A 576,716-nucleotide genomic window follows, 5' to 3' on the forward strand; every position below is an offset into this window, starting at 1 on the left:
CGCTCACCTCCCTCTTTAACAGGTCCCTGGCGGAAGGCAGTGTCCCCTCCTGTCTTAAGAGGTCCACAATCATACCGGTCCCAAAAAAGCCAGGCAACACAGAATACAACAACTTCAGACCTGTGGCCCTCACCCCCATAGTCACTAAGATCCTTGAACGTCTGGTTCTTGCCCACCTGAAACGCCTGGCCAGCCCCTTCCTTGATCCACATCAGTTTGCATACAGGGCCAATAGGTCCGTGGATGACGCCATCAACATCAGCCTGGCGTACATCACGGAACACCTCGAAAGACCAAACTCCTACGTCAGGATCCTGTTTTTGGACTTCAGCTCTGCATTCAATACAATCTGCCCAAACATACTGATCGACAACCTGGCACATCTTGGAGCTGACCCCACACTCTGCGCGTGGGTAAAAGACTTCCTCTCTAATAGGACGCAACAGGTGAAGCTTGGTAACTTCTTCTCCAGTGTGAGCACTACCAACACAGGGGCTCCACAGGGGTGTGTTCTGTCCCCTCTCCTGTTCTCATTGTACACCAACAACTGTACCTCCTCTGCCGACTCCGTAAAGGTCATTAAATTTGCGGACGATACCACCATCATTGGGCTCATCGGAGAGGCAGGTGAACATGAGTATCGCAGCGAGATAGAGAGAATCTGCACATGGTGTGAGGTCAACAAGCTCGTCCTTAATGCAGCCAAAACAGTGGAATTGATCTTGGACTTTAGGAGACACTCACCCACACAACAACCAATCTCTATCAACGAGATTGAAGTGCCCAGGGTTTCCAGCGTTAGGTTCCTGGGAACTACCCTAACGAGTGACCTAAGGTGGGCACAGAATACTACCAAAATCCAGAAGAAGGCTCAGCAGAGACTATTCTTCCTGCGCCAATTGAAAAAATTTGGTATGCCTCAGGAGCTGCTGTCCAGCTTCTACACTGCCACTATTGAAGCTACCCTCTGCTCCGCCATTATCGTGTGGTACGCAAGAGCAACCGCCAGTGATAAGTACAAGCTCCAAAGAGTTATCAGCTCAGCGGAAAGGACCATTGGCTCTCCTCTGCCACCTCTGGACCTCCTCTACACCACCAGAATGAAAACAAGGGCCAACAGGATCTCCCAGGACCCGTCCCACCCGGGCTGCCGCTTCTTTAAGCTCCTTCCATCGGGCCGACGCTACAGGACCATCCGCCCGAGGACTAACAGGCGTAGAGACACCTTTTTTCCCCAGGCAGCCCTCCTACTGAATTCCGGCCTCTCGTCGGTACGCTAGCTGCTTTCTCAGACCCTACTAGCCGGCTAGAACTCTACCTGGGCGGCACAATATCCAACCTGGAGGGTCCCGTAAAAGAGCAAAACACATATTGTACTGCATCGACCGACTAAAACTGGGTGTTACTGCAGGTCTTGCTTATCTTGCTTGTATTATATGCAATTTGTTTTTTTGTCTATGCCTGTCTTGCTTGTACTATGGCTATTGTCTTATGCCAATCTCTGTCCTTGCTATAGTTGCCTACTGCCATGTGATCCACAACCAATTCCGGGTACGACCTCGGTCGCACTTGGCGAAATAAAGATTCTGATTCTGGGGTTCTGATTCTGAATTCATTTTTCTGGATGTGGATTATTGAGTTCTTCCCACGTTGTAAACCGGGAAATCCACATCCGGCCAATCACTGTTCGGGAAACAGAGGCGTGCTGCAGAAATCTGCAACATGCCATCCATAATTTTTCTGCATCGCATCGGAAAATCCCATTTAGTGGAAACAGGCCCATTGGATGCGGAAATTCGCGTGTAGTGGTAACTTAAAGCACAGTTACCACCTATTGTACTAACAATCCATAAATAAAAATTGATTTATAGAACTGCACTATTATAACAAGACTACCTACTCTTTGAGTCTGACACTACTCCTGGGGTGTTACTTCTAGGGTTGCTCATTCGGATTTCGCGGAATTGAGATTTCCGCAATTCCGATCGGAAATTGCAATTCTGTACCGTTACCGCTATACATTGGAAAATGTATAGCGGTAATCGGTAATAGCGGAACTTCCATGCAAAATTTCTTGTTCGAATTTTTTGACCAATCAGAAGGATCGGAAGGGATAGACAAACACGCTGATTTCTGCATTAAAATCGGAATTTCAGCACCAATTAGAGTCTTTACAAATTCCAACCAATCCTACGTTAGCATCCAGCTCCTAGCTACTTATCAGCTATCCCACCCACTTTGTATATAAGAGAGGTGTGACAGTCACGAAACTTGTGGGTTTCAGTCTGGTGTTTTGGAGAGAGGAGAGACAGACCCATATTAGTTGTTTCTTCATAAAACAATAGTCTTTTTAAAGACTGTGAGGCCTGGTGCACACCAAAAACCGCAAGCAGATCCGCAAAATGCTAGCAGATTTTGAAACACTTTTTCTTCTTTTTCTGTAGCGTTTCAGCTAGCATTTTGCGGTTTTGGGAAGCGTTTTTGGTGTAGTAGATTTCATGTATTGTTACAGTAAAGCTGTTACTGAACAGCTACTGTAACAAAAAACGCCTGGCAAACCGCTCTGAAGTGCCGTTTTTCAGAGCGGTTTGCGTTTTTTCCTATACTTAACATTGAGGCAGAAACGTATCCGCAATCCAAAATCTGCAGCAGCCCAGGAGTATGCGTTTCTGCAAAACGCCTCCCGCTCTGGTGTGCACCAGCCCATTGAAATACATTACCCTAGCGGATCCGCACCCGCAAGCGGATCGCAAACCGCAGCACAACCGCTCTGGTGTGCACTAGGCCTGAGAGAGAATTAGACTGAGTGTGTGAGCTATTAGTAGTAGTAGGTGTATTTGTGAGAGAGTGACAGTGGATTGTTAGTTTGAGTGATAGATTGTAGTGTACTACTAGTTGCTGTGTGGAGAGGGTTAGAGGGTTTGTTTTTGAATTATTTTCTTTATTTCACCCACTTATTTTCTTATCTGTTTTTTAGTTCAAGTTAGGCGGATTTATTTTACTTTGCTTCTGTCGCTCATACCCATTCCCCAATAAACTTTTTTTGCCCCAAAACAATGGAGCGAGAGCAGCAAAAGAAAATGAAGTGATGGTGGTGTTGGCGGATCACGTCAAGTATGTGATCAGGTTGAGGATGGCAGCAGCAGCAGGAAGCGTTCTGCCCTGATCAGAGATGTCTTCCCTGTGTTCGCACGCAGGAAAATTTTGACAGAGCAGCAGGCGAACAGAGTTGTTAATTATTTTGATCAGGAACCCTCTACCCAGTCTGAGGAACTTGAAGCTAGTTGCAGCAGCACCAGTAGTGGCCAGGTTCCTCATGACCAGAACCTAACCGCAGCTGCTTCTCTTGACGAAGTTGTTTCCTCTCAGTACTCTCCTCCAGAATTAAAGCACACCTTTGTTGATGAGAGAGATGTGCAGAAGGATTGGGAGAAGGCATTGGAGGAGACCATGGGACCAAGCTCCCAAGAAGTGGTGGGTTTTGTGGTGACAGAAATGGCCCCTGTGTTTTCTTCATCCATCACAACTAGGAGCTTGTGTCACCACCAATCAACATCACCAGTTAACTACAAAGGTGTTTATTTGCCAGGTGGAGGGTCCAGAAGAGTCACTTATGTTTTCCAGAGCTTTGGTTGAACTGAATGATGTTTTGGATGAAAAGGTGGCTGATCCAACGTGGTCGCCATCTGGTGGGTTAGGCACTAGCAGGCGTGAGCAGCATGGAGAAACAGAGCAGACGGTTGGCCAGCAGCCTGCAAGTGCTATCCCGTCTGTCAGTCCAATGCTGGGCATCGACGTGCTAGAACAGGTCGCAACACTGCTCCACGTGCACGCACATCCCCATCATGGAATTATTTTACTGTTCCTGCAGAGGATGAATCCAGGGCAGTCTGTTCTTTGTGCCATAAATCGGTGAGCAGAGGCAAATCGGGCAGCGGGTTCGGCTCTTCAGGGCTGATAAGCCATCTGCGCGTCCACCACATACGGGAGTTCAAGTAAAGTATTACAAGAACATGGGTGGAAGAAAAGCAGCAGCAACAGGCCCCTCCTCTTCTTTTTCTAGTCGTCCTGTCCCTATCCAACCTGCTCAGTCCCATTCTAGTTCAAATCCCTCTGCATGCCCGGCTGGAAGAGGGCTCCAGACCTCTGCAAGCACCTCGTCATCATCCTTGTTGGTTTCCTCTGAATCATGTGTTCCAGCATCAGGCCTCTGTGCCAGAAATGTTGCAGAGGAAGCGGGTGCAACTGATATGTTTGTTAGTAAAAATAATGCGTTCCTGGCAAGGCTGTTGGGCCAACAGCTGCTGCCCTACCAGCTTGTGGACTGTGCCCCCTTCTGCAGACTGATGAACAGTGTTGCTCCACAATAGCGGATCCCCAGCCGCCATTTTTTTTTGCCAGCACTTTGTGGAGTGTGTCGGCCGGTCTATGGATCACGCTGTCGGTGGCGAGGTGTACTTCACTATGGATGGCTGGAGCAGCAGGCATGGGCAGGGAAAGTATCTAACTTTTATCGCCCATTGGGTCACCCTCCACGGTGCTGAGGAGGGTGCAAGATCTGGGGCATCTCAGCTGGTGGTGCCGCCACATGGGTTGAAGGGGAGGCCTGTTCTACTTCCCTCTGCTACCTGCTACCTGTTCCGCAGTGGAACGCCACCCTCCACATGCTGGAGAGGTTGTGGGAGCAGCAAATGGCGGTCAGGCTATACCTGTCTCAGGCATCTTCGTCCAGAACAGGGTCACTGGACTACATTACTGGGGACCAGTGGCAGCTGATTGGACAGGTGTGTACAGTTTTGGAGCCGTTTGAGCAGGCAACAAAATTGGTCAGTGAGGAGCACTGCAGCATATCAGAGGTGCTCCCTCGTCTTCATGCTGGACAAGGCTCTTGACAAACTGCTCGGACAGGGGGAGGAAGCCCTACTGAACAATGGTCAGCCAAGTGGGGGAGTGAGTGAGCATGCTCAAGTCCTAGATGAGGAGGAAGGAGAAGCAGAGCTTGTGGAAGCGGAAGAGCCCATTGTCCGTGGATGGGAAGATTTTGATGTGAAGCTGGAGCATTCTGACAGCCAGGAAGAAGTAATTCATGGCAGACATCTCTTCCCTATGGCTGCGCATATGCTCCAGTCCTTACCCCTGGATTAAAACTTTAAAATCAAGGCTCGACATGTGGGTGGCCACCATCTTAGATCCCCGGTGCAAGGGGAAAATGTGGCAGTTCATACCCCCCTCCCAGGCAGACGATAGGATGAGCCACATCCGGGATACCCTTCTTCGTTGGGTAGAAGATGCGTTTCCTGCACCTGTATCCCGGGCCCAACCTACCAAGTCTCATCATACTCAGCAAAGGTCTGGTAGTCTCACTCCCAGCAGCAGCACAATTAGCCAATCTGTGAACCTGCTGAGTATGTTGAAGGAATTTTATCAGCCAATGCCGGATTCTTCCAATACTCCTTGTAGCAGCAGCACCACCAGCGGGCAAAGTAGTGACCGCCAGCGGCTGGCCCGTATGGTGAATGATTACTTGGGGTTGGCCAGTGCTCCAGACAATATGGAGAATAATGATGACCCCATGGAGTATTGGACACAAAAACTGGATACCTGGCCTGAACTCGCTCAGTACGCACTGGAGGTTCTTGCATGCCCCGCCGCCAGTGTTCTTTCGGAGCAAGTATTTAGTGCTGCAGGTGGGGTGGTCACCGACCACCGGACCCGTCTGTCCACAGACAATGTGGACATACTAACATTTATAAAAATGAACGAGTCATGGATCAGTGATAATTACAAGGCCCCTCTCACTGATTGATGATGAAGATTAGACAGACTAAATTACAATTTTGCTGTTTTTAATTACTCAAATGGTTCCCCTCTCAAACTCTGCTGCTTATCACTATCATCGCATATTTTTGCATTTTAAGATCATAAAAATGCAGCTTTTGCTGCGGTCCGACATTATATTCCTGACCCTATACTTTTGGCCAACGACTATTCATGCTGCTCCCCCCAAAAAAATGTAATGACTGCTTTGAAACCACCTCTAGGTCCCATGGCCTACACCAACTCCTGCTGCTACCAAAAAAAAATTGTAATGACCGCCATGGAACAACCTCTAGGTCCCATGGCCTACAACTTCTCCTGAAGCTCAAAAATAATTGTAATAACTGCTGTGAAAGCACCTCTAGGTGCCATGGCCTACGACAACTCCTGCTGCTCCAAAAAAAATTGTATTGACTACAATGAAACCACCTCTAGGTCCCATGGCCTACAACTTCTCCTGCTGCCAAAAAAGAAAAAAAATTGTAATGACTGCCATGAAACCACTTTTAGGTCCCATGGCCTACGCCAAATCCTGCTGCTCCAAATAAAATTGTAATGACCGCTGTGGAACAACCTCTAAGTCCCATGCCCTACGATGTTTCAAATGAGCCTGTGAGTAATATCCTTGGAATACAGCCGGAATGCGGAATACCGCCGGAATGTAGCAGTAGCGGAAATTCGTTATTACGGTAGGCGGAATTACTGCGATATCGGAAATCGCCTCTTTCGATCATCCCTAGTTACTTCCAGGTGTAAGGACCATGGTCGGATTTGAGACAAGGCCACAAAGGCCATGACCTATGGTACCAGGAAGCAAGGTGCAGGTAGCCACTGGCACACTCATGCAGTTAAATTGGCAAATATGTAAATGGCAGCAGTCACAGACCCAGTCCGTAGCAGTGAAAGACAGCACAGGACTAGGGAAGAACAGCAAGGACAAGGGAAGAACAGGATCAGGGCGGGTGGGCGGTGGGGTAGGTGACAGTGGGCCTTGGACAGTAAAATCCGGCCCTGGTAAGGACACGAGATTCCCTCAGTGCCTTATTGGAGGGCGGTATATCATAGTTGTCGGGCCAGGACACTGCATGGCAGCCTTCAACATAAGGATGGTGTCACTTGCAATACCAGCACCTTGTAAAATACAGTATATTTACAGGCAAGATATACTAACGCTGTAGTTGCCATTAAGAAAGTAGAAGGAGATATTTTGCCAAGAAAAAAAGAAGTCAGAATTGGGTTTTAATTTATGTTAGCTGTTGCCTGTTTATCTTTTAATCTAGGATGTGTAACATGTCCTTTCCGTACAGAAGCATACATGTAATCCTTCAGCCTGCGAGGAACTCATCAATAATTACATAATCCTGTAGGGGCAGCCCGCAGTGCCTACCATAATAATATCAGGGCTGTTTTCAGGGGGAATGTTTTAATAGCCTGAAACAGGACTCAACAGGATTACGCTTCTTGATCCATGAGTTGTGCGGGATTAGTGGGTCAGATGCAGGCTGTGCCAAGGCTCTCTAACTGAATAAGATGTCTGTGTTTACCAACTGTGTCCACTTGTGTTTATTTCCAAGAAGCCTCATTAGTTTGCTGCCAGCACAGCAATGCTGTCTTAAAGCGTAACATCCTGTCTGCAATCTAAATGCATATACAGATAGTGTAGTTAAATGCCCCTACGTTACCAACGTGGAACACACGAAGAGCATATTTGACCACTATCAATAACTGCCCCTATATTCACAAATTTAAAGGTGAACTTTAGCGAAAAGGGGGGAAAAATTCAATACATTGCAAAGTGAGACCAAGGAATGATGGATATTTGCCATGTAATTTGTTCATATTGTTTGAATCACAATCAGTTTGCATGAATTCAATCATCTTTAGGGCTCTTTTCCACTATGGAATGCGATCGCGATTGCGATCACGATCGCAATCGCGTTTCAATTTCCACCATGCGATTGCGATTGAGCTACTATACTCATTATAGTCCAGCTCAATCGCATACAAAACGCGGCAGGACGACGATTGCGCTTTGACCAAAATCGCATCGCAATCGGATCGCACTAATGGAAATTGCTGCTGCAGTTTCTATTAGTTTAATGTACCTTGCGATTTGCGATCAGAAGCAAATCGCAAATCGCAGGCTAGTGGAAAAAGGCCCTAACTACTGGCAGACAAGATAAAAAACAAAAAAAAACAAACCTGTCAGCACCAACCTACATCCTATGTCCCTGTGTCTGTGCTGAAAACCACCTGTGCATGTGCGCGCAGTTCAGCCGGCTCTAAGAGCTCAGCACACGTCCCTGTGGTTGTCAGGGTAACAGGACGCAGTGCGCAGAGCTGGAGACATGATGCAGTAGGTAGTAGAAATCTGACAGAAGCGACAGGTTTTGGACTAGTCCATCTCTTCATGGGGGATGTAGTGGGATGTGGGTGTCAAAAACACCCTCTAGTAAAAAGATACAGGAGACAAAAGTGGGAGCCCAATGGTGTAGTATGTCAAAAACAATTTAACGTAATAAAAGTAAGACACTACTCACAAAGGTGGGTTGCAGAGGGGCAACCGACCACAGGAAGCAGGTGGAGACAACAAACCCGACTGCACTCGGGGTGGTCCCTAGGGACCTGGATGCGGTCGCTCTCCTTGGTAAAATAAAGAGGACAGATATCCGCCGTGGTCGAAGCCACGTGTGGTCTGTACCCACCACTCAGACGGGTGAGGTAAGGGGGTATGATTGCACAATAAGGGTATAAGAGGCGCCCTGGTGTAATAAAAGCATCTAAAAACAGTTTAAAAACGGGAAATAAATTTGAGGTAGCTTACCTCAGTGACGAAAAAATCTTTGTATTTTACAAAGGTTTTTATTAGTAGCACAGGCAACGCGTTTCGCGGGTCAGAGCCCGCTTCCTCAGGCCAATAACAGTGTCAAACTAAATGACAGATTCAGCAAAGGGAGCCTCCCTTTGTAAAATACAAAGATTTTTTCGTCACTGAGGTAAGCTACCTCAAATTTATTTCCTGTTTTTAAACTGCTTTTAGATGCTTTTATTACACCAGGGCGCCTCTTATACTCTTATTCTTCATGGGGGAATTCTCAGGGATTTATTTTTTTTCAAAAGCACGTAGGGAATGCCAGTTGCTCTGTCCAACTGCAAAAAAAAACTGTAGCGAGCAGGGAAGCTGGCCAGCATATATATATACACTAGTGACCTTAACCGTTTAACCACTTAAGAACTAGGCTGTTTCTGCAGTATCTGTGCTGCGTGGGCTCAGCAGCCCGCAGCACAGATCGTGATTACAGCAGGGCGATCAGACTCCCCCCCCCTTTTTTTTTCCCCACTAGGGGGATGACCTGCTGGGCGGGTCTGATCGCCGCCGCTCCATGTGGCCGAGCGGGGGGGCTCCTCAAAGCCCCCATCCGCAGCGATTTCCGCCCTCTGTGCCCTTCCCTCCCTCTCCCTTCCCCTATGGGCTGCTATCCGTCCTGCGCCGGATAGGATAGGCTTCAGAGGCCGGGGATCGACGATCTCCTTTACGGCGCTGCTGCGCAGCAGCGCTGTATTGATGTAAACAGCGGGGATTTCTTCCCCGCGTGTTTAAATTACGCGTGCGAGCCGCGATCGGAGGCTCGCAGGCTGTTCACGGAGACACCCTCCATGAACTGGCATGGTTCATGCAAAACCACAAACGACTAGCCGCCACCTTTCGGCGTTAGCTGGTCGTTAAGTGGTTAAAAACGGGCTCTAGGTCTGTCATCACCGCCACATGCCAGCGCGCCCCCACTCGCACACCCGCCCAGCCCGCTCTTGTCCCAGGCTGTCCCTGCGGCACATGCGCAGTAGCGGAAAAGCAGGGACACACACACAGGGACAGGAAGCAGAGACACAGAGGTTTTATTATATAGGACCCCAGATTTCTCTCCGTTGCACTGCCAGTTTAACAGGTATCCAGGCAATTTGCTGTTCTCTGTCAGACAGGTGCTCGGGGGATAAATAAAAGGCTAATTGGTTCTGTCAAAAGATGTCCTTGCTCTGAGAACCAAAAACATTAGGTTTGCTCCCAGTAGAAAGGACAGTCATGTTTAAGTTCTCGTTAGTCACCTATCTCCTGCAGTGGTAAGTCTTTTACATTTTACTATTAATCTGTGGATATTTTACATAACCTATTAACAGCACAAATAAAACATTGGTGTTGGTGAAACACAGACTATCTTCAGACTAGCTTTGCACAGTGCCAGTCTGAAAAATATGTTAACCCTCCACATACCCAGGCATAAGACTCTTCTTGTGTAGCTGGGATAGTATGCCTAGTGGTTACCTGACATGACTTCTAAAGCACAGACCTGAATAGACCCACTACTATAAAGCATGTCTCCCCATCATCTCTAATGGTAAGTCACAGCTCTTGTCTTCTCCTCACAGCAGCAGAGGCCTTCACACAATCTCTATACACTATTGTCATTAATGCAGAACTTACATCATGAAAAGAAACAAAGATTGCAACTACAAGAGGGTTACAAACTGGATATCTATCCACTGTTATTTGCTCAATTTAAATATAACAAATGGTATGGAGGCTGCCATATTTATTTATTTCCAAACAATGCAAAATTGCCTGGCTGCTCTGTTGATACTCTCCCTTTTACACTTTTAGCCACAATCCCCCGGAACAAGCATGCGGATCAGGTGTTTGACTGGATTTGCCACATGCTTGTTCTGGGTGGGTGATTCAGACACTGATGCATGAGATCAGCAGGGCTGCCAGGCAACTGGTATTGTTTAAAAATAAATAAATATGGCAGCCTCCCTACCCTTCTCACGTGAGTTATCCTTTATCCTATTTTCTGAAGCCTCACCTTGTAATGATGACCCATCAAGTCTCCTAACTAATTCAGAACAACTGAATCTTAAAGGGGAACTGAAGAGAGGTATATGGAGGCTGCCATGTTTATTTCCTTTTAAGCAATACCGGTTGCCTGGCAGCCCTGCTGATCCTCTGCCTCTAATACTATTAGCCATAGCCCCTGAACAAGCATGCAGCAGATCAGGTGTTTCAGACTTTAAAGTCAGATCTGACAAGACTAGCTGCATGCTTGTTTCTGGTGTTATTCAGCTATAGAGTTGGGCCGAACGGTTCGCCTGCGAACGGTTCCATGCGAACTTCAGTGGTTCGCGTTCGCGTCCCGCAGGCGAACCTTTGCGGAAGTTCGGTTCGCCCCATAATGCACATGGAGGGTCAACTTTGACCCTCTACATCACAGTCAGCAGGCCCAGTGTAGCCAATTAGGCTACACTAGCCCCTGGAGCCCCACCCCCCCCTTATATAAGGCAGGCAGCGGCGGCCATTACGGTCACTCGTGTGCTGCCTGCGTTAGTGAGAGTAGGGCGAGCTGCTGCAGACTGTCTCTCAGGGAAAGATTAGTTAGGCTTAACTTGTTCCTGTCTGGCTGCATACCTGTTCTGTGAACCCACCACTGCATACCTGTGCTGTGAACCCACCACTGCATACCTGTGCTGTGAACCCACCACTGCATACCTGTTCAGTGAACCTGCCACTGCATACCTGTTCTGTTCAGTGGACCCGCCACTGTATACCTGTTCATTGAACCCACCACTGCATACCTGTGCTGTGAACCCACCACTGCATACCTGTTCTGTGAACCCACCACTGCATACCTGTGCTGTGAACCCACCACTGCATACCTGTGCTGTGAACCTGCCACTGCATACCTGTTCTGTTCAGTGGACCCGCCACTGTATACCTGTTCAGTGAACCCGCCACTGCATACCTGTTCTGTTCAGTGGACCCGCCACTGTATACCTGTTCAGTGAACCCGCCACTGCATACCTGTTGTGTTCAGTGAACCTGCCACTGCATACCTGTTCTGTGAACCCACCACTGTATACCTGTTCTGTTTAGTGAACCCGCCACTGTATACCTGTTCTGTTTAGTGAACCCTCCACTGCATACCTGTTCTGTTCAGTGGACCCGCCACTGTATACCTGTTCAGTGAACCCGCCACTGCATACCTGTTCTGTTCAGTGGACCCGCCACTGTATACCTGTTCAGTGAACCCGCCACTGCATACCTGTTGTGTTCAGTGAACCTGCCACTGCATACCTTATCTGTGAACCCGCCACTGTATACCTGTTCTGTTTAGTGAACCCGCCACTGTATACCTGTTCTGTTTAGTGAACCCGCCACTGCATACCTGTTCTGTTCAGTGGACCCGCCACTGTATACCTGTTCAGTGAACCCGCCACTGCATACCTGTTCTGTTCAGTGGACCCGCCACTGTATACCTGTTCAGTGAACCCGCCACTGCATACCTGTTGTGTTCAGTGAACCTACCACTGCATACCTGTGCTGTGAACCCACCACTGCATACCTGTGCTGTGAACCCACCACTGCATACCTGTGCTGTGAACCCACCACTGCATACCTGTTCAGTGAACCTGCCACTGCATACCTGTTCTGTTCAGTGGACCCGCCACTGTATACCTGTTCATTGAACCCACCACTGCATACCTGTGCTGTGAACCCACCACTGCATACCTGTTCTGTGAACCCACCACTGCATACCTGTGCTGTGAACCCACCACTGCATACCTGTTCAGTGAACCTGCCACTGCATACCTGTTCTGTTCAGTGGACCCGCCACTGTATACCTGTTCAGTGAACCCGCCACTGCATACCTGTTCTGTTTAGTGGACCCGCCACTGTATACCTGTTCAGTGAACCCGCCACTGCATACCTGTTGTGTTCAGTGAACCTGCCACTGCATACCTGTTCTGTGAACCCACCACTGTATGCCTGTTCTGTTCAGTGGACCCGCCACTGTATACCTGTTCAGTGAACCCGCCACTGCATACCTGTTCTGTTCAGTGGACCCGCCACTGTATACCTGTTCAGTGAACCCGCCACTGCATACCTGTTGTGTTCAGTGAACCTGCCACTGCATACCTTATCTGTGAACCCGCCACTGTATACCTGTTCTGTTTAGTGAACCCGCCACTGTATACCTGTTCTGTTTAGTGAACCCGCCACTGCATACCTGTTCTGTTCAGTGGACCCGCCACTGTATACCTGTTCAGTGAACCCGCCACTGCATACCTGTTCTGTTCAGTGGACCCGCCACTGTATACCTGTTCAGTGAACCCGCCACTGCATACCTGTTGTGTTCAGTGAACCTGCCACTGCATACCTGTTCTGTGAACCCGCCACTGTATACCTGTTCTGTTTAGTGAACCCGCCACTGCATACCTCTTCTGTTCAGTGGACCCGCCACTGTATACCTGTTCAGTGAACCCACCACTGCATACCTGTTCTGTTCAGTGGACCCGCCACTGTATACCTGTTCAGTGAACCCGCCACTGCATACCTGTTGTGTTCAGTGAACCTGCCACTGCATACCTGTTCTGTGAACCCGCCACTGTATACCTGTTCTGTTTAGTGAACCCGCCACTGCATACCTGTTCTGTTCAGTGGACCCGCCACTGTATACCTGTTCAGTGAACCCGCCACTGCATACCTGTTCTGTTCAGTGGACCCGCCACTGTATACCTGTTCAGTGAACCCGCCACTGCATACCTGTTCTGTTCAGTGGACCCGCCACTGTATACCTGTTCAGTGAACCCGCCACTGCATACCTGTTGTGTTCAGTGAACCTGCCACTGCATACCTGTTCTGTGAACCCGCCACTGTATACCTGTTCTGTTTAGTGAACCCGCCACTGTATACCTGTTCTGTTTAGTGAACCCGCCACTGCATACCTGTTCTGTTCAGTGGACCCACCACTGTATACCTGTTCAGTGAACCCGCCACTGCATACCTGTTCTGTTCAGTGGACCCGCCACTGTATACCTGTTCAGTGAACCCGCCACTGCATACCTGTTGTGTTCAGTGAACCTGCCACTGCATACCTGTTCTGTGAACCCACCACTGTATACCTGTTCTGTTTAGTGAACCCGCCACTGTATACCTGTTCTGTTTAGTGAACCCGCCACTGCATACCTGTTCTGTTCAGTGGACCCGCCACTGTATACCTGTTCAGTGAACCCGCCACTGCATACCTGTTGTGTTCAGTGAACCTGCCACTGCATACCTGTTCTGTGAACCCGCCACTGTATACCTGTTCTGTTTAGTGAACCCGCCACTGCATACCTGTTCGGTTCAGTGGACCCGCCACTGTATACCTGTTCAGTGAACCCGCCACTGCATACCTGTTCTGTTCAGTGGACCCGCCACTGTATACCTGTTCAGTGAACCCGCCACTGTATACCTGTTCAGTGAACCCGCCACTGCATACCTGTTGTGTTCAGTGAACCTGCCACTGCATACCTGTTCTGTGAACCCGCCACTGTATACCTGTTCTGTTTAGTGAACCCGCCACTGTATACCTGTTCTGTTTAGTGAACCCGCCACTGTATACCTGTTCAGTGAACCCGCCACTGCATACCTGTTGTGTTCAGTGAACCTGCCACTGCATACCTGTTGTGTTCAGTGAACCTGCCACTGCATACCTGTTCTGTGAACCCGCCACTGTATACCTGTTCTGTTCAGTGAACCCACCGCATCAGTGCGCATACCTGTGCAGTTAAGTGAACCCACCTACCTACGTGAGTGCACGCAGTGTGATATACCACTCCGTGCATACCCGATATGGACAAAACAGGTAGAGGAAGAGGTAGTGCCAGAGCCAGAGGAAGGCCACCCGGCAGGTCTGCGCGAGGTCGTGTAAATGTAATTTCGTGTGGACCTGGCCCACAGTACAGTGCTCGGAAGAAGGCCCGTCCCATCACCTCCCAAGATTGTCAGGACGTGGTTGAGTATTTAGCGACACAGAACACCTCATCTTGCTCAGCCACCAGCGCTACTACTAGCACCACTTCCGCTGCATTTGACACTTCGCAAGAATTATTTAGTGTTGAAATCACTGATGCACAGCCATTGTTGTTACAGCCAGATGAATTTTCACCAGCTCATAGATTTGAGTTACCCGGCAACACTATGGATGTAACGTGTAAGGAGGATGAAGGACCTACTGATGGTGCATGTTTGGATTTGTCTGAGGCAAGCGAAGCTGGGCAGGATGATTACGATGATGACGATGATAGGGATCCTCTGTATGTTCCCAATAAAGGAGATGAAGAGGGGGACAGTTCAGAGGGGGAGTCAGAGAGTAGTAGGAGGAGAGAAGTTGCTGAAAGAAGCTGGGGCAGCTCTTCGTCAGAAACAGCTGGTGGCAGAGTCCGGCACCATGTATCGCCACCTATGTACAGCCAGCCAACTTGCCCTTCAGCATCAGCTGCTGAGGTCCCCATAGTGCCCACATCCCAGGGTGGCTCAGCGGTGTGGAAATTTTTTAATGTGTGTGCCTCAGATCGGACCAAAGCCATCTGTTCGCTCTGCCAACAAAAATTGAGCCGTGGAAAGGCCAACACTCACGTAGGGACAAGTGCCTTACGAAGGCACCTGGAGAAAAGGCACAAACAGCAATGGGATGGCCACCTGAGCAAAAGCAGCAGCAGCACACAAAAGCAAAGCCACCCTCCTTCTCCTCTTCCTCCTCCATCAGGTGCATTATCTGCTTCTGCCGCTTTCTCCCTTCCACCTTCACAGGCACACTCCTCCACTCCGCCTCTGCCCTTGAGCGGTTCCTGCTCCTCTGCCCACAGCAGCAGTCAGGTGTCCGTGAAGGAAATGTTTGAGTGGAAGAAGCCAATTTCGGCCAGTCACCCCCTTGCCCGGCGTCTGACAGCTGGCGTGGCGGAACTGTTAGCTCGGCAGCTGTTACCATACCGGCTGGTGGACTCTGAGGCCTTCCGTAAATTTGTGGCCATCGGAACACCGCAGTGGAAGATGCCAGGCCGCACTTATTTTTCGAGAAAGGCCATACCCCAACTGCACCGTGAAGTTGAGAGGCAAGTGGTGTCATCTCTTGCGAAGAGCGTTGGGTCAAGGGTACACCGGACCACGGATGCCTGGTCTGCCAAGCACGGGCAGGGCCGCTACATTACCTACACAGCCCATTGGGTGAACCTGGTGGTGAACGATGGCAAGCAGGGCGCAGCGGACCAAATTGTGACACCTCCACGGCTTGCAGGCAGGCCTCCTGCCACCTCCTCTCCTCCTGCTACATGCTCTTCGCTGTCCTCCTCCTCCTTGGCTGAGTGGCAGTTCTCCTCTCCAGCTACACAGCCCCAGCTCCGCAGGGCCTATGCTGCATGCCAGGTAAGACGGTGTCACGCCATCTTAGACATGTCTTGTCTCAAAGCGGAGAGTCACACTGGAGCAGCTCTCCTGGCTGCTCTTAAGAAACAGGTGGATGAGTGGCTGACCCCGCACCACCTGGAGATAGGCAACGTGGTGTGCGACAACGGCAGCAATCTGCTTGCCGCTTTGCATATGGGGAAGCTGACACACATACCCTGCATGGCACATGTCATGAATCTAGTGGTTCAAAGATTTGTGGCAAAGTACCCTGGCTTAGCGAATGTCCTGAAGCAGGCCAGGAAGTTCTGTGGGCATTTGAGGCGGTCTTACACAGCCATGGCACGCTTTGCGGAAATTCAGCGCAAAAACAACATGCCGGTGAGACGCCTCATTTGCGATAGCCCGACTCGCTGGAACTCGACCCTGCTCATGTTCTCCCGCCTGCTAGAACAGAAGAAAGCCGTGACCCACTACCTCTACAACTACAGTAGAATGAAACAGTCTGGGAAGATGGGGATGTTCTGGCCCGACAACTGGACACTGATGGAAAATGCATGCAGGCTCATGCGGCCGTTTGAGGAGGTGACCAACCTGGTGAGCCGCAGTGAGGGCACCATCAGCGACTTAATTCCCTACGCTTACTTCTTGGAGCATGCTGTGTGTAGAGTGGCGGATGAAGCTGTGAATGAGCGTGACCAGGAACCGTTACGGCAGGAACAGGCATGGGACCAATTTTCATCAGACCCAGCTGTTTCCTCAACACCTGCGGCAGCACAGAGGCTGGAGGAGGACGAAGAAGAGAAGTCGTGTGCAGAAGACGAGTCAGACTCAGAGGATGATGAGCAAGGTGTTTCTTTGGGGGAGGAGGAGGAGGAGGGGACAGCGGCAGGAGAACAACCTCAGCAGGCATCGCAAGGGGCTTGTGCTGCTCAACCTTCCCGTGGTATTGTTCGCGGCTGGGGGGAGGAGGTTGACTTACCTGACGTCACTGAGGAAGAGCAAGAGGAGATGGAGGGTACTGGATCCGACTTTGTGCAGATGTCGTCTTTTATGCTGTCCTGCCTGTTGAGGGACCCCCGTATAAAAAACCTCAATTGGAATGACCTGTACTGGGTGGCCACACTACTAGACCCTCGGTACAGGCACAAAGTGGCGGACCTGTTACCAACTCACCGGAAGGTGGAAAGGATGCAGCACATGCAGAACCAGCTGTCAACTATGCTTTACAATGCCTTTAAGGGTGATGTGACGGCACAACGCCAGCAAGGTACCACTGCCACTAATCCTCCTCCCGTGTCCACGCAGTCAAAGACAGGACGCTCCAGCGATCTCATGGTGATGTCGGACATGCGGACGTTCTTTAGTCCAACGCCTCGCCGTAGCCCTTCCGGATCCACCCTCCACCAACGCCTGGAACGGCAGGTAGCCGACTACCTGGCCTTAAGTGTGGATGTAGACACTGCTGTGAACAGCGATGAGGAACCCTTGAACTACTGGGTGCGCAGGCTTGACCTGTGGCCAGAGCTGTCCCAATTTGCCATCCAACTTCTCTCCTGCCCTGCCGCAAGCGTCCTGTCAGAAAGGACCTTCAGCGCAGCTGGAGGCATTGTCACAGAGAAGAGAAGTCGCCTAAGTCACAAAAGTGTTAAGTACCTCACCTTTATCAAAATGAATGAGGCATGGATCCCGGAGGGCTGCTGCCCGCCCCAAGACTAAGTCAGTCCCCGCACACACAGCATCTCTGCCTGCACGCCGTGTGACTGGCTGCCTGGCCTGCCCCAAGAAGACTAAGTCGCTCCCAGTCCCTCCACACAGCAGGTCTGCCTGCAGGCCGCTTGACTACCTTCTCCGCCACCACCAACAGGGTCCGGGACTCCAGGTGGATTGCTGAATTTTTTAGGCCGCTGCTAGCAGCGGCCGCTGTAATAATTTTTCTGGTGCGTGTACATGACTGCCTAATTTTTCTGGCTGCACTGCGGGCAGCTGCAACAACAAAAGAAAAGGCATGTACATGCGCCCATTCCCCTTCGTGATCATTACCTTGCCGTGGTGAAGGGGCTTGCATATCACAATGAAGCAATGACCGGCGCCTAGATGAGTGTCTCGGGGGGCACACCCACGATAATAAGGTCATTGCCTCATTGTGGTCAGACCAAATTTGATCAGCTGGACAGTCACTGTTCTGTCATTCAGCTACATCAGCCAGGCGACCATATGGCCTGTAAAGCCACCAAAACCTGCACTCTCGCCATGGTGCGCACCAGTCCAGCACGGCCGTCACTACACAAACAGCTGTTTGCGGTGCGTTACACGGTGAGTTTGGTGTGTCAGTGTGAAGCAGTACCTTAATTACACTACCTGATTGATGTATACACATGCAAGATGTTTGAAAGCACTTTAGGCCTGTCATTTAGCATTCAATGTGATTTCTGCCCTTAAAACGCTGCTTTGCGTCAAATCCAGATTTTTCCCCGGGACTTTTGGCATGTATCCCACTCCGCCATGCCCCCCTCCAGGTGTTAGACCCCTTGAAACATCTTTTCCATCACTTTTGTGGCCAGCATAATTATTTTTTTTTTCAAAGTTCGCATCCCCATTGAAGTCTATTGCGGTTCGCAAACTTTAACGCGAACCGAACCTTCCGCGGAAGTTCGCGAACCAGGTTCGCGAACCTAATATCGGAGGTTCGGCCCAACTCTATTCAGCTACTACTGCAGAGAAATAGACCAGCAGGGCTGCCAGGCAACTGGTATTGATTAAAAGAAAATAAATATGGCAGTCTCTGTATACCTCTTACTTCAGTTCCCCTTTAAGGCTCATACACACATCCAACTTAATGCACAACCAACCGCACAACATGACCAACCACACAACAAGTTGTTTACATGACAAGTACGTACACACACACACCAACCAAGTAAACAACCAACTCACTCAAATACTATGCCTGCAAGCTAAATGACAAACTTCCCAACATGTCCCCATTCAAAAACAATAAAGTTGTTCAAAAGACTCGTACACACATTCCAAAGTACCTGATAGTTGGTCAGATTGATCCACCGGTTGGATCTGGCAAACAATCCGTTATCAGTTGGTCATCTGGTTGTTTGTTAGCTGTACACACCCCCAACTTATCTTCCAACAGACAAGTTTGGAAGATAGTTGGACAGATTTTTGGCCTTTAAAGAGGAACTCCAGTGAAAATAATGTAATAAAAAAAATGCTTATTTTTACAATAATTATGTATAAATGTTTTAGTCAGTGTTTGCCCATTGTAAAAGCTTTCCTCTCCCTGATTTACATTCTCAAATTTATCACATGGCGACATTTTTACTGCTGGCAGGTGATGTCAGTGGAAGTATCTGCTTTTTTGGCAGTTGGAAACAGCTGTAAACAGCTATTTCCCACAATGCAACGAGGTTCGCAGACAGGAAACTGATGATGAGCTTGTGAAAAGGAATAGATGTATCATGTAAAAGGGAGTACAACCTACGGATTAGGATAATGTTCATTTCTCGGCCACGGTTTCTCTTTAACTCTGCCATATACAGTACAGTACTCCATTGTCTTCAGTACCAGACGCTTCGGCTTTGCATGGCACAAAAATAAACTTCCCCAGAACTGAAAGACAAACTAAAATCTATTTTATACGTTTGGCAGCTGTATAGCCAAATGCGACCCCCCCCCCCCAAAAAAAAAAAATGTGCTGTGTATTTTAGTGAATAGTCCAATTCCCGGCATTAAGAAAAACCCTGATGAAAGCTGAGAATGGAGATCAACTGCATAACAGCCAGTTTTGCCAATGCACCAAAGCCAAATACTGTATTTGGTAATGTTATTAAATTCATAATTGTTCCAGCTGCATGAGGTCGGTACAGGCACACACCTTCTACATTTAGGAGGCCATGCTAGGCTATTTTTGTCCAACTGCTTTGTCTCCTGAATGCATCCAGTCTCCCTTTCCCCCTCTCCATAGGACAGCACATGCCACTAGTCTCAATTTAACATGTTTGAAGTGTCACTGAGACAACTGCAAACAATGTCAGACATGGGATCCTTTAGCAATAATAAAATAATGAAACGATACACAGACCCATTTAGGGCCTACTGTTAGTGACATCTGGCCTGTTCCTTGGGCTAGTATAGTGACATCATACCACACTACTCTGACATAATACTGCCCCCTTTTAAACCACCTTCCCCTGATCAGTTTGTGGTTACAAAGAGGGTCTTATCCACATTCCCTCCCATACACTTCATTTACTAGCAGCTACTATAGTCTCACAAGGCACCTGACCCAGTCTCCTGAATGCCTGTCTGACAGACAGGAAAATGTAGTAAGCTTAATTTTAAAGGAGACCTGGACACAGAACTTCCTCTCTGCTCTAAAAGATAACCAACAGCATAACCACCTTTAAAGTAAACCATTTGCTTGTTACAGCTTATAGAACTCCAAATGAGATTCTGCAGAGTGGTGTCCCGGGATCACAGAAAGGGTTAAACACCTTACCAGGGAGAATTAGGCTGTTCTCCATAAAAATACAGAAGGAGGATTTCTCTGGGTTCTCCTTGTCTCCTGTGCAAGAGTTCAGGCCTGCACACAGTCTTAAATTAGGTCACCCTTCATTTGTGTACAGGTTTTCCTTGACACCCGCCATCAGCTAATTAACAATCAGACATGCAGCGAAATCATGCCTGATCGCTACTGTAAGCCAAACAGCAGGTTTGCAACATCTGATTGTGCCAAGGATTTTCACCAACACCATAGTATCAACTACAACATAGCAAGTAAAGAAAAAAAATATGTTTTTGCTAGATTTTTTAGAAAGAAAATATGCACTGATGACATTGTTGGGCCCTATATCAGAAACCAGTTGCCTGGCTGAAACAGGGAAATCAGAATATTTTGCCTACATAATCAGGATAGCTTAAAGGACCACGATCCCGAAATAATGTAAAATTTAAAACACATGTAAACACATACAAATATGAAGTACCGTACATTTCTTCCAGAGTAAAATGAGCCATAAATTACTTTTTCTCCCATGTTGCTGTCACTTAAAGTAGGTAGTAGAAATTGACAGAACTGACGGGTTTTGGGCTAGTCCATGTCTTCATGGGGGGCTCTCAGCATGCCCTTTATTCTTTATAAGGACACTCCTTGAAAAGGATGTATACAAAGATGCTGGCCAGCCTCCCTGTTGGCTTCACACTTTTTTGGCAGTTGTAGTAACTGCCATTCACTGAGTGCTGTTAAAAATAAAGAAAATCCTTAGAGCCCCCCATGAAAAGATGGGCTACACCAAAAACTGTCTGTTCTGTCAGATTTCTATTACCTACTAGAAGTGACAGCAGCATAGGAGAAAAGTAATTTATGGTTCATTTAACCCTGGAAGAAATGTACTTCTTATTTAAATGTGTTTACATGCATTTTAAATTTCACGATTTTTCATGATCGTGGTCCTTTAACACATCCTGCAATTATCTACAATGTTCCGGAGGCTGTGTTGTTGTTATTTCACTGCACCATTAATACTGCAAGCAGGAAATCAGTTTGTGCATTATACATGCAGCATTAAAATATACAGTTCACGCTTCAGAACAAAAGCAGAGACTATTTTTATTCTGATAAATTCACAGCAGCAGGATTAATCGACTTGCAGTTTACTATAGCATGGAGAAAACAGACCTTATGTTAAATAAACCAGAATAGAGTATGTACGCTTGTTTGTGTGGCTAGTGTGGCATACACTATAGATGGGTCGAATTAGTGTGGCATACGCTATAGACGGGTCGAATTAGTGTGGCATACGCTATAGACGGGTCGAATTAGTGTGGCATACGCTATAGACGGGTCGAATTAGTGTGGCATACGCTATAGATGGGTCTAATCAATTCCGGCATGTCCGATCTGTTCCCAATCGAGAATAGGATCGATTTAGTAGAGTACTTATCTGAAAATCGATCCAGTTCTCAATCAGGAGTAGACTGGACATGCTGGAAATGATTGATCCATCTGATGGAAACTTGCATTGTGTGTACCAGCGTTAAGCGCTGATGGATGCCTTTGTGCCCAATCTGCGAGTTGATATATTTAGCAAGACTTGAACGGTCAATTAAAATAGAAATGAAGTTAAAGGGGTTCTGTGGAATGTAAAAAAAACAAACAGACACTTACCTGGGGCTTTTATTGGCCTCCTGTAGCGGTCATATCCCGCGCTGTCCTCCTACGATCATCCTTTCCCAGTATAATTAGCCCTCTAGCGTGACTGCGCGCATGCTTGCTCCCATCCCTGGGATCTTACTGCCCAAGCGCAGTACGAGAAAACCTCGTACTGCGCCTGCGGCGTAAACTCCCGGTGACGCAAGCGGGAGTGCGCACCATTCATCTTGTTAGACGAATAATTCACCAGTGCCGGCGGCGGGGAACGGAGGATGAAATGACGAAGGCGCGGGACATGACAGCTACAGGGGTCCGATGGAAGCCCCAGGTAAGTGTCATTTTGTTTGTATTTTTTACATTCCACAGAACCCATTTAATTTCATTAGTCCAATTCCAAGTAGCATGCAGATTGCATGCAAGCAGGAATCTGCATCTCAAAAACCATCTCTAGTAAGGACACTAGATTGTGAGGGACAGTAAAGGTAGCCATACATCTAATGATAATGGGCAGATTCAACCAAGAGACAAATCGCTCTCTCTAATCAAATCTGATTGGAGAGAGATCTGTTGGCTGCCCATACACTGTATGCCGATTCCTGATCAATTTCATGTTGAAATCGATCTGGAATCAGCCCTGTGACGCCACATCCGGCACCTCATCGGCCCAATGCTGCCCCCGCTAATGTCCAATGTGCCTCCCACCCCCGCCGTGCCCAGTGCACTATACCTTTTTGTGTCCGCAGCTGGCTCCGTCCATACACGTGGTTGCCAGAGTAACGTGGGCGAGTATGTGACCTCAAGCACACGCCCGCATGTACGCTGGCAACCACGTGGGGTGTGTGTATGGACGGAGGCCAGAACACGGAGCGTGGACAGGCAATGTACAGTGTACTGGGCACATTGGACTTAAGGGGGACAAAGTAGGGGGTATTGTTGCGTTCATTGCTCGTCCTGTCGTTCACTGTTACTGCCACACACCCGATCGACCACGACGGCTCAACATCTTGCAGCAAGTCTGATCAACATGCTGGGCCTGAAATTGGTTGCACCGTAAATCGAGCATGCACTTGGCGGCACAGATTTTCATCCGATTCGATAATTCGATCGGCCCCCCAAGTCAATAAATGTATGGCCACCTTAAAGAGAAACCATAACCAAGAATTGAACTTCATCCCAATCAGTAGCTGATACCCCCTTTCCCATGAGAAATTATTCCTTTTCACAAACGGATCATCGGGGGGGTCTGTATGGCTGACATTGTGGTGAAACCCCTCCCACAGGAAACTGTGAGGACCATGGTCCTGGCAGTTTCTTGTCTGTGAATCTCGTTGCATTGTGGGAAATAGCTGTTTACAGCTGTTTCCAACTGCCAAAATAGCAAGCAGCAGCTACTTCCACTGACATCACCTGTCAGCAGTAAAAATGTCACCATGTAATAAATGCTAGAATGTAAATCAGGGAGAGGAAAGATTTTACAATGGGCAAACACTGACTAAATCATTTATACATAATTATTGTAAAAATGAAGCATTTTTGTTTATTACATTATTTTCACTGGAGTTCCTCTTTAAAGAGGAACTATGGCAAAAACCTAACATTTAAAACACATACAAATAAGAAGTACATTTCTCCCAGAGTAAAATGAGCAATAAATTACTTTTCTCCTATGTTGCTGTCACTTACAGCAAGTAGTAGAAATCTGACATTACAGACAGACTTTGGACTAGCCCATCTTCTTATAGGGGGGTTCTCAGGGTTGTCTTTATTTTTAAAAGCACTTTGTGAATGTCAGTTGCTCCATTCAACTGCCAAAATAGTGTGCAGCGAGCAGGGAGGCTGGCCAGCATCTTTGTATTACTCATTTTCAGGGAATGTTTTTGTAAAGAATAAAGGCCATGCTGTGAATGACCAATGAAGAGATGGACTAGCCCAAAACCTGTTGGTAATGTCAGATTTCTACTACCTACTGTAAGTGACAGCAACATAGGAGAAATAATGTTTGGCTCATTTTCCTCTGGGAGAAATGTACTTCTCATTTGTTTTAAATTTTAGGATTTTCGCGACAGTTCCTCTTTAAGGCTAGCCATACTCATACTGATAATGATCCTACGTGGCAAGCGATCAACAACTCCCAGATTGGAGATGGATTAGGTAGTTGTGTTCCGATTCTGCCACCTTGTCCACCTGAACTCATATAGATTTCAGTGGAAATCGAATCAAGAATGGATCAAGCCGCTAGCATTGCACTGCTAAATACATTACTACACTATACAGCCATCAATCCCCTGTCACTCCTCCACCCACTTGGTGACTTTCCAACGTGCATAATTGCCTTTGTATCTAATAATAATACATAGACAAGACAAAGGACTCTAATCTGATTGACACTAGCATTGATAATCTAGCACCTGGCTGATTTGATGTTATTTTAGATAATTCTATACCAGTCACAAGAACGGTCTTTTCCTTGGCTGTCACGCAGAGATGTGGTTTCTGCAGTTTGTCAATCACACTCATGCAGCTAGCACTGTCAGAGCACCTGCATACTTCTGCTGGGTCAGTGGCTCAGAACATATCACAAGCAGAAGATGAGCACTTCATCCAGGCAAGTATCCTTTTTAAAGAAAGAAAAAAAATAGTAAGGGATGGCACCTTCAGGATTTCTTTACTGCCCAGGGCAGATAGTGTATTGAATCAAATGCCTCAATAAACTCTAGCAGTTTGCGGAGTGCATGAAATGAACACAGATGGCAGAATCTGCTTTTGATGCTGCAGTTTTACTTCTGTGCTCATTTTAGAGGAATAATGTTTAGTGTTTCTGTGGCTCCATGCGACCTTCCTTTGGAATTTGTAAAGTGACTGAATTACCTGCTGCTTTTTCTATTTGCTGATGAAAAGACCCCCAAGATGCACTATGCCAATCAGGTTCTCATGTATTGCTGCACCTGTGAAGCAAACTGGGATTAAACTTCCCTTCACTTGCTCTAATCTCTGGCATGTTTTGTTTACATAAATAAAATAGTTTTTCTAATGTACAGTAATCTGCGGGAACAGAATGGGGAAAATCAATGTGTTTGGGCATGCTTATGCGCTTTTACCTGATCTAGACAATGTTCTGCTGAGAACGTTGTTTAGAGGCAGCCATAAATTTAGCATGTGTGCACAGCTCCCCTCGATGTGGATCAGGGATCAGCCACATAGGGTTGCTAAACACTTAACCAATGAGAGCATTGTTCTTTCACTTACTCCATCAGCGAAAACCCACTTGCTGCTTATTGTCTCTCCTCCTCTCTCAATTGAGCAGTACATACTGCATTGCAGGGCTAGAGTTACCATAAGGCACTGTAGGCAAGTGCCTATAGGCGCCTGATGATGAAAAGTCGGCCCACTCCTCTAGTGCCTCCCTCCGTCCCTATGTAGTAAATGAGAGATTACTCACCCAGCTCTCAGCATTCCGCTAACCCAGTGATCTGCAAACTTTGCTTTTCAGCTGTTAGAGACTCTGTAACAAAAATGTCATCCTGTTTTCTACCATCCTACAAGTTCCTAAACCTATTCTAATGTGCTGTGGCTTACTGCAGCACTTTCTACTATCCCCGTCTCTGTAATAAATCAACTTATCGCTCTCCTGTTGGATTTGTCGCCCTGTGTCTGGAAGGCTGCCAACTCTTCAGTGTTGTTGATCTGTTATGCACGCCCCCCCCCCCCCCCTCCAGGCCCCCTCTATGCACACTCCCGTGTGTGTTATTTAGATTAGGCAGCCTCTCTGCTCTATCTTTTACAATCTGGATAAATCCTCCTGTTAGGCTGTGAAAGGAGCTGGCTGCCTGGGCTGTCACATGCTGAGGAATTACAGACACCACAGAGCTGTCTGCAGGAAGAAACAATCAGCCTGTCACTCTCCAGTGGATGATAGCTGCAGGGGGGAAGAAGGTAAACACACAAATGATCTCTTGAGATTTAAAAGGAAGGCTGTATACAGCCTGCTTGTGTATGGATGTATTTTCTATGTGAGGACATACTGTACATCAACCTACTTCCGGCCTTGGTGGCCATTTTGTTTGTTTAAAAACAAACTTTTTAAAACTGTTTTTGACCACTTTTAATGCGGCGAGGAGCGGCAAAATTGTGACAGAGGGGAATAGGAGATGACCCCTAACGCACTGGTATGTTTACTTTTGTGCGATTAACAATATCGGATCTCTTTAAAGAACTACAGGTCCCACAATGCATTGCAGGAGTCTAACAGCCACAGTCATGATTCATAAAGGCAAATGCATTGTGGGACTTGTAGTTTCTGAACAGCTGGAGAGCTAAGTTTACAGATCACTGCACTAACCAGATCTACCTTCAGTCTTAATACTGATGGTGCCTCTTGCTACCTAATGCTAAGGGACAACTTTAGCTACCTAAGATGGGCAAGGGAAGTAAGGGAGTAGTAATAGCCGGGCCAGCCAGCACGCTTGTAGTGTTGTTCGGCAAGGGTTTGCAGGTTCATGGAGGGGGGAGTCTAGGGTGTCAGGACATCTGTGCCTTTGGGCTCCTGTGATATAAATCCGGCCTGGCTGCATGACTAGCTGAGCAGTTTGTCTGGGTAGCACTAATGCCCCAAACTGACACCCTGGCACTAGTGTTAAAAGGCACTTTTAGGGTCCTTTCACACTGAATCCTTTGCATTACATTGTAATGTCCAATACTGCGGTGCATTGGTACATTTATATTGTGTGCAAGGCAGAGGGTCTCACATACAGCATGCTGTGCATTTCCAGTGGCAGTAAAGCAGGGAGCAGCCCCTCCAATTACAGGGGAACCCAGAGGTGTGCGGAGCCCCAAATTCTAACCTTCCATTGCTCTGATACTGCAAATCAGATGTTTTTCTGACTACACATTTTGGGTGTGAAGATCCTGATGTTCACACTTGTTTTATGAGCCTTGTAAGATGGGCCCCCAGGCTGGAGGACCTAGTCCCGGCTCTGGTAAGGATGAGACTGCGGGTTTCTCTGAGGGACAGTTAATAACAAGACTATATATATACTCTGTAAAGTGTTGCGGAAGAGGTCAGCGCTATAGAAATACTAAATAGAGAGGTGATTTGATCATGGTGGCCAGTAATGAGCCAATCTTTTTCACACAGGCGTTCAGGGGCATCGTTCACAGCCACCATCAACGGAGACTAGCCGTGAGATGCATGGGAACGATTGGGCAATTGTCACGGTTGGCAGCATTTTTTTGGGGCGCTAAATGCAGCATTCCGCAGCGATTACGTTCCAAGCTTCCATGACACCAACGGGGCTCAAATTGTGATGCAACGACAGTAAGGGAACCGATGCCAAGGATTTTTCTGCTCGGTTCCAGAAAACGAGATGTCCTCGGAAGCCCATGCAAAAATGGTCAATCACTGTCATCTGCAAATATGTTCAGTTCGGTCCTCACAAGCTTCTAAACAGCTTTTAAAGAGGAACTTCAGCCTAAACAAACTTACGGTCATTAAGTTACATTAGTTGATTGAAATAGATAGGTAATATAATCTCTTACCCATCTTGTTTTAAAAGAACAGGCAAATGTTTGTGATTTCATGGGGGCAGTCATCTTTTTCATGGGGGCGGCCATCTTTTTGGTAGAAAGGAGGTGACAAGGAGCATAAGACACAGTTCCAACTGTCCTGTGTCCTGATCACCCTCCCAGCTGTGCGCGCTAAGCTTTAAATCTCAAATTCAAAATTGAAAAAAAAAAAAAAATGGCACCAAAACTGCAGAACGAGAACATCAGAAATCCCATCTTGCTTTGCACAGCATCAGGTGAAAAATGCACCTTCTGTGCAGCTAAAAATGAGGCTTGGGTAAGAAAAACAAAGTTGTGATGCTGTGAAACTGTTAAAGAAGAGCCAAGCCTTTTCAGTGCTGCTGAGTAGATTTTAAGTCTGGAAGTTCACTTTAAACAAAGTGCTGCTGAACAATTGGAAGCACTGAAGGTAGCCAAATGCTTTTTTGTATGCCCTTAGCTAAAGCATGGAAGAATATGTAAAGAACGTGGGGAAGGAGGGGGGGGGGGGGTTGTGGTAGGGGGAGAAGCCATGCTGATCTCTTTCTGAAGATGCTAAGCACTTGGCTGGGTATAGAACTTGTTTGAGAAAAATATTAAGGAGGATTTGTACTCAGTATCTAAGCTGCCATTGTTGTTTAAATCCTCCCAAAAAAGGCAATTGCCTGGCTGTCATGCTGATTTCATGTCTTCAGTAACCTCAAGTCACTAACCGGCTATAAGCACACAGCCAGGTAAGGCAGAGAGGAATCTGAATCACTGACCAAAAACAGGTATGTAAGTCAGGGGGTTCTAAAGATGCAAAATTAGCAGGACAGCCAGGAAATTACCACTTCACAGCATTCCTAATATTTTAGCCCACTTTAAAGGGAACCTGAGGTGAGCAACATATGGAGGCAGGCAGATTTTATTTCTTTGTACACAATGCACATTACCTGGCTGTCCTGCTGATCCACTGCCTCTTAATATGTTTAGCCATAGACCCTGAACAAGCATGCAGATCAGGTGTTACTGACAAAAAAAACTGTCAGGATTAGCTGCATGCTTGTTTCAGGTGTGGGATTTAGACACTACTGACCAGAAAGATCAGCAGCACTGCCAAGCAACTGGTACTGCTAAAATGAAATACATATGGCAGCCTGCATATAGCTCTCATCTCTGGTTCCTTTTAAGATCACTTCAAAACACCTGAATTGCAGGACCTAATAGCAAGTTTATAAAAGCACAATAAATTTAAGTGGACTGATGAATCAAATTATGAAATGTTTGGCTGTAGCAAAAGGTAGTTTGCTTAACGGCGGTACAAAAATTAGTATCTGCAGGCAACTGTGAAGCATGGTGGAAGTTCCCTGCAGGTTTGAGGCTGTATTTCTGCAAATTGGATTGTACATTTGGTCAGGCTTAATGGCATCCTCAATGCTGAGAAATACAAGCAGATCATCATATATCATGCAATAGATAATGAGTGAGGAGGCATCGGATAAGTCCAAAATGTATCCTGCAAGGGGCACATGACCCCAAACATACAACCAATGTCATTAAGGCTAATTTCACATTTGTGCAGGAGAGCCCAGGGCAGGACAATCGCATAGCACCATTCCCCTATGCATATTACCCGGTGGCTAATTGCGCCAACAGGGTAATGTGTGTAGCTCTGCCCTCCGCTCAGTGACATACTCCCTCTGCTGGACAGGAAGGACATCACTGGATTACAGTTGCTCTGTGCATGTGCGCTGCTACTGCTGCAGCTTGTGCACACTTACCGCGTCACCATAGACCATTCCTGCATAATCCGTGTGGTAGGCACAGATCATGCAGCATTGCACTGCAGAGTTTGTGGAGGAATTGTGTCGATTTAGCTACTTCAGTGCCACGGCATCGCGTTATAGTTTGTAAGTTGCCATAGACTTGCCCTTGCAACGTGCTGCGGCGAGGGAGAGTACCGCAAAGCTACGAACTGCAGAAGGAGTTAAAGTAGCCTAAAATGGTACCCGAACTGACAGTAATTATTATTTATTGTATTTATAAAGCGCCAACATATTACACATCGCGAAGTAATATTATGAGAGTTACATATAGGACTAGTCCTACTAAGATATTGGCTTCAATTCATCAAAGGGTGTTCGATAACAAAATCCCAGTCCTTAAAATACCGCATTCGGTATTTTACACTTCACTGTGCTAATTCATCAATATTTTCCCATGTGTGGTAGAGGTTCGTTAAAGCGGAATATAACCCTGCATTTCAACTTTGCTCTAAAACATTATTTACAGCATATTATATGCAAAAAGCATTTTTTTTTTACTAGACCAGCATTGGAAGGGTTAAACACAGAGGTTTTAAGTTCCGTGCAGACATTCAGATGGTTACATTCTATTTAGTTAGTGTGTAACTGTTTATCAATAGATACATCTCTTTGGCTGTCCTCCAAGCTCCTTCTCAGTGAGAGAGATGAGTCATAATAAACACATATTTGTAAACAAAAAGTATCTAACTCAAGTTCGGATTCGGTTGCAGAAATCTCTAGGGACTTTAAAGCCCTGTGTAACCCTTCCAATGCTGGTCTAGTAAAAAAAAAAATGCTGGTTGCATATAATATACTGTAAATAATGTTTTAGAGCAAAGTTGAAATGCAGGGTTATATTCCGCTTTAAGTTACCGAAGTACTACGGCTTCAGTTCATCAAAGGCTGTTAGATAAGGGCAGAGTGGTGCAGAGCAGCTTGGAATGTCTCTGTGTTGTTACAAGCTGATAACAATAGAAGGCATCCAGACATCCCTTTACATGTAAAAATGTGTTATATTTACTGTTATTTATACTGCCTCTGCTGCTCTGAATCTGTCCATCAGTGTTTCTTAACATTTTACTTCTTTGCCACAACGTAGATAAACTTCCTGGAGACTTTACAAATGCCATGCTTGGTGATTTCACCACATGCATCTTTGTATATTCAAACAGGGACTCAAAGGGTTAAACCACCGAAGGACATCTGGGGATATCTTTTGTCCCGTTATCTCTGCTCACTGCCTGGGAGGTCTGGAAGTTTGTGTGGAGAAGCCTGTGTGACCTATCAGCAGCACTTGCAGGAGAACAGGGGCTGTTTCTATTGGCTGCCTGCTCCTGTTAATCATGAAAACATTCACACAGAAGGCTTTCGAAGCCTGTAACGACAGGGGAGAGCTGGAGATAAACACCGAATGTGCTAGCGAATGTGGTAACCTTGATGAATTAACATTTACTGACATTTGCTGACATGTGTTGAGCACAAGTCGGTAATTTATCTCATTGCTCTGTCATTTCAGCTTCTCATTCGGTAACAGCTTTGATGAATTAACATTTTCTTAAGTGCTCCGTTAACTCAGCTGTTTTCAGCATTACCGAATGCGGTAATGCTTGATGAATTGAAGCCATTGTCTGAAGTGCCTCTCAGTTTTCCTCTACAGCTAGAGTTAAAACTAGCAAAGGATGAGAAAAAGAGAACGCCAAGAGCCCAATATAGTGTAGTATGTACTGGTAATGTATAATTGGAAGAGTAATAATATTAATTTAATACTCACAAACCAGGGTTACCAGGTAGGCAACCACTGTCAAAGCAGGTGGGGAGATTGTCCTGACCCCACTCAGGATTAAAAAGTCGCTCTCTGTAGTAGAAGAAGGAAGGGTACAACCCTCCACCTAGGGTGGACTTGATGTAGATAATAGGATATCAGAGGCACCAACAGGAGAAAAAACACCAAAAGAACTTAAAAACCCATCTTGGTAATAGAGGAGGTAGTGGTGGACTTACCCCCTCCAAGCAGAACATACGACTGTAGATTTTCAGTCAAAACAATTTTATTGGATACTCCAAACAAAGTGCAACGCGTTTTGTGGGATACAAACCCGCTTCATCAGGCAATAACAGATAGGAGTAAACAGCATCTGCCAGTATCATAAACACTGAGCGCCTCTGTGAGGCAAATATAGCCAGATGTACCAAAAAGTTAATAGAAGGCAAAATACTCAATTAGCTTAAGAAACTATGTTGGTAAGGCTTTAGTGCTGAACTCAGTCAGCTGAATAAAGCAGATTTTACCTCACACTGTCATGGCAACGGTTTCAAAAATTCAGATCCTTAAAAGAAAATACAAATATGAGACTCCATTATATGTTATTAATATCCTATATGCCTGTGAAAAAAATAAATAAATCAGGAAGCCCTAAGGCCTCAATTCACTAAGATCATGCTGGAGATAAGGCAAGAGAAAACTTACCTCCACATAAGAGAGAGTTATCTTATCTCTTCATTCCTTAAGTTACCTTCTCTGTAGTTAAGTTACCTCCTCTGTAGTTATTTTACCTCCTCTGTAGTTATTTTACCTCCTCTGTAGTTATTTTCACATGCAGTTAATAAACAGCCCGTCTTTAACTCTGGAGTTATTTTAAGGATTGAAGAGTTAACTTAAAGAGAATCTGTATTGTTAAAATCGCACAAAAGTAAACATACCAGTGCGTTAAGGGACATCTCCTATTACCCTCTGTCACAATTTCGCCGCTCCCCGCCGCATTAAAAGTGGTTAAAAACAGTTTTAAAAAGTTTGTTTATAAACAAACAAAATGGCCACCAAAACAGGAAGTAGGTTGATGTACAGTATGTCCACACATAGAAAATACATCCATACACAAGCAGGCTGTATACAGCATTCCTTTTGAATCTCAAGAGATCATTTGTGTGTTTCTTTCCCCCCTGAGGGGGGAGTGCATAGCAGAACCACAACACTGAAGAACTTGGCAGCCTTCCAGACACAGGCTGACAAGTCTGACAAGGGAAAGATACATTGATTTATTACAGAGACTGTGATAGTACAAAGTGCTGCAGTAAGCCAGAACACATTAGAATAGCTTTTGGAACTTGTAGGATGATAAAAAACAGGATGCAATTTTTGTTACGGAGTCTCTTTAAAGACAGAAGAGTTAACTTTAGGTTTGCCTGAGGTAAAATGTTTCCTGAATATGACATGCCTTATCACCATGGTAACAACTCTAGAAGAGTTATTAAAGACAGGAGACAAGCTTAGTGAATTGAGGCCTAAGTCTGTGTTTTTTGTGCTGCCAAAGACGGGGGGCTCTGTACTGCGCGCCTGCGTGTTCTCTCGCGTGAGCACGCAGGTGCAGTACTGAGCCGCCGGTCTTTGGGAGAACTCGGCCCCCGAAGACTTCCGAAGTCCCACGCAGCGGGTGATTGAAATGGGAGAACCAGTGCAAGAATGAGAGCAGGTAAGTATCTGCTTCATTTTTTTTTTTAAATGCAGTTACCATTAACTATAAAACTGAAGAAAACTTTTCAAAATCTCCTGTAAATTGTTGTGCTATAACACTGCAATCTCTGGTTAGGAATAAGTCAGGTCAACCCCACATTTATATCCACTTAAAGTCACACACTTATCTATTTTATTTATAAATCAGTAACGTATCATGTAGCGCTGCACAATAGATAAATGGGGTTAACATACAAGGTAGGACTTGCAATGAACACAGAATAAGAAACAGGTTCATGTGGTGGGGTTGATTATCTTTAATGTCTTTGGTAGCAATAGTTCAATGTCTTTTGTAAAAAAAAAAATCAGGTCCGTTCTAGTCCGTGAGAGGGGTGCCAACAGAGAGGGTGCATGATCAAGCTGAAAACACAAGAGGAGAGGGCCCTGCCAGAGGCTTACAATCTAAAGGGTGGAGTAGACAATAGATTCATCTGTTGAGAGGGTGCCCAGCAGTATGCAATAAGTCATTGATGTAGGGGGGTAGGTGAGCATGAATAGGTCAGTCTTGAGCAATCTTTTGAAGGAATTAAAGGTGGAGGCGAATCTGATGGCTGGTGGGAGCGAGTTCCAAAGCGTGGGGGCAGCCCTAGTGAAGCCATGCAGTTGGGTGGGGGAGTGAGAAGAGCTAAGTGAAAACAGGCGAAGGTCGTTAGGAAGATTGGAGGGAGCAGGTCGGTATGAACCTGTGGACAAGAACAGAGATGTAGGTCGTGAAGGTCCCTTGCACAGATTTGTAGGCCAAGCACATAATTTTAAAAATTGATCCTGAAGCAGATAATTAGAACATTGTTGTTCAGCACTTTGAAGGAAGTTTGTCCAATTTAAACATTAGAATTTTAGTTTAGTGTGCTTCGGACTGTTGAGGTGAAAGTGAATGCCACGGTGAGATCAAAAGAGCTGTCTGAGGCCTTCAAAAGGATTATAGCAGCTTGCAAGTCTGGGATTTAAAAAGATTTGATGTACCACAAACTATATTATTCCTCCCATGTCATTCTATTTTTACACAGTATGATGATCCAGTATGCTGTACCCATCTTTGCTGTATTACCTTATATTTTGTTTGCAATTTCTTTGCATGTGTTTGTTTTCATAAAAATGCTATGAAAAAATGTTTTGTAAAAAGAAGAAAGTAGAGAAAAACATTTTAAGGAATTTAAAATCATCTATTCCACTGTTAGGAAAATAGTCAACAAATTGAGGACCTTCAAAACAACTGCAAATGTCCCTACAGTCTCCCCAGAAATTATTTCCAGCCGACATGAAAAAGTAGCCAGGTGGGGTGAGATGAGAGAATGCAGGGCCGGTGCTTCTGTGTGCAACTCTGCTAACAGCATAGGAGGAGGTAAGCCGATGACAGTTGGGTGCTCACCAAAACTAGCTGGGTGGAGCACGCGGCTAAAAGAGCCTGGGGAGAACACTGCCCTAGGTCTGGCCGTCCAAGAACGTTCACCCTGAGAGTAGACAAGATGCTAAAAATGTCTCCAAAACCCGTAAAATATCACAGAAATTACAGCATGATCTTGCTACTGTTGTGAAAGTGCATGCCTCTACAATCAGAAAGAGACTGAATAACTTGCATGGGAGGTGTGCAAGGAGACCTTTGCTTTTTAAGAAACACCAAGGTCAGACTGAAGTATGCTAAAGAGAACATGGACAAAGACCAGCACTTCTGGAATCATTTTCTTTGGGCAGATGAGTCTAAAACTGAATCATTCTAAAAGGACATGTTTGTCATAAGTACAGGAAAACAAACTTCATCCAAACTATGAAGCACGGAGGTGGGAGTGTCAGGGTTTGGGAAAGCTTTGCTACAGCAGGACCTGGCAAGCTCACCATTAAGTATCAGAGGGTGCACAAGAACCTGGTCAGCTCACCATGTGTCAGAGGCTTCTGAAAGCACAACTAAAATGATGCCGTTTTGAAGGCAAAAAGCAGTCACACCAAATTCTGATTTGATTTCGATTTCTTTTCTGCTCACTTTGCCTTTTTAAATTAATGAAAATAAAATATTAACACTTTTTAAAAACATTAAAATCTACCGGAATTTTTTTTTTTTTTTACACCTGCCTAAAACAGAGTGCAGGCAGAGAAAAAGATGGGAAATGCCAGCACTGCTGTAAACTGCTTGTTTATTCATAACACATGGTGCAACATCGTGGATTCAAATTTATGCATATTGAGAAATAAGGAAGGAAGGCCTGGGTAAGAGGATTTTTTTTTTCCTTCGGACATTCCCTTTTAGATCTACCATTAAGAGAAGGCCATGTAAAAGAGGTGGCTGTAACAAGTATGAATCATTTCAAAATTCATTATAAAAATAATAGAAAACCAATACAGTCTGAGACAAATATGCAAGTAAGGGATAAAATAGTGGAAAACCATTACTGTCATCTAACAAGTTTAGGCTTGTGTAAAGATATTTCTGCATATGACCTGCAGTTTTATAAACATTTTGGATGGCTCTTAAAGGATACCCCCCCCCCCCCTCCTCCCCCACACATACACGGAAAAAAAGTTAGATACCTACCTCAGTAAGGGAAGCCTTTGGATTGTCTAGAGGCTTCCCCAATTTTTCAAGACCATCTAAAGAATATTTAAAATGAAAGTCTAATATTGTTAGTCATCATTACACTCCCCTTCCAAGTAAGGTCTGCATCTGCACAGTAGCACAGAGCCGCTTGTGCACCTTTTTCTCCATACTCTGCGCCTGCACAGTGCAGTTGCGCTCGTACACAGAGAGGAGCACGATTGTAACAAGGAAGACTGGCCTGACCAGCAGCTGAGGGGTCGTGGGCATTGGAGAAGCCTTTGGAGCATCCCTACATATTTACGTTAAGGGATCTTTAGCACTACCACCGCTCCATTTTGGAAAATGCTTATTTGCTCGCATTGCCTTATACTCACGTACTGTACATATTTTTCACATTTGCATTTTTCCCATGGCTATGAATACATCCAAAAAAAACAAAAACATATGCATGTTTGGACAAAAGACGCAGTGCATGTAAAACACGAAAATCGGCACACATGAATGCACCACACAAAAGCTCATTTGTTTTGAAAACGTGTAATAGTGTGACTAATCTGTAGGAGCTGAGGGGAAACTTCAACTTTTACATCACCGCAATTCACATACATAGTTGTCTAGGGTGGAATCATTTTTAGTGACAACAGCTTGGATTTTTTTTGCTTTTAACTTGTACTCAAATGTTACCCTTTTGTGCTTAAGTGCTCATGCACATATTTTCTCCCTCCCTACTCAAGCGATTTTGTCTACTGGGCATGCACTTGTTTGTGGTCACCTCCCAGCCAGAATAAGCCCATTCAACCCGCTGGGTCGCACAGACATACAAGGACCCAGTGCTGAATCAGTGGGCTGTAGAAGTATCCAGGAATATGGACTATACAGTAAAAGGGAGATAACCCAGACAATGCAGAAACCAAAGGAAACACAGAAATGAGAAAAACAGGAACCAATAATGCAATATGTCAAAGCATCAGGTAATGATCTGTGTAAGGAGATTTACTCGCACTCTTCCGGCTGCAAGCAGATTGCAACCAATCGGACATACAGTGGAATTCCTGCCACTGCTCGGGTATGAGAAGGTCTTCACAGGTCACCCTCCTGGTTATGAGCCAAGTCCCCAAGCGGAGACCAGGCTGATAAAAACTACAAATTCCAATGGACTATAAAGAGGCTTCCCACTAATAAGTATATAATGTGTACTTTTTTTGCCATTTCAGGATAGCGTTGAAGAATACCCAAGCCGAAGCTCGGGCACAAAATTAGATACCTAAAAAAAGGGAAGCCTCAGAATCCTATTGAGGCTTCCCTCGCTTCTCCGTTGTCTTCCATTGCTGAGCAAAGCCCCCAAAAGATTAGAAACAAGGCATTGCTGCCAATCACATCAGGGCCGCACAGCTCCTCTACCTATAATGTGGCCGTGCACTAGCCGACAGAGCCTGCCCGCGCATGCGCAGTAAGCCAGGGCTGTGGACTCCTCGCTACTGTGCATACGAGCTCACGCGGCCACACTATAGGAATAGGAGCTGTGCGGCCCCGATGTGGAGGAGGCCCGCGCTCAGCAACAGAGGACCACGGAGTAGCGAGAGAAGCCTCTATAGGATCCTGAGGCTTCCCTCTCTTGGCAAGTATCTGATTTTGATCCCGAGCTTTGGCCCGAGATCACTTTAAGCTGTGTAAAAGTGACAAACATTAATAACTAGGCTGTTTTTTTTTTCCTCTCTGCCTGAAAGAGTTAACCTTTCATTTCCTCTCTTTCTTTCCTTCACACTCTCTCCCCCCCCCTTCCCATAATCTACTCTTCTAGACCAGGAAACTAGCCAAACTACAGGATTGTTGGTTGTTTTTCTACCCTCTTCATTTAGGCAAAAACACATACGATAATATATTTCAAATAACACAACTATGATGCAAATGACACCTGCTATCAGGAGGGAACTGATGAAGCCAAATCATTTGACCAGGTAGAGCCATACCCGCCAACTGAGTTGCTGAAACAAAAGACCAAAACAAAAACACCTTCAGGCCCCTTTCACACTGGCGCGTTGCGTTACCCTGTTTTGCTGCAGGGTAACGCTACACCACTGAAAGTCTATGGGCCATTTCCTACCCAGCGACTGGAAGTCACGCAAGTCTATGGCGACGCAGCTTTTTTAAAATGCTCCCCATTTGCATTGCAGTGCGCATGCACAAAGACGTATTTTTTTCAATATATTTCCGAGAAATTGAATTTTGCCCACAGGAAGGGAGAGCTGGAGAGCCTTACTAGAAGGGAGATCAACGCGGTGCAATGCGTTCATGGAACTGCAGCTACAATGCCGGTTTCCAGTGTAAAACCGGCCTCAGACATCCAGGTGAGAGTTTCTATCTCGTCGGACAATTACAGCCATAAAACTTTTTCCTGAAGAGAACAAGCTCTGAGGACAAAGGATAGATAAAGTTGAAAAGTTCATCTATTTTAGCTCTGTTACACCTAATAGACTTCCACTGAGCAGAGACAACAAAACATTAAAACTACTTAGTAAATGTTTAAACCAGCACTGGAAAAACTAAGGCCCACGTGTGCTGTGTGCCGAGAGGTGGTCAGATTCCTCTCCTACCTCCCTGTAGAGTTGAGAGCAGGTGGCGGGGGACTTGAAACCCGCCTCGATTCCCACGCCGCATCTCCATGGCAACAGTGCGTCACAATTACGTGATGTTGGGACGTGCCAGCGTATTGCAAGCTGGCTGCCTGCGTGTAATATGGTGGCATGCCCCAATGTCACGTCATGTGACGCCCTGCTGCCCTGGAGATGCAATGCCGGAATCAGTGATCGAGGTGAGTTTCAAGTCCCCTCCCACGCACAATTCGGCAGGGGGTGGGTGTTTGGAATTTAACCTTTTCGGGACCGCCTCTATGAGATCCTACGCCGCACTTGTGGCTGTTCTAGCCTGATGCGGCGTAGGATCTACGCCGGCCCGCAGTTTCCGCTCCCGACGCGATCGTGCGCACCCGGAGGGGGAGATTAAGCTGTCATATGACAGCCGACATCTCCCCCGAGTGATCAGCAGCCATCGCGTATGGCTGCTGATCACGTGATCACTACGATCGCCGTCGGATCGTAGTGATCAGTTTGACAGCCGCGGCGGCAGGGGGAGAAAGAAGAGGATCCAATCACCTCCCTGCCGTTCCTGCGACGATCGGCGCCCCCCTCCGCTCCGTCTGACGTCAGCGCCGGGTCCGTCAGATAGAACGGAGATGCCGGCCGGAGAAGAGGGTCCCGTGCGGCTCATCGCTGGAGCCTGGAAGGTAAGTGAAGGCTGCGGGCAGAAGGGGGGGCACCTGCCACCATGGGGGGGACACAAATCGGGCAGCCACAGACAGGATCCGGCCGCCTGACCCCCCCAAACGCGCGCAACCCCTTCCCGCGCAAAATGCCTGGTCCTTAAGGGGGGGGGGTAGGTGGCCGGTCCCAAAAAGGTTAAGGAATGCCCAGCCCTGGTTTAAACCATGGTATATATATATATATATATATATATATATATATAAAGTCATTTTTAGGAGTAGAAGGATAGATGCAATGGTTCATCATCAGTTTATTTCCCTCCCACGTTCACTTTCAGGATCAATCATGTTGGTTCTCAAACAACAGACACTATGGTTATACCTATTGTCCTCGCAGCAGGGTGCCTCCCACTTGTCTTCCCTCTTCATAGGCCAGCACAGGCTGTCAGTAGTTCTGTATGAAAATTGTGCCTAAAACCGTCACCTGCAACAACTTGTATAATCCAGTAACAAAAGTGAACAGGCCTCAGTGATATGAATTGCTCAATATTCTCAATTGAAGTGCTTAAATAAAAATTGTTGGCACAATGTTGATGTATGAATATATGGCCAAATTAAAAACCAAATGCAAGTAATGGTCGGAGGTGCTCTGTGGTTTCTTATCTCAGTGAAAACTAAAGTATCAGATAGAACTGAAAGCCACTAGCAGACAAGTGGAATGTCCTTGTATGGGGATTCAAACTCTCTCACATTTAGCAATGTACAGTACTTTGCAGACACCGGAAAACTGATTTCCAACTGATTTAAACCAGGAAAAAAAATGGCTTTAATCGGTTCAACAAAGAGTCCATTCATGTTTGTTTGTCACCTCTCATGTTAGCGTATCTGAGGTGCAGTCAGGTGTGTGGTCATGTGACTGTGCAGACTCTGCTTCTCGCTGTATATGTGATGTGTCTGATATCTTGGCACGCTCCACTTGCTCTCGCAGTCTCTGAATGAGGCAATGTGATGTCTTTGTCAAACTGTGCTGTAGGGAGAGAAGAGGAGAAAGGAGGCTGCATTTATAGATCTATCGATTAAAATTAAATCATAAGTAATGTTGAATAGAAAAATCAAGTGTCAGTTTCTGGTTTTGTTTTGTTTTTTAAACCCTATCTCTAGACACAGTTCTACATATACCATCAAACAGCCTGGTTTAAGTAAGTGCCTTAAAGAGAGCCTGATCTGGGCCCACAGTTCGCTTTAAAGTTACCTTTTCACGTCACATGAGAATTCTACAGCAAAATATTCTACTTTTAGGCTGGTTTCACAGTAGGACGTTGCGTTTTAGGGGACGTTATGGTCGCATAACGTGCCCCTAATGCAACGCCTGGTGCTCTCTGATGTGGACGTCAGAGTGAGCCGCGTTGTGCAGCTCACTCTGGCGTCCGTGATGCATACTCTTGGACGCATGCGGCATCACATGGTCCCGCCCGGCCAATCGCCGCACAGAGCGGCCGCTCCAGGAAGTAAACACTGCACGTCACTGAGTGCAGTGAATATTAATTAGCCATGTGCCTGACCACTCTCCGCTCCTCCCCAACATTACTGAGCATGTGCAAGCAGTCTAACGCGGCTCTGCCGCTTATAAAGTACTGCATGCAGTACGTTGTCTTATGGCGCAGCGTTACTAAGTAACGCAACGTGGGCACTGTGAACAGCCCATTGATTTTTCATTGCTGTGCGGTGAGGTGCGTTACAGGCTGCTCAAACGTGCGCCTGTAACGTCCCACTGTGAATCTAGCCTCAATTCAACTTATGTCCACCGGGGTTATAAAGGGAGGCTCAGATTTAAAGACTGCTCCTGGCCAAAAAAAGTTTGAAAGGCAGTACATATATGTAGTCTATACACTATGCACGGTTAGATGAACATATAAAGTTTACATCTAGAACAGATTCACATTTATATCTGTAGTAGCATCTCTATCATTCTCCTCATGCTGATTCCAAGTACACCCTCAGCATTGTGTCCTCCCCTCCAGCCTGGTTCCCTCCCCTCCCTCCCCTGCTCTCTGCCTGTCTGGTTCAAGGAAGAAGCAGCCTTCCAACCTGCCCACTTGGTGAGGGAGTCACACAACTCTTTAAAGTGAACCGAGCACCTTTTTAGCACTCAGGACATTTCTATAGCACATGAAAAATGCATGCCAACAATCTGTTTCATTATTAAAATAAACTTTCATTTACCTTTGTATTGTACTTTAAAAGTAGTAGTATTAGCCTGTTTCAGCAGACCTGACCGTCCGCAGAGCTCTCAGGAAGCTAATTATTTTATTGAGCTAATTACCCATAAGTAAACAATAGCTTTTCTCTCAACAAAGGGGGTGGGTAATTAGGACTGTTTGACACACACACTATGTCTTTGAAGAAACAGTCCTTCTGGGCAATTAAGAAAAGGTGGGGGAAAGGCTGCGCGTCCCTAAACACATGCTGCAATTGAATGGTTAATCGCACGGGCATACACCACCTCTGCTAGACTGAAAAATGCATGCTCTGCATCCAAGACAAGTGCTAACATTTATTAAACTAGGAGGAACTTTAGCTTCCAATATGGTTTGCATGCAAAGTATATTATACTAGACACTTGCGCCACGGTGAGGCAAACCTCCGGGCAAGTGACCTAACCTAAATTTAAAACCTTGGGAGCAGCTAAGCAAAAAAAATGTGTAACTTACATTTGGTTGAACAGCGAGGAGAACGCCAGCGCATACCACTAAGGCTGCATCCGAAATGACCACCAGCTCAGTGTGCAGCACCTAAATAGGTTTTCTGCACACTTTGCATTCAATTCAGATGCAAATCATATGCAAATCTGTTACTACTTCTTATGTAAACAGGAAACTCAGGAGGAGGGGCTGGGAGCAGCTAACCTGACAGTTACATAGCTACAAAGTTAAGAAAAGGTGGGGGAAAGGCTGCGCGTCCCTAAACACATGCTGCAATTGAATGGTTAATCGCACAGGCATACACCGCCTCTGCTAGACTGAAAAATGCATGCCCTGCATCCAAGACAAGTGCTAACATTTATTAAACTAGGAGGATCTAGGAGCATGCAAACCATATTGGAAGCTAAAGTTCCTCCTAGTTTAATAAATGTTAGCACTTGTCTTGGATGCAGGGCATGCATTTTTCAGTCTAGCAGAGGCGGTGTATGCCTGTGCGATTAACCATTCAATTGCAGGATGTGTTTAGGGACACGCAGCCTTTCCCCCACCTTTTCTTAACTTTGTAACTGTCAGGTTAGCTGCTCCCAGCCCCTCCTCCTGAGTTTCCTGTTTGCATAATAAGTAGTAGCAGATTTGCATATGATTTGCATCTGAATTGAATGCAAAGTGTGCAGAAAACCTATTTAGGTGCTGCACACTGAGCTGGTGGTCATTTCGGATGCAGCCTTAGTGGTATGCGCTGGCGTTCTCCTCGCTCTTCTGGGTAATTAGCCCAATAAAAGAATTAGCTTCCTGAGAGCTCTGCGGACCGTCAGGTCTGCTGAAACAGGCTAAAAATACTACTTTGATTGTAAAATACAAAGGTAAATGAAAGTTTATTTTAATAATGAAACAGATTGTTGGCATGCATTTTTTCATGTGCTATAGAAATGTCCTGAGTGCTAAAAAGGTGCTCGGTTCACTTTAAGGGCAGCTTTAAGATAATACATGGTGTGTTATGGGGGAGCAGGACAAGACAGAACATTTATATCACGCTTTTTTCCTGGCAGACTCAAAGCACCAGAGCTGCAGCCAATAGCGTGCGCTCAGTAGGCAGTAGCAGTGTTAGGGAGTCTTACCCAAGGTCGCCTCACTGAATAGGTGTAGGCTTACTGAACAGGAAGAGCAGAGATTTGAACCCCCCCCCCCCCCCCCCCTTTTTTTTTTTTTTTTTTTTTAAGAACAAGGTGTTTTGTACATTGAACGTTGCTGCACACTAGCATAGCTGAACATCATGTCATGTTCAGCTATGCTAGAGCCCGTTTCAGCGAAGTACAAATACAAGTACATTAAAAATAAAACCAATGCATGTAAATGGAGTTATTTCCATTGAATGTGAATTTTCATATGTGGTGCAATGCATAAAAAAATTGATTGTTAGACACATACATAAAACATGAAAACGTATGCGAAATGTAATAGCCTAGTGGAATAGAAGTAATCGTTCCATGCAACCCACTTTAAAGACACTATACAAAATACTTTTTTTTTTCAATTCTTTTATGGTTTGAATTTGTCATGGTTTCTGTTCATTTGGAATTTTTGCAATTGAAAAATAAATGCAAAGCCTGCAAATACCGATACTTCTTGTTTTAAGAAGACAATGGTGTTTCTGGTGGCCATACATGGTACAATTTTTCAATTAGATAATTTAGTTTGATTATTCTGTTAAATCGAATATAAAGATTTTTCCAGCATGTCCGATCATTTTTCCAGAAAAAACAGGATAATTGCTCGAATTTCTTGATCGAAAAAAAAAAAAATTTCAACTTTAATTCAATTCGATCATTTAGATCGAATAAACGGGAAAATCGAACGTTTTTATTGTATCGTGTATGGGCACCATTAAAAAGACTATACAGTCAAAAAACACTTGGTCCGCATGCAGTTCTTATGTAAAGATATACTAAATTCCATTGTCTTCAGTGACCCTCCTGCGGCGACTTCCAGAGGCTAGCCCTGCCCCTTGCAGCCGAGTGCCATAGCACCCTCTATATTGGAGATAGTGCGCCACAAAAGCGCCAGGGCACTGGGCTGCAAGGGGGTGGGGCTAACTGCCAGTAGTCGCCACACGGAGACTCAATGAGGTTGAGTAATGCTGAAAGGACCAAGGAAGGCAGTATAACTTTTTACAAGAATGGCATGCGGACCAAGTGTTTGACTATATAGACTTTTTGAAGAAACACCATTGTCTTTTTAAAACAAAAAGTACCAGTATTTGCAGGTTTTGCATTCATTTTAAAATTGCTAGAATTCCAAATGAACAGAAACAGTGACACCTACTGCCTGAATTTTGCAATTCAAATCATGAGATAATTGACAACGGAAGTTGTGTTTCATCATTAACTGCTCTTAACTAAACTCCCCGAGCAGGTTTTGCATCTCATCAGTTTAACCAATAAAATGATTTTTAATGGGGCATATTGTATAATTGTATAAGTAATAAAATCTTACAAACATTGACTTGGCTGTGAATAAGAAAAAAGGTTTTCTGCATTGTGTTTTTGTATGCATTTGCACTTTTCACGCGTTTTTGGTGTGTTTGCGTTTTTTCAATATTCTCCGTTTTCGAATGGAGAAAAAAACAGCATCACAGCGCCATGAAATATGCTGGTGCTTTATAAATCATTATTATTATTATTCATCTTATATTCTCCCCTTAGGAAAGTATTTTATGTGAATTGCATGCAATTCGATAACAGTAAGCAAAATAAGCACACAATAGAAAAAGCAGATGTGCGTTTTACTATGCGGCCCATAGACGGTCTATTGTGTGTGAAAATGCATGCATTTTGCGCAGTCTTTAACCTCCTTAGCGGTAATCACAAGTACAGCTCAGGGTGGAAAAAACATGCCAGGAGGATCCCCAGGGAACAAGTCACTATCGGAGGTACATGATGCGGGATCAGCCCGCTAATGGTGAGCATAAGTGCCCCCAGTATAGGTAGCCAAGTATAGGTACCCCAGTATAGGTTAGCTAGCTTTAGGTGCCCCAGTACACATTAGCTAGCTATAGGTGCCCCAGTATAGGTTAGCCATCTATAGCTGCCCCAGTATAGGTTAGCCAGATATGGGTGTCCCAGTACAGGTTCGCTAGCAATAGGTGCCCCGAGTATAGGTTAGCCAGGTATGGGTGCCCCAGTACAGGTTAGCTAGCAATAGGTACCCCCAGTATAGGTTAGCCAGATATAGGTGCCCCAGTATAGGTTAGCTAGTTATAAGCTCCACAATACAGCAGTGTTCTCCCCAGGATCAATCAAGTGGGCGTGCCGCCCGGGTAAAATCAATTACCGCCCGGCTGCCTGCAGTCCCATCAGCACGTGGCCGGGTATCGCACTGGGTTAAGTAGCAAAAACCAGCGCTGCTCCTGAATGTGCACAGAGCAGCGCTGCAGAGTAGCATAGACGTCATCCGTAGCGTGTCCGTCCCCCTCCTGCACATAGGGGCTCTAGCAGAGAAGTTTTCACTCACTGCTCCTCGCCGTTCGGGTTATCCTGCTTGCCTGTCACCGGCTCATATGTATGATGCCCTCTGGTGGCGAGGCGCCACAGCATAGCGACATAGATGTGAGCCGGTGACAAGCAAAGCAGGGGAATGACAGGCAAAGCAGGGGAACCCGAACGGCGAGGAGCGGTGAGTGAAAACTTCTCTGCTAATAGAGCCTGTATGTGCAGGAGGGGGACGGACACGCTGCTGATAAGGACTACACTCTGTCTGCTACTCTGCTCTGCCGGAGGATGTTTGAAAACTCGGGGGGAGGGGACATTAACACATCAACTCACTGAGCTGAGATTGTGTTAGCACGATTCTGCCCGGCATTTGGCTGAGGGGGCAATCGGGGGTCAGGGTTGCACTACAAATATGTCTGGGTCACTCAGGGGGGGGAGGGGTCCAGGCTGCTATGGATCTCATGGCTGGAGCAGCAGATGAGTCAGTGGAGCTGTGAGAAGCTACATGCACAGCTTGATGATACTCCTGACACTGACATGCTGTTGTAGCAATGTGTTCAAAATAAGAAAGATGTCATCAATGCTGTGTGCATACCTGAACCACAGATATAACAATGCAGTGTTCTCCCCAGGATCAAACAGGTGGGCGGCCCTGGTAAAATCAATTACTGCCCGGCGGGCTGCGTTCCCAGCTGCCATCACCGGCCAGCTATCGCGCACGATGGTCCTGAATCTGCACAGCTCTGTGCACGAGATCTCGCGCTTCCCGGCGAGCTTGTGCGGTCACAGTCTCAGCGGTAGTAAGAGGCGGGACCAGCGCCCGAGGCTAAGCCGACAGTCTGTCATCGTGCACGGACACTACTGTCAAGCCTGTAAGTATCCGCATCCGCCACCTACCCCCCTAATGTGCAATGTGCCGCCGCCCCTATAATTTACCTGTCCGTGTGCACCGCTAGCTCCAGGCTGCGTCCATCATCCATACACATGCCCCACGTGGCTGCCAGCGTGCATATGGGCGCATGTGTGGGACATAATTAGAGCATATTTTATTTTCCACACCACCAAATTTCCCCGTGCCGCCCCACCCGGCTACTTTTTCATGCCACCCGGCTGGAAAAAAATCCTGGGGAGAACACTGTACAGGTTAGCTAACTATAGGTGCCCCATTATATGATTCTCCCCCCCCCCCCTTTCAGGAATAGCAGGTCGACCGGCACTGTTACTCACCGTGCCTCTCTACCGCCCCGATCGCACCAACAGCTCCGGTCTTCTCTGTCTACAGTACCAGGATGCCGCTTGATAACGTCATCAAGCCACATCCTGGTACTGTGGACATAGAAGAGGAGCTGGTGGTGCTATCGGCGTGGGAGAGAGGCACGGTGATTACCAGCACTGGCCGCCCGCCTGCTATGCTGCAGAGGAAGAGAGAGAGAGGGAGGGTGAGAGGAAATCACTGCAGGGTGGGAGGATCGCTGAAGGGGGAGAGGGGCCACCTATACTGGGCTCCATATAGCTAGCTAACCTATACTGGGGGTACATGGTGATCTGCAAAACCTCCTGAACGGCATGCCTGATACTGTGTTGGGCATACCGCCCAGGACGTTAAAGTGAAAACAACCTACAGTTTAACTTGCCATTCCTTAACTAAATAAAAACAATAGCTAATTGCATGAAGTGAATGGCTGCCCAACTATCATCTTTGTATAATAATATTTTTACATGAAGTATGCATTATGTTACATAGCGTTTCTTTATCCCTGTTTCTCTACATTTATTACTGTCATCACATAGAGAAAATCTAAAACCCTCCAGAAATGTGAATCAATAACAAGCCTCTCTTGGGGCACATGAGATCATTAACTGGCAGCAACTTTTTTTTCCAAATTATATTTTACAATCTGTGGTTCCCGTATTTAAACCACTTACAATCAATTTGCATTTCTCCTCACTGCATCTATAAAGATTTATTAGAATCGTGAATTAATAAGAAGACAATACATGCACTGTATAAATAATTATTTTACCAGCAAGCCTGATACTGAATGCTGAATGTCAAAGAGGAAAGGTGGCAAATGAATGCTATGTTTAGAGGGAACCTAGACTGGAGAAGGACGTGGATTTTTACATTTAAAATAATACCAGTTGCCTGACTCACCTGCTGATCCTGTGTGTCTAAAGGTGCGTACACACATGCGACTGTAGTCGTTTGAAACGATCGTTCCCCGATCCTTTCAAACGACGATCGTTTGAAAAAAAGCAGCCAACGACCATGAAGTCTAATGACGGACGAGCTAGATCGTTCAAAACGAATGATCTAGCTTGGCGGATTTTTCCCAACGACGATCTTTTGCAAAAGTAGTACATCGTTGGAAACGATCGTTCGTACTAGGCTTGACATACGCATTTCACTATTTCTCCATGGAACTTTTCATTTTTATGCGCAGGCGCAATAGTTACTTTTACGTGATGTAACGATCGTTCTAACGATCTGATCGTTACACACCTTTTAAAACTAACTTTACTTAGGTCGTTCTTTCATCAAAAGTTTGTTCGTCGTTGACAACGAACGATCGTTGTCGCATGTGTGTACGTAGCTTAATACTTTTAGTCACAGCTCCTCAACTAGCATGCAGATCAGGTGTTCTGCCTAAAGTCAGACAGGATTAGCTGCATGCTTGATTCAGGTGGGTCATTCAGCCACTACTGCAGCCAAAGAGATAAGCAGGACTGCCAAGCAACTGGTATTGTTTAAAAGGAAACATCCATATCCCTCTCAGTTAAGGTTCCCTTTAAAACTGGCCCCGCCATGGGTGTTCAGGGATGTAACATTGCCTTTTAAATGTTTTTTAATAATTTTATACATATTTCAGGGCTGTCCTTCCATCTTAGTTTTAGCTGTTTGTTTCATTGCCAATTACTGCTGTTTTTTTTTGTTTTTTTTAAAAGCATCTACAGGAGCTGCCATCTTGCTGGTGACATCAGCAATTAACTGCATTTTGTCCTTGAAGTGCTGACAAAACAGAAGCTGTCACTTGCATACTTGAAAATTAACTCTTTCAGGCAGAAAAAAACAAATTATTATTATTATTATTATTATTATTATTTATATAGCGCCAACATCTTCCGCAGCGCTGTACAGAGTATATTGTCTCATCACTTAACTGTCCTTCTGAGGGGCTCACAATCTAATCCCTACCATAGTCATATGTATATATTGTGTAGTGTATGTATTGTAGTCTAGGGCCAATTTAGGGGGAAGCCAATTAACTTATCTGTATGTTTTTGGGATGTGGGAGGGAACCGGAGTACCCAGAGGAAACCCACACATACACAGGTAGAACATACAAACTCCATGCAGATGTTGACCTGGCTGGGATTCGAACCAGCGACCCAGCGCTGCAATGCGAGAGTGCTAATCACTACGCCACCGTGCTGCCTGGTTATTAATATGTTTTGCCCTCTCCATTGACCTGTTTATCACATGTCACATGTTGCATCAGGTACACATTAAGGCCACTTTTACACTCGCATTGCAAGTGTGCGTTGCGAAACCCTGTTTTAGCGCAAGGTAAGGCAAAGGCAATGCAACTGTATTGGCCCTTTTACACTTACTGCGTCATGCCGGAAGCTTCCCAATTGCCGCCGAGCCGACGCAAACTCTGCAGCGGGGTACCGCATGATTCTGCAGCAAGGGGAAGTCATTGGACGATGCGGTGCGCATGTATGGACGACAAGAATCCCAGTGATATACTTCCTGTCCAACAAGGAGTACGTCACTGAGCATGCGTGAGGGGCGGAGCTATGCATGAGATTGTCCGCGCACTCTGCAGCAGGGTCATTTGTTTGTCATTTTTGGTGTTGCGGTGCGATGAGACAGGAACATCACATTGCACCACAATGCAAAAATTATGTGCAAACTAGTCTCAATGTTTCTTATTACACATTCCATCAGTATACGTTCCCTTTAACCTTTGCACCAGGCTGGGAATATTGTGAATAGTCCATTTGTCTCTCTCTAATCCAATGTAAATAAAGCAGCACTGTCTGGAAAGATGAATTTACCAAGGATTGTGTTTTGCTGGGACAGATGAAATAAAGATTAAATGCACACTAGGGCAGCACGGTGGCATAATGGGTAACACTTTTGCCTTGCATCGCTGGAACCCCGGTCGAATTTCCAGCCAGGTCAACGTCTGCAAGGAGTTCCTATGTTCTCCCCGTGTCTGCATAGGTTTCCTCCGGGCACTCAAGTTTCCTCCCACATCCCAAAAACATATAGATAAGTTAATTGGCTTATCCCTAAATTGGCCCTAGACTATGATACCCTCTTTCCCTGAAAATAAGACCTACCCTGAAAATAAGCCCTAGCTGGAATTTTGAGCATGCTTGAAATATAAGCCCTACCCTGAAAATAAGCCCTAGTGGAAGTTAAAGAGGAGGAAGAGGCAGCCAGTAAGTGGGGACACAGTGGTGCTGTTCCAATGGGGCACTGATCCTGTCATCCCAGCACACAGCAAGGTTATCAGCTGTGTGCAGGGAAGACAGAGCAGGTGCCTGATCAGTACAATAGCATACTTTCAAATCCATGAACATCACAGTACAAAGGAACAGGAAATGTTCTGCTGAGAGACACTTCCTAATAGAAATAAAAGACATCCCATGAAAATAAGCCCTGGCACATCAAAGACGGTACATACACTACACAATACATACATAGACAAAGATTATGGTAGGTATTGGATTGTGAACCCCTCTGAGGAACAGTTAAGTGACAAGACAATATACTGTATACAGCGCTGTGGAAGATGTTGGCGTTATATAAATACTAAATAATAATAATAGTTTCTATGTTCTCAGTGTCTGTGTGGGTTTCCGGGCACTCCGGTTTCCTCCTACATCCCAAAAACATACAAGTAAACTGTGACGGACGAGCCGTCAGTGCGCAGAAAACGCAGCCGCAATCGATTTCCTGCCTCGATTGTCGTTGCGCTGCCAAATCAGAATCTCATGTCTGTGGACACCAGGCAGTCCAGCCTGGGGGGTCTCTGCTGTCTTCAGGGGAGTTAGTTAGCAGAGTTCTTTTCATGAAGCCTGTGCCCTGTGACTTGCTAATTAAGCCAGAGGTGTAACACTCAGATGTTAATTAACAAAGCAGGAGTCTTTTCAGAGCCAAGGAAGCTAATCCCAGCAGGAGGCAGACTTAGGGGAACCATTCAGCCAGAATAGGGAAACATAGAGTTATGATCTTTATGCATGTTTTAGAAGTACCATACATCGGAGAGCTGTGGAAGTTATCTCATTCTGTTGGTCCGGATCTTGTGAGTATTTTGATATTAAATTGGGGCCACTGGCATAACCAGAACTCGGGGAATTCCACCGTTTTTTAACCGGGCATGCCAACATGCCCAAGTTTGGTATCATATGAACTGGGCTAGTCTGAGAAATATGAATATGTGATGGTCATGTGTGTGCGGAAAGCGGAAGCCGAGATATGACCAAAGTCATATTTGATGGGCATAGAGCACCCAGCCAGGGAGCTCACCGCCCCTGTCCAACCCCTGGGCTGTACTTGAGGCTCCACCCAAAGGTGGGCATTGTTCAAAAGTGTTTGCAAGGAACCACTCTGGCAGTCCTCCCATTCCATCCATATGAGAACATTCTTCTGCCAGCCAGAGGACACATGGCTGGCGACCATCTTGCTGAACTTTGAATTGAGCTCTGAAACAAAGGGCACATGGCTAGCGGCCATCTTGAACTGAACAAAGGGCATCCTCCATTTTGTTTGGATTTTAAATCTTGCTGAACTTTGAATTTATCTCTGGAACAAAGAACTTTGCAAACTTGAAACCAAGGACTTGATGATTTTCCCACAAAAGGACATATTTCCACAAACCCTAAGTATTTTCTCCCTTTTTATTTCATACTGGCTATTACTGTTTTAATAATTGTTGATTTTAATAATTGTATGTATATAATAATTATTTATTTTGCCTGTGAATAAAAGACTTTATCAAAGTCATTCACTGTTCTGCTACCCTGCTTTTCAGCCATACACAGAAACTGATCCCAGGTCTCTGGAGAGACGCTACTACTATTGTTTGTTGTTGGCTAGACAGAATAGAGTGTGTTTAACCATTTTTATTCGCAGGACTAGTCAGTCAGCGGGCTCCTCGGGCCCATGGTAACTGAGGTGGTGGCAGTTATACCCTGAATCGTGTGTAGGTTGTAATTACCGTACCTCACAGGCTCCCTTCTGGTTTGTCTGCGGCCAATTCCCCAACGGTTCCTGCGCATTGACTGCGACCAGAGTTCGCACGATCCGTGCGCTGGCACCGTTTGGAGGCAATTTGCGGTCTGACCAAAGGGCCTCTTGTGACATAAACTAATTGGCTTCCCCCTAAATTGGCCCTAGACTACCATAACATGACTAGGGTAGGGATTAGATTGTCATCCCCTCTGAGATCAGTTAGTGACAAGGCTATATATGCTCTGTACAGCGCTGCGGAAGATGTTGGCGCTGTATAAATACTAAATAATAATAATACTAACATACGGCAAGCATAAGAACTGATGAGCCATAGAAATGAAATAAGAATATTCTGCAGGGTAACAGGATTCACCTGCAGGATGTGCAGTCCTTTCAGACACACGATGGCCAGTTCATACAGCCCGTCCCACGTCAAATCCACAACAGCCATGCACAGCAGAGGACTTGAAAAACTTCTTTGCCACAGGAGCTGGAACTGACCGCCTATGCCTCCTTGTCTCATGTACTTGTAACACAGCAGCTCCTGAGAAGGAAAAGGGTGGAGAAATCAGTTTAAAGTGATGTGGTGGAACAAGGTCTTATCTAAAAGAAAATTTCTTCTCCAATCTAACAGCTTCGGACTGCTGCAGGATCACGAGCACACAAGGAACATGATGAAAGCAGTATGCAAGGCCTGCTAACAGCTTGTTGTGTGTTTTTTCCTTGGCAAAACCTTTATGAAATCAGCGTATTCCTCTGCTTCCCACTACAGTGGAAAATTTAGCTTCAAATATATGAAAATGGTGCTCAATATTTATCTTTAGGCTGGAGTCACAGTAGTGCTTTACATGATGCATGCATCATTCCGAACTGCAACTGAAAAGGGACAGAGCATTTAATACAAAGTCTTGCTGCAGCAAGTAAGAATAACGCAATCCGTTACATGGTGGTTTGGTTATAAGCCCTATAGAATTGTGTGGGCAATGAGGTGATATGCAGAATTATTCTGCAATGCAACCGAACACTGAACTATCCCTTAACCACTTGAGGACCCAGCCTTTACATCCCCTTAACGACCAGCGCTTATTACAGAGATCTGTGCTGGGTGGGCTCTACAGCCTCCAGCACAGATCAAACATTAGGCAGAGCGACCAGATCACCCCCCTTTTTTCCCCACTAGGGGGATGATGTGCTGGGGGGGGGGGGGTCTGATCGCTCCTGCCTGCGTGTGGCTGGCGGGGGGGCACCTCAAAGCCCCCCCCCACCGCAGGATTCCCCCTCTCCCTTTCCTCCCTCCCTTCCCCGGAGATCGGAGGCTGCACAGGAACGTATCTGTCATGTGACAGCGATCCCCGGCCGCTGATTGGCCGGGGATCGCTGATCTGGTACAATGCTGCTACTGTTAGCAGCGTTGTACAAATGTAAACAAAGCGGATTATTTCCGCTTGTGTTTACATTTAGCCTGCGAGCCGCGATCGGCGGCCCGCAGGCTATTCACGGAGCCCCCCGCCGTGAATTGACAGGAAGCAGCCGCTCCCGCGAGCGGCTGTTTCCTGATTAATTAGCCCGCAGCCGGTGACGCAGATTTGCGTCGCTGGTCCTGCAGCTACCACTTTGCCGAAGCGCGTTATGAGTGCGCGGTCGGCAAGTGGTTAAAGAGGAACTCCAGTGAAAATAATGTAATAAAAAGAGTGCTTCATTTTTACAATAATTATGTATAAATGATTTAGTCAGTGTTGGCCCATTGCAAAATCTTTTAAATCCCTGATTTACATTCTGACATTTATTACATGGTGACATTTTTACTGTTGGCAGGTGATGTAGCTGCTGCATGCTTTTTTGGCAGTTGGAAACAGCTGTAAACAGCTATTCCCCACAATGCAGCAAGGTTCACAGACAGGAAACTGCCAGGAGTACCATAGTCCTCAGAGTTTGTTGTGGGAGGGGTTTCACCCCAATATCAGTTATACAGCTCCTCCTGATGGTCTGTTTGTGAAAAGGAATAGATTTCTCATGTAAAAGGGGGTATTAGCTACTGATTGGGATAAAGTTCAATTCTTGGTCGGAGTTTCTCTATAAGGGTGCCATACACTTATAGATTTGCAGCAGATTCGACCATCAGATAGATTTCGGTCAGATGCCTGTCAGGTCAAATCTGACAGGAATCACACTAGGAACAGATTTCCAATAGATTTCAGAATTAAATCTATTGGAAATCTTATCTAAATGCATTATTGGACCATTAGATCCAATGCAACTCTATGGGCTATCGACCTGGATTTTCCATCCTGTCAGATCAAATCGATCGAAATCGGGCACAAATCGATAGATTTGATAGAATCGATTTGCAATCGATCGAATCGATAGCTGAAATCGACCAGTGTATGGGCCCCTTTAGGGTTAAACAGCGATGGTCACGTGACCACCATTGTCCATCATGGCACTGTTCTTGTTTACAGACTGGCAGAACTGTTGTATTCAACCTCTGCCCATCCATAGATGCCTATGGAAGAGGAGTGGAGTAGAAAGTCAGCCACATACCCCACACTAGAATCTTGTTTGGGAGTGGTCCACTGAAAGTAGTGTTATACATTTTTTTTGCAATAATTATGTATAAATAATTTAGTCAGTGTTTGCCAATTGTAAAATCTTTTCTCTCCCTGATTTACATTCTGACATTTATCACATGGTGACATTTTTACTGCTGGCAAGTGATGTTAGTGGAAGGAGATGCTGCTTGCTTTTTTGGCAGTAGGAAGCAGCTGTTATTTCCCACAATGCAACAAGACTCCCACAGTGTGATGTGCTGTGAGGCACTGACATTTGTGGGAGGGCTTACACCACAAAATGAGCCATACAGCCCCCCCCCCCCCCCCCCCCGATCCATTTGTGAAAAGGAATCGATTTCCCGTGGTAAAGGGGGTATCGGCTACTGATTGGGATAAAGTTCAATTCTTGGTTACGGTTTCTCCTTAAGGTTCTATGATAAAGAAACCTTGATTTGCATGTCTGTGAAATAGTAAAAAAATAATACTGCTCAATACTGATACACTACTGCAATTAACAAACTGCTATGGCAGAGAGCATTTCTATGCAGAAATCACACTTCCTGACAACTTGGGACTCTTCAGAGAGAAATCACACATCCTGCAACCACTGACAGGACTACGCTCTCTCGCACATTCTTTATTTAATTACATCCATTGTTTACACCTTCTCCACTAGCTGCAACTTCTCCTACGCCCGACAGGAGCTAGGGGGCATTAATCTAATTAACCAGGAGCTGTTACATTGCCATTCACCCTCCCCAAGAGATATATTCTGAGAGAAGAAAGCACGATCGTGTTTGGGCGGCAGAATGATAGAATAGAAGGCATATATTTCTGTGTTTGCCTCTGAAAGGAGAGAGAGTAACCAAGCAGCTCGGGGTGATCCAAACCACTAGGAAGGAGATGACTCAAACATAAAAATAAGATTGAGATTTATTTTTTTGTCATAAATGAAAGGGTAGCATTTCTAAGACCAAAACATGGGGAAAATCCAAGGACATCCCTGAAATCAGGAAAACTGATGCCCAATTCAAGTCACGGGGAGAGACTAGTTTTTGTTTTAATTGGTGACCTATCATTGGTGGAGGGTTGCATCCTCAGCCCATCACCAGGAAAAATGACTGTTCCCAAGCAGGCTTGGGTTTGTTCTCCACATCTGCACATCAAATGTGTCCCACTTCTAGAGTGACTGCTACTGATAGAGGGTTTGGCCCGCTCTCAGTCTAATCCCCTAGGAGTGTCTCGTTGTTTGATCCCTGATGGACCCAAGATTGCTCCTCTTTTTCATAGCATCAGGTTGAGTTGGTGCTGTCGTAACAATCGGCCCAAGCTTCCTTAGGGCTGTAGTGCTTCCAATGGCCCCCCTAGGCACGTTGTTATGGGCTCTACATGGGTGAATACTCCTTATATACTTTGGGGTAGCGCTGGTTGGCCACCTATTGTTTTGTATTTTTTTTCTTGATATGCTTAGGATTCCCCCTTTGTAAAATGACTTCAGACACATCTTGTTCTACTATTGTCATATTTGTTTTTGAAAATGCAAAATAAAAATCTTAAAAAAAACCAAAGTGGCCCACTTTTGTGAGCATACTTCTATAGATGACTATCTAATCCACTCATGATTCTAAGAAGCTATTACACTATATATGTCTCTCGACCTCACCCATTATATCTTAGTCAAGTACTTAGGGTTCCTTTGTTAATATCATCAGATTTGTGTGGCTTTGTTCTGCTGTGCATGCATGGACCTTACTTGCATTGCAAAATTTACATAAATTTGCAGAAACTCTGAATTATTTGCATATCATTGATCATCTCTAATCACAAGTGCCCCCCAACCTGGGGCAAGCTGTACATTTTGGTGATCCCTACAGGGTCCCACTGATTAAACATAACTTTGCCTTACTTGTCCATATGTTCCCAGTAAAACCTCTGGTTCTCCATCAAAATCTACATCGACTGACACAGCGCAGAGAACGCTGTCAAACTGATCACTGTCCGGTAAGAGGAGTTGCTCTCGGAGACCATTTTGTAAAATGTTCCTGCAAAAATATTAGAACAGACAGTGAACAGCTGTCACAATGTAAGTAGGATGTATATACATATACCCTTCATTCCAAATTATTCATAGAAAATTAGGATGCAACATCTGAAACCTTTACTAAATAGCCCAGTAATAAACAAACTATTAAATAACATTGTTCTACTACTTCACAAAGTAGTGTCGCCTCTTTAACCAGAGTAGCAAAAAGGGCTGATAATGTCTCCCCTCTCGCTGAAGACACGACACAATTTGAGGTATCGCTGAGAACTGAGATAAATGAGCAGATGAAGATCACAATTCAGTACAAATCTGGAAAGCATACTGCAGCACGCAGCCGAATCCCTAAGCCGTGCCGAATCAGGCTGCGACTACGCAGTAGAATAGGAGCCGCGGCCAAATTGGAAACGGCCATAGCTCCCAGTGGTAATAGGCCCTTAAACAGCCAAGAAACTATGAGCAACGGCTTGAGATAAGGTTTTACTGCAGGAAAGTTCAAAGGGTCACTACTTCTGCTGCGTAAAATAGAGAGTGTGGATTTGAAACATGCAAATGTGAAAGTCTGATGCAGTGTTGTAAATAAAGCTAAAATCACTGAAAACAAAAATGAGATTTCTCTTTACTACTAATGTCCTATTTATCTGTACAATTAGTTATCTCATACTTTTTTTTTCCCCCCTTCAGATTTGCTTTAACCACTTGAGGACCGCCCCCAGCCGATGGTCGGCGGCAAAGACTGGGCCTAAACGACCGCAATACGCCCATCGGCGGGGGCGGGAGTGGTTATGCGGCGATCGCGTCATTCGTGACGCGATCAGCCGCTGGTGACTGGCTCCGCCCCCCTCGCGCTGTAACCCGCCAGCTGTTCGGAAGCGCCGGCGGGTTACTAGCACCCGGATCGCCGCACGCAATGTGCATAATAGGCTTTGTAATGTATACAAAGCCTATTATACAGGCTGCCTCCTGCCCTGGTGGTCCCAGTGTCCGAGGGACCACCAGGGCCGGCTGCAGCCACCCTAGTCTGCACCCAAGCACACTGATCCCCCCCCCCCTGCCCCCTGATCGCCCACAGCACCCCTCAGACACCCCCCCCTGCCCACCCCCCCCCCAGACCACTGTTTGCACCCAGTCACCCCCCTAATCACCCGTCAATCACTCCCTGTCACTATCTGTCAACGCTATTTTTTTAAACCCTAAACTGCCCCCTGCTCCCTCCTGATCACCCCCCACCCCGTGTACTGTATGCCTCTATCCCCCCTGTAATAACCCACTGATCACCTGTTAATCACCTGTCAATCACCCCTTGTCACTGCCACCCATCAATCAGCCCCTAACCTGCCCCTTGCGGGCAATCTGATATCCCACACCAATAGATTGTCCGCAGATCCGACGTCAGATCACCTCCCAAGTGCAGTGTTTACATCTGTTCTCTACCCTAAACACCCACTAATTACACATCAATCACCCCCTATCACCACCTGTCACTGTTACCCATCAGATTAGACCCTAATCTGCCCCTAGGGCACCCAATCACCCGCCCACACCCTCAGAACGCCCTCAGACCCCAGCCCTGATCACCTCGCCAGTGCATTGCTTGCATCTATTTCTCTCCTCTAATCACACCTTGAGACACCCATCAATCTCCTCCTATCACCCCCTAGCACACCTACCCATCAGATCAGGCCCTAATTTGCCCCGTGTGGGCTCCTGATCACTCGGCCAAACCCTCAGATCCCCCTCAGACCCCCTTCCGATCACCTCCCCAGTGCATTGATTGCATCTATTTTCCCCTCTAACCACCCCCTGAGACACCCATCAATCACCTCCTGTCAGCCCCATAGCACTCCTATCCATCAGATCAGGCCCAATACAACCTGTCATCTAAGAGGTCACCCTGCTTATGACCGGTTCCACAAAATTTGCCCCCTCATAGACCACCTGTCATCAAAAGTTGCAGATGCTTATACCCCTGAACAGTCATTTTGAGAAATTTGGTTTCCAGACTACTCACGGTTTTGGGCCCCTAAAATGCCAGGGCAGTATAGGAACCCCACAAGTGACCCCATTTTAGAAAAAAAGACACCCCAAGGTATTCTGTTAGGTGTATGACGAGTTCATAGAAGATTTTATTTTTTGTCAAAAGTTAGCGGAAATTGATTTTTAATTTTTTTTCACAAACTGTCATTTTTCACTAACTTGTGACAAAAAAAATAAAATCTTCTATGAACTCACCATACACCTAACAGAATACCTTGGGGTGTCTTCTTTCTAAAATGGGGTCACTTGTGGGGTTCCTATACTGCCCTGGCATTTTAGGGGCCCTAAACCGTGAGGAGTAGTCTAGAAAACAAATGCCTCAAAATGACCTGTGAATAGGACGTTGGGCCCCTTAGCGCACCTAGGCTGCAAAAAAGTGTCACACATGTGGTATCGCCGTACTCAGGAGAAGTAGTATAATGTGTTTTGGGGTGTATTTTTATACATACCCATGCTGGGTGGGAGAAATCTCTCTGTAAATGGATAATTGTGTGTAAAAAAAAAAATCAAATAATTGTCATTTACAGAGATATTTCTCCCACCCAGCATGGTTACATGTAAAAATACACCACAAAACACATTATACTACTTCTCCTGAGTATGGCGGTACCACATGTGTGGCACTTTTTTGCACCCTAAGTGCGCTAAGGGGCCCAAAGTCCAATGAGTACCTTTAGGATTTCACAGGTCATTTTGCGACATTTGGTTTCAAGACTACTCCTCACGGTTTAGGGCCCCTAAAATGCCAGGGCACTATAGGAACCCCACAAATGACCCCATTTTAGAAAGAAGACACCCAAAGGTATTCCGTTAGGAGTATGGTGAGTTCATAGAAGATTTTATTTTTTGTCACAAGTTAGCGGAAAATGACACTGTGAAAAAAAACAATCAAAATCAATTTCCGCTAACTTGTGACAAAAAAAAAAAAAATCTTCTATGAACTCACCATACTCCTAACGGAATACCTTGGGGTGTCTTCTTTCTAAAATGGGGTCATTTGTGGGGTTCCTATAGTGCCCTGGCATTTTAGGAGCCCTGAACCGTGAGGAGTAGTCTTGAAACCAAATGTCGCAAAATGACCTGTGAAATCCTAAAGGTACTCATTGGACTTTGGGCCCCTTAGCGCACTTAGGGTGCAAAAAAGTGCCACACATGTGGTATCGCAAAAGAAGTAGTATAATGTGTTTTGGGGTGTATTTTTACACATACCCATGCTGAGTGGGAGAAATTTCTCTGTAAATGGACAATTGTGTGTAAAAAAAAAAATCAAACAATTGTCATTTACGGAGATATTTCTCCCACCCAGCATGGGTATGTGTAAAAATACACCCCAAAACACATTATACTACTTCTCCTGAGTACGGCAATACCACGTGTGGCACTTTTTTGTAGCCTAACTGCGCTAAGGGGCCCAAAGTCCAATGAGCATCTTTAGGCTTTACAGGGGGTGCTTACAATTAGGCACCCCCCAAAATGCCAGGACAGTGAACACACCCCACAAATGACCCCATTTTGGAAAGTAGACACTTCAAGGTATTCAGAGAGGAGCATAGTGAGTCCGTGGCAGATTTCATTTTTTTTTGTCGCAAGTTAGAAGAAATGGAAACTTTTTTTTTTGTTGTCACAAAGTGTCATTTTCCGCTAACTTGTGACAAAAAATAAATTCTTCTATGAACTCACCATGCCTCTCACTGAATACTTTGGGATGTCTTCTTTCCAAAATGGGGTCATTTGGGGGGTATTTATACTATCCTGGAATTTTAGCACCTCAAGAAACATGACAGGTGGTCAGAAAAGTCAGAGATGCTTCCAAATGGGAAAATTCACTTTTGGCACCATAGTTTGTAAACGCTATAACTTTTACCCAAACCAATAAATATACACTGAATGTTTTTTTTTTTTTTTTATCAAAGACTTGTAGCAGAATAACTTTTGCGCTCAAATGTATAGGAAATTTTACTTTATTTGAAAAATGTCAGCACAGAAAGTTAAAAAAGTCATTTTGACAAAATTCATGTCTTTTTTGATGAATATAATAAAAACTAAAACTCACAGCAGCAATCAAATAGCACCAAAAGAAAGCTGTATTAGTGACAAGAAAAGGAGGTAAAATGTATTTAGGTGATAGGTTGTATGACCGAGCAATAAACCGTTAAAGCTGCAGTGGTCTGAATGGAAAAAAAGGCTCTGGTCCTTTAGGGGCGAAAAGACTGTGGTCCTCAAGTGGTTAAAGGGAACCTAAACTGAGAAGGATATGGATTTCTCCTTTTAAAATAATACCAGTTGCCAGACTCTCCTGCTGATCCTGTGTCTCTAATACTTTTAGCCACAACCCTTCAACAAGCATGCAGATCAGGTGCTCTGACTGAAGTCAGACTGGATTAGCTGCATGCTTGTTTCAGGTGTGTGATGCAGCCACTACTGCACCTAAAGAGATCAGCAGGGCTGCCAGGCCAGGCAACTGGTATGGTTTAAAAGGAAAAATCCATATCCCTCTCAGTTTAGGTTCCCTTTAACAGTAAAGTGAAGCACACTAATTTTCACAGAGTGTATGCCTCACTTTATCTGCAGGTAACCTGTGGCAGCCCTTTCCCCTTCAGTTGTGTTTCTGCTGTTACAGGGAATGCAACACCCACTGTGAACCTAGCCTTATAGGATGTATGCAAATGGAAGAAAACAAATTACTACGATTTTTATTGTGAAGACACAGTTTATGCAAAATGAGACGTACAGGACTTCCTCTTGGAAAACAAACATCTGTCACAACTTCCCTGTAGCAAACATGCCTTATTAGTGTGATGTGCAATGGGACAAACTGATGAACTGACCTATAAACTGCAGACAGCTCTATAGAGCTGGTCACAAGGATGCTGTACTCCTCCTTGAAGGTCTGCTCCTCATAGCCATCTACGATTACAACGACAGTTACTGAGGGTCAATATAGAAGTCATCTTGGGCTGAAAAGACACTTGGGTATCCTCACCATGCCACATGAGCCCCTCGTCTGGTTGTTGCTGCACGCTGGGCATGCTGAATATCAGCACTTTTGAGAGAGGACCATCCTGCTGAAGTGACCAACTCTGGAGAATCTCTACAAATAGAAGAACAGAGGTCACATCACATTGTGGCAATGCATTCTGTGGTCAATCAACCCCCACCGCTTAGACTAGCATCACAGTAACAGCAGCGTAGTATAAATGTTAAGAAACATAACATTTATACTATGCTTTTCTCCTGGCAGACTCAAAGTGCTTCAGGACTGCAGCCATTTAAAGCACGCTCTACAGGCCACCAGGACTATTATGGAGCCTTGCCCAACGACTCCTTACTGTTTTTGATACTGGCTTAAGCTGGGATTCCAACCCTGTTTAAAGGCTTAAATCCCACATTGAAGGCAATAGCCTTACCAGTACTCTATCTAGCTATCCACTGGGGCTCAGTGTGACAGAGCACTATGGGGTCCAGTGCAGATTTTACACCAAGTCTCCTGTACTGTATAGAACAGTGGTTCCCAACCTTTTATGAGGTATCGCCCCTTAGGGGAAGACGACTCACCCCTGTCGCCCCCCTTCTCTTAGTACCGCATACCCTTACGCCAGGTGGTGGTGCCAGTGGAGGGGGTAGCGCTGTGACCTTGCCAGCTAAAAATAGCTGGTGACAACTACTTTGCGCCAATTCCCTTACCGGTGAAATGTCAGCTATTGCAGCCCCGCACGTTGTGCAGCCCCGCATGTGCAGTAGGAGCCTGCGTCCCATTAAATTGTGCAGCCACGTAAAACGTCCTAAAATTCTCCGCTTCCGCACCACGTACACTCCCGAAATTTTCAGGGGAGGGAGGGGACCCCCAGATCTAGCTCTGTGCCGAATTGCAGCTCCCGAGCCCCGCTGGTTCCCGAGACTGATTGCAGCAAACCTATCTCGGGAACTAGCGGGGCTCGGGGGCTGCAATTCAACACAGAGCTAGATCTGGGGGTCCCCTCCCTCCCCTGAAAATTTCGGGAGTGTACGTGGTGCGGAAGCGGAGATATTTCAGGTAAATAATATCTAACTTCCCACTGAGCATGCGCGATACTCAGTGAGGAAGGCTGCTTCTGGGCTGCAATATCTGACATTACACCGGCGCGTGACCAACGAGCCCTGAGGAATTACGCAACTATCATGCACACTTGCATATTTTATACAGATCATATTTTTTGCCCATAATTTTCTTAAAAATGACACTGCGACATATTTTTTCTGCCTTTTCATACTGATCGCCCCCCTGTCACCCCCCACAAATTTACCGCCCCCCTTAGAACCCAAATCGCCCACCTGGGGGCGATCGCCCCCAGGTTGGGAACCACTGGTATAGAACAATCAAAAGATAGAGTGCAAAAGCCTGCTTTCCAAGCACAACCACATTGTGTGAGCCATGGGGAGAGGCACAATAGTGTCAACAATAAGCCCATATATTTGTGATCATTACCGCTATAGCCAGGGCTGAGTTTACCATAAGGCACAGTAGGCACATGCCTACAGGCACCTGATGATGGAAAGGCAGCCCTCTCTCCTCTCCCCAAGTACCTCCCTCCCACCTTATCTATGCTTAGTATTGAGCGGAGTGTAAATTCGAGTTACTCACACGGGTCTCAACATTCCACTGACCAGATCTCCCTTCAGTCAGGGGCACCTCTAGCTACTACTACCTAGGGACACTTCTAGTTACTTAGTACAGAGGATCGCTCTGGCTACTATAGCTAAGGGGCACCTGTAGCTATCCATGACGGGCAAGGGAACTAAGGGAGAAGTGACAGCTGGGCCAGTCAGTACACTTGTGGTGCGGTTCAGCGGGGTTTGTAGGTTCATTGGGGGCGAAGTCTAGGGTGCCAGGACACCTGTGCCTATATAGGCTCCTGTGATGTAAATCTGGGCCTGGCTATAGCACCAATAAAGAGCTAATGACATGGCTGAAGAAAGGGTCTAGATGGGGCTCTGGGGTCGAGGGGTAGTTGAACCTCCACTTACCCTATAGCTACTCCACTCCGGCGCCAATTTATTAACACAGAAAACTGGACTAAAAAGTGGAGCAGGTATTCACAGCATAGCTTACATCATAGCTTACATGTAGCGCAACTAGTGTAGCATAACATGGCTTTTGCAGTAAATGAGCCCATAGTGAAAGGAATTATCCCCAGTGGGACATATACAATTGTAAACAAAGCAGAAATGTTAACCCTTCTTCTAGTTTACTAGCGTTGAAGGCCATCAGGGGCAATATCTGCATGTTTGTTTTCAAAGTAATTTTCAGTTTATAATACTTGCCTTTCCTACATTTAGGTTAGAGGAAGGATACCACGAGGAGGTTATATATAAAAAAAAAAAAACTAACTTTGCAAAAATTAAATATTTATGCCAATGATTACTTATGGTCACAGCAATCCTGAAGTGAATTTCAAAACAAAAAAAGTTTAATACCTCGGTAGTTGGAAGCCTCTGGATAGTCCAGAGGCTTCCCAGGTCATCCCACCGATCCAGCGCTAGGCCCTTCTACTGGTCGAATAGGTTTCTTTTTGCTGGGAGCATGGCCATGGGTGTGCAAAGCCACTCTGGTCATGTGCTCCTACACAGTACACTGCACATGCACAGTAAAGGGAAGCGTACCAGGCACAGAGAAAAGCTCCTCAATACACAAGGGCTTCCCTCTACTAGGCATATCAAGAGCGTAATGGCACATGCCGAATGCGCTTCTGCTTGTCCCTGGCTGCGCTCCTGTCGAGAAGATAAAGAGGGATCCAGCTTATGCTGTGTACACATTCTAGATGAAACTCATCTGAGGCAGCCGATAACGATCGCCTCTAACAAGGATCCAACGTGCATACAGTAGCCCCAAAATGCCTAAGGCCTGGTGGATCCCTTTGTTCAAAAACATTGTTCTCCCCACTCAACGTGTGACATCACTCCCATTCTACCCTGCCAGCCCTCCACCCCGCAATTAGCAACAGAACATGTGGCTAGCCCTCAGGCTAGCGAACTGTCTGTACAGCCTTGGTCTCCCAATGTCGACCGATAGATTGGGTTTCTGATCCTGGGGACATGCCTTGTACGTGTGTACAAGACTTTAGGATCAGTGGCATGTAAAAGGATCTGAGAAGCCTCCCCACTATCGAGGCAAATATCGCTGTGCTGAAGGATTAGAAAACTAGCACTTGTACAACTGCAGTCATGTGACACTCTAAAGCCTAATCTACACGATACGATTCTTTGTGCGATTCGATTACGATTCTATTTACGATCAGATTAAATCCGACATGTCCGATCGTGATTCGATTCAATTTGATTTACCATTGCAAAACAATGGCAAATCGAATTGAATCTCAATCAGACATGTCAGATTTAATCGGATCGTAAATAGAATCGTAATCGAATCGCACAAAGAATCGTATCGTGTAGATGGGGCTTTTATGCCTGGTATACAAGATGAGATTTTCTGGCAGATTTACTACCAGATCGATTATTTCCAATGTGTCCGCTCTGATTTTCCGATCGATTTTTCATAGAAGTGAATGGAAAATCGATTGGAAATCAGAACGGACATGTTGGAAATAATCGATCTGGCAGTAAGTCTGCCATAAAATATCATTGTGTGTACCAGGTATTACAGTCGGATAACACTTCACAGTGCGTGATGAAACTTTGGCAGGGTTAGGGCCCTTTTCCATGGGCAGTTATACTGTGTGCTCAGCAAGCAGTTTGCAGGCAGCAGCAAGCAGTTGTGAGAGTTTGAGATGCATTTCACTGCCTATCAACTGCCCATGGAAAAGAGGTCTAAAACTGTATAGCCGTGTCCCATGAAGTCACTGAGCTTCCCTATTGAGATCCTGAAGGACCAATCGCTCTTGCCTGATGTGTTTTGTAAGGCCTCTTTTCCATGGACAGTTGAACTGTGTGTTCACCAAGTAGTTGCCAGGCAGAAGTGAGCAGTTACCAGGCAGCAGTGAGCAGTTACCAGGCAGCAGTGAGCAGTTGTGAGAGTTTGAGAGGCTTTTCACTGCCCATCAACTGCTCGTGTGAAAGACGCCAAACTTCTGTTCACTGGCGGTTTTCAGCTGAGGCTTGCAACAATAAACCTACTTTTTCCAAGTAGAGGAGAGGCTCTGAATTTCTCTTACCTCGTTTCCTGTGATCTACATGTGACACGCAAAAATATCCACTCTGACATCCGTAAGCTGTAATGCGCCTTTCAGTGTCAGGGACGTTGTGAACACTCAGCCAAGTAACACTGAAAAATAACCAAGTTTGGTATTATAAGTTGAACTTTAAAAAATTATACATACCTGGGGCTTCCTCCAGCCTCTGCAGGCTAATCAGTCCCTTGCCGTCCTTCTCTGCAACCTGGATATTTCGCTATGGGTCCCGGTAATTCAGCCAGTCGGGGCACAGTGAGCATAGTGCGCATGTGCACTCCTGCAGCCGTAAGCATCCAGCGCAGGCGCAGAACACTCCCGGTCGCGGGAGCTGCGGAGCCGGACTGCGCAGACTGGCCGAATTACTGGAACCCATAGCAGCAGATCCAGGCAGCAGAGGAGGACAGCAAGGGATTGATTAGCCTGAAGGGTGCTGGAGGAAGAACTAGGTATGTATCTTTGCAGGATCTTATCTCCTCTTCTACCACCGAGCGGCACTGTAATGCCAATATCCTCCTTCGGGTCGTGGTCCCATGACATGACATGTGATAGGGACCCCAAGGAGGATGTTGCTATTTTTGCAGATGGCACAAAATTTTGCAGAATCATCAACTATCATGAAGATAGTGACATAATGCAACAGGATCTGGATAGGATGGCTATATGGGCACATAAATGGCAGATAAAGTCATGCATTTTGGTTGTACCAATGGTCTAGCACCATACAAAAGAAATGGAATACAGTTGGGGACATCAAACTTGGAGAAGGACTTAGGAGTACTCATCGACAAGTTAAATAATCGTATTCAATGCCAAGCCGCTGCAGCTAAAGCTAATAACATTTTGGGATGCATTAAAAGGGAAATAAAAACTTGAGATGCTAGCATAATATTGCCCGTTTAACTCTCTAGTAAGGCCACATCTGGAACATGGAATTCAGTTCTGGGCACCACATTACAGGAGAGATATGGCAGTTTTGGAGCAGGTGCAGAGACTAGCAACAAAATTGATACGTGGGATGGAAGGTCTCACTTACCAAGAAAGGTTAGTCAAACTGGGTTTATTTAGTCTTGAGAAAAGACGCCTTAAGGTGGCCCACACACCACACAATTTTTTAAATATCTGTTCAATTTAAGAATTGCAATCAATTTTTCTGACTGATTGTAACATTTCAAAAATATGACCAATGTACCACACACCTATGTTCAAGGTTTTCCTCAGTTATGATAAAAATGATTGGAAACTCAGAGAAAATTGCTAGGGTGTGTATATTAATAAATTAACAATCCAACACACACCATACAATCTTTAGTAGAGATTGAAGAGAAATATCTGGCATTCCGGATCAATTTAAATAGAAAAAAATGGGAAATCCGATGGGATTTTTCAGTCGAATAAAAAAAAAAAGCTCTCTTTTTTTTGAGAGATACTATCGTTTTTATCGAATTACTGTAAAATTGGATAATTGTATTGTATCGTGTGTGGCCACCTTTAGAGGGGATCTAATTAACATGTATAAATACATCAAAGGGCAATATACAAGCTTGGCGGATGAGCTTTTTGTCCCTAGGCCTTCTCAAAGGACTAGAGGACATGATCTGCGCATGGAGGAAAAACATTTTAGCCATTTATTTAGGAAAGGGTTCTTTACAGTAAGAGTGATTAAGATGTGAAATGCATTGCCACAGTAAGTAGTTATGGCAAATTCTATACCTGCATTTAAGGGGGGCTTAGATGCTTTCCTTGTGTTGAAAGACATCCATGGCTACAATTACTAGGTAATGCCCAGTGATGTTGATCCAGGGATTTTATCTGATTGCCATCTGGAGTCGATAAGGAATTTTTTCCCTTTTGGGGCTAATTGGACCATGCCTTGTAAGGGTTTTTCGCCTTCCTCTGGATCAACAGGGATATATGAGGGAGCAGGGTGGTGTTGTGCTTTTTTTCTCTGGTTGAGCTCGATGGACGTGTCTTTTTTCAACCCAAGTAACTATGTAACTATGATGTCAGCATTACAGCTCTGATCAGTGGTGAGAGAAGAGATCAGCTCTAATGCTGGCAAACTCCCAATGTCATTTTGCTTAATTAGGATCCGAAGGATGATGTCGGCATTACAGTGCTGCTCGGTGGTAGAAGCGGAGAAGCGATACGGCGTCCAGATCAGGTAAATATTAACCACTGACTGGCGCTCTGCATTACGCTGCGGGAGTCACAAAAAAGTGGCACTGCAGCGCACGCAATTTACAAAAACACAGCAGGCAAAAGTATTAAAAAGAAAGATTGGCACAAACATGTATCAGTGCTGCAAATTTTTGTTTTTGCAATTTATCACCAAACAAAAACGGTTTAGTACTTGCAGTATTTTCCTCAGTTATGAGTCCATAAGACGCTCTGGACCGAACTTTTAGAGGGCGAAAACCATGGGGAAAAAATATATATTCTAAACCTGGTGCTTCCACGCTCCAGGTGTGTCTTACAGAGCTACTACCGCCCCCCCCCTCCCACACACACCCCAAGCCATCTCTGTGATCCCCTCCCTTACAGTAAATTTCCCACTCCCGTTACAGCAATACCCCCCCCCCCCCCCCCCCAGTTACAGCAGTCCCAGCTAGCATCCAGCTTGTACAGCAATGAGAAAGGCAAAGGAGAGAGCAACCCTCCATAAGTTTAGCCTGTATATCTAATAGAGTAGTCAGCACTGTATGAAAACGGAAGGAGCAGATAACAGTTCAGGAAACAAGGAAAAGTTCAGCAGCACAACCAGCAGTGAACAAATAGATGAAGTTGCAAGCAGTTGCCCAGCAAATAAGGTGACATATGCAGCAATTAAGGCAGTCTCATACGTAACCTGTACCTGGATGCTGCATCACTGACAAGCTGCTTCCAACGCGAGTACAGCAGGGGACGAGCATGGTGGGCCCAGCAGGTGAAGTTCAGACGCTCAAAGAGCTGTCTCTGTCAGATGGCTAAAGCAGACAGAGCACACACAGCGCACAGCCTTGCTCTGCCATGCTACAGTTGCCGCTGGAATTAATGGGGGGTGAACGAAAGACAAAGGCACTAGCCAAATGTAACAATGTGACTATAAGACACAGGGACTTTCCCCCCCCCCCCCCCCCATTATAGTACGAAAAATACAGTAGGTATTAGGACCTGCATCTCCCTCGCAGAAAAGTCTGGATAGTAGCTGATTCGTCACAAAACTAACAGCTGATGTATTCCATGGACAGCAGCTCAGTGCTGCCTAGAGGTGCGGAGACCCGTCGGGAAACACTATCCATGCCACCAACCAAACAGGTTTAGTAAAGTTGCTTGAGCAGAGGTAGTAGCCGAAGTGGGCGCAATGCCCGAAGCCAAGCAGATGAAGGCGAGGGTCCTGGGTGTAAATTCCTGGCCTGCCTGGAGCTGTTGTCCACAGAATAGATCAGCTTTACATTGCTGGATCTCAGGATCAGCGGAGCTGTGGAGCTGCAATTTAGCGCACACATAGCTTGGGGGTCCTCTCCATATCCTCACGCCCTGAAGTGTGTTGGAGGTGTTGCTGCTGAGATATCAGCAGCACATATTAGCAGCATAAGCAGCATGCGTCCCAAAAACCGGGCAGGAAAACAGGATCCTAATACACATACGTAGGAAACATGATGACATAGTTGGAAACCGTGATAGGCAGCAGGGAGTGTTATTACAACGGCAGAAAGCTTTCCCTTGCTGTAGCCTCTGCTGTCAGATTTGCTTTAAATGAATATAAAATGGTAAGCACATTCATGTTCAAGGCTTGAAAATGCAATGGAGACGGTAAAGAGAACAAACCATAATGTCTTACTTGCTGGGGAGATCTTTCAGCTCTGGAAAAAGGTTTTCAACAGGCTGCTCTTCAAACTGGTGTAGGCTTTCATTCTGAAATTCAATTAACGGTTTCTAATAAATGCACTTTGCATATAGATTTTTCAGTGGTTATACAGTGGTGTGATGAAGGCTTGGTTGCCACAGGGTTACCCACTTTGGATATATTCCCATCTACAATATATATTTCATTATGCCTGCGCAGGAAAATTTAAAGCAATATTTTTTTTCCTTAGAAAGAAAGCTAAAAATAACCAAACTTGTAATGGAACTGAGAAATGCATATTGCTGATTCATGTGAATAGCAATTTTAGTTAGCGGTCTGCTTTAAAGGACAACTGTAACTAGAGAGGCTGCCATATTTATTTCCTTTTAAGTAATACTAGTTGCCTGGCAGCCCTGCTGATCCTCTGGCCTCCAATACTGTCAGAATTCTAGCGGTTTTATTTATGCAGGAAAAGCTGTCATATGTATAGGTTTTAAATGTTAATGTTCTATGCAAAATTTCATTGTAAACTGTAAAGTTGGGTTACTTCTTTAATATATTGCTTTATGACATCTCAGCATTTTCCAGGCTGTGAGGCCTATAAGATTATTCTAGTTACAAAAAGCCAGAACATTCTTGTTTATGTTAGTGCGTGGCCTTGACATTTAAAGAGGCTTCTGTGTGAAGACAGAGAAGCAAGTTAAACTCACATTACTGCAGTAATTATATATGCACATTTTCTCAATTCTTACACATAGATATTATTAATCTAAATATTAATAATCAATACAGTCCTTCTAAAGAAAGAAATAGTTATTGTTAAACCCTAAAGAAAAGAATGTATTACTTTGAATTACATGTAAACTGGATTCTGCAGTGAAAAAGTTTCAAAATACATTAGCTGTTTTCCAAAAAGTTGTTTAGACTATAATTGTTCTTTGGAATGTCAATAATAAGTTCAAAGGTTTTTGTGTTGTCCCGTACTTAGGACAAATGATGCCACCTGGCGGTTTCATAGTCTTATAAAATTAACATTATTAATACTGTTTGTTATTTGTTATAAAAAAGGCTGACCTCTGCCGGTTGAAGTTATTATATTTATATGGAAAATGATTTTATATTATTAAGATTTAATATACAATTATATCTTATATGATTAATTGTTTTAAGAAGAATTATATAATAAGTTTTATATTTAAGTATATTAGAAGCCCTGTATGTTTCAATAAAACTTAAATTGCTGAAGACTCTCACAGGTCTGGTTACAGTGTCAACCTGACCAATCTCATGTCTGGGGAAGTACCAAGACATTCCAACCTAATTAGCAGTGAACACTATCAGAAATGCGTCATGAATGACATTGTTTAGTCTTCATGTCTGGGTGAGCCAGCAGACAAGATGGCTGGTGACGTCCATTTTTAATTAACTGCGTCAAATATGACCTTTTTATCAAATGTCAAAATGTCAAGATGACGTTAATTCCCACAAGATAAGGTAATTAAGAATTTATAAACAATAATATTGTGATTTAGGTATTCAAAACATGGATAGCGTTTGATGCACGGAAGCTTTAGCCAATCAGAGTCTGGGATTCAGGGAAAGTCCAGATTAGGCAGCCATATTGCATCCAACCCCTATAAAAGTAGGAACTGAATGCTCATAGTTTGCAGAAGCCCATCAATCTCCTGAGAAGACACATGAGGCAGAAGCTACCTTCCCACAAGTGGTTCTAGATGCTGAAGAGATGACAGAGAAGGGGTAATATGCTTAATATTCTGGTGATTTACTTTATTAATTTTTCAGCATTAAGTTTTGTTAAGATGTTAGCAAGAAGTTTTATTAGAAGCAATTTTTTATGCGATCTCTTTAAGAAGATTACTACAAGTTTTACACAGCTACTAGATACACAGCTATTGATACAGATGAGACTACTTTTGATCTTATTCTACATAACACAACTGTTATATTCGTTTTTGAATGTGCTTAGAAGATTGATGATCGTTTGGCTATAAAGCCTTGATGAAATGGAATACTGTTAGAGGGAAACACTACTTGGAACTGTTCATATTTTGTATCAATGCTGTATGATAAGCAAATACAATTTTTTTATATAATATCATATACTGAGTGCTCTGATTCATTTCAAGGTATACAGTCAATCTATAATTACTGTGATAGAGGGTTTAGACCCCACTATGCCGGATTTATATGATAGCAATGCTTTAAGGGCTGGTCCTTTACTGAGTTAGCAATCCTGAAATAGGCAAGAACCGCTCAGGTTTTTGACAATACTTTCAGCCATAGACCCTGAACTAGCATGCAGCAGATCAGGTGTTTCTGACATTATTGTCAGATCTGACAATATTAGCTGCATGCTTTTTTTCTGGTGTAATTTGGACACTACTGCAGCCAAATATATCAGAAGGGCTGCCAGGAAACTGGTATTATTTAAAAGGAAATAGCTTGCATATCCCTCTTGTTCGACACACACAAGCAATAGAACACAGCAATACATGCATCCAGCTACATTTAAGTCGTCAGCAGGTGCTCGTCAGCCAATCAGGATGCACTGTCATACACCCTTTACCTGCCATACCACATCTAGCAGCCATTAGCATTCAGGTGGGAGGCTTCAGTTGGACGCAAATCGCAAGATTGCGTCGCTAGCAGGACCGCCCCGTGCAGGCATCCCTCCCAAGGGGGCCCTCCCTAACCGCTCACCTGTCTGCCATGTCCTAGAGCTGAAAAAAAAACGTTTAGAAACACACGATTGGTTCGCAAGATGGCCAGGGGCCCCGGACCTCTCTCACTGGCCGGGGCCCCAAGGCCAATGCGCGATACCTGGAGGGGAGTGCAGGTGGGCCTGGACCTCTCACACCCAGGCTCTGGACCTCTCACATCCAGAAAACCCACCAACACTGCCTCCATACTGAATGCTAAATTCGACACACACAAGCAATAGAACACAGCAATACATGCATCCAGCTACATTTAAGTCGTCAGCAGGTGCTCGTCAGCCAATCAGGATGCACTGTCATACACCCTTTACCTGCCATACCACATCTAGCAGCCATTAGCATTCAGGTGGGAGGCTTCAGTTGGACGCAAATCGCAAGATTGCGTCGCTAGCAGGACCGCCCCGTGCAGGCATCCCTCCCAAGGGGGCCCTCCCTAACCGCTCACCTGTCTGCCATGTCCTAGAGCTGAAAAAAAAAAAAAAACGTTTAAAAACACACGATTGGTTCGCACGATGGCCAGGGGCCCCGGACCTCTCTCACTGGCCGGGGCCCCAAGGCCAATGCGCGATACCTGGAGGGGAGTGCAGGTGGGCCTGGACCTCTCACACCCAGGCTCTGGACCTCTCACATCCAGAAAACCCACCAACACTGCCTCCATACTGAATGCTAAATTCGACACACACAAGCAATAGAACACAGCAATACATGCATCCAGCTACATTTAAGCCGTCAGAAGGTGCTCGTCAGCCAATCAGGATGCACTGTCATACACCCTTTACCTGCCATACCACATCTAGCAGCCATTAGCATTCAGGTGGGAGGCTTCAGTTGGACGCAAATCGCAAGATTGCGTCGCTAGCAGGACCGCCCCGTGCAGGCATCCCTCCCACAGGGGTCCCTCCCTAACCGCTCACCTGTCTGCCATGTCCTGGAGCTGAAAAAAAAAACAACGTTTAAAAACACACGATTGGTTCACACGATGGCCAGGGGCCCCGGACCTCTCTCACTGGCCGGGGCCCCAAGGCCAATGCGCGATACCTGGAGGGGAGTGCAGGTGGGCCTGGACCTCTCACACCCAGGCTCTTGACCTCTCACATCCAGAAAACCCACCAACACTGCCTCCATACTGAATGCTAAATTCGACACACACAAGCAATAGAACACAGCAATACATGCATCCAGCTACATTTAAGTCGTCAGCAGGTGCTCGTCAGCCAATCAGGATGCACTGTCATACACCCTTTACCTGCCATACCACATCTAGCAGCCATTAGCATTCATGTAGCTGGATGCATGTATTGCTGTGTTCTATTGCTTGTGTGTGTCGAATTTAGCATTCAGTATGGAGGCAGTGTTGGTGGGTTTTCTGGATGTGAGAGGTCCAGAGCCTGGGTGTGAGAGGTCCAGGCCCACCTGCACTCCCCTCCAGGTATCGCGCATTGGCCTTGGGGCCCCGGCCAGTGAGAGAGGTCCGGGGCCCCTGGCCATCGTGCGAACCAATCGTGTGTTTTTATATCCCTCTTGTTCCTTAGAGCAAACATCTAACTAAAATTGCTGTTCACTTGGATCACCAGATGGAAGGAGTTGTTTGGGTTAGGGAACCTTAACTGAGAGGGATATGGATGTTTCCTTTTAAACAATACCAGTTGCTTGTCTGCCCTGCTGATCTCTTTGGCTGCAGTAGTGTCTGAAACACACACCTGAAACAAGTATGCAGCTAATCCATTGTGACTTTAGTCAGAGCACCTGATCTGCATGCTTGTTGAGGGGCTTGTGGCTAAAAGTATTAGAGACACAGGATCAGCAGGAATTATTTGAAAAGGAACAATCCATATCCTTCTCAGTTTAGGTTCCCTTTAAGCAAAGTAGGTGGGTTTATTTTTTTTTTTCTACATTGCAATCTTTTATTCAAAGAGAATTATTAATGGAAAGGTTTGTCTGTGCAGCGGTATAACTACAATTCACGGGGCCCCCAAGAAAAACTTTGATCCCCACTGTTTAAACCCTTTCCCTTGCCTCCCCTTGGTACCGATCACAGCCTTGAGGCCCATCTCACAAGGGTCACAAAACAAGCACGGCCATCATGATCTTCACACCCATGACAGGTGTAGCCACTAAAACCGCTGCTCAGAAGTATGGTCCCCTGTATTGGAGGAAGGGAAGGTTAGTAGTTGGGATCCCCCACAGCTCTGGGCCCCTTGCGATAGCAGGTGCTGCTCCCCTCTAGTTACACCACTGTGTCTTATCTTGCTTAATGGCAATTCCAACTCTCGTTAATCAAAAAACTGATGTGAGTGATCATGGTAAGAGGTGGTGAGTTGCAGGCACACCAACTGACAGACATGTCACCAGTGCATGCAAGGCAATGGGGATCAACACAGTATAGTAGAAGGCACTCCACAGGCAGGAACTTGCGTTCAGTTTTATTACATCTCGATACTCACCTGATGAAGGGCGGAGCCCGAAACATATAGCGTGTATCGACATGTAATAAAACTGAACGCAAGTTCCTGCCTGTGGAGTGCCTCCTTCTATTATACTGTGTATCACTGTGTGGAGCAGGGGTGGTGTGCCTTCCTGGAGGAGTTGCACTTGCTCTCCCGACTGAGGATTGAGCCATTTGAGTCAAGTTCGATTACCCATTACTGGGGGGGATCAACACACTTTCTGAAGGTAGGGAAGAGTGGATTTGTTTTTATGGCACAAAGCATTTCATGTTATGGATAAAGACCTAGAAGAGACAGCAGGTCATGTACATTCTCTTACCTCCTTATACAGATGTATGTACTGATCATTTCCCCCCAGTAAGAACACGTTCTCCTGCTGGCCTTCATCCTGAATCCTGTGCCAAAAAGTCACTTGTTATCAAAGAATCTACTTAGTGTACCAGAGCTGAAAATTAAATAGATTTTATACATACCTGGGGCTTCCTCCAGCCCCATCCGCACAGATCGCTCCCACGCCGCCGTCCTCCGCTGCCCGCTGCTACGAGAACCCTGTACTTCTGTCACTCGGAGTCAGTCTAGCATAAGAGAAGTGCGCTGCTTGCGTATCTCTCCACCAGCCGCTGGAGAGATACGTAGAGGGCGCACTTCTCCTGCGTAGCCTGGCTCCGATGACGTCAGTGACGGGACCCGGTTCTCGTAGCAGCGGAGGATGGCGGCGTGGGAGCGATCAGTGCGGATGGGGCTGGAGGAAGCCCCAGGTATGTATAAAATCTTTTTAATAATGTCAGCTCTGTGTCCCTTTAAAGAGAACCTGCGACTTTCTAAAAGTTACATAGTCACCCATGTACACGGAAGCCTCTGGATGGTGCAGAGGCTTCTCATGTTCTCAACTCCAACCCCAACCGCTGACAGGACCGTCTTCTAGTTTGTGACCTTGCTTCCCAATGTGCACACACGGCTACACCAGCACAGTAAGCCAAAGCAGTTTGTGAACGAGTTGATTTAGTTTACTGCACAGGGGTGGATATATTCATGTAAGTACGAGTACAGCTACTTTCGTACTCAAGGGGAAACGCAGCAATGAGAGCATATGGATATGTTCGGAGGAGTCCAATACAGCAGAGGTGGGCACTAAGATGGATCGGGAAGCCTCTGGACCATTTGAAGGTTTACCTCTTTGTGCAAGTATCTAACTTTTTGTTTTTTTGAAAGTAACAGGTCTTGTTTAAACTGTTTGTTATAGAAATCAATGTGAAATTAAAGAATACACCATATACAGAGCTATAATTACAATTGGGAAGAATCAGGGCACCACCAGACAACAGCATAACTTAGTGTTAACTAAATATAGGCCAAAAAACTCCTGTGTGGTTAGGTAACACTTCTGAGTGCCGGGGACTGATACAAAGTTCAACAGCTCAAGATCAGTCTATATGAAAGGAGAATAAACATGTAATTAACCACCCTGGCGTTCTGATTAAATCGCCAGGGTGGCTGCGGGAGGGTTTTTTTTAAATAAAAAAAAAACTATTTCATGCAGCCAACTGAAAGTTGGCTGCATGAAAGCCCACTAGAGGGCGCTCCGGAGGCGTTCTTCCGATCGCCTCCGGCGCCCAGAATAAACAAGGAAGGCCGCAATGAGCGGCCTTCCTTGTTTTGCTTAGATCGTCGCCATAGCGACGAGCGGAGTGACGTCATCGACGTCAGCCGACGTCCTGACGTCAGCCGCCTCCGATCCAGCCCTTAGCGCTGGCCGGAACTTTTTGTTCCGGCTACACTGGGCTCAGGCGGCTGGGGGGACCCTCTTTCGCCGCTGCTCGCGGCGGATCGCCGCAGAGCGGCGGCGATCAGGCAGCACACGCGGCTGGCAAAGTGCCGGCTGCGTGTGCTGCTTTTTATTTTACGAAAATCGGCCCAGCAGGGCCTGAGCGGCAGCCTCTGGCGGTGTTGGACGAGCTGAGCTCGTCCAGACCGCTCAGCAGGTTAAAAAAACAAAAACAAACCTTTAATCTTAGATTTCCAACCTTTAAAATTAAAATAACTGTGGGGTTCAAGAAAACACCCAGGATTAAGACTATACATACAATTGTTTTAGGCATATCTGCTTCCAACAGCCTGAACAAGTTACCCTTCCTGGTGTTCAATTTCTGCTAGATTTCTGTGCAAAAAGTGATTCAATTGATTTTCATTAAAATTTTACTGGTAACTTACCAAAATGTGTCAAGCAAGAGTCTGGTATACATTTTGCGCATAATAAAAAAAGTTTCAATCACAAAATCATGGAAGAAGAAAAATATACATTTTTATAAAATTTTTCCTTTCTGCCAGGCCACATTGTGTTTTTTTTCCACATTAAAATTTGCATTCGTATGCAAATTTTCACATGCAGGTTTCCATAGCATGCAAAAAAAATGCATACAAATTTTAATGCAAAAATCTGAATCCTGCCTTAGAATTGCTGGAAAAGCTTGACTTGTCTATTTCGTTTTTAGCTATTTTTCCTTGGACGAGTCAGGCTCGTCCACACCGCCTAGGAAGACATCTATATAGCCACATTTGCAAGTGAGAAAAATGCCTAAGTAGATTTTTGGAGGTCATAAAATGCTGATCGCTTGACCGATGTACCTACTTCTAAAATCTCTCCAGCCCTCTGAGCTGCTCTATCCATTTCACTGAATTGGGAAGACATTACCTCCTAGCCTTTCCATGAATGGTGTCTACTCTAGCTGGATAGTGTAATGGTTAAGGGCTCTGCCTCTGACACATGAGACCAGGGTTCGAATCTCGGCTCTGCCTGTTCAGTAAGCCAGCACCTATTCAGTAGGAGACCTTAGGCAAGTCTCCCTACTACCTATATAGCGCGTCCTAGTGGCTGCAGCTCTGGCGCTTTGAGTCCGCCAGGAGAAAAGAACGATATAAATGTTATTTGTCTTGTTTGTTGTCTACTCACAACTACTGATACTCACTCTGCATGACACAGCTGGAAAGGAGTGAACTTCAGCTCCAGGTTTAAGCAGCTCTCTAAAAAAAAAAAAGAAAAAAAAAAGCAAGTTCATAAATAGCAGTCTAGACTACCATGTATGTACAGTATAAACAATGTAAAGTTAAAGAAAAACTGTAGTGAAAACAAAAGTGTTTATTTTTTTTACATAATTTATAATTTACTCAGTATTTGCCCATTGTAAAATCTTTCCTCACCCAGATTAACATTGTGAAATATATCACTGGTGGTGGCATGTTTATCCTGCCAAGTGATTTCTGGGAAATGCTTGTTTAGGACTGAAACCCACCAAGAGCACTTTTCTAGGCGCCTTGTGATTTGAAAAGCTCTTGCTAATGTAATTGTGTAAGTGAGCGATGTATTTTATAAAAATCCCCCATAGCATTGCATCAGCAAGAGCTTTTTTCAAATCACTAGTGCTTAGAAAAAGGCTTCTAGTGGATTTGAGCCCTTACTGAGAGTTCTACGCACAAAGGTATATGTTGCTTGCTTGGCAGTTGGAAACAGACGTCATTTCCCACAATGCAACGTGGTTCACAGACAGAACTGTCAGGGTCATAGCCCTGACATCACACTGTGGGAGGGGTTTCACCACAACATCAGCCAAACAGACCCCCTGATGATCTATTTGAGAAAAGGTAAAGATTGCTCATGGGAAAGGGGTATCAGCTACTGATTGGGATGAAGTTCAATACTGGGTTAAAGTTCCTCTTTAAAGTGGACCTGAACTCAAAACATCCTCTCTGCTCTAAAAGATACACAACAGCATAACGTTTTTTTAAAAAAAAAAATCTTTGTTACAGCTGATACAAATCCTAAAATAAATCTGCACTGTGTGTACTTCCTGATTCATGGAAGCAGACATCTTGATAAAAGCCTGTGCTTTCAAATGAGCTCATCTGCCATCTCTTCCGTGGCAGTCATGTGACACGGGAGAGATCAAATTACAACTTGCGATGAGACACAAATGAGGGGGAATTAAAAAGGCTAAACTCTCTAAATACATACAGGGTGCATTTATCTATGTTTTTCTTCTGTCTGTGCATGAGTTCAGTTCTGCTGAATTTTAATCCAGACAGTAGTTAAAGTGGATCCGAGATGAACTTTTACTCATTACATTATTGTGTTCCTTTCCTATTGTTTATAAGGCATTCCTCAAGCCAAATACTTTTTTGTTTTTGTTTTAACACTCTAATTCCCTATAAACTAAACAAGCCACACCCACAGGTTTTCAGAGAGCCAAGGCACTTTCAGACAGTAGCAAGGGCTCATGGGAGCTCAGTCTGGGCAGGAGGAGGGGGAGGTATTACTAGCCAGAGATTTCAGAGGCAGAGGGGAGGAGGGAGGAGGAGGGGTGATAAGGTTTTTTTCACAGGCTGAGTGCTCAAGATGCAGATAAGCTTGCCTCTGTGTAATGTTTACAAACAACATGGCTGCTGTCGTATCACAGGAAGAAATAATCGTATTATATTAAAGCTGTTTGCAGCTAGATTTGCTGTGTAAACGATCTAAACTTTAGATAAGATATATAGACAAGTTACTTGTTATAGTTAGTTTTTCATCTCAGATCCGCTTTAAAATGGGATGTTAATCAAAAGGTCCTGTTGCACACTCTCTCTTCCCATCTGATTTAGCTCCGCCCACATCCATCTCTGTTCTTATCAAGTAAGCAGTGTCAGGAATTAGATACAAACCCTAACTTTACATAGATACGTGATTCAGATGCATCACATTGCTTGCAGGTTAAAACACTTATTCCAATACTTCTTAAAACAGTAGCTGGATAGTGTACTGCTCTAGTGTACTACTCTGTCTCTAACACAGGAAACCTGGGTTTCCGCCTGTTCAGTAAGCCAGCACATATTCAGTGAGGAGACCTTGGGTTAGACTTCTTAACACTGCTACTGCCTATATAGAGCACGTCCTAGTGGCTGCAGCTCTGGCACCAGGAGAAAAGCACAACACAAATGTTCTGTGTTTTGTCTATTTAGGCCACACACATGGTAAACAGTTAGAAACAGCAATCACAGAGGTGGTTACAAGACACAGAACATTTATATTGCGCTTTTCTCCTGCCGGACTCAAACGCCAGAGCTGCAGCCACTAAGGTGTGCTCTATAGGCAGTAACAGCATTAGGGAGTCTTGCCCAAGGTCTCCTACTGAATAGGTGCTGGCTTACTGAACAGGAAGAGATGAAATTTAAAACCTGGTCCCCTGTATCAGAGGCAGAGCCCCTTAACCAGTACAGTATCCAGCCGGGGCTGAGGTGGTCAACAATATTTTTAACCGATCCTGAGAAAGCCCTTATCAAGGGGAAAAACACTCGGGTTTTGTAACTATGTGAATAGGCTGTGTGGGCTATTTTAGTATTTTAAAGTATTGGAATAAAAATGTGTTTTAACCTGCAAGTAATGCGATGCGCCTGAATCTATGAACTGGATGTCTTGCTTGTTCATTCCAGCAGCAGGTACTGGAACTATGAACCATTGTCACACACAGATGTGAGTAGCACTGTGACATTTCTTTGTGAGTAAAAAGCACAACTATATGTCCCTGCACCTCTCTGAATGGGGGTTAAACACCTGTGGGGGGACTCTGCTTCAATACTTGGGAGGCATCTCCAGCAAAGGGCAATTGTGTAGTTTCTCACCTAGAAGGACCAACATCACAAACTATGGGTTCAGTAACCTCACTATTTTTTTATTTGGTTTATGCGTTTTAGCGCCCTCTTGAGAGTGAGAGGCGCTCATGCTTGCTACACAGCCATAGCAGTTAAGGCACCTGTTTTTTTTTTTACTAGCCTGAGGAAGCGGGCAAGCACCCGAGAAACGCGTTGTCAATTTTATGTGCTCGAATAAAAGACTTTTTTTTTTTTAAAAACGGTCCAAATTCTTCAAGAGGGGTAAGATTACCTCTCAGTTTATAAGGTCAACAGCTCATTAGCTCATCTTTTATGCATTGGGCGCCTCCACCCCTGTTTTAAGTGTATTGTATTGGAGATGCCTCAGTAAATCAGGTCAGACTTGAAGGCATCCTGAACCGAGATGAGAGGGATACAGAGGCTGCCATATTTATTTTCTTTTTAACAATACTAGATGCCTGGCAGTCTTGCTGATCTATTTGGCTGCATTATTATCTGGATCACACATCTGAAATAAGCATGCAGGGTCTATGGTTAAAAGTATTAGAGGCCAAGTATCAGCAGGACAGCCAGACAATGTGCATTGTTTAAATGGAAATAAATGTCAGCTTCATATTTCTCTCAGTTCAAGTGTCCTTTTAAAAAGTGAACCCAAGGTGAGTAATATGGAAGCTGCCATATACTGTATATATTTCATTTTAAATACCAGTTGTCTGGCAGCCCTGTTCAGGCATCAATAGTGTCTGTGTCACCACCTTGGAACAAGCATGTGGCTAATTCAGTCAAACTTGTGCCAGAGTACCTGATCTGCATGCTTGTTCAGGATTTATGGCTAAAAGTATTAGAGAGACGGGATCAAGGGAACAGCCAGGCAACTCAAATTGTTTAAATGGAAATAAATATGGCAGTCTTCATATCACTCTCACATAAAGTTCCCCCTCAAGTCAGATAGTGTACTGGTTAAAGTAGATCCGAGATGAAAAACTAACTATAACAAGTAACTTGTCTATCTATCTAATCTAAAGTTTAGATCGTTTACACAGCAAATCTAGCTGCAAACAGCTTTAATAGAATATGATAATTTCTTCCTGTGATACAATGACAGCAGCCATGTTGTTTGTAAACATTACACAGAGGCAGGCTTATCTGTATCATCAGCACTCAGCCTGTGAAAAAAACCTAATCCCCCCTCCTCCTCTCTCCTCCCCTCTGCCTCTGAAATCAATGGCTAGTAACACCTCCTCCTCCTCCTGCCCAGACTGAGCTCCCATGAGCCCTTGCTACTGCCAAGGCTTTCTGAAAACCTGTGGGCGTGGCTTGTTTAGATTATAGGGAATTAGAGTATTAAAACAAAAACAAAAAAGTATTTGGCTTGAGAAATGCCCTATAAACTATAGGAAAGGAACACAATTATGCAATAAGTAAAAGTTCACCTCGGATCCACTTTGAGTACCTATTCAGCAAGAAGTCCTTGGGCAAGACTTTCTAACACTGCAATGTGACCCCTTAGTGGCTGCAGCTCTTGCACAGAGTCCAAAAGTAAAAAAGCACTATACAAACATTAGTAGTAGCTTAAGCTCTTATTCTTGTTGTTTGGTATGACCATCACTTGTCTCAGCTGTGAAGATTTAGTATTTATACAGAGCTGACATCTTCCACAGCTTTTAACACAGTACATAGTCTTATCACTAGCTGTCTTATTACTAGCTTACCTCAGAGGGGGCTCAGCATCTAATCCTTAGCATACTCTGAGGCCAATTTTGGGGGAAGCCAATTTTGGAATGTAGGAGGAAACCAGAGTGCATGGAGGAAACCCATGCAAACCCGGGGAACTTGCAAACTCTGTGCAGATAGTTTCCTGGCTCAGATTCAAACTGGGGATCCCAAGCTGCAATGCAAGAGTGTCGTCAACAACGCCACTGTGAGGAATGTATATTAGTGGCTCAAGACAAATATCAAATGTCAGCTGCAGTTAAAATAGAACACGATTTGAATATATAGAAGGACTTTTTGCCAGTGGCAAAGGTGCCAGCAGCATGCTGAGTAATGTAAAAGTAAGATCTATGACTAGACTATAAGTCACAGAAAATATCACTCACTGTTTCATGTGGAACATACCAAGTAGGGTTGCCGCGGTATACCACAGTTTGATTGTGCATGGTAATCATACTATGCACAATCTCTTTTTAACTGTTTTCGGGGGCGGGGTGACGTAGCGCGAGCGCATAAACAACGGCGAGGATAAATACTCACTTGCCGACGGGTCCTGCACGCTGTACTGGCTTCATTCTATTTCCTGTTCTTTCGTCCCATTTCCCTGAAACTGTGACCCCTTAGCGCTATTACAAGGAGATGATTATACGCAAGAGCAGGAAGAAGAATGAAGCCAGTACAGCATGCAGAACCCTGGCAAGTGAGTATTTGTACCCCCGCCGCTGTGTCCCCCCACAGGTTCTCTATACTGCAGGCACCTATCCTGACTACACCTATCCCTGGCTACCTACGCTGTGGCCACCTATCCTGCCTACACTTATCTCTGGCTACCTATGCAGCGGCCACCTACTACTGGCTACAACTATCCCTGGCTACCTATGCTGCGGCCACCTATCCTGGCTACACCTATCCCTGGCTACCTATGATGCGGCCACCTACTACTGGCTACACCTATCCCTGGCTACCTATGCTGTGCCACCTACTACTGGCTACACCTATCCCTGGCTACCTATGCTGCGGCCACCTACTACTGCCTACACCTATCCCTGGCTACCTATGCTGCGGCCACCTATCCTGGCTGCACCTATCCCTGGCTACCTATGCTGCGGCCACCTATCCTGGCTACACCTATCTCTGGCTACCTATGATGCGGCCACCTATCCTGGCTACACCTATCTCTGGCTACCTATGATGCGGCCACCTATCCTGGCTACACCTATCTCTGGCTACCTATGATGCGGCCACCTACTACTGGCTACACCTATCCCTGGCTACCTATGCTGCGGCCACCTACTACTGGCTACACCTATCCCTGGCTACCTATGCTGCGGCCACCTACTACTGGCTACACCTATCCCTGGCTACCTATGCTGCGGCCACCTACTACTGCCTACACCTATCCCTGGCTACCTATGCTGCGGCCACCTATCCTGGCTGCATCTATCCCTGGCTACCTATGCTGCGGCCACCTATCCTGGCTACACCTATCCCTGGCTACCTATACTACGGCCACCTATCCTGGCTACACCTATCCCTGGCTACCTATACTACGGCCACCTATCCTGGCTACACCTATCCCTGGCTACCTATGCTGCGGCCACCTACTACTGGCTACACCTATCCCTGGCTACCTATGCTGCGGCCACCTACTACTGCCTACACCTATCCCTGGCTACCTATGCTGTGGCCACCTACTACTGGCTACACCTATCCCTGGCTACCTATGCTGTGGCCACCTACTACTGGCTACACCTATCTCTGGCTACGTATGCTGCGGTGCTAATTAACATACATAATGCAAAATGAATTATTCTAGTGTTCTTATGTTTTTGATGCAAAGTTTTACATCAGGATAAGCAATCATATGTAAAAGAAGCTTACGAGCAATGGAGTCCAGATTATATTCTGATCCCGGCTCATAGTCACAGTAGATATTTAGAAATGGACTGGCCTTGTCCCCGGAATCCTAAAAAGAAAGACGATGCATTCAACAGGTTCATAAACTTTTGTTGGCCTGACGCAAAGTGATTCAGAATGGATTTCCTGTTGGAGACCTGAAGAACAAGAGGTTGACTCACTAAATGCCAGTGAAATTTCCATGTGCAGACAGCAGACAGCAAGTTTACGTGTTGCTCTACTCGCACTACTTGGGTAACATGGGCGTTTCTATGGTGACACTCATTATGCAAAAAGCATAATGTGCGTTACACCCAAGTACCACGGGTTGCACTTATTGCGCACACAAGCTAATCAAATGGTGAAAGTACCAGTAAACTTACCCTGTGCCATCTGTGCACAGCAAATTCATGGCATTTAGTGAATCGACCCCAAAGAGTCAGCAACTCCCACTGAGGTTGACTCAACAAGAATAGTGCTAGGAGAAACCAACTCCGTACTTTTTATTTTGGATAACCATAAACAAAAAAAAGCAACACAGGGTTTGCTCAAATATTGAGAAGAATCACCAAAGGTTAATTTAGAAATTAACACACCTTAATGAAGGTTATTCCCACTACCAGGCCTCGCTTGGGAGAAGACTTGCTGAAGGAGTCAATGGAGACAATTTCAGCATCCACTGAAAAGAAATTACCACCTTAGTCAGTACACCAATATAAGGTTACACAGACACACACGTAGCTTAGCATATCCCAAGCAGATTAATCAAAGACATGCTGCCTTAAAGAGGCAGGGATAGCCATACTATCTCAATAAAAAACACACAACACATGTAGTTAAAGGGAACCAGAGACGAAGCACCCTCATGTATTTTACCATAAATATCAGTGGGAACATTATGCCGGGAATACACGGGATGTTTCCGTGGCTCGATTATGCCGCCGGATCGATTCCCGTTTGTCCCCGCTCGTTTTGCTCATCTTTTTCTAATGTCCCGCCCACGGTATTGAGCGTGGAATCGATCCGGCGGGTGATTGGACACATCGGAAATTATCAATCGAGCCATCGAATGGCTCGATCGAGCCGCGGAAACGCACTGTGTATTCCTGGAATAAGATAAAACACCTACCCTGCTCTCCTTTTCTTTTTTAACTGTTCATCTTGCTTCTTATCAGCCCTGATAAAATCCCCGACTGAACATTCAGTCTGGCTTTGCTCAGGAATCATTATAGCTGAATCTGCGTTCTCTGGTGTCTTTTCAAGCCCAAGCCTGTCCCCTTGTGACTCTGCTCAGGAATCATTATTGCTGAGTCATTATAGCAAAGCCAGACAATGCTCAGTCTGGGATTTTATCAGGGCTAAGAAGGAAGATGAGCAGTGAAGAATGAAACAGAGCAGGGTAGGTGTTTTCTCCAATGTTCCCGCTGATATACGGTATATGGTAAAATACACGAGGGTGCTTCGTCTCTGGTTCACTTTAAGTAGATAAATATTTACATAACATATGTATTGTACTGACCACGTTTTGATTTCAGTGACCTTTATGTAGTAAAGAGAAAAATTCCATGCATTTTAAATCTTTGCAACCCCTGAATGAAGGCAATCCTGATGCGATTTTTTTCCCCTTACTTTTGTATCTCCTAGAAACTGCACTGCTAGGGCTGAACGATTTTAGGAAAAGATTGAATTGCCATTTTCCTGTAAGAAATTCCAATTTCGATTCACGATTTTCGATACACGACGATAAATCATCACACCAATCGTGAGTATGAGTGCCCCCAGTATAGGCAGCAAAGTATAGGTGCTCCAGTATAGTTTAGCCAGCTATAGATGCAAAACACTGGTTTACACGACAGTCAGGGGCCCCGGAATCTGCCTCAGACCAGGACCCCCTAAACCACCATGCGATACCCAGAGGGAGATACAGGGGAGCCCTGAACCTCCACCAAGTGGGCGGTTACCTGCACGCAGTGTCCCTGCTGAGTGACATTATCTACGATTACATCCGACTGAAGACCCCACCTGAATGCTGCTAAATTTATGCAATTCCTGCTAGACTTTATATGGCAGCGAAAGGGTATATACCATTGCACCCGATTGGCCGACAGGCGTCTGCTGATCAGATATAAGGTAGGAACGTGCTAGATGGGAGTGTGCATTTGTTTTTCGTGTTTTGCAGCCAGCATTCAGTTCAGAGGCAGTGCAGGTGATCCCCCTGGTGGTGAGAGGTCCATGGCTCACCTGCATCTCCCTCTGGATATTGCATGGTGGTTTAGGGGTCCTGGTCTGTGGCAGATTCCGGGGCCCCTGACTGTCCTGTGAACCAGTGGTTTGCGGTTTTAAATTTCTTTTATTTTAAATGTTTGCAGCTTCCAGGATGCGGTTGATAGGCGAGTGGTTGGACATGAGAGGACATGATCGGCGCATGGAGGAAAACCGTTTTAGCCATTTATTTAGGAAAGGGTTCTTTACAGTAAGAGTGATTGAGATGTGGAATGCATTGCCACAGGAAGTCGTTATGGCAAACTCTATACCTGCATTTAAAGGGGGCTTAGATGCTTTCCTTGTGTTGAAAGACATCCATGGCTACAATTACTAGGTAATGCCTAATGATGTTGATCCAGGGATTTTATCTGATTGCCATCTGGAGTCGGGAAGGAATTTTTCCCTTTAGGGGCTAATTGGACCATGCCTTGTAAGGGTTTTTTCGCCTTCCTCTGGATCAACAGGGATATGTGAGGGAGCAGGCTGGTGTTGTACTTTATACTGGTTGAACTCGATGGACGTATGTCTTTTTTCAACCAAAATAACTATGTAACTATGTATATGTAACTATGGTTAGGGAGGGGACCAAGTGTGCCGTTTACCTGCACACGGTGTCCCTGCTGAGTGACATAATCTACGATTACGTCTGACCGAAGCCCCCCACCTGAATGCTGCTAAATTTGTGCAATTCATGCAATTCCTGCTAGATTCGATACAGCATACAAAGCTTGTATACCATTGCACCTGATTGGCCGACAGGCGTCTGCTGTTCAGATATAAGGTAGGAATGTGCTAGCTGAGAGTGTGCATTTGTTTTTCGTGTTTTGCAGCCAGCTATAGGTGCCCCAGTAAAGGTTAGCCAGCTACAGGTGCCCCAGTGCAGGTTAGCCAGCCATAGGTTCAGCAGTATAGGTTAGCCAGCAATAGGTGCCGTAGTATAGGTGCCACAGTACAGATTACCCAGTATAGGTGCCACAGCACGTTAGCCAGTATAGGTGCCGCAGTACAGTTTAGCCAGTATAGGTGCCACAGTACAGGATCCCCCACACTGACTCCCCTCTCACCCATGCAGATCACACCACCAGTTCTGGTCCTGTCTACAGTACCGGGGCGCAGCTTGATGACGTCATCAAGCCGTGCGCCCAGGTACCGTGGACAGAGGACACCGGACCTATTGGTGCAATCTGCACAGGCGAGAGGCATGGTGAGTAACAGCACCGGCCGCCTGCTACCACTGCGGAGGAAGGTAGAGAGAGGAGGGGGTACCTCTGAAGGAGTGGAGGGGGGGCGCGAGGAGCCTGCTACTGCTGTGGAGGAAGGGAGAGAGAGTGGGTGCGCTCCCATCCTACTGTCCCCCGCCGGCGGCTACTTCCGGGTTCAGCGACAGCCGCTGACAGGCTGGGAACGCGAGTGATTCTCTGCGTTCCCAGCTGCTATATCACTCTCTATGCTGCTATTGCGTATATGTTACATGCTATAGCAGCATAGAGGGTGATATAGCGACTGGGAACGCGGAGAATCACTCGCGTTCCCAGCCTGTCAGCGGCTGTCACCGAACCCGGAAGTAGCCACCGGCGTGGACAGGAGGATAGGAGCCAGGCTGCGAGGGCACTATACAGCTTCAGGGGGCTGAGGGATGCCCCAGGTGAGTAAAAATCATTTTTTATTTTTGACTTAAGTATCCCTTTAAGTACCAAATCCAGTTTTATTCAAATACGTGACACAACCATTCCAAAAACCAACGAATCGTTTCGGGGCCCGGAGGGGTCCCCTTTGTCAAGGCAACAGTACAGAATGGCCATTCTGTACTGTTGCCTTGACAAAGGGGACCCCTCGGGGTTTTTATTCTCTATTCAATGGGATCTAATTGGAAAATTTCCCCTCGAGCCATGTTTGGACATGCTACACAATGACCACATGGTCTAGAATCTCGAAACATATCTAACCATGTACCTGGACTCATTTTTGAACTCACTATTTACAATCCTACTACCTTTCGTCCCACATCTTCTAAAGGTAATTAGGGGTCTCTTTTTTCAGGTTTGTAATTTCTCTATCATCCTTTAAGATTGGCCAATACCTCATTGTTGTCTCCTTAATGATTTTGGACATGGGATTATAGTCAAAAACGAAAGGAAGCCTCTCATTCGACTTTTTCCTCTTTTTATAGTTGAGCAATCCTGCTTTATCCAATTTCGAAGCTTTCTCTAAAGCTAACTGTACCATTCTCATGATAACCTCTAATGAGGAGACGGGCTTTCAACTCTAAAGCTTGTTCAATGAATTTTGTATAATCAGAATTGTTTCGTCGTAACCTCACAAACTGGCTATAAAGAATAGCCTCTTTTGTATGTCTTGAGTGATAGCTCTCGCCATGCAGAACTGAATTTGTGGCCATCGGTTTTCTAAAACCTTCTGTGGTTTGAAACAATATACCAATCAAATAAGTTACTTGTGCTGCTGCAATGAAGTACTTACTGTATTTTTATAGTCAGATACACCTATGTGATTATCATTGTGCTTTTTTAAAACACAAAATATTTGCGATAACTCAGCTTCAAGTGAGCAACTGTGGTTTCCCACAATGCATATAAGACGCACCTAGATTTAGAGGGCAAAAATCAGGAAAAAAAAAAAAACTAAACCTAGGTGCGTCTATGGTGCAGGGGCTTCTTATGGACCTCTAACTCCCCCAAAACTGTCTTTATCTAAGCTACACTGCCCATCTATACTAACACCTGCTACACTACACTTCCCTTACCCCTGCTGCCCCCACCAACTACACATTACTTCACTAACCCCTACTAAAACTACACTACACTACACTACACTACAGTATACTACACTTCCCTCACTAACACCTGCAGCCAACCCAAACTACACTACACTTCACTAAGTAACCCCTCCAGCCAACCCAAACTACACTACACTTCACTAAGTAACCCCTCCAGCCAACCCAAACTACACTACACTTCACTAAGTAACCCCTCCAGCCAACCCAAACTACACTACACTTCACTAAGAAACCCCTCCAGCCAACCCAAACTACACTACACTTCACTAACTAACCCTTCCAGCCAACCCAAACTACACTACACTTCACCCCTGCTGCATCTCACCTGATCCTGTCGCCGCGATCCTCCCCTCCTCCATCTGACTGTCATCACCCGAGTCGCAGCCGCTGTCATCTGAGGGTCCCATTAGGTGTCATCAGAGGGTCCAGCAATCCCATCCAGTATCCCCGCTCTTTAAGTGTCCAAGTCGCCGGCTCCTCTTCACTGCAGTCATGCTTAAATGCAGGCTCGCGGTGAACACGTGGTGATTACGCGCTGCCGCCTCGCCGACTTCCTCCATAGTTACGGCGTCCTTAGTTACAGTGCCCCCTTCTGCGTGATGAGCGGCGCACGTGCGCCAGGGTCACGCATGAAGTCAGCCGCACGTGCGCCGCTCGTCACACAGAAGGGGCCACTGTAACTAAGAAGAGGACGCCGTAACTATGGAGGAAGTCGGCGAGGCGGCAACGCGTAATCACAGAGTGATCACCGCGAGCCTGCATTCAAGCATGACTGCAGTGAAGACGAGCCGGCGGACTTGGACACTTAAAGAGCGGGGATACTGGATGGGATTGCTGGACCCTCTGATGACACCTAATGGGACCCTCAGATGACGGCGGTCAGACGAAGGAGGCGAGGAACGCGGCGGCAGGATCCGGTAAGTAGGTTATGGGGTGAAAATACCGTACCTTTGGAATATAAGACGCACCAACTTTTTCTCCCCAGTTTTGGGGAAGAAAAAGTGCGTCTTATATTCCGAAAAATACGGTATTTGATGTGTACCTAGGAAGCTTTCATATATAATAAACATCTCCCTGCCACAGCTCTACTTACAGCTGCCCCTCCTCACAGCTGTGTACTCATCATACCTTTCCACACACTTTCCCCCTCCTCACAGTGGTCCCCTCATCGTCCCTCCTCTCCTTACAGCTGTCCCCTCGTCGCACCTCTCACAGCTGTCCCCTCCTTGTCACACCTCTCCTCACAGCTGCCCCTGGCTTCTCACTACTCTCCTAATCACACCTTTCCTCACAGCTGCCCCCTCCTCACAACTCTCCTCACAGCTGTGCTTCCTTGTCACACCTTTCCTCACACCTGCCCCCTCCTTGTCACAATTCTCCTCACAGTGGTCCCTCCTTGTTACACCACTCCTGACAACTGTCTGTTACAGGTGAGTACATCACCTCACACAACACCAACTACCCCTCCCTCATGCATCACAGTTCACTCATTCCTGCTCCCTCTCGGCCTCACCTGGTATGTACGTGAATTGCACTTCCCGCGCCCCTGCCCGCAGCTTGTCCCGAAGATCTTGATACTTGAAGTTGGTAACTTTACCCTTCAAGGTGGCGGCCAGTAACTCGTGTCCGCCAGGCCCTGGGCAGGGCAGCACAGACAGTCCGTACACATTGCTCTGAGACAAAAAACGGCTGAATGTATCTTCAGTGAGAGGGCAGTAGGCTCCGGCCATGGCTGAAAGAGACATCACAAGCTGTGTGATTCGGAATGAAAAAAAAAGAAATGTGCAAAGTCTGACATCTAGTGGCCAGAATTTCTAGCAGCCCAAACTGCTAGGCAGGCCTGTTGATCCTCTGCCTCTAAAGCCTTGTACAGGGAGTGCAGAATTATTAGGCAAATGAGTATTTTGACAACATCATCCTCTTTATGCATGTTGTCTTACTCCAAGCTGTATAGGCTCGAAAGCCTACTACCAATTAAGCATATTAGGTGATGTGCATCTCTGTAATGAGAAGGGGTGTGGTCTAACGACAACAACCTATATCAGGTGTGCATAATTATTAGACAACTTCCATTCCTTTGGCAAAATGGGTCAAAAGAAGGACTTGACAGGCTCAGAAAAGTAAAAATTAGTGGGATATCTTGCAGAGGGATGCAGCACTCTTAAAATTGCAAAGCTTCTGAAGCGTGATCATCAAACAATCAAGCATTTCATTCAAAATAGTCAACAGGGTGGCAAGAAGCGTGTGGAAAAACCAAGGAGCAAAATAACTGCGGCAGAGGGGCACCACGGAGGAATCGGCAGGACTGGGATACAGCAGAGTCCATGACGGAGGATTCCGACAACCCGCAGGATTTTCAAAAGGCCCGCGTCCCCGTTCAAGGGGGCGCGTTAGAAGATGCAGGAAAATGGGGGGGGGGGGGGAAACAGTGGCCCAATCACTCGGAACCCATGACAACAGAGGGACAAATACCAACTGAGGAAGAGAACCTAACTCAGGTGAGCAATGTGATCAACATTTCCTCATATGAATTGAACTCTGTGGAATTGTCGGTGTTGGAAAAAGGGTTGGAGTTTGTGCCTACCCACAGTGACACTGTGTTTGATTGGGAGGTCGACCTCTAAGTTTGTCAGGAGATTGAAGTTGAGGGCTCACTTCAAAGACAATGGGCCTGACAATATTGTGGATGACAGACTGGCCCGATATCTACAAAGGTCTAATTGGTGCCCTGATGAACAGTTTGCAGCTATTGATGTTTTTGAGAAGACAGTTAAACGAGAGATTGCATCAAAATGGGACTGTACTAAGTATGCACATCCTAATCTCACCGCTGCACAGAGTGCAGCGCTGAAAGGACTGGCAGACAATCCTGAGATTATCATTACTAAAGCGGACAAAGGGGGGGCTACGGTGGTACAAAATATGCAGGGGTATTTGCAGGAAGGTCTCAAACAGGTCTCTAATACTGTTCACTACACTAAATGTGAATGTGATCCCACCAGCAGTGTGAAAGAGAAAGTTGATCGTTTATTAGCTGGTGCACTTGAGGATGGTGTAGTGGATGAAAGGCTAGTAAAGGGACTCACAGTAGATTTCCCAAGCATCCCCTTATTATACTTACTCCCCAAAATTCATAAACAGCTGATAGACCCCCCAGGGCGACCTATAGTATCCAGTAGGGGGTCGGTGTTATACCCGCTAGCAGGTTTTTTGGACGTGCATCTTCAGTCCATTGTCAAAACGTTTACTCATTGTCTCAAAGATACTACCGATCTGTTGACGAGACTGGAAGCATTAGGTGATGTTCCTGATGATATCATATTTTGCAGCTTGGACATCCAGAGCCTGTTCACCGCGATACCCCAAGATGAGGCCATAACGGTGACAGAGGATAGATTGTTGGAGACCAGTCTCCCCAACGGTTTGGTGTATTTGTTGCTCGACATTCTCGAATTAGTCCTCAAATCCAACTATTTTAAATTTCATGACCAGTTTTACATACAGCGACAAGGGGCGAGTATGGGTTCTCCGGCTGCACCATCTATTGCCAACATTTTTGTGGAGTCCCTGGAACGCACAATGTTTTTGCGCAATCCCAAATATGTTGGCCATATATTTCAGTATTATCGGTTCGTGGATGACGTGTTGTTGTGGAGGGGCCCTGAGGAACTGCTTCTTGAGATGGTAAGGGAGGCCAACCTTATTCATCCCACTATTAAATTTTCTCTAGAGGTGTCTAAGGACACCATCAATTTCTTGGATGTGTCGTTGAAAATTTCTGAGGGTCACTTTGTGACGAGGTTGTTCCGTAAACCCACGGATCGGAACAATTTATTGCGCCCTGACAGCCATCATACAAACATGTAGTTAAAGCCATTCCTAGGGGGCAGTTCCTCAGGGCAAGACGCATATGTACATTGGATGAAGATTACGAGAAAGCAGGCCGATCTTTAAGTGTGAAGTTCACACAAAAGGGCTACAATCCCCAAAAAATTGACGCTGTGAGAAAGGAAGTTGGTGACATAGAGAGGTCAGCTCTGCTACACAGTACAGTTAAAAAGGTGAGATCTAAAGGCATACCTTTCGTTACCAGCTTGGGGAAGAACACTGAGCTGATCAAGAACACGGTACGCAGGTTTTGGCCATTACTCAGTAATGACAGAGAGTTGGGAGCATTGTTCAAGGAGGAACCTATTTTTTCCATCAGAAGAGGTAAAACTATCTATGATAGGGTCAGACACACTGACACCGCCCCTATGAAGAAATTGAGTAATACAGGTAGGGCGGGGACCTATCCCTGCCTTAACTGCAATGTATGTAACGCCATTATTAGAGGTAACACTGTTGGACATCCTCACACAGGCCGTAATATCGAGATCAAAGGGCGACATTACTGTTCTACTACATGGGTAGTGTACGGGCTTAAATGCCCGTGCGGGCTCATGTATGTAGGGGAAACCACTAGAACTGTACGGACCCGCATACAGGAGCACAAGAGGGCCATTAGTAACTTCGCAGAAGGAAAGCGGGGCAGTTATGACACCTCTGTTGCCAGACACTTTGATGCAGCGGGACACAATGCAGCACAGCTTAGATGGTGTGTTTTAGAGGCTGTTACACCCACTAATAGAGGTGGGAGTTTAGAGAAGGTTTTAAAACAAAAAGAGGCACGATGGATCCATGACTTGGATGTTGTATCCCCTAGGGGGATGAATGAACGTCTGCCCTTGAAATGTTTTTTGTAGTGCTATATGTCATTGTATAAAATGCGACAGTGCAATATTGCTGTAAAGGTTGTTATGTACATCAATTTTAATTGCATGTTTTATTCACAGGTGGTCTTGTGGCAGTCCCCTATCGGAAGTGCCTGATACACGGTCAGTTCTTTATGTATTTTATTTATCTTTTGGTAGCCGATGAGGAGTGCCATATGACCGCTTGAATTACATAACCTGGAATCGCAGGGTTAATGTATTGGTGGGTGGATCCACTAAGGGTGTGGTCCTTATATGTGTTTGTATATATATTTGGCTGGGTATGTTTCAATGCTGTTTTACACCTGATGAAGGAGGTTGTTCCTCCGTAACATGTAGTGTTCTTGTTCGTGAATACACAGCATCTTGATTGCAGCCAGTGGAGTGCCGTCTCTTTCTTTACGTTTAATGGGATACAAGCTGTATGAGCAATCCAGCTGAGGCAAGGCACCGGCATAGTGTCTCAAGTAGTTTCTACTTGAGTTGCTGCTTATCCAACATCATCTTCTTTTGTTGCAAAATAACTGCCCGTGAACTGAGAAAAGTCAAGCGTGCAGCTGCCAAGATGCCACTTGCCACCAGTTTGGCTATATTTCAGAGCTGCAACATCACTGGAGTGCCCAAAAGCACAAGATGTGCAATACTCAGAGACATGGCCAAGGTAAGAAAGGCTGAAAGACAACCACCACTGAACAAGACACACAAGCTGAAACGTCAAGACTGGGCCAAGAAATATCTCAAGACTGATTTTTCTAAGGTTTTATGGACTGATGAAATGACAGTGAGTCTTGATGGGCCAGATGGATGGGCCCGTGGCTGGATTGGTAAAGGGCAGAGAGCTCCAGTCCGACTCAGATGCCAGCAAGGTGGAGGTGGAGTACTGGTTTGGGCTGGTATTATCAAAGATGAGCTTGTGGGACCTTTTCAGGTTGAGGATGGAGTCAAGCTCAACTCCCAGTCCTACTGCCAGTTTCTGGAAGATACCTTTCCCTGGTGCCTCCATGTCGGCATACTGCTGGGTTAGCTCCGCCCCTCTAACCCCTATAGGACCAATCAAATTCTTATAAATATATGGTCCCTACCCCTCCAACGCATTCTTCTTGCTGTCCTCAGACACTATAGGACTGTTCTATTTGGTTACATTTTTCTATTTAGAGTTTTCTTCTATGTTCTATTTTGGATCCTTTCCTGATGGCTCCCTTACCCAGTCTCCACAGGTTTAAGCTTTCCTGTGCGAGGGGGCAGCTAAATGCGCCCGTGGTCGAGCCCAACATACCTGGTGGTGTAGTGGGGAAGCCAGCCCAGCAACAGCTAAAGGCTGTGAAGCATGTCCGCAGAAGCTGCGCGGAAGATGGAGGTTATCCGAGGTAAGTGGAGATGGAGAGGGGCCGACCTGAATGAGTAATGGCGGCGAGGTCGGCCTCTCTCGTGTGTTCGGCGGGCGGAAGTGACCTCTGCGCATGCGCGCGAGCCCGGAAATGATCAAGAGGTCGGAGGATGCGGCGGCCATCTTTGATGTGGGCAAAAAGCGGCCAGTGATGCCAGCACGTTGGGAGGCGGCCTATTTAAACGAGACAGAACGTCTCAGTGTAAGGCTGACCTTGCTGCTGATCAGTGCTGCTGTCGGGGCTGTCAGGAGAAGTTATATATATTGTAGTGCCTGAGTCTGCATATGGAGGACAAGGTTGATGAGGCAAACCTTTCTGATGATTCTGCCTGTAAGTTAGAGACTATTGAGAAGTCGTTGTTATATGCAAATGTTTCAAGTATGCAATTTGGTTCTGATTGTCTGTTATCACGTTTGCAGTGGACTCATCTGCTGAGGCTGGCGAGCATCATGGACCCTCTGGGTAAGGGACACACAAAAAAAAAAAAAAAAAAAAAGCTTAAATACTTTATGAACACATCACTGAGCTATATATATATATATATAAATTATATCTTACAGCTCTTACGTGATTCCACCGGGTCAAGGAGGAGCTAATAGCCCTCATGCACCACCGGACAACAGGGATAGAAGATCATCACAGGCTTCAAACAAATTCTCGGAATCAAGAAGCTACAAGCCAGGAAAATCTTTCAGGAAGAATTGGAGGAGTACACAAGCTAATCTGGCAAGATCCTTGAAGTCCTCAACCAAACCTGGGGGACAACAGAAGCAACCTTTTTGAAGGTGCGCCCGCCCAGTCATTGATAGTAGGTTCAAGACTAAGGAATTTTATCAATGTCTGGGTGGAGATGATTCAAGATCCCTGGGTGACGTCAGTCATCAACAAGGGTCACAAGTGGCACTTCCGGAAGATCCCCAAAGACAGATGGGCGCCAACAAGGATACCGTCAGATCTTACAAAAAGAGAAGTTCTACAGCAATACGTTCAAAGTCTGATAGCCGAGAAGGTGGTACTACCAGTTCCAGCCTCAGAGAGATTCCAAGGTATCTATTCGCCCCTGTTTTTAGTACAGAAAAAGTCAGGTGGCTTCAGACCGGTAATAGATCTAAAGTATCTGAACAGGTCAATAAGAATACCCAAGTTCAAGATGGAGTCACTACAGTCAATAATATTGGCGGTATCTCCAGGGGATTGGATGATGTCCATAGATCTCCAAGACGCGTACTTCCATATACCAATACATCAACACTGTCAAAAGTTTTTGAGGTTCTCCATAGGAGATGTTCATCTGCAGTTCTGTTCTCTGCCTTTCGGACTCTCCACTTCACCGAGAACCTTTACAAAGGTCCTAGTGGCAGTAGTGGCAGAATTAAGGACTCAGGGAATAAAAATCGATCACTATCTGGACGATATTTTAGTTATGGCAAGTTCCAGAGAAAACCTTATGAGAGATTCAGAAAGAGTGGTGAAATTCCTTTCCGAACTAGGATGGCTGATAAACGAGAAGAAGAGCCAGTTCAGCCCAGCCAGACGATTGACGTACTTGGGGGCAGTCTTCGATACGGTAGAAGACACAGTTTCCTTACCAGAAGCCAAGGCAAAGGACCTAGTACAGAAGGTGACATGGCTGTACCAGCAGAGATCGGTCTTAGCGAGGAGGTGTCTGCATGTTCTGGGAATCATGTCATCAGTGATACTCATGATAAAATGGAGCAGATGGCACATGAGGCCTTTGCAGAATCTGATACTAGAACAATGGAATCATTATTCAATGTCACAATGCATCAGAATCTCAGCAAGAGTCAGGATGTCCTTACTGTGGTGGATGAACATCCGGAACCTTCAACGAGCCAACCAACTATCTCCCCACTGTTGGATCACGGTTACTTCGGATGCCAGCAGATTAGGTTGGGGAGCTCACTACAAGGACTACTGGTCCCAGGGCCTATGGAGTCAGCCGCAAGTGAATGTGGTGTCCAATATTCTGGAGTTGAGAGCGGCGTTTATGGCAACTCAAGCATTTGCGCATCTTCTGAAAGGAGGAGCTGTATGTCTTCAGATGGACAACAAGGCAGCAGTAGCCTATGTCCAGAAGCAAGGGGGAACGAGAAGTTGGTCTTTGATGAAAGAAGTAGCTCCCCTGATGACGTGGGCAGAGAAGAACCTGGTGGCATTGAGAGCGGTTTACATTCCCGGAACACAGAACTCTCAAGCAGATTTCTTATCCAGGAACCTAGTGCTGAACAACGAGTGGAAGTTGAAGACGGAGATCTTCAAGACATTGGTTCAGCGTTGGGGTCTGCCACAGGTGGATTTATTCGCCTCGGATGTGAATTACCAGTTGCCCAGGTTCTTTTCGAGGTTTCCCTCCAAGAGGTCAGAGGGAGTGGATGCTCTGACCCAGGCGTGGAAAGCATCTATGATATATGCTTTTCCCCCGACTCCGCTTATATTGAGATTCCTCAACAGGCTACAGCAGGAGAAAGTGGAGGCTATAGTAATAACACCTTACTGGCCGAAAAGACCGTGGTTTCCACGACTGATAAAGATGTCGGTGGCAGATCACTGGAAATTGCCACAGATAGCAGATCTTCTGACACAGGGGGAGGTGCGGCATCAACATCTGCAGAAATTGTCATTGACTGCATGGAGATTGAGAGGAGGAAGCTAATACAGGCTGGATTTTCTTCAACAGTTAGAGAGACACTGCTTAAAGCAAGGAAATCATCTACGAATAATACTTACTACAGAATATGGAAAAAATTCATTGACTTTTCAATACAAAAGGAAGCTAGTTATCTTTCTCCTTCAGTACCGCATGTGTTAGAGTTCCTTCAGACAGGCTTCGACATAGGTTTGACAGTAAGATCTCTTAGAGTCCAAGTGTCAGCCATATCAGCCTTGGTCAGTTCTCAGTTAGCTTCGCACAAGATGATTCAGCAATACTTTCAAGCCTTAATGAAGTTGAGACCTCCACTACAAAAGATTTGTCCGAGCTGGGATCTCCCTCTAGTATTGGAGTATTTGTCGTCAGACTTATTCGAACCGCCTCAGAACTGTTCAATATGGAATCTGACATTGAAAGTAGCCTTTCTGATAGCCATATCTTCTGGCAGAAGAGTATCGGAAATCAGGGCTTTGGGTTGGAAGGATCCCTTCTTAACCTTTTTTCAGGATCAAGTGGTACTGAGACCAATGTCCCACTTCTTGCCAAAAGTGGTAACAATAAAACATCTGAATCAAGAATGGACCTTGCCGGCCTTTCCTGATGATGAAAGTTTTCCACGGGGACACCCATTGGATGTGTCAAGGTGTCTAAAACATTACTTGGACATGACAAGCACATTTCGAGACTCGGATCATCTTTTCATAAATCCAGCAGGACCGAAAAAAGGGAAAGAGGTTACTACCAGGACGATTGCAGCATGGTTAATTCGTCTGATTAAGTCTGCATACAGAGCCAGAGGGTCAGAAGTACCTTCCGGTACCTCAGCACATTCAACCAGGAGCATGTCCTCCTCTTGGGCAGCGGCAGCAGGGATCTCGCTGGTTAACATATGTAAAGCGGCAAACTGGTCATCGCCTAACACGTTTATTAATCATTATAGAGTGAATCCTGCCCTGCTGACCTCCGTAGAGTTTGGCAGAAGTGTTTTGTCTGCTTCTCATAAATAATTACTTTTTGCACCCACCCGATTGGTTTTGTTATTCTATGCAAATCCCAGCAGTATGCCGACATGGAGGCACCAGGGAAACAGGAAAATTGATACTTACCTTCGGTAATTTTCCTTTCCTGGTGCATCTCCATGTCGGCATACGTCCCACCCTTGTCCAGCGTGTCTGAGTTCTATATACGAGAATGCGTTGGAGGGGTAGGGACCATATATTTATAAGAATTTGATTGGTCCTATAGGGGTTAGAAGGGCGGAGCTAACCCAGCAGTATGCCGACATGGAGATGCACCAGGAAAGGAAAATTACCGAAGGTAAGTATCAATTTTCCTGTTTTTCAAGCAGTGGTACAGGAAGAAGTCTGCATCCTACAAGAAAAAAATGATTTTCATGCAGGACAATGCTTCATCACACGCGTCCAAGTACTCCACAGCGTGGCTGGCAAGAAAGGGTATAAAAGAAGAAATACTAATGACATGGCCTCCTTGTTCACCTGATCTGAACCCCATTGAGAACCTGTGGTCCATCATAAAATGTGAGATTTACAAGGAGGGAAACCAGTACACCTCTCTGAACAGTGTCTGGGAGGCTGTGGTTGCTGCTGCACGCAATGTTGATCAAAACACTGACAGAATCCATGGATGGAAGGCTTTTGAGTGTCCTTGCAAAGAAAGGTGGCTATATTGGTCACTGATTTGTTTTTGTTTTGTTTTTGAATGTCAGAAATGTATATTTGTGAATGTTGAGATGTTATATTGGTTTCACTGGTAAAAATAAATAATTGAAATGGGTATATATTTGTTTTTTGTTAAGTTGCCTAATAATTATGCACAGTAATAGTCACCTGCACACACAGATATCCCCCTAAAATAGCTAAAACTAAAAACAAACTAAAAACTACTTTCAAAAATATTCAGCTTTGATATTAAAGAGTTTTTTGGGTTCATTTAGGAACATGGTTGTTGTTCAATAATAAAATTATTCCTCAAAAATACAACTTGCCTAATAATTCTGCACTTCCTGTATAGATGCTCAACTAAAGTTGTTGGAAAGAGAATGTTTGTTTTGGTCATCTTAAAGTGAACCTTAAGCCAGAAAAAAAATTAGTTTTACTCACCTGGGGTTTCTATCAGCCCCCTGCAGCAGTCCTGTGCCCTCGCAGCCACTCACTAATCCTCTGGTCCCCCGCTGCCAGCTAGTTTCGTTTTTGCCGACAGGCCCGTCAGGACTGGCCAAGAGTAGCTTTTTCTGCATTCCCGACTGTAATTAGCGCTATTGCGGGCCGCAACGCGTACAAAAATACGCGTTGCCGCATATCTATGCGTGCGTAATGCGCACTAAATATAGTCGGGAATGCGGAAAAAGCTACGCGTGGCCAGTCCTGACGGGCCTGTCGGCAAAAACGAAACTAGCTGGCAGCGGGGGACCAGAGGATTAGTGAGTGGCTGCGAGGGCACAGGACTGCTGCAGGGAGCTGCTAGAAGCCCCAGGTGAGTAAAACTCATTTTTTTTTTCTGGCTTAAGGTTCACTTTAAAAAAAGTTTATGTGATGTTGGTTGTCTGATCGGGGTGACATTTGTAGCGTGTGCATGTACAGACCTTAATACTTCTAGCTATAGCCCCTGAGCAAGCTTGCAGATCAGTCAGACTAGATTAGCCACATGCTTGTTTCAGGTGTGCGATTCAGACATTACTGCAGCCAAATAGATCAGTAGGGCTGCCAGGCAACTGATATTGTTTAAAAGGAAATAAATATGGCAGCCACCCATATCCCTCACTTCAGATTCCCTTGAGTTTCAAAAAGTTTTACGGACAAAAAAAAAGTCAGCTTAACAACAAAACAAAACCACAATGATTCGCCCTGTGGGGATTGAGCGATCTAGCAAATAACAGTATAACCAAATATAAAAGATTAATAACAGAGGCAGGAGACCTTTAACCTCCCTGGCGGTCTATTAAAACCGCCAGGGGGCAGCGCAGCACATCACATTTTTTTTTTTTAAAATCATGTAGCTAGCCTAGCGCTAACTACATGATAGCCGCTGTGCAGCGGCATCCCCCCACCCCCCTCCGGCGATCAGAGCAAACAGGAAATCCCATTCAGAAAGGGATTTCCTGTTTGGCTTCCCCCGTCACCATGGCGACGATCGGGATGATGTCAGAGACGTCATGGCTCACGGGGAAGTCCCGATCCACCCCTTAGCGCTGCCTGGCGTTGAATAGGCCAGGCTGCGCAAGGGGTCTGGTGGGGGGGCGGGGGCAGCGCGGTGGCGATCGCAAAGTACACGCAGCTAGCATAGTGCTAGCAGCTAGTGTACCAAAAAAAAAATTATGCAAATCGGCCCACCAGGGTCTGAGAATTCCTCCGCAGTGGCATAGCCCAAACTCAGTTCGGGCTCACCGCCAGGGAGGTTAAAGAGAACCCAGGGCCGATTTTTAAAATCTGAATAGGACACAGAGGCATGTTCTGTGCACAATAACATGCCTCTGTGTCCTTCTGCTGCTGCCGCCGCCAGTTCCCCCTGGGCTCTGCTGTGCATGTTGGTACCTTCTTTGACACAAATCGTGGCTTTTATAATAGGCGCATTATGCAGCATGGAAGGTACATTTCGCAACGACAGTACATTTTGGTGCCCAATAGCATCAAGGGCGCCAGGGGCTTACAAAAATCCTAAATGCAGCATTGCATAGCAGGCGCAGAGCTGTGCAATACCACAATTAGGATTTCCTCAAGTCCCCAGCACCCATGATGCTATCGGGCGCCAAAATGTACTATTACTACCACTAATCATTTACCTTCCATGCTGCATATCGGGGCTTTGCAGCAGAGGGGGGTAAGGTTTAGGCACACCCTGATGTGTTAGGCACCACCAGGGGGTGTCATAGGGTTAGGCATCGGTTGAGGGAGGGTTCTGTGTGAGAGTAGGGTTAGGTTTAGCAAAATATAATAACAGATATTTTACTATGGAATCCAGCAGTAGAGTGTCACTACTTCTAGCGATAGTCTACTAGCGGCAATCCCCTGCGCCCATTTTTCCATGTATGCACTCCTTATCCCTGGCACCCACAATAAAAAAACAGCAGTTTTAAACAAGTTAAATATGGTCAGTAAAAGTAGTTGCAGTGCTTAATTTTGTGTGTCCACTACTACAACATTGTTAAACGACATGCAGACAGGTACATACACTACATCCAGGTTATGAGGCAGTATGTTATTGAGAAAAAAGTATAGGGGCTAATAGGGGTGCTGTGTACTGTACACAAAGTAAAAATGAAAGATAATGGCTAAGGAGGAGAAGTGAAGTAACAGTGTATGACAGGTCAGGGAGGAGCAGTATGGGGGTATAATAGCAGGGTCAGAAGAGGGCATGAGGCAGTGCTGCGGCCGGGTGAGGTACTCATAGGGGATGTATGGTGGTGCAACGGGAGTGTGTACATAATTCTTACCCAGCACTAATAGCAGACCAAGTGAAACTACGGCGCCTGCCGCCGAAAACCGGAAGTAAATAACTTGTGGTAAAGGGCGGCTGCGAACCAATAATAACAGTCCTCAGGAAAGATCCCAGTGAGTAGTAGTACAGAAGAGTGGCGCTGAGCGTGTGACGTCAAGATCATGTGCAATGCGTCTAAGATAGTCGGTGGCCATCTTCAGTGTGGTCTGTGTGCCCAAGCTAAAAGGAAGGGCTATAAGGAGAAAGGAAAAACAAAAGAGCAGGGGACGCGTCGTGTAAGCGCATAAAACACAAAAGGGGGCGGTTTTTTTTTTTTGTTGCAAAAGATTAAACCGTTAGCCACGCTGAAGATTATGACTGAGTGCTGCCATCTAGTAGAATAAAAAGAGCATAACATGGTGAAATAAACTGATAAAACAGAGCTTGTATATAGAGTTATTTGTGGAGAAAACGGTATCATGCTGTGATGCTGATTCAAAATTCTTGTATAATATAGATGAGAATGTGTAGGTTGACCGGTCCGAGCATTGCTTTTTTTTTTTTTAGTAGGAGGGCTTTTCGGTCTATTAATCCTCTACTTTCCTAGTCGTTTTGGGTCATACCAAACTGCTTAGGTATTATGTTAGAGTTTAAATTAAAAGAGTAGACAACAAGACAATCAACTAACCAGCATAAAAATATCCCACATTTTCCAACGATATATAAAACAATGTCAAAAATCAGAAATTTTACATGAATAAATATGACAAGGAAATAACTAGAAGTGGCTATATTATTAGAATATAAAAGAGAGTGATTATTTCAATATTACAAAATGAATCAGTGCTCTTGTTTTTACTGTCTTAAAGATCAAGATGGATCAGTGATGTAAAGTAGATGTTTAGTGGATGTCAGTATATCTTTTTGAGTGGTTAATTTAAACCTTCCAGCGATAGAGGTCTTTTGAATCCAATACATTTCTCTTTCTGTGAACAATGGGTGTGATCTGGAATCCGGTAGGATTGCTGTGATGAACTGTTTTAAAGTGGCGTGAGAAACTGTGTAAGCCTGTAAATTATATTTCTTTTGTAATCAAAAGAAGGAGAGGAAGAGGAGCAAGGATGTGCAAAGAAAGTGTCCTGAAAGGGGCTTCTCCAAAAATAGTCTGTGAAAAAAGGTGGACTTTGATGTGTCTGATAAAATGCAGGTTATAAACCTTTCCGATGTGGAACTGTCAGCTGATGTTGTTCAAGTATTGGAGAAAGGATTGAACTTTGTTGCTACAGGGTCCTTTGACTACACCAAGTTTGAGATAGACCTGTATAAAAGTGTACGCAAGATGAACATCTACCGCATCTTTGGCAGTAAGCCTCGTGATCCACCTCAGTCATCCATAGGCTCACTTGGTTTTATGCCTATCTTGCAACCTGAAGATGAGATACCGTTAATGGATTTACAAGAACTTTTTGAGGAGGGCAGTACCTGGAAGGATCAAATTCCTGAAGTAGTAACTGATGCAGGGAAACAATTTGTTGCATGCAGGTCCACTACCCCTTATCCACCTTTACAAGGATCAGCAAGTGATCTATTTCAACGTCAAGTGTTGAAGGAAACAAAGGCTTTATTGTACCCTCATGACGATAGAAACCTTACTCCAAGTGAATGGAGAGCCATAAAATGGTTAAATAATCGTCATGATTTGACAATTAAAAAGGAGGATAAGGGGGGTAACATAGTTGTGCAATCGACAGTAAAATATGTTAAAGAGGCTAGACGACAGCTTGATGATTCCTCTACCTATGTTAGGTTGAAATCTGACCCCACCCTGATGATTCAAGGTAAACTCCGCTCCCTTCTGCATAGTGGAGTGCAAGCCGGCTTCTTGAGCCGAAAGCTTGGCAATGACTTACTCCCAGATTTCCCTAAGAAACCGGTCATTTACTTTCTCCCGAAAGTGCATAAATCCCTGGTGGATCTCCCTGGCAGGCCCATTGTCTCTGGGAGGGGCTCGGTTACCGAGCCTCTCTCTAGATACCTGGACCATGCCCTCAGACCACTTCTCCTCCAGATCCCATCGTATCTGAAAGATACATCTCATGTGTTACAAAAGGTGGAAGAAATTAGGTGGTCAGACGGCAATCGGCTGGCAACCATTGATGTGGTTAACCTGTATAACAGGATACCGCATTGATTGGGTGTCAGTCTGATATTCGATATCCTCGTTGAAATGGGACATCGTGATCTCCTGGAAAGCGAGTTTTTATGTCAGTGTTTAAATTTCGTCCTTGAAAATAACGCATTTAGATTTGGAGGGGAGTGGTTTCGCCAGATATCAGGAACCGCGATGGGAACGTCGGTGGCCCCAACATTTGCAAATGCATTTTTGTCCAAATGGGAAGATATCTACATCTATGGTGAAAGAAATCCCTATAGATGCGAACTGAGGGCATGGTCCAGGTACGTGGACGATGTGCTTGTCATTTGAGGATCCACTAGGGAGAAATTTTATCAATTTCTGTCATATTTGCAAATCAACGATATGAATATGCAATTCACTGTAGAATGGGGAGGAGATAGGATTTCCTTTCTTGATCTAACGTTAGAGGGGATGGGTGATAGAGTAATCACAAAGGGCTTTCGGAAGGCTACTGCAACAAATTCTCTCCTGCATAACAAAAGTTATCATCCTGATTACGTTAAAAAATTACTTTCGTATAGTAAATTTTTGCGCCTAAAAAGAATACAAATAGTGAAGATTTCGAATCTCAACCTAGGGAGATGCGTGAAAGATTCCTTAATCGAGGGTATGATCCTGTGAAAGTGGATCAGTCACTCAAAAAGGTACGTCAATTAGACAGGTCCACCCTTATTAGAAGGCAGAATCCCAAACAGGATGAACCTGATAGGGGAAAAATCAAAGGTGAAGATGAACCTATGTCAGGGAAAATCAAGGAAATAATTTCCCGCAATTGGCAGATGGTGGAGAGGGATGAGGGTATCTCCCCAAGAGTCTTGGGGGGTCCCCTCATCTTCTTTAGACAAGGTCTCACAATTGGATCTATGATCACACAGAGCGAATATATCCAAAAAAAAGTCCAGTGACGTGGTTACGTCAAAATCCTGCTAAGGGATCTTTTTACCTGTAAACACTGTCCAACTTGTGAATATATGATTAGGTCAAAATGTATTAACTTAGGTGGATACATGCACCAAATTAACGACTTTATCACATGCAGGACAGAATTTGTTGTTTATGGTATTTTCTGTCCTTGTTCCTACTTTTATACAGGAAAGACTACTCGACCTGTACGAGAAAGATTGGTGGAACATCGCCGATCGATTAAAAAGGAGTGGGTGCACAAAGGCTGATTAGTCATGTTAGAGAGTTCCATGATGGAAATGCAGATGACTTAAAAATGGTGGGTCTAGAATTGGTCAAAACCCCTCGACGAGGAGGAGATAGGGAGAAATTACTCTCTCAGAGAGAATCATTACTGATCTCTAGAACAAATGCGGAAGGTCCCTGTGGTTTTAATGACCGCAACGGGCTCTATTCACAAAACCATGTGCGGTAACTCTTTTTTGGGTGAAAAATTACCTCCAGTGATAATTCACTAAAAATAGTGAAAATAGTGAGTATTCACTAAAAATGTACCAAGTTTGATAAAAGTGCGGTAAAACAGGTGATAAAACGGTCAGTAATACGTACGGAAATAAAGCTTTTTTTGACCACTGTAGGGCAGCCCATATGCTTGCCACCCATTACACAGAGACGACCCAGGAAAGCCTGAAGTGGGACTTCAACTCTTGCGCAGGACAGAATGAAAACATATAGAAATGCACGCCGTATGTATATAATTTAGCCTGTCTAATTCACCCTCATCTGTGAATAATCACAACTGTAATTTGAGCTCTCAGCTGTGCCAGCTGGCTGCCTCAGCAGAGCAGCTAATGTGTAAACACAGAATGCTAAAACTATGTCTGCTTCCATGAAAGCGGGAAGTACATACACTGGAGATTTTTTGTTAGCTTTGTATCAGCTGTAACAAAAAATGTTTTTCTTTAAAGGTTATTATGCTGTTGTGTATCTTTTAGAGCAGAGATGAATTTCCTCCTCGGCATCTATAAAATTATCTAAAAGACTGTACAAGGTCTGAAAGTGCGCCTTGAGATTAGACGCACTCGTCTTTTCTGCCTTCTATGTAAAATTCTCATAAACTCGAGCAAAGAAAGCTCAAAAGGCTCCATTCCTGAAGGCCAAAAGCAGAGAAGTGGAAATTATCACCTACCATTTGTAGGTGATAAAAAAATCATTCATTAACACCAACTTTTCAATTGAGAATCTCAAATTGGAGATACATTTTGAGGTAATTACCTCACTTTTACCGCATGAGGTAATTTAGGGAGAAAAAAATAATAAAAAAAAAAAATGGAGATATTTTGGTCGGTATTTATCACTACCTAATTTAACTCATGCGGTAACTAATTGAGAATAGAGCCCAACGAGTTAAGTGTATTCTTGGAAGATTACAGATAGATTGTCCCTTTGGATAGATGGTTTGTCCTGGTGTCTCTCCTTCACCTCTCTCTTTATTATACTACTCTGGTGGTTAAACTTTATTGCACTAATGGTGGTCTGATGTAATCACCATATTACCTCTTTTTTGGTGTCTGTGTGTGACTTTCCCCCTCTCTTACCTTAGTAATAATATCTATTTGAATAAAGGGCAGTCCTTATCAGCCTAATGTATATCTCGGCAGCCTCTGTTCCAGTCAGTCCGATCCATCCCTGACCTTCACTAATAATTCCCTTTTATTTGTAGGACGCTTTAAAAGTCCCAGCACTGGTGGCTTGTTTCTTTTAAGCCATTCCATTGGGACTTCCGCTTTCAGCACCTCGCCTCGTTATGAGGTGAGTGTGCGCCGGGCGTCGCAGAGTCCGGGAAGTGACGTAGGTGTAGTGTTGTGCTCCATTGTGGAGCGCTCACGCACTTCCGCATAGGGAAAGTGACGGAGGGGGGGCTGTCGGATGAGTGGAGGATGGCCCGGCGTCATTTTTATAACGCCGAGCAGAGGGAATGGCGGTGAGCTTCTCCCTGCCATGGAGTCCAGTCTATGATAAAGCGCTGGTCAGCGTGAAACAATTGTCGACTTTACCACCCACTCTGTCCACTGCCAGCTACTTTGGAGCGGTGATGTATATTTACACGAACATCTGCAAATGTCTGTGTGTAAACTCCTGGAATAAATGACGCTTCCTTATCTGGTGCCCACGGATGAGTTTTCTTGTTGATGCAAAATATTTCTGATGTGTTGGCCTACTCTACTTCTCACCTGTTGTGTGGTACGACCACCATTTACCAAGGCATGAAATCACACTGGAACTGTCGTGGAGGCAAGTGGAACACAATTACTCTTGGCGGTAATTGGATTTCCACATAGCCTCCACGACAGGAGCGATATACATACCCTTATTATGCCAAGTCTCCTACTGACAAAAGGTAATATTTTATGCACTGAAGGTAGAGAATAGGAGGTGTTATTTAAATTGCATTCTGTGCTTCCATGTCCTTTGAATAGGCACGGCAATCTCCTGATGGACCAGTCACACAGGACTACATGGAAATCCAATGACAGGTAAGATTAATTAATGGCTTCACCTCAGGCTAAGTTCACAGTGGTGTGTTACAGTGCAGCATAACGGCCACTTTGAACCACGGCTTGCACTTCTGTGGTGTTTACAGTAAGGCAGGCACATTATAACGACGAGCAGCAAGATAACACACTAAAACGCACGTGGTAAAAGTTACAGTGAAGCATACTTTTCATTGACTGTATGCTTCACTGTATACGATGCAATGTGCAGATTATGTGTGGTGCCACTTTCCCGATCCGTTGCTTTTCTACTATTACACAGAATGCAATGCCCACCATGAACATAGCATGAAAACTTTACATTGAAGGTGGTTATAGAAAAGTACAGGTGAAACAAAAAAAATTAGAATTATTGTGCTTAAGTCCATTAATTTCAGTAATTCAACTTATAAGGTGAATCTAATGTATGAAATGGGAACCCTTTGCAGGCGTTTCAGATGAATTACCGTAGCTGATTAGAGAGTCTGACACTGTGAGCCTAGAATATTGAATATTTTCATAATATTCTAATGGTCTGAGATTTTGATTTTGGGGTTCTCATAAGCTGTACATCATAATCATCAAAATTATAACAAATAAAGGCTTGAAATATCTCGCTTTGCATGTAACTAGTCTATTTCATATATTAGTTTCCCCTTTTAAGGTTGAATTACTGAAATAAATGGACTTTTGCACGATATTTCAATTTTTTGGGCTTCACCTCTAGTTTACATCCCAGAATCCTTTTTGGCCTTACATGAAGTAAATCTTTGCCCCTTGTGACGTTTATCCACCATTACAATCAATGCATGTCCTCTTTTCCAGTCATGGGATGCCCCATACCAGTAGTCAGGGGTTGTGATGTTTAGGAATAATGTACACAGAGACATTTTGCATCCCACTGGCTTTATTTCACTCGGCTCTGCTGCATATATTTATTTTATTTTGAGATGGTTCACAAGACAACAGACAAGACAAAAATCAAATATTAATCTGTCTCTGATGACTTCATAAAAATGCTGAGAAATATGCACATCTAGGGCATAACGCAATAAAGTAACACCAACTATGTAAGCAGGTTCGTGACTTTCTCAAAGCCCATTAATGGGCACAAGATGGTCCGAACTTAAGCCCGTCGTTGAAATCTGACCAACCCGTATAATATTCCTTCCAGACCCTGAGGGTCCTCACAGTATGGCATAAGCATTGGCTGCAGGCAGGTATCTCACACACAGGCCAGTATAGCATGCAAGACATTAGCTTTGCATTATTAAAATACAAATAGGGCTAAAAACTCAACAAAGGGGAAGATCTAGGTTGACAGTAAGGATAAGCATACCTATTCGGAACGTTATGAAGTATTCAGAACAGAACTGCTTTATACTGATGTGGAGCTCGCCGGGTTTAACTCACCCATGTTGCCACCGGTGTAAGCTGCGCTCTACGTCATGCTCCACCTCTCCAATACTTCCTCTCCTTCACAGCTGGAGGGAGAGAGGATCAGAAGGATGGAACGCGACATAGGACAGAGCACACAGAGGCGGCAACAAAGGTGAGTTAACCCACCCTGTCCACATAAGAAAAAATTCTAGTTCTGTTCTGAATTCTTCATAACATTGTTTAGCGTTCGCTTGCTCGTCCCTAGTCGGTAGTAACAAGCTGCTGAAAAATGACAGCTGGGATTTTACCGCTTGTCCCACCAACACAGATACTTCTTCCTCAGAGTCTTTATCATTCAGCCCCAAATTATTGGTCCTGGACCTCGATGCTCAGCATTTGATTTAAAGCTGAACTTTAAACTACAGAACAAAAACTATCCTCTCTAGTCCTATAAAGTGGGAATGGGTTATCACCTGTCAGACACTTACTGGGGTCTTTATTGTAGAGATTACCCTTCAATTCTTGCCCCATAGATGCCCTGAGCTGTGTGAGCTAATTAACCAGTTTCCTCTTTCTGGAAAATGTCATCTATGGCTCTAACTGATCCTCCAAAGAGGAATAAGTGAAAAATGTACTCCAGGCAGAGGAAACAGGAAGTTAAGCTCACAGATGTCAACAGAACAGGAAGTGAGATTAGATCTACTCAATAGGACAACTGCAGCTATTTCAGGTGGACTTCAACTTTAATTGTGAATGTGCAGCCTACATTATCTTATAGACACCACACATTCTCTCCCACAACTTTGGATTAGAGAATTTTTTTGTGGTTGTTAATTAGCACACCCTGGGCCACAAGACTGAAAACAAAGGCTTACCCTTGTAATAACCAGTCATACCTTTCTGAAAAGCGTTGCTAGCTGGTCTGCACAGGCTAAAATATATATATTTATATAACCCCGATATTTGGTCAGCAGCAACATTATTCTCTAAAAATAAAATAGGTTTATATTATACTTAGTGTGATGTAATGTATATATAGTTTAACACCCCCCTCCCCCTATCCCGGTAATTTTCCCCTCCCTTTCCATGCCCCAAATCCATGCAAGGGTCCAGCATTTGAGCTACCCGCCCAAACACTGCAAGCTGCACCAATATACCACCTGGGTTGTGGTAATATAAGAAGGAGCCCACTTCTATGTTGAGGAGGCAGCTTCTGTTGCTAGCTAAAACCGTGCAGGAACGTCATGCTACCCAGCTTCAGTATTGTAGAATTAAAAATGTAATATCCCAAGAAACTACCTCAAGTCAGCATGATGCACCTAATGCCTCTGTACCTAGCAGGCAGCCACCTTGTGTTCAGAATCTACAGAGAAATTCAGGAAGTCGCTGAACACATTGTGGTCACATGACTGGGGAGGATATAGCTTACAAATGGCTGCCACAGCTGTGCATTGGCATTACATACAGTGACAAAAATTACACAACAATGACAGAGGTAAAGAAAGATTTTTTTTTTTTAGCCAATAAAGTAAATGGGAATTAGCAGCGTCCCCACAACCCGCCCTCAAAATTCCTAAAGTGGGCTCCAATCACAGGGGGGAAAAAATGCAGGAAAAATCCTTAGCGCAAGTCTTCTTCTTCTCCTTTGATGGTCTTCTTGATGCGAAGCAGCATTGTAGTCAGCCACTGATCCAAACGTGAAATTGAGTCATATTCTTTTACCTGCAGAACGAGAGCAGATTAAAGAGGAAGTCTAACCTGTCAACAAAACTGTACAGCAAGTGTGAAAGGGAAAGAAAATTAAACATTTTAGCTAGTGTAAAAAGTGCCTTTTCTGCAGTGTAATACGTGTGGCTAGCTAAAGCTGAGCTTATTACCTCAGACAGCTCTGAACAGGAATTGGGGGTGGTTGAGAAACTGCTTATAGCTCAGGGAGTGTATGGAAAGATAGCAATGGACACACACACACACACACACACACACACACACACACACACACACACACACACACACACACACACACACACACACACACACACACACACACAGCAGGCGGTTCTACATACCTCACGGGGGATCCTGACGTCAGCCACCACTCTTCTTCCTCTCCTCCGAGGCTCTGCCTCCTCCTGGTGAGATCGCCGGCTGTCAGCAATTTCACTTTAGGGGTGTAGCGCCACCCGGAGGATGGAGGCATAACTGCAGCGCAGAAGCCAGGGAGGTGAGTGATTGCAGAACTGCTGCAGAGCTCCCTGTCAGCATGATTTTTTCCAGGTTTTAGGGTCTGAAAGGGTGCAAAAAAATGGCACCGCTATTAGACCCTAAAATCCGTAAAGAATCATAACGCCAAGGGGGTTCAAATAGCCCTGTAGAAATTATCGTCACTCAGGCACCCTGGAGTTGAGTTGGGCACCCAATGCGTTTCTAGTAACCAATTGACTATAGAAGTGGCTGATCGAACACTAGGTAGTGAAGGAAGGTGAAGAGTAGACAATTGGCCCCGAAGGGGGTGGGGGGGGGGGAAGAGGATTAGTGTTAGGTAAGGAGGGGAGGGATCAAGTGGGGATGGCAGCCTGGTAAGAGCATAGTAAAATACCAGTAACGTAAAATTAGAATCAGAATCCGCTTTATTCGCCAAGTGCGAGAGAAGTCGTACTCTGAATTATTTGTGGTACACATGGCATAGGCAAGTACACAGATAGGCACACAGGTGCACAGGCAGACAAGACAGACATTTTCCAGTGTTCAAAGCTACATAGACAAAAACCTGTAGTCAACAGTTAGAGCAGGCCCTTAGGGCCTGGGTAAGTCTTTTAGTTCCGAAAGCCTCACCACGGCTGCGTAGCAGTACTGACCCATGTGGTGTGAGGATCAGTGAGTGGCTGTGATATTTCCTGACCAAGGAAAGTACTGTTCCACTAGTTTACAAGCAGAACTGCTTGGGGGAAGAAGGAGTTCCTGCTCCTGGTGGTTTTGGATGGGATAGTTCTACAGCGCAGACCCGACGGGAGGAGATCAAAGTAGCGACTGCCAGGGTGGAAGGGGTCGCGAGAGATCCTGGTGGCCTTAGTCTTCATTCTAGCAGAGTGAAAAAGATCCAGAGATGGCAATGGCGATCCGATGATTCTCTCCGCATCAGTAATGACTCTCTGCAGCTTATACCTGTCGCTGGCTGTCGCACTAGCATACCAGACAATGACTGAAGAACAGAGGATGGACTCAATGGTTGCGGTATAGAAGCCAGTCAGCAGCTCCCGTGGCACGCCAAATTTTTTCAGTTGGCGCAGGAAGAACAGCCTCAGCTGAGATTTCTTCTGGATTTTAGTAGGGTTCTGCCCCCTTTTAAGGTCGTTGGTGAGGGTGGTGCCAAGGAACTGCGCCAATGATACCCTAGAGACTTCGGTATCACCTATGAGGACCACTGGTAAGAATATTGGTAATTTTACATTACCGGTAAAATACCAGTAATGTAAAATCACCAATATTCTTACCAGTGGCATCATCTGGTGCCGCCATACATACTTCTTAGTCATCAGTGTCTACTCTACTAAATGGCAATATACTGTACAGCACCACATATTTTATTTATATTAGAAATGAAGCAACTGATGGTGGAAAGACGTCCAAATGCATTACGCTCCACAGAACTCTTATAGCTTGTATGCTTTCTTTCACAAACTCAGTCCAGATGCTCAACTTCAGTTTTTGTTTTTGCCACTTGCTTACCTCCCCCTACTTAAAGTGTACTAGAGCTGAGAGAATATAAAGGTTTTATACATACCTGGGGCTTCCTCCAGCCCCATGTGCACAGATCGGTCCCATAACTTCAGCAAGTCGCTGCCAGTGTGCGCAAAAGAAGTGTGCCCTCTACGCATCTCTCTGGGGACTGCCTGCGCAGGCGCAATATGTACGAGGTGACGCGGGCATGCTCGCAAGCGGCACAAGCCCACACATGCGCAGACAACCCGCTCCGGGGTCACCGAGGTTCACAGGCTCACAGCGAGAGAAGACCGGAGTTGTGGCGAGAGAAGCCCTGACTTGTAGGGGCTGGAAGAAGCCCCGGGTAAGTAGATCTAGTTTTTTTTTTAAAATTACTCACCTGGTGTGTCCTTTAACCCTTTCGGGATCAGCTGCCTAACCCCCCTTAAGCCTCAAGGCCATTTTAAAGGGGCGGGGGGTCAGGCATCCAGGTCCCTGGTAGGGCTAGCTGGGCATAGTGTCCCCAGTGTAGCCAGGTGTCCCATGTATTGCCAGCAGCCTTTACTCACCTCCCAGGCTCCAGCGATGAGCTGCTCTAGCCCCTTCTGCTCTGGCCTGCATCCTCGCACACAATGCCATTAAGTTCAGGGTCGTGGCTTGATGACGTCATGAATCCGGCACCCGACACTTACTGTAAGTCAAAGCGAATGGGGATGCCGGCCAGAGCGGAGGGGAGCAACAATCGCTGGGGGAATGTCAGGAAGGTAAGTGGATCTGCCTCTTCCCCCTCAGACCGTCGCTACTCTGTTAGTGATCACTACGATCCGCCGGCGATCGTAGTGATCACGTGATCAGGAGCCAATTGCGATGGCTCCTGTTCACTCAGGGGAGATGTCAGCTGTCACATGACAGCTTAATCTCCCCTCCCGGGTGCACACGATCGCGTCGGGAGCGAAAAAGGCAGGTGGCGTAAATCCTACGTCGCATCAGGCTTAGACAGCCACAAGTGCGGCATGGATTTACCTACAGCGGTCCCCAAAAGGTTAAGCAATAATAGTTGCCCGGCTATCCTGCTGATCTTCTGCCTATAATACTTTTAGCCACAGCCCCTGAACAAGCATGCAGCAGCTCAGGCATTTCTGACATTACTGTCAGATCTGACAAGATTGGCTGCATGTTTGTTTCTGGTGTTATTCAGACACTACTGCAGCCAAATAGATCAGCAGGGCTGCCAGGCAACTGGTATTGTTTAAAAGGAAATAAATATGGCAGTCTCCATATTTTGCTCACTTCAGTTGTCCTTAAACGCTTTTTTCTTTTGCAAATAAAAGAAAAAAAAAACAAAAATGTAAACAGTATTGCTGCATAATTACGCACACTGTGTGCGGTTGCGAAACATTGCAGGTTTTGCCACATTCAAACTCACATGACGTGCAGGAAATGCACACAGAAAATGGACAGACAAGTGTGAATGCTGACAAACCAAAAAACAAATAATACTTACTGCATCTGTGTAGGTGTCCACATTTTGCTCTTCGTGAGCGTCAAGCAGTTTCTGTCAGGAGAATAAAGAATAGGACACACTCAACAAAGTTCTCAAAGCATCCCCCATTCTGGAGGGCTGCTACACATTTATCAGAGAATTCTAGACAGCTCATACACCCGCAGCTACTGAATTACAACATAACTCAAGAGTCATGCTTAAAAGGGAACCAAGCACCACTTTTTTCTGCAGTTTGTCCTGGTTTCTAATAGCTATAGGAGCTGCCATGTTCCCTCCTCCTCTTCTAGCTGCTCGTTATTTATCCAGAAGAAGGTGTGAAGATAGCATCTGTGACTTCTCTAAACTCTGAAGCACAGTGTTCTATGCCCCCCCCCCACCACCACACACATATACATACACACACACACACTGATGAAAGCTCTTGTTTGGGCTCCGCTAATGTGTGCAATAAAATAACTACATCAGTTCGTATCTGTCTGAAATTTCTGTGGTTGGGCAGGCCGTGGAAGTAGGGTAATAAACGCCTCCACTAAACTTAATTGTAAAAAAAGAGGTAAACTTGAAGGTTTGTTTTTTTGTTTTTTTTAATAATGAGCCACATTGTTGGCATACATATTTAATGTGCTTTTGAGATGCCTTGGGTGCTAAAAATGGTGCTAGGTTAACGTTAAGTTCAGGCAAGAAAAATCTTTATATGTTCCATGACTAGTCGTCTTACAAAAATAAATGCACACTAGCCGGGAGCAAAACCTCATTCCAACATGCAAATCTCTACTGAGCCTGGATAAGGAAGCAGTGCAAGCCGATTAAAGGCTCGTCTCCTGCAAATCACAAACATAACTGCAAATGCATTGCGATTTCACAACGCAATTTTTCCCCAGCTGTGTTTAGAGATTTTCTCTGGCTGATAGGAACACAAGGAGAAAATGCAGCATGCAGGAAGTTTGGGATCTGGGAAAAATCGCATAGCAATCAGATTACAAAGAGATTTGATAATTTTCAAGAATTTGAAGATGTCCTTGTGTTTTGCTATTTGCCTGCTATCGGTAACAGATTGCAATCCGTGGCAAATAGTATAAAATAGCCCCAAGTCACTAGGTGATTAGTAACTGCCCCCATCTAATGGCTTTTAATGAAAGTTGTCTGAAACTCTGACATAACTGTTAATAAAAATGTTTTCTACTTTTTATTATTCATACAGTTATCATATTTGCTTTTGTGCACAAGTAATAGTGTCTGTCTACAAATTACAAGTTTCCAAAGTGTAGTTTTTCTTGCCCTGAAAACTACAATTGTATTTTATTCTAACTGCTTTTTATTATATATTACAATCTTCTGAGTTGTTCTGAGTTCTGTGTGTGCCTGAAGCTTCTCAAAAAGTGTTTACTTGTTACAAATGTACAAAATACATATATCAAAACTCCAGTAAGGAGTACAGCTATATACAGTGCTGTATATAGCTGTATTCCTTGCTGGAGTTTTGATATATGTATTTTGTACTCACGGTGACAAAATTTTATACTAATAATAAGAAGTGCATTTAAATCATTCTCACTGGTGTGCATGTTTCTTTGTAAATTATATTTGGTATTAATTTAACATTGCACTCTCTTTTTGTAAGAGGGAGGTAAGTCCACCCTAACATCCCCCTCTGCTTTTAAGCAGTTTTTAAAACGTTTTACTCTACTGTGGCGCCTCTGTATACCGATACTCATGGTATTTTGATGGTTTGTCTTTGAAGCTGCAGGCTATAATATATGGGTGTGCAGACCTTAATGTACATACAGACAAATGTATCAACATTGGAATGTAAACAAAGATACTGTTATCTCCAGTTTGGATGCTGATTTGAAGCTGAATAGCAGGACAAAGTGCTTTGTTTAACCATTTCAGTGATGTTGTAAAAAAAAAAAAAAAAAAAAATATTCTGGGATAGTAGGTTTAAAGCTGTGAGGAATAGTTTAAAGCCAAGCAGAAATGCTGACTATCAGACTACTTTAATAGCATGGCTTCAGCTTATGGTGTTTGTATACCGAGCTTTTGCTTAAATTTATACCGAGGCGCCACAGTAGAGTGAAACGCTTTAAAAACCGCTTAAAAGCAGAGGGGGATGTTAGGGTGGACTTACCTCCCTCTTACAAAAAGAGAAAAAACTCACTCGAGTTTCGATAAAACAGAATTGACAAATAATTTATTCAACGCCACAAATGCGACTCATTTTGCAGGCGTGACCCCGCTTCCTCAGGCAAAAATGGGAGCACAACTCAGTGGGTCAAGCAATAGGTTTGAGCTCCACTGAGTTGTGCTCCCATTTTTGCATGAGGAAGCGGGGTCACGCCCGCGAAACGCGTCACATTTGTGGAGTTCAATACATTTTTTGTCAATTCTGTTTTATCGAGACTCAAGTGAGTTTTCTTTTTTTGTAAGAGGGAGGTGAGTCCACCCTAACATCCCCCCCTGCTTTTAAGCGGTTTTTAAAATGTTTTACTCTACTCTGGCGCCTCTGTATACAGAGCTTTTGCTGATCTTCTAGTCCACCCTGGGTGGAGGGGTGCATCCCCATCTACTATCTACACAGAGCGACTTCTTAACCTGAGTGGGGTCAGGTCCTAATGCTCCCCACCTGCATTTAAAGTGGTTGCCTATGGGTAACCCATGTTTGTGAGTATATACACATAAAATTGTATTGAACTCTTCATTTTACCTGACAATACTGCACCATATTGGGCTCTCGATTCTCTACTTGTTTTTAAGCGTATAAATGTAACCGCACCCAATTTTCTCTGGACTTAGTGGTACAAAATATCACAAATATTTCCTGATTACAAGTTCTAACTGGGGAGTTATCTATGAACTTCCAAAAACTGGCAATAAACATAAATTGATTATTTGCAAGCATGTAAATTGTACGCAGAGGGAATGTTGCTATGCGACCAGCCAGAAATGTCCCTTTATATTTCCCTAAACAAGACTGCTGAAGGATTCACCCTACAACTACCACCAAAGCACAACTCCAAGTGAAATGTCATTTAAAGAGGAACTGTATTGAAAAGAACATGATTTCTTTAGTTCTGCCAGGTGATCTGTACAGAATGTTTGTTGCTAAGAGTTCTATGCACAGAGGCAGATATTGCTTGCTTGGCAGTTGGAAAAAGCTGCTATTTCCCACAATGCAACGAGGTTCACAGACAGCAAACTGTCAGGACCAAGGTCATGACATCACACTGTGGGAGGGGTTTCACCACAATATCAGCCCTACAGACCCCCCTGATGATCTATTCAAGAAAAGGTAAGTATTTCCTGTGGGAAAGGGAATATCAGTCACTGATTGGGATGACATTGAGTCCTGGGTTAAAGTTCCTCTTTAACTTCACTGCACATCAGTTTCCAGTAGTAAGTTGCCACCATGATCCTTTTTACTTTAGCATGTATATAGACCAATGAACTGACTCCATATTCTTGCATGTTGCCAGATAAATAGACTGCTTTACCTTTACTAGTTTACACTCCCGGGAATCAGAAAAAGCTGGAAACATTTCCTCATACTTCTGGACTGCCAGCTGTAACGAGACAGAGAAATCAGTCATTCTGCTACCAAGCTAAGAGTCACACCTTTACATGCTCCATAACCAAAGCAGTGTGTTACCTTGGCATTGTACATGTCGATGCAGAAATGGCAGAGCGCAGCTTTGAAGAAATACTCTTTGGCACTGTACTTGAGCAGTGGGCTGTCCATCGCATTCGTACCAACCTGATGAGAGAACAGATATGAAACTGAATGACACTGGCCACAGACTTGCTACTAAAAGAGATTCCGTAACAAAAATTGCATCCTGTTTTTTATCATCCTACAAGTTCCAAAAGCTATTCTAATGTGTTCTGGCTAACTGCAGCACTTTCTACTATGACAGTCTCTGTAATAAATCAATGTATCTTTCCCCTGTCAGACTTGTCTGCCTGTGTCTGGAAGGCTGCCAAGTTCTTCAGTGTTTTGGTTCTGCTATGAACTCACTCTTCCTGGCCCCTCTATGCACACTGCCTGTGTGTTATTTAGATAAGAGAGAAGAGAGAAGCTGCTCTAATCAGCTGGATAAATCGTCTTCTGAGCTGGCTGGGCTTTCACATACTGAGGAATTACAAACAAGGGCAAAGCTGTTTGCAGGAAGAAAAGAGCAGCCTGAAACTTCAGTGCATGGGGGAAAGAAACACACAAATGATCTCTTGAGATTCAAAAGGAAGGGTGTATACAGCCTGCTTGTGTATGAATGTATTTTCTATGTGTGGACATACTGTACATCAACCTGCTTCCTGTTTTGGTGGCCATTTTGTTTGTTTACAAACAAACTTTTAAAAACTGTTTTTAACCACTTTTAATGCGGCGAGGAGCGGCAAAATTGTGACAGAGGGTAATAGGAGATGTCCCCTAACGCACTGGTATGTTTACTTTTGAGCAATTTTAACAATACAGATTCTCTTTAAAGAGGAACTCCAGTGGAAATAATGTAATAAAAAAAAAGTGCTTCATTTTTACAATAATTATGTATAAATGGGGGGCGTGGCTTGGCACGCAACTGTGAGGGCTGCTTGAACCCGGAGCTCCCGCTTATCCTCTGCTAAAGCCTCCTTTACCCGCTGCCCAGCCGATCCAAAATGAGCGCCCGAGCTACAAGAAAGCAACAAGGCACCATACCTGACTTGGGAACCACTCCCGCACCGTCTGGCAAAACGGTCCCGGAGATCTTTCGCTCGCAGAAACAAACCACGCAGGCCGCAAAGATGGCGCCAGTAGGCGGAAACACAGCCTCGCAACCTTCCTCTCCTGAGTCCACGGCAAGTGTAAGTAGTAAGAGATCAGACCAACTACACAGATCCCCTACACTTGCGGACATGCACGCCATGGCAGAAGATATAAAGCGTACATTCAAAGACGCTATAGCGGATATGCGCACAGACATGGCGGGATTCAGCAACAGACTCATGGTGGTAGAGACAGAAGGGAAAAAAAGGGACACTCGTATTGATAAAATACAGCGGACCTCGGTGCAGCATGACACCAGACTGGCGGAACACGCTAGACATCTAGAGGACCTGGACAACAGGGGCAGACGCTGTAACATTCGTGTCAAAGGAGTACCTGAAACTGTGAGTACAGAGCAGATTCCCCAGGCCCTGGCGGCCATCTTTAACAACCTTTTACAACATGAGGCTGACTCACAAATCTCCTTCGTTAGAGCGCACAGGGCTCGCAGACCACGAGGTGGTGACTCCGACCTTCCAAGGGACATTATATGTTGTCTAGAGTCATTCCAAACAAAAGAAAACATAATGCGAGCTGCTAGAACACAGGACGAGATCCTATTTAACTCCACTCCGGTGCAGCTATTCCAGGACCTATCACTTATAACTCTTAATAAGCGTAGAATTCTGAAACCACTCCTTAAAGCCCTAAAGGATAAAGGCTTTTCCTACAGATGGCGCTTCCCATTTGCTTTAACAGTACTTCAAGACGGCAAAGTGGTCGCCTTAAGATCTCCTGCGGGCCTCTCCGAATTCTGCGACGATCTGGGCCTAGACCACATAGAAATTCCGAATTGGGAGACTGCTCCAATGCTTCCCCGCCCGGATGGAGCTTCTTCTAAGGGGTCCCGCCGCAACCAGGGGAATGTTAGCCGCATCAGGCACAGATCTGCCAGCAGCAATGCCGAGGAAACTAACAAAAGACCTATCCTTGACCGCCCGGATCAGGACTCTTCAGGCGAAGACTAAGTATACCCTCTCTAATCTTCCTAGTTTATTATGCAAAGCCTCTCATCTACCTTCGTGTTCGTTGGGAACTTTTCATTGTGATCATCTATACATATTTGACCTCAACCCCAGTGCCTAACCCCAACTTGAAATGGCGCTTAAGTAGGGATATCTCTTTCTTCGCTGGAACTACGATCGCTTCAATGCTCCATCCCCGACAGTTATGTTGCTACCAAGTTTAATGGTACTATTGGCACCCACATCACAAGTTTATGGTTAAACACCTCTGGTACCACTTATTTTATAAAATCTCTATTTGGAACAGTGGTTACTGTCGGTATACAGAGAATCTCTACTTCCCTGTTGATGTCCTTAAACGCTTGACACGACCATGTAAAGGTACCCCCCTGTGGCATCCCTCTACGTTTTTAGATTAGATGTTAATATTTACTGGTGAGGTTTGTCGCACGGGGGCACGCTGATGTTAACCTTCTTTCCCTGTTTATTATATGTATACTAAGTGGTCTCCTCCTATAATGCATAATCCTAAAAGGTTGAAATGAGGATGTGTATCATTACTACCTATTGTACAGCCCTATCCCAAGTGGATATAATGACATGAAGGAAAACGCACTCTGCATATGTTATTGCTTTAATGGGTAGTGGCCTTGATGGGACAGGTATTGGCCATACACAGAGATTTCTCTCTTATCACACACTCATAGCATCTCAATTTATTATATCCCTGACCCTATCCCATAGGGGTTGATTGTGTGGATCTCTTCCTGTCCCCTCCGGGTCTTCTACATGCATCTCCTTTATTAATGTTATTATCAACCTCAGGTATATAAGTATAGTATATGTAAATCTTTGTCTATATTGTTGTATAACCCCAAATATTGGGGTTATGGGTCTCAACAGAACTGATGAGATTAGTTGGGTGATCAATTATACAGACTGATCCCGAAATGGTCATTGCGATGCTGGGCGCCCGTTCATGCGTCACCTCAGGACCAGCAACATAATATTTTCTCAGGACGTACTAACATTTTTAGCCCTGTGGACCTGGGGGGTTGTATGCACGGACGCCCCCATATCAAACCAAGTGGATTTACCCTCACTCTTTTTAGGGTGGCCTTGTTGCTCTTGCTCTGTTCCATTCTCAAATCGTAACAACTCATAGAATGGCTGGTTTCAACGAATTTAGCATTTTATAAAGCAGAGGATGCGGTTTTCCAACCGCCTTATCACTTTCAACACTTTATCTACTGACTGGTCCCACACAGATGTGACTAGTTATTGCAGATACTGGGTGTCTTCTACACCCCCCACACAGTGTATGTACTAGTACATATTCACTGAACACTTTTCCCACTTAAAAAGGTAAGTGTTGGTTTAATCAAATCACACTTACGCTGGGAGCAATTTTTCTTGTTCTCCTGCTAGTCTCAATAACTTCTATAACTCCTATTTCCCTGGTCATATTATCAAGCCAAATACAATTGATGCAGCCCTGGTTCTTACAACTCTGGGTATCAACACTCCTCACATCAGTCTCCTCTCCTTTACACTCCTCCATTCCCCTATCATTAGTCCATTTTTCCACATTTCGACCCCCCTTCTTCCTATCACTAGAAACGCCACACACCTCCAGGGCCCGTCAGATTTTGGGGGATTCTACTCCGTTACACAAAATGGCTGAGGCATCCAGCACCTGTCAGACACAACTAGCTTGGAAATTTCTCTCACTTAATGTGAATGGTTTGAATATCCCAACTAAAAGAACTATGGTCTTTGACTTTCTTAAAAAAGAAAAGACCCACTTTGCCTTTCTCCAGGAAACTCACCTCAGAACGAACCATATACCATCTAGATTTGACAGACATTTCCCAACGGCTATACACGCCACCTCTCAAACAACCAAATCCAAATCTAAGGGAGTATCAATCTTCATACACAAAAACGTCCCTTTTCTAGTTGAAGAAGTCGAGAAAGATCCAGAAGGTAGGTTCTTGTTTGTAAAAGGGAAGCTTAGCAACCGAACTTTTACTTTAGCAACAATTTATGCTCCCAACAAGCAACAGCCTTCCTTCATCGCATCAACCCTTAATCGTCTTTCCTACTTCACTTCAGGCATTTTGATTTTAGGAGGCGATTTTAATATACCCCTACAACCTCTGATTGACTGCTCGAATGGTTCTTCCACGCTATCATATAGGGCACTAAAATTTATCAGATCCCACCTGCAAAGATTGACACTTATGGACCCCTGGAGAATATCACATCCCCAGGAAAAAGATTATACTTTCTTCTCCCCCATCCACCAAAAGTATTCGCGTATTGACTACTTCTTTGTCACACAAAGGGACTTGTCCCTCATACGTACTTCATCCATTGGCTCCAAGACAATCTCAGATCATTCCCCAATATCCATAACTGTAAGCTTCCCCGAGAAAACAAGCAAAACCTGGTGCTGGAGACTTAACCCTCAAATCCTAGCAGATGAAGCCAGAGTAGCTACTATATCATCAGCATTAGATAACTACTTTCATGATCACTCCAACACTGACACATCCACCCTCACAATTTGGGAGGCACATAAGCCAGTGATTAGGGGACGTCTCATACAGATGGGTGCCAAATTGAAAAAAGAAAAAGAAGAGGGAATACTTAAACTCTCAGAAGAGATATGCAATCTCGAAAAGCTCCACAAGCAATCCCTTGCAACACAAACTCTAGAAAGATTAACTGAGCGTAGAGCCAGACTACACTCCCTACTATTTACTGAGGCCAAACAAAAAATCTTATCAGGGAAGAAAATTTTCTATGAACTAGGAAATAAAAGCGGTAAATATCTAGCAAAAGCTCTTCGCCAAAAAATGTTGATCTCTCATATTCCCACCATCTTAGACGCGAAAAACACCAAATTAGTTAAATCGGAAGATATAGTCAAAGAATTCCGCAGGTTCTACAAAGACCTATATAACCTGCAAGACTCACACCCAGAGAAAAAACCCCACCCATCTAGAACTAATAAAATTACAGAATATCTAACTAAATTCTCCTCCCCTCTTAATATCTCGCAAGAAGATCTTCAAGATCTGGAAGCTCCAATTTCTGAGGACGAGTTCTTAATTGCGGTTAGAAGTCTGAAACCTGGCAAGGCACCCGGACCTGATGGGTTCAGCTCTCAATACTACAAACTGTTTGCTAGGGTGCTGGCCCCAGCTTTCACTTTGGCTTTCAAATCAATCACCCCAGATACAATCCCCTCCCCCCAATTTCTGGAGGCCCACATAACAGTAATCCCCAAGCCGGGGAAGGACGCCAAGCTATGTTCCAACTATAGGCCCATTTCCCTCCTCAACCTGGATGCAAAAATATTCGCTAAGATTCTAGCAAACAGACTCATCCCATTTATACCAGATCATATTAAAATAGACCAATCGGGATTTATCCCAGGCAGAGAGGCCAAAGACAATGTTATGAGAGCAGTAGGCGCTATATCCTTAACTAAAAAACTCAAACTCAAAGCTTTCCTCCTTTCAACTGACGCCGAAAAGGCATTTGACAGGGTGGCATGGGACTTTTCTCGCGCTGCCCTGTCACGCTTAGGTCTTGGCCCCAATATCTTGAATTGGATAAACTTATTATATTCCAACCCCTCAGCTAAAGTAAAGGCTAATGGCTTGCTTTCTGACAATTTCACCATCACCAATGGTACGCGACAAGGGTGCCCCCTTTCCCCCTTGCTTTACGTGATCACTCTTGAACCCTTCCTCAACGCTGTGAGAGCAAATCCCGCAATTAGAGGGATAAATGCTAAATCCTCATATCATGTAGTGTCTGCTTTTGCAGACGACTTACTATTCTTTCTTCAAGACCCACTCACTTCCATACCCAATTTAATGAAGCAGTTTGAACAATTTGGCTCCCTCTCCAACCTAAAAATAAACTTTCATAAGTCAAGAGCCCTTAACATCTCTCTTGACCCTGTCACAGTTAAACATTGTCAAACAACATTTACGTTCTCTTGGTCAACTAATTCGTTACATTACCTAGGAATAGACATCCCCCAAAACTTAAATAACATCTTCGCATGCAACTATATTCCCCTAAGCAAAAAACTCAAAACAGATCTACTATCCTGGGGTACCCAAAAAAAGCTCTCTTGGTTTGGCAGAATAGCCTGTCAAAATGACCCTCCTCCCAAGATTTTTATACGTGAGTCAATGCCTTCCGATCTCCTTACCGCAAACATACATCAAAGATCTCCAATCCGCTATCAATAAATGTATCTGGGAAGGGAAACCCCCAAGAATTAAGCAATCAACTCTAATTCTCCCTAAGGAAATGGGCGGCATGGCACTTCCCGACATTCACACATATCACCTGGCCTCACAATTAAGCAGAGCCATTGAATGGGCTAACTGCACCACCCCTAAACAATGGGCACAAGTTGAGAGGGATAACTCAGATACTCCAACTCACGCCCTGGGCTGGGTAGATTTCCCCTTAAGTACACGAAATCAGTGGGAAAATCCCTTGATTGAAGCCACAATCAAAAGTATGCGCAAATATTTACCGCCTAAGGGCTTGGCGTCCTTCCCCGGTAGACTCTCCCCCCTATCCAATAATCCCGCATTCTCCCCAGCAAAAGACATAGCCTTCCTTCAAAATTGGCCCACTGGCAGCTGTCCTAGACTCCAAGACTTCGTCAGTAATGGATCAGTCAAGTCCTTATCCGATCTCAATACAATGAGAGATGATCGCCAACTATCTCAATGGCAATACTTCCAGGTCCGCCACTTTGTACAGACCATTTCCAGTAAAATCAACTGGTCCACACCACTATCTCTTTTTGAAAGATTGATATGCAATGAAGGACCGCATAGGCACTTAATTTCCCAACTATATCAGATCCTCCTTACGAACCCAACACCCAATAAAATGAGATTCCAAGAGGAATGGGAAAGGGACCTGGAAACACTATATCCCAATGATCAATGGCAAAAACTCCTCTCCCTTAATCACAAAGGCTCCATAAGTGTCAACATACAGGAACTGGGTTACAAGCTCATAACTAGGTGGTATAGGACACCAAAGCTATTACACAGAATCTTCCCCTCGGTCTCTGACAGGTGCTGGAGATGCAATCAATCAGAAGGATCTCTCCTACATATCTTTTGGGAATGCCCATCAATCCAGAACTATTGGCTCCAAATCCACCAACTCATTGAAGATATAACCTGGGACCAGATTCCCTTTACACCGGCCTCGCTTCTTCTCCACGATACCATAGACTCGAACAGAAGCTATAAAAAGTCTCTAGTAATCCACCTAATCAATGCAGCCAGAGCTCTTATTCCGGTTCACTGGAAAAAAACAGACATACCTACTATTAGAGAATGGATTGGGAGGGTGGGAGCAGTGGAGTCTATGGAAAGAATCATAGCTTGTGCAGCGGATGGGATGGAACGGTTTAACTACACATGGGCTCTCTGGAACGATTTCCAAGTATCAGAAAAATATAAACTTCTCATGGGACAATGAACAGCGCTCACATTTCTAAACTTCCACTGCTCTCTCATTACTAGACCTTTTTACCCCTTACACTAAACTCCCAGAGGTTGTTCCCGCTTCATCTGAGATCCACCACAAGGAGTTGTTCTTCCCTCACTTAGATAACCAGGGCTGAACGATCGATAAATAGGACCAGGGCATATTCTATTTATCTTATCCTACCTTACCTCACTACACCCTACTACTCTTCAAAATCCTGCTTATTCTTAGGCTACCACTCTAAGCTCTCCACTCCAAACACACATAGTTGGCACAATCTAAATACTCAAGATATAATTATGCGTGGAGACTAACATAACAGCACATTCTAAACTATGTCGTCCAAATAATAAATATATAAGCTACTTCTTGCAAATAGCCTATGCTTTTGTTCTAATTCATGCTTTTGGATCTATTCGCTAACGCTTATAGATGACTGTTAAAACGCTGATCTTATTTTGTTATACTTTCAAATAAACGTTAATTGAAAAAAAAAAAATTATGTATAAATGATTTAGTCAGTGTTTGCCCATTGTAAAATCTTTTAAATCCCCGATTTACATTCTGACATTTACTACATGGTGACATTTTTACTGTTGGCAGGTGATGTCGCTGCTGCATGCTTTTTTGGCAGTTGGAAACAGCTGTAAACAGCTATTTCCCACAATGCAGCAAGGTTCACAGACAGGAAACTGCCAGGAGTACGTACTTTTCTTGTTTCTTGTGGTAGGGGTTTAACCACAATATCAGCCATACAGCGCCCCCTAATGGTCCGTTTGTGAAAAGGAATAGATTTCTCATGTAAAAGGGGGCATCAGCTACTGATTGGGATGAAGTTCAATTCTTGGTCGGAGTTTCTCTTTAAAGCTGTGGATGACAGTCCTGCCATCTGCAGACTAAACTACACATTAATGCATGCAGGACAAATACTGGCCCTTTTTTTTTTTTTTTTTTTTTTTTTTACAATTGACAACCCCTTCAGTAGGGAGTGGAGCTAAGGTGGCAATAATGTTTACCATCAATATCAGGCAGATTTGATCACACTGATTGAATCTGTGAGCAATCGATACCTGATTGATTAAGCTTTGGTCTGAATCACTCGATCGCTCTAAACATAAGATATAGCTTGATTGTTGGTGGGTCAGGAGCGTGGCATTAGCAGCATTTAATTATGGGACAACTGTCAGGCAGTGTTAGCAGCAGAGCTTACACACACCTGACCTAACCACCGACACATGCCTTCGATCCATCCTGCCGGATGTTACAACAAGGAAAATTACTGTTGCCAAGAGTGTCAAGAAGGAAGGTTCTACCTCTGACTTTCATGCCTGCCTATCGGTCCTTAACCACTTCCCTACCACAGGTTTTTCCCCTTAAAAACCAGAGCATTTGTCACCTGTCAGCACTCCTCCCATTTATTCCCAATAATTTTATCACTACTAATCACAACTAAATGATTTATATCTTGTTTTTCTTCGCCACCAATTAGGCTTTTTAGGGGTAGTATTGTTTTTAGTAATAACTTCATTTTCTATGCATTTTAGAGGGAAAAAGAGAAAAAAAATGAATACACTATTTCTTCATTTCCATCCATTATAGTTTTAAACTAAACAATGCTATCATGGGGAAAAACCACACATTTTATTTGCTAATTTGTCCTGGTTATCCCAACATTTAAATTTTGTTCCTAGTACAATGTATGGCGACAGTATATTATTTGGAAATAAAGGTGTATTTTTTTCTGTTTCTTAACTTTTTATGAATGATCACTGCCATTGGCTTGGGCAGCAATCATTCACTAATTTGGGCACTCTGATTGGCTGGAGGGAACATAGTTCCCTCTCACCAATCAGAGCCCGGCGGGTGCCCATACGTGCGCGCGATCGATCGCGTGCAATACATGTACTTATTTATTATTTTTGATTGATCACAGCCATTGTCTCGGGCTGTGATCATCCTTTACTGGGGGTGCCCTTCACTGGCTTTAGGGAACACATTTCCCGTCCAACAGCGGCTTGCCGGAGTTGTGGCCACGTTTGCGCGCGCATGCGCTCTCTCGATCACGCCCGCGATCGCTCCAAAAACCTTTTGTATTTATTTTTATGGATGATCGCGCTGCCTCTGCCTTTGGCAGCGATCATCCTTTAGTGGGGGCTCAAATAGACTTTTGGGAACAGAGGTCCCGTTTCCCAACAGCTGGCCGACGAGACGGCCCCTCGTACACGCGCGCGATATACACGCCCCTGATCTGCAGGTGAACTTAACAGGGGCGTGTATATACGTACCAGAAATCCGGAAGTGGTTAAACATGATGGATGATTTCACTGATCAACAGTAAAGCTCAGGAGCTTAGATTACTGAACTTCTAGTTCCATTTACATCTGCTCCAATCTTGTTGGTTGGTCTAAACTGCTGGTCGTGCATTTATTCACACAGAAATCAGAATAAATCAATCTCTTTTTACTTACCTGGGGCTTCTTCTAGCCCCTAGAAGTCCTTTGGGTCCCTTGCCACAGCTCTGGACCTCCCTGGTGCCCCGCTGGCTGCCTGTAAGTATTGCCAGCCTATCAGAGGGTCAGCACTTCTGCCCATGTGAATGCCCGCGCACACGTTTGCAGGCGTGTACTACACAGGCGCAGTCCGATGACGTGGCTGCGGTGGCCCACACGGGCGAGCCGACAGGTCAGTGATACTTACAGGCGGCCAGGGGGACTCTGCGGAGGACCGGACCTGCCGCAAGGGACCCAAAGAAATTCTGTTCAGAACGACATCAATATGATCAATATGTCTTGCCGTCTTCACTGAATGTAACATCTGATTATGTAATGCTGCTGCTGAAATTCCTAGCAGCATAAAAAAAAAACAAAAAAAAAAAAAAACTATTCCCGTCATAGAGTCATAGCAACTTGGAGGGAGAAGTAATTTAGGGTCCAGCGATCGACGGAACTCAGAATTAGCCATGTGCTTCAGCAGCACCCAACTCGGGCACTACGCGGCGGGAGCACCTGCTTCAATATGGGCACCCTAACGAACTTATGCTTAGATGTTTGTCAGCAGTGTATGGGCAACTTTACAGAAGAGATATATCCACAAACTCTACCTGCTCATAGATCTCAACGGCTTTCGCGTACTGTTCTAGCTGAGCAGCATAGGTGGCTACCTTCAGGAGACATTTATTGGCAGAGCTGGAGGAGAAAAAGAGAAGAAACAATTAATGCTATGGTGTAACATGCAGGACTGCAGGAAATGCAATGCTATGGCGTAAGATACACGACTGAGAAAATTAGACTTTGACTAACTGTCCATCTAATAAACCTGATTAGAGGCAATGGAAGAATGGCCAGGCATGCATGTGCATGATATCCAGATGGTGTTGGAGTCTTCCTAGCTGTAAAGGTTTTTTCTTGTTTATATGGTGTAATTTGCCTTCTTAAAACAGAAGGAAACTTGAAATAATTCAGATTTAAGTGGACATTTGTGGTTACCCACAATGCACCACTACTGAATATGCAAATTATCTCTTTATGCCCCTGAAAGTCAGGCAAGCATCCAGAACCGCTGGTGTATAGCAAGCCTATAGCTTTAAATTTTACACGGCCACATCAACCCAACATGCAGACAGCCTGTTTGGGACTTTTGGTCCTCATCAGTACATGGCAGGAATTTATATGGCTGTATGGGATAGGGGCTTGGACCAGAACAAGTGAGTAACCAAGCAGCTTGGAGTGACCCAAACCACTAGGAGTGTATAGGGGGCTAAAAGAGACCGAAAAGCTTTCCTATTACAAAAGCAATGCTTGATGTGATTTGCCTTCTTAAAACACCTTAAGCTGAATTATTGCAAGTTTCCTTCTGTTTTAAGAAGGCAAATTACACTAAGCATTGCTTTTTAGTAGAGTAGGAGGGCTTTTTGGTCTCCTTTACCCCCTCCCCCCCCCCCATATACATTCCTAGTGGTTTTGGTCACCCAGAGCTGCTTGGTTACTCTGTTGTACTGGTCCAAGCCCTATCCCCATACAGACATCAACCTCTGCATGTACTAATAAGGACCAAAAGTCTGAAACAGTGTGTCTACATGTGCGGTTGATGTGGCTGTGTAAAATGTATAGCTATAGGCGTGCTAGACACCAGCCGTTCTGGATGCTAGCCTGGCTTACAGGGGCATAAAGAGATGATTTGCATACTCAGTAGTGGTGCATAGTTGGTAACCACAAATGTTTCCTTTAAGCTAAATTATTGCAAGTTTCCTTCTGTTTTAAGAAGGCAAATTACACCAAGCATTGCTTTTTAGTAGGAGGGTTTTTTTCTGGTGTGTTTTAGCCCCCTATACACTCCTAGTTTGTTTTGTAGTTTAATATATAAAACCCAAACAGATTATGCTGCACTGAACAACAAATAGGAGTGCAGATGACAAATCTGCATTCTGCATGCCGGAAAATGTAGTCTGGCATCTACTCTTCTCACCTTGTGTGTCACATAAGACAGAGGCGCTATTCGTGACCTTGAGACTGTACTGTGTACTCCTATCTGTTTATTGCCTGAGGAAGCGGGAATATACCCGTGAAACGCGGTGTGGTTCTGTTCATGGAATATGTGAATTAATTGTCTTTATCTTAAGTGACAGCATCGAGTCTATTTCTGAGTGGCCGGTCCACCGCCGCCACCCAAATATTTTAAACATTTTAGCATATTTTATCCTTTTGGCGCCTCTGTACATCTACTTGACATGATGACAACTGTCTGCCCCACCCACTGGCTGAATCCAGAGAGGAAAGGGAGTAAGTTTCACTGCATGTTCTGCCAACTGACAAAAAGGTATATTGCCCAACAAATAGTGCCTACACACTATTTATAGTCACTCAGCATCACCTGACTGCAATTAAAATAAGCTTTGTACATTCCTGATATAAAGGACAAATGAATCAAGAGGAATATGGAGGCTGCCAGGTTTGATTCCTTTTAAGCAATGCAAATTGCCTGGCTGTCCTGCTGATCCTCTGCCTCTAATTTTTTCAGCCATAGACCCTGAACAAGCATGCAGCAGATCAGGTGATGACATTATTGCCAGATCTGACAAGATTAGCCACACACTTGTTTCTGGTGTAATTCTGACACTACTGCAGCCAAAGAGATCAGCAGGGCTGCCAGGCAACTGGGTATTGCTTAAAAGGAAATAAATATGGCAGCCTCCATTTACTTCTCACTTCAATTGACCTTTAAGTTGGGTAGTAAAGGCAGCAGTGCCCAGATATTTGGAAGGAGCAATCTGTAAGTCAGTGAGATTTCTGTTTTCTGAAGTAAAGGTGTATCCTTGACACCCTTTTCATACAGACTGAGGACATTAAGCATGGTTGGGTAATATCAGACATACGGTTCTGTGTTATTCACTGACAACTGCTGCATTTTTTCTTTTCACAAATGCCACACGAGATCCGCCAACGCACGTTCAAACAAGTAGATTGGCAGATTGTTTCCTCTACAAAACACAGCAAGCTGGCACTTAGTGGTGCATCCCCCGCTCATGTAAGAGACCCTATGCTAGATAAAGCCGATCTCCAGGCAGAAATGACAGTTTTGATGTGACGACCATCTGTGATGCAAAAAGAGCAATCTTAGGACGAGCATCACCGAGGGTTTGCAAGAAACAGGGCAAAGTGTACAGCAGAAACTGCTCATACTCTGCCAGCCCTCACAAGATCCATGAAAGTTCCAAAAATTACATCATGCTGAGGCTGCAGCCTAGGCCCAATTGGACAACTCACCCAATCCCTCTGCCACTGACTGTGGGACACGGCCATTACAGGTAATTGGGGGGCTTTTGGTGTCTTTATTGGAGTCTATGTAATGCAGCAATATGGGCATGACAGGAAGAGGAGTTTAAGTAGAGTTAGGATAGCATCAGCTTCAGACTCTCAAGGCACATGTAGGGTTTGCGTTTTTTTCCCCCTCAACAAGTCATTGCTGCTTAGTATGAGAATAGTGAAACAGGACCAGTGTGTGCTGAAGTGCTTATTAGAGCTGCAGATGGATGATAGGCAGTGGAGAAGAAAACAAGGGAAGGATACTTAAAAGCTGTGTGGAAGATTTTAGAAGTTCAGACTTCAAGCAGTAATCAACACATACTGTAGCTAGTTTACAATTAACTGCTTATATTGTACATACTGTAGATAACATTATTATAGAAAAAGGCTAAAATCAGAATTAATATAAGTATACTACATGATCAGAGATCCATTTTAGTGCAAAAACCTTTCTAATTATAAAGTAAAAGTCAAGTGCGGATGTGTACCTGTTGGACTCCTCGCCCTTGTAATAATCAGCCGACTGCTCATAGTGAGCAATAGCCTGAAGGGGAACAAAACACAAACATAAGAAACACAGACAATCAGCTCAATAATAACGAAAAATAGATTCAGTGCTCTACCAGGAACTTGGACCAATAGGTCATGATCTGGTTACAATCTTTCCAATGCCCATAAGCAGCTTTGTGGTCTGGGATGTGTGCAAGCAATCTAAAGGAAACAAGGCGCTATAGGATGCACAAATCCAAAGTTTAATAAAGGTAAAAAAGTTATGCACTACAGTGTTCTCTCCAGAATTTTTTTCCAGCCGGGTGGCATGAAAAAGTAGCCGGGTGTGGTGAGATAAGAGAATGCAGGGCAGGTGCTTCTGTGTGCAACTCTGCTTACACAATAGAAGGAGGTGAGCTGATGATAGCCGGGTGCTCACCAAAACTAGATGGGTAGAGCACGCAGCTAAAAGAGCCGGGGGAGAACACTGCACTTAGTTAGCAAGTAAATAGTTTGCATGTAACAAAGTCTTTATGGAGCAGTCTGTGGTCCCTCACACCATGCGGTATTCTCCTCTCACAGTGCTGCAGCCAGCAGCGCCAGTGTCTGGGTACAAAGGACTTCTGGGCATCGGCAGGGGTGGGCGAGTCCTAGCTTCTTCGTGCCTCCAACTTCATTACGTGTTTTGGCATTGCTAAGCCTTCCTCAGATCAAAGACCTTGTTATATGCAAACTATCCACTTGCTAACTGTAAGTGCATTACTTTTTAATCTTTATTAAACTATGGATTCATGCACTTTTTCCTTTAGGCAGCTTAATAATAAACCTGCAGAACTTTGCACTCTTCACACTCACTAATGACAAGACACTGGAGTTTTATTTATCTGGGATGCAGCAGAAAGAAAAGCTCCACTCAAGGCACAAGGGGACAGAGGCAGCAGAGTGTTTTGACTTACAGACATATTCAGATTAAAGGGAACCTTAACTGAAAGGGATACGGATGTTTCCTTTTAAACAATACCAGTTGCCTGGCTGTCCTGCTGAGCTCTTTGGATGCAGTAGTGGCTGAATCACAGACCTGAAACAAGCATGCAGCTAATCCAGTCTGACTTCAGTCAAAGCACCTGATCTGTAGAAGAGTCAGGCAACTGGCATTATTTTAAAAGGAAAATTAATTTATCCTCAGTTTAGGTTCCCTTTAAAAAGGAGTACTGTGGGGGGGAGGGGGGAGGGAGTTGAACTTACCTGGGGCTTCGAATGGTCCCCCGCAGACGTCCTGTGCCTGCGCAGCCACTCACTGATGCTTCAGCCCCGCCTCCGGTTCACTTTCGGAATGTGAGACTTTAAAGGCGAAAAACCACTGCGCGTCCGTGCCCTAGTTGGCGTCAAAAGGAGTATATTGTGCAGGCCCAGTGTGATCCTGCGCAGTACACTCTTGGTGACATCAGCGGGAGCAAGGACACGGTGGCACAGGCGCAGTGGTTTTCAGACTTTAAAGTCGGAAATTCCAGAAGTGAACCGGAGGCAGGGACCAGAGCATCTGTGAGTGGCTGCGCGGGCACAGGAGGTCTGCAGGGGACCATTAAAAGCCCTGGGTAAGTTCAACTCTTTTCCCCCCTACAGTAGTCCTTTAAGAACGAACCTACATCCCCCCCCCCCCATATCATTCATTAACCGGGACTAGCTGAATAAGGCATATGTACACAAGAATCACAGACAAACCTTCTCTATGTCCACCAGTTCAGACTCGTAGATTTCGGCAATGGATATGTGATGTTTTGCAGCAATGGTAAATCTCCCCTGTGACACAAAAGGACATATTTATATCATTCAATAATGTTTAATGTTAACTGAGTAGGAAAAAAGAGAAGTTTTGAACTCTTGCTTTCACATTTCCATTAGTAAATAAACTCTTAATGATACAGATTTAATTATTGCACCCAAAGCAAACCTGAAACGAAAATAAACTTATGATATAATGTGTAGTACAGCTAAGAAATAGAACATTAGTAGCAAAGAGAAGAGTATCCTATTGTTTTCCAGTACAGGAAGAGTTAAAAATCTTCAGTGATCCAAGCAAAAGAACTTCTCTGATCTCTTCGACCCGCTGGGTCAAACACAGTCCATAGTCCTGTTTTCTGAAGCACTTGAGGAGACACTGAAGCGAAAAAAATTATGATATAAGGAATTGTATGTGTAATAGGGATAATTACTAGAACATTAGTAGCAAAAAAAAAAATTCTCATTTTTTTCAGTTATATAGGTATGTTTTTTTATTAAATATTGCATCATTCTCTAATATTTTCATTTTTCACACTACTCCAGATCCTTTCTAATAAAAACGCTGTGTCGCTGCGTCCAACTGTTCCTGTGTAAGTGTTCTTTGCTACTGCGCATGTGCGCAGCACGGACAGCCGTTGGGACATGAGGATGGGGCAAGGGAGTTGGGCGCGTGCATGCGCACTGACTGGCGGTGGCAGCGTGAAAAGATCTAGAGCCTGTTTTTAAACAGGCTTAGGTCAACTAGTTCCAAATGATTTTACAGAGCAGGCCAGTGAACTTTTGAACTGTTCTTGGCAGACAAAAAGATACAATGACTGACAGTTGAGATGATAAGCTTCAGAAGACAGAGCTCTCTGCAACTTTGAAAGTCCTGAAGCTCAGTGGCTCTTTTGCATAGATAACAACTGGAGTTTCTTAACTCTTCCTGTACTGGAAACAATATTAGACTTATGTCTCTGATCCTAATGATTTATTTCTTAGCTGTACTACACATACAAATCATTAGATCATTTTTTTTTTTTTGCTTTAGTGTCTCTTTAAACAGACAAGAAACAGTGAGAGACAGCTTGAAATAAGATTTTACTGCAGGAAAGTTCTTTTTTTTTAAAGTTTAAAAGACAGTGTGCTTTTAACATTGCAACTGTAACAGAATGATGCAATGTTATTAAAAAAGCTATTTTTAGTCACCCTAAATTCTGGTCATGGGGGGGGGGGGGGGGGGGATATGACAACATACCGTTTAAAGAGAACCCGAGGCAGTAGTTGTTTTTTTTTCCCCTTTCTTATCCAGTTTTATTTTCTATTTTTATGCAATTCTCTTCTTTACTACTTTTCTCTTAAAGAGAACCCGAGGCAGGGTTCTTACATCGCAATCCCCATACATAGGCTGGGTCTGCCTATAGAGCCCAGCCTCTGTTGCTATATAGCTTCCTCCAAAGCCCCCCCTGCGCGCTGTGAGACCCCATAAATCACAGCCGCGCTGGCGACATGCAGCGTGTTGCAGCGCGCTGTGTTTTCCTCACTAATGCCAGTCTCCACTCTCCCTCACCTCCTGAATCGCTCCGGTCCCCGCCCACGTCCCTTCCCTCGCCGCTGATTGGAGGGAAGGGCCGCGGGCGGGGACCGGAGTGATTCAGGAGGCGGGGAGAGCGGAAGACTGACATTAGTGAGGTAAACACAGCCGCATATCGCGGCTGTGTTTTATGGGGTCTCGCAGCGCGCAGGGGGGCTTTGGGGGAAACTATATAGCAACAGAGGCTGGGCTCTATAGGCAGACCCAGCCTCTGTATGGGGATTGCGATGTAAGAACCCTGCCTCGGGTTCTCTTTAAGAAAAACGTAGTAAAGCAGAGAATTGCATAAAAATAAGAAATAAAACTGGATAAGAGAGGGGAAAAAAAAAAAAAAGGGTTTTCATTTAGGCCGAGCTTCCACTTCAACGATTTGCGCCCATTTTCCGCACACCACTTCTGATGCAATTGTTTAACCAGTTCACCCCCAAAGGTTTTTATCCTAACGGACCAGAGCAATTTTCAGTTGTCCGTGCTCCTCCCTTTTATTCCCTAATAACGTTATTACTACTTATCACAAGAAAATGATCTATACCTTGTTTTTTTCGCCACCAATTAGGCTTTCTGTGGATAGTACATTTTGTTAAGAATTTTTTATATTCTAAATGCATTTTAATGAGAAAAACAGGAAAAAAAAATCATTTCTCAGTTTTCAGCCATTATAGTTTTAAAATTAAACATTCTACTGTGGATAAAACAAACACGTTTTATTTGCCCAGTGGTCCAGATTATTAAACCGTTTAAATGATGTCCCTATCACAATGTATGGCGACAGTATATTATTTTGAAATATAAGTGTTATTTTTCTGTTCTGTTTTGTTTTGTTCTGGCCATAATTACAAGCCCCTATGTAATAAATTTAAATTAATTCCCCCCCCCCCCCCCCATAAAATATAGAATAAAAAAAGCTGAGTCCCTAAGGCAACTATTTATTTATTTTTTTTAAGCTGATTTTGTTTTTACAAGTGTTTTTTTGGGGGGGGTTTGGAAGTGTAATTTTATTAATAATGTGTATATACTTGAAAATGTATGTATTTTGTAGGTGTAATATACTTTTTGGCCACAAGATGTCGCTAGTGAACACTCGTTATAGGAAGTGTTCACTTTTTTTTTTTTACTACACTTTATTTAATTGTTACATTTCCTGTTTTTGTGAATCGACGTAGCCGCTGTTCGCGGTCACGTCCATTCACTCCAGGCACTGCGATTGGGTAGAGGACAGTTCGGTCTTCTTCCCCAATCACCCAGCACGGGATCCCGACGGAAACAGTGGCGGTAGCGGCGCACACACGGCGGGAATGTGCGACGTATTAAAACATCATGCTGCCGTTAATAGCGGTGAGCATGACGTTTTAATACGATAGGATGTCGGTAAATGGTTAAGCCACTTGATATCAATAGACTGCACCCGAATTAGCACGCTGCGGGGAATTGATCATGCATGCAAATCCCTGTAGCTGTGCCATGGGATCCCGATGTGATCTCCCATCACTGCGAGTATTGGCATGGTCTCCCCAAAACATGTAGGCACAGTGGAAAATGGGCCTTACAGTTCATAGGAACAGCTCCAGTACTGTTCTTTTCCTGGACAATAATAAAACACACAGAAAAGAGCTGTGAGGAATATAGGAATAGACAAATGATTCACCATATCAGTGTAGATCTCAATTGCTCGAAGCAGGCAGTTGATGGCTTCTGCAAAACAAAGATATACAGAGTGACAGCTACAATCAGATCTGTACAGACAGCGGGACTTTCCAACTCCCTCCCAGCTATCTGACTAGCCGAGCTCCACCATGACCACACATCTACCAGCCAAGAAATGTCAGTCTAGGCCTTCACTGCCCCACCATCAGGTTGTGTAAAGATCACTCCTGTCTTACAATGGTAGCAGATATCAGCCAATATATACAGTGATGTGAAAAACTATTTGCCCCCTTCCTGATTTCTTATTCTTTTGCATGTTTGTCACACTTAAATGTTTCTGCTCATCAAAAACCGTTAACTATTAGTCAAAGATAACATAATTAAACACAAAATGCAGTTTTAAATGATGGTTTTTATTATTTAGTGAGAAAAAAAACTCAAAACCTATATGGCCCTGTGTGAAAAAGAAATTGCCCCCTGAACCTAATAACTGGTTGGGCCACCCTTAGCAGCAATAACTGCAATCAAGCGTTTGCGATAACTTGCAACGAGTCTTTTACAGCGCTCTGGAGGAATTTTGGCCCACTCATCTTTGCAGAATTGTTGTAATTCAGCTTTATTTGAGGGTTTTCTAGCATGAACCACCTTTTTAAGGTCATGCCACAACATCCCAATAGGATTCAGGTCAGGACTTTGACTAGGCCACTCCAAAGTCTTCATTTTGTTTTTCTTCAGCCATTCAGAGGTGGATTTGCTGGTGTGTTTTGGGTCATTGTCCTGCTGCAGCACCCAAGATCGCTTCAGCTTGAGTTGACAAACAGATGGCCGGACATTCTCCTTCAGGATTTTTTGGTAAACAGTAGAATTCATGGTTCCATCTATCACAGCAAGCCTTCCAGGTCCTGAAGCAGCAACACAAACCCAGACCATCACACTACCGCCACCATATTTTACTGTTGGTATGATGTTCTTTTGCTGAAATGCTGTGTTACTTCTACGCCAGATGTAACGGGACACGCACCTTCCAAAAAGTTCAACTTTTGTCTTGTCGGTCCACAAGGTATTTTCCCAAAAGTCTTGGCAATCATTGAGATTTTTTTTTTTAGCAAAATTGAGACGAGCCTTAATGTTCTTTTTGCTTAAAAGTGGTTTGCGCCTTGGATATCTGCCATGCAGGCCATTTTTGCCCAGTCTCTTTCTTATGGTGGAGTCGTGAACACTGACCTTAATTGAGGCAAGTGAGGCCTGCAGTTCCTTTAGATGTTGTCCTGGGGTCTTTTGTGGCCTCTCGGATGAGTTTTCTCTGTGCTCTTGGGGTAATTTTGGTCGGCCGGCCACTCCTGGGAAGGTTCATCACTGTTCCATGTTTTTGCCATTTGTGGATAATGGCTCTCACTGTGGTTCGCTGGAGTCCCAAAGATTTAGAAATGGCTTTATAACCTTTACCAGACTGATAGATCTCAATTACTTTTGTTCTCATTTGTTCCTGAATTTTTTTTGGATCTTGGCATGATGTCTAGCTTTTGAGGTGCTTTTGGTCTACTTCTCTGTGTCAGATAGCTCCTATTTAAGTGATTTCTTGAATGAAACAGGTGTGGCAGTAATCAGGCCTGGGCGTGACTACAGAAATTGAACTCAGGTGTGATAAACCACAGTTAAGTTATTTTTTTTAACAAGGGGGGGGGGGGCGCAATCACTTTTTCACACAGGGCCATGTAGGTTTGGAGTTTTTTTTCTCACTAAATAATAAAAACATCATTTAAAACTGCATTTTGTGTTCAATTATGTTATCTTTGACTAATAGTTAACTGTTTTTGATGAGCAGAAACATTTAAGTGTAACAAACATGCAAAAGAAATCAGGAAGGGGGCAAATAGTTTTTCACATCACTGTAAGGTGTGGCTGCAAATGCATACACTGCAATGCTTCTATTGTGGCCTGTAGGATATGGGTACTCAGCAACTGAGACAAATTATATTAAAGGCAACTTGAAGTGAGAAGGATGTGGAGGATGCCATATTACATTTTAAAAGCAGTGGCATGGCTGCCCTGCTGATCCTTTGCCTTTAATACTGTTAGCCATAGACCCTGAACAAGCATGCAGATCAGAGATAAGAGGGAGTGGAGGTTAGGTGTCAGACGGAAGAGGTTTGTCTGTAAGGGGAACTGGAGGTTAGATGTGTGTGTATGGTGGTAGAGGTGATTGGAGTTAGGGTAAGTGAAGGCTAGGTGTCAGATGGGAGAGGTTTGTCCGTAAGGTGAAGTGGAGATTAGGCATCAGGGAGGGTTTTTCCTCTGCAAAGGTAAAGTGGAGATTAAGTATTAGGAAGGTGCGTTTTGTCTGTAAGAGAAAGTGAAGGTTAGGTGACAGAGAAATGGGTTCTTCAGTAACTGGAGGCCGAGGCTAGGCCTCAAGAAAGGAAGGGGAGGGGGGAGGTTGTCTGTAAAGGGAAGTTAGAGGAAGCAGTTCTGCTACAGGATAAACCCACATTTTATCAGATATGACACCAACTACATAAAACAATTTGATAAAATGTTGTTCAGACAGGACAAATGGCAGGTGATTTTCGGCAATGTTGGTGTAACCAGAAGCTCTTACCTTGAGGGTCAGACTTTTTGAAAGCGTTTCCAGCATCTACAAAGTTAGTGGCGGCATCATGCTTGCTCTGGACCTGTAGATGGAGCTGGGCAGCCTGGCAGAAAGCATTCCCGGCAGCTAAAGGAGGGACAAACAAAAAATTTAATTGTAGACTAACAGTATCCTGAAACATGTGCGCACAGAAACACACACACACACACACACACACACACACACACACACACACACACTTGAGAATGATACAGACATGCACACCCCATGGGTCCCATCGCTGGGTCCCTCCAAATATACTTGACCAAAATTGTCGCATATGTCTTGTTCTGCCTTTAAAGGGACACTTTAGGTGGGTCGGTGGGAAAATGAGTTGAAGTTACCCGGGGCTTCTAATGGTCCCCCACAGACATCCTGTGCCCGCGCAGCCACTCCCCAATGCTCGGGCCCCGCCTCTGGTTCACTTCTGAAATTTCAGACTTTAAAGTCTGAAAACCACTGCGCCTGCGTTGCCGTGTCCTCACTTCCGCTGATGGCACCAGGAGCATACTGCGCAGGCCCAGTATGGTCTGTGCCTGCGCCGTGCGCTCCTGGTGACATCAGCGGCAGTGAGGACACAGCAACGCAGGCGCAGTGGTTTTCCGACTTGAAAGTCTGAAATTCCAGAAGTGAACTGGAGGTGGGGCCGGAGCATTGGTGAGTGGCTGCGCAAGCACAGGATGCCTGCGGGGGACCATTAGAAGCCCCGGGTAACTTTAACTCATTTTCCCCCGACCCCCCTACAGTATCCCTTTAAATCACTGCGCTGACTCAATTGAGAGTCTATATGCATGGTGGCGCGCTCCTTTAAATGTCTAGTAATCTAAAATCTTTGTAAGGAAAAAGCGATCCAGCTGTGGACACAGTTCAAATACTATTAGCAACACTTTCTGAGACTCCACTTAATCCATTCCGTGCCAGACTTGTATCCCAGATTCACTACGAGTAGCCACCACCACCTCACCCTCAGAAGTGGGCACTCACCCTTAGAAAATGACCCATCTAGCCGGGGGTCATCTTCTAAGGGTTGGAGCGCTTCTTCTTTAAGGTGGCCACACACGATACAATAAAATGTTCCGATTTTATGGCAATTCGATAAAAACGATCAGATCTCCCGGAAAAAAATCGAAAGCTTTTTTTTCATTCAAATGAAAAATCCGATCGGATTTCCCGTTTTCTTCGATTTTTATCGATCCGGAATGCCAGATATTTTTCTTCAATCATTCTAAAGATTGTATGGTGTGTGATAGATTGTCAATTTATTAATATACACACCCTAGCAATTTTGTCAGAGTTTCCAATCATTTTTATCATAATTGGGGGAAAGATTGGACATACGTGTGTGTGGTACATTGGTCAAATTTTTGAAATGTTACAATAAGTCAGAAAAATTGATTGCAATTGTTAAATTGAACAGATATTTAAAAAATTGTATGGTGTGTGGCCACCTTAATGAAGATTTTAGAATATGGGTCTTGTGTTTGTGCTTCAGTACATCTATGAGCTGCTCCATAGTGGTGCATGCGTGAGTAAGGTTTAGGCATACCTAGTAGTAAAAAAAAATAAAAAAAAAAATTATATTCTATCCATCCATCCATCCATCCATCCGTACGCTTGTGCACATCTTTTTCCTTTGTGCATGATCTACTGGACATGTGTGGACTTTACTTGTGCATGCCCAGTACGGAGAAGCTGGTACACTGACACAAGCACAGCCACAAAAGAGTACTGGGCGGCAATGGAGGGCTAGAAAAGAGGGCCTGGAAAGCCTTTCTGGACTAACCAAAGGTTTCCCACTACTGAAGTAAATATCCAGTTTCAACCCCTTTTCCCTGCCACAGGGCTGCTTTCAATACAATTGGTTGTCATGCCAGCCATACACGAATGCATAACGGCCAACTTTATTCCTACTTTTGCAGAAGGCCCAAGCCTATTATTCCTACAATAACCGACACTTACCACTCCAGTTCTTCACCATCTTAAACATGTTGGCAGCCCGGGCATACAGCTCACAAGCTTCTTCCACCTTAGAGGAGCCACTGAAAAAAACAAAAACAAAACTAATTTATAGAAAAAAATTTTTTTAAATCAAACCAGTGACACTATTACAATTCAAAAACTGGTTACAGATCGAAGAGCATATAAATCAACCTCACATTATGTAGTTACTGAATACGTGAAAATTCAACAACTGCGACATGTATTTGACATGCAAAGCTTAATTATACTCTACTCGCAACACTAAACTTTCTGCTACTGCTGAGTAGGAGAATCTTGCTTATCTCGTCACTGGCAAAGGCAAATGAAATCATTGCCGGCCAAAGCTCTCTGTGGCATGTGTCTTCACTCTGCCCCCTCCCTCTGCTGCACAGACGCATCACCCAGCCAACAGCAGAGTCACTTCAGTTGAAAAGGGGTGGGGCAGAGTGAAGATGGATGCCTCAGAGAGCACTGATCATTTATGCAGATGGTCAGAGATAAGCAGTCTTCTCCTGCTCTCTGCAGTGAAAATGAAGGTTTTTACATACAGAGAACAAGTGGGAATGCTTTCAAATGTTCTTCAATGTAACTAAGAGTGGTCACTGTAATTTTAGTTTTGGGAGTAAAATCACACTTTAACATTAGGAATAAACATTTTTAAATAAATATAAACTACTTTTCAAACATGGATAACATATGTACTGTATACATTACAATCTCTTCCAAAAATGGCAGGAAATGTATTAGATTAGTTTAATACCACAAGCCACACAACTGGCTGCTGGAGCAAGTGATCCTAATCTTCAACTACTGTGTCAGAAGGAAACCAAGGCTGTGGAGTCGGAGTCAAAGCAATTTTTGGCTACCTGGAGTCTGAGTCTGGCCTCATAAACCAAGTTGGAGTATTTTTGTAACAACTCCACAGCCCTAGTAAGTATTAGACTAAGTAGTCGGTGTCAATAAGTCGGTGCAATTTTGGGTACCTGGAGTTGGTGGTTTCACAAACTGAGGAGTTGGATGATTTTTGTACCAACTCCACAGTCCTGAAGGAAACATGACAGTTACCTAGAAACATATTTCTGCGACGAGATACACTTTAACCCGATACCACTGATAACTACACCTGTGTCTATAGAACACACAAATAAAGGCCACAGGGAATTTTTTCCCCCCACTTCTGCATTCTCAGAAGCAATCTCCCACATTCACTACTTGAGGGTGCTACAAGGTAGTTACCATGGAGATGCTAAGGATGAATACGGCACGAGATATATTTTACTATAGCTACTCCTAGGCATAATAACCAATCACACCACAGAGAAAGGTCGCTGCACATCTCTTTATAGCCCAGTACTATTTATTGTTCTGTTTTGTTATCAGTTGTGTCACGAGATACCAGAGAAAGGATGTTTCACAAGAGCAGGAACCTTGTGACAGCCACAACTGCAGCTCTGTTGTATTCTGTGTCAGAAACTGGTCCTCAGCAGCTAGTCAATTTCATACCAAATCTGGACAGTCCATTTATACCAAAACAAAAAACTCCTTGATGCCGTTGTTTGTAACAGTGGGGCAGACTTATCACAGCAATTACAACAGTTTTTTCTACCCATTTAACCACAACTGGAAGAAAGTAGTAATCTGCATATGTTCTGAGGGTGAACTCACTACAAGTAGATCTTGGTTAGCGAATGAGATAGGGACTGCAGGTTCATTCTTAACCTGGATCTTTCCACAAGTCAAAACACTGTGCCATCTCTGTCCCCTGTACCTCTATTGTCCACCTCTGTCACCTCCAATCCCCCATGCCTTCAGTGTCCCCCTCTGTGCCACCTCTGCCCCCTGTGCCTCAGTATGCTACAGCAAAATGTAATTTTACCAGTTTAAAAAACATTTTTCTTTTAATTTTTTTAAAATCAATTTTCCCAAAAACTACAAAGTATTTTTTATCCTTCGACATTTAGGTAGAATAAAGGTTAGGGTGAGGGGGTTAGCGTTAGAAAATGAGAAAAAAAATGAGTTTATGGGCAGGGTTTGGATAACAGATAGGAGATCGGTTATGTAATAATCCAGATTTTATACTAGCAACTGGTCTCACCTGGAGACCAAGAGAATAAGTGTCCATATAAAAAGTGTACTCAGCAGTTCTGAATATATTGCAAAAAGCGGTCAGGCCAGAAACCCACTAGGAGCAATTTTCTGAGCGCTTTGTGATTTTAAATCTCTTGCTAATGTAAAGCTATGGGAGTGATCCCACTTGAGCGATGCAATTTTATAAAAATCCCCCATAGCATTACATTAGCAAGAGCTTTTTCAAATCACTAGCAATTAGAAATCGCTTCTAGTGGGTTTCTGGCCTCACTGTAGTTGTGCATATGTGACTGCAAAATGGCTATCCCACTCAGCTTTTAGCAGTCTTTAGCTCAACACACACCATACAATCTTGGTTGTTCAATCTTACCACTTTCATGTAGTATAAGAGCTTGTCCAATTAATCATTCAAGGTATTTTCAATCTGTTTGCCCTTATACTACATAGATTTGGTAAATCTGTACAACCAAGATTGTATGGTGTGTGTTGAGCCTGCGATAGACTTCAGGTGAGGGCTGCAGACAGACAACCAGTCCGGATTTGCTAAATTATTCAGGCTCTTATCTATGTACAAAACTGGCTGGTTGGCTCTGTGCTAATCAGTATGCTTTTCCAGCAAGCCTCATCTCTCACAAGCTGGGTGTTACAAAACAACTGTAAGTTACGAAACAACTGTTCAAACTTATAAATGTGCCAGACATGATCAGCCTACTACAAATGTGCATGGGCCTTAGTAACTCAGGGCCTGTGCGTTAGCAATCCCAGCACACTAGCATGTATGTAAAAGGCTACATGACATGAAATTGTACCCAAGGAGACCTGTGGCATGATGAGATAAACAGGTGTATGGTTCAATCCAAAACATAATTCTTACTTTGCTGCCTAAAAGAGTTAATTTTCAGGCATGCAAGTGACAGCTTCTGTAAACCTCACTGATAAGCAAACTACAGCCATAAAAGTTTTCCTGACAGAATTCAACTTCTGAGGGCAGGAGATAGACAGAAAAAGGTCAATAGTTCATGTACAGTGGTTTGCAAAAGTATTCACCCCCTTGAAGTTTTCCACATTTTGTCATATTACTGCCACAAACAATCAATTTTATTGGAATTCTACGTGATAGACCAATACAAAGTGGTGTACACGTGAGAAGTGGAACGAAAATCATACATGATTCCAAACATTTTTTACAAATCAATAACTGCAAAGTGGAGTGTGCGTAATTATTCAGCCCCCTTTGGTCTGAGTGCAGTTAGTCAGTTGCCCATAGACATTGCCTGATGAGTGCTAATGACTAAAGAGAGTGCACCTGTGTGTAATCTAATGTCAGTACAAATACAGCTGCTCTGTGACAGCCTCAGAGGTTTTTTAAGAGAATGAGAGCAACAACACCGTGAAGTACAAAGAACACACAAGACAGGTCAGGGATAAAGTTATTGAGAAATTTAAAGCAGGCTTAGGCTACAAAAAGATTTCCAAAGCCTTGAACATCCCACGGAGCACTGTTCAAGCGACCATTCAGAAATGGAAGAAGTATGGCACAACTGTAAACCTACCAAGACAAGGCCGTCCACCTAAACTCACAGGCCGAACAAGGAGAGTGCTGATCAGAAATGCAGTCAAGAGGCCCATGGTGACTCTGGACGACCTGCAGAGATCTACAGCTTAGCTGGGGGAATCTGTCCACAGGACAACTATTTGTCATGCACTGCACAAAGTTGGCCTTTATGGAAGAGTGGCAAGAAGAAAGCCATTTCTAACAGAAAAGCATAAGAAGTCCCGTTTGCAGTTTGCCACAAGCCATGTGGGAGACACAGCAAACGTGGAAGAAGGTGCTCTGGTCAGATGAGACCAAAATGGAACTTTTTGTCCAAAATGCAAAACGCTATGTGTGGCTGAATAATTATGCACACCCCACTTTGCAGTTTTTTTGTTTTTTTAATGTTTGGAATCCTACATGATTTTCGTTCCACTTCACACGTGTACACCACTTTGTATTGGTCTTTCACGTGGAATTCCAATAAAATTTATTCACGTTTGTGGCAGTAATATGACGAAATGCGTAAAACTTCAAGGGGGCCGAATACTTTTGCAAACCACTGTCTTTTAACTCTGGGACACTTGATAGACTGCAACTGAGCAGAGACTACAAAACATTCAATCTACTTTGTAAATGTTTAAAATATAAAATAAAACCATGGGATGGCTGAAAAAAAAAAATTAAAAAAATGCACCTTTTCTTTACCCTTTAGGGTTTGTGCCCTAATGAGGTTAGTGTAAGCAGGAAGACTGCTATTTCCAGGATTAGTTAAAGGGCAACACGACCAACCAGAAATGATAGGATTAAACGTCTTTTTCTCCGTATTACTACACATCAGCTTCTCTTTTTCCAAAGCTGAATGGAGGAAGTATCGCAGTCACGTGAAACACACCGTTAAGTGCAAGCAATTGAGTGACTGTCTGCAGGTTCAGTGCTGAAACGTGGTGTTTAAATAAACAACAACACTATGAAGAGTACACACCCACTTCCTCAGAGTAAACAGTACAGGCACATTTATAAGTAGATAAATAGTAGTTCTACTTACATAACAGATGTATTGCACTGTCCACGTTGGGATTCCTGTGTATTTTATAATGGAAAAGCAGAATCCTATTCTAGACAGTTTGATTACCTTTGATTGGGGGGGGTGCACTACACGCCCGAAAGACTGCAGACTTAGGGCTCAGGAGGAAAAGTCATGGCAAGGCATAACTCTATTAGAAGAGGACCCATTGAATGTGCGTTCAGCAACAGGACAGTGTGCTCAGGCCCCAAGAGGATAGGATGCATGTTGTGCCCTCCCTAGAACATCTGATTCCCTACCCTGCCAAGTAAGCATTCTTTAGACAGCTGTTGCATGTCACTTCCCACTGGTTGCTATGCAAATGAGGACAGCAGTGCTGCTTGGTCGGTGCTGGATTCCAAGGAAGCATACATCACATCCAACCAAGCCGACAGAGGGTAACATCTGGCATCAAGAATTTTTGGACAAAAGTTGCATTCCTTCCACATCCATGAAGAACTCAAGAGCAAAAGGCATGTTCCAAAATCACATTGTAATATTATTAGGATGACAGTACATTTACACCCAAGTGTGCTTAAAATACCTTAACATGAGGCTGTGATCAATAATCCTGGCGGATCGCTCAGAATCAGCCTTATCAGTCCACCGACAGACTGTACACACGGTGTACTGTCTGCTGTAAACCCGCCCAGCGGGAGGTGCCGACGGACCCGTCGTCGGCTTCAGTATGACGTGTGAACGAGCCTTTAGACAGGCTAAACTCTCTAAATACATACAGGGTGCATTTTTTCCTTCTGTCCTGTGCAAGAGTTCAGTTGCACTTTAAGTAGGGGATTACTAACCTCCTAAAATCTAATGTACTCAATCTTTGCTCTTTAGCATTTTGAATATAAGATACTAAAGACGGTAATACAATTTCCTGTGATCTGTGAAAGGCTCAGGCTGCCTTTGGTAGATACAAAGGATCAGGTTTTAAAACTATCCTATCTGGATGAATAATCATGTCAGGTTCTTTGCAGAGAGGGCCTGTAAATCACTAACCCTTCGGGCAGTTGTTATGGCAATTAAGAAGGCTACCTTAAAGATGGCCATACACTCGTTAGATTAGCAGCAGATAGATCAGTAGATTTTCTGATCTATGTGTTTAAAAACGGTTTTTACTACGAACTGATTTCCAATAGACTTCAGTATGAAATCTATTGAAAATCGATCTGATGGCATTTTGTTGCCATCAGATTTCCATTAGGTCCAATGCAAATTGATAAGCCATCTCCAGAGATAAGCCACATTTTTTCAACATGTCAGATCGATTGAAATCGATCAAAATCGGACGCAAATCAATCGATTGGTCAATCGATTTGCGATCGATCTTGATAAATCGATTGGCCAAAAATCGGCTGAGTGTATGGGCTCCTTAAGGATCGTCACCATAAAAATCAAATTTCAACAGCAACTGGTCTGAGTGTATTAAGTAATAAAGATGCTAATCCTGCATTCAAAACTTTTTCTGCCGTTATGATTTGGAGTTATCACATAATTAAGGAGCACTGGCCCTTTAGTAGTCAGTGACAAACAGTTGCATGCTGGGGGTTATTTTTTATCTAGAATATATTCATCCTCTTCCATGTATTTCCCTGCCTAGCTGAAACATGATTCCCTGCTCACTTGTGTTTACAAGCAAGGCTGAGGTGACTCAGCGATAGGAGGAGAAAATAAAAAAAAAAGTAAAGGGCAGAAATGACATCAGGATTTAGCCTAAACTGGACAAAAGACATGGTTCCCAGCAGGAACAGAATTCTCTTAATTTACTATAGAACATTCACTGAAATCAAACCGTGGACAGTACAATACATGTGTTATGTAAGCAGATGAAGTATTTATCTACTTATGTGTTTTTTTTCCCTGGCCTAGTATGGCTAATCCTACTGCTTTAAAGGAACTTGTTCTAACAGTTCAAATTTATCTGTAGTGAGGTAATCTAATGCTGGGCATACACAGTGAGTTTTAGATTATCAATCGAGCCGCTGATGGCTCGACTGATAATATTCAACCTGTCCGATACCCCGGCTGATCGATACTGAGCTCGATACCGGCGGGGAGAACAATGGGAAGAAACGAGCGGCTGATTAGCAGTGCTAGCGAGGACGTGCAGGAATCGATCCGCGCTGGCATCGAGCCGCTGGCGCGAACCGGCGCAAAAACTCACAGTGTATGCCCAGCATTAGACTCTAAACAAATCCCAAGGGGGTGAAATCTTTACAATATAGGTTGTGATCTCTGAACAGCCTTTAAAAACTTGAAGATTCATTGCAAGTTTCTTGCTCAAACAAAAAAACAGATAATGCAGACACTTGAACTCTCAGTGTACTGACAGATAAACCAATTTCAACACCATCCTGTAGAAATTCCAAAATAACCGCAACATCATTAGAAGCTTAATTTTGTGTTTGCTTCCAAGAACAAAAATGTTCCAAAAATTATTATAAATGCGCCTTGTAGAAGGTTTCCTGCCTTTTATTAATGTCGAGATCACCCTGTCTGAAAGACCTTGCCCCCTTAACATCTGCCATTCAGGATCCATGCAGTCAACTTGGATTGGGTTGGATTGGGATGAACTTAGTCCCCCTGTATTAGTACGTCATACCTGTGAGGCAGATGCCAAGGACCTTCCTGTACCATCCTTTGGAGAAATGGGAACCAAGCTCTCCTTGGCTACCAGGGAGCTACAAATATCACTGTTGCCTGTAACATTAGTATCCTTCTGAGCACCTTCGGTACCGGATTGAATGGGGGAAAGGCATATAACGGGCCTTCTGGCCATTGCAGAGAAAGACCATCTAGGCGGTTGGTTGAAGATAAAGGATGAAGGGAACAGAAATCCTCTACCTTGGCATTGTCTGGGGATGCAAACAAATCCATGACTGATCTGCCCCACATTGAGACAAATGCTGTCGAAAACTGTCTGATTTAGTTACCATTCACCTCCATCATTGGCACCCGACTTAGGGAGTCCGTCCACCTGTTTCTCCGACCCTGAATATGTGCTGCTGTCAAGGACCTTAGGTTTGTTTCTGACCAGTCCATTATTTGTAAAGCCAGAAGCCTCAAGTCTCGTACTCTGTGCCCCCCTGCTTCCTGATGTAGGAAACTGCCACTATGTTGTCCGAAAAAATGATTAGCTCTCTCTCAAGGATAGGAAGGCAGGCTTGTAGACCCATCTTGATAATAATTCCTTGAAATTTGATCTCGTGTGTACTTCCTCTGGCCATGTCCCTTGTGCCTGCTGATACCGACAGTGGGACCCCCAATCCCAACTACTGGCATCGGTGAAAATTTTCACTGGTTCTGATTGGATCCACTATCTGCCCTGTCACAGCCTGTGAACATCCTCCTACCAATGAAGCAAATGTATCACCTCCACTGGAGGAGAGATCTCCTTGTCCATGGAGGACTGTTTTCTGTCCCAACTTCTTAATAGCCATGACCGTAGTATTCGGGAATGACTGTGCCTATTCTACCACCGGAATGGATGAGGACATGAGTCCCAACAGAGACAGTTTCCCGAATTGATACTGTCGACTTTGTCTGAAAACTTGTGATCTACTGATATAAGTTTTGTACCTTGACTTCTGGAAGAAAACACTTCTCTTGAACTGTATCCCAAAGAAGTCCCAAAAAAGTGTCTCTGGGATGGAAGAAGATTTGACTTCTCTGCGCTTACTAGTCAACCTAAATCTGTAGAGAAAAATCTAGATCCTGCTTTAAGCCCTCCACTGTATCTGCTAGAAAAATTGTCTAGATACGGTACAACCCTCACATTGTGGAGATGAAGGAACGACACTGCCTTTGCTACAATCTTTGTGCATATTCTTGGGGCTGAGGATATCCTGAATGGGAAAGCTCGGTATTGAAAATAGCAGGGCTGTGGAGTCGGTACAAAAATCTTCCGACTCCAACTCAACTCAGACAGTTTATGAAACCACGACTCCGACTCCAACTGCCCAAAATTGCCCCGACTCCAACTCCACAGCCCTGGAAAATAGCATACAGAGTCTCCCACGACAAGAGCAAATCGTAGGCATTTCTGAAAGCTGGAATGAATTGGAACATGCAGATACTTAGAGATCTACAGTGGCCATGAATGCTCCTGGCCAAATGAGATTCCAAACTGAGGCAATGCTTTCCATTCTGAAGTGTTTCTCCACAATGTGAGGGTTCAGAGGTTTGAGGTTCAAAATCATACGGTACTTTCCTGAGGTTTGTCTGATCACAAACACCTTTGAATAAAATCCTCTGAATTGTTCCTGTGGAGGAACTCTCAGAATAACTTCCTGCTCTAAGTAATTTGGAAATTGAATTCCGAATTGCTTCAGCCTTCAAGGGGTCTCTGGGGGTCCATGTGATCAAACGGCTGGGGGAGGTTGGAACCTGATTTCCAGCTTGTATCCATTCTCTATTAGGTCGAAATTGATTTTGCCGTCTGAAATTTGTTTCCAAGCTGGAAGAAACTTTTGAGTCTCCCCTCTACCGAAGGCTTGAGGTCATTTGTCTGACTTAGTAGCAGAAGGGTTCCTACTCTTGTTGAAGAGAAAAGAACCTCTGCAGTGTTCTCCCCAGAAACGTTTTCCAGCTGGGTGGCATGAAAAAGTAGCCGGGTGGCATGAAGAAGTAGCCGGGTGGGGCGAGATGAGAGACTACAGGACTGGTGCTTCTTTGCACAACTCAGCTTATAGCAGAGGAGGAAGTGAGCCGATGACAACCAGGTGCTCACCAAAACTAGCTGGGTGGAGCACCCAGCTAAAAGGGCCTGGGGAGAACACTGTAGTGATTTTAACTTTTGGATTGCCTGGTTAGCATCTTTATAACTTGTTTACAAGATAAACATAAATAATGGATTTTTGATTTTATGCCTGACAGATAAACTTTAAAACGAACCTAAGTAAAAAAAAATAAATAAATAAAAAAATAAAAAAAGAGAAGAAAGAAATCATACACCTAATGATAGGGAAGCCTCTGGAATCTCCAGAGGTTTCCCACGTGGTCCTCCAGTTCTCAGCCGCTGCTCAGTACCCTCCGGAGCATCAGGCCACGCTCCTCTTCTGGTGCACGGCTGTGGAGTCAAAGTAATTTTGGGTTCCTGGAGTCGGAGGCTTCATAAACTGAGGAGTCGGATGATTTTTGTACCGACTCCACAGCCCTGTGGCTGTAACAGAGCCACTCATGCACGAGCGGCTCCAGCTTACTGTGCACGCACGGGTGTACCTGTGCAGGCGCATTATGGCCGTGCTCGTGCCTGAGGAGGATCGCAGCCCCCAATCAGATAGGAATTCCAACAAGGCCTTGACGGAAATCTTTGCTGGGTCCACTAGCGGCAGAAGGGTACTGGAGGACTCTATAGTATCCAGAGGCTTTCCTCTTCTTAGGAGAGTATGTGATTTGTAACCCGAGCTTCAGCTCAGGTATTCTTTAAAAAACGAACCCAAAAAAAAAAAAAAACCAGTGTCCATTAATGGTACAATTTTTTCATTCGATGCGAGTTTTAGACACGAATTGAACAATCGTAACTAATCGGAAGGTAATAATTGATTGTTCCTATTAACGATTTAAGAAGGTTTTACATTCCAATTCGATCATATAAATCGATTGTTTTTCCATTTCCGATCAAAGAATTGCATTACATCGATTTGCACCACAAACGGCACAGTTTTCTATACAGTCGATCATAAAAAGTGCGTTGAAAGATCAAATCTGAAAGAAAAATTGTATTGTTAATGGGCACCTTAATAGAGATCAATCTAACTGATGTACCTGAGGGCCTGTTTCCACTACACGCAGATTCTGCATGCAGAAAACTGACTCCAATGAATGCCTATGGGAAATCTGCATCAGGAAAATCGCGTTCAGTGGAAACAGGCCCATAGGCATTCATTGGAGTCAGTTTTCTGCATGCAGAATCTGCGTGTAGTGGAAACAGGCCCTGAGGGTGGTGGGGTGTCCGAACACCCTAGAGGGAGAGAAAAAAAAGACACAGAGACAACAGGAGCTCAGATAGTGTAGCACGTTTGTAGCGCAAATATGGAATTAATAACTAAATGCAATTCTGTCGCTATGCGATCTTTTAATGCATTTTTCATGCGACTGGCCTCCCATATAAAGTATAGGAGTGTCAGAAAAATCACATAGCAATTCTGTCACTATTCAATTTTTCCACTATTCTGGCAAAGTTATTTTCCTGCCCATTTTTTCTCCAGTTCAAAATCACAAAACCACTGTACACCCGTCGGACAATCGCTTCAGTAGAAAATGTAAAGGCCTTTTCCCACTACCCTGCGATTTGCTTCTGATCGCAAATCGCAAGGTACATTAAACTAATGGAAACTGCAGCAGCAATTTCCATTAGTGTGATCCGATTTTGGTCAAAGTGCAATCGTCGTCCTGCTGTGTTTTGTATGCGATTGAGCTGTACTATAATGAGTATAGTAGCTCAATCGCAATCGCATCGTGGAAATTGCAATCGTGATCGCTTTTCATAGTGGAAAAAAGCCCTAAGAAATGTGATCAAATGGCTACGCAGTTGCAATTTCCACCATGAGATTGAGCTATTATACTCTATCGCATCCAAAATGCGGCAATTGCAATTTCCACCATGAGATTGAGCTATTATACTCTATCGCATCCAAAATGCGGCAAGCAGGGCCGGCCTGCTCATGAGACAGGGTGAAACATTTGCCTCAGGCGGCAGATCTGGGGGGGTGGCACCCGCCTGTCCGTGGGTTGGGGGCCGCCCGCCCGCCGAGCTGGAGGAGTAGCGGGCAGAAAGGGGGTATTTGGCCTAGCGGTGGGGAGGGGGGGTCGGACCTCCCCTCCCTCGCCTGGGTCCCCCGATCTGCGCTCCCCTCCAGCTGTAAATAGATAAGTACCAGCGTATAGATTAAGAGGCAACGGGTGGGGATCACTCACCTATTCCGCGTTCCAGCGAGCGCTCCACTGACGTCACTTCCTGCAACGCCGCCCACTGTATTGTAAGTGGACGGCGTTGCAGGAAGTGACGTCAGTGGAGCGCACTTTGGAACGCTGAAAAGATGAGTGGTCCCCGCCCGTTGCCTCTTAATCTATATGCTGGTACTTAGCTATTTACAGCTGGAGAGGAGCGCAGATCGGGGGACCCAGGCGAGGGAGGGGGGGACTGACCCCCCCCCCTCTAGGCCCAATACCCCCTTTCTGCCCGCTACTCCTCCAGCTCGGTGGCCCTATGGGGGGGGGGGGGGGGGTGATTTTTTTTTTTAATTTTGCCTCAGGCGGCAAAAAGTCTAGGGCCGGCCCTGGCGGCAAGACAATTGCGTTTGGACCATCGCAATCAGATCGCAGTAATGGAAATTGCTGCTGCAGTTTCCATTAGTTTAATGTACCTTGCGATCGGAAACAAGTCGCAGGGTAGTGGAAAAAGGCCCTTAAAGTCACAACAGTTCCAGCAAAATGAAGTCATTAATGGGCAATTGTGGACTGGACTAGAAAGAAAGAGAGGGAGCCATTACTCTTATAAAATGTTTAGTCAGATGATTTCATGATTATTTTAGTAGATTACAGGTCTGGTCTGATCATTCTGGTAATTATTATGACATGTCGAAATTTCTACTCACCCAAACAGCCCGGAGAAGAAGGACTGCGATGATTTCACTTTCTTCTCGGCCTCAGCCATAAGCTGCATGGCCTCCTTCTCCTTGCCGGTATTGTCCATGGCTGAGGTCGGGCCTGAGCCGGGGTGGGTGTAGGGGGGCGACCGGTGATGGGGATGACAACGGGTGATGAGGAGGGGTCAGGGATGATCCTTGGATGAGCGACAACTCACTACTGCAGAAGCCTTCTGGTCAGCCGCTGACACAGCGCTGCTTCCGCCCACACTGTTCACATGACAGACACGCAACGTCACGTCCGCCCACAACGCGCATCAGCTGATCATTAAGTCACATGATTGATTTAAATGCCTTCGGCGGATGGTGCTATGAGAGCTGAGCGGTCGGATCAAACTGATGGTAATGTGGCATTGGTCTGCTTTAGTTTATAAACTAGGAAAATCTAGCTGGGGGATTGTTCCCTGTATTTGTAACTAAATGTATTTTTGTGTGGTCTGCTAAATCAGGTTGCTATGCTTTCTTGGAATACTCCCCAGTTCACCTAGCAGGCTAACATGAACGGCATCAGCAAACTCTAGGATTGTGAGCGTGTGCAATCTTTTTTTTTTTTTTTTTTTTTTATAATATACAAGCCAATGTAATCAAACATTCTGAAGTTCATGTACAGATATGAGTGGTATGGACTTGCCTGCTATATGTTTACTTGTTTGTTGTCTGTGCATGGTCATACTGGAGGCTGAAATGTAATTCCTTTTAAACAATGCAGATTGCATGGCTGTCTTGCTGATCCTCTTTCTAATTCTCTTATCCATAGAACCTGAACAACCAAGCAGATCAGGTGTTCTGATTGGATTAGCTGCGTGCTTGTTTCAGGTTTGTAATTCACACACTGGGCTCTATTCATGTGCGGTAACTCTTTTTTTGGGTAAAAAATTACCTCCAGTGATAATTCACTGAAAATAGTGAGTACTCACTAAAAATGTACCAATTGTGATAAATGTTTGATAAACGTGCGGTAAAACAGGTGATAAAACTGTCAGTAATATGTACAGAAATAAAGCTTTTTTTTTACCACTGTAGGGCAGCCCATATGCTTGCCACCCATTACACAGAGACGACCCAGGAAAGCCTGTCACATTTAAAGTGGGACCTCAACTGTTGCACAGGACAGAAGGAAAACCTATAGAAATGCACCCTGTATGTACATAATTTAGCCTGTCTAATTCCCCCTCATCTGTGAATAATCACAACTGTAATTTTAGCTCTCAGCTGTGCCAGCTGGCTGGCTGCCTCAGCAGAGCAGCTAATGTGTAAACACAGGATGTTAACCCTATGTCTGCTTCCATGAAAGCAGGAAGTACATACACTAGAGATATTTTTTTTTTTTTTTTTTGCTGGATTTGTATCAGCTGTAACAAAGACATATTTTTTTTCTTTAAAGGGAATTATGCTGTTGCTTTATGTTTTAGAGCAGACAGGAATTTCCTCCTCGGCATCTATTAAATCATCTAAAAGACTGTACAAGGTCTGAAAGTGCACCTTGAGATTAGACACACTCGTCTTTTCTGCCTTCTATGTAAAATTGACAAACTTGAGCAAACAAAGCTCATAGGCTCCATCCTGAAGGCCAAAAGCAGAGAAGTGGAAATTATCACCTACAATTTGTAGGTAATAAAAAAAAAAAAAAAAAAAATCCTTAACACCAACTTTTCAATTAAGAATCTCAAATTTGAGAAAGTTTGAGGTAATTACCACACTTTTACCTCACTTTTACCGCATGAGGTAATTTAGGGAGAAAAAAAAATTGTGAACTTGAAAATGGAGATATTTTGGTCCGGGGTTTATCACTACCTAATTTAACTCATGCGGTAACTCATTGAGAAGAGCCCATTGTTGTAGCCAAAGAGATTAGCAGGCAACTGGCTAAAAGGAAATAAATATGGCAGCCTCCATATCTCTCAGTTCAGGTGTTCTTAAGGGTTTCAATCTCTTATGCCTGGTACACACCATGCAATTTTCCGTTAGATGGGTCAAATTGATTATGTTCAAAAGGTTGGATCTTATTTCCGATCGCTTGTCTGATCAATTTTGTATAGAAGTGATCATAAATCAGATTAGACCCGATGGAAAAAAATCACTTTGACCTGATGAGAAATTGCATGGTGTGCAAGAAGCACATGTATGCGTTAACATGCAGCCTATAGACTTTTGTTAGTGGCAAAAGCGCTAGCATTTTCTGTAACGCTACCGTTACTGCCTAGTGTTCCTAGCCTAAAAGGTTTGTTCTGCTTTCAGACTGTCCGTTTACTCTGCTGATTGGTAAATAAAGCAAGATACATACCTATTTCCTAAGAGATACAGGCACAAATACTTTCCCCACACACACAGAGCCAGTGGTGTAGCTAAGGAGTGATGGGCCCTGGTGCAAATTTTACATAGGGGGGGGCCCAAGCACTATATGTAACAATTGATATGGCACACCAAAACCTGCCAAAGGCAACCACAGTGTCAGAGGTGCAAGAAGGGGGTGGGGGAACTGCTTTTTAATAACTACCATTTAAAGCATCTATAGAAGTGATGAATACCTGCACAGGACCAATAAAGAGCTTATACTGTGGTTGAGGGAGGGCCCTGTGGGGCCCCTCTGACCCAAGGGCCCCGATGCGGTCGCTACCTTTGCACCCCCTATTGCCACACCACTACACCCAACCCTGGGTTGTAGCCTTTCTCATAGTAAAGTCTGTTCTAGGGTTGCTGATAATTGAAATCCACAAATCTTGTCACCAGTAGGGATGATCAAAAAGATGCAAATTCTTCCAAAATTATACAAATTTTTATGCAAACATATGCTGCTGAAAAAAGGAGCAAGCAATTTAAACCTGGGTTTAAATTAGTCCATTTTCAAAATGCATATTTGCATCGCTTTGATCATCCCTAGTCACCAGTAAAGATATAAACTATTTTTCCCTCTATGCATTTATTGTAATTAGAAGCTGTTGCAATGGGTCATTGTAAAGGCCAATCGGATTTAAAAGGCTGGTGTTAGTATGGTCAAAGTGACTCAGAGGTAAACCTCATAGGGAAATTCCGCCAACATGATTGAGTGCCGTTTCAACAGTTCTTCTATCGCAACATCCTCTACAGTTTTTAAATGATTACGCCCATGGTATTCGGTAAATTAGAATGCTTCAAGCCAATGAGAAGCTTAGGACAGTTTTCGGGTGTGTTTTATGGGCGATTCTTTTTGCTCTTAACAAACTTTATTTAGCGCTATGCATATCAAATAATGTGGAACATGACCGCAATAGTCGGTAATTTCTGAAAAAGATCCAAAATTCACAAAGTAAGGCGCTTTATTTCTGCGTTAAGTACAGTGGATCCGTGATGAAAAACTAACTATAACAAGTAACTTGTCTATATCTTATCTAAAGTTTAGATAGTTTACACAGCAAATCTAGCTGCAAACAGTTTCAATAGAATATGATTATTTCTTCCTGTGATATGACAGCAGCCATGTTTGTAAACATTACACATAGGTAAGCTTATCTGCATCTTCAGCACTCAGCCTAATCCTCCTCCTCTGAAATCTCTGGCTAGTAATACCTCCCCCTCTTCCTGCCCAGACTGAGCTCCCTTGAGCCCTTGCTACTGTCTGAAATGCTAGGCTCTCTGAAAGGCTGTAGGCGAGGCTCGTTAAGTTTATAGGGAATTAGAGCATTAACACAAAGTATTTGGCTTGAGGAATGCCCTATAAACAATAGGAAAGGAACGCAATTATGCAATGAGTAAAAGTTCACCTCGGATCCACTTTAAAAACCACTTAAGGACCGGGCTGTGTTTTAGAGATCTGTGCTGCGTGGGCTCTGCAGCCCGCAGCACAGATTGTGAATACAGCAGAGCGATCAGACTTAACCCCCCCTTTTTTTTCCCCACTAGGGGGATGACCTGCAGGGGGGGGGGGGGGGTCTGATCGCCGCCGCTCTGTGTGGCCGAGCTGGGGGGGGCTCCTCAAAGCCCCCCTTCCGCAGCGTTTTCCGCCCTCCCTACCTCTTCCGCCCTCTTGCTCTGGCTGTGAAGTGCATCCGTCCTGCGCATTGTAGGATAGGCTTCAGCCTATCAAATGACGGCGATCCCCGGCCAATCAGAGGCCGGGGATCGCCGATCTGCCCAGCAGCGCCGTATGATGTAAACAGCGGGGATTTCTTCCCCGCGTGTTTACATTTTGCCGCGATCGGCGGCTCTCCGGCTGTTCACGGAGGCACCCTCCGTGAACTGACATGGAAAGGCCGCTCGATCGAGTGGCCGTTTCCATGGTAACCCACTTAAGACCTGCTGACGCCTATGGGTGTGTTTGCTGGACTTTAATGCAATTTTTTTCAGGCATGTTTAACTCCTGTTTACATGTGTTACCGCACTTTTTTCCGCAATATACCCGCATGCTGAAAATTTTGGTGAATGTGGAAAAAATGCGGAAATTACCGCTGGCAGTAATATAGAGGTAAAAAAATCCTTTACCACATGCCTGATTGTGATAGAGCCCATAGGCTCATATGCAATTCACTTTTTCTCCTGAGTTTTCCCCTAAGTGTCTTCAAACTTGTCAAAACGTATTTTAAATCACTAGCAAGCAAAGAAATACTTAAAATAGTTTTGAAAGTACTTTTCCACCTTTTTTTTTTTTTTTTTTTTTTTTTTCTCCCCACACTTGTATAGGACAGAAAAGTTATTCTAAATAGAGTATTAAAAAAAAAAATCACCAATGAGAAAAAAAACTCGTTGCATATGTGCACCTAATGAGCTACATTTCTTAACCACTGTAGCCGTCCGGCAGTATATCTACACCCCGCAGGACTTCAGTTGCCGCATAGGGGTGTAGATATACACCTCCCGCCGCGATCGTCGCTGTGCACACGCGCGTTCTCGTTGCCACCCGTTTAGTCCACAGATCAGTGAGTGTGAACACAGTTCCTATTCACCTATCTAAATGTCTGTGTCAATGATCGCCGACATCAATGCGATGTCTGCGGTCATTGTAACAAACTAACACATCCACGTATTATGCTGTTTGTGTACTAACAGTACACGTAGGAAGAAAATGTGTGGGGGCATCTTGTGGCCACATAGTAAAATATACCTACATACATTTTATTTAATAAAAATAACACCTATACCATTAAAATTAACCTTTTACCTCTCTCTCCCATAGTTACCCAAATTTGCATATAAAAACATGACAACAAAATTACATAGTTACCTTAGGGCCTGTACTTTTTTTTTTTTTTTTTTTTTTCCTTCAATCTCGATCGTACATTGCTGTTCTTGTGATTATGGTTTTGTAATAAGTGATGGACGCAAAACAGAAAAAATAAACCCTTAAGTTCCAAATAAAATATTGTCGCCATACATTTTTACTAGGGAGATATTTTAAAAGTTGCAATAAACTGGGCAAATAAAATGTGTTGGTTTAATCCACAGTAGAATGTTTTATTTTGAAACTACAATGGCTAAAAATTGAGAAATTATTTTTTTTTTCCCCTTAATATTCACATTTAAAGGACTTACGAGCTCAAATGGTAAAAAAAAGTCAAATACCTGTATGCTAATTAAAGGCACGGAGGACGCCGTCCACGCCCTCTATGCCGTTCCGCCGGCTCCCCTGCGCTCAATAGCCCCCTAGCGGCTCCCGACCGCTCGGGTTGGGCTCTCTTGGCTGCACAAAGATGGCCGCATGAGCTGGCCGCGGTTGCGCAGTCCGCTTAGCCGCGAGTGCGGCTGCGAAGCTCTAGGGCCAACCCCCCCCGATCCACACAACTTGTAGTGTGGTGGGTTGGCTCTAGATCTGCGCAGCCGCACTCGCGGCTAAGCGGACTGCACAGCCGCGGCCGGCTCATGTGGCCATCTTTGTGCAGCCAAGAGAGCCCGACCCAGGCCAAGCGGTCGGGAGCCGGCCGGGGGGCTATTGAGCGCAGGGGACCCGGCGGAACAGCACAGAGGGCGCAGGCGGCGTCCTCCATGCCTTAAATTAGCATACAGGTATTTGACTTTTTTAACCATTTGACCTCGTAAGTCCTTTAAAATGCATTTAGGGTAAAATAATTCTTAGCAAAAAGTACCACCCAAGAAAGCTGAATTGGTGGTGAAAAAAAATAAGCTATAGATCATTTCATTGTGATAAGTCGCTATAAAGTTATTGGCGAATGAATGTGAGGAGCGCTAAAAGGTGAATATTGCTCTGGTACAGAAGGGGGGGGGGGGGGGGGGGGAACATTTAGTCAGGAAGTGGTTAAAGCAAATTTTGTGGAAAACCATGCATGTGCCATTTTATGGTCTCATATGGCTGTATGATTGGAGCTTTGTGTGTATATTTGTATATATTTTGTCCTAGGAGAGGTGGATTTATTAAATATTTTTCTGATGATTTGTTGATGCCCCCCCCCCCCCCCCCCCCCCCCCCAAAAAAAAAAACACAAACACAAACAAAAACTGCAGTTCCTGCTAAATAGGAACAAAACAATATAGAAAATCTTGTTTTTAGTTTCATATAGAGAACATTTTTATGAACTGGTGTAATATTCGATCTTTCTCTGTCCTCACAGCTGCAGAGATACATGATTCTGCGATGGCATCTAATTTGGCTACTACACCACGAAAGAAACGAGAAAAGGTCACAGGTGTTATGGTGACATCCAAGACAAAGTTGTGGAATTATTACACTAAACTTAGTGGTGCCTATGTTGAGTGTAAAGTGTGTAAGAAGACTTTTTCCTTTCAAAATGGAACCACAAGTATGAGAGAGCACCTGCTCAAACTGCACAGTGTTCACAGTGTTGATATCCCAGAAATTAAGGACCAATCTGAACTGGACTTTTCTGACCAGGAGGGGGCAGCCAAGAGACTCAAACAAGCACTGCCTTCTAATAGCCTGTGTTCATCAATAACAGAATCCCAGGCACAAGCAATTGCTAACCTTTTGTTAGAGATGATATACCGTGACCTCCATCCTCTTACCATGGTTAAAGAAAAGGGTTTTGTGAAGCTACTGGCTTACTTGGAACCAAATATTGATCTGCCATGCCAAACACAATTAGCTGGAATGTTATGGCATAAATACACCATAATGAAGCAGCAACTGAAGTGTTGTCTTCAAGCTATTCCATCTGTTGTCATATCTATTGAGAACTGGTGTGATCACTCCCAGAGGGCCTACCTTTCTGTTACAGCAAATATTATTGACGGAAAATGGAAGTTTTGTAGATATCTACTGGAGACACAAAGTGTTCACCAAGTCAAAACACAAGATGATCTGGCAGAGCATTTGCAAGTTCTTCTGGGGGACTATGGACTATCTACCAATAAAGTGTCCTATATTGTACTTGATCGTTCATCCTTGGTGTCCCTTTATGACAAATGTTTCAAAGAAACCTATGCGTGGACAAGTCTCTGCTGCACTGCCAATATCTTACAGCATTGTGTTCAAGCAGGGCTAGAGGTCCAGGAAGTGAAAGAGGCATTGAATGCAGCCAGGGGCTTGGTTAGCTACTTCCAGGAGGACTTTAAAGCTAGCTGTATCCTTAGCTTAAAACTGGAAGGTATGAAGAAGCCCAGGTTGACTCTAGATACAGACACCTACTGGACCTCTACTTTGGAAATGTGTCAGAACTTGCTGGATCTCAAGTGGGCTGTCCTTTCCGTATTAGAGCAGCAAAAAGGAGAGGATTTGTCGGAGCAGCAATGGAAATTACTGCAAGACTTGGTCCTCATGTTGAAAACCGTATGGATTGCTACGGAATTCCTGCAAGAACCACAGAATGCTTCTATTTCCTCAGTAGTTCCCTGTGTTTTTGGTGTCTTTGTTGCTCTTGGGCAAACTTGTGAAGCTAGCAATGGTGCCATTAAAGCTGCTGCAACTCAAATACGGGCTGAGATGTCTAAGTACTGGAACCTGTTGGATGAAGGAATATTAATAGCCAATCCAGCAATAATTGCATCATTTTTGGACCCTCGTTTTAAGGAGCTGAGGTTTCTTAAACCATGTGCTAGAGCAGAACTGCATATGAGGGTAAAGAACATGCTTTCTCAGCAGAATGAACAATACGATTCAAACCAATTATGGGTCTTGCCTCATGTAATGGAATGCACCAATGACAGCCTTGAACTTTCAAATCACAACAGTCCTAGTATTGAATCCGACAGCCTATATGACCTCCTTCTGGGGAGAGATCCAACAGCATGTATGCCTGAAGTCCATCAGCAGTTGGAGAATTACATTGTGGAACCTATCTGCAAACGTACAGGAGACCCTCTTCAGTGGTGGAATAGTAATCATCAGAGGTACCCAGCACTGGCTGGTTTAGCTCGCCTGTACCTTGCCATACCAGCCACTACTGTTGAGCCTGGACATGCCTTTGGCAGACCTGGTCCACTGCAGAGCCGCAGAGCTGCTCTGCAGCCGAAACACATAGACACAATCCTGTTCTTGCACAACAATAAAGACCTGCTGGATTGGAACATAAAAGTGGAGTAATTCATCTTCACATCTCAATGACTTTAGCTCCTAAGCACTATGCACATGACACCTTTTTTAGGAAAAGACTTATGTACCACAGATGGTGTGCAGTGAGATTGCAAGGGATTTTCCAGAGTGGTGTTTTGTGACCCCCTCCATGTAGCTGAACAGAGGAGTAGACTTCTTTACTCCCTCTTTTTATACATAACTCCACCATCCACCTGCAGGTCATACCTTCATCCTGAACTTGCAGTGTTTTTAATGGAATTTAGGAAACCCATTTAATTGTCTTTTTACTGACACTGAATTCAGTGGATACCTGCAAAATGAACTGACTTTTTTTGTGTAAAACTGGTTAAAAATGGAAACTGTATAAGCACTTTGCACAGAAAAGAGTAATTCTCCCTTCCTGGAATATGAACGGTTTAATGTGATAAGAGAAGCCACAACCTAATCAGCCTGTAAATAACCAGTTTCTAGTGTGTTTTTGTACAAGTTTTAAAGTAAAAAAAAAAATTAGCACTTTATCAATCTTTGGGAAATATGGTGTTTTGTAATTTATAGTTTGTTTGTTTTTGTAATAAACATTGTTTTGTTATGCATTTGCAAAAGTTTGTAATTTTAGGATATGAATGCACTAGCATACAATGCAACATGTACTCTGCATAACTTTCTATGCAGCTGTCACTGGAAGTGTGTGGGTTTTTATTTTTTTTTTCCTACCTGATGGCTCAGTAAGTTCAATGCCGTCTGATTTAAAGAGACACTGAAGCGAAATAAAATTATATCATGAATTGGTTGTGTAGTACGGATAATTACTAGACGATTAGTAGCAAAGAAAATATTTTCAGTTAATTCTTTTTTTTTTTTTTTTTTTTTTTTTTACATTGCATCATTCTCTTATATTTGCAGTTTACCCTCTACTCGGCATTCTAAATGATTTTACAGAGCAGTCTTGTGAACTATTGACCTGTCCTCTGGAGAGAAAAAGATACAATGACTGACAGTTGAAATAACAAGCTTCAGAAGACAGCGCTCTCTGCGACTTTGAAAGTCATGGAGTTAATTTTTTTAATTTTGCACAGATAACTGGAGTTTCTTAAATGGACTCTGAAGTCTCATAAAATGCCACTTTTTTTTTTTTTTTATATGTAAGTTACCTTCAGCAGTAACGCCCTAACAAAAAAACGCTGCATCCCTGTGGCAAATCGCTGGTTTTAAAAACCCCAAATACCGGGGCAAAAATCCACAACTTAAGTCATGGACTTTGCTGTTGGGGAAGGCAGAGCTTGGAGCTGCAGCTCTGCCTCGATTCATGTCAATCCCTTGCGGATCTCTGCCTCTCCCAGTGAAAGAAGAGTAAGAGGGATGGGGAGAAGTGGCAATCAGCGGGCATTGCTACGCATGGGGGCAGAGCTACAGCCCAAAGCCTGCCTGCCTCTGACAAAGCGCTCCCTGCATTTTCCCACGGGGGTTTAAAACCAGGGATCTGCCACGGGGATGCAGCATTTTAGTTAGGGTGACACAGCGCTTTGAGTCCCCAGGGAGAAAAGCGCTATATAAATATTATTGATGTTGTTTATACTGCTGAAGGTAACTGTTACATAAAAAGTGGCATTTTATGAAACTTCAGAGTCTCTTTAACTCTTCTTGTACTGGAAACAATATTCCTTATTTCTCTGCTCCTAATGGTTTATTTCTTAGCTGTACTACACATACAAATCATATCATATATTTTTTTTTTTTTTTCAGTGTCCCTTTAATAATACTGACTAAGTGAAAGCTAAATGGGAAATTTTAGTTTTTAACCTTCCTGGCATTATGATTATTAATTAAAGGAATTGTCAGGCAAAAAAAAAGTTTCACTTACCTGGGGCTTCTACCAGTCCCATACAGCCATCCTGTGCCCTTGTAGTCACTTACTGTTGCTCCAGTCCCCCGCCGCCAGCTAGTTTAACGCATTAACACATGTTTTATGCGTTACTGGTTCAACGCGTACATTTTTTTTTTTTTTTACGCGTTGAACCAGTAACGCATAAAAAATGCATGTGTTAATGTTCCTGCGGGAATGTGTAAAAATGGTGGCTTGCTGACCCTGATGTTGGCAAAAAACAAAACTAGCTGGCGGCAGGGACCTGGAGCAGCAGTGAGTGACTACAAGGGCACAGGATGGCTGCATGGGGCTGGTAGAAGCCCCAAGTAAGTGAAACTCCTATCTATTTTTTGCCTGACCATTTCTTTTTAAGGTCTAAGAGCCATAACCTTTCCTCACAAGCTTTTAGACTAACAAGAAGAAAAACCTACTACAGAGGGCTGCAGCAGCTCCTGCATGAAACTCACTCAGGCACCGGGATCACCACCCTGTTCTACAGCTTTCCGTCCCAAGCCTAACTTGGGATTACTGCTAAGGCGGTTAAGTGCTTTTTTACCTTGAGGCTAGGTTCACAGTAGGACGCTGCATTATAAAGTCTTATAACGCAGCTAACCGCACTGCAATGAAAAGTTTGTGACGTTCATAGTGGGATGTTAGTGTTGCATTGGTATATGTAGTGTTATGGTAACGGTGCAGCCTGTAAACGCACACATTACCAGGTAAGCACACTTTTTATTGCCTGTATACGTTACTGTACCTACTTTATGCAATGGTAATGCGGCATTAATGTGCTTTACCACTATTTTGTTGCATTGCAACTTTACAACACAATGTCCTTCTGTGAACCGAGCCTGAGACAAGTGTCCATCTTAACTGTGTGAAACCAATGAGAGCGAAAAGGCGAGTCCGGCTGCCATCTGTGTATGGTCCCTTGTGACTGAATATGTTTTAACAAATGAAGGAAACCTTGATCTCCCATGAGGAGCTGGAGGAGTCCTAAACCTGTCGGTAAGAAATTCACCACCGTCCGATTTTAAAGTGAACCTCCAGACTAAAAAGCTACGCAGCAGCACTGAAAAAGCTTGGTGTTTCTTTAACAGTTTCACAGCCTCAGAACTTTGTTTTTCTTATCCAAGCCTCATTTTTTAGCTGCACAGAAGCTAAGCTCTGCCCCATCAAAGAAAACTGCCCAGGCATTTTCCCCCTGATGCTGAGCAAAGCATGATGAGATGTCTGTTCTCATTGCCTAGCAACTGGGAGGGGTGATCAGGACAGTTGGAACTGTCTCATGCTCCGTCGCCTCCTTTCAACCAAAAAGATGGCTGCCCTCATTTGCCTGTTCTTTTAAAATGGGGTGGGTAAGATGTATTGCCTATATATTTTTAATTAACATAACAAATGTAACTTAAAGACATTATGTTTGTTTAGGCTGAAGGTCCTCTTTAATAAAACTGACTGTAAGTGATAGCTGCATAGAAAATTTGAGATATTTATCTCCTTAGCGGAAATCTCTCTGGGTGGAAAAAAAAAAAAAAGCCAGGAGTAGTAACCTCGAGTGTGACTTGTGGTTGCTGCCGGAGGTATATGCAGAGCAATGAGCACAGTGGGCTTTTTCACTCACCTGGAGGATCCCGATGTCGGCTGCTATTCCTCTTTCTCTCCACGGGGGCTTTGCATCCCCCTGGTGAGATTGCAGTCTTGACAGCGATTTTACTACAGGGTTACAGTGCCACCAGGAGGATGGAGGGAAAATTGCAGTGCTGGATCCGAGAGAAGTTGATTATGTGCTGGGCTGCTGCAGATCACCATAGCAGCATTTCCCCCCCCCCCCCCCTTCTTTATTTCCTAGTTTTAGGGTCTAAAAGCATGCAAAAAAGATTGTACTGCTTTTTTAAACCTAAGAATCATACCGCCAAGGTGGTTAAGTGTTTTTATCTTGAGACAAATGTCCATTTTATATGCGTAAAACCAATTGCCAGATTCACCTGAGAGATAATGGAATGTAAAGAGCATGACTTAGGCGAATACTAGCTATCCGGTTGAGCGATGTGGAATGAGGCATTTGTGCCATGGAGTGGCCTTCAGCACCACATCACTGCTGCCTCTGGAGATGTGTGCGCACTTACCGTCCACCGTGGGAGCCAGCAGGTTTCCAACTGCATACCCAATGCTTGCTGCAGCATGCCAGGCTCTGCTGGCATCACCCCTCCCAGTACTCTCCTGTCACTCTGCGCCACAATATGTTCATAGTATTCAAAGGCTCTTGGCCCTCATACTACATGGAGGTGGTACAGTTGACCAGTGACTGGCCAATCAAAATTGGATGTGTATACGCACTTTTTTAGTCAGAACCATCTGGTCCTTCTATCAGAATCAGGTTTAATCGCCAAGTACAGGGGTTTGTACCTGGAATTATTTTTGGCACAGACAGGCTCGAGTAGTACACAAGACAAATTATACAGATATACAGTATCGTAGACACAAGACAAATTATACGGATATACAGTATCGTGGACAAGCAGGTATACAATAAGTAGTACAGGAGGGCAGTAGAGTAATTAAGTAGCTCTAGACTAGTTGGGGTAGTGTAACATGGGTGGGCTACTACCCGGATATAAGCGCTGGGGCAAGGGAGTGCGACTGGGAGGGTGCGTTGAGGAGATCAATGGCTTGGGGAAAGAAGGTGTTTCTGTGTCTAGTGGTCCTGGTGGGAAGGGACCTGTAGCGGCGGCCTAAGGGGAGAAGACTGAAAAAGCCATTGCCAGGGTGGGTGGGGTCTCCTGCTATCCTAGCGGCCCTTGAGCGCAGTCTGGACGAGTAGAGAAGGTTGAGTGGTGGGAGGGGAGTACCGATGATCCTTTCTGCAGACTTTATGACTTTGTAGTTTATACTTATCTCTCGCAGAGGCCCCTGCATACCACACGATGATGGAAGAGCCAAGTATTGACTCAATGGCAGCAGAGTAGAAGCAGGTCATAATGTCTAGTGACATTCCAAACTTTTTCAGCTGTCGTAGAAAAAACAGGCGTTGTTGCGCTTTCTTCTGGGTCATTGTGGTGTTTTCCTCCCACCTTAGGTTGCTGGATATGGTGGTGCCTAGTAAACGCGCATGCGGGACCCTGGCAACCTCAGTGCCTTCGATGTGGACCGGGGGGAGTTCAGGATGGCCTTTTCTGAAATCAATGATCAGTTGCGGTTTTAGCTGTGTTCAGTACAAGCTTGTTAGCCTTGCACCAGTTGCAGATATCCGCAATCTGTTGGCGATAGGCTCGTTCATCGCTCCCTTCTATAAGACCAAGGATGGTGGTGTCAGCTGCAAACTTGATGACCTGGACCGAGTTGCTTGTTGAGCTGCAGAAGTTTGTGTACAGCGAGAACAGCATTGGGGACAGGACACAGCCCTGGAGGGCACCCGTGTTGGTGACTCGCATCTGCGAGGAGAAGGTGCCCAGCTTGACTGTCTGAGTCCTGTTTGTGAGAAAGTCCTTCAGCCAGCTACAGAGGCTGGGATGCACATTGAGGAGAACTAGCCTGTCGAAGAGAATGTCGGGGCTGATGGTATTGAAGGCGGAGCTGAAGTCCAAGAGGAGGATCCTGGCATAGGTGTTTGGTCTGTCCAGGTGGCTCAGAACGTGCTCAAGGCTGATATTGATGGCATCCTCCACAGACCTATTGGCCCTGTAGGCAAACTGGTAAGGATCCATCAAATTCTTGGTGGTGTGTTTCAGGTGAGAGAGGACGAGCCTCTCGAAGACCTTCATGATGTTTGATGTCAGTGCGACAGGTCTGAAGTTGTTTAGGTCAGTGGCACCTGGTTTTCTTTGGGATGGGGATGATTGTGGAGGATTTTTTAGGCAAGAGGGAACCCTGTGTTCCTTTAGGGATTGTGAGAACAGGGAAGTGAGGACTGGGGCCAGTTGTTCTGCACAGGTTTTAAGGCAGAGGTTTGACACACCATCTGGGCCCGAGGCTTTCCGGGGATTGAGTAGCTTAAGGTGTCTAAGAACCTCGGCCTCTGAGACCATCAGTGCGGCTGGGGGGCCTGGGCTAGTATGAGCCTGAGAGGTCGCGACCGGTGGCACCTGGTCATAAGGTACATCCTCTACTTGGTCGTCTTCAAAACCTGCAGTAGAACCTGTTTAGATCTTCCGCTAGCTTAGCACTGGGAGTCGTGTGATGAGGGGGAGTTTTAAAGTTTGTGGCCACCTTGAGACCTTTCCAGACTTCGCGCGAGTTATTTGAGCAAAGGCTCAGCCGCAGTTTTTCAGAGAACCTTCTTTTTTCCGCTCTCAGTTCTTTGTTGAGGGTGTTTTTAGCCTTTCTGAACTCCTCCCGATTGCTGCTCTTGTGGGCTTCCTCCTTGGTTTTACGTAGCAGGCGTAGCTTGTTGTTGAACCAGGGTTTATTATTGGGGTACACTTTATAGGACTTTGACGGGATGCACGTGTCCTCGCAGAAATTGATGTAGGATGTGACTCTATCTGCCCATTCATCTAGGTCGCCGTTCGGTGGGGCAAGGGTTGACCAGTCGGTGCAGTCAAAGCAGGCCTGTAGTTTTAGCTTTGCTTCCGTCGTCCATTTCTTGGTTGTCTTAAGGGCTGGTTTGGAGTTCTCAAGTCACCTTCTGTAGGTAGGTATCAGTTGGATGAGGCAATGGTCTGAGTTGCCGAGGGCTGCTCGAGTGGCAGCCTTGTAAGCGCCCTTGAGAATGGTGTAGCAGTGATCCAGAGTGTTCTGGTTCCTGGTTGGGCATGTGATGTGCTGTACGTAGCGTGGCATCTCTGAGTGGAGGTTGGCTTGGTTAAAATCCCCCATGATGATGAAGAGGGAGTCTGGCAGGGCCGTCTCCCATTTCGCAATGATGTCGCTTAGGGTACGTGTGGCACACTTGGCGTCTGCGTCGGGGGGGATGTAGACCCCAGCGAGTACAAAGGAGGTGAATTCTCTTGGTGAGTAGTATGGTCTGCAGTTGATTAGGAGGACTTCGAGGTCTTGAGAGCAGTTTTTGGTCAGGATGGTCAAGTTGCGACACCACTTGGAGCTGATGTAGAAGCATACCCCTCCACCCCTCTTTTCACCAGATGAGGTGGAGTCTCTGTCCGCGCGAAGGAGGTTGAAGCCTGGCAGTTGCAGGGAATCATCTGGGATACTGTCGTTGAGCCATGTCTCTGTAAAGCACAGAACGGGGGTGCTCTTTTCGATTGAGGGCTTGTGGCTCAGTAACTGAATTTCATCTAGCTTATTGGGAAGGGAGCGGACGTTGGCCAGGAGAATGGATGGAATGGGTGACCGCAGCCCTTTCTTTTTCAGTTTCACCAGTGCTCCTGCACGCTTCCCTCTGTGGCATTTTCTTCTGTGTCCTAGCTCGTACTTTCTCATTAGGAGGTCTACATGCTCCCAGATCGCCTCCTTTAGGTTGGTAGCCTCGGGGAGTGCATTGTTCGATTCATGCTCCCAGTGTAAGAGTTCGGCTCTACTGAAGATTGTGCGGTGGGTTGTAGGGGGGGGGGGGGGGGTTGGGCCTGCATCGTGAGGGGCCTGCCGGTGGGGGGGTGCAGCAGAGTGGTAGTTGACCTGTGTCAGTGGGTACAAGTTATAACAGCAAAGCAATATATCAAGCATACAGTAAGTGGTAGTATCATAACAGCAGAGCAATATTTCAGGCATACAGTAATTAGTAGTATCATACAGTGCAGGTATCATACAGTAGCATCATACAGCAAAGCAGAGTACAGCAGTTCTTCCGCCGGTACCGTATAAACAGACCGGTGGCATAGGGGCTAGTAGCTCGCATACATATAAAAACAAAAACAATGTGTTGGCAGATGGATGTAGTATGCTGCAGACACTGTCTCATAGGGGCTAATAGTTCACTAGTAGTTAGCAAAGCTTATAAGAAAAGAAAAGTAGCCAGAGTGCAACAGCAGCGGTGTGGCAGCTTTGTGGTGCACATGGTACAGCAGGGATCAGCACAAGGCAAGCATGAGTCTGCCACAGTCAGTACTGCACAGCAAAAGACAGCAGGGAATGCATCAAAGTTCAGCAGGGATGCATGCAGGCTGGTTATGTAGCAGTTCAGCAAGCTAGGCCCAGAGGAATCTAAGGAGGGACCCAAACAAGTTCGGCAGACTAGGCCCAGAGGGATCTATAGAGGGACAGGCCTGCGGTGGGACAGCAGACAGGCAGTGTGTGGAGCGAGGCCTTACCCCTGATGGTCAGCTGTGGGAGGTAGGCTCTCTGCAGCTGGGCAAAGCCCTTCTCCTCGGTGGTGGGGACCTTGCAGTGGTCGCTCGGCAGGCAGTTTCAGGCAGGCATTCGGGTCGTCAGGCAGGCATCCTCCATGGGGGATCGACGGGCATCAGGATCAGGTCTGTGGCTGGCTCTCTCTGGCTCTCCAGGATCGGGTCTGTGGCTGGCTCACTGCGGCTCCCAGGACCGGGTCTGTGGCTGGCTCTGCGGCTCCTTCTGAGCTGGCTCCTCCGGATCACGGCCCTCCGGTCTGCGACTGGCTCTCTGCGCTTATGAGTCGGCTCCTCTGGTGAGCCAGAGAGCTGCAGGCTGGCTCTCCGAGGCTTCTGAGCTCTTGAGCCGGCTCCCGCGCGGCTCGTCAGCTGAATCAGAGGCTGCGGGAACCGTGAGTCAGTTCGCCGTGGTCATCCGTCGCCGATTCAACCGCGGTTGAGCCTGCAGATCGGGGTAGCCCTGAGAGGTGGCGGCAGAAGATGCGGTGTGGCAGCTAGGGTCGCAGGAAGCCCGGATCAGTTCTTGAGCTCGCTCTCCTCGTGGTCCCCACGTGGGACAGGCTGTGCGCAGTGACGGCTGAGCGGGGTGCGGGGGGAGCTACTACAACTAGCTACTACTCTACTACTACTACTACTACTATACTGCCCTAATGCTGACTAACCTAAACGCAAAAAAAAATAAAAAAATAAAATTAAAAACACAAAAACAGGGAAAAACAGGGGTGAAAGCAGGAGCTCTGTGCCGGGGCAGCCCTTACGAGTGCCCACCGGTTGTTAATTTTAAGATCTATAGCTGAACAGAATCTTGTAAGAATGCTCTTGCTAATTGTTTACTGACAACAGATTAATTCTTTTTAATTTATTAGATCAATATTTTAAAATCAAGAAATTTTATGATCTACTGGTTAAGAAAATGTTCCACAACCATACACTCCAAATATGTATCCATGGTGTATATAAATTATAATGAAGACAAATGGTAAGGCTAGGGTGGGTGGTTTTCCTGTAACAGCAGGAGTGCAACAGGAAAGCAGCAGTGCATATTATCTTTACTTACCGGCACATACAGTGAAGCCTACCGTCAATGGAAAGTATGCTTCACTGTTAAACCGTGTTTTGTAGTAACACCCTGCATGCAGTGCCATATGAAGCTACTCAGTTATGCTGCAATGCACCCGCCACACTAAAACCATCGCTGGTTTGGATATTTCTATGAATTTAGAAATACAAAGACAATAAAATAAAAAAAAAATGCCTAAATTGCAGGGAATTTTAAAACTTGCAACAAGGAAATTTTGTGTGCAAAAAGTAAATAAGCACTGTCTATCTTCTAACAATAACAGACCATAGTAATGGATTGCCATGCCTAAAGCAAAACAAATGGAGAATTTACTAAACTAAACATGACACCACTATAAATAACTTTCCCTTAGAAATGTAAATGCATTCTTATCATTATAAGAGGACGTTATTTAGGGCTCATTCACACTATGTACTGCGCTGTCAGTTTTGACACAACGCACATAGTGTGCAATCTACATGACAACATGAAAGTCCATAGACTTTCATGTTACCATTCACATTACAGGTGTGTGTTCCCATGCGTTACAATGTAATACGATGTAACGCTTCTGGGAACATCTAATCTCACAACGCACACATTCTCCTGATTAGTTGGCTGCCAACGTCTGCGCTCCTAGCGCACCACAACGTGTATTCTGTGTTCAGAATTAAATCTTACAAGGACTTTTTAAAAAACCAAATGTAACTAAAATGACATCAATTGTTTTTGTAATACAGTATTAAATGTTTATTTTGTGATTTCTTCATTGACAAAATTATTCAACCTCTTAAAGACTACCACTCTTAAGCTGGCCATACACTGGCCCGATTTGCGCCCGTTTCGACAGTAGATTTGATCACTGGGATCGAATCTGCTGCCAATCGTTCGCGCTAAAAGCACCCGCCGATCCGATTTCCTCCCCAAATCGGATCGGTCCGTCGATCGCGCCGTGCGGGAAATTACCATCGATCGCCCGCGGGTAGGGAACGCGTCGTTAGCGGCGGCCGATCCGATCAAGTATACATTACCTGACGCTGGCTCCCGGGCATCTTCTCCGCGCTGCACCACTCTGTTCCTGCTTCCATCCCAGCGTACATCAACTTCCTGTGTCACTCCAGTGACCAGGAAGTTCATATAGAGGGCGCTCTGTATGAACTTCCTGGTCACGGAGTGACACAGTGTACGCTGGGATGCGGTGCGGGATGCGTGCAGCGCGGAGAAGAGGACCTGGAACCAGCTTTAGGTAATGTATACGGGGGGGGAGGGGGGACAGGCGGCAGGCGCAGCTCAACAGATTGTGATCGGTTTCAGCCTGAAACCGATTCACAATCTGTTTGCAGTAAAGGCAGCCATACGATCCCTCTCTGATCAGATTCGATCAGATAGGGATCTGTCAGTTGGTCGATCTAATGGCAAATCGACCAGTGTATGGCTACCTTTAAAGGACCACTACCGCAAAAGATTTCAATTTTTAGCACCCCCACAGTAGTTACACCAACCATACAGAAGATTCACTGTGACATTTATTTCAATATCTAATACGGCCCTTTAATTATCTACATGTCCCTGCACTAGCGCTGATAGACTTCTGTAACTGAAATCCCATCATAGGGGAACCCTTGGCAAGCTATAAATGACAAATGGTATAGTCCTTATTTTATCTTTTTTTAACTTGGCCTCAACTGCTATAACCCGATGTAAAGTTGTGCTGCACTCTGTACATGCCAGCCAACCAGGGAGGCAGCTCTCAGCAGCACCGCTTTGCACTGCCCAATCACGCTGGAGCTGCTCTCCCCATCCATCCAATCACCGTTGCTCTGCCTGCTTGCAAAGGCTCAGAAGCGCAGAACAGCTCTGAGGAGAGCGGCGAGATATGATTCATATGAATCAACAAAGAGCAGAGCAGCAGAAAATGTGATGCAGTCCGTCACAAACCTGAGCCTTGGGAGACGTTGGACCTTTCAACAGGACAATAATCCCAAGCATACCTCCAAGTCCACTAGACTAGAGCATGGTTACAGATTAAAGGCTGGAACATTTTGGAGTGGCGATCGCAGTCACCAGACTTTAATCCGATTGAGAACCTCTGGTGGGGCTTAAAGGATACCACAACTGAAATGTGACATAATGAGATAGACATGTGTATGTACAGTGCCTAGCACACAGATAACTATGCTGTGTTCCTTTTTTTCTTTCTCTGCCTGAAAGAGTTAAATATCAGGTATGTAAGTGGCTGACTCAGTCCTGACTCAGACAGGAAGTGACTACAGTGTGACCCTCACTGATAAGAAATTCCAACTATAAAACACTTTCCTAGCAGAAAATGGCTTCTGAGAGCAAGAAAGGAGGTAAAAAAGGGGAATTTCTTATCAGTGAGGGTCACACTGTAGTCACTTCCTGTCTGAGTTAGGACTGAGTCAGCCACTTACATACCTGATATTTAACTCTTTCAGGCAGAGAAAGAAAAAAAGGAACACAGCTTAGTTATCTGTGTGCTAGGCACTGTACATACCCATGTCTATCTCATTATGTCACATTTCAGTTGGGGTATCCTTTAAAGAAAGCAGTTGCAGCACGCAAGCCTAAGAATGTGACTGAACTGGAGGCTTTTGCCCATGAAGAATGGTCTAAGATACCCATAGATCGCTGCAAGACACTTGTGTCAAGCTATGCTTCACGTTTAAAAGCTGTTATAACTGGAAAAGGATGTTGTACTAAGAATGAATGTCACTTGGGGGTTGAATAAAACTGATAATGATGTGAGCACAGAAAAGACATTTGTGGTTATTTCATTATACATGTTATGTTATATTTGTCTGACTTACAAGTTCCTCTTTGATTTAATTGTAAACAAGATGACTGAAATGATCAAAATCAATATCTGGCCAAAACACTCAATTTCAGTGGGGGTTGAATAATTTTGAACACAACTGTAGGTTGCCTTTCAAGTGACAGGCAGCCTATTTGGCCAATCAAAGTGTGGCGATCACATCCTGTGAAGCCACTGGACCCGCAGGGGCTAAGGGCGGGATGAGTGTAGTGGCCGTTGTGTGAATGGAGTGTGCGTAAATTACCAGCGCACGCTACGTTGCACTACCGGGTGCACAACTCGTGCTGCTCAGCAGCACAGCGTAATGAATCAACCTCATAGTCTGTAATGCTGGGAATACACGGCTCGATTCTGAGCCATTTAGATGTCTCGATAGATCATTTCTGACATGTCCGATTTCCTGCTCGATCTTTTTGCCACTCGGTTTCTCTTTGAAGACAATGCAAAAAGATAAGAAAAACGAGCGTAAGATAAGAGAATCGACTGCGGAATTGAGCTGGGAATCGATTGAGCGGGAGAATCGAGCGGCAAAATTGTGCCGTGTATGACCAGCATAGGCGCTGAAAGATGCAAGGTTAATGTTAGCGATTACATTTTTTTTTATATTTTACTTTTTTTTTTTTTGGTACCCCTTTTATACACACAGGTTTTACATCGCTGACTGTTTCACATAGCTAAAGTATTTTGCTCCTTAAAATCAGTTTTTAGTTGTTTGAGGAGTATTGGTTTTGTAAATGAACTACTGATGAAATCATCATTTCATCACCTTTCATAAATTCCAACAATTGTATTAGAAATATTGGGGTGATGTATGGCATGCTATAGAAGTTGAGTTTACAATATTGATCATTCTATTTAAAGGGACTCCGAGCAGTGCAGAAACTATGGAAAGATGCACATCATTTTAAAGCTCTCTTTCTCCTCTTTCCAATGATATATAAACCGCCACCCTACGCCTTTTAGTTTTCGCTATTTTCGCGATTGAAATTGCCGCAGCCGCGATTTCGATCGCGAAAATAGAGAGAACTAAAAGGCGTAGGGCAGCGATTTAGGTGTCGTCAGAAAGAGGAGAAAGAGAGCTTTAAAATGATATCCATCAAGCCATAGTTATATTGTATTACACACGGCGACTTTTTGTCAAAGTCAGCAGCTGCATTCAGCAGAATGGAGCTGCTGACACTCTGGAAAGTGTCGTCCTGTGTAATACAATATAACTATGGCTTGATGGATATCATTTTAAAGCTCTTTCTCCTCTTTCTGACGACACCTAAATCGTTGCCCTACGCCTTTTAGTTTTCTCTATTTTTGTGATCGAAATCGCGGCCGCGGCAATTTCAATCGCGAAAATAGCGAAAACTAAAAGACGTAGGGTGGTGGTTTATATATCATTGGAAAGAGGAGAAAGAGAGCTTTAAAATGATGTGCATCTTTCCATAGTTTCTGCACTGCTCGGAGTCCCTTTAATTGATGTTCATTGGAATTGCCGTAGGAATATCTAAACAGAAAGCCATTAAAGCGGACCTGAACTCAGAACATCCTCTCTGCTCTAAAAAGTAATAACCTTTAACGAAAAACATTTCTTTGTTACAGCGGATACAAATCCTAAAATGAATCTGCAGTTTCTACTTCCTGATTCATGGAAGCAGACACATTTTTTACCTCCTATGCTTTCAAATGAGCTTATCTGCCATGGCAGTCATGTGACACTGGAGATATCAAATTACAATTTGTGATTTAGATATAAATGAGGGGGATGAGACAGGCTAAACTCTCTAAATACAAATGTATACTCTCTAAATACAGGGTGTATGTCTCTGTTTTCCTTCTGTCCTGTGCCAGAGTTCAGGCCCACATTAAGCAAATAAAAAAAGGTGGGGGGAACTTTGACTAGTTAATTACTACTGCTTGGTCTAATTGGAAATTGGTCATGTAAATACACTCTGTTAACCAGAGACGCCAAAAGGATAAAAAGGACTAAATGAGCCTAAAAAACAATTTGGTAATAGAGGAGGCAGTGGTGGACTGGTCTTTGACAGAGACGCTCAGCTTTGATGTTAGTAGCAGATGCTTTTTTTTACTCCTATCTGTATTGCCTGAGGAAGCAGGTTTAACCTGAGAAACGTGTTGCACTTTATTTTGGAGTACCCAATAAACGTTTTTTGACTGAAAATCTACAGTCGTGTGGTCTGCTTGGAGGTGGTAAGTCCCACCACTGCCGCCTCTATTACCAAACTGTTTTTAAGCTCATTTAGTCCCTCTTATCCTTTTGGCGCCTGTTATCTTATTGCTACATTGAGTTCACCCTTGGTGGAGGGTTGTACCCACTTCCTTCTTCTACTACAGAGAGCGACTTCTTAATCCTGAGTGGGGTCAGGACAATCTCCCCACCTGCCTTGACAGTGGTTGCTTAATGGTAACCCTGGTTTGTGAGTATTACATTTTGAATTACTCTGTAAATCTTACATTACCAGTACATACTACACTATATTGGGCTCTTGGTGTTCTCTTCTTCACACGCTGTTAACCATCAGGCACATGTGGAAAACTGCAGCAAATTAATTCTAGGTTTTCTGGCTCTTCCTTTTTTTTTGGTCAGAAGGAAATTGGCCCACATAACTGTGAGGAAAGGAGGTTTTAAAAAATTCACCATCTCAGAAATCCAGCCTGCAAAATGTGAACATTTCTAAAATTTAATAAAAAAAACAAAACCGACATATTAGTCACACATGTAAACATTGAAAGTCAAAGTACTGCTCCAACACTGTCTCAGTAATACCTGTCCTAATCTACAATGCAAACATCTGAGAATGTACTGCAACAGATAAACATTTGGAGCAGAGTTGCATTGTGGGATACTCTCGCTGTATTTGGTGTTTTTTTTAATACAAGTATACTTTTGAAAGGTAAATTAATGAAAGCAATGTCACAGATCACCTGCACTCATGACCAGCTCTGAGCCAACTGATTTTTCCATTTCTGAGTGGTTTTCAGCAATCTGACTGGGTCCTTTTAGGGCCCATTCACACTAGAAATCGCTAGCTTAGCGCAAGCGTTTTTCTCCAGTGATTTTACCGCGATTAGCATTGTAAAAATCACTGGACACTTCAGAGATCCAGGTCAGCACTTTATGAGCACTGTACCGCGATCGCTCCAGAAATGCTGCAGGTAACGCGTTTGCGATTGGCGCTAATCGCAAAACGCCTGCGATCGGCGCCAATCACTGCAGTGAGAACACTGCCATAGGGTAGAATAGCACTAGCGCTTTTAAAAATCGGTAGCGCTTTGGCGATAAGTGGGAATCGCCCGCTATTCACCCTAGTGTGAATGGGCCCTTATACTTATGTGCTGCAGTAGTGGTGTGATTCAGAAGAATCGCACCGTAGCTGAAAAGTCACACCGCCTGTAATCAACAAAAGAAAAAAAAAAATAACTACTTTCGGTGCACTCCTGGTAGTTGCAGGGTAATGCATTACAGGTTCGGCGTTACTTCTGTGGTGCCCAACGCATTTCTGCCGCGTTGCACAGCAGGCAATGTGTCATGGTTCACATACTTTAATGGCCAATGCGATGGGAAAGAGTACTGCAATTTGTAAAAGTGGCCTCTAGGCGTCGCCCTCCATGGACCTACAATTCCCCCACTGAAGCTCACCACAAGTGTGCTGGCTGGTCCAGATGCCACTTCTATCTTGCTTCCCTTACCCATCATTCATAGGTAGATACAGGTGTCCCTTAGCATTAGGTACCCTCAGCTAGAGGTGCCCCCTATTGAAGGGAGATCTCATCCGTGAAATGCCGGGAGCAGAGTGAGTAACCTCATTTACGATCAACTCGAGACTCTGCATAAGGAAGGAGGGAGGCACTAGGGGAGGGGATTGAGCTGCCTTTCCATCATCAAGTGCCTGTAGGCACGTGCCTACTTTGCCTTATGGTAAATCCGGGCCCTGCCTGCTTTATATCCCCAGCCTGGTCATGCCATAAGAGTAGAGTAAATCACTATACATCAGGACTTTATAATGCGTTTCCTGGGGCTAGATGGTTGCAAAATTCCTTTTGGTAACTAATAACACATTTTTAAACTAAAACCAACAGCAACTATTATGCCCATTCTCATCTTTTCACTCCAGATTAGGGAAAAGGGGAGACCCTATATAATGCAGAACCGATAAACTTTACAACAGATGAAATGGTATAATTATGGAAGTGTTCTGCTAGTACTAGTGGGAAGGGCCAGAGAGTGTCCTGTTTATCAGCACTGAAAAAAGGTGTTGGTATATGTGACGAACAGGAGTGTATTAATGAGAACCACAGAGCATAAGCCAATAGTGGATCTGCCAGCTATGTAGAGTACAGACAGCTTAGAGACCGACGATCTTGCTGCAGGAGTTAATAGCTTCACACAGAGGGGCCTGTTTTCAAGACCTGGACTGATCAATATCAGAGTGTCTGTTTGGACTGATTTACATGCTTCTGTAGGCAGAACTAATGACATCCTGTCACTGGAAGGAATTACACTGCGTCTTCAGGGCCATAAATAAGAGTAGCTATGTTCATCCTGCTGGGACTTCACTAGGAAAAACAAGTGCTAAGTGATGTGGTCAGTTTCTGGAATAAGTAGTGTCTTAAAACCCTGGAACAAGCATATGGCTAATTCAATAAAACCTGAGTCAGAGTCCCTGATCTGTTGCATGCCTGTTAAGGGTCTATGGCTAAAAGAATTAGAGACACAGGATCAGAAAGACTGTCAGGCAACTAGTATTATTTAACCACTTGCTGACCGCGCACTCATACCGCGCGTCGGCAAAGTGGCAGCTGCAGGACCAGCGACGCAGTATTGCGTCGCCAGCTGCAGGCTGATTAATCAGGAAGCAGCCGCTCGTGCGAGCGGCTGCTTCCTGTCAATTCACGGCGGGGGGCTCCGTGAATAGCCTGCGGGCCGCCGATGGCGGCTCGCAGGCTAAATGTAAACACAAGCGGAAATAATCCGCTTTGTTTACATTTGTACGGCGCTGCTGCGCAGCAGCGCCGTAAGGCAGATCGGCGATCCCCGGCCAATCAGCGGCCAGGGATCGCCGCCATGTGACAGGGGACGTCCCGTCACTGGCTGCACAGGACGGATAGCGTCATGTGCAGCCCGGATCTCCAAGGGGGGGCCAGGTAGGAGAGGGAGGGGGAGGATTTCGCCGCGGAGGGGGGCTTTGAGGTGCCCCCCCCCCGCAACACCCGGCAGGCAGGAGCAATCAGACCCCCCCAGCACATCATCCCCCTAGTGGGGAAAAAAGGGGGGGGGGCGATCTGGTCGCTCTGCCTGCACGCTGATCTGTGCTGGGGGCTGCAGAGCCCACCCAGCACAGATCAGCTACAACAGCGCTGGTCCTTAAGGGGGGGTAAAGGGTGGGTCCTCAAGTGGTTAAATATCCTTTAAGATGCATACACGCATGACCATTGACTGCAAGAAAAGCATCTGCGTTGTCAAAATGAAAGATCTTAGTTTCTAACAAACCCTGCAGTATATTTTGTACTAGGCCAGTTCACCTTTTATGGGTCCATCCTTAGGACTGGTCCCTACTCTACCTACACCAGCAAACACTGCATGCTCTAGAAACAGTGTTCCCCAACCCTGTCCTCAAGGCCCACCAACAGTGCACGGTTTTGGGAAATCCACAGAGGGACTTAATCAGCTCTGCTGAGACACTAATTACCCCACCTGTGTATGTTTGTGGTTTCCTGCAAATCATGTACTGTTGGTGGGCCTTGAGGGTTGGGGAACTGTGATCTAGTACCTTAAGGTGACCACACACCATACAATTAAAATATCACATTTTTCACCAATTCGATAATTACGGTCGGTTGTGCCGAAAAATCAAGAGTTTTTCTCTGCTTTCGGATTTCCTGGTTTTTTTTTTTCGATTTTTGGAGATTGGACATGCTGGAAATTTCAGACCAACTTTATCAATAATTGTATGGTGTGTAATGGATTGTCAATTACTTGATGTACAGTTCAAATCAATTTTTTCCGAGCTTTCAATTATTTTATTCATGATTGGGGAAAAATTGAACATAGTGTGTGGTACATTGTTCAGATTTTTTAATTGTTACAATCAGTCAGAATCATTGATTGCTATTCTTGAATTGAACAGATATTTAATAAATTGTATGGTGTGTGGCCACCTTTTAGTTCTAATATTGTCAGAAAAACCTGATCTGCATATGCTTGTTAAGGGTTATGGCTGACAATATTAGAGACAGAAGATTAGCAGGACAGCCAGGCAACTGGTATTGCTTAAAAGGAAATAAATATGGCATCCTGCATATCACTCTTACCTTGTGTTTACGTAAAACAAAAGGAGCACTTGCTTGCAAAAAATTTAGTCTCTTTGTTATTTAAAGTAAGCCCCAACCGGGGTATTCCGCATTCAGAGCACCTTCTCACCATCCCAGACCTAGTCCTTTGGGCCCATTATGGTATTAAGCACGTCCAGCATGTGATAGTGGGAGGAGCTTTTCTGACATTTGACCAACTTAAAGTACAATTCCAACTAGATAAGATGTTTTTTAGATTCATCCAACTACATGCCCTGCAACCTCAGTTCCCACAGTCAGTCCCCTTGCTTGTCTCAAATGACCTGGGAATCCCTGTATTTCACTGCTAAAGTGGATAAACCTTTGTCTGCCACATATGATTGCCTCCTCCATGATAAATTGGGGATCATGGAAAGATGTATACGCAGGTGGTGTTCATAAGTGCCAGATCTGGATGCGGAGGACTTGGAGACCGCAGTTTCTGATTAACAATCTGACTGGTATCTTTGAAGATGCTCCATCAGGTGTATTATTCTCCCGTTCACCTACATAAAATATCTTCCTCTGTATCGCCACTGTGTACCAGATGTGGGATGGAACATTTGGTCACATGTTCTGGTGATGTCCTGCTTTGGCCTCCCTTTGGAGGAAAGTGGGTGAAACTATTCAATTAGTGTCTTCCCTGGTCCGCTCTCTCCTAGAGTGGTATTCTTTGGTTTCATTGAGCTGGAGCATGTTCGGAGACACCAAAAGACTCTCATCAGTGTTTTAGGTCATTATGCAAAGAAAGTGATCGCACTTAACTGGAATAAGTATATTCCCCCTTTGAAGAAATTATGGATACAGACAGTCAATAAGGCAAAAGTAAAAGAAATTGGCTTACCGTAACAGAAATTCTCCAACCAAATTTTTGAAGAATTGGAGTGAATGGGTTGACTTTTATGTCCGAGCTTTATACGCAGTTCTTGGTTGGGTGAATCTTAAGATGGGCACATGATAGCCTTGGATAAGCATGGCAGGGTGTTAGGGCGTTGTACCATGTTGATCATGATATGGGACCACCCCCCCCCCCCCCCTCTTCTTTCCTCAGCCTCGACCTTCTCTTTTCTACAAGATTTCGGAGACTATGAACAGTTTTGATATTGGTTTTTGCCTCCTGAGATTATAATATTGTCTCATTACCTTACTGTTGCTCCGTTAATTTGCATTTTTTGTACTATTTCTACAATTAGCAGTTATCCATATGTTAAAATGCCCGTCCGAACTCTTATTCTGAGTCATTGGGCGAATAATGATTCCTGTTAATCATTTCAACGTTTATCCACTACTTGTCCTGTATAATAGAGAAACTTTGTGTGAGATGCCCATGTTCTCTCAATGATAACTTGTACTTGCATCGATCTGTACCATTCTCATTTGGCATTTCTGACTTTTTCAATTAACTTTTTATTGTTAAAAAAAAAGTAAAACCCACCTGGCATAACTGCAAAAAAAAAACTACCTAATCTGGTGGGGGGTACTCCTGCTTCATTTAATCCATGACTGCCACTCCTGCTTTATTTAATCCATGAGTTTCATTTTTTTCACTTGTTTGACTTTATTCAGTTGCTCTTGTTCATTTGGCGAAGGTTGCACATTACTGCCCTTTAATGGTTGGTGTGTTATACTCCTATTCATTCTGGCTCTCCGCCGTCTGGTTGTTCTTGCCAATCTAGCTTTGCGCCGTGTAGTTGGTGCCCCGCGCCATTTGGTTGGTGTTCTTACTACACGGCTCCTCTTACTTCCCCTTCTTCTGCCTTGCTGGGTGGTTCATTCTGCCATCCCTACATTAGCTCTCATCTGTAATGAACCTCTAGCATTAGGCCTTGCCCTCTTAATGGCAGTATTTGTATAGCGCCTTTCTCCTGTCGGACTCAAAGCACTTGCGAGGCAGCCACTAGAGTGCACTCAGTAGGCAGTAGCAGTGTTAAGGAGACTTGCCCAAGAAACTCCTTACTGAAATAGGTGCTGGCTTCCTGAACAGGCAGAGCCGAGATTTGAACCCAGGTCTCCAGTGTCAGAGCCCTTAACCATTACACCATCCAGCCATTAAGCAGCGGATGATCCAGCAAGGAGTAATATCAAGAGGCCTCAGGTATTAGCTTGCACTAAGGTGCTCTCAGGGAAGTGTAAAAAAAAAAAAAAAAAAAAGGGGTTTAAGACACCAGGGCCCTTATGCAATTCACTTTTTCACCTGAGTTTTCTCCTAGGTGATATTTTTAAATTTGTCAATAAAATCCGTTTTAAGCCACCAGCAAGCAAGAAAATACTCAAAATAATTTTGATAGTACTTTCTCATCTACATTTTGGTACTTTTTTAGTTGAAAAGTGCTGAGAAGTTATTTTAAATCGAAGATGAAAAATTATCTCTTGGGAGAAAACTCAGGTGAAAAAGTGAATTGCATATGGCCCCAGGTCCTAAATACTAAGACCCATATGCAATTCCCTTTTTCACCTCCGTTTTCTCCTAGGAGATAATTTTTCATCTTCGATTTAAAATAACTTTCCAGCACTTTCCAACTAAAGTACTTAAAAGTTGCTGAAAAAGTACTATCAAATTTATTTTGAGTATTTTCTTGCTTTCTGGTGGCATAAAAGGCATTTTATTGACAAGTTGAAAATGATCACCTGGGAGAAAACTCAGGTGAAAAAGTGAATTGCATATGGGCCTAGGTCACAATACTGCAGGCAGAGCTTTGTGCTTCTCCATCCAAGAGCACAAAGAGGAGGGCAAGGGATGGGGAAAGGTAGAGAAGGGGCACGGCGGGGTATTTTGCGGGAGAGCGTTCCCTGCTAAGGATGCCCCTTCTGCTATTAGTCTACTGACAAGCTCCTTGTTAGTAGATTCAATGGTAAATGTAATAGGTAGAGCGCAGGGGGAAACAGAGGCATGTCATGGAACAGGGAACATGCCTCTTTGTCCCATTTTAACCATGGGAATCTGCCTCGGGTACACTTTAAGCTCTAGCAGGATGTCTGGTTCTTATGCCAGCACAGTGCATTTATTTAATGTCGTTCCAGAGAGAGAGACTGATTTATGTGCATTGATGTGTTCCCTTGCGTGCTGACTGGCATTGGTAGAGTAGGGACCAGTTATAAGGAGGGAACCACGGAGTGAACTGACCTAGTACAAAAGATACTGCAGTCTTTTTTGAAACTAATATCTTCTTGTTGTTTTTATTGCTGTCAATGTTTCAGCTTGTTGTATGTGTTTTCCGTGCGGAGGGTTAATGGCTGTTTTGAGTCAATAGATGAGTGCGGGTGTTGAAAATCAGTAACCAAGCCTTCTGCCCTGTGTAACTAATTACTCCTGCAGCAAGGTTCAAGTTTATTGACAATCTGTCCTCCACATTAAATATTGTTGCCATAGGTGCAAACAAGTGCAATTTACTAATAAATGTACTACAGCTAGTTGTGTGTGCAAATTTAATATGAATTATGTGCAACTTGAAATTGGATTAATCAAACACACTTCCTCTGGATTCAGAATAGTCTAATTCCCAGCTGCTTACAATTTGCAATTTAGTTTCAATTATTTCCATGTTATTGACCATCTCTAGTTAAAGTAATCAGAGATGTCCAAATCAAAAGACTGTATACTCTCCCGGAGCTTCTTCCAGCCCAATGAGCACGGATACGTCCCTTGTTGTCCTCCCGGCTGCCTACATTCTACCGCAATCAGTCCGGGTAATCCTGCTCATTCGCGCCAGTCAGCTCTTCTGCGCATGAGGCTGGAGGAAGCCCCAGGGGAGTATAAAATCTTGGACATCTCTGGTACACTTTATAGGTGATCTGAAGTGAAAATAAATGTATGATATAATCATTTGTATGTGTAGTACAGCTAAGAAATGGAACATTAGTAGTCACAGATAAGAGATATATATTGCACAGTACAGGAAGAGTTAAGAAACTTCAGTTGTTATCTATGCAAAAGAGGTCCTCTGAGCTCTGCGACTAAGCTTGGTCCGCTATAGTGCTGTTTTCTAAAGCACTTGCAAATATAAGAAGATGATGATACAATGTTATAAAAAAGCTATATAACTGAAAATAAAAATATGAGACTCTTTTCTTTGCTATTCATGTTCTATGAATTATTCGTACTATGCATACAATTCATTATATCATAAGTTTGTTTTTTTTCACTTTGGTGTCACTTTAAAACGTTCACCTCCTAATCACATTTTTGCAAAAAGCTAAGTGAGTCACTTCCATTTAGAACGATAACTTAGTCACCAGTAGATGGCGATGGCAGATGAGAATATGTATGAGTGTCTAACTCTTTCTCATGAATCAGTGGTGAAGGAGCTGTCTTCCGTGGACGATGCTTTTTCATGTGAGCATTTCGGCTCTTTATCTTGTCAAATATCCTAAAAGGAAAACAAAGAGTTACAGAGCTAAGCACAACATAAAAACATGCAAAAATGAGGCACTGTCAATGACAATTATAATGCAAAACTTGAACAGCATTAAAGGAAACCTGAGATGAGATAATTGGGGGTATTTATACTTACCTGGGGCTTCTTCCAGCTTCACTAGGTTTGTGGGCTCCCTCGCTGTCCTCTCCAGCCACTCTGTTTACTAGATATGCCCCTTGGTAATCTGACCGGACGTGCTTCTGTTCATGCGCAGCTGGCCACGTGTGAAAGCCCGTTGCGCTCCTGGGCATAGGAGGGTCACATACACGGCTGGGCTTGCGCAAGTAGTGCACAACTGGCTACAACTGGCAAGATTAACAGATTACCTTTCCAGGAGGGTGGGGGGACGAAAATCGGAACAGCCAGAGAGGTTGGCGAGGGAGCTCACTCGCCTCATGGGGTTGGAGGAGGCCCCAGATAAGTATAACTGCCTTTAATTATCCCGTCTCAGGTACACTTTAAGGATTTAGGGAGTTTTGATTAAGGCCTCTTTTCTACAGGTGGCTGAACTGCTCACTTGCTGGTCAATTCAAGGCTGCTGCCCACACGTGCCTTTTGGTTACAATTACATACAGCTGATAGGTAGTGTTTGGTAAGACCATGCGTGCCACATTTGGCATGTGGTCGTGTTACTTGGCAGCCAAAAACCTTCTCATGTCTCGTCTGAGGATGAATTCACAAAATTCAGCTGTCTGTGGAAAAGAGGCCTTACACAAACTGTTTAAAATAACAAGTTATGCAGGTACAGTATATTGAGGATGCTAGAATGTGAGGAGAAGCAATACTACACAAGGGCCCATATGCAATTCACTTTTTCTCCTGAGTTTTCTCTAAACGAGATAATTTTACATCCTCAATTTATAATTACTTTTCAGTACTTTGCAATTGAAAAAGTACCGAAAATAGGTGCAAAAGTACTATCAAAATTATTTTGAGTATTTTCTTGCTTGCTGGTGACTGAAAAAGGCATTTTACTGACAGGTTTGAAAATATCACTTAAGAGAAAACTCAGGAGAAAAAAATCAATGGGCCAAAATGTGAAGTTCTTTTCTTTCGTGGACTGACAGTAGACATAGGCTCAACTTACACCATACAATTTTGGCTGCACAGATTTACCAAATCAATGTAGTATAAGAGCCAACAGATTGAAAATACTTTGAAAGGACTGTTTTGATAGGCTTCTATACTACGTGAAAGTGGTAAGATTGAACAACCAAGATTGGTGTGTGGTGAGCCATATCCTTTAAAGGTGAGCACACACCATTGATGGGTGTCGCTCAGTCAAACAATGCCTAGTCTTGGGTGTGAGGTCCGTGGTCTCAACACCCTGGAACTAGTCTGAAGTATAATATGATGGTAACACAGTATCCCTAGTCTTGGGTGTGAGGACCGTAGTCTCAACACCCTGGAACTAGTCTGAAGTATAACACAATGATAACACAGAATCCCTAGTCTTGGGTGTGAGGTCCGTGTCTCGACACCCTGGAACTAGTCTGAAGTATAACACAATGATAACACAGAATCCCTAGTCTTGGGTGTGAGGTCCGTGGTCTCGACACCCTGGAACTAGTCTAAAGTATAACACAATAATAACACAGAATCCCTAGTCTTGGGTGTGAGGTCCGTGGTCTCAACACCCTGGAACTAGTCTGAAGTATAACACAGTAATAACACAAAAGTAATCTGGCTCAGTGTGAATTCCCAGGTCCTCCTGGTTCAAACACACTGTGAGATCTGACTAAGGTCTGAGTTCTTTCACGTAAGTGTTCGCAACGGCAGACAACCTGAGACTGACCAGCAATAGGTATATATAGAGCGGCGCTCTCCGGCCCCACCCACCGCTGATCAACCAATGGCCACTAGTTCTGAGATCAGCTGACCAACCTGGTCAGCTGATCCCTCCTCGTTTGACATAAAGGTTCTGCCTCTCAGCGCGCGCGCGTATTCCTCAGTCTGTGTGCACTAACAGGCCCAGCCACCTCAGACGCACGCTGCTGCTTGCAAACCGCCGCGCTGGACGCGGAATCAGACGCCTCGCCACCAGTCTGCGCGGCGGCTTCTCCGCAATCTATTACACAGAGCTTTGCAGATTTGTCAGCTGACCAAAAATAAAAATCACATGCTCCTCCATTAGTTCTCCTAAACATGACCATTGCTTATTTTAAATCCAGTGCAAGCAAAATTACATACCGTAGATGGTGATCTCGAATGTTGGAAAGCCTATGTACAGCGTGGGGCTGAAAGGTGTGTTTTGTTACAACAACTGCAGACAATCCCCTACCCACTTAAATGACTAAACATCAGCCTATAAAATGGAGCGGTAGATAAGGCCACCTCCCATGAAGCCACACGTTTATCTACTAGAATACAAATGTATAAGTAGGCGGCTATGTGGGGACATGGCTTCACATAGCATGGTGACACCCCTACCTGATTCTGTGCCAATACAGAGGCTGGTTTATGGTAAGGTGGTAAGGTGGATAAGTGAAATGCCTTTACCCCTATATTAGGAACTTATAGGAAGCATTAGGATCACCTTTGTGCAAGTTTTAATTTGTTTTATGTACTGTATATACTGTACTCGAGTATAAGTCTAGAAATTTAGGTCTGACTTTCTAAGTAAATGTTTAGAGGTCGACTCATATACGCGTCACAAGCTACACTGAGTAATCTTGTGTACTATTAGTGACATTCCCATTTGTAGCAATTTATCCAGTGGTAAGTGACATTTTCTTGATAAAGGAAATGCAAAGGAAACTTTCTAAAAGTCCTGGCCACAACAATTAACAAGGAAAAAAAAGGGGGGGGGGGGGATACTGGTCTGCAGTGCTTACTAAGGAAGAGGAGGATAACTGCTGCACTTGGGGGGTGGGGCTGGAGGGGTTAATGGCTGCAATACTGTATGCAGTGCAGTAATGTGACGATGGGTGTCTGCACACAGAGAGTGTCTGATTATTGGTGATCTGCAGTATCACCAATAATACAGATGTATACTTGATTATTAATTATCTGCAGAATCACCAATAATACAAGTATGACTAACCTCTGTACACCTAGCAAGTGTTAGTGTTTGGGTGCAACAGTAACTTTATTAGTTTGGCCAGACCTCACCAGAGGAGCTGGTGAGGTACTAACAGTACACTCTAGACAATATGGCAGATGCGCTCCTCTTAGCACCTATATCCTAAAGTACCTCAAATAGTGAAAGACTGACAAGTGGATCGCCACTCACATGGGTGGGTAAATTCACCCTAATTCAAATTAATATTAAGAAAATGGCGCTCTACACTTGTCAGTACACAGCAACGTCAATATGATTAAATACAAATGAATGAAGTACAAATGAATAATCCCACTCTCCACAAAAGTCCATGCACCAATGTCCCCAGGCAGTAACTGAATTTCCAGTAATCACAATCCTCTACTTCATTTCAAGGCTGACATACAGTTGCAATATTGGCAGGTATCACTCTCACCAGATGAATGGGCTGATTATTTAAAGTCAGCATCAATCGCTTTGGTACAGTAATGTGGCCCCTCATGATCAGCCTCTTCCTCCTATTAGTAACTCAGAGACAAGGAACAACAGATAGCGTAATACTGTATGGAGACCCAGTATCAATTAGCCCTCCACCAGCAGTAACAGCACCAATCCGTGCCCAGACCCAGAGAAAGTACCACCACTCTGTGTATCCAAGTGTAGTAAAAATTCAAGGCTCACCAGATGCCGTGGCTGACCATAACAGTCCAGCGATCAACGTTTTTCACCACACTTCCTATGCGTAATCAGCAACCTTCTCCCTTTATGAACTCAAATAGAGAGTATCATAGCATAACTCTGTTTATTAAAAGGTAGTAAAAGATGGTAGTACACTCACATTTAAAACTTAGAACATGCGCATGTAAATAAAACAGTTTCAGGACGTCCTCACCACCGCCGTGCTAGCGTCTCTCCACTCACCACGAGGCCACGCCCTACCGGTTTCGTCATATGACTCATCAGGTCAACCGTCAACAGGTCATATGACTCATCAGGTCAACCGGTAGGGCGTGGCCTCGTGGTGAGTGGAGAGACGCTAGCACGGCGGTGGTGAGGACGTCCTGAAACTGTTTTATTTACATGCGCATGTTCTAAGTTTTAAATGTGAGTGTACTACCATCTTTTACTACCTTTTAATAAACGGAGTTATGCTATGATACTCTCTATTTGAGTTCATAAAGGGAGAAGGTTGCTGATTACGCATAGGAAGTGTGGTGAAAAACGTTGATCGCTGGACTGTTATGGTCAGCCACGGCATCTGGTGAGCCTTGAATTTTTACTACACTTGGATACACAGAGTGGTGGTACTTTCTCTGGGTCTGGGCACGGATTGGTGCTGTTACTGCTGGTGGAGGGCTAATTGATACTGGGTCTCCATACAGTATTACGCTATCTGTTGTTCCTTGTCTCTGAGTTACTAATAGGAGGAAGAGGCTGATCGTGAGGGGCCACATTACTGTACCAAAGCGATTGATGCTGACTTTAAATAATCAGCCCATTCATCTGGTGAGAGTGATACCTGCCAATATTGCAACTGTATGTCAGCCTTGAAATGAAGTAGAGGATTGTGATTACTGGAAATTCAGTTACTGCCTGGGGACATTGGTGCATGGACTTTTGTGGAGAGTGGGATTATTCATTTGTACTTCATTCATTTGTATTTAATCATATTGACGTTGCTGTGTACTGACAAGTGTAGAGCGCCATTTTCTTAATATTAAACTAACAGTACACTAACCGCGCACTAGCGTACAAATTCCAGCAGGCTGGAGAGCATAATAACAAAGAGGCTGAATCTCCCGGGGAGCGGGTGATTCAGATACTACTGCAGGCACGAGGACACCCGTGGCGCGGGTGACCCAGACTGAACAGCAGACAAGGAGATACAATACAAACTTAATGACAGATGCCCTATTAGAGCAGGTAATTGGGGCTGTACAACAATTTAACAAAACTGTTCCACCAGAGGAGCTGGTGTAAGCAGTACCTCACCAGTGGCGAGGGCCCACTGGTGAGTAGAGTGGTCAGGCAGGCAAGGTTCGGCAACAGAGAGGTAAGTATATACAAAATCGCGAGACAAGAGAGTAATCGGTAATCAGGCAGAGGTTCAGCAACAGGAAGGTACGTATCGGTATAGAATCGTGAGGCAAGAGAGTACTCGGTAATCAGGCAGAGGTTCAGCAACAGGAAGGTACGTATCGGTGTAGAATCGTGAGGCAAGAGAGTAATCGGTAATCAGGCAGAGGTTCAGCAACAGGTAGACAGATGGGCAGAAGTGCAAGATCAGAAGACAGATACAAAGTCAGAGTGCTAGCCAGAGTCAAATACAAGAGATCAATGCAATAGTAATATTCTTGTCTGGGTGTGACGTCCTTGGTATCAACACCCCGGATCTAGTCTATACACAATAACAATGACAAGAGTAATATTCCTAACTTGGTGTGAAATCCGTAGCATCAACACCAGGGAACTATCTAAGGTCTGCGCGCTCACATGCAAGCATTCACGACAACAGACAGGGAAGAAGTGAAGCCCGCAGGCTTAAGAAGCAGAGGAGACCTTATAGGCACGCCCACTCCTCTGAGCCAATGAGGAGCGGCGAAGGTCTCCTCTGATGTCAGCCGACCAGCAGGTCAGCTGACGGGCTTCCTCCCCGCATAAAGGTCCCGTCTGTGCGCGCGCCCGCGCACTACGGTGACCCCCTGTACAGCAGGCTCCGTCCTCGGCGTCCTAGACGCCGCGCGGACGGATGGTCGCGCGGAGGCGGCTGCGGTGGTGCTACTCGCTGCAGCCACCTCATCTATTACAAGTAAATTACCCCTCCTGGTCCCCAAGTCCAGTTGTTAATTCTTCCTGGCCCCCGAGTGGAGCCATTATTTTTGCTGGGTGGACTTATACTTGAGTCAATATAAAATATCAGCTTAAAAGGGTCAAAAATTGGAGTCGACTTATACACGAGGTCGACTTATACTCGAAGGTTATACGGTACTTTCTTTGATCATTATGGAAACAGAAAAAAAAAACCAAAACATTAACATGAATTGTTCAGGCTGGTTTCACACCAGAAACCACCATCAAAAACATATATGTAAAAGAGAAACCGAGAGCCCAATAGTGTAATATGTTAAGGCAAGTGAAGTATAAAAAGAGTATAAATTTATACTCACAAACCAGGGTTACCTCCAGGCAACCACTGTATAGGCAGGTGAGGAGATTTTCCCGTCCTCACTCAGGATTTAAGAAGTCGCTCTCCGTAGACAGTAGAAAAAAAGGGGTATCCCCCTCCACCAAGGGTGGATATGTATGAGTAAATACGTGTAAAACAGAGGCGCCAAAAGTATAAAAACAAATTCTTAAAAATTTAAAATTGCTTTGGAGGCAGTGGTGGACTTACCTCCTGTAAGCAGACCCAAGAGGCTGTATTATTTCAACAAAGTATTTATTGGGTATACTCCAGGGGGATTTCGCAACGCGTTTCACAGGCTTTGCACCCGCTTCCTCAGGCAATACACAACAGGAGCATACATCAGCAATCGATCCGGGACACGCTTGTACAAGGCGCCAAGCGTGTCCCGGATCGATTGCTGATGTATGCTCCTGTTGTGTATTGCCTGAGGAAGCGGGTGCAAAGCCTGTGAAACGCGTTGCGAAATCCCCCTGGAGTATACCCAATAAATACTTTGTTGAAATAATACAGCCTCTTGGGTCTGCTTACAGGAGGTAAGTCCACCACTGCCTCCAAAGCAATTTTAAATTTTTAAGAATTTGTTTTTATACTTTTGGCGCCTCTGTTTTACACGTATTTACCATCAAAAACAGGCTTTTAGAGAACACCGTGCTATTGCACTCGCACATGTGTGCCTGTGCCGCTTCACTACAGTCCTCATCAGGGAGATCTGAGAGTCGGTAACAGGATAGGGCGTATCACCCAGCATCCATGACACCCGGCGTATAAGACGACCCCTGATTTTCCAGAAGATTTTCAAGGGTTAAAAAGTGGTCATACGCCAGAATATGCAGTACTAGAAAATAACACTAAACAAATAACTGACAAAATACATACGAGCATCAACCAATGATAGGCCTATAAATACCACATATTGGTTTATTAGTTGGCATCAAGAGACCTGGTTATTGAAAACACTAGTATATTCCTTGTCTGCAAACCTAAAGAGTTAATTTTCAGACATGCAAGTGACAGCTTCTCTCTTGTCGGTACCTTGTCGGGAATATAGTAAAACTTCTGAGAGCAGGGGAGAGATAAAATAAGGTCAATAGTTTATGTATTTTAACTCTGGGGCACTTAATAGGTTGCCATTGATCAGAGACAATAAGGAATTCAATCTACTTTGTATATGTTTAACTATAAAATAAAACCAAAGGGATTTCTTGAAAAGTCATTTTTAGGAGGAGGAGGATAAATACAATTGTTTATCTCATCAGTTCATTTTCACCTCAGGTTCACTTTTAGCCAAAAAAAACAAAACAAAACATACCTGTCACACTCGCTGCATGCAAAGTGACCTGGCAGCCTGTGTCCGCTGGGACTGGACTGGGACGTCTCTTTCTGTAAAGGTAGACAGAGAATCATGTTCAACTGATTATCAATACAGGACTGAGAACAGATTTCCTATACTTACCAACTTGTCTTCATGGTCTTTCCCATTAAAATTGGTCTTTTTTTCAGGAAAACAAGTCTTCCTATCAAAACGAATACGCTTCCTCCATGCATAGTAATACTCAACACACTGATAGAGATTCTTCTTAGGGATCTATAAGAGTATGGTTATTAAAAACCAATAACACACATTCTCAGTATTATTATTTGTCCATATGGGTACAACAGAAGTGAACAGAAAATGTGAAATGCAAATAATTCTTTTCGCCAAAGATATTTTGCAACTTAAAGCAAACCTGAACTGAAATTAAACGTATGAGATAATTAATTGTATATGTAGTACTAATGGTAAATAGAACATTAGCGAAATAGAACAGAGTCTCATATTTTTTATTTTCAATTCAAGTTGAAGATCTTAATTTTCAAGACTTCATTCAAAACAAACAGAAGGAATGACTCTGAACGTTTAAGCACTAAAACCTTGTCCGCATTGTTTCCTCTAGCCAGGTAAAATGTTTACTTTATAGGACGTGATTAAAGAGACTCAGAGATGAGTCAAGTGGACATTTTTTTTTTTACTTACCCGGGGCTTCTTCCAGCCCTATAAGCATGGATGTGTCCCTCATCGTCCTCCCGCAGTCCTCCTGGAATCCTCCGTTCAGCAGCAATCCATCCCCGTTACTGAGTCGGGCTCAGTCTAACTGAGTGACGTCAGCCGGGGTCTTCTGCTCTTGCTTCAGTGCTGATGTCACTGGGTCGAATAGAAGATTGCGACTTAACGGAGGCACACAGGAGGACGGCGAGGGACGCATCCATGCTTATGGGGCTGGAGGAAGCCCCGGGTAAGTAAAAACAAAAAAACGGCCACTTGACTCCTCTCTGAATCTCTTTAACCACTTGCCGACCGCCCACAGCCGATTGGCGGCGGTAAAGTGGACGCCAAAAGGACCGCAATACGCCCAACGGCGTTGCGTCCTTTCGGCATGCTGGGGGAGCGATCACGTCATTGATGACGCGCGCTTCCCCGGCAACTGGCTCCGCCCACCCGCGACGACAACCCGCCGGCCGTTTGGAAGCGCCAGCGGGTTGTTAACCCCGCGATCGCCGCTACAAAGTGTATAATACACTTTGTAATGTATACAAAGTGTATTACACAGGCTGCCTCCTGCCCTGGTGGTCCCAGTGTCCGAGGGACCACCAGGGCAGGCTGCAGCCACCCTAGTCTGCACCCAAACACACTGATCTGCCCCCCCCCCACCCCCTGATCGCCCACAGCACCCCTCAGACCCCCTCCTGCCCTCCCCCCAGACCACTGTTTGCACCCAATCACCCCCCTAATAACCCATCAATCACTCCCTGTCTTATCTGTCAACGCTATTTTTTTTTAATTCCCTAAACTGCCCCCTGGGGACTCCTGATCACCTTCCACCCCTCAGATTCTCACCAGACCCCCCCCCCCCCTTTGTACTGTATGCATCTATCCCCCCTGATCACCTGTCAATCACCCATTAATCACCCATCAATAACCCCCTCTCACTGCCACCAAACAATCGGCCCCTAACCTGCCCCTTGCGGGCAATCTGATCACCCACGCACACCATTAGATCGCCCGCAAACCCGCCGTCACATCACCACCCAAGTGTTTTGTTTACATCTGTTCTCTTCTCTAAACACCCACTAATTACTCATCAATCACCCATCAATCACCCCCTATCACCACCTGTCACTGTTACCTATCAGATCAGACCCTAATCTGCCCCTTGCGGGCACCCAATCACCCGCCCACACGCTCAGATTGCCCTCAGACCCCCCCTTATCAATTCGCCAGTGCATTAATTACATCTGTTCTCCCCTGTAATAACCCACTGATCACCTGTCAATCACCTGCCAATCACCTATCACCCATCAATCACCCCCTGTCACTGCCACCCATCAATCAGCCCCTAACCTGCCCCTTGTGGGTAATCTGATCACCCACACACACCATTAGATCGCCTGCAAACCCGCAGTCAGATCACCTCCCAAGTGTATTGTTTACATCTGTTCTCTTCTCTAAACACCCACTAATTACCCATCAATCACCCCCTATCACCACCTGCCACTGTTACCTATCAGATCAGACCCTAATCTGCCCCTTGCGGGCACCCAATCACCCGCCCACACACTCAGATTGCCCTCAGACCCCCCCCTTATCAATTCGCCAGTGCATTAATTACATCTGTTCTTCCCTGTAATAATCCACTGATCACCTGTCAATCACCTGCCAATCACCTATCACCCATCAATCACCCCCTGTCACTGCCACCCATCAATCAGCCCCTAACCTGCCCCTTGCGGGCAATCTGATCACCCACCCACACCATTAGATCGCCCGCAAACCCACCGTCAGATCACCTCCCAAGTGTATTGTTTACATCTGTTCTCTCCTCTAAACACCCACTAATTACCCATCAATCACCCCCTGTCACTGCTAACCATCAGATTAGACCCCTATCTGCCCCTAGGGCACCCAATCACCCGCCCACACCCTCAGACCCCAGCCCTGATCACCTCGCCAGTGCATTGCTTGCATCTATTCCCCCCACTAATCACACCTTGAGACACCCATCAATCACCTCCTGTCACCCCCTAGCACACCTACCCATCAGATCAGGCCCTAATTTGCCCCGCGTGGGCTCTTGATCACTCGGCCAAACCCTCAGATCTTCCTCAGACCCCCTTCCGATCACCTCCTCAGTGCATTGATTGCATCTATTTTCCCCTCTAACCACCCCCTGAGACACCCATCAATCACCTCCTGTCACCCCCCTAGCACTCCTATCCATCAGATCAGGCCCAATACAACCTGTCATCTAAAAGGCCACCCTGCTTATGACCGGTCCCACAAAATTCGCCCCCTCATAGACCACCTGTCATCAAAATCTGCAGATGCTTATACCCCTGAACAGTCATTTTGAGACATTTGGTTTCAAGACTACTCACGGTTTTGGGCCCGTAAAATGCCAGGGCAGTATAGAAACCCCACAAGTGACTCCTTTTTAGAAAAAAGGCACCCCAAGGTATTCTGTTAGGTATATGACGAGTATACCTTGGGTGTCTTCTTTCTAAAACGGGGTCACTTGTGGGGTTCCTATACTGCCCTGGCATTTTAGGGGCCCTAAACCATGAGGAGTAGTCTAGAAAACAAATGCCTCAAAATGACCTGTGAATAGGACGTTGGGCCCCTTAGCGCATCTAAAAAAATCAAAAAATTGTCATTTACAGAGATATTTCTCCCACCCAGCATGGGTATGTGTAAAAATACACCACAAAACACATTATACTACTTCTCCTGAGTACAGCGGTACCACATGTGTGGCACTTTTTTGCACCCTAAGTGCGCTAAGGGGCCCAAAGTCCAATGAGTACCTTTAGGATTTCACAGGTCATTTTGCAACATTTGGTTTCAAGACTACTCCTCGCGGTTTAGGGCCCCTAAAATGCCAGGGCAGTATAGGAACCCCGCAAATGACCCCATTTTAGAAAGAAGACACCCAAAGGTATTCCGTTAGGAGTATGGTGAGTTCATAGAAGATATTATTTTTTTGTCACAAGTTAGCGGAAAATGACACTTTGTGAAAAAAAAACAATTAAAATCAATTTCTGCTTACTTGTGACAAAAAATAAAATTTTCTATGAACTCACCATACTCCTAACGGAATACCTTGGGGTGTCTTCTTTCTAAAATGGGGTCACTTGTGGGGTTCCTATACTGCCCTGGCATTTTAGGGGCCCTAAACCGTGAGGAGTAGTCTAGAAAACAAATGCCTCAAAATGACCTGTGTAATCCTAAAGGTACTCATTGGACTTTGGGCCCCTTAGCGCAGTTAGGGTGCAAAAAAGTGCCACACATGTGGTATCGCTGTACTCAGGAGAAGTAGTATAATGTGTTTTGGGGTGTCTTTTTACACATACCCATGCTGAGTGGGAGAAATATCTCTGTAAATGGACAATTGTGTGTAAAAAAAATAAAAAAATTGTCATTTACAGAGATATTTCTCCCACCCAGCATGGGTATGTGTAAAAATACACCCCAAAACACATTATACTACTTATACTCCTGAGTACGACAATACCACATGTGTGGCACTTTTTTGCAGCCTAACTGCGCTAAGGGGCCCAAAGTCCAATGAGCACCTTTAGGCTTTACAGGGGTGCTTACAATTTAGCACCCCCCAAAATGCCAGGACAGTAAACACACCCCACAAATAACCCCATTTTGGAAAGTAGACCCTTCAAGGTATTCAGAGAGGAGCATAGTGAGTCCGTGGCAGATTTCATTTTTTTTTTTGTCGCAAGTTAGAAGAAATGAAAACCTTTTTTTTGTCACAATGTGTCATTTTCCGCTAACTTGTGACAAAAAATAAAATCTTCTATGAACTCACCATGCCTCTCAGTGAATACTTTGTGATGTCTTCTTTCCAAAATGGGGTCATTTGGGGGATATTTATACTATCCTGGAATTTTAGCACCTAATGAAACATGACAGGTGGTCAGAAAAGTCAGAGATACTTCAAAATGGGAAAATTCACTTTTTGCACCATCGTTTGTAAACGCCATAACTTTTACCCAATCCAATAAATATACACTGAATGTTTTTTTTTTATCAAAGACATGTAGCAGAATAACTTTTGCGCTCAAATGTATAGGAAATTTCACTTTATTTGAAGAATGTCAGCACAGAAATTTAAAAAAGTCATTTTTTTTGACAAAATTCATGTCTTTTTTGATGAATATAATAAAAACTAAAACTCGCAGCAGGAATCAAATAGCACCAAAAGAAAGCTGTATTAGTGACAAGAAAAGGAGGTAAAATTCATTTAGGTGGTAGGTTGTATGACCGAGCAATAAACCGTGAAAGCTGCAGTGGTCTGAATGGAGAAAATGGCTCTTTGCATCATTTGCATTGCGAACTACACTATTTTTTAACACTTGCTGTACAGAACAGGGAGGGACTTCAGACAATTTGTATTACTATATGTGCCTCTGTTTTTTAAATATATACAGTATAACCAATTATAAGAACCCATGGGTCTGCAGTAGTAGTGATTTTCAATGTTAAAAAGTGTGAGAAGTAATTTTTCTCCTAGCTGTAATACTAGTGCATCTCTAAATAAACTCTAAAATTGCACACCAGGACCCTCACCTGCGGCCTTCAGGCCAACTTTACTAAACCTATTGGGTTGGTGGTGTGGATAGAGTTTCCAGCTGGATCTCCACTTCCTTATAGGACACCCGAGGTGAAAATAAACTAATGAACTAAACGATTGTATCTATCTTCCTTCTCCTAAAAAATGACTTTTTAAGATATTCCACAGTTTTATTTTATGTTTAAATCTACTTTTTGAGTTTTAACAGTTTTATTGTTTTTGTTCAATGACACATTCATTGAAGTATGCCAGAGCTAAAATCTATGAACAACTGACCCTTTTCATCTCTTTCTTGCTCTCAGAATCCATTTTCTGCTTTTATAGTTGGAATTTCTTATCAGTGAGAGTCACACTGTAGTCACTTCCTGTCTGAGTCAGCCACTTTCCTGATATTTAACTCTTTCAGGCAGAGAAAGAAAAAAAGGAACACTGTGTGCTAAGCACTGTACATACCCATGTCTATCTCATCATGTCACATGTCACCTCGGGTATCCTTTAAGCTACATACCCACCTGGCGATTTTCCCGACGACCAGCGATTTTTAAACGACGTCACATGATTGTGAACGTCGCCCCGATGACGACGGACCGACATGGCAGATCGGATCTTTGAGATCTCTGACGACAGCGCGCAAACCACGGAAGTCTCACCGCCATGTATATTGTGTGACCTCGCACTTTAACCAGCTGCCAGGAAGAGGCGTCGCTAGCGACCATCGTTTTGGGGACGTCACTAGACCCGTCGATCGGTGAGTATGCAGCTTTAGGCAGCACTGAGCTGCTGTCCGTAGAATAGTTTAGCTGTTTGTTTTGTGATAAATCGGCTGCTATCCTACCTGACAATAGGCTTTTCTTTGGAGGCAATACACCGCTGGTTGATGGCCTTATGCTGGGGATACACGGTACGTTTCTGTATAATATTCAGCTGGCCCGATCATGCCGCTCGACCCGCGCCCGCTCGATCCCCGCCGGCGGACAATGGCAGGGAATTGAGCGGTGATAAGGAAGCGCCGGCAGGGACGAGCGGGGATGCACCGGCATCGATCCACGCACGGACGAGCGGGGATGCACCGGCATCGAGCCGCTGGCTCGATCCGGCGCATAAAACGAGCCGTCTATGCCCGGCATAATACGTATGTACCCTATTCTTTGTGAAATGGGACATTTGAACTCGAGCACGTAGATTACAGCGCAGGAGATTTGGTTGCAGCCGGCGCCACCATAGACGTAACAGGAATTGCGGCTATAGAGGCGCACAGTGAGTAACTTCGGCGCCGTCAGAAGTCGGAGCTGAAGTTACTTTTAAAAAACTAAAATTCGTCCGCCAGCAATAGCTGGAAGCCAAATTACATAATTCCCTACTATCCACGGCGACCTGGAGGGGAATAGTAATTAACACCATCGGGACTTGTGCAGGAGCAAGGTAAGCCGTATATTGACTGTATCCTGTGCCCAAGTCTCCTGCTGGCTATTACTCTCGTACACATTTGAACAATAGGTTTGTTATTTTTCATTACCATTTAAATTTATTAGCAGTCGGTAAATTTTTTGTTGACTCTAATCCCAGGATCCAAAAATGTCTTAAACTCCTTGCCACCACAGCCCTGGTTGGAACATAGTTACATAGTTATTTTAGTTGAAAAAAGACATACGTCCATCAAATTCAACCAGTACAAAGTACAACTCCAGCCTGCTCCCTCACATATCCCTGTTGATCCAGAGGAAGGCGAAAAAACCCTTACAAAGCATGGTCCAATTAGCCCCAAAAGGGAAAAATTCCTTCCCGACTCCAGATGGCAATCAGATAAAATCCCTGGATCAACATCATTAGGCATTACCTAGTAATTGTAGCCATGGATGTCTTTCAACGCAAGGAAAGCATCTAAGCCCCCTTTAAACAATCATTTGTATTTTTACTAGGCTTAGGTATAGCCGCTATATGGGTCCTCAACCTATCTGATGGGAATTGGACTCTTTCTGACATAAGCTCATTGATTAGTGAGAGTTAATTATGTGTTAAAAAGTAGGCAAATTTCTGTGATAATAGGTTTATTCAGTAAATATCTCTTTCTTTGATACTTCATTTAACTGAATTTTGGTTAAAGGGATACTTAAGCCTGTGTAACAAAAAAAACCCCCAAAAAATCAGTTTTACTCACCTGGGGCTTCTACCCGCCCCCTTCAGCCATCCCATGCCCTCCCAGTTGCTCACGGATCCTCCTGTTCCCTACCGCCAGCTAGTTTTGTTTTTCGCGGAAAGGCTTACTGCGCCTGAGCAGGCCTGGCCATGTGTCTCCTTCTTTGCTACGCGTGGCTAGGTCTGTCGGTGAAACGAAACTAGCTGGCGGTGGGGGAACAGAGGATCGATGGGTGACTGCAAGGGTACGGGACGACTGCAGGGGGCTGGTAGAAGCCCCAGGTGAGTAAAACTTTTTTTTACACAAGCTTGAACACAGGCTTAAGAATCCCTTTAAATATTTATGTTGTTTTTGTGGACTAATATTTATGAAATCTATCCAGGTCTGAATAGAACAGTAATGAGGTGACCTTTTTCATCTTGCATTTGAAGGAGTCTAATTATTTTCATTCGGTTTCCTTTATTTTAATATAATTGTTCTAGGAATCGTAATACTTTTTTCAGTTGTATAACTTCTCTCTTAAATGTTTCATTCCCTAAATTGGGCTTTTGAGCCTATTTTACTATGTTCCACTAACTCTTAAATCCTGCCTGTTAAAACAATAACCTTTTTTTTTCTCCCTCACTTTTTTCTTTTTTTAATTTTCATCCCTTTTATCCGACATGTTGCAGCTGTGACGAGGAATCCTCTGATTAACGTCTTATAAGTGACACAAATCATAGCAAAATGTTGTTTAATTGGAAGTATTGTTTGATCTCTGTATCTTGCTGGTTTACAATTGTTGAGTCAGCTGACAATGATGCAATTAAGCTCCCAGAAACCCATCTGAGATGGGTTTATAATATACTGGAATGAGGTAGTAAAACACTGAATGGTCAGTCCACAAACTTTTAGAATGTTCTGGCCCATATGCAATTAACTTTTTCTACTGAGTTTTCTCCTAGGTGATATTTTCCCAACGTGTAAATAAAATGCCCTTTAAACTATCAACAAGCAAACAAATATTCAAAATAATTTAGATTGTACTTTTTAGTACTTCTTCCATTGTAAAGTGTTAAAAAGTTATTTTAAATCAAAGATGAAAAATTATCTCATAGGAGAAAACTCAGGAGAAAAAAGGGAAAATTGTATACTTACCTACAGGTAATTTTCCTTTCCTGGTGCGTCCATGGAAGCATACATTTGGGTTGACTCCGCCCCCTCTCAACCCTAATAGGACCCCATATCTATATAAGCTTTTGTGGCCCAGGAAGTAGCCATTCTTTGTATATATACTCTCTCCACTAGGGAGGGCATGTATGCTTCCATGGACGCACCAGGAAAGGAAAATTACCTGTAGGTAAGTATACAATTTTCCCTTTTCCCTAGTGCGTCCATGGAAGCATAGATTTGGGATTTATCTAGCGAAACAAAATTAACCACATGGGCGGGATTTATGCTTGAACACAGAAAAAATGTATTTATTTATACAACATAAACATCCAAAACAAAAACAGCTGATTATTTTGCTGCAAGAAAAGCTCTTCCAAAGTCCACTGAGGTAAGTGCTGCTGGGTCTACTCTGTAATGTTCTAAGAACGTGTGCACTGATGCCCAGCTTGCTGCCTTACAGACAGTCTCCGCAGATACATGGGACTGTGCTGCCCAAAATGCTGCAATCCCTCTGGTGGAATGAGCTGACACTTCCTTAGGTGGTTCAAGACACCTTGACTTGTAGGCGGTATTGATAATTCTGATTATCCAGGAAGCAATCGTCCTAGAGGAGGCCCTTTCACCCCTTCTATACCCCGAAGGTAGGATTAATAGACTGTCAGACCTTCTAAAATCCTCTGTCTTGGTAAGATACAGTCGAAGCATACTTGGAATGTCTAAAGGATGAACATTGTCCCCTGTATTAGGACCTTCCATATCTCCTTCTGTGTCCGGAAGCAACCTAGGTAGTGCAATTTCCCTGTTCACATGGAAATTTGATATTACTTTAGGCAGGTAATGCTGCATAGGTCTCAACACAACCCGATCGTGAAAAAATGTAGTATATGATTCCTTGATCCCCAAGGCTTGTATATCCGAAACTCTACTCGAAGAGGCCACAGCGATTAAGAATGTCAACTTATGAGTGAGATCTTCTATTGAACAAGCTTCATTAGGAAAAAATGGTTGCTGTTCCAGAAATCTGAGCACTAAAGGTAAATCCCACTTTGGGTACAATGTCTTTTTGGGTGGTCTTATCTTCTTGGGTTCAAGGTGCGTTTGTAGTTCCTGGGGGGGGCTCAGCGCATCTCTGATGGAGGCCATTCGGAGGCGGCCTGGTGTTGCGCTGATCCACCTTTTGCACAATTTTCAATTTTTGATTTTATTTGATTAGCCGCACCCAGGCTATGCATATACATAGGTTAGGATTTAGTTAGTGTTAGGCCCCTCCCATGGAGAATTGACTTCTTCGCAGTGGGAGGGACGAGTACTTAATAGGTTGCATGCAAGCTGTTAATGGAAACCAACATCCTCCTCTAGTGGCAGACAGGTCATGTGAATGCTCGGTGTGTATTCGACCCCACAAGTGGGGCTTGCACTCTTTTGCAGGTAGGCACCAGTCTGTTTTTAAGTAGCGCTGCTCATTTCCTTGCTATGTACTAATGTAATTCGTTTTTGGTCAGCTGCTCCCACTTAACAGCCATGCTTTTGGTGTATATGCAGAGCTTCTGTTTGGGTTCAAGGTGCGTTTGTAGTTCCTGGGGGGGCTCAGCGCATCTCTGATGGAGGCCATTCGGAGGCGGCCTGGTGTTGCGCTGATCCACCTTTTGCGCAATTTATCTTCATAACTGCCTTTAGAAATTGCTGCACCAAGGGTACTTGTGCCCATCTTTTATTGGAAAAAATAGAAATTGCTGACACCTGGACTTTAATAGAACTTAAACTTAGTCCCAAATCAAGGCCCGTCTGTAAAAAAGCAAGTAGATTGGCCACATCCGGATCTGTTGGGTCAAAATACTTTTCTATCGCAAACTGTACAAACTTTCTCCAGATGTTACTGTAAGTCTTATTGGTCGTATGTCGCCTTGACTTCTGTAAAGTTTCAATAACCTTCTCCGTGCAGCCTAACCTTGACAAATTCCTCCTTTCTGTCTCCAAGCCATCAAATGGAGCCTCCTGGGGTTGTGATGATAAACTGTCCCCTGTGACAGGAGATCGTTGCACGGATGTATCTTGACTGGTGTCGCAACTGACATCTGCAAGGCAAGTGGAAACCAAGGCCGTCTCGGCCAATATGGTAGAATCGCAATCACATCCACCGGCTCTTCCCTGAGCCTCAGCATAAATCTGTTTATCAACGGCATTAAGGGAAATGCATACACAAACCACGGCCAAGGAAGAATCAGAGCATCCACTCCTGCTGAATTCTTGCACCGGTACCTCGAGTAGAATTTCTCCAGCTTGTTGTTGAGATTGGATGCAAAGAGATCCATCATGGGACGCCCCCATGTTTGGACTAGGCTCTGAAAGACTTCGCTCTTCAATGACCACTCTAGATTGCTCAACGTCGTGCGTGACAGATAATCCGCTACTGTATTCAGACTGCCCGGTATGTAATAGGCTCTCAGGTTCTTTAGGTTGGACTCGGCCCATAGCATTATTGGGGATAAAATCCGCATCAACGATAAACTTCTGGTCCCTCCTTGTTTCTGTAAGTATGCCACCACCGTCCTGTTGTCTGACTGGATGCATACTGCTTGTTTGTATATTCTGTTTCTGAAGGCTCTCAAAGCTTGGAAAACAGCTCTTAATTCTATTATATTCGATACAGTAGGAACTTGCCGGCTCCAGACTCCCTGTACTACTTGCCCTTCGCAGGTTGCCCCCCAGCCTGTTTGACTGGCGTCTGTTGTTATTATAACCCATTGATCTTGTAGTAAGGAAGTGCAGTTCATGAGGTTATGCTTGTTTATCCACTAGTTCAATGAGATTCTCATTAGGGGTGTTATCGAGATCATTTGTTGATAATCTTGCTTTTTCCACTGTGACAGGAAACCCATCTGTAAAGGCCTCATATGCCAACGGCTCCATTTGATGAGAGGTAAAGTTGAAGTTAAGAGACCCAGGAGATGCAGACATTGTCTTGCTGTAATCTGTGTTAATTGCTGAAACTCCTTTACCTTGCAGATTAGATGCAACATCTTTTCCAGTGGTAGAGACACTGTATTGTGTTGGGTATCGAATAGGGCTCCTTGATATACCAGAGAGGTTGACGGTAACAACTGACTTTTTTCGTGGTTTATTAACCAGCCGAAGTTGTGTAACATCTGTACTACTGTGGAGCGATGCTGACATAGAAGCTCTTCCGTTTGTGCCAACAGTAACATATCGTCCAGGGTGCTGTATATTCTTATACCCTCCTCTCTTAGCAGAGCCACTACTGCCTGTAACACCTTGGAAAAAGTCCTTGGAGATGTTGATAGTCCAAAGGGGAGAGCCGTGAACTGCAGATGTGAATCTGCTATTGTAAACCTCAGGAACTGCCGAAACTTGCGATGAACGGGGATGTGAAAATAAGCATCTCGAAGATCTATTGAGATCATCTGGTCTCGAGGTTGTACTGCTGCTATAATGGTTTGCAGAGATTCCATCTTGAACTTCTCCAACTTGATTGATTTGTTTAGCTTCCGCAAATCTATTACGGGTCTCCAGCCTCCCGACTTCTTTGGTACCAAAAAGATTGGAGAGTATACTCCCTCGTATCTTTCTCTGTAAGGAACCTCTTGGACTACTCTTTGTTCTAAGAGTTCTTGACGAAATCTTATTAAAACTTTCTTTTTCTCTATTGAGGCAGGCAACCTTGTTGGCATAAAGATAGCCTGGGGAAAAAACTTGAATGTCCATGTGTGTCCGTGGCGGATAGTGGAAGTTACCCAAGTATCTTGGATCCTCGATTCCCATACCTGACTGTAGGTTGCCAGACGCCCACCTACTGGACAGAGCTGGGGCTGTTGATTGTCAAAAAGACGTGTTGTTACCCTGTGGATTAGCGATTGCTTGCTTATTCCCCCCTGTTTGTTGATTGGTTTGGCCGCCAATTCCTACGAAACTCTCTGCCCGGCTTATAGGATCTCACCTCTTTAAATTTTTGCTGAAACTGTTTTTTTTGGAGAAATCTTTGCTTTCGTAATCGTCTGTCTTGTGGAATAGTGGCCGACTTTCCCCCGGTTACTTTCTTAATTGCTTCTTCCATTCTTGGCCCAAAGAGGTGTTTTCCATTAAACAGTGTCTTGCACCAAGCGTTCTTTGAATTTGGATCCGCCGCCCAGGGTTTCAACCATAGTGCACGTCTCACCGTCATTAAATATAACATGGATCTTGCTGCTGCTCTCACGCCATCTATTGCAGCTTCTCCCACAAAATCTGAAGCAATCTTTATGTCTTGCATGGCTGCTAGGATATCCTCTTTGCTTCCATCTGCCTGTATGATGTCCCCAATGTTCTTGGCCCAAACTTTGACCGCTTTGGCTACAGAGGTCAAGGCAATCGATGCTTTGCATGAACCTGCCGATGAAAAGTACAACTTCTTTAGGTCATTGTCCATACGCCTGTCAAGAGTGTCTCTAAAAGAAACAGAGTCATCCATTGGGAGTGTTAAATGTTTAACGAGGCTGGAAATTGCCGCATCCACTACAGGACATGCAGAGAGGAATGATGTCTCCTTATTTGGCACTGGGTAAAGCTTTGCGTATCGGTTTTGTAAAGATGGCTTCCTATCCGGATGCTCCCACTCATCCATAATTATTTCCTTAATTTCCAACATGAAAGGAAAAGAGATCTCCCTCTTTTTCAGATGTGGATAATACCTTCTCACAGATTTAGAATCTTCAGGTACCTCTTCCCATTCAATTGCTGTCTTGACCGCTGTAATCAGTGGCTCTACTAAGGTGAACTGGAAATTTGAAGAAATATCTTCCTCCTCCTCTTGTTCGTTGTCATCCTGTGAATCTGTGTGTGTATTAACGACATCTGAGATAACATCAGTTGGATGAGAAAACGTACTTGGTCCTGCCTGCCCGGGTACCCAAAATTCCTCAGACTCCGACTACTCGACTCCTTAGTCTAATACTTAACAGGGCTGTGGATTTTGTACAAAAATCATACGACTCCGACTCCCGACTCCTCCGTTTATGAAATCACGACTCCGACTCCGGGTGCCCAAAATTCCCCCGACTCCGACTCCTCGACTCCGACTCCACAGCCCTGCCTATAACGTCCCCTAAACGCAACGTCCTGGTGTGTAACCAGCCTAAAGATATTCAATAAAGTGTGGAGAAAACTCTGGAGAAAAGTTAATTGAATATATGGGCTTTTGACCCTTGTTCCATTCATTTTTGCTTCTAAATTGTCTCCTAGGAAATAATTTTTCAACTTCTGTTTAAGATAATTTCAGAACTCTGCAATTAAAAAAGTACCAAAAAGTAGATGAAAAAGTACTGTTAAAATTATTCAGAGTATAGCAGAGTCCCCCGTATGCGGCACCAGTGGGGATGGCCTGATGCCGGATACATGTGCTTGCCAGTTGCTTAAAGAGAAACCGTGTCCAAGAATTGAACTTCATTCCAATCAGTAGCTGATACCCCCTTTTACATGAGAAATCTATTCCTTTTCACAAACGGATCATCAGGGGGGGGGGGGGGGGGGTCTGTATGGCTGATATTGTGGTGAAACCCCTCCCACAGGAAACTGTGAGGACCATGGTCCTGGCAGTTTTCTGTCTGTGAACCTTGTTGAGTTGAGGGAAATAACAGCTGTGTTACTGTGTACAGCTGTTTCCAACTGCCAAAAAAGCAAACAGCATCTCCTTCTAGTAACATCACCTGCCAGCAGTAAAGATGTCGCCATGTGATAAATGTCAGAATGCAAATCCAGGAGAGGAAAGATTTTACAATGGGCAAACACTGACTAAATCATTTATACATATTTTTTGTAAAAATGAAGCACTTTTTTTATTACATTATTTTCAATGGAGTTCCTCTACTGGCCGAAAAAGCACAAACCTACCACCAGAAATAGTCACCGAGTCTCCAGTGCTGGAAAGCATCTAGGAGCTGCAGGGATATCGCTGGAGGCTTGGTAAGTATTTAAAATGCCTCTAAACCCCTAAAAAAAAGGGCCCTGTTATCCAACAGGAATGCCGGTTAGTTGAGACTTCCGCTTGCCTGAATTCCTGGATAACGGGGACTCTTACGTCTTCTTTTTTTAAAGTGGAATTACAGTCTGTATCAATAAAACCTTTGCCCCGCTCTCTTTGCCAATATAGTTATCATACCTGTCCAGCAATGAAGGGAGCTGCCTCTGCATGGGTATATATAAATTGTTAAATAAAATGTATTCAAAAGCTCTTCAATGAACATTGTTAACATGCTTCTGTTTGCAATCAATTCCTTACACACATACAATTTCTGCAGTTTTTTAAGTTTTATTACCTGTAAAGCATGATCAAAGAACAATCTGAAAGCCCATTGTTGAATTGGCAAAGTGACTGATATTTCTCCAGAGCAAAGTGAAAATAAGTCTACTAACCCTTTAAAGCACTTTTTTTCCCTCAAATTTGTGGAGTTTGTGGCGAGCTGTAATGTTTCTGTTTATTTTTTAAGAATCAATTAGCTGCAAAATAGAAGCATTTTAGTACTGTATAAAAAGCGAGTTCTGCGTCCCACGTTGCATTTCACGCCGCGTTCCAATTCGCGGTCATGTGACTATCTCTGCTTCCTCCTTCCATGAGGAGAGACTTTTGTAGGAAACAGTGCTTTTTGGAGAATTTTATAACAATGGTCATAAAAATGAAGGGAAGTTAATCTCATATAATGAATCCTATGCACACATTTGTGGACCCCTCTCCTTGAAAGCCTTACCATTGACTGTATATAGGAGAAATCTTTCCTTCTCTTCCTGTATGCTTTTTTGAATTGCCGTTTCTCTGCTACAGACCAGTGATCAGACCCTGTGCGGGGTGAAACATATACCACTCAGCTGTGCTGAAAAGAAGACATACGCTTTGACGCACAAATATCAAATTCATACAGTCATGGCAGAGATTGTTGGCACCCAACATTTTTTTTCCAGAAAATCAAATATTTCTCAAAGAAAAGTATTGCAGTAACACGTTTTCTTTATACACGTTTATTCCCTTAAAGGGGTTCTGTTCAGCTTTAAAAAAAAAACTGCCAGTTACATGGGGCTTCTATCGGCCCCCTGCAGCCGGAATGTCCCGCGCCGTCCTCTTCCGATGCGCCGTTCCCCGCCGCCGGCACCGGTGTAATTACTCGTCTAACTAGATGAATAGTAGTGCGGCTGCACACGTCAGCGGGAGCTTACTGTGCAGTACGAAGATTTCCTGTACTGTGCCTGCGTAGTAGGCTCCCGCTGACGCGCGTGGGAGCGAGCACGCGCAGCCGCACTTCTAGTGCCGGTGGAGGGGAACGCTGCATCGGAAGAGGACGGCGTGGGACATTCTAGCTGCAGGGGGCCGATAGAAGCCCCAGGTAAGTGGCAGTTTTTTTTTGTTTTTTTTTAAAGCTGAACAGAACCCCTTTAATGTGTATTGGAACAAAACAAAAAAGTGAGGGAAAAAAAGCAATTAGGACATAATGCTACACAAAACTCCAGAAATGGGCTGGACAAAATTACTGGCACCCTTTCAAAATTGTGGATAAATAAGATTGTTTCAAGTATGTGATGCTCCTTTAAATTCACCTGGGGAAAATAACAGGAGGGGAGGAAGGGGTAACGCCTGAAAGCAGATAAAAAGGAGAGAAGTTCCCTTAGTCATTGCAGTGTGTGTCTGTGTGTGCCACACTAAGCATGGACAACAGAAAGAGGAGAAGAGAACTGTCTGTGGACTCGAGAACCAAAATTGTGGAAAAATATCAACAATCTCAAGGTTACTAGTCCATCTCCAGAGGTCTGGATTTGCCTTTGTCCACAGTGCGCAACATTATCAGGAAGTCTGCAACCCATGGCGCTGTAGCTAATCTCCCTGGGCATGGACGGAACAGAAAAAATGATGAAAGGATAATTCGAATGGTGGATAAGCAGCCCCAAACAAGTTCCAAAGAAATTTACACTGTCCTGCAGGCTCAGGGAGCATCAGTATCAGTTTGAAGTATCCGTCGACATTTAAATGAAAGGCTATGGCAGGAGATCCAGGAGGACCCCACTGCCGACACAGAGACATAAAAAAGCAAGGCTACAGATTGCCAAGTTGTACTTGAGTAAGCCAAAATCCTTCTGGGAAAACATTTTGTGGACAGATGAGACCAAGATAAAGCTTTTTGGTAAAGCACATCATTCTACTGTTTACAGAAAATGGAACGAGGTCTACAAAGAAAAGAACACAGTACCTACAGTGGCATATGATAGAGGTTCAATGATGTTTTGTGGTTGTTTTGCTGCCTCTGGCACTGGGTGCCTTGAATGTGTGCAAGGCATCATGAAATATGAGGATTACCAAAGGATTTTGGGTCGCGCTGGTAAAGCTAAGTGTCAGAAAGCTGGGTTTGAGATCTTAGGTCTTCCAGCAGGACAATGACCCCAAACATACGTCAAAAAGCACCGAGAAGTGGATGGCAACAAAGCGCTGGAGAGTTCTGAAGTGGCCAGCAATGAGTCCAGATCTAAATCTGTTGCGAAAAGGCGCCCTTCCAATAAGAGAGACCTGGAGGAGTTTGCAAAGGAAGAGTGGTCCAAAATTTCGGGTGAGAGTTGTAAGAAGTTTATTGATGGTTATAGGAAGCGACTGATTTCAGTTATTTTTCCCAAAGGGTGTGCAACCAAATATTAAGTTAACCTCCCTGGCGGTAAGCCTAAACTACGCTCGGGCTAGCCGCCGGAAGCTCAATGCAGCGTACAGCGCACCTAGGACGTTTTTAGTCAGCTTTCCGGGGGATCCAGACATTGGTAGCCGTTCTCCTTCATGTCCTCCAAGCCTCTGAATCACTCTGATGAGATCACTGTCAGTGATCTCACTACAGAGTTACAGCGCCACCCGGAGGATGGAGGAAAAATTACAGCGCTGTAGCCCAGGGAGGTGAGTGCTGGGGCTGCTGCAGGCATTCTGGCGGCATGATTTTTTCCCTGTTTTTAGGGTCTGAAACGTGCTGAAAAGACCCTAAAATCCGGAAATAATCATACCGCCAGGGAGGTTAATGGTGCCAATAATATTGTGCAGCCTATTTTTGGAGTTTTGAGTGACATTATGTCCAATTTGCTTTTTCTCTGACATCTAACGTGTGTAAGGGCCTTTTCTACCATGTGTAAGGGCCATCATTATGAACTCCAACCAACTAGCATCCTATAAAAGAGAACCTCCAAACCCCTGTTGTTCTAGGGTTCCTTTGAAGAAAGCAAGGATAAAGTATCTATAGCTAAATGATCTCACCTGCATAGTGATAATCTGCAAGACACTGTGGAAGATATGTCTGAGGATCCTGAGTTAGAAGTTTGTCCAGAGCATCCTGAAAATAAAAAGTTTGCTGAGCAGCAGCTTGTTTGAGGCACGTACAACACACATGTTGAAGTATTACTGAAGTGTAGACCAAAGTACATTTATGACATTGTCATATTAAGGCATAATTAACGTAAAGATAGCTTACGCTAAGCATAGATAAAATGCTTTGGATATGTTGCAGGGAGGCAATATGACCACAAAAATGTAATGGCATCCACATTCTGAAAGGAGAAAAATTCTACCTGAAGGCTGTGATTGGAAAGCCTTTATAAAGTATAGCTGTGGCACATTTGGTGTGTAAACACAAACAGTAAAGCTACATACTCACGGGGGACAATTGTCACCCGTAGCATGCGCGCACGCGAACAGGGAGCGACAGCTCCCTGCCGGCGACAGCTGTCCACACGTCTCGCCAGAAAGGCAGAGACACGGCGGAAGCTGTTTGTGAATGGAGCATCCCTCGGCCGGATGCTCCATTCACTCGCGTAGCTCTCCTGTCGCTAGCCCATGTACTCACGCGGGACTAGCGACAGTTCCGAAGAAGTCGCGGCGACAGCTGTAGATGGCGATTAAACATGTCAATCGCCTGGCGACAGCTCCGACGAGCGACGGTTCGGGGCGCGTGCGTTATACACACGGGCGACCTGTCGCTGCAACACGCGCGTGCCACGTGGCTGCGGCGACGGCCATACCCCGTGTGTATGGGGCTTAACTGTCACCCACAGAGATTGGGACTCAGTCCCTCAGGTGACAATTTGGGGCCAAGTGCTACACAGACTTGCTTTGGAGGTAGGAGGAAGGACAATGACGCACAACAAAATGCCCACCAGCCACTCTGTAGTTTTATGACTTCTAATTAGTTACGGGACATTTAAGCCTCGTACACAGAGGCACAAATGTCTCACAAGAGACAAAAAAACCCCCAAAAAACAGGTCCCTCTGTGCAGCAGCCGTACACACAGCGCACAGAGGGACAGAGATGCGGCGGAAGCTGTCGCCGAAGGTTCCTCCCTCCCCGCCGGAAGCTCCGTGCATAGTGGATAGGTTGCTGTCGCTAGTCCGCATACACACGCAGTACACGTGGCGGACTAGCGACAGTTGCGGCGACAGCTGTTGCCGGCGATTGGCCACGTCAATCGCCTGGCAACAGCTCTAACTATCGACGGTTCGTGTCGTGCGCCTCATACACACAGGGGACCTGCCGCCGCAACATGCACGTGCCACGTGTTTGTGGCGACAGTTGTGCCCCTTGTGTATGTACCATTAGATATAAATCAGTATGACAGCGCTCCTCTTCTTATTATCCTCAATACCTAGAAAAGAAAAAATGGCTCCACATAGTGCATTACTGCTAAACTTGCATCATCTTTATAAACACCATGCCAGTGATAAACCATGTGCTCTTTAGTGCTCCACTTCTAGTGCAAACTTATCACCAACTTTAAGACAGTTCCAGGCTCACCAGATGTAGGCCACCTCATACACCAGGTGGGTCTATCGCATAAATCAATCCACAACGATCTGCTGCTCTCATGTATCAAAAACGTTTAATCCGGATTCTTCAATAAAACATAACAAACATAGCATAAAATCTTTTAAAATTGGGAACTATGCCCCTGCACTCATGCGCACTCACGTTATCCACAGATGAGTCTCCGCATATCGGGCTCTTGGCCCTGTGATGTACCTCCTCCTATGGTCACGGCGTCCCGTTCCCCGCAGTGGTGCATCAGTTTCAAACTTCCTACGAGCGATGTAATTCCTCCTTCCTGTGACGTCAGACGCTGCACGCTATACTCCGCCTTACGCGTTTCGTCCCTTGGGACTCATCAGAGGCTGACGTGACAGGACGGACCGACGTCTATTTATGTTCAGTTTTAGTTCCGTATTTTTTTGCGCATGTCTATTTCCGTGTCCATACGTAATCCGCGTCAGATGGCCACTGGCCTTTGGGCATGCGTAGTGCGCTCTCATATATAACTCTGCCGCTCATCGTGCGTGCCCTAATATGAGCCAGATGGTTAATCCTTCCACCACTGCCATCTAGTGGTCAATTTTCTAACTACTCCCTTAAAATTAACCTTCTTTTATAAAATTAATTAATCACATTTCACCATTAAACATTGTATAAACTACAAATATATATTTCCAATATGGATAATACTACATCAATAACTACATCACTTGGCATTTCTATACTAATTTAAGGATAAACCATCCCTGCTGTACTCCATCAAAACCAGACGGTACATCACAGTTCCAAACCTACATGTATACACATTTCCTAATTACAATTCACATACAATAATGCTCCTATTCAGGTCCCCATTTACATACACCTTGATTGTGTCTTATGGGGGAAGAATCTGTGGTCCCCTAAAAGGGTAAAAATAGTCCCACCCCTAGTGGCTTCTCACACTCCCACCTATATTCCTTATCACAATCTCCCTTGGAATTCATTTATCTATTGGAACCACAGAGTTCTCAGGACCATAGTTTCCTACAGTTTAATGTTTTAATATTTTATTATATAACCCCAAATAACACCTAGAAGGGGGCTTATATTTCCTACTACCTTATAGTGTTCATTTCCTGAGTGTTTCCCCTAAAATTATAAAAAACTTTTTCCTAGGTATCCTACATAGACAAAATTATTATGGGTAGATTCTGGTTTACCTCCACCCATAACTATAACCAGGGCAGTCAAATCCCCCAGTGCACCTCCGCCCATTAACCCCCTTTGTATTACCTCAAGGTCCTCCCATTCTTCATTTAACATTCTAATCTCCCTTATTGGTTATAAATCATTGGTGATATAACAGTTTAAGTCAAATTCAACATTAAGCCCTCCTGGAACCAAAGTTTTCAGGTTAAAGATCCATCTCCCTTCAGCTTGCGAGATGTCTCTGACTAGACTGGACCCCCTCCATCTCTTTATATGTGCCTCTATCCCCATAAATTTCAGTCCACTGGGATCATTATTATGGACCAATCGAAAATGATTAGATACATTATGAGTTGCTAGGCCTTTAGAAATATTGGCCACATGTTCTCTGATTCTTTCATGTAATTTTCTGGTGGTCCTTCCTATATATTCCAGGTTGCAGGGACATCTCAGGAGGTATATGACTCCTTTGGTGTTACATGTGATGCACTGTCTTATGGAAATCTGTTGCCCACTGTTCATTGATATGAAGTTTGCCCCCCTTATGGGTTGTGCCTCTTTGCATCCCCTGCATTTTCGACAGGGGAAAAAACCTGTTTGTCCTAACAGATCTCCCATCCTTGTTTGTGGGGGGTTTACAAAGCTGGTTACCAGTCTCGATTTTAGATTTGGGGCTTTTTTATATATAAACCCAGGTCTTTTTGGTATTGCATTTCCCAAGGTGCCATCTAGTTTCAATATGCTCCAATGTTTTTTTATTATGGATTCAATTTCCTTATATTGCATGTTGTAGTCCAATAGTAAATCGAATTCTCTATTATTTTTCTGGGGTATAGTTCCCCTATCTTCCAATAGTGGGGCTCTGTCCAAGTTCGCCACCACACTAACCTGTGTTTCTAAATCCTCCTTCCTATAGCCCTTCTCCCTGAATCTATTTATCAGGATCTGACTTTGATCCTTAAAGTCTTCAATGTCTGAACAGTTTCTTCTTATGCGCATGAATTGACCTTTAGGGATATTATCCAACCACTTTTTATGGTGGCAACTTCCAAGTGGAATATATCCATTTTTATCTGTAGGTTTGAAATATGTTTTTGTGTGGAGTCGGTCATCTTGCTTTTTAATGACTAAATCCAGAAACTCCACCTGATGGGGAGATGTCTGGAATGTAATCTTTATTGGGGTCCATTGATCGTTGGCCCTATCACAGAAGGTAACCAGCGACTGTTCTGGGCCCCTCCATATGAAAAACAAATCATCAATGAATCTGCTCCATAATGTTACATATTGAGCTCCCTCCCCCGACAGCAACTGTTGTTCCCATCTGTCCATATATATATTTGCTACGGACGGGGCAAACTTTGCCCCCATCGCGCATCCATTCTGTTGTAAATAAAACTCCTTTGCATACCAAAAATAATTGTGCGTTAGTGCATAATTCAATAGTTCCATAATGAAGTCTATTTGTTTTATTTTTATATCTCCTTGTTGTGTAAGGGCTTCTCTCACTATTTGCATACCCTCCACATGTGGAATCACTGTGTACAGGGATGTAACGTCTCCAGTTACCAAGATATCCCCCTCTTTCATTTTCACATCCTGTATTTTTTGGAGTAGATGTTTTGTATCCTTCAGTAAAAATGGCAAACCCTCCACTATTCTTTGGAGGAAAAAGTCTATATATTCCCCTGTTCTTTGTGTGAGTGAACCCACCCCACTAACAATGGGTCTTCCCGGGGGGTTTTGTTGGTCCTTATGAACTTTAGGATCATAATAGATGACAGGTATCCTGGGATGGGTGGGTAACAGATATTTCAGTTCATTTGTGGTTATAATAGTCTCCCTCTCTCCATATATCAATATATCCTTCAGTTCCTTCTTAAAATCCTTAGTGGGGTCTTTTTTCAATTTCTTGTATGTACTTTGATCCTTCAATAATCTGCTCATCTCATTACTATACTGTTGAGAATTCAAAATCACCAGGCCCCCCCCCTTTATCCGCTGGCTTCAGTACCAGATCCTTATTCTCCACCAGTTCAGCAATTTGTTGGCTGATTTCTTTAGTGTTTTTTTGTTTCTTTATTTCTAGTTCCTCTAAATCTTGTAGCACTGCTTTTTTAAAAACCTCCAGTGTGCTGCCTTTCGAGTGATCTTGCGGATTGAACAGGGATTTGTTTTTCAAGCCTGTATATATATAAGGTTGTGGGGTGGGATTGGCTCTGGTGGTGGGGCCCTCTTTGTTCAAAAAATATTTTTTTCTGAGAGAGCCTCCTCATATATTTGTTAACACCTAAAAACATTTCAAATTTATTAAGTTTTTTTGGGGGTGCATAGTTTAAACCTTTGTCAAGGAGTCTTAGCTGGGGTTTAGTCAGTTCCACTCCGCTTAAGTTAAAGATTCCATTCGGAGTTATTTCCTTCTTTTTTTGCTGTTGTCTCCTCCCCCCTCTGATTCCTCTCCTATTCTTTTTATCCCTCCTTCCCACTCTTCTTCCTGATAATTGTGAGGGTGTTTCCATCTGGCTCTCTGGCCCATCCCTAAAAAACGATCATTGCTTTCTATTAGGTGTTCATATCTATTAGAGGTAGGTATATTTTTATATTCATAATGATATGGTCTCACATTCTCATTATGGGGTCTCTCCCCTTTTCTTTGCCTAAGATTATAAAAATGCTCACCATATCTCGGTTGATTATGAGGATATTTAGGTGGGACCAATTTATTCGGGGTTTTGGGGCCTTTTGATCTGACACCCATAGGGGCTGTTTCCCACGTCTCCTCAAGAGTATCAGGCTCATAATCCTCCCATTCAGTGTCTTGTTCTCCATAACTGAATCTTTCTTCCCTTTGATGTATGTACTGTATGGGAGGTTGCAATTTATTCTGAGGAGCCCCCCTGGGCTCAGCTGTCTGTTCCTGACCCACTTTGACTCCTTCCTCTGTTTGTTTTTTATTTTTGTTGTTTTCCCCTTGCCATTTATATGCTGTTTGCTGCTTGTACTCCTCGCAGTCTCTAAGGAATCTTTTTTGCCTGATGTCAATAATTTCCTGCTCATTCCTTGTGAGTTTGGACGTAAGCTCTTCCATTTGTTTTTTATATATATCCCTATCTTTAAATGGCTCCATAACTACTCTCAATTGATCAATTTCTCCTTCCAACCTGTTTAATCTCCCTTGCTTCCTTTTCGCCAGTATTTTTAATAGATTAATCCCACTTAGATTTAAAAATTCTCCTAGTTCCTTATCGTTAGTTTCATTGTTATCCCCATCGTTAATTAATAGGTCCCATCTATATCTTTTGGGGACAATCTCTTCCTCTATATAGCGACCTAGACTGGCGTGCTCCCACCAGGCTACCTGTTCTTTCAACATAAGGTTATATAGACTTTTAAAATTGCCTTCAAGTGATTCCTTTCTAACTTTGGTGGGTTCCTTAGAGAAAATCCCCATTATATTAACTGTTGACCTATTTCTCAAGGCAAATGCATCCATAATTTTCTGCTATTATAAAATTCACTACAACATCAAATTCACCACAGGGGCTGCAATCAGTGGAGAGGTGGTCTCCCTCCAGTCAAACACTATATATTATGCAAACTGCGCCCACCGTTAATAATGATCTATCATACAAAATGTCAAGCAACCAGAGTTTTTGCTATCAAGAATAGTCCACAGTGTACAATTGTATATAAATCAGTATGACAGCGCTCCTGTACCATTAGAGCCTTGAATTCTTAAACCCTTACAGGTAGAAAAAAAACGAAAACAAAAAACAAAACAGGCTGGTTTAACCACTTTACCCCCAGCGGTACAGATTTCTCCGTCCCTTTTTCCACCCTGTTAAGGCCAAGGGACTGAGAAATCTGCACCTGACGCCGCTGCCGCCGCTGTACGCGCTCCCGCTCGTCCGCGTGCCCCCGCGCTCGAGCACGCCACCGCCTGCTCGCCCAGAGATCAATGAACGGAAAAAACCTTTCCCGTTCGTTGATCTCTGCCCCCCGCAATGATCAGCTGCTTCTACAAGAAGCAGCGATCATTGCGAGGAAAAAAACCGTTTCCCAGCCTCCTAATCCTTCCTGCAAGCGTACTTCCTGTACGCTTGCAGGTCGCATAAACAAAAAGTTACTGTGGCCATCTTGTGACCAAATAGTAAAACTACACCCTAAAGCATTTTTCATATACAAATAAATTACTTTTACACTAAAAATTAACTCATTACCTTCTACACTCCCCAATTTTTTTTTTGTAATTAAAAAAAAAAAATTACAATTTAAAAAAATACATAAATAGTTACCTTAGGGACTGAACTTTTTAAATATTTATGTCAAGAGGGTATAACACTGTTACTTTATAAACTATGGGCTTGTAATTAGGGATGGACGCAAAACTGAAAAAAATGCACCTTTATTTCCCCAAAAAATATTGGCGCCAAACATTGTAATAGGGACATAATTTAAACGGTTTTATAACCGGGACAAAAGGGCAAATACATTTCATGGGTTTTAATTACAGTAGCATGCATTATTTAAAAGCTATAAAGGCCAAAAACTGAAAAATAATTTTTCCCCACATTTTTTTCCTATTTTCCCATTAAAACACATTTAGAATAAAATAATTCTTGGCATAATGTCCCACCTAAAGGAAGCCTAATTGGTGGCGAAAAGAACAAGATATAGTTCATTTCATTGTGATAAGTAATTATAAAGTTGTAGACGAATGAATGGAAGGAGCGCTGAAAGGTAAAAATTGCTCTGGTGCTCAAGGGGTAAAACCCCTCAGTTGTGGTTAAAGTAGGATGAGGACTGTACACACACATTTATCTCATCATGCTACATGAGGGGAGCATCAGGCATCCGGATCCCTGGTAGGGCTAGCTGGGCATGGTGTCCCCAGTGTGGCCAGGTGTCCCCCGTATTGCCAGCAGCCTTTACTCACCTCCCAGGCTCCAGTGATAAGCAGCTCTAGCCCCCTTCGCTCTGGTTGGCATCCTTGCACGCACTGCCCTTAAGTTCCAGGTCGCGGCTTGATGACGTCATCAAGACGGGACCCGACACTTATGTCAGAGCGAGCGGGAATTCCGGCCAGAGTGGAGGGGAGCGGCGATCGCCGGGGGAACTTCAGGAAGGTGAATGGATCCTCTTCTTTCCCTCAGACCGCCGCTGCTCTGTTAGTGATCACTAAGATCCGCTGGCGATCGTAGTGATAATGTGATCAGGAGCCAATCGTAATGGCTCCTGATCACTGAGGGGAGATGTCAGCTGTAATATGACAGCTGAAATCTCCCCTCTTGGGTGCGCAGGATCGCGTCGGGAGCGGAAATGGCAGGTGGCGTAAATCCTATGCCGCATCAGGCTTAGGCAGCTACAAGTGTGGCGTGGGATTTACCTACAGCGATCCCCAAGAGGAAACAAACTAAAAAAGAGCTTTGAACATATTGCGTCCACAGCATTATAAATAGAAAATACAATGCTACTTCGGTACTCTTCCAGTCTACCACCATCTTCAGCAAATGCATTCCATTTGTCTGCATTTTTGATTCTGGGAGTATGTGTAGCAGTTGTCCCAACATGCAACTCAATCCTTGGCAGGATGTTCTGGGGAGAGGCTTGTGCCTGCATTTAAGTAAATGAATGGTTATACTTAAAGAACACCAGTAATGAAAAAAGCGCCCCTATGGGGTAATTACCTCGGGAGGGGGAAGCCTTTGGATCTTAATGAGGCTTTACCCATCCTCTTCAGCCTCGGGGATCCCGCACTAGCAGCCCCCAAATAGCATACGTCAATATTCTATAATCCAGGAGTCGCCTGCGCAGTAGGGCGGACCTGATTGGGCTATTTCTGTCGGAGCCAGAGGGGAAGCTTGTACTGCACCTGCGCAGGAGCGTGGATTAGTAAATATTGTCACGCGATTGAGTCCCTACTTTGGCTGCTGAAAAGCTTGTCAGCGGCTTTTAGGAGGCTACCAGCGTGGGATACCCGAGGCTGAAGAGGACGGGGAAGCCTCATTAGGATCCAGAGGCTTCCTCGCCCGCTGCCTGGTGGACACTTATACACAGCGCTGATAGCTGGGTGGGGAGGGGGGGGGGGCCCAGATGAGGGAGGGGGGGGTCCAACCCCCCCTCCTCACTGCTGTGCCTGCTGCCCCCCTTCCTGGCTGTTACCCCCTCGAGGCTACCTAACTGGGGGCAATTATACTACCTATGTGGGGGGCTCATCTGCACAATTTGCCTCAGGTGGCAAAAAGTCTGGAACTGGCCCTGCTTACAAGTTTAAAGATTACTTCCAGTGTAAAAGATTGAGCCTGTTATGTAAGGCTCTCTCTTAATGCTGCCAGGATCGGGAAGGGTGGGATCTCAAGGTTAACAACTCACCTGCTCACCTGTAATTCATTAGACAGGTGAGCGCTCGAGGCTGAGGATTTCCAGGCACAGCTCTATGGCCCAGAGCACACCAAAAACCTCTAGCAGATCTGCAAAACCATAGAGGCTTTTGAAGCAGATTTCAGAGCGATTCTAGGCATGTTTTCTAAACATGCCTAGCCTTTTTTTGGAGAGTTTTGGGGTAGCACATTTCAAATATTGTTACAGTAAAGATGTTACTGAACAGCCTCTGTAACAAAGACGCCTGGAAAACCGCTCTGATCTAGCGTTTGTCAGAGCCGTTTTCCACTTTCCTATATTTTAACATTGAGGCAGAAACGCCTCAGAAATCTAAAAAATGCTGCAGCCCCTGAGTTTGCGTTTGTGGAAAAAACGACCCGCTCTGGTGTGCACCATCCCATTGAAATACATTACCCAAGCGGTTTCCCCCCTGCAAGCGTTTTAAAAAACGCTCCAGAACCGCTCTGGTGTGCACCAGCCCTTAGACTTACCATGACATCGCCCTGTGTAAGGTGCAAGCAGTGCAGAGCAAACTCCACGTTATTGCCCCCTCCTGGTACTGCACTGGAACAGGCCAGATTGAGAAACTTGGAAACTGGAGAGAAAGGTGACTTGGTCAAACATTACCATGTGAAAAGACACAGCATTGATCAATATCTTATCTAAAGTTCTACTAAAAGTTCTTCTATAAAAAATGAAGTGATGGAGTGAATGTAAGGCTGTAATATATGCCGCTTTTCATACATACATTTTATACACGCTAATCAGAACTTTGCCTTTCTAAAACAAGGTATTATTCAGGTTGGAGTGAGTCATGAGGTGTGCCACAAGCATCATTGCTGATTATGCAAATCATCCCTTTGTTGTCCCTGATGGCTAAACACACCTCTAGAATGCAGGTTCTATTAAGGCTGTGTACTATACAGGGCTGTGGAGTCGGTCCAAAAATCCACCGACTCCGACTCCTCAGTTTAGGATTCCACCGACTCCGACTCCTTCTAATTTGCATATTACAATTTTGTTGATTAAAAGTATGTAACATGAAATTCGTCTCTTAACTGCCAACGCTTAGGAATTTGACAAGACAACTGAAGTGAGAAGGATATGTAGACTACTATATTTATTCCCTTTAGACTAAAACTAGTCCTTGGTAAGAGTACTTGTAAAAGGTACAAACCGGAACAAAGAACATCTATCAGGCCCTAAGCAATGTAAGTGTGGGTACATGTAAGAATGATGTGCAGGTACTCTGCAGGGGAATGAGGAGATTGTAAACAGACAACACCTCTGTGTTCAATGTGCACAGCATTCTCAGTGGATTCCCTGCAGCTCTGTGGGGAGTGCATATGTAGAGTATAGTAATACTGTGTAACAAAGTAAACCTGAGACAGATGAAATTAAAGTTTTATACATACCTGGGGCTTCCTCCAGCCGCCAGGATAATCAGTCCCTCGTTGTCCTCCTCCACCACCTGGATCTTCTGCTATGAGTCCAGGTACTTGAGCCAGTCGGGCGTAGTGCGCATGCACACACTCCGCAGCCAGGAGCATACTACACCTGTGCAGCACTATTGCGCAGGTGCAGAATGTTCCTGGCTGTGGGAGCGGCATGCGGCCGGACAGCGCTGACTGGCTGAATTACCAGGACTCATAGCAGAAGATCCGGGTGGTGGAGGACAGCGAGGGACTGATTAGCCTGAAGGGGGCTGGAGGAAGCCCCAGGTATGTATAAAACTTTACTTTTCATCCGTCTCAGTTACCCTTTAATTTGTAGTCACCAAACCAAATTTTAACAACATATCAAATTATTTGATTTCATCAGCAAAGGGAGTGCATACATTTGCATAAATCAGCATCAATGCAGAATTATTTCCATCTCGTTGACCATCTCTATTAGTGACACAGCTACACATCAGGCTTTATTCTTACAGCATAGATGTTATTTAGTGTATATATAAGAGATTCCTGTGTACACATCATATATACAGTCACAATCAGATATGTATATCTGACCTTAAAAATACGGGGACTGCTTTATTGAAGCAGCACAAGTAACTAATTTTGATTGGTTTATTTTATTTTTGTGGACTAAGCACAGCTATTACTGTATATATACTGTATATATACATTATTTTTAATGACTATTATCTGAGAAATAGAACATTTTATCATATTTTCTATTTTAATTACAGTTACAAATTCATTAGGAGTCGGAGTCGGAGCATTTTTTCCCGACTCTGACTCCAGGCACCCAAAATTGCCCGACTCCACGACTCCGACTCCACAGCCCTGGTACTATATGTATCAATGTTTATCCCATGGGCTATATTCAATAAACTGCAGTAAAAGTAGTGTGCAGGCGGTGCAGGGTGTTTGTGCAAGTAACTTCTTACTCAGCAATAGAGATAGTGAATGAAATGCAAATAATGTTAAATTAATGCAGCATGATGGAAATTTTGTATGCAAATATATCCAGCTTGAACATGAACCAATCATATACTACTGAGGTAAAATTCAATTGGTCCATTTTCAAGCTACATAAATTTACATACAAAATTTGTATAATCCTCCATCATCTCAAAGTTATTTGCATCTCATTGACCGGGATGGTCAGCAATACTCAGCAATGTTTCCCGCTGCCTAGCCTGACCCTGGCTTTTTTGCTTAATCCTGTTGTATTCTGCCTTCCTTGACCCCAGACCAGGGGCGTAGGGATAACCATAGCAATCAGTAATTGCTATGGGGCCTGTAGCCCTTAGCCGCAACAGGGGGGCCTGATTGTACTGCTATTTTCATTTTTTTTTTTAATCCATAGGCCCATAGCCTGCCAGGATTGCCAGTGGTGAATGGCTGGCAGGTGAAATGGGACTATTTTTCCACCTGCCGCCTCTCTGCACATTCCCTCAACACTTAATTTATAGTTCCAGCCTGGCTGGGCCAGATCACAGAAGAGCAGTGCTGGTTGTGGTTTCTGCCCCTCCAGCATGTAGCTCCGGCCCTCCTGCATGGCTCTTGATGTAGTTCCGCCCCCTTCCCGACAGTCTGGCCGAGGAGAAGGCAGTGCGGCACACAGAGTGTAAGGAAGTGAGGAGCTGCAGGGGACTCAGTGAGCAGCAGCCAGCAGGATATTAATACTCTGCTGTTGCTGCCAGTCTGTGAGCCTCAGCATAAACCCCCTTCCTCACCTCAGTCACTTGCCTGCCCGTGCCCAACCTCACCTGCTGGCAAGCTGGACTCTGGAGAGGAGAGTCCATGAGAGAGAAAATAGGACCTGCCAAGGACGAATGCAGCATACTGTGCCACCATCCACCCACCAATGCCACTGCAGTACCAAGGAGCTGGAGCCCGGAGGGGACAGTAGTGCAGGGGCGGATCTGCCATGATGCATTCTGAGGCGCGTCATTCAGGCAGCAGATGGCTGAAGGTGGTGCCCAGCATAAACCAGAAGTGAGTCTGCTTCCCACCCGCCCACCATTTTCCCGGAGGAGTCGCCACCGCTGAAGGAAGGGAGGCCAGGGCCTGCCGCCGGGAGAGTCGCCAACTTCTGCCAGGGACAGAGCTGGAGGATGGTGAGTCAAGTGACCCTTCTACCTACACTGGGGGCACCACCTAAACCTGACTACCTATACAGGAGGCACCACTTGTACCTGACTGTACTGGGAGCACCTATACCTGACTAGCTATACTGTGGGCACCTATACTTGGCTATCTATACTGGGAGCACCTATACCTGGGTTCCTATAGCGGGGTCACCTAAACCTAGCTATCTACCTATACTTAGGACTTTTTTTTCACACTGCAGCTATAACGTGTGGTGCAAATTGCCAGGTGCAGTGTGATAATTCCAAATCGGGGGGGGGGTGCATACTCAAAAGCAAAAAGAACCATCCCTGCAGCAGGCCCATCACCCACTGCCAGCAGTTAAGCAAATATGAGGAAAGTCGCCAATGAGGTATCGTTACTTCATCACTCAGGCTGGGCCGATACCTTACAGACGCATCACTAGCTTGCAGGTGTGTGTGTATAGGGGGGTGGAGGGATGGCACGTGGGAAGTGTGGAGTGGGAGGTCTGGGAGGGGCATAAAAAAATTGCTATGGGGCCTAGCCCATTTCTGGCTACGCCTTTGCCCCAGACTGTCTATTGGATACTGTTTTCCGGAGTGATCCGACTTTGACCTGTCCACAGTGATCCTCAAGCTTTCTCAATCTGTACCATGAGATGTTCTGTTGCCATTAGCCCACAACAACCAGATTAGTGATACAAAGGGGAAACTTCCTTTTCTGAATCTATATTAGGCTGGTATTCAGGTGATGTTTAAGTTTTCCCTTACCTGTTTCTGTGATCTTCAGTGGTTTCCAGACTAGATCAGCCTCATCATATCCCAATAGCAGCGGATCCTGGATATCTGGGATTTCGGCCTGGAACTGATCCCCAATATTAATGTGCCTTGAGAAAAAAAGCACAAGTTGTTAATAGGTAAGCCACAAAATCCATTTCCTGTGCAAAGCTGGTTGCTTGAACTATGTCAGACCCTAGGAGACCACGTTTAGGGAGGGATATCACTTCTCTGACAGCTGTTTGTTGATAGTGATACCTCAACTGTCATCATTCACGGCATTTTAGGCCAAAAGTCTTGCACACATGGTAGATGGTTCTTGGCTGAGGCAGCCAATCCAGGGGGACTTCTGAGAATCTAGTGTATGTACTATAGGCCCCTGATCCCCCTTAATACGTTTGAGAGTAAACAACCTGGATGGATCATCTTGGCCTAGGGCATTGTTCTCCTCCTTGTTCTATCATCTGCCTCACCCTTGGCCTTCCGCCCCACCACAGGAACAGACCTTTGCTTGGCTAGACATGTGTCTGTACAGAATTTGGCTTCAAAGTGTTTCCCGAGGGATCCCGATCCCCGTGGGTGTTAGAGAACGTGTGCATGCACCTTAAAGGAAACCTTAACTGTTAGAAAATAAGAGTTTCACTTACCTGTAGCTTCAACCAGCACCCTGCAGCCGCTCTGTGCCCGCGGCATGAAGAACTGATCCTCTGCAGCAGCTAAGTTTCGGTTTTCCTAAATCATAAGTCAGCGGTCCACTGCGCCTGCGCGGCCCTTGGAACACGTATCCTGGTATGCATACATGTGTAAGCGGTGACAGAACGCAGAGACCCGGGCTGCAGAGCGCACTTCTGGGTTTCGGTAAGCCGCTGATGTCACTGGAGCGCAGAGCAACTCTCAGACTCCATTGGATAAGCGGAGGACGCGTTCCCAGTACGTGCTCCGCAGATGTAAACATTAGTTCACGTGTGCCAGCGTGTCAGCTAACTAGCTGACACGCTGTTCAGTGATTGGTTTAGTTTCAATTCTGCTTTGTGTTGATTGGTTAGTCCTTGTATTTAAACCCAGAGAGCGCCCCCAGTCATTGCCCATGATAGCATTAGCTGTGGCTTGTTGCTGGGTATGTGCTCTGTTCCCGATTGATTCCTGTTGCCGATTACTGCTTGTATCCTGACCTTGCTAACTTCTGATTGATTCCTGTTGCCGACTACTGCCTGATACCTGGACTTCGCTTGCTGGCTGCCTGGATTTGACCTCTCCTTGGACACGGACTTGCATGTACACTGCCTGTACTGACCTTGGCTTCCCTTGACTATGCTATCCCTGGAAAGGATATCTGGACTGCGTTGTCACTTTGGAGCATCTGTCTCTGCAATCATCTGACTCATTCGTCTGGATTGCCTCATCCCCTAGGCCTCAGGTGACCCTATACATATATACTTGTGAATACTGTGCCCGTTGCATTGCTAAGTTATCAGGTTCTGTTGGTGGATTACTATCTGTCAGTCTGAATGCTACATCTACCTGCAGGGTGTATTGTAGTATTGTGTTAGGTAGGAGTTTTCGCAGGTGTTATGGGCTGGGCTATAGGTCAGTCATATGGGCATACAGCCTGACCTATAGTCATTGACCAAACAAGCCTGAAAACATGTCACGCAGTAAAGATAGAACCACTCGGGCCCTTTTCCACTAGCGGCGATTGCGATGCTGAACCGCAAAATCGCAAACAGCTAGTGATTTTGAAATCGCTAATCTATTTTGAAATAACATAGGAATCGCGGTAGGTAATTTCCACTACCGCGATTTGTTATTTACTTATTCGCGATCGCGCAGCGGAGCGATTTTTGCCGCGATTTTGCTATGCAGTACATTGCATAGCAAAATCGTGAACGCAATCGCCGGGAGAATTTGGAACTTTGCTGAATTGCAATCGCTAGCGTTTAGCGCGAACGCTAGCGATTGCTAGTGGAAAAGGGCCCTTACTGCATCTGCGCAGGACGAGTTCAATGATGTGTATGTGTACCAGGATATACATGCCAAGGGCCACGCAGGTGCAGTAAACCAAAACTTAGCTGCGGCGGGGGAACAGTTCTTCGGGAACAGTTCTTCACGCTGCAGGCACATGACGGCTGCAGGGGGCTGGTCGAAGCCCCAGGTAAGTGAAACTCTTTTATTTTGTTACAGTTAAGGTTCCCTTTAAAGATCAACTGACCTGAGAGGGATTTGGAGGCTGCCATATGTATTACCTTTAAAACAAAGCAAATTGCCTGGCTGTTCTGATGATCCTTTGCCTCTAATACTTTAGTCATAGGCCCTGAACAAGCATGCAGATCAGATGCTTGACTTAAAGCATATATGAGGTGAACAAAGTAATATCAGATTTAATCACCTGGGGCTTTCTCCAGCCCCTAGAAGTGTATGTGTCCCTCGCCGCAGCTCCACTCTTAGCCAGTCTTCTGGAGTCCCCTCCGTAGTACTTCTGCGGCGAACTCTCCTGGCCACGGGAACGTGACTGCGAGCTGTTGCCGCTATGGAAGGGACCCTAGGAGACTTTCTGCATTTGCCACACGCTTGTTTCGTGATTCAGACACTACTGATGCATGAAATGGATGCCAGGCAACTGGTATAGTTTAAAAGTAAATAAACTTGGCAGTCCCCATATCCTTCTCACTTCAGTTTTCGGGTAAATACAAAATTCTATGTATACAAAACCAAACTGGCAAGTTAAAGATGAACTGTACTAAAAATTACATAGTGAATAAAATTTCTGATTTTTCATCACTTTATAAAGTATTTAGTCAGTGTTTGTCCATTAAAATATCTTTCCTTAACCTTGCAAATGTGATTATTTCAGCATGACATATAAAAGAAGTACAGTGTACCTTCTGTATGTTGTTTTAATGTCACATTCCTTATTTTGGAAGTTGTTAGCTAACATGCCTGATGTATTGACCCATGAAACACATTGCATGGGATTTTCTTGTTTGGAGTAGCTTGTTGAATGTTTATTTTATTGATATATGAAGTGCCAATATCTCCTTTGGTGCTATACAACAAACATTTTTCAAACACGTAATATGAGCAAACAAGGGCAATCCTGATAATATACAATTGTACAGTATACATTGTATTAAAGACACACACAGGTATGTGGTTAGGACCGCAATATAAAGACACAATATGAAAGAAGGCCTTTCTCAATATAGCTTAGTTTATAGGGCTGATGCAATTTACTGTATTTTTTGGACTATAAGACTCACTTTTTCTACCCCAAAAGTCAGGGAAAAAAGTCACTGCGTCTTATAGTCCAAATGCAGGGAGTTCCTGACTTGTGAACGCCTGCCAATACAAACCTCCAACCCGCCGCAATGTTGGGCACTCCCTGTACTGTGCCCATGCATAGGAGGACACGAGGGACAAATGGAGGACACAAAGGGGCATAGTGGAGGACACAAGGGGGGCATAGAGGACATAAGGGAGACATAAAGGGGAATGGAGGAGGGACACAAGGGGGGCAGAGGAGGACACAGGGAGACACAAAAGGTACAAGGGGTATGATGTACAAAGGGGGCATAATCCACAAGATGCCCCTTCACCATGGATGCACCAGGTTTAGTATATATATTTTTCCCCTGGTTTTTGTCCTCTAAACCTAGGTGCGTCTTATGGTCTGGCGGGTGTTATAGTCTAAAAAATCCTGTAGTAAGCACAGAGCCAGCGGCTCCGGATTATTGCATATGTGCATGCGGGCTCACGCTACGCTACAAGAAGAGGAGCTACGTGGCCGCGATCTGATTAGTGACAATGCCTTGTTGCTAATCTTCCAGGGGCTGCATTCAGTGATGGGGGACATCAGAGCAGGGAGGGAAGCCTCAATAGGATCCTTAGGCTTCCCTCTCTTTAGGTAAGTATCTCAGGTACACTTCAAAGCTGAAATACTTACGGTTGAATGGTAAACACCTGTTTGTCTTCCAACAATGACAACCGACCAGTAGGCGTCTCAGTTTCTAGAATGATAATGTATGTTACTTTATTTACATAGTGGTGAAGAGTACCTAGCAAGCTCATGGTGAACCAGAACTTCTAGGAGTGTGTAAGGGGCTACAATGGACTCTTACTAAAATGCTATGGAAAACACGTACTGGGAACCTGCACCAAATTTATAGGATATTTCACTATGGAAAACAAAAAATTGCTTTCTTAAAACAGAAAGAATTTGCGATAATTCAGGTTGGAGTGAGCTCCGAGATGTCTCCCAGTGCATCACTGCTGAATATGCAAATTATCCACTGTTGTTACTGGAAGCTAGCCACACCTCCAGAACCCCTGGAACGCAATGATGTGTCACCTTGTTAATTTGTACAGAGCCACAATAATCCAACAGGCATACAGACTGTTTCAGATTGACCTGAATTATCGCAAATTCTTTCTGTTTTAAGAAAGCAATCTTTGTGTTTTCCATAGTGTTGAAATATCCTTTAAATTTGGTGCAGGTTCCCAGTACCCTCTATTTTTATTAACCATTAAAAAAAAGAACCGAAAATTTCTGAATGTGGACATTAAAATTTAACTCTGAGGTCATGTGCCACTAACCTGATTTCATTTCAGATGCCACATTTTTCCAATGGGACCAGGATTGGCGCTATCATAAGGGCAACCTGGGCATTTGCCCCTGGGCCCATTCGAGATCTCCCCCCAACATGTGCTCCCTGGGGCCCCTGCAAAGTTTTTGTCAGGATAGCAACTCTCCTGTCTTGGCCGAGGTGTCATGTTTTCAGCTATGTTATTTCTATCCCTCATCATTGGCATAGAATGTTACAGATTAAGGCTTCTTTCCCAATAAGACGTTGCGTTAGATGCTACGTTAAGGTCGCATAACGTGCACCTAACGCAACGCATAGTGGGGTAGAAGCCACTACGTCCAGTCAGATCGAGCCGCGTTAAGCAGCTTTTCACGCGTTCTGTGATGCCGTGATGCGTACTCTTGGACGCATGCGGCATCACGACGCATAGAGCGGCGCTCCAGGAAGTAAACACTGCACGTCACACCGTGCAGTGAATATTAATTAGCCATGTGCCTGGCCGCGGAGACCCCCTCCTCCAATACTACTGAGCATGTGCAAACAGTCTAACGCGGCTTAGCTGCTTATAACGCACAGCACGCAGCACTTTGTTTTTGCCTGCTGCGTTACAGTGTAACGCAACGTGGGCACTGTGAACAGCCCATTGATTTTTCATTGCTGTGCGGTGGGCTGCGTTACAGGCTGCACTAACGTGCGCCTGTAACGTCTCACCGTGAAAGCAGCCTTAATCACTGCACACAGTGCAGATCCCTTCACTGCATACAAGTCCCTGATGGTTCCTTGTGGAATCTAGTGGACAGTGAAAAGCACCGGTCACATCACTGTCCATAAGTACCTTCTGGTCCCTTGCAGAACCTCTTGAATGATGTTCACACTACTGCACACCTTGCAGGTGTTGAAGTGCACAGACCACACTGTTGTCCCTGATAGACAGTGAAGGGCACAGATCTCACTTCTGTATGCAAGTTCCTGATGCTCCATCAATGAACTTGGTGGACAGTGAAGGGCACAGATCTAATTTTTGCGTGCAAATTCACTATGGTCTATCATAGAACTTGGAGGACAGAGAAGGGCACAGATCTTACCAATGCTTGCAAGTTCCTTATGGTCCATAATAGAACTTGGTGTATGGTGAAGGGCACATATCTCACTTCTGTGTACACGTTCCTTATGGTCCATTACAGAACCCAGCACAGTGTGAAATCTCTGGTGGGCTATTGCAGACCCCTTTACCTTATGGAAGGCACAAATGGTACCTATTAGAACCAAGAGGATGACTCCGGTCACTGTGTCTAATGTAATGTGCATCCTGGATGTAGTGCCAAGCGCTATTTGCTATGTTAATACCCCCACAGTTCATCCAGGGTGAGCTTCTACAAAGTTTTAATTAGTCCCAATTTCTATATAATACCACTCTTAGTTGTGCCACCTTTATGTTTAGCTCTACATAGTACTCAAGCCAATGCTATATATATATATATATATATATATATATATATATAAATATATAAATCACTTCTCACCTGCAATGCTGAAGTTTGGGCCCGTCACAGTGGAGGGACTGCAGAAGGTGTTGAAGTACAGCCCAGTTCCTGGGCGCTCTGGACTCAGTATTGGGGAAGGGGTATACGATGGATACTGGAAGAACCCATTTTGAAACTGGTGAGACAGGAAAACGTTTGGAGAGCGCAGGTTGCTTTGGAAGCTTCCAGAAGGAGATGTTTTTGTGTCTGGGACTGGCTGTGGAATATACAATGAACCTGGGGAGGGCCACTTCTTTTGTCTTTTGGATTTATTTTGAAGTAGAGTCTCCGTTGCATTCCCCTGAACAAAACAGAGCAGTGAGGGATCAGCCAGCTGAAAAATGTGATTGAGGAAACCTAGTCACTAAAGACAACACACAGACTAATTTCACACATGGTGCGGGCCTGCTGCAGGAAAACCGCACCATTTTCTATTACACACACCCTGAACCAACATGGTAATTTGCGTAGCTCCACCCCCACCCCCCTAGTGACGTGTTCCTTGCTGGACAGGAAGTACGTCACTAGTTTTCTGTCAGTCTGCACATGTGCGCCGCTAATCTATATAGATTGTTGCTGTGCCATTGACTTCAGTGCAATTGCGTGCTGAGTGGTACTTGACAATGCACTGCAGAATCTGCATTGTCTCTGCATCGTCCGGGGCACTTTCGTCGCATCACGCCGCTCTGCAGGTACAGTGACCAAACCCACAGAGACTAATGGCCACTGCGATTAGGAAGTGGCGAGGGAGAGCGATGCAATGCCCCAGTGTGAAAGGGGCCTCAAAGCAAATGTGGAACAGGGAAGCAAGTTTCATTTTCAACATGTAGCTAACAATTGTTTCTTTCAAGTTCCTTCAGTTCAAGATTCTTTAAAAACAAACTTTTTAGGCCAAGGGCCATATTGCCATTCTTGAGTGCTATGGGAATGCTAGAGAAATGAAACATAACTTATGCTGTTTGCCTGTGACATATACCGTGTGCAATAAGCACAGTGGCAGCTGCTAATCAGTGGCTGTTACTGCTGCAAGTACAGCGGCAACTGCTAATCAGTGGCTGTTACTTCTGCAAGCACAGCGGCAATTGCTAATCAGTGGCTTTTGCTGCTGCAAGCACAGCGGCAGCTGCTAATCAGTGGTTGTTACTGCTGCGGGCACAGTGGCAGCTGCTAATCAGTGGCTGTTACTGCTGCAAGCACAGTGGCAGCTGCTAATCAGTGGCTGTTACTGCTGCTGGCACAGTGGCAGCTGCTAATCAGTGGCTGTTACTGCTGCTGGCACAGTGACAGCTGCTTATCAGTGGTTGTTACTGCTATTGGCACAGTGGTGGCTGCTACTGCAGTGGCTGACAACCTACAGGTGACCAAAGTGGGAGGCAGAGCATTGCAGCTATGGCCTGCAGGCTGCATGGAATTAATAGCTGTAGAGAGCTTTGGGGGCCACCAGAAAAGGCTTGGTGGGCTGCATTTGGCCCCCGAGCCGAACTTTGAACATGCCTGTTTTAAAAAGTAAGGCACGTGACGCCGGCGCGGTACCTCCAGGCACGTGAGACCGGCGCGGTACCTCCAGGCTCGTGACACCGGCGCGGTATCTCCAGGCTCGTGACTCCGGCGCGGTACCCCCAGGCTCGTGACTCCGGCGCGGTACCCCCAGGCACGTGACACCGGCGCGGTACCTCCAGGCACGTGACACCGGCGCGGTACCTCCAGGCACGTGACACCAGCGCGGTACCTCCAGGCACGTGACACCGGCGCGGTACCTCCAGGCACGTGACACCGGCGCGGTACCTCCAGGCATGTGACACCGGCGCGGTACCTCCAGGCATTTGACACCGTCGCGGTACCTCCAGGCACGTGACACCGGCGCGGTACCTCCAGGCACGTGACACCAGCACATGTGGTGGCCTCACTACATGCACCTGATGTCACGTTGTACAGGCACTCACAGTGACACCGGACCCGTAGGAGGTCTTCAACACTGCACTGTCCCTCATTTTTATGTGCTTTTTTAAAAATTAAACTTGATATGCTTATTTGCCTGTTTACTTACCCTCTGTGTGTTGTGCTACAACTATGTCATTTGCTGTTTTTCAATAAAAATTATTTGATTAAAAAAAAGTGCTTTGTAAACTCAGAGCTGTATAAATATATAATTTATATACCAGTATGTACATATAAATCAGCCCTCATATTTACACCCAGTCTAACCACTAACAGCCAGAATAGGTGATAATAGTGACAATAATTATTCTAGCATTACTGTAAAAGTGATCTCAGGAATAGAGAAGCCAGTGCTGTTTGGAAGACAGATGTAAATCTAAATGTAATTTTGCCTTGTTTGCAATAATTCAGCTGTGACCTGAGCAACTGTTTCCCATGATGCATCACTTCCAATGATGCAAATCATCTCTTTATGCCCTTAAAGAGAACCTGAGATAAAGCAAGTAAAATAATTGATACTTACCTGGAGCTTCCTCCAGCCCCATGTATTTCGTTACCTCCCTCGCCGTTCGCCCTGCCCACTCAGTTTGTCCGTGGTGCGACTGGACTCTAATACTAGGTGACATAGCAGACAAACGGAGTGGCCAGGGAGGACAGCGAGGGTGGTAACTGTGTACATGGGGCTGGAGGAGGCCCCAGGTAAGTATCAATTATTTTACTTAGTCTCAGGTAGTGATGGGCCGAACCTCTGATTTTAGGTCCGCAAACCGGGTTCGCGAACTTCCGCGGAAGGTTCGGTTCGCGGAAAAGTTTGCGAAGCGCAATAGACTTAAATGGGGAGGCGAACTTTGAAAAATAGAAAAAATTATGCTGGCCACAAAAGTGATGGAAAAGATGTTTCAAGGTGTCTAACACCTGAGATCTTTCAGTGACTACAAGAGGGGAATTTTTTTTTCAAAAATACCTTATAGTTTTTGAGAAAATCAATTTTAAAGTAACTCCTTCTGACCGTGGGAAAATAAAGCGCCCGCCGACTTTAGCAGTTAATAGCAAAGCCGCTTTAAAAGCTAGAAACACCAAACTTGCAGAAAATGTTAAGGAGAACAGTGGGAATAAGAGGAATTTTTTTTTTTTCAAAAAGACCTTATAGTTTTTGAGAAAATCAATTTTAAAGTTTCAATGTAAATTCTCCTTCTGACCGTGGGAAAATATACCCCCGCCGACTTTAATGGTTAATTGCAAAGCCCCTTTAAAAGCTAGCAACACCAAAATTACTGGGAATGTTAAGAACAACAGTGGGAACAAGAGGAAAATTTTTTTTTCAAAAAGACCTTATAGTTTTTGTGAAAATTGATTTTAAAGTAAAAAAAAAAAAGAGTCGATTCATAAAAAAAGAACCGATTCATTAAAAAGATCCGGCTCATTCAGGAGCCGTTAATATAGCAGAGAATGCGTCCTCGGAAGGACGTGAAACTGCTGGCTCCCGCTGCTGTCTCTCCCCACCTGCCTGCACCTGTCAACCCCCACCTAGGCTGACACCCAGTGCACCCATGGGTGCACTGGGTGCCAGCCTAGGTGGGGGTTGACAGGTGCAGGCAGGCAGGTGGGGAGAGACAGCAGGAGCTAGCAGCTATGCGTCCAAAAGGACTTTTGGACGCATTCTCTGCTATGTGGGTGGGGGGCTTCGGAGATCTTCAATCAACTTAATAGAAGATCGCAACATAAGAGGATACAGTTCGTTGGATCATTTACCAAGGATATTGCCGTGGGAATTTTTTTTTAAAGGTACAGGTAAGTATTTCTGGTTAATTAAGAAAATTAAAGGACTTTTTTCGTGGTTGTGTTTTTATTTCCTTTAACCCTTTGTGGAAATGGGTAAGGGGTACTTTGTACCTCTATACTCATTTCTCCTGGGAGGGGGTGGGCATCTGGGGACCCCTTCTTAAAGGGGACTCCCAGATGCCACCATGAACCCCCCCCCCAGGGAGTCGTCGCCCCCACCTCCTCCTGGGGCACCGGAGGTGGGGAAGAGCCCCTTGTCCATGGATTGGACAAGGGCTCCGGGGAGGGGGAAAGGGGATGGCCTGGCTGCCCCCTCCCCCCCGGAGCCTCCCATACCATGGACCATGCAGGCTGGTATAGCTCAGGGTGCGAAGCCCCAGTCGGCCGGGGCTCCGCATTCTGGCTATCCCAGCCTGCATGGGGGACAAGGGGTTACAGAGGCTCGGGAGGGGGGACCCCACGTCATTTTTTTTTTCATTTATTTCCCACACTCAGCACATAAAAATAATAATAATAAACAAAAAAAAAATATATATATATACATACATATATATATATATACATATATATATATACACATATATATATATACACATATATATATTTTTTTAAAGGACTTAACGAGGCCACAAGTATGAAAAAAGTTAAATACCATTTCATAATCCAGATCCATGGAGGACGCCATCTGCGCCTCCCCCGTTCATTCCGCCATGGCACCCGCAGTAATACCGGCCCCGGTCGGGTCCCGACCCCTCCAGAAGGGTCGGTTTCTCATTCCCCCCTCAATATGGCCGCCACAGATTGCCGCGGTTGCGCAGTCCGCATAGATGCGATTGCGGCTGCGCAGCTCTAGGTCCTCCTCCCGATGCGTCCGATGTATGCACGCATATTGATGACGCGGCAGGAGGAGGCCCTAGAGCTGCGCAGGTGCAAATGCGTCTGTGTGGAATGCGCAGCCGCAGCAATCTGTGGCGGCCATATTGAGGAGGGAATGAGAACCCGACCTGTTCGGAGGGGTCGGGACCCGACCGGGGCCGGTATTACTGCGGGAGCCATGGGGGAATGAACGGGAGGGCGCGGATGGCGTCCTCCATGGATCTGGATTATGAAAAGGTATTTAACTTTTTTCACATTTGTGGCCTCGGAAGTCCTTTAAATATTGTTTCCCGCTATCTTTTTAACATATCCTGCAAATTTGGTGTTGCTAGGATGTAAGGGGCCTTTGCTATTAACTGCTAAAGTCGGCGGGTGATGATGATAACCAACCAGAATTATAGGGGTGCAAAAGTGCTAAATTCTGCCATAGGCTTCCATTAGGCTCCCTATTTCACTTTCAAAAATCTCAAATCTTTTCAAAGGGCAATTGCTCAGCAGTGGCAAATTTTCTAGCATTGTAGGAACTGTTAGGGGGATCATAACTGGTGAGTTTCGGGCCCCTAGGCAGTAGAGGTCATATCCTAGGGTCACAAAAACCTGTTTATTTGGGCAATTTCAATGGTAGTAATTCTGACGTACATAAATCGCAGCCATGGTCATTAGCAACGTCTGAATTTCACGAAATGTCTCATGCAGGTAGAAGACATATTGTTAGACTTGGATTCCAAAGATGGGGTCCCTACATCTCTGCAAACCAGAGTTACAGGGGTGCAAAAGTAGTAAAATCCCCCATAGGCTTTCATTGGCTCCCTATTTCACTTTCCAAAATCTCACACCTTTTCAAAGGGCAACTGCTCAGCAGGGGCAAATTTTCTAGCATTGTAGGCACTGTTAGGGGGATCATAACTAGTGAGTTTCGGGCCCCTAGGCCAAAGAGGTCATATCCTAGGGTCACAAAAACTTGTTTATTTGGGCAATTTCAATGGTAGTGATTCTGACGTACATAAATCGCAGCCATGGCCGTTAGCAACGTCTGAATTTCACGAAATGTCTCATGCAGGTAGAAGACATATTGTTAGACTTGGATTCCAAAGATGGGGTCCCTACATCTCTGCAAACCAGAGTTACAGGGGTGCAAAAGTAGTAAAATCCCCCATAGGCTTTCATTGGCTCCCTATTTCACTTTCCAAAATCTCACACCTTTTCAAAGGGCAATTGCTCAGCAGGGGCAAATTTTCTAACATTGTAGGAACTGTTAGGGGTATCATAACTGGTGAGTTTCGGGCCCCTAGGCCAAAGAGGTCATAGCCTAGGGTCACAAAAACCTGTTTATTTGGGCAATTTCAATGGAGGAGATCCTGGCGTACATTAATCGCAGCCATGGCCGTTAGCAACGTCTGAATTTCACGAAATGTCTCATGCAGGTAGAAGACATATTGTTAGACTTGGATTCCAAAGATGGGGCCCCTACATCTCTGCAAACCAGAGTTACAGGGGTGCAAAAGTAGTAAAATCCCCCATAGGCTTTCATTGGCTCCCTATTTCACTTTCCAAAATCTCACACCTTTTCAAAGGGCAATTGCTCAGCAGGGGCAAATTTTCTAGCATTGTAGGAACTATTAGGGGGATCATAACTGGTGAGTTTTGGGCCCCTAGGCCAAAGAGGTCATAGCCTAGGGTCACAAAAACCTGTTTATTTGGGCAATTTCAATGGAGGAGATCCTGGCGTACATAAATCGCAGCCATGGCCGTTAGCAACGTCTGAATTTCACGAAATGTCTAATGCAGGTAGAAGACATATTGTTAGACTTGGATTCCAAAGATGGGGTCCCTACATCTCTGCAAACCAGAGTTTCAGGGGTGCAAAAGTAGTAAAATCCCCCATAGGCTTTCATTGGTTCCCTATTTCACTTTCCAAAATCTCACATCTTTTCAAAGGGCAATGGCTCAGCAGTACCAAATTTTCTAGCATTGTAGGGACTCTTAGGGGGATCATGACTGGTGAGTTTTGCCACTGCTGAGCCATTGCCCTTTAAAATGGTGTGACATTTTGGAACGGTAAACAGGAGGCCCAATGAAAGCCTATGGTGGATTTTACCACATTTGCACCCCTGTAACTCTGGTTTGCAGAGATGTAGGGAACCCATCTTTGGAGTCCAAGTCTAACAATATGTCTTCTACCTGCATGAGACATTTCGTGAAATTCAGACGTTGCTAACGGCCATGGCTGCGATTTATGTACGCCAGGATCTCCTCCATTGAAATTGCCCAAATAAACAGGTTTTTGTGACCCTAGGCTATGACCTCTTTGGCCTAGGGGTCCGAAACTCACCAGTTATGATCCCCCTAACAGTTCCTACAATGCTAGAAAATTTGCCCCTGCTGAGCAATTGCCCTTTAAAAAGGTGTGAGATTTTGGAAAGTGAAATAGGGAGCCAATGAAAGCCTATGGGGGATTTTACTACATTTGCACCCCTGTAACTCTGGTTTGCAGATGTAGGGACCCCATCTTTGGAATCCAAGTCTAACAATATGTCTTCTACCTGCATGAGACATTTCGTGAAATTAAGACGTTACTAACGGCCATGGCTGCGATTTATGTACGCCAGGATCTCCTCCATTGAAATTGCCCAAATAAACAGGTTTTTGTGACCCTAGGCTATGACCTCTTCGGCCTAGGGGTCCGAAACTCACCAGTTATGATACCCCTAACAGTTCCTACAATGCTAGAAAATTTGCCACTGCTGAGCAATTGCCCTTTGAAAAGATTTGAGATTTTTGAAAGTGAAATAGGGAGCCTAATGGAAGCCTATGGCAGAATTCAGCACTTTTGCACCCCTATAATTCTGGTTAGTTATCATCACCCGCCGACTTTAGCAGTTAATAGCAAAGGCCCCTTACATCCTAGCAACACCAAATTTGCAGGATATGTTAAAAAGATAGCGGGAAACAATATTTAAAGGACTTCCGAGGCCACAAATGTGAAAAAAGTTAAATACCTTTTCATAATCCAGATCCATGGAGGACGCCATCCGCGCCCTCCCGTTCATTCCCCCATGGCTCGCGCAGTAATACCGGCCCCGGTCGGGTCCCGACTCCCGACCCCTCTGAACAGGTCGGGTTCTCATTCCCCACTCAATATGGCCGCCACAGATTGCCGCGGCTGCGCAGTCCGCACAGACGCGATTGCACCTGCGCAGCTCTAGGGCCTCCTCCTGCCGCGTCATCAATATGCGTGCATACATCGGACGCATCGGGAGGGGGACCTAGAGCTGCGCAGCCGCAATCACATCTATGCGGACTGTGCAGCCGCGGCAATCTGTGGCGGCCATATTGAGGGGGGAATGAGAACCCGATCCGTTTGGAGGGGTCGGGACCCGACCGGGGCCGGTATTACTGCGGGTGCCATGGCGGAATGAACGGGGGGGGGGGGGGGGAGGCGGGGGCGCAGATGGCGTCCTCCATGGATCTGGATTATGAAATGGTATTTAACTTTTTTCATACTTGTGGCCTCGTAAGTCCTTTAAAAAAAATAAATATATATATATATATATTTGTATTATTTTTATGTGCCGAGTGTGGGAAATAAATGAAAAAAAAAATGACGTGGGGTTCCCCCTCCCGAGCCTCTGTAACCCCTTGTCCCCCATGCAGGCTGGGATAGCCAGAATGCGGAGCCCCGGCCGACTGGGGCTTCGCACCCTGAGCTATGCCAGCCCGCATGGTCCATGGTATGGGGGGGTGGAGGGGGGGGGTGGTGGAGGGGCGGCCAAGCCTTTCCCTCCTCTCCCCCCCGGAGCCCTTGTCCAATCCATGGACAAGGGGCTCTTCCCCACCTCCGGTGCCCCAGGAGGAGGTGGAGGCGACGACTCCCGGGGGGGGGGGGGGGGGGTTCATGGTGGCATCTGGGAGTCCCCTTTAAGAAGGGAACCCCAGATGCCCACCCCCCTCCCAGGAGAAATGAGAATAGGAGTACAAAGTACCCTTTACCCATTTCCACAAAGGGTTAAATGAAATAAAAACACAACCACGAGAAAAGTATTTTATTATTCTAAATTAACCATAAATACTTACCTGTACCTTTAAAAAAGTTTTCCCACGCCAATATCCACGGTAAACGATCCAACGAACTGTATCCTTTTATGTTGCGATCTTCAATTAAGTTGATTGAAGATCTCCGACGCCTCCCACATAGCAGAGAATGCCTCCTTTTGGACGCATAGCTGCCGGCTCCTGCTGTCTCTCCCCACCTCCTCACCTGTCACTCTCACCTAGCCTGGCACCCATGGGTGCACTGGGTGCCAGGCTAGGTGAGGGTGACAGGTGCAGGCAGGTGGGGAGAGACAGCAGCGGAGCCGGCAGCTTCACGTCCTGCTCAGGACGCATTCTCTGGTAAATTAACGGTTCTTGAATCATCCGGTTCTTTTAATGAATCGGTTCTTTTTTTTAATGAATCGGCTCATTTTACTTTGAAACTTTAAAATTGATTTTCTCAAAAAGTATAAGGTCTTTTTGAAAAAAAAAATGTTTTCCTCTTGTTCCCACTATTCCACTTAAAGAGACTCTGTAACATTAAAAAGATCCCCTGGGGGGTACTCACCTCGGGTGGGGGAAGCCTCCGGATCCTAATGAGGCTTCCCACGCCGTCCTCTGTCCCACGGGGGTCTCGCCGCAGCCCTCCGAACAGCCGGCGACTGTGCCGACTGTCAGTTCAATATTTACCTTTGCTGGCTCCAGCGGGGGCGCTGTGGCGACTTTCTGCACGGAAATAGACGGAAATACCCGATCTCCGTCGGGTCCGCTCTACTGCGCAGGCGCCGGAAACTTGCGCCTGCGCAGTAGAGCAGACCCGACGGTGATCGGGTATTTCCGCCTACTTCGGCGCCGAGAGGCATCAGAGTGCCTGCGCAGGAGCCAGGAAGGTAAATATTGCGTCACGGCTGTACGGAGGGCTACAGCGAGACCCCTGAGGGACGCAGGACGGCGTGGGAAGCCTCATTAGGATCCTGAGGCTTCCCCCACCCGAGGTGAGTACCCCCCAGGGGCCGTTTTGTCGTTACAGTTCCTCTTTAACATTCCCAACAATTTTGGTGTTTCTACCATGTAAGGGTACTTTGCTATTAACCGTTAAAGTCGGCGGCCATTAAAGTCTATGGGCGAACCGAACTTTGAAAAAAAGTTCCCGGTTCTCTGCGAACGCGAACCACCAAAGTTCGCCTGGAACCGTTTGCCGGCGAACCGTTCGGCCCATCTCTAGTCTCAGGTACCCTTTAAGCGCTATATGTAGATCTAATGAACCTTGTTATCTTTTTGCTGAGATTCTGCTGTCACAGGAACAGACACTGGCAGCACGAAATATCCTGTATCTTTTATAACTGGGGTAGATGGTGGTACGCTTTGTAAGGATGATGCTGTCTCTTCCTTGCATATCCCCGAGTCTTCCTTGTGAACTTAACCACCAATCTAAAATGTAATATCAAGAAAAACTGTAATAAACGTGTGGAATATATCAGGGTGTATCCAAAACATTTATCCAGAAAAAAAAGTTACTTTCAGTTTTATTTTTTGGCACGCTTGGAAACATTTCACCGCAAACCAAGTGGCTTCAACAATTCAAAAAAGAAGACTTTCTTGTGCCCAAACTATACACTATGCACTCATATACATTTCTGTGTGTTGCATCACTCGCAGGTAAAGCCACTTAGTGAGTAAACCTTTTCAAGGGTGCAAAAACAAATCATCCACATGAAAACAGCCATATGTTGCTCTGAACAGAAATACTGCATGTGCTAAAAGTATCATGAACTTGCATTCCATTCTTAAAGAGAAACTGAAGCAAAAAAAATGTATGATATAATGAACTGGTTGTGTAGTACGGATAATTACTAGAACATTAGCAGCAAAGAAAATATTCTTATATTTTTATTTTCAGTTATATAGTGTTTTTTAATAACATTGCATCATTCTCTTATATTTGCGGTTTACACACTACTCTCTAAATGATTTTACAGAGCAGCCCAATTAACTATTGACCTGTCTTGTGGAGAGAAAAAGAAAATACAGTGACTGACAGTTGAGATAACAAGCTTCAGAAGACAGAGCTCTCTGCGACTTTGAAAGTCGTGAAGCTCAATGGCTCTTTTGCTTATATAACATTTGGAGTTTCTTAACGCTTCCTGTACTGGAAACAATATAAGACTCATGTCTCTGCTCCTAATGTTTTATTTCTTAGCTGTACAAAACATACAAATCATTATATCATATTTTTTTTTTTCACTTCAGAGTCTCTTTAACCTCCTGGGTGATAATCTCGATCTGAGCTCGGGGTAAGCCACCGTGGAGGATTTCTTAGCCCCTGGCAGGCCGATTTCCACACTTTTTGCTTTTTTACACGCAGCTAGCACTTTGCTAGCTGCGTGTACAAGCCGATCGCCACCACTCCGCGCCGATTCGCCGCTATCCGCCGCGTTAGCGGGCCCCCCGAGACCCCGTGCGCAGCCTGGCCAATCACCGCCAGGCTGCGCTAAGAGGTGGTTCTGGACTCCCCCAGACGCCATGACGTGGATGACGTCATCCCGATCGTCGCCATGGCTATGGGGGAAGCCAAACAGGAAATCCCGTTCTGAACGGGGTGGGGGGATGCCGCTGCACAGCGGCTATCATGGAGCTAGCGCTAGGCTAGCTACATAATTTTAAATTTTTTTTTTAAAAAGTGCTGCACCGCCTCCCTTGCGATTTTATTGTATCGCCAGGAAGGTTAAAGGACAACTAAAGCGAGAGGCATATGGAGGCTTCCATATTTATTTCCTTTTAAGAATACCAGTTGCCTGGCTGTCTTGCTGATCCTTTACCTCTAATAATTTTAGCCATAGACCCTGAACAAGCATGCAGCAGATCAGATGTTTTTGACAAGAAAAACAGATCTGCCAAGATTATCTGTATGTTTGTTTCTGGTGTTGTACAGAATCTACTGCAGTCAAATAGATCAACAGGGTTGCCAGGCAACTGGTATTGTTTAAAAGGAAATAAATATGTCAGCCTCCATATTCTTCTAACTTCAATTGCCCTTTAAAGTGGACCTGAACTTTTGCAAAGGACTGAAGGAAAACATAGAGAAATGCACCCTGTATTTACTTATAGAGTTTAGCTCGTCTAATCCCCCCTCATCTATGACTAATCCCAAATGTACTTTGATCTCTCAGCTGCTTCAGCTGGCTGCCTTGGCAGAGCAACTAATTTGTAAACACAGAGTGTTAACCCTATGTCTGCTTCCATGAAAGCAGGAAGTAGACACACTGCAGATATATTACAGGATTTGTATCAGCTGTAACAAAGAAATGTCTTTCTTTAAAGGTTATTATGCTGTTGCTTATCCTTTAGAGCAGAAAGGAAGTTCAGAGTTCAGATCCGCTGAAACCTTTTTCACCTGGAGCCAGATTTACAATTCCAGTTGCCACCTGCAGGCAATATGCTGTACTTCAGTGAAATATGCTGAGGCTTTGTGAGCGTTTGTCCAGTTAAGAAAAAGAGAGAACACCAAGAGCCCAATATAGTGTAGTATGTACTGGTAAGGTATAATTGATAGAGTAATAATATTAATTTAATACTCACAAACCAGGGTTACCAAGTAGGCAACCACTGCCAAAGCAGGTGGGGAGACTGTCCCGACCCCACTCAGGACTAAAAAGTCGCTCTCTGTAGTTGAAGAAAGAAGGGTACAACCCTCCACCTAGGGTGGACTTGATGTAGATAATAGGATCAAGGCGCTCAGTGTTGATGATACTGGCAGATGCTGTTTACTCCTGTCTGTTATTGCCTGATGAAGCTGGTTTGTATCCCGTGAAACGCGTTGCACTTTATTTGGAGTATCCAATAAAATTGTTTTGACTGAAAATCCACAGTTGTGTGTTCTGCTTTGAGGGGGTGAGTCCACCACTGCCTCCTCTATTACCAAGATGGGTTTTTAAGTTCTTTTAGTGTTTTTTATCCTATTGGCGCCTCTGTTATCCTATTATCTACGTTTGTCCAGTTAAAGTGGACCCAAATTAAAAATACAAGATTTCAGAAATAAAATCGATTTTCTAAATTATAATAATAAATAGCAGCCTTTTTTTTAGCTGCATGATGACAAATATAAAATATTCTACATTTATTGGAGGAACCCCTCCCTTCCTTTCATATTGCCGGGACAGAATCCAGCAGACTGGCGGAGAAGAAGGTGTCCGGCAAAGGAGGAATTGCTAATGGCTGCCACCTGTATAACCCTAGTTATGCAAAGAGAAGGGTGAAAAGCATGCACAGAAATGCTCATAGGCTTGAAGGAGTGTTTATTTATCTTTCTATGTGTCAGCATGGTGCAAATAAATATTTTGAATTAAAAAAATGTTTGGTTTGGGTCTGCTTTAAAGCAGCCCTCAGTACTCTGAAATAGCTGATTTATAGGGATAGGCAAATCCAAAGAGATCTCCCATTGGCAGAGTCTACCTCTGCAAATATGGACTACTGAGCTCTCCTCTCCTAATTATAATCAGACACCCGGACCTCTGATTGCTAGGTAGAAGTGATTTATGGAACTGATTTATGTTTGATTGTGAGTTCCTCTGAGGGACAGGACTCTGTAAAGTGCTGTGGAGGATATCAGCACTACATAAATACACTCTACTAATAATATACTGTACTTGGCAAAACTGCCCCCGAACATGCACATTCTCTTACCAGTTACAATAGAAGCTAATTTTAAAAATGAAAGTTCTGACTGTAAGCTGTCAGCGGTGGCTGCGTCTGCACCATCAACAGCCTGCAGATCCCTGGAACTCAAGTCCTTTCCTCGTTAAGTCATCCCTAGACGAGTAGTTACCCTTGCCTTCACTTGGGCACCAGTGATGGGATGAGCCCCTTGTTCATAACCTAACACAAAGTGCCCTATGTAAGGGTGAAAGCTTCACCCCTGCCTTCCACCGGGTAGCCCCCAATATTATGGAACATGTGGGTCGATATTACTCAGGGAGTGGAGCCCCATGCCGGCAAGCTCCGAATTTCCTGGGGAATACCAGCATGCATGTGGGACAAAAGGTTTACAGGGTTTGGGAAGGGAGACCTTAGGCTGTCTATTTTTCAAAATTAAAAAAAAAAAAATAACTTTTAACGTTAAAAGTTTCCCAAATTGTCTTGGTAAAACATTTGTGTTTAGACTGAATTGTGGCAAAGCTAATCAGAATCGCTTAATCACACCAAAACCACTGCACCAAGACTTTCAAACTGATTTCTCAAAAACCTCCCCCTACCCCCTAACACTACCCTTCCTACATGACGCCCAACCATAGCCAACAACCTTAACCTCCTGAGCGGGATGGACGAGCTGAGCTGCCGGAGGCTGCCGCTCAGGCCCTGCTGGGCCGATTTTCCTCAAATAAAAAGCAGCACACGCAGCCGGCACTTTGCCAGCCGCGTGTGCTGCCTGATCGCCGCCTCTCTGCGGCGATCCGCCGCGAGTAGCGGCGAAAGAGGGTCCCCCCAGCCGCCCGAGCCCTGCGCAGCCGGACCAATCAGTTCCGGCCAGCGCTAAGGGCTGGATCGGAGGCGGCTGACGTCAGGACGTCGGCTGACGTCCATGACGTCACTCCGCTCGTCGCCATGGCGACGAGGAAAGCCAAACAAGGAAGGCTGCTCATTGCGGCCTTCCTTGTTTATTCTGGGCGCCGGAGGCGATCGGAAGAACGCCTCCGGAGCGCCCTCTAGTGGGCTTTCATGGGCTGCATGAAATAGTTTTTTTTTAATTAAAAAAAAACCCTCCCGCAGCCTCCCTGGCGATCTCAATAGAACGCCGGGGAGGTTAACCAATGCTTACCTTCTTACACCAATGTTAATGGCACTAAAACAACTGCTTTGATAGTTTCAACAAAAGACAATGAAAAGCTTGGCACTATTAATGTTGATTTATTGCTAATGCACTTGCATTCAATTCTTGTATAAAAAAAAAATCAGTTCCAATTCAATTAAGTGACATTCAAGAAGATACATATCACGCATAAAATGAAGGGGTTTGGGATGGGCAGTGGGTGCCGACTGGTGCACGGCCTGATGACCATTTTGCTGCAACAGCTTCTTCCGAGGCTTAGATGTGCAAAAGAATTGAATGCAAGTGCATCAGCAATAAATTAACGTTAGCAGTGCCGAGCTTTTCACTGTCTTTTGTTGTTGCTATACATTGCTTGAGCTCAGAGCACCCTGGCAAACTGCACATCGCAATCTGAATCATCCTCTCCTTGGTATTGTTTCCGTGTGCCTGCCCACTACACTTGTTGTTGCTCTGATAGTTTGATTGGTAGGAAAGTCCAGTCATCCTGCCAATAATACGTCTCTTCTCTTCCTAACTCAGGCCATTCTCCCCTAGCTTTGTCAAAGACAGCACCACCCAGGGGTCACCAGTGCCCTGTTAGTAATAGATTTGCATAGTATGCATCTCTACCAACTGTTTAAGTTACAGCGAATCACAAAAGCATCACTTCGAAGTCTCATGGATTTACCTGCAGCGGTTGACTCTGAGCTCTGTCCTCACCACACATCAGTGAATTCTTCCTTTCTAAAGAGTAGCAGGATGAAGAAATGCCGGAATCTGATATCTTCATTAGGTCCAGTTTCTCTGATAAACTAACATGAAGGAGAGGAAACAAAGATTTCCAATACATTTTTCTTAAATGATTATACCTGGCAAAAGGCCAGAAAACCAGAAATACACTTATCGATCTTTGCAAATTCGATCAGAGTGATAATTTTCCATCAATTTCCAAAATTACCACTTGAACAGCTAAGCAGCCGCTGGAGAAGACACTGAGAGGGAGGAGCTATTAACTTTATCTCAGTGCTGATTGGTCAGTCATTTTCAAAATGACATGACTGCCAGTCAGCTTGTTTACTAATAATTGGGCACTGGTAGTAGTTATTAACCCTTTCGGAACCCCCTTAAGGACCAGGCATTTTTGCTGAAGGGGGGGCGCGCTTGGGGGGTTAGGGCAGCCGGATCCCTGCAGGGTCTTGCTGGGCAGTGTCCTCCCATGGTGGCCAGGTGTCCCCCCTTCATGCAGACCCCTTCACTCACCTTCCAGGCTCCAGCGACAAGCCGCAGCATACCCCTCTGCTCCAGCCGGCATCCCTGCTCCTACTGCTGCTCAGTTCCGGGTCGTGACTTGATGATGGCATCAAGCCGGGACCCGGAGCTGACGTCAGAAGGAGCAGAGATGCCGGCAAGAGTGGAGGGGAGCGCTGATCGTCGAGGGAACGGCAGGGAGGTGAGTGGATCCTCTTCTTTCTCCCCTGTCGCCGCAGCTGTCAAATTGATCACTACGATCCGCCGGCGATCGTAGTGATCCCGTGATCAGCAGCACCATGGCTGCTGATCACTGAGGGGAGTTGTCAGCTGTCATATGACAACTTATTCTCCTCCCTCTGGTGCGCACGATCGTGTCGGGACGGTTCTTAGCGCGGACGTTGAATCAACGTCCAGTCAGGGGGGCGGCAGCACCACCTGCTGGATGTAGATTCAACCTACGTCGGTCCCCAAAAGGTTGAAGTGAAGCAGTAGTCTATCCATACATATGAATCCACTGCTATATTCTGAAAGAAGTGTTTAATAACAGCAAAGATGCTTTCTTATCTACTCATGAAAATCCTGCAGTGGCTACTGAATGATAGTCACAGCTTGGCTTCATGACTCCCACAGGATCACGTCTCACCCCTCCCATCTGATGATTGATGCTGTTTAGATGGAAAGAATGCATAAAGGCGTAAAAAGTGACCACGTAAAAGTCAATAACAAGCTTGAGGATTTTCATATGGCTGTATAAAAAAAAGAAGAAAATGTATTCATAGTAAGAAACACTATCTGTGCTTTTATTAAACAACTAGTAAAAAAGCCTGTCCGTTAAAAAACAGGTGCTAGGTCACAGCCGTCCCCCCACCCCCGCAAAGCTTGCATGTCCGTGCACGGCCATGACTTGCGCTCCAACAGTAGCGCCCATCCACCACCGCTGCCCAAAGTACACCAGGCACAATTGGTGCATGGACACAGGGACAGGGGTTTTATTATATAGGATATGTAGTGGTTATGATCCAGTTCTGAAACATGCCTGAAGAAGAAACTTAAAGAAAATCTGTAACGAAAAACCTCCCCTAGGGGGTACTCACCTCGGGTGGGGGAAGCCTCCGGATCCTATTGAGGCTTCACCCGTTCTCCTTGGTCCCACGGTGGCGGTAAAAATTCTCCCGGAGTGGCGGCGATGTAAATATTTACCTTTTGGCTCCAGCGCAGTATCCGCTCCTCCCCACAGAGATAGGCGGAAATAGCCAATCTCCGTCGGGCCGCGCTACTGCGCAGGCGCAAGTCGCCTGCGCAGTAGAGCAGACCCGACGGAGATCGGCTATTTCCGCCTATCTCTGTCAGAAGAGCCGAAACAGCGCCCCCGCTGGAGCCTGGAAAGGTAAATATTGAACAGGCTGTCGGATCAGCTTTCAAGGGCTGCAGCGAGACCCCTGTGGGACAGAGGAGGACAGGGAAAGCCTCATTAGGATCCGGAGGCTTCCCCCTCCCGAGGTGAGTACCCCCCAGGGGACATTTTTCTTGTTACAGTGTCTCTTTAAAGTTTTGAAAGCTTGCAAAGAAATCTTGTACAGTTAGTCATTAACGGTATCACCTAAACAACTTTCGTTGTTATGTCTTAGGATATGTACTGTAGTAGTGTACACCTTGGCTTAATTTGGTAAAGGGAGTACCAAGTTTACAAGTAAGATCTTCGATCGAGGAATTTCTCTGGATGATTGGCTTACCGGTCTGGAGTGTTGGTGACCTCTGTCTTCACACTACAAACTTTATGGATATTTTCACCCTAGAGGCCAAATAACACATGTTAGATTAAAGTCCTTATTTCATTAGATCTTTAGCTGCAGAGCCTAATGGCCCATACTCACGAGGGACTTTTGTCGCCTCAACACGCGGCGCGCGCGTGTTGCGGCGACAGGTCGCCCGTGAGTATGGGCCGTCGCACGCGCGCGCACCCCGAACTGTCGCCCGCCGCTCTTGTCGCCATGCGATTGAAAGTTTCAATCGCATGGCGACAGTCGCCGCCGCACCTCCCCCGCAACTGTCGCTAGTCCGCGTGAGTACGCGGACTAGCGACAGCAACCTCCATAGAGGTGAATGAAGCTTCCGGCGGGGGGAGGAGGAACGTCGGCGACAGCTTCCGTCTCGCCGCTGGTCCCTCTTCCGCGTGTGTACGCGGAGGGACCTGGAGAGAAGCAGTCGCCGGCCTGTCGCTAGCACGCTCACGTGTGCTGGCGACAGGCCACTTCTGCAGCCCGTGAGTACGGGCCATAACAAATCTGATTAAACTGCATTAACAAATACCATAAATTACATTCGATAATTACTACTGTAGTAGACATTTCATTCATACTTTTTCCTCAGTCCTCCTCATTCATTTCTTGTGGCTGTCTCTCATTCATGTTTTTGGCCTACGGATGCCATCTAGTGGCAAAAAATATGTACCACATGAAAAAAAACCAACATGATCCAGCTGCAGAAAGTATCATCAACGGAAAATAAAAAACAACACAAGCAAACTGAATGAAGGCTCATAAGCCCAATTTAAATTTGCTCCTACAGGCATTTAGGACTGGAAAGGCAGTGCTAACAACAGAAAAGCAGCCAATAACAGAAAAGCAGATTTCCTTTGTCTCCAATCTGCTCCAGGCTAGGCATATATCCCAAAGGACATGATGTGCCCCAACTCATAAGAAGAAAATTGTACTTCCAAACTAACAATTTTTTTGCCCATGGGGACCATTTATCAAGGCCATTGCATAGGCAACTGAAAAAGGGCTGCAGTTTCCCAGGGCAACCACATTATTATTGTACTAGATAGGGGTTGTGGGGAGGTGCCCAAGATGTAGGTACTAACTGAATATTAAAAATAATAAGACAAGGTTTCTTACCTCTATCTAAGACTCACTAGGATGGATAACATGGAGTCTTTATTAAAAAACGGTTATACTGTTGACAACGCGTTTCACGGGACCAAGCCCGCTTCCTCAGGTCAATAGAAAACAGACAACCTTGATTTTTGAGCAGGAATCTCTGCTCAAAAATCAAAGTTGACTGTTTTCTATTGACCTGAGGAAGCGGGCTTGGTCCCGTGAAATGCGTTGTCAACAGTATAACCGTTTTTTAATAAAGACTCTGTTATCCATCCTAGTGAGTCTTCAATAGAGGTAACAAAACCTTGTTTTATTATTTTTAATATTTAGTTAGTACCTACATCTTAGGCGCCTCCCCACAACCCCTATCCAGTACTCCAACACCTCTCACAGAGGTGCCGACCTCCACTACATTGGGACCTGTTCCACTAGTAGAGAGGACCACAGGAGGAGAGCGACCTCCCGGTTCCAGAGCAGGCCAGGAGACCGAGCGGGAGCGGTCTAAATTTCCCACAAGCGCATACAGTGGTTGCAGGATTGCAACCCATCCTCGTCAGTGTTCAATTGTCTGAAAATTGCACCTCCAGGGCTTTAACAATACTGCACTATTGAGCTCCTGGTCTTCCTTCTCTCAACAGAAAAACAGGAAACTCAATTCTACGGAACGGAGAATCCCGGACCTGTTACACTACCACATTATTATTGTGTATTTTTATAGCACTGACATCTTTAGGAGTGTTTTAGAACAAGGGTTCCCATTGGGTAGATCGCAAAGGACTTCAGGGTAGATCCCACACCTCCCGCCTGAGTGCATACACATTGTACTCTGACTTGGATCAGCTTAATGCAATATGCTGTCCTGAAGTTTTGCACAGTGCTGTACAGGATTATAATGTTGCAACAAGGAGAGTGGCCATTGCTACTGATGATTACAGTTTTGCCGGACACTGAGCATGATATTGTAATCATATTGTTACCCTGTTTGGCCAAGTACTGTTCTATTTGGCTTACTGAGGAGGACTCTGTGGTATGCATCGTATTGGCTGGTGTCTTGTGTCACTGCCACTGAGCATGTGCTGGAGTTGTGGCTTGCTAGATAGATTCTACCTAGTAGATCATTTTCAATTCGCAATTTTCAAAATAGCTCGCAAGCTAAAAAAGTGTGGGCACCTCTGCGTTAGAGTGTATAATCATGTCATTAACTGTTCCTCAGATGATCTTACAATAAAACCCCTACCAGCGTCATAGTCGAATGATCCCTGATGTAAACTAAAGTCAGTTTTGGAGGGAACCAATTAACTTAAAGCGGATTTAAGATGAAAAAGTAACTATAATAAATAACTTGTCTATATATCTTATCTAAAGTTTAGATAGTTTACACAGCAAATCTAGCTGCAAACAGCTTTAAAAGGTTATAATTATTTATTGCTGTGATACAATGAGGGCAGCCATGTTCTGCTTGTCACATTGTCACAGGCCTGAGGGCTGGAGATGCTATCAGCTTGCCTATGTGTAAATTCAGTCCCCTCTCCCTCTGAAATCAATGGCTAGTAACCTCCTCCTGCCCAGACTGAGCTCCCATAAGCCCTTGCTACCTGGGACTGAGTGCCGAAGCTCCCTGTAAAGCTGTGGGCAAGGCTTGTTTAGTTTATAGGGAATTAGGGTATTAAAACAAAACAAAGAAAGTATTTGGCTTGAGGAATGCCCTGCAAACTATATGAAAGGAACACAATTATGCAATGAGTAAAAGTTTATCTAGGATCCACTTTAAAGAAAATCCGAGGCCACAGCCACCATTAAAGGGCAATATAATTCTGGTTGGTTGCTTTAGACCAGTCTTTCTCCACCTTTTCACCCTGAAGGAACCCTTCAAATAATTTTGGGATGTCGGAATGCCTGTATTAGCAGAGGTAGTGGGGATTTCATTTCCAGGAGGCATGGTTTTTAAAAGAAGGCGTGGCTGAAATGTTATTAACTGTAAGAACCTTCTTCTTTAGCCCCTATTTCATATTCCTCTTCTATAGTGCTCTCTATTATACTAGCCTGCAGTGGCGTACCTAGGGCATTTGACACCCGGTGCTGGGTATTAAAAGACCCCCCCCCCCCCCCCGCCATAAAAAAAAAAGCGACTGTGGCATGCTAAACGCGACACGGCGGGTAATGCCAGGTGTAGGCTCCCTCCCCTAAAGTTGGCCTCAATATAGGTAGCTAACAAAAAATGGGTGTGGTTATAACCTGCGGCGCTAAGTGGGCGTGGCCATGGCCGGATGAGGGTGGAGCTAACTAATTTAAAGTGAACCCGGGGTGAGAGTGATATGGAGGCTGCCATATGTATTTCCTTTTAAACAATAGGCAGCCCAGTTGATCTATTTAGCTGCAGTAGAACTGAATTACACCAGAAACAAGCATGCAGCTAATCTTGTCAGTTCTGACAATATTGTCAGAAACCACTGACCTGCTGCATGCTTGTTCAGGGTCTATGGTTGAAAGAATTAGAGGCAAAGGACCAGCATGGCAGCCAGGCAACTGGTATTGCTTAAAAGGAGATAAATATGGCAGCCTCAATATTATTCTCACCTCGGGACAGTGGGCCCAAGTTTTGGTGACCCTTTCCCCAGAAAATTCACATAATTGTGCAGGTTTTCTCAAGAAAATACACGTAATGTGAGCAGATTTGACCAGAAAACACGTTCAATCGTGTCGGCAGATTTGACCAAAAAACACGTGCAATCATGTCGGCAGCTTTGCCCAGAAAATACGTGCAATCATGTCGGCAGCTTTGCCCAGAAAATACGTGCAATCATGTCGGCAGCTTTGCCCAGAAAATACGTGCAATCGTGTCGGCAGCTTTGCCCAGAAAATACGTGCAATCGTGTCGGCAGCTTTGCCCAGAAAATACGTGCAATCGTGTCGGCAACTTTGCCCAGAAAATACGTTCAACCATGTCGGCTGCTTTGCCCAGAAAATACGTGCAATCATGTCGGCAGCTTTGCCCAGAAAATACATGCAATCATGTGGCCAACCTGGCCAGAAAACACTTCAATCATGTAGCAGACCTGGCCAGGACAGTTGATACAGAATAGCTAGTATAGTTGCCCCCAGTTTAGGTAATATAGTTGCCCCCAGTGTAGGTAATACAGTTGCCCCCAGTGTAGGTAGTATAGTTGCCCCCAGAGTAGGTAATATAGTTGCCCCCAGTGTAGGTAATATAGTTGCCCCCCAGTGTAGGTAATATAGTTTCCCCCAGTGTGGGTAATATAGTTTCCCCCAGTGTAGGTATAATAGTTGCCCCCAGAATAGCTAGTATAGTTACCCCCAGAATAGCTAGTATAGTTGCCCCCAGTTTAGGTAATATAGTTGCCCCCAGTGTAGGTAATATAGTTGCCCCCAGTGTAGGTAATATAGTTGCCCCCAGTGTAGGTATAATAGTTGCCCCCAGTGTAGGTATAATAGTTGCCCCCAGAATAGCTAGTATAGTTACCCCCAGAATAGCTAGTATAGTTGCCCCCAGTTTAGGTAATATAGTTGCCCTCAGTGTAGGTAATATAGTTGCCCCCAGAATAGCTAGTATAGTTACCCCCAGAATAGCTAGTAGAGTTGCCCCCAGTGTAGGTAATATAGTTGCCCCCAGTGTAGGTAATATAGTTGCCCCCAGAATAGCTAGTATAGTTGCCCCCAGTGTAGGTAATATAGTTGCCCCCAGAGTAGGTAAAATAGTTGCCCCCAGTGTAGGTAATATAGTTGCCCCCAGAGTAGGTAATATAGTTGCCCCCAGAATAGCTAGTAAAGTTGCCCCCAGAATAGCTAGTAAAGTTGCACCCGGTATGGGGGAAGCTTGGAAGGAGGGGTGGCAGGGAGGGGGGCCGGACCCCCCACCTCCCTCACCTAGGTCCCCTCCTTCTGGCGCCACCCCCTTCTAATTAGCAGCAGCGGGCAGGAGCGGGCAGAGAGGACTTACCTGCACCTGGCGATGGCACACAGCGTCATCCTCACGTGACGCTGCTCTCCGACTTCTCTGTCACCCACTGCGCTTCCGCCAATCAGGAAGCACAGTGGGCGGTGGAGAAGGCGAAGACCAGCGTCACGTGACGATGACGCTGTGCGCCATCGCCTGGAACGCAAGAAGGAGGTGAGTAAGTCCTCTCCGCCCGCTCCTGCCCGGTTGCTGCTACTAATTAGGAGGGGGAAGCGCCAGAAGGAGGGGACCCAGGTGAGGGAGGTGGGGGGTCCGGGCCCCCCTCCCCGCCGCTTTCCCTGACACCCCTCTATTCTGTGTTGCGTCCCCCCTCATGTCCGGCACAGGCTTCTGTGGGAGGCCTTGATGACACCCCCTGGGGCGCCCGACACCCAGTGCGGGGCGCTCCATGCCGCCCTATTGTAGGAACGCCACTGCTAGCCTGTGTTAATGTTTTTTAATTATACTTCCTCATTATCATACTTTCTCACTATCATAATGTTTATTACTGTGCTCCTTATTATTCTGCTCCCCAATTTAGCCCTAAGGAGCCAAGGAGGTACTTTTTTTACCCCATCAACTGAGTCCACTCTCACCAGAGGGAGGAATGTCAGGGAACCCCTGTAACGTCCTCAAGGAACCCTGGGGTTCCAGGGAACACTGGTTGAGGAAGTCTCATCTAGACCTTTCGCCCCAACTGAGTTTGCACTAGTCTTGATACATTATTTTCTTTCAACTGAGGGACATACAACTTGCTGAAAGTGTTACAACAGCAGATGCTAGCTAATGAGGACAAATCACAGTTAGTATATTAAATAAGTGCTTCATCTGTCTCATTCCTGCTTAAAGGGGTTCTGTGGAGGTTTTAAAAAGCAAAAAACTGACACTTACCTGGGGCTTCTATCGGCCCCCTGCAGCTGTCGCGCGCCCTCCTCCTACGATCCTCCGTTCCCCGCCGCCGGTCCTGGTCTAATTATTCTTCTTATAGAACTGCAGCTGCACGGCAATGCGCGTGCGCGCACCCGCTCCCGTCTAAGTTTCTAGAGACATGAGCGGGAGTGCGCAGTATTTGTCTAGTTAGATCGGGACCGGTGGCGGAAAATGGAGAATCGTAGGAGGATGGTGCGGGACATGGCAGCTGCAGGGGGCCGATAGCAGCCCCAGGTAAGTGTCCGTTTTTTAAACTCTCCACAGAATCCCTTTAAAGGACATCCGAGGTGAAAATAAACTGCTGAGAAAAACAATTGTATCTATCCTCATTCTCCTAAAAATTACTTTATTTAGATATTCCACAGTTTTATTTTATATTCAAATCTAGTTTTTACATTTTTACTGTTTGTCTCTGCTCAATGACACCTTCATTGAAGTATGCCAGAGCTCAAATATTATTATTGACCTTTTTATCTCGTTCTTCCTCTCACAAGCCATTTACTGACAGGAAAAAGTTTAATGGCTATAATTATTTATCAGTGAGGGTTATGCTACAGTCTGACCCAGTCCCACCCAGACAGAAACTGTCGCTTGCATACCTGATGTTTAACTCTTTCAGGCAGAGAAAGAAAAGGGGAACACAGCCTAGTTATTTGTGTGATTGGCACTGTACATACACATGTCTATCTCATCATGTCATGTCTCCTCGGTTTTCTTTTAAAGGACTTACGAGGCGAAAATGCTAAAAAAAAGTAAATTACCTGCCTCATCTTTTATGGCACGGAGGACGCCGTCCGCGCCCTCCGTGCCGATCCGCCGGGTCCCCCCACTCATTATCCCCCCGGGCCGGCTGCCGACCCCACGGCCCGGGTCGGGCTCTCCTGCCACCCGCAATATGGCCGCTTCCTTTGGCCGCGGCTGCGCAGTCCGCCTGGCCGCGAGTGCGCCTGCGCAGCTCTAGGGCCAGCCCCCCTGATCCACGCTACGTAGCGTGGATCAGGGGGGCTGGCCCTAGAGCTGCGCAGCCGCACTCGCGGCCAGGCGGACTGCGCAGCCGCGGCCAAAGGAAGCGGCCATATTGCGGGAGGCAGGAGAGCCCGACCCGGGCCGTGGGGTCGGCAGCCGGCCCGGGGGGCTAATGAGCGGTGGCACCCGGCGGATCGGCACGGAGGGCGCGGACGGCGTCCTCCGTGCCATAAAAGATGAGGCAGGTAATTTACTTTTTTTAGCATTTTCGCCTCGTAAGTCCTTTAAGCTTTTTGCACCATTCACCTACCTGGTTGCTTTTGACAGTGGGAATTCCCGAGTCTTTGTGCTCATCTGTGAATTTTGGTGAGGAGAAAAAAGACTCCAGTGCCACCTGGCTTGCAGAAATAGTATTTCCTGCAGCAAAACCCAACTTTTTGAGAGATAACTTTTGAAGATTCCTTCCTAGATTCTGACCTCTTCTGCTGTGACTGATGGTTTGCTGACTACTATTTGTGGAGACATTTGTATGAAAAACGTTTTCAATTTGTTGATCTTTGTGCTCTTCACTACTAATAGAGGGATTGGAATGAGGACCACATTCTGTATTGCATACAGCTGAGAAAGCTAACTGTTCTGTAGTCCCTGTGTAGACAGCTGGCATATTAGGCTTCAAAACTGCATACTCTTGTTCACTGTTTGTACAGTTCACATCCCTCTGCAGCACAGGAGTGTTTTCAGGAATAGGCTGGTGGTTTGCACACTTTGTAGTATTTAAAGGCTCTTGAGAAGACGCTGGCCTTGGGGTGACCAAGGAAAGGAAGAGGTGCTGTGGAGTTTGTAACCAAGTAGATAAGGCTTGATGGACGATTTTGTCAGAATCTAGGATGGTTGGACATGGCTTGTCCACTGCCTTTTGGTTTTGTTGACCATGTGATGTTTCTGAGGATCTTACACGAGAGAGAAATGTTTCAGATGGTTTGCAAAATCCAGCTTGCTCTGGCTGTTCTTTTGAAGCAATTAGCATCAAAGACTGATCTAGAGAATTTACCGATACATTTTCTTTGAGTTCATCTTTTGTGAAACTTTTATCTGGCCAAATATCCAGACTGTATATGACTGGGTCTGATTTTGGAAACATTTCTGGAGATGCAGAGACCTTCCTTGTTGTGTTAATCAATGTGTATGAATTTGAGGGAGTAGATATCACTGGAACGCATGTATTTTCTTGAATACTCTTATTTCCATTTACTGCAGTATTCTGGGGTACTTGGCTGACCTTGAGATCTTGAACAACCTCTGTTTTTGGTGTCATGTTTTCCTTTGAGTTTTTAGTCAACATGCATTGGATGATGTCCATGATGGGAACAAATGTTTGAGAAGAAGAAGCTTCCATCATGTTACTTGTCTGGAAAGAAGGAAATGTCCTCATTTGGTCATTTTTCTGGGGTTCGTTCCAACTGTTGTCTTTAACCCTGGCCTCTGTCGCTTTGCGTTGTCCATGATGAACTTCACAATGTCTCCTCAAAGACCGGGAGTCACAATAGCTTTTTTTACACTCTCTCTCAGTGCACACATATGGTTTAGTATCCAAGTGAGTCAACATGTGTCCCGTTCTAAAAGACAAGACAGAAAGGTTTCAGCTGAATGGTTATCAGCACAAGGACATAAAAATACATAATCTGCAAGCATCTTAGGCCCCCAAGGAAAATGGTGTAACATGTGAAGGCTTAAAAAATAAGTGGTCACATATTTTACTATATAAGGAACTTTGTGTTTGCCTGCTCTCAACACCCCTGACGACGGCAATCGCCGAAACCAGTTGGGAAGAGAGCAGACATCATTGGTGTGTGGTTTGGCTGATCATTTTTAAAGGAGTAACACTCCAGTGGGAAGCGCTATTTGCCAGTGGGTCCTAAGGGAATTAGGGCCCACAAAAGTAAGTGTTACATTCTATAACTGTTTTTGGATGACTATTAAAGCACCCCATTTGCATTTGATCCTACCACTAAGGTAGTCCCCTGCTGTTTATCTCTCCATACCAATATGCCCAAATTGGAACCACATTGTATGAGTGACCGAAAGGGGAAGTCCCAGGCTCAGTAGGAGGATCATTAAACATATTTGGGAGAGACATCAGCGCGTCAGAATACAACTGAAAAAAATATATTATTATTCGTATGGCTGTGTTACAAAATGACCTGTACTCCCAGAACATGGTTTTAGCAGCCTAGTGATGCGCTGATCCACCTTTTGCGCAATTTTCTATTTTACTTGGTAGCGCACCCAGGCTATGCATATGCATAGGTTAGGATTTAGTTAGTGTTAGGTCCCCTCCCATAGGGGGATGACTTCTCCGCAGTGGGAGGGACGAGTACTTAACAAGTTGCATGCAAGCTGTTACAGGAAACCAACATCCTCCAGTGGTAGACAGGTTATGTGTATGCTAGGTGTGTATTTTATCCCACAAGTGGGGCTTGCAATCTCTTGCAGGTAGACACTTATCTGTTTTTAAGTAGCGCTGTTCATTTCTTTGCTATGTACTAATTTAATTCATTTTTGGTCAGCTGCTCTCACTTAGCAGCCTTGCTTTTGGTGTTTATGCAGTTCTTCTGTTTGGGTTCAAGGTGCGTTTGCAGTTTCTGGGGGGGCTCAGCGCACCTCTGATTGTAGGCCATTCAGAGGCGGCCTGGTGATGCGCTGATCCACCTTTTGCGCAATTTTCAATTTTACTTGGTAGCGCACCCAGGTTATGCATATGCATAGGTTAGGATTTAGTTAGTGTTAGGTCCCCTCCCATAGGGGGATGACTTCTCCGCAGTGGGAGGGACGAGTACTTAACAAGTTGCATGCAAGCTGTTACAGGAAGACAACATCCTCCAGTTGTAGACAGGTTATGTGTATGCTAGGTGTGTATTTTAACCCACAAGTGGGGCTTGCACTCTCTTGCAGGTAGACACTTATCTGTTTTTAAGTAGCACTGTTCATTTCTTTGCTATGTACTAATTTAATTCATTTTTGGTCAGCTGCTCCCACTTAGCAGCCTTGCTTTTGGTGTATATGCAGAGCTTCTGTTTGGGTTCAAGGTGCGTTTGCAGTTTCTGGGGGGGCTCAGCGCACCTCTGATTGTAGGCCATTCAGAGGCGGCCTGGTGATGCGCTGATCCACCTTTTGCGCAATTTTCAATTTTACTTGGTAGCGCACCCAGGCTATGCATATGCATAGGTTAGGATTTAGTTAGTGTTAGGTCCCCTCCCATAGGGGGATGACTTCTCCGCAGTGGGAGGGATGAGTACTTAACAAGTTGCATGCAAGCTGTTACAGGAAATCAACATCCTCCAGTGGTTGACAGGTTATGTGTATGCTAGGTGTGTATATTATCCCACAAGTGGGGCTTGCACTCTCTTGCAGGTAGACACTTATCGGTTTTTAAGTAGCGCTGTTCATTTCTTTGCTATGGTTTTAGCCTTGTTGCCTATGTTTTAGACAAATTTATATTGTTCATATATGTCCAAATGCCTTGTTTTTTATGGTATGCCTCCTAATAAATAATATTTTGAACACTAAAAAAATATTATTATTGATCAAAAAACTTCATAGAAAGTGCAGTAAACAAATAAAAAATAGAAATAAAAACAATACTTGTTATGATTAACTTTTGTCAGTACAAAGCAACAATCTCTTTGGGAATACAGTTTCTGCAGGTTCTTAAAGAGGAACTGTAAGGCTTGGTCCAAACTACATGCGGTTGCAGACGCAATACGCAGTCCTGGCTCCGGTTTTCAAAACCCGGAATGTAAATGGATAAAAAAATGGATCCATGTTGCATTTTTGCAGCACCTTTCCAGTCCGTTTACGATTTTAAAAACGTTCCATGGCCCGTGGGTGGGAGGGTACCCATGCTGGCGGGGGTAGCAGCCAGGAAGGGGGGCAGCGGTCACAGTGGTGGGGAAGGGGGTCGGACCCCCCCTCCCTCACCTGGGTCCCCCCTTCCGTGCTCCCCCTCCAGCTAGTTTCTTTTAAAATCAATCCAGCCTAGGTCCTGACAGCACTCTTTGGGAGCCTTGTTGCATTGTGGAAAATAAAGACTGTTTCCAACTGCCAAGCAACCAGCATCTCCCTCTGTGATTATGTATATCTATAAAAAACAACCTTTTAGCCTATCGCATTGTTAGGGGTGTGGTTATAGATAATTGCAGTTGGTGCTGTCTTGCTGGTGCTGTCTTTATGTCTTCCAGTAGTAAAAATGAATACATACAAGCTGAGTGTGGATAAAAAAAATATGAACAAATGACATGGCGAATATCAATCATTTCTTGATCTCTCTTCTATTTTTTTACCTTCTCACTTTGCAATGTATTTTCTTTCCCCTCTATGCTTAACCCATTCGCGTTCCGTCATTTTCACTTGAGAAATGTTCACCTCCCATTCATTAGCCTATAACTTTATCACTACTTATCACAATGAACTGATCTATATCTTGTTTTTTCCGCCACCAATTAGACTTTCTTTGGGGGGTACATTTTGCTAAGAGCCACTTTACTGTAAATGTATTTTAACAGGAAGAATAAGAAAAAAACTGAAAAAATTCATTATTTCTCAGTTTTCAGCCATTATAGTTTTAAAATAATACATGCCTCCATAATTAAAACTCACGTATTGTATTTGCCCATATGTCCCGGTTATTACACCGTTAAAATTATGTCCCTATCACAATGTATGGAGACAATATTTTATTTGGAAATAAAGGTGCATTTTTTTCCGTTTTGCATCTATCACTATTTACAAGTTTAAAATAAAAAAAATATAGAAGTATTTCATCTTTACATTGATATTTAAAAAGTTTAGACCCCTAGGTAAATATTTACATGTTTTTGTTTTTTTATTGTAATGTTTTTGTTTTTTTATATTAAACATTTTATTTGGGTAGTTTTGGGAGGGTGGGATGTAAACAAGTGACTTATAATGTAAATGTGTTTGAATTTTATTTTTTTTACTTTTAGTTGTAGTTTTACTTTTTGGCCACAAGATGGCGGCCATGAGTTTGTTTACATGACGTCACTCTAAGCGTAACACACGCTTAGAGCGACGCATGGGGTACGTTACAGCCAGAAAAAGCGAAGACTCAGAGAGAAGCTGTCGCTTTTTCAGCGGGGGAGAGGAATCAGTGATCGGACACCATAGCCCGATTCACTGATTGCCTGGGTAACGAACCGCGGGCCGGGAGCATGAACGTAGTTTCTACGTCCAGGAACCAAAATAGTTTAAAGAGACACTGAAGTGTCTTTTTTTACCTTATTTTATAGTTCAGCCAGCTTCAACAATAAATTTCAAGCAGATTTGCCACATCCTCACGGCAAAACGCGTTATTTATGCCTAAGAAATAGCCCAACAAAGTTCTAGGGCTCGCAGATCTTCCTTCCTGGTAGAGGCAGAGCTGTGCGCAGTAGTTCTGTCACCCCTCCAGTCAATCTCCGCCGATCTCTGCCTCTCCCTGCGCCTCTCAGTCTTCTTTCACTGACATGGGAGGGGAGAGGTGGAGATCAGCGGAGAAGACTGGATAGGAGGCAGAGCTACTGCGCCCAGCTCCACCTCCCCAGGCACCAAAATCTACGACTTGCAAAGTCGTAGAACTTTGCTGTCCTATTTCAGGGGCATAAATCACTCGTTCTGCCACGGGACTGCAGCAAATCCGCTTGGAATTGAAGCTGGCTGAATAATAAAATAAGGTAAAAAAGACACTTCAGTGTCTCTTTAACCTCCTCTTTAAGTTGCAGGTTGTTCCAGCCGTTCTGGAGAAGATGCCACAGTTCCAATGCAGACTCTGGGGCCCATAGTCAATAGAAAGCCAAAGGCTTTCGATCTAAAGGTGCTAGCTTTAGTCTTTATATTTGTCCTTTTGCACTTATTACAACTTTGTCCCCATCACCCATTATAAATATCACACCCAGGAAGATGAGAAGCTTGTTGGAGATCCTCAGCAAGATCTGAGGTCTACCAGCAACCAACAGTGGAGTGGCTTCTATAGTTGTTAACTACTTGCCGACTGCTCCATGCCAATTGGCGTGAATGCAGCGGCATCTCCAGGACCACTCCAAGCCGATTGGCCTGAAATGGGGATTGCAGGGGAGCGCTCGCGCCGATGCATGCGTATCCCCGCTCTGTACAGCGCTGCAATCTAAGGCAGCTCTGTACTGGGGACAGCCGTGTCACACGTCTGTCCCCCTGGGGGACACTGAAGCAATCCGTGGTGATAAGCTGAAGCCTATCACAGCCGATCGTCATAATAGGCAGATGGGGGGAGGGATATGAAAATAATAATAAAAAAAAAAAATAGGGAAATTTAATTAAAAAAATAAAATAAATATTTATAAAAAATAAATAGACACACCTGGGGGCGATCAGACCCCACCAACAGAAAGCCCTGTTGGTGGGGAGAAAAAGGGGGGGGGGAATCACTTGTGTGCTGAGTTGTACGGCCCTGCAGCGAGCCCTTGAAGTTGCAGTGGCCTACTTCTGTAAAAATGACCTGGTCATTGGGGTTTTAACACCGCGGTCCTCAAGTAGTTAAGTAAGATAGTTCATTTCTAGAAATGCATTGTTCTTCATTCTGCTAACTGGCCCCACGGCATCTGAACAACATGGGACAGTGATAAAATGCCGAGAAGGGAGAGGAGGGAAAAATGCCCATCAAAAGGAGAATATTCTTTCAGAGGAGCGGCCTCCTCTACTTCCATCCCAGGTCATGGAGGAGAACTATGCATTTGCAATATTGGTGGTAAACAAACCTGCCATATAACATAGAAAATGGATAAACCAAAGAACTAATACTGGGCACTTATAACTGCATATACCTGCACACTGCATATCCTTCCTGTACAGCAGCTGATCCTACCCACCACCAGGGGGTGCTGCTACAAGACAAAAAGGCTGATCTGTCAGCTAAAAACAAAGGCAGGAGATAGCCTTAGTGAATTGAGGCCAAAGCCTTTTTCACAACATTGCTGTCTAGCTGTACCCAGTATCACACTTCTCTACTCTGGAAAGTTCTCCTAAAGGCATTGTTATCACAGATGTAGGGACTAAAAATTGGTTGAATGTATCAATGGAGTATGTTGGAAAATATTGGTCCAACGTGGTCATCTGGGAGCGTTACGGTGTTAGTGACGACCGTTGTACGTGTTGGATTCCTGGTCGCTGTCCCCCACAAGTGCTAACTGTCCCCTCTGGTGCTCTTGTGCATTGTAAACTCTAACCTGTCCAGCTGGCACAACTCCTTGCCTCCTCCGCCGCCAGCCCCGTGTGGCACCAGGCGTGTGTGATGTCACACACCCCAGGGTGGTGCTCACGGTAACAGGCAGACATGAGGGAGATAGCTGATGAGGCCAGGACTCGCGCCAGAGGGACAGGTGAGAATTTACACTGCGGAACTCTATCAGGAATCAATCTGCAGTGTATGGGCAGCCAGCAAATTTCTCTCGGATCAGATTCGTTCAGAGAAAGATCATCGTCAATCTGCCCATAAATCGCTAAATGTATGGGCACATTAAGTGTACTTTTTTTTTTTTTAATCAAAGAACATTTCATCTTTAAAGGCCCAGTTCACCCTCCTGGATTTTGCATTGTTAGCAAAGGTGAATAGAGGATTATAGCTTGATACCCACAATTTCCACATGTGATGCAGATGGTCCAGAGAGATTCCCTTTGGCAAAGCCAGACACATGAAATCTGTGCACAAAGATCTGCCTAGAGTAAGGGGGTTGTTTCCCCAGCACAGAGCCTCACCTGACCCCGCTCACACCCTACCTTTGCTCCCTCCTGTGGAGCAGAGGGAAGAGGGTGGTAGAGTCAGCTTTGTTCTCAGAGGAAAGATTAGGTAGTACCTGCTATTGCCTGACTACCTCATGTAGGCGATACTGGATAACGGGAGAAGTATGAATTGCTCACAGACTTGAAATTCAGGAAAGCATCATCTGACAATAGCACAGGACAACAGCTTTGCAAACCTTGACAGACAGGCAAATAAAAATAGTCTGAACTTTAAATCAGTTCAGGTAACTTACCCAGTGCTTCTTACAGCACTCTGTAGTCCTCCCTGTTTCTCATTGTCTTTATGCATTCTTCGATTCAGCTGCTGTGCTCTTCTGAACGCTACGCGCCATCACACTCCCATGGGCAGGAGCGTTCTGCACTTGCATAGTTCATAAAAATTGCTACTGCGCATACGCCAAATTCTCCCACCCGGGCTGCACATGTGCAGTAGCTCATGACTAGCCCTAATGGCCAGCTTTCAAAGGGACAAAGTGGCTGAATAGAACAGAGCGGGACAACGACGAGGGACCAGGACGACTACAGGGGGCTGGAGGAAGCCCCCCCAGGTAAGTTAAACTGGCCCCTTTTATTTCACTTTAGGTTCCCTTTAAGGAGAGTAAATTGTTCTTTTTTCATAACACTTAGCATAAACAAATGATTTATGAGTTGGAATTCATACTGCATATCTCTATGAAAAGTCAGCTGATCACCTCCCCAGGCTTTGGTACTTACAGGTGGTCCTGACGTTTGAAAGCCTTCTTGCAGATTCTACACACATGGTTTCTCTGCTGGCTGTGGCATGTAACATGTTTGCTGAGGGAACTTGTGCTGGAAAACACCTTTTTACACAGGTTACACTGCAATGGAGGGCTTTGAGGAAGTTTCTCCATGGGAGGCTTGCTGGCTGGGGTTCTGACATCTTTCAGGCATGATATGCCAAGATCTGAGGAGATGAAAAATATACAGAAAGAGATCCGACTTTTCCAGAACACATCAATGGATTTTCAAACTATTGATTTTAAGAATCACAAAACACACACCCTACCTCTGTCTATCTTAAAGGATACCCGAAGTGACATGTAACATGATGAGATAGACATGTGTATGTACAGTGCCTAGCACACAAGTAACTATGCTGTGTTCCTTTTTTTCTTTCTCCGCCTGAAAGTGTTAAATATCAGGTATGTAAGTGGCTGACTCAGTCCTGACTCAGACAGGAAGTGACTACAGTGTGATCCTCACTGATAAGAAATTCCCTTTTTTTATCTCTTTCTTGCTTTCAGAAGCCATTTTCTGCTAGGAAAGTGTTTTATAATTGGAATTTCTTATCAGTGAAGGTCACACTGTAGTCACTTCCTGTCTGAGTCAGAACTGAGTCAGCCACTTACATACCTGATATTTAACCACTTGAGGACCACAGTCTTTCTACCCCTTAAGGACCAGAGCCTTTTTTTCCATTCAGACCACTGCAGCTTTCACAGTTTATTGCTTGGTTATACAACCTACTCTCTAAATGAATTTTCCCTCCTTTTGTTGTCACTAATACAGCTTTCTTTTGGTGCTATTTGATTGCTGACGCGATTTTTAGTTTTTCTTATATTCATCAAAAAAGACATGAATTTTGTCAAAAAAATGATTTTTTTTTTTTACTTTCTGTGATACAATTTGTCAAATAAAGTAAAATTTCTTATACATTTTTGTCCAAATTTATTGCGCTACATGTCTTTGATTAAAAAAAAAAAACATTCAGTGTATATTTATTGGTTTGGGTAAAAGTTATAGCGTTTACAAACTATGGTGCAAAAAGTGACCCCATTTTGGAAAGAAGACATCCCAAAGTATTCACTGAGAGGCATGGTGAGTTCATAGAAGAATTTATTTTTTGTCACAAGTTAGCGGAAAATGACACTTTGTGACAAAAAAAAAAAGGTTTCCATTTCTGCTAACTTGTGACAAAAAAAAATGAAATCTGCCACGGACTCACCATGCCCCTCTCTGAATACCTTGAAGTGTCTACTTTCCAAAATGGGGTCATTTGTGGGGTGTGTTTACTGTCCTGGCATTTTGGGGGGTGCTAATTTGTAAGCACCCCTGTAAAGCCTAAAGGTGCTCATTGTACATTGGGCCCCTTAGTGCAGTTAGGCTGCAAAAAAGTGCCACACATGTGCTATTGCCGTACTCAGGAGAAGTATTATAATGTGTTTTGGGGTGTATTTTTACACATACCCATGCTTGGTGGGAGAAATATCTCTGTAAATGACAATCTTTTGATTTTTTTTTTACACACAATTGTTCATTTACAGAGAGATTTCTCCCACCCAGCATAGGTATGCGTAAAAATACACCTCAAAACACATTATACTACTTCTCCTGAGTACAGCGATACCACATGTGTGGCACTTTTTTGCACCCTAACTGCGCTAAGGGGCCCAAAGTCCAATTAGTACCATTAGGATTTCACAGGTCATTTTAAGAAATTTGGTTTCAAGACTACTCCTGGCGGTTTAGGGCCCCTAAAATGCCAGGGCAGTATCGGAACCCCACAAGTTACCCCATTTTAGAAAGAAGACACCCCAAGGTATTCCGTTAGGGGTATGGTGAGTTCATAGAAGATTTTATTTTTTGGTCACAAGTTAGCGGAAATTGGTTTTTTTTCACAAAGTGTAATTTTCCACTAACTTGTGACAAAAAAATAAAAACTTCTATGAACTCACCATACCCCCTAACGGAATACCTTGGGGTGTCTTCTTTCTAAAATGGGGTCACTTGTGGGGTTCCTACACTGCCCTGGCATTTTAGGGGCCCTAAACCGTGAGGAGTAGTCTGGAAAGCAAATGCCTCAAAATGACCTGCGAACAGGACGTTGGGCCCCTTAGCGCACCTAGACTGCAAAAAGGTGTCACACATGTGGTATCGCCGTACTCAGGAGAAGTAGTATAATGTGTTTTGGGGTGTATTTTTACACATACCCATGCTAGGTGGGAGAAATATTTCTGTAAATGGACAATTGTGTGTAAAAAAAAAATCAAAAAATTGTCATTTACAGAGAAATTTCTCCCACCCAGCATGGGTATGTGTAAAAATACACCCCAAAACACATTATACTACTTCTCCTGAGTACGGCGATACCACATGTGACACTTTTTTGCAGCCTAGGCGCGCTAAGGGGCCCAACGTCCTATTCACGGGTCATTTTGAGGCATTTGGTTTCTAGACTACTCACGGTTTAGGGCCCCTAAAATGCCAGGGCAGTATAGGAACCCCACAAGTGACCCCATTTTAGAAAGAGGACACCCCAAGGTATTCCGTTAGGTGTATGGTGAGCTCATAGAAGATTTTAATCTTTGTCACAAGTTAGTGGAAAATGACAGTTTGTGAAAAAAACAATAAAAATCAATTTCCGCTAACTTTTGACAAAAAATAAAATCTTCTATGAACTCGTCATACACCTAACGGAATACCTTGGGGTGTCTTTTTTTCTAAAATGGGGTCACTTGTGGGGTTTCTATACTGCCCCGGCATTTTAGGGGCCCAAAACCGTGAGGAGTAGTCTGGAAACCAAATGCCTCAAAATGACTGTTCAGGGGTATAAGCATCTGCAAATTGTGATGAAAGGTGGTCTATGAGGGGGCGAATTTTGTGGAACCGGTCATAAGCAGGGTGGCCTCTTAGATGACAGGTTGTATTGGGCCTGATCTGATGGATAGGAGTGCTAGGGGGATGACAGGAGGTGATTGATGGGTGTCTCAGGGAGTGATTAGAGGGGGAAATAGATGCAATCAATGCACTGGGGAGGTGATCGGAAGGGGGTCTGAGGGGGAACTGAGGGTTTGGCCGAGTGATCATGAGCCCACACGGGGCAAATTAGGGCCTGATCTGATGAGTAGGTATGCTAGGGGGTGACAGGAGGTGATTGATGGGTGTCTCAAGGTGTGATTAGAGGGGGGGGGAATAGATGCAAGCAATTCACTGGCAAGGTGATCAGGGCTGGGGTCTGAGGGCGTTCTGAGGGTGTAGGCGGGTGATTGGGTGCCCTAGGGGCAAATAGGGGTCTGATCTGATGGGTAGCAGTGACAGGTGGTGACAGGGGGTGATTGATGGGTAACTAGTGGGTGTTCAGAGGAGAGAACAGATGTAAACAATGCACTTGGGAGGTGATCTGACGGCGGGTTTGCGGGCGATCTGATGGTGTGGGTGGGTGATCAGATTGCCCGCAAGGGGCAGGTTAGGGGCTGATTGATGGGTGGCAGTGACAGGAGGTGATTGATGGGCGAATGACAGGTGATCAGTGGGTTATTACAGGGAAGAACAGATGTAAATAATGCACTGGTGAATTGATAAGAGGGGGCTGTCTGAGGGCAATCTGAGCGTGTGGGCGGTTGATTGGGTGCCCACAAGGGGCAGATTAGGGTCTAATCTGATGGGTAACAGTGACAGGTGGTGATAGGGGGTGATTGATGGGTAATTAGTGGGTGTTTAGAAGGGGAGAACAGATGTAAACAATGCACTTGGGAGGTGATATGACGGCGGGTTTGCGGGCGATCTGATGGTGTGGGTGGGTGATCAGATTGCCCGCAAGGGGCAGGTTAGGGGCTGATTGATGGGTGGCAGTGACAGGGGGTGATTTACAGGTGATCAGTGGGTTATTACAGGGAAGAACAGATGTAAATAATGCACTGGGGAATTGATAAGGGGGGGTTTGAGGGCAATCTGAGCGTGTGGGAGGTTGATTGGGTGCCCGCAAGGGGCAGATTAGGGTCTAATCTGATGGGTAATAGTGACAGGTGGTGATCGGGGGTGATTGATGGGTAATTAGTGGGTGTTTAGAGGAGAGAACAGATGTAAACAATGCACTTGGGAGGTGATCTGACGGCAGGTTTGCGGGCGATCTGATGGTGTGGGTGGGTGACCAGATTGCCCGCAAGGGGCAGGTTAGGGGCTGATTGATGGGTGGCAGTGACAGGGGGTGATTGATGGGTGATTGACAGGTGATCAGTGGGTTATTACAGGGGGGATAGATGCATACAGTACACAGGGGGGGGGGAGGTCTGGGGAGAATCTGACGGGTGGGGGGGGGGGGGGTGATCAGGAGCACCTAGGGGGCAGTTAGGACCTAAACTAAAAAAAATAGCGTTGACAGATAGTGACAGGGAGTGATTCATTGGTGATTAGGGAAGTGATTGGGTGCAAACAGTGGTCTGGGGGGTGGGCAGTCTGAGGGGTGCTGTGGGTGATCAGAGGGAAGGGGGGGCAGGATCAGTGTGTTTGGTGCAGACTAGGGTGGCTGCAGCCTGCCCTGGTGGTCCCTCGGACACTGGGACCACCAGGGCAGGAGGCACCCTGTATAATACACTTTGTATACATTACAAAGTGTATCATACACTTTGTATGCGGCGATCGTGGGGTTAACAACCCGCCGGTGCTTCCGAACGGCCGGCGGGTTGTCGTCCCGGGTGGGCGGAGCCAGTTGCCGGGTGAAGCGCGCGTCACCAGTGAAGCGATCGCTCACCGGCATGCCGAAAGGACGCAACGCCCATGGGCGTATTGCGGTTCTTTCGGCGTCCACTTTGCCGCCGCCCATCGGCTGTGGGCGGTCGGCAAGTGGTTAAAGGACTTACGAGGCGAATTGCTTAAAAAAAGTTATGTACCTCATTGCTAATCAGACCTCAGGGCAGACAAACAGCACCTTCCTTTTCACTATCAGGTGCATTATCAGCCTAATCCAGGTTTCATTGTAGCTCCAGACCCTCCACAGGGTCGCCTTAGCAGAATCGGCGCTTTAAAAATCGAACTCCTGCGCAGCTCGCATAGCCGTGGCTGCGCAGGATTACAGCCCCGCTCGTGTCCGCCCTCACCCCGTGCGCTCTATTACACGTCATGTGGGCGGCTCCACATGACCACCCACATGACGAACTACACTGCCAGCCAGCGGTGCCCCCTCAGCAGAGAATACAAGCACTGAGTGAGTGAGTACCTGCCACCTTGCAGAAAAAGGCCTTTGCCTTTTCTATGTCTGATAGAGGGCAGAGCTATGCACCAGAACCCAGGTCATACGGGGTTCCAGTAAATTTTATTAAACAGACAATGGGCTTGATTCACAAAGCGGTGCAAACTGCTTAGCACGGGTGTGCTAAACAGATAGCACGTGAAGTGCCGTTCGCGGACTTTTGCGCGCGCAAAGTGCCGCTATTCGCGCGATCGCAGACTTTTGCGCGCGAAATTTGCGGCAAATTGCAAAAGTGTGCGAACGGCACTTCACGTGCTAACTGTTTGGCACACCCGTGCTAAACAGTTTGCACCGCTTTGTGAATCAGGCCCGCTGTGTTGGAGCATTCTAACTTTTAAAGTGTACAAGAACACATGCGCAGCGCGCTTCTCCGTCTTGCTCCCGCAGCTGGGAGCGTTCCAAGCCACGAGAGCAAGACGGAAGAGCATGCTGCGCTTGTGGTGACTGGCCGAACTTACAGGACCCATTACAGAGGATCCAGTAGGCGGAGGACGGCGGCGTGAGCGCAATCAGCCCAGAGGGGGATGGAGGAAGCCTTGGGTATGTGCCGGTATAAGGGTCACTTTAAGCATTAGTATACCTCTGTGTTTTTTATGTACACTAGATTTTAACTAAACTTAGAATATAGCTGTAGAGTAGCTGTTAAACAGAAATCAAAATTAGTCCTTGGTAAGAGTACTTGTAAAGGGTGCAGACAGGAACAAAGAATATCCATCAGGCTCTGGACAATCTAAGTGTGGCTACTAACTGTGGCGGATTGGCAGAAATTTCCGAAATCGCCTGTGAACGATTCTAGTGGTGATTGATAACAATTTATTTGATCGTAAAAAAACTGTTTTTATAATAGGTTCTGATAGATAGGAAATACATTAAACACACACTACCGAATCAGAAGGTACCAGGGAAAATACAGTTATACACTTGGCGTCCAGAAGGACATAGCCCTATAGGTACAAATAGTAAAATTTATAAGTTTACTGTATCACTAAAAAGTATATATAAAAATGGGAACACCCCAAATCTAGATGGTCTTCTGTGTGGGTCACAATTATTTATCTGCTGTCCGAGTGTGGGGGTCTTTGCTCATCCCCCCTATTATCACAGCATAAAATGCTGCATTAGGGTGTAGCTATCCCACACTACTGTGACTGCTGGCCCCACACAGATTGGCAGTTTGTAGCTGAGACAGTGGAGGCTATCTGTTCAGCACAAACGCTGGTTAGTGCCACCACCTACAGTCACGTCCCCCTAAACAAACTGAACCCATGACGGGAGGGTATATAACATAAATATAGTGCTAGGTGCTGTACAAGGACTTTAAAGTTTTATGCTGTGATAATAGGGGGGATGAGCAAAGACCCCACACTCGGACAGCAGAAAAATAATTGTGACCCACACAGGAGACCATCCAGATTTGGGGTGTTCCCATTTTTAAATATACTTTTTAGTGATACAGTAAACTTATAAATTTTACTATTTGTACCTAAAGGGCTATGTCCTTCTGGACGCCAAGTGTATAAAAAAGATAGGAAATACAGTTTAATTTATTAATGGGTGAAATAATCAATGTATTACGACACTTTATTTGACACATTTATCTGATCGGTCGGGCGATTCTTCTCTGAGAATTTGACTGTTAGTAGACACATTTAACTACTCAAAACAATCAATTAAAAAAAATCAAATCAAAATTTTCTGACCTATCCAACTGTGTTTTCAACTATTTATGTTCTGAAAATCAACCTGAAGATATCAATCAAACCTCAGTTTTATGCCTCTTGCACACTACATGCAATTTAGATTTTTAAATCAATTTTCACATGCGATTCCAATTTCCGATTTTTAATCGTTACTGCATGCTGCATTTTTCTTTTGATAGCATCCAGGCAAAATTGAAATCGCAAATCGGATTTGCAGTGTGCAGGGAGCCTAAAACAGACTATTTCAGGCAGAATAATTCAAATTGACTGAATCTGCTGAAAATGGAAAATCTATTTTCCGAATCATGTACTGTATATTTATGTACATTAACCCTGCAGGAAAAGGGACGGACTTTAGGCCAGATTTAACTCACTTTTCCTGCTAAGTTTTCTCGCAGGAGATAATTTTTATCTTCTGTTCAAAATAACTTTTGCAATCTGCAATTAAATAAGTACCAAAAATTATATGAAAAAAGTCATGTCAAAATTATTCTATGTATTTTCTTGCATACTGGTGGCTTAAAAACTTCAAGATTGGACAGTTGCCATTCAAATCCCTACACAAATTGGGCCCTGGATACATGAAGGACTTGCTGAAACTGCACACCTCTCACAACCTCAGATCAGCAGGTTCCATAAACTTGGTCACTCCCAAAGTGCACCTGAAAATCTTTGGAGCCAGAGCTTTCTGTCATGCTGCCCCTACCCTTTGGGATTCCCTACCACACCCAGTAAAGACAGCCTCATCCCTGGAGCTATTCAAATACAGACTGAAACGCCACCTGTTTAGCTTGGTATTTCTGGACTTATAGAGTTCTTCCGCTGTACCACAATTTACCATTCATCCAATTACTTGTCTGAGCCATGCTTATCCTATTGGGGACCGCCGTAGGTTGAATCAACGTCCGGCAGGTGGTGGTACCCTTCTGACCGGACGTTCATTCAACGTCCGCGCTAAAGAACCGCTCCCGACGCGATCGTGCGCACCCGGAGGGGGAGATTAAGCTGTCATATGACAGCTGATATCTCCCCCGAGTGATCAGCAGCCATCGCGTATGGCTGCTGATCACGTGATCACTACGATCGCCGTGATCATTTTGACAGCGGCGGCGGCAGGGGGGAAAAGAAGAGGATCCACTCACCTCCCTGCTGATCGGCGCTCCCCTCCGCTCTGGCCGGCATCTCCGCTCCGTCTGACGTCAGCGCCGGGTCCCGGCTTGATGACGTCATCAAGCAGCGACCCAACCTGAGAGTCATTTGGAGCGGAGATGCCGGCTGGAGAAGAGGTGGCTTCTGTGGCTCATCGCTGGAGCCTGGAAGGTGAGTGATGGCTTCCAGCTACAGGGTGGGACATCTGCCTCCATGGGGGACACACAGCCCAGCACACCACAGATGAGATCCAGCCGCCCGACCCCCCCAAACGTGCGAACCCCCCTCCACCGCAAAATGCCCTGGTCCTTAAGGGGGGTTAGGCGGCCGGTCCCGAAGTGGTTATGCACTTTGAGTCCTACAGGAGAAAAGCGCTTTACAAATGTTATTTGTTGTTGTTAAAAGGCATTCTATTTATAATGTGAACATATCCCCTCAGAGAAAATGTAGAAGAAAAAGTGAATTGGATTGAGCTCTTTATGTCTTCTATTTCCTGCCTGTGTCATCCTGCAGTGGGAGGGACATACCCCAATGTTTTACCTTCTATCTGTTTCACCCTGAAGAGGAAGGAACAGATTGCGTATCTTATAGGTCCCGTCTCTCTGAGTCATGTGTGGGGAAGACCTTACTCCATCTCTCATCGCCCATATATGTGTCACCCAACGTAATTTACATAGCATATCATAGCACATTTTTCACATACCAGTCTCCCATTCACTGTTTATGGCAGGAAATGTAGCATAGTTGTGGAAGGCATCTTGTATCTCGGAAGACAGATCTAGTGTCTGCTCTGGGAGGCCAGGCTTCACTGAATTAGGTGAGGACTGAAATAAGCTGAGGATAGGGTCATCTGCCTGCAGGTAATGATCGTCATTCAAGTTGTACTCACTCATACTTCTATGTGAATTCCACATCTGGGAATAAGAAACCAGACTGCCAAAAACAGAGACAACACTTGATAAGGATTAGAAATTATCACTTTTTCCCAGATAAATTCTCCTTAAAGGATACCCGAACTGACATATGACATGATGAGATAGACATGTGTATGTACAGTGCCTAGCACACAAATAACTATGCTGTGTTCCTTTTTTTTCTTTCTCTGTCTGAAAGAGCTAAATCTTACGTATGTAAGTGACTGACTCAGTCCTGACTCAGACAGGAAGTGACTACAGTGTGACCCTCACTAATTCCAACTATAAAACACTTTCCTAGCAGAAAATGGCTCCTGAGGGCAAGAAAGAAATAAAAAGGGGAATTTCTTATCGGTGAGGGTCACACTGTAGTCACTTCCTGTCTGAGTCAGGACTGAGTCAGCCACTTACATACCTGATATTTAACTCTTTCAGACAGAGAAAGAAAAAAAAAGGAACACAGCATTGTTATTTGTGTGCTAGGCACTGTACATACACATGTCTATCTCATCATGTCACCTCGGGTATCCTTTAAAGAGACACTAAAGCGGAAAAAAATTATGATATAATGAATTGGTTGTATAGTATGGATAATTAATAGAACATCAGTAGCAAAGAAAATATTCTCATATTTTTTATTTTCAGATATATAGTGTTTTTTTTATAACATTGCATCATTCTCCAATATTTTCAGTTTACACACTACACAGCATTCTAAATGATTTTACAGAGCAGGCTAGTGAACTTTTGAACTGTCCTCTGCAGAGAAAAAGAAAATACAGTGACAGACAGTTGAGATAATAAGCTTCAAAAGACAGAGCTCTCTGCGACTTTGAAAGTCGTTGAGCTCAGTGGCTCTTTTGCATAGATAACAACTGGAGTTTCTTAACTCTTTGGCTTCTTTCCCACTAAGACGTTGCGTTAGATGACACGTTAAGGTCGCATAACGTGCCCCTAACACAACGCCTGGTGGTGGTGGAGGAGGACACTACCAAGAGCCGCGTTAAAAGCAGCTCTTGGTGCGCCTGTTCTGTCGGATAAGCTGCGGAGACCACGTGTGGCGTTCTCCGCATCACGTGGTCCCGCCAGCCAATCAGCGGCCGCTCCAGGAAGTAAATACTGCAAGTGCAGTGAATAATAAGTAGCCATGTGCCTGGCTACGTAGCGGACTCTCCCCGCCTCCTCTCCGCCCATAAAATAAAACAAATTCACCCATACTGAGCATGTGCAAACAGTCTAACGCGGCTTAAGCCGCTAGAACGCACAGTATGCTGCACTTCAAAAGAACGTGCAGCGTTACTGTGTAACGTAACGTGGGCACTGTGAACAGCCCATTGATTTTTCATTGCTGTGCGGTGGGGTGCGTTACAGGCTGCACTAACGTGCGCCTATAACGTCCCACTGTGAAAGAGGCCTTCAGGTGGCCATATATCAGAAGATTATGGGCAGATTCGACCAAGAGACAAATGTATCTCTAATCGAATCTGATTAGAGATATATTTGTCTCTTGGTTGAATCTGCCCATACACTACAAGCCGATTCCCGTCAGATTTCAGCATGAAATCATCAGAGAATCGGCTGCCCCCAAAATGTATAAATGTGTGTAGTGTGTGCATTTAGACATTACCAGTCCTGTAGCAGCTTCCGCACGGTGTCCGTCCATTTCGCCGGGTAACAGCCGCATATACGCTAGCGGCGCATAGCGTCTGACATCAGACGCTATGCACCGCCGGCGTGTATGCGGAACCAGGCGAGATGGACGGAAGCCACATGGAGGCTGACACCAGACAGGTAATGTATAAATGCACACACTACATACATTTATACATTTCGGCGAAAGGGGTTTCGTCGTCTTAATGCTCATTCGCAAAACGGCCGCCGTACCGCTGCGCACCCGACCAATCAACTTCGGCCCGACATCTTGCAGCATGCACGATCAACCGTGCAACCAATTTCCGTCCCGAAATTGGTCGCTTTGTCGATCGGGCATGCACTTGGCAGCACCATTTTTAATCCAATTTGATTATAATAATCGAATTGGATGGTCGATTGGTCGGCTGATGTATGGTCACCTTTCCTGTACTGGAAATAATATTAGACTCATGTCTCTGCTCCAAATGTTTTATTGCTTAGCTGTACTACACACAGAAATCATTATATTATAAGGTTATTTTCACTTCAGATTCTACTTGCAGACTAAGACGTTGCGTTAGGTGCCACGTTAAGGTCGCATAACGTGCACCTAACGCGACGCCTGGTGCTCTTCTATGTGGACGTCAGAGTGATCCGCGTTGTGCAGCTCACTCTGGCGTCTATGATGCGTACTCTTGTGCGCATGCGGCATCACGTGGTCCCGCCGGCCAATCACCGCACAGAGCGGCCGCTCCAGGAAGTAAACACTGCACGTCACAGCGTGCAGTGAATATTAATTAGCCATGTGCCTGGCCGCTCTGTGCTCCTCCCCAACATGACTGCGCATGTGCAGACAGTCTAACGCGGCTTAAGCCGCTCTAACGCCGTAGCATGCTGCACTTTCGGGAGAACGTGCAGCGTTACATGTAACGCAACGTGGGCTGTGTGAACAGCCCACTTGTGTTACATTGCTGTGCGTTGGGGGAGCGTTACAGGCGCACGCTTCCCTGTGTGTAAGCAGCCTTAAAGCGGACCCAAACCAAACATTTTTTTTTAATTACAAATATTTAGTTGCACTACTCTGACATATACAAAGATAAATAAACACTCCTTCAAACCTATGAGCATTTCAGTGCATGTTTTTCACCCTTCTCTTTTCATAAGTAGGGTTATACTGGGGGCAGCCATTAGCAATTCCTCCATTGCCGGACCCCACCTACTCCACCAGTTTGCCGGATTTTTCCCGGCAATTTGAAAGGAAAGGAGGGGTTAGTCCAATAAATGTTAAATATTGTATATTTGTCATCATGCAGCTGAAAAAAGGCTGCTATTTATTATTATAATTTAGAAAATAGATTTTATTTCTGAAATCTTGTATTTTTAATTTGGGTCCACTTTAAGGAAAAGCATGTGATCAACTTGTAGGTTTTTAACTGTCTGTTCATCATGACATGCTTATATGTAACGTCTACTTTACATAAAGGCTTAACACATACCGTACCTCCCAAATTTTTGAGGCACAAAAGAGGGACACAGGCACCCCCCTGCCACATCTCTAACCACACACCCCCGCCATGCATGTCACAAAGAATTCAGAAAAAAAAGTTGTAGTTTTTTTTTAGATGACCACACTGGTCATCTCTATCATCAGTGGTTTTCCTTCATATTAACATTTGCAAATAAGAAATATATCAATTTCATTAATGGGAATACATTTTAGCGTCAGTTGCAGGGCTGTGGAGTCGGTCCAAAAATCCACCGACTCCTCAGTTTAGGATTCCACCGACTCCGACTCCACGACTCCGACTCCTCTAATTTGCATATTACAATTTTGTTGATTAAAAGTATGTAACATGAAATTTGTCTCTTAACTGCCAACGCTTAGGAATTTTACAAGACAACTGAAGTGAGAAGGATATGTAGACTACTATATTTATTCCCTTTAGACTAAAACTAGTCCTTGGTAAGAGTACTTGTAAAAGGTACAGGCCGGAAAAAAGAACATCTATCAGGCCCTAAGCAATGTAAGTGTGGGTACATGTAAGAATGATGTGCAGGTACTCTGCAGGGGAATGAGGAGATTGTAAACAGACAACACCTCTGTGTTCAATGTGCACAGCATTCTCAGTGGATTCCCTGCAGCTCTGTGGGGAGTGCATATGTAGAGTATAGTACTACTGTGTAACAAAGTAAACCTGAGACAGATGAAATTAAAGTTTTATACATACCTGGGGCTTCCTCCAGCCGCCTTCAGGATAATCAGTCCCTCGTTGTCCTCCTCCACCACCTGGATCTTCTGCTATGAGTCCAGGTACTTGCATGCACGCACACACTCCGCCGCCAGGAGCATACTACACCTGTGCAGCACTATTGCAAAGGTGCAGAATGTTCCTGGCTGTGGGAGCGGCATGCGGCCGGACTGCGCTGACTGGCTGAATTACCAGGTCTCATAGCAGAAGATCTGGGTGGTGGAGGACAGCGAGGGACTGATTAGCCTGAAGGGGGCTGGAGGAAGCCCCAGGTATGTATAAAACTTTACTTTTCATCCGTCTCAGTTACCCTTTAATTTGTAGTCACCAAACCAAATTTTAATAACATATCAAATTATTTGATTTCATCAGCAAAGGTAGTGCGTACATTTGCATAAATCAGCATCAATGCGGAATTATTTCCATCTCGTTGACCATCTCTATTAGTGCCATAGCTACACATCAGGCTTTATTCTTACAGCATAGATGTTATTTAGTATATATAAGAGATTCCTGTGTACACATCATATATACAGTCACAATCAGATATGTATATCTGACCTTAAAAATACGGGGACTGCTTTATTGAAGCAGCACAAGTAACTAATTTTGATTGGTTTATTTCATTTTTGTGGACAAAGCACAGCTATTACTGTATATATACACGTTATTTTTAATGACTATTATCTGAGAAATAGAACATTTTATCATATTTTCTATTTTAATTACAGTTACAAATTCATTAGGAGTCGGAGCATTTTTTTCCCGACTCCGACTCCAGGCACCCAAAATTGCCCGACTCCACGACTCCGACTCCACAGCCCTGGTCAGTTGAACACATTGTTCAGGAGAAAAATACATACTGTATATTTACAGGGATCTGGACATCAGTCTTGAAATGGGACAAATGAGGAAGAAAGAGAGACAGGGGGATTTAGTTTCCAAAGAGGGACTGTCCCTCTGAAAATGGGACATTTGGGAGCTATGCTAACAGGATGCAGATACGAAACACAATCATGACTTTATGACTAACCAAGCACTTACAAATCAGTCAAGTTTCTTCATGCCTTCTACTCTAGTACCATTAATTTAGGAGGGACAAATCCTTACAATTAAGGATATACTCTTAATATCATTGTTGTTTACTCTTTAAACCAGTAACAGATAACCACTGAATTATTTTGGTATCTCAGGGGGAGAGGGGATAGACTTTGTAGTGCGCCCATTTCATACCCTCCCTTATAGTATTCCCTATTATAGAAAACTGTTATTAATGCTTCTTATTACAGCTTCCACATTTTCAGTGATCCCCTACTATATTTCTGCTTATTATTATGCCTGTTATTATTGTACCCTTCATTTAATGCCCCTCTATACAGTACTTTTTTTTTTACTGTGCTCCTCACTGTACTGTCCCCTATGTTAATCCATTATAGTGTGCTTTATTATAAACTTTACTAACCTGCCATCCACTCCCATTTTAGTGCTACCTAAATTATAGCACTCATAATTTTAGTGCCCCTCCAAATAACCATACTGTGTATTTACAGGGGAGTTGGACCCCCCCTCCCCACCTGGGTCCCCCCTTCTGTGCTCCCCGTCCAGCAAGTTTTGTTAAAATCATCTGATCCCCCTCCCCACCGCTGTGCCCACTGCCCCCCTTCCTGGCTGCCACCACCTACAGGCAAGGCAATCCAGGTCTCCCTCTGTTTTTGTGTGCAAAGTTGCCTGTGAAGAGGGAGATCTGATTTTGCATTGCCTTCCACTACCCCTCCGTGTATCCGGGGTCCGTGAAGTCCCAGCAAATCCAGACTCTCGGTTCAGGTTTTCAAGCCGCATCCCGCGGATCCGTTTTTTGAAGTGTGTGAAGACATTTAAACATTGTTATCCGTGTTTACAGTTTTGGTCCAGGCCAAAAAATGGAGCCACGGATGTTTTTAAAACAAATGTAAACCGACCCTTACTCTACAGGGAGTGCAGAATTATTAGGCAAATGAGTATTTTGACCACATCATCCTCTTTATGCATGTTGTCTTACTCCAAGCTGTATAGGCTCGAAAGCCTACTACCAATTAAACATATTAGGTGATGTGCATCTCTGTAATGAGAAGGGGTGTGGTCTAATGACCTCAACACCCTATATCAGGTGTGCATAATTATTAGGCAACTTCCTTTCCTTTGGCAAAATGGGTGAAAAGAAGGACTTGACAGGCTCAGAAAAGTAAAAAATAGTGAAATATCTTGCAAAGGGATGCAGCACTCTTAAAATTGCAAAGCTTCTGAAGCGTGATCATCGAACAATCAAGCGTTTCATTCAAAATAGTCAACAGGGTCGCAAGAAGCGTGTGGAAAAACCAAGGCGCAAAATAACTGCCCATGAACTGAGAAAAGTCAAGCGTGCAGCTGCCAAGATGCAACCAGCTTGGCCATATTTCAGAGCTGCAACATCACTGGAGTGCCCAAAAGCACAAGGTGTGCACATGGCCAAGGTAAGAAAGGCTGAAAGACGACCACCACTGAACAAGACACACAAGCTGAAACGTCAAGACTGGGCCAAGAAATATCTCAAGACTGATTTTTCTAAGGTTTTATGGACTGATGAAATGAGAGTGAGTCTTGATTGGCCAGATGGATGGGCCCGTGGCTGGATTGGTAAAGGGCAGAGAGCTCCAGTCCGACTCAGACGCCAGCAAGGTGGAGTGCTGGTTTGGGCTGGTATCATCAAAGATGAGTTTGTGGGGCCTTTTCGAGTTGAGGATGGAGTCAAGCTCAAATCCCAGTCCTACTGCCAGTTTCTGGAAGACACCTTCTTCAAGCAGTGGTACAGGAAGAAGTCTGCATCCTTCAAGAAAAACATGATTTTCATGCAGGACAATGCTCCACCACACGCGTCCAAGTACTCCACAGCGTGGCTGGCAAGAAAGGGTATAAAAGAAGAAAAACTAATGACATGGCCTCCTTGTTCACCTGATCTGAACCCCATTGAGAAAGTGTGGTCCATCATAAAATGTGAGATTTACAAGGAGGGAAAACAGTACACCTCTCTGAACAGTGTCTGGGAGGCTGTGGTTGCTGCTGCACACAATGTTGATGGTGAACAGATCAAAACACTGACGGAATCCATGGATGGCAGGCTTTTGAGTGTCCTTGCAAAGAAAGGTGGCTATATTGGTCACTGATTTGTTTTTGTTTTGTTTTTGAATGTCAGAAATGTATATTTGTGAATGTTGAGATGTTATATTGGTTTCACTGGTAAAAATAAATAATTGAAATGGGTATATATTTGTTTTTTGTTAAGTTGCCTAATAATTATGCACAGTAATAGTCACCTGCACACACAGATATCCCCCTAAAATAGCTAAAACTAAAAACAAACTAAAAACTACTTTCAAAAATATTCAGCTTTGATATTAATGAGTTTTTTGGGTTCATTGAGAACATGGTTGTTGTTCAATAATAAAATTATTCCTCAAAAATACAACTTGCCTAATAATTCTGCACTCCCTGTAGTGGATGAATAGACACTTTGAGTCAGCAGTGCTGAGATGGTCTTGATCGATATAACCGATTTGTAATGCTAAGTACCCACGGCAGATCACGGCCAGATGGATGTACAATCCCTCCCTAATCCATCTGGCCAAATCTGCAAGCGCTGCTTGCGCCATTGTGAAAGAACAATGATGTAAACGATTGTTTACATGACTGCAGCAAAATTCTCCATAATCCAGCATGGCAGTCGTTCAAAAACGAATGGTTGCCGTGGGTGTCGTGCGTCATCAAACATTGTTCTACTCATTTTTGTTGAACAATGTTGTGCGATAACGCGGAGAAAATTGTTTGTTGCGAAAAATTGTTCATAAAAATTGCATCATGGTTATGGGCCTTAACCTCTTGAGGACTGCAGTGCTAAACCCCCCTAGTGACCAGGCCATTTTAAGCAAAATGTGCCACTGCAGCTTTAAGGCTAAGCTGCAGATCCGCACAACACAGCACACACGTGATTTCCCCCCCCCCTTTTCTCCCCACCAACAGAGCTTTCTGTTGGTGGGGTCTGATCGCCCCCAGATTGTTTATTTTTTTGGTTGCAAATATTTTTGTTTCTCTTTTTTTTAAAAAAAAGCGTGTTCTTTTAAATATATTCCCTCCCTCCCTCCCTCCCTCCTTCCCCACAGCCAGCCAATTGTGGCGATCGGCTGTCATAGGCTTCTGCCTATGAGAGCCGATCGCTCTCCAGTGTCCCAGGGGGACAGCCGTGTCACATGGCTGTCCCCAGTACAGCGCTGCTGCTGATCGCAGCGCTGTACGGGTAAATAGACGGCGATCACGCCGTCTATCAGTCTCCCGAGCGGCAATAGCCGCTCGGAGACTGAAGAGGGGGCGGAGCTCCGCCCTCCGAGAATGAGATGCGCGCGCAGCGTGCGCGCGATCTCATTCAAAACAGAGCCCCAGGACTTTACGCCAATTGGCGTTAGGCGGTCCTGGGGCTGCCGCCGCGGCCACGCCTACCGGCGTGACGCGGTCGGCAAGAGGTTAAAGAGAACCCGAGGTGTGTTTAAAGAATGTTATCTGCATACAGAGGCTGGATCTGCCTATACAGCCCAGCCTCTGTTGCTATCCCAAACCCCACTAAGGTCCCCCTGCACTCTGCAATCCCTCATAAATCGCAGTCACGCTGCTGACAAACAGCTTGTCAGAGCTGGCTGTGTTTATCTCTATAGTGTCAGTCTGCTGCTCTCCCCGCCTCCTGCAGAACTCCTGTCCCCGCCTGCATCCCTTCCCTCCCTGCTGATTGGAGGGAAGGGACGGGGGCAGGGACCGGAGCTATGCAGGAGGCGGGGGAGCAGCCGAGACTGACACTACAGATGTAAACACAGCCTCACAGCATGGCTGTGATTTATGAGGGATTGCAGAGTGCAGGGGGACCTTAGGGGGGTTTGGGATAGCAACAGAGGCTGGGCTGTATAGGCAGATCCAGCCTCTGTATGCAGATAATATTCTTCAAATCCACCTCGGGTTCTCTTTAATTCTCTGAATCTTCATTAATATGCTATCATGTCTCACTTCTGCTTGTTTTGAAAGTTAGAGACCTATGTACACTATGGGGTACATTCACTAAACCTTGGTAATCCTTACGTGGAACATGAGGTCCGAGGGACTAAACACTGTCTGTACCGATGACAGCTGAGTAAGCTAAAATAGAACTTCTATTCAATCGTTTGTACCAAATCTAGCAATTTACTTTTTAATAAGGTCCTGGGAACATCAGACAGTTGTACTTGAATGGAGTAGGTTTGGGGGCAGTGTAAGAAGCACACGCTGCTCATATGGGAATTAGTGTAATGAGTGGGTGCATAGACACAAAGCCTTTTATAGGAGAACTATATATATTTGTGAGCCAGCATTGTATTCAGCATACTATATACAGTATGTGCCTGTAGCCATATCCATTAGGTAGAGGAAAGGGAGAGCAGCAGTGCTCACATGCACCTAGGGTCCATGATTTGTTATGCTTCTGACACACTGGAGGGCACTGACGTGCACAGGGAAGATAGAACAGTGGCACTGGAACTTACTAAAATAAGGGCTCTTTTCCATGAGCAGGTGAAAGTGGAGAATTCACCGCCTGGGCACTTGCAAGCAGTCGGTACGGGCAGTGGACAGGAAACACTCCCCCCTCCCCATAAAGTTGCCTCTAAGCACTGTGGTTGGCGTCCCCAGACATGACGAGACGTTTCTTAGCCACCTGGCAACACCACCACATGTCAAAGTTGGCACACGCTGCGTTACCAAGCGTTGCCATTCGACTGCATGTAAATACAGTCAAAAGGCGCTTGTGGCCGGCAGCTTAAACTGCCTGACAAATGCACAGTTCAACCTCCTGTGGAAAAAAAGCCCAAAGAAATTACTTAAAGAGAACCCGAGGTGTGTTTAAAGAATGTTATCTGCATACAGAGGCTGGATCTGCCTATACAGCCCAGCCTCTGTTGCTATCCCAAACCCCACTAAGGTCCCCCTGCACTCTGCAATCCCTCATAAATCACAGCCGTGCTGTGAGGCTGTGTTTACATCTGTAGTGTCAGTCTCAGCTGCTCCCCCTGCCTCCTGCATAGCTCCGGTCCCTGCCCCCGTCCCTTCCCTCCAATCAGCAGGGAGGGAAGGGATGCAGGCGGGGACTGGAGTTCTGCAGGAGGCGGGGAGAGCAGCAGACTGACACTATAGAGATAAACACAGCCAGCTCTGACAAGCTGTTTGTCAGCAGCGTGGCTGTGATTTATGAGGGATTGCAGAGTGCAGGGGGACCTTAGGGGGGGTTTGGGATAGCAACAGAGGCTGGGCTGTATAGGCAGATCCAGCCTCTGTATGCAGATAATATTCTTCAAACCCACCTCGGGTTCTCTTTAAGGCTACTTTCCCACCAAGACGTTGCGTTTTAAGGGAACATTATGGTCGCATAACATGCCCCTAACGCAACGCATGGTGGTGTTGAAGTTGGACGTCAGATTGAGCTGCGTTATGCAGCTCTCAAAGCAGCCGCTCCAGGTTAGTGATAGGAAGTCCGGATCTTTTTAAGGATTCGGATTATTTGAATCAGTGAATATTAATTAGCCATGTGGCTGGCCACAGAGGAGGGGAGACCTCCTCCTCCAACATTACTGAGCATGTGCAAACAGTCTAACGTGGCTTAGCCCAGTATAACGTACAGCATGCAGCACTTTGTTTAAACGTGCTGCGTTACTATGTAACGCAACCTGTGCACTGTGGACAGCACATTGATTTTACAGTGCTGTGAGTTAGGCTGCATTACTGGCTGCTGTAACATGGGACTTTAACGGCCCACTTTGAAACCAGCCTAAATGTAGCAACACACTATGCAAGACTCTGAGGCACACTTTGGTTGGCACTGGACAACTGCAAGTATGTGTGTGTGTAAAAATAAATACAGCAAAGTCCCTAGTATTCGGCACCGGCAGGGATCACCTGATGCCGGATACATGTGCTTGCCAGTTGCTTGAGCAACTGGCCAAAAAGCACAAACTTCCCCCTTCTCCCACGGCTGTGGAGTCGGTACAAAAATCATTTGACTCCAACTCCGACTCTTCAGTTTATGAAACCTCCGACTCCAACTCCAGGTACTCAAAATGGTTTTGACTCAGACTCCTCGACTCCTTAGTCTAATACTTAGCAGGACTGTGGCTTTGTACAAAAATCAACCGACTCTGATGTTTATGAAACCACCGAGTGCAACTCCGATGTCAGGTGCCCAAAATTGCACTGCCTCCCCATGCAGGATAGAATAGTCACGGAGCCTCCAGCAACATCCTGTAGCTCCTAGCGGGCTCCCGGCATGTCACTTGGCCTGTGCCGCGTCACATAGCACGCACGGATGCCGGAAGCGGCTAGGAGCTGCAGGACGTCGCTGGAGACTCGATGAGTATTTTATGGCCAGAAGCCCTCCCCCCAAAGTCTCTATTATCCCCTCAGGCATGTGGGTTAGATGAGACTTCCGGTTGCCCGAGTTCTGGATAACGGGGTCTTTGCTGTATATATAAACACATATACACTAAATACCAGGGCTGTGGAGTTGGAGTCAGAGCAATTTTGGGTACCTGGAGTCGGAGTCTGGGTTGGTGGTTTCAATAAACTGAGGAGTCGGATGATTTTTGAACTAAATCTATAGCTTTTGTAAAAATTAGACTAAGGAGTCGGAGCAATTTTGGGTACCTGGAGTCGGAGATTTCATAAACTGAGGAGTCGGAAGACTTGTGTACCGACTCCCCAGCCCTGCTGTATACTAGGGTATATTCAACCTAACCAAAGTAAGGTACTGTAATAAAGTTGCAAAACACTGTGGGGACACAGAAAAGCTGTGGTGCTCCGAAGCAGCAGCAAAATTCTTGTTAATATGTGGCCATGAGTTTCCAGGCAGGCATGCCAGAAAGCAGATGCTCGCATAAAAGCACATTTTAGAACCTGTGCATCCCCGGGGTATGTCATCTGAATAGACTGTTCATGATCGTTTAGGGACAGTTCAGGCAAACAGCTGTTAATATCTGTGCATACTGTCAGCAGCCGGAATCCACATCCCACTTTGAGATGAATGGCAGGGATCATCTCATGGCAATTACCATCAATAGCACAAGCAACGCGGTTTACACAATTTTCCAGAGATGCTGCACATAGCTGCGTTTACGGTCCTGTATCCCCCCAGGGGCTCAAAGCGCGGCAGCAAACCAATGCTAAACATGTCACTGCTTGATAGCAGAAAAGTGTTTGACATCGTCAAAGCCGCCAGCAGTTCCCTGTGTGAACCAGCCCTTCAGGCCCATTCACACTGACAATCGCAAAATGCTAGCGTTTTGCACATCGATTTTTACACGATAAACGCATATTTTTGACTGTACTTTCTCACGACTAGCGTTTCTTTAACATTCTAATCGCGATCGTTTAAAAATCACAAGAAAGCACTGCATGTAGCACATTTGCCAGTAATCGCGGCAGTGAGATAACTGCCACATACTTTTTATTGCATTAGCGCTTTGAAAAGCGCTAGCAATCGCAGGCGATTCGTGGTAAACACCTGCTAATCGCCCAAGTGTGAATGGGCCCTTAGGGTTAGCTATCCACAGTGTTTGCAGGTACCCCCCCTGTCTGCACAGTTGTCGTCAGATATGCTACAAAACCATGCATGACCACTATTGTAATTTTCTGCTGAAACTGGCCACACTCTTCCGTCTGTAGGGCAGAACAGCTGTCAGATCTTCAGGGATTTCCGAGGGACAGGCATCCATCAATGCCACAGATAATGCCATTAGTGATCTATTATACTTCTATTGCATACAGGGCTGTGGAGTCAGAGTCGTGGAGTCGGGCAATTTTGAGTGCCTGGAGTCGGAGTCGGGAAAAAATGCACCGACTCCGACTCCTAATGAATTTGTAACTGTAATTAAAATAGAAAATATGACAAAATGTTCTATTTCTCAGATAATAGTCATTAAAAATAATGTATATATACAGTATATATACAGTAATAGCTGTGCTTAGTCCACAAAAATGAAATAAACCAATCAAAATGAGTTACTTGTGCTGCTTCAATAAAGCAGTCCCCGTATTTTTAAGGTCAGATATACATATCTGATTGTGACTGTATATATGATGTGTACACAGGAATCTCTTATATATACTAAATAACATCTATGCTGTAAGTATAAAGCCTGATGTGTAGCCGTGTCACTAATAGAGATGGTCAACGAGATGGAAATAATTCTGCATTGATGCTGATTTATGCAAATGTATGCACTCCCTTTGCTGATGAAATCAAATAATTTGATATGTTGTTAAAATTTGGTTTGGTGACTACAAATTAAAGGGTAACTGAGACGGATGAAAAGTAAAGTTTTATACATACCTGGGGCTTCCTCCAGCCCCCTTCAGGCTAATCAGTCCCTCGCTGTCCTCCACCACCCGGATCTTCTGCTATGAGTCCTGGTAATTCAGCCAGTCAGCGCTGTCCGGCCGCATGCCGCTCCCACAGCCAGGAACATTCTGCACCTGCGCAATAGTGCTGCACAGGTGTAGTATGCTCCTGGCGGCGGAGTGTGTGCATGCGCACTACACCCAACTGGCTCAAGTACCTGGACTCATAGCAGAAGATCCAGGTGGTGGAGGAGGACAACGAGGGACTGATTATCCTGAAGGCGGCTGGAGGAAGCCCCAGGTATGTATAAAACTTTAATTTCATCTGTCTCAGGTTTACTTTGTTACACAGTAGTACTATACTCTACATATGCACTCCCCACAGAGCTGCAGGGAATCCACTGAGAATGCTGTGCACATTGAACACAGAGGTGTTGTCTGTTTACAATCTCCTCATTCCCCTGCAGAGTACCTGCACATCATTCTTACATGTACCCACACTTACATTGCTTAGGGCCTGATAGATGTTCTTTTTTCCGGCCTGTACCTTTTCCGGTTTGTACCTTTTACAAGTACTCTTACTAAGGACTAGTTTTAGTCTAAAGGGAATAAATATAGTAGTCTACATATCCTTCTCACTTCAGTTGTCTTGTAAAATTCCTAAGCCTTGGCAGTTAAGGGACGAATTTCATGTTACATACTTTTAATCAACAAAATTGTAATATGCAAATTAGAGGAGTCGGAGTCGAGGAGTCGGAGGAATCCTAAACTGAGGAGTCGGAGTCTGCGGATTTTTGGACCGACTCCACAGCCCTGATTGCATACCCCACAACCGGGCACCCTTCACTCATCCTTTCTCTCCATAGATTAGAACAGACTGCCGAATAATGTAAAAAGATAATACCAGATGTGGGTGGGTAGGTACGCTGGGCAATCGCTCTCTGCAATGACTAAGGCCTTGTTCACATTCCGTTCGGCTCGCGTTTCCATCCGCGTTGGGCTGTTTTTGAGGAGTCTTTTTTTCTGATTCCTGGCGCTTGGGTGGGCGATTCGTTTTTGTGCTTAGCAGTTTTCTAAGCGGTTTTCCGAGCAGTTTTGTAATTCACTCCCTGACGCAAGTCAGGAAGTGAACTCTTTGACCCGGAAAATAATAAATACAATGTATGTATTCTTAAAAACGCGAACGCAATCGCTGCACAAAATCGATTTTGTGAGCGTTTTGCATTTCTCCTATACTTTCCATTGAGGCAGAATCGCTTCAAAAATGGTCCACGCACCGCTTTACTGAACGGACAGCGCATGACCTGCGCTGATATGAACCTTCTCACAGACATTCATTGCACAAGCTTTTTTAAAATCGCCCGCCTGTAAAAAAAAACCGAAAACGCATGCAGTGTGAACGAGCCCTAACAGAGGGTGTGCAAGAAAAGGGCTATAATAAGCAAGGTGCAAGGGGTGCAATGTCCAAGTTGATGCAGATAACAGTCAGAAAACCCCACAGCATCCTGGCTACACAGCTAACTGATGATACTTACTGAAGTTGAAGCCATTTTGGATTAGGTGTGGGACCCCTTTTAGGGGGAATGTACCCCCAATCAAACACCTGGTGCAAATGATGACAGGTGTTCCGACGAAATAACCTACCCGTCGAATGAGCTATCAAACGCCTGCTGTCTTTTCAGCAATGCTGGCAGCAGCTTCACGGTGCGAGAAACAATGAATTCCCCGCTGTTCCTCCGGATGAACACATCAGGCGGCCAGTCACGTACTCGCAGCAATCTCCTTCCAGTTCCAGCCGCCGCCGAGGAGCCCAGCGTCCAGTCTACGTCACCAGCCAGGCGCCGTCTCATTGGCTGCTGTGCTGATGTCATGTATCCCAGGCGCGGAGAAGGAGTTGGTGACTCTTCCCGGGGTGATATTGCGACTTGAAATATACTGCATCTTGCCGCGCTGTACGGGGTGTGCGTAACTGCGCATGCGCGCCTTCTTATTAGTTGCCCACAATGCCCAGCAAGGGGGTAAGTTATTAATTCCCTCCAGGGGGAGTTATTAGTTGCCCAGTAAGGGAGTGGGGTTATTAGTTACCTCAAGGGGAGTTATTAGTTGACCAATAAGGGAGTGGGGTTATTAGTTACCTCAGGGGGAGTTATTAGTTGCCCAGTAAGGGAGGGGGGTTATTAGTTACCTCGGGGGGGGGGGGGGGGGGGGGTTATTAGTTGTCCAGTAAGGGAGGGGGTTTATTAATCCCTCCAGGGGGAGTTATTAGTTGCCCAGTAAGGGAGGGGGTTATTAGTTACCTCGGGGGGAGTTATTAGTTGCCCAGTAAGGGAGGGGGGTTATTAGTTACCTCAAGGGGAGTTATTAGTTGCCCAGTAAGGGAGGGGGGTTATTAGTTACCTCAAGGGGGGGTTATTAGTTGTCCAGTAAGGGAGGGGGTTATTAGTTACCTCCAGGGGGGTTATTAGTTGTCCAGTAAGGGAGGGGGGTTATTAATTCCCTCCAGGGGGAGTTATTAGTTGCCCGGTAAGGGAGGGGGTTATTAGTTACCTCAGCGGGAGTTATTAGTTGCCCAGTAAGGGAGGGGGGTTACTAGATACCTCAAGGGGAGTTATTAGTTGCCCAGTAAGGGAGGGGGGTTATTAGTTACCTCAAGGGGGGGTTATTAGTTGTCCAGTAAGGGAGGGGGTTATTAGTTACCTCCAGGGGGGTTATTAGTTGTCCAGTAAGGGAGGGGGGTTATTAGTTACCTCAGGGGGGGGTTATTAGTTGCCCAGTAAGGGAGGGGGGTTATTAGTTACCTCAGGGGGGGTTATTAGTTGCCCACCAGGGGGTTCTTTGTTCCCTCCAGGGGGGGGGGGGGGTTATTAGTTGCCCACCAGGGGGTTCTTTGTTCCCTCCAGGGGGGTTATTAGTTGCACACCAGGGGGTTCTTTGTTCCCTCCAGGGGGGTTATTAGTTGCACACCAGGGGGGTTCTTAGTTGTCCAGTGGAGGAGGGTTCTGTGTGAGAATAGGGTTAGATTGGGTTGCATTCTCTGATTTAAATACATTGAACTCAATGGTTAGGTTGCACTTTCTGATAGCTTTACATATAAATTATTGCAACCGGTTGCAAAATATTATAAAGTAGCAAACATTTTCACCACACCACCAATCAGCAGCGAGGAGTCTATTTGTGAGAGAGTGCGGCTCAGGATGCTCAGTACCCTTCTATTTTCAAAATACAGGTGTCCCTTCCATTGAATCTCCGCCCCTGCTCGAAGGAAGCTCCGTCCTCGCCAATTTGGGGTAGAAAGGCGACCCTGACAGGAAACCTTGTGAGTGCACCATCTGCTGTGCGGAGCAGGTATGATGGTGGTTCCCTGACAGCAGCATCCGCATTGACCTCTACCCTCCTCCAGCACCCACAGTGACTTCCTCCCACCCCCAACACTTAAGCTCAACACACACCATACAATCTTGGTTGTACAGATTTACCAAATCTATGTAGTATAAGGGCCAACAGATTGAAAATATCTTGAATGATTGATTGGATAAGCTCTTATACTACATGAAAGTGGTAAGATTGAACAACCAAGATTGTATGGTGTGTGTTGAGCCTATAGTGACTTCTTCCTCCCTCAGTGGCCTTGAGGGACAACACTTATAGTGACCTCTCACTTCCCCAGCACCCACAGTGGCTTCTCCTGTCCCCAGCAACCACAATAACCTCCCCCAACACCTATAGTGACCTCTCCCTCCCCCAGCACCCACAGTGACCTTTACCTCCCCCAGCACCCACAGTGATCTCTCTCCCCCGTGACCTATCTCTCCCAGCACCCACAGTGGCCTTTCTCTCCCCCAAAACAAAGATTGACCTCTCCCTCCCACAGCACCCACAGTAATCTCTCCCTCCCACAGTGACTTCTCTCTCCCCAGCACCTACAGTGACCTCTCTCTCCCTAGCACCCACGGTGACCTCTCCATCCCCCCAACACCCACAATGAACTCTCCCATCCCAGGGTGATAAATGGCATGCAAGCAGCAGACCCTCCAACCGTACAAATCAAATATGGTATTGCTCCAGCATAGTGTGAACCCAGTCTCAGTTTGGACCTCAGCTGCACCTCTGAAATAGTTCTAAATGAAAGGGCTAATTAACTCCCTTAGCACAAAGAGAAACCCCCATAAAGGTTACCTGAACTGAGAGGGCTATGGAGGCAGACATATGTATTTGCTTTTAAACAATGCCAGTTGCTTGGCTGTCCTGCTGATCTCTGGATGTAGTAGTGTCTTAATCACAAGCATGCAGCTAGTCGAGTCAGACTTCAAGTCATAAACACCTGACCTGCAAGCTTGTTCAGCATCTGTGGTAAAAGTATTAGAATCAGAGACCTGCGTATGCGCAGAAGACCCAGGCTGGACCTGACTGAGCCTTTTACTAGGGCTGATTGTGGCTGAACGGGAGACCTCAGGAGGACGGCGAGGGATTCACACGTGTTTATGGGGCGGGTGGAAGCCCCGGGTAAGTATCAAATCTTTAGATAGCGAGATCTCTGGTACATCTTATTGCTTTTAATTAACTATAAATACTTATTTAGACTTATTTTTGTATGATTTATAATTTTTTTAAAGTCTCAAAACTTGCTATGATGGATTGACTATGACAAGTTTATGAACCCCCTGGGGTGCACATACCATGTAGGCTCTAGACTCTCACCTGGTATGCCTAAATTAAGGGAACTCTGTCAGTTGAACATTTAACCTGTGACACTCTGCATCTGGGTCAAGCTCCTGCTGACTGCAGTGATGCCTAGCTATCTAGGGATCTGAAAGGTTAGATTCCTATGCTGTGCTATGAAGAGGAGAAAGCAGGATAGGGCTGTAGACACACCATGGGGTTGATTCACTATAACAAATAGCATGTCTTATCAGAGTTAATATGCCTTATCTGAGTTAACATGCCTTATCAGAGTTAGCGTGCCTTAACAGAGTAGCATAGCGAGCGATACAAACTTATGCCTGTTAATTGGCAATGACGAGAGCTCCACTCGTCCTGCCCTGAGCCCCTGCGGGTCCAATCACTTTAAAGGACATTATCCCCGCACTTTGATTGGCTCAACAGGACATTATCCCCGCACTTTGATTGGCCCAATAGGATGCCTGGAGCGGGGATAATGTTGGACCCGCAGGGGCTCAGGGCAGGACAAGAGGAGCTCTTGTCATTGCCAATTAGCAGGTATAAGTTTGTAGCGCTCGCTATGCTACTCTGATAAGGCATGCTCATTCTAATAAGGCATGCTGTTAATTAATGTGAATCAACCCCTGTGAGCGCTGTCTGAGTGCTTTTCTGACAATCAGCCCTTTCTGAGCATTTTTTACAAAGTGCTCCAATTGACTTGCAGTAAAATTGCCACGATTGTGATTATTTGAAAAATCCCAATTCCTGCAATTTTACCACAATTTTAATGAAAGTCAGTGAGAGCATTTTTTTAAAAAACACTCGTAAAGTTCTGATGGTCAGAAAAGCACTCAGAAAGCGCTCATAGGGATTAATTCATTAGCTTAATGACAGCAGCACGAGGTAAAAATCTTTAGCACTCGCTATGCGGCCCCAGTGTCCCCCGTGCTTTGCTGACCCCCTCCCCCCCAAAGAAAAATACTACCAGGCTAGCGACAATCTGCTTGTCACTAGCCTGCTATTTACCTGAGCATGTCAATCATCTTGTGCTCCATAGCGTGGCTCTCCCCGCCTCTGCTTGCTTCCTCCAATCAGAAGCTGAGCCGTGACCCAGGAAGGGGCACAGAGTCATGTCATTGTACACAGGACATGCCTCTGTGTCTTATTAAGATTTCATATATCCGCCTCTGGTTCTCTTTAAGGTAAAGAATTTGGATACTTACTGTTGCACTCACCGTTCTGGCGTCTGTGTGGGAATACCCTTGGCTTTATTGTCCCATCTTGTTCCTTACGCCGTGATACATGCACTACCTGTTTTGTGCGCAAAGCCGTGCACGCGTAAATTATGCATGCGCACCCGTAATGCCTTACGCATCCTACTGCGCATGTGTAATGCTATCATTTCGGCGCCAAATCCAGGGTTACACCAGTATATAAGCAGCACTACCCTCAACTGCAGTGCTGCTTGTTCTGACAGCTTAGCTAACCCTTGTTGGGTGAACCTCTGAACTGAACTCTTGTTGGATTTCCCGTTGTGACCATTGGCTTGTGACCTCGACTCTCGCTGATTATCCGCCTGCCCCGACCTTCGGCTTGTGACCTTGATTTTGTTGTTATTCCGCCTGCCCTGATCATTAGCTTGTTTCTCGACTATGAATTCTCCACACAGCAGAGCAGCGTCTCTTGGTCTCCTCTGTTACCGGCGGGGCAATCCCAGGGGTCGTGACCTGGCAGCCACCAGGCAGTAGTCCTTTGCTCACTAAGATGGGGGAAGTCTCTAGAGGGTCCAGGGATTTCCAGCTCCTGAGGTAAGTACCCAAATGGTAATGCAGCCACATTGTATATCAATGTGCAGTTGCATTACCTGATGGCAATACACAAAGGATGTGGACGACCGCTGAGGCACCCCTGTGAGGTGCTCAAGGCGCACCAGGTTGCCGCAGCACCCAGTTTGAGAACCCCCGCTGTAGACAAATGTGGTGAATTCATGAGGTATAAGTGACCCTGGTTACAGCGGGATTTAACTGCTGTGCTGGCTGCCTCTCCCACCTCTTACTTCCTCTGATGTTGCTATGGACCCCTCCGTTCTTATGGCTCACTGCTAGGATCCTGCGGGTGATTGCATTGCATGCATACACATCCAATGTGAGGGCACATACAAATAGGAGGAAGAGGTGGCCAGACAAGCATCATTGGCAGTTAAAGAGGCACCATATTGACTTATGGTAGAATGCAGTACGTTATTCTGGATACCCACTTTTACATTCATTTTCCTGGTTTCAACTTTAGAAACACATCCAACATCTATATATTGCTGTATATTGGTATGTAACCCCAAGCTCCCATTCATGCTCAGTGTAGGCTGTTTAGCCCCCAATAATTTTTGGAGACCAGGTATTATTTGTACTGGCTTTGGACCTCTCAGTAAACAAGCATTCTGAATAGCTGCATCTGACCGGACTAAACAAGTCACCACCTGTAATAAATAATTAATAATAATTTATAAAGTAATATTGGAAAAAATAAGCAGTTTTATTCATTGCATTATTTTCACTACAGTTCTTCTGTAAGAGAGGGTTGGAGGACTGAGTTAGAGGATGCACAGCTGTTTCTTCTCCAGCGTCGGTAATCCAGAAGAGGAGGGAGGCGGAGCGTAGGAAAAAAGATTTTTACCAGTAAGTTTTTTATGCTATCACTGCATCCTATGGTACTAGCACTGCATTCTGAAACTGGTCAATTACAATATAATCAGTCCCTCTCAGATCACATCAGATTGTGATCATTTCCTACACCACACTGCATGCTCAGTCTTTTTAGTATAATTTTTATTTTTCAAAATAATGTACGTCAATACAGGCAATATAATGAAGAGCAAGACAAGTAGAAAAAGTATGAAAGCAAACATTCACTGCATGCTCAAGAGATTTCAATAGAAATCTATCAGGCATCAACTGAAGTGCAGGCATTATAAATCAATAGTCACCCCAGGTGCACGGCACTTGGTGTCTGATATCAGTATCAGAAAATACTCAATTATTAGCAGGGAGAATATCATATACTCACCAAAGTACTGTCAGACTAAAAAAGGTCGTACATCAGGCGATCGACCATCCCATTTGATAATTATTATCGAATCAGATGCAAATCAGTGCTGCCAAAAGCATGCCCGATCAATGATGTGACCAAGTTAGGCCCGAAATTAGTCGAATGTATCAATTGGACATGTGGCAAGATGTTGGGCCAACATGCTTGATCGGGTGCTCGGTGGTAACGAATGACAAAGTCCTTGGCCAGTGTCCCTCAGTGTATGTGTAACCTCCCCCCTGCATTAATACTTTACCTCTCTGCCGCCCGCCGATGTGTCTCTTCTGGGTTTGCGTCCCACGTGGTAGCCGGCAACCATTTGGAGTCTAGACACAGCGTCCGTGAGGTAAAGTATTAATGCACGGGGAGGGGGGTACATGTACACTGGGGGGGGGACAGCGGCCGGGGTCGGCTAGATGGCAGATGTGGCATCACAAGGCCGATTCCCAGGAAATTTCATTCTGAAATCTTTAGGGAATCGGTCTGCTGGTGTACGGACAGGCAACAGATCTCTCTCCAATCTGATTCGGTCAGAGAGATATCTGTCTTTTGGTTGATCTGCCCATGCATCGTCTGATGCATGGGCACCTTAAGTGAGGTGATTTGGGCTCAGCCGGCACCACCATAGACCGTATTAGGAATTACGGCTATAGCGACACACAGTGAGTAACTTCGGCGCCATCAGAAGCCAGAGTTGAAGTTACTTTTAAAACACTAATTCGACCGCCAGCATTAGCTGGAAGCAGAATTACATCATTTGCCACCAGTCACGTCAACCTGGAGGTGGAATAGTAATTAATGCCGCCGGGACTTGTGCAGGTGCAGTGTAAACTGTATATCGGCTTTATCCTGCGCCCAAGTCTCCCGGCGGCTATTTCATAGGTATGCACCTTAATACTGTCTTATCGCCACAATTTTTTATATCGCAGGTTCGCCACAGTCCAAATCAATGTACAGTTTTCCTTGAACCCCTTTGTGACAGTAAGCGAAAGGATTCAAGGCAAACGAAAGTGCAGGTATTGTGCTGCTCCATCTAGTGCAATGCTATGCAGCCAGCGATTCCACACCTCTCCTCACCCAACCGCTTCCAATGTATATAAACCCACTTTCAAATGATAAACTGCCCAAAATCGATCTTAAAGAGACACAGAAGCGAAAAAAATTATGATATAATGAATTGGTTGTGTAGTACGGATAATTACTAGAACATTAGTAGAAAAGAAAATATTCTCATATTTTTATCTTCAGTTATATAGTGTTTTTTATACTGTAACATTGCATCATTCTCTAATATTTGCAGTTTACACACTACTCAGCATTCTAAATCATTTGAGGGCTCGTTCACACTAGGAGCGGTTTCGGCCTTTTTTCATGCGCAGGCGATAAAATCGCCCATAAAATGCTTGTGCAATGAATCTCTATAAGAAAGGTTAATTTCAGTGCGGTTCGTGCGTTCAGCAAAGCGGTGCCTGTACCATTTTTGGGGTGTTTTTGCTATAATGGAAGGTATAGGAAGAGTGCTAAACGCTCACAAAACCGCGTTATGCATCGATTGCGTTCATGTTTTTTAGAATAAATACATTGGGCTTGATTCACTAACCGGTGTGAAAAGCCGTTTTTTGTCTCTAGTGCGCGCAGAGCTACTTTGCGCGCAGCCCCGTTTACTGCGCGCGCAGCGCGGGTGTGCCTATATTAGTGCGTGGTGCGACGATACCGTCGCACCCGCTGCCCCTTAATGGCGCATCGGGTGCCCCTGAAGCTCCGTTTCAGGGGCACCTGATGCACCGTTAAGGGGCAGCGGGTGCGATGGTATTATTGCACCGCGCACTAATATAGGCGCACCCGCGCTGCTCGCGCAGTGAGCGGGGCTGTATCCAATGTGTGGGCGCAAACCACCTAACGCCATGGTTTGCCCACACTAAGTCTTAGGGCACACTAACCGGCTTAGCGCCGGTTAGTGAATCAAGCCCATTGTATTTATTATTTTCCGGGTCAAAGACTTCACTTCCTGACTTGCATCAGGGAGTGAATTACAAAACCGCTCTGGAGAAGCACTTAGAAAAGCGCTTTTACTAGAAACGCAGCGCACAGTGGAGCGCTGGGAGGGGGGAAAAAAGCGCTCACAATCGATTTTAGGTGTGAATGAGGCCTTACAGAGTAGGCCAGTGAACTATTGACCTGTCCTCTGGAGAGAAAAAGAAAGTACAGTGACTGATAGTTGAGATAACAAGCTAAAGAAGACAGAGCTCTCTGCGACTTTGAAAGTCATGGAGCTCAATGGCTCTTTTGCATAGATAACAACTGTAACTTCCTGTACTGGAAACAATATTAGACTTATGTCTCTGCTCCTAATGTTTTATTTCTTAGCTGTACTACACATGCAAATCATTATATCTTAATTTTGTTTTCGCTTCAGTGTCTCTTTAAGTGAATCAATTGGATATTTCAGCTGGAAAAATTACATGTATGGCCAGCCTTACAGAGGTATCACTGGTGACTGCAGATATTCCCCATGTATGTAGCAGTCCCTGGGAACCTGCATGGGACCTGACCAGGGCTGTCGTGATTTCATAAACTAAGTCGGAGTTGGAGTCATGATTTCATAAACTAAGGAGTCGGGAGTCAGATGATTTTTGGACAAAATTTACAGGCCTGGTAAGTATTAGACGTCGGAGTTGGAGGCATTCTGGGTACCCGGAGTCGGAGTTGGAGTCTGAGTCGGCAGTTTCGTAAACTGAGGAGTCGGAAGATTTTTGTACCGACTGGACAGCCCTGGACCTGACAGCCAGATATCTGAGTGCAAGGCCTGGTACATGCATAGGGAAATATAAGGAAATGCACTGTGATTGCGGTATTGATTAGCTCCTCATTAGGGACTATTTCACCTAAGATAGCCTGTAAAGTTCATCTATGCTATAAAATGAAGCTGGCAGTCGCCTAACGTAACCTGAGCTGCCGTCATGCGGTGTCTGCATTGTTCCAGTAGCTGCCCAGCACCTTCCTTCTATTTTCTGGTGTCTCAGAGGATGGGGTGACAAAAGCAATGTGATTACCCGCAGAATAAAGTACAGCCTGCCACAAAGTATAATCGACAGTATACTAAACTGATGTCCAGTCCCGACTGGGATTGGCATTTTGTGAAGGATGACCCCATTACTAGGCAATTCATCACTCCAACTCCCCTAATTGTCAGTCGCAGAGCAAAATCAATTTGTGACCAGCTATGGTGACGTCCTTTCAGTGGAGGGAATAGAAAGTGAAATTTAAATACTCATCTGGCTATGTGCGGATTATACATTCTTGAATACTGGTCAGATTTTTCAGAATCCTTAGGAGTCCATACACTTCATAGATTTTCAGGGGACTGATCATTACCTTGATTATTATCTTGCACCCCTAATTATTCGATCAGATTACATTAACATTAATCCAATGAAATTATCGATTGGAATAAGCCATTGTTTTTGTGCTGTTTGATGCTATAAATAGCTGTATACACTGCTCAACATTCCCCGCCATCTCCTTTCACATGGGAGGGTGAGGGCAATGACTTCACTGCCTGTTAGCTTGTCCCGTGCATCGGGTACTTGTTAGCACTCCCCCCCCCCCCCCCCCGGAATCACATGGGGGGAACTGCTGCAAAGGGAATACTATAGCAATTGTCCAAAAAATGTTCATGTAAGGACTTTTGACAGGGTACTTGTACGCATCACCTCCTATCATAAGCTATTACAGTAGTAATATTTATATTGGTATTATTATTATTATTCAAAGGGCAATTTGGGATTCAGGAAACTCCTCTGCCTCGGCAGAGCAACTAATTTGTAAACCCAGGGTGTTAACTCTAGATTTGCTTCCATGAAAGCAGGAAGTAGACACACTGCAGATTTATTGCAAGATTTGTATCAGCTGTAACAAAGAAATGTTTCTCTTTAAAGGGTACTATGCAGTTGCTTACCTTTTAGAGCAGAGAGGAAGTTCTGAGTTCAGGTCAGTTTTGAATACTGTGGAAGAGTTTACAACTACTGTATATCGGTATTTTATTGATGTCTGTGTCTTTCTAAAGGTGGCTATACACTGATCGATTTTTCCTGTTGATTTCCAGCCGATTTGATCATTCAAACAAATCAGAAATCAATACCCCAACATAGCGGCCTGATCGATCATTAGATCAAATTAGTTGATTGCACTGGAAGGAGGATATCGATCGGCAGCAGGTCGGGAGAAGCGAATCAATGGCCCATTGCACTGAACCAAACAGTGGAACGCTATGGTTCCATACATTTTTAATAGTCATGCTGAAAGTTATAAAAAAAAATCTATGTGCATTGTTTGGAAGGTTTCGATCAGGTAGATCCATCTCTGATTATGATCTGAGAGGGATCTATTTTTTGGCCACATCGAGTAGTGTATAGCTAGCTGTACAGTTATATGCAGTAGGTATACACTAGCTATATCTAAAACTAAGAGTAGGTTCACACTTGTTGTAAAAACAGAGTAACCAAGCAGCTCAGGGTGACCCAAACTACTAGGAATGTATAGGGGGATAAAAGGGACCAAAAAGCCCTCCTACTAAAAAAGCAAAGCTTGGTGTAATTGCCTTCTTAAAACAGAAAGGAAATTTGCAATAATTCAGTTATAAATGAACATTTGTGGTTACCCACAATGCACTACTACTAAATATGCTTGCTGGATGCTTGCTTGGCTTAACAAGGGCGAAAAGGGATAATTTGCATATTTAGTAGTAGTGCATTGTGGGTAACCACAAATGTTCATTTATAACTGAATTATTGCAAATTTTCTTCTGTTTTAAGAAGGCAATTACACCAAGCTTTGTTGTAAAAACGTATCCGTGGCTCCGGTTTTTAGCCCGGACCAAAACTGGAGCCACGGATACCAATGTTAAAAATAGCAGCTTCCTTCACTTTAAAAAAAAAAAAAAAAACGGATACGTCTGCGTTCAGGGGAAACGCAGAACGGACGGTCTGGATTTGAAAGTTTTTCACGGAGGGGGGATGGGGGGGAGGGCAAAAGTGAAAAGTAATGGCAAAACGGATCCCCCTCTACACAGGCATCTTTTTAACACAGAAACTGATCCATTTTCTATGTCCCAAGGGAGGGGGCCACCATGCTGGAGGGGGTAGTAGGCAGGAAGGGGGCAGTGGCGGGTCCCCGCTCCCCCTCCAGCCAGTTTCTTTGATAAAATCATTAAAGTATTCAAATGTAAGCCAAGCTGCGAGCAGGGAACTTACCGCCTTGTGTTCCAACGCTCGCTGTCACTTCCTGCAATGCCACCCAATGAACTACAGAGGGCAGCATTGCAGGAAGTGATGGCGATCGGTGGAACACAAGGAAGTAAGTTCCCCGCTCACCACTTGGCTAATTTCAATACTTTAATGATTTTATCAATTAAACTGGCTGTAGGGGGAACGGGGAAGGGGGGAACCAGGTGAGGGAGGGGGAGCGACCCCCCTCCCTGCCGCTGCCCACACTACCCCCCCCCCCTCTTGCATGCTACCCCCTCCAGCATGGCGGCCCCCCCAACCCACGGCCAGGGCCCTGCAAAAAAAAGCCATTTCTCTCAAAACTGAGAGAAAAAAAAGTTGTTTACAAAAACGGATCCGATCTAAACGGATCCGATCTGCAGTGGACAAGTGTGGACCTAGCCCAGGCATGGGCAAACTCGGCCCTCCAGCTGTTACAGAACTACAAGTCCCACAATGCATTTTCCTTTATGTGTCATGACTCTGGCTGTCAGACTCCTGCAATGCATTGTGGGACTTGTAGTTCCTTAACAGCTGGAGGGCCAAGTTTGCCCATGCCTGAGTCCTAGCCTAACCCCTATCTATGCCTAACCCTAGCCACGCCCCACAGACTCCTAACACTAATCCTCCCCAATCTCTACCTAACACTAATGGACGCCGCCATAGGTGCGCCCATGTAAAACGCCGCCAATATTGGCAATAATACCGTAGTAAATTTGGGTACCGTAGTCGTCCGATAAAATAGTGGGTGGCAGAACTACCCACTATAGAAACAGCCGCTATAGTGGGTGCCATGGTGCCCTCTATTTTTATATTTATAGCTATTTTATCTATAATAATATAAAACTATTTTATCGGGCGCCCAAATTTACTTGACCCATCACAGCAATTCCTGTCTCTTCAGAACACAGACCTGAGGTAACACAGAACTGTTGAGAGAGGCACAATAAGGCTTTGTTCATATCTAAAATTACAATCGCTGACGCCAGCGTTTTGCAATTCTGTGAGTGATTTTTTTTTTTTACAGCGCCTCCCGGCGCTTACCTGCGTGCTACGTTTTTTGTAAAAGCGCTTTTTTAAGCGCTTTTGCAGAGCGATTTGTGTTTTCACTTCCTGATGCAAGTCAGGAAGTGAACTCTTTGACCCGTAAAAGAATAAATACAATGTATTTATTCTTAAGAGCGCTGGGGAAATTGCTATACAATGCTTTTTCAAGCGTTTTGTGATTTCCCTACACCTTCCATTGCGGCAAATCACCTCAAAAATGGTACAGGCAGCACTTTGGTGAGCGGATCAGAATTGAACCACTCAGATGTGAACACTCTCATAGGGGATCATTGCACAAGCGCTTTTAGGGTGATTTCGAAAATCGCCGGCGCTTAAAAAAAAGCGAAAACACTCTAGGTGTAAACAAGCCCTTAGGGAGAGTCCAGACTTGTGTCCACAGAAAACATGGGAGTTTACCCACAGCTGATTTTTCGTATCCTTGTACATTTTTGCACATGCGCGTCGTCCTCCGTAGACTGCCGACACCTACTAGCAGTCTATAGGAATTTATGCGTGTTGTAACTTTATGCACAGACTAACCAGCAAGCTCATGGTGACCCAGAACTCATTGGAGTGTGTAAGGGACTACAATGGTCCTAAAAGCCCCCTTACTAAGATGTTACGAAAAACAAAAGTTTGCTTTCCTAAAACAGAAAGAATTTGCGATAATTCAGGTTGGAGTGAGCTTGAGATGTCTCCCAGAGCAACACTGCTGAATATATGCAAATTAACCATTCTACCCTTAGAAGATAAACACACCTCCAGAACCGCTGGAATGCAATGATGTGTCAGCTTGTTAATTTGTACAGAGTCATAATAATCCAACATGCATACAGACTGTTTCGGATTGTTTGATCCTCATCAGTGCATGGCATGAATTAATTTGGCTCTATGGAGTAGGGCTTGTAAATCCGAGAGGCACAGACTAACCAGCAAGCTCATGGTGACCCAGAACTCATTGGAGTGCGTAAGGGACTACAATGGTCCTAAAAGCCCCCTTAATAAGATGTTACGAAAAACAAAAGTTTGCTTACAATAGTTAATTTGCATATATTCAGCAGTGATGCACTGGGAGACATCTCAAGCTCACTCCAACCTGAATTATCGCAAATTCTTTCTGTTTTAGGAAAGCAAACTTTTGTTTTTCGTAACTTTATGCATTGGTGAATTTGTTTTCTTTATATGTGTGCATCATGGCCGGTAAATGAACAAACGCGCGCATCGCCATTGAAAAGCATTGGGGAAATGTGGCCAGGTCGTAAGTAATATCACACAAATATTGATCATATGCCACATCTAAAAAGTGTATACCTAGCTTTAAAGAAGGATTCTAAGATCTATGGACTGAATGGGGCAGGGCAGGTTTATATAAGTGCATTACATTTTCTAATCCTTTCGACTCTTTGCAAGAACTTATACAAAATATTATGGCAAGCAAAGAGTTAAAAACCTTGAGGCTGTGATGTTAGCCATTAAGTGTGTCAGTTTAGCAGTGCCGCCTCTGTTCTGTCAGTAGAAGTGATTTGTGTTGCTACAGATCTGGCCGATCAGAGAACCTGTTCTGAGGAAGGTGCCATTGTCTGACTCACAAACTGCTCACCACATCCAAGGCCGTCGCCGCGCTTCACTGCCCAGGGAGTGGACCAGCATGCAGCTTGTCAGATAAGGGCAACTTTCCTTACACAGATTCACTTTAAAAAAGCCTCCACATTTATCTTAAAGCGGATCCGAGATGAAAAACTAACTATAACAAGTAACTTGTCTATATACCTTATCTAAAGTTTACATAGCAAATCTAGCTGCCAACAGCTTCAATAGAATAGGATTATTTCTTCCTGTGATACAATGACAGCAGCCATGTAGTTTGTAAACATTACAAACAGGCAAGCTTATCTGAATCTTCTGTGAAAAAAAAACCTAATCCCCCCTCCTCCTCCCCTCTGCCTCTGAAATCTCGGGCTAGTAACCTCCTCCTCCTCCTGCCCAGACTGAGCTCCCATGAGCCCTTGCTACTGCCAAGGCTCTCTGAAAAGCTGTGGGCGAGGCTTATTTAGTTTATAGGAAATTAGAGTATTAAAACAGAAAAGTATTTGGCTTGAGGAATGCCCTATAAACAATAGGAAAGGAACACAATTATGCAATGAGTAAAAGTTTATCTCGGATCCACTTTAAGTAAATATTATAGCAATAGGTTAAACCCCATAGAGACTTTATGCTGGGAATACATGGGTCGTTTTTTTTCTGTTCGATTCTCCAATGTTCCGCTCGTTTTTCTTATCTTTTTCCATTCACCTCTATCAGGAATCGAGCGGCAAAACGATCGAAAGATCGGACATGTCGGAAATGATCTAATTAACCATCTATCTGCCGCAAAAACGACCCGTGTATTCCCAGCATTACAGTGTTCTCCCCAGGCTCTTTTAGTGAGAACCCGGCTCTCATCAGCTCACCTCCTTCTCTGCTGTTATCAGAGTTGCTCACAGAAGTACCAGACCTGCATTCTCTCATCTCGCCCCACCTGGCTACTTTTTCATGCCACCCAGCTGGAAAAAAATTCTGGGGAGAACACTGCATTAGATGACCAAAACAATCAGTCTCATGGATTCAGATGACAGTGGGCCAGCAGTTCTGTTAAAGTAGGCATACATCTAGCGATGAAAGGCAGATTGACCACGAGACAGATCTCTCTCTGATCGAATCTGATTAGAGAGAGATCTGTCGGCTGCCCATACAGCCCAGGCCCATTCTCAATCAATTTCATGCTCCTGAAACCCCCCTCTCCCCCAACGCTGTCCCCCTTAATGCTTAATGTGCCCCCCCCCCCCCCCCCCCCGTGCACTCTAAACATTACCTGTTCGCGACAGCCACTACATCCTGTACACTGCGGACAATGTGGACTTGATTGACAACGGCGCTTGCGCAGTAGAGGAGGTTGGCCTCTGCACCGGTGGGGACCCCGGGCCGGCAACTGCGAGCGGAGATGCTACAAGGAACATGTTAGCTTCAAGGGGCTGGAGGAAGCTCCGGGTAAGTATATCATGGGGCAACATTATTTGGCTGACAATTCCTTTAGGTTATGAGGAGACCTGTCGGGCCCTGAGGCAGTTGCGCAGGTTGCACCAGTGGTAATGCCGGCCCTTAACTTTAAGTAGCACATTGCACACATTAACCCCACCAACTGCCATGCTATTTTAAAATAGGTGAGGTTGAGGGTCCTTTTACACTTAGGCCCCTTTTACTCTTGCATTGTAAGTGTGTGTTGCAGTACCCTGTTTTACTGCAGGGTAACGCATTGGCAATGCAAGTGTATGGGGCCTTTTACAATTACCGTGACGTGTCAACCTGGAAGCTTCTGAATCACCGCCGAGATGGCGCAAAGTCTGCAGTGCGTTACAACTTCCACGGCAACGCAGCCCATGCACATTTCTGTTGTTTGAGATCTTTTAAATGCAATCAATTGTTTGAAAATTCAAAATTACCAAAGATTATTCAATGCTTTTTAAAATTCAGAATTTTTCACCATGGCCAATAGATAATTATTAAAGAATAATTATTCTATTCTATTATTAATAATATCCTATTATTCTTATCTATACAACCAATTGTTTTTACACAAAAAGTGGGAAAAATCTAACGTTTTGGTTCATACAGCGCCACGGAATATGTTGGCGCTTTATAAATCAATAATAATAATAATCGTGTACAGCCACTTTACAGCCTCGTACACATGCTGTAGTAAACTGGCCAAGATAGCCATTTGGGGTTGTCTCAGCCAAGAATCTACTGTGTGTACAGGTGTCCCCAGAGGTCGCTTAAAGATCCGGCATGTACCCCTCCTTATCCTGCATGCTAAAAGATGATCCCTTATGCGCTTTTCCTTCTCCCCTCCTTACATCAAACGTACACATTACTTGTCTGTTGAGCCCATGGTATGAGCCCATGGCCAGAACTATCGTCAGAGGCATAGCTAGGGTTTTCAGTGCCCGAGGACAAAGACTGGTTTAGTGCCCCCTTCCTCGTGGTAGGCCAGCGATGCTTGTAATGCCGTCCTTTGGCCGCCTGTGCCATCCAGATGGTCTAGTCAAGACGTTTGACCCAGAACTAATGGCTGCCGCATGCACAGTAGTTTTCCTTTACATGGGTAGACAGCGCTTTTCACACTCCCAGCAGCTCTCCCTGCCAGCCACACATTTTCCTCAGCTCAATTTCTCCGGTGGGGGGCGGGCTTCTTTCAGACAGGGAGCAGGGCTTCTCCCAGTCCCAGCCAGGCATGCTCTCCTCCATTGCTGTATCTCTGGTGGGGCAGGGTGGAAGAGGCCAAAATGATAATTGTTAATTCTATTCATCATGGTAGAGAGGCTGCCAGCGGCAGCAGGCAGCCGCTGAGCGCGCCTAAATCACTGTGCCCGGGGACATATGTACCCTCTTGCCCTCCTTTAGCTACGCCCCTGACTATCGTCTGCATGCAGAATTCTGGTCCCTACGGATGACAGTTGTAGAAGATTCCAGGAATCTTTTCACTTCCACCTATGCGATCATTTCACTTATAATCAATATTAGACAATGTGATGATCAATGCTTGATCAGAAGTTGGGGTGGAGGGTGTCATATGACATATGCATATCATTGATCTGCTTTAGGAAGTACAAACCCAATAAGACAGAAAAACAAATATTTCAGCAGAAATAGTATCAAAATTCAATGTGTCAATGGGGTAAACTTGTCGCTTTTAACCAATTTTAAAGGGGGTCTGTGGCATGTTAAAAAAAACTGACACTTACCTGGGGCTTCTATCATCCCCCTGCAGCTGTCATGTCCTGCGCTGTCCTCCTCCCGGTCTAATTATTTATCTAACGCGGGTACGTGGCCGTGTGCATGCTCACTCACATCTCCGGGAGCTTACTGCGCAGGTGCAGTACAAGAAAACCTCGTACTGCGCAGTAAGCTCCCGGAGGCGGGAGCGCGCACTATTCGTCTTGTTAGACGAATAATTGATTAGTGCCGGCGGGGGGAATGGAGAATCGTAGAAGGGCGGCGTGGGACATGACAGCTACGGGGGGCCGAGAGAAGCCCCAGGTGTCAGTTTGTTGCCACAGAACCCCTTTAAAGTGAACCTGACATGAAGTCGGTACAAGCATTTATACTTACCTGGGGCTTCCTCCTAACTGCCTGAGGGCTTCCTCACTGTCCTCCTGGGCTGCTCCCCAACTGGCCCAGTCACACTGCACTGCTGTGTGCACCCCCAATCTTGTTCTGCACATGTGCAGTTTGTTAAGACTGCAACTGCACATACGCAGAACACTCTTAGCTAAGGGAATGCAACCAAGGATGTGCACGAAGCTGGCTGCGGAAAAACCGAGAAATAGCCGAGCCTGATCAGGTCCATTCTGCTGCGCCAGCGTCTCGCCATTGCGCAGTAGATCGGTCCCGATCAGGCTCGGCTATTTCTGCCCGAGCCCGGGGGTGAAAATGGTACTGGGCCTGTGCTGGATCTCAAAGGTAAATATTGTTGCGTGCTGTAGGCGCCATTGCGTCTGCACGCAGATTTTTGGGGTGAGCTACACAGGAGGATGTAGGAAGCTTCATTGGGATCCAGAGGCCCCTCCCCCCCCCCCACCTTCGAGGTACATACCCCATAGGGTCACTTTTTTCATTATAGATTCTCTTTAAAGAACACCTGAGTTGACAGGGATATGGAGGCTGCCATATGTATTTCCTTTTAAACAAATATATCCTGCTGATGTCCTGGCCTCAGTAATGTCTGACTCACACACCTGAAAAAAGCATTAGGGGATTCCAGCCAGACTTTATTCAGAAACATCTGATCTGCATGCTTGTTCAGGGTCTGTGGTTAAAGGAATTGGAGGCAGCGAATCAGCAGGATAGCCAGGGAATCTGCATTGTTTAAAAGGAAGTAAATATGGCAGCCTCCATGTCCCTCTCACTTCAGATGTGCTTTAAATCAGTGCCAATGCATCTTCTGGATGTAAAAAAATCAATCACTTTGATGAAATATGCCAGTAATGTTTTCACTGCCATTTATCTGATCAGTTCATTATAACATTTATTCAGAAATAACACCACGTTTCTGGCGATCCTGTGTGCAGGGCTGGTCCAAGGCAGAGGCGAGAGAGGCTCCAGCCTCAGGGCGCAGTGTAGGAGGGGGCGCACAACTCACTCAGCTATCATTCCCCTATTGTGTTTGAATCAGAGAGAAATAAGAAAAAAGAATACATTGCAGTGACTGCAAGCCAGATAACTAGAGATTAAGGTGATAGGGAGGGTTGGGGGCCCTGGGGTGCCTCAGTGGCGTAGCTAAGGAGCTATGGGCCCCGATGCAAGTTTGACACGGGGCCTCCCAAGCAGTCTATGCATAACAAATGACATGGCGCACCAAAATCTGCCAAGGATTTCCACAGTGTCAGAGGTGCAAGTACGGGATGGGGAACAGCTTGTTAATGATTACTGCTATTTAAAGCATCTATAGAAGTGATCATTACCAGCACAAGGCCAATAGAGAGATAATATTTTGCTTGAGGAGGGGGGGGGCTTCTGACTCAAGGGCCCTGATGCAGTCTGCAGTCGCTACCTCTGCAACCCCTATTGCTATGCCACTGCCACTTTACTCTAATAGCAATCAGTTGTGACGGCTGGGAAGGGGGTGAGCACTTTGGTGTCTCAGCCTTGTGTGCTGGAGGACCTTGTGTCTGCTCTGCCTGTGTGACAGTCTGTAGAACAATTGGAAATACATTTTCACAGTGATCAGCAAGAAGCACATTTTCAGAATGGAGAGAAGAATGTACACTAGGCATGCAGTAAACAATGATGTCACTGCTGTGTTCAGAAAGCCTGCACTTCCAGGTTGTCACAGGCACAGTGACCTAGCACAGAGAGAAGCTGCCAATTTATATATCTCCTTATCACATCCAAGCTGCGCCCATCCCATCCCTGTCACCGAGAGGATGCTGTGCCATTCAAATCCAGCCAATGGCTACTTACAAACAAATCCTCTGCACCTCCTCCTTGATTAATTATTACACACGGTGGTCAATCACTTTTAACACGCCCAATGGGCCTGCAGGGTGGCCAGAGAGAGCCCTCCCACTTCTCCCAAGCCTAGTCCAATCAGAGGGAGTTGTTGCCTCTCTGGCAGAACCAGTTTATAATGGTTCTAGGTAGGACCCTGGCTGTAGGCGTCTTCTTCATTGCCTGCACAGCTACAAATAGGTCCTTCTGTTCGTTGTATGTGTTCAAGAAGGTTGAGGAGAATTGAATCTTCCTCATATCCTGTGAAGTTGCACAAACAGTGTTCCCACTCACTTTTAGTCTGTTTACATTGGGCTGTCAAGCAGCATAAGACAACATGTTTATTGTATATCATAAACAGGGAAAATAGCAGTAGTATATGATCATATTCTGCAGTGATCTGCTGTTGTTGTTTTTTTGCTTTGTTTTGTTACTTCTTCTCAATGCTCCCTGCAATGTGTACTCTGGCAGAACAGCCTGTGGGAGATAATAGGTAAATAAACAGACACAGAGTTGCAGAATAAAATTGCTGTTTAATTATAATAGGAGAGTAGTATCTTGGTTCTTATAGTGGATATGCAATATACGTTACAGGTTTAATAGAATATTGTTTTTTGTTTTATTTAATTGCAACAATCCTACCTAATAAAACCTCAGTGTCCCTGCGTCACCTGTCCCTGTGTCCATGCTTTTTGCCAGTGCACATGTGCGGGACATGGAAGTTACAAACAGGAGGACAAAGGAAGGGGGGAGGCGGCCGTTGGCGCGCGCGTGGCGGGGAAGGTGAAATCTATGTCCTGTCAGAGCCACGCAGCCACCTGCAGGACATAGATTTCAACCAATGCGGTCTGGAAGCGGTTAAAATCACTGGCTACTGTAAACAAAAACATGCATTACAATGCAAACACACCAAAGCTCTTGAGGGGAATCACCTGCATTTCCCACAGGTACAAGAGTGATTGCTCCCATAAGCTAAGTTCATACAGTGTGCGTTGCATTGCGCATGTAAGGGTTAGCTCTCTCCTTGCAGCGCTGGGTCCCTGATGATAATTACAGCCAGGGCACTATCTGCACTGAGTTTGTATGTTCTCCCCGTGTCTGCGTGGGTTTCCTCTGGGCACACCAGTTTCCTCTCAAATTCCAAAAACAGACAGATAAGTTAATTAGCTTCCCCCTAAATTGGACATAGACTACGATAAATACACTACACGATACATACATAGACATATGACTATCGTAGGGACTAGATTGTGAGCCCCTCCGAGGTACAGTTAAGTGACAAGACAATATACTCTGTACAGCGCTGCAGAAGATGTCAGCGCTATAGAAATACTAAATCATAACAACTCACATTCTGCTTGTCATAACATTTCTCATAGCATATGGCATAGAATATAACATTGCTTCGTATCAAGTACATTATTGCACCTGCCATCCATAAACACACTGTAATAAAGTGTGTTGGAATGGCTGAGACCTTTGGGCAAGACTCACTACGCCAAAGCCGGGCTGAATTTGGAGCATTTCCCCACATGCTAGTGGCTCGCTCTTCAGATCACACTGCGGTGCAAATCTGGACGGCATTTTGCAGCATGCAGCCGACTCTCTGTAGTCGTGCATGGCTCGGCTTAGCGATTCAGGCTGCGGCTTAGAATTAGAAACGGCCGAGGTTCCTTGTGAAAATGAGCCCTAACACTGCAGGGTGTCCTATTCAGTGGCTGCAGCTTTAAGGCTCCCTGCACACTGCAAATCCGATTGGCGATTCCGATCTGCAATTCTGATTTTCCCTGGATGCTATCAAAAGAAAAACACAGAAAAAATGCAGCATGTAGAACCGATTAAAAATCGAAAATCAGAATGGCATGTGAAAATCGATTAAAAATCAAAATTCGCATGTAGTGTGCAAGAGGCCTGAGTCCGACAGGATAAATGCACTATACAAATGTTAGCGTTATTGTTATAGATTATGTAATCTGATACGGTACAGAGATATAAATATGGCCATACTATTGTATGGGCAGTGCATTCACATGCAGCAGTGCTCAGCAACAGGATTGGCTTCAAAATAGCCACACTTAAAGAGACTCTAAAACCTCGCTAAAACCCCTTTTTCACTTAACTAACTTCATTAGCCCTAATGCCCTACCTAAAACGCCGCATCCCGTGGCTGAAATCGCTATAAAAGCCCCCAAATCCCAGGGCAAAAATCCACGACTTTCTTGGTCGTGGATTTTGCTGCCAAGGGGGGCAGAGCTTCGGGCCATAGCTCTGCATTTTTGTCAATCAGCACTAATCGCCGCCTCTCCCCCGCCCCTCTCAGTGAAAGAAGACTGAGAGGGGCGGGGAAAGGCGGCGATCAGCGCCGATTGACGGGAGTCGAAGCAGAGCTACTGCTCAAAGCTCTGCCTCTACAAGAAGCCCTACCCAAATCTCCCCCCAGGGATTTCGGGGGGGGGGGGGGGGGCTGGGTAAGTTTATTGCGATTTCAGCCATGACGATGCAGCATTTTAGGTAGAGCATTAGGGCTAATGATGTTAGTTAAGTAAAAACTTGGGCTGGGTAAGTTTATTGCGATTTCAGCCATGACGATGCAGCATTTTAGGTAGAGCATTAGGGCTAATGATGTTAGTTAAGTAAAAACGGGATTTTAGCGTGACTTCAGACTCTCTTTAAAATGGGAAATTAAGGATTTTCTCTTTTTTTTTACTGTAGAAAAATCACTAAAATCAAAATGTTGACAGTACAATACATGTGTTATGTAAGTAGAGCAAGTATTTATCTACTTATATATGTGTTGTTGTTTTTTTTTTAGATAGTATGGATGACAGCTCCTCTTTAAACGAGGAAATGTGGGGTAACTACTCTACGAAAACCCTCTTCCTTAATCCTATTCCCAGGGCTGGCTCTCACATGAAGCAAGGTGAAACATTTGCATCCGGCATAGAGATTACTGGGGCAGCATGTTTGTACGGTTTACACTTACAGCATGCAGTCAGAGTAGGAGGAGAAGTCAGGCCTGGAACCCACTGAAAACCGCAAACGCAACCGCTAGCGTTTTGTCTGAGCGGTTTGCAAGCGGATTCATGCGCGTTTTTGGTCGTGTTTTGCAACATTGTATTTTTTTCCCCAGCGGGTGCCTAGCGTTTTGCGTTTTGCGTTTTTATCCTGATTGGTCCTGTGAATTATTTTTCATTTTGTTACAGTGTGCTGAACCGCAAAACGCTAGCAAAACCGCTCAGTTTAGGTTTTGCTGAGCGTTTCCGCTAGCGGTTCAATACTTTACATTGAAGCGCTAACGCTCCCAAAATGCTGCCTGTCCTGCGTTTGCGTTTCTGAGAAACGCAAACGCTCCTGTGGAAGTTGCCCCATCCATTAACATTAGCCCAGCGTTTTGGCAAACTGCTAGCGTATCGCAGTGCTGCCAAAACGCTGCCAAAAGCGCTCCTGTGGGTTCCAGCCCTGAGAGGAGAGCAAGGTGTAGAGGTCATCATTGGGGAAATGCAGCTTGTTGTGCTGTGGGAGGAGTCTGACAATTAAATGAGTGAGGAGGGGGGAGGCACGAGAGCAGCAGTGTCTCATTTGACTTGCACAGCAGAAGGGAGGAGGTGGCACTGCTGTCCTGACTGGTACTGGGGGGGGGGGGGGGGGGGGGGCATCCTCACAAGTTTGCCTCAGGCAGCAAAAAGACTAGAACTGGCCCTGCCTATTACTTATCTTCTATCCCTAACAAATAAAACTAGCTTCCTCATTCACTATCCCCTAAATGTAACCCTCCTTTGTACACCTCATAATAACAGATTCCTGTCTTATCCATTTCCACTTTACTGCTTGGCATTCAGTCCATGCACTTCATCTGAAATATTCTAAGCTGAACTCCTGACCACTACCTGGATGTCGAGACCGAAATACTCACAGATGGAATGCTGTATCCCTGAAGACAGATATGAGCCAAGTGCCAGCCCCCAGATTTGACCAGAAAATACATGCAATCATGTTGGCAGATTTGACTAGAAAATACGTGCAATCGTGGCAGATTTGACCAGAAAATACATGCAATCATGTGGCAGACCTGACCAGCAAATACACCTGCTAATATAAATAAAAAAAAAAAAAACATTTACTCACCTGCAGCAGACCTCCTGTCCCGGCCTCCGTCCGGCGCGCAGCTCCCACGATCCTCTGCAGCCAGCAACTGAAACTCCCGCGCTGAGAGCAGGGCTACAGGAAAATGGTGCCCAAAGCCCTGCACTGCAGAGTCAAAGTCTCCAGAGCAGGGCTTCGGACGCCATTTTACTGTAGCCCTGCTCTGCTGGAGCTGCGGGGTGCTGCTGCGGTGAACTGACACAGCGACTATTAGACACCGAAAGTCAGTTCACGCTGGATGGTGCTTTAGGGGTGCTTGGCGAATTTTAGGGGGTGCTTCAGCACCCAAAGCACCCCCCTGGCGCCGCCACTGCTCTCAGGTGGTACTGATATGTGAGTGTCCCTGTGGATAAAGGATCCCTCCTTCCTGTGGAGTAACCCTTTAAAGTGTGTGAACAGTGGATACACTTGTGTTACAGGATGACGTGCGTGTTTGCATCGGAAGTGAGGCTTACTTTCATGGTACTGTACTGACTTTTTGCTAGTGTTGCAATGCGTTGGAAGAGTAATCAGCGCATTGCAACAGATTCTTCTTAGTGTGTAAGCAGCCTAAAAGTGATCTGGTTTTTCTTCTTAGCACAGAAACAACTAATCATCTTAAAACAAAAAATGGCAAAATTTGTTCATATTCCTTGCTTACTTGCTGCAGGGTTTTTTTTTTCTTTTTTAACAATAAAGCTTGTAGTATTTTTATTTTTTTAATGGGTAAATTCATTGCAGTAATGAATCATCTGAAAAACTCAGCCCATATATTTATAGTCTGTTATACTGCTGTGCAGGTACCACTGACTCTACCACCAGTAATTGGCATAGGCTCTGCCAAGTCAAGGAGCCTAAATGGCCACCCAGTCTTTACAAGAGAAACGCAAGAGGTATGAGCATTCTAATAGCCATGGATAAAGCTTTTTGGTGGTAAATTTCACTCCGTGTACGCACAAATGGGTACACTGGAGTTTGGGCATGCGCACAAGCCTTCAACAATGGTCATAAAATGATGACTGGTGGCACATGCACACACAAAAGCATGTGCAAATATTATGCCCCCAACATAGCATGTGCAGATAGTAAAAAACCTTTTTGCACCAGACAGTGAAGCATACCCAGGGGACAACCTGTCGTCCAATTGGACAGCAGTGTCACCTGATGCAGAATTGGATTGGAAGCCAGCGAATGACTACTCGCTGGCTTCCCTGTGGATTGGTGGTACCAGCACTGCTATTCTATATGTGAGCCACCGATATTATAAGATGAAGTGGACCGTATCTATAAGTAATACATGTTATGAGTGGCGGGCCGGTGAAAAAGCCTCAGGGGGGCGCATTCGGCCCGCTAGCCTTAGTTTGAGGAGAACTGCCCTACACGATAGAAACAGTATAGAGCAGTGTTTCTCAACATTTTATTGGTATGTACCACTTTTAAAACCATGTACTCACTAAGTACTCTCTAGCATAGTAAACATATAAGTAGCCCTTGACAAATATATATTTAATCGTAGTACATGATAATTGGTTCTATACCATTTCCAAGCATTTACTATTGTTTTTAATTAGTTAAAATACTAATTTGGTGCTGTGTAAATAAGATTTATCATTTTCTCAAACTCTAAATTTGTTATTCTTGGTTAAATATATTAAGCCTGAATACCCCCTGGAACTATCAGAAGTACTTCTTAGGGTAGGCCTGAACGATAAATCGAATTTAAACTGAAATCGCAATCACCAAGATCACGATTTCGGAATCGTCGAAGTGGCGATTTCCACATGGGGGAGTTTGACGAGGCGACTTTAAACTTCCCCCACGTCCTAGCGCGGCAGCCCGCAGCATCGCCAGTGATGGACATACCTTCCACACGAGTCCAACGCTGTCCATCCTGTATCGCCGTCTGCCAGCTCTTGTGCAGGGCATACCTCCTGGTTCCTGTATGTCACATGACATACAGGAAGTATGCCGTGCATTAGAGCCTGCGGGAGGCAAAGTGGATAGACGGCATCGTTGGACTCGTGCTGGAAGGTATGTCCAGCACTGCTGCAGCTTGGGGGACAGAGGTGGCACAGAGAGAGACACAGAGGGGGCACAAAGAGAGATGGGTACAGAGAGGCACAGAGGGGGAACAAAGCTTGATTTGACAGAAATTGTGAATCGAAATGGTTTCAGACAGAAATCGCTCAATTAAATTTTTTCCTTCATCGTTCAGGCCTACCCTGGGGTACGCATACCACATGTTGAGAACCTAGGTCTTATACTGGGCATACATGGGTCGACCTTCTCTTATCAATCGAGCCGCAGATGGCTCGATTGATAATTTTCGACAGGTCCGCGCGGATCGATTCCCCGCTCGTTACCCGCGGGCGGACAATAGTGGGGAATCGAGCGGAAGATAAGGAAGCGCCCGCAGGGACGAGCGGGAATCGATCCGGGCGGCTGCGGGGACGCGGCGGGAGTCGATCGCCGCCGGATCGCTCCGTGTATGCCCAGCATTACAGGATTCCCATTGGTCTTTTGCAAACCTTTGGGAGCCTGATGCTTCTGATGAGGCTGTGGGATCGGTATAGTGGCATTTCTAGTATGCAGAGGACCCGAATGGCGGCAGAGAAGCACAAACGTGACGGTGACAGGTACTGAGCGGGTGGTGATGCGAAAAAGAAACGAATGGAACCATGTAACGCTTGGTGGTGTATTCTCCACAGTCAGCATGCAACGCATGAGCTGACGTGGAGGAGGTACACACACTAGCACCAGGAAACAGGCTATCCCTAGTATAGTGGAGGGGAGGACTGACTGCAATAGGAGATTGTGGCGCACAGAGCCGGTGCAGATCTGACAGCCACAAACAATGCTTTCGTATAACGTCTCAGCGCAAAGTAGCGCTGAGCGCACAAACCAGAACTGAGGAGATCAGGACAGGTAGACAGAATGAACGCTTGCTAGCTAGCGGCTACTTAGCGACAGCAAGCGTCCAAAACCAGACAGACTGGAATGAGGCAGCCAATGCGATGCGGCGATGGCGTGCCTCACAAAGACAGGACAGGACAGTCAGAAAACAGCAGGATTAAGATAGATGAACGTAACACAGATAAATATACAATAAGTATGTTTTCCTAGCGTATTACAATTACAGCTATCAATGAAACTATTTGTAACTTCTGACTAACATATGTATATATCGGCAATGAACCGATATATGACATAAGCAGGAACGCTGACTAGGACTGGAGTAATACAGGGGACAGGACTCAGAAGGATTCGCTATCTCTTCGCAGAGATGAACGCAATCCACAAACGGTAACAGAACAGGATTCAGAAGGATTCGTTATCTCTTCGCAGAGATGAACGCAATCCACAAACAGTAACAGAACAGGATTCAGAAGGATTCGTTATCTCTTCGCAGAGATGAACGCAATCCACAAACAGGAACAGGAACAGGATAACTAGCTCAGCACGGGTGTTCACGGTACGCGCAAACTACCAAAACGTGCTGGAAAACTGACTAACTGAACACAGGAAATAAACAGTTCGTGTACGTATATATCAGCAACACTGATATATCAACGTAACACAAATACAAGGAAAATAATAAACGTGCTGGTATGCATATATATTGGCAATGAACCAATATATGATGCAAAGACCAGCAAAGTATCTTTAACAAGAAACACGATCGGGGGCTAAAGCGACAGCAAGGCAGGCTTAAGCTGAAGCTATGAAAACCCAAGGAAACCCTGCAGGAAGCAGATCTTTATACTGAGGTCATCCAATGGGAGCAGACATGCAGATTCCCACACAGGTGAATGATAATCAGTCACAAGCTGACAGCAGGGAAAAACAGACAAAGCTATACAGCTTGCATGGAAATAGATCAGAACTGCCTGAGCTGCAGCACTACTTCCAGCAATAGCTGCTGCAGCAGCGATCATTACAGTACCCCCGCCTTTAAAAGTGGATTCCAGACGCTTTTCAAAACTGAAATTTCCAACAAAACAGTCTGACTGATAATTCATGATGACCGGGACAGCCCGGCAAGACCGAATTCCAGAATCAGTCCCCACAAGACTGGACCCATCAGAACCAGAACCTACAGAACCATGCCCATCAGTACTACAAGCCCCAGTGTGACACCCATCAGAACCATGATTTCCAGAAGAAATCCCTCCGAAACTCCCTGAGCGATACCCACCGCCTTCCAGGAACAGTTCAGAAACGCCAAAGCCTTTGCAATGCCCACCGGTACTGTCTTTACCAACACAAAACCCACTGTTGAACCAGTCCAAGGCACCAGGACAAGTTTTCTCAGAGACCTCCCAGAACACCTTGAAGCTCCAAAGAGATCCCCATAGGTCAGAATGCCCCTTAGGCTCACATGGAGAACTATCAAGAACCCCTATGGAACCTAGGGCAATTCCCGAGTCAGGGCCACAAGGACAAACATCAATATCAGGGCTTTCAGGGACCAGAACCATCTCTGGGCATGCAGGCAGACTGGCAATATCAGAACGTGTTCCCACTAAGGAAGCATCAGAGCACGCTAACACCTTAGACACACTTGGGCATTCTGGCACACAAAGAACATCTGGGCACACCGGCACAAGAGAAACCTCTGGGCATGTCAAGGAACTGTGAGCCTCAGGGTCAGCCAAGACAGGACCAAAACCAGGACTGGCCAAAAAAAAATCATCATGACTAAACTTCGCAACTACTGGACTTTTACACGAGAATGCTGGATCAGACTTAGATGTCGCTGATTCCAGCAAAGTTAGTAACAAATCAGATTCAGGGGCACTAACAAGACAGGACAAATCTTCTGATGTATGCACTGAACCAGACAGGGACTCCACAACTACCTCTGGACTGGACAGAGACTCATTTAATACACTGGATTGGAGCTCATGAGGCGCTGCAGAACAAGTCAGTATTGCAGCAGCCCCCACTGGACTAGGCAAAACTGAGGAATTCCCTGAACAGGAGGGGAACTCTGGAACCTCTGCCACAGCGGCCAGAGAACCAGAATCTTTCAGGATACAGGGCTGGGTTTCAGGAACACTCATCAGACCGGACTGAAATTCTGAGATTTCTATTATTTTGACCAGAGAATCAGAATTATCCATGTTACAGGGCAAGACTTCTGAAACATTCAGAGGACAGGGCTGGAGTTCCTCGGCTGTTACAACACTGGAGAGGGACTCAACATTGGTTAAATCAGACTGTGTACAGGGCAAGGTATCTGACACACTTGCTGACGAGGACAATATTTCAATGGCTTCTGCTTTGCTGGGCAGAAATTCATCAAGTTTTATTAGAGCAGACTGTAATTCCAAAACAGCTGCTAGACAAGTGAATATTACTGCAACACCAACTGAGGTAAGCAGTGCTTCAGCCTCCTCTGCTAGAGGGTTTAAAGTATCCAAAGTACTGGGTGAAGCATAAGACTCTGCGACCACAGCTTCACTGGACAGGATAACTGAACAGTCCATATTGCAGGGCAAAACCATGGAAGCACCTGCTGGACAGCATAATGATTCTGTGACCTGAGTTTCATTGGAGAGATCTACTGCACAATTCATGGTACAGGGCAAATTTATTGGAAAATTTTCTGAACAAGGTAATAATTCTGCGATTTCAGGTTCACATAGCAGATGCTCTGAGCTATTCACGAAACTAGAGCGAGGTGTAGAAACAGGAAGATCAAGACACAATGTTTGCGCATCTGAATCACCATTCATTTGTAAAATTGGAAAATTCAGATGCTGGGGTTCTGAGGATTCTAGACAGGATTGCTGGGACTCGGAAACTGATGTAGTGCATCTATTGGCATCTGCTGGATCAGACAGGAGTTGAACTTTATTAACACAGGTAATTTCTGCAGAAGTGTTTGCAGAGACAGGCAAGATTTTTCTGGTGTCTGTTTCACTGAACAAAGAGTCATGAGTACTGGCTAGGCTGGACTCGGAAGTCAGCAGGACCTCTGGATTCTCTGCTGAGAAATTTGTGCAGGGCAAAGTTAAGAAAGTATCAGTGGCTTCTGTTTTACTGGGAAGTAACACTGAGTTATCCATGGTACAGGGTGGAATTGCAGGAACTTCAACTTCACACAAAAAGAGCTCCGAATCACCTGCTGAATCAGCCAAAGGTGCTGAAGCAGGCGGGTCAGAACGCCAAATTTGCGAATTCGGAGTCACAAAAAAATCATCCAAAATCAGTTCCCACACATCAATCAATGGAGCCACAAAGTCATACTCACACACACCAGTTTTTATTAGGTTATAGGCAGACTTAATGCATGCATTCAATACCAATTCACTTTTTGCACTGTAAAATTGACAAAATGAACTTGAATCATTCTTCCATTCATTGACCAGAGCTTCCATCTCTCCTTTCTCAAATGGAGGATTCCAAGCATACTTAACAGGCAGATCATGGTTTGCAGATATGATTGTAGCAGGGACATATATTGGGTTAATTAGCAGGTGATTGGCAGATTCCTTATTCCTAAGAATCTCCAATACCTGTAGCAAGTGCTGAACTGTAGTGTATGCAAACTTTCCTTGCTTTACAAATAAGTTGATTTGTTCAATACTCTGTAATATCTCCTCATAATCATACTCAGATAATTCTTTTAAACAAAAATCTTTATTTTCCCTAGCCAGGGAGGAAAGTTCATTAGTAGTTTCATAAGTCCATTTAACTCCCCTGAAAGACAATTGCATTTCATTATCTGTTAATGGCAGAATCTCATTATAGGTCTCAGTCGCTAAGGATAACGATTCTGCAGATTGGACACGTTTCTTAGAACGTTTGCGTTTTGCCTTTGACCTTGCGGTTTTTGGTGATTTATTCAAAGCTGCAGGAAAATTATCAGTAACACTTTCTGCTTGCTGCTCATTCTTGCAAGCAATTGACGGAGCAGCTGATTGGCCTGCTGCCAGGAGTTCATTAAGAGGAAAAGGCAATGGATCTATGCGCAACCAGTTATGGATCACAAACGCTAGAAATTCCAGCGGTCTATCTTTCAAATCGGAATGATTGAGAACATCAAATGCCCACTGGAATAATTCCCCTTTAAACAAAATATAACTTAGTTGGAGTGCCCAGGTTGAAACAGGAGTCGCTTGGAGATCAGGATTGGTCAGGAACCTGGCACATTCAGAGAAAAACTCATTTTCTGTTTCAGAGCTAAGTTCTTCAAATTTCCTAAAGGAACAGGAACCATAATTAACAGTGTCATACTTTCTGGGAATCCCCCCCACAATGGGGATTGGTAATGGGGTTTTCATAATGTAACGCTTGGTGGTGTATTCTCCACAGTCAGCATGCAACGCATGAGCTGACGTGGAGGAGGTACACACACTAGCACCAGGAAACAGGCTATCCCTAGTATAGTGGAGGGGAGGACTGACTGCAATAGGAGATTGTGGCGCACAGAGCCGGTGCAGATCTGACAGCCACAAACAATGCTTTCGTATAACGTCTCAGCGCAAAGTAGCGCTGAGCGCACAAACCAGAACTGAGGAGATCAGGACAGGTAGACAGAATGAACGCTTGCTAGCTAGCGGCTACTTAGCGACAGCAAGCGTCCAAAACCAGACAGACTGGAATGAGGCAGCCAATGCGATGCGGCGATGGCGTGCCTCACAAAGACAGGACAGGACAGTCAGAAAACAGCAGGATTAAGATAGATGAACGTAACACAGATAAATATACAATAAGTATGTTTTCCTAGCGTATTACAATTACAGCTATCAATGAAACTATTTGTAACTTCTGACTAACATATGTATATATCGGCAATGAACCGATATATGACATAAGCAGGAACGCTGACTAGGACTGGAGTAATACAGGGGACAGGACTCAGAAGGATTCGCTATCTCTTCGCAGAGATGAACGCAATCCACAAACGGTAACAGAACAGGATTCAGAAGGATTCGTTATCTCTTCGCAGAGATGAACGCAATCCACAAACAGTAACAGAACAGGATTCAGAAGGATTCGTTATCTCTTCGCAGAGATGAACGCAATCCACAAACAGGAACAGGAACAGGATAACTAGCTCAGCACGGGTGTTCACGGTACGCGCAAACTACCAAAACGTGCTGGAAAACTGACTAACTGAACACAGGAAATAAACAGTTCGTGTACGTATATATCAGCAACACTGATATATCAACGTAACACAAATACAAGGAAAATAATAAACGTGCTGGTATGCATATATATTGGCAATGAACCAATATATGATGCAAAGACCAGCAAAGTATCTTTAACAAGAAACACGATCGGGGGCTAAAGCGACAGCAAGGCAGGCTTAAGCTGAAGCTATGAAAACCCAAGGAAACCCTGCAGGAAGCAGATCTTTATACTGAGGTCATCCAATGGGAGCAGACATGCAGATTCCCACACAGGTGAATGATAATCAGTCACAAGCTGACAGCAGGGAAAAACAGACAAAGCTATACAGCTTGCATGGAAATAGATCAGAACTGCCTGAGCTGCAGCACTACTTCCAGCAATAGCTGCTGCAGCAGCGATCATTACAAACCAAAAGAAAAATGAATGCCATTGTAAGAAGCTGATCTGTTTTAATGGAAAACAAATCAGTTTTACAGGATCAGTTTTTTGAATCTGGTACATTGTGAATCCATTCATCGTCATCAAAACACAAGTACTCCCTACCACATGTGACAGATGTTTCTTTGGCACAATACAGTTCAATGCCATATCTCTGAGGATTTGGGAGCCTTCATTCACAATTTGTAAAAGGTCAGGATGCTGTTACCGACCTCCCGGCGGTGTCCTTTGAAGAAAAACATTTAGAGGGACAGCACCCCTAAATTTTATATACCTGGGACTCTCAACAGATTTTCAGTGTTTAAAAAATAAATGAGCAGTTGGCGTCACTGACCTCTTGGCTTGCAAGGCACAGAATGGCTATTATCTTTCTTAAAGCACACCTGGGGCCATATGCAATTCAATGTTTCTCCTGAGTTTTCTCTTAGGAGATCATTTTTCATCTTAGATTTAAAATAACTTTTTAACACTTTGCAATGGAAAAAGTACCAGAAAGTAGGTGAAAAGGTACTATAAAACTGATTGAGTATCTGTTTGCTTGCTGGTGGTGTAAAAGGCATTTTATTAACACGTTGTGAAAATATCACCTGGGTGAAAAAGTGAATTGCATATGGCCCCATGTGAGAGGGATATGTAGGCCGACTTATTTATTTCCTTTTAAACAATGCAATACAATTCCCTGGCTATTCTGCTGATCCTCTGCCTCTAATACGTTTAACAGACCCTGAACAAGCATACAGATCTGGTGCTCTGACTGAAGACTGGATTAGCTGCATGCTTTCAGGTGTGTGATTCAGAAACTACTGCAGCCTTAGAGAAAATTTAATAAAACGTTTTGAAAAAAAAATAAAAAGATACTACTGCAGCCAAAGAGATCATCAGAAATCCCCCATTTACTCAGCCCGATCTCCCCCCTGTGATGTGGGGTAATGGATGTGCCAGACTTAGTGCTCCGGACCAGCCGATGCTCCGGACCAGCCGATTGGGCCTCAGGCTGCCAGTTGATCGGGCCCAACAACTGCCAGATCATCGGGCAGCTACAAGTGTGTCACCTACCCTCCCTGCTCCAGCCGAAAAAACTGGTTACTCTCAGCCGCAGGGCATTGCAGCTACCACCAGCTCCATCACCAATGGCCCAGGACCCCCCAGACCCCTTGGAAGCCAGGCCATCACCCCTGACCCTGGCAACCCCACCACGGCTTGTGCTGCCAGGGTCCCCCTGGCCCCACAGCTGGCGGCCCCAACTTCACTAGTGCGGCCCACGCTCCACCACACCGGTCGGCAGCATGGGGTCCTCCACTGACGTCAGCTCCCACTTTATCACGTCAACTCCTCGGCCTGGCCCCTTGGATTAGCCCCAGCTGAACATGGCTCCCCTAGCTCGGGATCAAAATAAGATACTCACCTGAAGAGAGGGAGGCCTCAGGATCCAATTGAGTGTTTCCTCAGTGGTTCGATGTCCCCCATTGCTGAGCGAGCGATGTCCCTCTCCATATCGGGCCACGCAGCTCCTCTTCTTGCAGGGTGGCCATGCAATAGACACGCGAGCTCGGCCATGCATGCATAGTAACATGGAGCCAGCGGCTCCAGGTTACTGCGTATGGCTACCCTGCAAGAATCTTCCAGGGGGCCGCGCTCAGCAACGGGGGACATCAGAGCAGGGAGGGAAGCCTCAATAGGATCCTGAAGCTTCCCTCTCTTTAGGTAAGTAACTCAATTTGTACTCGAAAAAAATCTGCATTGGTCAGGCAGTGGTACTATCAGAAAGTCAATGATGTGTGTTAGGCTACGTTCACAGTGGTGTATTGCGGTGCGGCATAACCGACACTTTGTAGCGAGGCTTTCTGTGTAGCACTACCTATGCAACATTCTCAGTGCGGTATAACAGCATGTGTCATCCCAAAGCAGTGCTTGAGCCACCGGGAAGTAACCGGCCAAAAATCACTACCCCACCCAGCACAGAATACTTACTGAGCCTCTAGTGCCGTCTTCTAACCTTCCTGCAGCTCCTAGCAGCTTTCTGGCGTCCTCCGTGTACGGCTCCAGGTGCGTCATTTGACCCACGCCAGATGCTGGAAAGCCGCTCAGGGCTATAGGTAGGTTAGAAGATGGTGCTATTTTAAGCCCCCCCCCCCCCCAAAAAAAAAACAACCCAAACACAGGCTCCATTATCCCCTCTCGTATGCCGGTTAGTTGAGATTTCCAGTTGCCTGAGTTAGTGGGGACTTTACTGTAGTGAGCAGCATCAGTTGCCATATCGATTGATGCTCCATTTTGTAGGTGGTAAACAGGCCATACACACATTGATTTCCTGTTCGAATCTGCTGGTAATCAGTGCCATAAAAATTAGACCAGATAGAAGATTTGGGTCGATCGGGGGCAGGAGTGGCAGTCACTCAGAGGCACACAGTTTGATGCATTGCAACGCTGTGGTTTTGATTGATTTTTACCGGATTCCCTGTTTGAATCTATTGAAATTCGTTCTGCAGTTCATGGATGGAAAAGATTCCTCTATAAATTGATTTGGATCAAAGAAGAATCGATCATTTGGGACCCGTAGGGCAAGAATCTTTATGTGTATGGCTACCTTTAGTTGTTAGTCTGACTAGGATGCTACCAGTCTATACATAGCTGATAGCTGAACAAAAATGTACTTCTGAATCAGCTGAGGAAGCAGGTGCTTTCTTTGGTGGGAAAGGGGCAAAGTGAAGGAGACCTCCTGCAGGGGAATACAATAGAGATTGCCCAGCCCCAGAAGAAAAAAAACTGAAGTGGTTGCTTTTTCCCTTAGCGGGTGTGAGAGATCGCGGAAAAGCACGCGGAAGCGTGTGTCTAGTGGCAGGACGGAACGCGGAAAAGCCGCCTCATGCAACAACAGTCAGGCGGCTGGTTCCGCGTCCAGCGCGGCGGTTTGCACGCGGCAGCGTGTGTCTGGTGTGGCTGGGTCTGTTAGTGCACACAGGCTTAGGAATACACGCGCGCGCGCGCTGAGAGGCAGAATTTTTATACTAGGCAGGGAGAGTCAGCTGACCACGCCGATCAGCTGACTCCTGAGCAGGATACTATTGGTTGAGCAATTAGGGGTGGTGCTGGAGAGCACTACTCCATATATAGTTTCTGCTGGCCAGTTGCAAGTTGTCTGCCGTTGCGATCACTACGTGGAAGCACTCAGACCTCAGTCAGATCCTACAGTGTGTTTGAACCAGGTGGACCTGGGAATTCACACTTAGCCAGATTACTTGAACTGTTATTCTGTTTATGTTCAGACTAGTTCCAGGGTGCTGAGACCACGGACCTCGCACCCAGACTAGGGAACTTTATTATCATCTGTGTTATTCTTCAGGCTAGTTCCAGGGTGCTGAGACCACGGACCTCGCACCCAGACTAGAGAACTTTATTATCATCTGTGTTATTCTTCAGACTAGTTCCAGGGTGCTGAGACCACGGACCTCGCACCCAGACTAGGGAACTTTATTATCATCTGTGTTATTCTTCAGACTAGTTCCAGGGTGCTGAGACCACGGACCTCGCACCCAGACTAGGCATTGTTTGATATCTGTTATGACTTATTGCTTTTCTGACTACTCCTATGTCTTCTGATTCGGTACCTCGCATATCTGATATTCCGTTGCCAGACCCTGCTTGCCTTGGATACCGAATCAGCCTTCTGTCTTTGTACTTATCTGTCAGTGTGTTGCCGAGCTGGCGAGCCCGACCTCGAGCCCCCCTCCCCTAACCTAACCCCCCTCCTCCCTCCTCCCCCTCCCTTCCCTTCCCTCCTATCTTCCTATTCCCCTCCCCCTCCCCCCCATCCTTCCCTACCTTCCCAATCATTCCCCCCCCCCTCCCCTAACCCCCTTCTCCCTCTCCCCCTTCCTTCCTTTCCTCCTACCTTTCCCATGGCACAGAGAGTAACCTTCATTAAGACTCTATTGTCAGGGGATTCCCAGACTTGGGCGTATAGTCTTCCCACGGGGGATAAGGCCCTGACCTCAGTAGAGGAATTTTTTAAAGCTATGGCTATAATTTACGATGACCCGGACATTGCCTCGACCGCTGAGCGGAAGCTCTAGATGCTGCGGCAGGGTAAAGGTTCGGTAGAGAACTATGCTGCGGAGTTTAGAAAGTGGGAAGTGTCAGCTCGATAGAACTCATTTGCTCTTTTAGGCCTCTTGCACACTGCAAGTGATTCCGATTCAGATTCCGCTTTTTAATCAGTTTTTACATCCGATTCAGATTCCGATTTGCAGTTTGCTCCTTGCACACTGCAAATCGGAATCTGAATCGGATGTAAAAACTGATTAAAAAGCGGAATCTGAATCGGAATCACTTGCAGTGTGCAAGAGGCCTTAGACTGTTTCTTATCAGGGTTGTCAGACGCAGTTTCTGATCTCATGTTGGGTCATCCTGAGCCCAAATCCATCGATGAGGCCATTTCATCGGCCATCAGAATTGATCGTCGTTTACGATACCAAAGACAGACCCGGGGTAGGAACAATGTGAGGTACTTGTCCTACGCAGCGTCTCCTTCTGCTCCATCTCCACCTGATTCACCCCCACCGGAACCAATGCAGATTGGTCAGTCGAGATTGTCTCAGGTGGAATGGAGACGCAGGGAAACAGAGCAGCTCTGTCTTTACTGTGCAGAGGGGCGTCATAAGGTACAGAATTGTCCCAAGAAGTCGGGAAACGCTGCCGCCTAGGTGTAGTCAGAGGTAATACCCTAGGCGCGCAGTCATTACCTCTCGATGACAAACATTTTCTTCTCCCTTGCACTATATCCTGGCAAGATAAGACAGAGACTACTGAGGCCTTCATAGATTCTGGCTCAGCAGCTAATTTTATGGATTATGAATTTGCCAAGAGATTGGGGATTCCGATCTCCCCACTAAAACAACAGATTCGGGTCACTGCGGTGGATGATTCCCCTCTGCAAAGTAATCACCCTCTTTCTCAGACCCCAGACTTGGGGGTCACAATAGGGGTGTTGCATAAAGAAAGTTTATCATTTTTTGTGTTACGAATGGCAACCTCCACGATCATTCTTGGCATGCCATGGTTACAAATTCACTCGCCTCAGATCAATTGGGCTACGGGTCAGCTAACAAGCTGGTCTGCCCATTGCTATCATCATTGTCTTACGAAAGTAACCTTTGGTAAAACCAAGATTCACATGGAGGGATTGCCAGATCAATATTCAGAATTTGCAGACGTGTTCAGTCCCAAGTCAGCAGATAAACTTCCTCCACACCGTCCCTTTGATTGTCCCATTGATCTCAGGTCTGGTTGTATGCCCCCTAGAGGTCATCTCTATAATTTATCTGGGCCAGAGAAATTGGCCATGCAGGAATACATCCGAGAAAACTTAACTAAAGGTTTTATTCGCCCTTCTCGATCCCCGGCCGGGGCAGGGTTCTTTTTTGTGAAAAAGAAAGATGGAGGCCTCGGGCCTTGCATTGATTATCGGGACTTAATTAAAATTACAGTAAAGAATCGCTATCCTTTGCCGTTAATAGACGATTTGTTTACTCAAGTCACCAATGCTAAGATTTTTTCGAAACTGGATTTGAGGAGTGCTTACAACCTTGTGCGGATTAGGGACGGTGATGAATGGAAGACGGCCTTTAACACACCCGACGGGCATTACGAGTACCTGGTGATGCCCTTCGGGTTGTGTAATGCCCCGGCCGTCTTTCAAGAGCTGATTAACGAGGTCTTTAGAGAGGTGTTGGGCAAATTCGTCCTGGTATACTTAGACGACATACTAATTTTCTCGTCCAACCTCTCAGAGCACAGAGATCATGTTAAGTTTGTGTTACGGAAGTTGAGACAAAACATGCTGTACGCCAAGCTGGAGAAATGCATTTTCGAGGTGACCTCTGTTGCCTTTCTGGGGTACATAATTTTAACCTCTGGCCTCTCCATGGACCCTGGAAAGGTTTCAGCTGTTTTGGAGTGGCCTCAACCTGTGGGACTGAAGGCTCTCCAGAGGTTTCTGGGCTTCGCTAACTACTATAGAAGGTTCATAAAGGGGTACTCTACGGTGATCTCACCTCTCACCAGTCTCACAAAGAAAGGGGCAGATACTCACCACTGGTCCTCTGGGGCCCATGCTGCTTTCTCCACTCTAAAGAAATTGTTCTGTACTGCACCCATTTTGAGACATGTCGACACCACCTTCCCCTTTATCGTGGAGGTAGATGCCTCAGAGGTAGGGGTAGGGGCTGTGCTGTCTCAGCGTTCTGGGTTGCAGGGAAAGTTACACCCCTGTGCCTATTTTTCACGTAGGTTTTAACCCGCAGAAAAAAACTACGATATAGGCAATAGGGAACTTCTAGCCATTAAGTTGGCCTTTGAGGAATGGCGACATTGACTAGAGGGTGCAGAACATACCATTACTGTCTATACTGACCACAAGAATTTGGAGTACATTGAGGGCGCTAAGAGACTTAGCCCCCGACAGGCTCGGTGGTCATTGATCTTCTCGAGATTCTGATTTGTAATCACGTATACCCCGGGTAGTAAGAACATCAAAGCTGATGCTTTGTCCAGATGTTTTGAGCCCGAGACAGCACAGCCCTCAGACCCAGAAACCATTCTGCCGCGGAAAGTGGTTCTGGAGTGGCCGCCACTGAGACCTGGAGGGACTGGACAAAAACATTGAGTCCGTTCCAACAGGATGTACCTGAGGGAAAGCCTGAAGGGGTCATGTTTGTACCACTGCCTTTTCGTCTACAAATACTGCAGTTGTTTCATTCCCACAAGAATGCTGGGCATCCTGGGGCCACCAGAACTCAGGACCTCATAGCAAGATGTGCCTGGTGGCCATCATTGGCAACTGACTGCAAAGAGTATGTAAGAGAATGTGCAGTGTGTGCTAGAAGCAAACCTTCCCGTCAGGCACCTGTTGGGACATTGCAATCATTACCAGTCCCAAGTGAACCATGGACCCATCTGTCCATGGATTTTGTGGGCGAACTCCCCAGGTCTTAGGGCATGACGGTCATTTGGGTGGTAGTCGATCGTTTCAGCAAGATGGCCCATTTTGTCCCCCTGAAAGGACTCCCCTCGGCCCAGGAATTGGCTGATCTCTTCATTCAACATATTTTCCGGCTGCATGGTATTCCGGAAAATGATAGTGTCAGATCGGGGAGTCCAATTTGTTTCAAAATTTTGGAGGGCATTCTGCCATCAGTTAGACATGGAGCTATCTTTTTCATCAGGCTACCACCCACAAACCAATGGCCAGACCGAGAGAACCAATCAGTCTCTGGAACAGTTTCTGAGATGTTATGTGGCAGATGTTCAAACCGACTGGGTCAAATTCCTGCCATTTGCAGAATTTGCACACAACAACTTGAAGAGCTCCTCCTCAGGTTTTTCTCCATTCCAGGTGGTAACAGGAAGGTCACCTAAGTTCACCCCATTACCAGTGGCTGCCACTCCGTTTCCAGCCCTGGAAAATTGGCAGAGGTCCTTGAAGCAGACTTGGGGAATGGTAGAAAGAAATCTGAGGAGGGCTTTCCAGAGTCAGAAGAAACAAGCTGATTAAAGACGTTCCATAGAATGGGAATTCTTTCCAGGCGACTTGGTTTGGGTGTCCACACGACATTTGGCTCTGAAGCAACTGTCTCCCAAGTTAGGTCCCAGATTTGTGGGTCCGTTTCCTGTGAGCAGCAAAATCAATGATGTCACTTATGCCATTGATCTCCCCACCAGCATGCGAGGTGTGAGATCGTTCCATGTGTCCTTGCTCAAGCCAGCAGTGCACGTCGATTCCGCTCCCCCCCCCTTGTGTTGATTGATGACCAACCTGAATATGAAATTGAGAAGATTCTAGACTCCCGGCTTGTGCAGAATTCCGTGCAGTATTTAGTGCATTGGAAAGGGTATGGCATTGAGGAGAGAACTTGGGTGCCAGAATGTCGCATGCACGCAGAGGAGATGAAAAAGAAGTTTCATAACTTACATCCTGAGAAGCCGGGCAGGAGATGTCCGGAGTCCACTCCTCGGGGGATGGGGGGGGGTACTGTGAGAGATCGCGGAAAAGCCGCCGCATGTGCTACTGAGGAGGCGGCTGATTCCGCGTCCAGCGCGGTGGTTTGCACGCGGAAGCGTGTGCCTAGTGGCAGGACGGAACACGGAAAAGCCGCCGCATGCAACAACAGTCAGGCGGCTGGTTCCGCGTCCAGCGCGGCGGTTTGCACGTGGCAGCGTGTGTCTGGTGTGGCTGGGTCTGTTAGTGTACACAGGCTTAGCAATACACGCGCGCGCGCTGAGAGGCACAATTCTTATACTAGGCAGGGAGAGTCAGCTGACCACGCTGATCAGCTGACTCCTGAGCAGGATACTATTGGTTGAGCAATTAGGGGTGGTGCTGGAGAGCACTACTCCATATATAGTTTCTGCTGGCCAGTTGCAAGTTGTCTGCCGTTGCGATCACTACGTGGAAGCACTCAGACCTCAGTCAGATCCTACAGTGTGTTTGAACCAGGTGGACCTGGGAATTCACACTTAGCCAGATTACTTGAACTGTTATTCTGTTTATGTTCAGACTAGTTCCAGGGTGCTGAGACCACGGACCTCGCACCCAGACTAGGGAACTTTATTATCATCTGTGTTATTCTTCAGACTAGTTCCAGGGTGCTGAGACCACGGACCTCGCACCCAGACTAGGGAACTTTATTATCATCTGTGTTATTCTTCAGACTAGTTCCAGGGTGCTGAGACCACGGACCTCGCACCCAGACTAGGCATTGTTTGATATCTGTTGACTTATTGCTTTTCTGACTACTCCTTTGTCTTCGTCTACTCTTGTCTTCGGTACCTCGCATATCTGATATTCCGTTGCCAGACCCTGCTTGCCTTGGATACCGAATCAGCCTTCTGTCTTTGTACTTATCTGTCAGTGTGTTGCCGACCTGGCGAGCCCGACCTCGAGAGCTATCTCTCCGATTAAGAGATAGTCTCCAGACCAGATAGTGACATCCACCTTCAGGTGTCACTCACTCTCTGGCCTTCCCTATCTTCAGCCTGACTCCACCCCTTGAGGAGTCTCAGGCTGCTGGAAGATTCCTGTGCTCTCAGAGCAGTGTCTCTTTACTGTCTATTATCACCTGCTCTGCAGGTGCATTACTCAAAGTACTACTGTTGCACCAAACACTCACATATCAAAAGGTGTCCAGAGGTTAGCAATATATCTGCATTATCGGTGATTCTGCAAATCATCAATAATCAGGTATATATCTGCATTCTTGGTGATACTGCAGATCACCAATAATCAGATTCTCTCTGCGTGCTGACACCAATCGTTACAGCGGGGTTAGCATAGACAGTGAATGCATGACTGTTGGCTGATCTAACCATGGTGATCATCTATTATGTGTACTTGTAGTTTTCGTTTAGGAAGCTTGGAACCATTAACCAGTTTTAGATGATGCTAATTGAAATCTCCGCCCTTTTTGGAGGCTGTTATTCCTGCCAGGTCGTAGATTTCACTTACCACGCGCTCTCTCTTCCCGCCACAGCTCACTCACCCTGCTGTCGGTATGACAGTAGAGCTCCGGGAGCTGGTTAGGAGCCGATTTCATGGGCTTCTGACCCAGTCATCAATATGAGAAAATCTCATTGAGCACATAGTCAAGGGCTAATGAAAGCAGCTCCTGAGCGGCTTACAGACCTCTGCCGTCATAGAGATGGCAGAGTGGGTGGGCAGAGGCAGCATGCGTGCAGCGTAAACGGCTGTAGCGTCGATTTAGAACGGCGATTTGTCGGAAGGAGGCGGTTTTTGGTACCAGCGTTCTCTGGTCCTTAAGGGGCCAGAGACCGCTGATACTGAAGGGGTTAAGCTAGCTACAGTCATGGCCGAAATTGTTGGCATCCAAGACATTTTTCCAGAAAATCTAGTATTTTTCACAGAAAAGTATGGCAGTAACACATGTTTTGCTATACACATGTTTATTCCCTTTATGTGTATTGTAACTAAACAAAAAAAGGAGGGAAAAAAGCAAATTGAAAATTACGTCACACAAAACTCCAAAAATGGTCTGGACAAAATTATTGGCACCCTTAATTTAATATTTGGTTGTACACCCTTTGGTAAAAAATAACTGAAATCAGTTATAACTGAAATCAGCTTCCTATAACCATCAATAAGCTTCTTATAACTCTCACCCGGAATTTCGGACCACTCTTCCTTTGAAAACTTCTCCAGGTCTCTCTTATTGGAAGGACGGCTTTTCCCAACAGCAATTTTAAGATCTCTACAGGTGTTCAATGGGATTTAGATCTGGTCTCATTGCTGGCCCCTTCAAACCTCTCCAGTGCTTTGTTGCCATCCAATTCTAGGAGCATTTTGATGGTGTTTAGGGTCATTGTCCTGCTGGAAGACCCATAATAATCAGAGAGCAATCTCAGCTTTCTGACACTGGGCTCTACAGTGCAACCCAAAATCCTTTGGTAATCCTCAGATTTCACATTCAAGGCATCCAGTGCCAGAGGCGGCAAAACAACTCCAAAACATCATCAAACCTTCACCATATTTCACTGTAGGTACTGTGTTCTTTTCTTTGTAGGTTTCATTCCATTTTCGGTAAGCAGTAGAATGATGTGCTTTATCAAAAAGCTCTATCTTGGTCTCATCTGTCCACAAGACGTTTTCCCAGAAGGATTTTGGCTTACTCAAGTACATTTTGGCAAACTGTAGTCTCTTGTTTTTATGTCTCTGTGTGAGCAGTGGGTTCCTCCTGGGTCTCCCGCCATAGTATTTCATTTAAATGTTGACAAATAGTTTGCGCTGACACTGATGCTCCCCGAGCCTACAGGACAGCTTGAATTTCTTTGGAACTTGTTTGGGACTGCTTATCCACCATCCCAACTATCCTGCGTTGCAACCTTTCATCAATTTTTCTCTTCCGTCCAAGCCCAGGGAGATTAACTACAGCGCCATGGTTTGCATACTTCTTGATAATGCTGTGCACTGTGGACAAAGGCAAACCTAGATTATTATTATTATTTAGTATTTATATAGCGCCGAAATCTTACACAGTGCTATACAGAGTATATTGTCTTGTCACTAACTGTCCCTCATAGGATCTCACAATCTAGTCCCTACCATAGTCCTATGTCTATGTATGTATTGTGTAGTGTATGTATCATAGTCTAGGGCCAATTTTTTAGGAGGAGGCCAATCAGCTTATCTGTATGTTTTTGGGATGTGGGGGGAAACCCACGCAGATACAGGGAGAGCATACAAACTCCTTGCAGATGTTGACCTAGCTGGTTCTCAAGTCCTCAGACAATTCTCTTCTCCTCTTTCTGTTGTCCATGCTTAGTGTGGCACACACAGATACACAATGCAAAGCAGGGCTGTATAGTCGGTACAAAAATTCTCAGACCCCTCAGTTTATGACACCACTGACTCCGACTCCAGTTATCCAAAATTGCTCCGACTCCTCGACTCCAACTACTTAGTCTAATTTTTACAAAGGCTATGGATTTGGTTCAAAAATCATCCGACTCCGACTCCTCAGTTTATTGAAACCTCCGACTCCAGGTACCCAAAATTGTTCCGACTTTGACTTCACAGCCCTGGTGCAAAGACTAAGTGACCTTTTCTCTTTTTTATCTGCTTTCAGATGTGATTTTTACATTGCCCACACCTGTTACTTGCTCCAGGTGAGTTTAACCTCCTGAGCGGTATGCCCTACACTTTGTCAGGCATACAGCTCGCTAGCCTCAGGCGTCCCCCATGCTTAATTAATTTGATCAAAAGGATGCAAAACCTTTAGCTATCACTAGGCTAGCTAGTACAGGTGTCTGGCACTCCCGATCGCCCCGTTTATACGTTATCCAGTCTGGCTCCAGCAATTGGCGCAGCCTCCCTGCACAGCTCCTGCCTTCTCTATGGGGAGGATCGGGTCGGGTTTGCGCATGATGTCATGTGCGATCCTCCCCATAGTGAAGACCGGAGCTGTGCGGAGAGGCTGCGCCGATCGCTGGAGCCAGGCTGGGTAATGTATAAATGAGGGATCGGGGGGTGCCGGACACCTGTACTAGCTGGCCTAGTGCTAGGTAAAGGTTTTGCAGCCATTTGATCAAATTAATTAAGCATGGGGACACAAACTAGCAAAACCTCCTGAGCGGCATAACGCTCAGGAGCTTAAAGGGGCATCACATGCTTGAAACAATCTTATTGATCTACAATTTTAAAAGGGTGTCAGTAATTTTGTCCAGCCCATTTTTGGAGTTTTGTGTGACAGTGGGCTTGAATCACTAAACCGTGCTATGACAAATAGCACACCTTATCAGAGATAGCACGCCTTATCAAAGATAACACACCTTATCAAAGTTAACACTGAGTAGCATAGCGAGCGCTACGAACTTATGCCTGCTAATTGGCAATGGCACTCGTCTTGCACAGAGCCCCTGCGGGTTCGTAGTGCTCGCTATACTACTCTGATAAGGCGTGTTAACTTTGATAAGGTGTGTTATCTCTGATAAGGTGTGCTATCTCTGATAAGGCGTGCTATTTGTCATAGCACAGCTTAGTGAATCAACCCCATTATGTCCAATTTGTTTTTTTCCTCCCTTTTTTTGTTTTGTTCCAATACACACAAAGGGAATAAACATGTGTATAGTAAAACATGTGTTACTGCAATACTTTTCTGTGAGAAATACCGTATATACTCGCAAGCAAGCCGACCCGCATGTAAGCCGACCCCCCCACTTTTACCCCAAAAAACAGGAAAAAATGATTGACCCTCATGTAAGCCGGGGGTAGGAAACGCTGGCCGCGTGATCCCCCCAGTATGTCCCAGTATAGCTAGTATAGTGCCCAGTATAGGTAGGTAGTGCTCAGTATAGCAAGTAAAATGCCCCAGTATAGCTAGTATAGTGCTCAGTATAGCTAGTATAGTGCTCAGTATAGCTAGTATAGTGCTCAGTATAGCTAGTATAGTGCTCAGTATAGCTAGTATAGTGCTCATTATAGCTAGTTTAGTGCTCAGTATAGCTAGTATAGTGCTCATTATAGCTAGTGAAGTGCCCCAGTTTAGCTAGTATAGTGCTCAGTATAGGTAGGTAGTGCTCAGTATAGCTAGTAAAATGCCCCAGTATAGCTAGTATAGTGCTCAGTATAGCTAGTATAGTGCTCAGTATAGCTAGTATAGTGCTCAGTATAGCTAGTGAAGTGCCCCAGTTTAGCTAGTATAGTGCTCAGTATAGTGCCCCATTATAGCTAGTATAGTGCCCCATTATAGCTAGTATAGTGCCCCCAGTATAGCTAGTATAGTGCCCCCAGTATAGCTAGTATAGTGCTCAGTATAGCTAGTGAAGTGCCCCAGTTTAGCTAGTATAGTGCTCAGTATAGTGCCCCATTATAGCTAGTATAGTGCCCCATTATAGCTAGTATAGTGCCCCCAGTATAGCTAGTATAGTGCCCCCAGTATAGCTAGTATAGTGCCCCCAGTATAGCTAGTATAGTGCCCCATTATAGCTAGTATAGTGCCCCCAGTATAGCTAGTATAGTGCTCAGTATAGTGCCCCATTATAGCTAGTATAGTGCCCCATTATAGCTAGTATAGTGCCCCCAGTATAGCTAGTATAGTGCCCCCAGTATAGCTAGTATAGTGCCCCCAGTATAGCTAGTATAGTGCCCCCAGTATAGCTAGTATAGTGCCCCATTATAGCTAGTATAGTGCCCCCAGTATAGTGCCCCATTATAGCTAGTATAGTGCCCCATTATAGCTAGTATAGTGCCCCATATAGCTAGCATAGTGCCCCATATAGCTAGCATAGTGCCCCAGTATGGGTGGGTGGGTAGGTGCTGTCCCTCCCCGCTCCCCCCGCGGCCGCCGCTGCTATTACCTTAGGCGGCGCCGCTTCCTCTATCCCTGTCCTCCTCCGGGCGGTAACTCATTCACAGCAGCGCGCCTCTCGCTGCTGTGATGACGAGGAAACCATAGAGAGCGGCTTCCTGTAGCGCGATGCCGTTACTATGGGAACCGCTCTCTGTGGTTTCCTGCGTCATCACAGCAGCGGGGGGCGCGCTGCTGTGAATGAGTTACCGGAGGAGGACGGGGATAGAGGCAGCGGCGCCGCCTAAGGTAATAGCAGCGGTGGCCGCGGGGGGAGCGGGGAGGGACAGCACCTATCCACCCACCCACCCACCCATGACTCGCAAGCAAGCCGACCCCCCAACTTTTGGCCCACTTTTAGGGGGTCAAAAATTCGGCTTGCTTGCGAGTATATACGGTACTTGATTTTCTGGAAGAATGCCTGCGGTGCCAACAATTTTGGCCATGTCTGTATACCCCATTTTCCCAAAATAAGACATCCCCCAAAAGTAAGCCCTAGCAAGAATTTTGCACTTGCTTAAAGTATACAGTAAGCTCTACCACGAAAGTAAGCCCTAGTAGCAGTAAGGGTAAAAAAAAGTACGGCAACTTGTGTTATTACTGGAGCCAGAAACACAAGTTGCCGTACTTCTTCCCCGTAGGCTGAAGCTCGGTATTAGATGTAGGCCTTAAGGTGTACGCAAAAAGGAAGAGGGCAGAGCCCAGATGTGGCGGTGCAAAAGTACTAGTGAAGTGAACTGTGTTTGGAAGCGGTTAGATGGAGGCTGTGCGTGCGGCAGCTGACCATACAATGCAAGGACAGCACATGGGGAGGAGCCAGCCAAGGTCACCTGAACGGGGTAGATCTCATACTTAAAACTCTACAGTGTTTTATGAGTCATTTAATGTGAGTGCAAAACCATTTTGTGTATAGTTTTACCATATTACGCTATGAGAGATTTTTATTTAAAGGTTATCAAATTGGCCATGAAAGGGATATTGAAGGTGAAATAGGAAGTGGATTGTATCCAGGGCTGTGGAGTCAGAGTCATTTTGGGTACCTGGAGTTGGAGATGGAGTCGGTGGTTTCATAAACTGAGGAGTCGGAGTTGGAGTCGGATGATTTTTGTACCGACTCCACAGCCCTGATTATATCTGATCGTGGAGGTCAGGGGTGACCTGGGAATGTCCCCAATGCACTACTAGACCCTGGTGGACATCTGCTGAGTGGCTTCTGATTGGGTGTGGTGGAGGTGTACTGTGATATGCAAGAAGAGGGACCTTGAAACATTTGCAGAGGAGGAAAAGGACTTTATGTTTTGGAATTTGTAGAACTTTATTGCTATTACATATGAATTTGAGTGGCACCTGGACTGAGTATTGAACTGTACTATAGTCAAAAAGGAAATACCTTTAAAAAGAAGAAAGCATATGGAACCTATAGAGGCTTCCCACGGGGTCCTTTGGTCCATGTTGCCGCTCTCGGACCCCACAAAGTTTTCTGACAAGGGCTTGTCGGAAATCTGATCGGGGCCCGAGCTCCTCTTCAAGCATGAACGCAGCCATAATGCGCCTCCGTGAGTACGGCACAAGCTGCAGGAGCAGCCATACTTGTGTGGGTGCAGCACGGTTGTGCTTGCGCCACAAGAGGAACATGGCCTCAATACTGAGGGTCCCACCACAGGATTCAGATCCTCTTCTTTCCTTATTTCCTTTTTGACCCAAGTTCTGGCTTGGGTTCACTTTCGGGTGCACAGTAACAGTACAGTACAATATTTTCCACAGATGCAATCATTTAATCATATTTTTACAAACTAATTGTACAAAAAAAACATGCAGCACGTTGACAAAATCGACATGAAACGATTCTATGGTCAATCGAAATACAGAATTTTGTTGATCCGAATGTTGGATTTTACAATCGTATCTAAAGAAAGTGCCACAATCCTCCCATTGATTACTACATCCGATTACTTACCATGCCACAAATCTGAATGGTCACACCTGAGGAAAATATTGTACCGTTAAAAATCTGTAATAAAGAAAAAAAATCTCTGTGGGATACGTACCTCGGGAGGGGAAGCCTCTGGATCCTAATGAGGCTTCCTCCAGTGTCCCGACAATCCAGCGCCGCAGCCCCCCGAACCGCGGCGAGGTAAATATTTACCTACCGCGATTCTGCACAGGTGCACTAGCGGCTTTCTGTTCGGGTATGGCAGACATAACTTTATGCAAATCACTAGGAAGACAACAGGAAGCGGAAATACATCACAAAACAATAAAAAAAAAGCACATATAAAAACGCATACCATTGCATTCCCATTGACTTTCATTATGTGCGTTTTTGAATAGCATGCAACATAACCAGCGTTTTTAAAAACGCACGCATACAAAATGCCTATTTGTTTTTTCCTGCGGCCCATAGACTTCCATTAGCGGCAAAAATGCAGCGTTTTCCGCAACGCTAGCGTTTCTGCTATGTGTGCACCTAGCCTTACAGTACATGCAATTTCACATTTGTTTTTTCAGATTGAATATCGATTGGATCACTGCCACTGCTAGATGTGTATCACATCACGTTATAGGGAAGGGGTGTCAAACTCAATCACGTAAAGGGCCAAAATCTAAAACCTAGTCTAAATCGTGGGCAAAATTGTTTATTAAGATTTAACATATATTGAACAGTGTCAAATAAAGTGGCGCAACTAAAGTAATTGTGGGGGGCTTGGATCCCTGCTCCTCCCTTTTCTGAAGAGTAGCGCATTAGAGCAGTTTACTTTTTACCTGCTCCAGTGCTGCTTCTAACTTTCTTGACAGCCACACCCTCTATGCTGTATACCTCTGGTTCCAAATGTATGTCATGTGATCTGGAGCTGGAGGTATCCTCTATAATAATCCCTAAGTGTCTCTGCGTCCCATGTCCCTGTGTGTGTCCCTTTTGTGCTCTGTGCATGTGCAGGGATGCAGAGACACTGAGGGGGAGTGACGCCCGGCAAGGGATGACGGTCGAAGGGGCGAACGGGCCGGCGGGCGTGCGGCGCACGGGCGGGTGGACGGGCGCGGCGGACGCATGCACAGTGACAGACCTAGCCGGTTTTTAAACGAGCTAAGGTCACTAGTGGGAAGCGACTGCCAGGAAGAAAAAAAGTGCTGCAGCAAGTAAATAGTACACTGCTGAGCTACTCTATGTGGAGAGAGGGTGACAGGGGAAAGGGGAGGGCTGAGGGTGTTTCTATCAGCCACACGTGGGGATTTGGATCCAATGATGCAAATTTGAAGTGGGCAACATCAAATGGCAAAGAGTCAAACGATAAGTCCAGGTTAGCTCACCATTTTAAGTTGCAAAAAGTTTCAATTTATTGCTTCATAAGCACATGAGCATCACATGGACTTTTTAGTTTTTGATCAATTTTAAAAAATTGAAAGAAAAAATTGCTTTTAAACTTGTATAAGCAGGCACAGAGGGCAGAGGCGACACAGAGGGGGACACTAGAGGCACAGGGGGGCACAGAAGAGGTACAGGGGACAGAGACAGCACATTGTTCTCACTTACGAACAGATTCAGGTTAAGAATGAACCTATAGTCCCTATCTCGTTCGTTAAGCGGGGACTGCATGTTTAACCACTTCACATCCAGACCTTGTTTTCAACTTATTGACCAGAGCAGTTTTGACAGTTTAGCTATGTCCCTATTTAATCAGAAATAACTTTATCCCTACTTATGACACAGAAATGAAATATATATTGTTTTTTTTTCAAGACAAACTAGGCTTTCATTGTATATCATTTTTTCCCCTCAAACAATTGTGTTTTTTATGAATTTTAATGGGAGAAAAAAGAAAAAAATAGAAAAAATATGTATTTCTCAGTTTTACCAATCCCAGTTTAAAAATAAAAAGTGCTACTGTAGATAAAAAAACACACATTTGTTTGGCTATTCTTACCGTTTATCACAAAACTTAGATTATGTTCCTGTCACAATTTATGGTGAAGATATTTGATTCTGAAATAATGCTACAGAGTGTGTTTTTCACTATGAATGAGAAAATAAAAGTATTTTTAATACTAAAAATCGATCTCATTAGCTCAGGAAACATATATTCCCTTTCACCAATTAGTGCTGCATCAGATAGTGCCAGAAATGTGCACAGGAGCAAGCCCAATCCTGCACAGCACTGCCTCTGGACAGGTCATTAGATCTACTGACCTGTGGCTTAGATGAAGTCCCAGAGGACGTATATCTACTGACCTGTGGACGAAGTGGATAAAAAAAAATGGATGATAATGTGTGGCCACCATAAAATGCCATACAGGTCCCTCTGTTTCCTCCCGTTCCACTCCACTGCTCTGCCCTTCCACCAAAAGCTCACTGACTGGACCAGTTGCGGGTTACTGCTCATGCACAGCCCCAGCCGTGCACCTCCTTGATCACATTTCTTTTACTGATTCTGTGCATCTAAAGCCTGGTACACACCTTCAATTATAATTGACCAATCAATGACCAATTTTATCACCTCCATGTAGTATGAGGGTGAACAGATATTGAAAACTATGATCAGATTGTGTAGGCAAACCCTCACACTACATGGAGGTGGTAAATTGGTCATTGATTGGCCATTCAAAGTTAAAAGTGTGTACCAGGCTACAGTAGGCTGGAAGAAGCCCTAGGTAAGTAAAATAGAACTTGTTTCCCCATCTCCGGTTTACTTTATGGGTCATCTCCACTAGCCGTGAAGTGTGGCCGTTTTCCGCATGTAATTTTGGATTCAGAATCGCTGCCTATTGAAATGAATAGACTGCATTCCAATCGTGAGTGGGCTTAAAAATTTTTTTGCCAGCTGCAGTTTTCTGCAGAACGCATCCAAATTGCAATGGCTTCGCTATAGCAAGGGTGTCGTGTCCAAGTCAGAAACGGGCATGGCAACCAGTGGAAAAAGGCCCTAATGTAAACCTGGGATGAAGGAGAAAGTTGGTTTTTACTTTACCACTTGAGGACCACGGTCTTAAACCTTGCTAGTGACCAGGCTATTTTTTACAATTAAGGCCAATCAATCAGCGCGATCGGCTGTCATAGGCTTCAGCCTTTGACAGGGGATCGCTTCCCTGCTGCCCAGGGGGACAGATGTGTGGCGCCATAGATCGCAGTGCTGTACAGAGTAAATAGATGGTGGTTTCACCGTCTGACAGTCCGCTGGGAGACTGATGGCGGAGCGGAGTTCCGTTATTCAAGCAGAGATGGGCGTGCAATCTCAGGCAAAGCACGCCCCCAGGACTGCACACTGATTGGCGTTAGGCGGTCCTGGGGCTGCCGCCGCTTCCACGCCAATTAGAGTGGAGCAGTCTTTAAGTAGTTAGCTGGGGCTTTTTCCAGCCTCATGTAGGTACCTAGGCGTCCTCCTAATTCTCTCTGTTGTTCCGCTATCAGCCCCCATTAAAGTGTCTGACCCAACTGAGTGGCAGGCTACTGCGCATGTAAGGTCCTGGCCTCGTTTATCGTACTCCCATTGTTGGGGGTGTTGTGCGTGCAGTTACAAGTCTTAGCTAACTGCGCATCCACAGAACGCTCCTGCCTGCAGGAGCGCAATTGAGGATGTGCACAGCCAACAGGACAGCGCAAGCGGAGTAGCCCATCACTTAGGGCCGGTTCACACTTGCTCTAAAAACGTATTTGTGGCTCCGTTTTTCAGCCCGGATTAAAACTGAAACCCTGGATAGCAAGGTTAAAAATAGCAGCCTTCTTCACCCAATCACAAAACGGATCCGTCTGCTTTCAGGGGGATCCATTTTAAAAACATGAACGGACGGTCCGGATTTGCAGCATTTTCCCGGACCGCACATGGATCCGGATACATGGAGGGGTAGTGGCAAGCAATAGAAAAACGGATCCCCCTCTACACAGGCAATTTTGGGCAAAGAAATGGATCTGTTTCTGTGTCAAAGCCTGTGGGTGGGGAGGCGGCCGCCATGCTGAAGGGGAAGCAGCCAGGACGGGGGTGACAGCGATAGGCGGGTCACCCCCTCACCTGGGTCCCCTGCTCCCCCTCCAGCTATTTGTGCAAAATTTGTTAAAATTTAAAGTATGTGGCGAGTGGGGAGCTTACCTTCTCTCTACTTCCTCCGCTCGCCGCGTCACTTCCTGCAAAGCCGCCCTCCGAAGTATAGAGGGCGACATTGCAGGAAGTCAAGCGGCGAGCGGTGAAATGCAAGAGAATTAGGTAAGCGTCTCCGCTCGCCAAATACTTTACATTTTATCTAATTTTGCACAAAAAGCTGGCGGGGGGGGGGGTATTGACCTGGCTGCACTGCTCCTGTATTGCACGGAGGGGAAGCAGTCAGGACGAGGGTGACAGCAGTCGGCGGGTCATCCTCGTCCTGACTGCTTCCCCTCCAGTTTGGAACCCCCCGGCGTATGCTCCACACATACATAAAAAGTTAAAAACAGGAAAAATAAATTACCAAACCAGATCCGTTTTAGGCTCCCTGCACACTGCAAATCCGTTTTGCGATTCCCAATTCCGATTTTCCCTGAATGCAATCAACAGAAAAACGGAGGAAAAAAACAGCATGCTGTAACGATTAAAAATCAGAATCGGATGTAAAAACCGATCAAAAATCGGAAATCGTGTGCAGAGAGCCTCAATCTGTGAAGGACTAGTGTGGACCTAGTCTTAAGGTGGCCACTAATGATCCAATTTCTAGCGAAAAATCGTTTGAGCAATCAGAAATTCTGATCGCTCTAAAAAATTTTCGCTAGAAATTGGACAGTTAGTGGCCACCTTTAGGCGGGTTGTGTACTTTATCGGGACTGACAGCAGGAAAAATGAAGGACACTGAGGGATCTAACAGATTACAGGGGGCTGTAAGAAGCCCCCAGGTAAGTAAACTTTTTTCTTTGTACCAGGAAGTTTTCAATAGTTTTTTTTTTTTTTTTATCAATTCTAATGCCTACCTTAGTTCTGACACTGTAGACGTCAGCAAAAGCAGAGCACTAGTTTTTCCCTCCACTCCATGTAAAATATTCTAGACTTCCTGCCCCGGCAATCCCGCCAACTTCCTTACATTCCTTGTTCATTGTATTGGCCCTGATGCACTTGACTTGTATTGGCACATAGTGTCATGTAGTTATGTGTATTGCAGAAGATCCGCAAGCTGCCAGAGCCCTCAAGCCCGTATTGCCCAGTCAGTAATGAATGTTAGCAACCTTCTGCTAGTTGTAGAAGCCGCTTCCAGTGATTTCATGCCTGATGTCACTGGCTGAGACCGAGATCAGGGAGCTGAGCGCAGCGACATACATGCAGGGGAAGCAGGCTGTGTGCGGGCTCTGCTCATTAATATGCAAATGTAAGCAGGCTGGGTCCCAGTGTGAGTGCACAGACCTCCCAGCCCCTCCCCTCTGGGTGGATTCCATTGTTTTGGAGGAGGGGAGACTTGGGAGGAGTCTGGCGAGGGGGAAGTGGGAAAAAAATAACCCTCACCGATCACTTTTTTTCTCCTTTAAAAAAAAAGTGCAATTAATTTGCGGATTTTTTTGGCAACCCGATGCGAGCGATGAGAGGGGGGTGCCATCCCGGCCGGCCTGAGAATGGCGGATCCGATCAGGCTTTGCACTAAACCTCTATGTGTCTAGGCCACTTGGGTCCTGCATTGAGAGCCCGTGCTGGGATGACTTGGAGACCCCGGGCCGACTGCTGCTCAAACACCGCGGTGAGTTTGTTACAATTGTAGCAATTTCTCTTTAAATCTCTATAAGTCTGCCTTACCTGCACCCTGATGAGGAGCCGGGGATGGGGAGAGAGGGGGAGCAGCCAGCCTTCCCCCGTGCAGCCAACACCACCCCCCCTCTCCCCTGATCGCCTGCATCTCACCCCCCTTCCCTCTCCATTCCTGATCAGGGGCTCTCCCTGTCACGTCTGCAGGATGCAATGGGAGGCTGGAGAGTGGGGGTCCCCCTCTGGAGAGTAGGGCGGTGGTGATCCCCCCCAGATATCTGATGTCATTCAGCAGGATCCCCTCTCTCTGGCCTTGTCATTAGCGCGGACACAGTGCAGGGCTGGCCGGCTGATTGCACCCAGAGAGCTAGGACGGTGCCTGGCTGCACTGCTCCTGTATTGCACGGTGCCCCCTGTGTCCTGCGATCCCCCTGGCTGTGCAGGGCTATTGTACACACACAGCGCTCTGGCTGCTGCTGTGCAATCGGGGCATTCCCTCCTACTCACCAGCCCAACTCTAGGATTCCCAGGGACAGTCTCCAAGTTCAATCTATTCGTCCCTGTGCCTGGAAGGATGATGTTCTCTGTCCTACTACACACAATAAAAATTCCTGTTTCTTTTATTTATTTATTTTTTATTCTGTAGTGTCTGTCTTTGCTAGGTCTTCCTATTATCTCAGGTGGTAGAGTGGTCATTTTAAACAAAGATTATACAGGAATTGGCTTCCTTTTTGGTTCACTATGTGGTGTACAGAGCCCTTTGATAGTGAAAACTTGTGATTTGTATAGCTGCGCATACAATTAAAGTTTGTGTAATTTTGTATGGTCTGAACTGGGACTTTTATATGTCGTGAGTCAAATTCAGAAAGATTATTATTTTATTTACTGACAAGTCCGTCTTCCTCTGATTTCACTTCCTGTAGATCAAAATATGATAGAGAAGTCAAATTTAGCCCTCCTCTTTACTGTTGGATTGGGTAGTCTGGAAGTCAGATCGTAGCTGAGCTTACTCTATAGAAGGGGATCTTTCCCTGGATATTTGTACTTATAGATCATCGAAATATCCCTGATTTTGACCTTTTGATTATCTCTAGGCCTTTATATTATGAGTGCTTTATTAATTTTTTAAATCTATAATAATGAAGTTTCTTCTCCCACTGAAGTAAAAGCTATTTTGACTGTAAAATAATTTTGGAAGCTCTGACTGGGGGAATTTTTTGGCGCTAGCAAGTCCATAGGGAAATTCTGCTAATATGATTGTGTGCACAGTGCCTTCTTGAACTGCTAAGTCGGATACCACCATTCAGTGGTATACGACTCTTGACGATTCTATGGGTTAGCTCTCTCCATGCTGTCTGATCTCGTACCATTTCCGATAGGTTGTAGTAATAATGCGTCCACACTATTTGGCCAATTAGAATGCTGTGATTGGAGCACTGTTCCCTATGGTTCTCTCGTTGGCCCGACCTTAAAATTTTCGCTAAGAATCTAACAGATCATATTTTGGAAGGCTAATTAACATTTCTGTGTAAACATGAGTTTTGTGGTTACTACAGGTTGATAGTGTAATGCTGGGAATATAGGGCTTGATTCTGAGCTGATAAGATGGCTCGATAGATAATTTCCGACATGTCCGATCACTGTCCAATTGTTTTGCCGCTCGATTTCTCATTGAAGTGAATTGAAAAATGATAAGAAAAAGGAGCGAAAGATAAAAGAATCGAGTGGGCAAAACGATCGGGCGCAGAATCGAGAGCCGGAATTGTGCCGTGTATTCCCAGCATTAGACATCAGGATAAAGTGGACCTGTTGCCTTGACAAGTGACTGATATTGGGTATTCTGCCTGATGCAACTGGCGGATCAATTTACATGACTGTTGGGCAGATATCGTGTAGCTTGCTGTCTACAAGTGGTTCAAACGACGTTCCAGAGCATGCGCACATGTTGTGTGAAAGGTCACTTTCCACTTGCGCATACAGTTTTAAAACTGCATAATCGTTTGGGATAGTAGTGCGTGTGTGTGTGGGCAGTGTTTAAACTACTTGTCGTTTCTTTTTGCCTGGAAATGCGTTGTTTCAGAGACGTGATGTCTCTTTGTGCGCTGACCGTTATTTGGCGTGTGTAGGGGACCTTGAGTCAGTGTTTCACATCTATTCTTGTCTATTGATGGCATTGAATGGACTCTATGTAGTGTGATAGTGTCCTTAGAGGTAGATATAAGGGCTAGTTCACACTGGGCGCTTTGGTAGCATTTTGCTGATTGCCAGCGATCATCAAAATGCTGTTTTGGGGCTAGTTCACACTGGGTGGTTTTTTTTCAGCGCTTTGCTGATCACTGGCGATCATCAAAGTGCTGCTTCTAATGCATCCATAAGGATACATTCACACTGCAGCGTTAGCGATTTTGATCAGTTGCAGATGCGCTGCATGCAGCGATTCGGGAGCGATCACGCTGGGAGTCCCGTTCTATTGAATCGTGGGGAAGCGCCAAATGTGAACCAGCCCTAACACTGGAATGCATGTGCTCCAAAATCGCTCCAAAAAGGCTATATGCACCGTTTCTAGTGTCTGGATAGTGTAATGGTTAAGGGCTCTGCCTCTGACACAGGCAACCAGGGTTCGAATCTCGGCTCTGTCTGTTCAGTAAGCCAACTCCTATTCAGTAGGAGACCTTTGGCAAGTCTCCCTAACACTGCTACTGCACGTCCTAGTGGCTGCAGCTCTGGCGCTTTGAGTCCGCCAGGAGAAAAGCGCAATATAAATGTTGTCTTGTCTTGTTTGGGATTTATGCAAATGGCTACAGTGTGAACACTACCATTGACTTGAATTAGCAGCAGTGCTTTGCTGATCGCCGGTGATTAGGCAATCTACTTTATCAGCTTTGTGCTCCTGGAAATTTGACAATTGATAATGTTGTCAACTGCAGTTGCTAATTGTACCTTTCCTCTTATTATCAGCACAGATAGAGGCCTCTGGTTTTGGCATGGGAGGAGTGGGAGGGGGAAGTTGGATAATGTCGTCTGGAGGGAGCAGCATACAATAATGCATCTCCATTCTGTTAGATGAAAAGAGCTGGAGGTTGTCCCTGCTTACCCCCACTCTTTTGTGTATTAGTGGTCCCTATGCCTTTTTTTTTTATACAATTCAAAGCAGAACTGTTTAGACTTAGTATATTATGTTGGATAAAGTTTAGTACCTTGATACTTAAATTTCAGATGGCTAATAAAGAGTGACTTATTTGATTTGACTAAAGGTAGCCATACACTGGTCGATTTGCCATTAGATCGACCAGCTGACAGATCCCTATCTGATCAGAGAGGGATCGTATGGCTGCCTTTACTGCAAACAGATTGTGAATCGGTTTCAGCCTGAAACCGATCACAATCTGTTGAGCTGCTCCTGCCGCCTGTCTAAGCCCCCCCCCCCCGCATACTTTACCTAAAGCTGGCTCCGGGTCCTCCTCTCCGCGCTGCACCCCGCACCGCATCCCAGCGTACACTGTGTCACTCCGTGACCAGGAAGTTCAAATAGAGCGCCCTCTATTTGAACTTCCTGGTCACTGCAGTGACACAGGAAGTTAATGTACGCTGGGATGGAAGCAGGAACAGAGCGTGCAGCGTGGAGAAGATGCCCGGGAGCCAGCGTCAGGTAATGTATACCTGATCGGCCGCCGCTAGCGACGCGCTCCCTACCCGCAGGCGATCGACGGTATTTTTCCGCACGGCGCAATCGACAGACCGATCCGATTTCGGGAGGAAATCGGATCGGCGGGTGCGTTTAACGCGAACGATTGGCAGCAGATTCGATCCCAGGGGTCGAATCTGCTGTCGAAACGGCCGCAAATCGGGCCAGTGTATGGCCACCTTTAGAGACAGATCCCTCTCTGATTGAATCTGATCAGAGAAAGATCTGTTGCCTGCCCATATACCGCGGGCCGATTCACGATCTCTTTCAGCATGAAATCTTTCGGGAATTGGCCTCATGTCGCTGCCTTGCTGTCCCTACAAATGTTTTATGTGCCCCCCAGTGCCCTTGCATCTATACTTTACCTGTCACGCTGTCCCCCCAAGTGTCCACTGTACTTCGTTGATTGGCACCCAGGTGGCTGCCAGTATTAGAGCGTGTGTGATGTCACATGGCACCCGAATGCGGAATTACTGCAGACACAGCGACGAACACTAGCAGGAGGCGTGACTGGTAAAGTATCGAAAAGAACGGGCATGGGGGGAGGGGGCTACATATAACATTTAAGAGGTACAGCACATTTATCATTCACGAATATCACATGCTGTTACTGCTATGCCCCTAATCGACCTTGTCTGCCCTAGATTTCCAATTCATACATTCAACCAATTTCGGCTAGAAATTGGTCGAATCATTGTTAATGCATGCTTGTGGCAGCACAGATTGCCATCCAATTCGATAATTATCGAAGTGGATGGTCAATTGGCCACAAAATTGCTAGATGTGTGGCCACCTTAAATCGTATTTGATTGGATCCTTGATAAGACTTTGTTCACGCTGCTAGCTGAAATGGTTAATTTCATGGGACAGACCTAAGCCAACGAAATAACATGTCGATGGATCCATTTAGACGTTCCGACATGTCCCGCATCCATTGTGTCTTCAGCAGTAACTGAAAGCAAATTCACTAGACAGAAGTTGGGCGTCAGAGATGGCATGCTATCTATGACCTGTCTGATGCAACGGACCCAATGGTGGTATCGTTCTGTATACACTATCTGTGGCACTGAGCCTGTGTAGTGCGAACCCAGTCTTAAAGGAAACCTGAGATGTTTAAAAGGGTTGTATTTATACTTCTCTGTGGCTTCCTCCAGACCCGTGAGGCGTATGGCTCCGTCGCCGACCACTCTGTTCTGCCGCTATCTCGCCCAGTAATCTGCTAGCCGCACTCTTCTGTGCATGCTCCCGCAGCTGGGAGCATTCTGCTCAATGCACAGGCACACAGTTTCCCAGCATTGTACTTACCAGGGTAGAGGGAAGCCTTTGGATGATGCAGACCATTTTCTTTGCAGCCACACTTCCCTCCATGTATGAGTCTGGTCAAGATATGCCTGAGCGAGTCCTGGCCACACCTGTTTGGTAGTACTTGTGCACAAATGGCTTTGCTCTACTGTGCAGGCTCCGCCAGGACTCGTAGGACTGTAGCCACACGCGTAATTTGAGGGGATTATGGCCACGGCAGCAAATCCATCACGCTTAGAGGGTCACATATAAATTGTATCAATAATAAATAGGGGGCATTTGACACACACACTCACACTCTTACCGGACCATTGTTCCTGAGCGATGGGCCAGTTTCCACTAGCTGCGAATTTGCATTGCACAGAAACTGAAGCCAATGCATGTCAATGGAGTAATTTCCATTGCATGTGAATTATGTGATGTGACCCAGAAAAAGGATTGGATGCATGCTACAGATATCCGCAGCATGCACCCGAATCCCATAGGCAGGAAAAGACGGCTGCATCTTGACTTCCGGAAGTCCCTCTCGGCTAGGTGCAATGTAATCACATTCCCACAATGAAAATGGGCTCTTAGGGGAGATTGCTGTCAGGAGAGGACATTAGGGCTCAAAGGCAGAATATGCACCTCTGGGTTCTATACAAGTGGGATCTGGAGATGATCAGTGTGACACAGTTGATCCCATGTTCCATACAGCATAGAGTTGAACCAATCAGAATCAACGGAAGTGTGTTTGATTTGCCCACTTCCAAACTTCATATAATCATGCAAATCATATTTTTTTAGATACTTACCATTTTTCGCCATATAAGACGCTCCGGCATATAAGACGCACCCAGATTTAGAGGGCAAAAATCAGGGAAAAAAAGAAAAAAACTAAACCTAGGTGTGTCTATGAGCCAGGGGTGTCTTAAGGACTTTTTACCCCCCCCCCCCTTTCCAGTTACATTACATACTATTACACCACATAAGTGTTATGATTGGTTGTTACCATGTTGCCTGCCTATGTTCCTCTATGTGGTCAGTGTAGTGATTGGCTGTTGCTGTGTCCCCCTGTGCTGTGTCTCCCTGTGCCTGCAGTGTCCCTGTGTCCCCCTGTGCTGGTCCTGTGCTGTGTCCCTCTGTGCCTGCTGTGTCCCCCGGTGCTGTCTCCCTGTGCTGTGTCTCCCTGTGCCTGCTGTGTTCCCCTGTTCTGCCTGCCATGTCCCCCTGTTGTGCCCGCAGCCCTGTGGCAGTGTCCCCCTGTTGTGGCAGTGTCCCCCTGTTGTGGCAGTGTCCCTTGTGCCTGTGGCCCCCTGTTGTCCGTGTGTCCTCCAGTGCCGGTGTCCCCCTGTGCAGGCAGCGTGAGTACACATACATTACCTGCTCCTGCCGCCGCGCTCCTGGCTCCCCGATCCTCTTCTTCCATCTACCGCTGCTGCCCCCGCCGAACATCGTAGGCCGGTCTTAGCCGCAGGGATACGCTATCAGCACACCACATGCCGGGGTCACGCATCCAGCCGAACAACGCTGGCCGGTCCTAATTAGCTGCGCAGGGATACGCTATCAGCGTGCGCCGGGTCACACATGCGTATGCGTGACCCCGGCGCACGTGGTGTGCTAGTGTATCCCTGCGCGGCTAATTAGGACCGGCCAGTGTTGTTCGGCGGCATGCGTGACCCCGGCACGTGGTGTGCTGATAGCGTATCCCTGCGGCTAAGACGGGGCAGCAGCGGTAGATGGAAGAAGAGGATCGGGGAGCCAGGATTGGAGCCAGGAGCGCGGCGGCAGGAGCAGGCAATGTATATACTGCTTCCCTGCGCACCTCTGCATCCCGAAATCCGTACCTTCGCCGCATAAGACGCACCCACTTTTCCCCCAACATTTTGGGGAAAAAGTGCGTCTTATATGGCGAAAAATACGGTATATACCATATCTACTATGGACAGTAATGCCATCAGACAGCAAGGGTACACACATTTATACTTTCTGCATTAGATGGCAGCAGGCAGGAAGGGGGTAAGGCTGGATTCACACTGTATGGACGCACAACGGTGCTTTCACAGCAGGTCCACTCAGGATATGCTGTTCCATCGTTTGTATATTCACATTCCCTTCCGTTGTGCATCTGTTGTGCTTTGTTGCCACCTGTCCTGTTCACCTGCAACTGTCCATTTGGTTCCACTGCCACTGCTGGCACCACCGCACATGTACACTGCAGGGGGGAGCTCCAGTAGAAGCATACGGGAATCCTCATTGGATTGCAACAGACCAATGGAAAAACGCCCCTTCCACCAGAAACGATTCGCATTGGTCTACCACTCGATGAATCAATGAGAATTCTCCCTGGGGAGAGAGTATTCCCATTGGTCTGTTGTAATCCAGTGGGGAGTCCCACACTTCTGTCAAGGTTTTGATATGTATACCAGCGTGGTGGCTCTCCCTCCCCCACCCCCCCACCCCATCCCGCAGTGGATCGAGCAACTGTGGCAGCAGCAGCAGCAGTGCAGCTGGCTGTTATTGGCAGGAGAGTTTAAAAGGTGTCTGTTCTCATAGGCTTTCACTGATTCTGTCTGCACCCACTTCATCAGAGATCTGAAAACAGAAATAACTCAGAATCCACACCGTGCCCTATCATGATAGATAACAATCAGATTTGATAATTTGTATTGAATTTCCTCTTAAACCTTTGCTTTCTCTTGAAATCGATTAACTGTATTCAATTAATTTTTTTGGGACAACAATCAGAGAAGTTAAAAAAATATAACCAGTCGGCCAGCAGGGTGAGCAATGGAGTTGTGCTTTTGCATTAGCTGGTATTAAACTATAGAAGTGGTATTGATAGATCCTCATCAGATGTCTGTATAAAAAAAAAACCTTTAGTTTAGCCTCTGTACGAGGACCGTCGCCCATGGAGATCGAGACTGGATCCCTCGGGCATCTGTTCAGGGCCTAGTTGTGTACAGACAAGTTAGTGACATATTTTGTTGCTATGGAAAAGGACTAATGGTGCGGCGCATGATGAAGCGGCATGGCGCAGGTGAGGGGAGTAAAATAAGAATGCTCTTGACCAAGACTATCTGCCAGATCTCCTGCCGACATCAAAGCGGATGGGTGTCCGCTGTACACATGCTAGATTCTTGCCAGAGGCACCCTGACCAGCCACCTTGACCAAGAACCATCTACAGGGACCAAGGCTTAAGTGGAGCACAAATCAATATTCACACTTTGGTATCCTAATCAGAGTACATCGACTGGCAGGAGCACTAAGCCATTGTTAATTTCTGGTCCAAATTTAGTAAAAAAAGAAAAAAGTTTGATATCTGCTTGTGCCTTCCCCACATGTACATACAGTAGACTTTCATAAAGGACTTACGAGGCGAACTGGCCCCAAAAAGTTAAATACCTGTATGAAATATCAATGCACGGAGGGTGCCGTCCGCGCCCTCCGTGCCGTTCCACCGGGTCCAAAGCATCTCAATGTGCTCCCCCCGGCCGGTCCCGACCCCACAGCCCGGGTCGGGCTCTCCTTCTTCCTCCAGTAAGATGGCCGCCGGAGCTGGCCGCGGCTGCGCAGTCCGCATATGCGAGAGTGCGGCTGCACAGCTCTAGGGCCTCCCCCCCGATCCACGCTATAGGCCGTCTCCTGTTGCGTGGATCGGGGGAAAGGCCCTAGAGCTGCGCAGCCGCACTCGCGCATATGCGGACTGCGCAGCCGCGGCCAGCTCCGGCGGCCATCTTACTGGAGGAAGGAGAGCCCGCCCCGGGCTGTGGGGTCGGGACCGGCCGGGGGGGCACATTGAGATGCGGGGACCCGGCGGAACGGCGCCCTCCGTGCATTGATATTTCATACAGGTATTTAACTTTTTGGGGCCAGTTCGCCTCGTAAGTCCTTTAAGGTGCATATGTGCCTTCAATGGTTGTTGCCCAAAGGGATCGGGACTTAACCCCATGAGTGACAGTTCAGGGGCCTAGTCCTGTACAGAGGCTTTGCTCTGCTATAGCAGAGTTGGGCTCCTCTCAGGCTAGGAGCATATTAGACAGAATCGCTTGCATTGCGGTAAACACACATGTATGTAAAATGCACATGATGTACTTCAGTGGAGACGCAGAGGACTGTGTTTTTACATGCATTTTTGATGCGCTCTTATTAAATATGAGGCTTTTTTACACTGCAAGTCGCAATTCCGATTTGCAATTTTTCACTGAATTCTAGCAACACAAGAAGAAAAAGGCAGCATGTAGGACTTTTTTAAATCTGAATTTCTTTTGGTCTCTTACAGTACATATGACTGTGATTCCAGTTTTTGATGCAATTAAAAAAGGTGTGTGCGTGCGTGCGTGTGCGCACCTGCCTGTGTGCCTGCCTGTCTTCTAGTAAGATCCGGAAATTGGAATTGCCATTTGCAGTGTAAGGGCCCGTTTCCGCTATTGCGAATCTGCATGCGTTTCCTGCATGCAGATTCGCACAGCCAATACAAGTGGATGGGCCTGTTTCCACTTGTCAGTTTTGCTGTCCGTTTTTCTGTGCAGGATTTTTCTGCACGGCAGAGCCCTCAGAATTTGCCTGCGTGTGGAATGCAGGCGAATCGCACACAATGTATTTAATAGGGAAATCGCATGTGTGTTCCCCATGCGTTTTTTTCCGCGAATTCGCATAGGTATCAATGTTAATTCACACAGGTAGTGACATGGTTAAAATCGCATATACCGTCACCTATGCGAATTCGCGGCAAAAAATGCATGCGGAATCGCATCTGCATGCGATTTCGTCAGCGGTGGAATCCAGGCGATTCCGCACCGCAATAGTGGAAACGAGCCCTGAAAGAAGCTTGATACTGTATTTTACTACATTGAAAAAGGGAAAAAAAATTAAAAAAGCACACACCAAAAATGCATGAACAAATGTAAACTTGTACAAAAACACACCCAAAATGTTGAACCGCACTGCCTAGTGTGCTCCTAGCCTCACACTATGGCCCATATGCAAATTAACATTTTCTCCTACATGATATTTTCAAACGTGTCAATAAAATGTCTTTGAAACCACCAGCAAGCAAGAAAATACTCAGAATAATTTTGACAGTACTTAATCATTTACTTTTTGGTACTTTTTTTCAGTTGCAAATTGCTGAAAAGTTATTTTAAAAAGATGAGAAATGATCTTGGAGAAAATTGAGGAGCAAAAATCAATTGCATATGGGCCTATGGCCGTTATTAAATACACTTTTTCTCCCAATGGTTTTTAGGTTTTAAATATCCTGTCTAAAATAACTCCACAGCAATCCAAAAATAGGTGAAAAAGTACTGTCAAAATTATTCAGAGTATTTTCTTGCTGGTGGCTTTTTAAGGCATTTTATTATGGTGTGTGAATATCACCTAGGAGAAAAGGGGTATTGCATAAGAGCCTATGTAAATTGCATCACAAGCCGTATCTTTAAACTAGCTCGGGGTACACCTGTGCAGACGCATGATTTTTGGCTGAGGTTCCATCTATTGTTTGTATGTACCTTAAAACAATTGCTTGCGAGTATTTGGCAAGGTGAACTGTGTAGAGTGTCCACTCACAATGGTGACGGCCTCCTCAGCAGTACAAGAAAATTTGAACTACTCTGTGAATTGCCATTATCACCGGGGCAAACTGTCAAAAACAATCAGGTAAAATAACTGTAGAGAGTTTATATAGTTCAAAAGTGCCCATGGACACGAGCCAATCATCAGCAGGTAGTATACTTGGAAGCTACATACTTGTGATGCAGGAAGGGTACCTGCCAGCGGGTATGCACGACGTTCATTCTGAAATCTATTGGAAAATGTGTTCCTAGTGTGTGGCACACATTAGATAGATTTCTCTCAGGTTGGACTTGACAGGCATCTGACAGAAATCTATTTGATGGTCGAATCTGCTGCAAATCTATAAGTGTATGGCCACCTTTACCTCTTAAGTGGCCCAAACACTGGTCGATTTCAGCCATCGATTGATCAGAAATCGATCGATTTGTGGCCGATTTTGATGGATTTGATCTATCTGACAGGATGGAAGATATAGGGCAATCTGCTTTTGGTAGCAGATCCATGGCCCATTGAGTTGCATTGGATCTAATGGTCGAGTAATGCATTTAGATCGATTTCCAATAGATTTCAGAATGAACGTCGTGCATATCCGCCGGCAGGTAATCTTCCTGCAAAATCTGGAAATCTGTTCCTAGTGTGTGGCACACATCAGCTATATTCCTGTCAGACTCGACTTGACAGGCATCTGACAGAAATCTATCTGATGGTCGAGTCTGCTGCAAATCTAGAAGTGTATGGCCACCTTTAGGGCCCTTTTCCACTAGAGCGATTGCTAAATCGCAAATCGCTAGTGATTTTAAAATCGCTAGGGTTTTTACTTTATCATAGAAATCACGAGAAGTATTTTCCACTACAGTGATTCGATTTGGAAATCGCAATCGCTTTTCTGGAGCGATTTTTACGATAATGCAATGCAAATGAAAATTGCAATCGCATAACAGAATTAATGAAAAATCGCAATTGCTGGCGTTTGTGATTTGCGATTGCTAGTGGAAAAGGGCCCTTAAGCCCTGTATACATGGTAGTTTAAAGTCAGTTGAGGCGGCTGATAACGACTGCCCCAGCTAATAATCCGCTGTGTTTACAGCAGACCCCGACCACCTGACAGATCAACTTGCTCAAGCATTGACCAGTACCTTTCTACTCGCCCCGCCCATCGTGTGATGTCACGTCTGCGCCGCTCAGTCAACCCTCCTCTTCCCTGAGTGCGGGCCATTAACATCTAAATCTACCCTCCCCATACTGTACCTGTAATCCGTAACCCCTATTGTTGTCCTCTTCATTCCTAGTGCTGAATTTAAGCCCAAGGGACTGAAAAGTCCTGTTATAATATCATTGCACAGCCCCAGTACCCGAGCCTAGGACCTTTTTTCATTGATGAACCTTATTGGATGCAGGCACTCATGCCAGGCACACTCCATGGAAATCTCCTGGCTGCCAAGCAGCTGCACTGGAATGACCTGCTTTCATCATGCTGCCCTACTATTTGTTGCATGCTGCTTGTTTTGCATTCCTCGCTGCATCACAGTATTGGTATTTGCCCTTCGTAGCCAGAGGCTATGGGAGATGGACACTTTTTTTCTCCAGTCATCCTCCAGGACAGCTTCAGCTGAGAGATGAATAGCTCTTTTTCCTTTAGGAAGCACAAGCCAACAACTTTAATATCCCATCCACCTCCTTGGTTTGTTTCCTGGTTGTGGGAGGCAGGATGATGTATGTGGCTGTGTCCTGTTTGTATTTCTATCCTGAGATGACCTGTCAATGGACAGGAGGCAAAACAGGTACAGGCCTTGGTAGGGCAGTGGCCTTTCCTAGCTCTTTTTCCCATTCTCTCTCTCTCTGGTAAGGAGATGAGCATGCTGCCAGTCTGCTTCTTTTCTTTTGTTAGGGCTCGTTCACACCAAGGGCATTTTTTTTTTTTTAAGTATAGGCAATTTTCAAAATCTCCCTAAAAACGCTTGTGCAATGACTCCCTATGAGAGAGTTCACATCTGAGCGGTTAGTTTCCGATCCGCTCAGCAAAGCGCTGCCTGCACCATTTTTGAGGAGATTTTGCCTCAATGTAAGGTATAGGAAAAATGCAAACGCTCACAAAATCGCTTTAGTGCAGCAATTGCATTCATGTTTTAAAGAATAAATACATTGTATTTATTATTTTCCCCGTCAGAGTTCACTTCCTGACTTGCGTCAGGGAGTGATTTTAAAAACCGCTCTGGAAAAGCTTTCAGGCGCTTTTAACGAAAAGGCGGCGCGCAGTGGAGTGCTGGGAGGCGCAAAAAAGCCCACAAACGCAAAACTTTTGCATTTTCGTTTTTAGATGTGAACGAGGCTTTAAGATGTGGAGCCATGCCATAGGGGGAACCAAATATTGTATCTGGAGAGGCTGTATTGCTAGGGGCCTGATGACCTTTTATCAGTGGCAGACTGGATTCCTCTTTGTAGACCTCCAATCACATGCCGTGGCCACTTCATGATATCATGCTTAAAGGCAACCTAAACTGAGAAGGATATGGATTTTTCCTTTTAAAATAATACCGGTTGCCTGACTCTCTTGCTGATCCTGTGTCTCTAATACGTTTAGCCACAGCCCCTGAACAAGCATGCAGATCAGGTGCTCTGACTGAAGTCAGACTGGATTAGCTGCATGCTTGTTTCAGGGTGTGATTCAGCCACTATTGCAGTCACAGAGATCAGCTGGACTGCCAGACAACTGGTATTGTTTACAGGAAACATCCATATCACTCTCAGTTAAGGTTCCCTTTAAGAAGGGCCAATGAGATCCTAATAATTCTGCCTTACAAGTAAAGTCAATGTCCATTTGATAAAGCTTGAAGTTTTAGGCCAGTTCATATCAGCAGGCAGTGCATTGTAATGGCCCAGTTCCAAACTGTATACAATTTGTATTTCTCTCTCTATACACGCCTGTATGCTTGTCATTGACCATCTCCAGTCATGATTCAGCATCCAGCTGGGCCTGACTTCTGGGCACCTTTTTTTTTTTTTTCTTTTTTTTTTTTCTGTTTTGAATTTTTTTTTATTTAAAAGTTTTTTGACACCAAAATTTATTTTGCTCACTGCTTCGCTTTTTTTTTTTTCTTAATATGGGCAGCACGGTGGTGTAGTGGTTAGCACTCTCGCCTTGCAGCGCTGGGTCCCCAGTTCCTATCCTGACCAGGGCAATATGTGCAAGGAGTTTGTATGTTCTCCCTGTGTCTGTGTGGGTTTTCTCCCTGCACTCCGGTTTCCTCCCACATCCCAAAACATACAGAGTTAATTGGCTTCCCTCTAAATTGGCCCTAGACTACAACACATACACTACACAATATAGACATATGACTATGGTAGGGATTAGATTGTGAGCCACTCTGAGGGACAGTTCAATGACAACACGATATATACTCTGTACAGCGCTGCAAATTTTGTAACACCTGTGTTTTGGTATTGACATGGACTCTTGATTATAATTGGAGCCAGTGATAGCTTGCTCAGACAGTGTGTGACACTAAGGGCCCCTTTAACACTTAATCAGTTGCTCTCAGTACAGCTGAAAGAGAACTGATTTTCAATGTAATGCCCATGTTTTCCTATCGCTTAGTTCCCACTGAACGCTTTTTAACTGAAATCTTTTTCTCAATGCACTGCTATGGAGAAAAAGAAATGTATGCTAACACATACCTATGCATTTAAGTGTAAAAGGTCCCTAAGCAGTGGGGAGCCTAATGGTTTGTCAACTGTAATGTCCATGATTGACCCTTTCGCCTTAATGCTGGCTGACCCTACTGCACAGTTTCGATCAGCCATGTGTAATGTACTGCACATGGCAAGGACAGAGGGAGGAGAGGCAAGAGGCTTCCCACAGTGCCACCCAGCAGTATCCAGCTCAAATAATGGCTTGTTGCCTCTTTGAAGCCTTGTACACGCGTACAAGAACTGTCGCCCGGCAAGAGTTTGGGATTAACCGTTGGGTGACAGTTGGGGGCTGGAAGCAGTACAGATGCATCACTAGCCTGCAGGCTAGCGACACATCTGTTGCTTTAGAAGGATGGGCGGTGGGACAACACATCATGATGCAACTTTGAGCAGTAGGGGTGAATGGGGAGAACAATACGATTGGGGGCTGCTGTATCTTTTGGTATACACGCTAGATTCTCAGCTGATACAGGCTTTTTATTGGCTGTTGTGGCCGAGTTAAATCTGGTATATGTACAGCGCTTTAGATTGTGTGCACAGACAGCAGAAATTATTACAATTATCATTTTGTCCATCAGAAATGTGATGTCAGTACATGATTTTACATGCGCACATGGGGATTGCCTAGTATTCTGCAGAAAGAACAAATACCTGTCAGAGCCAGTGATGCATGCTGAGTGCTGGGAGAATTTATTTCTTTATTTACTTCTTTGGACTTGCTTTAAAGCTGTACTAGAGTAATGCAAGCGCTTGTAAGTATACATGAAGTGGAATGTGCACACATGCATAATATAGTCGTAAACAGAAGTGCTGTTAGATATTTTGCCTTTCTGCAGCTGGCAGAAATTTAGAATTTGCGGTAGATCAGGTAATTGGTCAATTTAAGAATTTCTTTACCGTAAGGCGGGATTGTTGGCCACAACATCAAATTCCTTTACCTACTGCTTTGTGTGTATTATGCAGCCTGAAACCTGACTCTGCACGGCAAGCATTTCAATATAACTATGTTTGTACTATAACAAATCTCAGCCAGCCTGGCTCTATTTGGTACATTGCCAACGAGAGGGAAGCTTGTCATCTCTCCTCCCACATTCCTGCTCCTCACTGATTGGCTGAGGGCAGTTCAGCGTGAAGCTGCTGAAATACGATCTATGCTGTACTCACATGCATTTACAAAGCAAGCTAGATATGACAGTGCAGTTTCTAGGAGAGAAAAAAATTAGTGAGGGCCCATTCACACTATATACCGGATAAAAAATTAGTGAGGGCCCATTCACACTATATACCAAAAAGGGGGTCAAAAGTTGGGGGGTCGGCTTGTATGCGAGTGTTTTCCTGGGGGTTGGTGGTCCGCGCCCCCCCTCTTCGTGGCTGCCACTGCTATAACCTGTTTAGGCAGCTGCCGCTTCCTAATCCGGGTTCCCCTCTCATACGCAACGTATGAAGTGATCACAGCAGCGCGCCCGGCGCTGCTGCTGTGACGATGCAGGGGGCAGGAAAGAGCGGTTCCCCTGGTAACAGCAATACAGGGAGCTGCGCTCTTTCCTGCCCCCTGCATCGTCACAGCAGCAGCGTCAGGCGCGCTGCTGTGATACACTTAATACGCAACGCATGAGAGCGGGGAACCCGGATTAGGAAGCCGCTGCCTAAACAGGTAATAGCAGCGGGGGAGCGGGCAGCTATACTGGCTATACTGGGAACAATACTAGCTATACTGGGTCACTACCTACCAATACTGGGCACTTTACTAGCTATACTGGGCACTATACTGGCCACTACCTACCTATACTGGGCCTTATACTAGCTATACTGGGAACTATACTAGCTATACTGGGACACTACCTACCAATACTGGGCACTTTACTAGCTATACTGGGCACTATACTGGCCACTGCCTATACTGGGCACTATACTAGCTATACTGGGAACTATACTAGCTATACTGGGGCACTACCTACCAATACTGGGCACTTTACTAGCCATACTGGACACTACCTACCAGGGCTGTGGAGTCGGTCCAAAAATCCACCGACTCCGACTCCTCAGTTTAGGATTCCACCGACCACGACTCCGACTCCTCTAATTTGCATATTACAATTTTGTTGATTAAAAGTATGTAACATGAAATTCGTCTCTTAACTGCCAACGCTTAGGAATTTTACAAGACAACTGAAGTGAGAAGGATATGTAGACTACTATATTTATTCCCTTTAGACTAAAACTAGTCCTTGGTAAGAGTACTTGTAAAAGGTACAAACCGGAACAAAGAACATCTATCAGGCCCTAGGCAATGTAAGTGTGGGTACATGTAAGAATGATGTGCAGGTACTCTGCAGGGGAATGAGGAGATTCTGGGTGACAGACAACACCTCTGTGTTCAATGTGCACATCATTCTCAGTGGATTCCCTGCAGCTCTGTGGGGAGTGCATATGCAGAGTATAGTACTACTGTGTAACAAAGTAAACCTGAGACAGATGAAATTAAAGTTTTATACATACCTGGGGCTTCCTCCAGCCGCCTTCAGGATAATCAGTCCCTCGTTGTCCTCCTCCACCACCTGGATCTTCTGCTATGAGTCCAGGTACTTGAGCCAGTCGGGCGTAGTGCGCATGCACACACTCCGCCGCCAGGAGCATACTACACCTGTGCAGCACTATTGCGCAGGTGCAGAATGTTCCTGGCTGTGGGAGCGGCATGCGGCCGGACAGCGCTGACTGGCTGAATTACCAGGACTCATAGCAGAAGATCCGGGTGGTGGAGGACAGCGAGGGACTGATTAGCCTGAAGGGGGCTGGAGGAAGCCCCAGGTATTTATAAAACTTTACTTTTCATCCGTCTCAGGTACCCTTTAATTTGTAGTCACCAAACCAAATTTTAACAACATATTAAATTATTTGATTTCATCAGCAAAGGGAGTGCATACATTTGAATAAATCAGCATCAGTGCAGAATTATTTCCATCTCATTGACAATCTGTATTAGTGACACAGCTACACATCAGGCTTTATTCTTACAGCATAGATGTTATTTTGTATATATAAGAGATTCCTGTGTACACATCATATATACAGTCACAATCAGATATGGATATCTGACCTTAAAAATACAGGGACTGCTTTATTGAAGCAGCACAAGTAACTAATTTTGATTGGTTTATTTCATTTTTGTGGACTAAGCACAGCTTTTACTGTATATATACATTATTTTTAATGACTATTATCTGAGAAATAGAACATTTTATCATATTTTCTATTTTAATTACAGTTACAAATTAATTAGGAGTCGGAGTCGGTGCATTTTTTCCCGACTCCGACTCCAGGCACCCAAAATTGCCCGACTCCACGACTCCGACTCCACAGCCCTGCTACCTACCTATACTGGGCACTATACTGGCTATACGGGGCACTATACTGGCTATACGGGGCACTATACTGGCTATACTGGGGCACTACCTACCAATACTGGGCACTTCACTAGCTATACTGGGACACACTGGGGGGATCACACGGCCTGCACCAATCCAGCATTTCCAAACCCCGGCTTATATGGGGGTCAATCATTTTTCCCTGGTTTTTCAGGTAAAAGTTGGGGGGTCGGCTTATATGCGGGTCGGCTTATATGCGAGTATATACGGTAAGCTATTTTCTGAGCATTTTGTGATTGATTAGCATTTTTTAAAATCGCTCCCATTCACTTTCATTAAGAAAAATCAATTTTTACCACGATTTTAATGAAAGTGAATGGAAGCAATTTTAAAAAGCGCTAATCAATTGTAGAACGCTCAGAAAAGTGATTCTAGTCTGAATGGGCCCTAATTGAGGAACTGACACATCAGGATTAGCTTCAGTCAGAAGTAGTAAAAATCATAAAGACCACCTTGACAGAGTTTCATAAGTGACTGCAGCCTGAAATTCACTAAAGATCAGCCTTGCTGGATCTTTAGCGATCCCAAACGCCTCACCAGGAAACCCTTGCAAACACGGAGAGCATACAAACTCCATGTCAATAGTGTCCTGGCCCAGATTTTGATCCATGCACTCAAGCATTGCGAGGAGATAGTTCCATTATCTACAATACTGTGTCGCTTTGCAAATAATTAACTGCAAGCATCAAATAATCTCTCAATACAACTGTCTTTGTAGGCATTGCTTCAGCTTATATTGGTGAGAGAGAAAGAAAAATTGAAAAAGATTGGTTCACTTTCATCTTTGTGAGCAAATGCATGCTTGTTGAAGGTCGATCCACCCTTGACTTCTATCTTATATAGGAGAGAACAGAGGCGCCAAAAGGGTAAAAAGGGTTTTAAATGAGCTTAAAAGCCAAAAATTTGGTAATTAGAGGAGGCAGTGGTGGACTTACCTCCTCCAAGCAGACACAACACGACTGTACATTCAGTCTATTTATTAACGAACTCCAGATAAAACAAAGCAACGCGTTTCACGGGTCAGTGCCCGCTTCCTCAGGCAATAGAAAAAGGAGTTACAGCATCTAGCAAAACAAACAACACTCGGCACTCGGCACGATTCCTGCTCATCCCCGCGGGCATGCCTTATCAGCCGTTCGATTCCCCGCTATTGTCCGTCCGTGGGGATCGAGCGGGGAATCTATCCGGCGGGTCATCGAACCTGTTGGATATTATCAATCGAGCCATCAGCGGCTCGATTGATAAGGAAACAAACTAACCGTTTATGCCCAGCATTAGGCTGCTTACAGATGGTTACTACATCTAACACCATCCTAGCCATTAACACTCCTGGCGGTTTGTGAAAATCCGCCAGGGGGCAGCAAATACGTTTTTTTTTTTTTTAAAAAGACGAGGTCTCGCTACATGATAGCCGCTGCTCAGCGGCATCCCCGCAGGCGATCGGAGATCAAGAGATCCCGTTCAAAGAATGACGTCACCGGGATCGTCGGGATGACGTCACCGACGTCGTGACGTCAAAGGGGACTCCGATCCACCCCACGGCGCTGCCTGGCACTGATTGGCCAGGCAGCGCACTGGGGGGGGGGGGCGGCTGCGGCGACGCGTATAGCGGCGGATCGGCGGGTAGCGGCGGCGATCGGGCACTGCACGCAGCTAGCAAAGTGCTAGCTGGGTGCGGTAAAAAAAAAATTATGCAAATCGGCCCAGCGGGGCCTGAGCAGTGCCTCCCGGCGGCATAGCCCGTGCTCAGCACGGGCTTACCGCCAGGGAGGTCAAAGCAATAAAGGTGCAATTTGTTGTAGTGAGTAGCATCTTTCAACTTACAGCACTGGAGTCCCAGGACACTGTGAGCAGCACGGTGGTGTAGGTGGGTAGCACAGTGCTGTAGAGGTTAGCACTCGCACCTCCGGTTCGAATCCCAGCCAGAGTTTGTCTGCTCTCCCAGTGTCTGTGTGTATTTCCTCCGGGTACTCCGGTTTCCTCCCACATCCCCAAAACTAGACTAAGATACATACACTACACGATACATATGTTCACATATGACAATGGTAGGGATCAAATTGTGAGCCCTTCTGAGGGGCTCATCCATTACCGCCGGAGGCTGCCGCTCAGGCCCTGCTGGGCCGATTTTTATCAAATAAAAAGGTGCACACGCAGCTGACACTTTGCCAGCCGCGTGTGCTACCTGATCGCCAGAGGGTGCCGCCCGAGCCCAGCGCAGCCGGACCAAACAGTTCCGGCCAGCGCTAAGGGCTGGATCCGAGGCGGATGACGTCACTCCGCTCGTCGCGCCATGACGACGAGGAAAGCGAAACAAGAAAGGCCTCTCATCGCGGCCTTTCTTGTAACTTCTGATCGCCGGAGGCGATCAGAAGTACGCAACAGGAGTGCCCTCTAGTGGACTTTCATGCAGCCAACTTTTAGTTGGCTGCATGCGATAATTTTTTTCTTAGTAAAAAAAAAAAGCGTCCGGTCGCCAGCCTGGCGATCTTAATAGAATTATAGTAGATAATAGGATAACAGAGGCGCCAATAGGATAAAAAACACTAAAAGAACTTAAAGGATACCCGAACTGACATGTGACATGATGAGATAGACATGTGTATGTACAGTGCCTAGCACACAAATAACTATGCTGTGTTCCTTTTTTTCTTTTTCTGTCTGAAAAAGTTAAATATCAGGTATGTAAGTGGCTGACTCAGTCCTGACTCAGACAGGAAGTGACTACAGTTTGACCCTCACTGATAAGAAATTCCAACTATAAAACACCATCCTAGCAGAAAATGGCTTCTGAGAGCAAGAAAGAGATAAAAAGGAGAATTTCTTATCAGTGAGGGTCACACTGCAGTCACTTCCTGTCTAAGTCAGGACTGACTTAGCCACTTACATACCTGATATTTAACTCTTTCAGACAGAGAAAGAAAAAAAGGAACACAGCACAGTTATTAGTGTGCTAGGCACTGTACATACACATGTCTATCTCATTATGTCACATTTCAGTTCGGTATCCTTTAAAAACCCATCTTGGTAATAGAGGAGGCAGTGGTGGACTCACCCCCTCCAAGCAGAACACACGACTGTGGATTTTCAGTCAAAACAATTTTATTGGATACTCCAAATAAAGTGCAACGCGTTTCACAGGATACAAACCCGCTTCATCAGGCAATAACAGATAGGAGTAAACAGCATCTGCCAGTATCAACACTGAGCGCCTCTGAAGGTAATATTCATTTGCAGATACATTATGTGTTTATTTTAAATTATTTTACTCAGTTCAGGTTCCCTTTAAGAACTTAAAGAGGAACTCCAGCCTAAACAAACATACTGTCATTAAGTTACATTAGTTATGTTAATTAAAATAGGTAATATAATCTCTTACCCACACTGTTTTAAAAGAACAGGCAAATGTTTGATTTCATGATGGCAGCCATCATTTTTGGTTGAAAGGAGGTGACAGGGAGCATGAGACACAGTTCCAACTATCCTGTGTCCTGAGCACCTCTCCCAGTTGCTAGGCAACGTGAATAACATGGGAAATCCCATCATGCTCTGCACAGCATCAGGAAAAAAAAGCCCGGGCTTTTTTTCTTTGATGGGTGGAGCTTAGGTAAAAATGCAGCTAAAAATGATGCTTTGGTAAGAAAAACAAAGTTCTGATGCTGTGAAACTGTTAAAGAAACACCAAGCCTTTTCAGTTCTGCTGAGTAGATTTTTAGTCCGGAGGTTCACTTTAAGGACCACTGTCTCCTCTCCTTTCTAGAACCATTCCAACATATCCCTCTTCTACAGAGTACAGTAATACTCAATACTGAAAAATCCGGGAGGACCACAGTTCAAGAAGGACTGAGATGAGTGATATGGGGCTGCCATATTTATTTTATTTTAAACAATACCAGTTGCCTGGCGGCCCTGTTGATCTTTCATGCTCGGAGGTTGAGCAGGACAGCCAAGCAGTGTGCATTGTTGAAAAGGAAACCAATATGGAAGCCTCCATCCCTCTCAGGTCCGTTGTCTTTTCAAGATTTCTAACTTGTGAGTGAATTCTGTGCATATCAGTGCTTGCCCAGAGTAGGAGGAGCCACATCAGGGGGTTCTGTTCGCTTAAAGTGGGGAAAAAAATAGTTAAACACTGCGCACCACAGCCACTGCCTGGTGCGATTCTGCATCTGATGCCACATTGTACGGATGGTATTTTCCCTGGATGTTCACAGATATGCTTCAGTGTGACCTGTCAGCAGGTATGAAGCAGGGTCATGTAGGGATCAGGTGTCTAATGCTCTTCTCAGGTGGTTGTGTGTCTACTAAAATGTCAAATACAGCTTGTCGTACATTGCATACCCACTTTCTATTATTGCCGCCTGAAGTGTTTGTTTGGGATCATTTTGGGCATTGTTTGTAAACGAGCTTCGTAGAGACACAACTCTCAGCTCTCAACTGAACATCGTGTTTTACCCTGTGGAAAGGGGATTATGTGTAAGCGGCACTCTGCTGCAAGAACACAATCTATCAGGCTCTCAGTAATTATTGTTTCTGTTGTTTAAAAAAACCTAACCTGATCCCCTTGGGCATCAAAGCTGGGCCAGGCCGCACACATGCAAATCAATGTGTGGCTGACAATGCGCTGTGTTGCTGTGTGGAGGGACAACGAGTGTTGCGTGCGTGACGTCACGGACTGCAGAGCGGAGTGAACAGCAGGATTGGCAGGGAATCTGTGTTGCTGGGGTCGAGTAGATCCGCCCAGCCGATCGTTTGCAAGTCGTCGGCTGCCCTACACACTCCTGATTGGCTGACGTGGTCATTATCGGCCGCCTCAATACCGCCCTTTCACACTGGGGCGGGGCGGTATTTTTACCGCACCCCACTGCAGGTCAATGAGTCTGCGTGATGCAACAGAAGTGACGTTTTTGCCGCATTCCCTGACGCTAGGACAAAACTGTTACCGCACATATCTGCATCGCCCTGCGTCAGACTGGAAGTCGTGTTACTCTATGGCGATGCGGGTATTTTAAAAATGTTGGCGTAGCGACCTTGAGGCGCGCATGGCTGGAAGTGTATTTTAATAATACGCTTGTGTGCACTTCCGCATACCCGAAGCAGGAGGTGACAGCAAGCGCATGTCACATCCTGCTTGGCTTGTGGCCAGACGGAGAACAGAGCATAACGTGGTGTTCCGATTGCCTGTTTCTGGCAGTGCGGCGGGCGCGACGCACCTCATCGCTGCCGCCAATTTGCAGTGTGAAACCGGCCTGAGGAAGCAACTCTGAGTCCACTTCAGTTGAACTGGTTTCTACTTGAAAATGCAGATACTTAAACCCTGGGGTATCAGTAATTGTATCTATTGTATCAATCATAAAGGTCGCAGAGGAAGTAGTAGTAGTAGTAGTAGAGTAGATGTCACTCTTGGAACCTTATGGTGCTGACTATGTAGGGAAGAACTTGGCTCTCATTATTGCTTCTGGTATTCAGAGCTCTGAGCAAAAACAATAATTAAACCAGCTCATGCATATAGGCCACAAACCTCCTTTAATCTTTTAATTGTAGCGGTGCTTTTATTATCATAATTGCTTCCCTCAGAGTTCAGCACATGTGCTCAGTAGGCGGGCCTAGTGAAAGCTTGACCAATCAAAGACTGCTTCCCCGTCACATACTGTATTCTTATCACTGCAACACATTGGTGTAAGGAGACATATCTAGACATGAGGGATGGACAGTGAGATGCAATACAGTTTAATTCAGGTTTATGGAAATTCATACAGCTTGAAAATGGATCAATTGAATTCTACCTTGAGCTACGGACACAAGCTAGATTAAACTCAGCCCGGGCGGCCGATGAAGTCCACCTTGGGCGAGAATCTCGCATGCATCTACTTTTGGGTACAGCGTTCCGTCCAAGTCGCCAAAATATGCTATCTAACGTGTGAATATGGGAACGTGTTTTAAAATAGATCCTTGCAGTTCTGCTCCAAAGGGCAACAACACCTGAATATTAACATCTTGGGGGCTTATTAATACAGTGGCAATATTACAGCCTCTTCATCTTGCTGGGCATTAGAAGCTTTAGTCTATTTAAAAAATGGAATATTTCATTTCTAGTTAATGCAGGAATATTCACCTTCACATTGTAGGTGCATTTAATAATGACAGTTTAGGGATTTCCTGTTCTTTTTATTAGTCAGTCTGCATCATATAATTTATTTTTACAGATGTGCTGAAAGACACTATCTTTATAAGAGTCGGCTATTCTTGGGGAAGATGAGGTGAGGTGATGTCAGCCAAGAGCTCTTTGCACATGTAGCCTCCTCTTCAACAAGGGCAGTGGTGTGAATTGGGAAAGGGGTCCTCTGGTCCCATGTACCTGTTCACAACAGATACCAAAAAAAGAACCAAAACATTTTTCGATTGTGTCCAAAATGCCCCCAAAATCTCCCCTAAGCTTTCCCAGCCTCCCCTCTGTCTTAATGTCCCCTGTCCTTCCTTCCCCATACATACAGGTACGCCGCCAGTGAGGTGGGCGCAGGGTGAGGCAAATGACGGCTCGCCCTGCTGCCGCTGAAATTCCCGGCGGCGTTAAATATTATTCCTCATTTCGAGTTGGAGGGAGAAGTATTTAGGGGACCAGCAATCGCCGGAATCCCGAATTAGCCTTACCCGCTAGTTATGCTTACACTATAGCACTACTGCAATAATGGCACCCATGTGCTTTGTCTTCTCCCCCTGCGAGAAGGGCGCTTGCTCAGACCACTTGCGCCCCTCTCTTTGTGCATAGTCCCTGACAGTGCTGAAGCCTCGGCTTGGAGCATTCTGGGCATGCACCGGGGTGGGGGGCTCTGGGTGGAGTACAAAGACTGAGAGGAGATTGGCTAAGCCAAGGGGCCCCCATTTTTTTCAGGTTCTCTTTCATTTTCCTTGTATACTGTTGTAAGTAGCACAGTATTTTTCTAGTACAGAGCTCAGAGCAGCATATCGACATCCTGTGTTTTTCGTCGTGTGTGTATTAGCTTTTATATGCGACGTCAGACAAGCCAATCTGAAGCTGTGGCATCAGCTCAGTGTTGTGTATGTACTTGTCACACACCCCTGTCACAAGCCCTGTACATATGTAACATTCCTGGTGTCTGCTCCTTTCCCTCTCATACATTGCTGAGCTACTGGCTGTATGAAGGATTTACAACCCCACTTCCAAAAAAACCGCTGTGAAAAATAGAAGCATAAAACCAGAATGTGATAATTGACAAATCATGTAAACCCTACATTTAATTGAGAATCGTTCAAAGACGACGTAGCAAATATTGAAATCGAGACGTCTTAAAATATGTTCTCATTTGAATTTGATGCTAGAAACACAATTCAGAAATGTCAAAACAGGGCAGGTTTACTATTGTGTTGCATCAGCTATTCGTTCACAAACGCTTTCAAGGGGTTGATAAAATAATTGCTGTAGTTTTGAAAGTAAAAAGTTTCTCACCAGTTTGGGGTCTCCTTTGTCATATTTATATCTTCAGTATGTAGCAGATGTTTTCAGTGGGTGACATGTGGCTTGCAGGAAGGCCACTTTGGCACCCAGACCCTTTTCCTGTTGAGCCATGCTGCTGTAATGCTTTCAGATTTTGATTTGGTGTTACCTTGCTGGGTCCACCTGTGACTGTTGATAGACAGGGGGCTGCGCTATGGCAGCTGGGGTGAACAGAAAAATCCACCATTGTGACAGCTTGGTGTACAGGGGAAGTCTGCCAAGTTCAGCACCCAGCAAAAAGGTCTCGGGAGAGCTGTGAGCAGGCAGAGCGATTGCTCATGGTTTCCATTATTTTGTGAAATTAGAACACCCTACATTAAATATAGGGTTTAAATGATATGAAAATGGTTGCATTCAGTTTTTTTAATTACGTTTTACACAGGTGACATTCCTGTGTGTTGTGTGTATCAGCAATTACAGAATAATCGGCTTAGCGCTAAAGGCCCATACACATGCCTGACTAGAGCTGGCTCATAACGACTGCCTCAGCCAATAGACAGGCGTGCGTATAGAGGCTCACCACCGGCGACATGCAAGCCATTTGGTCAGCGGATCGTTTCACACCTTGATCTGCAGTGTAATGCAGTGGCAGCTCTCCTGAAAAGTAAAAGAAAGCTTAACCACTTTTATCTGGATGAGCAAACAGTCCTGATAACAAGCTTAAAGTGCACCTGAACTGGCCAGGGGATAAAAAGTTAGATACTTACCTAGGTTAAGGAAAACCTCAGGATAATTCAGAGGCTTCTCATGTCCACCTTGATCCCACTGTTGCTGCCCTTATGCTGGGAATACACGACTCGATTCTGAGCCATTTAGATTGCTCGATAGATCATTTCCGACATGTCCGATCTCCCGCCCGATCATTCCGCGCTCGATTCTGCATGGAGGACAATGGGAAAAGATAAGAAAAACGAGAGGAAGATAAGAAAATTGCCTGCAGAATCGAGCAGCAAAATCGAACCGTATATATGCCCAGCACAGGACTCTGACGAGCTTGTTGGATATGTTCTTGTGACCACGCTCCCCGGGATGTGCGTGGCTGTTCTGCGCAGTAAGCCTGGCCATAGCTGCTCGTCCCATGAGGATGGTGTAATGGTTAAGGGCTCTACCTCTGGCACAGGAGACCAGGGTTCGACTCTCGGCTCTGCCTGTTCAGTAAGCCAGCACCTATTCAGTAGGAGACCTTAGGCAAGTCTCCCTAACACTGCTACTGCCTATAGAGCGCGTCCTAGTGGCTGCAGCTCTGGTGCTTTGAGTCTGCCAGGAGAAAAGCGCGATATAAATGTTATTTGTCTTGTCTATTTGTCTTGTCAGTATGGCCACACTCATTCGCTAAGGGGTTTGCAGCTGAATGCAAACTCAGTGGGTCCCAACCTGAGGCGGTGCTGTGCAAACTTCAGAGGGCATTGTACTCCTACCTGTCATTACATTTTTTTGTCGTCCAGTTACCCCTCTTCCCCCCCCCCGCCTAGACCCCCATAGGAACAGATGTGTTGCTAGCCTATGTAGATTCTGTCCTGAACTATCGCCCTTGGGATTGAGTCCTGATCCCTGCTGGGGATATTCCTCATACATGTGGTTTAACTCGGCGAGTGTTGAAGGAAGACGTATTTGACCGACAAAACAGAGGTGTTGGTGGTAGGTGGTCCACACATGATGGATAAAGTTCAAAACGCTCACCACCTCAAACTAGCAATTGGGGGAGATACTGTACAGTATAAAGACTCTGTGCGAAACCTTGGGGTGATCCTGGATGGAAATCTAAAACTCAAACAGCAGATATCAGCTGTCGTCAAGTCTTCCTTCTTCCATCTAAGAAATATAGCGAAAATCAAACACCTTATCCCAGCTGAAGACCTACCTGCCCTGGTTCATGCATTTGTATCCTCCCGCCTAGACTACTGCAACACCCTGTTCATCGGATCTACAGAAAAGGTTCTGCGCCCCTTACAGCTAGTACAGAATGCTGCAGCCAGAATCCTAGCCAGTGCCCCCCGCAGCTCACACATCTCCCCAGTACTGCAAACTCTTCACTGGTTGCCAGTAAAATGGAGAATCAATTTTAAGATCTGCCTGCTGACATTCAAGGCTCTACACCACATGGGACCCAAATACATAGCGGATCTATTGGAACTTTATGCCCCTCCACGCACCCTCCGCTCTGCCAACAAGATGAAGCTGATTATTCCCAGGATACACTTAACATTTGGTGCTCGGGCCTTTTCCTACGCAGACCCTACTCTATGGAACTCACTTCCACAATCAGTACGAGAGGCTCCTTCTCTGGACAGCTTTAAAAAAAGGCTAAAAACTCACCTCTTTTCCCGAGCCTTTGAGACTGCATAATGCAGGGTCACAACGCTTTGAGTCCCCAGGGAGAAAAGCGCTTTATAAATATTATTGTTATTGTTATTGCAGACCAAAGGCAGAGGTGAGAGAAAAGTTTGTCACCAGTTATTAGTATATGTTGGATATCTAAAGGCATCCAAAGTTACTGGAGGCATGGGTAACAGGTCTATAAATTATGACATTTTGGAGGTGTGGTTCCCCCCCCCCTCCCCCCCCCCCGACGAGAAATTCGATTCACAGTTGAAGTGACTAGAGATGGGAAAAGGCAACGATCAAAATCTCACTGACTTTTGTGCCAGTTGTAGTGGAGTGATCCATTACTTAGTGGCCAGGTTTGAGCTTTATGAACTCTGTTAAGGTGATATAATAGTTACTGTACATTTTAATTATGTTTTGTGGTATGGTGATAATTGAATTACTTCCCCACTAAAGTCCCATTGTTGGGCCATCTTTATTTTGTGCACTTTTTTGCAGGTAAGCACTCATCTGTTTTTAAGTAGCGCTGTTCATTTCTTTGCCATCTTTATTTTGTATAACTTCTTCCCAAAATATTTCAGCCATCATTGCACTTTTGCATAACACCTCAGCTGTTATGTACAAAAAATGTGCTGCATAAGCTGCTCCTGTGCCTCCTGGCGTCTGGTCAGCTGACCCCCACTATGCCTGTGCATTGCTTTGGCAAAGTTACAGGTTGTAACAAGATTGGTGAATATCTTCTCTCTGTGCATTGCTGAACCTTATGTGCTGGAAGGGTGTATTAACACATTGAAAATAACCATCTCACTGTTCTCCACTGTCCTGAGGTTGGACAAGGAGGAGACACTTCGCAGGATCTACATAAGCTGTTTTCTACATTTTAAGCAACTTAGCAGATCTCTGAAGGAGAAGCCAATAATGCTAAACATAATGCTTATGCTAGATTCTCACCCCTACACATGGGCACACACATTCATGCAGTTCCCAAAGACGTTTTTGTGCGCCAGACAGTGAAGCATACCTAGGATTGGAAGCCAGCAAATTACTGCTTTCTGGCTTCCATGTGGAAGGGTAGTGCCAGCTCTGCTATTCTACATGCATCCACCAATATTTAAAGATGCAGCGGGCCACATCCACATGCAATACACATTTTGTGTGAAGGGCCGGTAAAAAAGCCTCAGGGGGCCGCATTTGACCTGCGGGCCTTAGTTTGAGGACCACTGATCTAGAATGTGTACACAGCTTTAGCCCTGCACAATGCAGCGGTTCTGTAGGTACAGATGGTGAGACCTTCTATTTACCCCATCAGTGTATATAGGCTGTTCTGAGGAAGGGGACCCTATGTGGCCCCAAAATATTTGTCAACGTAGGGTTCTTTGGCACATGAATAGAAGAATAAAAGATAAGAGCCGGTGTGCTTACCAATCCTTTTGATTGCCTCCTCCCCATCAGGTGACATCCATCTAGCGTGTGTATGGGCCCTAAAGAGAAACTCCAGTGAAAATAATGTAATAAAAAAAAGTGCTTCATTTTTACAATAATTATGTATAAATGGTTTAGTCAGTGGTTGCCCGTTGTAAAATCTGTCCTCTCCCTGATTTACATTCTGACATTTATCACATGGCGACATTTTTACTGCTGGCAGGTGATGTCAGTGGAAGGAGATGATGCTTGCTTTTTTGGCAGTTGGAAACAATTGTAAACAGCTGTTATTTCCAACACAGTGGGAGGGGTTTCACCACAATATCAGCCATACAGAGCCCCCTGATGATCCATTTGTGGAAAGGAAAAGATTTCTCATGGGAAAGGGGGTATCAGCTACTGATTGGGATGAAGTTCAATTCTTGGTTATGGTCTCTCTTTAAATGTGGCATGTGGGCACGTATCAAACCACAATGACAGGATCTAATTTTTGCTATCATCTATAACAATAAGCTATGACACCATTGTTATATCTCATTTTTGGTGGCTGTAGATGCACTACATGGTTGCTACAGTATGTGCTGAGCTCCTTTCTTTCATTGACTTTAGTTCTGCTTAAAGCTTGATAAAATATGTAGTTGGCAATGCACTGAGTGATCTGATTGCCATCTGCCAGTCTGACAATCACTGTACAAACATGCAGGATCTGATTGTCCAGTCCTGGAGTTCCTTCCTATGGAGACAGGAGGGGAGGATACGATTTTCAATGGTGGGTGAATTTATTCATGTTTAGCTGAAATAATCAGTTAGGTCTGATTGTTATTCATGTGAATAGGGGCAGCCAAAACCTATACAGACATTTGTGTCCTCTGATTTGACTCAGTTCTTGCATCACCAAATAGGTATATGCAGCTTGTATTGTAGTGCTGCTGCTAAGTGTCACTGCAAGGATCCACTTCATAATGTGTTAATGCCTCATACTTAAAGGACAACTGTAACGAGAAAGCTATGAAGGCTGCTATATTTATTTCCTTTTAAGCACTACTACTTGCCTGGCTATTCCGCTGATCTTTTGCCTCTAATACTTCTAGCTATAGACCCTGAGCAAGCATGCAGCAGATCAGGTGTTTCTGACATGGTCAGATCTGACAAGATTAGCTTCATGCTTGCTTCTAGTGAGATTCAGACACTACTGCAGCTAAATAGATCAACGGGGCTGAAATGGTCTACCAAATGATAAATCGTAACACACACACACACACACACACACACACACTCCTTTCAACCTCTAGTCAAGTGGGACTTTTACTAGATAACCTAACACTGTTGCCTCTAGGTATGCATACTGAATACCACCCAACCGCTTCTCCTTCACCCTCCCCCCCATCTTCAAATTCCTTTAGATCGTAAGCTCTTAAGTGCAGGACTCTCGCCATTTTTCGTCTTAGAATTTTACACATTTTATTCGTTACATTTGTCCCTTTAGTTGCAATATCTAACAATTCTGTATTTTATATCCGTGTCTATATTTGGTGTTTACCATTGTCTGTAATATTATGTGCCCCATGTTTGTTTCTTTGTACAGCGCCAGGGAATATGTTGGCACTTTATTAATCAATAATAATCGTGCCTTGCTGCCCTGGGATGCTGTGTTCAGTTTCCGTCACAGGCAATATCTAAGTGGTTTGTAGGTGGTGCTCCCCATGTTTGCATGGGTTTCCTCCGGGTCCCCTTGTCCCTGTTCCCAGAATGAAAGCACTCTAGGTTAGTAGGTTATATAAGGTTAATAGGTTAATTGGCTTTTGCCTGCAAGTATGTATGACTGTGACAGGGCTGAGGATGTTTGATAAGTTACTTTAGGAAGCTTTATTTCAACACACAGGCTTGAAGTGAATCATTTTGTGTACTTAGTAAAGCCCTGTGCAATTTATAGCTTCTGTATAACTCAATATATGTCAGCGTAATGAAAAGATGTTGGTGACGGTTTGCTTGTGTACCAATATAGCAAACATCTATAGATTACTTTGCCAATGTACTAGCAGCATGAAGCTAAAAATATGATGCAGAATTACTATATGTACTCGCAGATCTATACCAGGCCTCTGTCACAAAGCGGGTTTCCCCGGCCTCCATTAGCCACCAAAGCAACTTTAAAAACGCCAGCATTTAAATGAGCGCATTTGTCTAGCTAGCATTTTGAATGCATTTGTCCAGCGTTTATTGGATTTGCTCTAGGGTCAAAAATCGAGCTATGTACACCTGCTCCACAAGAGCCGTTTGTTACAAACTATCATCGACTAACACACATCCACCTAAGATGCTCCCTAAGCAACTTCTATCCATCTATCCAAACAATACTCAACAATGTTTACTAAAACGATCATTGTTAGAAATGACCTGGTCCTACAAGTGCATAAATGGAAGTGTCGTGTCAGAAGCCTTCTTTCATGTGATCAATTCAAATGACGGTTTCATAATGCAGGTTGGCAGTAGCAGTGCAGCCTGGAGGCCGCACTGCCAAAAACAGGCCTTCGGGGATTACCGCGGTAGTACACGGTAATCCCCGTCCAGCAGCCGGCCAAACAGGAAGTGATGCTCACTTCCTGTGGCCAAAGTGATCACTTGTGCAGAAGCGTATTGCTAAAATACGCTTCTGCACATGAGCGCCGCATAAAGCTTGCGGTGGGCATTTTGAAAAAAAAATCTCATTGACATAGACTTACATGATTTCCGGTCCGCTGCAGAGCCTCACGTTAACATAGATCTGTCCTTGCATTAGGGATGGGGCGAAACCGTCGCATCATGTCGGTATGAAAGGTCCTATAGACTAATATTGACCTGCGGTGGGCTGCGGTAGAAATACCACACCAGTGTGAAAGGGCCCGGAATTTCAGGTAAAGACTGCCAACTCTTTCATAATAGCTTTTAAAAAAATTAGTAAAAGATATCCCTTTATTACCTTTCAAAGTTGCTATAAAGAAAAGATTGTTTTGACTCGTCAGAAAAATCTTTTTTGAGCATTCAGCATCTAACAACTAACTATGAAGCATGCTTTTTCTGCCTGAAAATATCAGACAAATTGGATTGGTGTACATTAGCATGATTTGTCATTTATCAGTATCTTTTGAGGTCGTACAGTGCAGATTGCCCAACATTTATCGTTCTGTTCTATTATTATCTGCCGTGTGTACATAGCTTGACTCCTATTTACACCTAGCAGCTGGAAAAGTGCTAAGATATGTAATCCGTGATATCTAAATGCTACAGACAGTTTTCTACTACTGCATAAACATGATGCTGAATGTATTCCAGGCTCAGAATGATTTCTTAAAGTAAAAACACATGCCTTAGTTTAAGTCAGCTGGGGCAGCCAATTATGTCCTCAGCCGATAATCGAACTTGTGTATTGCAGCCGGTGACACCCCCAACCCGCAAGCAGACCGCCGGGTAGATGTACTCACCCCAAGCGAAGCTGATGCCCTGCCGATTCCATTGTTCCCGTCACATGGTCGTTGTCATCCCTCCGTTGCCCCCCTCCTCTACACGTAGCAACAGAATGCATCATCAGCTACACAGCTGAAATGCATGTGTGCAGCCTGGCCCAGGGATGTCGCCAACAGGCGACATCGGTCAATGGTACACCCATTTAGTTGTCTTGTTAAAGTGTACCAGAGATGAAAGAAAAAAAAAGGGTACTTATCCGTTAGCCGGGCGCATCCTCTAGGTGGCGACAAAACTCCACCAGAGTTACATCTTTCCCTACTATCCATGTCGGCCTGGAGGGGGAATAGTAATTAGCGCCACCTGCCGGATGCGCCCGGCTAACCGATAAGTACCAAAAAAAGTTTTATACATACCTGGGGCTTCCTCCAGCCCCTTGCGGCTGCCGGAGTAATATGTAGAGAGCGCACTTCTCTTGCACAGACTGGCCGCGACTGGAAGAAGTTACGGGACCCGGCACCGGAGCTGCAGGCAGCGGAGGACAGCGGCTTGGGAGCGATCTGTGCGTATGGGGCTGGAGGAAGCCCCAGGTATGTATAAAACTTTTTTTTTTCTCGTCTCTGGTTTCCTTTAAGGCACCAACTACAGTATCTGTTTCCAAGGGCAGTCCGAATTACGGAATTTTTGTCAGTGATTCCCTGTGCCAAAGTCCTTGGTTCACTGTATTCATTACCAATATGAAAATCTTTTTCTGAATGTCAAGTTACTCTAGCCACCTTCTCAAAGTCACCTGCAGGATCAAAAGCAGATACAGGAAGATCCGCTACGGAAATACATCAACAAACGTAAAAAAAAAATAATCTCTTGCTGGTTTGGTCAGGCTTTGTCCATGGGAAATGGCCTTTCTATCTTAGGCAGCCAATTGTCCATTTGCCTGATGGCTGCTGTAATGCAAAGTTCATGATGATCCAATAAACGGTTGTTGTATTGGCAGTCTCAGCTTTTTCTGTTCCTTGTTTTTGTGTAATCGATTTGATAAATTCGTTTAAGAAAAAGTGGTTGCTTCCGGTGATTTTAAATTAGTTTTTGTTCAAAAGCTGTTGATAAGAGTTTTTGTTGATTATGTGTGAGGAAGAGCAGTGCATGGTGGCGTGTTCTCCCAATGTCTGCATGGGTTTCCTCCCACAAGCCAAAAACATACAGATAAGTTAATTGGCTTCCCTCTAAATTGGCCCTAGACTACAATACATACACTTCATAGTACAGTACATACATAAACTTCTGACTATGGTAGGGATTTGATTGTGAGCCCCTCTGAGGGTTAAGTGACAAGTCTATATACTCTGTACAGCGAATGTACTTTTATACAACCTTGTCCTTAATGGAAACCTCCCTCCCTGCCAACTAAGCTAACAATGTACCACTCATACTAACAGCAATTATCCTCCTAGCCACTGTGGTTCCACCCCTTGGCCCGTATAATTCTCCCAGCACCACCATCAAAGTAAATGCAGCATATTTAAGATTATGAACTGACTTAAATAATAATTTGGGCTGATTTACCACTAGGAAATGCAATTGCATGCAGCATTGTGATGCGATCGCACGGCCTTCTATTTCTACTACCTGCAATTGCACCGCTATCCATCTAATACAGTCGCGCAAACACAAAAAAACATGGCGGGGATTCAAGAGAAAACAAAACACATCACTGGAAAAAGAGCACAGCAATTTACATGTTACATTTACATAGTAGTGCTCTTGTGATGGGGGGGATAGCTGCTAGTGGAAAGGGGCCCTTATATCACCCAGATTCACTTTATCTCTTCTTATCGTGATCTCTGCTCCAGTCATAAAAGTTGAATGAAATTATCTCTTTGTAGCACCTCATACTTTTTTATACATGCTATATATTTTTTTTTTTTAAAGCAATGAGCGGTTTCCTCGATCTCACAACATTGGTTGGGATCACACAAACATCATTTAGTGGCGCTCAGTAATAACGACTGTCACTGCAGATCAGATCTGTAAGATCCCCAACTCAAAGTACCGCCATCGCTTGAAGCTTCGTTTGCGCCTGTCTCGCACACCCACCGGCTGGAAGATGGACATCGCTGTGATATGACCCATCTTCCTTCATCGTGAGGTGAGTTTTCAGCTTTAGACGCCTCTCACTTGTGTCCCTGCTGTTGCCCCTCCTCCCCTCTCCTTTTGACTTTTACATGCTGCTCGGCTATAACCGAATAGCATGTCTGTACAGCGCTCGTTCCTTCGAAACGTTGCCTGAATGATCCATGATCTTGTCTGTTTTATTTTTCTGCTTGGCCTTTAACATAAGGATGTTCAGAACAAGGTATATAATCCACATTGTGAATCGGTATAATATGTAACTTGGGCTTCAAGTGGTCTATACAGTATACATGTGGATGTGCTTTTGACCAATTGATAGAATGTGACGAGCTGGGAATCTGCTGAACACATAAGATCAGATGGCACCGCACTTAGATATGACTAACAGGGGCTGTCACATCTGCATGCGGGGAAACTACGTGCAATCGCCTCAACTCTGAACCCTGCCTAATGCTGGGAATACACAATGAGTTTTTTCGGCAGATAGTTAGCTCGATAGATAATTTCTGACAGGTCCGATCTGATTTTTGATCGATTTGTACAGAAGTGGTCAGAAAATTGATTAGAAAAACAATTGAAAAATCAGATCCGACCTGTCAAATTATCTGTTGAGACATCTATCTGCCAATAAAGCTCATTGCATATTCCCATCATAAAGCATGCAGACGAGAGAGTGTATTCATTTGGTGATCGGGCCGCCAGCATTATAGGGCTGTATGAATCACATGGTCAGCCGCTCAACAAATCGACTCGGCCAAGGACCGTTCTCCTGTTTCCCCGCCCAATCCATTGCGCAGTCTCCAAACCCCCCCCCCCCCCCCAATCCTTACATGGAACAGAACACATTGCTAGCCTGCAGACTAGCGATGACAAACCCCGCTGGATGACATGCCTTTCATGTGTGTCTAAAGCCACACGCTGATGCGGCTCGATTGATAAGATCCGACAGGACGGATTTCCGTACCGCCGATTCCCTGCTCGATCCCCGCGAGGGGACAATGGCAGGGAATCGTGCGGGAGATGAGCGGGGAATCGAATGCGGCGCGCGAGCGGGGACGCGGCGTGCACGCGGAAGAGGCGATCCGGCGGCTAATCGAGCTGCCGGATCGCTACAATGTCCCTCCGTGTAGATGGAGCTTTAAAGCGATTTTTTTTTTTTTTTTTTTTTTTTTTTTTTTTTTTTTACATCTTACAGTTTATTTTATGTGTGAAAATTCACTGCTCAATGACAGTCTTTGTGTCCCAGAGTTAAAATCTATGAACTACTGACTTTTTTTTTTTTTTAATCTATTCCTAGCACTCTGAAGCTGTTCTTTTCCTAGAAATAGTTTTCTGGCAGCAATACTTTATCAGTGCGAGTAAGCCTTAGAAAGGGATAGATCAAATGGTTTCTCAACAGTTTTTCACCTCAGAATCACTTCAAAGCTAACCCGTCAGAACTCCTAAGAATTATAATAGTCTTTCAAAATGGAACAATAACATCGGTTTGCTACATTCATTTGTAAACATTTCTTTTTGAAATTTTGAATCAGATAAGTTTGACATTTTACATGTGAATGCTTTCGGATTTCTGTTTACAGTGAGTAACTGGAGTTGCAATCCAGATGCTGAGCCCTGAGGTCACTTGCTGTGAGATCACATTAGAGACAATAAAGACAAATTAGTGATTCCATAGGTCAGTGTGAAGAAATCTGGCAGGTACTGGGCTCTCTCCCTTGCCTAGGGAACTGCCGCTTTGCTTTTTGTTATGAAAAAGTCTAGTGAAAAAGTGAAGTGAGCCTAGTGATTAAGGTTTGTTTGTAAAACAAAGAAGATTAGTTTGTATTATTGTAAACAGCAAAGTACATTTGACTGAAAACCAATATGATATACCCTTGATGTGCAGGTGCCATATAAGGGAATGCCTTTTTGTTTTACTTTCATAAGACTTTGAATTTTCTAGCGCTACAGATTGCCCAGCAAGCTCGGGGTGAACCAGAACTAGGAGTGTGTAATGCTGGGAATACACAGCTCGATTCTGGCGCTCGATTATGCGTCTGATCGTTTTGCCCGCTCGATTCTGACGCTCGATTATGCGCCTGATCGTTTTGCCCGCTCGATGCTCTTATTTTCTGCTCGTTTTTCTTATCTGTTTTCAATTCACTTCAGTGACAAATCAAGCGGCAAAACGATGGAACGGTGATCGGACATGTTGGAAATTATCTATCTAACCATCTTATCAGCTCAGAATCGAGCCGTGTATTCCCAGCATAAGGGGCTACAAAGGACCAAAAACACACCTTACTAAAATGCTATGCAAAACAAAAGTTTGCCTTCTCAAAGGACACATCCGAGTATAAAAAAACAAGATCTACTTAACCGGGGCTTCTTCCAACCCCTGGCAGTCTATCTGTTCCTTGCCACCGCCCAGCCCCGGTGTCCTGGGATCCCCACCGTTGCAGATGCCGATCTCGCCAAGTCGGCATCTACTGCACGAGCGCACATTATACTATGGGCTACGTTCCCGCAGTAGATGTCGAACTGGCGAGGTTGGCATCTGCAATGGAGGGGACACCAGAGCTGCGGCAAGGGACAGATAGGCTGCCAGGGGCTGAAGGAAGCCCCAGGTAAGTAGATTTTGTGTTTGTTTTTTTTTTGTTTTATGCTCAAATGTGTCCTCTTAAGAAGAAGGTATTTGTGATTATTCAGGTTGAAGTGAGCATATGATGTCTCCCTGGAGGCATCACTGCTGAATATGCAAATCATATTTTGTTCTCCCTGTGAGCTAAACACACTATGCATTTGAAATGACCAGAGACCTTAGCTTCTCTTTGCAATTATGCTCCGCCCCTTCCTGTTTTACTCTTACAAGAGAGAGCAGCTCGGTAGATAGATTGGATCTGCAGAGTTATAGGGTCTCTGGTGGAATGGATCTGCAGAGCTGAAGAGTCACTTGACTTCAGTTGAAGGGACCTGATTTTGACAGGATGGAAAATGATGATTCATTATTTAGCTTTTTTCAGTATATAGAAAACTATGCCATTTTAAAAGGTAAGATGGGACTTTTTGTCTTGTTACTACACTTTATAAGTATGCTGATCTGCTTTATTTAATGCTTTTTTTTTTTAAATGGCAGGAAAGTAGCTTATTTTAGTCCTGTAATGTTAATCTTCTCTTCTAGGTAAGGCCTGGCATTATGGAGTTTCAGGAATTCTGTGCTGCCTGTCCTTATCCTAGGAAACCACAAGCACTGTTCCCAGCACTGTAATACATCTTGCAGTGGGACCCCAGCAGTCACATGACCTGGGTTTGTTACTGGTGCAAACTGAACACTGAGCAATGTGGTAGGCATGCACCTAGCAATTTTGGCGGCGGATTGACCAAGAGACAGTTTTCTCTGTTCGGAGAGAGATCTGTTGGCCGCCATAAACCACAAGCAGATTACCGATCAATGTCAGCATGAAATCTTGCGGGAATCGGCCTTGTGCCGCCACCCCTAGCCTCTGTCCCCATAATGTTTTACACTTTACCTGACTCAGTCCGCGCTTAGTGTCTTCGTACTAATGCATTTGTGCCCCGCATGGTTGCCGGCGGTATAGCATGTGGTGTGTGTGTGACATCACACTCGCAACCCATGTGCTATATGCCAGTAGTCACGTGGGGCCCAAATGGGGAAGTAGGGCACGGACTCTCAGTGGACGGCGTGACAGTTAAAGTATAACTGCATAGGCACGGGGGGGGGGGGGGGGGGGACATAAAAAACATTAGCGGGGACAGTGGCCGGGTGTTTTAGTTGCGTTCATCCTCAATTATTGCAAGCTGTTGCCGCGACACACCCGATTAAGCATGTTGGCCTGAGAATGTCTGGACAATACATGCAACCTATTTCTGCCCGAAATTGGTTAAATTGTCCATTGGGCATGCTCTTGGTGACATAGATTTTCATCAGATTTGATAATTAACAGATCTGATGATCGATTAACCGCCAAGTCTATAGGTAATATTGCAAACTTTACAGTTGAGAAAGTCATGCAGTGTTAAAATGAGTGATCCCTGGACTTGTCTGGTTGCTGTTGTCCTGCCTCATCCAGGTAAATGGGTATAGATGGTCACTTCTTAAATCCTAAATTTGAGGTGACGAGAAGATCTCACATTTTCAGATTTGTATCCTTTTTTTTTTTTTTTTTTTTTTTTTTTTTTAAATTGGGTAAATGTGAAATGTGAAATGTATCACGAGAAGATTGCATGGTGTCAGGATTGAGCAGGTGGAGCTTGAAATTAAAAGGTGGTTTCATGAGTTTGAGGTTATGTTAGAGACAATATAGACTAATTAGTGATTCATCAAGTCACTGTAGATAATCCTGATCAGTGAGCCAATAGATCTGTCCCTTGTCAAGGTGCTGCTGCAGTGCTTTGTTATGCAAAAAGCTAGAAACTTTGGAAACTGAATAACATTACTGAGCTCTCTAAAGTTTTGTTTATAGTGCAGTGTTTTGTTTTCTTTTCTTTTTTGTTGAGTTGAATAAATATCAGTTTAACCATGCCCTGTCTGTTTCCACCTTTATGAAGTTAGTAATACCACACTATCTGTGGTCCTCCAGTTAGTGTTGGGTGGAGAGGGACAAGGACATACTGTCCAATGTGACATGAAAGGCAGTAGATGGCTCCACCCTCCTGCTGCCATTTGCCTGCCAGATAGAAATCCAGGAACTGGTGTATGTGTTGTTGGGCAGGACAATACGTAGGCATGCTGGTTGTCATGCCCACCATTTTCTACTGATACACTGCCAAGTGACTCAGTTTCAGGCTACTAACATTGGCTGACGGTGTGCCAGTGCAGCTTAAAATGTTCTCTATTTACTTCCCATGGTGGTAGGTGTGACACTGTGCCAAGGTGCAGCCAGTTAGGGAAATGCCATTTTTGGCCATGAAAAATCTTTATATGTTTCATTCGGAAAATGGTTGACAACTCTCCCGCCAATCGTCTAGTCTAGACACATGGATAACCGCGTCTGCTAGTGCCACACTGAGCTTGGGTCCTGGCAGTGCCATACTTCCAGAGTGTTTACCCTATACCACATTTTAGATTTCGAGTGTGTCACCTACTATGTGCTCTATTCACAAAGCATTACCACATTCGGTAATGCTAAAAACAGCTGGTTTTACCGATTACCTTCCGAAGTTACAATTCACTAAACCTATCTCCGCACAGAAAATCACAGTTCCCGACTAGTGAGGCAAATTGCCTACTTTGTGCGGTAGTTACCTTGGGAAATGTCAAATTCACAAACATTTCCACATGTCATTTACTGGCCAAAAGTGTTCGGTTTTTTTTATCTCCAGCTCACAGCAGCCGATAACTGGCTCTCCCCATGCTTTCTCTGTGCGTTTGATTTGACAGACAGCCTTTGGGGAGAGCCATGCAGCCAATAGGGAGAGCCACATAGCCTGCTTCTCACTGTGATTGGATGCAATAGGGATGCCGGTGGGACTTTCAGTGTATCAAAGCAGAAGAAGCTGATATTTTGCAGGCATCCCTGCATCTCTTTAGATGTTCATATTTGTATTGTAGCACACAGAAGAGCTCCTCCTTGTGGCTGCAGCACATCTAAAGGGATGACGGACTGCACAGGACGGAAAACATCCGAGCCACACACACCGCTCCCTGCCTGCTTGCTGCCCTGCTAGAAGGTTAAGTGACACTTACCAACCAGGGCTTAGTGAAATGAGGCATGTTTGTTCGGTTAATTACCAAACTTCTGCCTCCTGGGGGGAAAACATTTTGTGAATTTGGAAAGAAAAAAAGTGTAAAATACCACATAAGGTATTTTCCTGTCCAAAATGATTTTACCGAACTGCCTATTGTGAATAAAGCCCATGTCTAGTGGTTCTTTGTGGCTTTTCAGACTTTGTCACCACATGCCTTTGGTGTACTGGTTAAATGGTTTGTTCTTGGATCTATGTTTTTGTTTCTCTTGTACCTGCATTTGCATTATATTTCTCTATTTTTGAAGTAAGTGTTGCCTTTATATGGATATGTTTATAGCTTGCATTCTCGTAAACACAGTGCATTTAATTGTTGAGTTGGCTTTTGGATACTGAAATCTTTATTGAGCAGTGAAGGTGTTTACCTAGTAGGTATCTAGTAACCGTGGTGTAGGCTTGGCGTCCCCTTTTCTGAGGTTTCCAGATTTGAAAATGTTGAAACTGTACTTCTAATTCTAAATCATTTTAAACTGTATTTCAAGCGGACCTGAACTCAGAACTTCCTCTCTGCTCTAAAAAATAAGCAACAGCATAATAACCTATACAGAAAAAAATATTTATTACAGCTTACAGTGCTCCTTAGAGATTCTGCATTGTAGTTACTTCCAGGTTTGCCGGGAGCACATAAACGGTTAAACTCCTGTGTTTATATATTGGCGCTTAGCTAGGCAGACAGCTGGCAGCTCAAATTACACTAGTTCATTACTTGCTGAGAAGGGAGTATTGGGCAGGCTGTTCTCTATAAACATGCAGGGTGGATTTCTCTGTGTTCTTATCTCCTGTGCAAGAGTTGAAAGCACACCTTGTTGATCCAGGAATTTTATCTGATTGCCATCTGGAGTCAGGAAGGAATTTTTTCCCTTTTGGGCCTAATTGGACCATGCCTTGTTAGGGTTTTTCGCCCTCCTCTGGATCAACAGGGATATGTGAGGGAGCTGGCTGGAGTTGTACTTTGTTCTCTGGTTGAACTCGATGGACGCATGTCTTTTTTCAACCCAAATAACTATGTAACCTGAAGTGAGAGGATTATGGAGGCTGACCTATTTATTTCCTTTGAAACAGTTCAGATAACCTGGCTATCCTGCTGAAGCTCTACCTCGAATACTGTTTAACCACTTGAGGACCGCAGTGTTAAACCTTCCCCCCTAGTGACCAGGCCATTTTACTTAATTGGGCCACTGCAGCTTTAAGGCAAAGCTGCAGGGCTGCACAACACAGCACACAAGTGATTCCTCCCTACTTTTCCCCCCCACCAACAGAGCTCTCTGTTGGTGGGGTCTAATCGCCCCCACATTGTTTATTTTTTTTTTAATCAATATTTATTACATGTATTTTTAAATAAATGTTACTATTTCCCCCCCCCCCCCCCCCCCCCCCATTCCGGTCCCTCCCTCCCCCCAGCCAGCCAATCACGCAATCGGCTGTCATAGGCTTTAGCCTATGAGAGCCGATCGCTCACCTGTGGGCCAGGGGGACAGCCGAGTCACACGACTGTCCCCAGTACAGATCGCAGCGCTGTACAAAGTAATTAGACGGCGAAACCGCAGTCTAACAGTCTCCCAAGCAGCAATAGCCGCTCAGAGACTGAAGGCAGGGCAAAGCTCCGCGCGCCCCCCCCCCCCCCCCCCCCCCCCCCAAGCAGGAGATGCCTGCTGTCCTGGGGCTGCTGCAATGCTCGGCAAGTAGTTAAGGTAGCCATACATTGCTCAATTTTCCCATTGAGTGACTAAGAAATCGGCTTTTTGGCAATCAACTACAGTGTGGTTGATCGAAAGTTCATCAACTAGTGGCCAACACACTATAAATAAGCAAGTTCCTATGTGTTCCTCCTTCATTACTTGATCTGAACGATGTTGTGCCGCCATGCTCTGAACCCAAAAATCAATGCTGTGGTGATTGAAATCATGTGAACAGTAGAGGACTCCTTTACGATTGATATTTTCCATCCAGTCCAATTAAGTAAATTGTTTGATTCAACCAAATATTCACCAATTTCCAAAGATCGAGCAGAATGGAACATCATCGATTCTGCCTCGATCCAATAATCGAATGGCCAATCGTACAGGGAAATTGAGTAATGTATGTGCACCTCTAGCCATAGACCCTGAATAAGCATGATGATCCAGTGCTTTGACTGGAGTCTGACTGGATTAGTCGCAGGCTTGTTTCAGGTGTGTTATTCAGACACTACTGCAGCCTAAGAGACCAGCACAATTGCCAGGCAACTGGTATGAATATGGCATCAACCATATGCCTCTCATTCCAGTTTGCTTTAAAGGGGAATTTGATGAAGTATTAAAACTCCCATCTTGTGAGGAGATATGGTGGTTGTACTTTTGTCCGGTTTCCTGTTCAGAGTCTGTGGAATCCTATAGGTGCTACTAGATTTGTTGAATAGATTGTGTGGTACATGAGAGCCGGGTAATGACCCCACGTGTACAACATCCGTAAGCTGGAACATTACAAAATGAAGATGTCTGGAAGGCAGTCATTGCAGGGTGTATCCCTGTCACACCTTCACACACATTAGCCTGCACTGTCATCCAAATTATTTTGGGAGTGCTTTGATAGTGATACAGCAGGAATAAGATAGAATCTTGCTAGGTTTTTATTGTTATATATGTCATATGCATCCCTCCCTGATCAGAGAGGGATTTATCTGCTCAATCCCCTCCACACACTGCACACAGATTTTCAGTCACCATACAGTAAAAAAAAAAAGAGAAAATCCGTCTTAGCATTTCCCATTTTAAGTGTGGCTATTTGAAGCCAATCCTGATGTCATTTCCTGCCCTACTCTCCTGTCTGCTTTGCCCGCCGTTCACTACAGAAAGTGCATTGTCTCAGCATGAGAAATACTGGCCAATCGGAGATGAACAGAGGTGTGGGAGGGGAAAACAGGAGGGAAAGAGGCTTCAGCCAATCAGGCTGCATTAGTTACCGTATATACTTGCATAAAAGCCGAATTTTTGACCCCCAAAAAGGGGGCCAAAAGTTGGGGGGTCGGCTTGTATGTGAGTCGTGGGTGGTGGTCTGCGGCCGCTTCCTAATCCGGGTTCCCCTCTTCGTCCTGCGGACTCCGTAAGTGTATCACAGCAGCGCGCCCGGCACTGCTGCTGTGACGATGCAGAGGGCAGGAAAGAGCGGTTCCCCTGGTAACGGCGCATCGCCGTTACCAGGGGAACCGCTCTTTCCTGGCCCCTGCATCGTCACAGCAGCAGCGCCGGGCGCGCTGCTGTGATACACTTACGGAGTCCGCAGGATGAAGAGGGGAACCCGGATTAGGAAGCGGCCGCTGCCTAAAGCAGGTAATAGCAGCAGTGGCCGCGGAGGGAGGGAGGGAGCGTGCGGGGCAGGGCACTACACTGGGCACTATACTAGCTATACTGAGCACTATACTAGCTAAACTGGGGCACTATACTAGCTAGGGCTGCACGATTTTCCGGTTTTAAACCGAAACCGCGGTTCCTGTAAAGACGATCTGGGGATCGTCAGTATCCGGCGGTTTTCGGTTTTTAGTAACACGCAAATTATTTTGTTCACTGAAGTGCAGTAGTACTAATGTGCGGCGTACGGGACTCTTACGAGCCGGCAGCGGGGGGGCGGATCCAGTCCACAGAAGCAGTGCATATTCATGATCGGTAATGAGCCGGGGGGCGAGTCCAGTCCAGAGCGGCACAGGGCTTCTCCAATCGCTGGAAAGCAATGGAATGACGGAGGCGGTAGGCGGAGCTGTACGCTCTGTACAGCTCCGCCTACCGCTGCCGTCATACCATCGCTATCCAGTGATTGGTGAAGCTGTGTGTGCCGCTCCGGACTGGATTCGCCCCCCCGCCGCCCGGCTCATTACCGATCATGAATATGCACTGCTTCTGTGGACTGGATCCGCCCCCCGCTGCCGGCTCGTAAGAGTCCCGTACGCCGCACATTAGTACTACTGCACTTCAGTGAACAAAATAATTTGCGTGATACTCACCTGGGGCTTACCTCAGCCCCCTGCAGCTGATCTGTGCCCACAACGAGTCGCTCTGATGCTCCGAGTCCTGACGGGGAAACCGGAAGTGGCCGCCGGCGGGACTCAGAGCATCAGAGCGACTCGTCGTGGGCACAGATCAGCTGCAGGGGGCTGAGGTAAGCCCCAGGTGAGTTTATTTTGTTCACTTAAGGTTCACTTTCAGCCGAGGGGTCATCATAGAGGGCTTCAGGCTTTATAAATGTGCATTGCCTGAAATGCACGGCAAATTTTTCTGACAGAGCCCGCCATAGCTAGGCTCCTGACCCCGCCCCCCGCTAAAGCTTGGTTTGAAAAAAAAAATCGTGAATAAATCGAAATCTCAATTTCTACGAGAAAAATCGCAATTTCGATTTTAACCCAAAATCGTGCAGCCCTAATACTAGCTATACTGAGCACTATACTAGCTATACTGAGCACTATACTAGCTAAACTGGGTCACTATACTAGCTATACTGGGCACTATACTAGCTATACTGAGCACTATACTAGCTAAACTGGGGCACTATACTAGCTATACTGAGCACTATACTAGCTATACTGGGGCACTATACTAGCTATACTGAGCACTATACTAGCTAAACTGGGGCACTATACTAGCTATACTGAGCACTATACTAGCTATACTGAGCACTATACTAGCTATACTGAGCACTTTACTAGCTATACTGAGCACTATACTAGCTAAACTGGGTCACTATACTAGCTATACTGGGCACTATACTAGCTATACTGAGCACTATACTAGCTAAACTGGGGCACTATACTAGCTATACTGAGCACTATACTAGCTATACTGAGCACTATACTAGCTATACTGAGCACTATACTAGCTATACTGAGCACTTTACTAGCTAAACTGGGGCACTATACTAGCTAAACTGGGGCACTATACTAGCTAAACTGGGGCACTATACTAGCTATACTGAGCACTATACTAGCTATACTGAGCACTATACTAGCTATACTGGGGCACTATACTAGCTATACTGAGCACTATACTAGCTAAACTGGGACACTATACTAGCTATACTGAGCACTATACTAGCTAAACTGGGGCACTATACTAGCTATACTGAGCACTATTCTAGCTAAACTGGGGCACTATACTAGCTATACTGAGCACTATACTAGCTAAACTGGGGCACTATACTAGCTATACTGAGCACTATACTAGCTAAACTGGGGCACTATACTAGCTAAACTGGGGCACTATACTAGCTAAACTGAGCACTATACTAGCTATACTGAGCACTATACTAGCTAAACTGGGGCACTATACTAGCTATACTGAGCACTATACTAGCTAAACTGGGACACTATACTAGCTAAACTGGGGCACTATACTAGCTAAACTGGGGCACTATACTAGCTATACTGAGTACTATACTAGCTATACTGAGCACTATACTAGCTATACTGAGCACTATACTAGCTATACTGAGCACTATACTAGCTAAACTGGGGCACTATACTAGCTAAACTGGGGCACTATACTAGCTAAACTGGGGCACTATACTAGCTAAACTGAGCACTATACTAGCTAAACTGAGCACTATACTAGCTATACTGGGCACTATACTAGCTATACTTGGGCACTACCTACCCATACTGGGCACTTTACTAGCTATACTGGGACACACTAGGGGAATAAGGCGGCCAGCATTTCCTACCCCCGGTTTATATGGGGGTCAATCATTTTCCCCTGTTTTTTTTTCAGGTAAAAGTTGGGGGGTCGGCTTATATGCGGGTCGGCTTATATGCGAGTGGAAAGTAGAGAAGCAAAAAAGGACAACCCAGCATGCCCTGCAACTTCCTTTTTGTGTACCAAATTTTGTGTACCAAATTTTGTGTGTACCAAATAAATCCGGTAAACAGGGGAATGAGAATTTATCAACAAGAAAAGTAATAGTGATTTTAACTTTTGGATTGCCTGGTTAGTATCCTTATTACTTGTTTACCAGATAAAAATAACGAATTTATTTTTTATTTTATGCCCAACAGTTAGGCCCGGTTCACGTTAGCGGTTTTTTTTGCGTACTGGAACGTATACTGTACAAATGGAACAGATGTGAATGTATCCAAGTTAACCTATGGATCCATTCACATGCATCTGTTGGTACACATACATTCCGGTCCACAGATCTAAAAAATGCTGCAGGCCCTAATTTTCCGGACCGTTCTGCCCAGCGGAACGGATCTGGACAAAAAATACTGCAGCATTGGGGCAATGGGAAATGGAATGTTTCTTCACACTAGTGCAGAAACGGATAGTTCCACGGGGGATGGGGGCATGTGCCAACGCGAATCTAGCGATGTGAGGGTGCAGCAGCCGGGCAGGTGGGTGGGTGAGGGAGGGTTTATATTTACCTAATTTTCAGTAGTAGCCGGCGGTAGAGGTTTCCGTCTTGACTAGTCACATGACGCGCTGTGTAGTCACAGCGGAAGAAGAGGAAGCCTCTACCGCCGGCTACTACTAAAAATTAGGTATGTATTTGCTGAGTGAAAACTGATCTGATCAATCATTCACTATGTGAACCGGGCCATTAACTGAGCCATCTGGATCCGGTGAAGCGGAGACCGGATCCGCTCACCCGGGTCCTTTTGGCTCAGAACGCTAATGTGAACCGGGCCTTACACTTTCACATTCACTTTAAATGAAATAGTAGACACTTGGAAATTGTTTAATACAAATGCCATGTGTAACTAAATATATCTGTCAAGGGATACTTGAGATGATCTTTACTATACCAGGGGCTATGTTGAGAAACACTGCTCCAGACGACCCCTAACCAGTGTTGGGTATATAGTGTGACATCATTGGCTCCCTGTACATGGCACAGATCTATCCACTGTACTCTGGGTGACTTCTCTCCAGTGATGCATAAGAGTGTTACTAGCAAGTGACGGGGAATAAATATTAGTCTATTACTTTTGGTGATAATCCAGGACTGTGAGTAGTAGCTGTGGAATTTTTTCCTGTGATAAGGAATACAACTATATTTAGATTTTCTTGTGAGACCCAAAATTCAACAAGGCAAATTCTAACAGCAATGAGGAGGGTAAATGAGCATAAACTGTATACAAAAGCAAAGTGCCAAAGAATACCTGATGCCGGGAACAAATGTGCTTGGAAACTGCTGCACAGTCCGCTTTCTTAGCTCTCTGGATTCAGCTGGTGGGCATGTCAATTAAGTGTGACTTTGGTATCTCAGCACAATGTGTACAGTGTGAAAGGACCCCACTAGTGTGTTTTGGAATGGCTGGCGACTCCCAAAAAACGCTTTGCAATGAAAGTGAGTTGAGGAACCATTAATGCGATTAGGGATAATCGCAGGACATGTGGCATTTTGAGCGCACAATGCAAAGTATATGAGCTCTGCATAAATTGCTTATGAAATCGATTTTGCAGCGCTTTGGCGGGGCTGAGCGAGGGGACAGAGTTTATTTAAAGAAAAATAAATGCGAATCGCAAAAATCAGAAGGGCTGCACAGGTTACTGTACATCGCTTTTAAGCGTCGGTAATCGCAAACGCCCTAGGTATTCAGGGCTGTGGAGTCGGGCAATTTTGGGTGCCTGGAGTCGGAGTCGGGAAAAAATGCACCGACTCCTAATGAATTTGTAACTGTAATTAAAATAGAAAATATGATAAAATGTTCTATTTCTCAGATAATAGTCATTAAAAATAATGTATATATACAGTAATAGCTGTGCTTAGTCCACAAAAATGAAATAAACCAATCAAAATTAGTTACTTGTGCTGCTTCAATAAAGCAGTCCCCCGTATTTTTAAGGTCAGATATACATATCTGATTGACTGTATATATGATGTGTACACAGGAATCTCTTATATACACTAAATAACATCGATGCTGTAAGAATAAAGCCTGATGTGTAGCTGTGTCACTAATAGAGATGGTCAATGAGATGGAAATAATTCTGCATTGATGCTGATTTATGCAAATGTATGCACTCCCTTTGTTGATGAAATCAAATAATGTGATATGTTATTAAAATTTGGTTTGGTGACTACAAATTAAAGGCTAACTGAGACGGATGAAAAGTAAAGCTTTATACATACCTGGGGCTTCCTCCAGCCCCCTTCAGGCTAATCAGTCCCTCGCTGTCCTCCACCACCCGGATCTTCTGCTATGAGTCCTGGTAGTTCAGCCAGTCAGCGCTGTCCAGCCGCATGCCGCTCCCACAGCCAGGAACATTCTGCACCTGCGCAATAGTGCTGCACAGGTGTAGTATGCTCCTGGCGGCGGAGTGTGTGCATGCGCACTACGCCTGACTGGATCAAGTACCTGGACTCATAGCAGAAGATCCAGGTGGTGGAGGAGGACAACGAGGGACTGATTTATCTTGAAGGCGGCTGGAGGAAGCCCCAGGTATGTATAAAACTTTAATTTCATCTGTCCCAGGTTTACTTTGTTACACAGTAGTACTATACTCTGCATATGCACTCTGCATATGCAGAGCTGCAGGGAATCCACTGAGAATGCTGTGCACATTGAACACAGAGGTGTTGTCTGTTTACAATCTCCTCATTCCCCTGCAGAGTACCTGCACATCATTCTTACATGTACCCACAGTTACATTGCCTAGGGCCTGATAGATGTTCTTTGTTCCGGTTTGTACCTTTTACAAGTACTCTTACCAAGGACTAGTTTTAGTCTAAAGGGAATAAATATAGTAGTCTACATATCCTTCTCACTTCAGTTGTCTTGTAAAATTCCTAAGCGTTGGCAGTTAAGAGACGAATTTCATGTTACATACTTTTAATCAACAAAATTGTAATATGCAAATTAGAGGAGTCGGAGGAATCCTAAACTGAGGAGTCGGAGTCGGTGGATTTTTGGACCGACTCCACAGCCCTGTAGATATTGCTGCACACAGTGCAGCAGTGATATTGCAGGGGTCCTAGTTTTAGGGCTAGTTCAGTGCTCGGTTGCATTGCAGAATAACTCTGCACGTCAACTCACTGCTCATACAATTCTATGGGGCTATTAACAGTACGGCATTGTAACTGATTGCGTTATTCCTACTCGCTGCATGAAGGTTTTATAGTGTATGTCTAAATTCCATTGCAGTTCACACCCACTATAATGCATGCGTTATGCAACTGATCACTGTGTTCCTAGCCTTAGTGGTTGTATCATCCTCCTGTCTTCAGGTGAGGGGATAATGAACGGCTCTGTTGTTGTACATATGCCATCTATTCTGTACATTGACTGATTCCTTTGCTAGGTGTTTGGGGTACAGTGACCTGCAGCTGGGTTTAGAGACCCTTTCTACTTTCAGTGCCTGTAAGCTCTGTACATGTGTTAGGCTAATGCTTCATACACACTTGAGATAACAGTCTTTGGAAAATGAAAGATCACAGACCAATTTTACCCCATTCCATGTAGTATGAGAGCCATACTCTACACAGTCTATTCTATGGAGCTGCACTCCCCATCAGATAAAATCTATGCAAGAAGCTGCACACAAAGATGCCCGTACACACTCAAAAGATCATTATCTGCAAAAGATCTGTTCCTGCAAAAGATCCATTCCATGCAAAATGCATTATAGTCTATGAGATCTGCAGATCATCATACACACTTGGTTTAACAGACTTCATCTGCATATCTGCCAATCATCTGCAGATCTGAAAATCCACCCTGTTGAATCTGATCTGCAGATGATCTGCAGATGATTGTCTGTTAAACCAAGTGTGTATGATGATCTGCAGATCTCATAGACTATAATGCATTTTGCATGGAATGGATATTTTGCAGGAACAGATCTTTTGCAGATAATGATCTTTTGAGTGTGTACGGGCATCTGTGTGTGCAGCATCCTGCAAAGATTTTATTTGTTGGGGAGTGCAGCTCCATAGAATAGACTGTGCAGAGTATGGCTCTCATACTACATGAAGGGTGGTAAGATTGGTCTGTGATCTTGCCTTTTCCAAAGACTTTTATCTCAAGTGTGTATGAAGCATAAGGAGCACACTTGTCCATGCAGATAAAGAGGCATTTTCTGGTATATGCGTTTCTGCGATTTACTACTTAATTTTCAGCGAGTTGCAGTTTTTCATTTGCTATTTTATGTGCGTTTCCTTTTGCGCTTCTTATTCGCATGCCTTTTTCGAAAGACAAAAATTACAAAAACGAAATGGTTGGTATTTACATAAAAACTCATACAAAATGCATGCCTCTGTATAGTAAACCTTTGTATGCAAATCACATGCGAGTAAAATGCACATAAAATAATATTTTGGGTTTAAAATATCTTTTGCTGTAAAGAAGCATAAGGAATGCAGTTTTTGTGCGGCCAATAGATTTGCATTATGTGCGATTTTGCATGCACTTTCTGAAATGTGGCAATAAGCAATCAAATCAGATAAGCATGATCCCAACCTTAAAGAGGATCTGAGATGAAAAACTAACTATAGCAAGTAACTTGTCTAAATATAAATATGTATGTATGTATGTATCTATGTATGTGTATATATGTATGTATGTATGTATGTATGTATGTATGTGTATATATGTATGTATGTAGGTATGTATGTGTATATATGTATATATATATATATATATGTTAAGATGGTTTACTGGTTTACACAGTAAATCTAGCTGCAAGCAGCTTCAGCAGTATGGCCTAGTGCACACCAGAGCGGTTCTGCTGCGGTTTGCGATCCGCTTGCGGGTGCGAATCCGCTAGGGTAATGTATTTCAATGGGCTGGTGCACACCAGAGCGGGAGGCGTTTTGCAGAAACGCATACTCCTGGGCTGCTGCAGATTTTGGATTGCGGATGCGTTTCTGCCTCAATGTTAAGTATAGGAAAAACGCAAACCGCTTTGAAAAACGGCACTTCAGAGCGGTTTGCCAGGCGTTTTTTGTTACAGTAGCTGTTCAGTAACAGCTTTACTGTAACAATACATGAAATCTACTACACCAAAAACGCTTCACAAAACCGCAAAATGCTAGCTGAAACGCTACAGAAAAAGAAGAAAAAGCGTTTCAAAATCTGCTAGCATTTTGCGGATCTGCTAGCGGTTTTTGGTGTGCACCAGGGCTATATGATTATTTCTTCCTATGATCAAATGAGCAGCCATATTCTGCTTGTCATCATTACACAAGCAAGCTGCTCTGCATCTCCACCCCTCAGCCTGTGAAAACTTCTCCTCTCTCCTCCCTGCTCCACCCTTTTGCCTCTGAAATCTCAGAAGCTCCCAACTGGCAATGCCTCCTCCTCCCCAGACTGAGCTCCCATGAGCACTTGCCACATGGGACTCAGAATGCCTAGGTGCTGGAGGAGCTGTGGTGCGGCTTGTTTAGTTTATGGGGAATTAGGGCATTAAAACAACCCCAAAAAAGGTATTTGGCTTGAGGAATGCCATATAAACTATATGTAAGGGTCACAATTATTATATAATAAATTATTATTATATAATAATTATTATTATATACTATTTCGCGCCGTATAAGACGCTCCGGAATATAAGACGCACCCAGGTTTAGAGGGCAAAAACCAGGGGGAAAAATATATATATATATATATATTATATATATCTCTATCTATGACGCAATCAGTACAAGCCGCGCAGTAGAGGAAACACACGGAGTAGCCGGGTGTCTGCAGTCCTCGCGGCTGCGGCATGGATCTGGTAAGCCTCCACCGCTGCTGCTGACACTGCGGGACATAAGTACAACGGGGATAGCGAGACACGCAGGGGGGGTGACCCGGGGAGACGCACGCATGGCGGGAGGGGGAAAGAAATTATTACGCGGGGAGAGATGTGGCACGCAGGGGGCAGGCCAGGCCCAGCGGGGACACAGGCAGGGAATCCCCAATGGCGGCGGGTTGCGGTTTCGTATCGGCGGGCGTTCGCAAGTTGGGGATTCCCTGCCTTTGCCATATAAGACGCAGGGACTTTTTCTCCCCATTTTTTGGGGAGAAAAAGTGCGTCTTATACGGCAGCAAATACGGTATGTATAAAAATTTATCTCGGATCCACTTTAAAGCAGGCCTGAACTCAGAACTTCCTCTCTGCTCTAAGGCCTGGTGCACACCAAAAACCGCTAGCAGATCCGCAAAATGCTAGCAGATTTTGAAACGCTTTTTCTTCTTTTTCTGTAGCGTTTCAGCTAGCGTTTTGCAGTTTTGGAGTAGTAGATTTCATATATTGTTACAGTAAAGCTGTTACTGAACAGCTTCTGTAACAAAAACGCAGGCAAAACCGCTCTGAACAGGCGTTTTTCAGAGCGGTTTGCGTTTTTCCTATACTTAACATTGAGGCAGAAACGCATCCGCAATCCAAAATCTGCAGCAGCCCGGGAGTATGCGTTTCTGCAAAACGCCTCCTGCTCTGGTGTGCACCAGCCTATTGAAATACATTACCCTAGCGGACCCGCACCCGCAAGCAGATCGCAAACCGCAGCCGAACCGCTATGGTGTGCACTAGGCCTAAAAGATAAGCAATAGCATACTAACCTTTAAATAAAAACATTTCTTTGTTACAGCTGATACAAATCGTACAATAAATCTGCAGCAGCGTGTCTACTTTTTGCTTTCATGGAAGCAGATATGCATTTCTCTATGGTTTCCTTCTGTCCTTTGCAAGAGTTCAGGTCCACTTTAATGTGCACAGCTCCATCTGTTCCTCCTGATTTTTACTGCTTGAAGGCAGGTGCATTGTGGGATTTCATTAAGGTTGAAAGTAATGGCATCTTAACGTATATCAGAGTGTCCGTCTTGCGGGTGTGCTTTGTGTCGCTTTACAGATGATTAATGTCAGTCATGGGCGACGCAGGTGTATTATGGGACTGTAGGATCAATACCTTTCTAGATTACTTTGTGCCCCTGATTTTGAGATGTCCAGAAGCGCCTAGAGGTTTCCTCTGCAGAAGCCACAGTTGCAATGTTGGTGTAATTGTACATTAGTCCCAGTTATAACACTGGTCCTTGTCCTCTTTATATGCTTCCTGTTCCTGTATTGTTGGTATACTAGCTGCAGCATATGCTGATTTTTTTTTTTTCTTAAACATGCTTCTAAATGCAGATCTGTGGAGTCAAGGCGTCAGAGCAATTTTTGGTACCTGGAATCCGAGTCGTACATAAATGCTCCGACTCCTAATAAATGTAAACTTTAATTAGGAGAGAAAAAAAATATGATGTCCTATTTTTAGTTCATTACAAAAGAGTAATCATTTGTAACATAAGCTGTCATTTGTTTAAACAGGTGACTTTGAGCATTAACACATGTAACTATTGTCACCCCGAAAATGGTACATGCAGCGCTTTGCTGAGTGGAAAGCGGATGAAATGCGCTATGAACTATCCCATAAGGATTCATTGCACTAGCGATTTCAGGGCGTTTTTAAAAATCGCCAACGCTCAAAAAAACTGCATACAGCCCTGGGTGTGAAGAAGCCCTTAGAGCAGAGAGGAAGTTCTGAGTTCAGGTCCGCTTTAAGTCGGCTGAGGCGGCCGATAATGTGTATGGCGGCCCGCCACCCCCAACCTGAGCAATGCTGATCCCATTATTTATGCTGCTTGACCGCCACATGACGTTCGCTCTAGTCTTCCCTCTGTGGTCCCCCCGCATAGCAACACAGCGTGTCATCGGTAGGGATGATCAATGAGATGCAAATTCTTCCAAAATTATGCACATTTTTATGCAAATGTCTGTAGTTTGAAAATGGACCAATCAATTTAAACCCGGGTTTCAATTGATTGGTCCATTTTCAAGCTGCATATAAATTTGCGTCAACTCGGAATAATTTGAATATCTTTGATTATCCCTAGTTGTCGGCTATACAGCTGACATGCGCGTGTGCAGCCTGGCCGAGCAATATCTCCCAAGAGGATCAGGTCTTGATCCCTGACTGGCAAAATCTGTGTGCGCACCTTTAGTTGACCTAAATAATATGATGCTTTCAGGTGGACAGACTAATAGACACACACTGAGCTGTTTGTAGGGAAGATCTTTCTGAGTAATTTTTATATGAGGTGTTTAGGGGCTTCGTTTTACTAGAAGTTCTGTTTGCACATTCCTATGTGGGGTATTGAGTCTGGCATTTATAATGTCCTCTGCAAGGTGACTGCTCCCTTGAGACGCACATAAGTGGGATAATTGGTTAGGGGGGTTGGCAGTTGTCTACATTGTGTGAAAGCTCTGCTGAGGTCAGCAGAAACAGCCAGGAAGTGAATGGTTGTTTTTGCCTGTCAGGAAGTAATGTTCTTATTTAGTCCCCAGTGAAGATTTACTTCCTGTATTATACCAGCATGTCTCTGCTTTACGGTGTCTTATAGATCACCACACGCTAAAAAGTAACAGAAGTTAGTCTGCAATATTGGGCGTATGCTAAAAGGCAAATTGAAAAAAAAAAATCTCAAGCATTCTGCCTAACCTGGCTACACAGTATAACCACAGAATAATTTCCAAACATGGTGGAAGTTGCCAACGGCTAGATAAGCCCAAAGCTGAAGGTGACACAGGAGCAGATGATGAGACAGAATACCTGAATAGATGTCACACACATCCTAGAATTCCAGAATGTTGGGTAGCAGGAAGTTAGAGCACTGTCCTCCCCAGGCTCTTTTAGCCGGATGCTCCACCCAGCTAGTTTTGGTGAGCGCCCGGCTGTCATCTGTTCAGTTCCTCCTTTGCTGTAAACAGTTGTGCAGAGAAGTGCTGGCCCTGTATTCTTTCATTTCGCCCCACCCGGCTACTTTTTCATGTCACCTGGCTGGAAAAAAAATTCTGGGGAGAACACTGCAGAGGCAGAAGAGGTCTTGTGCCTGCACTTCAGCTACCTTTAGCTGCAGACAGGAAGGGGCGTGCTCGCTGATGCAAGGCAGCATGTAACTCAGCCTCAGTGTTAAAGGGATACTGTAGGGGGGTCGGGGGAAAATGAGTTGAAGTTACCCGGGGCTTCTAATGGTCCCCCGCAGGCATCCTGTGCCCGTGCAGCCACTCACCGATGCTCCGGCCCCGCCTCCGGTTCACTTCTGCAATTTCAGACTTAAAACCACTGCGCCTGCGTTGCCGTGTCCTCGCTTCCCCTCATGTCACCAGGAGCGCACGGCGCAGGCACAGACCATACTGGGCCTGAGCAGTACGCTCCTGGTGCCATCAGCAGGAGTGAGGACATGGCAACGCAGGCACAGTGGTTTTCAGACTTTAAAGACGAGGCGGGCCGGAGCATCGGTGAGTGGCTGCGTGGGCACAGGATGTCTGTGGGTGACCATTAGAAGCCCTGGGTAACTTCAACTCATTTTCCCCTGAACCCCCTACAGTGTCACTTTAAGTCTTGCACACACGCTTAGATGGTTCTCGTCTGAGATGGCCATTCATGGCTGCCTCGGCTGAGAATCTGACATGTACCCAATCTCTCTCTGTGCCTCCGTCAGTGATCAGTGGAGCGCTGGCCAAGGGCATTGTTCTCCCCTCTCACCCCACCTGCTGCTTCATCTTGTACCATTCCTTCGGCCCTCCTCCCTCCTGCATAGCAACCAGGGTGTTGGAGTCCGAGTCAGAGCAATTTTGGGTACCTGGAGTTGTAGTCGGTGGTTTCATAAATTTGAGGCGTTGCGAGTCTGATGATTTTTGTACAAAATCCATCCCTGATAAGTATTAGACTAAGGAGTCAGAACAATTTTGGGTAACTGGAGTCTGAGTTTGATTTGGAGTCGTGATTTCATAAACTGAGGCATTTGTCGAATGATTTTTATACCGACTCCACAGCCCTGATAGCAACAGAATATGTCACTGACCTGGAGGCTAGCGACACCTCCAGTCTGCATTGACTGGAAGAGAAGGTATTATGCCGTCTAAAACCAAACAACTTGAACACTATTTTGCTACTATCATCTCTTCATTATATTTGGCTAGGTGAAAGTTGCTTTAAAACGAAGCTCATTGCATTTTGGGATGGACTATAACCTCCGATGTGATTTGGGTGCCATTCGTGTGAATTAGCAGCGATCAGTGAATAATTTAGGCACCAGAAAAAAATTAATCCCAAATTACAGTAAAAACAGTGTAATTTGGCAACCAGTAATAGCTGAATGCTGAATGACTCTTCACCCCACTGAACTACAGCTTGGAACGGAGATAGTAATTAACGTCACCAGGAAATTTGCCACAGCAGAGTGAGAAGTTTTTTTGGCTTCACCCTGCGTCTAAATTTCCCGCCTCTGTCCCTAATACATTTAGCCATAGACCCTAAACAAGCATGCTGGTCAGATGTTTGACTTTAAAGCTGTTACACATGAAGCAATTTCCAGTCAGATCAACAGGTCGAATCGATTATTTCCAGCATTACGACTGCACAAAAAGGATCCCTTTCTCGATTGGGAACAGATCAGACATGCCGTAGTAATCGATCCGACCCGTTGATCTGATGGGAAATTGCTTTGTGGCCTCTTTCACAGTGGGACGATGCGTTTGATGCGACGTTAGTCGCACAACGTGCCCCTAACGCAGCGCATGTTGGTTATGACATTGGACGTTATTTTGCACTGCGTTGTCTCTTGGTGCGCCAATTTCGTCGCATACTGATGGAACGAAAACAGCGCATGCGTACATTTAAAAAAAAAAATACTGAGCATGTGCAAAACACACAATGCAGCAAATGTATTGCTAAACGCACAGCATGCAGCACTTTCTAAATATTGCTACACGTTACACACAACGCAACATGTGCACTGTGAATGTCACACAGACTTTGCATTGCTGTGCGGTAGTTTGCGTTATAATGTTTTGTAACGTGCGACTTTATCGTCCCACTGTGAAAGAGGCCTGTGTGTATCAGCCTTTAGTTTCACTGGATTTTGCGCATGCTTGTTTCAGGTGGGTGATAGGATCAGCAGGACTGCCAGGCAACTGTTATTAGGGATTTCAGTGCTCTCTGTACACTTTGGGTGGGGCAAGAGTTGTAGCATAGCAGGTGCAGAAATGGAGCAGTTGGTCTGAGCAACCAATCAGAATCTTCTGTCTGGACATCTGTTCCATTGTTAGGCCATTTTTGCTGCAGTTTTCCTTGAACTTACTTTTATAAATCTGCCCTGCTGTCTCAGTAGTCCAGTGATTGCAGTGCATTCTGTGCTGTGTGTGTTTCTATTGAATGCAGTTTGATTTATGCTGTATACACAGTTTATAGTGGTTGTGGTCAGATTTGTGGTGGGCATAGTGCTTCATGCTGTATATAAAGCCGGGAATAACAAATGAATTGTATTGTTGGTCACAGAAATGGAACAGTATTACTTTCTATGTATCCAGGTGGAAATCCAATAGCCTTTTTATTATTAATAATTTTTTATTTCCTGAAATTTTGATTCATACTTTGAGCCTCTTTCCTCCTACCTGACCTGAATTATTTATTCCTTCTATAGTTTCTTTTTCAACAGAATTTTTACACAGAAATGCATTTTGAGGCCTGGGAGACACTAGAGCGATTTTGGCTGCGTTTTGGGATCGCTTTCAATCACTAGCGATTTCCCAAAATGCTTTGCCAATGTAATTGGATGGAGCAGATCCCACTGGAGCGATTGCGATTAGGTAAATCGCAATCACAGGACATGCAGCATTTTGGGAGCATTTGCACTGTAATGAATAGGAGCAGGGAAATCGCTTACAAAGTCGCTTACAAAGCGCCACCACAAATAGCTGGTGCTTAGGATAGGGATTTGCGTTTTGTTGTGGGTCCGTGGCTTGGGACACACTAGAGCGATTGTGGGCGCATTTTTGAAGCACCAAAAACGCTTTGCTAGTGTAAGTCTATGGTGTTGAGCACACTAGAGCTGTTGCGATTTTGGTCTCCGATCATGTGGATAAAGCAGGATGTGATCACAGCAAATTAGAGCTTTGCAAATGTATCAGCTGATCGAACAACTCACATGCTTCTCCATGAGTTCTCCTAGGCATGACCAGCATTGTTGGCTGCCTGACCCCTGGGATTTCTCTATCTCGTGTATAGCGTAGAGTTGATCAAGGAGATGCTAATGTTTCAGAATTGATGCTCGTTTTTGTTTTTTTTTGTTTATTTTGTATTTTTTGCAAATCGCATCCAGCTTGGAATAGGGCCAATCAGTCGCAGTTGATGTGGATTGGCCCAATTTCAAGATGCGTACAATGTGCAGCAAAATTTGCATCAATATCCTAATAAAATGAGCGATCTGCAATGAACGAACAGTGTTGATGCACGTTTCAATTTATCAACAGCACGGCGACTGATCGGGTTGTTTGCAGAAGCTCTAAACTGCAGACCCAGAAGTGCGTAACTAGGGACAAATGAGTTGTTTATCGTTTGATACAAATGACCTAAAGTGAACCCAAGGTTAAAATAAACTGTGAGATAAACCATTACGATTATCCTCCTACTCCTAAAAAAATTTTTTATTTTTTTTATAGATATCCCATTGTTTTATTTTTATTTACTGTAAACATATTCAAAGTAGATTGAATGTTTTGTTTTCTCTGCTCAGTGGCAGCCTATTAAGCGTCCCTAAGTTAAAATATATGAACTATTGGCCTTTTTCTATCTCCCTCTCTTCCCTCAGAAGTTGTATTCTGCCAGGAAAACTTTCATGGCTGTGTTTTGTTTTGTGAGTTTTACTATGTTCACGACAAGGTACCAACAAGACAGAAGTTGTCCCATCCATGCCTAGAAATTAAATCTTTCAGGCAGCCAAATAAAACAAAGTAAAACAGCCAGGTTATTAATGTTTTGCACTGTACATACCAGGGCTGTGGAGTCGTAGTCAGGGCAATTTTGGGTGCCTGGAGTCGGGAAAAAATGCACAGACTCCGACTCCTAATGAATTTAAACTGTAATTAAAATAGAAAATATGATAAAATGTTCTATTTCTCAGATAATAGTCATCATAAATAATTTATACATACAGTAATAGCTGTGCTTAGTCCACAAACATGAAATAAACCAATCAAAATTAGTTACTTGTGCTGCTTCAATAAAGCTGTCCCCGTATTTTTAAAGTCAGATATACACATCTGATTGTGACTGTATGTATTATGGGTACACAGGAATCTCTTATATATACGAAATAACATCTATGCTGTAAGTATAAAGCCTGATGTGTAGCCGTGTGACTAATAGAGATGGTCAATGAGATGGAAATAATTCTGCGTGGTTTCTGATTTATGCAAATGTACTCTTTGCTCATGAAATCAAATAATTTGATATGTTGTTAAAATTTGGTTTGGTGACTACGAATTAAATGGTACCTGAGAAGGATGAAAAGAAAAGTGTTATACATACCTGGGGCTTCTTCCAGCCCCCTTCAGGCTAATCAGTCCCTTGCTGTCCACCTCCACCACCTGGATCTTCTGCTATGAGTCCTGGTAATTCAGCCAGTCACTGCAGTCCGGCCGCATGCCGCTTCCACAGCCAGGAGCGTTCTGCACCTGCGCAACAGTGCTGCGCAGGTGTAGTACGCTCCCGGCAGTGGAGTGTGTGCATGCGCACTACGCCAGACTTGCTCAAGTACCTGGACTCATAGCAGAAGATCCAGGTAGCGGAGGAGGACAGCGAGGGACTGATCAGCCTGAAAGGGGCTGGAGGAAGCCCCAGGTATGTATAAAACTTTAATTTCATCTGTCTCAGGTTTACTTTGTTACACAGTAGTACTATACTCTACATATGCACTCCCCACAGAGCTGCAGGGAATCCACTGAGAATGTTGTGCACATTGAACACAGAGGTGTTGTCTATCACCCATAAACCTGGTTCAGATTGTGCATGAAGAATGTGTAATAGAGCAAGAATCTCCTCATTCCCCTGCAGAGTACCTGCACATCATTCTTACATGTACCCACACTTACATTGCCTAGGGCCTGATAGATGTTCTTTGTTCCGGTCTGTACCTTTTACAAGTACTCTTACCAAGGACTTTTAGTCTATGACTAAAGGGAATAAATATGGCAGCCTCCATATCCTTCTCACTTCAGTTGTCTTTTGAAATTCCTAAGCGTTGGCAGTTAAGAGACGAATTTAATGTTACATGCTTTCAATCAACAAGATTGTAATATGCAAATTAGAGGAGTCGGCGTCAAGGAGTCGGAGTCGGTGGAATCCTAAACTGAGGAGTCGGTGGAATCCTAAACTGAGGAGTCAGTCGGTGGATTTTTGTACCGACTCCACAGCCCTGGTACATACACATGTTTACCTTATGTCACATACCTCCTCAGGTACACTTAAAACCGATTATCATCCAAACAATTCCACCAGGAAGGATCGGTCTACATGAACGACAATACGATTGTACAGCATGCTTGGTAATTGCGGTGGTGGTGTATGTCTTTTATAACTGCAGTGCTTATTTGTAAATGGAGAATTTTGTGAAGTATTGTTGAATTGGGCTTCGATCACACTGCGCATTGCAATACACACTGGGAGCTTATATAGCCAAGATATCCTCTACAGTGCTCACACGTTTCTGCATTACGAAAATGGCTAAGGTTAAAGGCTGGTATGCAGTGTTGCTTGGATCTGTAGTGATTGCAGTATAATGTGTACAGTTTACAGCAGTATCCTATTCATTCCCAGTGATTGCTGTACCTGGTATAAGAGCTTTCTCTGGCTGCATTGTACTGTGGCTGTTCTGTATTCCTCTGAACAAGAGATGATGATGCTGCTCCTGATTGGAGATTACCCATGTTTCCCCCCCTTGGTCACATGACTGGTTTTATATTGTGGATATTTTATATCGAGCAGCCAGTAGAATATCACCCGTCTCGGCTTTCCCAGCCCCCGAACCTGTAACATCGCCTCTGGCAATGCCAGTCACCCAGAAGGCAATGATCCGCTGGCCTCCTGCACAGCAGATTAGTTGTTTTCACTCATTGTAAACACAGAAGATTTCATTTTCTCGTAAAAATTGTCACTGAGCGGAGTCTGCCGATAGCAACCCTGTTATTACTGTCTTAGGAAGTGCTGATTAATGCTAATAGCACGGCATAATCCGCTATCTTTTCTTGTCATCTCTTTCATGTTTGCGAGCTCCACGCTGCTGCTGCAGGGTCTAGTCAGACATAAGCTCTGCTGCAAGTTTCCAATTGGTGATTAACTACTGTTCCAATGGCAGAGCATGCTGGGAGTTTTAGTTCCACCATAGGAAGCTTCCTTGCTTGCTGGCAAAGCCTGCGTAATGCTGGCATGCGCTTCTGAATTTTCTTAGCCAAAACAATTGTTTCTGATCAAGTGGATAAAGGCAACACCTCACCCCTCCACCCCCACCTCCTTCCAGTAGTTATCCATCTGATTAGATCACTGTCCCTTGATGCTGCTTGTTCTGTCCAGAAACCTCAGAGAAAGTCACTGCATTATGATGCTGTTTGGGCTTCCCTCACCTCTCCATAGATCGGTACATGTAGCACAGCCAGGTGTTGAACAGCATTTCTGTACAACGGTTGTTCCAAAACAGACTGAAGGCTGGAGCCCACTAGGAATTGTAGCAGTGCTTTTAAATCGTGCCAGCGCTTTGTGCAGAGATTCCTAGGGCGATCGCGTTACACTTCGATTTTGGAAGCACTGTACAGTAAACTAACTGTATAGGGCTTCCAATTAACCTTTCTTTCTTTTTTTTTTTTAAATAAACTTTATTATACTTCCCAGTAAAGGGAGTGGGTGCTTCTCCAGGACCAATCTGAGAAGTGCCTGTGACCTTTTCTGCTGGGGGCGGGGCTATGGATGGGTGGAAGCCAGACATTGGGACACAACTGGTAAGTATGAAGAACTTTTAAGTTTTCAAATTGCCTTGTTCAATCTTGGCTGTAGATAGGCTAAAAATTGAAAAATGTCTTCTGATTGCTGTTATGCTTCCTTACTGCCCTTCTGCCCTCCCTTTCCTTAAGACAGAATGTACTGTTCTGCAGAGAGCCCTGCAACCATGTACAGAGATCGCAGACTTTTGGCACCTGACATGATCTTGTGTTAAGGTTTCTGGTGTCAGGATGCCAGAGGTGTGTACTTAGTACATGCTAGATTCTTAGCTGGAATGCTAACAATCTTAAGCTGGCCACTAACGGTCCAATTTCTAGCGAAAAATCGTTCAAGCAATCAGAAATTCTGATCGGATTGGTTGAAAATAATCTCCATTGGTGGACATAATCGATTATGAACGAGTGAAAAAAATGTTGCCCGAATGAATTTTCGTCTAACGAAAATTTGGATTTTCTTGGTGGTCATGATAGATAGGAAGCAATGATTGGTTAGTTGATGGTGTAGTGAACGATTTTTCGTCCGATCAGAATTTCTGATCGCTCGAACGATTTCTCACTAGAAATTGGACCGTTTGACCGTGGCCAGCTTTACCGTAAAATTTTCTGAGTTACTCACCTGGAGGAGGTAATCAGATGCGGAAATTCAAAATAACTGATTGGCATAACTGTTTAAGGCGAGTAATCAAGAAAGCTTTACAACTAAAATCTAGCCAATTAAGGAGGAGGTCAAAATGGAATCCTCCGAGTGTCTGTATCTGGTGTTGTTTTGTATGTGTCTGTGGTGGTGTTTTGTTGTTTTTGTTTTCAGTGTTTGGGTATGCTTAAAGGGAAGGTCCAAGCAAAAAAAAAAAAATGAGTTTCACTTACCTGGGGCTTCTACCAGCCCCATGTAGCCATCCTGTGCCCTCGTAGTCACTCACTGCTGCTCCAGTCCCCCGCTGGCAACTTTCTGACCTCGGAGGTCAGGGCCGCATTGCATACATTTTTACGCATTCCAGCTAGTGCAGGAACAAAAATGTATGCGTTGCACCACTAACGCGTAAAAATGTATATGTTAATGTTCCTGCACTAGCGGGAATGCGTAAAAATGTACACAATGCGGCCCTGACCTCCGAGGTCAGAAAGCTGCCAGCGGGGGACTGGAGCAGCAGTGAGTGACTATGAGGGCACAGGATGGCTACATGGGGCTGGTAGAAGCCCCAGGTAAGTTAAACTCATTTTTTTTTTTTTGCTTGGACCTTCCCTTTAAAGTGAGTCTGTAGTAAGAATGATATGGAGGTACCGTAGGTGTATTTTTTTTTTTTTTATTTATTTATTTTTAAACCACGCCAATTGCTGAGCTGACCTGCTTATCTTTATGGATCTAGTATGGTCTGCTGGGTACACACGGTACGATTTTCAGTGCGATAGATGCATCCGATAAAATCCCTCATGTCCGCTATTACTCCCGATCGATTCTGCGCTCAATTTCTCATAGAAGTGAATGGAAAAAGATAAGAAAAACGAGCGAAGATAAGAGAATCCAGTGCGGAATTGAGTGGAAAAAACGATCGGGTCGGAAGATCGTACCGTGTGTACCCAGCATTAAACACTTCTTTTGAGGGCCATTCACAGCCCAATTTTACCACTCCTGTGTAGTATGAGGACCGACAAATTTTAATTACTCTGAACAGATTGTGCAGGTAAGTTTTCATATCACATGGAAATGGTAAAATTGTACCATCATTGGCCATTTTTACCACTTCCATGTAGTATGAGAACCTACACAATCTGTTTATTTTATTGGCAATCTGTTGGCCCTCATTATTCTTCTTCTCCTTACTACATTGAAGTGGTAAAATTGCCCAATTATAGGCCAATCAAAATTGTATGTGTATGCACCCTTAGATACTTAAATAAAAGCATAACCAATAATTGAACTTCCTCCCAATCAGTAGCTGATGCCCCCTTTCCCATGAGAAATCTTTTCCCTTTCACAAACTGATCATCAGGGGGCTCTGTATGTGTGATGGTGTGATGTCCGCACCATAGTTCTGACATCACACTGTGGGAGCCCTGTTGCATTATGGGAAATAACAGCTGTTTCCAACTGCCAAAAAAGCAAGCAGCATCTCCTTCCACTGACATCACTTGCCAGCAGTAAAAATGTCACCATGTGATAAATGTCAGACTGTAAATCAGGGAGAGGAAAGATTTTACAATGGGCAAACACTGACTAAATCATTTATACACAATTATTGTAAAAATTAAGCACTTTTTATTACATTATTTTCACTGGAGTTCCTCTTTAAGACTGCCTCCAGTCTATATTTATTTAAAAATAAATGCTGTTAATGGTAACCTTTATAACTGGAAATGTGCTTAAAGCAGACCTGAACTCAGAACGTCCTCTCTGCTCTAAAAGCTACACAACAGCCTAATAACCTTTACAGAAAAACATTTCTTTGTTACAGCTGATATAAATTATAAAATAAATCTGCACTGTTTCTACTTCCTGATTCATGGAAGCTGACATATTGTCAACCTCCTGTGCTTTCAAACGGGCTTATCTGCCATGGCAGTCATGTGATCATATTACAATTTGTGATTTGACACAAATGATGGTGAATTAAACAGGATAACCTCTCTAAATACATACAGGGTGCATTTCTCCATGAATTTCTTCAGTCCTGTGCAAGAGTTCAGGTCCTCTCTAAGCTGTTGGATGGCAATATAAACATACAAAATTCAGTGAAAAAGTAATTTGAATAGGTGTGTAACACATTCCAAGGCAAAAAAGGGTGAAGGAGTCCTGCCCTTGTGAGCTTACAATCTAAAGGATACGATTAGCCACTTACAAAAATACACTGGAGGTACTCTTTACTAAGGTGATGAGGATCTAACAAATAAAGCGTATTTCCCCCCCCCCCCCTTTTTCTGGGAACAACTGTATTTTTTCTTAATTTATTTTGCACAATTTAATATACTGCTCTATTAAATGCATATTTAAAAAAAAAAATCCATGCCTAATCTAGGGCTTTGAATTGAGTATCATAACCTGTAGCTGACCATTTGTCCAATCCGCCTGCTCTTATGTACACGCAGATAGCTGTGTGACACCAGATCCTCCATAGCCAGTAACCTTTCATGCCTGTGTGTGTTTATCCTGTGAAAGTCGGCCTCTTACTGGCCTGTACCTCATAATGGAGCAGCTGGTGAGAGCCACTGGCTGGGCGTGTGGTGCTTGTTTTCTGATCTTTGTCTGTCTCCTTTTTTCTCTCCAGCAGAGGACAGATTATGTCAGAGGTCAAAGGGCATTAGCAGTGGATCTTGGAAAACCCTCCCTCCAGGGGAGACCTAGTCTGCTCCTCCACTTCCACAATAAGCATGGCTTACTCGTTTTTCTCTGGAAATTACGGGAGGGTTGTGTGCAGCGTGAAAAAAAAATATGTGAAGATTACGTTGAAGGGGACAAACTGAGAAATGCTGCCTGGATTAGAACAGATATGTCAAGTCTCGTACCAACGTTGCAACTTTTTGCATGATTTTTCCTGCTATGAGTGATTGTTTCTGCTATCTTGCGAAGTGGGTACGTGAGCATGAGTAACCAATGTGTTGTGATGCGCGGTGATAACGACCATCATAGTGTATGGGAGCTTTGATTTGGAACAGCCGCACCGCAGCCGAAAAGTCTGTGTGCGTTATAGCCGCAGTGCGTCCGAAGAATACTAAAACGTTAACGCACGACTTCCGGTGCACGTCAGGGTAACGCTGCAGTACTTGTGCTTTTCTTCTGCGCCGCCCATAGCACTTCAATCGCAAACAGCGTGGCATGTCTCATAGTCTTTAATGGCCGCAGTGGCAGGGGAAAGTACAGTGAAATGATGTTAGGCTAAGGTCACACTTGTCCATGCAGAAAATCATCAGTTTTCTGCTATGGACGGTTTTTGCGTTTTTCCTGCATTTGCGGTTTTTGTGTATGCGTTTTCATGCGTTTCTATTGGCGTTAATTTTCAAATTACTTTTTACCTTATTTGGGCAAAAACGCATCAGAAACGTTTTTTCACCATAGGAAAGCATTGTATGCATGAAAGAATGAACTTGTTGAGCGTTTTAAAAATGCATCTAAAAACCAATGCGTTTTTTGTGAGACCCACAGACTATCATTAGGGCCCGTTCAGATCACAAATGCGGATGGCCATGCGTGCGGAACGCGTGCGGACCGCAACGCGGACGAACGCATGGCCATCCGCGTTTGTGTGCGTTGCGTGGCTGTTCCCATCACTGAAAAGTGAATGGGACAGCCACGCGTTTTGGCAAAATCTGCGTGCAGCATGCGTTCCCGGACTGCACAGGTCCGGAACGCATGCAGTGTGAACATCAGACAGTGCACTCTATGCACTGTCTGATGTCATGCGTGTCAGCCTCCTGCACGCGTTTCCAAAACGCGGCTGGAAACGCGTGCAGTGTGAACGGGCCCTTATGGTTTGTTTGTTTTTTCATGCGTTTTCTAAAACTCATGCGATTCAAATAAGTGTGGCCCTGACCTAAAAGGGACCTCAAACAGGATTTTTCAGCATTTATACATATTTAAGAGCACTGATTACTAAATGTATTAGCATTTTTCAATCTGTTCCCAGGGATGAGCTTAATACCGCCTGAACTTCTGTGTTAAACTTTTGACTTATGATGGGGCAGTGGTGTATGCTGGGACTTTTTATGCATACCCTGCTTCTGCTTGGTGTATGGTATAAAATACTAGTGGCTATTTTGCTGGTTGTCATCTTCTGACACTTGGAATAGAAAGTCTGGCCTGCAGACTGCAGTAACGCTGGCAGGGCTGTGAGCTTTTGCGGAGGTAGCAGTAAGAGCTGGATGTAGGGTCAGAAAGACAGATCTGTTCTGTTCAGTTCCCAGGGCTCCTGCTAAATGCTAGTGAATGTGCGGCCTCACAAACTATGTACCAGACAACATTCCTCTCCTAAACTTCACACCCCCTCCCCGCTGGTTAACTGTTGCATGGCAGCCTTGTGCAATTTGCAGGCACTTTGCTCTTAACCTCTTCCTTGCTGGGGTCATGTGACTGCAGCTTCCTGATTCACATGTCAGCGGTGAGGAAGAGCGTACCTGGGCGCTCTTTGGTGACTCATTTTGTCTGCAGTCATGACCTGATGTGTAATACACACGTGAGCACTGGAGATAATTGGATGTCTGGGACGTAGCTTGCAGCTGCTGTATGATAAACATACATGCCATGTCTTTGTGTTTCCTGGGGACAGCCAGTCCCAGAGCTAATGCTGCCCTTTCCTAGGCATTGATCGCTTGCACAATACCTTGTCCTCGGTTTTCTCTACAACTTGTTTATATTTGAGGACAGCAGAAATAAATGTATTGTTCTTTAGATCTGGTTCACACCTGCATGTTTAAAAATAGGCATTTTTGTGTTTTTCCTGAAGTGCACTTATGTGGTTATGGTTACAATGGCTGCATTGCTTACTTATTGTTTCCAAGGATACCTGAGGACAACTGTATTTTTTTTTTTCTTTTTTCCCCCCATAGCTTTACTATCCAAAGTTGTTCACCGATGGGCAGGTTCCCTCCAGTGTATTAAGAGTATTTGAAGTAAAAGACAGAGCCTGTTATGCCAGGCTCTGTCTTCACTGTACAGGGGAGTGGGGTGGGGCTTTCAGGGTTAAATAAGTTCCTGATCCGCCATACTTCACCATTCAGCCAGGTGACCATTTTGCCCCCATTGGAATTGCGGGTGTGGCATTTTTTTTCAAAATGTCTGCCAAGGCTCTGGCCCCCCTATCTGCATTGCCGCAGCCTGCACCTGGCTTGACAGCTGTGGCCTAATTGGTGGCAGCACAGGTGGAGGTCGCCGAAAAAGCTTCGGCAGACTTTGTAAATATGGTCGCCACTGCGTTCCTGTGGAAGGGGGCAGAGCTTCACCTGTGTCTGTTACATCACATCAGGTAAATAATTAACCCTCAGACAAACCGCCTCCCTTTCACCATAGGCCAATTCCCAATCAATTTCTGTATGGAACCTCTCGTGAATTGTCCTTGTATCACTGCCTGTCTGCTGTCCCATAAAATGTTAATGTGCGGCACCGATTTTCATGTGGACAGTCAGGCGGCAAAATCGATAATGTATGGCCACCTTAACGCAATCTCAAAAAAAAATTGGTGTCAAAATTCTCCGGTATATTGAAGCCCATTCTGTACTATGGAGAAGTGAGGGGGAAGATGAGCAGTAGAGTGGTCTCGTCTAGGAGAACTCATGGAGAAGCATGTGATTTTTATTTATTTTTCTCCCATCAGCTGATAGATTTACAAAGCTGTGATTTGCTGTGATCAAATCCTGCTTTAGCTCGTGATCATGACTAGCAAATTTAGAGATTTGCATATCCATCACCTGACCAATCTGATCACATGCTTCTCCATGAGGTCTCCCAGCCACAATCTTACTGCTATAGCCACAAAAGCCATATCATCTAAGGCCCGGAACCCACTATTATTATTATTTATTAGATTTATATAGCGCCAACATATTACGCAGCGCTGTACAATAAATAAGGTTACAGACAATGATAACAGGGGTGACAGAACAATACAGGTAATAGACAATAAATACAACAATACAGGTAATAGCAAAAAGATACACAACACAATGCAGACAGTAGTACAATGCCAGATCATAAACTGGAGTGGTAGTGGTAACAAGTTCCAAATTCTGGGTAAAGTGCACACAGTCATGTATGATACACAAGGGAAGAGGGCCCTGCCAAAGGCTTACAATCTAGGAGTTATTTTCTGAGCGCTTTGAGATCTTAAAAGCTCTTGCTAATGTAAAGCTACGGGTGTGATCCCTCCCACTTGAGCGATGTGATTTTTTTATAAAAATTCCCCATAGCATTGCGTTAGCAAGCGCTTTTTCAAATCCCTAGCGCTTAGAAAAGGCTGCTAGTGGGTGTGAGCCCTAATAGCAGAACATTTGTACTTGCGTGAGATTGCTACCCAAAACGATGGGTATGATTATTGGTGATCTTTAGTCTGACGGTGCCTTATGGTAATCGTTACGGTAATTATGTATTAAGGATTTATTAGACCCGGAAATAAAGTGACGAGAATCATTTAGGCAAGAAATACCACTCAGAGGTGAATCTAGAGTTGCATTGCTCTGACACAGTCAATGCTAAGCTAGGATTGAGGACAGGGGTGGGATAGAGAGAATTTTCATAGTAGTTTTTGCATGAAAAAGTCTGAATACAGTGAATACCATTTGTAACAATAATACAATATTTGTGTTTCAGCCTGGCAACATGGACAGCTATGCTGTACTGTTATATCTGTGACCAGAGATGCACTTTAAAGTGAACCTGTATTATCACAAAGCTGGTGGAGATTAACCATGCAGCCAGACTGCAGATCATTTTGTGGCACTTTTAAGGCTCATACACACGGGGTACGGCCGTCGTCGCAACCACATGGCACACGCGTGTTGCGGCGACAGTTCGCCCGTGTGTATGACGCGCGCGCCCCGAACCGTCACCCGTCTGAGCTGTCGCCAGGCGATTGACATGTTCAATCGCCGGCTACAGCTGTCGCCGCAAGTTCGCCGCAACTGTCGGTAGTCCCGCGTGTGTATGCGGGCTAGCGACAGGAGACCTACGCGAGTGAATGGAGCATCCGGCCAGGGGATGCTCCATTCACAAACCGCTTCCGCCGCGTCTCTGCCTTTCTGGCGAGACGTGTGGACAGCTGTCGCTCCCTGACAGCTCCTTGGTCGCGTGTATGCATGCAACGGGGGACAATTGTCCCCTGTGCGTATGTAGCTTTAGAGTATGTGGGTGGTTTAGGTTTTACAAGTATTTGTGATTGTGTATATATAGCTCTATAGTTGTGCTCTGTGGCTGAAGCATTGGTGTGCATGGAGGGTCTGGTGCCCCTCTCCCCATCCCATTTCCTGTTTCACCTTTATGCTCATAACACAGCGAGTCAGCAGAGAGATCAGTTCATCATCATTAGTCACCCGCCCACTCCGGCATGACCAGGCCAGTCTTAAAGGTCTCTTAAGCTTTATCTACACGCGTAGATGAGGCTGCGATCCGGCGGCTCGATTAGCCGCCGGATCGCCTCTTCCGCGTCCCCGTGCGTGCCCCGCATTCGATTCCCCGCTCGTCCCCGCCGGCGACGCTTATCTTCCGCTCGATTCCCTGCCATTGTCCCCTCGCGGGGAGCGAGCAGGGAATCGGCGGAAGCAAGATCCGTCCTGTTGGATCTTATCAATCGAGCCGCATCAGCGGCTCGATTGATAAGAAGGATCGGAGACGCATCTACATGTGTAGATGCGGCTTAACAGCCTATAGGGATCCAGACGTCATTAGCCAATCATGTTCTTATGTCTAGACTGGGAAATTCCCCATATATGCTTAGATGATGATATTTTATAATACTGTAAGGCTTTGTTCACATTATAGATCACAAGCGCTGAACGATTTATACTTTTATTTTTGAAGAGCTTTTCCCTGCGATATTTTTTTTTTTTTTTCTTTTGAGGACTGTGGAGTCGGTACAAAAATTTTCCAACTACGACTCCTCAGTTTATGAAACCCCCAACTCCAGGTGCCCAAAATGGCTCCGACTCCTCAACGCCGACTCCTTGATCTAATACTTACCAGGGCTGTGGGTTTTGTACAAAAATTACCCACCTCCCGACTCAGACTCCTCAGCTTATGAAATCTCCAACTCCAGGTACCCAAAATGGCTCCGACTCAGACTCCACAGCCCTGGATTTTTTAGCTTAGAAAAGCGCTTTTCTTAACAATTCAATTTTGAGTTTACAAAAAAAACCTGTACAAACAAGTACACACAGGTACCCTAAGGAACAGTTGTTGTAATAAAGGAAATAACTGCATTGGTACAGTGTATAAACAGTCAAGGCCAGTATACCGTATGATAGTTTTGGTTGTCTTGAGCAGTACATTCACATATGCTACACAATGTATGAAGGACAGGTGTGTATAATAGGATATTCGGCAGATATCAGGAAGCAACCGGACATATTGTATACTTCTTGGAATTGGCCAGTATTGCTTGGACTATACCAAAGGTTGAAGTAGATTAGAAAGGAAGAAAGGGAGAAGAGAAAAAAAAAAAAGGGGGGGGGGGAAGAAGTGAGAGAGAAAGATAGTCTCCAGTGCCTACCTCCATAGGCCAAGATTATTGAAAAGTAATTTCAGGGTATTCGAAAAGCGCTTTTGCTCTGCAATGATTTTTTTCTTTCACTTCCTGACGTTAGTCAGGAAGTTGACTCTTTAACCCGAAAATGAATAAATACAATGAATTTAGTCATAAAAGTGCCCGGGAAATCAATATACAAAGCATTTTTTCAAGCACTTTGCGATTTTCCCTATACCTTCCATTGAGCCAAAGTGCTCAGAAAATGGTACATGTAGCGCAATTGCCAATTCAATAAAATCGAAACGCTTACATGTGACCACTGTCATAGGAAATCACTACACGAGCTTTTAGGGCGATTTGCATAATCGCCAGTGCTTAAAAATTTCAGCAAACGCTGATAGTGTGAACAATCCCTAAGGGCTCTTTCAGATGGGAGAGTAAAGGTGGTGTATTCACTGCCTGTCAGCTACTCCTGTGCACTGGCCAGGTCCTTGAGTCCAAGCGGACTCAAAGTACTTTAGAGCTGCAGTCACTTAGGGAGCTCTCCACGGGCGAAAAGGTTCGTTAGGGAGCTTTGCCCAAAGGCTTCTTACTGTTTCATGTTCTGGCTTGAGCCAGGATTCGAACCCTGGTACGCTGACCCTGTGCAAGGTACAACATGATGCGTATTTTTGCTACTTGGGAACTATAGTGTGTGTCAAATGCTTGGGGGGGGGGGGGGGGGGTTATATACACTGCCATAGTGGGGGTATTGCTACCACTGAAACCTTATTTTGGGATCACTAGATTGGAATAATTCTTTACGCAGCAGGCAGGCAGGGCTTGCTAGGTCATGTCTTCATCTGCTGTGTAGACACCATGTCTTTAACCTTCAGCTGGTAACACCAGGTCACCATATAACCGCTGCTGTTGGAGGACTCCTTTCATTGCTGCTTGGACATCCCGTGTACCAGCCTGCCTTGTGGCTGTTTACCAGTCTGTTTTATTAGGTCAGCTGGGTTTTGAAAGACACGGCAAGAAATCTGTTTCAGCGCCGGAACACAGAGAACAGATTATCACCGTTCTGTCTTCTGTACACAGCATATTGTAACAGTTTTGGCCTACTTCATATTTTAACAGCTTAATTTAACAACCATGAAGCTCGCAGTGCAACTGTCTTCAGAAGTGCTTCAAACTACTAAGGATCATGTCAGCTGAGTAAATTTTATTAAGGATATATACATCTGTTGGTGTAAAGATGAGGGATCTTACTATGGGTGATTACAGAATGTGAGACATTTGAAAAGGAGGCAATGGACGTGGCAGTCTGACCCCTGTTAATTGTCTAATGAGCTCTGGAGCCTGGCTGATGGTTTTAAAAGAGTTTCACAGCCTCTGCTGTTTTATTGATTTTGTTTTTCTTCCAGGAGAAGGGAATCATCCATGTATGGACCACATCACTACTGGCCAAATGGGTTTTGCTTTAAAGATGAGCTGTCAGCCATACTATCTCAGAAAAAAAACAAACACATAAGTAGATAAATACTTGCTCTACTTACATAACTTATGTATTGCACTGTCCACGTTTTGATTTTAGTGATTTTTCTACAGTAAAAGAAGAGAAAATCCGTCTTAGCATTTCCAATTTTAAGTGTGGCTTTTTGAAGCCAATCCTGATGTCATTTCCTGCCCTACTCTTCTATCTGCTTTGCCCGCCCTTCACTATAGAAAGTGCATTGACTCTGCATGAGAAATACTGGCCAATCGGAGAGGAACAGAGGTGTGGGAGGGGAAAACAGGAGGGAAAGGGGCTTCAGCAAATCAGGCTGCATTAGTTAAGTCTGAGGGGAAATAGAGAAGCACAAAAGGACAACCCAGCATGCCCTGCAACTTCCTTTTTGCGTACCAAATTTTGTGTGTACCAAATAAGAGTCAGGTAAACTGGGGAATGATTTAAAGGGACTCCGAGCACCTCTAATGGGCATGCCTTGACTCCGACCAGCACTGCAAAAGCAAGATCAAATAGTTATCGTTCAATTTTCATTTGAATATCGCGGCTGCCATCTTGGCTATGTTATAACTTCCGGGTCACCCCTGTCTTCTCTGTTAGAGAAGTGCATTACTGAATGAAGCAGGAAGAGGAAGTGAAACGCATGGCCATTGCAAGAGGTTTCTCCAGAAGGGTCATAGCATGACTTTGTTGGAAGTCGTCTGGCTTAAAGGGAATGTCCGAGCAAAATAAAAAAATGAGCTTCACTTACCTGGGGCTTCTACCAGCCCCATGCAGCCATCCTGTGCCCTCGTAGTCACTCACTGCTGCTCCAGTCCCCCGCTGGCAGCATGCCGACCTCGGAGGTCGGCGGGACGCATTGCGTACATTTTTACGCATTCCCGCTAGTGCAGGAACATTAACAAATACATTTTTACGCGTTACTGGTTCAACGCGTAAATTTTTACGCATTGAACCAGTAATGCGTAAAAATGTATGTGTTAATGTTCCTGCACTAGCGGGAATGCGTAAAAATGTACGCAATGCGTCCCGCCGACCTCCGAGGTCAGAAAGCTGCCAGCGGGGGACTGGAGCAGCAGTGAGTGAATGGGGCTGGTAGAAGCCACAGGTAAGTGAAGCTCATTTTATTTTGCTTGAACCTTCCCTTTAAAGGCATGCCCATGAGAGGTGCTCGGAGTCCTTTTTAACAACAAAAAAAAAGTAATAGTGATTTTAACTTTTGGATTGCCTGGTTAGCATCCTTATTACTTGTTAACCAGATAAAAATAAAGAATTGATTTTTGATTTTATGCCCAACAGTTACACTTTAAGGTGCCCATTAATGATACAATCTTGATTGTAGAATCTTGCCAAATCTGCATAGTTAGGGCTGGTTCAGACGGGCGTTTTTGTGGCGTTTAACGCAGCGTTTCAGACGCAGCGTTTTTTGGGATCTACTGCCATCCCATGCAAGTTAGAGCTGGCTTTTGCCAGTAGATCCCAGCGTTGCGTCTAGTCTCAAAAGCAACATGCTGCTTTCAGAGGCGGTAAACGCGAGGAAACAATAGCAGAGACCAGAACTGCTAGCCTTGAATGCTTTTCAAAAGCTAGCTTTTAAACGCTGGCGTTTGAACGCAATGCCAAGCAAAAGCTCAGCAGACGCCCGTGTGAACCAGCCCTTAGGGTAAACAGTGAAAATACTTTGAATGGATACTTTAGGTAGTCCCTCGTTTTACATGTGGTAACATTCTTCTATAAGAATAGATCATTGATTTGTAGGGATGGCAATGCTTAGGAGAAGTCATGGAGAAGCATGTGCTCAGCTGATAGATTTGTAAGGTTCTGATTTGCTGTGATGACTTTCTGGTTTAGTACATAATGGCCAGCAAACCAAAGCCTTACAAGTTTATCAGCTGTTAAAACTGATAACAAGCTTTTCTATGAGTTCTCTAAAGCATAGCAATCCTTATTGATGAGGTTTAACCTTACAACGGGAGTGCACTAATAATTATCGAAATCTGGAGCCAGTATGTCAAATTAAAGAGAACCTGAGGTGTTTTTTTGGGGGGCAGATGGGACACAGAGGCATGTTCTCTGCCTCATGACATGCCTCTGTTTCCCCACACCGCCGCTCTCTGCGCCTCCACTACCGCACTATAGCTCCCCGAGATAAGTAACAATATTTGTTGCAGCTATCTCTGAGGTAAACATGTGGGAGAGAGATTCCCTGTTAAAAACGCCCACCAGGGGCGATCCTGCAGGGTTTCCAGAGCTGCCATTGGACAGCTTTCTTTCCCTGACCACGCCCCCTGCCACTCCCTGCACACTGTGAATGAATGAATCTCTCATTCCAGCGTCGTGACCCAGAGGTCACGAAAGTGACAGTGGGCCATTTCTGCCCACAGGAGCGGCCGCTCAGCCCCCCAGCTCGGGCTCTCTTTAGGACAATAGGGTGGACATTGACAGCTTTTGTCTGAAGTTTTGGGATCTTTGTGTTGCAAAATCAAATATTTTGCAGTATAATTTTATTGAACGTGTTTTTAATACATTTTTATATGAAAGCACTGGATGTACCCGATCAGGTCACTGATAACTTGGTGAGTAGAGACAAAAGGTGCCCATACATTACATTTTTTTCCTGTTCAATTGACCATCTGATTTGACAATTTTATTGGCTCAGACAGAGCCGTGGAGTTGAGAAATCTGAGTTGGAGCAATTTTCGGTACCTGGAGTTGGGGAAAAAATGCACTACTAATCTGAACTATAATTAAGAGAAAATATGATAAAATGTTCTATTTCTCGGATAATCGTCATCATAAATAACTTATATGTACAGTAACAGCAGTGCTTAGGCCACAAAAATGAAATAAACCAATCAAAAAAGATATTTGTAATGCTGCAATAAAGCAGTCACCATAATTATAAAGTCAGATATACATATCTGATTGTGACTGTATATCTGATGTGTACACAGGAATCTTTTATAAATAACCTCTCTGCTGTAAGAATAAAGCCTGATGTGTAGTTGTGTCACTAGTAGGGATGGTCAGTGAGATGCCGATTATACTGCGTTAATGCAGAAAATCAGATCGATTTCATTAGTCTGATCAGATTGGTTAGAAGATTTTTGTCCATTAGTGGTCCTAAACGATTGTTTTAAACATTCATACGAAGAATTGTTTGTAAATGATCATTCGGCAAATTTTATCATTAGTGGCCACCTTAACCCATTGCGTACCAGCAGTCTCTGGCCTCTTAAAGGACCACTATCGTGAAAAAAGTAAGCAGTTAAAAGCTGACAGAACCGACAGGTTTTGGACTAATCCATCTCTTCATGTGGGATTCTCAGGGTTTTCTTTGTTTTCAGAAGCACCTGAATGGCAGTTTAACTACCAAAACAGTAACATACCAGCCAGCCTCCCTACTCACTTGCACACTATTTTGGCAGTTAGACTTAGCAACTGCCGTTCAGGAAATGCTATTGAAATCAAAGAAAAGCTGGAGAATTCCCCATGATGAGATGGACTAATCTAAAACCTGTCAGTTCTGTCAGCTTTGAACTGCTTACTTTTTTCGCAATAGTGGTCCTTTTAAGGACCAGAGATTGCTGGTAACCAATAATGACACTTACCAAGGAATCGCTGCACGGACCCGTCGCTCACCTATTGCCGAAGGCCTCTCACTCTGCTGTCGCTATGACGGCAGAGCTCTGTGCGCTAGACAGGCGCTGCTTTCATTGACTCCTGACCCTGTTCATCAATATAAGCCAATGGTATTGGCTCACAGCTATCACAGGGTCCGGAGCCAATGAAATCCGCTCCTGATCGGCTCACACAGCTCTGCCGTCATACTGACAGCAGGGCCGTGAGCTGCGTTGGGAGCGTGCAACGGGGATGATTGAAATTACGCCCTGGCAGGAATAACAGGTTCCAAACGGCTTCTATTTCAATCAGCATGATCTGGAAGTGGTTAAAGGACATCCGAGGTGAAAATAAACTGATGAGAAAAAAATGTATCTACTCTCCTTCTCCTAAAAATGACTTTTTTTTTTAGATATCGCAGTTTTTTTATTTTATATTTAAATCTAGTTTTTAAGTTTTTACTGTTTGATTGTCTCTGCCCAATGACGCCTTCATTGACGTATGCCAGAGCTCAAATCTATGAATTATTGACCCTTTTCATCTCTTTCCTACTTCAGGAAGTCATTTACTGACAGGAAAGTATTTCATGGCTGTAATTACTTATCTAGGAGGGTTATGCTATAGTCTGACCCGGTCCCGAACCGGAGAGAAACGGTCACTTGCATTCCTGTTTAGCTCTTTCAGGCAGAGAAAGAAAAAAAGAAATGTAGCATAGGTATTTGTGTGCTTGGCACTGTACATACACGTCTATCTCATTGTGTCACGTCACCTCAGTTGTCCTTTAAGGCTGTACAAATCCCAGGTGTTGGGGAGCGAGTACGTTTTACTCGAATTGTCAATGCTACTGGCTTCTAAAAATGTATTTCTGGCTTCTTTATTAATTTTCACACTCCTATGTTCGTTCATAGACAGCCTGAGTATTGCCACCGATCTGGTTGCAGCGCCAGTGACATTTTGAGAAGTGCTCCTGGCTATAAGGATGAGGCCGTGAGCCGTGTCTTAAGAGGCAGATCAGGTTAAATCCTTCTGTAATGTACATTGTGTGGTGAAGTAAGAGAAGGGGATTTTCTTGATTCTAGCTTGTAGTTTATTTCACTGACTTCACTATGCTGTGAGTGTGATGACAGGGAGGGAATCCTTCCCCTGATTCCCCTGTTCTGTGTCTGGTTCCTATCCATAAACCTGAACTGAGTAGGATGCTTGGACTGAGGAGCTGTGGTTCCTGTCTGGTAGAGGGAAGGGCTGTCCTCTCCTGTGCAGTGGGATTTACCCCTCCTCTTCTTCCCTGTGATAGTTTGCAGCTTGCAGGGCTGCTGCATGAGGGGAAAGAATCTGTGTCTGGGTTCTTCAAAGAGGAGGAGGGGGAATGTGTTTTCTGTTTGTTTCTCAGAGCTGGCTCTGACAGTGTAACCATCTCACTGCCACAGGCATGAGTATTTCCTGCTCTACGTCCGTGCTAGGCCCGTTCTGTCCAGTGTACACCAGTCTGTACAATGCTGTACGGTATACACCAGTCTGTATATGCTAGGTCTCTGCATTGTCCTGTATACACCAGTCAGTATAATGCTAGGCCCTGCATTGTCCTGTATACACCAGTCTGTATAATACTAGGCCTCTGCATTGTCCTGTATACACCAGTCAGTATAATGCTAGGCCCTGCATTGTCCTGTATACACCAGTCTGTATAATACTAGGCCTCTGCATTGTCCTGTATACACCAGTAGGTATAATACTAGGCCTCTGCATTGTCCTGTATACACCAGTCAGTATAATACTAGACCTCTGCATTTTCCTGTATACACCAGTCAGTATAACAATAGGCCTCTGCATTGTCCTATATACACTAGTCAGTATAATACTAGGCCTCTGCATTGTCCTGTAAACACCAGTTTGTGCAGTATACACCAGTCAGTATAATACTAGGCTTCTGCATTGTCCTGTATACACCAGTCAGTATAATACTAGACCTCTGCATTTTCCTGTATACACCAGTCAGTATAACAATAGGCCTCTGCATTGTCCTGTATACACTAGTCAGTATAATACTAGGACTCTGCATTGTCCTGTAAACACCAGTTTGTGCAGTATACACCAGTCAGTATAATACTAGGCTTCTGCATTGTCCTGTATACACCAGTCTGTATATGCTAGACCTCTGCATTGTCCTGTATACACTAGTCAGTATAATGCTAGCGCTATGCGTTGTCCTGTATACACCAGTCAATATAATGCTAGGCCTATGCATTGCCCTGTATACACCAGTCAGTATAATACTAGGCCTCTGCATTGTCCTGTATACACCAGTCAGTATAATACTAGGCCTCTGCATTGTCCTGTATACACCAGTCAGTATAATACTAGGCCTCTGCATTGTCCTGTATACACCAGTAGGTATAATACTAGGCCTCTGCCTTGTCCTGTATACACCAGTCAGTATAATACTAGACCTCTGCATTGTCCTGTATACACCAGTCATTATAATACTAGGCCTTTGAATTGTCCTTAATACACCAGTCAGTATAATACCAGGCCTCTGCATTGTCCTGTATACACCAGTAGGTATTATTATTATTATTTTAGTATTTATATAGCGCCGACATATTACGCAGCGCTGTACAGTGTATATATATATTGTCTTGTCACTAACTGTCCCTCAAAGGAGCTCACAGTCTAATCCCTACCATTGCCATATATCTATATTATGTAGTGTAAGTACTGTAGTCTAGGGCCAATTTTTAGTGGGAGCCAATTAACTTATCCATATGTTTTTGGAATGTGGGAGGAAACCGGAGTGCCCAGAGGAAACCCACGCAGACACGGAGAGAACATACAAACTCTTTGCAGATAGTGCCCTGGCTGGGATTCGAACCAGGGACCCAGCGCTGCAAGGCGAGAGAGCTAACCACTACGCCACCGTGCTGCCTAGGTATAATACTAGGCCTCTTCATTGTCCTGTATACACCAGTCAGTATAATACTAGACCTCTGCATTGTCCTGTATACACCAGTCATTATAATACTAGGCCTCTGCATTGTCCTGTATACACCAGTCTGTATATGCTAGGCCTCTGCATTGTCCTGTATACACCAGTCAGTATAATGCTAGGCCCTGCATTGTCCTGTATACACCAGTTTGTGCAGTGTACACCAGTCAGTATTACTTCTAGGCCTATGCATTGTACTGTATGCACCAGTCAGTATAATACTAGGTCTCTGCATTGTCCTGTATACACCAGTCTGTGCAGTGTACACCAGTCAGTATTAGGCCTCTGCATTGTCCTGTATGCACTGTATACACCAGTCTGTGCAGTATACACCATTCATTAGAATACTAGGCCTCTGCATTGCCCTCTCTGCACCAGTCTGTGCAGTATACACCAGTTAGTATAATACAGGCCTCTGCATTGTCCTGCATACACCAGTCAATATACTAGGCCTCTGCATTATCCTGTATATGCCAGTGAGTATACTACTAGGCCTATGCATGCATTGTCCTGTATGCACCAGTCTGTGCAGTATACACCAGTTAGTATAATACTAGGCCTCTGCATTGTCCTGTATACACCAGTCAGTATACTAGGCCTATGCATTATCCTGTATACGCCAGTCAGTATACTACTAGGCCTATGCATGCATTGTGCAGTATACACCAGTCAGTATCCTGCTAGGCCTCCATTGTCTTGCATGCACCAGTCAGTATAATACTAGGCCTCTACATTGTCCTGTATACAGCAGTCTGTGCAGTATACTCCAGTCAGTATAATTATAGGCTTCTGCATTGTCCTATATGCACCAGTCTGTGCAGTGTACACCAGTCAGTATAACATTATTCCTTTGCATGGTCATGTGCACCCAGGCCTTTGCATTGTCTTGTTTTTGCAGTATACACCAGTCAGTACAATACTAGTGGCTTGTATCTGTACTGTGCATAAAATGTACAAGATTCTGCACAGCACCCGGCATTACACTGTACAATGTACACCAGTTGTTATAACATTGAGCATTTTTTTCGTTTGAATGCCATTCTGTGCAATACAAAACTTTACACACGTTGCAGACTGTTCAATTCCTGGCCTCACTTGGTACTTTGGCACCAGTTAAAATAATACTAGGCCTTGCATTGTCCCACACGCTTCATTCTGCACTACTGTGCCAAGCCCCATACATGCAGTATTGCAGATATATTGCAAGTTCTACAGTTATAAACCTCAAGGTGGCCACACACCATACAATTTTTTTAAATATCTTTTCAATTCTATAATTGCAATCAATTTTTCTGACTGCAACATTTGAAAACAAAAATCTGACAAATGTACCACAAACATTACATTTTCCTCAATTATGATAAGATTGCTTGAAAACTTAGAAAAAAAATTGATCATCAAGAAATTGTCAATCTACTCTACACTATTCAATTTTCATATAAATTGATCAGAAGAATTCAACACTACCAATCTTCTTATATCGAATACAAACGGTAAATTCAATCAGATTTCTCGAATGAATGAAAAAAAAAAAAACTTTACATTTTTCATTTGTATGGTGTGGACACCATTACACTGTGCAGCGTCCAGTAATCAGTATAATGATGGGCACCTGCTTTGTATATACCAGTCTGTACAGTGGCAAACCCTGTGATAATGTGCAGTATTCTGGGGCCATTGCAATACTTTGCTCTGCATTGTGGGCTCATTCACACTCGGGCGATTAGAAGGCAATTCCCGCTAATCGCCAAAGCGCTAGTGCTATTCTACCCTATGGCAGTGTTCTCACTGCCCCGATTAGCGCCAATCGCAAACTCGTCACCTGTAGCGTTTTTGGAGCGATCGCAGTACAGTGCTTATAAAGCACTGAGCGCGATTGCACTGAAATCGCAGAAGTGTCCAGTGATTTTTACTGCGCTAATCGTGGTAAAATCACTGGAGCAAAGTGCTAGCGTTTTGCGATTTCTAGTGTGAATGGGCCCTGTACACCAAGCAATACAATGCCAGGCCTTACAATGTGTACAGTATACTCCAGACAATGCAGGATCTACATTGACTACAGTGCAAACCAGACAGTTTAGTGCCAGACTTAGAAAGAACCTGAACTGAAAATCAAAATAACCATACACAGGTCATACTTACCTTCTGTGTAGTCTACTCCTCAATCTCTTTCTCCTCTCCTGCGTCCCATTTGTCCACTGTGATTAATGGAATTCTCCGTCCTCCATTTTAAAAATGGTCATTACCCCATAACAGCTTCCTGGTCAACACACTGTTAAACTGTAATATCGCCCACTTGAGCCATAGGGAAACATGGGCATTACCTTGCACATTCAGTTGTGACTGACAGCTGCTGATCTATAACTGACAGCAACTGGTTTATTTCAGTTCTGACAAAATATTGTCTGAACTGGAAGGGATCACTGTAGGAAGAAAATGTTGAGCTTCTGAGTGGAACTGACAGTGAGGTTAGTAAGTAATATTCATTTGCAGCTACAGTATGTCATGTGTTTATTTTAAATAATTTTACTCGCTTCAAGTTCCCTTTAACATTGTATGTAGCATAGTCCAAACCATATAATGCCTTATGACCTAAGGTAATAAGAGATATGTATAGCTGAGGTAATGAGGCAAGGGAAAACGTCCAGGTGCATATCGTGTGTGGAGGGTAGCAGATTATTTGCATGTCTATCCATAACAAGCAGCACTGTTTTTATGTCTAATAATTTGAATATGTGCTGCAGTAGATTGATATTCAGGACTCTAGGTACAGTTGAATGATTGTAACTTCTCCCTAATAGTTGTCTAAGGGCTCTTTCACATTAGACAACGCGTGCAGGAGCCATTCTCCTGCACGTGTTGTCTGCCTGCGGCGTGTCGTCGGGTGTCTGCGGTGCGACGCAATCAGCGGCGGTAGCTGGTAATTTAAACCCGACGGAAAACGCCGGCTCGCGGGTGCGTTGGATGAAAAACTGCGCCCGGGTGCGTCGGAACCGCAACGCATCGAAACGCAGCGTCGGGTATGACAGGTAAAATGAAAGTCTATGGACTTTCATCTTACCTTTGTTAACGCAAACGTTAGCTGTTTGCGTTAACGCACAAAATCTGCCCTAATGTGAAAGAGCCCTAAGCAGCCATTGCTCCACCCCCTCCATATACTCTAGCAGTTGTAGTTGTCCATTGAGGTAACCTTACTCAGGACTTCCTCACAAAGACAGCAAGCAGGTCAAAATATGGCCAAATTGCCAACACCTATTAGGGCAATGGCTCATACAAAGTATAAAGTACACCTGAAGTGAGAGGGATATGGAGGTTGCCATATTTATTTCCTTTTAAATAATACCAGTTGCCTGGTTGTCCTGCTGATCTCTCTTCCTGCAGAAGTGTCTGACACCTGAAACAAGCATGCTGCTAATCCAGTCAGACTTCCGACAAAAGTACAGACCAGCAGACCTGCCGTCCATGTCAAAGCCAACTACTGATTGGTTCAGCTGCCCGTAGTGCAATAGCAATTAAGCTTCCCAAATGCAGGCACGGGTATCTAATACAGTATGTTCACTGCGATACTCTTTGCCAATATAACTAAGTGGATACTTTCATTTAGCACATCTGGAGTTCTCTTTTAATCCCTTTTTTAACTTTAATGTTTGACTTCTTCAGCGCCTGCATGTTAGCCAAGTTGGGGTTAGTGTCACTGGGTTAATTTTCAGTGCCAAATCAACACGAGGTGACAGTGGCCAACCCCAACAGGCTGTGCATTTGGTAATAAAGGCAGACATTTATCTGTGCTTGCATTCAGCACGTTACCAGGCTCCTGTTTCTTCAGTAAGCAATGTAACTCACAGCACATAACGTTCCTTGCTTTACATAGAGCATATTCTGGATTGGGATGGCTTGCTGTGGGTTACTGCCTTCTGTGCATTAGTTTCTCTTTGTACGGATGTGTTGATCAGTAGAGTGAATTGAGTGATACGCAGAACTGCAGTGGTAGGATTGCTGCAGAGTTCCATACCTTGCCGTATGTGTAAACTTTCCCCCCCTCAGTCTAGCATGTCGCTGCCGACACTTTGTACTCAGCCGCTGTAATCTCTCTGGCGCTCAGTGCATTGTCACAGCTGACTGCCAGCGGTCTTCCTGTGGCAGCCGACGAGCAAGCCCGCTTTTTTTAGCCGTGGTGCTGCTCAGCAGTACAGCTGTAGCACACATTGCACGGCGCAGAGCTCGCTCTTCCGGGCTGGTAACTGATACCTTCTTAGCCACTGCCCAGCCATGGCTGCCAGCCAAATCTCTCATCTTCCAGAACAAAGTCACCTTTCACCTCCCAGCTCCCGGCCATTAGTCGGCCTGTGATGTCACCGTTGGCTGCCTGCAGAATACATGTCCACATCTAACTGATATAAGCCTTATTAATATTATTATTTTTTTCCCCCAGCACCCTCAGCAGTTGCTTAATATTGAGATTAGAGGCAGCCATTTTGTATTCTAAATCTTTTCTTAGGGGTCATAGTCTATCAATGACTAGGAAACTGTGATGTCTCATGTCCCAATATATCTGAGAGGGGAAAAAAATCAGACTCGCTGTTACCAGTAGCAACTGTACCTACTTTGCCCTTTCCTCAGTGTGGCGTGGGTAATCACAGGAGAGATCTGGTTGCTGTGACTTTTGATGGGGAAGGAGCTACCTTAGGTTTCTGCATTAATGCTACGTACACACGATGAGATTTTCTGGCAGATTTACTCTCAGATCGATTATTTCCAACACGTCTGATCTCTGATTGATTTTCCATAGAAGTGAATGGAAAATCGATCGGAAATCATATCGGATCTGTAATCGATCTGACAGTAAATCTGCCAGAAAATCTCATTGTGTGTAGCTAGCAGTACACATTGTAACCTGTCAGATTCAAGCTACATCTCTAAATTGTCGGTTTACAGTGCCAGCTAGTATCTGACTGATTGCTATGCAGAAAATAATGGGTTCAATTAAACTCTTGAATATTTAACTTGATTCTAAACTCAGGATAGCTTTCAAAGGATCCCTGAACTGGTGCTAGGTACACACTATGCAATTTTTTGACGGATTTACTGTCAGATCGATTATTTCCAACCTGTCCGATCTGATTTCCGATCGATTTTTCTGTTCACTTCTGTGAAAAATTGATTGGAAATAATCAATCTGACAGTACATCTGTCAGAAAATTGCATTGTTTATACCACTTATAGGGATATGGAGGCTTCCATACCTATTTCCTTTTAAACATTACCAGTTGCCTGGCTTTCCTGCTGATCTCTTTGGCTGCAGTAGTGTCAGAATCGCGTACCTGAAACAAGCATGTGATTAATCTAGTCAGACTTCAGTCAGAAACCTCTCATCTGCATGATTATTCAGGGCCTTTGGCATAACATATTGTTGGCACAAGGTCAGCAGGACAGCCAGGCAATTTGTATTGTTTAAAAAGGGATACAAATGGCAGCCTTCATATCTCTCTGTTCTGGTGTCCATTTGTATGCTCTCCTGAGAAGCACAATTAGTAGTTAAGTTATAAATTACAAAATGTATTCCTGTTTCATGATCAAGCCAGTAATATTTAGTGAAATTGTTGTCTAAGCTCTCTGCATACTTAAAGGGAACCTAAACTGAGAAGTACGGTATATGGATTTTTCCTTTAACCACTTCGCGTCCCTGGGTTATTCCCCCTTAAAAACCAGAGCAATTTTTTTGCATTTCACACTCCTCACGTTCATTAGCCAATAACTTTAGCAATACTTATCACACATAAATGATCTATACCTTGTTTTTTTTGCCACCAATTAGACTTTTCTTTGGGTGATACTTTTTGCTAAGAATTATTTTACTTTATAAGCATTTTAAAGAGAATAACATGAGAAAAATGTAAAAAAGTTATTTCTCAGTTTTAAGCCATTATAGTTTTAAAGTAAGAGCTACTGTAGATAAACCCACACATTTGATTTGCCCTTTTGTCCTGGTTATTACAACATTTAAATTATAATCCTAGTACAATGTATGGCGACAATATAATATTTAAAAATAAAGGTGTTTATTTTCCATTTTGTATCCCTGGCTTTACCTGCAATTATGTGGCTCTTTTTTATCCCCTCACCACCCCTAGTTAGCCAGATGTGTTCCTGTATAACCCCCCCCCCCCCCCCCCTTAGTTGGCTAGATGTACCCCTCCCGGGCCCCAGGTAGCCAGATGTGCCTGTGTATACCCCCTCCCCACCTGAATTAGCCTGACATGGCCATTTATCCCCCCCCCCCCCCCATAGTTGGCCAGGTTTGGTTTTCAATCCCCCCCCCCCATGGATAGCCAGGTGTATGCCCCTGTATCCCTCCCCCATGGATTGCGAACTGTGTGTTACGTAGTACCCCCACCATGGGGATAACCAGGTGTGTGGACCTTTAACCACTTGCCGACCAGGGGTGATTTGCCTGATCTGTGCTGCGTGGGCTCTCCAGCCCGCAGCACAGATCAGTATTATGCCAGGGCGATCAGACTCCCCCCCCCCCCCCCCCTTTTTTCCCCACTAGGGGGGATGTCCTGCCAGGGGGGTCTGATCGCCGCCGGCCATCTGCGTTTTGCGGGGGGGGGGGGGGCTCCTCAAAGCCCCCCTCCGCAGCCATTTCCGCCCTCTGCCTCCTTACCTCCCTCCCTCTCTCCGTAATGCGCAGGACGGAGTTCCGTCCTGCGCATTGAAGGATAGGCTTCCGCCTATCAGATGCCGGCGATCCCCGGCCAATCAGAGGCCGGGGATCGCCGATCTGCCCTACTGCGCTGCTGCGCAGTAGCGCCGTATGATGTAAACAGCGGGATTTCTTCCCCGCGTGTTTACATTTTGCCGGCGAGCCGCGATCGGCGGCTCTCCGGCTGTTCACGGAGACACCCTCCGTGAACTGACATGGAAAGGCCTCCATGGTAACCCGGAGACGACCAGCTTACGCCGATCGGCGTTAGCTGGTCGTCAAGAGGTTAAAATACCACCCACATGCCAGGTGCCTCCCCCCCCCCCCCCCCCCCTCCTGCAGAGATAGGTGCAGGGAAGCATTACAAGTCACAAACTCTCACCTGACCTTGTTCCACCGGTGATCGCTATCTCCTCCATGCAGTACCGCTGTCAGCCTCACTATGCTGAACGAATCGGGTCCCAGCTTGATGACGTCATCAAGCCGGGACCTGATTCATTCAGCATAGTGAGGCTGACCGCGGTACTGCAGGGAGAGGATCGCGATCGCCGCAGAAACAAGGTCCGGTAAAGATTTTTACATTGTAATCCTGCCCTGCCCAATCGCAGCATGGAGGGGGGTGTAATTACAGGGGATCGAGCGGGTGGTGGGGAGATCGCGGACCCCATGGCAGGGAAGCCGGTATAGTGTAGTTAGGGGGAGGGGAGTTAATGAGCCCAGGAGCGTGCTAGCACGCCTGCTGTGCTCATTAAATCAAAGTGACTTATATTTGCGTCAGGTGGCTTTCAGGAGCCACTTGCAATGACGTGAATATACTGTAGTTAGGATGTAAACTGGTTAAAAATACCAGTATCCCTCTCAGTTAAGGTCCCCTTTAAAGTGTAACCTCAGCCAACACATCTTAGTTTTCTTTTGGTTAGAAAGGGAATGGGCCATAACCTTAAAGGGGAACCTCAGCCTAAACAAACATACTGTCATTAAGTTACATTAGTTATGTTAATTAAAATAGATGGGTAATATAGTCTCTTACCCACCCTCTTTTAAAAGAAAAGGCCATTGTTTGTGATTTCATGGGGGCAGCCATCTTTTTGGTTGAAAGGAGTTGAAAGAGAGCATGAGACACAGTTCCAGCTGTCCAGCGTCCTGTGGTATGTAACTTCATTGGACAGATACACCCTCTGCCTATGATCTCAGTGGCCACCACTGACATTGGACATGAGAGATTTTCTTAAAGGGAACTCAAACAAAATATGTTGGTTCTCTCCTTTTCAGCACTAATCTAAAAGAGTTTTTATTGCCATTAGTGTTTTGATTAAAGTTATGTCACCTGACATCCTGTTCTCAGTGACCCGGTCACTACCACAAGTAATAGACAAGTATCTCCCTTTAGTCAAATCCAGGTCCCATTATTACTGTGATGTCACCCTGTCTCACGTTCTCCAAACACAAAATTGAATTGGATGGTTGGAGTTCTTCTTTAAGGTGGTAGCATTTCTGGCTACCAATGCTAGAATTGCCCTCTCAACAACGGAGCATACAAAAGCAAGGTCTTCAGAACTAGTGTAGTACCCAAAACAAGTGCACTCAGTCTATCTTGTACTGCTCAAATGAAATTTGCCTTGGTTTAAAGCTGTGTTTCTTTGCATTGTTAAGTTTTAGGCTTGGGGCCCAGTAGAGATCACAGATCGCTCTCAAAACCGGTTTTTTTTTTTTTGTTTGTTTTTGAGAGTGATTTTGCTACTTAAAACCTATAGATTTCTGTAGCGATTTCATGGAACACGGTTTTTACCCCAGCATTCCCTGACTGAAATATATCTAAAGCTGGAGACACTGTGATTGTGATTTTGGCAAATCCCTGCCATTGGCTTTTATTATCCTAGTGCTTTTTGAATTTCTGGCGATTCCTAGAAAGCACAAATCGCTGCTGGAACAGCTCTAGTTGGCCCCAGGCCTTAAAATTCAGTGATACCAGTATTTTCTTCCTTAAAGCAAATCCGAGATGAAAAACTAACTATAACAAGTAAAGGGGCCCATACACCTAACGATTTTCCTGCCGATATACGGCCGATTCGATCACAGTGATGGAATCGGATGTGAAATCGCCGCGCACACCGCTGACAGAACGATCGATTTACGTCCGAAATTGATTGTCCCCGTCAATCTGTCCGTGCGGAAGATTTTTCTCGATCGCCGGCGGGTCGGGAGTGCTTCGATAGCGGCGTCGAATGCCCGACGACCGACGCAATACAGCGGGTATACATTACCTGTTCCAGTGGGCGCGAGTCCCCTGGTCCCCGCTGTCTTCTTTCCGCGCTGGGTTCCGGACCGGCTGCAGCTACACAGAACTTCCTATCCCGGTAGGAAGTTTAAACAGTAGAGCGCCCTCTACTGGTTAAACTTCCCCTGGACAGGAAGTTCAGTAGCTGCAGGAACGGTCTGGAGCCCGGAGCGGAGAAGAAGACAGCGGGGACCAGGGGACTCGCGCCAGCCGGAACAGGTAATGTATGCAGGGGGGGGGGGGGCGTTAGCTCCACAGATTGTGATCGGTTTCAGGCTGAAATCGATTCACAATCTGTTTGCAGTAAAGGTAGCCATACGATCCCTCTCTGATCAGATTCGATCAGAGAGGGATCTATCTGTTGGTCGAATCTGATGGCAAATCGACCAGTGTATGGCCACCTTAACTTTTCTATGTATCTTATCTAAAGTTTAGATAGTTTACACAGCAAATCTGGCTGCAAACAGTGTCAACAGTATATGATTTATTCCTGTGATACAATGAGAGCAGTATTTGCCTTGAGGAATGCCCTACAAACTATATGAAAGGAACACAATTATGCAATAAGTAAAAGTTTTTATTTCAGATCCACTTTAAGTGTTTTTTATTTTATAGTTAATGCCTGCTTTTTTTTGTTTTTCATATTGGTTTTTTTTTTCTTTCTTGCAGTTGACATGGATGATGAAGATGGCCGATGTTTGCTAGATGTAATTTGGTGAGTAGTTTTATAGCATTCATCAAAAATATTCAAATTATCTTGAAATTAATGTATACAGTAATTTTAGCATACTTGATGGTGTGAGCGGTGCAGTGCCACCTGGTGGTGGAAGTCTTTTCCATCACCCCTCTCCCACCTGGCACTGCAGCGCTGACACTCTATCTTCTGAGCCCCGATCACATGTAATAACCTGATTGGAAGTCAGAAGAGGCTACATCGCCGCAGGTAAAGGAAGAGGATAAGCCGATCCAGCATCCGGACATGTAACTATGACCGCTTCCTGCACTGTTCTGTATAGCCTGCCGGGGAAGCCTGATGGAGGAGGCACTGCCTGCTGGGGAAAATACACTTCCCCAGCAGCAGAAATAACTAAGATCTGCAGCCACAAAGTTTTTACTTTTTGTGGCTGCTAAAAAGCGAACCTGAAGCGGGAGGTATCTGGAGGCTGCCATATTTATTTCCATTCAAACAATGCACATTGCCTGGCTGTCCTGCTGACCCAGACCTCCAACAAGCATGCAGGTCAAATGTTTCTGACAATTCGCTGCATGCTCGTTTCAGGTATGTGATTCAGATACTGATGCTGGAATGATCATTAGGACAGCCAGGCAACCGGTATTGTTTAAAAGGAAATGAGTAAAGCAGCCTCCATATCCCACTCGCTTCAGGTTCTCTTTGTGTACTCCAGAGAGAAGGGTTACTGCGTTAAATCATCACACTTGGTAACAAATAACGGGTTCTTGTTGCTCTCTATAGAGGGATCCTTTCTTTGCTTCTCTGGTTCCTAAAAGAGAACCCAAGGTGGCATTTTCAAATCTTAATAGGACACAGAGGCATGTCCTGTGCACAATGACATGCCTCTGTCGCCAGGCTCTGCTGTCCCCCCATCAAAATACTGCCAGCAAAATGCCAGCCATCAACAGGCTCTTCCCACCTCCGCTAGCTTCCTCCAATTGGAAGCTAAGTAGCGACCCAGGAAGTACTTAGCTTAGCTTCCTGGGTCGCTGCTTAGCTTCCGATTGGAGGAAACTTAGCTGTGGCGGGGAACGGCGGGGGGAGCCTGTTGAAGGATTAACAAGCTGCAGGTAAATAGCAGGCGAGCGACAAGCAGATTGTCACTAGCCTGGCGGTTTTTTGCTGGGGGGGACAGCATAGGGGGGGGGGGGGGGGCTTGCGGCTGCAGCACAATGACACAGGGTGCCTCCTTGTGAGTGTTGACTCTGATGTAAGGAAAAGATGAAAGGAATTATGGGTGGTAGCTTGTTTTTTGGTAAGAGCACTAGGTCAGCATGCAACGTGTAACCAGTTGTACAAAGCCAATGTCACATGTGAAAGGCAGAGTTAAACTTATACCTGGAGTTTAGCTGTCCAGAATGGATGGCACCTTAAGGTTGTTGTCCTATGATTAACAAAACATTGGTAGGGTACAGGTGCCAAGTTTGCTATAGGACTGATAACCAATATTGTAATTTGTCACTAAAAATCCCTGTTGTACCTCTACCATTAACTCTCACACCCCATTGAAGATACACACACCAGTCTTTCACAATTTGTTTTTCCAGTCTCTCTTATGGTCTGTTCTTATTCCAGATACACACCAGTCTCTCTCATGGTCTATTCTTATTCTAGATACACACCAGTCTCTCTCGTGGTCTGTTCTTATTCTAGATACACACCAGTCTCTCTTATGGTCTATTCTTATTCTAGATACACACCAGTCTCTCTTATGGTCTATTCTTACTCCAGATACACACCAGTCTCTCTTACGGTCTATTCTTATTCTAGATCAGTGCTGTCCAACTTCATGGGCATGGAGGGCCATTTTTTTTTCAGACCCCACGGTGGAGGGCCGAAGGTGCTTGCTAGAGCTGCAGAACCCCCCCCCCCCCCCCCCCCCCCCCCCCCTGGGAAAAAAATGCAATTAAAGGACAGTTAGATTGGCAGCACTTTTCACAAAATGCAATTTAAAATAATGGTGAAGTTGTGTGGCGCGCTTAGCGCGCCAGAAAACACGAGGGTTCCGCTACGCGCGCCGCGCCGAAAAATGGGTGTGGTCATGGTCCAGAATGCGGGTGTGGCCACGGGTGGAGACAAATTTACATGAACTTAGCAATGTGGGACATTAGATTAGGACAGTGGTGGTGAACCTTTTGGAGGCCGAGTGTCCAAACTGCAACCCAAAAGTCACTTATCTATCGCAAAGTGGCAACAGCAATTTAAACTACATACAAACGTTTTAACTCATACATGAACATTATGGAAAATCCAAGTTGAAAATAAACTCTGAAGATAAACAATTTCATCCATCCTACTCCAGAAAAATGTATTTTTTTTAGAACCTCCCATTTTTATTTTCCGTTTTAAAAAGCTAAAAAAGGTTTAATGCTATTGTCTCATGATGATGATTCGGCTTTTCCATAGTCTCGCAGTTTGCAATCATGTGACCCCCAACAAGACAAATTCAGCAATCATAAGGCCCCCAACAAGGCACATTCAGCAATCATGAGGCCCCCAACAAGGCACATTCAGCAATCATGAGGCCCCCAACAAGGCACATTCAGCAATCATGAGGCCCCCAACAAGGCACATTCAGCAATCATGAGGCCCCCAACAAGGCACATTCAGCAATCATGAGGCCCCCAACAAGGCACATTCAGCAATCATGAGGCCCCCAACAAGACAAATTCAGCAATCATGAGGCCCCCAACACGACAAATTCAGCAGTCATGAGGCACATAAATAGAGAGCATTTTACATAAATAGGCAGAATGCCCCTTTAATATGGTAGACACCTCTTACCAGGCTTCTGTATTCTCCTCTACTGGCTGCTGTGCCTGGCTGGCCTGGCAATAGTGTTTTCGGCCAGATTGGTGATGATGTGTGGGCGAAAGGCCTTGCGGTGCTGCTGTGGCCGGGCTGGCGGTGATGCTGTGGTGTGGCCGGATGAGGTAGTAACAGGTGTCCCCCCAGTTAGATAGTGACAGGTGTCCCCCATTTAGATAGTGACAGGTGTCCCCCCAGTAAGTGACAGGTGCCCCCCCAGTTAGATAGTGACAGGTGCCCCCCCAGTTAGATAGTGACAGGTGCCCCCCCAGTTAGAGAGTGACAGGTGCCCCCCCCAGTTAGAGTGACAGGTGCCCCCCCAGTTAGAGTGACAGGTGCCCCCCCAGTTAGATAGTGACAGGTGCCCCCCAGTAAGTGACAGTTGCCCCCCCCCCCCCCCAGTCAGCGTCCATTGCCTCACTCCTGTGCTCCGCTGCAGCTCAGACCTCACAGATCGCGGCGACTAAAACAAGCAGAGCGCGCGCATAACACCCGCGCGGCAGAACGTCACATGCGGAAGTGATTGATTTCACTTCTGCATGTGACGTACTCCGTGCGGGTGTTATGCGTGCGCTCTGTCTGCCTCCTGTCGCCGCGATCTGTGAGGTCTGAGCTGAGCTGTGAGGCAGCGGGGACACAGGAGAGGCCACACAAGAGGGAGTAGGCATGGCGCCCATAGCGCACGCCATGCCTGCATCTCGGGGAGAGGAGCGGGCCGCAACAGGAGGCCTGGCGGGCCGGATGCGGCCCGCAGGCCGCCAGTTGGTCAGGGCTGTTCTAGATACACACCAGTCTCTCTTATGGTCTATTCTTATTCCAGATACACACCAGTCTCTCTTATGGTCTATTCTTATTCCAGATACACACCAGTCTCTTATGGTCTACTCTTATTCTAGATACACACCAGTCTCTCTCGTGGTCTGTTCTTTTTCTAGATACAAACCAGTCTCTCTCATGGTCTGTTCTTATTCTAGATACACACCAGTCTCTCTCATGGTCTGTTCTTATTCCAGATACACACCAGTCTCTCTTATGGTCTATTCTTATTCTAGATGCGCACATCTCTCTCTCTTATTTCAAATAGACACTGGGCTTCATCACATTCCATGTTCATACCGGATACTTTATTCCAATGATATACTGGATAACTTTTTGATTGTAACCTGTATTTTTTATTTTTACAGTGACCCTCAGGCGTTAAATGACTTCTTACATGGATCAGATAAGGTGAGGACAAGTAATGTATGATAAAACCCAAAAGTCCAACAAAGACAAGCCTCTAAAGCTGCTCATCTGAGAGCCTCTGGCCCCTGGGTGGCTTTCTCTCTGTTGCAAATCAAAAAAATGTTGATATTACACAAGGTTTTCTGACATTGACTTGCTGGCTGCTGTTGTCCTTTAGTTTCCCCTGTGTACTAAACTTTCTCCATAAATGGAAGGAGGCTCATTGTTACCAGATCAGGTAACCCTTTATACGAATCTATTCATGGTACAGTGGCTGAATAGTGTAATGTTTAAAGGGAACCTAAACTGAGAAGGATATGGATTTTTCCTTTTTAAATAATACCAGTTGCCTGACTCTCCTACTGATCTTGTGTCTCTAATACTTTTAGCCACAGCCCCTCAACAAGCATGCAGATCAGGTGCTCTGACTGAAGTAAGACTGGATTAGCTGCATGCTTGTTTCAGGTCTGTGATTTAGCCACTACTGCAGCCAAAGAGATCAGCAGGACTGCCAGGCAACTTGTATTGTTTAAAAGGAAACATCCATATCCCTCTCAGTTAAAGTTCCCTTTAAGGACTCTACCTCTGCAGTGTTCTCCGCAGAATTGTTTTCCCGCCAGGTGGCATGAAAAAGTAGCCATGTTGGGTGCTGCGGGGGAATGTAGGGCCGGCACAACTCTGCTTACAGCATTGAAGGAAGATGAGGTGACAAGCTGATGTCAGCCGGGTGCTCCCCAAAATTAGCTGGGTGGAACACCCGGCTAAAAGAGCCTGGGGAGAATGCTGCTCTGACACAGGAGACCTGAGTTCAAATCTCAGCTCTTCCTTATTCATTAAACAGCACCTATTCAATAAGGAGTTCCTGGGCGCGACTCCGTAACGCTTCTATTGCCTACTGAGTGCGCTCTTGTGGCTGCCTTGCAAGCGCTTTGAGTACAACAGGAGAAAAGCTCTATACAGATATAGGAATTGTTACATCGCGTCTGTTTATTTTTGGAAGAGATTTCTGCTGTTTATGATAAGTTGCTGTCCTGTGTTCTAGACCTGTTTGTCGTAGTTTGATTTGACTGCTTTGTTGTTAATATCATGTATGTTTTAAACTCTTCTAGCTTGATGGAGATGATCTTTTGGATAATACCAGTGACGCAGCAAATGCCTTCTTTGTGGGCACTGGGGTAATAACTTTAGTTCTTTCTTTCTGCATACTGAAAAGCTGGGTACACACATTTGATTCTTATCTGCCTGGAAGATCTTTCATGAAAAGAACATCCAGAATTCTAGAGTACAGTTGCTCCTGTCATCACTAGACATAGCTAATCATCTGTTCTGTTGGATTACTGCTGTCTGACCTCTGTTGTTCTTTTAGGCCCCATAGCAGGGCACCTCTCGATTGTTCTCACCCATCCCCTCTCCATAGGACAGGGTATGCTGCCAAGCGGTGTGTCTGTACACAGATTATTCTCAGAATGGTCTTTCCAGGCAACAGTTATTGAAAGTGTGTATGCAGCTTAAGATGTTAAATTGGCAAGCATATGCTTAGAGTCTATTCTACACAGATCAGAAACGGGTGCTACTAGGGTCAGAGTAACTGGCACAATCAGGGCTGTAGAGTCATCCGACTCAGACGCCTCAGTTTGTGAAACTTCCAACTCCAGGTACCCAAAATTGCTCCGACTCCTTAGTCTAATTTTTACAAAGGCTGTGGATTTGGTTCAAAAATCATTCGACTCCTCAGTTTATTGAAACCACAGGCTCCGACTCCAGGTACCCAAAATTACTCCGACTCCTCGACTTCTACTCCACAGCCCTGGGCACAATGCAAACTGGTGGCATCTGTCTAGCCACAAGTTCTTTACTGCCAGGATCTATGTTTTTCTGTGTTATTTTAAAGGACACCCGAGGTGAAAATTAACAAATGAAATAAACCATTATTTCTATCCTCCTACTTAAAATGACTTTTTAAGATCTTCTGCAGTTTTATTTTAAACTTAAATATACTTTTTACGTTTTACCGTTTTATTGTGTTTTGACACATTTATTGAAGTATGCCAGAGCTGAAATCTATGAAGTATTTACCCTTTTTTTTATCTCTTTCCTGCTCTCAGAAGCCATTTTCTGCTAGAAAAGTGTTTTATAGTTTTAATTTCTTATCAGTGAGGGTCACGCTGTAGTCTGACCCAGTCCTGACAGGAACTGCCACTTATATACCTGATGTTTAACTCTTTCAGGCAGAGAAAGGAAAAAAGGAACACAGCATAGTTATTTGTGTGCTAGGCACTGTACATACACATGTCTATCTCATCATGTCACATGTAACCTCCGGTATCCTTTAGGCTTCTTGCACACCAAGACGTTGCATTAGGTGGCATGTTAAGGTCGCATAACGTGCACCTAACACAACGTATGGTGCTGCAAGAGCCGACGGTAGAGTGAGCCGCGTTAGGCGGCTCGAGTCCTATAATGTCTCCCAGAGTGGCGCTGATTGGCCAGCGGGACCACGTGATGCGGAGCGAGACACTCCGAATCACGTGGTCCCGCCGGCCAATCAGCGCCCGCCAGTGCAGTGAATATTAAGTAGCCATGTGCGCGGCTACTGTAGCTGGCTCTCCCCGCCTCCTCTCCGCCCCCCACTGCGCATGTGCAAACAGTCTAACGCGGCTATAGCCGCTCCAACGCCATAGCATGCTGCACTTTGCACAGAACGTGCAGCGTTACATGTAACGCAACGTGGGCTGTGTGAACAGCCCACTTGTGTTACATTGCTGTGCGTTGGGGGAGCGGCATCCCCCCGCCCGCTTCGATCACCTTCGGCGATCTCCGATCAGGAAATCCCATGGCGACGGGGCGGGAGGACGTCACCGACGTCGGGACGTCATTGGGAGTCCCGATCCACCCCTCGGCGCTGCCTGGCACTGATTGGCCAGGCAGCGCACGGGGTCTGGGGGGCGAACACTGTAAATCCAGCGCTGGAGACTTGGGCGCAGCAGCGCAGGAGACTTGGGCGCAGCCGGCGCCACCATAGGCCATAATAGGAACTACGGCTATCGCAGGCACAGGGAGTAACTTCAGCGCCGTCAGAAGACGGACCTGAAGTTGCTTTTAAAACAATAATTCGGATTCCAGCGATTGCTGGAAGCCGAATTATTTCATTCCCCCACTATATATGTCGGCCTGGAGGGGGAATAGTAATTAACACGGCCCGGACTTGTGCGGCAGCAGGATCAGCCATATACTGGCTGTGTCCTGCGCCCAAGTCTCCGGTGCCGTTCTCTCTCGTACGCCTGGGGGGGGCGCGCCACAACAGATAGCGGCAATCGGGCGCGGGCCGGCGGCGATCAGTGTGCTGGCGCAGCTAGCAAAGTGCTAGCTGCGTCCAGCAAAAAAAATTATGTAAATCGGCCCAGCAGGGCCTGAGCGGCACCCTCCGGCGGCTTACCCCGTGTCGCACACGGGGTTACCGCTAAGGAGGTTAAGATGTCGGCATCCATAGTCATTACACTAAAGGTAGCCATACACTGGTCGATTTGCCATCAGATTCGACCAACAGATAGATCCCTCTCTGATCGAATCTGATCAGAGAGGGATCGTATGGCTACCTTTACTGCAAACAGATTGTGAACCGATTTCAGCCTGAAACCATTCACAATCTGTGGTGGTGGTGGTGGTGGTGGTGCTGCCGCCGCTCCCACCGCCCGCATACCCGCATACATTACCTGCTCCGCCGGCGCGACTCCAGTCCCCAGGTCTCCGCTATCTTCTCCGCTCTGGTCTCCAGGTCCAGCATGCTTTACTTCTTCCTGCCCGGCAGGAAGTTTAAACATTAGAGTGCCCTCTACTGTTTAAACTTCCTGCCGGGCAGGAGGAACTGAAGCATGCCGGAGACCAGCGCGGACACGGAGCAGCGGTGACCGGGGGTAGTCGTGCCGGCGGAGCAGGTAATGTATGCGGCTCTATTGCGTCGTTCGTTGGGTACTCAAACACCGCTAGCGACGCGCTCCCTTCCCGCGGGCGATCGGTAATTTTCCGCACGGAGCGATCGACGGGATCGGACAAAATGGATCGAAATTCGGCGTGTAGCGCGAACGATTGGCAGCAGATTCGATCCCAGTGATCGAATCTGCTGTCGAAACGGCGGCAAATCGGGCCAGTGTATGGCCAGCTTAAAGCATAGGTGTCAAACTCCAGTCCTGGAGGGCTATATCCATGCCAGTGTTTAGGATGGACTGAAAAATGTGTTCTACTTGATGGAACCACACCTTTCCTGACTTAGTCCCATTTTGAGCTGTGCCAGAAATGTGTGAGGACCTCGGCCTTCAAGGCCTGGAGTTCGACATTCCTGCACTTTAATTTTTTTAAGTGTGTGCTATTCACATTGTGCAGAGGATATTCAGAACTGCTTACACACTGTAATTGAAGTTTCAGCACTGTTTTAAAGTAGACCTGAGCTCAGAACTTCCTCTCTGGTCTAAAAGATAAGCAACAGCACAATAACCATTACAGAAAAACATTTCTTTGTTACAGCTGGTACCAATCCTGCAATAAAATCGGGAGTGTGTCTTCTTCCTGCCATCATGGAAGCAGACATAGGATTAACATCCCGTGTTTACAATTCAGCAGTTCTGCCATGGCAGAGGAGATTACTGAGCTGACAAAGCAGAAGAGATCAAATTGCAGTGGTTGATAGACACAGATGAGAGGGGATTTGACAGGATAAACTCTCTAAATACATACACAGTGCATTTCTATGTTTTCCTTCTGTTCTGTTCAAGAGTTCAGGTCCACTTTAAAGACTTATAGGCAAAATGTTAGGGGTATTTACAAGTGGGTTCTTGTAAAGACTATATGGAGAACTAGATGTTTAGTTCGCAGCGTTCTCACGCTTCAGAAATTGAAGGAAAATTTCCCAAACAAGGATCAAATTCTTCCCCCAAAACAGTCACTTAACTGCAATTCCAAGAAGCCATCAGCAACAGATACTTTTTATTTGTATATTCTTTTTCATTTCAATTTTATTTAAGTATGATTTACCTCTTCCTATATAGATGGCTTAATTAATCTCTTTATTTATTTGTTTCAGCTTCATGTACAAGAAACTCCAGGGAACCATTTAACTGCAGAACCCAACCCGCCAACTGGTGGCGTAGACTTGGACTTTTTGCCAGATGACATCCTTGGGTCTCCATCTGCAGGTAGCGCCAGTCTCGCCAACTCTGACCAGCCATGTGACATTCTCCAGCAGAGCCTGCAGGAGGCCAACATCACTGAGCAAACTCTTGAAGCTGAGGCAGAACTTGACTTGAGCTCTTTCCAGTTGCCTACACTGCAGCCTGTTCCGGCTGCTCCAGATGGCACACCCCAGATATTTTCTGGAGGTGGCGATCTCATTGGACTGCAGCAGCCAGCAGTACTTACTCACCAAGCTCTGGTTCAGCAGTCGGTGGGAGCAGATGTGGTCAACAAGGCCATCAGCGTCCAGCCCTTTATCCAACAAGTTGGCCTTGGTAATGTTACAATTCAGCCAATCTCCAACCTTCCAGGAATGCCCAATGGTAGCCCTGGGGGAGCACTGGGCATCGGGCAAATACAGGTGGTGGGACAGCAAGTTATGGCCATCAACCAACCTACACAACAGATCATTGCCAAGCAAGTACAGCCAACCCAAGTAGCCAATTTGCCCGTGGGCAGCTACTTGGCAGGGGCCACCCCTGAACAGCAGCAGGTCACTCTGACGTCAAGTGGGGTGTCACCACAAAATGCAGGATTGGTCTTGCAGAACAAAATTCCCACTGTGGCCACCACGTTAAATGGGAACTCTGTGTTTGGCAGTGTGTCAGGTACCCAGTGCTCACCATCCCTGACAGTTACTTCCAGTCTAAACAGCCCAGTAATTATACAACGGACTCCAACCCCAATACAACCCAAACCTGCGGGTGTTCTCCAGCAGAAGTTTTTGCAGCTCACACCAAAACCATTTCCCCCCAATAATACCACACTGACCATCCAGGGAGATGCAGCACTGCAACAGCAGAAAGCCCAACAAAATCTAACATTTATGGCCGGCAAGCCCGGACAGAATGTGGTCCTGTCCAGTTTTCACCAGGGCCTTCCTGCCAATGTGTTCAAGCAGCCTCCTCCACAACAGCAGGCATTAGGAAAGCCCATGAGTGTCCAGCTACTAAACCAAGGCAACAGTATAGTAATCCCAGCCCAGCATGCCCAAGCCATGCTCCAGGGGCAGAACCAGTTCCTTCTACCAGGAGCACCAACCGTCCAACAACTGTCTGCATTACAAGCCAATATGGGTGGCCAAATTTTAGCTTCCCACCCCAGTGGACAAGCTCATATAATTACTAGCCAAGGTCCAGGAGGCCAGCTTCTCAATCAGACCCTGCCTGCCCAGTTACTTACCAATCCTAATCTTGCAAGCCAGCTGAACTTGGGGCAGGTCCTCACTTCTCCGAATGCTCATGGCACAGCCCATATTTTGTCTGGGCCTATACAGCTGCAGGCAGGACAGGTTGGTCAACCCACATTGTTCCAGATGCCTGTATCTCTGGCCAATAGCCTAAGTACCCAAAGTCAGCCTGCAGTAACCACATCTTTGAACCAAGCTGGACAGACAGTCATCCAAGGAGTGACATTACCCAACCAGGTAACTATGTTTAATCCGTCTGATGGTATCAGTCAAGCAGTAAGCATCCAGCAGGCTTCAGCAAGCAACAGCCAAAGCCCAGGAATAGTACAAGGGGCCAGCCTTCTTCCCAGCACAGAGCAAACCTCCATTTTGACCGTCCAAACCACCCAGCAGTCATCACAAGGACAAGCCCAGCTCCAGTTGAATGTACAGCAGCAGCAGCCGCCACAACAGCCTTTAGCTCCTCCTCAATCGGCAATGCCAAGCCCTAGCATTGATCCAAGCCCAGAGAAGATCATCCTTGGCCAGACACCGCAAGGAAATATCATTAGTGCAGAGTCCATGCAAATGTTCCTGCAGCAAGTAAGTGTCCTTTTCATTTCACTTATGATTTCTCCAACCACCTTTTTATATTGTGCTCTACACCTCATTGGTGTGTGAACGTGTGCCCCCAAACTTGTAGATACAGCTTTTATAAATACTTCATAAATGATATTGGGCCCGTTTCACATACTGTTGGTAAAACTGGGGATGGTTAAAGGGAGAGATCAAAAATAATAAAAGATTTATACATACCTGGGGCTTCCTCCAGCCCCATGCGCACGGATCGCTCCCAGCGGCTGCTGGAGAGATACGTAGAGAGCGCACTTTCTCTTGTGCAGACTGGCAAACGTAACGGGGCCCGGTACTGGAGCTGCAGGCAGCGGTGGATGGCGATCCATGTGCATGGGGTTGGAGGAAGCCCCAGGTATGTATCAATCTCTTATTATTTTTGATCTCTGGTACACTTTAATGAGATGCAAATAATTTCTGACATTCAAATTTGATGTAAATTCTATGCAGCTTGAAATTGGGCCAATAAGAATAACTTTTTATTGGTGCAACCTAAAGCTACGTAATTAACATAAAATTAGATTACATGGATGGAACAAATGGCAGGTGTCCTTTAGTGGCTTTCAGATACGTATGTAATTTGTTGAGGGACTAGTTTTAATTCATTTTGGAAAGTTATTTTTAAAAGTATTGTTAACTTTTTACACAAAAGGGAAATTTTAAGTGTTTATACTATTAGTATTTCATACATTGAAAGACCTATTAAGCCTAAAGCTGAACAAGGCACATTGTAATAGGATTCAGGCTAATAAATGAATCAAAGAGAAGGAAATAGTTGGCACTGCCGCAAAGGACAGCTGACAATGGGGTAATACAGGCAGGGTTCACACACATCTCCCTCGTTGTGGTGCAATCTGCGTGCTCTGATACAAGTGGGAAACAGCATGCACATGAATGAAGAAAGTGTGAAGGATTATGGGCACTGCAGGTGCTTTATTCCATCAAACAAGGCACATTATGCAATACACAATTATTGTTGCATAAAAGCTCACATACCATTGCAGTGGAGTGTGGAAGTGCGGTGGGTATTGGGGGACTGGTGCCTGACGGCCGTTCGCGATATAAGTGCGCTTCCACGGAGGCTCCAGTCTCCAACACCCACCGCACCTCCACACTCCACTGCAATGGTATGTGAACTTTTATGCAACAATAATTGTGTACTGCATAATGGTCCTCGTTTGATGGAATAAAGCACCTGCAGTGCCGATAATCCTTCTCACTTTCTTCATTCAGGATAATAAATGAGTATAAACTTTGTGCCGAAACAAAGAGTACTTGTTTTATAGACCAGATGTGCTACACATGGACATGCACTACTACGAGTCTCCACTCTGGATTCAGCAACTGGGTGGATAAATCTGGTGTTGCCATGTGGCCAAGTAGGAATAAATGTAGGTGCCAGACTACGTTTCCCAGAATCCATGCATTATGGTGAAAACTGTGTCTACATGAGAAAGTGGGACATTGTATCTCTCCCAGGAAGTAGACGATGGGCAGTAGTAAGACCCCAGTTAGGTGACTGGACGGTAGAGGCAGGTGAGGCCTTATGCCTGGGTATGTGGGTACATAGCTGCAGCAAGCAGAATTACACAAATATAATGCTTCCCCTCCCCCAAATGTACACTAATGAACATAATTGCCTTTTATAAATTGCCTTGTTCAATATTGCTTTTAGTAGGGCTTTATCGATTTCTGAATGAATAATGCGTGCCTGAATATCCATTATAAAATCATACTATAGGAACCATCAAATACTTTTAATGTCATTCTAACATTTCTGCACCTTTCAGTCACCTTACAGGTGGCTGTTTATTTTGTCTCCAGAGTATTATTTTAAAGGACAACTGAAGCAAGATTGGTATTATTTAAAAGGAAATAAATATGGCACTCTCCATACGACAGTGCAGTAAAGATGTCGAGTGCAGGCGGAGTGCTGAGCAATTTTACCATTGCTAATGTCGAGGGAGCACCGCACTGTAACTTTTTAGCACCGCCAATGTCAATGCACACGTTGCTGTGGTAACGCATGTTACCATTACGTGCGTTATCATGGCCATGTCCCTGCTGCTAAAGGGTTAACGTGCGGTGCGCCCACGGGCGTTAGCAACAGGAACATTACCGCACTGTTGTGCACCAGGACCCCATGAATCTAGTCTCCACTTGAGTATCGTAGAGCTATAAGAACCTCTAAACTAGCAGTGATGGCCGTCAGATATTTTCAGATTGTCTGATCAGAGCGGGATCTATCTGATTGAATCCCTTCACACACTGTGCATAGATTCCAGCATGAAAACGTATGCACTGCCTGCCTTTCATTACAGATTTCCTGTAAAAGAATACTGTAGGGAGGTACAGGGAAAAAGAGTTGAACTTACCCGGGGCTTCTGATGGTCCTCCACAGACGTCCTGTGCCCGCGCAGCCACTCACCGATGCTCCGGCCCCGCCTCCAGTTCACTTCTGGAATTTCTGACTTTAAAGTCGGAAAACCACTGTGCCTGCATGGCTGTGTCCTCGCTCCTGCTGACGTCACCGGAAGCATACTGCGCAGATGCAGACCGTACTGGGCCTGCGCAATACACTTCTGGTGACGTCAGCGAGGGTACAGAAGTGAACTGGAGGCGGGGACCGGAGCATCAGTGACTGGCTGCACGGGCACAGGACGCCTGCAGGGTCCATTAGAAGCCCCAGGTAAGTTTAACGGATTTCCCAGATCACGCCGCCCCTCCCCCCGGTCCCCTACCCCCCTATAGTACTCCTTTTAAAGTGGATCCGAGATGAACTTTTACTCATTGCATAAATTAGTTCCTTTCCTATTGTTTATGGGGCATTCCTCAAGCCAAATACTTTTTTTTGTTTTAATACTCTAATATCCTATAAACTTAACAAGCCTCGTCCACAGCCTTTCAGAGAGCCTTGGCATTTTCAGACAGTAGCAAGGGCTCATGGGACCTCAGTCTGGGCAGGAGGAGGGGGAGGTATTACTAGCCAGAGATTTCAGAGGCAGAGGGGAGGAGGAGGGGGGATTAGGCTGAGTGCTGATGATGCAGATAAGCTTGCTGTGTGTAATGTTTACAAACATGGCTGCTGTCATTGTATCACAGGAAGGAATAATCATATTCTATTGAAGCTGTTAGCAGCTAGATTTGCTGTGTAAACTATCTAAACTTTAGAGAACATATATGGACAAGTTACTTGTTCTAGTTAGATTTTCATCTCCGATCCGCTTCAAAGGAGGTCCGGAAAACATTGATGCATATTTAGAAAGTATTCCTAAAATATGGTTTGTGCCTGGCTATGGGCCTGTTTCCACTACACACAGATTGAATGCAGAAAAACTGACTCCAATGAATGCCGATCGGAAAATCTGCATCAGAAAAATGGTGTTTAGTGGAAACAGGCCAATAGGCATTCATTGGAGTCAGTTTTTCTGCATCCAATCTGCGTGTAGTGGAAACAGGCCCTTAATCGAGAAGACGTTACCCACAGCAGTGGGTACTTGTTAATTTCTGTCACTAATGAAGGGGTACATACTGTAATAATGTTGAACCACTGCTCTAGCACACTGAGGACACTGTAAGCCGTGCTGGTTCTAGACTTTTTGCTACCTGAGGCAAACTTGTGAGATCAGCAGCTTAGCCAGGCAACTGGTATTGCTTAACAGGAAATTAATATTGAAGCCTCGTTAAAAGTAAGAGGTATATAGAGGCTTCATTATTATTTCCTTTTAGACAGTGCAAATTGCCTGGCTGTCTTACTGATCCTCTGGCTTTAAAACATTTAGCCATAGCCCTCAAACTGGCAAACCAGGCATCTGACTGGATTTGCGCATGCTTGTTTCAGGTGTGCACGATTCAGACACTACTAATGCATTAAAGATCATCAGGTAGCCAGGCAACTGGTATTGTTTAAAAGGAAAGCAACATGGCAGTCTCCTTATCCCTCTCACTTCAGTTGTCCTTTAAAAACTCAGTTGGAGGGTCATTCACCTAGATATCTGTTATGTTAAGTCCTTTCTGCCTTTGGAGTGACTTATTTGCATACTTTCACTGAAGTGTTTCCACTTGTAAGATGATTGACATGACCGATTTCTTGCATTGCATTATGGGAAATATATCTGTATTGGCCAACCTCACCATCTATGAAGTGTACATGGAGCAAAGCAGATACCACTTCTTACCTATGTTTTCATATTGCTACAAAGTTTTATTTCAAATAGCCATAATGTCTGTTTTATGACGTTTTGTATGAGTGCGGTTTTAACAGATGGTTGTGCTGATGTTAGCCATTGCAGAAGGAACAGCAGCAGTTATACGAAGCGGCGCTGAAGTCGCAGCAGGAAAACAGCCTGGTTCAAACTTCGGTGGCCGCACACCTGGCAATGCCAGTCTACAGCATAGCCGTCTCCGGCAGCACTTTGAGCAGCAGCACCTCCAGCAGCAGTAGCGTGCCCGCCTCCGTCATAGTGAGCAGCAGCGCCGGCTCCACAGCCCAATCCAACCGTGAACTGGCGCAGAACCATACCACAACACCGGAATCCAAAGGACATTTACCTCATTTCCCAGCCAGCCAATCACAGCAGGCTATGTCCTGCCAGGTAGCCACTCCCCTCAGCTCACTTTGCTTTTACCCAAAACTTTCCTTTTGGCTCACCCTCTAATCTTCTTCCCCGTAACCATGTGGTGGCAAAATTTCCTTCTACTTCTCATTTGACTCCATGCAGTGCCGTAGCCAGTAGTTAAAGCACGCTAATCTGTGGTTTCCTTGCCAAAGAATTTAATCCTTAACACTCTTCCTAGAAGGTGCCTTAATTATAAATATGTAATGCTTGTTTAATTATTCATACGATCATATGTAACCATGTGAGTATTTCTAAACCAGTGTGGCCAGTCTGGAGCATATTTCATTGGCTCCTGGTCTTGTGATCACTGTGATTGGTTTACAGCGATAACCGGTTCAGTAGCCAATGAAATCGTCTCCTAACCGGCTCATGGAGCTCTGCTGTCATACTGACCGCAGAACACGTGGGCTTCAGCAACTGTAGAGCGACGTGAACGGCGAGAGAGACAGGTCCATACGGCGTAATGGTAGTGAGCCCCGCTTTCTGACCCAAAAAATCCCACAGAGGTCGGCTATTTCCGCCTGTTTCCGAGCGGAGAGCTGCAGCAGCGCCCCCGCTGGAGCCAGAAAAGGTAAATATTGCACAGCCTAACAAATTGTCGGCTGTGTGTTCCATGGGCTGCAGCGAGACCTCCGTGGGACACAGGAGGACGGGGGAAGCCTCGATAGGATCCAGAGGCTTCCCCCTACCGAGGTGATTACCCCCAGGGGAACTTTTTTTCGTTACAGAGTCTCTTTAAGGGGCCAGAGGCTGCTGGTCCGGAAGCAGTTAAAATACAGTTCCAATTCCAATGCAACACACACTCTCAACCACATATAATAGCCATAGGAACTGATAGATAAGCCACTAAAAGGGTCCACTAAAGCGCTTTCAGCTGTGCTTTGGGATAGCCAGTGATCCCAAAAAGTGCTATGCTGATGAAAGTCCTTGGAGCAAAAGATAGGAGCGCTGCAAAATCACTTTGGAATTGCTCTATAAAAGCAATTTTGCAGCATATTTTTTGCGGGGGAAGGGGGGGTGGTGGTGCAACTTTTGCATTTAAACTACTTGCCAGGTTTCCCAAGGCCCGGTTTCTGGTGCATAGCCGCACCTCTTAGCAGAAGAGGTCTTTGGTGCTTCTCTATTTGGAGAAAGAGAAGCGCCTATGACCTCTTGGGTGGGGGCCATCTTCCGCCCCGGCTCGGAACCTGGCATTTATCTGCCATCAGGGTCCTGTTATGATGTATACAGTGCCTCACATTGTATAATATCCCATTCGTACTGTGGCTGGCATTCAGGGGTCTCTCTCTCTTTCCTGCTGGTTCTTGCTTGACCTTTATTTTGTACTGTCACTAATTTCTCACCCCTCAAACGCTGCTGCTGTTCTCTGGTTAATTTCACCCTGATCCTGACCTCTTCCCTTGCACACTGCGTGTGTTCTTGTGAAACGCTGACTTCTCTTCCTGTGTCGTGTTTTCAACTGTGCTGCTGGGCAGAGCTTATTTTACTGCCAGAACAACTAACTATACGTATCATTGTGTGTGTGTGTGAGTCTTGTGTACAGAGGCAGATGAATATTTACAAGTCTTGCAAGAGCCATTCACATGAAACACAATTTGTTTATTTAGATGCTGAGTACAAAAGTAGGTGTGATGATGTTACCACCAGGTCCATGGCTCTATCATAAAATCTCTATGCAGGCAACAGATCTCTTCCAACTGCTTTGTGCAGGAAAACCTGCATAGGATAATCTTCTGGTCCACCACTTACAGCAGTTGTTGGAAGTGTTACTGAAGGAGAAGGGGTGAAATGAGTGATGTCTGATTAAAGTATGTGAATGGCCTACATACTTTGTATCAGTGCAGAATTTTAGTGCCACTCAAATGTATGTGTAGTGCTTTAGTAAAAGAAATGTAGTTTTGACTTAAAGGGGGACCCTGTCACAGGACATGCCTGTTGTTCTGCTCTTGACTGAGCAAACCTGTACTATTGTATGAAGTAGGGAGTGGTAAGGAGTTTCTTGGGCATCCCATTCTAAGGAATGGGGTAGGCGTGTGGCAGCGCCCTGTAAAGAAAAGCACAGGAGACAAAAAGACAGGAGCCCAGTAGTGCAGTATGTCAATGAAGGATGTGGATAATAAGGTAAAAAATGCTACTCACAAAGGAGGGTTGCAAGGAGCAACCAAAGACAGAAAGCAGGTGGAGATTATGAACCCAACTCCACTCGGGGTGGTCCTGGAGAGACCCGGATGTGGTCGCTCTCTTGAAAAAAAAAGGGGACAGATGTTCACCGTAGCGGCAACCACTGGAGTTCTTTCACCACCCCTCGGACAAGTTATGTACGGGGGTGTACTATGCACATTAGGAGGGAAAAGAGGTGTCCTAGGTGTATAAAGGCATCTAAAAACAGTTTAAAAATGTAAAGGATAACGGGGTGTCTTACCTCAACGACGAAATCTTTGTAAACTACAAAAGATTTTCATTTAGCACAAGCAACGCGTTTTGCGGGTCTGAGCCCGCTTCCTCAGGCTAATAACCGTGCCAAATGATAAAAGATTCAGTCAGCGTAGAGAGGCTCCCTATGCTGACTGATCATTTGGCTCTGTTATTGGCCTGAGAAAGCAGGCTCAGACCCGCAAAACGTGTTGCCTGTGCTACACACCCAGGGCACCTCTTTTCCCTCCTAAAATCCCATTCTGAGAACTTTCGATTGAAGTCAGCTGGATATGATCTGCTGCAGCAGACTGCTGAAGGTGAGCCCCTTGATGTTGGGGGACACCAGTGCTCTTTCTTTAGATTATCTGAGACAGCCATGAGGAACTGATAAACTGCCATGTGTATATAAGACACATAAAGATAATTTAATACCATCCCGAACCTAATCTAAAATCTTCATATTCGGTATGGGGGGTGGAAGAGAGGTGTTGCTGCCTTGCCTAGGATTAGAGGAGTAAGGCCCGGTTCACATTAGCGGTTGTTTGCCAAACGGACCGGATGACCTGACCGGATCCGGACCGGATCCGGATCGGAACCGTACGGTTCTGATCCGGATCCGATCCGGATCCGGTCAGGTTGCATCAGGTGGTAATCAGGATGCGATCCGGATCCGTTTGGCAAAGTTAACGTAAAAAAAAAAAAAAAAATGTTGGGGTCTGGGGGGTCAGCAGAAGGGGGACCTGTGGAATCAGGCCCTCTGCTGTTTAGCACTCACCTCCACCTCCGACATGCTGCCAACATCCTGCCAACACCTCCAGCTCGTGCTGCTCCACTCCAAAATGCTTGCCCATGTGTCCCCAGCCAATATCGCCGCAAAAATCCGCATAGGAAGTGGGGTAGAACATCCGGATTTCTCAGCCAGTGTGTTGTGCGGCCTCCGGTTCCCATTTGTTTGTATTGGCCGGATGGTGCAGTCCGGCTCCGCCCCGGATACGGCTGCCGGAGGGGCCGGATGAAAAAATAGCGCATGTTGGAACGGAGGCCGGAGTCCGGATCCGCTCCGGTTCTGCAGAACGGACCCATGTGAACGGACGCATAGGCTTTAATTGCTATGCCGTGCGTCCGTTCCGTCCGTTCTGCAGGCGGTGCGGCTCCGGCACGGCGATTCCGGAGGGCCACCGCAAGTGTGAACCGGGCCTTAGGTACACAAAGGGGAGGGATACACGAAAGAAAGCACAATTCTGTTTTACATAGCATTTTTAGTAGGAGAGCTTTTTGGTTATTTTTAACCTCTTACACACTGCTCTGTGTTCTAGTTCACCATTAGCTTGCTGGGTTATCAGTCACCCCACCTTTTTATATAAGCAAGTCCTGTTTCATTTTAATGGCTTTTCTTGATCATTCATGGCTACTAGATTTTCTGTGTGTTCAGATATTGAATAATGAATGAATACATTGTTTGGAATCAGTGGGAATTATCTAATTTGAGAATAATAATAATAACCTACCATTTTATTGCTTTTAGTGTTATAACACAGCTACTAATACTACAATGAGTTTGGAGATTTGTAATAGGCTGCTTTGTAGTTAGATTGTTGTGTTTGGTGGTATAGCTAATCTGGTCAACATTTAGCAACAATTGTCCTATTTTCTCCTCTAGATTCCCACCGGACAACAGAAGCTTCCAGGAGCATCGCCTTCCCATACACTACCTCACCCACCCAGCCCACAGCTGCAAGCTTCCGCCTCACACCACTCACAAATGCAGTCTCCTCACCAGTCTCGTCCTCCTTCCCGGCCACCATCTCGTCCACATTCTCGTCCTCCTTCCCAGCCTCCGAGTGTCCCCCGTCCTCCTTCTGAGCCCCTTTCCCGTTCCTGTACTCCTCAGATGCAGAGCTTGTTTGTCATTCAGAACCAAATCTCCTCCTCGCCTCACGGTTCTTCCCAGCATCCGCTACGCCCTCCTTCTCAGCCTCAGGTACAGACATCTTTTGCACCTCACCAGTCTATGCCCACCGAAATGCCACAAACCCTCTCATCTCCGCAGCAGCATGTTCAGCTACAGGTGCAGTTGAGCGCTCCACAGCCAGACATTCGGACAGGAGTCCCAATTTCCCTGCAGGCCACGCCGCCCACCTCAGATGCCTCCCAGACACACTCATTCCCTGTGCAGTTCCAGACTCAGGCATCTATTAAATCCCAAGGGCCCAACCAGTCTATCCACATAACAGACCAGCATCGCACCTTCCAGATGACCCCCAGCCAATTCCAGGCTTTGGCGTTATCAAGCAACCTTCCTCAACAAAAGCAGCTGTTGGAGAGATATCAGCAGGTGAGAACATCATGGGGTTTCTTGCTTGGTTGCTTTTTGTTTTTAAATTGCCATTTTATGCTTATAAAGTTCACCTACAGTTTCTTCGATATAATGAAAGGTATACTGGATGATACCCTACCTAATTTTGAGAAGGTTTGGCAATATATACTTCGACACTCACACTGGCCTCCCCAGTTACTCACAGAAGTTTAGTGTGCTTATGGTCCTGTTCATGGTATTCTTGCTTCTGTGACTTGGGTCAGTTGGTGATGGTTGTCTCTGTTCATGGGGTGGAGTCTGGGAGACTTTCCCTCCTCCTATTTCCCTTTTCCCATTTCTTCTTTCATCTGTTCTTTTAACCTGGTCTCTCTTGATCGTTTACCTTTTCCCCTCTAATGTTGGGCTCCTGCCCAGTTTATGTGGTGCTGCGAGGGAACGCTTCTTGGACCTTCCTATCTCAGTGCTACTTGAGTCCTAGTATTTTTGGTACACATGGTCTTGTCTCGTATTGTCCACTTATCCTGCCCGTTGGACCTTGTTTAAGTTCAATGAAAGTTTTATATATCTTTAGACCATGGTCACCCCTTGGGATGTCCGTACATGTTGCCTTAGCTGCCTGCATTCAACTATGTTAAGTAGAAGTCTGCCTCCTCTGAGAGGTATTATGCATAACTGGGACCCTGTTTTGTTTATTTCTATGCAATATTTAAATGTTCATACTGTATTTTGCTTGTTTTCTTGTAAAATTCTCTACAATTAAAACCTTTTAAAAAGAAAGTAAAACAGGTCACCTACAGTTTCTGAGCAGACGTTTGGTGACATTTCTGATGACGGCCACACATTTTTCAAGTGAAGTATTTGATTTTTTTTTTTGACCATCGCCTGGTGACATCACCTGATTTTCAAAAATCCAATCCAGTATGTTTCACAGAGTCCGGAACCTATGAAATTGGTCCATTTCATTGGCAAATTCATGAGCCAATGAGGTATGAAATAGGGCTGCTCAATAGTTAGTCCCACATGCTGCACTGATATTCTTTTTGTTTTCTTTTTGTTTTTTAATGTACTGTGTATATGACTTTTTATGCCATATCACCAAAGCTAACTTGGTAAAACTGTTTCCTAGATGGCACAGCAGATGATGATACCAACTCAACAGCCGCAAGGGGGCTCTCAAACATCTCCTGCACTTGCTGGGCAATACAGCACTCAGACATCATCAGTGTTGATCGGTGGACAAGGGCAAGCGGTGCAAACCCAAGCCCCAATGCATGGGCACTCCCCTGGCCAGGTGCTTGTACAGTCCGCTGCTATGGCACATGGTGAGCTAACCAAGGTGCAATCGGGCACTGCCACACAGACGGCTCAACTCTCAACACTGCTTCAGCAGCAGCAACAGCAGCAAGCATCTGTTCTAGTGAAGTCTACAGGTGAGCACACCACGGCTGTATTTGTTTACCTTTTGTTTCAGTCTGACATCAGACTAATGGTGGGCATAGACGGGTCGACTGGCAGCTCGATTAGCCGCCGGATCGTCCCCAGCCGCGTCCCATGCTTGTCCGCGCTAATCGATCCCCACTCGTCCCCGCCGGCGGTCCTTATCAGCCGCTCGATTCCCTGCCATTGTCCGCCGGCGGGAATTGAGCGGGCGAGGGTCGAGAGGCATGATCGGACCAGCTGAATATTATCAGCTGGCTGGATCAGCTGGTCGATACACGGTACAGAAACGTACCGTGTATCCTCAGCATTAAAGGACATGTCCGAGTTAAAACAAAAAAGAAAACAGGATCTACTTACCTGGGGCTTTCTCCAGTCCCTGGCAGCCTGTCTGTCCCTCGTCGCAGCTCCGGTGTCCTGGGATTCCCTCCATTGCAGATGCCGACCTCACGAGGTCAGCATCTTCTGCACAAGCGCAGGCGCGGAACAATTTAGTTAAGTTGTTAATTTGTCTGCATGTGCTTCGAAAGCTAGATTTCTAGCCACACACTCAGTTTCCTTATTATTTTAAGGACAGAGACTTAACTTTGCTTCTTTTCGGTCTGTGCTTAGATTAGTCCTCCCAGCAGATTACAGATTAATGTCACAGATTACTCTATCCACTACAAGTTATAGTTGCTTTGAATGTTTGTTTTTTTTTGGTTCTCCAGTTTATTTCCACCATCGAAGGATATATGAAGTGACATGTAACATGATGAGATAGACATGTGTATGTACAGTGGCAATCACACAAATAATTATGCTGTGTTCCTTTTTTCTTTCTCTGCCTGGGAGAGTTAAACATCAGGTATGCAAGTGACTGTTTCTGTCCGGGCCGGACTATAGAGTAACCCTAACTGATAAGGAATTACAGCCATAAAATACTTTCAAAGATTTTAGTTCTGGCATACTTCAATGAATGCGTCATTGAGCAGAGACAATGAAACCATAAAAACTTAAAAAGTAGATTTAAATATAAAATAAAACTGGGGTATCTTAAAAAAAAAAAAGTCATTTTTTTAGGAGCAGGAGGATAGATACAATTGTTTAACTGTTTATTTTCACCTCGGGTTTCCTTTAAGACATCTGCTTTGTTATTGCTGGCAGTTTGTTATACCGGTTTGCTGATGGTCCACCCTCTCTCCTGACTCGTCTCTTGTGATCTGTCTGCAGGTGCTGCTGCTGGACCGCAGGATGCCTCTGCTTACCCCAATGCATCAGTGAAGCCTCCTGTGATGCAGGGGAAGCCCGTTTCTACTCTTCCTGTGCACACGCAGGTGAGGAGTCTAGCTAACAACATAACTTTCATATTACTGGGGGTGTGTGTCCTGCAGGACCTCTGCACTGAGAGAGTTATTTGATTGGTTTCTTCTGTTTCAGGCTAAAGCCGGGGTAATCAGCTCAGTGCCTACTATCAGCCTGGGAAAGACCTCCCTGCAGATCCAAGTGGTTGGAAAAGGCATCTCTCAGATTGTTCCCGCGTCCCAGGTGCAGACTCAGCCGCAGGTATGTTCTCTAATATTGCCTTACGTGGATCGTTTTCTCACCACTCAGGACCCAGTTAACACTATAGCGAATCTACATGCGTTTTCTGCATGCAGATTCGCATATCCAATGATAGGAAATGGGTCTGTTTCCACTTGTCAGGAAATCTGTGTGGTTTGCTGTGCAGGAAAAATCGGCACAGCAGAGCCATCAGAATTTGCATGCAATGTAATTAATAGGAAATTTGCATGCATTTTCGCTATACGAATTTTCCGTGCAAATTCTGTACATTTGTGTAAAATCAATGTAAAAGCACACAGGCACTGACTTTATTCGCATACTTACAAAAATACTTGAAAACGTACGCAAATTCGCGTTAAAATCCGTTTTCCGCAACAAATTTGCAACGCACAAGTGGAAATGGGCCCTCACTTCCTGGGTGTCAGCTCTGCGTAGCAGCCTCACAGCAGTCTTTATTAGACACGGTCAATTAGATGCAAATAATTCTGAGTTGATGCAGCGTTATGCAAATTTTGTGGGCAAATTTATAATGGTTAATGGTGGAAGATGTGGCAGTGGGCAACGTTTATGTGAAGACTGGAGTCTCCTCCTGAGAAAAGTAGTGGTAGCGCCACCAATCACATTCTATGTGGTGCTCTGAATGGGGAGGGGGACCTGGTGATAATAAAGGACAACTGAAGTGAGAGAGATATGGGGGCTGCCATATTTATTTTCTTTTACACCATACCAGTTGCCTGGCATCCTGCTGAACTCTCATGCATCAGTGTCTGAATTACACACCTGAAACAAGCATGCGACAAGTGCAGTCTAACACTGATCTGCAAATGCTTGTTCAGGGTCTATGACTAAAAGTATAGAGCCAGAGGTCATATGGGTTGCCAGGCAACTGCTATTGTTTAAAAGGAAATGCATATGGCAGCCTCCATATCCCTCTTAGGTCAACTGTCCTTTAAAGTGAAATTATAATGGAAGCACCACTTTGTAGCACTGTATCAGTAGGAACAGCCTATATTAGCATAATGGGGTGAGGATGATAAAGTAGGCCCACATAAAGCCCCTTCAGATCTTAGTTTACTCAACCATTATTAACCTCCTTAGCGGTATGCCCGACACTGTGTCTCTCTATGGTATGGGGAGGATCGGGTTTGCACATGACGTCATCTGCGATCCTCCCCATAGTGAAGACCGGAGCTGTCCGGGGAGGCTGCGCCGATCACTGGAGCCAGGCTGGGTAAGGTATAAACCGGGGGAGCGGCGACGATCAAAGGGTGCTGGGGACTTCTTCTAGCTAGCGTAGTGCTCGGATTTATAGCCACTTGAGACATTTATTTTAAAATCTGGCAAAAATTAACACCTCCTGAGTGGCGTAACGCTCAGGAGGTTAAAGTAAACCTGTGATGAATTGGAGAAAAGCATTTTTTACTTACCTGGGGCTTTCTCCAGCTCCCTCAATGTCCTTTCGATCTGATCTGCTGTGCTCCTGTGAAGTTCGCTATCCAGCTGGGTTGTGAGCCACTGTGCATGCACTGGACGCATTCTTTAGTCTTTATGAACTGCGCATTCGCAGAACGCTCCCAGCCACAGGAGCGCCACCGTGGGGGGGGGGGGGGGGAGGGGTGCACAGTAGTCCATGACTGAGCTAAGTCACAGACTTTTCAGGACTAACTGCAGCATGGCAGATGGGATCTGGGAGAACGGGACTACAGGGGGCTATAAGGCCGCAGGTAAGTAAAAATCCTTTTCTCCCATTCGGCTCGGGTACACTTTAAAGCAGTGGTCCTCAAACTAAGAATGTAGCCCCCTGAGGCTTTTTTTACCAGCCCCCCCATATACAAAATGTATAATAGATGCGGTCAGCTACATTTTTGAATATTGGTGGTTCACATATAGACTGAAGCCAGAAAGCAGTAATTCGCTGGTTTCCAATTAAATTCGACATCATGTGACACTGTTGACCAATTGGACTGAAGGTTGTCACCTTAGTATGCATCACTGTCTGGCCCGCAAAGACTTCTATGTATACTCTGGCCCCCCAGCAGTCTGAAGTATGTTGACCCGGCCCTTGACCCAAAACGTTTGGGAACCCTTGCTTTAAAGGGACCCTAAACAGTACTTTAAATAAAAACATTTCTGGCCAGCGTGACCGTGCTGCGCATGTGCGGTTCAGAGTTAGAAAAACGCGCATGCGCAGTACTGTCATGGCGGCTGCCGTGATGACGCAAAGAGTGTGGCAAGCATTCAAATCCAGGGCCCGGGTGTCGCCAGTAACGGAGCCGCCAGCGGGACCCACAGAAGAACCAGGACGACGCCGGGGGACCTCGCGCCCTTTGGTGGGCTGGAGGAAGCCCCAGGTAAGTGAAAGTTTTGATGTAAAGTACAGCTCAGGGTTCCATTAAAGAGACACTAAAGCGAAAACAAAATGATGATATAATGACTTGGTTGTGTAGTATGGATAATTACTAGAACATTAGTAGCAAAGAAAATATTCCTATTTTTCTATTTTCAGTTATATAGTTTTGTTTTTTTAACATTGCATCATTCTCTAATATTTGCAGTTTGCACACTACTCTGTATTCTACATGATATTACAGAGCAGGCCAGTGAACTTTTGAACCCTTCTCTGCAGAGAAAAAGAAAATACATTCAGACACTTGAGATAATAAGCTTCAGAAGACATAGCTCTCTGAGACTTTGAAAGTCGTGGAGCTCAATGGCTCTTTTGCATAGATAACTGAGGTTTCTTAACTCTTCCTGTACTGGAAACAATATTGGACTTGTCTCTGCTTCTAATGTTTTGTTTAAAGATGTTTTTAGGTAAAAATGAGGATCCTCTGTTAAAGGGACTCCGAGCAGTGCAGAAACTATGGGAAGATGCATATCATTTTAAAGCTCTCTTTCTCCTCTTTCCAATGATATATAAACCGCTGCCCGCCGCGGCCGCGATTTCAATCGCGAAATTAGAGAAAACTAAAAGGCGTAGGGCGACGATTCAGGTGTCACCAGAAAGAGGAGAAAGAGAGCTTTAAAATGATACCCATCTTTACATAGTTACATTTTATTACACAGGGCGACTTTTTTCTAAAGTCAGCAGCTCCATTCTGCTGAATGGAGCTGCTGACACTGGGGAAAGTGTTGTCCTGTGTAATACAAGTAACTATGTAAATATGGATATCATTTTAAAGCTCTCTTTCTGGCGACACCTAAATCGTCGCTCTACGCCTTTTAGTTTTCTCTATTTTCGTGATTGAAATTGCGGCTGTGGCAATTTCAATCGCGAAAATAGCGAAAACTAAAAGGCGTAGGGCGGCGGTTTATATATCATTGGAAAGAAGAGAAAGAGAGCTTAAAAATGATATGCATCTTTCCATAGTTTCTGCACTGCTCTGAGTCCCTTTAAGGTTTCACCTTCTGGTATATATACAGTACTAATGCTTATTGCTCCTTGCTGTGTTGGTGTTGAAATCTTTTACGGAATTACAAAGTCTTTTGCCATCTGCAGTTATCTCATTTATACAGCTGTCTTTTTGTCCTATATGTGATCATTCTTTCTGTCTTCTTTTTAGTTTGATAATAAATATGGAACCCTGAAAAAACTTCAGACACTACAGCCAAGCAAGGAAGCCTGGTAAGCATATAGTTGTTCATAGACGTTTAATACGTGTGGTTGTGACAGCTGCATCCTTCTGTTCAGTGCTTGCGCGTAAGATTTTCTGTGGTTAGAGTTTTGTGCAGCAGAGGGCGCCAACAATCATATCTGAGCTTCTCTGGGCAGAACAGGCCAGAATGTAAATAGGCATTTAAAGTCGGTTGGAAGTCCATATTAACTGAAAAAAAAAAAATAGTAAAATATCATTCAATAGGAAATTTCTTGGTCAGCCTACCTTTCCCATTGATTTTTAGTGTTCACTGGCAGAATTTAGTAAAAAAAAAAATATTAAAACAAGAAACATTTTTATGTTGGTTTCCATCTTGACTGCTTCTCTGTGATGCCAAAAGTGACATCACTTCTGCTCTTTTCTTTTTCAACCCAGCCCAGTGTTTTATTTTCTCCTCCCTGCTGTGGGACTCCCACAGCACACATCACCTTGGCAACAAGCTTACATCAATGTGTAAAGCTTCCTAAGGCCTCGTTCACATTGGGCAACGTGTAGGGCTGTGTGTTTGGGATGCAAGTGCATCCGATCGCAAGCCATATGCGTTGCGCTGCTGATCCCATTCATTGCAGTGAATGGGATCAGCGCTGCGCTTTTTCAAAAAATGCGTGCAGCAGTGAGATCGCACTGCTGCACAGCGCGCATAGTATCAACATCAGACGTGCTCTCTATGCACTTCTGATGTTCTCGCTGATCGCATACTATACGTGCTGCTGCAGTGCGCACAGTAGTGCGTATAGTGTGAATAAGGCATAAGGACCCTTTTCCACTAACAAGCGCGATCGCAAATCGCGAACAAAGCATCTTAGTGGAAAAGAAGTGTTGTCCAGTTCATGAACGATTCGTTCATTTTAACTGGTTCTTCAGTGTGATGAATTAGATCACTCAGCTCACAAGGAATGATTCATTTGTAACAGTTCAGTGGATGAAACAGGAACTGCAGCTGCTGAGCTGTAAAGATTGAGCTAGTGAGAGAAGGAACTCCCCCCAGCTCACTCAGGGATCAGATTACAGCAGCAGCTCCTGACTCCGATCTGAACAGTTCCTTGTCTCAATGGTTCAAAGAAGGAACTGTTTGAACGGATCTTCAGTTCAAGTAGTGAAAGTGCAGAATCAGAGGCTGATGTGCATTTAGAAAGTGAACACAGTCATCCACTTTGCATCCACTAAATTTTACACAGAATGTGTGTTCATGATCCGAATTTTTTTAATGAACTGATTCGAATGAACAGGTTCATTGAAAAAATCGGGACTTCCCATCACTACTGGGAGACTTTCAAACGGCAAAGGAGGGGAGGAAGAGGGGGGAAAAAACTTCCCCACAATCCAGCAGGCTTACCCACAACCTCCCAGTCCAGTAAGTCGGCAACGGCACCGGCATGGGTGAGTTGGGTGAAAATGAGAGGGAGACATATTCGTGCCCCATTTAGAAAATTGAGGCCAAAAATATTTTTTTAGACTTGTTTTTATTTTTGGTGTTGCCACCCCCTTTAAAGTAAACCTGTAGGGAGAAAAGGAGTATTTACCTAGGGAGGGGAAAGCCTCTGGACCGTAATGAGGTTTCCCCCATCGTCTTCAGCATTGGGCATCCAGTGCCTGCAGCCCCTGAACATCGCACACAGCTGTTCAAATTTGTTTTAAAGCACACTTGAATTGAGAAGGGATATGGAGACTGGCATAGTTATTCCCATTTAAACAATACTAGTTGCCTTGGCTGTCCTGCTGATCATTTGCCTCTTAATTCATTTAGCCATAAACTCTGAACAAGCATGCAAATAGGATATTTCTGACAAAAATCTGACAAGATTAGCTGCCTGCTCGTTTCACGTGTGTGATTCAGACACTATTTATGCCAGAATGATCAGCAGTACAGCCAGGCAACTGGTATTGTTTCAAAGGAATAAAATATGGCAGCCTGCATTTTCCTCGCACTTCACTCACTTCAGGTTCCCTCTGAATGACCTCTTTTGCTAGAATAAAGACGTTACTCCCATTATTTTGTCCCTGGTGCCATTGCTGCAGAGAAGGAAATTACATTTGGAAGGGAAATTAGAACTTTAAGAGGAACTCCAGTGAAAAAAATGTAATAAAAAAGTGCTTTATTTTTACAATAACTATGTATAAATGATTCAGTGTTTGCCCATTGTAAAATCTTTCCACTCCCTGATTTACATTCTGGCATCAGATGGTGACATTTTTACTGCTGGCAGGTGATGTCAGTGTAAGGAGATGCGGCTTGCTTTTTTTGGCAGTTGGAAACAGCTGTTATTTCCCACAATGCAATAAGGCTCCCACGGTGTGATGTCAGAGCCATTGTCCTGACATCACACTATGAGAGGGGTTTCACCACAATATCAGCCATACAGAGCCCCCCGATGATCCGTTTGTGAAAAGGAAAAGATTTCTCATGGGAAAGGGGGTATCAGCCACTGATTGGGGTGAAGTTCAATCCTTGGTTACGGTTTCTCTTTAATTTATCAAATGAACACGAGAGCACATGTGTCTGTGTTAAACCACCTGAGCAAGCTAAAGGGTTCATTAACAATAAGATGGCCACTAAGGCTGAGTTCCCTTCTGCCAGCGGGAGCAGACCGTGTAGTGTCTGCTCTGAGGGTCCTCTGTGGACTGGCTGGAGCCTGGGGCAGATGCGTTTCAACCATAGGCAATATGGGAAACACAAATGCCTGTGCTGGAAAATCGCAGATGGCACAGAAGTGCGTCTCACTCTACCACAACAGATCCGTTGCAGTCTGACAATATTTATACAATAAGGTCTGTTCACTGTCAGTTTTTACAATGCGGTAAATGATCACTAATAACCTCTTTCCCTGAAATTAAGACATGGTAGCTAATGATCCAATTTTTTTGTCTAATCTTCCCATTTCTATGTGATATAAGAGACGGCCTAAAGCACAAGTGTCAAATACAAGGCCCATGGGCCTAAAGCTAGGTAAACGCATCAGATAAAACTCTTTGGAAAATGAAAGACCATGGTCCAATTTTACCCCCTCCCATGTAGTATAAGAGCCATACTCTACACAGTCTATTCTATGGAGCTGAACTCCCCATCAGATAAAAACCTTTGCAAGATGCTGCACACAAAGATGCTGTACACATTCAGCAGATCAGTATCTGCAAGATATCAGCTCCTGCAAAAGATCACTTTCTGCAAATTGCATTCATAGTCTATGATATCTGCAGATCTCATACACAGCTTAACAGACATTTATCTGCACATCAGATCCACCAGGATGGATCTTCAGATCTGCAGATGATTGTCTTATCTGCAGATGACTGTCTGGTATGCATGAGATCTGCAGATATCATAGACTATGAATGTATTTTGCAGATACTGATCTTTTGCATGTGTACAGCATCTTTGTGTACAGAATATTGCAAAGATTTGTATCTGATGGGGAGTTCAGCTCAATAGAATAGACTGTGAAGGTATGGCTCTTGTACTACATGGAATGGGGTAAAATTGGTCTGTGATCTTTCATTTTTCAAAGACTTTTTTTCTGATGTGTGTACCCACCTTAAGGCAGCCCTCATTGCCATTTTATGTGACCCTCAAGAGCTTCAATTGTGCATGATTGTAAAGGCTCATACACACATCAGACTATAGTCTTTGGAAAATGAAAGATCACAGACCAATTTTACCCCCTTCCATGTAGTATGAGAGCCATACCTTCGCAGTCTTTTCTATGGAGCTGAACTCCCCATCAGATAAAAATCTTTGCAAGATGCTGCACACAGAGATGCTGTACAGACACAAAAGATCTGTTCCTGCCAAAAATCCATTCCTGCAAATTGCAATGATAGTCTATGAGATCTGCAGATCATCATACACACATGATTTAACTGACATTCATCTGCAGATCAAGCAATCATCTGCAGATCTGAAAATCCATCCTGGTGGATCTGATCTGCAGATGAATGTCAGTTAAATCATGTGTGTATGATGATCTGCAGATCTCATAGACTATCATTGCAATTTGCAGGAATGGATTTTTGGCAGGAACAGATCTTTTGCAGATACTGATCTTTTGTGTCTGTACAGCATCTGTGTGTGCAGCATCTTGCAAAGATTTTTTCTGATTGGGAATGCAGCTCACTAGAATAGACTGTGTAGAGTATGGCTCTCATACTACAGGCAGGGTGGTAAGATTGGTCTGTGATCTTTCATTTTCAAAAGACTATGGTCTGATGTGTGTATGTGGCCTAAGCAGTAACAAGCATGACAGCACACAGTCTTTCCATATAGAGGAGTACCCTGGTGACAGTGTTTATCTTTGAAACATTGTCAGTGCAGTGCAGCAGAGCAATGTAATATTTCCTTGCTCCAGTAATGTGTCGTGTTGAATCCTAATAAACAACTTAGATTTTGGCCCCTTACATGATTGAATTTGACACCCTTGGCTCCATAAAGTATTCCTTCATAGATTCACTCACTTTACCCTTCTACCACATAGATTGGGTAAGATTGGATCATTAGTGGCCACCACTACAGTGTTAAGCCACCTGCTAACCCACTGCTCTTTCCCCAGCTTCCTGGAGCAGCTACATAAACACCAGGGTTCAGTCCTGCATCCAGACTACAAGACACCCTTTCACTCTTTTGAAGATGCTCTACACAGGCTCCTCCCCTACCATGTGTACCAAGGACTGCTGCCCAACACACATGATCTGCGTAAAGGTAAGACCTCCTCCTGTTTTATTATACAGCTTTTTCTGAAGTGCTTTAAAACTGAAACTGGAGCGGCGCCATGCCATTTAAATCGATCAAGTTCTAAATATATAATGTCTGATTTATTGTGTTTGTGTACTCTGTATAGTTATGCAGCGCAATTCAATGATCAAACTTTGTCTTTTCCTCCCCACAGTGGATGATGAGTTTGAGACGGTGTCTACTCAGCTCCTGAAGCGCACGCAAGCCATGCTCAACAAGTATCGCTCCTTACTTTTAGAAGAGTCCAGGGTGAGTTTCAGCCTTCCTCCAAAGACTTCTTGTGCTTTAAGCCTGGTACACACATCCAATTTTGGTTGGCTAATGCTTGGTCAATTTTACCACCTCCATGTAGTATCACAGCTTACCTACATAATCTGTTCATACAAATACAAAACACTGCATTGGCTAAAAGCAATTGGGGTAGATCTTGTGGAGCGCTTCCTAAAATTCAATACGAAACCATCAAACGGATACAGCGCTTAATACCACATGTACAAAGGTGTATGTAAAGTGGACATAAAGTCTCTCAAAAACTGGGTGCGGACGGACAACTCATGGGGTCCCCAGGCAATAGGAGATTATGGGGCCCCGTACACCCGCAAGCCACACCCGCTTGTGCAGCGGAGGCGTAGATGCCTCCAGTGTAGGTTAGATAGGTAGGTGCCCGCAGTATAGGTTAGATAGGTAGGTGCATGCAGTATAGGTTAGATAGGTAGGTGCCCCCAGTATGTTAGGTAGGTGCCCCCAGTATGTTAGATAGGTAGGTGCCCCCAGTGTAGGCTAGATAGGTGTCCCCAATATAGGTTGGATAGGTAGGTGCCCCCAGTATAGGTTAGATAGGTAGGTGCCCCCAGTATAGGTTAGATAGGTAGGTGCCCCCAGTATAGGTTAGATAGGTAGGTGCCCCCCGTATAGGTTAGATAGGTAGGTGCCCCCCGTATAGGTTAGATAGGTAGGTGCCCCCCAGTATAGGTTAGATAGGTAGGTGCCCCCCAGTATAGGTTAGATAGGTAGGTGCCCCCCATATAGGTTAGATAGGTAGGTGCCCCCCATATAGGTTAGATAGGTAGTTGCCCCAAGTATAGGTTAGATAGGTAGGTGCCCCAAGTATAGGTTAGATAGGTAGGTGCCAGTAGGTATAGGTTAGATAGGTAGGTGCCCCCCATATAGGTTAGATAGGTAGGTGCCCCCCATATAGGTTAGATAGGTAGTTGCCCCAAGTACAGGTTAGATAGGTAGGTGCCCCAAGTATAGGTTAGATAGGTAGGTGCCCCGCAGTATAGGTTAGATAGGTAGGTGCTAGAGTTGGGCGAACAGTTCGGCTGTGTTAGCCGAACTGCAGCCGAACTGTTCGGCTGCCCAACCTGTCATTTTGATGTGGCTCTTACTACTTCCGGGTCGCAATGACGTCACACACATGCGCAGAGAGTGCCCGGCAACTGGAGCGCGATCTAGGACGCGCTCCGCCGGGCCAGCGCAGACGTACTACTCCGGGTCATTGCGACCCGGAAGTAGTAAGAGCCACATCAAAATGACAGGTTGGGCAGCCGAACAGTTCGGCTGCAGTTCGGCTAACACAGCCGAACTGTTCGCCCAACTCTAGTAGGTGCCCGCAGTATAGGTTAGATAGGTAGGTGCGAGGGGGGGCATAGTAGTTACAACTCACCTGCAGCCTCTATCTCCTTCCTCTCCCGGCGGCTGTCGCATTGGTAACAGCACCCCCTTTGAGATGACATGACCGCACGCATGTCATCACAGGGAGCGCTGTTACCAACACGATGGACGCCTGGGAGAGAGAGAAAGGAGATTGAGGCTGCAGGGAATCGGTGACGGAAGGCAAGCTGTAACTAATATGCCTGCTACCAAGACCCCCATACCCCCACCCCCCCTCCCCACATCTGCGCCTCCTCTCTATCCCTCAAACGTGCCAGGGATGGGCCCCCTACTGATCTCGGGCCCTTGGTCCATGCCCAAGTGCCCTAATGGTCAAGTCCGCCCCTGCTCAAAAGTTCAATTTTTAGCGTATCTTGAAGGCACCATGACACACATGGGGATCTCTTCAATTCACCTCAGCCCTAGAAGGGGATGCTCACCCTTATATGATCCTCTATGAGATTGGGTCTACAGCACCTGCAGGGTCATTAAAGGCCACCCTCTGCCTGTCACGATCTTCTAACACGTCAATATCCTTCACAATTGTTCCACATAGAATACCTCAAAGATAAAAAAGCATCGTTCCATAGCGTAAAACCATTCACCTATTTATTGTAGATTCAATATGGCCACTCGCATATTAAAACCTTGTTTTGAGCATAGAGATTTTAGGGCTCTCCCCCGTAGCGTTTGTGCTGCTAAGTCTCCACTGTCACACTCCACGAAACCACGACTGCCTATTTCCATGTGTAGTGTAGTCTGTTCAAAATCTGTTGACGCTCATACTGCATGGAGGTGGTAAAATGTGGCAATCCTTGGCCAATCAAAATCTGAGGATTGCATGCACTCTTAACCATGATTATACTGTACAAAGTCCTGTGCAAAGTAGATCATTACAGAAGAGCAAAGAGAGCTGGGGAAAGAGTGGAGTAAGTTGTTAAAGCAACCAGTGAGAACATTTATTTAATCTCCATAACGTGATTAATTAGACTGGACACCTGCTTTATAGTGTACACACTTGAAAGATTAATGAAAGATCTTAGACCAATTTTACCCCCTTCCATGTAGTATAAGAGCCATACTCTACACAGTCTATTCTATTGAGCTGAACTCCCCATCAGACAGAAATCTTTGCAAGATGCTGCACACACAGATGCTGTACAGACACAAAAGATCAGTATCTGCAAAAGATCTGTTCCTGAAAAAGATCCGTTCCTGAAAAATGCATTCATAGTCTGATATCTGCAGATCCTCATACACACCTTGTTTAACAGACATTCATCTGCAGATCAGACAGTCATCTGCAGATCTGAAGATCCATCCTGGTGGATCTGATCTGCAGATGAATGTCTGTTAAACAAGGTGTGTATGAGATCTGCAGATATAGACTATGAATGTATTTTGCAGGAACAGATCTTTTGCAGATACTGATCTTTTGAATGTGTACAGCATCTTTGTGTTCAGCATTTTGCAAAGATTTTTATCTGATGGGGAGTTCAGCTCCATAGAATAGACTGTGTAGAGTATGGCTCTCATACTACATGGAAGGTGGTAAAATTGGTCTGTGATCTTTCATTAATCTTTCAAGTGTGTATGTAGCATTACTCTTGCTCCAAATCTTGTTTTTGCACCTACATTAGCCCACGTGAGAGCTGGCCATTAGTTAAATTGCATTGGTCACTTCTAAAGTAATAGTCGTGATGGTACAAAGCGTGAAGTTTATTTGCCAGTCCTTTATTATCCGTGCTATCTATCTCCTAAGAGACGATTAGCCTATATGATACGATGATTAGACTATAAGCAAAGCATCTTGCCACCGTTTAGGACTGTTCTCTTCAGCGCTTTTCCTCAGCTCTTGTTCCAGGCAGAATTAGCCTGTCCTTGGCTTTTGGCTGAGATCACATTTTCAGACAGGACGAGGCAGGCTTGCTGCGATGTTCCCTCCCATTCCCTCCTCTTTCCTACCACATTCACTTCCCGTAACGTGAATCTGAAGCCTAAATAAAAACACACACCCTTGCCTAAGGAGAGGGAAGGCTCTGGGTCCTATAGAGCCTTTCCGTTCTTCTCTTCATTCCCTCGTTCCCCCGCAGGCTCCTCCATTCAAATCTCCTGCTGGGGGAGTCTTCGGGAGCACTCGGGCTCCTGAAGACAGAAGGCTCCGTACTGCTCACACACACGAGAGAGCGCACGCAGTGCGGAGCAGCCCGTCTTCCGGAGCCCGAGTGCTCCCGAAAGCTTCCGAAGCCCACCCGCAGCTGAAAAGAGCAGTCTCTGATGAATCGGTCAGAGACTGCTTACTGGGGAACCAGCACAGGAACAACGGGATGAGTAGAGGAAGGGGAAGGCTCTATATGACCCAGAGCCTTCCCCTACTTAGGTGAGTATCTTATTTGCTCTGGGTTTGCTTTTTGAAAAATGCACTCCCATTGTCTTGAATGAGAATCGTGGAAAAATCGTAGCAATTTAGCTACGATTTCTATTCAAGGCAATGGGAGTGCATTTTTCAAAACACAACTCAGTAGCATTGCAAAATGCTCAGCAGTGTGGGCTTAAAGAGACACTGAAGCGAAAAAAAATTATGATATTATGATTTGTATGTGTAGTACAGCTAAGAAATAAAACATTAAGATCAGATACATCAGTGTAATTGTTTCCAGTTCAGGAAGAGTTGCGAAACTTCAGTTGTTATCTCTATGCAAACAAGCCATTAAGCTCTCCGACTAAGTTAGTGGTGGAGAGGGCTGTTATCTGACTTTTATTATCTCAACTGTTCCTGGACTATTTACTTTTCCTCTGCCAGAGGAGATGTCATTACTTCACAGACTGCTCTGAAAGAATCATTTTGAATGCTGAGTGTTGTGTAATCTGCACATATTATAGAATAATGCAATGTTAGAAAAAACACTATATACCTGAAAATAAAAGTATGAGAATATTTTCTTTGCTGCTAATCTTCTAGTAATTATTCATAGTACACAACCAATTCATTATATTATATATATTTTTTTCGCTTCAGTGTCTCTTTAAGTTGTGCACCCATCTTGTTTGCAGCATATAGTTATTTTGTCTAATTGTACAGATGAGCTCTGTGGCCTTCAGGTCCACCCTCAGGTATGCAAGTCCAATCTGAGATCTTTAGGTCCACCCTCAGGTCTGCAAATGCAGTCTGAGGCCTTCAGGTCCACCTTCAGGCCTGTAAGTCCAATCTGAGTTCTTTAGATCCACACTCAACTTTACAAGTACAGTCTCAGGTCCATCCTCAAGCCTACAAGTCCAATCTGAGATCCTTACTGTAGGTCCACACTCAGGTCTAGAAGTACAGCCTGAGGCCTTCAGGTCCACCTCAGGTCTGCAAGTCTGAGATCTTCTGATGTTACTGATGTGATCACTCAGGGTCCAGTATGTGTATTATCAGGCAGCGGTCATTATTATAGTTCAGGAATGGTGTTGGCTGGTGTGGTTGCATTACTATAAATTCTTTGAATACATTGCAGCCCACATAGATCACCCATGTTGTGATGGTTTCTGATCCATTTCTCTCTCATGCAGAGGGTGAGTCCATCTGCGGAGATGGTGATGATTGACAGAATGTTCATTCAGGAAGAAAAGGTTGCATTGTCTCAGGATCGGCAGTTGGCAAAAGAAAGACCAGGTATGTGTACTTCCATTATTTTACCATTAGATGGCAGTATAAATCTTCATGTTGGGTTTGACATTGATGTGTGTTAGCAGTGCCTCTGGCACCTGCTGTAGTGTATGCTTCTTTATATTTAAAGGGAAATATTACTTTTTTGTTTTACTGCCTGCTTTAAGTGACAGGAACACAGGAGAAATGTAATCTATAGTGCAAATATCATGCTGTGACTAATCTTTTAGAGCAGAGAGGAAATTCTGAGTTTAGTTACACTTTAACCTTTAATTCTAATTTGGGATTTTGAGGGTTTTTTTTATTTATAGTGGGTCTTTACTGTTGAGTAATTGTACAACAGTTGGCAGCATTTATAGGCCTAATTAACCATCTACCAGGGCAGAATGTACCGTTTTCATAAATTCCAGTGGACACTGCCTAGTTACTGAGTGGAGCCGGGTTTGGGTGAGCCTCACGCAGATATTTCTCTGCCCAGGGATACAATTCACTTTAATAGAAGTAAGTGTCCATGCAATGTGGCAGCAGTGGAAGAATAACTAATCCTTTGACATGTTAACTTACTTGCTACAACTATTATTTGGCTAGAATGCAATTTTACATGTAAACTACAGCAGAGATTTATTCTCCTTCTAGATGGTTTAAAGGAATACTATCAAACTAATCAATTATGTGTAAGCAGCATGAATGAATGAGGCAACAATTTTAATAAATGACTCTGATAACGATATCTGTGTAAAATGTGTGGTTTTCAAACTGTACCTGAAAGTCAGCATTCCAAAAAGTTACTGACGGCGAAGGCTTTAGGAACAGTCCATTATGACAGGGGACGCCGCTCTGGGAAGAACAGTGTAGACTAAGCTATTTCCAGCCTCCACCACAGCACAGCGTGTTTTGAATCACGTGATCGTTGCAGTAGGATACTCTGACATTCCTATTCAGGCACGCACATACTGTACATTGTCAAAGGAGAGGAGGTCTCCCTCTGATATGAGCTTCTGTGCATTCGCCTGGACTGGGCAGCATTATAGCGGGCACAGCTTGGAAAACTACCGCTGGAGGTGAAATATATTTATGTTCAAATTCACCCTTCGTGACACTGTGCTGTGCGGCAGATTACATCTGGAGGGAGGGAGGGAGAGACTCTCGCTCCTGTAACTATTTGCCTGCCAGAGTAGGAGTGAGAGCATTGGTCTCTCACTCCTCATAACTCCTCATACTTATCCTAGCATACTAAACCAAACAGCGGTGGTCCTGTGCTTCAGAACAAGCTGTGGTGTGGGGGAGGCTGCAGATAAATTACTCTGCACTGTTCTTCCCAGAGCTGTCTCCCCCATGAACTTGAGCTATTCTCTTAAAGAGATGCCGACACTCTGATATAATAGAACAATTAAAGTAAGAAATAAGCCTTAGCTGCCACTTCCGTGTATTACAAGGGCTAGGTGACTATTTTTTAAAGGTTTTGAAAAATTGTTTACTTTAATAATGTTCCTTTAACTGTCACTCTCGTTCCATTGCAGATGAATATGTGTCCTCTTCTTCACGGTCTCAAATTATAACGCCATCTGTTGCCTCGATCTCTTCCTCGCCCTGTCCTGCTCCTGTGGCAGAGGCACAGAAACCTGCTGTGATGCAGACCTCCACGCCAATACACCCTACAAAGCTAGTGATCAAGCACAGTAGTGGGGGCTCCCCCTCTGTCACTTGGGCCAAAGCCTCCCCCGCCCTTGATGCTGATGACGATGCACTCCCTTCCCGAAGCAAGCCTCCAATCAAAACCTACGAGGCCCGTAGTCGAATCGGGCTGAAACTAAAGATCAAGCAAGAGGCAGGGCTTAGCAAAGTAATCCACAATACGGCTTTGGATCCCATTCATCACAATCCTCCGCCTCCTCCACCTCCTCCTGCCCCTCCTACAACACCTGCCAGTACTGTCATCAAAACTGTTGTTCATCCAACACCTGTTGCAACCACCACACCCACTGGACAGATGAATGGTACCTTAGACCACTCATCACCAGCTGAAAAGAAGCCCCTGGCAACATACTGTAGACTGCCTCTTCGTAAGACATATCGGGAAAATGTGGATGCCTTTGTGACTAGTAAGCCAGCAGATAACAGGTCAGCGGTGGAAATGCCTGCACAGCCTCCAGTCATGGCCCAAACTATAAAACAGGAAGATGGGTCGAGAAGTGTCATTACGTCCCATAAGGCACCGGCTGTCCCAGAAAGTGGTAGGGTAAAGAAAGAAGATCTCCCAAAATTGGTATTCTTAAATAGAGGAGAGAGCAAGACTATTAAGAAAGAGGAGACAACGATGAGCCTGAAGAGAGAGGACAAGGAGGATGATTCGGGATTCTATCGACGGGTGATTAAGACTGAATCGGTGGAAAATGAGTCAGAGCTGAATTGGGAGATGCCACTTCCGTCAGCCAAAAGGCTGAAGTCGGATCAGTATGACGTTGACAATGCCAGCTTTTCCAGTGACAGTCCCCAAGATGATACTCTAAACGAACACCTGCAGAGCGCAATCGACAGCATCCTTAACCTACAGCAGACCCAGAGTGGTGGGAGTTCTAGCAACCTCCTGCGCTCCTCAGGCCAACCTTCATATCATCACTCCTCTTCCTCCTCACCCTTCTCCTCCCCAGTCCACCGCACAGACTCGTACCTCACCCCCAACCACAATGGAGGTCTGGGGGCCAGGACGTTAAATAGATAACAGGGGAAGGAGTAGACTCTAGCGAGCCATGAGAATTAAAACAATGAATCGACCGGGGAGCAGGACGATTGTGAGCTAAGCAGGATGCGAACCACCGCAGTACTTAGGAGGGCACATGTTTTCGGATTAAGCCTCAATTTTCTTCCCCAGCCTCCCCCTCTCCTCCCTTCCTTTTTTTTTTCCCCCTCTTCTTTTTTACCCATTAACCGCTTGTTGCGGAAAGTGGTTTCATAGAGAAATTGTGTCACTTCTTTGGTGGAAAGTTTGGAATTTCGCGGCATGGGCCGGCTATCTCTCCAGACAAAACTTTTTTCAAAGGACGCATTCAACTGGTGATCTCTGTTGCCTTCAAAACTTTTTGTTTTGTTTTTGTTTTTTTACCTCCCCCTCCATCTTCCTTTTTTTTTCTCTTTCATCTCAACTTGAACTTTCAAAAAAAGACAAAGGAAATAAAAACTTAACGCCGTTACGGAGAAAACTGAAGGGACTGGCTTCAAAACATATTAAAGTTTATTGTAATGATATTTCTTTAAGTTATTCAAACATCAAAGTCAGGGGATTTTTTTTATGTTCTGTGTTGTATTTTTTTATAATTATTATTTTCCTATCTGGGAAAATAGAAAATGAATGCACAGTGCACACAGACGGCGCTATACATGAAAATAAATATTCACCTTTTTTTTGTTTTTGTTTTGGGGTGCACCAAGAATAAAGGGGTAATCAGAGAGGGGTAAATGTCCAAATAAGGTAACTTCTCCAATTGCTTGGAGTCAGAATGGTACGTCTGTGCTGGATAGGGCAATGCAGTCCCCTCATATTTATATCCCAGTAAAAGTCATTGTCCAGGAATTTATAGATGGGTGAAGTGGATCAGACTATGAAGCAAGTTGGCTGCTCTTAGATGAACGGACTTCTGTAAGGACAGAAGTCTACCCTTATTACAATAGGTACATGCTTTGTGCAATGGTGGACTAACATGGATGATTGTACGATGTGTGTGTGGTCTGTAACCTGTTCTTTAGGGAAAGGTGACAATCCCAAATTGGTGGCAAAAATGTCACAGCATACCAGAAGATCTCTGGGAATACATTTGGCACTTTGGATACATGCTTGTGCTATAGTTATTGGCTGGATATTAGTCCTGTAATTGCACAGTTACTGCAGGTGCCTTGAAAGAGTCATTGGGGCTGATTCACAAAGCTTCTCTGTTGAATTATCACACCGTACTTAGTAACTCACAATTTATCTCTCCTTAAACCGGACCTGAACTCTTGCACAGGAGAGAAGGAAAACCCAGTGAAATCCACCATGTGTGTGTTTATAGAGAACAGCCTGTCTAATTCTCCCTTATCTGCAATTAATGTGCCTGTATAATTTGAGCTGTGAGCTCTCTGCCAAATTCTGAGCTAATATGGGAGGTTAACCCTTTGTGTGCTCCCAGTAAATTAGGAAGTACATATACTGCAGAATCTCTGTACGAGCTTTATAAACTGTAACAAGGAAATGTTTTTATTTAAAGGATATTTATGCAATTGCTTATCTTTTAGAGCAGAGAGGGAGTTCTGAGTTCAAATCCACTTTAAATGATTTAACTCGTGGCTTCTCTCCTTATTTGACTTAACTCCTTATTTATGCCTCCTTTCAGTTTCTCATGAATTCTCTCTCCTTATTTGTTTATCTCATGCATTAGCTCTCCTTACAGTTAAGGTGAACAGTAAGCTTTGTGAATCAACTCCCTTGAAAGTAAATGTGTCATGAAAGAAAAGTGGGGTGGGGTTCTGATGGAGGCAGCTAACCTCTGTTACTATGCTGCACATTAGTTTTAGGGGCACAAGGGTATATCCAGGGAATACCACAAAGCACTTTAGAATGAATTACTGCGTCAAAGAATGCCAGTTGCACAGGTATTTGGCTTGGTGACAGAATCTCTTCAACGGTTTCACTGTGCAAAGACTCCTTTAAGTCACTTAGTAGCACGACATTCATATCTATCAGGTCCAGTGTGAAGCTGCAGTTGTTAAAGTGGAAAACCAAAGTTATTTAGTTTTGGATTGACTTGGGTTTGGGGCCTCCCTCATCCTGGGCTTTGCTGCAGTCTGGGCTACCTAGTCCTCTCTCTGTAATGCCTTCTCCATAGTCCCGTAAAAAATCAATTCGTGTGCTAGAGACAAAGGGGCATTTATATAAAGATCTCCAATAGATTCTTCATCAGTTGGTGACAAATTTTTGGAGTTTCAATGCATTTTGTCACTTTTCTTACATTTTCATGTTTTTCTATTATTTAGTCTTTTCGCATTATTTGTAAAATGACAAAAACAATCTCCTTTTTGTTATCATTTTGTTTTTCTCCTCCACCCTGATGGTGCTGAAGAGTGTCTAGAACACTGAAGAAGCCCAGTCTAGCCCACAAGTGTCCTTTTATTCATGTTTATAGACTTGGGGCCATATGCAATTCACTATTTCACTTGAGTTTTTTCCTAGGAGATAATGTTTCATCTTCGATTTAAAAATACTGTATGTACTCGAGTATAAGTCTAGAAATGTAGTTCTAATTCACTTCATAAAAGTATAGGGGTTGACTTATACTCGAGTCACAGGCAACACTGAGCACAAGGAGTAATGTGTGTTGTAATAGCGACATTCTCATTTGCAGCAATTTACCCTGTAGTAAGTGATACTTTGAGGAAAGGAAATGCCAAGAAAACACAGGTATGAAAGTCCTGGCTACAACAATTAACAAGTAAAGGGGTAGAGGGAAATACTGGGCTGCATAAAAGGGAGTGAATAATTGCTGCACTTGGGGGCCTGGAGGAGGTATTGGCTGCACTTAAGGGACAGGAGGGGTTAATGGCTGCAATACTCTATGCAGTGCAATCATTAACCCCTCCTGGTCCCCAAGAGCAGCCATTAACTTTGCTGGGTAAACTTTTACTTGAGTCAATAAAAAAAAATTCCAGCTTAAGAGGGTTAAATATTCGACTTGAACACGAGGTCGACTCGTATTTTAGTGTATACAGTAACTTTAAAGCACTTTTCAAGTATAAAAATATATTTAAAAAAGTAGGTGAAAAAGTACTATCAAAATTATTTTGAGTATTTTCTCTCTTGCTGGTGGTGTAAAAGCCATTTTATTGACAAGTTTAAAAAAATCACCTAGGAGAAAACGCAGGTGAAAAAATGAATTGCATATGGGCCCTGGTGTTTTAAATAATTTGTCACTCACTGTCCCTAATGGGCACAGACAGTTGCACTTAAACTTTAAAAGCCTACAAAACATTCACGTTGGTCCCTGATTTATATTGGTTTGATGGGGGTCAACTTGATCTTTTCCCAGAATAGCGCACTCTGGTGCACACTTGGCATACTTTCAGGGTATCCACGCACCCAAAGTGAAGTCTTTGAATACCAAAAGGTAAATCTGGAGTTCCTACCCCTAAGGTAGCCTGGAAATCGTATCTTCTAATCTCCACTAAACATTTTTGGTTGGTATTGAACAACCTTGAGCACTGTTTCGATCATATTTTACAAGTGTTTCTGTGAGTGGCTTGTTAGAATTTTTTTGTTTTGTTTTTGGGGCATGCTTTTCTAAGGCTACTTTTCGTCACATTTTTATCAGTATTTTTCCCCCACATCAGTCATTCTGATACAGCCATTTGGTAATGTTAGGACTGTTTTGTTAGTGTATAATACTTTTTAGACATGACAACATTGTAGGGGTTTGTTTTTTTTGTCCCCCTAACTCATTGAAAATTGAATGAAAATGTTACTTTCCAAATATGCTACACATCCACAAGCATTTGATTGAATGCCCAGTGGATAATATGGAAGGGGCACTACAGACAGAGGAAGAATTCATTTGCTCATCTCATGATTGGAGCCCTTGTTTTTGTTTTTTTTGGGCGTTTCTTTTCAAACTCATACCTTCCCAGTGGGGACCCTACAATAAGACACTGGCAGTGGTTCTAATCCCGATTTGAAGAACATTTGCACAAACAAAAGATTTTAGGCATTCAAAACATTCATCAGCAAGAGTGTATTTTATAATTAAATTGGCAAATTACAGGAAACTTCCTGCAGTATCGAGTTGCTGAACTTCTTTTTCACACAAACTTCCCTCTCCCTTCTGTCACTAGGAGTTACTGTTGAGAAGAGTGGCTTATTCAAATTAATTCTCTTAGGTGTGACCTCTTGTGTTGGGAGGGAGCAGCAATGAATTTGTGTCAGTAAGCAGTCTGTATACTTTAGGATTTCCATAAAAAAAAAAATATCTAGTATCCGGTGCTTATTTCATGGTAGAATCCTTCAGAAATAGGTTGCCGTTAATCCCAGGAAGCAAAATAATAAAGACAAATGTGGAGTTGGGCGATAAGAGTATTTTACCTGCTGTGATCTGGTATAAAATACTTGTTTTATACTTGGCTAAAAAAATAGACACTACGAACTACTAATGTTTCCGTTAAGTAGGTGCACAGATCATATCGGCATTAGTCGCTCAAGCACCAACAGCTGCTTCATCCTTATTTCTAATCTCGTTCCCCATTGGATGAGGAGGAGGGGTTACCCAGGGGAAACAGCTCATTGCACAAATTAATGTTCAGTGGACCAATTACAGGCAAAAAAAAAAAAGAAAGTTATTGGATAAACATCCAAATTATTGCTCACTTGTCGTGAAGCTCTTTAGTTCATTATAGGCAGCTCGGCAGGAATGTTCTAGATCAGGATTCTGTGACCCAGTTGCTAGAGTTACCACCTCGCAGTGTGTTCCCCCTCGTCCGCACAGACGTACCACCACAGTCTGCTCCTTCCTGTGATGATCTCTCACCAGTTCGGTATTTATTTCCATTCTCAAACATTTAAAGAAAGAAAAAAGCAAACACCCATTGCCCCGCCCCCTTTATCATTTTTTCACCCTTCCGATCCCCAAACCAACATTACGGTCTAAATATAGTACTATAAAAGAATTTCTACTGTATTTATAATGTAGAATGATTTTTTTTTTAAAGAATGATGTACATTTAGTACTTCTGTGTAAATTAAATTTGTTCCTCTTTTTAAAAACTGTATATGATTTTTTTTTTTTTTTCGAAAACGTTTAAAAATACAGAGTTTCAAAAGTTCTCTGTGAGAGTGATAATGTGTCAAATGGAAGAGATGTGTGTTTGCTACTACACTAATATGCACAGGGATGGAAAGTAGAATATTAACCGTATAGAGCAACGATGACATTTTAGTGTTGGTATACTTAAAGTGAACCAGAGATGAAGCACCCTCATGCATTTTACCATATAGATCAGTGGAAACATTAGAGAAAACACCTACCATGCTTTCTGTTTCATTCTGCACTGCACAGCTTGTTATCAGACCTGATAAAATTCCTGACTGAGCATTCAGCCTGGCTTTGCTATAATGACTCCTGAGCAGAGCCAGCAGGGGGCAGGCTTGGACTTGAAAAGACATGAGAACACAGACTGAGCTATAAATATTCCTGAACAAAGCGAGACTGAATGCTCAGTTGGGGATTTGTATCAGGGCTGATTAGAAGCTAGCTGTGCAGTGCAGAATGAAACAGAAAGAAAGGTAGGTGTTTTCTCTAATGTTCCCACTGAAATATATGGTAAAATACATGAGGGTGCTTCATCTCTGGTTCCCTTTAAAGGGAACCTAAAGTGAGAGGGATATGGAGGCTGCCATAGTTATTTCCTTTTAAACAATTAAAATTGCCTGGCTGTCTTGCTGATCCTCTGCCGCTAATGCTAGGTACACACGATACAATTTTGACAGATTTACTGTCAGATCGACTAATTGCAACAGGTCCCATCTGACTCCTATGGAAAATCAATTGGAAATCAGCTCAGACCTGTTTGAAATAATTAATCTGACAATGAATCTGTCAGAAAATTGTACTGTGTGTACCTGGCATAATGCTTTTAGCCATGGACCCATAAACAAGCACGTGGATCTGGTGCTCTGACTGAGGCCACGTTCACATCTAAAATTGCTAAACTCTAGCGATTAGCGTTAGCATTTCAGTGGTTGATTTCTCCGTGATTTAACACGGAAAAATAATTGGACAAAAGTAGCGTTTTGGGAGCGATCGCGATTAGTGGTTCTATACATAATCGCGATCGCTCCAGAATGACTGCCAAACCGCTGCAGGAAACGCGTTTACAATTATTGCTAATCGTAAAACGCCTGAAGTCACGGCAGTGAGAACACTGCCATAGAATACAGTAGAACTAGCGGTTTAAAAAAAAAACTTAGCGGGAATCGCGCGATTCCTGCTTAGGTGTGAATGAGCCCATCAGTCTAGCTGGATTACCTGCTTTCCAGTTTGGGATTCAGACACTATTGCAGCCAAGGAGATCCGCAGGATGCCAGGCAACTGTTTAAAAGAATATAAATATGCCAGCTTCCGTATCCCTCTCAGTTCAAGCATGCTTTAAGTGTGTTTAAAAGATTTTAAAATCTGGCTTTGAATATATGCACTATACTTGCATTATTGACTTTAGCGCCTATAAACAGAGTTTTCCCTATAATTTTTTTCCAGCCAGGTGCTAGGAAAATGTAGATGGGGACACAGAGAAATACACACAGAGAAACACTACAGACATTGCACAGTAGGCTTTTCTCAGACTGGAAATGCTTACCTCGGGCACTGCAACAGCATGTGAGGGAGGCGGGGCCAACTAGGACTGCAGTGACTATTGAGGATAAGAGGCAGAACACAAGCCTCTGGCAGCTCTCCTGTCAGCAGCAGAGTGTGTGAGAAAGATCGTCTGCTGTTCTATTGTACAGCACTGCTGCTCCTTAAAGGGAACCTAAACTGCGAAGGATATGGATTTTTCCTTTTAAAATAATACCAGTTGCCTGAATCGCCTACTGATCTTGTGTCTCTAATACTTTTAGCCACAGCCCCTGAACAAGCATGCAGATCAGGTGCTCTGACTGAAGTCAGACTGGATTAGCTGCATGCTTGTTTCAGGGTGTGATTCAGCCACTATTGCAGTCACAGAGATCAGCTGGACTGCCAGACAACTGGTATTGTTTAACAGGAAACATCCATATCACTCTGTTTGGCCACACCATACAATTTTTTTAAATATCTGTTCAATTTAAGAACTGCAATACATTTTTCTGACTGATTGTAACATTTCCTAAAATATTACTAATGGACTACATAATTTTTCCCCAATTATGATAAAAATGATTGGAAACTATCAATTTATTAATATACACACCCAAAAAAAATGTCTCAATCTAACACACACCATACAATCTTTAGAGAAATTGAAGAAAATTACCTGGCATTCCGGATAGATTAAAAAAAAAAAGAATCTGATTTTTCAGTCGAATGAAAAAACCTTTTGATATTTTTTGGGAGAGCTGATCGTTTTATTGAATTGCCGTAATATTGGATCATTTTATTGTATTGCCAGAGGATGCTGCCTGCAATACATGATTCAGGTTTGCAGCATTGTTTGGCTGTTCTGATAGGAGAGCGGAGAACAGCCAATGACAGCCGGGCACTCCCCAAAATTAGCTGGGTGGAGTGTCCAGCTGATGGGGGGGAAGGGTTAAACACTGACAGAAGTATGAGATCCAGAAAAGACTCTTCACTGGTGAATAGTCCGACAGGGTCACAATCCACATCCCTCCGCAATGTCTTTAAACTAACTGGGCATGAAGGTCCAACTGCATTTAGCATACCCAGGCAAACTACAAGTCTCAGCAAGTTACAGGTAAAGAGATTAGTTCAACAAAGTTGTGGAGCCAAAATTCCAGAAGTACACATGCTAGATGAATGTCGCTGAACAAGATTGGGACTTCATCCCTGGGGTGACTTCACTGGGCCAAGGCTCTCCAGATGCGTAGTTAGCCTGCACTAGGGCCTCAATTCACTAAGCTTTATCAAACACTTTATCAAACGTTTGATAATTTACCTCATGGGTAAAATCTAATTTTGAATTCACTGAGGTGTTATATATTTATCGAATGTTTTATCGATAAAACGTTCAATAAATCTAGAACACCATAGTGAATTCAAAATTAGATTTTACCCATCAGGTAAATTATCAAACGTTTGATAAAGTGTTTGATAAAGCTCAGTGAATTGAGGTCTATGTGTTTTGTTGCAATATCGTGGGGGGTTCACCAGAGCAGCGCAGATACGGCATCACACAGTGGGCAGGTAGAACAAAGCTATCGGCTATCACTGGGCAAATTGATTCCGTGGCTGTCGTTGGGGAGCTGCTGTATACACGCCGGGTCATCAGCCACCTCAGCTGACTTTAGCATGTGTACATGCCTTCACAGTCACAGATGACGGCAGGGTGAGGTCTGGAAAATATCTTTGATGGTCCTCTGTTTGGTCTTGCAGGGTCCCATGTACAGTATCGGTCTCCACTCTAGTAGCAGTCCAGGGATTTTTAGAGAGGTGGGCGTATTGGTCTTATAGCCGCAATCAAGGCATGTTTGGCATTAGCAACCACATTACTGGTGCAATGTTTTCTTCCCAGAAATTGTATTGTGTGTTTGGCAACCGACAGCTTTGTGTGTTGTCCTCGGGGCTGCCCACCACATCTCCCCTGACTAAACTATATCATAGAAATAGAACTCCTGCACTATAGCAAATTCATGTTTTATTGGTCTAAAAAACAAACAAAAATCAACACAAAGCCAAAATCCTCTACGAAACGCCACACCATACTGGCTGGTACACACTACAGAATGACATGCAGTTGCAGCACTCACTACTCTCACACACCCTGCGAGATCTCAGGCAAAGCGCCTGATTACTGGGTGGTACCTAGTGGCATTAGCTCCTGTAAACAGTTCAGTAATAATCATGTGCAAATACACAATTTCTTAAGGGATAATTTAGGCACATTTTATTTAATAATAATGGCAGTATTTGTATAGCGCCTTTCTCCTGTCGGACTCAAAGCGCTTGCGGGGCAGCCACTAGAGCGCACTCAGTAGGCAGTAGCAGTGTTAGGGAGTCTTGCCCAATGAACTCCTTACTGAATTACTGGCTTACTGAACAGGCAGAGCCGAGATTCGAACCCAGGTCTCCCATGTCAGAGGCAGAGCCCTTAACCAGTACACCATCCAGCCACTGCTTTAAGAGCAGTTGATGGGCAAGGGAAAGCTTCTCAAACTCTCACAACTGCTGACTGCTGCCTGGTAATTGCTTTCTGAGCACACCGTTCAACATCCTGTGGAAATGAGCCCTCAAAAGTTTGCTAAAATTGGTTACTTTCCACTATCAGTCGTAAGGATTTTTCTGCATCTCTGGCACTTATTGAGGCATTAATAAAAACCCCAAAAAGTTCAGTAATAAAGTAGACCATTTGAAAACCTGGTTGAATCTTTTCAAGTAGCATTAAATCACTGATGGTGCAACAGTATCACACAGATAACAGTTGTAAATGACAGGAGGAAGCATTGGGTAATACTTGTGCCTTTGACTTGCACTGGTATTGCGGTCTCCAGGATGGGGATACTTTATAAGCAGTAAGAACATTTATTGTTCATTTACAAATGCAGATATCCAGGCTGATCCAGAGCAGGAAGGTAATAAATCATAGAAAAAAGTGATTCTAAGTCATATCACTGAAAAGTTACCATTGCATTCAAAATGGCAGTAAGTGGGGAAAAAATAAAGTGGAAAAGAAAGCAATAAAACATATCCCTGCATTTTCTTGGTTTTAGAAAAGGGGCTGTTTATAAGAAATGATTAGTTGTAAGTTCAGTGGGCCTGCATTGCAGAGGCTGCATTAGAGGGAGCGTGATGCTAGGGCAAGTATGGGATTTTTTTTTTTTGTTATTTACGCCTCGAATCTGGATCCTAATGAGGCTGTCCTTGGTAAATAAATAGTCTTTGTCTTCCATAAGTTAGGATAGTCTTTGGAAGATTTGTTGTTGTTGTTGTTGTTTTTTTTTGGGGGGGGGGGGGGGGGGTAAGGTGTATTTAATTATGTAGAAAGAACAGTAAGTATATATGCATTCCTTATAGAAAAAAATCCAGTAAATACTTGGAGATTTATTTCTATTCTTCTCTATTACACAGCCTGAATAGGAACTCCACTAAAAACTGCAAAATGCACACAAATTGACTTTACCTCCAGGTACAGGCAGATTAGAAGTTTCACAGTGCAGTTTACTAAACTGACACTAGATGGAGACATTTGGCTGCTGGTACTGGTGTGTATTAGGCCTCTTGCACACTGCACGCGATTCAGATTCCGCTTTTTAATCAGTTTTTACATCCGATTCAGATTCCGATTTGCAGTGTGCAAGGAGCAAACTGCAAATCAGAATCTGAACCTGATGTAAAAAGTGATTAAATAGCGGAATCGGAATCGCGTGCAGTGTGCAAGAGGCCTTACACTGCTGGTGAAAGTCGCTTTGCAAAACTGTTACTAGGACTGAAGCAAAAGTTTTCCTTCTTAAGTGGACCCAAATTAAAAATACAAGATTTCAGAAATAAAATCTATTTTCTAAATTTTAACAATGGTTAATTTGCATATATTCAGCAGTGGTGCCTGGGAGACATCTCGAGCTCACTCTAACCTGAATTATCGCAAATTCTTTCTGTTTTAGGAAAGCAAACTTTTGTTTTTCTAAATTTTAATAGCAGCCTTTTTTTCAGCTGCATGATGACAAATATAATTTTTTTTACATTTATTGGAGGAACCCCTCCCTTCCATATTGCTGGGACAGAATCCAGCAAACTGGTGGAGTAGGTGGTGTCCGTCAATGGAGGAATTGCTAATGGCTGCCCCCTGTATAACTCTAGTTATGAACAGAGAAGGGTGAAAACCATGCACTGAAATGATCATAGGCTTGAAGGAGTGTTTATTTATCTTTCTATGTGTCAGCATGGTGCAACTAAATATTTTGAATTAAAATAAAGTTTGGTTTGTGTCCGCTTTAACCACAGAAGGTATTTTCGATAAAATACCTACCAGAGCTCTACAGTTAATTCCATGTGGTCTGCAGGCTGTAGCTGAGGTGTCGCGTGCAGGGGCCAGCAGCAGTAACAGCCACTGATTAGCAGCCACCACTGTACCACCAGCATTAGTTGCAGCCACCAACAAAAACAGCCAATGATCTGACCTGATCACTCCCACGTCCTCCTCTTGATCTCTGTTCACCCGCAACTGGCTCTGAAGAATCCTATAGTCGGGGCCGGTCAGCACACTCCTGCCGCTGAGAGAGTTCTGTGGCTGCGCAATACGTTCAAGGCAGCAGGAGCATGCGTGGTCTCGCCGTGTATGCACAGTTGGCCCCGGACCAGAGGACTTTCCAGGGCCAATTGCGGAGAAACGGAGAGCGAGAAGAGGGCACCATGGGAGCAATCAGGCCAGAATGGGCTGGAGGAAGCAACAGGTATGTATATTTTATGGTGGGGCCCCCATTTCAGGTTCCCTTCAAGGCCCCTTTTCCATGAGCAGTTGGGCAGTGAAAAGCCTCAAACTCTTGCAATTGTTTGCTGAACTGCCTGTGGAAATGAGCCCTAAAGGCAGCGTTTGCACTCGTCTGAGGTGACCACCACCAGCAGAGAATGGAATACAGAGTTCTAACAGGTTGTGTTGCAGTGGGTGGTTGAAATCCACAAATAGGTATTGGTCTGTGCAGGTAGCTTTACCTTCAAGACAAACTGGTTGTGTTTTATGTCCTGCCATGTGACCTTGATATTTATAATGATATAGTTTACATACAGAGCCTGTCGCTCTTACACACCTGATCTGGATTCTGGGTTATGGCGTATTCATAATAAAGAATTCAAATAAAATGCAAGTAGCATGATGGTTTCTAACATATTCCTTCCAGCTCGGGTTTTCTTTGACATGACTGTCAAATAGGATTTTTATTATTTTGACTTGCTAGGTATAGGGAAAAAAAAAAAACCACTTTAGGTGGTGACAGATATCCATCAAAGTTTGAAATGGATCTGAGATAAACTTTTACTCATTGCATAATTATTTACCTTTCATATAGTTTATAGGTCATTTCCCAAGCCAAATACTTGTTTTGTTAATACTCTAATTCCCTATGAACTAAACAAGCCTTGCCCACAGCTTTTTAGAGTGCCTTGGCACTGTAGCAAGGGCTTATGGGAGCTCATTCTGGCCAGGAGAAGGTTACTAACCAGAGATTTCAGAGGGAGGAGGAGAGGGGACTGAATTTACACACAGGTAAGCTGATAGCATCTCCAGAACCTCAGCCTGAACATGGCTACCCTCATTGTATCACTGGAATAAACTATTGAAGCTGTTTGCAGCTAGATTTGCTGTGTAAACCATCTAGTTTAGTTAAAGAGAGTCTGAAGCGAGAATGAATCTTGCTTCAGACCTCATAGATAGCAGGGGCACGCGCTAAACGGGGGTCCCTTACCTCACAAATCCCCTCCGAGCAGCGGGGGATCCCTTCCGATTGAGGCAGGGCTAACCGCCGCAGCCCTGCCTCTTGCGCGTCTGTCAGCGCGTATCTCCACCTCTCCCCCGCCCCTCTGTCTTCTTTCACTGAGAGCGGCGGAGGAGAGGCGGCGATGCGCCGCTGATAGACGGCGCTTAGAGGCAGGGCTGCAGCCATTAGCCCTGCCTCAAGAGCAGCAAAATATACGACCAAGTTGGTCGCAGATTTTGCAGGGGGGATTTGGGGGATCAGGGACGCCCGTTAAGCCGCGGGATAGCGGCGTTTTAGCAGGGGCACACATGCCCCTGCTGAATATAAGCACTGAAGCGAGATTTATTCTCGCTTCAGTGTCTCTTTAAGATATACAGTATAGACAATTTACTTGTTATAGTTATTCATCTTGAATCCGCTAGTTCTACAGAGACAGGTGTACAAACGTGGCACCCGATATGTTGTATTTATAATGATATCTTCTGCAGCATTTCCACACTCTAGTCTTATCACTAAGCCTGGTTCACACTGGGGGGCTTTTCTGCTGCATTTCAGCTGTGCACAATATATCCCTATGCAATAAATTCTCACTGCAGCATTATAAATTGCAAATGCCCTGCATGCAGCATTTCAGCTGTGGTCATGATTTCAATTCTGCAAATTGGAATCCCACAATGCAGTTGTCAAAATATTTGAACCAGCTCTTGCTAACCCTCAGCAGAGCCTATCCTAGTCATGTGTGTACCTAAATGGGGAAGTCTCTGGACCATAAGCCCCCCTCAAAAAAAAAATTGTAGACCATGACAGCAATGGCTCAGATGCTACAACGTCCAGGGCCATAAGCAATCTGAGGTGATAAGAAGCTCAACGTGCAAGATGCTTATCATCCTTTGGATTTAGTGGCAAAGTGATATTGGAGTGTTAAAGGGACAACTGTAAGAGGGATATGGAGGCTGCCATATTTCCTTTAAAGTGGATCAGAGACACTTACTCATTGCATAATTGTTTTGTAGCAGGATAACAGAGGCGCCAGGTAGAGTAAAATTAATTAAAATCGTTAAAAAGGGCGAAGTGGGTGGACTCACCTCCCTTCTGGAAGAAATGGCCGAACGGGCAAGTTACTTGCAGTTTAAACATTTAATAATAACTCCAAAAGTGCAACGCGTTTCATGGATAACAGTCCCGCTTCTTCAGGCAAACGATTTTTGGAGGGTACACTGTCTGGTCAAGAGCTGGGTATAGCGGACAGAGGTGCTATACCCAGCTCTTGACCAGACAGTGTACCCTCCAAAAATTGTTTGCCTGAAGAAGCGGGACTTTTACCCGTGAAACGCGTTGCACTTTTGGAGTTATTAAAGGTTACTTTAAACTGCAAGTAACTTGCCCGCTGTCCGGCCATTTCTTCCAGAAGGGAGGCGAGTCCACCCACTTCGCCTTAACGATTCCAATTAATTTTACTCTACCTGGCGCTTCTATTATCCTGCTACTAAAATAATTTAATCCACCCTTGGGGGAGGGGTGTATCCCCACTTTTTCCCATCTACAGAAAGCGACTTTAGACCTGAGCGGGGTCAGGTTATAATTCTCCCTGCCTGCTCGCCCAGTGGTTGCCTTGGTGGCAACCTACCTTTGTGAGTATAATCACCAGATACCATTACATTAACATACACCATATCGGGCTCTCGGTTTCCCTCTCTTAACATTGCATAATTGTGTTCCTTTCATATAGTTTATAGGGCATTCCTCAAGCTAGCCCAAGTCTCACCCACAGCTTTGCCAGTGCCTTGGCACTTTCAGACAGATGTAGCAAGGGCTTATGGGAGCTCAGTCTGGGCAGGATGAGGGGTTACTAGTCAGAGACAGGGGAGTGAAGTTTTCACACGCTGAGGGCTGGAGATGCACAGCAGCTTGCCTGTGTGTAATGTGAGAAACAGAACATGGCCGCTCTTGTATCACAGAAAGAAAATCACTGTTCAAGCTATTTGCAGCTAGATTTTCTGTGTAAAATTTAGATATATAGACAAGTTACTTTATAGTTTTTCATCTCAGATCCGCTTTAACCACTTAAGGACCTAGGGCTTTCTACCCCTTAAGGACCGGCCACTTTTTTTCCATTCAGACCACTGCAGCTTTCACGGTTTATTGCTCGGTCATACAACCTACCACCTAAATGAATTTTGGCTCCTTTTCTTGTCACTAATAAAGCTTTCTTTTGGTGCTATTTGATTGCTCCTGCGATTTTTACTTTTTATTATATTCAGCAAAAAAGACATAAATTTTGGAAAAAAAATGATTTTTTTAACTTTCTGTGCTGACAGTTTTCAAATGAAGTAAAATTTCTGTATACATGCAGCGCGAAAAATGTGGACAAACCTGTTTTTGATAAAAAAAAAAACCCATTCAGCGTATATTTATTGGTTTGGGTAAAAGTTATAGCGTTTACAAACTATGGTGCAAAAAGTGAATTTTCCCATTTTCAAGCATCTATGACTTTTCTGACCCCCTGTCATGTTTCATGAGGGGCTAGAATTCCAGGATAGTATAAATACCCCCCAAATGACCCCATTTTGGAAAGAAGACATCCCAAAGTATTCACTGAGAGGCATGGTGAGTTCATAGAAGATATTTTTTGTCACAAGTAAGCGGAAAATGACACTTTGTGACAAAAAAAAAAAGTTTCCATTTCTTCTAACTTGCGACAAAAAAAAAAATGAAATCTGCCACGGACTCACCATGCCCCTCTCTGAATACCTTGAAGGGTCTACTTTCCAAAATGGGGTCATTTGTGGGGTGTGTTTACTGTCCTGACATTTTGGGGGGTGCTAAATTGTAAGCACCCCTGTAAAGCCTAAAGGTGCTCATTGGACTTTGGACCCCTTTAGCGCAGTTAGGCTGCAAAAAAGTGCCACACATGTGGTATTGCCGTACTCAGGAGAAGTAGTATAATGTGTTTTGGGGGGGGGGGGGGGGTTTACACATACCCATGCTGGGTGGGAGAAATCTCTGTAAATGACAATTTTTTAATTTTTTTTTTACACACAATTGTCCATTTACAGAGTTATTTCTCCCACCCAGCATGGGTATGTGTAAAAATACACCTCAAAACACATTATACTACTTCTCCCGAGTACGGCGATACCACATGTGTGGCACTTTTTTGCACCCTAACTGTGCTAAAGGGCCCAAAGTCCAATGAGTACCTTTAGGATTTCACAGGTCATTTTGCGGAATTTGATTTCCAGACTACTCCTCACGGTTTAGGGCCCCTAAAATGCCAGGGCAGTATAGGAACCCCACAAACGACCCCATTTTAGAAAGAAGACACCCCAAGGTATTCTGTTAGGAGTATGGTGAGTTCATAGAAGATTTTATTTTTTGTCAAAAGTTAGCGGAAAATTGATTTTTATTGTTTTTTTCACAAAGTGTCATTTTCCACTAACTTGTGACAAAAAATAAAATCTTCTATGAACTCACCATACTCCTAACGGAATACCTTGGGGTGTCTTTCTAAAATGGGGTCATTTGTGGGGTTCCTATACTGCCCTGGCATTTTAGGGACCCTAAACCGTGAGGAGTAGTCTTGAAACAAAAATGACCTGTGAAATCCTAAAGGTACTCATTGGACTTTGGGCCCTTTAGCGCAGTTAGGGTGCAAAAAAGTGCCACACATGTGGTATCGCCGTACTCGGGAGAAGTAGTACAATGTGTTTTGGGGTGTATTTTTACACATACCCATGCTGGGTGGGAGAAATAACTCTGTAAATGGACAATTGTGTGTAAAAAAAATCAGAAGATTGTCATTTACAGAGGCATTTCTCCCACCCAGCATGGGTATGTGTAAAAATACACCTCAAAACACATTGTACTACTTCTCCCGAGTACGGCAATACCACATGTGTGGCACTTTTTTGCACCCCAACTGCGCTAAGGGGCCCAAAGTCCAATGAGTACCTTTAGGATTTCACAGGTCATTTTTGTTTCAAGACTACTCCTCACGGTTTAGGGTCCCTAAAATGCCAGGGCAGTATAGGAACCCCACTAATGACCCCATTTTAGAAAGAAGACACCCCAAGGTATTCCGTTAGGAGTATGGTGAGTTCATAGAAGTTTTTATTTTTTTGTCACAAGTAAGCGGAAATTGATTTTAATTGTTTTTTTTCACAAAGTGTCATTTTCCGCTAACTTGTGACAAAAAATAAAATCTTCTATGAACTCACCATACTCCTAACGGAATACCTTTGGGTGTCTTCTTTCTAGAATGGGGTCATTTGTGGGGTTCCTATACTGCCCTGGCATTTTAGGGGCCCTAAACCGTGAGGAGTAGTCTGGAAACCAAATGTCGCAAAATGACCTGTGAAATCCTAAAGGTACTCATTGGACTTTGGGCCCCTTAGCGTACTTAGGGTGTAAAAAAGTGCCACACGTGGTACCGCCGTACTCAGGAGAAGTAGTATAATGTGTTTTGGGGTGTATTTTTACACATACCCATGCTAAGTGGGAGAAATATCTCTGTAAATGACAATTGTTTGATTTTTTTACACACAATTGTCCATTTACATAGAAATTTCTCCCACCCAGCATGGGTATGTGTAAAAATACACCCCAAAACACATACTACTTTTCCTGAGTACGGCGGTACCACATGTGTGACACTTTTTTGCAGCCTAGGTGCGCTAAGGGGCCCAACTTCCTATTCACAGGTCATTTTGAGGCATTTGTTTTCTAGACTACTCCTCGCGGTTTAGGGCCCCTAAAATGCCAGGGCAGTATAGGAACCCCACAAGTGACCCCATTTTAGAAAGAAGACACCCCAAGGTATTCCGTTAGGTGTATGGCGAGTTCATAGAAGATTTTATTTTTTGTCACAAGTTAGTGGAAAGTGACACTGTGAAAAAAAAAACCAATAAAAATCAATTTCCGCTAACTTTTGACAAAAAATAAAATCTTCTATGAACTCGTCATACACCTAACAGAATACCTTGGGGTGTCTTTTTTTCTAAAATGGGGTCACTTGTGGGGTTCCTATACCGCCCTGGCATTTTACGGGCCCAAAACCGTGAGTAGTCTGGAAACCAAATGTCTCAAAATGACTGGTCAGGGGTATAAGCATCTGCAAATTTTGATGACAGGTGGTCTATGAGGGGGCGAATTTTGTGGAACCGGTCATAAGCAGGGTGGCCTTTTAGATGACAGGTTGTATTGGGCCTGATCTGATGGATAGGAGTGCTAGGGGGGTGACAGGAGGTGATTGATGGGTGTCTCAGGGGGTGGTTAGAGGGGAAAATAGATGCAATCAATGCACTGGGGAGGTGAACGGAAGGGGGTCTGAGGGGGATCTGAGGGTTTGGCCTAGTGATCAGGAGCCCACACGGGGCAAATTAGGGCCTGATCTGATGGGTAGGTGTGCTAGGGGGTGACAGGAGGTGATTGATGGGTGTCTCAAGGTGTGATTAGAGGGGGGGAATAGATGCAAGCAATGCACTGGCGAGGTGATCAGGGCTGGGGTCTGAGGGCATTCTGAGGGTGTGGGCGGGTGATTGAGTGCCCTAGGGGCAGATAGGGGTCTAATCTGATAGGTAGCAGTGACAGGGGGTGATTGATGGGTAATTAGTGGGTGTTTAGGGTAGAGAACAGATGTGAACACTGCACTTGGGAGGTGATCGGACGTCGGATCTGCGGGCGATCTATTGGTGTGGGTGGGTGATCAGATTGCCCGCAAGGAGCAGGTTAGGGGCTGATTGATGGGTGGCAGTGACAGTGGGTGATTGATGGGTGATTAATAGGTGATTGACAGGTAATCAGTGGGTTATTACAGGGGAGAACAGATGTAAATATTGCACTGGCGAATTGATAAGGGGGGGGTCTGAGGGCAATCTGAGCGTGTAGGCGGGTGATTGGGTGCCCGCAAGGGGCAGATTAGGGTCTGATCTGATGGGTAACAGTGACAGGTGGTGATAGGGGGTGATGGATGGGTAATTAGTGGGTGTTTAGAGGAGAGAATAGATGTAAATGTCGGATCTGCGGGCGATCTATTGGTGTGGGTGGGTGATCAGATTGCCCGCAAGAGGCAGGTTAGGGGCTGATTGATGGGTGGCAGTGACAGGGGGTGACAGGGGGTGATTGGTGATTGGCAGGTGATTGACAGGTGATCAGTGGGTTATTACAGGGAAGAACAGATGTAATTAATGCACTGGCGAATTGATAAGGGGGGTCAGAGGGCAATCTGAGCGTGTGATTGGGTGCCCGCAAGGGGCAGATTAGGGTCTGATCGGTAAAAGTGACAGGTGGTGATAGGGGGTGATTGATGGGTAATTAGTGGGTGTTTAGAGGAGAGAATAGATGTAAACAATGGATTTGGGAGGTGATCTGATGTGGGATCTGCGGGCGATCTATTGGTGTGGGGGGGGGGTGATCAGATTGCCCGCAAGCGGCAGGTTAGGGGCTGATTGATGGGTGGCAGTGACAGGGGGTGATTGACGGGTGATTGACAGGTGATCAGGGGGATAGATACATACAGTACATGGGGGGGGGGTCTGGGGAGAATCTGAGGGGTGGGGGGGTGATCAGGAGGGAGCAGGGGGGGATAAAAAAAAAATTGCGTTGACAGTTAGTGACAGGGAGTGATTGATGGGTGATTAGGGGGGTGATTGGGTGCAAACATGGGTCTGGGGGGTGGGCAGGGGGGGTCTGATGGGTGCTGTGGGCGATCGGGGGGGGGGGAAATCAGTGTGCTTGGTGCGACATAGGGTGGCTGCAGCCTGCCCTGGAGGTCCCTCGGACACTGGGACCACCAGGGCAGGAGGCAGCCTGTATAATACACTTTGTAAACATTACAAAGTGTATTATACACTTTGTATGCGGCGATCGTCGGGTTAACATCCCGCCGGCGCTTCCGTATGGCCGGCGGGATGTTGCGGCGGGTCAGCGGCGGAGGCGGAGGCTCGCTCCGCCCATGCCCCTACAAGGACCGCCGCTATTTGTCTATACGGCGGTCCTTGCGGGGTGCACTTCCCGGCCGCCAATTGTACATACGGCGGTCGGGAAGTGGTTAAGCAATACCAGTTGCATGACGTCCTCCTGATCCTCTGCCTCTAATACTTTTAGCCATAGACCCTGAACAAGCATGCAGCAGAACAGGTTTTTGACATTGTCAGATTTGACACAATAGCACATGCTTGTTTCTGGTGTTGTCCTTTAACCTCTTGCCGACCGCATCACGCTGATGGGCATGGCGGCAGCCCCAAGACCGCCTAACGCCGATTGGCGTAAAGTCCTGGGGCTGTTTTGCAGATCGCGCACAGGCTGCGCACACGTGCATCTCCTGCTTGCAGGCAGTGCTCCGCCTTCAGTCTCCGAGCAGCTACTGCCGCTCGGGAGACTGTTAGACAGCATAATCGCTGTCTTATTTCTACGTACAGTGCTGCGATCAGCAGCAGCGCTGTACTGGGAACAGCCGTGTCACACGGCTATCCCCCTGGGGGACAAGCGAGCAATCGGCTCACATAGGCAGAAGCCTATGACAGCCGATCGCCGTAATATAAAAAATGGGGGAGCGATCAGACCCCACCAACAGAGCTCTGTAGGGAGAAAAGGGGGGGTGTGGAAAACACTTTTGTGCGGCCCTGCTCCTTGGCCTTAAAGCTGCAGTGGCCATTTTTACATGCAGTCCTCAAGAGGTTAAAGGATACCCGAAGTGACATGAGACATGTGCTAGGAAAGTGTTATAATTGGAATTTCTTATCAGTGAGGGTCACACTGTAGTCACTTCCTGTCTTAGTCAGGACTGAAACAGCAAATTGTATACCTGATATTTAACTTTAAAATTAAAAAAAAAAAAAAAAAAAAAAAAAGCACAGCATAGTTTTGTGTGCTAGGCACTGTACATAGACATGTCCATCTCATGTCACTTCAGGTAGCCTTTAATGGAGCAGAAGCTCAAGCCATGTAGGTTGCACCATCAAGGTATTTGTTCAGAAGTGGAATTGAGTTTTATAGGTCAATGATTGAATTTTTTTTATAAGAGAATAGCCATTCACTGCATCTGGAATTGGGCAGCTTTCAGGGCTTTTTTTTCCACTGCACAGCTGAATTGCAAATTGCTAGGGTTGTTGCTTCTCATGATTTCTGTGATAAAGCATTTCCCACTATAGTGATTCGATTTGAAAAGCGCAATCTGGAGCAATTTTAAGGGTGATAATGCAATTGCAAAAACCAAAATCACAAAAAAAAAAAAAAAAATACAAGAGTTTGAGATTGCGATTGCTAGTGGAAAAGGGCCCTAAGGGCCCTTTTCCACTAGCAATCGCTAGCGTTCACGCTGAACGCTAGCAATTGCTGAATCGCAGTTAGCAGCGATTCCGCCGTTCGCGGCCGCGATTTTGCTATGCTATGCACTGCATAGCAAAATCGCGGCAAATATCGCTCCGCCGCGCGTTTGCGTTCGACAAAAACGAATCGCGGTAGTGGAAATGACCTACCGCGATTCCTGTTAAAAAGCAAACCGTAGCGATTGTAAAATCGCTAGCGGTTTGCGTTTTTGCGATTCAGCCAGCGCAAACGCGCTGGTGGAAAAGGGCCCTTAGAGATCATGTGTTCATGCAGCCTAAAGAGGGCATCCCACGTTTTGATGTGGCTGGTGCACACCTGATTGTCACTGCATACTTGTGCCCACATGGTTACATTCAGCCAAAGTTCAACTATTTCAGGCATAACCTGAAACAAGTTTTGCATTACCTATTCTTTACTTACCAGAATTAGGATGGACAACTATTTAAAAATGAGCATATTCATGACAATTGCCCTAGGAATAGACATCTGTGTGAACATGCATCTGCTTGAATGTGCATAATGCTTGATTGTATGCGATTTGGCCTAGCCTCAAGGATTTTTTTCAGTCTTCCACTGTGCTATGGAAACCGCATATGCGACATTCTGCCTAGTGTTGCTATCCCAAGTCAGCATCTTTTAAGTGCTGATATTTTCTTCTCTGGTCTAATTGAGGCCAATGGCCTTTGATGCACACACCTTGTAGAGCGTGTTACTTTTACAAATGTTGGGTGGGAAGTGATAGCTTCTCTATACAAAACCACTCAACTAGGCAATAGGGCTAGTTGAAATACACCATTTCATATTCAGAACATCTGCAGCAGGACAGACTCCTTCACCCATATTAATCCTTCAGGGTGTTGCACATCTGGCTGTTTCATGGCTCATTTTGTAGAGTTCCATTTTGCACTAAGGAACTATAGATTGTCAAGGATATGATTATTAAGTGGCAAGGCCAGACTGCACAGGTGCAAATAATTGTGGTGGGGTGTCTGCCCAGCTGGTCAAAGAAACCTTCAAGGACCCTCAAAAGCACTCATGTCCAAGTGCTTCTTAAAAACTTGTGGCTCCGTATTGCACATGTGCAGCCACCTACAAGCGTGCAGTGCGGAGCTGCTAGTCTTCAGGAAACACAGGAATGTTCGTGCTTACAAAGCCTTCTGAGGCAGCAAATTTGAACCAGGGAAAGTGAGCTCCAACGCCGACAGAGAAGACAGGGTATGCTCTGCAAGATCCAGTCTAAATTTCACTCAGGCCTGGATTTACCTCACAGGAGCCTATAGGCACTGATGTCCTGGCACCATAGACTTCGCCCTCCATGGACCTACAAACCCCTGCCGAACTACACTGCAAGTGTGCTGGCTGGCCCAGCTGTCACCACTCTACTTCCCCTGCCCAGTGTAGGTAGCTACAAGTGCCTTTTAGTATTAGGTCACAAAAGTACCCTCAATATTAAGTAGCTAGAGGTGCTCGTGACTGAAGGTAGATCTCAGTGGAATGCCAAGAGCAGGGTGAGTGACCTCATTTACACTCTTCTCAGACTCTGCATAGGGAAGGAGGAAGGTGCTTGGGGAGGAGAGTGCGCAGCCTTTCCATCAGGCGCCTGTAGGCCCTGATTTCACTACAGATTTTCTTTAAAAGTGATCTTGAAGCCAAAAGGGAAAAAATGCAGATGCTGCATGGAATGGACAGATTCTCACCTACGGAAGGTAAGGCTCTGCTCTGGGTCCTATAGAGCCTTCCCAATCCTATCACAGTCTCCTCATTCCAGCAAGGTTTCCTTCAAGAAACCTCACCCAAAGACTGGCAACTCTGTACTGCACATGAGAGGGTGCATGCACACTACGGAGCAGCCCATCTTCAGGAGCAGTTGGGCTCCTGAAGTCTTCCGCACCGGGAGATAAGCGGAGACGGCGCTGGAATGAGGAGAACGTGGGAAGTCCAGGAAGGCTCAATAGGACCCAGAGCCTACCCTGTCAATACCAGTTTTTAATTTGGCTTTAGATTCCCTTAACAGCCACATCAAGCTTGGCAGCTAAACTGCATTCTGAAGGTATGAATTACGAGGCCTTTTGAAAGTTTTGTTCAGCTACAAAGTAGACAGACAACAGTAAGTAGACAAACAATATAACAGTTGTTCCCAAACATTTTATTAACATGTGCTAAACCCAAGCACATAACCATACACTTAAAAAAATAAACCAAAAAAAAATTAAAACCTAGCACAAGGAGGTAAAGCTTGTACTAAACATGAGCTGTATGTAGGGAGCGATGTTCTTGCATCAGGATGTTACGATGCATGCTGGGCAGTGGAGAAACACAGCTTCAGGGTGTATGGGTATGGACCATCTGAAAGAAATCACAACAGCATTAGAGGGCTGCCTGAGACAGAGGCACGACGCTTTGCCAGGTAGAAGTGCAGAGCAGTGACTGAATAGACATTACAATGACAGAGTACCGGGGCTTTTAATTAAATACGTGATGAGGAAAGTGTTGCTTCTGTCCTCCAACTCACTGTGGCAGGTGTACTTCTACCAGTAACTGCAGTTCCACTGATGTTTTGTTTTAAGAGGAGATCCTCTACTAATATACTACAACAAGTACAGGTTCTGGACATCCCTGCCCTGTATACTTGCTGCACTATAGCCAGAACACTTAACGCAAACATTTTCAGAAATTTTAGCAGTAGCAGTCACTGTTTAGTTACCAACCTAGCTTAAAGAAAAATTAAAAAAAAAACTGAATGCAAGTGTATCTTAGTGTATCTGTGTTACTATGATCATTATCTTAAAGCGGACGCAAACCAAACTTTTTCAAAATATTTGATTGCACCACTGACACAAAGATAAACACTCCTTCAAGCCTATGAGCATTTCAGTGCATGCTTTTCACCCTTCTCTTTTCATAACTAGGGTTATACAGGTGGCAGCCATTACAAATTTACTCCTTTGCCGGACACCTACTCCGCCAGTCTGACAGATTCTGTCCTGGCAATATGAAAGGAAGGGATGGGTTCCTCCAATAAATATAAATTTTACATTTGTCATGCAGCTGAAAAAAAGGCTGCTATTTATTATAATTTAGAAAAGAGATTTCTGAACTCATTTTTAATTTGGGTCCACAAAGTCATTTTCATCTACAATGTCCATTTCTCCCAGAGTAACTAAATTGTTCACTTGCAGTAGGTAGGAAGAATGACAGCTGGAAGGTTTTGGACTAGTCTATCACTTCATATGGGAGAGGATCCTTAGATCCAGCATTACTCTGGAACATCTTATGTATGCGTGATTTTAGTAACCCCCAGGCCAAGTAGTTTATGAATATACAATGCATGACCAATTCTAATATAGTAGACGCATGGTCAGGACCTGGGGACTGAGTTTACTATAAAAGATTCTACTGTATATGCAACCTTTCCACCCAGGTTTCAGTAATGCATTCTAACTTGGACAGTCTTATTTCAGATACCAGTGTAAACCAACATGCAAAGACAGTAATGCAATATTTTGTAGGTCATGGTAAAAGGCAATGCAAAAGCTGTCAATAAGCCCAGACTCAATTAGTGGATTAAGGGAATGAAGTCAAACAAGAACTTCATAGTACGTGCGTCTTACATTTTGGCTTGCAGGTTACAGGGAACCTTAAAGGGAAGGTTCAGGGACTGTCAAAAAAATAAAAATCCGCATCCACTTACCTGGGGCTTCCTCCAGCCAGGGGCCGGCAGGAGGTGCCCTTGGCGCTGCTCTGCAGGCTGCCGGTGGTCTCCGGTGGCCGACCCGGCCGGGCTCCTTCCGCGTTCCAAAATGCGCCTCACGGCGGCGCGCTGTCATCGGACGTCCTCCGGGCTTTACTGCGCAGGGTCAGTAGATGACGTCAGCGCGCCGCATTTTGGAACGTGGAAGGAGCCCGACCTGGCCAGGTCGGGTACCGGAGACCACCGGCAGCCTGCGGAGCGGTGCCGGGGGCACCTCCTGCCTGCCACGGGCTGGAGGAAGCCCCAGGTAAGTGGATGCAGATTTTTATTTTTTTGACAGTCCCTGAACCCTCCCTTTAAAGAGAACCTGAGGTGGGTTCTAAGAATCCAATTAGCACAGAGGCTGGTTCTGCATATAGTACCCATCCTCTGTTGCTATACTGTTTGCCCCAGTCTCCCCCCTGCGCTCTATGCCCCCATAAATCAATCGCCATACTGGCGATTAGAATGGTATGTTCAGATCAGCGAGTTAGAAAAATTTCTTACAGCTGATACAAATACTACAATAAATCTGCAATGGGCTCTATTCACAAGACTTCTCACCCTTTTCAGCACATTCACAAGCAAAATAATCACAAGCTGTTCCTGATACATTTTAAGCTCCCAAAAAGCAAAAATGTATAAGTAATATTAAAAACAGATAAGGTGATTAATCTTTGTGACTCATTCCCCATTGAGTCTACTGTAATGGAAGCAGACATTGTTCACCTCCTGCATTTTACCAATTCGCTCTCTGCCGTGCCAATCAACTGGTGGATTAAATTACAACTTGTGCTTAGTCACACGAGGTGGGTTTAGACTGGCTACATACAGGGTGCAGTTCTCTCTTTTGCTTCTGTCCTGTGCATAAGTTCAGGTCCACTTTAAAAATGGGAAGAATTTTGAAAAACCCAACGTAAAATTTCTAAGCCCACTACTTCACAAATCACATGACCAATTGATGCCACCTTTGAACAAATGACCTTATAAGTACTGCATGTATGTTTTGTTGCTTAGCTGAAGACACTTTCCACCGAATACTCAGTTTTCCAAATCAAAATTTTAGGTTCTGAAGTTGATGATCGACCAACAAAGCAAGATTCCAGGCATTGGTGTATCAGCGCAAGCACAGAATTCCTTATTACTCTGCTGGGCAGATGATACTTACTGGGATTCTTCATCTGGAAGTGATTCAGAAGGCCAAGTGTTTCTAGGGCATCACTCTTCGAATCCCATTCAAGAAGGCCAGAGGAGCTTCTCTCACCTACAGAAGGACACACTTAATGAGAATGTAGAAGACACCAATGTGCTGCTTTTTCTTTACTACGTGGGTGGATTCTGCCTCAGCAAGTGTCCTTTCAGAGCAGGGTGACTGAAAAGCTGAAGCTTTGTACAGGGGAAAGGGGACTAAACATGCTGTGACTGCTAATGTGTGAGGAAGTATATCTTAAAACTGCCATGTCTGACATTCCCAAGTTCCATATATCCAGTCAAAACCCTTAAAGCAGGGGTTCTCAAACTGTGCGCCGTGGCACTGTTGTGCCTTGAGCACCTCCCAGGGTTGCCTCAGCATTTATCCCCATCCTTTGTACATTACCATGAGCTTATGCAACCACACTGATAAACAATGCGGCTGCATTACCCGCCAGTTAACCTTTAGTACCAGCAGCTATGGTTAAAGTTGGACATCAGATGAATTGGGATAGAGCGACGGATCAGTGTGCCTTGGCCTGGATAGCTAAAGAAATGTCTGTCCAGCGTGTCCCTTACAATCTGCAGTGGGCGCTGAGGTGAAGTTAATGAAAAAGGGGTGTCACTAACTGCAACCCCCTTATGGGGAGATCTGTGCTCTACAAGATTGACTCTCCCTCATGTATGAGGGGGTTGAGGAACAGGGGACCACCGACAGTGACTAATATGGGGATGCTACCTAATAAGCATAACTACTTGCTGGGGAGTGCTGTCTAATAAGGGTGATAACTGCATTTCAGTAGTTTTTCAGAGGGGTGGGAACACCAAGTGCGCCCTCAACCCCCCCAAAAAAAGGTTTGAGAAACACTGACTTAAAAGAAATTAGACGTGTGACGAGATAAACATGTACTGTGTAAAGATAGGTTGTTTCTTAATTTTACTGCCTGAAAGACAAACAGTGGCAAGTATCCCAATAGCCATGCTCCTTTAATAAGAGTTAATATTCAGCTATGCAACTGACTGTTTCTCTTCAGTAGTGAGCCAGTCTCAATATAGTTCCTCACTGTAAAGGAACTACAACCATAAAAATGTCCTTGCAGAGAATTGGGATTCTGAGAGCAAGGAGGGGGTTAAAGGTCAATAGTTCAGTTTACTTCTGAGAAATGGGACAGCTTTTCCCTGAGCAGAGTAAACAAATCTACTTTAAAGCATAACAGGAAAATTAGTGATAAACATTTTTAGGAGTAGGATATTGGAAACAAAACATAACACTTAAAGGTTTACTTTAACCTCCCTGGCGTTCAATTTCCCTGGGTTTCTGTACAAAAAAAAAAATCCAATTTTCATAGCTTTTTCCCTGTAACTTGCCAAAAATGTGTCAAGCAAGGGTCTAGTATACAGTGCAGGAGTGTATTGACGTGTATGCAAAAGAAAACAGCATAGTCATTTGTGTGCTTGGCGCTGTACATACACGTTTATCTCATGTCACCTCAGTTGTCCAAAAAAAAAGAAAAAAAAAAAAAAAAACTTTTCTGGTCAGCTCCTATGTATTGAAGGAATAGAAGCCCATCACCATGGAATACTTACTTTTGCCAGAAAACACTTTAACTGAACTTGGTTTCTTCACGCCCAACTCCTCACAGATCTGCACAAAGAAAGATGTACAGAGGTGAGACTCACCATAAAAAGGCACATCATGGATTATACAGGTGCAATAAAGAGCATAGAAAAGTGGAAACGGCATAGTTCACGTGTGGTGGAAGAGGCTGGGCAGAGCAATGTTCACAAAATTTCTTTTGCTCATTGCTGCACATTACAGAGGGTCCATTGGATGAAACTTAAGCCGCATCTACACGAGTAGATGCGGCCGCGATGCTCCTTATCAAGCGAGCCGCATCTGACAGGACGGATCTCCGCACCACCGATTTCCTGCTCGATCCCCACGAGGGGACAATGGCAGGGAATCGTGCGGGAGATAAGCGGCGCCGGCGGGGAATCGAATGCGGCGCGAGAGCGGGGACGTGGCGGGCACGCGGAAGAGGCGATCCGGCGGCTAATCGAGTGTAGATGGGGCTTTACATACAGCATGGAACTGGGACAAAATTTCTACAGATTTTGGTTGGCTCGATTCAAATCTCCATGTCAATCGAAATCTGCATCTCAGGGCTGAGCCACACTGCAGAAAATGTTACATAAAAAACAGCCAGTGTAGATCATCCCTCACTGACCATCTCAAGTGAAGATTAAAGTAAAGGCTTCCCAGCAGCTACTGTTGTAATCAGATGCTTGTAGAGAACTTCAGCCATTATACATACATTTCTAGTCAAATTAAGTAAGGGAACTGCCAACTAACCAGTAGAAGAAGAAGAAAAAAAAAAAAAAGTACAATAGCCAAGAAAGCTGCTCAAGTAAAAGGTTCCTGAACAGTCAACAAATCTGGTCCTGCTATCACTTGACAAAGCATCACCCCATTCTGCCTGAATTGGGGTTGAGCAAAGTTCTGATGTTGCAGCCGTTGATCAGGAAGTTCTGCTAAAGTGGCTTCTAAAAAGGTCCTCGGACATTTGATTAACACCTTCTCTGCTTGTTGCTGGAAAACATCTGCCTCTTACCACCAACTTTCCCCAGTTCTCAACCTGCTACCAAGCGATAAAGTTTAGATGGGACTTTGTCTCACCTCATAGAAGTTCTGCTCAGTCACTTCTGGAGGAGCATTGAAGAAATGCAGAACGTTGCTCGGCTGCTGGATGCGGTTTTTGGCAGCCTGTTCTGGGGAGTTGAAGCGGTTGTTACGGGAGCCGCTGAACACCTTAAAGCTGCAGGATCCATCCTCCAAGCCGTAAGACTGGCCAGCCACAATAGATGGCTGCTTTGATACACTAGTGGAAAATAAAGGGAAACCGTTAGAGAAGGGTTGAGGGAGCCATAGTTCAAAAAATAACTCTCTCTATCTCTATATATATCTATATATCTATATATCAAACTTACCACACACTAAGCTTCTGCCCAAACATGTAGTTATTGTTCAGATGGGTAAGAGCTCGGACCACTGCATATTCATCGCCCATCTCCACCATGCAGGCTCCAGGCTTGCTCTTCATGAACTTGACCTAAGGTAGACATATGAAGATTAAAAAAAAAAAAAAAAATTTAACTTTCCAAAACTGGCTTCAGTAGCCACCTCCTGTAATAGTACATACCTTTTCTACATTGCCATATAAACAGAACACGTTGAAGACTTTGTCGCAGTTCATCTTGCTTGGTTCAAGTCCATACACCATCAGCACTGGGCTGTCTGCATGAGGCCCATATTCTGTAGGGGGTGGTGGAGGATGACCATACTGAGGACTACCATAGCGGTTTGGACCTCTGCGAGGTGCACCAACAGGTTGAGGGCCCATCCTACGTCCTTCAAAGTGTGGAGGAGGGGGGCCGTAGGCATCATCATAGGGGCCACCATGATATCCACCATGAGGTGGACCGCCTCCTGCAACAAACAAACAGCTCTATGAACTTCCCTGAACAAGGACACAACTGACTTGGCTAACAGGTCATTAAAATAAGGCATCAAACAGCATGGACTTGCCTGTTCACTTCAGAGTTAAAGGAATTCTATCAAACTAACTATTTCTGTAAGCAGTATAAATCAATGTGCTAACAGTAAGTATGAGCACAGCATATATTTTTTGCCGTGCAGCGTCAGTCTTTATCTAACTACTGTCGGCATCCCCTGAGAACTGATGGGGAATTGGGGCAGTCCATTATACAAGAGGGGAATCCTCTTGCTGCGTACAGCCATGCTTTATTCTATTATGATTCTCCCCACACAGAATAGCAAGTTATGCAGCATGTGAGCCGGCTCATAATGTTACTGTAAGGAGCCTCTCTCACTCCTAGTCTGAAGGAGACTGTGCTGAGCTGCCGTTGTGTGATTACTTGTTGCTACACAATGGTAAACAAATGAGATGGAGGAGGTCACATCATTGCTCTGTAGACGAGACGTAGAGGAAGATTATAGTATAAATCTTCCTCTACGTCTCCTCTACAGAGCAATGATGTGACCTTCAGCTCATTTGTTTACCATTGTGTAGCAACAAGTAATCACACAATGGCAGCTCAGCACAGAGTCTCCTTCAGGCTCCCTGCACACTGCAAATCCGTTTTCCGATTCCGATTCCGATTCCGTTTCCGATTTTCCTTGAATACATTCAACAGAAAAACGGATCAAAAAACGCAGCATGCAGTTAAGATTAAAAATCTGAATCGGAATCGGATGTAAAAACAGATTAAAAATCTGAATCTGAATCTGATTTGCTTGCAGTGTGCAAGAGGCCTCAGACTAGGAGTGAGAGAGGCTCCTTACAGTAACATTATGAGCCGGCTCACATGCTGCATAACTTGCTATTCTGTGTTCGGAGAATCAGAATAGAATAAAGCATGGCTGTACGCAGCAAGAGGATTCCCCTCTTGTATAATGGACTGCCCCAATTCCCCATCAGTTCTCAGGGGATGCCGACAGTAGTTCGATAAAGACTATGACACGCTGCACAGCAAAAATATATGCTGTGCTCATACTTACTGTTAGCACATTGATTTATACTGCTTACAGAAATAGTTTGATAGAATTCCTTTAAAAGGTTTATGTTTAAGGCAAGATATATGGAGGCTGACAGATTTTTCACTTTTTAAATACCAGTTGTCTGGCAGTCCTGCTGATTTCTTGTCAGCAATATCTGAAGCACACCTGAAACAAGCTAGCAACCAAATTGTCAAACATCTGATCTGCATGCTTGTTTAGGGTCTATGGCTAAAAGACTAAGGATCAGCAGGACAGCCATCTACCCCCATCACCTCTGGATCCTGCATGCATCCCCAGTCCCCTCGCAGTCACTCACGCATCTTCCTGTCCCCCTGCCGTCAGCTAGTTTAGTTTTCAGTCGACAGGCTCACTGCGCAGTCTTTGTGTTCCCGTCCGTAATCGCATCCTGCGTAGGATGCTACTGCAGACGGAGTCGCGAAGACTACACGTGGCCAGGCCTGTCGGCAAAACTAAATTAGCTGGTGGTGGGGGACCGGAGGATCTGTGAGTGACTGCGAGGGCTGGTAGAAGCCCCAGGTGAGTAACTGATGAGATGGGCTTACATATCCCTTTAAACAGTTCATCCTAGATGGCAAGATTTGAATGAACAGCTATTTGAACCTGGAACCAGATAAATATAGGTATGTGACCATGGTATTACAGTAAAATGTAATCGTAATAAGGTTCGAATCAGGATGATTTATTGGCCAACTTAGGAGGTTAAGACTACTTTGCGCCTGTATATTAACAGGGTGTTAAAACACACAGCTTTCATACACTGGACATTCTCCAAATGTCCAGTGTATATAAAATGGTTTTAACATCCTGTTAATATACAGGAAGTTTGAAGGTGATTAGGATGAAAATTTTGTTTAACTTTAAGGAGTCATCAGGGGAGGTTTTAAGAACAAGTGCTACTTACCCGGGGCTTCGTCCAGCCGCAAGCATGTCCCTCACTGCAGCTCCGCCTTTGGCCAAGAAGCTTCCCGAACCCCGGCGATATCAGGTCGGCCTGTACTGAGTCTGCGTGAGCGGCGCCGTCAATCACTGCCACGTGTACAGGAGCATACTGCACAAGCGCAGTAGTTGTGCCGTACGCTCCTGTCCACGTGGCGATGGACAGTGCCACTCGCGCAGGCGCAGTACAGGCTGACCTGATGTCAACACTGGGGACCGGGAAGCTTCACAGGCGAACAGGCTGACCGTGGAGCTGCAGCGAGGGACATGCTGGGAGCTTGGGGCTGGACGAAGCCCCGGGTAAATAGCACTTATTGTTCTTAAAAAACCCCTGATAACTCCTTTAACCATTTAACGACCGCCTAACGCCGATAGGCGTCGGCAGGTCGAAATGGTATTTCCATGGAACGTCAGTTCACGGAGGGCGTCTCCGTGAACAGCATGCAAGCCTCCATTTGCGGCTCGCAGGCGAAATGTAAACACGCGGGGAATAAATCCCATGTTTACATCATAGGCAGATCGCCGATTCCCGGCCTCTGATTTGCCGGGGATCGCCGCCATCTTCATAGGCTGAAGCCTATCACAGGCGGTACAGGACGGATCGCCGTCCTGTGCCGCCCCATAGGGAGGGAGGAATAGTGCTGCGGAGGGGGGCTTTGAGGAGCCCCCCCCCCCAGCCACAGAGCGGCGGCGATCAGACCCCCCCCCCCCCCCAGCAGGACATCCCCTAGGGGGGGGGGGGGGGGAGGAGTTTAAGAGAAGTCTGATCGCCCTGCCTCAAAGCAGATCTGTGCTGCGGGCTGGAGAGCCCACAGTACAGATCAGTGAAAAATGGCCCGGTCCTTAAAGTGGATCCGAGGTGAACTTTTACACATTGCATAATTGTGTTCCTTTCCTATTGTTTTATAGGGCATTCCTCAAGCAAAATACTTTTGTTTTAATACTCCAATTCCCTTTAAACTAAAATCCACGCCCACAGGTTTTCAGAGGGCCTTGACAGTAGCAAGGGCTCATGGGAGCTCAGTCTGGGCAGGAGGAGGGGGAGGTGTTACTAGCCATTGAATTCAGAGGCAGAGGGGAGGAGGGAGGAGGAGAGGGGATCTGTGTAAGGTTTACAAATATGGCTGCTGTCTTATCACAGGAAGAAATAATCATATTCTATTGAAACAGTTTGCAGCTAGATTTGCTGTGTAAACCATCTAAACTTTAGATAAGATATATAGACAAGTTACTTGTTATAGTTTTTCATCTCGGTTCCACTTTAAATGGTTAAGTAAGCCACTAAATGGTATCCTGATTGACTACTTTTACTGATGGCCAACACCACTGATTCTACTAAAATGTGAAGTAACCTAATAGGGACCCATCAAGGTATATAGAGATTCTTTCCTCAACTCATCTAGACCTTTCCCAAGTTACACCAATGAATATACACTTACCATACTCAGCAGGATGGTCTCCCAACAGGGGTGGGTTCCTCTGCCGTTTGTTAGGGTTAGCTCCAGGATCACCTAACAAATGTTTCAGAATAAAAGCAATGAATACCCTACAGATCCCAGCACCATAAAGCCCCAAATATCTAATCAAAAGGGTAAGGCGACAGTACAGCCCCAATCTGATTTTATTTAAAAAAAGAGCCGTGTATCAAGGACTTAAGCAAACGATATATCACTAGCCCTCCCACTTTACAGCTCAACAAGCATACCCCAAGTCTAAAACCCCTCCCCCATTTCTACCACATGCTGCTACAGACTCCTTGATACACAGATCCTCCCCCCTCAATAATCAAACACCAACCCTGAGCCAAGTTTGACTGAGCACAAGACATGTCATTGGAAAGATTGAGCACAAAGATTGAGAAAAGAATTTACTTACTGCTGAGTCCCATTGACAAAAACATTTCAGCATTTCTTACCATTGGATACCTCATGTGTGCGTAAGCAGAGCTCTGATAGGTGCCGCCCCGCCATACACACGCAGCGACCCTGCATCACATGGTTTCAGTCATGAGTGACATCGAAGGGCAAACAACACGCAACAAATGGCATTCTGTAAAAGGATCACATGTTGCTAACATGTTTCTTCATGTTCTGTGTGCTCCATGTGCTTTTGTGTTGTCTTGTGTTGAGGCTGCTAGCTGGTGTCTGACCCCCGTCTCACGTCCTGTTATCTTGTCGGGGTGTGAGCTTATGTTCGCTTCTTCTGGACTTGGTTGGTGAGAAGGAATGATCTGTTGTATGGAGATCGCGTGGTGTTTATGTTGTAGAATGTCCCGTCCTTGCCTGCCATGGCATGTGCCGACCCACTTCTGTGCCCGTTACATGACTGTGTTCACTGTGAATACACTGCTATGGCATGTAGCGCGCTCAAGATCTTTGTACTTGTAAAGAAAAAAAAATGTCTGTTGTGATGTTGAGATAGTTTTCTGTACTTGTCATGCCTGCCGCGTGTTGAAAGCATCTTTGTACTTGTGACGTGTTGAAGCCCCAGTTTCAGCGACTTTGCTCTTGGGTCACCATGTGATGTTCTTCATGTGTGACCTCTGAAGAAGGCCTGGTGATCGCTGCGATGCGTGTTTCTCCATGGTGACTCACTACACTGTGTCTATAGAGCTATGTACGCAAAGGGGCCTGTCAGTTCTGGACCACGAGAGGAAGCTGGTAGACCTCCGAGCGGGGGGCAGATCTCTGAAAACCAAGGCCGCCACCTCTCGGGGTCAGTCTAACAAATGCCTTTGCGGCAGGCAGAACTGAGCTGGCCCCAGCACAAATTCTAGTATGTACCTTGGAAAAGAAATGTATTAGGTTTGCTCATGTAATGCCATTGCTTGCTCCAGGGGGAAACTGTATGGTGCTGCACAATCCAAAAAGGATCACAACATTACGAGATGGTAGAATTGATCTGTGAAAGACCATCTGCTGAAAAATGCTATAATTAAGAATTTGTTTTCTTAAACCATCTGACGTGATGGCTCACAGTAAAGCAACCAAGTTTCTTGGTGTCCAGGAGACAACGCAATAGCATTACAATGTGTAGCGTGCCAGTCTGGTGCATTTGATCAGACTAAATGAATAAAGCATGTATAGGAGAAAATATAATGGAGCAATCGTTACCTTGTCCGCTCAGGGCTGGGTTAGTGTAGTCCCAAGTATCCTGATCATTTCTAAAGACATTCAGTCTTGTGGGCTAAGGAAAGGAGGTCAGTAAAAGGATGTTAGCTTGTGCCAAGACATGACAGACAATTGTAAAAATCTATGCAAGCAGATGTGAATTAAAGCTGATGGGATGAAGATCAAATGAATTTAAATGACCAACACACTTGTCTTTACAAGTATTCACAATCTTCATCCCCCCCAACAACCGGTCAGTCCGTTTGGCCAATTGCTTTTGTGCACAGCCACAGTAAGATCCATTCTACAGCTGTATTTGTTGGCAAAGATTAAAGAGGCACTTAAGCAAATTCAGCATTTTTCAGTTAGAACAATAAAGGATTTGTAACAGATAAGCAAGTTTCAACAATTAAATTGACTGGTCAAAGCTAATCTGTACATCTGTACACTGACATGACTTGCAGCAAGAGAGACTTATTGCCAGCTAAGTTACTGACATCTAACTGTAGCAGCTTATCTTCATGAACCTAGCCTAAAACCAGGGCTGTGGAGTTGGAGGTTTCATTAACTGAGGAGTCTCATGATTTTTGTACAAAATACACAGCCCTGGTAGGTATTAGACTGAGTCGGAAGAGTTTTGGGTACCTGGAGTAGGAGGTTTCATAAACAAAGGAGTCTGAGTCGGATCATTTTTTGTTACGACTCCACAGCCCTGCCTAAAACTGCAAAACTCGACAACTGCTTAACAACCACTTCACTTGCATATACAAGGCAAGAAGGGCATTGATAGAATAATCTAACATCCACATGTGCTTCACAAAAAGTAAGTATTCACTTTACATACCTTAGCATATTCAATTTTCAGAGTACAACATCCGGAGTAGATGTCGGCCCCATTCAGAGAGGCCTTCGCACGCTGGGCACTTTGAACCGAATCAAACGTTCATATAGTTAAGGAAGTTACATTGGGAATTTGACATTACAAAAACATGCAGTAAAGCATATCTGAAACAAAAAAGAAAACAAAAACAAAACCCTAGATAATGTCAGTGGAGGGAAGCATCTGGCTAGTCCGGAGCCTTCCCTGATCTTACACTCCTCCTGTTGCAGCGTTGGTTTACTAATGATATTTGACAAAATTGTTGAATAGGTTGTTCACGGCTGTGCTTCCATCCAAGTAGGAGTGCTCATCATCTCTCCCCCCCCCCCCTCGGTTTACTTTAACTAAACATGAATTCAGAGCTTACTCTCTGCTCTTAAGAGTTATGCTACATACACACTTGAAAGATAAAAGATAGATATCAGACCAATTTTACCCCCTTCCATGTAGTACGAGAGCCATACTCTACAGTCTAATCTATTGAGCTTAACTCCCCATTCATGTCTGTTAAACAAGGTGTGTATGAGGATCCGCAGGTACACTGGCAATGCATTTTGCAGGAAAAGATCTTTTGCAGATACTGATCTTTTGAATGTCTACAGCATCTTTGTGTGCAGCATCTTGCAAAGATTTTTATCTGATGGGGAGTTCAGCTCCATAGAATAGACTGTAGAGTATGCCCTCATACTACATGGAACGTGGTATGGTCTGTGATCTTTCAGGTGTGTACACACCATAAGCAAAAGCAAAACAAAGAAAATACATAGGGCTTTTTCACACTGACCTTTTGTATTTTTTAAGCGCTGGCGCCCTATAAAGCGCTTGTGCAATGATTCCCTATGAGAGAGTGCTCACATGAGCAGTTCGATTGCTTTCAGTTTCCAAAAGCGCAGCTTGTACCATTTTCTGAGCGCTTTGGCTCGATGGAAGGTATAGGGAAATCACTAAGCGCTTGAAAAGGCACTTTGTATAGAGATTTCCCAAGCGCTTTTAAAGTGAGCCAGAGATGAAGCACCCTCATGTATTTTATGGCATAGCAGTCACGTGACGGGAGAGATCCAATTACCATTTGTTAAGACGCAAATTAGGGCAAATTAAACAGGCTAAACTCTACATACAGGGTGCATTTCTACACATTTTCCTTCTGCCCTGAGCAAGAGCTCAGGTTCACTTTAAGCCCTCTTCTAGTTGGGCTCTGTTTATTGACCTGACTAGAAACTCAGTCAGTTTTCCAGCTCTACAGAAGGCATTACTCTGGCATCTTCTGCTTGACAGCACTTCATATAAACTGCAGTGTGAGCGACTAGGACAGAGCTAATTAATATATCAAGTTTAATATGACTAAGGGAAACAGCAGGAATAGGTCTCCAAAATGTCAGCAATACATCTGCCAGCATAAAGGGACTGCGTATGTAATGTCATAGTGCCGACGTTATACTGCCCATGGTCATTAAAACATGTCAGCATGAACTGATACTATGCAAAGCCAATGATCTATTTATGAAGTGGAGTGTCAAGGAACTGTCCTGCAGTTCTATTACAAACCTTCCACAGATGTATGTAGAAAAATCCCTAAATGAAGCCAAAGCCAGCCAGTTTTCAGGCAGATATGAAGTGGCGTATTTAGATAACTCAGTAATCAAAGTGATCACAAGGCTTCAGGTGAGCAGACAGTCAATTCTAGGCAGTCAGTTTCAGGCTCTGCAGTCTAGGCAGTCGCTTGGGGGCATTCTGGCAGTAAAGCATTTGTTAACCTACATGTTGCCACCCTCCTGAAGATCCTGCTTTGAGTTTAATGCGCTATTTTTCTGTGGGATTACAACACAGCAAGTCAATCATCAAGAGTGCATGCACAAGCCTCCAGATCAAGGCATATAAAAGGATATTCCACCATGGACTGGACTCCATTCTTCCTGAAGATGACAATCCTCTGGACTGGTCCACATGGGTTGCAGATGGTATACAGCACATCCTGCAAGGGAAAAAAAAAAAAAGTTATGTTAGAATACTAAACCCTCTAAAAATACCTTTAAAGGTATGCAAATGCAAGCATTCACAAATGCATGGCCAAGTCCAGGCAGAAACCATCAAAGTGAGAATATTTAATTGCCATCTTTTTTGGGCTCATCAAGTTACAAACAGATGCCCTTTTCTCAATTCACCAAGCATGACCGCATGGGGTGGGGGGGAGAAAAACCACAACCCTGCCGATTCCCAAAGGCTACATATAGAAAACTACTACAAGGAGTACAGACTAAGGAGGCAAATACCTCAAAATGACACTACAAAGACCAGCACATGCAGTAAAGACAATTGAGATGTTTGGTATTTTACCTCCAGACAGGAGCTGTCTAACAAAAAGCCATTTGTGAGGTTACATGAGGGATTAAACCGAAAGTGAAAAGCAACAGATTTTAGTATTCCCATAAGCAGATCACGGAGGCAGCTAGAGGTATGTGCTATAGTGTGCCTGCCACAGTGACTACAGTGGTTGGTAGTATACTTTTCTCTTTGCCCATTCACTGACCGGCTCAGTGGCACACCTGGGCTGCTGTAAGAGTTACCTGCCACCCTCCTACAGCAAAATCTCCTTTGCAAACCCAGAAAACTACTGTGGCATATAGTAGTACTTGTGGCAGAAAACAGGTTTTTCTGCCACAAAAGTTCAGTTTAAACATTTGTTGCCCTATGCTAATAGTATGGAATTTTTACACTTTAGATCCACTTTAACCCAGTTCAGGGCTACGTGTTAATCTACACTGCACTTGTGGCTGCCTAAGCCTGATGCAGCACAATTCTAATGCTGCCCAATCCCAAACACAAGATGCAACAGATGTACCCGCCAAGACAGATCTATGCTGTCTAAGGATAGCAGAGCTCCATAACTCAATCAGGTGCAGTTTTTTTTGATTGGCTCACAGTGGTTAGGAGCCAATCAGTTATCGGGAAGTGTAAATAGGGGGAAAAAAAAGCCTCCGGTCCCAAAGCAGTTAATAGAAAACATGTTTTCCCAATCTGACGTGTTCAACAAATTCACATAATTTTGAAGAATAGTAATTAGAAGTGGTTAAGATGCTGATGGTTTTGAGCAGATACAAAATTTTGTTCAATATAGCTTGGCTAGGAGGAGGTGTAAGGCATGGGTAGATTGAGGTCTTAGGGTTAGGAATCACTAGAGGGAGGTCTTAGGCAGGTAACACTTCAGTTTTTCTGTGCAGACAACGTACATGAAAACTCGACTCAAGGTAATCAATGGGTTCATTCACACTTTGTGTGCAAAAAGACATTCTGCATGATAAGAACATTTCCAGATACAAGCACAATTGCAATCTCAGATCTGCACATGATCTGTTGTCCTCAAGAATTACCTCCCATTCGAGATTTTGCACACGCTTCACCCCTTCTCTGGAATGCCCTCCCACAACGCACCCGTCACTCGCCAACCTTTGTTACCTTTAAACGCCCTCTAAAAATTAATATTTGTTCTAACAAGCATATGCGCTACCTTAGGCCACTTTGTCCCTAGGCCAAATTGCACTCTGACTAGGTATCCTAAAACACACTGCCTGCCTATCCATCTGTTGTATCCTACCCCTCGTTTCCCTCCCATTCCCTTTAGATTGTAAGCTCGCAAGGGCAGGGCTCTCCCCCTTGTGTCTTGGAAATCATACATCTATCATGTTACTTTTATCACTGTCATTACCAATTCTGTATTTTGTCACTAATTCTGTATCTTGTATATTGGTGTACACCATTGTCTATTATGTCCCCCATGTTTCTTTGTACAGCGCCACAGAATGTTGGCGCTTTATAAATACAACTTTTGTCAGTATTCTCAATTAGATTAGCTGCTGTGCAAAAATACATGCGTTTTCCTGCATAGAAACTGTACGCAGAAAAAAAAAAAAAAAAAAAAACCAAGTGTGTCCCCTGCCTTAGGGTTAGGCATCGGTACAGGGAGGGTTTGCGTGAGAGTAGGGTTAAGAGTGAAATATTGGTAAAGATTACTGATTTACTATTGGAATTTAGTAGAATATCAGTAATTTTAGAATTCGACTAGCAGCAATTCCCTGCACCCTCTTTACATGGTGTAAACAAAATAATCCTACACAACCTTCAGTGCAGTTGAAGCTGAAAGACAGTAGGCCATTTCAAACCTACAACTTTTAGATATAACACTGGGATTCCAAGAATGTTTCATCTAGAGTTAGGATCAGTGTTTGTTAATCTTCACTTCAGTTTTGTTTAATAACAGCAAAAAAAATTGGCACAATAATGGGCCTAACATCCACTTACCGTAGTAATTGAATAAATTGGGTTGAGGATGGTGAAGAGGAGGACGTTGTTTACTCCCCGAGAGTCGTCTCCGGTGTCGACAGGGCGGGAGATCTTCTGGCTGGTGGAGTAATTAATGAAGGCTGGATGACCACCCACATAGATCTGGTTGTCTGCTGCATAGTTCACAGCATTGCAAGCTCCTAGAATATCTTCAAACTCCACCAGGGCTTGCCTCTTCTTTGGCATCACAACTACATAGCTATTAGGAGGGGGGATATAAAAATTACTTTTAGCATAGCAGCCAGTAAATTGCTGTAGCAATACAACCAGTCAGATAAGTTTGAAGTACTGTACACACAGATAATCCACCTCCCCCCACAAAACTCAGCTTGCAGTGGCAAATAAATATCAGCATGGTAGACAGTTGTGATATCTGCCCTCTTGATGTTGACTGCTAAACGAGGCACTGCAAGGCTCTTTAGCTAAGGGTTGACTTTTACATGGGAGGAAACCCCCTTCAAAATATAACACAAATCTGTAATTTGTAACTTGTGTTCTCTAATATGGCATAGGGGTTACAATGTTTAATACTGAACTGTTCTGGCAGCCTCCCTCCTTGCAGGCGGCGCTTCGGCAACATTGTAGTGACTGCACTGCTGAGGAGGGGCGGAGCACCACCTGTGACCCGGGGTGGGAGAAGAGGAATGCAGTAGCAGGACATGGAGCATATTATAAAGCCATCATGTCACATTTGTATAGACATGCAGAATGGAACATCAAAAAATTCCTGGGTGGTGTAGGGCAAAACAATGTACTTAGGACTGAATAGGAGCATTTCCTCCTGTTATACAAAGGTACGAGTTAATCATTATGCCTTTTTAGCCCGTTTATAGTTGGACAGCTAAAAACAGCCTTCCTGAAAATGCTGTCATGGTTTGATATCCAGCAAGGAATTTCTACTTTTAGGCCCTGGTTCCTGCACCTCCTGCTCTGTTAACAATGATAAGCAATTTCTTCAAGGCAGACCCCACCCAATTCCATTGTCTTAAAATATACTATTATATGTGAAGAGATAATCATTCAGTTTCTCTACTTATCTTTCTGAATCATTCGAACTGACGCTTGTTGCTTATCAACAACTTCTGTAGGACTTTTTCTAAACACCCATATGCACATTAGAATAAGGGCACATTTCTATTGCTGCAGAATCCACAGAATTTTCCCTGCCTAGACCACCAATAGCCTTGCTGTCCAAATCGCACGCCGGTGCAATTCAAACAGCATGCTGCATTCAACCCTACAGCACACACCTGAATCCCTACAGCATGCATGGCTAAAGTGATTCAGATGCGTACTCGCATCACTGCAATTGCTGGCGAGCATGTTCAGGTTCATTGAGTACTGGCACTAAAAATCAGCCAACAACCACCTTTGCAAATAAAAATTCAACATGTGCAATGCACCAAACCTCTCCCCCCCCCCCCCCCCCCCCCCCCCAAAAAATGATTGTGGAAGAAGCCCCAAGTTAAGTATTTTTTTTCCTCTTACAGGACTTAAGCAAAATGAGGGAAAAAAGTTAATCACTTGCCTTATCTTTTCAGGCACGGTGGACGCCTTCCGTGCCTGAAAAGATGAGGCACGTGATTTAACTTTTTTCCCTCATTTCGCCTCGTAAGTCCTTTAAGCTTTCCTTTAATTCTCCACAACTAACATCGCACTTTAGCTTCAAGCAAAGTAGTAGAAATCAGGAGCAGATTGTTTATTTTCGCTTTCATACCTGATGGTGCCAAATTCTTGAAGTGCCTCAGCAAGATCAGCTTCCACCACTCCATCAGCCAGGCCCCTCACATGGACCACCGGAGAGGCCGGGGTTTTGTGAGGGTCCTCGTACCCTTCCTAAAAGAAAAAAAAAAAAGGGTAGAGTGTTATTTCTGCAAATACCCTATCAGAAATGTAGAGTACAATTAACATGCTGATCATTTTAACATTACACAAGGCACTCCCATCAATGCGGTGTTGCCTTTTACAGACACATGGTGGGAAGGCTAAATAACCACATGAAATTATAAAGATCAGGTAGCGGTACATTTTTGCAGCCTCTCCCAAACTGGGTTTCCCCAACTGAACTAGTACAGCAGTGCTTGCAGTTGGCATCAGATGGTTGCAGAGCATGGTGTAGGCACATGAGGGGAAAAAAAAAAAACCACAAAGAACCAGGATTGGACATGCTGGAAATGATCTGGCAGGTAAATCTGCAAGAAAATGTTATGGTGTGTACCTAGCAGTTCCCATTTCAACCAAGGCTGCAGTCAGGTAGCATTCAAAGTAAAAGTACGAAAAGTAAGCCTCTTTCTCTCCAAGGGGGAAGGAAAAGAGGGGGGGGGGGGGGTTGAGGTGATATGTTTTTGCCCAGTGGAAGCGAGCCTCAAGTACAGAATTACTTTTTTTTTAAGCTGCCTTCTCGTCAGAGACAAGACTTGCTTTCCATGGGTTTAGACTGACATTCTACACCCAATTTGACACTGACCTTGTTATGTCCTAACTTGTAAAGCACAAATTGCTGTGGGAGTATCCTGTTGCCATCCTTTTAATTAATCACACATCAGTACGGTGTACAATTCCTCATGAGTAACATACATTAGTGAATGCTGTATTACTAAACTACGAACAATTAACTACACATAAAAAAAAATTAAGCAGTTGGACCTACTCCCTAAATTAAGATAAATCTCTATTAAAGACAGGTAATCTTACACAAACAAGCTGCTACTAAACTGGTATGCAATGAATGTGACAAGATCAGTATTGCAAACCATACAGCAATACTGATCAAGGGCCCTCTATTCTTACTGATGAGAGATTACATTGTACATTTGTATAATACAAGTACAAAACCATTTACATAGGAAAGCAAGACAGCCGATAAGCATACATCCTGTAAAATGTATCTGCACACATGAGATAGCAAAGTATATATAGCAGAATCTAGATACAATGGAAGAGCCCTGCCCATACAAGCTCCCAATCTGAAGGGCAGACAAAAAGGACAGAGTAGAGGTAGCCATACACTGGTCGATTTGCCATCAGATTCGACCAACAGATTGATCCCTATCTGATCAGAGAGGGATCGTATGGCTACCTTTACTGCAAACAGATTGTGAACAGATTTCAGCCTGAAACCGATCACAATCTGTTGTGGTGGTGCTGCCGCCGCTCCCCCCCGCCCGCACACATTACCTGCTCCGCTGGTGCGACTGCCCCCGGTCACTGCTCTTCTCCGTCTCCGCGCTGGTCTGGTCTCCGGCATGCTTCCCTTCTTCCTGTCTGGGGGAAGTTTAAACAGTAGAGCGCCCTCTATACTGTTTAAACTTCCTGCCGGGACAGGAAGAAGGGAAGCATGCCGGAGACCAGACCAGCACGGAGAAGAAGAGCGGAGACCCGGGAGTTGCGCCGGCAGAGCAGGTAATGTATGCGGCTCTATTGCGTCGGGCACTCGAACGCCGCTAGCGATGCGCTCTTTACCCACGGGCGATCAATAGTCATTTTCCGCACGGCGCGATCGACGGGATCGGACGGAATGGATCGAAATTCGGCGTGTAGCGTGAACGATTGGCAGCAGATTCGATCCCAGTGATCGAATCTGCTGTCGAAACGGACGCAAATCGGGCCAGTGTATGACCACCTTAAGGCAATTGCCTTTGGAGTACAGCATATGCTACAATTTCCACAGGTTATACTCACATAGGACCTATAATCCCTGAAGGCTTTTGCCAAGTGGCTTCTGGGCCACCACATTCTTTACAGAATATTGGCCTCCTGCTGAAAGCCAGGAGGGGGGCATGACACATGCCAGCAACATGACCCCTTTAATGTCAAAATGGAAAGTGTTTAAACCATTACAAGGAAGATCTCTCCATCTCAGTCAATGAGTGCTGCAGTGTATAACAGCAAAAAGTATTGTGAGACGTCAGTGACTCAGAGCAGGGCCTCCAAACCAGTGTCCTCACGTACCACTAACAATGCATGTTTGCAGAAAGCCACAACATTCACAGGTGAAGCAATTGGAGTGTAAAGCCGCAACGACACGCGTAGATGCGGCGGTGAGGTTCTTATCAATCGAGCCGCATAAGATCCGACAGGACGGATCTCCCCCACCGCCAATTCCCTGCTCGCTCCCCGCGAGGGGGACAATGGCAGGGAATCGAGCGGAAGATCAGCGGCGCCGAATCCGCCCGCGCAGTGACGCGGCGATCGGGCAGCTAATTGAGCAGTGGGATCGGAGCCTCATCTTCCCGTGTAGATGAGGCTTTAGAGACTTGCTACATACACACTTGAAAGGTAAGTGAGACACCAGACCAATTTTACCCCCTTTCATGTAGTATGAGAGCCAGTCTTGCCAATGATCAGAGCTGAACTCCCCATCAGATAAATATCTTTGCAAGATGCTGCACACAAAGATGCTGGGGGGGGGGGGGGGGTGGAAGGTGGGGTAGGGGGTTGAAAGAAATTATATCTTGGCTTTAAAGCTGCAGTAGCCATTTTATTAAGAATGTGCCTGGTCTTTGGGGGGGGGGGGGGGAGTTACCACTGTGGTTAAACAAAAAAAAAGTGCACTGTCTCTACTTCCTGAATTATCGCAAATACTTTCTGTTTTAAGCAAACTTGTTTTTTGATTCATGGAAGCAGACATCTTGCTAACCTGTGCTTTTAAATGGCCTTATCTACCATAGGCAGTCATGTGACTCAGGGGGAGATCAGATTACAATTTGTGTTTAGACAGATGAGGGGGAATTGAACAGGCAAAACTCTAAATACATACAGGGTGCATAGATTCAGTCCTGTGCAAGAGTTCAGGTCCACTTTAAGTGAAACCCACACAAGACACGGGGAGAACACAAACTGCAGTTAGCACCCCAGCTGGGATTCAAATCAGGAACCCAGCACTGCAAGGCGAGAGTGCTAATCACTACACCATTTAAGTATAGTAGTAGAGCACTTGTTTTGCTTCAGTATTTAAAATTCTTGAGCAACTGAAGTAAGCTACAACAAATAGAGCAAGCTTAGTAAAACTGTTAGTCTAATATCAAAGCAATGGCCTGAAGGCAACACCAATTTTCCCATCCCCAAATGTTCCAAATATTTGGAATTTTCAATACTGGTATTCAACTGGGACAAGTACTCTGATTTCAGTTTCCCCGGTGGGTACACATGCCACACACTGAGAACCCCCTTGCGTGTCTAATCAGGAGAGAACCTACCGCAAAATACACATGTGATGGTCCTTTAAAACTGGGACGTGCACCGCAGTACCTTCTACCGCAGCTTGTTGCAGTGGCCACTGCTGGCAATGGAACATGTCGCTGAATGCAATGCAGGGTCACGTAGAAGCTGCAGTGCATTACAATGCAACTTCCACAGTAATCCTGGAAATGCACCGCAAGTTCCATGTTATTTTCTCTTTTCATTCATCGCACCTATGATGCGTGGGGCGACTTTTCAGATCGTTCCAAATTACACAGGCAACAAGTGTAAGAGGACACTGAGGGATAACGAATTATGGAACACGACAAATCCCAGCATGCAAGGACCACAGTGCATACTAGGCTAAACAGCTCCTAAAGGTGCTTCAGGATAAACTTTTAATGCTTGATTGACTTGCCAATGATCAGAAGGAAACGATCGACTTGTGCCATAAATAAGATTTAACACAAAAAAAAAAAAAAAAAATCAATGAAAGTCATTTGTCATTGATTGGCAACACCAACTCTACCCGCTCATTTGGAAGGTCTATCATTTGTTAGATTTGTACCATTGAGAGATGCGAGGTGACAATTTCAAACCCACCCTGGGACCCTACAGCTGCAAAACGCAAGTGCTATCCACTATACCACCATGCTGCACTGCTACCTTCAATTAGGCCTCATTCACTCTATAGACGTTGCACACAAGTCTTTCAAACATGAATGTGTAGGTGTTCAAGGAGAGGAAAAAAAAAAAAAAAAACACTACTGTGTTGTAATGGATCATGATATTCTAACTCACAACTTGCAGGCTTTGCATTAAAGTCTAAGTCCAGTGTCCATTGCAGTTCACGCCAGGGCTGTGGAGTCAGGACATTTCATAAACTGAGTCCGATGATTTTTGTACTAAATTCACATCCCTGTTAAGTATATAAGGAGTCAGAGCCATTTGGGGTACCTGGAGTCAGGGTTTCATAAATTGAGGCGTCTGAAGATTTTTGTACCGACTCCACAGCCCTGGTTCACACTCACTTTTATGAGCGAGTTATGCAACTGACTACTGTGGATCCAGCCGTAGGGTTACCAGTCAAGAAAAAAAAAAAAAAAGTGCGCAACTCTTCTACAACCTGCAAAATTGATTATGCATTTTTCAACAAAGGGTAAACAAGGCCCTAGAAGGACCTAGAATTTCCTAAAAGTATAAAGGTTGAGATTGGTTCACAGTAACAAAGAAAAATGCTGTATAGCAAAATGAAAAAGTGCCATATGCAAAGCAAAAAGAAGAGTACAGAACTGACCCATTTGTTCCTTGCCAACAAATGGAACACAAGTCTGTAGTAATCCCATATTGGGTAGGTGAAGCAGATACCACTTGGCGTATACCGTGTGGGAGACGGAACACAAATGAAAAACTGGTGCCCAGCGTAATAAAATGGGTCAGTTTGAAACCATTAAGGTGCCTATTAACTGCAATTTTTCAGTAAACACAACCTTTGATGCGATTTGAATAGTTACTTATGTTGATACAATTGCTCAGAAAGAGAGTAGTATGTGCCATACCCAATTCCGAGCACGACCCAGTCGTGCTTGGCGATTAAAAGATTTTCTGACTCCTGATACTAATCAGCAGGCAATTACAGATTGTTCACATTTACTGAACAATTTGTTCTTCAAACTCAATCATAAAACCTAACATTCGGATCAATTTAATCCTATTAAATGGCATCATCCTGATTTAATTCTTGCTTATCCTATTAAGCAATTGACCAACCAATGAATCTTCCCAAGCGATTATTGCCATCAAACTGCATATTTTCTATACAAACCAATAAAAAAAAAAAAAAAAAAAAAAAAAAAGGTATTTGGTGAAAAGAAAAATTACCGTTAATGGGCACCTTAAACCAATCATCTCTCAATCTGTGCAGTGTGAACTGAGCCACAAACTTGTACCAAGGAAAAGTATACCACCAAAAGTTCTCCCTGGGAAATACCACATGCGGGCAAGCATGGGCACACTGCAAAGCCATGTTTTCATGAATGGATTTTGCATTCTCCGCCCAGGTTTGTAAGATTTCTCCCAGGCACTTGGTGGCATTTCCACAGCCCAAAAATACATTCTGATCATTACTGGTTCCCCCACTAGAGGCCATATATTTTGATAGGGATTGTAAGCTCCTTTATGTACTATGGACACAAATATACTGCACGAGCAGGCCCTTTTCCACTATGAAATGCGATTGCAATCACATTTCAATTGCCACCATGCTATGGAGCTTCTATACTCAGTATAGTAAAGCTCAATCACATCCAAAACGTGGCAGAACAATTGCATTTTTGACCAAAATCACATCACAATCTGATCACAATGGAAATTGCTGCTGCAGTTTCCATTACCTTGCGATCAAAACTAAATCACAGGGTAGTGGAAAAAGGCCCTTAGGCTCCCTGCACAGGATTCCATTTTTTAATCAGTTTTTACATTCAATTCTTAATCATTACTGCATGCTGTGTTTTTTCCTCGATTTTTCTGTAGATTGTATTCAGGAAAACTATAATAATCAGACTCACAAATCATATTTGCAGAGTGCAGGCCTTAGGCCTCTTGCACACTACATGTGCTTCCAATTTTTTTTATCGATTTTCACATTCAATTCTAATTAGTAGAGCATGCTGCGTCACAAATCGGATTTACAGTGTGCAGAGAGCCTAGGGTTAGGGATGCAGAGAGTCCCTACAGATGCTGTGTCTGAGGGAACTATGAATGGCGCCCGATGGCAGCCCAACACAGGGGCGATGACGATCAGCGCTCAAACATAACGGCGCCATGTGAGTAACGTCACAACGTAAGGAAACATGTTGGGGGGAAAAAAAGCGCAGTGATAGTTTGCTATGCTTCAGAGCACGAGGGAGCACAGGCCCCAGCATGCACCGGCAGACAAAGGCCGCAATGCATGCAGGGACGGCAGCTCCTCGGTCTATGAATGAATGTGCAGTGTATGTAGGCCGCCGCCTCGCCTCCTTACCGCGCTGGCCGCCACGTTGTCGTCCGTTCCGTCCGTCTTCTGTCTCTTTGGGGCTCGGCCGCCCTCAGTCCCGTAATAAGCTGACCTTCCTCCCACAGCTGCAGCTGCCGCCATCTTCAGAGCTCCACCGGGACTGGGAGCCTCATAACATGGCGCCAGGGCTAAACCTCGCTCCCTCCGCCCACTTACTGAGTCCTGATAGGCCCGGGGGAACGGCGCTCCTCTGTGCATTGTTCTCATTGGTCACCACACAGCGCCTCTCAGGAATCCGAGCAGCTCATTGGGTGAGGGCAGAGGGGGTTGGACGGAAGGGCTGGCTTTGTATTGGGAAGAGTGGAAAGTCGATGAAACTTCCGACACGCCCCTGATAAGTGGTGATTGGTTGCTGAACACCGAAGGGAGAAAGCGTTTGGCGAGCTGTAAGCCGCCATCTTGTGCTGGGTGTGTAATGGCGACGCCTATAGTAACGTAATTGTGAGCGCGGGAGGATGAATCAGTGTTGCGTATGTGGTGCTTAGTAAATGTGGATGTAGAGAATTTATAGACGATCCGACCGAAAACAAACTGTGGAATAAGCTGTTTGGTTGTCATTGGAATCACAAACACCTTCACATTTTCTGCATGCTTATATAAGGGTTATAATAAAAGAAAACGGTCTACTTTCTCTATTTGTACATAACGTGCCAATCCTATTGTATAGTTTTGGTAATGTACATCTATAAAGTGCTTTCTTTGGTACATAGTCCTGTCACCAACAGTCCCTAAAGCTGGCCATGCTTCTATCAGCTTGGCGGCTGATCGACCATCCGATTCAATGATTATTATCAAATCAGATGAATATCGGTGCCGCCAAGAGTATGCCCGAGCCCGATCAAAGATTATGCATCGATTGGACATGCTGGGAAATCTCAGGTTTGGGTGCGCAGTGGTAACAGCATGCAATAATCGTTAGTGAACGCAATGGATCTCCCTGCTTCTGTCCAGGGCTGTGGAGATGGTACAGAAATCATCCGACTCCTCCGTTTATGTAACCTGACTCCAGGTGCCCAAAATTGCTCCGACTCCTTATGGTGCCCATACATGGTACAATTTTTTTCATCCAATCTTACCATTTCTATGCAGCATAAGGGTAAATTAACCTCTTGACGACCAGCTAAGGCCGATTGGCGTAAACTGGTTGTCTGCGGGTTACCATGGAAACGGCCGCTCGATCGAGCGGCCTTTCCATGTCAGTTCACGGAGGGTCTCTCAGTGAACAGCCGGAGAGCCGCCGATCATGGCTCGCCGGCAAAATGTAAACAGACGGGGAAGAAATCCCCGTTGTCTACATCATACGGCGCTGCTGCGCAGCAGTGCCGTATGGCAGATCGGCGATCCCGGCCTCTGATTGGCCGGGGATCGCCGGAATATGATAGGCTGAAGCCTATCCTTCAATGCGCAGGACGGAAATCCGTCCTGCGCAGCTCACAGGGGGAAGGAGAGGGAGGGAGCGGGCGAGACGGCGGAGAACGCTGCGGAGGGGGGCTTTGAAGAGCCCCCCCCCGCTAAGCAAATGCAGCAATCAGACCCCCCCAGCAGGACATCCCCCTAGTGGGGAAGAAAGGGGGGTAGTCTGATCGCCCTGCTGCACTCCTGATCGGTGCTGCGGGCTGCAGAGCCCACGCAGCACCGATCACTGAAAAATCCCCTGGTCGGCAAGTGGTTAAGTGAATATACTGAAAGGATAATTTAGGCAGTTCCCTTATATTACATAGAAATGCTAAGATTGGATGAAAAAAATTGTACCATTAGTCTAATTTTTACAAAGTCTATAGATTTGGTTAAAAATCCTTTGACTCCTCAGTTTATTGAAACCACCAACTCCAGGTCGAACACTGGCAATCCAGCGTAGGAGATTTGGGAGCAGCCGGCGCCACCACAGACCGTAATAGGAATTACAGCTATATTGGCGCACAGTGATTAACTTCGGCGCCATCAGAAGACTGAGCTGACGTTACTTTTAAAAAACACTGTAATTTGGCCTCCAGCAATAGCTGGAAGCCGAATTACATCATTCCCCACCATTAACATCAACCTAGAGGGGGAATAGTAATTAACGTCGCCAGGAACCCGAAATTGCTCCGACTCCACAGCCTTGCTTCTGTCCCTCCCAAATGTTATTTTCCCCCCCTGGTGCCCATGCATTTATACTTTACCTGTCACGCAGTCCGCTGAGTATCCCCCGCACTCCCGCATTCACATATCTTCCAACTGTCCCTCTTTTGGAGGGACAGTCCCTCTTTGGGAACCCTGTCCCGCTGTCCCTCTTTCTTCCTCATTTGTCCCTCTTTCAGGACTTATGTACAAATCTATGTAGCTATCAGTATTTTTCTACTGAATAAGGTGTTTAATTGAATCTTAACTTTATTCCCATCCTTTAAATCACACGTGTCGAACTCCAGGCCTGGAGGGCCAGATCCATGCCAGTGTTTAGGATGGACTGAGAAAGAAAGTAATGTGTTCTACCTGATGGACCACACCTTTCCTGATTCAGACACATCAATTCATTTGAGCTGTATCAAAAACGTGTGAGGATCTCGGCCCTCGCAGGACCGATTTGACATACCTGCTTTGAATTGATATATTTCTTATTTTCAAGTGTTAATTTCAAGGAGAATGAACCAGGATAGAAAAGACCACTGTGGTTCGAATAAGACAACACATTTTTCTTATGAAATCTTTATGGTATGCATGACTAGGGGTGTGGTGTAGCAGGGGCATGGGGGTTTGTGTGTGTGTGTGGGGGGGGGGGGCAGATGGGACACAGAGGCATGTTCTCTGCCTCATGACATGCTTCTCTGTCCCCACACCGCCGCTCTCTGCCCCTCCACTGCCGCGCTATCACCCCCCAAAATTAGCGACAATATTTGTCACTTTCTGGAGGGTGAACATGGGAGAAGCTTTCCCTGTTCAAAACGCCAGCCAGGGGCATTCCTGCAGGGTTTCCACAGTTGCCATTGGGCAGCTCTTACTCCCTGGCCACGCCCCCTGCTGCTCTCCTATCTCCCTGCACACTGGAAGAGAGGATCAATCTCTCTTTCCAGCGTCGTGACCCAGAGGTTACAAAAGTGAAAGTGGGCCAGTGTAGCCCAATGGAGCGGCAGTTTTGGCGGCTACCTGATCCGCTCAGCCCCCCCGGATCAGGTAGCCTAGTTTTTTTTTAATCCACAAGTGAGGAACGAATGATGATGGAGCACCGGTTCTGCTATTGAAGGTTTGTTGCATCACGTAGGCATAACAGGCACACCAGAAGTGAAGGGTGGAGGTACCGGCACAACAGCCGTTTCGCGGCTACTGCCGCTTTCTCAAAGGCACAACAGGTAACGGGTTACCTGTTGTAAAAGCGGCAGTAGCTGCGAAACGGCTGTTAGGCCGGTACCTCCACCCTTCACTTCTGGTGTGCCTGTTATGCCTACGTGATGCAATAAACCTTTAATAGCAGAACTGGTGCTCCATCATCATTCGTTCCTCACTTGTGGATTCATACAGCGGATAAGGTGAACACGGCTGCTGGAGGAGCGTGCACGTGGAGTCTATGGTCAGCTAGCATCTGGTGCCAACCCTATTCATCCTTCTTTTTGATAGTTTTTTTTATTTTATGAGTCAACCTCAGGCTTTCTTTAAGTGTCCCTCTTTCTTATTTCAAAACGTTGGGAGATATGTATTTGGGTCCCATGTGACTACCAGCAAATAGCATGTGGGAGTACAGTGAGACGATTATACAGATAAAGTTTAAAGGCACAGGCACCGGAGGGACCAGTACCCAGGATCTTCAAGGGGGGGGGGGGATTCCTGAAAGGTCTCCCTCATACATGCACAATACAGTATAATAATATGGTAGGACATCGTGCTGGGTACACAGAATGCAATTTCCCATCCAACTGACAACAAGGTCGATCAGGAGCAGTTTGGATACAGATAATAATGAGGACTGTCGACATTGGTAATGAAGGGGAAAGTGAACCATTCACACAGCAGGGCACAGGGCTGTGCTCATACTTGACTCCCCGGAGCTGCTCCATGCTCTGTACACACGCTGCTGCTCCATGCTCTGTACACACGTTGCTGCTCCATGCTCTGTACACACGCTGCTGCTCCATGCTCTGTACACACGTTGCTGCTCCCCCCGAGTTTGCCTATGGGTACATATAATATAGGAGGGGAAAGGCTGAAGGCAGCGTCATGAGGTTGATTCCTGAAAGATTTTTTGCTGAAATCGATTGAAATCAGCCTGTGGTATATGGGCAGCCAACAGATCTGTCTCTGATCACATTCGATCAGAGAGAGATCTGTCTCTTGGTCAAATCTGTCCATCATTGCTTAATGTATGGGCACCTTTATAGATTCCCCTCCAATGGGGCAAAACTATCGATTCCTCTCCAAAAGAAATGGATTCATACCACACACTGAACATTGGTTTTCAAGAAAATCTAGCAGAGTCTATTAAAAATCAATCAAATTGTAGAGTTGCACTGTTTGATGCAGTGCAACGCTCTGGGCTGTCAATCTACTGCCCCCAATCGACCTATATCTTCCGTCCAGTCTGATTGATACTTTTGATCGATTTTTAATTAAAATTGTTTTAAAATCAATCAGTCGGACATTTTGGGGAATAGATTCCCTGCATTCAATTAAAACTGCAGGGAATCTCACAGTAAAATCGATGTGTATGGGCATCTTTAGGCTAGCCATACACTACTCAATGTGGCCACAAAATAGATCTCTCTGAGATCATAATCTGATCAGGATGGGCTCTATCTGATCGACTCCTTTCACACATTGCATACAGATTTTTAATAAGATGTCAGCATGATTTTATTCAACCGCAGCGTTGTACTCAGGCCCGGATTTACATCACAGGAGCCTATAGGCACAGATGGCCTGCCACCCTAAACTTCACCTTCCAGGAATCCACAAACCCCAGCTGAACCACACTGCAAGTGTGCTGGCTGGCCCAGCTACCACTTCTCCCTTACCCATAATAGGTAACTACAGGTGTCCCGTAGCATTAGGTAGCCAGAGGTACCCTCGAAGTGGTGCCCCGACTGAAGGGGGATCTTGTCCGTGGAATGCCCAGAGCCATGTGACTAAACTCTCATTTCATTTACCCCCTGCTCAGGACTCAGCATAGGGAAAGAGGGAGGTGCTAGGGGAGGGGAGTGAGCCGCCCTCCATCATCAGGTGCTTGTAGGCACATGCCTACAGTGCCTTATGGTAAATGCGGCCCTGGTTGTACTGTTCGATGCAGTGCAACGGTATGGGATGTGTATGGTTGGCCACCTTAAAAGGAGCTCAGAGCCTAATTTCTAGCATAACAACAGTCCCTACCATAGTCTAGGCCAGTTTTGGGAAGAACCAGTTTACTGATCAGTGTGTTCATTTCTGGATAAATGTGAAGAATATACATAAATGAATATGGATATACATATGAAATGACAAATTTGTTAGTACCCTTACAGCCCCATTCATATAGTACCTTAGGTCTCTTGAAAAGAGATCCATTGAGAAGCAACAGACAACCCAGCGTGCTCATGGTGACCCAGAACTCATTTGAGTGCACTACAAAGGACTAACATTTATCTTACTAAAATGTTAAGCAAAACAAAAGTTTGCCTTCTTAAAACAGAAGGTATTTGCAATAATTCAGGTTGGAGTGAGCATTTATCCTTTGTTGTGCCAGTAAGCTAAAAACACACCTCCAGAGCCGCTGGAATGCAGTGATGTGCCAGCTTGTTAATTGTACAGAACCACAATAATCCAACATGCATTGTCCCATGGATGTCTGCATGTTATTGATAAAGAGGCGCTAATAATTCAGCAGGAGTATAGTTGACAGCCTTGAAGGGTCTGTGTATATTTTGTCTGCACTTTCTTCTGATGAATTCACCCTCTGAGGCCCGAAACGATTGACTGATCCGCGGTGTGATAAAATTTACTGTATCAGATACAGTGTACTATCCTGCTTTTGACATTGAACCATGATAAAGTAAACCTGTGCGATTTTAAACATAAAAAAATGGATATCTACCTCTTCCCCCGTCCTCCCCCACCAGTGCTGTTGGAAAGCAGAGACCCCAGAAGCATGACCACACTGCACCTGTGCAGTAGCACAAAACCGCTTGAACTCTGGCAGAAATAGCCGAGCCTGAGCGAGTCTGAGCTACTGCACAGGCGGCTCACACATGCGCAGTTGTATGGACTTGATTGGGCAACGCCTGAGGAGGTCCGTGCTATTGCGCATGCGCAAGCCTTTGACAAGGGTTGATGAGCGGTTTTGCCATGGAGGACAGGGGAAGCCACTGGATCATCAAGAGGTTTCCTTCTATTGAAGTACCCGAATTGGGCATTTTTTTCCCTACAGTTTTCCTTTAAAGGGAAAGCGGAATGAGTCGCAAGTATTCAAATGAAATATGATGCCATGTAGGTCACTGACTGTACTTACAGGCAGTGCAATGGCGTAGCTAAGGAGCTATGGGCCCCGGTGCAAGTTTTACATTGGGCGCACCCCCCACCCCCCCCCCCCCCCCTCCCCAAGCACTCTATACATACCAAATGATACGGCGCACCAAAACCTGCCAAGTAAAGCTACAGTGTCAGATGTGCAAGAAGGGGATGGGAAACCGTTTGATGATTATTACAACTATTTAAAGAGACACTGAAGCGGGAAAAAAAATATGATATAGTGAATTGGTTGTGTACTATGAATAATTACTAGAAGATTAGCAGCAAAGAAAATATTCTCATACTTTTATTTTCAGGTATATAGTGTTTTTTCTAACATTGCATCATTCTATATTATGTGCAGATTACACAACACTCAGCATTCAAAATGAGTCTTTCAGAGCAGTCTGTGAAGTAATGAACTCTCCTCTAGCAGAGAAAAAGTAAACAGTTCACTTACAGTTGAGATAATAAAAGTCAGATAACAGCCCTCTCCACGACTAAGACTTATGCTGGATACACACGGTGCGTTCGCGCACTCGATTTTCCCGTCGATTCGTTTATTTCCAACATGTCCGATTTGGATTTCGATGGATCGTTAGGTCGATTCGGCATACTTTGCATGCGAATCGACCTAACGATCCATCGAAATCCAAATCGGACATGTTGGAAATAAACGAATCGACGGGAAAATCGAGTGCGCGAACGCACCGTGTGTGTCCAGCATTAGTCGGAGAGTTAATGGCTTGTTTGCATAGAGATATCAACTGGAGTTTCTTAACTCTTCCTGTACTGGAAACAATTAGACTGATGTATCTGATCTTAATGTTTTATTTCTTAGCTGTACTACACATACAAATCATAATATCATAATTTTTTTTTCGCTTCAGTGTCTCTTTAACCACTTGCAGACCAGTGGCTTTCTGGCTGATCTGTGCTGCGTAGGCTCTCCAGCCCGCAGCACAGATCAGATTTTAGCCAGGGCGATCAGACTTACCCCCTTTTTTCCCCACTAGGGGGATGTCCTGCTGGGGGGGTCTGATCGCCGCCGGCTCTCTGCGCTTTGCGGGGGGGCTCTTCAAAGCCCCCCTCCGCAGCGTTTTCAGCGCTCCGTCCCTCTCCCTCCCTCTCCCTTCCCCTCTGAGCTGCGCAGCAGCGCCGTATGATGTAAACAGCGGGGATTTCTTCCCCGCGTGTTTACATTTTGCTGGCGAGCCGCGATCGGCGGCTCTCCGGCTGTTCACGGAGACAGCCTCCGTGAATGGACATGGAAAGGCCGCTCGAACGAGTGTCTGTTTCCATGGAAACTTGCAGACGACCAGTTTACGCCAATCGGCGTTAGCTGGTCGTCAAGAGGTTAAAGCATCTATAGACGTAATCAATACCAGCATAGGACCAATAGAGAGCTAATACTGTGATTGAGGAAGGGCCCGGATGCGGTCGCAACCTCTGCAACCTCTATTGTACGCCACTGATTCAATGCCATCAATTACCTGATCTTTATTAGTATAGTGTAGTATCACCTGACACAAGTTGACCAAAACTACTGCTCAGAATGATCTTCACAGATCGATGAATATAGAAACAAAACTGAGGACGCATTACTTTATTAAAAGCCTTATGAATGGAAATCATTTATACACCTTCAGGCCTTGTTCACATTATAAATCGCAAGCGCTGAGCGATTTATGGAGAGATTTTAAGAGCGCTGTCACGGAACAGCCGTGAGAAACGCGGGCGAATTGGAAGGGGCCGGGCAGTTCAATTTCTGATCGCTGTCTGGCTAAATTTGTGCAACCATTACAGGAATCAGAAATTGACATTCCTGGTTTTTTAAAAGTACAAGTTTTTCTCCTCTGCCCCTGACTAAGATGCAGGATGTCTTTTGATGTGTTAATTAGCTTAGAATGTTTATCTTTCATTACCTCTCTAGTCACCAGCTGGGGACTCTATTCAGAGAAGGCTTCCCTCCCCAGCAGGGGGCAACTCCAAACCTACGTTCCCCCCAGACTTCTTGGCACCGATGAATGGCCAATCCGAAAGCCTGGGTGGTGTGATTTCCTGTCGGCATACGAAAACCGAATATCGCACAGCTATGAAATTCATATAGTCTTATTCGGTAAAATCTGGCCATCGTGCTGATATGAAATTCATTGTGATGGCCCGTTCGGTTAAGGAGTTATGGACCCCTCGGTAACCACACGCCCTAACACCCGCATCCAAGGTATCATATTAATCGGTAGGTTCTGGGGATCGAGAATATGTAATTATTATTTGTGTGCCGGCCGCGTAGGTTGGTCAAGAGAAATGTCAGGGTTATGGGGCTTGTGAAAGCCCCTGCCCAAATGTGATTACCATAGTCTGGCCCGGGGGCCGACTCTGGAAGCCCGCCTCTGAAAGCAGCTCCATTAAAAGTACATGAGCTGCCCGGGCTAGTGAATCCTCCAAATTCCACCTTCCTGAGAGCACATTGCCAGCCAGAGGACACATGGTTGGCGGCCATCTTGTCTAAGCTGAAACAAAGGATACATGGCTAGCGGCCATCTTGATCGGCCATCTTTGCTGAAACTGAACAAACGACATTTTCCATATTGCTTGGATTTTAAACTTTGCTGAACTGAACAAAGGGAACTCTGAACTTTGATTGAAACCAAGAACTTTACAAGTTTTCCCACTAAAGGACATCTTTCCAAGAACTAAGTATTTTTTCTCCCTTCTTTTATTTTTCATACTGGCTATTACTGTTTTAATAATTGTTGATTTTAATAATTGTCTGTATATATTAATTATTTATATTGCTTTCAATAAACCGACGCTATCGTCAGTTGTTGTTCTAGCTACCCTATTATTCAGCATACACAGGAACTGAACTCAGATCTCTGGAGAGACGCTATTACTATTGTATTGTGGTTAACTAGACAGAATAGAGTGTGTTTAACCGTTTTATTTGTAGATCTAGGCTCAGACAGGCAGCGGGCTCCTCTGTCCCATGGTAACAGAGGTGGTGGCAGTTATACCCTGGACTCGTGTGTAAGTTGTAGTTACCGTACCTCACCGGCTCCCTGCTGGTTTGTCTGCGGCCAATTCCCAACGGTTCCTGCGCATTGACTGCGACCAGAGTTCGCACGATCCGTGCACTGGCACCGTTTGGAAGGCCATTTGCGGTCTGACCATGAGGGCTCCTGTGACAAGCGCTTTTTCTTTGCACTTAGAAAATCGCTTTTCTTTTTCTTTAACAAATCGTTTTATTGAATTTTTTTAACGTACAAAACATGGCCACTGGCCAACAACTTAAGCATCTAATACAGAGAAATATGCAATTAGCTAGAAGTCAGCTACAGTCAAAAGTGCGGCAGAAACAGTTCCGCAGTTGGTTTTACCAGGATGCAACATAACATACGTATATGAGGTAAACAGAAGCGGGATATCACATCATCCATTCGTCAGGTAGCATAGGTTTAGCTGGAGGTTGCTGCTTCGTCTCATACATTAAGTTATTAGATTAGAAGTTAGAAGAATGAGAAGAGCAGAAAAGAAGAAGAAGAAGAAAGAACTATTGGATCACCCCCCCGCCCAACACCCCCCACCCCTCAAAAATAAAGAATGCTGCTATAGTCCCTCGGTTATAGGATCAACCTTAAAGGTAAGGGCTATATGTCCTTTTTAGGAAGGAATCTCCGAAGTGATATCTGTATTATTAATCCATGGGGACCAGATTTTGTCAAATTTGGATGGGCAGTTCCTATTCAGGTAGGTCATTTTGTATAGGATCAGGGCTTGATTGATGGATTTTTTGAGAAGATTTATTGAGGGGCCTACATTTCCCTTCCAGGCCCTGAGGATTTCTTTGCGGGCATACATGGTAACTATTTTAATTAGATACTGTGTATGTTTATTAAGTGAGGTTTCCTCGAGGATGCCCAGTAAGGCTAGTTTTGGTGTCAGCACTAATTGGGTGGATAAGATAGTGTTCAGTATCCGAAATACTTCGGCCCAAAATTGAAAAATAACTGGACATGACCAGAAGACACGTATAAACGTGCCGTCCTCTTGGTTGCATTTAGAGCACGTGGCCGTATTAGCAGCGGAAATGTTATGCATGCGTACGGGGGTCAGGTAAGTCCTGTGCAGGAATTTGAGTTGAACTAATCTATCCCTGGAGCATATGGGTAATTTAATATATTCCTCTAAAATGTCTTCCCAGTGTTGGTCATCGATGTCAGGGAGATCAGCGTCCCATTTGGATTTGCACTTAGTCCATCCTTTCGTTTCAGTGTTCTGTAGTTCATAATATATTACTGATAAGGGTTTGTCGAGATATTTACTCATCAGAGTAGTTTCCAAGTGGCAGGACCCTAAATTGGGTATTCTGTCTCCCGGAAACTGAGAGGCAAAAGCATGACGTATTTGGAGGTACCGAAAGAACATATTGTTTTTAAGCGAGTACCTTTGCTTAAGTTGGTTAAACGAATAGAGCTTCCCATCTTCTGTTATGTGGTGTATTGCCTTAATACCATGTTGAGCCCACAACAGCGGGTCGGGTATTTCCACAAAGTGGGGTAAATTGGGGTTATCCCAAAGGGGAGCATGCGGAGATTGTAGCTTGCCCCCGCCTACATGATTGATCATTTCTCTCCAAACCCTTGCAGTTGTCGCCATTGGAATAGTAGTTCTGTCGTCATTTGTAGTTCCTCTAAAAACTAGCAGGGTCAGTCTCTCGTAGGAGCCTAGTCTAGCTGCCTCAACTGTAACCGCTGGATTGTATGTGTCTTGCGCAAACCACCACCGGACAGAGACCAACACCGCCGCACAGTAGTAGAGGTAAAGATTTGGAAGGGCCAAGCCTCCATGTTCTATTGGTAGTTGAAGAGTGGATAGGGCTATCTTAGGAGGGTGGTTGTGCCATATAAATGAGGTTATGGAGGAGTGTAAGATATGGAAGAATTTTTTAGGGATTATCGTGGGAGTTTGGCGGAAGATGTATAGAAATTTTGGGAGGAAGATCATTTTGAAAATATTAATGCGTCCGATCAATGAAAGGGGAAAATTTTTCCAGACCGCGATCTTCTGTTTAAACTTGTGTAATATGGGAAGTACATTTAATGTGTAGAAGTCTGAGACCTGAGCTGTTATCCTAACCCCCAGATATTTGAACTCTTTGACCTATTTAAGAGGAGAGTCAAACTCATTCATGGAAAACTGATCTAGCTGCATCATAACTGATTTGTCTTTGTTGATACGGAGTCCTGAATATATACCGAATGTCTGTATTATCTCTAGGGCAGTTGTTAAAGAGTAGTCAGGATCTCCAAGATATAGCAGGGTGTCGTCCGCGTATAGCGAGATACGCTCTTCTATGGAGCCTACTTGTATACCTTGGATTACTGCAGAGGATCGTATCTGGCTGGCCATTGGTTCTATGGCTAGAGCGAATAGGTAAGGTGACAAGGGGCAACCCTGTCGGGTACCTCTATGTAACCTGAAGGCATCGGAGATCACATCTCCCGTTTTTATACGTGCTATAGGGGAGTGGTATAGAGCTTTAATTAGTGATATGAACCTTGGTCCAAAGCCATATTGTTCCAATAGATGCCAAAGGTACGGCCATTCCATGGAATCGAAGGCTTTTTCGGTGTCGAGAGAAGCCACGACCCGTTTACCAGCGCCCGTGTCTGGGATGGAGATATTTGTGAAGAGCCGGCGTATATTAATAACCGTGCCCTTGTGGGGCATAAATCCAGATTGATCACAGTGTATCAGGGAAGTGATGATTGGGTTTAATCTGTTAGCTAATATTTTTGCTAAGATTTTGGCATCCACATTTAGAAGGGAAATTGGTCTATATGAGCTACATTCATGTGGGTCTTTTAGTGGCTTTAGTATAACAATTATAATAGCTTCAGAGAAGGAGCTGGGCAGGGTGGCACCGCCAAAGACATTATTAAACAGTTTACAAAGTTTAGGGGCCAGGGTTTCATTATATGCATGGTAGAATTCCGAGGGTAGACCATCTGGACCTGGAGATTTTTGTGGCTTAAGGCCGGATATTGCCATTCGGACTTCTTCGATGGTAATATCTTTCTCTAGGGTTTGTATATCTTCTGGCGCTAAGGAAGGGGTGTCTATCATACCTAAGTATTCTAGCAGTTCATATGTGGTGTCAGGGGCGTCTCACCCACCAGGCAAGTATAGGCGGTTGCCTGGGGCGCCATGAGGTGGTGAGGCGCCATGAGGTGGTGAGGCGCATTCCCCCGCCTCTGCTACCGTGACCATGTTTTTTGGTTTTTTTTATATTATATTACCTCCCGACTCAGTCCCCGGTGCTCGGCACGCTACCATGTGCTCAGCAGTGCCTCCACCTCCACTTCTCCCCAGCCAATAGAGCAATCAATACTGCTCTTCTCTGCCAGGCTCCTTCTTTAAAGCCGTGCCTTATGATTATTTTCTGGTGAAACAATGCTGTATTATGATTATTTTCCTGGTGGGGAGGGGCGCCACAGGTTTTCTCGCCTGAAATGACAAAATGACTAGAGGCACCCCTGTGTGGTGTAATGTGCTCTTGAGGAGAAAATCGCTTTTCTAAGCACTTTTGTGTAGCAATGTTTTTTTCACTTCCCGACGTAAGTCAGAAAGTCAACTCTTTGCCCCGGAAATGAATAAATACAATGTATTTATTAATTGAAAGCGTTCAGGAAATCACTTTTCAAAGCGCTTTTTCAAACACTTTTTGCGATTTCCCCATCCTTTCTATTGAATTGCAAACGCTCAGAAAATGGTTCTGGAGCAGTGTTTGCAATTGGATAGAAAGCTCATCACCCATGGGAGAACACTCACATAGAGCAACATTGCAGAAGCACTTTGAAGGCAATTTTAAAAATCGGCAACACTTTAAAAAAAAAATCAAAATCGCTCCAAGTGTGAACAAGCCTTTAGAGTATGCTGCTAAGACTTGTATGTGTCAAGGGGTACTTGATATGTGCTTACCTCTACCATGAGGTTATTGGTAAGCAATAGTTTTCATATTGGGGTAAATGCCAAAATAATTTATAGAAACATTGAGCTGAAAGGGACCCTTACTATGCACATGTTAATTGTTTATAGTGTACCTCCCATCACATAAATGAGACTACAGCTTTCAGGATGGCCAGGATGAAATCTGAAAACCTATTATTACATGTAATTGTTTTAATTATGGTAGATCCTAGAATTGTTTGAAACATGTTGACAGGACCTGAGGAATGTCCCCTGACACCAAACTACATCTTTTGTAGCGTCTGGAAAGTAGGTCAAGAAAAAAATTTGTTGGATTATTCTTCTAAAGGAACCCAATGCCCTTGGGCGACATTGATGGTCGAGTCTGTACGGACACGGCAGCGTATTATGTTGCTATGCGGGGGAGGCGATGGAGTGGCACGTGTAACGTCTTCCAAGAAGTTGGCTGCCACTCAACCAAGTTGATCCACCAAACGGATCACTTGCCGAGCGTCCGTCGCTGGTCTAGTGACCTCTGTACACGCCTATCAGCTGAGGCTTTTGTTGTCAGTCACCTTGGCCGACTTTAGTCAGGCATGTGTACGAGGTTTTAGGGCAGCCTTTCTCTACTTTTTAACCTTCTAGGAATCCATCAAATAATTTTTTCGTAATCTGGCATTCGTGGGGGAAGTGGGGATTCATTTTGTAGAAGGCATGGTCACCACTCAGGTTTCCACCTATCGCTATGCATCTGTTCCTGCATCACATGATTACAAGAGTGCAGGAAGAGACGCCAACACTGGAGGAAGGCCTGAGCTGTGACATCACTGAACTCCGGCATGCAGGTGAGATAACAGCAGCGTGGCTCATGCCATACTCTGCATTACATGTCAGCGGAAGGTAGCACAGGCACTATGAACATGGGCGGCTGCACAGGACTATAGGTATCACTCCCTACCTTGGTGAGCCCACCCCCAACGCTTCCCCTTAGCTACATCACTGATGTTGGTCTTCTTGGTGACCAGAGGCGTATCTAGAGGAGTACAGGTATGGCTCATGTCATGGGCGCCACAGCACCATGGGCGCCATTGCCTGCTCCCATGCTGTGATGCCATGCCTGTTCCTGTGCTGCCCTGTCATGCTTGCCCCTGTGCTTCTCCCCCAATGGCTGCCCCGGTGCCTCCTTGTCACTCAGACCTCAGAACAGATTAATTTGGTTATCTGGAGAACATGGCTACTCAATTTATGTATGTAGGGCGCACTTGGCTCAGTGCTAGAAAAGAGGACAGAGGAGGAATAATGAGAGATATTTCCAAAAAAGTAAATTCAGCAATATGCCGGGAGAAACAACACAGGAAACCATAACACATGTACATGGGAAAGGATGCTGTTCTTAAAGGGACGGAAGTTTTGAAATAGGGGGGGGGGGGGGGGGGCGCAATTTCAATGTTTGCCATAGGCTCTATATTACCCAGGTACGCCCCTGTTGGTGACTGTTGTACCAACTGCCTTTAGATCATTACCAAGCTATTCTTGTCTAATTGTGAGCTGATCCCTCACTTTTATTATGATCATCCTCACCCCATATGGCAAGATCTTTCATGGAGGTAAAATCAACTCAGGCTCATCCCTCTAAAGCAGGCTTTCTCAACCAGGGTTCCTTGAGGACTTCTCAGGAGCTCCATGACATTTCCCCTCCCATGACAGTGGTGGGCTGAGAAGGTTTCAAAAGTACTCCTTTGGCTCCTCTGTGCCATCTTCAAACTTTGCATTCTCGCCACGAATGGTGGTGGGGAAAGAGAGGTGAGGGTATAATAAAGCACATTATCATAGATCCCAACGGTCCTTTTTTGCAGTGAAAATCCCTTTTTGGGAACAAAATACCCTCTGTCCCTCTTTTTACCTAATTTGTCCCGCTTTCAGGACTGATGTACACAAATCATGTAAATGTATGTATTTTTCTTCTAAAATATGTTTTAAATTGACTCTAAACTCTCGTCCTTTAAATGAATATACAGTATTTCTTACTTTTAAATGTTATTATGAAATAAAACTAATGATGTTAGACAGGACCTGCATGGTATGAATGATAAATCTAGGGATGTGGCTGGGCGTGGCTAGAGGTGTGGCAGGGGCATTTCTTTAAGTAAGCACTATAAAAGTATGCACTATAAAAGGGGGGTACTATAAAAAGAAGCAATAAATTGGGGCAGAAGATTAAGGAGCACACTAGTTAAAAAAAAAACTAGACTAGATTAGAGAGACAGTATAATAAGGGGCACTATAATAGGGGATAGTATAATAAAGAGTACTGTTAAATGGGAGAGATAGTAAGGAAGAAACATGGAATGGAGGCTAAACAAAAAGGCTGTGCTGTTACAATGAACATCCACTTTTAAAGCGGATCCGAGATGAAAAACTAAATATAACAAGTGACTTGTCTATATAGCTTATCTAAAGTTTAGATAGTTTACACAGCAAATCTAACTTCAAACCACTTCAACAGTATATTAATATTTTTTCCTGTGATACAATGGGAGCAGACATGTTTTCTGCTTGTCACTATTACGCAATTACACACACAGGCAAGCTTATCTGTATCTAGGCATGCTAATCTGCATGTTCTGTGAAAACTCCACTCTTATCTCCTCCATTACACAGGCAACTGATCTGTATCTGAACTGCAGCTCTCAGATTGTGTAATCTCTGCCTCTGAAATCTATAGCTAGTAACACCCTTTTCACCTGCCCAGACTGAAATCCCACAATCCCTTGCAAGCGCCAAGGCACTCTGGAGAAGCTGTGGGTGTGACTTGTTTAGTTCATAGGTAATTAGAGTATTAAAACAAAACAAAACAAGTATTTGGCTTGAGGAATGCCCTATAAACTATATGTAAGGAACACAATTATGCAAGGAGTAAAAGTTCATCTCGGATCCACTTTAAAGACCTTGGGCTTGAGTCAGTCAGTGGGCAGAGAGGAGAGTGACACTCAGAGGCATATCTTGGTAATTCGGCGCCTATGGCAAACACTGAAATTGCACCCCCATCCCCCCCCCCCCCCCCCAAACACACATCACTGTCACATGCCATCAGCATCAGATAGTTCATCAAGTAATCACATGCCATCAGATAATTCATCATTCAGTCTCATGCCATCAGATAATTCATCAAGTAGTCACATGCCATCAGATAATTCATCAAGTAGTTACATGCCATCAGATAATTCATCAAGTAGTCACATGCCATCAGCTAATTCATCAAGTCGCATGCCATCAGATAATTCATCAAGCAGTCACATGGCATCAGATAATTCATTAAGCAGTCTCATGCCATCGGATAATTCATCAAGTAGTCACATGCCATCAGATAATTCATCAAGTAGTCACATGCCATCAGATAATTTATCAAGGAGTCACATGACATCATATAATTCATCAAGGAGTCACATGCCATCAGATATTTAATCAAGGAGTCACATGCCATCAGATAATTCATCAAGGAGTCACATGCCATCAGATAATTCATCAAGTAGTAACATGCCATCAGATAATTCATCAAGTAGTCACATGCCATCAGATAATTCATCAAGCAGTCACATGCCATCAGATAATTCATCAAGCAGTCTCATGCCATCAGATAATTCATCAAGTAGTCACATGCCATCAGATAATTCATCAAGAAGTCTCATGCCATCAGATAATTCATCAAGTAGTCACATGCCATCAGATAATTCATCAAGTAGTCACATGCCATCAGATAATTCATCAAGGAGTCACATGACATCAGATAATTCATCAAGGAGTCACATGCCATCAGATATTTCATCAAGGAGTCACATGCCATCAGATATTTCATCAAGGAATCACATGCCATCAGATAATTCATCAAGTAGTCACATGCCATCAGATAATTCATCAAGCAGTCACATGCCATCAGATAATTCATCAAGTAGTCACATGCTGCCCAATAAAAGTAAAGCTGTAACAGTCAACCAGATAAAATAATTAAGTAGCCAGGTGCCTCACAATAAAAAATTACATAGACAGATGCCTCAAGATAAAACAATTTAGTAGCCAAGTCCACCCTGGATACATAAATTAAACAACCATGTTCACCAAATAAAAGAATTAGAAAGCTATGTGCTATGGATATCAGTATTAGGTAGAAAAATGTGCCCCTAGATATTAGGTAGCCATAGCGGACCCCCAATTGCTGTCTGGGTGCAGGTTAGGGCAGTGTGCAGGATGGGTGCCGGGACAGGGTGCTGGTTAAGGCAGTGTGCAGGCTGGGTGCAGGGAAAGGGTGCTGGTTAGGGCAGTGTGCAGGGACAGGGTGCTGGTTAGGGCAGTTCAGGCTGGGGCAGGGACAGGGTGCTGGTGGTTAGGCAATTCAGGCTAGTGGCTGGGGCAGGGTGCAGGGTAGGGCAGTTCAGTCTGGGGCAGGGTGCAGGGACAGGGTGCTGGTGGTTAAGGCAGTTGTGGCTGGGGCAAGGACAGGGTGCTAGTTAGGGCAATTCAGGCTGGGGCAGGGTACAGGGACAGGGTGCTGGTTAGGGCAGTTGTGGTTGGTGCTGGGACTGGGTGCAGGGGACAGGGTGCCTGGTGCAGGGACTGGGTGCCTGGGGCAGGATGCTGGGACTGGGTGCCTGGGGCAGGGAGCCTGGAGCAGGGACTGGGTGCAGGGACAGAGTGCCTGGAACAGGGTGCAGGGACTGGGAGCCTGGGGCAGGGTGCCTGTAGCAGGGACAGGGACTGGGTGCCTGGGACAGGAGGGCAGGGTGCAGGTGCCTGGGGCGGGGTGCAGGGGCCAGGTGCCTGGGGCAGGGTCCAGGGTGCCTGGGGCAGGGTGCACTGACACTTGGTGGAAAGGAGGGTGCTAGTGGGTAGGGGGGTTGTCAGTGGAGGGGGGGGGAATGCCTGTGGGTGGGGAGAAGGGTGCCACTTTTAGGTGGGGGGGATTGCCTGGGCAGTGAAGAGGTGGAAAAATGATCAGGCTCCAGCAGCAGGAATGTGGGATGTGGGAGCCGGCTTCACTCCTCCCTCCCTCCCTCTGAATGCCCCCCTAATGTGTATGTGTCCCCCCCTGTATGCAGAGTGTGCACAGCGGAGCGGGCGGTCATCTTACCGCTGATCCACGCTTACCGGCATCCGACTTCAATCTGCTTCCTGAGACGTCATAGTAAACAGAAAGCAGATTGAAGTCGGATGCCGGTAAACGTGGATCAGCGGTAAGATGACCGCCCGCTCCGCTGCGCACACTCTGCATACAGGGGGGGACACATACACATTAGGGGGGCATTCAGAGGGAGGGAGGGAGGAGTGAAGCCGGCTCCCGCATCACTCATTACCACGACTGGAGCCTGATCATTTATTTATTTTTTACATAAAAGGCTTTATTCAAATTTTGCAAATAACAGTGTCAATTGACAAGTCAGGTACAGTCCATCATAATAGATCAAACATTTGGTAATTAGAGCGAAGTAGGAGTATAGAGAAAAAAACCACTAAAACAAAGACACTAGACATTGGGTTTCAAGTTTTCACAGTAGGTAGACCATGGGTCCCAGATGGAATTAAATCTATCCAGGTTATCTATTGAGGCATAGAACAATCTGTCTGAAAGCTTAATACTGTTGATCCTATCAGAAATCAGAGTAAGAGAAAGAGTAACAGTTTTCCATTTCAAAGCTATAGCCCATAGAGTCGATAACACCAGATACCTATATAATTTCTGGAACTTTCTTGGGATTAATAAATTCGGGAAAAATAACAAAGCCTGTTTTTTATTGATCTTAATGTTGAGAGAAAATATCTTTGAGGCTAGCTCATTCCATTGGGCCCAGAACTCTTGAGTAACCTTACAATCCCAAAAGATATGAGATAAAGAGCCGTTGTTATTACAATTCCGAAAGCATAAAGGGGAAACAGAGGGGAACATCCTATGTAGTTTCATTGGGGTGTAGTACCATCGCAGCATAAGTTTAATGTATCTTTTAAGACATTAGAAGCTGAAGTTGAGGCCACATTAGACCAAATTTTGGCCCAGGTGCCTAAGTCCAGTTGTTCTCCCATGTCTTGTTCCCATTGCAACATATAAGGCAGTTTACTATCAGTGCCCTCGCCAATTAGTAATAGATAGATTTTAGAGATAGAGCCCCTACCTCGTCCTTGGTTATAATACAGGTAAAGGTGTAAGGGGGATCTGTGGGATAAGGTTGTATAATGACTGAAAATAATGCTTGATTTGACAATAGCGGAGCATTTCTTCCTCGGGAATAGATCTAGGAAAGCGGAAGTGGTAAAAGGAAGAAAACTTATCCGCTATCCAAAATTTATTGGCAGTGATTAAGCCTTGATCCTTCCACCAAGTAAAAGAATGAGGGTTTTCTAAGGCAGGGGGAAAATCTAGGTTACCCAAAAAGGATACCCGAGTTGAGGGAACAGGGGCTAGATGAAATTGCGCTTGGGTGAGAAACCATACTTTAAGAGAATGGGCTACAATGGTGTTAAGGGGAAGAATTTTGGAGATTATCCGCTTATTAGGGGAAGCGATTAATGTAGGTAAGTGATAAGGCTCAATTGATCCCGCTTCAAACTGGCACCAAAGTGGAGGATCCACAGTTAGGTTCCAATCTAATAACTGAGAGGTGCGAGCGGCTAAATAGTAAAACCATAAGTTGACCATACCAATACCACCAGAGGACTTATGGCGATATAAAATCCTAGAACGGATACGAGGGGGTTTGTTATCCCATACAAATTTATTAAAAAGAGTTTGAAGTTGGGCTAATTGGTTCTTCCGAAGAAGAATGGGCAATGTCCTAAAGTAGTACAGCAGCTTGGGCAACAAAATCATCTTACATGCCAGGCTGCGGCCCAGCCAGCCAATCTTATAAGTTGACCAATCTTGGAGATGCTTAGAAATAATTGAGAATAGAGGAGGGTAATTTGCCTCAAAGAGAGATGAATACTTAGGGGTCAAAAATATCCCTAGATATTTGAATTTATGAAGCTGCCACTTAAAATCAAAGTTAGCTTCTAATAGTTTAACTGCAGGTCTAGGAAGATTGACTGGCATAGCCGCAGACTTGGCAGTGTTAACCTCAAGTCCCGAAATAGCCGCAAATTTTTCTAATAGAGGAAGCAATACTGGGAGAGAAGTAACAGGCTGGGACAAAAATAGTAATACATCATCTGCGTAGAGCAGGATTTTATAGGTTTCATCATAGCCGTGAATATCTGGATGTTGACGCAGGGCTTCCGCCAGGGGCTCCACAGCCAATGCAAAAAGCAAAGGAGATAGTGGGCACCCCTGGCGGGAGCCCCTACGCAGCCTAATGGGGTTAGAGCAGGCACCCGGGATGTGAATGTGAGTAACTGGGTCAGTATAAAGAGCCTTAACAGCTGATACAAAGGGGCCATGTATACCAAAGGAAGGTAAAACCAAATGCAGGTATTTCCAGCCCACTGAATCAAAAGCCTTGTTAAAGTCTAAACTTAACATCAAAAAACGAGAGTCAGTGAGCTGGGAATCCTGGATAAGATTAAGGGCTAAACGAACATTATCATAACCCTGGCGGCCGGGTATAAAACCAGACTGTTCCTTCTGGATTAAAGAGCACACCATCGAAGCCAGTCTGACCGAAAGAATTTTGGAGAATAATTTAATATCATTATTTATTATTGAGATGGGACGGAAGTTATTGGGAAGAGAATGGTCCAAATGGGGGATTAATAAATGAGCGAATTTTTTGTAATAAGAGGATGAATACCCGTTGGGTCCTGGGGCAGAGGAGGATTTAAGTTCCTTAATAGCTTTGGCTAATTCGTTGTGGGCAATGGGAGCATTTAACAGTGACAGTTGCTCAGGGGAAAGATTAGGCAAATTCAAGGAGGAAAGCCAGGAGGATGCCTGACTGGCTTCGATGGGGGCTGGCGAGCCCAAAAGTTTAGAGTAAAATCTTTCAAAGGTTCGAATAACTTGTTGGGGTAAAACCTCTAGGCTGCCACTATCATTCCTCAATTTATAAGCGTGGGGGGGTTGTAAAAATTATTTAACTTCCTAGCAAACATGGTAGAAGGATTCTGGCCATATAGCATGAATTTAGCTTTTACGAATTTAAGGGACTTTTCTGCTTTATTGTTCAATAAAAGATTTAATTTGGTCCGTTTATGTTGGAGCAACTGAACTAGGGAAGGATCCATCGAGGAGCCATGCAGTTTATATAGTGCTTCTAACTCAGAGGTAAGGGAAACAATTTTTTGCAATCTATCCTTCTTTGCTTTAATAGCTTTAGAAATAAGGATACTTCTAATGGAAGGTTTATGAGCAACCCACAACAACCCTGGGGAGAGGTCGGGAGAAGAGTTAAAACAAAAGTATTCCTCAATGGAGGCTGCTATCTCAGAGCGGTCAGCTTCAGAGGCAATTAAGCTGTCATTGAGCCGCCAACGCTTATAGGAAGGGGGAGGACCAAAGGAGTTAAATTGAGCCAACACAAAATTATGATCAGACCAGGGGCAAATTTCAATAGAAGAAGCTGATACACTAGCTGAGAGATTTGGAGTCAAAAAGACATAATCAAGTCTGGCATAAGATCCTCTCGCATGAGAATAAAAAGTATATTCACGAGAGCCCATATTAAATGCTCTCCAAATGTCGACCAATTGGTTCTGAGACAGCAGCCTCTGCAGCTTTCTAGGAAAACTGCGAGCAAAGGGTGAGAGAGAGCTCCTATCTAGTGATGGATTGGCTACAACATTAAAATCGCCCGCTAAAATTAAATGAGGAGATGAGTATTTTTCCAATAAAAAGTTAGGTTTGAGGAAAAAATCAGCTTGGGCTGTATTGGGGGCGTAGCAATTAACCATGGTCGTCTGTTTACCAGCTAGAACCCCTTTTAAAACTAGAAATCGGCCCTCTGGGTCTTGATAGGACTCTTGCAGGTCAAAAAGTATGGAATTATGCAAAAAAAATTGAAACCCCTCTAGCTTTTTTAGCAAAAGTGGAATGATAGTGGCGGCCAAAAGATCTATCAAAGAACTGTGGAAATTTACCCCGAGCAAAATGGGTCTCTTGTAAAAAGACCAAGGAAGCTCACAAACGTTTATATGTAGAAAAGGCCTTATGCCGCTTGCAAGGCTCATTTAAGCCTTGCACATTGTGCGATATCAATTTAACCATTATTATAATATAAATGTACTAGGCACAACCAGTTTAAAAATGAAGGAGATACCTGAGGAGAAAGATAAGTGAACAAAGCCTTAAACAAAAAGACAACAGAAAAAATAACAAAAAAAGAACAAAACAAGAACATAGGAAACCATCTGGAAGCCCTAAATAGGGACATCTTAGTCCAGGAAACAACACCTTTCCAAAGTGGGTAGCTATTGATCTACTAAGCTGCCCCAAAGGTGAGGGGGGGAAACGGCAGGCAGTCAACGGTCTTGGCATGGAACCTGTTCAGCCCCAATCAAAAGGTAACATAATGGAGTAAGGGAGAGCATCAATAGTTACTGAAGCCACAGCAGGGTCGGTCAGTCATCCGAACGAGACACTCTTGGAGACTTGGAGGCCGGGGGTTGAGACCAGATCGGAGAAACACTCTGGCGACGTTGAGGGATCGGTATGGAGGGGGGTTGCAAACGCAGCTTCTCCAATAGTGTGACACCTTCAGCAGGAGTAGTAGCAGTAAGCACTGAGCCATCTTGAGAAACAATAAGTTTAAAGGGAAATCCCCATCGATACTGCACTTTAGCTGCTATAAGCACTTTCGTGATGGTTTTCATTTCACGGCGTTTATCTAAGGTCACAGGAGAAACATCAGGGTATAAATGTAGTTTAAAACCTTCGAACGAAATTTCAGTAGCCTTGCGTGCAGCCTGCAGAACGCGTTCTTTTAAAAGAAAGTCTTTAAAGCACATCACCACATCTCTGGGGGGCATATTCTCTTGGGGCTTGGCTCGTAAGGCTCGGTGTATTCGATCAAATTTAAAGGCATCTTCCTCCACATCAGTAAGAAGGTCAGCAAATACCTTCATAGCAGTAGGCCTTAGGTCAGTGTAGGACTCCGGGAGGCCCCGGAGTCGCAAATTGCTACGCCTATTCCGATTATCCAAGTCCTCCATGTGAAGATGCATGGAGCTTACCTCGGATTTCAAAGTGTCGTGTTCAGCCGCGAGCTGCTTGTGAGCCTTGCAAAGCTCGTCGTGTTTTGTCTCAAGTACGCCAGCGCGGGACCCGATCTCCGCTATCTCCTGGGACAAGGCCTTGGTTGTTTTCCAGAGCTCCGTTTGCAGCTTACCTACAAATCTATTGTAGGTGCGGTCCAAGGCGTCTTCGAGGTCACGCTTGGTGAGGCCAAGTTGTTCCGGGCTGCAGGACCGAGAGGAAGAGTGTCTCTGTGGAGAGGAGCGGTTAGAGCGCCTGGAGCCATGTTGCGAGGACGCCATCTTGGGTTGGTCCCGGAGAAAGTAGCTCATAAGAGGGCCTTCCGAGCTGCGGATTTGCGTCTTGCTTCTCCCCGGCATGCACTATATCGAAGGGATGAAGATAAGGTAAAGTATGGATATTAGCAGAACAACTGAATTTCATCCCCGGCAGAAAAGGGCTGAAACCGAGCGGAGCTTAGCTCACATACGTCCGGCCGGAAGCATGCCTCGCCACGCCCCTCTGGAGCCTGATCATTTTTTCCACCTCCATTCTGCTCAGCGGCCGGGACACAAGAGGGGTGTCCGGGAGAGCCCCCCCCAAATCGGGACAGTTCTGCCGAATCCGGGACGGTTGGGGGCCTGCTTTAAAGGAACATACAATAGAAAAGAGTTACGGGATATCAACCATTAATTTATATTACTCGTCTCACCTATAAGATATAGACATTATACATTACAGAAATAGGGAGCTCAGAGTATATTCTATATGATAATTTTATTAATCAGAAATCTAGAAAAAAAACTTACATATAACAATATGCTAAGAAAAACAAAAGTTTGCTTTCTTAAAAGAGAAAGAATTTGCGATAATTCAGGTTGGAGTGAGCTTGAGATGTCTCCCACAATGCATCACTGCTGATTATATGCAAATTAACCATTGTTACCCTTAGAAGCTAAACACACCTCCAGAACCTCCAATGATGTGTCATCTTCTTAATTTGTACAGAGCCATAATAATCCAACATGCATACAGACTGTTTCAGATTGTTTGATCCTCATCAGTGCATGGCACGGATTCATTTGGCTCTATGGAGTAGGGCTTGTAACACAGAGAGGTACAGACTAACCAGCAAGCTCATGGTGAACCAGAACTCATTGGAGTGTGTGAGGGGCTAAAATGGTCCTAAAAGCCCCCTTACTAAAATGCTAAGAAAAACAAAAGTTTGCTTTCTTAAAACAGAAAGAATTTGCGATAATTCAGGTTGGAGTGAGCTTGAGATGTGATTGGTTAATTTGCATATATTCAGCAGTGATGCTCTGGGAGACATCTCAAGCTCACTCCAACCTGAATTATTGCAAATTCTTTCTGTTTTAAGAAAGCAAACTTTAGTTTTTCTTAGCATTTTAGTAAGGGGGCTTTTAGGACCATTGTTGCTCCTCACACACTCCAATGAGTTCTGGTTCACCATGAGCTTGCTGGTTAGTCTGTACCATATAACAATATAACAGTATACAATTCCCCCCTAAAAACAAAGGAAGCATAGTTGTTGAGGGCATAGAATAGTTCTCGAAGTGCACTCCTATTTCCTGAGATTATTTTTGTGTACACAATAATCTTCGGGCGCCAAGGTAGAAAAAATGCTTCACTGTATAGTAGCCAAATAGCCAATATGCTGCAGTCCTAGTGTTGTAAGTCAGCCCATATGCCAATCAAAAGCATGCCTCTAGGCACAATACAAAACTATTCTATGCCCTCAACAACTATGCTTCCTTTGTTTTTAGGGGGAATTTTATACTGTGTATATGTAGGTTTTTTTCTAGATTTCTGATTAAAAAAAAGATCATATAGAATATACTCTGAGCTCCCTATTTCTGTAATTTATAAGGCCGGTTACACATTACAACGCGTGCAGGAGAACGGCTCCTGCACGTGTTGCGGCGTGTCGTCGGGAATCTGTGGTGCGACGCTGAGTAGCGGCGGTAGTATCAATAAACCCGACGGGGAAACGCCAACTCCCGACGATAAAATGTGCCGGGATGCGTCGTACCGCAACGCATCGAAACACAGCGTTGGGTGTGAAAGGTAAAATGAAAGTCTATGGACTTTCCTTTTACCTTGGTTAATGCAAAGTTTAGACTTTGCGTTAAAACGCTGAAAAAGGGCTCTGGTGAGTAAGAGCCCTAATTACTTTAAAGGAAACCTGAGATAAAATGTACTAAAGCATTTAAACTTACCTGGGGCTTCCTTCAGCCCCCTTTAGGCCATTGGCTCCCTCGCTGTCCTTCCAGGCCACTCTGATTGTCCGCTCGCTGGCCCATCTCTTCCACGCATGCGCAGTACAGCATGACAGCCAAATGGCGGGAGAGACTGGGCTGGCCAGTGGACGATCTGAGTGACCCGGGAGGACGGCGATGGAGCCAACAGCCTAAAGGGGGCTGACTGAAGCCCCAAATAAGTATAAATGCTGTAGTAAGTTAAATCTCTAGAACGTTCTGCACCTGTGCAGTACTCAAACTGGTGAAGGCCAACTTTTTAGAATGTTTGTTGGCTCTGCTTTGCTTAAAGTGGACCTGAACTGCACAAGACAGAAGGAAAAGATAGAGAAATGCACCCTATATGTATTTAGAGAGTTAAGTCTGTCTAATTCCCCCTCATTTGTGTCTAATCACAAGTTGTAAATTGCTCTCTCCCGTGTCACCTGACTGCCACAGCAGATAAGGCAGATAAGCTAATTTGAAAGCACAGACTGTTTACAATATGTCTGCTTCCATAAAAGCAGTAAGTACAAACAGTGCAGATTTATTGCAGGATTCCTATCAGCTGTAACAAAAATGTTTTTCTTTAAAAGTTATTATGCTGTTGCATATCTTTTAGAGAGAGGAAGTTCAAAATTCAGGTCCGCTTTAAAGGGAAGGTCCAAGCAAAAAAAAAAATGAGTTTCACTTACCTGAGGCTTCTATCAGCCCCATGTAGCCATCCTGTGCCCTCGTAGTCACTCACTGCTGCTCCAGTCCCCCGCTGGCAGCTTTCTGACCTCGGAGGTCAGGGCCACATTGCATACATTTTTACGCATTCCAGCTAGTGCAGGAACAAAAATTTACGCGTTGCACCACTAACGCATAAAAATGTATGTGTTAATGTTCCTGCACTAGCGGGAATGTGTAAAAATGTACGCAGTACGGCCCTGACCTCCGAGGTCAGAAAGCTGCCAGCGGGGGACTAGAGCAGCAGTGAGTGACTACGAGGGCACAGGATGGCTACATGGGGCTGGTAGAAGCCCCAGGTTAGTGAAACTCATTTTCTTTTTTTTTGCTTGGACCTTCCCTTTAAAGACTGGGTTCCCACAAGGTTAATATAATTTCATTACTGTATTTTCTCGTTTAATACAGAGTTCATAGTATGTATATAGTGTGGGGTATATTAATGTATTAGCTAGGCCTATTTTTCAAGCAACAAGAAATCATGCTTATCTGGCATCAACCAATCCCCCTCAGTGCTGGATCACGGAGATTCTACTTTAATCTATGTCAGAGCTATACCCCTTTTTCAAACTGTACCCAAGAGAATGGCTATTGTGTCAATATTTAACAAATCAAGAAAGCAGCAGTTTACCAAATTAGATGTATTAGCATGCCTGGGAACAACAATTAGTTAGAGATGTGTAGCCAGACCACACCTCACCAGTTTCATGTTCCACTAATGAGGTTGCTAGACAGGAAGCAGGGAAAATATATCCATCGTAACCAGCGTAAGGCCTCTTGCACACTGCAAGCGATTCCGATTCAGATTCCGCTTTTTAATCTGTTTTTACTTCCGATTCAGATTCAGATTTGCAGTTTGCTCCTTGCACACTGCAAATCTGAATCGGAGGTAAAAACTGATTAAAAAGCGGAATCGGAATCTGAATCGTTTGCAGTGTGCAAGAGGCCTAAGGTTTTAACTGCTGCCACTCATGTCTGTATTGTGACAATACAGGTTCAAGTTACACAGGCAGAATACAAAAAAAAACCGGGCATCTGATCAAGACCAGTGTATGAATAATTAGGGGTGTCAAACTCAATTACATAATGGACTGAAAAATAAAACACAGTCACGGGCAAATTTATTGAACAGTCTTAATTCAAACTGTAAAGTTTTCAACCAGAAATATAACTTTGAACACCAACTGTGCTATACATGTTCTCAAAGCAAACGGGCAGGTGGGCGATAGGGTTGGCAGCTTAAAACAAATTAGGCCCGTGCCACATTGGCACTAAGAAACGGCCCATTAGTGAATCGTAACGGAAGGGATCTGAACGGATGCTAGCAGATCCAATATTAACCTATGGATCCATTCACATTGGTCCGTTCAAACTAATCCATTCCGCACAAAACACTGGACGGACCACAAGTCTGGATTTGCAGTAATTTTTCCGTATCGATGGGTGCGTTGTATTGACCACGTGCTAACAAATGGAGCGTTGGAGATGGAAAACTGATGCCTTTTAAAACTGATCAGTTTTTACATGGATCAGTTTTGCACAGGGCTGTGGAGTCGGAGTAATTTGTGGGTATCTGGAGTTGGTGTCGGGGGAAAAATGCACCGACTCCTAATGAATGTAAACTGTAATTCCTTTCTGTTAGCCGGGTGCAACCTCTAGGTGGCGATAATTACTATTCCCCCTCCAGGCTGCCATGGATAGTAGGGAAAGATGTAACTCTGCTGGAGTTTTATCGCCACCTAGAGGTTGCGCCCGGCTAACAGAAAGGAACCATAGAAAATATGATAAAATGTTCTATTTCTCAGATAATAGTCATGAATAATTTATATATACAGTAATAGCTATGCTTAGTCCACAAAAATGAAATAAACCAATCAAAAAATAGTTACTTGTGCTGCTTCAATCAAACAGTCCCCATATTTTTAAAGTCAGATATATACATCTGATTGTGACTGCATATACTGTATGATGTGTAAACAGGAATCTCTTATATATACTAAATAACATCGAAGCTGTAAGAATAAAGCCTGATGTGTTGCTGTGTCACTAATAGAGATGGTCAATGAGATAGAAATAATTCTGTGTTGATGCTGGTTTATGCAAATGTATGCACTCCCTTTGCTCATGAAATCAAATAATTTGATATGTTGTTAAAATTTAGTTTGATGACTATGAATTAAATGGTACCTGAGACAGATGAAAAAAGTTTTATACATACCTGGGACTTCCTCCAGCCCCCTTCAGGCTAATCAGTCCCTCGCTGTCGTCCTCCGCCACCTGGATCTTCTGCTGAGTCCTGGTAATTCAGCCAGTCGGCGCAGTCCAGCCGCGTGCTGCTCCCACAGCCAGGAGCATTCTGCACCTGCGCAATAGTGCTGCGCAGGTGTAGTACGTTCCTGGCGGCAGAGTGTGTGCATGCGCACTACGCCGACTGGCTCAAGTACCTGGACTCACAGCAGAAGATCCAGATGGCAGAGGAGGACAGCGAGGGACTGATTAGCATGAAGAGGGCTGGAGGAAGCCCCATGTATGTATAAAACTTTCATCTATCTCAGGTTTACTTTGTTACACAGTATTACTATACTCTACATATTCACTCCCCACAGAGCTGCAGGGAATCCACTGAGAATGTTGTGCACATTGAACACAGAGGTGTTGTCTATCACCCATAAACCTGGTTCAGATTGTACACGAAGAATGTGTAATGCAGAAAGGATCCCCTCATTCCCCTGCAGAGTACCTGCACATCACTCTTACATGTACCCACAGTCACATTGCCTAGGGCCTGATAGATGTTTTTTGTTCCTGTCTGTACCTTCTACAAGTACACTTAACCTCCTTAGTGGTATGCCCAACACTGTGCCGGGCATACCGCTCTCTGTCCTCAGGAGTGCCCCAGAATGAATTAATTTGCAGTAATAGCTGCAAAACCTTCAGCTAGCAGTAGGCTAGCTAGTACAAGTGTCCGGCACCCCCTGATTCCCCCCCCCCCCCCCGTTTATATATTACCCTGCCTGGATCACGCTGCGTCCCTGCACAGCTCCGGTCTCTCTATGGGGAGGATCGGGTTTGCGCATGACGTCGGCAACGTCATGTGCGATCCTCTCCATAGTGAAGACCGGAGCTGTCCGGGGAGGCTGCAGGATCACTGGATCCAGGCAGGGTAATATATAAACTGGCTGGATTGGGGGGTGCCGGACACCTTTACTAGCTAGCCTAGTGCTAGCTAAAGGTTTTGCAGCTATTACAGCAAAATAATTCATCCTGGGGCACAAGGTAAGGGCCCATTCACACTAGAGCATTTTTAAAGCGCTAGTGCTATAATACCCTATGGTATTATAATAATCTGAACATTTGTATAGCGCTTTTCTCCCGTCGGACTAAAAGCGATCATGAGCTGCAGCCACTAAGGGCGCGATCAAGGGGCCACCCTGCAGAGTTAGGGAGTCTTGCCTTACTGAATAGGTACTGACCCTAGCCAGGATTCGAACCCTGGTCTCCCAAGGTAGTGCCCTTAACCAGTACACTATCCATATTTAAATAGACCCTGAAGTCTCTTAAAAATCAGCTTTTTACTTTAAAAATCTGTTTCTCATCCCTGCCCTACCTAAAATGCTGCATCCCCACGGCTGTAATTAACTAAATCCCCCCCAAACTCCCCTGGGGGGCAATCTGGGCAGCGCTTCTGTGAGAGGCAGAGCTATGAGCTGCAGCTCTGCCTCACACGCGTCTGTCAGCCCGGATCGCCGCCTCTCCCCGCCCCTCTCAGTCTTCCTTCACTGAGAGGGGCGGGGGAGAGGCGGAGATCCGCCGCTGATAGACGCGAATGGAGGCAGAGCTGCGGCTGAAAGCTCTGCCTCCAACAGCAGCAAAATCCACGACCAAGAAAGTTGTGGATTTTGCGGGGGAGAAGGAGGGGGGCGTCATATAGTGAGATTACAGCTGCAGGATGCTGCGTTTTAGTTAGGGCAGGAATGAAAAACAGATTTTTGAAGTAAAAAGAGGATTTTTATGAGACTTCAGTATCTCTTTAACCATTTACCGGCATTCTAACGTATTAAAACGTCATGTTTTAGCCCGTTAACGGCAACATGACGTTTTAATACGTCGTGTGTTCCCGCCGCTGCTCCGCACGTTTGCACTCCGCTCCTGCCGCCGTTTCCGTCAGGATTCCATGTTGAGCGATTGGGGAAGAGCGCCGAGCGGTCCTCTACCCAATTGCAATGCCTGGAATTAATGGACGTGACTGCGATCAGCGGGCCACGTCCATTCATAAAACAGGAAGCCATCACATATTTAAATGTAGAAAAAAAAAAGTGAACACTTTCTATAACGGGAAAGTGTTCACGAACGCCATCTTCTTGCCAAAAAGTAAAATGACACATACAGACACATACAAACAGTGGTTTGCAAAAGTATTCGGCCCCCTTGAAGTTTTCCACATTTTGTCATATTACTGCCACAAACATGAACCAATTTTATTGGGATTACACGTGAAAGACCAATACAAAGTGGTGCACACGTGAGAAGTGGAATGAAAATCATACAGGACTCCAAAAATAAATAAAAAATAACTGCAAAGTGGGATGTGCGTAATTATTCAGCCCCCTGAGTCAATACTTTGAAGTACACCCTTTTGCTGCAATTACAACTACCAGTCTTTTAGGGTATGTCTCTACCAGCTTCACACATCTAGAGACTGAAATCCTTGCCCATTCTCCTTTGCAAAACAGCTCCATCTTAGCCAGATTAGATGGACAGTGTTTGTGAACAGCAGTTTTCAGATCTTGCCACAGATTCTCGATTGGATTTAGATCTGGACTTTGACTTGGCCATTCTAACACATGGATATGTTGTTTTAAACCATTCCATTGTTGCCCTGGCTTTATGTTTAGGGTCGTTGTCCTGCTGGAAGGTGAACCTTTGCCCCAGTCTCAAGTCTTTTGCAGACTCCAAGAGGATTTATTCCAAGATTGCCCTGTATTTGGCTCCATCCATCTTCCTATCAACTCTGACCAGCTTCCCTGTCCTTGCTGAAGAGAAGCACCCCAGAGCATGATGCTGCCACCACATTTTACAGTGGAGATGGTGTGTTCAGAGTGATGTGCAGTGTTAGTTTTCCGCCACACATAGCGTTTTGCATTTTGGCCAAAAAGTTCCATTTTGGTCTCATCTGACCAGAGCACTTTCTTCCACATGTTTGCTGTGTCCTCCACATGGCTTGTGGCAAACTGCAAACGGGACGTCTTATGCTTTTCTGTTAGAAATGGCTTTCTTCTTGCCACTCTTCCATAAAGGCCAACTTTGTGCAGTGCACGACTAACAGTTGTTCCATGGACAGATTCTCCCACCTGAGCTGTAGATCTCTGCAGCTCGTCCAGAGTCACCATGGGCCTCTTGACTGCATTTCCCATCAGTGCTCTCCTTTTTCAGCCTGTGAGTTTAGGTGGACGGCCTTGTCTTGGTAGGTTTACACTTGTGCCATACTCCTTCCATTTCTGAATGATTGCTTGAATAGTGCTCCGTGGGATGTTCAAGGCTTTGGAAATCTTTCTGTAGCCTTAAGGTCCATACACACATCAGACCATAGTCTTTGGAAAATGAAAGATCACAGACCAATTTTACCCCCTTCCATGTAGTATGAGAGCCATACCTACACTGTCTATTCTATGGAACTGAACTCCCCATCAGACAGAAATCTTTGCAAGATGCTGCACACAAAGATGCTGTAGACATTCAAAAGATCAGTATCTGCAAAATGCATTCATAGTCTATGATATCTGCAGATCATTATACACACCTTAACAGACATTTATCTGCAGATCAGATCCACCAGGGTGGATTTTCAGATCTGCAGAGGATTGTCTGATCTGCAGATGAATGTCAGTTAAACAAGGTGTGTGTGTATGATGATCTGCAGATCTCAGACTATGAATGCAATTTGCAGGAACGGATCTTTGGCAGGAACAGATCTTTTGCAGATACTGATCTTTTGTGTCTGTACAGCATCTGTCTTGCAAAGATTTTTTTCTGATGGGGAGTTCAGCTCCATAGAAAAGACTGTGTAGGTATGGCTCTCATACTACATGAAGGGTGGTAAGATTGGTCTGTGATCTTTCATTTTCCAAAGACTATAGTCTGATGTGTGTATGAGCCTTTAGCCTGCTTTAAATTTCTCAATAACTTTATCGCTGACCTCTCTGGTGTGTTCTTTGGACTTCATGGTGTTGTTGCTCCCAATATTCTCTTAGACAACCTCTGAGACCGTCACGGAGCAGCTGTATTTGTACTGACATTAGATTACACACAGGTGCACTCTATTTAGTCATTAGCACTCATCAGGCAATGTCTATGGGAAACTGACTGCACTCAGACCAAAGGGGGCTGAATAATTACGCACATCCCACTTTGCAGTTATTTATTTGTAAAAAATGTTTGGAATCGTATGATTTTCATTCCACTTCTCACATGTACACCACTTTGCATTGGTCTTTCACGTGGAATTCCAATACAATTGATTCAGGTTTGTGGCAGTAATGTGACAAAATGTGGAGAACTTCAAGGGGGCTGAATACTTTTGCAAACCACTGTACTTAACCAATACTAATAAAATTAATAACTTGCATTACCAAAGCCCACTCCCCTCCCCCCCCCAATTAAAAAAAAAAAAAAAAAAAAAGCAAAAAAAATAAATAAAGACAAATAATTGCCTTAGGGACTCATCTTATTTAATCTATATTTTATGAGGGAAAATTACTTTTACTTTACTACATAGGGGCTTGTAATTATGGACCGGACAGGAAAAAAAAAAAAAAAAAAGGAAAAAGAACCCTATATTTCAAAATAATATATTGTCGCCATACATTGTGATAGGAACATAATTTAAACTGTTTAATAATCGTGACAACTGAGCAAATAAAATGTGTCTGTTTTATCCACAGGAGAACGTTTAATTTTAAAACTATAGAGGCTGAAAACTGAGAAATAATGACTTTTTCCATTATTTTTCCCATTAAAACACATTTAGAATAAAATAATTCTTAGCAAAATGTACTACCCACAGAAAGCCTAATTGGTGGCAGAAAAAACAAGGCATAGATCATTTTCTTGTAAGAAATAGTAAAGTTATTAGGGAATAAAAGGGAGGAGCACTGACAGGTGAAAATTGCTCTGGTCCCTTAAGCCTAGTACTCACGAGGCACAAAACAAGGGAAGCGACAAAAAAAATAAGTAAATAAATAAAGCAGCGACAGCTCGTCGCTAGGTCCCTCTGTGCAAAAGCCGTACACACGGCGCACAGAGGGACACAGATTCGGCGGAAGCTGTCGCCGAAGGTCCCTCCCCCCCGCCGGAAGCGCCGCTCACTGTGTGTGTGTGTGTGTGTTGCTGTTGCTACTCCGCATACACACGGCGGACTAGCGACAGTTGCGACGACAGCTCTGAGTAGCGACGGTTCGGGGCGTGCGCGTCATACACACGGGCGACCTGTCGCCGCAACACGCGTGTGCCACGTGGTTGCGGTGACAGTTGTAGCCCGTGTGTACGGGCCATTAGGGTAAAAACCCTTGTGGGTGAACTAGTTAAATATAGTTACAGTAAAGTTTGCAAAGGCCTTGCATTGTGTAACTATCCAGCCCCGCGATCCCATCTACAAGACTGTTAAAAGACCGGTTGCTGGATTGTCAAAAGGTAGTAATGTGACAGAGCGTGCCAATCCCGTCTAATCTGCTCCAGTTAGCATTCGGGGAATAGTCGCACCCGATAGCAGGAAGTAGTCCTGAAAGATAAATCGAATTTAACCACCCTGGCATTCTGATTAAATCGCCAGGGTGGCTGCGGGAGGGTTTTTTTTAAATAAAAAAAAAAAACTATTTCATGCAGCCAACTGAAAGTTGGCTGCATGAAAGCCCACTAGAGGGCGCTCCGGAGGCGATCTTCCGATCGCCTCCGGCGCCCAGAATAAACAAGGAAGGCCGCAATGAGCGGCCTTCCTTGTTTTGCTTATATCGTCGCCATAGCGACGAGCGGAGTGACGTCATCGACGTCAGCCGACGTCCTGACGTCAGCCGCCTCCGATCCAGCCCTTAGCGCTGGCCGGAACTTTTTGTTCCGGCTACGCTGGGCTCAGGCGGCTGGGGGGACCCTCTTTCGCCGCTGCTCGCGGCGGATCGCCGCAGAGCGGCGGCGATCAGGCAGCACACGCGGCTGGCAAAGTGCCGGCTGCGTGTGCTGCTTTTTATTTGACAAAAATCGGCCCAGCAGGGCCTGAGCGGCAGCCTCTGGCGGTGTTGGACGAGCTGAGCTCGTCCAGACCGCTCAGCAGGTTAAACCGAGATCGCGATCACCAAGATCACAATTTTGGAATCGTCAAAGCAGCAATTATCGCGATCACGTCATTTCCACATGGGGGAAGTTTGAAGAAGTGGTTTCAAACTTCACCAAAGACCCGGCGCGCGCGGCCCGCATGGTTAGATATACCTTCTGCAGGAGTCGAAACGCTGTCCGTCCTCTGTCACCGTCTGCCAGCTCTTGTGCTTGGCAAAACTCTGGGTTCCTGTATGTCACATGATATACAGGAAGTATTCCGTACATTAGAGCCTGCAGGAGGCGAAGTGGATAGACTGGCATCGCTGGACTCGTGCTGGAAGCTATGTCCAGAACTGATGCAGCTTGGGAGACGGGGTACAGAGAGACACAAAGTGGGCGCAGAGAGACACAGAGCAGGCACAGAGACACAAAGGGGGCAAGAGAGAGACCCAGAGGAGGCACAAAGAGGCAAAGGGGGCACAAAGAGAGACAGGGGGACAGAGGGGGAACAAACAGGCAAAGAGGGGGCTTCTAATAGTCTCCCGCAGACATCCTGTGCCCGCGCAGCCAGTCACTGATGCTCCAGTCCCCCCTCTGGTTCACTTCTGGAACTGCCAACTTTAAAGTCGGGAAACCACTGCGCCTGGGCGGCCATGTCCTCGTTCCTGCTAACGTCACCAGGAGCGTACTGCGCAGGCACAGACCGTACTGGGCCTGCACAATACACTCCTGGTGACGGCAGTGGCAGCGAGGGCGTGGCCGCGCAGGCGCAGGGGTTTCCAGACTTTAAAGTCAGAAATTCTTGAAGTGAACCGGAGGCGGGGACCGGAGCATCGGTGGGTGGCTGCGCAGGCACAGAATGTCTGCGGGGGAACATTAGAAGCCCCGGGGTAAGTTCAACTCTTTTTTCCCGCAACCCCTCTATAGTACTCCTTTAAAAAGCCTTTGAAGTGCATCCCATAAACCTGGATACTGGAGTTTCCTTATCCGTGCTTATGCTTCATAGTGGGAAGATTTATACCAAAAAGTCATTCTGATCAAACAAGTCTTTCCAATATGTCCAATAGCGATCTCCTGAGAGTTCCTCCTTGGCTGTGGTAGTTATAAACACGACATCATTGCTCACTCTTTCCAAATCCTGCAAGGACAGGAGATCATCACCTCCACCTTAACGGTTTTACTGTTCCAGCGCCACCACCCATGGAAAACCTGCTTTGTGTTTTTATTCATTAGCAGAGTGGTGACAGGTATTCATAATAAAGAAATGTACTGACACATAATTGACAAGCTAGCTTGAAGATGTTTCAGGAACACACAGCAGGCAATCTGGGCCGCACTGATAGCACAGCACGTGTTGCCAAGCACACGTTCCATATAATACATTCAAAACATGTTTCCAGCGCACAGTGCGTTATTACATGCCAAGCCAATACGCTGCATCTTGAGGATGCAAGACAACCCAACACATGACTAAGGGGGGAGTATGGGTATCGGAAGGAGAATAAGATGGTTACCCTCATTTGAAGGGACAACAGAGGTATTTAACCCTTTAAAGCTACCCGCAACAACAAAAATTGCAAATAAAAAAAACAGATGCCATAGCACTGCACAGCGTGCAATTATAAAATTGCCAATTGCCTGCACAATCCATTAAAGAGTACCTGAAGGCATCCCCGCCCAAAATTTATTTATTTATTTTTTTTATAGATGTCCCCGCCTCCGTTCACTTCTGGAATTCCCGACTTCAAAGTCGGAAACCCACTGCGCCTGTGCGGCAGTGTCCTCGCTCACGCTGATGTCACCGGGAGCGTACCGCGCAGGCGCAGACCGTATTGAGCCTGTGCCGTACACTCCCAGCGACGTCAGCGGGAGCGAGGTTTGCAGGCGCGCAGGCGCAGTGGTTTTCAGACTTTAAATCCTCAAATTCCTTTAGTGAACCGGAGGCGGGTACCGGAGCATCGGTCGGTGGCTGTCCGGACACAGGACATCTGTGAGGGACCGTTAAAAGCCCCAGGTAAGTTCAACCCCGCCCCCCTACAGTACTCCTTTAACAATTTCTGCTGCTGGGATGCAATACTCACGTCCCCAGCGGCAGCTGCTACACCCGCAGGGACGAGATAGTACCATCTATGCATCTTGGGGGGCTTAGTTTTGGTATTGTATTAAAGGAAATAAAAATGGCAGAGTCCATAGACTATTCACTACAGTTGTCCTTTAAGATGTTATGGGGCCCTAGACACTATAGCGATAGTCATTTGGCCTTTTTTTGTTTTAGTAATATTTGGTGGAGGCAAGCATCCACTAGGACCCTAGACCCTTTCTCCAGGCCCTAGGCAGCTGCCTAGGTTTGTCTTGTGGTTGATTTGGCTCTGCTCTGCTTAGTCCAGAGGCTTTACCGATCTTACCACGCCCCTCAGTTCCTGTGCTGGGACCCCAATATGCAACTTTGAATGAATGTTGAATATTGCGTTCGGCCATGCTCTGGCCCATGTGCACGCACTCCACAGATGCTACATACTGCCTGCGCAGCTTTTTTCCACCTGCAGGAGAGACTCTATGCTACTGAACAGGTGTGGACCATACTGGCACCTGCACAGTAAAACCTCCATCTTTTAACTTAGTACAGCGCTGTGATCCACGGCAGCGCTGTACTGGGGACAGCCGTGTGACACGGCTGTCACCCTGGGGCACAAGAGAGCAATCGGCTCTCATAGGCTGTGGTCCTCAAGTGGTTAAAGTGTACCAGAGCTGAATGTGATAAGATTTATACATCCCTGGGGCTTCCTCCAGCCCCATCCACTCAAATCGCTCCCACGCTGCTGTCCGCAGCTACGGGAACAGAGTCCCCGCACTTCCGTCAGTCGACTCCAGTCTACGCAGAAGAAAGACGCCCTCTATGTAGCTCTCCAGCAGCTGCTGGAGAGATACGCAAAGAGCGCACATCTCTTACGTCAGACTGGAGCAGACTGGCGTAAATGCGGGGGCTCTGTTCCCGTAGCTGCGGACAGCGGCGTGGGAGCGATCCGAATGGATAGGCCTGGAGGAAGCCTCAGGGATGTATAAATATTTTTATTACATTCAGCTCTGAGTCCCTTTCAGTCTAAAATCTGCCTAATTAAACTACACAGCCTAATAATACAGTCAATCTTGGGCCCTAGGTATTCATAAGCAATTGCGCAAGAAAGTTGGATATTTTAATTCTTGAATATATTCTTCTTTGACTTTGCCACCAAAAGTAAGTTCATGGAATCTGTGAGCCAAAACAAATGGTTAACTCAGACCTATATGGTGCCGTTAATGTAGACCCATTACCAGCCAAATTCTAGCCATGCAATTAGCAGGAAAAAAAAAAGCCTCAATTCAATTCCTGGTGGTAAAAGGTAAATAAGAATATAGCCTGACCATTAACCTGCTGGGCGGTCTGGACGAGCTCAGCTCGTCCAGTACCGCCGGAGCCTGCCGCTCAGGCCCTGCTGGGCCGATTTGGCTCAAATAAAAAGCAGCACACGCAGCCGGCACTTTGCCAGCCGCGTGTGCTGCCTGATCGCCGCCGCTCTGCGGCGATCCGCCGCGAGCAGCGGCGAAAGAGGGCCCCCCTAGCCGCCTGAGCCCAGCGTAGCCGGAACAAAAAGTTCCGGCCAGCGCTAAGGGCTGGATCGGAGGCGGCTGACGTCAGGACGTCGGCTGACGTCGATGACGTCACTCCGCTCGTCGCTATGGCGACGATGTAAGCAAAACAAGGAAGGCCGCTCATTGCGGCCTTCCTTGTTTATTCTGGGCGCCGGAGGCGATCGGAAGATCGCCTCCGGAGCGCCCTCTAGTGGGCTTTCATGCAGCCAACTTTCAGTTGGCTGCATGAAATAGTTTTTTTTTTTATTAAAAAAAAACCCTCCCGCAGCCTGCCTGGCGATCTTAATAGAACGCCAGGCAGGTTAAGAATATAGCCTGACCATTAAGAATATAGCCTGACCATTAATTATATGAATTGGTGAGATTGCTGCCCCGTGTATTCTGGATACAATAATGATTTCCTAATTATACTTCGGTGGCACCTGTTTTTCTTTGCTATTTTTTTCTGTGGGCAAGATTTTCGTTTTCTGCCATGTTAATGGCTACAGGATATACAGTGCATCCAGAAAGTTTTCACAGTGCATCACTTCTTTCCACATTTTGTTATGATACAGCCTTATTCCAAAATGGATTACATACATTTTTTCCCTCAGAATTCTACATACAACACCCCATAATGAAAACTTGAAAAAGTTGAATTAAAGTTTTGGAAAGATATGTGTAAAGATCTTAAAAGGGAGCCTGTACTGAGTAAAATTATTTAAAATAAACACGAGGTAACTTCAAATGAACATTACATAGTTACCTTGCCATCAGTTCCTCTCAGAAGCTCGCCATTTTCTTCTGACAATAATCCCTTCCAGTTCTGACAACATTTTGTTAGAACTGAAATATATCAGTTGCTGTCAGTTATAGCCGAGAGGAGAACTGATGTGTCCATGTTTCCCCATGTCTCAAGTGGGCGATGTTACAGTTTAACTGTGTGCTGACCAGAAAGTTGTTATGGAGTAATAGCCATTTTCAAAATGGAGGACAGAGAATTTCATTGATCACAGTGGACAAACAGGATGCAGGAAAGGAGAAAGATTGATAAGTAGACTACACGGGAGGGTAAGTATGACTTGTGCATGTTTATTTTGACTTTTAATTTTCAGTTCAGGTTTTCTTTAACCACTTCAGCCCGAGAGCAATTTTCACATATAGGCGCTGCTCCCATTAATTTGCCAATAACTTTATTACTCCTTATCACAACTAAATGATCTATATATTGTTTTTTTCAGGACAAATTCGGCTTTTAGTGTGTGTTCATTTTGTTTAGTAATCACCTTATTTTCTATGAATTTTAAAGGGAAAATAAGGGAAAAAGATGAAAAAACAATTTCTCCATTTACATCCATTATAGCTTTAAATTAAACAGTGCTGACTATAAGTTAAACCCACTAATTTTATTTGCTCATCCATCCTGGTTATTGCAACATTTAGATTATGTTCCTAGCACAATGTATGGAGAGAATATTGTATTTGGAAATAAAGGTGTCTTTTTTCTGTTTTGTGTTTTTTGCTATCTCTTTGTACACTGTCAATGATTACAAGGGCTTATTTTGAAAAATAATAGTAATATACCCTTATGGCATACATATTTAAAAAGCCAGGTTCCTAAGGTAACAATATATGTTGTTTCTTTCATATTCTGTCACTTTGTTTTCATTTTACAAGTCTTTTATTTTGGTACAGAATATGCAAAAATGTAATTTCTTTTGATTCAGTTTGTGACTAAAAAAAAATACAGGAGACATGCGCCTCAACCCTAAAACTCTTTAAACTCTATCCTACTACTTCTCACGGTTAAAATGATACCACAAATGTCTCTTGTAGTGTTGCTAAAACTTTCCCAAGTTTGATCAGAATTCTGAAAATGACTTTTTATATTTGATTGAGTTTGTCCCTACCTATTTTTTCATGTGACGTGGTTCACAGGTTTTAGACACACCAAAAAAGTTTCCACAACTCGTCACGGTTAAAATGATACCACATGTGCCTCATTTAGTAGCAAACTGGTGGTGCGCTCTCCACAACAACACTGGACAAATATATTTGTCCAGTTGGGCTTAAGTGGTTAAAGTGGCTGTGCACTGACACTTCCCATCCATCCTGATGGAGCTTGAGAGGTGCTGCAAAGAGGAATGCGTGAAACTGGCCAAGGATAGGTGTGCCAAGCTTTTGGCATCGTATTCAAAAAGGACTTGAGGCTGCAACTGCTGCCAAAGGTGCATTAACAAAGTACTAAGCAAAGGCTGTGAATACCAAATTGAACCAAATTTCTGCAGTAGTCAAATCTTCCTACCGCCATTTGAAGAACATTGCAAACATTAAACATCTGATTCCCCCAGAGGATCTTCCAACCCTAGTTCCACGCCTTCATCACATCACGGCTGGACTACCGCAATGCCCTTTATGCAGACCTCACAACAAAGGACCTGTACTGCCTGCTATTAGTGCAGAATGCTGCTGCCAGATTCCTAACAAACCAGCCTCTCCACTGTAACATTACACCGATCCTTCGTTCACTGCACTCACTACCAGTAAAATGAATACTTTTCAAGTGGACTGTTGACATTCAAATCCCTGCACAACTTGGACCCTGGATACATGAAGGACTTGCTGAAGCTGCACCACACCCCTCAACCTCAGATCAGCAGGTTGCATAAACTTGGTCACTCCCAGAGTGCACCCCAAACCTTTGGAGCCAGAGCTCTGTCATGCTGCCCCTACCCTTTAGAATTCTCTACCACACCCAGTAAAGACAGCCCCATCCCTGGAGCTATTAAAATCCAGACTGAAAAGCCACCTGTTTAGCCTGGCATTTCCGGACTTATGGAGTTCTTTCTCTGTACCACAATTTACCAATCAACCAATTATTGGTCTGAGCCATACTTATGCATTTTGAGTCCTACAGGATAAAAGCGCTTTACAAAGGTTATTTGTTGTTATGTGCTTTCTCTTTTTTTTTATCTTCAATAAATTTGCCAAAATCTCAAGTAAACTTTTTCACATTGTCATTATGGAGTGATGTGTTCTGAGGAAATTTATTTAATTTTGGAATAAGGTTGAAACATAAAATGTGTAAAAAGTGATGCACTGTGAATACTTTTCGGATGCACTGTATATTAACCACATACATATATCCGTCCAGATAGGCTACACTACTGCCACTGAGAACGGTGCGCGATCGTGTGCGCCTGCTCCCGCCGCCTTCTGTTACCACGGAGTTCAATGAATGGGAACACAGTTCCCATTCATTGATCTAAGTCCCCGTATGAAAGTCCGACGCCGTCTGCGAGACGGCTCAGTCTTTGACAAATCCCCTTCTGTCCCATCCACGCATTACTTCCTTTTTGCATAGTAATACTACGCATACAAAAGTGAGCTGCGAGGGCATCTTGTGGCCAAATAGTAAAATTACACCTGGAAATATAAATTTCCAGATAATGACATTTTACTTTTAAAGTTTCCCGCTTACCTCCCCAATAGCTACACAACTTTTTTTGTAAAAAGTTGCTTGGATGCAAAAGGTGAAACACCACTGAAGGCTGAAGTGGTTAACTAGTTGTTTAGATTTTGGTGGAGAGCAAATTCCTAAATATGGATACTACCAGCTTATGTACGTTACACACATCCAATTTTGATTGGCCAACGACTGACCAATTTTAACACCTCCATGTAGCATGAGGGCCAACAGATTTCAATATTATTAACAGATGGTGAAGGTAAGCTCTCATACTACATGGAAATGGTAAAATTGGCCAATCAACATTGGATGTTTGTATGCACCCTAATGCAGCAGAGGATGATAAATGTATTTTTCATCTCAAAACCGTTCCTCACTTTTTTAATGCATTTATGGGTATAAACCAGCGATGGTGAACGGCACGCGTAGCCTCATCTGCAGGCACGCCATCGCTGCTCATCTGGCCACCATTTGATTGCATTGAACTGGCTGCGGCGTCTAAGACACCGCGCCAGTTCATAGCCCGCAGCCCAGCTGCATAGTCTTCTGGCAGGCAGAGCAGGGCTACGGGAAGATGGCGTCCAAAGCCCTGTACTGGAGACTATTTTTGTCTCCAGTACAGGGCTTTGGGCTCCATCTTCCTGTAGCCCTGCTATTGCATTCAGCGTGGGAGATATGCAGGAGGATCGTCCGGGGTAGCTGCGTGCCAGAGGCCGGCCGGGAGAGGAGACTCCTGTCAGGCGAGTAAATTCTTTTTTTTTGAAGGTGAAAAGCTGCCCACATTGGGTTTTTTTCTGGTGAAAAGCTGCCCACATTGCGTTTATTTTCTGGTGTCTGGGGTAACTGTTGCTGCATTTATTATTTAATGGTCATAGTTGGCTATATTTGCTGCTTTGGGGTTACATTATACTAATAAATAGCATCACACAGTTTCTGCACACCCATGATGCGAATCCTCGTTTTGCCACATCATCGCGGAAACACTGCTTTCTTAAGCCTCGCTGTTACATCATTACATTAGCTCTGCCCATGCAATGTCATGGCCATGCCCATTTTTCATCCCCCAAAACCTTCTCCCCCTGTGTTAAACCCAGAAAAATCTGGTCACTGTAGGTTTGAGGGCCCGGTGTTTGTCATCTCTTCTGCGGGGGGGGGGGGTCATTTTGTTCAAATTGGCATGTTAGCACTTTACGAGAGACAAGAGACTTGAGTTGAAGTTTGGGCACTCGGTGTCGAAAAGGTTTGGCAGCACTGGTATAGACCAGGTTAGTGCACTTTTATAAAAAATAAACTGTTCAACAAAAAAAACTGTTACAAGAGCCTTCACAACTAAACTGACATACTCCATCCTTCATTTTGAGTTTTATACACTTACATTTTGGACATATTCATGCAAAAACACAACCTTGGATGCATTGTTGAACTTTTATTGATCAGTTGAAGTTTTAAGCAATACAACATGAAACAAAATTCTTATTGAAGTAAAACATTCTTGAACAGGAATAGCATTTTGTGCACTGGAGGGAAAGGCATAAAGTAGACAGCGGAAAGGTCTGCATAGCTCAGCAACATATGTCAGTAAGAATTTAGTCCTGCCACTTCATGTATTTGTCAGTATGCAGCAGGGCTAATACTGCCCCCCACTGGGCTGGAAGACTGAGCCAGATAAAGACAGAATATGCTGGCCTCGTAATCAACAATTAACACTGTATCAGAACACCACTGGAGAGGCCTCTATGCGGACATAAAAAAATATAGGGGGAAAAGAAAAAAAACTTTATTAACACCATTAATGGACAGTGGTCCTGCTTCATATAGCCAAGTGCAAGTATGTCTACTTCCGTTTTACAAATTATTAAAAGGTTACTGGCCAAACAATGGTTAAGTCACGAGTCTGGTTACCACAAATTAGGAAATTTCACCTTGTAGGAAATGTTTAGGTCAGTGGAATGGCAGGAATAATAGGAGACAGGCACAAACGGCGCTGGGAAATTTGGGCGCCCCCCTGCGCCACCATAGGCCGCAATGTGAATAATGGCTCTAGGGGAGCTCACACAGCAATTTGGGGGCCGTTAAAAAAAAAAAAAAAAAAAGCCCAAATTACTATAAAAATGGCTTAATTCGGCTGCCAGCAATAGCTGGAAGCTGAATTGCTTCTTACTTCAGAGTCAATGGTGGCCTGGAGGGGGAATAGTAATTAACGCCACCTGGACTTTTGCAGGAGCTGGGTGAGACGTTTATCGGCTTTGCCCTGCGCCAAAATTTCCCAGCGCCGTTTTTGCATGTATGCAATACAATAGTGCCTTTATATTCAAATGTAACCACTGACCATAAAAAAAAAAAAAAAAAAAAAAAAAAAAAAAGAAAAGATTTAATACATTTTAACCTAGCCTGTAACAGATTTAATACGCAACAGGAAGGGGCTAGATCAGGCTTTCTCAACCAGGGTTCCCTGGAACCCCAGGTCTGCAGGGGTTCCTTGGCATTTTCCCCCATCGTGGGGGAAGTATAATATAGCACACTATAATAAGTAGTACTGTAACAAGAAGCACTAAATTGGGGCATCAGAAAATGGTATAATGAGTGGCAGTGTAATGGGGGTAGTGAAATAAACAGCCACACATACTTATAAAGACCATGCCTCCTGCAAAATAAATGCAGGGGTTCCTCGAGACCAAAAAATTGTTTGCAGGGGTTCCTTGAGATCCAAAAGGGTTCCTCCACGGTAGAAAGGTTGAGAAAGGCTGGGCTAGATGAATAAATATAAAACTTCAGAAGCCAAACACTCAAAGCCAAGAGCCAACTGGCACTTCTAGACAATACAGTACATGGCTAACTTTTTCCCTTGCATCGACAGGTCCCTGGGAAACGTCTGGTCCTAGTTTTTTAGTGAAGTTAAATTAGTATAAATCCAGGAGACAGATCTCTCAGACTCAGCCAGTAATTGTTAAAAGATAATACGCCCTTCACTGACTTTTAGGTCCGTTAACTTTTTAAGTGGCCTACATAATACCAACTAACATTTCAAAGCACGTTCGTTACTACTGACAGTGGAATGAAGAAGGAGGAAGCCTCATAGAGCTCAGAGAAAGAAGGTTGCCCCCCCCCCCCCCCCAAAAAAAATAATTCATAATGATTTAAAAAATACAACTAGAGGAATGCGTCAAAGGTTAAATAAATTCAAATTTTGCTTCTGGAACAGCGACATGCGTTGAAGGCGTAGGACTAATCATCAACTAATGAACGTGGCGTTAAGACAAACAGATTTTTGCTGATGAGAACACATCTGGGAAGAGTTATAAAGTTCAGGCACAGGTCTGGCATGAGAAGTTACACTGTAAGTGAACGCACCCCATGGTAATGTAACACTAAATCCTCCCCACCGTGCAAAGTTTCTGTTTTGCCCGCTTGTGTTAAACGTATACTTGTTTTCCCTTTATACTGCCAGGCTGTTGTAAGGTTTTTGCTGCAGAACATGAGGTAACCAGCCCTTTTTTTGTTAACAGTACTGGGGAGCAGACGAAGGCAAGACTGCTGAGGTCTGACGCGAGAGCAAGTGCTCAGCTGTGTTAACCACTTCACGCTATTAAGGCAGATATATCGCAAGGGCCTGCTGGAATCTTGCAAAAGGTCCTTTTTGCAGGCCTGCAGCGCCAAAATCTCCCTTAAACTCATTAGAAAACAAAAATGGGCCACCCAGATTTGGTTGATGAGGAATAATCCTTCACAGCTCTTCTACTGAGCTGTTAAAATTACAGAAAAAATTATATATTAAAAAAATAATGACCATAAGAAAAAAAAAAAAAAAAAGACTTTAGGATTTGTAGTTTGAAGTCAGCCACATCAGGCCTTCATAAAGTCCCTCTCCGGTGTTGGCACAAGACGGTTGGACGTACCAGTTCCTGTCCCTGATACGAGTTAGTCCAAGCTTTTCCTGGATCTCATGTGGCTTCATGGCATCCACCAGGTCCTGTTTGTTGGCGAAAATGAGAATGATGGCATCCCTCATTTCACGGTCGTTAATAATGCGATGAAGTTCTTGTCGCGCCTCATCAATGCGGTCACGGTCAGCACAGTCTACCACAAATATAAGGCCCTGCGTGCCCGTGTAATAGTGCCGCCAGAGTGGGCGGATCTTGTCCTGGCCACCAACGTCCCACACGTTGAACTTGACATTTTTATAGGTCACGGTTTCCACGTTGAAGCCCACCGTGGGAATGGTGGTGACGGATTGGCCCAACTTCAACTTGTACAAGATGGTGGTCTTCCCAGCTGCATCTAAGCCCAGCATTAATATCCGCATTTCTTTGTTCCCAAACACTCTGGATAGCATGTGCCCCATGATGGAGGCTTAAAGTCCATACACATAGGCTGTAGAGGAAACAAAGGCACACAGTTAATTATAAACATTTAAGTGTCAAGGCATTAAGGTAGACAGGAGAGCATTGCAACAGTTTTTTGAAGCCTAGACATTTTGTATGCATATAATACTACTTTAGTACATAATTATAAAATAATTCTGCATTAAATATACGCTTTTATATCACTAGAGGAAATGGTTAGATGCCGCTTTGATGAGATAATGGCTGATGGAGGGTTATGTTATTCAGGTAATGGTAAACAAGGCACTTTCGGTCCAAAAATAATTGGAACAAAGACATCGATAGAAAGGATCAGGATCTGACTTGGGCGTCTTCTGCGCATGTGCAGGAGTTCCGCGCACGTGCAGAAGAGCCAGACTGAAGCAGACTGAGCCAGTTACCAGGGCTGACTGCGGACAAAAGGAGGAAAATGGGAGGACAGCGAGGGACGCATCCATGGTTATTGAGCTGGAGGTAGCCCCTGGTAAGTAAAAAAAAAAAATCTTTGTAATGCAACATCTCTGGTTTTCTCCTTTACAGCAATGGATGATTAAATAATTCAGTAGTTCAAGCCCTGTATAAGAGGTTAACATAATATGAATTGGCATAATAAATACACTTTAAAGTGAACGTCCGGACTAAAAATCGACTCAGCAGCACTGAAAAGGCCTGGTGTTTCTTTAACAGTTTCACAGCATCAGAACTTTGTTTCTCTTATCCAAGCCTCATTTTTAGCTGCATAGAAGAAAACTGCCCGGGCTTTTTTCCCCTGATGCTGTGCAAAGCATGATGGGATTTCTGATGTTGTTGCTCTCGTTCTGCTGTTTTGGTGCAAATTTTTCTTTTTTTACATTTTGAATTTGACATTTAAAGCCTAGCGTGTGCAGCTAGGAGGGGTTATCAGGACACAGGACATTTGGAACTGTGTTTCCTGCTCCTTGTCACCTGCTTTCAACCAAAAAGATGGCTGCCCCCATGACAAAGATGGCAGCCCCCATGAATCACAAACATTTGCTTGTTCTTTTAAAACAGGGTGGGTAAAAAATGATATTACCTATCTATTCTAATTAACATAACTAATGTAACTTAATAACAGTATGTTTGTTTAGGCTGAAGTTCCCCTTTAAGAAATAACCACATCTTCCATTGTGAGCTGGTTTAACACCTCACTGCGCTCTTGTAATATCAATGACATGCAATTAAGGGATTAAACACCTAGCAGCACTGGAAAACAAAATCCTAACATTTCTCAGAAAAAAGGAGTTACATGCTGGTTGTTTTCGCCTGAGTGTCGGCCTCCTGTAATTTGCGGACTCTGTCAGCAGCGGATGGATTGGATGGCAGGAAGAGGTTAGGCTCTATTACAAGTAAGAACAAGCACAGCATATCCTCGATTGTGGTTTGACGCTCACTGAATTAGATACAACTGAAGGAAAATATAAAATGCTTACAAGACGTACTACGTATACACATGCTATTGTTAATGCCCACAGGGATTGGGGCTCAAGCCCCCAGACGGGACCTCGGGGAAGAGAGCTGTATAGACATAAGTGTTCTCCCCAGAATTTTTTTCCAGCCGGGTGGCATAAAAAAGTAGCCGGGTGGGTCGCTACAGCGTGAATGCAGAGCTGGTGCAATTCGGCTTACAGCATAGGAGGAGGATGAGGAGGGGAGCTGACAACCGGGTGCTCACCAAAATGATTTTTTTTTGTACCAACTCCAAAGCCCTGCTTTTGCTATGGAAAACACTACACACCATGTCTTGAGATAGATTTATCACACTTCTGTTGTGACTGCACAGATAGGGCCTTTCCCCAGGGCATTTTTTTGTGTTTCAAGATAGTTAGTTAAAGGAGAAGAACTGGAAAGGTTAGGAAAACATCAAACAAGTTTAGCATTAGACAATGCTGTGATTCACAAGTCCTTCCTTCTATCCAAAGTATGGACAGAAACCTCCCATTTCCTCCAAATGGACAAAACAGTTGTATATTCAGATTGCTCTTCCCAAACCCACAAAGTGAACCAAAACTAGCATGGTAGGAAAACAGTCAGCGATTGGCTTCACGGAGCAGGAGCCCCAATACTTTTATCTACACCTGCACCAATCAAGTGACTGATACAAAGCTGGACTCTCCAAGCTTACAGTCTGTTAAGTGCACACTGGAATGTCAAGGTTTCTTGTGCCAAAATTAAACACAAAAAAACTCAGGATGTAAGGAAGGAAATGAGAGCATCCTAGGGAAACCTACATAGGGAGCACATTCAATCTCCATGTACATTTGGTCTTATAAGGTACATGAACCCATCTATGTTGCAAGGTAGAGCTACACATGCCATTTTTTTGTCACATGTAATGACTGACCAACATTTTTTTTAAACAAAATTTTATTGTAATTTTGAACAATATAACACCCCCTTGCCCATAATATCGGAACAAGGTACAACGACTTACAGGAGTATGTTCATGAGGATCAATATATGTTGCACACATTGTTCCAAAACGTATACATATACAAGGCTAAATATCCGTTGAAGTATCTAAACTGTAAAACCCCTCTTCCCCAAACCCTCCCCCCTCATTCCAGATCAAAGAAAAACCTTAGTGACCGTCTGAAATATCTAAGGTAAAGGGGGAAGAGGCGCAGTGCATAATAGTGCTTGTAGCCACAAATAGAGGCGACTTATTTGTGGCTACAAGCACTATTAGGCACTGCTATTTGGCCTGAGGAAGTGGGTATGCACCCACGAAACGCGTTGCCAGTGCAATAAAATTCTATTAATATGTGAATTTGTCTTCATTGAGGTAAGCCACCTCACTTTTCATTTTAATTGTTTTTAACGTATTTTATCTGCTCTGGGCGCCTCTTCCCCCTTTACCTTGTGCCTTCAGCCTCCTTTTGGAGGGGGATCAACCCTCTGACCAGTTTAGGTCATTTGAGGTTTGCTTTTTATCAAGAGTGCAACCATCACCAGCTCCATCTGGTCACCCGAGTGGAGTCGGGGTTATACATCTCCACCTGCTTCTAGTGGTCGGTTGCCCTTCTGCAACACACCTTTGTGAGTATAATACATTCGCATATTTTACATGCTTCTGGTACTGTGACATACTGCACCATTTGGGCTCCTGTTGTCTCTGTTTTCTTCCTGCAGGGTGCAATTTTTATTATCCCTACTTTTTGTCTGAAATATCTAATTTACCCAAAGAGCCCAACAAATGTTCAGTGAGATACCATTTCGTGTACTTAAAATGTTCCATCAAGTCCTTGATTTCCTGTTGTGTATAAGTCATTATAATAAATGGTTTCCATTTTTGGAAAAAAAAATTACTTCTTTTTCTGGTCTGTAGTTAATTACGTCAAATCTATCCAGGTGGTGTAAATGCAGAAGCTCCTCCTTTACGTCCCAGACTGTTGGAGTGCTCAGATAAATCCACCTATTAAAGATCACCTTTCTAGCTGCAATTAAAACCAGATGGGCTAATTTGCTCATACCCTTTGTAGTTGACTGTGCTTCCCCCTCTACCCCCGGCTGAGTTTCCTCATAGTTAACCTCCCTGGCGGTAAGCTACGCTCGGGCTAGCCGCCGCAGGGTATCACATGGCCCTGGGAGGATTTTTTGTAGCAAAAATGTGTTTATCTGCTAGCTAGCACTCAGCTAGCTAACTATGTACCCCAAGTGCCTCCTCCCCCCCCCCCCCGATCCCCGTAATATGTACTCCCCAGAGATCCCGTGATGGCGCCGCCTCCCAATCAGCTCCAGGCCTCGCTATGGCGGCGATCGGGACTGCGGATGATGTCATGACGTCATCTCCGATCGTCATCATAGCGACAAGTGAAGCTCAATGGGAAGCTGCAGCTCTCGCGGGATCGCGGAAAGTACGTATTGCCGGCGGCAATCGGAGGGTGCTAAATGGTGCGGCGGGGCTTGGGGGACTTAGCTAGCCAAGTGCTAGCTAACAGATATGAAACACATTTTGCGACAAAAAATCCTCCCGGCGGACGCAGCCTCTGAACCGCCAGGGAGGTTAAACAGAAGTAACAGAGGAAGCAATTTCAATTGAATCTTACACCATTTGTTTGACATACTGAACCACTTTTTGCCAGAAGCCTGAGATTACTGGGCAACTCCAAATACAATGAAATATATCCGCATTCAAACAAGAGCATTTGGGACAATTTGGTTCATAGTACGATGGGGGATTTTTGTATTTGATATTGAAGGCATACTTTGCCCTGTGTATGAATTTTAGATGGGATTCCCACCAATTTTCCCCAATTATCAATTTCTGGACTACTTTGTATCCCTCAAGGATCTTGTTTAGAAGGTCATCTCCTGGTATTTGTTTAGACCAACCTGATAAGTTATTGGTTGCTTTTCTATGGGCTGATAGTGGTTGGAGGTCAGTTTGGATAGTAGATCATGATATTTTGGGTACATGGGGAGCAAGAAACTCATCTAGGCTACTTAGGGAAGCTATCTTTTTAAATTGTGCCCCCTTAATTTCCACGAATGATCTCAATTAGCCATAGCATAAAAAACGATTTCGTGGGATATGAAATTTGGATCTAATTTCTACAAAAAAGATAGCAATTTCCCCGAGTTTAGGTCCAGCATTTGTCCTAGGCATTTTAGACCCCTGTCCCGCCAATCAAAGTAGCCCCCATGGGCTAAACTTGCTGGGAATTCTGGCATTCCACAAAGCGGCATATATTTTGATATTAGATAGGGCATATTAAATGTTTTGCATAGCTCCCTTCAAGTTACTGTGGTGTCATTAAAGAGTTTACTACCCTTGAACTTCGGTGGTAGATGTCTATGAGACGTATGTAAAAAGCCAGTTAAAGACTAGGGTTCTGCAAATAAGCATTCGAGATCATAGTTAGAGTAGATGTTTGATTGGTTAATCCAATCTCGTACATGGTGAGTAAGGCAAGCTATGTTATATCTGCTGATATCTGGAATTCCCAGTCCTCCTAGAACTTTAGGTAGCTGTAACTTGGAGAGAGCTATCCTTGCCTTTTTTCCAGAGGAATCGGGAGAATGCCCTATAAAGATCTTTAATGTCTGAGTGTCGCAGGAGCAATGGGATCGTTTGTAGAGGGTAAAGCAGTCTGCCAAAAGACACAGACTTTAATAATGCAGTGCGACCTATTAGATTTATGGGAAGATAATCCCAATTTGTTAATTGGCGATTAATATCTGCTATCAGAGGGTGATCATTTTTAGAGTATAACAAAGAGGGATCTTTATGGAATTTTATCCCCAAATAAGTTACCTGAGAGCAAACCCTGACTGGAAGGTGGGAAATTGTTATTTTAGGAGCCAGGGGTGATAAATACATTAGCTCACACTTAGAGATATTAATTTTGAAACCACTAATATCACTTATTATATTTAAAGTCCGTCCCAATAGGGTAGAAGGGTCCTGAAGAAATAGCATAATGTCAGCAAACATGGCCTGGGATACCCTCTAACCCCCAATATCTAGTCCCTGAATGTTTGTCTCCAAATATCGTGGTATTGGTTCAAGAGCGAGATTAAAAAGCAAGGGTGACAATGGGCACCCTTGTCTCGTCCCCTTTACAAGTATAAAGGGATCTGACAGAAAACCAGGAGTATATACGAGCACAGGGATCTGTGTGCATAGCATTAATTTTCTTAATGCTCCAGTAATATTCATTTTGTCGAGGACGCCATCAAGCCACCTCCATGATACATTATCAAATGCTTTTTTTAATATAGCATTGTGTTTACATGTCTCAGGGTAGGCCTTGACATAGTCCTGGACTAGGAGCAACTTGTGAATATTAGAGACTGCAGAACGGTTCCTGACAAATCCCACTTGATTAGGGCTAACCAACTTGGGAAGGAGGCTAGCTAAACGATCTGCCATAATTTTTGACAGTATCTTTATATCTTGATTTATTAGAGATATGGGGTGATATGCCCCGGGTAATAAAAGACCTTTTCCCGCTTTGGGGAGCAATTTAATATAGGCCATGTTTGCTGATGACTGATACCTGCCCTCTTTAAGGATCGTATTAAACAATTTACCCAAATATGGCACCAGATCTTGACGCAACAATTTGAAAAATTCAGATTTTAGACCTTCGGGGCCTGGTGCTTTACCATTAGCTAGATTTTGATAGTAATATGAATTTCCTGTTCAGTAATTGGTGAGTTCAATTCTGTTAGGTCATCCTCTGTGAGTAACGAAGGGACAATTTAGACAGCCAATCTATCTTATTTTGCGATCTAGAAACAGAAGGATCTGAATATAAGTGTTTATAGAAAGTCACGGAAAATTAAGTTAACCACTTAAAGTGAACCAGAGATGAAGCATCCTCATGTATTTTACCATATATATCAGTGGGAACATTAGAGAAAACACCTACCCTGCTCAGCCTGCTTCTTCTCAGCCCTGATAAAATTCCCGACTGAGCATTCAGTCTGGCTTTGTTCAGGAATCTTTATAGCTGAGTCTGTCTTCTGTGCTGTCTTTTCAAGCCCAAGCCTGCCCCCTTGTGGCTCTGCTCAGGAATCATTATAGATGAGTCATTATAGCAAAGCCAGACTGAATGCTCAGTCGGGGATTTTATCTGGGCTGATAAAAAGCAATCTGAACAGTAAATAATGAAACCGAGAGCAGGGTAGGTGTTTTCTCTAATGTTCCCACTGATATGTATATATATGGTAAAATACATGAGGATGCTTCGTCTCTGGTTCACTTTAAGGACCGGGGATTTTCCTATGATCGGTTCTGTGTGGGCTCTCCAGGCCGCAGCACCGATCAGGATTGAGCCAGGGTGACCAGACTTCCCTCCTTTTTTCCCCACTAGGGGGATGTCCTGCTGGAGGGGGGGGGGTCTGATCGCCACCGGCTACTTCTGCTTAGCGGGGGGGGGGGGCTCCTCCGCATTGATTTCCGCCCTCACTGCCCTTCCCTCCATCTCCCGCAGGCTATGGGCTGCGCCGCCTAGGATAGGCTTCAGTGTATCAGAGGCCGGGGATCGCCGATCTCCTTTACGGCAATATGATGTAAACAGGGGATTTGTTCCCCGCGTGTTTACATTTAGCCTGCGAGCCGCGATCAGAGGCTCGCAGGCAGTTCACGGAGACACCCTCCATAAACTGACATGGAACGGCCGCTCGAACGGCTGTTTCCATGGTAACACCACTTCGACCTGCCGACCCCTATCGGTGTTCGTTAAGTGGTTAATATCCTTCGGATTGCGATGCAGATTACCTGAGGGTGATCGGAGAGAAGTTATTACTGTAGTGGTGTATGGAGGTCTGGACATGCGAGAGAGCAGGGTCCCCACTTTGATCCCAAGTTTATAAAAATATAGATCTTTATAAGATTTGAGATACATGTCCCGCGTTTTTAATTTGGTTTCCATATCCCCTTTCGCTCCAAGTCAGAGGAGTCTTGCGTCTGAGGAGGGGTTGTCCAAAAAGTCCCTATGGGCTTTACGCAATAACGCCACAGATTTCATTTACGAAGCGTGTGAGATTTTCCGCTTTGCCACTAGGTAGCTAATAATTTCCACCTCAAAGTAGGTTTGGCTGCCTCCCAAAATAGAAATATATTTTTTATATGTGCGTGGTTATCTTCCTTGTACTCCCACCACCATTGTTGAAGTAAATTTGCAAAGCCCTCATCTTCATGCAAGACAGAGGGAAACCACCATATAATATCTGACCCTCTTGGGATGGACGGAGAGAAAACTAGTTGTACAGGTGCGTGGTCAGATCACCAAGTCCAATATATCAATGGATGTTACTTGTGGGATATTAAAAAATAATCCAGCCGCAACCATACATCATGGGGAGGGGAATATAAGGTATATTCTGCACCATCTGGATGTAAAGACCTCCACCCATCACACAATTGAGATGTCTGTATGTAATCTTGGAAAAGCAAGGATTTGGCTGCCGTCAGCGAACATGCCTCTTTTTGTTTTTTGGACCTATCAGCAAGTTCTATAAACTTGGTCACTCCCAGAGTGCACCTCAAAAAATCTGGAGACAGAGCCTTCTGTCATGCTGCCCCTACTCTTTGGAACTCCCTACCACACCCAGTAAAGACAGCACCATCCCTGGAGCTATTCAAATCCAGACTGAAAAGCCACCTGTTTAGCCTGGCATTTCCAGATTTATAAAATTCTTCCCCTGTACCACGATGGTCGGAGCCATGCTTATGCGCTTTGAGTCCCACGGGAGAAAAGCGCTTTACAAATGTTATTTGTTGTTGTTGTTGTTATCCTCACAGAGGCTGACCATCGCATTGAAGTCTCCGCCCTGTATAACTTTACATGGACCAGCAGATAAAGTGTTAGCTAGAAGGTTGTCAAAAAATGTTTTATCCTCATCATTAAGCCCATATAAACTCGAGATCTCCAGATCTTTCCCTGCCTGCTGAAGTTTGATCCTCACCCATCTGCCCTCACCATCCCATTATTCTTCTAGAACTTGCCCCTGAACCTGCTTATGTACTAATATGAGAACCCCTGCTTTCTTCCCCTGTGCAGGTGAACCAAACACTTGACCTAACCAGGATTTGCGCATATAATTAAATTGATCCCTTGATAAATGGCACTCTTGCAGTAGCATGTCAATTCTCATTTTTTTTCAGATGTCTGAGAATTATCGACCGCTTGCCCGGGGACCGCAGTCCCCTAACGTTCCACGACGTTATTCGTAGGGCATTGAGAATGGTGTTAAGGATCAAAAGACCTCATAATTTATAGTATGTAATCAGGAATGACAAGAAGTCCCCCCCCCCCCCCCACACACACACACAGTGTAAAATGTGAACAATTAAATGGTTGTTCAGATGTTTCCAATAGGCTGGAAGAAAATCAGCTGCAGATAATTCTCAGACAGACAATCAGAACATTTTGCTCAGATTATTCGTCAATTGGAAGTGCCTCTTGGCTGGTGTGTACAAGGCCTGAACACTGTAGTCACAAGGCCAGCACACTGCCACCCATACATACTGTATATGCGCACACATGGGAAAACAAGCAGGAGAACAGTGCAGAGAGCAGGAGTGGGAGGCAGACTGTACAATGGGTGCACTGTACAGAAAAGGACAGTAAACATATCTATGCGTCTCTGAAAAGGCTTCACACGTATGTGCGCAAAACCTTATTTGTTCTTTCCTAATGCATAGCTTGCTTCCCAGTTTCAGAGCACATCTGTAAAGGTGGCCATACATCAGACGACTTGCCCTGGTAGACAATCGGATTTGATCATTATAATCGGATGAAAATCGGTGCCAAGAGCATGCCTGATCGACAAATCGACCAATTTCGGGTTGAAATTGGTTGCATGCATTGATCAGACATGTTGCAAGATGTAGGGCAGACAAGTGCGATTCGGTGCACATCGGTAATGGCGAGCGATATCAGGACAAGCAACGAATGCAATGGAACCCCCGGCGCTGTTCAAAAAAAGAAATTGGTGCTGGCACTAGATACAGCATGCGGTGGTACACAACCTGGCCCAATCACCCGTGCTTACAGCAGAAACCGATAGCTTGTAGACAATGTAGAGTAGTCCGGGCACTAGGTAAAATTTCAGGCTTTAATTATCCCATAGGACAGAAGTGTACAAAAAGGACAAGCATTACCATACAACGGGGCATAAGCCTTACAACTGTTTTGCAGTCCTCCGCTTCCTCAGAGACCAATTTGCAGAGTGGTCGAAACAGCTGTAAGGCCGCAGACTAGTGCTCCCACTGTATGGTAATGTTTGTGCTTTTTGTACACTTCTGTCCTATGGGATAATTAAAGCCTGAAATTTTTCCTAGTGCCTGGACTTCTCTACATTGTCTACTAGTGTAAAATGCGCCTGTATGTTTTTTGGGATGTGGGAAGAAACCGGAGTCCCAAGAGAAAACCCACACAGACACACTGAGAATAAACTCTGCGCAGATAATGCCCCAGCACCAGCGCTGCAAGGAGAAAGTTATCCATTATGCCACCGTGCTGCCTTACCAATTACTTACCTAGAGCAGTCAAGTGCTCAAAGTCTCATCTCCCAACTTGCATATGTGTTGCAGGTGTCAGGAACTCAGAAGGCAGTAAAATCTACACCATCACAGCCCTGAAGCTTGCCCACCTGAAAACAACTCCGTAATGACATCTACCTATGGTTGACTTGAAGACACTACATTTTAGATGATTACTGCAGTACAGGAAGAGTCTAAATGCTGCATTACACTTTTATAGCATAATTACTGCATCAGTCCATAGCTGCCCTTACTTCAGGCCTATAAAAAGAATTTAATGGACAAAAACATCAATACGCTAATAAAACACTGCATTATGTGTGCTTGTTATTTCTGAACTCCAATATACTGTAGCAGAAACTCCGTATGAAGTGAATAGCTGCAGGTTTCCCCTTGAGGCTGTGTGCCCAGTAGGGTGGATCTCTTAGGAGTCTCTTCAAAGGACAACTGAAGTAAGAGGGATATGGAGGCTGCCATATGCATTTCCTTTCAAACAATGCACATTGCCTGGCTGCCCTGCTGATCCAATGCCTGTAATGCTAGGTCAGGCATGGGCAAACTCGGTCCTCCAGCTGTTACGGTCCCACAATGCATTGTAGGAGTCTGACAGCCACAGTCATGACTCAAAGGCAAATGCATTGTGGGACTTGTAGTTCCGTAACAGCTGGAGGGCAGAGTTTTCCCATGCCTGTGCTAGGTACACACTATGAGATTTTCATGCAGATTTACTATCAGATCGATTATTTCCAACATGTCCGATCTGATTTTCAATCATTTTACGATAGGGATAAAACGGAAAAAACAGTCTGAAATCAGATTAAACATCTGACCGTAAATCTGCCAGAAAATCTCAGTGTGTACCTAGCATAATATTTATAGCCATAGACTCCGAGCAAGCATGCAGATCAGCAGTTTACGACCGGTTTCCCGGAAGACGGCGTTAAATACTATATGCCCTCTGAGCCAAGTTGTAGTAACACATCATAATTTGCCAGCACCCAAATTACAGTAAAAATTCTGCTGCGCCGCTATAGCCATCATTAACCTTATGGTCTATGGCGACACCTAAGTCAGTCACTGCACAGCATGGATCAGGCGCCTAGATGACCTGATCTGTCAATATCCTACCACGACTACTCCAATACCCAGCCCTGCAGCCTACATCCTTCACCTCTTCTCAGTCCTCAGCTGCTGTTTTGCACTGCCAAGGGTCCAAGTCAAACATCTCCTACACCTTCTCACCAGATACCATTCCAACTACAATCACTCGTCTGTACACAACCCACAACCTTCTCTTCTGTTCGCCACTGGAATCAACTTCTCACATCCGCTTATACATGATTTCTCAAAAGCCTTTTCCTCTTCCCTGGAATAGCCTACCAAAACACAGTAATTCTCCAAACCTTTGAAACCCTAAAAGTACTACTGAATGGGGTAAAATCTATTAAATAAAGCACATCATAGGCTAGATTATGTATTTACGAGTGCCCTGGCTCTGTTCCTGGCCATTGCCTCTCCGCTACCTCCTTTCCACACTCCCTGCCCTTCGTTGATCCCATTCCACCCAAGCAACACAGAGGTATTATGAAGTGCCTAAGTACAAGTTTGGAGCCGTGCAGTGAAAGGAAGTGCTCTTGCTTTCTCTGTGCTGGCAAGGTTAAGAACTTGTACCTTCTTTTCCGAACAATGCACTGGCGCCAAGGGGAGCTTCCTAGTTTGCATATTCGACCGGAGGATTCCATCCAATATGAAAATGACTGGGAACTGGGTGGAGAATCTGGGGATAGTTGGGCATTTGGGGCGACCACAATGAGCAGTGCCAGGACACTTGTTCAAAAAGGCAATGTAGCCCACTATGAGTTTTACTTAAAAGATTTGACCACAGTTCACCGATACTTTAAGTGCTCTCTTAGAACTTTTGAGACACTCATACAAGCTAACCCAGCCAATTTCCCTTCAATTTCTGACCAAGTTCTACTTGTTTCAGAAAAGGATTTAAAAATGCACCACCTTCTGATGTATATCTTACACATTGCCCCTCTGATGAGGAGGATGTCCTCACAATTCCTTTAGATTATAAGCTCACAAGGGCAGGGATCGCTTCCTGTTACTGTACATTTTGTTAGTCACAGTGACATCTATGTTGTCCAACTCTGTATGATTTTACTCTGGGCAGCACCATGGAAAATGATACTACATCAAAATCAATCATAATGTACAAATAAAATAAAGTCACTTCACAATGTTTCTATCAAAAGCTGGGAGACAGAAGAGTGAAGCATTGTACTCATGTAAGAGGCTAGTCGCCCAGTGGAAGAATCGGGATGCCAGCGGAGTGGCGGCAGCCGGGGCGAGGACAATGGTCTCAGACAGTGATCTGCCGAATTGATCCACGAGGCTAATTGCTGGCCAATGCGTTGAGGAGCGTCAGGGGCTGCTGTACACAGGGTAGATTCTTGGCCTCAGCCGGGTTTCATCTGGATTGTGTACGAGGCTTTAAGGCTCGTACACACGTCGGATTTTTACAAACGACCCGTCGTTTGGACGTCAAATCGGGCGTGTGTACAGTCTGTCGTTCAGCTGATAAGCTTGGCGGATCGCTCAAGTCCAGGCTTATCAGCTGAACGACAGACTGTACACATGTCCGATTTGACGTCCAAACGACGGGTCATTTGTAAAAATCTGACGTGTGTATGTAGCTTTAGCGTTCACTGCCAGATTAGTCCAGAGGTTGAAAATGAGGAACAATGGCTCCCATCAAGTGCAACTAGTTACTTGTAATTACTAGTTTCTGAACCATCTTATGTTAACAGTTGCCAAGCTGGCAAAAACAGTGCAAAGTGAGCTTACTGGCTCCTTAATTCTATATTGATCTATCCCATCCTAACCAACCAATTGGAATACATCCTGTTGGGGCCAGGCTAATGGTCAACAATCCTGCTGGCAGCTAAACAACTTAGAGAACCCAAGGTGGCATATTATAATCCTAACAGGACCCAGAGGCATGTCATGTGCACAATGACATGCCTCAGGGTCATTGTACCACCGTTGCCAGCCCCTCGCACCCCCTTAAAAGATCGCTAGCCTAGCGACAATCTGCTGGTTTATTAATTATGCACATTTTTTATGCAAATGTATGCAGTTTGAAAATGGACTTATCAATTTAAACCCAGCTTTGAATTGATTGGTCCATTTTTAAGCTGCATACATTTACAGAAAAATTTGCATACATTTGCATCAACTCGGAACAATTTGCTTATCTGTGATCATCCCTAGTGAGGAGAACGGGAAGGCTCTATAGGACCCAGACCCTTCCCTCTCCCTAGGTAAGGGTTTTTTTTTTTGTTTTTATTTTAAACTACAGATTCACTTTAAAAAAAAAAATAAATTATTATTATTACACTATCATATCACTCTCACTTCAGGTTCACTTTATCACATTAACCCTTTGCACTCACATGCACACAGCAACCTGTAAAACAGTATAAACACTATATAACTAAAATAGAGAATCTCGGGTTTATAAAAAGTGTTTTGCACCAAACCAGTTCACAACAACACAATATCCTCTGTGGTGTAGTGGTTAGCGCTCTCGCCTTGCAGCGCTGAGTCCCGGCCTTCATTTACCTGGGGCTTCTCCCAGCGCCCTGCAGCCATCCTGTCCCACGCCAGTACTCAAAAATCCTCCGGTCCCCCACCACAGCTCACTTTCGTTTT

General features: G+C 44.9%; 7 protein-coding genes and 1 long non-coding RNA gene across 14 annotated transcripts in view; 2 read left to right on the top strand and 6 right to left on the bottom strand.

Annotated features, from left to right (window-relative positions):
- Nucleotides 1–33,268: 33,268 nt before the first annotated feature.
- Nucleotides 33,269–101,912, bottom strand: KPTN (kaptin, actin binding protein). The gene is made up of 14 exons (XM_068250583.1): nt 101,640–101,912; nt 89,890–90,108; nt 83,914–83,996; nt 83,303–83,387; nt 77,032–77,086; nt 74,385–74,460; nt 68,875–68,948; nt 65,037–65,146; nt 60,872–60,979; nt 60,717–60,795; nt 55,717–55,852; nt 51,635–51,805; nt 39,207–39,851; nt 33,269–33,718 (listed from the first exon to the last, which is right to left on the bottom strand). The coding sequence occupies exons 2-13, from the start codon at nt 90,104–90,106 to the stop codon at nt 39,696–39,698; spliced, it is 1,350 nt and encodes a 449-aa protein (XP_068106684.1). The 5' UTR covers nt 90,107–90,108; nt 101,640–101,912; the 3' UTR covers nt 33,269–33,718; nt 39,207–39,695.
- A 6,234-nt stretch (nt 101,913–108,146) lies between these two features.
- NAPA (NSF attachment protein alpha) lies at nt 108,147–153,608 on the bottom strand. Its single transcript, XM_068250584.1, has 11 exons — nt 153,335–153,608; nt 141,025–141,104; nt 139,036–139,152; nt 136,438–136,484; nt 133,160–133,237; nt 131,437–131,492; nt 128,248–128,332; nt 117,487–117,591; nt 117,332–117,400; nt 113,841–113,891; nt 108,147–110,359 (listed from the first exon to the last, which is right to left on the bottom strand). The coding sequence occupies exons 1-11, from the start codon at nt 153,430–153,432 to the stop codon at nt 110,258–110,260; spliced, it is 888 nt and encodes a 295-aa protein (XP_068106685.1). The 5' UTR covers nt 153,433–153,608; the 3' UTR covers nt 108,147–110,257.
- Nucleotides 153,609–153,679: 71 nt separating this feature from the next.
- LOC137528184 (E3 SUMO-protein ligase ZBED1-like) lies at nt 153,680–162,361 on the top strand. Of its 2 annotated transcripts, none has more exons than XM_068249445.1 (2): nt 153,680–153,727; nt 159,925–162,361. In XM_068249445.1, exons 1-2 carry the CDS (start codon nt 153,697–153,699, stop codon nt 161,850–161,852), a joined length of 1,959 nt encoding a protein of 652 aa, XP_068105546.1. In that variant the 5' UTR covers nt 153,680–153,696; the 3' UTR covers nt 161,853–162,361. The 2 variants fall into 2 exon arrangements, with proteins under 2 accessions (XP_068105546.1, XP_068105549.1); XM_068249448.1 differs by lacking the exon at nt 153,680–153,727 and adding an exon at nt 154,153–154,201.
- A 13,968-nt stretch (nt 162,362–176,329) lies between these two features.
- LOC137527348 (zinc finger protein 541-like) lies at nt 176,330–286,711 on the bottom strand. The gene is made up of 16 exons (XM_068247858.1): nt 286,485–286,711; nt 271,335–271,564; nt 262,508–262,718; nt 254,274–255,579; nt 246,967–247,025; nt 244,671–244,794; nt 229,549–229,849; nt 227,386–227,449; nt 223,440–223,555; nt 219,601–219,704; nt 209,995–210,070; nt 207,470–207,558; nt 192,277–192,408; nt 192,133–192,203; nt 184,415–184,548; nt 176,330–176,506 (listed from the first exon to the last, which is right to left on the bottom strand). The coding sequence occupies exons 1-16, from the start codon at nt 286,709–286,711 to the stop codon at nt 176,370–176,372; spliced, it is 3,381 nt and encodes a 1,126-aa protein (XP_068103959.1). The 3' UTR covers nt 176,330–176,369.
- Nucleotides 286,712–286,734: 23 nt separating this feature from the next.
- On the top strand, nt 286,735–473,983 carry BICRA (BRD4 interacting chromatin remodeling complex associated protein). Of its 6 annotated transcripts, XM_068250590.1 has the most exons (17): nt 286,735–286,858; nt 292,059–292,174; nt 296,522–296,573; nt 429,064–429,109; nt 433,120–433,162; nt 434,269–434,334; nt 438,237–440,156; nt 444,470–444,781; nt 448,881–449,555; nt 450,664–450,967; nt 452,187–452,290; nt 452,394–452,519; nt 456,083–456,144; nt 460,720–460,868; nt 461,056–461,150; nt 466,107–466,209; nt 467,724–473,983. In XM_068250590.1, the coding sequence occupies exons 4-17, from the start codon at nt 429,069–429,071 to the stop codon at nt 468,923–468,925; spliced, it is 5,202 nt and encodes a 1,733-aa protein (XP_068106691.1). In that variant the 5' UTR covers nt 286,735–286,858; nt 292,059–292,174; nt 296,522–296,573; nt 429,064–429,068; the 3' UTR covers nt 468,926–473,983. The 6 variants fall into 6 exon arrangements, with proteins under 6 accessions (XP_068106691.1, XP_068106689.1, XP_068106690.1 ...); XM_068250588.1 differs by lacking the exon at nt 296,522–296,573; XM_068250589.1 differs by lacking the exons at nt 286,735–286,858; nt 296,522–296,573 and adding an exon at nt 288,067–288,185.
- LOC137528185 (uncharacterized) lies at nt 364,064–369,146 on the bottom strand. The gene is made up of 3 exons (XR_011023312.1): nt 369,086–369,146; nt 366,046–366,215; nt 364,064–364,180 (listed from the first exon to the last, which is right to left on the bottom strand). It is a non-coding gene; the product is annotated as an uncharacterized lncRNA (long non-coding RNA).
- A 17,806-nt stretch (nt 473,984–491,789) lies between the features above and the next one.
- On the bottom strand, nt 491,790–516,827 carry HNRNPL (heterogeneous nuclear ribonucleoprotein L). The gene is made up of 13 exons (XM_068250594.1): nt 516,653–516,827; nt 510,167–510,285; nt 508,408–508,648; nt 505,998–506,083; nt 504,076–504,172; nt 503,235–503,307; nt 501,561–501,632; nt 497,786–498,072; nt 497,574–497,695; nt 497,263–497,464; nt 496,173–496,230; nt 494,563–494,658; nt 491,790–492,010 (listed from the first exon to the last, which is right to left on the bottom strand). The coding sequence occupies exons 1-13, from the start codon at nt 516,764–516,766 to the stop codon at nt 491,952–491,954; spliced, it is 1,626 nt and encodes a 541-aa protein (XP_068106695.1). The 5' UTR covers nt 516,767–516,827; the 3' UTR covers nt 491,790–491,951.
- Nucleotides 516,828–561,726: 44,899 nt separating this feature from the next.
- LOC137528876 (ADP-ribosylation factor 6-like) overlaps nt 561,727–576,716 on the bottom strand; it is a 22,988-nt gene continuing 7,998 nt past the window's right edge. The window contains exon 2 of the mRNA XM_068250596.1: nt 561,727–562,994. Coding sequence (XP_068106697.1) covers nt 562,438–562,965 — 528 coding nt within the window. The 5' untranslated portion in view covers nt 562,966–562,994 and the 3' untranslated portion in view covers nt 561,727–562,437. The remainder of the gene's footprint in view (nt 562,995–576,716) is intronic.

The sequence above is a fragment of the Hyperolius riggenbachi genome, chromosome 8, assembly GCF_040937935.1.
Source record: "Hyperolius riggenbachi isolate aHypRig1 chromosome 8, aHypRig1.pri, whole genome shotgun sequence".
Lineage (NCBI taxonomy): Eukaryota > Metazoa > Chordata > Amphibia > Anura > Hyperoliidae > Hyperolius > Hyperolius riggenbachi.

Coding starts and splice junctions, on each gene's coding strand:
- KPTN (XM_068250583.1), bottom strand. CDS start 90,106: ATGGCCGGAGCCTACTGCCCTCTCACTGAAGATACATTCAGCCGTTTT. Junction 74,461..77,031: donor TTCCAGCTGTGTCATGCAGA/GTGAGTATCAGT, acceptor TTTTTGGCACAG/GATTCAGGATGAAGGCCAGC. Junction 60,980..65,036: donor TGTAGATCACAGGAAACGAG/GTAAGAGAAATT, acceptor TTCTATTTGTAG/AGATTCTCCAGAGTTGGTCA.
- NAPA (XM_068250584.1), bottom strand. CDS start 153,432: ATGGACAATACCGGCAAGGAGAAGGAGGCCATGCAGCTTATGGCTGAG. Junction 139,153..141,024: donor GATGGTGAAGAACTGGAGTG/GTAAGTGTCGGT, acceptor TCCCTCCTTTAG/CTGCCGGGAATGCTTTCTGC. Junction 133,238..136,437: donor TTGAGATCTACACTGATATG/GTGAATCATTTG, acceptor TTTGTGTCACAG/GGGAGATTTACCATTGCTGC.
- LOC137528184 (XM_068249445.1), top strand. CDS start 153,697: ATGAGAGCTGAGCGGTCGGATCAAACTGATG. Junction 153,728..159,924: donor GCGGTCGGATCAAACTGATG/GTAATGTGGCAT, acceptor CTGTCCTCACAG/CTGCAGAGATACATGATTCT.
- LOC137527348 (XM_068247858.1), bottom strand. CDS start 286,711: ATGACATCAGCACAGCAGCCAATGAGACGGCGCCTGGCTGGTGACGTA. Junction 229,850..244,670: donor CTCAGAGTCAACCGCTGCAG/GTAAATCCATGA, acceptor TGTTTTGTTCAG/GGGAATGCAACGGAGACTCT. Junction 210,071..219,600: donor TTACACAGGGCGATGTCATG/GTAAGTCTAAGG, acceptor TTTTATTTTCAG/GATGCTCTGGACAAACTTCT.
- BICRA (XM_068250586.1), top strand. CDS start 350,836: ATGGACACGAGCCAATCATCAGCAG. Junction 452,520..456,082: donor AGGTGCAGACTCAGCCGCAG/GTATGTTCTCTA, acceptor TCTTCTTTTTAG/TTTGATAATAAATATGGAAC. Junction 460,869..461,055: donor CACACATGATCTGCGTAAAG/GTAAGACCTCCT, acceptor TCCTCCCCACAG/TGGATGATGAGTTTGAGACG.
- HNRNPL (XM_068250594.1), bottom strand. CDS start 516,766: ATGGCGGCAGCTGCAGCTGTGGGAGGAAGGTCAGCTTATTACGGGACT. Junction 504,173..505,997: donor GGAGTCCAGTCCATGGTGGA/ATATCCTTTTAT, acceptor AACTATATGAAC/GTTTGATTCGGTTCAAAGTG. Junction 494,659..496,172: donor TAAAGTGTTTTCTGGCAAAA/GTAAGTATTCCA, acceptor GTCCTTCTGTAG/GTGAGAGAAGCTCCTCTGGC.